The sequence below is a fragment of the Sciurus carolinensis genome, chromosome 5 (genome assembly GCF_902686445.1).
Source record: "Sciurus carolinensis chromosome 5, mSciCar1.2, whole genome shotgun sequence".
Lineage (NCBI taxonomy): Eukaryota > Metazoa > Chordata > Mammalia > Rodentia > Sciuridae > Sciurus > Sciurus carolinensis.
Window position 1 is genome coordinate 71,026,371 of NC_062217.1, and position 505,241 is coordinate 71,531,611.

The 505,241-nt window shown below is 35.0% G+C and overlaps 3 protein-coding genes across 3 annotated transcripts; 1 reads left to right on the forward strand and 2 right to left on the reverse strand.

Annotated features, from left to right (window-relative positions):
• Positions 1–8,772: 8,772 nt before the first annotated feature.
• Positions 8,773–17,292, forward strand: Cln5 (CLN5 intracellular trafficking protein). Its single transcript, XM_047552372.1, has 4 exons — positions 8,773–8,970; positions 12,975–13,140; positions 13,809–14,034; positions 16,589–17,292. The coding sequence occupies exons 1-4, from the start codon at positions 8,804–8,806 to the stop codon at positions 17,098–17,100; spliced, it is 1,071 nt and encodes a 356-aa protein (XP_047408328.1). The 5' UTR covers positions 8,773–8,803; the 3' UTR covers positions 17,101–17,292.
• A 3,467-nt stretch (positions 17,293–20,759) lies between these two features.
• On the reverse strand, positions 20,760–40,517 carry Fbxl3 (F-box and leucine rich repeat protein 3). The gene is given in 6 exon segments (XM_047552374.1): positions 20,760–23,075; positions 23,078–23,314; positions 29,338–29,509; positions 32,747–32,869; positions 35,293–35,641; positions 40,241–40,517. Coding segments are annotated over 5 exon segments (1,284 nt in total). The 5' UTR covers position 35,641; positions 40,241–40,517; the 3' UTR covers positions 20,760–22,671.
• Positions 40,518–56,723: 16,206 nt separating this feature from the next.
• Mycbp2 (MYC binding protein 2) lies at positions 56,724–326,179 on the reverse strand. The gene is given in 86 exon segments (XM_047552904.1): positions 56,724–57,354; positions 64,130–64,295; positions 64,919–65,026; positions 67,682–67,891; positions 69,066–69,173; positions 70,144–70,332; positions 71,123–71,226; positions 72,769–72,901; positions 73,246–73,374; positions 74,240–74,341; positions 75,871–75,990; positions 77,280–77,376; positions 78,800–79,083; positions 79,962–80,228; positions 81,654–81,734; positions 83,628–83,726; positions 83,992–84,231; positions 85,546–85,611; positions 87,780–88,004; positions 88,184–88,340; positions 89,374–89,534; positions 92,615–92,764; positions 93,962–94,161; positions 95,389–95,546; positions 99,808–99,975; positions 101,687–101,931; positions 102,537–102,706; positions 103,586–104,375; positions 104,377–105,227; positions 122,404–122,526; positions 126,079–126,211; positions 127,010–127,234; positions 139,778–139,918; positions 140,737–140,853; positions 141,571–141,668; positions 144,312–144,427; positions 152,074–152,129; positions 155,673–155,888; positions 159,948–160,092; positions 161,457–161,629; positions 165,254–165,303; positions 167,668–167,755; positions 168,380–168,498; positions 176,821–177,046; positions 179,588–179,806; positions 180,484–180,584; positions 182,027–182,169; positions 184,365–184,543; positions 186,339–186,470; positions 186,854–187,060; positions 189,219–189,410; positions 192,735–192,956; positions 196,174–196,448; positions 196,952–197,000; positions 197,002–197,145; positions 199,455–199,551; positions 200,780–200,863; positions 202,227–202,361; positions 204,452–204,543; positions 209,962–210,089; positions 210,174–210,299; positions 210,825–210,997; positions 218,187–218,340; positions 219,011–219,215; positions 223,464–223,581; positions 230,529–230,610; positions 231,569–231,688; positions 238,036–238,143; positions 246,802–246,903; positions 247,219–247,364; positions 250,813–250,834; positions 250,837–251,016; positions 256,592–256,750; positions 258,972–259,136; positions 260,805–261,009; positions 261,847–261,923; positions 263,280–263,418; positions 263,547–263,620; positions 267,542–267,638; positions 269,022–269,093; positions 269,326–269,568; positions 271,367–271,563; positions 276,329–276,482; positions 283,160–283,375; positions 296,864–296,939; positions 325,648–326,179. Coding segments are annotated over 86 exon segments (14,031 nt in total). The 5' UTR covers positions 325,950–326,179; the 3' UTR covers positions 56,724–57,238.
• Positions 326,180–505,241: the final 179,062 nt, after the last annotated feature.

Genomic DNA, 505,241 nt, shown 5'->3' on the forward strand with positions numbered 1-505,241 from the left:
AACAGCATGGTACTGACACCAAGTAGACAGGCAGAGCAATGGTACAGAATAGAAGACATAGAGACAAAAACCACATAAATACAGTCACCTCATAATAGACAAAGAAGCCAAAAACATACAAAGGAAAAAAGATAGCCTCTTCAACAAATGGTGCGGGCAAAACTGGAAATCCATATGAAGTAAAATGAAATCTCTCACCCTGCACAAAATTCAACTCAAAATGGATCAAGGACATAGGAATTAGACCAGAGATCCTGCACCTAATAGAAGACAAAGTAGGCCTGAATCTTCATCATGTTGGCTTAGGATCAGACTTCCTCAGCAAGACTCCTAAGGCACAAGAAATCAAAGCAAGAATCAATAAGAGGGATGGACTCAAACTAAAAAGCTTTTTCCCAGCAACGGATACAATCAAGAATGTGAAGAGAGAGCCTACAGAGTGGGAGAAAATCTTTTCCACACACACTTCAGATAGAGCACTTATCTCCACAATTTATAAAGAACTTACAAAATTTACACCAAAAATACAAAGAACCCAGTCAATAAATGGGCCAAGGAACTGGACAGACAGTTTACAGAAGAAGACATACAGGCAGTTAATAGATATATGAAAAAGTGTCCAACATCTCTAGTAATTAGAGAAATACAAATTAAAACAACTCTACAATTTCATCTTACTCCAATTAGAATGGCTATTATCAAGAATACAAACAATATTAGATGGTGGCGTGGATGTGGGGGAAAAGGCACACTTCTACATTGCTGGTGGAGTTGCAAATTGGTGCAGCCACTCTGGAAAGCAGTGTGGAGAATTCTCAGAAAACGTGGAATGGACCCAACCTTTTGATCAAGTTATCCCACTCCTCGGTTTATACCCAAAGGACTTAAAATCAGCATACTACAGTAACACAGCCTCATCAGCTCAGTTCACAATAGCTAAATTATGAAATCATCCTAGATGTCCTTCAACAAATGAATGGATCAAGAAAATGTGGTATATATATATATACAATGTAATATTATGCAGCCATAAAGAACAATATTATGGCATTTGCAGATGAATGGATGGAATTGGAGAGTATCATGCTAAGTGAAATAAGCCAACCCCCAAAAACCAAAGGCTGAATATTTTCCCTGATGAGTGGAGAATGATATATAATGGGGGTGGGAGTGGGGAGGGAGATAAGAATGGGAGAATTTTAGATTATGTAGAAGGAAATGAGAGGGAATGGGTATGAAAAATGGTGGAAGGAGGTAGACATCATTATCCTATGTACATGTATGGTTACACAAATGGTATGAATCTACATCATGTACAACCAGAGAAATGAAAATTATACCCCATTTGTGTACAATGAATCAAAATGCAGTCTGTAAAAATTAAAAGATAAATAAAAATATAAAATAAATTTTAAAAAGAGTCAGCTGAGATTCCTTAGAGACCACTCTTTGGGACATGTGCAAAGCTTTCTGGCTCCTTTAGCTTTCTTCTACTAGTGGTGCCACTTGCCACGATGGGTCAGGATCTGACTGACCATACTTGGCTTCTCTTGAAAGCATCAGGAATATTTATGTCTCCAATGACCCTCTTCTTTGCAGAATGTGCACTGTTTGGCTTCCTCTTCTCTAGGGTCCTTTCGATTTCCCTGATCAGTTGCAGGGCCCAGAGCGGGTGTAAGAAATCCCATGAAAACCACACCAGACATGGGAAATCACATAAGGGAGTTTATTAAGCAAACAGAGTGTCTTCCTGCAGGGTAAGAGAGAAAATGAGAGGAAAAGAAAGGGAAAGAGAAAGGGCGCATGCTAGAGAGACTGGAAAAGTGAGGAGGAGAGAGAAAGCAAGAGAAAAGATGGCAGGGATGCTATCCTTAAGCAGTTGAATTCTGCCCGGCTAACAGGGGACCAATAACAGAGGATACTTGCAAGCTAACTGATGAACCAATAGCTAGCTAGGATGTTCACAGACTGACAAGAAGTTGGGAGGCAGGGAAATGGCTGCAATGGAAAGGGCAGGGGAGCAACTATATATTACAAGGGGGTCCCATCATTCTCTTTGTCCTGGCTGACCATAGAGGGCAAGGGCCAATATATTGGCTGCTTTTTCTTTGGTCCTTTTACTTCCTTCACTTTCGTCTCCACATTTTTGGTTTTAAACACCCAGCAACAATGAACTCAGGTTCAACTGATGAACAACTGATGAACAACAACAGGAACAACTGATGAACTCAGGTTCATCAGTCTTAAAGAGGGAGTAACAGTTTATAACTTCAATATATATAATTTTACAGTTACCCCTTTCATTCAACTGGGGTAGTATTAGTACTGGAAGTCATCATTGTATACTATCTGTCCTGTAGGTGATGGCTTATTATCTCAATTTACACAGGTTTTTTTTTCCCCCTGAAGAAATGTACTTCTGCAAAATATTAACAGACAACAGTTATAAAGTTTACAAGGAAAATACAAAATGTAATTAACAGAGCAAAAACACATTCAGTTTGTGTAATAGCTATGAACCAAGAACAATGACTTTTATAATCTTGAACTTTACTTAGTTATATATTATATTCCATTTGAGATCACAGTAATCTTTACAACAAGATCAATCTTTTGATCACAATTTTAAATGAGTTGATATCTAGCCTATTTTGGAGCCATTTTAACATGGAGAAACGGGGGAGGCAGAGTCTTATCTCAGGTAAGGAGGGGTTCTTCACAAATAACACAATACAACATTACATCTGAAACATGAATCAAAGAAAGCTAGGAGAGATTTTAACTTTCTTTTTGTGGAAAAAGTGGCAGAATGCTTCCATGTTTTAGAGTGTCACCTTTAAACAGATCAGGATCTCCTCATTATCTTCCAAAAATGCATTTAAATTCCAATTCCTGTATGGAAAGTAACACAACATTGTATATATAACTTATTGACCACAGTTTACTTTATCCAGCTATTAAACAAATGACAAAAATAAATAACCAAATTTGTTATTTCTATACAAATCCAAGACTTTTGCTACAGATAATTTTAGTTTGGATAACACCAAAGTGCTCTCGTAAGCGTTACATTATACTAAGTTTAACTTTTAGAGTACAATTTAGAATCAAGAGTGCACAGTAACAATAGTCACAGGACTGCATGGGTTAACAAAAATCAAAGGATAGCCTTAAATCTCTTATACACTTAGGAAACAGTGTTAATGATCAGAAATTGACTTAGTTGAAGCAAACAGATAAAAGATGTGTCTTCAAATAACAGTGTGGACCTTCTATGATAGATACAATATATAAAAGAGAGCAGTTATTAGTTGTCTTGTGTGTAAAATTACATAAACTTTCATTTTATAAACTTTTACATAACACTTAGACAAGGTTTAGACAGATATAGTTCTCAGATGCATATGTATAACTAGTCAAATATATTTTGGGTATCAACAATATTGCTATAACTTAAATAACAGTTGTTTATTTAGCCAGTTACATAGTATCATTTGAGACTTTAAACCATAATTCCTTTAAGACTTAGTTTCCCCAAATAATAAAACCTAACAAAGAAAATTATCTCAATAGATAAGAGCAGATCAATGTTTCAGGCTTTCCTTCATATCAGTACATTAAAGTTCAAACAACTTTATATAACCAATTTCATCAGAAACACAACTTTTTGAGATTTACCTTCAACAAAACCTTGTGCAACCTACTTAAACATTCAAAACTTCTTTACATGCTTAGTTTTGCCCTCTTTCACCTTGAACTTTATTTTTGTTTTTTGATGCTGGGGATTGAACCCAGGGCTTTGTGCATGTAAAGCAAGCACTCTACCAACTCAGCTATATCCCCAGTCCCTCATTTTGGACGTTAGCACAAGAATATTACTTTACTAGACAAAATACTTTCTCATCCAGAAACATTTCTTTTTCCTTCCAATTTTCTATACTAAAGTATATTCCTATACCTATAACTTTCTTTTATCTTTTCTAGTTTTGGACACTTAAATTAATATTCTGAAACAGTCCTTACGAATGTGATCTGTGTATTTAACTTATACAACAAATTTCATCCCAGGACGGGGTTGGACAACCCAACTTATATAGAAACTGTGCCTTAATCTTTTCTCCCCCAGGTGGTAATCAAGGGGTTGGATCACATGATATTTTTGAGCCTGAACTGTCTCTGTTATTATCACAATGCCATCAACTTTAAGTGATTTCCCCACTGTCATTTGTACCCAGAGGCTCCTTTGGGGCCTTTTTCTTATGCTAGGTATATTGATATGCAATGGAGGAGGTCCTTTCCATCCTTTTCTCTAGGTTTCCTTGAGATCCCTTTGCAGATACTACCTAAAAAACACAGGTTGGCCTTAGTTTCTGTCTTTTTCTTTTCTGGGAGTTGTTATTTATTCTGCTAGTTTCTCCAGGCATTTAGTTTGATGTGATACATTATAGCAAGAATTGCTTTGCCCCAGGGATGAATATCCCCCCGGCCAAATGAAGCCTCCTATCAGATCTTAAAAGGAGAGACTATTCCTGTCCCCTAGTCATAAACTGACAGTGCTGGAACCTACTGCCACATCCTTTGTGGCCAGCAGCCTCCATGCTTCATGGGCAAAATGGGCCGGAAGGCAGGACAGAGGCCAGGTTCTCTTTGGCCATTTTTCTATAGCCCAGGGAGATTTTCTGATCCCCACCCCCAATGGTTTAGGACCCAGCGTCCTTGACCACAGTGAGATGATCAGTGGCTCCCTAGGGTCAGGTTGAGAAAAAGTGCTGGGATTGTCAGCACTGGGTTTAAAAGATTTAAATCTTTTTAACCCTTTCTTCTGGTGTCCTGCTATCTTTGCACACCTAAGGCAATGCCTTTTGGCACCTTCAACTTAGTTCCTGATGATTCAGATCCCTTATCATGCAAGTGCATAAGCGCCTATACATACAGAATCTCGTTCACATACTTTACCTCTGACAGACCAACTTCAACATCAAGATTTTATAATAATCCTGAAAAAACTATTAAAGGCCAGATGGTGTTATAGTAAACCCTCTTTCTCTTAGACAGGAGTATCCCTATAGGTGGCCCATGCAGCCAAATTCTCTCTGTTCAAGAGACTACCAGTATGATCAATGCAGCATGGCCCATGTCTTAAAAGGCCAGTAACAGACAAAAAATAGACAAGAGAAAGTCATGGAAACCAGGGCTGACAGCACAGAAACTTTAAAGCAGACAGGCCAGAGCTGCATACACAATTTTCTTCCACTTACTTTACCTTGACAGACCAACTCCAAGATTGTATAATAATCTAGAAAGCTATTTAAAAGCTAGACCATTACAGTAAAACATTTTGTCTTAGACTTGTAGGTGGCCCTTTCTTCAATTCACTTACCTCTGACAGACCAACTCAAATTACAAGATCGTACAAAAAAGAAACAGAGAGAGACAAGAGAGGAACCCCAGAACAATAGCCAACAGATGGGAACCTTTAAATTGACCAGCATTGATTCTACCTATACAATCAATGCAGTACTGCCCATGTCTTAAAAGGGGCAGTAGCAGATACAAACAAAACAGACAACCAGAGGGAATTCCCAAGCCCAAGGCCAACAAACAGACAAGAACCTAGTACAGATCAGAAGGGAGTACATATCCCTAGGTTACCAAGTCCCACTTAACCATGACTCCTACAACAGTGGTGCCACAGATGTCCCCAGAAAGAGGGAATGAATGTTCCCACAAAGAGGAACCAGGTATGTGGAATCAAGGGTCTCATCCTGCACACTAGGAAACTTAGTAAATGGCTCAAGTTGTTGTGACTTTCCTCTGTTCAGTTTCCTTTTTCTTAAAGTGAACCATGATGAAGTAACCTGCATTGTTTAGGAAGAGAAGGTGGGAGTTCCCTGAAGCAAGAGAAGCTTCAGTGGGATGGTCCCTCTGTCCCTTCCTTTACTCACAGGAATAGCTCCTCTGGTTCGACCTGAGACAAACTCACCCATTTCCTAATGCTCTTACAGTTGGGTCTCAACAAGTCTGCCAGCACCATGAATCCTCAGCATGGAAGTAGGGTTCCCTGCAGAGCCAGGCCTGAACAAAAAAGTTGGAGTTGGGGCTACTCTTGAGTTCCATCTGGGTTGCCAAATTTGTTGCCAAATGCTTGGTCCTTGTCCCTGATACCAAGTCAATAACAAAGATGCAGTCTTCAGAAAAAGGAAAAAAAAAAGTTTTATTATTTTGCTAGCAAAGGAGAAACACAGGGAAACCCTGTCCCAAAGGCTGTGAATCTGACCATAAGCAAGAACAAGGGGTTTTTAAAGAGGTAACTCAAAGGCTACATTCCATGTGTTCTCTGTCTGGAGTTGTAATTCACTTGTTCATTTGAGAGACAGTCATTTCTGAGATCATCTGGTACTGTCCCCAAAGTCCGGATTACTTTATTCCTATGGTGGGTGTGTACTCAGGGACAGATAACTCTACCTAAGATGCGGAAAAAAGGTAACCCTATTTCCCCTGAGATTAGGAAGGAGCAGGGAGAGAGAAAGAGAAAGAAACATGACTATTTTAAAAAATAAGTTGCAGTGGCAGAGCAGCAAGGGTTATATGCAAAGCATAAGGTGGACCGCTGTTACATTGGGACCCTTCCTGAAGCTCCCCAGAACTCTGCAACCTGGTGTAGCATGTGGGCAAGGGTACATGTGTGTTCATGAGTGTGGGTTTTGCGGGGGTGAAAGCTGGATTCCATTTGTCCTCAGAAGGCCTGGAAGACCTAAGGAAGCCAGTAACACCTCTTGCTCTCCTCCACCTCCTGCTCTCCTCCACCATACACACACATACATATGCCAGGTGGGTTGTGGTGGTTACCTCTGACTACAAAAGTCACTTTGCTTTTTCCAATAAGTTTACAAATACTATGGTTCACATGTGTCATGGGTGAAGTGAAGGAGTTGGAAAGTACTGGTCAGAGGGTTCTGCAGACTGTCCTTTGGTTAAACAGGTGATTCTATGTGATCAGGCATTTAGCATATTAAGTAAGAATTTATGTACAGTTTGTTTCATCAGAAGAAGGGCAGTTGATGCCATTGTTTCTTGCAGAGTGGGCTGAAGGGTCAAAGATGAGTAGGCAATGTAACATTTTCTTACCAATAAAGTGGTAGGTCCAACACAGTAGAACATATTCAACAGCATCCACAAGAGTGCAAACTATATATCATTTGTGTTGACTGGCTTTGACCCAGTGAGGGCAAATTATTTCCCCATTTTTGTCCTCAAGCTTTCTCATTGCACCCAGTGCCTCCAAATAAAAATTCCCATACCATGAAATATTATTGGCATTTAGTCTGGACCCTGGGCATCCAGGTAAGTTTTAAGTGTTGACGACTCTAAGGGAGGAAACCCAGATATGGAGCACAGGCTGTGCCCTGCTCTGAGTTATTCCATGATGTAGAGAACAGCAGTTTCCAGGCTGTGCCTGGCCCTGAGTTACTCCATTTTATAAAGCCATAATATGCCATGAGTTACTACATTTTGAACACAAGTGCCAAGGTAGAGTGACTCTACACCTTGTTTGTGCAAATAACCACTATCTGCCCAGCACAACCATAACTCATAAATTGATGAATAATTTATTCATGTCAATAAAAAGTTACCTTATTAAATTAAATCTGAAGTACATGGATACTTCAGTGTATCAAATCATACCATGAACACCCGACACATGAGCTTGCCAATCTCACCATATATAACCCCCTCACTTACAACCCATAACCATGGAAGCATCCCAAGACTGGACTGGCAGCACATAGATCTCATCACTTGCTGAATGGCCACTAGCCTTGACCAGAAAACTTGCCACAGCAATGAGCTTCCCATTCTCTGTCACTGCTCAGGGCAGTTACACAACCCACTTTAAGATGACTCTTTGAAAAGGCCTGCTATCTGGACCCTAGCCTCAACTCTTCAAATTGGTTCCTTAAGCATCCATTTCTGGCCTCCTTCAGTGGCTTTGCACGTGAATCTGCTCTCTGCCTTTGCTCTTGGTAGTCTTCTTGAAATTCTGCGACTGCCTTAACCCTTTCAGGAAGTAACTATATATATACATATACGTATATATTGCATACATATACGCACATATGTATATATCTCACATCACTGAGTCAAAGTATGAAGGGTGACTTGAGTGTTAGTAATTAAGACTGGAATGGAATAAAAGAACTTGAGATTGCCTCAGTCAGGACACCAAGTGGACACTGAGTATCTCGGTGAATTGAAGGCGATGAAACTGATGTAGCTTGCAAATTAATCTTTTTCAATAAATCCTGACATTGTGGAAAGACACAAACGTGCCTAGTCTATGTAAATGTCATAGCTCTGGACATCAGAAACTGGATGTTTGCTTCTTTTGTTTTGGTGATGGCTTCGGCGGGATGGTCAGAGAAGCTTCGCTAAAGCGGAGAAAGGAGAGAAAAACACCTCCATATTCTTCCTCCAGTGCCTTGGAGGCCCCAAAGTCTGGACGCAATTATTCGAGGGAAGGGACCAAAGCGTCCTCCAAAATGGCAAAGTCAGGAAGGTGCCACCGCGCGCGGCTCCTGAGAGGACAGGAACCGCCCCGGGGCGCGCCCCGGGGGACCTGTCCAGAGCCGGACGCGTAGGTCTGAGATCGTCAAGCGGCCGACGAACCAAACACTCAGGACTTGCGCTGCCAGGCCTAAGCCGGTGGGCGGCCGGAATCCGGCTTCGCAGCTCCGCGCATGCTCGCCTGACGGGCCTCTGCTGCCAGCGGCTGGGGTGGCGCCGGAAGTACCCGAGCCGCCTTATGGCGCAGGAGGAGGGCGCCAGGCTGGGGGTCGGGGGAGCGCGGGGAGCGCCCCCGGGGCGCGCGCTTTGGCGCTGTGCGCTGGCGCTGCTCGGGCTGACAGCTGCGCTGAGTTGGCCGCGGGCGGCTGGCGGCCCCTCCCGTCGCCACTGGCCGGTGCCTTACAAGTGAGTGCGGCGGCGCGCGCGCGGGCGGGGACGCGGGGGACGCTGTCCCTGGGGCGCGCGCACGGCCGGGCTGGTGAGGGGGTGTCGAGCGCGAAGGGTGCTGAAGGGCGGGAAGCGGGGTATTTGGGTCCGGGTCTGGAGCGGCGCGGAGGCGTGGTGTACCGAGAGGTGGGCGCCGTTTAGAGCAAAGTTAAGGGCTGGGGGCGGGACGCTCAGCGGCTCGCAGCGCGCGGTCCTTGAGGCGCTCTTCCCTCTGGGAAGCGCGAACCCGGACTGGAGCAGTCTCAATTGTAGAAGAAACGGGTGGGCAATGTTACTTTATCAAGTGACTTTTAGATCTTAGTAACTGCTTTTATCTAACTTATTTAATGCTTGAAAAGTTAAAACACTTTAAATATTGCATTGATTACTTATTTCATGCTCAGTTATTAGTACTGCATAACATTAGTACATAGTATTAGTACTGCATAGTATTAGTACTGCATAACTGACACAGTTTAGAGGTTGACCAACTTGCCCAGGTATTCTCCGGACTTGGCAGTTTTAAGTACCCAAATCCGGGGAATCTCCACCCTGAGGCCCAGGTAGACTGGGAAGGTTGGTCGCCTAGTTTGTCCATGTTCTTCGTCCTGGAGTAGGACACTGGTTATAAATCAAGGCCGCAAACCTGATTTGGAGCCTTTGACCAAGAATAGTGTCGAAACAATCTAAGAATGTCAAACAAAAATAAAACATGAATGTCAGTGTCTGGCAGGGGAAAGACCAGCAGCTTTTGAATACACTGTTTTTCACGACAAATTGATGAATCAGATGCAGGATAACCTCACAACCTCATGGTCAGGAGCAGAGTTCTGGGTTCTGACTTCTGGGGATCAATTTTGGTTTCACCAGATCATCAGCTGTGTAATCTTGGGAAAGTTATCCAGTATCTCTGTGCGCACATACCCTACATTCAGAAAACAGGATGGTGGTTAGCAGTTATCTTAGTGTTTTGGCAAGATTAACTCTAGTAAACACCAGCAGTTTCAAACCTAAACATTCATATATTCTGCTAGTGGAATGAATGTTTTTACTTGATATATGTGAAAAGAAAGGTTTGGGGTTGTTTAAGTTAGCTATTTATCATTGCGACCAAAAGCTCCTACAAGAACAATTTAGAAGAGGAAAAGTTTATTTGGAACTCTGTTTGGGAGGTCTCAGTTCACAGGCCAACTGCGTTGCTGTGGGCCCAAAATGAGACAGCACATCATGGGGGAAGGGCCTAGCAGAGGAAAGCTCCTCAGCTTATGGTAGGGTCAGGAAGCAAAGAGAGGGAAGGGGGAAAGGGGCTGCAGTGAAGACGCCCTCCCAGGGCATGCCCCAGTGACTCATCTCCTGCAGCCATGCCCCACCTGCCTACAGACCAGTACATTAAAACTAGGATGAACTGATTAAAGTTCACATAATCATTCCACCTCTTAATATTCCTGTGTTAATAGGAACTTTTTTCCCACTTTTTTTTTGGTGCATTGTATTGGTACATATTAGTGGGATTTGTTACATATTTATACATGCACACAATATAACAAAATAATTTGGCCAATATAACCCCCCCAATATTTCCCCCTCCCTCCCTTAGAAATATGAACTTTTGAGAGACCTCTCAAGTCTAGATCATAGCAAAGTGTAAGCTGCTTTTCTTGAAAATATTAATAAAATGTTCATATGAAATGAAAATTAAATTTTCAGCAAAACAAGAAAGAGATTATAAATTCAAAACTATGATTTAGTATTAGGGCAAGGTGTTGTCTGTGACTTCTTAACTGTTTCTTTAAAGTTTCAGTATTTAAGTGCTTGTCCCCATCTGACTCCCTCAGTTGAATATAATATTGACCTTTATTAAATTCATACATCAGTTATGCTTTTTAAATTACCTTTGACCTTAAATAAATTTTATCATAGGTAAATGAAACCTTCATGTAGTTATATATTTGTTTAAACCAGTTAAGTACCTAAATTAAAATAGAATTTGTGTCCATCTGTTAGGATTGTAACAAAATATATCTAACTAGAACTTTTGGGATTTTAGGATTCTTAGGAGTTAGAGGGCTTATATTTTCTGAGTGCTGAGTATAGAAGGTGACCAGCATCTGTCCGGCTAAGTTCAGCTGGAGCCTGGTCTGATTGCTGGGCCTTCTAAGGTCTACTTTTTTTCCTTGCTTTATTGCAATGTCCTGACTGATCTCTCAGCCTTAATTTGGCCTTTCCCCACCCTCTTAGAATTCATTAAAATAAGGTTTATGTTAGGGCATCTTGGGCCTCTCAGATCTGCAAATTAAAATCCTTTAAACTCACTTGGGGGCTCAAACCTCTTCAGTTTCAGGGTTCAAGAGGCTGCTGCTGTTCACACTTTTCTAGTGACAGAATGACAACCCCTGCTCACCTCTCCTCTTTCTGCTGCTACAGTGAAGCCTGAACCTTCTGGAGATTCTTCTGTGTGTGGTTGGATAATATTACTTAATGTTTTCTCTCCTTTTCTGTCCACACCTTCATAGCAAGTACCTGGAAACCGAGGCCAGGTCCTTCTCTTTCTTTGTCCTCCCCAATCCCACCCATCCCCCACCATAGAATTTATTCCTTAGTTTAGCACTTGCCCCAGTGCACCCTTGGCTGGGAGTTAAATGTCTTCCCAGCCCCCACCCAAGACTCTGCTTTGTTTCCTTTTTTCCCAGTGGAGTCCTGCTTGTTTTAGATCCTCAGTAAATGTTGTTGAATGAATTTTGGTTAATTATTAAGTAAATATAGCACATATTCTATTTTACTTGCTATTAAAGACATCATTGTTAGGCTGGGGATGTGGCTTAGTGGTAGAGTGTCTGCCTGGCATGTGTGAGGCACTGGGATTGATTCCCAGAACTGCAAAAAAGAAAAACAGAAAAGCCAGGCATGGTGGCTCATACCTGAAATCCCAATAGCTCAAGAGGCTGAGACAGGATGATTACTAGTTCTAGGCCAGCCTCAGCAACTTGGCAAAGCACTAAGCAACTTAGCCAAACCCTGTCTCAAAAAATAAAAAGCTGGGGGGTGTGACTCAGTGTTAAGCACTCTTGGGTTCAATTCCTAGTTATCCTGTGGGGGTTTCTGCGTGGATGAGAAAAGGGTTAATTGCCAGAGGATCATGTTGGCTATAAGTCAATCAATTACCCATAAACTTATCTAATCATTAAACACAGAAGAGCCAATACTCTTTTCAAATGAGAGGGGGCATGACAGATACGACCATACCAGATCTAGCCTCTAATAACATGGAGTAGTCCAACTCTCTTTTATTGATAGTCACACAGGTAAAGGGACCTGGAACGGGAGAGGCTTCTTCTGTGATGACCAGGACAGGGTGGAGTTAGGGGAGCCAATTTGCTCAGGGAAACTATCATACAGCTAGGCTGGGAACCACTCCCACGGTGCCATACACTCCCCGGCAATCTGGGACAGACCTCAGTGTCTGCCAGTTCCAAGAAGTCAGTCCTCTGTGTCCTGAGGCAGAACCTTGTCTGATTCTGCTAGATAAGGATGGCTTCCCACAGTACCCCAGTAAATAAATTAAAGTCATCATTGTGAGTTTGTTCATAGGTAACACGTAAAATATATGTTTATATTTACTCACTATGGTCAAATCTTGAATGTGTTTTCCCGAACATGTTACTGACACTGAAATGAAAACTTGGACTTTAAATGTGTGATAATGCTGGGGTGTGGTGGCACATGCCTGTAATCCCAGTGGCTCAGGAGGCTGAGGTAGGAGGATCACAAGTTAAAAGCCAGCCTCAGCAAAAGGGAGGCTCTAAGCAACTCAGTGAGACCCTATCTCTAAATAAAATACAAAATAGGGCTGGGGATGTGGCTCAGTGGTCGATGCCCCTGAGCTCAATCCTGGTACCAAAAAAAAAAAATATATATATATATATATATGAGAACAATTAAATTCCTGTTAGAATCTAAGTTGATGGTTTGTCTTTCTTTATTAGACGCTTTTCCTTCCGTCCAGAACCAGATCCTTATTGTCAAGCTAAGTATACTTTCTGTCCCACTGGCTCACCAATCCCAGTTATGAAGGGTGAGGATGTCATTGAAGTCTTTCGATTACAAGCTCCAGTATGGGAATTTAAATATGGAGACCTCCTGGGACATTTGGTAAGGATGCACCTTGATCTTGTAACTTTGGTTGATTAAATACTTCAGTTATTGAGTCAATTTGAGTAGTCACTATCCTAGTGGATTTTTTTACCATATTCATTGATGTACCACCCAATAATATTTAAAATGAGTTGTCAGTTATGATCAGATTTTGTAATCCTAACAGTAACAAATGCACATGTTTGAATTCCTTTTAATATTATGAATCTGAACACAACTTCTATACTCAGCTTCTGGAAAATGAGAAGGTAGGAGGCCAGAGGAAGGGAAAGGGTAGGCAGTAGATACCTCTTGGATTTCTAGACCCTATTGTGGGCATTTTTCCAGGTTAGCTCATCACCCTGTGATGTATATGAAGTTCCTGTCTGAGGTTGTGGCATGGGGGTGTCTTATACTTACTCTAAGCTGTAAGACAATTATGAGTGTGATAACAGCACACAACCCTGCTACCTGAGATGGGCAGCCATGACCAAAACCAGAGTGGATAAGGGCTGGAATTTGAAGGGCAACAGAGTGGACACAAGAATAGCAACACTGAAGAGGATCAGCTGAACAAACAGTTGTCCTTCTTAATGTGCTTAGTGATGCACCATGTTCTCACCCACCAATTTACCTAGACTCATGTCCACTTAATGGGTGCTTTCATAATTCATATCTTTACACAGAAAATTATGCATGATGCCATTGGATTCAAGAGTACATTAACTGGCAAGAACTACACAATGGAATGGTATGAACTTTTCCAGCTTGGTAACTGTACATTTCCCCATCTGCGACCTGAAATGAATGCCCCTTTCTGGTGTAATCAAGGAGCTGCCTGCTTTTTTGAAGGAATCGATGATGTCCATTGGAAGGAAAATGGAACATTAGTTCTAGTAGCAACCATATCAGGTACGTTTCAAAACTGGCAGGATTGCATCAGTATCCAGATGAAAGAAATTACTTCAGTGACACATTTCAGTAATGTCCTACTTCTTAGAGGTCATTTGTAAAATCTACATATGGAACCACTACACTTTGACCCAAACTAGTACTTGTGCAGAATTTCACCAGTAGGTGATTATGTAGCTTATTTCTTGCTTTATTCCATGTTAAACAATGAATGAAATAAACCACTTTATACAATTAAATTGGACTTTCTAAATAAAATAGGAAAAGAAAACCCATAACATGCCTGATTAAAGGACTAATTGGCTGTGCCTGAAAAAAATTTTTAGGGATGATAAATTAAAATACCATCTTTATGTGAGAAATGATAATAGCTATTACTCACATGGACTTACTCTGGGCCTGGCCCCATTCTGAGTCCTGTACATATATCACATCATTTATCATCACAACAACCCCATTATAGAGATAATTATTATTATTTCCCTCATTGTAAAGATGGGGAAACTGAGGAACAGGTTAAAATTTTTACAACTAAGTAAGTGGGGCTCCAACCCTGGTAGTCAAGCCCCATAAAACTATTCTCTTAACAACTTTGGCACATTGCCTCCCAAAATGTATATGATCTCATATGTTTGAGGCACTCTTGAACAATTTAAGTATTTTTATCTCTGAGATTTTCTATTCTTTTGGGAAGTGTCTAACACAGTTGGAATTTTGCATGTGTTGCATCATTGGTTAGTGGTGAAAGGAATTCAGCAGAACCTTATCAGTAGTTCATTATATGACATTAGGTCACAGTTTACCATGTTTTCTCATTGCCCCCCGAATCAAATGCTACCATTGCATTTTAGAAATAAGGGCTTGCCCATAGCATTTATAGAGCACTATATTCTAAATTGCTGTCTCCCCTAAAAGTAGAAATATCTGAAATGAAAGCACTGTTTGTGATAACAATTATTCAGTGGATCCCAGAACTCAGGGAAATGATCAGGCTTTCTACTTTCGTAGCGTTTTTACAAATCATTTTAAGGTGCATTGACCCATAATTTGATAGGAAAGGTAAAATACCCTTTGTCCTTTCACAGTTAAGGAACTGAGGCTCAGCCAAGCAATGGCTGACCTCTCTCAAGGTCACAGAGCTCACAGCATAACCAAGACTAGAATTGAGGTTATTGACTAGAATTGAGATTATATTTAAAAGTTAAATATAATCTGGGGATCTTTGAACTGAAAACAGTTTGCTGTTTTCTAATCCTTCCTCCTACTTTCTAATTGATATGCCCAAACCATTCTAACAATATGAAAGTGCATGTCTTAGCAAAATTTTAATAGTTGCTGTTTCATTCCAAGCCAATTCACATCTCTCCTTTCTCCATTTCCACATACATCATTATCTGAAAATTTCCCTTCTGACATAAATTGATCATTTGAACAAGTGGTTACTGTTTTCTGTAAAATGTTTGAAATATGCCATTACTTATGACTTTTAAGTTGTCCATCTGCCTTGTGATTAATGCTGTTCTGTGACCTTTTCTTCATGTTACAAAACAGTGTTTTGCAGCACAGCAGTGGCTTAGCTCTTAGGTACAGTGATAGCTTTTCAAACTTGAACACTTAAGAACAGTGCCTCCAGTTCTAAGAAAACAGGCTTTAAACTACCCCTCAGTTTTAATTCCATGAAATTGATAAAGGCAGCCACTGTTTTACAGAGCATGAAGTATTTATTTTGTGGCCACAAGTTTGAGTAAGCAAAGAAAGGTTTGCATACAGTGACAAAGTGAAGTGTTGGGGCCTAGCTCTATTGGGCATTATAAATGCCCAGATGACAGTTATGCCCATGCAGATTGCAGTGTTTCTTAAATATTTGGAAAGATTCTTCTGGGCTGGTATAAAGTGTTGGCAGGAGAGAGGGTTACCCATCCTGGAGAATATAGTTTATGAAGTTGGCCAAAACCATTTCCAGTTTGGTTGATTCATGGGAAGAATTTGCGTGATGGGTGGGGAAGTCATCAGCAGCTTCCTACCAGCTGCATACACAGGGAGAAAAGGGAAGTACCAAATATTCTAAGTGGGTGCTTCTCTTAACTAGCAGGCCAGCCTTCTCCAGTAGCTGCTTCTTGGGCAATCATTCATACTCTGTGCATGCAAAACCATGCTGGTTTTTCTTATACTGTCTACCCATTCACCTTTTCCTCTTCCAGAGTTCCTTCCTTGCTTCCATTTTCTCTATTGCCTCAGACTTTCAGGTTTGTTGACTAAGGTAGAGAAATAGAGCTGCATTTGTTTAATCTTGACTGAAAATATAGCTGAAATGATAGAAATAGTAAAACTTCTCCTTATATGCATATTACATCTAATGTTTATAATTCAGTTTTGCCTTGAAGAATGGAATAAAAATTGGCTGATCTTAGATTCCTGCTGAAAGATTCAGCTTTGGAAGTTAAAAAAAATCTCTTGTATGTATCCATGATCTTAGGTCAGACCATATTTACTTAAAAATCATTAGCTTTGATGTTCACATAGGTGTTTTGTTTTCTTTTGCTTTTTTAACTAGGAAGCACATTTAACAAAATGGCAAAGTGGGTGAAACAGGATAATGAAACAGGGATTTATTATGAAACATGGACTGTCCAAGCCAGCCCTGGAAAAGGGGCGGAGACGTGGTTTGAATCCTACGACTGTTCAAAATTTGTGTTAAGAACATATGAAAAGTTGGCTGAACTTGGAGCAGAGTTCAAGAAGATAGAAACCAACTATACAAGAATATTTCTTTACAGTGGAGAACCTACTTATTTGGGAAATGAAACATCTATTTTTGGACCAACAGGAAATAAGACTCTTGCTTCAGCCATAAAAAGATTTTATTACCCCTTCAAACCACATTTATCAACTAAGGAATTTCTCTGGAGTCTATTGCAAATTTTTGATACAGTGATTATGCACAGACAGTTCTACTTGTTTTATAATTTTGAATACTGGTTTTTACCTATGAAATTCCCTTTTATTAAAATCACATATGAAGAAATCCCTTTACCTAACAGACACAAAATACTCCCTGGTTTATAAAACCTTACTTCTACTACTATTTTTTTTCCTCCAACCACCAGCATCTCAGTTTTCCAGGGGGTGATTTTGTACTTATGGGTTTGTTAGACTTTCTTCCTTGAGGCAGAAAAGTAAAATGTATATTGGCAAAATTGCAGCACATTAACATTTCAGAACTTTTCTGAGAAATAGATGAAACTTTATTATATTGGCCATAGTATGTTAAGTGTCTTAATTTCAATTTCTAAGCCTTTGTTAATATAGATAATTATGGCTAACATCAGGTATGTAGGTTCCTTGTTCTCAATAGTGACATTTTCATGGGGGGAGCTACTTCTGGTATGGTATTTTTTCATTTAAGTGCTTTTTGGTAGTTCATACTGACTTTACAGCTTTTATAATCTTTGCAACTAGGTATAGTAATCTGACTGCGTTCCATTCACCTTGCTTTTGACTTGTTTAGCCACCAAAGCTGGAGTGGAGTGGTTGTGCTTTCAGATGTGATACAGTGTTAAAGAACAAAATTTCTGGATTTAAGCAGAGTAACATCTCTAGACCTTAGTTTCCCTCTCTCTAAAATGACTCACTTGTTGGGATTGTCATAAAGACTAAAGTCATGTTGTGTCTGCCAATAGTAAGGTCATAATGAATGGTAGCTGGAATGATTACTCAAAGAATAAAGTGTCATCCTTGATCTTGCCTAATGTAGATTTCATGCCAGCCTTTCCCAGGTTTTTCAATCACCTAGACTTTAAGCTGATACCGTAATGCTTCAGCAGTTCTTCAAACATCTGGGACATGGAAGTATATGGCTGCAGTCATGTCTGGGTCCCACTGGTGTTGTCAGTATAGTGATAAAGGGTGAACTTCCCAGAGACAGGACTGGTTTTTGTGAAGCATCAAGTAGCTGTGCTTGCATTAGGGCCATCAAACAAGCTCTCAAAGTTTTTTAAGTATGTTACGCTCAATTGAATAATTTTTTTCAGTTCTTGAAAAACACACCAGTAAGTTGATAGAGTGATGACCAGAGAAAACAACCTGCTTAATATGTAAATATATTATTTCAGTTTCAGCAAACACATAAGTGCTTCCTGAAAGGTTGTGCTCTCTTAAAAACCTAATCATTGATATTACTTACCTGACCCAATGAGAAAATTGGGGCTTAGAAAGGTTCATTTCCTCTCTGTGGCCACCCTGCTAGTAGTAAAGGAATCAGATTTTGAATTCAGTTCTGCTGTTTTTCAGTTACATTCTAACTGCAGCCCTTGAACCAATGCCCGTCCACCAAATGTTACTAGTCTGTGAGGAGATAAAAGTAAGATATTGAAACGCATTTAGAAACACTTAAAGCTGTTTGGTGAAAAAATTTTCTATTGAATTTAATTTAAAAAATCCCTGGGGCTTGTAGTTTATGTCTTTGTTCTTATTTCATTCACCTAGGAATTAATTTTTATTGCATTTTTGGAAAGTATAGGCACAAGAGTCTGAAGTAAAAACCCCATCACCACAAATACCTTGAAAAGCACTGCACTAAACTATTCAGCCTACTGCAGAATTTACATAACGACTTCCTCAAATACACAGGAAGAACTTTCTTCCACTGCTCACTTTCAGCCTATCTATTCACATTAATAGTGCCTAAGCTATTCCTAATAATGTTGCCTTTTAATGTGTTAATTGTCTTCAGAATATGAACAAGAAAACTGAATCTTTTCATTATCACCATCTACTGGCTAACTCAGGTAACACCAATTTCTGCAAGTCTTAAAATTGCTATGGGAAGTTATTTTGTATTTCCAGAACTGCACTGAAGTGACAAGCAAAGATTCTTATACCAGGTTATATAATCACAAAACTTGGCTCCACAGCAAAAACAAACAAGGACTTCTGTATGTGGACGTTGACTTTTTTGGGGGGCACTGGGGATTGAACTCAGGGGCAACCACTGAGCCACATCCCAGCCCTATTTTGTATTTTATTCAGAGACAGGGTCTGACTGAGTTGCTTAGCACCTTGCCATTGATGAGGCTGGCTTTCAACTCATGACCTTCCTGTCTCAGCCTCCCAGGCCACTGGGATTACAGATGTGTGCCACTGCCTGACTTGGACCTTGACTTTTAAAGCAAGATTCTAATAGATATGTTTAAAAAGCTTTCAAAATATTTCATTATTCCTATGAATATTAATCTGTGAAGAAATTCTGTGAAAGTACTATAATAGATTCAGATGGTGATAACACAGAAAGCATTCACATACGTATTTCCAAAAAATTTGTCAAACCTGTCATGTAATTATATAAGTAGAACCTTCAAGTAGAGCTCATTTAAGAACATGCTTTCAAATGGCAGTTGGGAAACCAAAATAAGGCTGGTCATGATTTGCCAATTTTTCTGCTCTTTGAGCTGCTATATAATTTCTATTCTTTTGTTCATTTAAGTTACAAATGTACAAAATTTCCTCCAAGAGAAACCATGGTGTTGAAATGTGAATATAAAGGCTTTAGAATAAATGTGTCCTCACTTTGTTTTAGGTTAAAGAAAATAGTCAAGTGCTGAAAATACTGTAAACATTGGGGACTCCATTAATATTGGCTTCTTAAAAGTCAGAAAAAAATAAAATCACATCTTTTAAGTTTTATCCAGTTTTTATACTCTGCTTTAGTGAAACAATGAATTATCAGGGAATAGTTCCTTTAAGATGACTTTGTTTTAAAAATAAATTGGGAAATTACCCAAAGAGCAATGTGCTAAAACCTCATTTTTTTCCCCCTGTTCAAAAAGTACTTGGGCTAGCCAAGTTTGTTTCTAGCATTTTCCTCACCCCTTATTGTCCAAGTTGCTTCCTGTTCCTCAAATTGTCCTTTCAAGATTTTCTATTTAACACAAGTTAGAATATTTATTGAACTGATATTCTAAGGATAATCCCTTGGAGTAAAAGTAATACTCTTGAGTGAATGGCTTTGTCTTTTTTAAAGGAAAGCAGGGTGTCAGCAAGCAGGTTAGAGTTTCCTAACATCTAAATTAGCCCCACATAGAACCTGGGGTCTTCCACAAGTACCAAAAAAAGCTCTCTTGGAATGGAAATTTCATCTTAAATCATGCCTGTTGTTTTGGTAATGTTTAAAATACCAAAGAAAATTGATAGTTATTTTCTGAAACCACCTTAAGACAGGAGATGAAAATAATTTTTATGGTTTAAAAAGTGTTCTGATTCATATAAAGACATTTTCTCTCTAAAAAGGCTGGCAAGGTTCAAGGACACTTTAAGAGTGAGAATTCTATTTATAAGGTGGTTTTGTAAGTTCTCATTCTAAATGCAGAAAGGTCTATTTTTAATTAACCTTTTTTGTACAAATGTAAAAAGTAAATTTATATTTCATGGCAAATTTCATAGGCATGAGAGCTTCTTTCAAGAATAAATTCCATGTGCCTAACCTTGTAAATTCAAAAAAGCCAGTCTACCATGAAGTTTTTAATGTTAAATATTTTATCCATCAAATAATGGATTTGAAACTAAAACCATAAATTTGTAACTTTTTCTTTTTCTTCAAGGCGCCGGGGATTTAATCCACTCACGTGGGCAAGCACTCTAATATTTGAGCCATAGTCCAAGTTTAACTAGTTTTAAAGTCAAATAAGTATGCGTTTGAGTACTCTGAAAGAATTTTTAATACAACAGCATTAGTAACTATCTTTATTCTCAAATTGATAAAAGCATTTAACATATTTTACAGTATAAACAAATTAAGTGCTATGCATTTTGCTTATAAAGTGACAAAGTATTTCAAGCATTATACAATTTAATTTATACAAAAATTTTCAAATAAAGCTTTGGTTAGTAGAATTAATCATGTAGTGTCAAATCCATTTTCCAGGTTTTAAAAAAAAATCCACTAGGCACAAGTATTTCTTGTACAATCAGAGCTTTTTACTGTTTTTAAGTGGGGGTGGGGGGACTACAATAATTCCTTTTAACTTTCAAATCTAGATGAGTCTTTTTTAATTCTCATATATATGTGACTGAAGGGCAAAATACCACTTTTGAAAAGCTTAAGTTATATAGAAAATAATTTTTATTTCATTCTTAGAAGGTCACGTATTTTAAGATTGTTAGCTTCCATTAATTACCAAAATACTTTCTAAAAGTCACACTACTGAAGAGAGCCATTTCAAGCATTAATGTTTTATTAGGGGTAAATCACTTCTAATTTCTCTTAGGAAGGTAGTATCTACTACACTATAGTACCCAGAATCAAAATTTATATTGTATCTAAAACAACTAAATACTAAATATAGCCCCAAACTTAGTATTTATATAGACTCTACAATGCATGGAATTACCTTTATTCATATTAAAGTAATATAAAATACTATCTAACTTAAATAATATAAAATATTAGTTTAACCAAATTAACAATCACAAAACTGAAGATATTTTTCTATTAAAATTTTCCAGTTCACTGAGCAATGTTTATTCAAATATAAGATTATGGACTTAAATATATCCACTTTCATATTTTCTATTTATTTGCAACTGTACAATGGTGCTCCTTTAAAAAAAAAATCTAGTTATATTAACAATATAATTCCAAAATGGAAAGATGAGTCATCACTAAAGTTCACTGGAGACTAATGATTTTTTCTTGGAAACAATTTATAAAACACTTTAAAGTCTACCTTTATTATTATTATTTCAACTTGGCTTTTTAAAAGGTAGATAAGCTTTTCATTTCAATTATAGTAAAATACTTCAAAACTAGTTTAAGCAAACATAGGCAAAACCAAGGAGAACTGGTAGAGCATTCCTTACTTTACATACAGTGCCTCAAATGCCATATACATAGAACATATCACAGAAAAGAACTTTATGTGGTTTAGCAGATTACAGAGGAAACAGATTTATACAAAGCTAAATACTGTCTACCTTCTATTCCATTTATTTCCTTTCAGTTTGATCTTGGCTCTGTGTTATCCTTCTATAATAACCACTGTGTGACATTTGTTTGTTTTTTAAGAGTTCCAATTACTTATACATCTTCTTTGAAAGAGCTTTGTAACATGAGAACATTCAATCAATCTTTTTCATTAGATATGGATATATCCTACATTTTTCTCACAAAATGCTCACTTTCCTGAGCTATATTAAACACCTTACAACAGGTGTATGTATAACTGAAGACCCTAAAATGTCAAGTTTACATTTTTTTAAAAAAATGCATAGAGAACATTTCAGAAAACCTATTAGTTCTTGCTTCTTGGGATATTATAATACATAGGTTTTATTTCCTTCAGACTATGAACTGTTTGATCTTTACAAATGGTTATTATTTTCTAATCTGAAATCAGGTTGTTTTTTCTTCCTTAATTTTTAAGAGATTTGATTGCTAATAGGCTAAAGAAACACATGGATTTTTCTGACCAAAACTGATTTACAGATCTTCTAGTAAACAACCTTTATATACTCATTGAAGAATTCAAATTTCTGTGCCACAAAATAGTAGAATTATATCAGAACTACAGCAAATAAATTTTTATTATAATACAGTTGCTTGAAGTTAAGGTGCTATTCATTATACCCTACATCATGCAGTCCTTACCAAGTGGGCATCATATCGGGAAACCACACCCTACCAAGATGCTTGGACACTTCCCAATGAATCTGCTCCAAACTATACTTTTGGTCAGGAATTAATACTTCTTCCATGATGGATAACTGAGACAGGCGGCCACCACACATCTTCACAAACTCAACAAAGGCACTACATGAGACTTCACATTCTCCTAATCCAATAGCTGACAAATTTTTGCAACGTTCTGCAATACGAATTAACTCTTCATCAAGCGGCCGTAATCCATTAGCACACACTACTAGTTCAACTAGTCTAGGGCATGTCATTCCCACACGGCCAAGCACATCTTTGCTTACTGATCTCCCAAAGTAAAGATGAGTGGCAGGTATTTCATAACGAAAAAATGGGTCAAATTCCTCTTCATATAAAAAAAATACATTACTAAGTTCACTTTGGGTGAATGTTTGATGAAAGCATCCCAGCTGCTCTTCTGAATAGTATGAAAATGTGTTTGTCCAGGATTCTCACTGACTACATCAATGCGCAAATGTTCTAATCGAACATGTTTTTCAGAAGACAGAGCAAGCAGTAACTCATCACTTAGCAAGTGGTAATTCAGGGCCAATTCGCGTAAGCCATGACACTGATCAGCCACACAAAGGATACCTTGGAAGGAAAAAAAAAAGGTCATTATTTGCAAGTTTTTGTACAAGTTTATCTGTTCAAGAATTTAATCAAGTACACCACACAACCCACAAAAATTTGCCATATTTCCCTTACCATAAAACCATACAGTTTAAAAAGTTAGTTGAATTATCAGGTGAGTCACATTTAAAATCTAGTACTAACTTTATAAGAACTTCTAAATCATAATCAGGCTTATTGTTATCAACTCTGAAAAATTTAAAGATAACTTATTTTTAAAACACCATAATTAGTTTGCATTTATATTATTAATGCATGTACACTGCCATACTTTTAAAAAGTATTACTAACACTAAATTTACCGGTTGAGAAAAATTACATGATCACTGCAATAGAGGCATTTTTTTGAAACTCAAAACCTACCAAATCCTACAAAGAAATAGGATAAGATATAACCATATGAAACTAACATTTATGTAACTGAATAAAATATTTGCAAAGTAAAATTCCACAAAATGATCAACAATTTGTGAATAGTATGTAATAAGCTTATCAAATTTCTAAGGAAAAATATTAAGCTATCCTTAGATAAATTAGTCAAAGATAACCAGATAAACTCCCAATTCAAATGAATGGAAATCCACATTACTTAATGACTTTTGAAGCTCTAACACACCCAGAAAGCAGTTCCTTAAGTAGTTTCCATATTCAGGGCACCATGATATGCCAAAACTATTATCCTAGCAACAGGTAACTTTACCAAAGGTCAATATTTGATCCCCAAAGATGCTCAGTATAAGAATTTTGCCCAAAAGACATACCCTATAATACATGATAACCCACTCAATCCATTTCTTATGCTTAGAAAACAGGGATAAGAACCAAACATATACTTTCATCTATTATTTATTTTACAAATATGGAGTAAATATGTTATTCCACAAGCACTAGTAAAGAAATTAGAAATCTAGATATTTCTATTTTGAAGTTGTGGCAGCTAACTAAAGACAGCGAAACTGGAATACATACATAAGCTAAGTTACTCTTAAGTTCATGCATTTAACTATTGCTTAATAAGTGAAAAGACAGAGGCCATCGATAAGTCAAAATTTAATAGCAGTGGAAGGAGATAAATAGAATCAGAGAAGAGATAAACTCAATTGCTAGAATGAAAGTCACCAGAAGAGAGAGTAGAGGACCTCAATGCTTCACTATTTTCACTATTCAGCCACTGCCGATTTATGTTCTCCATAAGGCATATGTGTACTTTGAAATATACTCTGATCACCCAGATAACCTGAGCTTATTTATCTCTATTCTTTGCAATATCAAAAAGGTTCGATATCAAGGGAAAACAAGTACGTGGAAAATTGCAAAGATACAAGAAAGAAATTTAGAGATATCCTCTTAAGAACTACTAAAGCAGTTGTGGCAGCGTAATTCTAAACATGGTCCCCAAGATTCCATATCCTAATCCTTAGCATCTGTGAATGTGATATCATATTCATAATATTGTTATATAGCACAGCTGGCCTTATAGATTATCTGGATACGTCTGATCTAATCACAAGAGCCCCTTTAAAAGCAGTTTACTCTGGCTGACTGCAGGAAAGGAAATCAGAGATTCAAAGCATACAGAGAATTAAACATGTTATTGCTGACTTCAGTATATGCAGGCAGCCTCTAAAAGCAGAGACAGACCCCAAGCAGTCTCCTGTGAACAGCCAGTAAAGAAATGAGATGTCAATCCTACAACCTCAAAAAATGAGTTCAGACAATCTGAGTGAGTGTGATGTTTCCCTAGTGCCTCCAGATTAAGAGCCCACCCTACCCAACACTTTGATTTCAGCCTTTTAATACCCTAAGCAAAGAAGCCACCAGAGCCCTGCATACTACTCTTGCCCTACAGGATCATGGAGCTAATAATTGTGTGTTGGGATAAGTTGCTATTTTTATAGTTGTTAGCTATGCAATAATAGAAAACCAGTTAGAAGTTAAATGTGTTTAAATATTTAACATAACAGAGAGATAAAGGATAAAATAAAACAGGTAAACTATTATAGCTCAATATAAAAAGAAAAATATCCTCATTAATAAATAAGAAAAGGATCTGAATTGATATTTCTCCAAGGAGATATACAAATGGCCAATAAGCACATGAAAAAATAAACATCAAGGGACAGCAAGAAAATGCATATCAAAACCACAATGAAAGATTACTTCACACCTACTAGCTGGGATGGCTATAATTTAAAAACAAAAAAGTGTTAATGAGGATGTGGGAAAGGAATATAAAATGGTGCAAAACAGTGCAACTGCTTTGAAAACTAATCTGTTGATTCTTCAAATGGGTAAAAAGAATAACTATATGATCCAGCATTACAATACAAGGTGTATACACAAGTGAAATTAAACAGTATGTCCACACAAAAATGGAGACATGAAGGTTTTACAGTAGCATTATTCAATACAGTCAAAAGGTGGAAACAGCTGGGTGAAGTGGTACACTCCTGTATTCCTAGCAGCCTGGAAGACTGAGGCAAGAGGATTAGTAAGGTCAGCCTCAGCAATTTAGAGGCCCTAAAAGCAACTTACTGAGACCATGCCCTCAAAATAAAAAATAAAAAGGGCTGGGATGTGGCTTAGTAGTTAAGTACCCCTGGGTTCAATTCCCAGTACCCCCCTCAAAGGGAGAAAACAATCCAAGTATCCACCAACAGATAAATAAATATGGTATAATATGGTATATCCATACAAAGGAATAGAAGAATATTACACAGTAATATAAAAGAAATAAAGTTCCAATTCAAGATTCACCATAAATGAACTTTGAAATGCTAAGTGATACAAAAGACCACATATTGCATGATGTCATTTACATGAAATGGTCAGAAAATGTAAATCTACAGAGACAAAATAAATTAGTGGTTGCCCAGACTGAGTGGGATCAAGGTTTTAGGGGGTGACCACTAAGGGACATATGGTTTCTTTTTGGGGAATAATGAAAATATTGTAAAATTTACAGTGGTGATAATACACTACTCATCAATATACTCAGAATCAATAAACTGTACACTTTAGTTGAAATTGTATAGTACTGAATACCAGTTCAATAAAGCTGTGAGGCTGGGTTATTAGTAAGCAGTATTAATTCATACAACTCATTTGGGGAAAAAAACATCAAGAAGCGTAAAAAAAAATTGGACCTTTTGACCTAGGACTTCCATTTCTTAAGAATTTTTTATAAGGAAAAATTCCATAGAAGCAAACTGCTATGTGCCAAAACAGTAGAAACAACTATCCAACCTTCGAAGAACTATAATAGAAATACTGGCTTATCAACCATGTAAAATAAGTGACTAAAATTTTCATTAGGTCAGCTGATAACTGAGTGTTTTATCTGTCAAGCACTGATGCTAGGACAGTAGAGTTACCAAAGGAACAAGTCATACTTACCTAATAGAAATAGCAAATAATTAAACAAGAATGTACTACTCTGAAGTACCATAACAAGGGAATCAGAGGTGGTTTCCCAGTACAAACATAGTGAGACTGAAAATATGAGAATGAAGGCAGTGAAATGAAGAGTGGAGAAAGAAATAAAATCATATTTCCTGTGTGAACACCCAGACATGGAAGAGAACACAAGCTTTCCAAGAATTAAAGGAGCTCAAAACATAGTATGCACATAAGAGAACATCAAAGGATGAAGCCCAATAAAGTAAGGGCCAAAATCATACCAAACTTGTAAGTCTAGGTTAAGAGTTAAAATTTTTATCTAAAACAAGTTTTGAAGTGGAGGGGAAAAAAAAAATCAAATTTACATCTTGAACAGATAACTCTGGTTATAGCACAGAAATAAGACTATAAGAGAGCAAATGCTACAAATTAAGAAATGAAGAGGATACCACTGCAAAGATTCCAGTGGTCTAGATAGAGCTGCTAGAATGGGGATAGAGAAAGGTAGGATTCAAAGGCATATTCCTCGATAACTAAAGAGACAGAAAGTATGGTAGGAAGGGTCAAAGATGTGTGCCCCTGACAACTAGATGGATACTACAATTTACAGAGATAGCCAAAAGGGCAGAGCAAGAGAACCAAAAAGGAGGAGAAAGGAAATTCTTTAGTTTTAAGTATCAGGGAGACATTTTTAGCAGTTTTAACACATAGCTCTGGAGTTCCAGAGGCACTGAGAGTATAAGTTATTAACACAGAAATAACTGAAATCACAGAAAATAATGATACTGTCCAAAATTTACAGAGTACAACAAAACAGCGTTCAGTACAGAACACAGTGAAACACCAAAATTTAAGTAATGAATGAAAAACCAGCAAAGGAAAATAGACACAATCAGAAAACAGGAAAATCTGCAGTATGGTATCAAAGAATTGTCACTAGTGTCAAATACCACCTAGAAATTATAAACAATTATAACAACTGTATGAAAGTGGGAAAAAGTTTCATGTAATGTTCAATTAAAAGAACAGAAACAGTCCATAATTTCAACTTAGACAAACTGTCCAAATAAGCCAAGTAGAGATAGAATCTATACAAACATGTTAAATTTTAAACTACCCTCTGTGGTTATATTTGTCAATTAAAAAGCATTACAAATGGTCTTTCTCTTCCCTTCCTTACTGAAAAACTAGTCCAAAATACTATCTGAACTGACATGTATAACTAATGAAAATAAATGAACATGGAATACAGCAGGATAAAGAGAATAACAAGCTCACAGTTTCTCAGAAACTAGAAACCCAAAGCCTCTTACATAAGTGTGGCAAATGTTACTATGCTTAGAGAGCTATGGAAGAACACACAAGTAGGAGAGAAGGAGGGAGATCAAAAGAGGTAACACCTGAGTTGAATTTTGAAGGCTGGACTAGAGTTGGCTAGGTTAAGAAAAAAAAATATTAATTAAAAAGTATTCCACAGGCTACAGTGTACTGACTGACCACACACAAAGATAAAGACAAAAAAGAACTGCAGCTCCATAGGACTCAAGTAAAAGCCACATGTGAATGAATAGCAAACAAGATTAAACAGGTGGAGGTCAAAATACAAAGGACCTTGTACACTATGAAGCTATGCAATAGGGACCTTACTCTCATAGTAGGCCCACATAATAGTAAAATGTGATCAAGATCACACAGGAAGTAACTGTTAAAGCTTATTCTTAACTTCTATTTTATGATATTCTCAAAGATAAACCAGAAGTGGCAGAGACAACTAGGAAAATACAAGTAGTACTTCCAGCCATTTCCGTCACCAAAACCCCACTTGTAGGAGATTTCTGAAAATAATCTCCAGCCAAGAGGGAATATGCAGCTTTAGTTATGGCAACAAAATAAGTTTGCAAAATAACACAGCTAAAGATCCAGAGGGATGTCAACAGTGGGGAGGGTTCAGGATGAAGCAGCTGAGGGTATCACATTTATACTTACTTTTCAATACAAAACCATCTGAAATTTAAATAATCTCAAACTGAATAATGTAGGAAATTTTATGTAAGAGAAATTGGAAAGAACTTTTCTAACATTATTCACACATTTAATGGGTTCTTTGCTCTAAAATCCAACTTGGGAAAAACATTATCTTACAAAATAAAAGGCAACTGCTTAAGTACAACTCTTCTACCTCTACATAGTGAAAAGAAAAGCAATTATGTGGCTGTTCTGACTCAAATTCTACCCTATCAGCTCAACTACAATTAGAGAAAATTCTATTTTATCTTAGAAAATACCTCAAGCATATCTCATGTTGTCCTATCCTCTTTCCTTTCTTTTGTAAGATTTATTTATTTTCTAGCATATACTATACACAAATTGCCACATAAACTGAAGGTTCATGTCTAGGTTACTAATGCTACAGAATTTATGCTACTGTATTATGACACTAAAAATATTTTTATGCTGAAGAAATAGTCCTACCCAACTACAAGTGGGTTAACAGAACTACTAAACTATTAAACATAGTTTTCCTTAATTTGATGAACAAATCAACACATTTAACTAAAATGTATCTGGCAAAAAATACAACATACCGGCTGGAGAGACATGAGGACAGCTGCTCATTTTTAGTAGCTTGAGTGTATCACTATTGTTGGCCACTAGCACTTTGAGGGATGGATCATCTACTGGGGTATCATCTATCTTAAGCGAGGACAGAGATTTGGAGTTTACAAACACAACTGTCAGTGCAGAGATAAAGTGAGACTGAAAAGCAAAAAGATTAAAACATTGTTTTAATTTTTAGAAAAGACAACTCAGGGGTTTCTTTATAACATCAGACATGATTGATCTCAGTCCTAATAACATATTTCGAAACTGTTAAAGGGGTAACACTTTTATGCTATTACTCGAAGTATAATAAAAAAGGTGTGACTGCCATCTTTGAGCACAGCCATTTTACCTGTGGAAGAAAAAAGAATTCCAAGCCTCAGATGTCTCTAAATCACAGCAACCACTGGTAAGTAAAGAGAGGAATTCTGGAACCAAGGATAAGGATAATTCTTGCTGGGCATGGTGGAAGCACGCCTGCAATCCAAGCAACTCAGGAGGCTGAGACAGGAGGATTTCAAACTCAAGACCCTCAGCAACTTAGTAAGAACTTGTCTCAAAATAAATCACAATAGTAACAAATAACAAAAAAAAAAAAAACAAAAAAAAACAAGAAAACCTGGGGATATAGCTCAGTGGAAAAGTGTTCCAGGATTCAATCCCCAATACCAGTAGCAACAACAACAAAAAAGAATATTTCTCAGACATTTTATCTTGACTATCTCAGAAACCCTACTCTAGTGTTTTATTCCACTAAACTGAACAGTAACAACCATTAAAATAACAATAACTATTGGAACAATCATTTAAAATTAGTTAACAATAAGTTCAAAATTTGACTCATTTGGAATATGGAAGCTTAAAATTTAATTCCAAAACAACAAAAACCATACTGAAATTGGATTTCAAATTTAAAACACCCTCAAACATGTTAAATTATCTAAAACATTTTCAAGTCGTCTAATGTATTTTATCCACAGATATGCCAATGAGTATCTTTTTATTTATCCTATGCATCTAAATATCTACTGGATACAGAATCTGACCAAAAGGAACAACTATAGAAAACAGGAATTAGAACATGTACAAAGTGAGTTTAAATCATAGCTGAGATATGCTATAAATCAATAAAGAATTAAGAAGAGTAAGGAAAGAAGGGCTAATAAACACTCTGACAAAATTCCCTACATAACCAATTTTACTCCTCACCTAGCTTTATAAATTCTGTACAGCAGTGATAAAGGATGAAGGCAGGCCAACAGAAAAGAAATTATAACCAAATACTACCTTGATGGTCACATTCTGTAATTTATTTTTTCCCTACTGTACTACTGGAATTCTGATTAAGTGTTAACATCTTCCTCCTAATATTTTCATATGAAACTCAACTGTATTTTGTGGAATAATATTTATTCATCAGAATGCTCATGACTGCAACACTGACCCCTTTCATCATTCCCCTGATCTAGCTATGGACAAATATATTTCTTCAATGCTTTTTTCCACTTCTCTCAGGATTTGCAATATATAGCAATACCTATTACAATATCTATTTCAATATCTATTTCAATCCTTTCTACAAAAGCCATAAAAGGAACAGGATAACAATGTAAGCATCCTTAGGCCCATTTAATAAGGAAAGAAGCAGTCCTAGCCACATCAATACTTCTCAGATTAAAGGTTGCAGTACTCTCAGTGGTAGATAGCATACTTGCCTGGCATGCATGTGGCCCTGGGCTCAATTCCCAGTACCACACATATACACAATAAACAGTTCTCAATTTAGTACTAATATTTGCCCAAGTAATAAGAAAAAAAAATACTGTGTTCAATATGCCTTATGGTACTGCGTGTGTGTGTGTGTGTGTGTGTGTGTGTGTGTGTAAAATGGATAGTTTGTATACTTGTTTTCAACTACAGAAGGTATACAGAAAAATCAATTCAGAACATTTCATTTTCCATATTAAACGAAGAAGGTGGTACTATGTCATGTGGCTCAGTGTTTGTTAGAACAAAGGTCCTTGAACTATCTTGTTTACACCCAGTACTGGAGATTGAACCAGAGGTACTTCATCACTGAACTACATCCACAGCCCTTATTTTTTGAGGTAAGGTCCAGGTAAGTTGCCCAGGATAGTCCTGAACTGAAGCTTCACCTTCAAGACAAGGGATCACAGGTATGTCCACTGCATTTGGCTTCCTTGAACCATTTTAGGCAGAGTCATGAACACTATTTACACCAGGGAGACTTAGTATCACCCCAAATTTAGAACAGGGATAGAAATCCAAAATTTATGCACAATTAAGTATGAGAAGCAGTGATTTAATTCATGTACTTAGAATCTTATAATGTTAAAATGATGAAATTCTCTTGTGCATTTCCCTTATTTAACCAATGAGGAAAAACAATTTATGTCCAAATTATGGATTTAATGAAACTTTTAAAAAACCAATTAAAGTTGTGGGGATATAGCTCAGTGGTAGAACAACTGCCTAGCATGCATGAGGCCCTGGGTTCGATCTCCAGGACCACCCCCAACAACAACAACAACAACAAAAAACAATTAAAATTTTGATGTAAATTGGTGATACAGCTCATAATGCTATTTCCTTGAACAACCATCTGAGTTATAATATGCACTCAATTTAGTAATATTCTTTCCTGAATCATTCTAGTAAATTTAACTAGTAAGTGTTTTAAAGAGTCTTGATTTTGGTTTGTGGTGTACTCTAAGAAGAAAATTTTCAAATTACAGGTGGATACCAACCTACTGAACATTACATAGCATAATTTAGAAGCCTTTAACAGTTACCTTTCTAAAAACACATCCTTCTTATTTTTCTATTTTAAGACGATAGTTGTGTCAGACTACCTCTAATTATCTACAGGGCCATGTTTGAGCATATAAATAAATGTAAACACTTAACTCTTCACAAAAAATTTGTTTTCTTTAAATAATATCTGCAAATTAATCCAAGCTGTACTGATACTAACTTTACTCAATAATAAATCTTAACAGAACACTTGCCAGAAGAGTTTATAAAAGTAGGCTGTCCTGGCTTCCAAGAGGGGCATTCTCAACTTTTGATCTTAATCAATCTGCTCTGAACACCCAAAAGGAGTATCTATATTTCTCTTTATTCTGACATGCTTGTTTCTCAGTTTTAGTTTCTTTTAAACTAAAAATTTTCTGTAAATGCATTTATTCTTTAATCTTACCAATGATGAAGTGCCACACGAAGAATTTTTACAATACTATTTCTTAAAACTCTAAATAGTAACTGTCTTTCCATTATATAGACCTTTTCTTATTTTCTCATTGCCAATTCAAGAACTGTAAGGCTTTCACTGGAGTTCTCAGTAACAGCTAATAAAATAAAACCAGTAGATACCTTTGGTAAATCCATAAAGCTTGGTCGAGCAGTTGAAATAAGTCCAAGTGTTTTTAAAGAGCAATTAACAAGTTGTGATAATATATCACAAGCAGCTTCAGCTGATTCTTTGCTGCTGTCCACCTTAGGGAGGGGAAAAAAAAGCTTTTAACCCATGCATATATTTACATTTCTCTGTGCTTATCTTAATTACACAAAAGCAAGAAACAGTTATTAGGTTATTGCTGTATAATTTAAAGACCATGTAGTTTTTCAATCATCTATCTTTCCCTATAACTTCAGACTTTTTTTGAGTCCCAAGAAATTTACAGGTGCAATTGTCAAGAGAGCTTTTTACATTACAAGATACCTATTTAGTCTTGAGAAGACTAAGGTGATTTACTCCAAACTTTATAAATTAATGAAACAAACAAAAATATTCTTAAAAGGTGGTGTAAAACCAGTATACTAATTTGCATTATAATCTCAGAGCTATTTATAAGATTATCCTTTGGTTAAGTTTCTTTACATTAGTGGTTCTCAAAATGTGATCCCTAGATCAGCAGTATCAACATCAACACAAGAATCTGTTAAGACATGCAAATTCTCATACCCAACCCAGACCATCTGAATCAGAAACTCTGAGCGTGGGACCCAGTAATCTTTCTCATCATAAGTCCTCTAGGTGATTCTGTTACACATAAAATATAAGAACCATTGTTCTAGACTATTAACTCTAAATCTTTCTGGTCTATAGTCAATGACAGCTTAAAATATTAAGAGAGCCCAGAAGAATCCTGTGATGTGCCTCTTCTCTAAGATGGAAGTGAAAAACTATCTCCTCAAGAAAACAAACAGCCCCTAATAAAAAATGTTAAACTTAGCATAACTATTTTTATAAGGGTTATACAAGGTGGATATACCTGAATTGTGTAAAAGAGCTATAAAAGAATAAAGCTGACTCAGTCAATCTATTGTACGGAATTTATCTTTAAGATCAGATGAGTGTTTATAATCTCCTTTTTATAACATTTGCCATTATAACACTCTTGGGCAACTCAAAGATGATTAAAATCAAAGGAAAGGCTTTTCAGGTCTCTTCCCTAAGCAAAGGGGGATGAGTTATTCCTTGATTTTTGTTTGATTCCCCCACCATTCTCCCATGCCCTTGTTGCTAGAATTAAGACTGTCAAGTAACATCCAGTTACATTTGAATCTTAGGTAAACAAGTTTTTGTTTTTTCTTTAAATATTAAGAAGGTCTCACACTTTGCATAGGTCATATCTATAGTAACAATTGTCCATTAACTATCTAATATTCAAATTTAGGTAGGCATGCTTTTATTTTTTTGCTATACTTGTCAATCTTATCTCTAGTGACAAGTGCTTTTGAGCATTTTTCCAGAAAGACCATAATCTAACCAACCATTCCAATCACCAAGGCTCTCCTAGCTCCCTGGATACAATCGAGAGATTAAGCAGCTAATAGGAAATTACTTTATTGGAGGGAACATCAGTCTTTAGGTAAAGTAAGAAGTTCTAGGTTAAGAACCACTGCTTTATCTAGGATTAACTGGGCCCCTTTAGCAACTGGCACATATAGGTAAATCAGGCATTCATGTGTTATCCCTTTTCAACAATAATTATCAGTAATACTTATTTGCTTATTGTTTAGTTAAGGATTCAGTAATCATGCCCACATTTCATTATTTCTCTCCAAAACACAGTATGACAAACCTCTATATTCACAGACAAACCACTATAATTTCTTAAAACTATTTTGGACACCTCAAAAGTCACCCCACTGCACTTATAAAATCATTGCAGGATTTCTGATATATCCCTTCCAGCAAAGAAAATAAGCAATGTTTTCTATGGCATTTTTCCATAGAGCATTCTTTACTTTTTAAAATATATTCATCTAAACCTTTTAAATAAAGGTGTCTATGTCACCTTTATGTTTGAAGGTCTCATATCAGATGGGGGTATGAAAAATGGTGGAATGAGACAGACATCACTACCCCATGTACATGTATGATTACACAAATGAGGTGAATCTACATTGTGTACAACCACAGAAACAAAAAGTTGTACCCCGTTTGTATACAATGAATCAAAATGCAGTCTGGAAAAAAATAAAATAAAATAAAAAAGTTCTCATCAAAATAAGCAACACTCAATTCCTGCTAGAAAGAACAATTAAGTTCTACTCAGTCAATCTCCCTGATTTTTCTTATTTATTCTGTATTCCTTTTTCCTCAAATTTGTTTGCAATAATTCAGTCACAGTTTTGGTCAATGACTTCTGCTTGTTTAGTGGCTGCTTTTGCTCTCTACGAAATTATTAATAATCCTAATGGAGTATTAAGCTATCAAATATCACAATATTTGTGATAGCTTCTAAAGCATACAATAACTCTATATCTTTAAGCACTTTCCCTTAAAAGGCAAATATTTTAAAGACATAAGAAGATGTACTAGTTTAGGACAAAAACGCCACTAAAACCGATTTTATTTACTTATTTATTTTAAATGCTTTAATTTTTAAAAGAAAGATTTAAAGTATTACCTTGAAGCTGACATACTGTAGATGGTTTGAATGTCTTTTGATTATCTGTTTGATCAGTTCTGGATGTGTAGCTTTCAAATAAGATGTAGCCGGCTGATTCAGTTCAAATTCAAAACATCTCCACAAGTCAGGCATATGAAACACCTGATTCCAACTGCGGCAAACTTGTGAGGCATGAGCCCGGTCAAGAAGAGGCAAATACTTAAATACTTGGAGAATAATGTCTTGAAGGAGATTACCCCAGTCACAAGTCTGAGAATGCTCATTTGTAGTCCTCAGTTTCTTTGATTTATCTGTGGAATCTTCTTCGGATGAATTATGGTCACTATCTCTTCCTCCTCGCTTCATCCTATTTAGAAAAATGCATCGTTTTTTTTTCCTCATTCTACTTAAACTTTTGAATAGAAATAAACCCAAAATTCATTTTTCTGTCACCGACTATGTATTTGTGTTTGTAAATTTAAACACAAATATGAACAAAGAACTGGATTAGCAATTCAGAAAAAATATCAAAATATAATTAAAAAATCAGAGACCAACTACAGTTTTATAAATTCTGTACATTTCTGGCAGATGTTTTTAAGTATTTATATTTATTCCATACTACAAATGTTTTTGAAACTAAACCAAGAATTTATATTTAAAAGTTGTAGTTACCTAACTCAGATGAATATAAAAGGGACTCTACTATGAAAATTTCTAAAGTTTTTTAAAAAAATAATCTAAGATATCTGCTAATTGACTTCTTAAATTTGAGGCAGACCAGGTTCTTCAAACCTCCAGAGAGGATGTGAATTAAGTAGCCAAGAGATCTTCCACAATGAACAGTCTGTGATATATGCTACTGCTAGACTTTGTGACCTCTGCTAAACATAAGGAAACTCAGGCTGGGAAAGTGGTCCAAAGACAGATCACTTGCCTAGAAGGCATCAGACCTTGAGTTTCACCCCCGGCACTGCAAAACAAAGTAAGCAGACCCACTCCTACTATGTATTGTTTGGTCTGGAATGTGGTTTCTTCTTCTTCTTCCAGCACATCACTTACTACTGCTGCTTCCCACACTGTAGTTCTGAATGACACCTATCTGTTTATTTTATGTATTCCTTTTTTTTGGGGGGGGTGGGGTGTACTGGGGATTGAACCCAGGGCGCTTTACCATTGAGCTACATCCTCAGTTCTTTTTAATTTGAGGGTCTAAGATGCTGAGGTTGAACTTGGTCTTGGAATTCTCCTGCCTCAGCCGTCACTGGGATTATAGGCACCCACCATCATGCCTGGCTAGTGTATGTATTCTTAATATCTTCATTCCATGCTTCTTTGAAAGATAGTCTTTCCATAGCTAAATAATATTGTTGTTAAAGAGAATGGGTTCTGGAATCAAGCTCCCTGGGTTTGAATCCTGGTTCTATCTATCACTGGCTATGTGGCTTTGAGCAAATTGCAGACTGTACTGTACTTCAGTTTGTAAAATAGGGATAAGATACAAGGTCCTTATGAGGAATGAAGTATTAGGCTTTGGAAAGAAGAGAGCAGACTGCTGAACTCTGGTTTAGAAAAGCAGTTCAGTATTGAAAAACAGAAAGTGCACAACACAGTAGAAACAAGTTACCCATCAGAAGGTAAAGAATGACCCTATTTTTGTTTTAAAATGGTATTAGTGGGGGGCGTGGGACTGAACCCAGGGGTGCTTTACCTCTGAGTTACATCCCCAGCCTTTTTATTTTTGAGACAGTGCTTCATTAAGTTGCTAAGGCTGGCCTTGAACTTGAACTCTTCCTGTTTCAGCCTTCCCAGTTGCAGGGATTATAGTCACTGCCACCACGCCTGGCCCACCAAATTATTATAGTGACTAAAAATTGGTGATGGAATTATAGGAGACTGTTTTTGTTTTGTTTGACAATATGCTGTTTCTTTTTACATACTGCTTTAAATGTTCATGTTATCAGATTTTTTTTTAAAAGTCTTATCAGTTGGAAAGTATAGCAGGCTTTAAATTAAATGGGGTCATGAAGACCACTCACTGGTACTCCTAGTTTATGGCCTGGAATACTTTCCTTTTGTTTCTAGAGAGCAGTGCTGGTAGGGCAGTGGTTTGGTGGTTTGGCTCCAACTTATTTCTGGTAAATCAGCATGTGTCGGAAGAAAGATATGAATATGCATGACTAAATTAAATATATCCCTGCATACTTTCCCCATAACAAAATAGCAAAACTTGTAAAAGAGAATTGAGGGCTGGAGAGTAGAAACAGAATGTCAGAGGACACTGGTCTTCATGCAATGATCAATCCAGGAGATTTTACATATGCACAATCAACTGCCTATTCCTCATTGCTCTGCTAACTATATGAATAAAGTGAAGTAAATGATGCACATCCTATTGAGCAGGGGGAAAGGAAGGGAGAAAACAATGACAGAGATGGTAAGCAAAACAGCAATTTTTGGAGGACTAAAACTTATGTTTGAATCTAACAACAGATTTTTTAAGAGAAAAGGTAGAATAATCTACAAAGTAATCTTTAGTTTTAAAAAAAAAAAAAAAACTCTAGTAATAATGTCCCACTAGAGGTTGAGATAACATTGTTATTATGACCCATTTTTCTGCTTTAACTTATCCTGAAGGTTTTAATTTTAGCATATACAATTTGGGTCGAAGAACAAAGAGTATGCTCCCTGAAGCTTATCATTTCTCCTGTTTGCCTAAAATCACTCAAAATATTGAGACACAGAGATTCAAAAAAGAACGAAGCAATCTTCTTAATTTCTACATCTCATTATGGAATGTTATCACCTATTCCTAGAAAAGTGGTCTAAAACCAGAATCACTCAACTTAAACACAGAATGGTTCATTTTACTTTAAAGTATATGGATACACAAAACAAAAAATAAAAGGGAAGCTTTATGTAAACAATTCTGAATAATATTTTTTGGTCCTAACAATAGAACCTTTCTTGTCTAATATAGTCCTCTTTTAAATAAAGTATATTTCTGTACCTTTCCAAGTTTAGCAAGGGGAAAGTTGACAAATTCTTTAAAATGTATACAATACTATAATAAAATGTATACTGTACTGTAAAGTACAGTATCTCTTGATCTAAATATAAAGATTATGTGATCACCAAAGTATATTTTAGGCACCTACTAGTAGTTTATAAAGAGCTGAACAAAAGTCTGTGAACTGTCATATGTATTATGACTGTGATGCCATAACCACAGTATATTAAGCAATAGAAAAATGTAAGCAATAAAAATGTCATCTGTACTATCCTCATTTATGCATGAAATAAAAATAAGTGCACAATAACAACTTTTAATGTTTCCAAGTTGGTCTCATTTACTCATTTTAAAATTCCAATGCTTTCAAAAGTATTTAATCAAATCTATTTATATAAGAAACTACTGCATAGAAAACTAAACAATTCAAAGCATACACTACAGTCTACAAATAATTTACATCAATGTTTTTTATATATCCAACTTTTCAGTCAAAGTGAAAACACCTCTTATATTTCAAAAGGAATAAATATCAATGAGACTTTCTAGTGCACCAAAACACTTTTTTAGGACTCTGGCAAGTTTACTTCTCTGCAGTGTTTCAAGACCCCACAGGATGGATTGAGTGCTTTTGGTGATATTATTACTACAGGTGCCCAAAAGGAATGAAGTAAGACTAGCTGAGCTAGGGAGTTAGTGAGCTACCAGCATTTCCATAAACTCAAAAAGGAGTCAACTTATTCATCAATGAACAAAATATTTAGCACCATTATTGAACACAATCCCCTGCCACTCCCTACTGGGGATCAAATCCAGGGCTTTGTGCTTAATGGGCAAGCACTACATACTGAGTTATGTCCCTAGTCCTTTTTCTTTTTCCTTTTTTAAAATTTGAGACAGGGTCTTACTAAATTGTTCAGTCTGGCCTGGAACTTGTGATACTCCTGCCTCAGTCTCCCCAGTAGCTCAGATTAAAAGGTTTGTGCCTCAGTGCCAGGCTTTGAATACACTGTTATGTATGTACACTGGGTGTGCAGTAATTTTAAAAGCCCATTTATATTTAGCTCAACAAATCCTGTTTTGGCATTACACTTCCTTTATTTCATTTTTATATTCTGCTTTGACTAACATGAAAATTAATATACATTCTTTGAAATGCAAAAATAAAACAATGAAAGAAACTCTCAAAATGGCAGTGAGCGTGTGGAGGCAAAAATGTCTAGGAGCCACATACATATATACATAACCGGGAGTGTATGGCATTTTTATAAATAACTCAGAATAAACAGAAACTACAATTTTCCTAAGGAAGAAAAAAATACCTGAGTCACTTGAATGGACACCATTAAAACAACAAAAGAATCTCTCTCACCTCTTAGCCTGCAGTTGCAGAACACTGACTGGGCTGCTTCCTGATCCCTGTCCGCAACTCCACCTAACCTCAGCTCACGCTGAGAACAAGAGCGAAGCTGTTTCTCACAAGTTGACCAAGTTTTCCACTTGGCTACGCGGCGGGGGAGTCCCCTCCTCCCTGCGCCACCTCCACGGATTGGCTTTCTGTGACATCTCAGGCGCCCTACCCTGGGCAGTGTGTTTTGAAATCTTAGTGCCTTGTACTTCTCAAGCTACCTGCTTGGGAGTGGCCAACGCCCGGCAGAGCTAAGCCGTGCCTGTCATTAGCCCCCGCCAAAACTAATAACGCCGCCCTGCCAGGCTGCACACGGCCGCAGCGCACGCACCACGCCTTGTTGACATGTTTTGAAGCAAGCACCGTGGGGAGACGCCCCCAAGCAGCCTCCGAGATCTGGTTGTCGCGCCCCGCTTCCCACCCCCGCTCGCGAGGGGCGGCCCGCCTACGGCCCGGAGCCCGCTCCCCTCGGCGGGCCCACAGCCGGAAGGCGGACGTTCCCCCGACCGTCATCTCGCGGGGCCCCGGCCCTGCCCCTCCGCCGTTACCTGCTGCTGGGGGCGGCTTCCCCCACACACCACCCCGGGCTCCGGGGTCGGCGGCGGTTGGTCCCGCGGCTCTCACATGAAGCCCCCCGGAGCCCCCGCTTCGCGCTCCCGCCGCCGCGGCCCCCCGCGCTCCGCCCGCATCCGAGGCGCTGATCTCGCGGCGGGCGCCAACGCGGCTCCACCTTTGCGGCTCTGGCTGTCCAGAGAGAAGACCTCTTTCTCTCAGTCCCGCGCTGTCTTCTGCGTCCTTGCCCTGGAACTCCCCGTCGCCGCCAGAGTCGCCCTCAGCGAACGGCGGCCAACGCGTAGGTTCCCTACGCCTCGGCCCAGAAACCGAGTCCAAAATGGCGCCCGGGGCTCGCGGCCGCGCGCTTTCTTCAGCGCGTCTCCGCCCGAGGGGACGGACGCGCGTCCGAGGCCCGCTCGCTCTCAGGGGTGGGAGGCGGGGCGGGGAGGGGAGGCGGGGCGGGGCCTGGCAGCGAGGGAGCGCGCCCAGCGGAGCCCGCCCGCGGCGGGTCTTGGCTTTGGTGATTGGAGAGAGTCCTTTGTCTTAACGCCCGAGACGTGATTCCCGCTGGAAGCGAAATTTTTGTTTTGGAGCGGAATGTAGCCCGGCTAGAGCTAACTAGATACGGAAGAGATTATCTTCGACTGAAACTGGAAAGTTTAGAAAGTGGAGCAGAAACAAGAAAGGAGGGAGTGTCTCTGGAGCCAGCAGCGAGTTCCACCCGGCAGATGATAAACAGTAGCTGTCGACAGCGACACACCTCCGCGAGGCTGGCGCGGCCTTCGGTGACCACGCCTTGCGCCTGTGACCTGTGGAGTTAAATGCAGGTTCTAAAGATACTGCGTACACACATACACATAAACGGTGGTTGAAAGACTGCAAGGAAATAACTCCGCATGCTGACAGTGTTAGGACTTGCATTTTAGATGTTTTTTTGTTTTTAGAATATTTCTATTTCTCTTTTTTCCAACATGATTTTTTATGTTGTTTTTTTTCCTTCCTTCCTTCCTTCCTTCCTTCCTTCCTTCCTTCCTTCCTTCCTTCCTTCCTTTCCTTCCTTTCCTTCCTTTCCTTCCTTTCCTTCCTTTCCTTCCTTCCCTTTCCTATTTCTTTTCTTTTCCTCTCTCTCTCTCTTTCTTTGTTTCTTTCTTTTTCTTTCTTTCTTTCTCTTGTATACCAGAGATTGGATCCAGGGGCACTTAACCACTAAGCCACATCCCCACCACCCCATCCCCTTTTTTTGAGAGGGGTCTCGCCAAGTTGCTTAGGGCCTCCCTAAATTGCTGAGGCTGCTTTGAACTTGCAATCTTCCTGCCTCAGCCTCCCGAGCCTTTGGGATTACAGGCATGCACCAACACGCCCAGCTCCTATAGAATTTTGTCATCAGTTATTACTTCTTAAAAAACACACTTGCTTTGTGAAGTAAAGAGATTCCTGGGCTGGGGAGATAGCTCAGTCGGTAGAGTGCTTGACTTGCTTGACTTGCAAGCACAAGGCCCTGGGTTCGATCCCTAGCACCACAAAAAAAAAAAAAAAAAAAAAAGAGAGATTCCTGAAATAAACAAGTAGATGATTAATTATAAGAAAATCTTTGGTGGAGCCTTTTGTAAATCAAGGCATCTTTGTAACTGCTATTTAAAAGTTTTAAAAGTTTGGATTTGGGGGTATTGATTTTATCAAAATTAGAAATGTCCTTAGGTGCAAAATCATAGTTTGAATTACACACCTTTCCTCCACCCGCCTCAAAAACAAAAAAGAAAAAGTAGTTTTCCATCCAAGATGCCTTTGAACTCCTTAACCCTTGTGGGAAAGACTGGAAAGCAGTATTCTCAGAGCCCTACATTGTCCCCCTTCTCCCAAGAAACTGAACTAGGAAACCATATGTAAAATTACATTAAGATGATTTTTTTAAGACCTAGCTATTAGATCATCAAGTCAATTTGTGCAAACTCTCTAGCAGCATAGTAATGTAGATGTACCTGTACTGCAACATTTTATTAGGTCCTTGGGTGACTGAATTGTGAGGGACAATAGGAAGTTCTGAGAAAGGTAATGATAATTATTATTAGAATAAAAACAAGTCAAAACAATCCCCTTTTCTTGAAACTAGGCTAACACTATAAATGATTACCCAAACACATTAAACCATTAATGTGGTTTAACACATTAATCCTTGGAAAATTAAGTCCTTTACGTAAAATGGCACAGTATTTGTATATGTCTTAACATATAAAACAAATACGTCAACTAGTTGCAGGCATATGGCAATGTTAAGTAAATATTGTGTTATAACGGCAGAATGAATGGAAACCATTCTATATTGGGAATAATTAAGTAAATATAATCAATATATATTATATCAAATTAATATTCAATAACACTCCAATCATAGAACCTTTTAATTTTCCCATTAGAGTCTACCCTCCTCCTATACAAAACAAGGACCTTGTTATACTTTACCTATTGCATACCCCTCTCTTCATCGTTGTTACTGTTAAAGATTTCATTTCAACTTAAAAAATAAGCTCGTACTTATTTTTTGATAAGTCAATACTTTTATTTACATTTATCAATTTTTAAAGCCAAAATTTGTTGCATGTGGGTTGAGGGAGGGTGACTGTGAAACAGATTGATCTATCAGGGAATAATATTTTTTTAGTGACTATTTAGAATTGCCAGTACATATGACCAAAGAGCAGTCCAATAACTAAGCAGCTTTATTATTGCTTTTAAGTTCTCCACAGATGGTACATTCCTCTACCAGAGGCAGAGCACTCCCACAAACGCTACCTTCTTAGTACACCAATAATAGATTCGGTTATGCTGTAGTACAAGTTGTCCCTGGGTATCCATGGGGATTGATTCCAAGATCCCCCCTGCTCCCAAGGATACCAAAATCCTTGGATAATCGAGTCCTTTACATAAAATGGCATAGTATTTGCATATAATTTACTGTATATAAAACAAATAGGTCAACTACTTGCAGGCATATGGCAATGTTAAGTACATGTTAGCTATATCATTGTCATTACTATTGATTCTAATTCCTTGAGGAAGGACGGAAGTAGTTATTTCAGTGCTAGACCTTCTCAGCAAGAGTTGTGATGTTTTTTCTCTTGTTGGTCTAAGCTAAACCAAAGGGACACTAAGATATGCGGAAAATGTGCTTACCTAGGATTTTGGCTTTGTCCCTTGAAAAGCAATAACCCAGGAAAATACTAAGACATGATTTTTACTGGACTTGGCATTCATTATGAGACACATCACGCTAGCTGAAAATGGTTTGTTTTTAGCCTTGCAAATAGATTTCAAATTCCTCCCACTATTCCCCACTTCCAATATAGAATGATTTCCCATTCATTCTGCCATTATAATACAACATCCCTGAGTAGCCCTAGTGATACACTCACTACCTGCCAAGGATATTTGATCCACTGACAGAGGGATTTATGAGACTGTTCCTTTTTAGGTACAAACAAAATGTGTTTCTCTATTATTTTCACCCACGACCTTTACTTTGTCTTAAGAACAAGTGATATTAAACTCACGTTTTTAAGTATTTTTTCCAATGCAACATGCAGTTTTAAGGGACCTCAGCTCATCATGTCCACAGATGCCAATCAGTTGTGTTCATATTGGTTAGAATTGAATCCAGAAGAGGCAAATTCTCTTTTGTTGCCTATTTCTCAAATGTATCCCATGTCATTCCACAATGGCAGATGTACAGTTATTTTCAGTCAGACTCCAAGTTGTGCCCAGGTTTTGGATATCCACATGCACATGCTTTATTTACAAGGCACAGAAATCTTCAGCTTTAATCAGAGCTATATATTACAAGTGGGCATTCTCACAGAGCTCATTTATTTACCCCAATGATAATACCTTCTTCTACAATTCTGTCAGATTTTCTTCTTTCTTATTCACATGAGAACATTTTTGGAATTAAACATCATATACAATGCTGTATTGAGTTCCCAGTTGCCCCTTCTACCTGCCTGATAGATCTGATTCTTTGAGACAAAATATGCTACCTGCCATAGTTAAGTCCTTGGTTTTTCCTTCCCTATCTTGACTGTAACTGTGATATAGTACTTCTCTATATTACAATATCTAAGTCTCATTTTTATGTGTGCTACATGCAGTGGTGTCCAACATTGGACCCATCTTTCCATTAGTGCCCTGGAGAATTTCTAGATCCCGTCTAATTGCTAAGTCACTGCAGTGAAGTCTTTTACTCAATGTGTTGGGCCATTAAATTTATTGCTAAACACTCTTTCTAGGCACAGGGAATATATTTAATTTTTCTCTAGGAACTCAGCTTCCTGGTATCATATGCTGTATTCCATTAAATCAGAGTTCTTGTGTTGATACCACCTTTATTCATCACTAGATACCCAGTCATTTGTTCCCACTTCCTTAACTGAGAGAGGTTCGTGACTGATTTAGCTGATGGGTCTTGAAAGGCTGGCTGATGCTTCTTGTTCATCTTCATGAAGTACTGACTGGAGCATGTCTTCTCACTCAAAATCATTCAGTACTTTTCTCTTTATAACATCAAACACAAATTATTAGACCTGTCATCTAAGCTTATGTACAACCATGCTCTTTTCCTGAGTCATCATTTATGACTTTTATTTTCTTTTACCAAGGTATCATTTGTAACCGGTGCATAAATCTTAGGTGTATACTATATTGGATTTCTGTACGTGTACACTTGGGTCTCCACTTCCTTTTCAGGATATAAAATATTACAGCTACCCACTGTTCCCTCCCGTTCAATGCCTTCTCAAAAGCAACCACTGTTCTGAAATCTATCACCACAGATTTGTTTTTACCCGTGGGAGTAAGAAGTTCTGTATGCAATTATGCAACTCCACAGTAATACACTAGTGTGACTATAGCTAATAATGATTTATTATATATTTTAAAAAGTTAGAAGGATATTGAATGTTCTGCTATAAAAAATGATAAACTTTAGAAAGTTAGATATTGAAACCTGACTTAACATTACGAAACATATACATGCATCAGAACATCACATATTACCCCATTTATAAATATAATTTTAATAATTTTATATATCTGGTAAAATTAATTTAAAAAATGCAGTAATAAATGATAAAATCAAACTGTGGAGGATAAGAGTCTAGGCCAACCCTGTTCTAGAAATATATACAAGGCACATATTTAAAATTTTCTGGAAGCCACATTAAAAGTTAAAAGAAACAGGTAAAATCGATTTTATTAATTTATTTTACTTAACCCAGTATATCCAAAATATTATTTCCATGTGTAGTTGGTATAAAAATCATTGAAATATTTTTCATTCTTTTTCTGTGAGACTGAGTTGCCTCATGGAAAAAAGGATAACAATAGTTCATGCATTTGTGGAAGATAAAAATGTGATCATGCATAGGAAGGCCCGTGTATGATTCCTATTGCTGCAGTAAAAAAAATTACCATAGGCTTGGTGGCTTAGAAAAACACAAATTATTTTTGTGTGGTTTTGGAGATCAGAAATCCAAAATGCAATAAAATCAAGGTGTCAGCAGAACTGCATTCCTTCTGGCTCAGAATAGAATCTGTTTTCTTGCCCCTTCCAGCTTCTGGATGCCATCTGTCTTTGTAGGCACCTGACCTCTTCTTCCATCTTCAAAACCAACAGTGTATCACCTCCAAGTCTCTCTGGCCTCTGATCCTGTCCTTCACTGACTCTGACCCCCTTTCCTCCTTCTTCCACATATTAGAACCCTTCTGATTATATTAGGTCTGTTGTGTTATTCCAATCTAATATCATTTTTAAGATCTGTGTCCTTAATCACATCTGCAAAGTCCCTTTTTTTCACAGTTCACATTTTATTAACACCTTTTTACTGATCTATTTTCTTTTTTTTAATTTATTTTTATTGTAAACAAATGGGATACATCTTGTTTCTCTGTACATGAAATAGAGGCACACCATTTGTGTAATCATACATTTACATAGGGTAATAGTTTTGGATTCATTCTGCTATTTTTTTCCTTCCCCTATCCCTCCCACCCCTCTTTTCCCTCTATACAGTCCCTCCTTCCTACATTCTTGCCCCCTCCCACCACCCATTATGTGTCATCATCCGCTTATCAGCGAGATCATTCGTCCTTTGGTTTTTTGAGATTGGCTTATCTCACTTAGCATGATATTCTCCAGTTTCATCCATTTTCCTGCAAATGCCATAATTTTATTATTCTTTATGGCTGAGTAATATTCCATTGTATATATATACCACAGTTTCTTTATCCATTCATCAATTGAAGGGCATCTATGTTGGTTCCACAATCTGACTATTGTGAATTGAGCAGCTATGAACATTGATGTGGCTGTATCTCTGTAGTATGCTGATTTTAAATCCTTTAGGTATAGGCCAAGGAGCTGGGTCAAATGGTGGTTCCATTCCAGTTTTCTAAGGAATCTCCACACTGCTTTCCAGAGTGGCTGCACTAATTTGCAGCCCCACCAGCAATGTATGAGTGTACCTTTTCCCCCACATCCTCGCCAACACCTATTGTTGCTAGTATTCTTGATAATTGCCATTCTAATTGGGGTGAGATGGAATCTTAGGGTAGTTTTGATTTGCATTTCTCTTATTACTAAAGATGTTGAACATTTTTTCATATATCTGTTGATTGCTTGTAGAGCTTCTTCTGTGAAGTGTCTGTTCATTTCCTTAACCCATTTATTGATTGGGTTATTTGTATTCTTCGTGTAGAGTTTTTTGAGTTCTTTATATATTCTGGAAATTAGTGCTCTATCTGAAGTATGAGTGGTAAAGATTTTCTCCCACTCTGTAGGTTCTCTCTTCACATTGCTGATAGTTTCCTTTGCTGAGAGCAAGCTTTTTAGTTTGAATCTATCCCAGTTATTGATTCTTGCTTTTATTTCTTGTGCTATTGGAGTCCTGCTGAGGAAGTCTGGTCCTAAGCCGACATGTTGAAGATCTGGACCTACTTTTTCTTCTATAATCTGCAGGGTCTCTGGTCTGATTCCGAGGTCTTTAATCCATTTTGAGTTTAGTTTCGTGCACAGTGAGAGATATGGGTTTAGTTTCATTCTGTTGCATATGGATTTCCAATTCTCCCAGCACCATTTGTTGAAGAGGCTATCTTTTCTCCATTGCATATTTTTGGCACCTTTGTCTAGTATGAGAAAATTGTATTTATTTGGGTTTGTGTCTGTGTGTTCTATTCTGTACCATTGATGTACTTGTCTACTTTGGTACCAATACTATGCTGTTTTTGTTACTATTGCTTTGTAGTAGAGTTGAATCTCTGGTATTGAGATACCCCCTGCTTCACTCTTCCTGCTAAGGATTGCTTTAGCTATTCTGGGTTTCTCATTCTTCCAGATGAATTTCATGATTGCTTGCTCTATTTCTGTAAGGTTCATCCTTGGGATATTAATTGGAATTGCATCGAATCTGTATAGCACTTTTGGTAGTATGACCATTTTGACAATATTAATTCTTCCTATCCAAGAACAGGGGAGATCTTTCCATCTTCTAAGGTTTTCTTTAATTTCTTTCTTTAGTGTTCTGTAGTTCTCATTGTAGAGGTCTTTCACCTCTTTTGTGAGATTGATTCCCAAGTATTTTTTTTTTGAAACTATTGTGAATGGGGTAGTTTCCCTAACTTCTCTTTCTGAAGATTCATCACTTATATATAAAAATGCATTAGATTTATGTGCATTGATCTTATATCCTGCTACTTTACTGAATTCACTTATGAGTTCTAAAAGGTTTCTGGTGGAATTTCCTACTTCCTCTAAATATATAATCATTTCATCAGCAAATAGGGATAGTTTGAGTTCTTCTTTTCCTATTCATATTCCTTTAATTTCTTTGGTCTGTCTAATTGGTCTGGCTAGAGTTTCAAGGACAATGTTGAATAGAAGTGGTGAAAGAGGGCATCCCTGCCTTGTTCCAGTTTTTAGGGGGAATGCTTTCAGTTTTTCACCATTTAGAATGATATTGGCCATGGACTTAGAATAGATGCCTATTACAATGTTAAGGAATGTTCCCACTATCCCTATTTTTTCTAGTGTTTTGAGCATGAAGGGATGCTGTATTTTATCAAATGCTTTTTCTGCATCTATCAAAATAATCATGTGATTCTTGACTTTAAGTCTGTTGATATGGTGAATTACATTTATTGATTTCTAGATGTTGAACCATCCTTGCATCCCTGGGATAAAACCCACTTGATCGTGGTGCACTATCTTTTTCATATATTTTTGGATGCAATTTGCTAAAATTTTGTTGAGAATTTTTGCATCAATGTTCATTAAGGATATTGGTCTGAAATTTTCTTTCCTTGATGTGTCTCTGTCTGGTTTAGGTATCAGGGTGATATTGGCTTCATTGAATGAGTTTGGGAGGGTTCCCTCCTCTTCTATTTTATGGAATACTTTGAGAAGTATTGGAATGAGTTCTTCTTTAATGGTTTTGTAGAACTCGGCTGAGAACCCATCTGGTCCTGGACTTTTCTTTGTTGGTAGGCTTTTGATGACTTCTTCTATTTCATTACTTGAAATTGATCTACATAAATTGTGTATGTCCTCCTGGTTCAGATTACATAATTCATGTCTCTAGAAATCTGTTGATGTCTTCAAGATTTTCTATTTTGTTGGAGTATAGATTTTCAAAATACTTTCTAATTGTTTTGTATTTCAATTGTGTCTGTTGTGATATTTCCTTGTTCATTCCAAATTTTAGTAATTTGAATTTTCTCTCTCCTTCTCTGTTAGTGTGGCTAAGGGTTTATCAATTTTGTTTATTTTTTCAAAGAACCAACTATTTATTTTGTCAATTTTTTTTATTGTTTCTTTTGTTTCAATTTCATTTATTTCAGCTCTGATTTTACCTATTTCCTGTCTTCTACTACATTTGGTGTTGCTCTGTTCTTCTTATTCTAGGGCTTTGAGCTGTTGTTTATTATTCTTTTATTGAATGTGCTCCATGAAATAAATTTTCCTCTAAGTATTGCTTTCACAGTGTCCCAGAGATTTTGATATGATGTATCTTTGTTCTCATTTACCTCTAAGAATTTCTTTATTTCCCTCCTGATGTCTTCTGTTATCCATTCATCATACAATAGCATATTATTTAATCTCCAGGTGTTGGAGTAGTTTCTGTTTTTTATTCTGTCATTTATTTCTAATTTCAATCCATTATGATCTGATAGAATACAAGGTAGTATCTCTATCTTCTTGTATTTGCTAACAGTAGCTTTGTGGCATAAAATATGGTCTATTTTAGAGAAGGATCCATGTGCTGCTGAGAAGAAAGTGTATTCACTCTTTGTTGGATGGTATATTCTATATATGTCCATTAAGTCTAAATTATTGATTGTATTATTGAGATCTATGGTTTCTTTGTTCAATTTTTGTTTGGAAGATCTGTCCAATGGTGAGAGTGGTGTGTTAAAGTCCCCTAGTATTATTGTGTTGTGATCTATTTGATTCCTGGAATTGAGAAGGATTTGTTTGACGCACATGGATGAGCCACTGTTTGGGGCATAGATGTTTATGATTGTTATATCTTGCTGATTCATGCTTCCCTTAAGCAGTATGAAATGTCCTTCTTTATCCCTTCTGACTAACTTTGGCTTGAAGTCCACATTATCTGATACTCCGGCTTTTTTGCTGAGTCCATGTGCATGGTATGTTTTTTTCCCATCCTTTCACCTTTAGTCTGAGGGTATCTCTTTCTATGAGATGAGTCTCTTGCAGGCAGCATATTGTTGGATCTTTCTTTTTAATCCAATCTACCAGTCTATGTCTTTTGATTGATGAGTTTAGGCCATTAACATTCAGGGTTATTTTTGAGATATGATTTGTATTCCCAGTCATTTGGCTCATTTTTGGTTTTTGACATGACTCGGTTTCTCCTTTATTTGGCTATTCCTTTAGGGTAGTTTCTGCCTTTGCTGATTTACATCGTTGTTTTTCATCTCTTCCTCATGGAATATTTTGCTGAGAATGTTCTGTAGTGCCAGTTTTCTTTTTGTAAATTCTTTTAGCTTTTGTTTATCATGGAAGGATTTTATTTCATAGTCAAATCTGAAGGTAAGTTTTGCTGGGTATAAGATTCTTGGTTGGCATCCGTTTTCTTTCAGAGCTTGAAAAATGTTCCAGGTCCTTCTAGCTTTTAGGGTCTGGGTTGAAAATTCTGCTGATATCCGTATTGATTTCCCCCTGAATGTAATTTGATTCTTTTTTCTCACAGCCTTTAAAATTCTGTCTTTATTTTGTATATTATGTATTTTCATTATAATGTGCCTTGGTGTGGGTCCATTGTAATTTTGTGTATTTGGAGTCCTATAAGCCTCTTGTATTTGATTTTCCATTTTGTTCTTCAGATTTGGGAAATTTTCTGATATTATTACAGTGAATAGTGTTCATTCCTTGGTTTGTTTCTCTGAGCCTTCCTCAATCCCAATAATTCTTAAATTTGGCCTTTTCATGATATCCCATAATTCTTGTAGATTCTGTTCATGATTTCTTACCATCTTCTTTGTTTGGTCCACTTTGTTTTCAAGGTTAAGTATTTTGTCTTCAATGTCTGAGGTTCTGTCTTCCAGGTATTCTATCCTACTGGTTATGCTTTCTGTGGAGTTTTTAATTTGGTTTATTGTTTCCTTCATTTCAAGGATTTCTGTTTTTTTTTTTTTTTTTTAGTATCTCTAACTCTTTACTGAAATGATCTTTTGCTTCCTGCATTTGCTCTTTTAACTATTGATTGGTGTGATCATTCAAAGCCTGCATTTGCTCTTTCATATCCTCGTTTGCTTCCCTGATCATTTTAATTATGTACATTCTGAACTCCCTTTCTGACATTTCTTCTGCCATGCTGTCATTGGATTTTATTGATGTAGCATCTAGGTTTGTTTGGGACATTTTCTTCCCTTGTTTTCTCATATTGGTCAGGTATCTACCCCTCCAGTAGTGAAACTCTGAGATATTATAGATTTCCTCTATTGACTAATAGTGTCCCTGTAGATTTCCAATAACTCACCTCCTAGCCTTCAGTAGCCTGAAGTCTTGGAGGAACTTGATAATGCTGTGCTCCACAAGGAAGCTGCCCCTCTAGGGGTGGTGACATTCAGGTGGGGTATATTCCCTGCCAGTGGGCAGAGGCGCCTCCACTTGTTGACCGATCATCAGCCAAAGGGGGTCTAGATTGTGGACTGGAGCACATCTTGTCTGGGCCTGTGTCTCTAGTTCTATTGCCCTGGTAGGAAACCTCACCCAGAGGGGAAGACTCACCCGATAGGGAAGTTTCACTGGGCAGCTCTCCTCTGAGAAGTTCCCTTCGGTCCAGAACTACCACCTGGACTGGGCAGCCCTCCTTTGCGATGTTCCCAGAGGTCGGGACCTACTTTCTGGGCTGGGGAGCCTGGCCCAGCAAGGGACTCTCTCGCTGAGTGACCCTCATCTGCTACATTCCCTGGGGACTGGAGCTACTGCCTGGGCCAGGGAGCCTTGCCCTGCGCCGAAGTCTCTTGTGTGTGGCCCTCCTCAGCAATGCTCCCGGTTGACCAGGTTCTTGGCTCCAGCAGGGGAGTCTCACTGAGCCACTCTACTCCACGAAGTTCCCTGTGTTCCAGAACTACTGCCCCATCCAGGGAGCCCACCCAGTGGGAGAGACTCACCTGGCGGCTCTGAGTTGGTCCCAAGTCTCTCAATACCTCCTCTTCTTGAATCCTGAGCCCTGTCAAAGGGCCTCCAGTCTCCTGTAGTTGTCTCAGGAAGGGAGCTGCCCTTCTGGTGATGAAGGCCACGCCCTCAGGAATAATTCAAAATGCCTGCACCAGCCTCCAAAGAAGCTGGGGAGCCCCAGCGAGGGTGCGCTGAGTCAGCACAGAGGCAAGAGCAGTGTCCCTCAGCAGCAGTGGGACAGACAGGCAGGCTCAGCAATGGCATCCGACCTCAATGTGGGGGTCAGGTGGGGTCAGTCAGTGATGGTGACTGACCTTGGCGTGGGGGTAGGGCGGGCTGGCTCGCCCGTGACTTGCTCTGCTATTGCAACCAACGTGCAAAGTCCCTTTTGCCACACTAGGTAACACCTTCATACACCCTGGGGATTAAGACACAGGAAGATTTTGGGAGGCCATTACACTGCCATACCTATGCATTAGCATAGTGCTTGCTACAGTAAGTTCTTTGTAAATGTTTCATTTGAATATAAAACCTTGACTGTAGTTCTTGGTAACATTGTATTGTTTATGTTTGTATGTCACTAGTGCATAGTGCTGCACATATCAACTAGTGCAGTCCATTCAAGCACCTTCAAATGGGAAAATCATGACTACTAAGCAATGGGGAACAAACACAGTCTCTTACCTCCATCAGAGAGTACTCTCAAGTGCAAGCCTTGAACAGTACTCAAATATTTATTAAAGAGGCAAAAAGCTACTCACACTTGGAGGAACACATCAGTGCCTTAGTTGTCACCATGTTCTCCTCCGAGAATGTTCCTTTACACTTTTTCTTGTCAAAACTCATCCTCCTTATGAGGAGATGGACATACTGTAACTGAACATGTTTCTTGTGCTCATTTTGCTAAGAAACTTACAGTGGAGTTGGTGGAGTATTCTTTTGCAACTGTATGAGACTGCAGGGATACTTAGTGGTCACTCATCCCCAACCCTGACCTTTACTTTCTTTCATCATTTCTTCTCACTGTGACTCCCTCCAGTATTTATGTTTTCATAATGTAGCTATTTTCCCTGTCACCAGAGGTCATTTGTGAACTGAACTGTCTTCAAGGAAGACATTTAAATTATATTATCCTCTTGTGTCAGGCCATCTAGGAGGGAGACACCAACAGGAAGTTAGAAGTGTAGGAAATCTGTTGAGAGGAAAGCCTGTGAAAGATTATGGGCTGAGAGAGCTGGAAGGAGAGCCTTCAGCTAATGTAGATTCATGAAAGGAGAGGGATACAGGAAGAAGCTCAGGTTGGAAAATTCCCTCCCGACAATGAAGTTCTACGCAGGTCTCTGCCAGTCCAAGTATTGGTGCAAAGTCTGACCATAAATGTCAATCTGAGTGCTTGGACAGAAATGGCCAGGCCCTAGAATGCTGGCAGAGTTCTGTTGGCTGGAGCTGCCCTAGAAGACTGTGATTTGGGATCAAATACTGGTGCTAGAGCTGAAGGCTTATGGAATCAATCTCCTTGAGGAGGGAGCTCACCTAAATGGGAGCTATGAGCTACACCCCTCCCAACTAAACTGACCACTGCTCTGGGTGTGACAGGCTGACAGATTTGGTTCCATGAAGTATTATAGGCTAGACTATATGGAAAATGACTGAACAGACTCCATTTTACCCTGAGATTCCATGTCATATAGGAAATGCTTCTCCCATGGGAACATCCTGCCTCTGTACCCATCAATAGTTGCTTAGCATGACGTGTTTGGCAACACAAAATGGCAATTATTTTATAATGAATAAGTGTTCTCTTTTTGATTCCTATTTTCCTAAACAATGTACCATGTCAACAGTGATTGTCTAGATGTTAGTAAACATTCTTTAATTTGGTTACTTTTGACCCATTTCCCCCTTCTGCTAATTATTTCAGGTCTCATGTTAGTAATTTTGAATCATAGCAACAGACACTTATGATTGATATACTGACTTATGGTACAAAAACCCCTACAATCCTATGGTTGGGGCTATTCTCCCAATAGCCATTTTTGAGGCATTGTGTGAGACAGCTGGCCGGCTTAATAAAGACTCAAATTTGGACTTTTCAGTGGTGATAAGTCTATTCTTAAGTTGTGCCCCATAACATGGGCAAATACTGTCTTGTTCTCTTTGCAACTGTACCCATATTACAGATGTTGTTACTACTTTATAAATTCTTTTCAGAAGCATCAGTAAGTGCATCATGTGGCAGAAAAAACTTTAGAAAGTTTTGGATGCACATCTTAGGACTTTTTTTCAGTCAAATACAGTGGGAATCTAGTACAAGTCATTTAATTTCTCTAAACATTTGATTTGGATTTGGTATTATTCTAATACCAAAATAAGCAGCTCACTCAAGATCACACAGGCAAAAAAAGGCAGTCAAGTCTTGCCCGTAAGTCTTCTGGTTTCAATTCCAGCACTTTTCATGTATTATTGGCAGTTTTCAGGAAAATGAGCTATAATGTTCCATCATACAGTGACCATGAGAAACACAAGGGACTGGGTCCAGATGGAATATGGTCACAAAGTAGGCAGGGAGAGCTGCTGAGGTTGAAAAATCTGAAAAAGATGGCAAACTAGTCAATACTGAGTAAAGTGTGAACAGAGTACTGCATATGTTTTATCAAATAAGCTTATTTATAGAACACAATCTTAGACCAGAAAACTGTTTTAAGAAAAATTGCTTTTGCTATGCTTGAAAATATAACAGGTGAAGAGTTTCTGTCCAGAAAGGTTCATTAACCCTATTACAGTTCTATGACTTCCTGCCTAGTATATTACATAGGGTATTTGAAGGATGATCTGCTTTTCTTTCTTTCTTTCTTTTTTTGGTACTGGGAATTGAACTCTGATGTACTTGACCACTGAACCACATTCCCAGGCCTATTTTTTGTTTTATTTAGAGACAGGGTCTCACTGAGTTGCTTAGCACCTCATTTTTACTGAGGCTGGCTTTGAACTCCTGATCCTCCTGCCTCAGCTTCCTGAGCTGCTGGGATTACAGGTGTGTGCCACCGGGCCAGGCTCAAAGGATGATCTTTGTGCACGAGATGCTTCAGCCAAATGCCTGCCAGTCATTCCTTTCTGTGCTTTGTTGTAGTTTATTACTAAAATGTTAAGTTTGCTGTTTTTGAAATGCTAGGGATCATATGATTAAAGATTGATTCCTTATAAATAAAGTTCAAGTCCTTGTGAGTATACATTGTAGAACTTTGTGGCTTTTCCCCCTTTCATTACTAAACTTTACCCTGAGACTGCTCAACCTAGCCAAGTATCTCAATAGTTTCCTAATTCCCCCAACACCCATTACCTGGAGTTAATCAATTTGTTGGCAAAGTCAGTGTAGACAAGATGGTATTCCTCACAGTTCCCAAGTGTCATGAAGTCTCTTGTTTGTGTGGCATTCTCAAGGTTAGTTTCATTCCTGTGGACTGTGAGTTTAAGTCAAATATACTTACCTCATTCTCTCCTCATTTTCCTTTGGGCTCTTACCTTTTGTGTTTCTTAGTTAAGTCACCACCCTGAGTGTGTAGTACTGCTCGCTGTTCTCTGATCACATTTTATATTTCTCTACCTACGCACTTTCTTTCTCATGCCACTTTTGACATCTCTATTCCCTGAAATGCTATTTGCTCTTTAAAATGGAGCTCCATTGGCCTCTTGGAGTCTACCAGCCACAAAACCAACAAAACAATAATAATTTTGTCTTTGGCTTGGACATTTTTATGAAATGTATTAGAACACTCTATAAAATAATTATCTGAGTTATATTTTAAGTTCTTTTAAGACAAAGATTATTTTAAACTTCTCATAAATGCTTAATCAAATGTCATTAAATTTGTCAATTATTTCTATGTTGACAAATTAATTTCTGTATTTCCAACAGTGGGAATTTAAAATAAAATCAATTTGAAACGCTTGTGAAATAAATATCATCTGACTTAGGATAGATTGTAAGTCAATCATTTGGCAATTTCACAACTCAAATGGAAGACAAGTAAAAGAAAGAAAAGATCTACCTAAAACCATTACTAGTCTATAGAAAGCCTGGTGCAGTGGCACACCCCTGTATCTCAGTCACTCAAGAGGCTGAGACAGGAGGATGGAAGGTTCCAGGGCAGCCTTAGTGAGAACCTATCTCAAAATAAAAAATAAAAATGGCTAAGGATGTAGTTCAGTGGTAAAGCACTCCCAGGAGGTTCAATCCCCAGTGCCACAAAAAAAAAAAAAAAAAAAAAAAAAAAACCACTAATGATTATTTATAAAAAATTTGAAAGCTACTAATTAAGAAGATAGCAGTTGACTGATTTCCGAAGTGTCTTCCTGTCTTTGCTATGTCTACTTATGAAAAGATTACACACACACACCCCATGAACCATGCAGTATTTAAGATTTCAGCACAGTGTTTCATTATTACTCTTATTTTCCCTAATAGTTATGAGAATCATGATTGGGCCAGGTTAATAATTTCTTTCCAAAAAGCTTAAATGGATTTTAAGACTTTGAAGCTGTTCAAACTTTGTTTCTCAAATAATACCTTACACAAATGTTAGACTTTATCACTGTATAAAAATGTACAGTGGTTTTATTGACATGTACATTCCAATATGTTTACAGCTGCAAGATAATGAGGCACACTCAGTATTGCACTTCATTAAAATTTCAGGCTCAAACTTAACCTAGAAGTTTAAATGAAACTGCATTTGTAATTTAGTAATTCTTATACAGGACAAACATTGATATCTTTATATACAGTGTGATACTTATTACATTTATATGCCGTCCTAACACAATTTTTTTTTTTTTTTAAATAACAGTCTAGGAAATAAACCAGAATATTCCTCTTTTTATCCCCACCCGTGATGCAATTGTACAGGATTACAAAAAGGCAGTATACAATAAACAATGATTATTTTTCTTTTTTGCTTGAAAGCCAGCATCATTCTTAGTCCATGGGTATGGCAATTCTTTTATATCAATTATCTATAAATGTCCAATGCTTCACAGGCCAAAGACGGTAATGGCCACATGCAAACACCTCACAAATTTGATGTCTTGGTTCAAAAGAAGATAAACCAAAATAATGGGGAAAGTTTCCATAGCAAGAATTATGTACATGGTATTTGGCATCCTTCTTGCACTGTGAATAGTTCATTTTCATGGATGTAAAAATGGTCCCATCCTTATCCTGAGCAAAGTTTAAACTTCACTGCATCCTCTTGATGGATGAAGGCAACTTTTCTTTCTGTAGATAAAGGATCTGAGTGTTCTAAAAAGTGTGAGCATTTCTGCACACTCCACACCCCAGAGCAAACTCTTCCCCAGTGGGTGGATGAACAACATGGAGTGGACATTCAGTTCCTTCTAACTGTTTGCCTTTGGGACCTGTACCAATTTTGAAGGAGACAGAGGAATTTAATGTTTTTAAAACACATACACACAAACTTCATATAAATAGGAATCACTGGTAAGTTATTCAATGAAATAACATGACCATGGTTGTAAAATACAAAATTAGAATTTTTATTTTTCTTCTAATCACAAAATAAAAATATTCACCATAAAAACTTCAACATAACAAATACAAATAACAAAGAAAGTGACATGGTTCCTTTCCTACAACATCTTGCCTTGATAGAACCATTATGAGTTTACAGGTCTTTTTCTATTAATAGATGACTCAGATAATGTCATTTTAAATCTGCAATGTGCAAAAATGGTCACAAAAATCCCTCAATTTAATCTGGCAGAAAATTATTCTGGATGAGAAAATATGGAGGATTTTTGTACAAGATATTTGTCTATAAGCAAACATCCTAAATATAAACAAGTCATGTTGCTATCCCCTACCCTCACAGAAGAGAAAGTGCACACTTGTAAGTGGGAAGACTATTAATGTTATTTTCAAAAAGTATCTGAAGGCAGAACAGTAGGAAAGTTAAAATTAATCAACTAAAATATGAACACTAAAATAACAAATTATAATAATCTGTAAAAAACACTTAAGATTAAAAAAAAAAACCCTTTTTACTCTTCTGTTTTTTAAAAGAAATTTGTTATGCTAATGTGTTTCATGTCATGTGTTTCACATCATTTAAAAAGAACTTTAGCTTCTTCACAAACAAGGAGGAGCATCACCATGCTGCTGGGAACACAGACTGTGCTTACTCTCCAGTGTAGACTCCCCGCTGAACCAGAGACAGGGGACGGTACCACACATGATTTTTCTACAGCTAGTTTGTTCAAAACAATAAACATAAACTCTGAATTTGCTTGAGAGAACTATATCATGAGTTTGAGTTTATTCAGATCAATGGGGAATGAGATTTCATTCAATTTACCTCTTCTAGGTTTAAAAGATTCTCTACTGTGAAAAGAAAGAAACAATAAGAGGTAAAAGGCTAGTGTTTATGAGGCTCTTAACTTGGCACAGTATAAAGCATACAATTAATATTAGCTGTTATTACTATTACTGAACAATAACAAACTGAGGTCTGTTCCAGGTATATGAAAAGTAAGTTCCATATAAGAGTAACACCAAGGAATGGGGTAGGTAGCAAAGTGAAGACAGCTAATGTCAAGAGAGAGAAGTCAACTGCTGGTCTGAGCTAACACGTAAGAGTAGCAGTTGAGCTGATTCAAACAAGTGCAGGCACAGACCTGGGATGGGTAAATGTGGGAGACCCCAGGACTGGCTAGCAGTTAATTATGCCTATGTTAATTATAAAGCAGAATACATCTTCTGTCCCAAATTGCAATGTGCACTGGTGTCTCCCCCATGAGTGGGTAGGGAAGTGTGCAGGAGGGGTACACCCTGTGGCAGATCTAGTTTCAGGTAGCATTGTGGTGGCTCATGCAAATGGCAGTGCTTGAGTTTCTTCAGGGAAAAAAGAAGGGTGCATTCACTCTGCAAACACTGACAGAATCCTTAATGCGTGAATGGTGTTTGGGATGTTGGATGAACAGTACATGACCCCTGTCTTCAGGAAATTCATAATTGAACACAGTGATAAGAAATAATAATAGTAAAAGTAAAGACAAAACAAAAGCACCTGCAAACACTTGAGTGATTACTACTGAGACACTGTAATAGTCTATGAATTCTCTACTAGTCATAAAAATCCAAATCTCTTATCCCCATTTTTCAGATAAATACATTGAAGCAAAATGAACTTATTTTTTTCTAATTATTAGATCCCTTATCTTTTTTTAACACATTTTTTTTTTTAGTTGTCAGTGGTTCTTTTATTTCGTTTATTTATATGCAGTGCTGAGGATTGAACTCAGGGCCTCACACATGCCAGGCAAGTGCTCTAGCACCAAATCACAATTACAGCCCTAGATCGCTCATCTTTAAAATAAAATTCATTTGGAAAAATAAGAGACCCAGAATAGCCAAAGCAATCCTTAGTAAGAAGAGTGAAGCAGGAGGCATCACACTACCAGACCTTAAATAGACATGTAGACCAATGGTGCAAAATAGAAGACACAGAGATTAAACCTACATAAATAGTTATCTCACAGTTATACACTGGAGAAAAGATAGACTACTCAACAAATGGTGCTGGGAAAATGGGAAATCTATATGTAACAAAACAAAATTAAACCTCTATCTCTCACCGTGCACAAAAATCAACTCAAAGTGGATCAAAGATTTAGGCACTAGAACAGAGACCCTGTGCCTAACAAGAAAAAGTAGGCCCAAATCTTCATCATGTCAGCTATGGACCTGACGTCCTTAACAAGATTCCTAAAGCACAAGAATAAAATTAAGAATCAATAAATGGGATGGATTCAAACTAAAGAAACTTCTTCTCAGCAAAGGAAACAACAGCGTGAAGAGACAGCCTATAAAATGGGAGAAAATCTTTACCACAACAACCTCTGATGGAGCACTAATCTCCAGGTATATATCCTGGAGAACCCAAAAACTTAACACCAAAAAAACCAAATAACCCCATCAATAAATGGGCTAAGCAATTTAACAGACAATTCACAGAAGAAGAAATACAGTCAATCAACAAACAGGAAAAAATATTCATCATCTCTTGCAGTTAGAGAAACGCAAATCAAAACTATTCTAAGATTTCATCTCATTCCAGTCAGAATGGCAATTATCAAGAATACAAGTAATAATAAGTGTTGGTGAGGATGTGGGGAAAAAGGTACACTCATACATTGCTGGTGGGAATGCAGATTGGTGCAACCACTTTGGAAAGCAGTATGGAGATTCCTAAGAAAACTTGGAATGAACCACCATTTGACCCAGCTATCCGACTCCTTGATTTATACCCAAAGGACTTAAAATCAGCATAGTACAGTGATGCAGCCACATCAATGTTTGTGGCAGCTCAATTCACAATAGCTGAACTATGGAACCAACCTACATGCCCTTCAACAGATGAATGGATAAAGAAAATGTGGTACATATACACAATGGAATATTACTCAGCCTTATGAAAATATGGCATTTGCAGGTAAATGGATGGAACTAGAAAATATCATACTAAGTGAAATAAGTCAGTCCCCAAAAAACAAAGGCTGAATATGTTCTCTGATAAGCAGATGCTGATCCATAGTGGGGGGTGGGTTGGGAAGAATTAAGGAAATTTGAATTTTGCAGAGGGGAATGAGGGGAGGAGTGGGGGGTTGGAGATGGGAAGGAGAGTAGAATGAAACAGACATTATTACCCTATATACATGTATGGAAAAAAATTTAAAAATAAATAAAAGATAAATAAGATAGGCACAGCAATATCTAACTTACAGGGTGCTATGGAGATTAAGTATTCTGGCACCAAAAAGGCAATTAATAAATATTTTAGAGTAATGAATAGATAGAGGGATTGTGTCATGATTTTCATTCTTCTTGAGGTCCCAAAATTCATACATTGAAACTTAATTACCAATGTGATGGTGTTAGGAGATAGGGCTTTGGGATTTGGTCATGAGTATAGACCCCATGGGATTAGTGTCCTTATAAATGCAACCTAATAGACTCCTAACTCTTTCTACCATATGATCATATACCAAGAAGGTGCTGTGTGTGAACCCTGGTCAGACATTAAATCTGAAAATACCTTGGTATTAGACTTCTTAGCCTCAAGAACTGTTAGAAATACATTTCTGTTGTTAATAACTATCCAGTTTATGGCATTTTGTTATAGCAGCCTGAATGGACTGAAAAGATTATTTATTCCAATTTCTTCCTTTTTAAAAAAATTTTTTTTAGTTGTAGGTAGACACCTTTATTTTTATTTATTTATTTTTATGTGGTGCTGAGGATTGAACCCAGTGCCTCACACGTGCTATGCAAGTGCTCTACCACTGAGCCATAACCCCAGCCCCTACTCCAATTTCTTAATCTCTACTCTTGTCCTCATCCATACATTAAATCAAGATTAGAATTGATATAGATGAAGGTGGTTAAGAGAATGTTCTTCTTGTCCTTGTCCTTCTAAGTAAACTTCCCTATTGATATCACTGTAGGCTCTCCTTTAATTCTGTTCATTCTTTAAATGACTGGATGAATTAGGGGCACCTGTGAGGCCAGAACAAATATTCATCTAGGTGTATGACCAGAGACCAATTAACTACCTCCCCAGGCCTCAATTTCCCATTTGTGACCATGGAGAAAATACCATCTACTTCATAGACTGAAAGTGAAAAATGTATGTGGAAATGCCCTGGATCACTGTTAGCTCCTTCCATCAGCCTTCTCCCTAACTCCTTTGCTGCCTCACTCCTGTCATTTACCCTGTTAAAGGACACACAGTCCTTTATGCTGGCTGACTTGATCATGCGACTGTAGAAGGGGAAGCCTTGTCTTTGCCAGACTCCTCTTTTTTCAGTTTCTACCCTACCACTGTGTTCTGTGGAATACCCTATTCATTGCTAACTTACTATTTTAAGGATTTATGTTTTAACAGAAGAAACTTTAAGTAAAATTTGCTTTTTCCTGATGACACTGCTTGCCTTTAAACGTTCTCAGCTGGAAAGTGGTTTTCCAAACTCCTTGGTGTCATAAGGCCAGGAAGTATGACAAGCTTTCTCCTGGCTCCCATTTATTTCCAGATCATGACCTACTACTTTCATTGACTACTCCCTGCTCCAGCCTTCCTTTGGAGCTAAAATCACCTAAAATATTGTCTGCTTTTCAATCCCTTCATTTGCTGACCTTAGCTCACCACCCTCTCTCCTAACCTTGGCTCCCATCTCTATTCTGGTCATTACCCTAAAACACTGGCCTCACATCATTCTGAAATCACTTCTTTCAAACTCTGCCACTTCTACTTAAGAAGGAAAAAAAAAAGGTCTTTGAGGAAGAACAGTATAACAATTTTTATTTGCTACAGCAAATGGCAAAAAGTAGCTATACTTTTAAAAGCCCTATTTATCTTTATTTTAAAATAGATAATATATTCATACGACTTAAAAATCAAAATGTTAAAGAAAACCAAAATATTAAAAAATTATTCGTAATTAGAAGTCACCTCCCTGTTCCTGTCTCCATCATCACTTTACCTTGTTTTCATCAATAGTTAATCAATATTATTGGTTTCTTATGAATCTCCCAGTGTTTCTTTATGCAACTATAAATAAATACATATACTCATTTCTGCTTTCTTACAAAAGTAGCAGACTGTATATTGATCTGTAATTCATCTTTTTTCATTTATACTATCTGCTAGAGATCTTTCCACATCAGCACAAAGAAACTTCATTCTTTTTAAAATGATGTACAGTATTTAGTATTAACTGTTCCTTTAATGGATACTAGTATTGTTTATAGATTTTTATTGTTAAAAGCAATGCTATAATCAATAACCTTCTACATTTGCCTCTTATTATTTTCTTCACATGCACAGGTATATCAGAATTGGGATTGCTGAAGAGTAAAAACACTGGTAGATCTGAGGGGCACTATCAAACTACTTTTCATGGGGGCCTATGATTTGCATTCTGACAAGCCATGGATGGGATGATGTGCTTCCCAGTTCTATCACCAGCATAAACTGTGTTGTATGTATATTTCTGATTCAAAATTCTTTTCTTGGTTCCATTTACCTCTCCTTTCATTTCTCTCGCTTCTAGGAAGCCTGGTATTTCGGACTCATTGTGATTACCAGCCTCCCTCCCTCTTTCAGTTTTTTTCAGACTCTTTTTGGTTTCAGTGCTTTCCTTTCCTCTGCCTGATTATTCCACAGATAATCATTATTCTGTATTATTGTGGCTTCTTTTATTCCTTTGGCTTTTGATGCCCACCAGGGTAAGCATCCCCAATTCCCAGCCATTCTAAATCAAATCACTTGTCCAATTTATGGTACTGGTTCCAAGCTTTAAAAAGAAAAAAAAAAAAAAAATCACAAAATCCTTTTATGTGGTTCCATCATGAATTTAGAATATCAAACTTCACGTAGCTCTTTAAGACTGAATGGCAATCTTTTATTTATTTATTTATTTGTTAATTACTGGGGATTGACCTCAGGGGTACTCAATCAGTCCTATTTTATATTTTATTTAGAGTCTGTGTCTCACTGAGTTGCTTAGCACCTGGTTGTTGTTGAGGCTGGCTTTGAACCTCTCCATCCTCCTGACTCAGCGTCCTGAGTCACTGGGATTATAGGTATGCACCACCACGCCTGGCAGCAATCTTTTTACTAATGCTTAGTAGACGTCATTCTCAATCCCCAGAGATCTCCTCACTCCTTACTTCTGATGAGGACCTTGTCTTTTCTACTTTACTCACGAAGTCCTAACCTTACAAAGTTGAGGTATTTATTCCATTCCACACTTTAGGCTTATCTGAATCGAGTTTCTATCACTCGAGATACAGTACCCATATAATCTTTATATAACACTAAATTATGAGCCAGGCAGGAGGACTGTGAGTTCAAAGCCAGCTTCAGTAACTTAGTGAGGCTCTAAGCAACTCAGTGAGACCCTGTCTCTAAATAAAATATAAAAAAGGGCTGGAGATGTGGCTCAGTGGTTGAGTGCCCCTGGGTTCAATCCCTGGTTTCTAAATAAATAAATAAATAAATAAATAAATAAATAAATAAATAAGAAAAGAAAAGAAAACAAAGCTAGATTATGTAGATTATAATTGTGATTTTAAAACACTGAAAGTAAAAAACAAAAACAAAAACTGAAAGCATACCTGCAGGACAGTGTGGTAGTTCTTCCTTAGGAATGCTAGTCATTCTTTGAAAATCATCATGACAAGCATTACAGAAATGTGTTGTTCCAAAACAGAAGAAGACAGCCACTGAACAGCAGTAGCGACATTTATATTCCAAAAAGTCTGTGCCATGTTTGGGACACATCTATAGTAAAAGAAAAGACAGCAGAATAGTACAGAGTGACACTACTTCAACTATACTTAAGATAGTCATAGTAAATTCATTAACTCATATTTTGAGAGTATATATAGCTTTGAAAACTGAGTAAAATCAATGATATAAGTATTAAAAATTCATGAATAAATATGTGGCTTTGCCCAAAAGATATGGAAAAAGCCCCAGGTTCTAATTCCATCTCCAGCACAACATATGAGAGTCCATATTTAAACTACTTTATTTCCTTGTGAATGTTTACTGGTATGTCAAATTGAAAAATTAATAATACTTCATTTATTGTCCAATGTCACATATGTACTGTGCAGATTTTACTAACAGGGGAAAACCTAAAAGTTTGCAGGTTTAAGAAAATGAAATATATAAATTTATTCCTTATTTAAATATGGTGATCATTTCATGGAAAACAAATTACAAAATGAAAATACCACCCAAAATAAATGCTATAAATAAAACATTTTAGAAAATCACACAATGCTATATAAACATCAGAAAACACTGGTGGAAAATCCTGGTTTACTGATTACATTATTTAAAAAATGGAATTTTGAAACTTTCCCAAGCTGTCCTTTCTAATTAAATATTCTGCCCACCTGAGCCCTGGACACATCAGAACAGGCACCACAGATGAGTTCTCTGGGATCATAATCATCCCCTTGTCCAGCTTCAGCATCACAGCGAGCTTCACCACCAAAATATGCCTATGGAGAGACCATATTTAGATACAGCAGGAAAAAAGAAAATGCTGGCCTGGGAGATCCAGTATTGCATTGTCATAGGCATGAAGCAAAAGTCAGATCAAGAAGTCTTAGAAATAATATTGCCTGTGTTAACCAGTTCTTTGCAATGTCAAGTATGCTTGTGCTCACACTGCTGATTATGGAGGGTGAGGTCAGGGTAAGAAGTCAAGTTATTCCAATTCTGGATTCATGCTTTCATGAGTGGAGAGTTCAACTATTGTACTGTCAAAGCAAAATGATAAGAGAATACAAAATATTCCAAATGAATATTGAGAACAACATATTAAGAAGTAAACAGAAACTCTTTTTCAGGGCAAAGTTTGGGTGATATTTCTCATTTTGAAACATTTAATGACATATTCCCTTCTCCTTTAAAAAAATGCTTAGCAATTCCTAAATTAAAATACTATAGAACAGAAATATGCCTAACATAAATATTAGTACAAAGTTGTAATTCCAAGCCTAATGGGAAAGAAAAACAATCAATTTTAAGCATCTTCTTATCATGCATTTTTTAAAAGGCAAGGAAAATTTAGTAATTGCACTCACAATACTCTTCATACTTATAGAGTCTTAACATTATCTAGTATAGACACATAAATAAATGAAATTATCATGATGGTGATTTATTTGTATTTGCTCTAGACACAAAATAAATGAGGTCAAGAAATTGGGACATGCACATCATGCATGAACATCTTGTCCCATAGTCAAAAAGCTAACTCAAAATTGGGAATAAACAAGCTGATTCAATATAAATCTATTATCTGTACTAGAAAAACAGGTCAAAAGACAAGCTTCATTGATGCAGAGGTTATAAGTGGTCATCTACGAGCTAAATCTAGCCTTAGAAATATTTAATTTTATCTTGGGCCTGTTGCTGATTTCAACTACTTCACTTCTGTATCTTCTGCTTGGCTTCTTAAACATTTGATTACTACCCCTGTATTCATTTATGTTGTTTAGCATGTTAAAAACAGGAATAATATTTTAGTTTCATGAATGTACACTGTTGATATTTCCTTGGGTTGTGTATATTTGTCTGCCATTCTGGCTATCATCTATCCATTTAGCCTTCCATCATTATCTGTATATTCTTTTTGTTATACTCTAAGACTATGCGTTTTGTTACACTGCAAGACTACATGCATTTCTCATTCACTTATTTTCTAATTTACTTAACATTTAACAAATGCTAGTACTGGAGACAGGGAAATGGAAGAATGTAGTCTTTATTTTCATGGAATTTATCAAGTTGGTCAGAGAGACAAGTTAATCAGTAATGGTATTGCAAATTGAGTGCTATGATAGATGTAGTCAAGATAACAAAACTGTATGGTAGGGGTGATGTGGGAAAATATGGGTACATTACAGAGGTGAAACCTGAGCTGAATCGTGAACTAGAAAAAGACAGATTTGGCTATACCTTTCAGCAGGTGTGTTTGGGGGTGGGGGTGGCAGGTGAGGGTAAATACACAGAAGGTAGAAAAGAACATTCCATGAAGAGAAACAGTCTGGGCAACGGCATGGAGGTGTCGATAAATGAGAGAACATGGCTACAATTGGGGAAATCCAGTTTAATTTTTCAGTATAATGTAGAATGAAGTGTAAATGGTAATACAATGGGAGATGAAACTTCCATTCATATGCTTGAGGAGACAGACAGGGCTAACGATTATTAAGCAGAAGAATGCTCCAGTTAGATATGAGATCTAGAAATACTGACATACTAGTATCATTGTAAGTAGAAGGGATCATATGGGAAGCTCAGGGATTCCACATAAAAGCTCAGTAAGAAGGCTACTATAATCACCAAAGTAAATGATTAGAGTTGTTGAAGATGTAACAGAAAGAAAGGAAAAAAAAGAAGACAACAGAGGTTTGGAGACAGAATTGAAAGGACTTTGCAATTAAAGTAGACTGGGAAAGTCAAGGCTGATGAACATAATATGACAGTAAACTTTCAAGTACCTGTGAGAAATCCAAACCACTGGTAGGCATTTGGATATTTGTACCTAAATCTCATTTTGGAAGGTCATAATGGTATAGGTGGTAGTAAATGCATGGAAACCAAAGGTCACCAGAGATAAAGAGCTATCACTAGGCAAGATCTCTGGGAAAACAAGTATAAATGAAAAGGAACCTGATGATGAACCTTAGCCACAAAGGAAGGAGGCCATCAAATGGGAGTGTTGTCCTGGAAGCCAAGGAAGTAAGATTTTTTTTTCTTTCCCTTGGTACTGGGATTGAATCTAGGGTTTCATGCATACTAGGCAAGTGCTCCACCACTGAGCTACATCCCCAGCCCAGGAAGTAAGAGGGAGTGGTTAAGAGTAAAGTAAGAGAAGTTTATTCAAGAATCAATTGAAGGAAGTTATTACTGATGGGAAGTATTTTTTGTATAGGAATATACATGTTTTGTAAAAAGTATGTTTAGGTTAAAAAAAGACAAAACCTAAAGCAAATTAAGTAAATAAGTTCAACTTGAAACAATGAATTAGGCATTCTCATTTTTAAGTTCAAGTATAAAACATAAGAAATCACTATACAATTCAACTTCTTAATGATGTATGTAATTTCTAGCTTTCAAACTTCTTAGTATAATTTATAATTTACCTTTCTGCATTTGTAGCAGACATAATATGCATATCTATTCATGGCATAGCCAGCTGGATCATTGTAAAATCTCACACCAGGAGTTGTGATAGCTTCACTCTTATGTAGACCTTCATATTCCAATCTCATTAAGGCTTTTCTTCTGACATCCTCATATAGTTCTTTTATTGGATCAAGCAGGTCTTTTAATACTATATGATTAATTTTATTCTGAAATAAAAAGATGCATATTCTTTAAAAGCATAATTAACTAATTAATCAAACAAATATTTAGCATGAGCACCCAAGTGCCAAGTACTATATCAGGAGATAGTCAGTAAACATGTTTTAAATAAAACGTTATTTAAAAATAATACTGGAAAGTCTTCTTAAGCCTAAATTTTCCCAAGAGAAAGGAAAATAGGGGCAATTAGGAATGACAGCATGAAAATTTTATTTTTTCTTCATATTTCCTGAGTGCAAAATATATTTCCTGATGGCTTAGGTGTTGTGGGAATAATAGTTACCTGGCTGCAACAAATAGGATACGCTCCCTCTGTTTGTGGGAAGTATGTGTGTATTTTGATTCCTGGAAGATATGGGTAGAATGCCATGTAATGGAAATGAGCAGGTAGTATTTTCCCTGTATTTATTTCTAAGTGCCTAAATGTGATCTCCCCCCTGCCCTGTGGCACCATATGAGAAGGAAAACAAAATAGTAATCTTTTTGATTATTCCTCAGCCTAACTAAGCAATGACTGTGCTGCATCTTTTCATGCTAAGCCCTTTGCACCAGTCTGCAAATATGAAGATAAGAAGACAGGGAGAACTAAACAGAACAAAAACAAGTGATGAATTAATAAGGCATTAATAAGGCACTGTCACATTCTTTAACAAAAGCATATTATTAATCATTATTAGCTTGCCAAAACAACTTCCTACTTTTCTTCCTACTTTTGTAGAAATGTGTCAAAATGCCAAGATTTTTTTCCCCCTCATTTTAATTAGCTCTAGAAGAATCTGCTCTAATGGCACTAACAACCAAGATTTCACTCTCTAATGGCAAGTGTCAGTACCTCCAAGTACCAGAGAGTTCTTTTTGTTTTTGGTGATGTCATGTGATATAATTCTCAGGGGTCTGAAAGTAGTGATGCATCATTAACATAGAATGTTGTTTAACTATTTTCATGCAATGTTGAACTTGAAAAGCTTTTAATTGACAATAACTGTTTTGAACTGCTTTATAGCAGATAGAGACCATATTTTATTCTCAGGAACTCCTTGGATGAGGAGTGCAAACTGATTGTAAACAGCAAACAGAGAAGGACACCAAGAAATAGTGATGCTCATTTATTTTGGAAGGTGAAAAGAAATATAAAGTAGTAAGTTCAGATTCTTTCCATACCTTGCAAATGGGACAGGATATAAATCCAAATGTTATCCTTGGACCAAGCCACCTGTTTTCCAAAACTCGTCGACAGCACTGTAAGTGGAAAACGTGACTACAGTCCAGCTTAAATAAAGAAACAAAAAGATGTAAGCAAATGCAACAATGATACATTTGAATTTAATAAGATTATTAAATGTAAGATGTTACTTAAAGCAGGTAGAATAAAAATCAAGAAATTTAGTATAATGAAATTTTAGCACTTCTTTATTATTCATGGGATGTTATTAATGAAACCTTTAGCTTCTACTAATGTTTATATATGTATATATATATATATATATATATATTTAAATTTTTTTTTGTAGTTGTAGATGGACAGCATTTCACTTACATAAAATAAGCCATGTTAGGGAGAAAGAAGAAGAAACTACTGTTGTTAAGATTGTAGATATTGTCCCTATAATCCCAACTACTTGGGAGGCTGAGGCAGGAAGAAGGCAAGTTTGAGGCTAATCTTAGACATTTAGCAAGACTGTTTAAAATAAAAGCAAATAAAAATAAAAAAAAGAAGGTCTGAGAGTATAACTCAGTGGGAAAGTGACCACGGGTACAATCCCCAGTGCCAAAAAAAGAAGTAAATATATAGTCTTTCAGGTTATTTTTGGAGAATATTCACTATCTTGGAATCAATGACAAGGACTGAAAATGCTTATGAACAGCTAGCAAAAAGTCAAAAAAATTATTTAGCAAACACAGTAGTAACTTCTATCATATATGAAAGCATGTATCAATATGTACAGATCAATGAAATAACACTATAAAATGATTCTTGATTTCAGAAATTAAGACTGGTGGCTTGATAATCTAATCGCTTCCTCTCTTCTGAATATTTTATATGCACTATCAAGTATAAGTCTGCACAATCATAAAGCTAGGCACACGAAACATGAAGAACATGAAGAGGCAGAATTTGCTCAATATATTAAAAGGACTTTTTGCCCAGTCATAAAAGACTCCAATCATCTTTTTATTTGACAATTATATTTACATTTCCCCATGTGAATGTCTAGATACATTTAAAAGCTGAGGCAACCTGAATGGCTGGTGCTGCCGAGAGTGCTTCAGTGAAACATATCATGCACATGTCATCAGCATCCTGCTTCAGGGTTGTGGCGTTCTTGTCACAGCCATGCAGACAGGGCAAACAGTGTTCTTCATTTTTAACACCTCCACATGGATGGCCACAAGGATGTGTCTTACTACAGGCTATCTTAGCATATTCCTATTAAAGATGAATTGTAATGGTAAACAAATATCAAAAAGGACACATATCCTAGTAATTACACATGATATTAATTTTCCAAAATTACTTTCCTACAGAAAATACCTATCACAGCAAAGTAACAATAGTTTCATTTTTTTGAATACACATTAGGATTTTTAAGAGTCTGCTTTACTTTCAATGTGATTTTTAAAAATTTCATTCCGCATAATAGAAATGCTGTTTAAAAAGTGAACTACAATTTTAATCTGTTCATCATGCATAGGCATGAAATAAAAAGTTCCCAATGTATAAACTCCCAATCACCATACAGCTTGTCAAAATAGAGGTTAAAAACAAACAAAAGCAAAACAGGTATCTCTTACTATATCAACATTATCCAAATTCTTCTTCTATGAATTGAGGAACTGAAAATATGTGAATTTGGAAAGTATGGAATATGTATATACGTGTTCAAGACTCAAGAACTCTCAATACTAGGAATTTATTTTAGGGAAGGAAATGAATAAAGGTTCTGGAACTGAAGTCCACAGATATTTTAATGGCTTCTAGCTCAAAATTAAACATTAAGTAGATATGGTCATGGTAGTTGAGAAACACACATAAGAATCTGGTTTGGGCTTGAGAGACCTATTTGATCCATTCTCCAGCTTTGACATAGCATTTAATGCTCGTCAAAAAACCCTGAACTCTGTCTGAGTTATAACTCTTATTTATACAAAGTAGAGGTGCCATGTGGGAATAGGTGGTCCTCCTCCCTGGGAAGGTTCGACTCTAACTGTATACACACCTGGCAGTCTGCATCAGAACAAACGCTACCAACAGCGGATAACTCTGTTCCACTCCTGGACCCACAGAAGCGGCATGCTTCTGAGCTACTGGTGGTGGGTTTGCCTAGGTTTAAGCAGAAAAAGAAAAATCTTCCTAAGGACATGGTTTCTACATGTTGTAATATAATTAATTTGAAAAAAGCAAACAGATCTATATTAGTTGATATCACTAAGAAAGTAGCCAAGGGTTGTAAGCTGCCCTAATTATAAAGCAAATAATCTCTCTTTCCCTCTCTCTCTCTCACATACACACACAAAATAATTTTAAAAAGGTTAAAAAACCCAAAATACATCTGAAGCCAAATCAATTCTTGACTGTTCTGTATTTTTTTTTTGCTTCATTTTTAAGTAAAGAAACAGACTAGACATCCAGTCAACTAAGCAATATGAAATGTGGCAAGCCATTCAGTTAGATACACAATACCAGTGAATGCAATAATGAATAAACTATAAAACACAGAATTCCTATCCTGCATGGAACACTCTACAATTTGAAAATGAATTAAAATATGCTTGAAATGTTTAAAGAAAGAACAAAATCCTTAAAGCAAGGATAGGACAAAAGGAAAAAGGGGAGGAAGACCTGAAAATTACAAACCAGGCCCATTTTCGAAAGCATGTACACAGATTCTAAATATAATATCAATACATTGAATTCATCAATAATTATAGAAAAGATACTTTTTAAAAGTTTGTATTATGAAGTCAAGGATGGTTCAATAAGAATACTTATTAACGTAATATATAGTATTGACAAATTATAGGAGAAAAAAAACATTAGCTAGGAGGAAAAAAGGCATTGTTTTTGTTACATGGAAAGTCACTTATATTTAGAATTGATTTGTTTAGGTTCACACCAAACTCCAACACTGGAGGTTTATGTCAGTAGGAAAAAGTGGCAGACAAGAGCTGTGATGAAAATTGAGAATTTGTATGATTCAAGGTAACATTAAGCTAGGAATATACAAGATTTACTTTAGAGAAAAGTAAAATGAAAACTAATGTTTTGGAGATAAAGGTATAATAAGCCTACATAAGTTATTATTTTTTTGTTTAAAGTACTATCTATTCATCTTTGTTAATTATTTTATTACTTTCGATGGAATAGTACCATTCAGAAAACTTCGAGAAGCACTTGATGTATTAGAAATCTCTAAAAATACCATAAAATCATCCATATGGTACAGAGATTTTAATATGGGGCTACAACCAACAAAATTAGAAAGGAATATCAACAGCAGTGTGTCCTATCTTTGGAGCCCCAACTAGTGTGCTATGCTCACTTGTAGGAATGTAAATAGCATAACTATTTCACTTTACGAAGGACAGTGGGTTAAATGTCTTGCCCATTAACCCACCTAGTTAGTGGCAAACCAGGTTTCCTGATTTTTAATCTAACGCTCTTTCTGATGCAAAACAGACTCAATGTCTGAGAAACATAATTAATATACACAGTAGCCAAAGCCATAATTAACCATAAGAATATTGCTCAGAATTATTCACATAAGATAAACTAACTTCTAGCTGAATCATAATTAGTATGTATGGTTCAATTTTTTTTTTTTTTTTTTTTTAAGGTACAATTTAGCCTTCAATCTTCTTTTACCTGTGTGTTCTCGGAATTCCACCATTGCCTTCATTGTTTTAGAATCTGCTAGTGCCATCAACCAGAACAATTTGGTTCTACCACAACCTTCATGAAGGTCAACCTTTATAGCCTCTTCTTCTTCTTTGAAGACCTATTGTTTCATTAAAGAAAAGGGAGAATATATCAATCACTCTGAAAGAAGTAGTATAAAATTTAATTATTCAATAAAAATTGCTTTCATTTATGAGACACTGTAAGAAGTTCCAAGTCTTTCTAATCTTCCTTAACCTTCACAATTTCATTTTTATACATGGAGAAACGAGTATTGGGAAGGTTGAAGAACCTGCTTAATTTACACTTGATAAGTGAGACGACTGGGAACTCAAACAAGGTCACTGATTTCAAAGTCCACTTTTTTCCACACTTATTTCAGAATTCATGGAATGTACTTCATGCTCCTGATCTTGATCTGGGTGTAGAGATAGAAATCTTCACCTGTCTCTGGTGAGTTTTGGTTCGTCGATGAAGATGCAGAAATCTGTCACAATCAGTACATAAATTTCCACAGACATTGCATAAAATGATAGCTGCAGTTTCACCATCATCATGGTTATCGCACATAGGCTAAAATAAAACATTTTCATATGTTATATTAGATTAAAAAGACAGACATTTATATAAATTGAAAGCAACTGTAGTTTCTTTATAACAATACCAGGCTGTTACTCTAAACTTTACTAAGATTTTCAGAGTTTGAATGTTAAAGAGAATTATGGCAAATGTATTTACCTAAAATTTAAAAAAATCATTCCATGATTAATGTGCTGAGCAGGAAAATCTCCCAAACCCCCAATTTAATGATTAATGTGTATGCAGCTTCAATGATTAATAAAATGGACATGCTTAGTGACTTAATAAGTATTTACCCATTATAAATTCATTCTGTATGCTAAATGGGTAAACGATTTATTCTAAAACTTGAACACTTATAAGAAAATGTCTAAAGGGCCTATACATTTTCTGAACATTTAGAAAATGTCTAAAGGGTCTTCCCTTCCAGTAAACCTAAAAATATGCACCAAACCTACTTTATCCTGTAAATAGATAGCATGTCACATTTGCCTCTCTTATTTATTTCCTTCCTACCATAAGAACAATTATATTTTTTAATTCATTTTTTTAAGCACAAAATCTCAACATAAAATCAGAAACTGGCTAAAAATTTTAATATGATGCAAATGTGACTCAGAGAAGGAGAATGCTCTTTTATATAAGTAAATAAATCCCCTAAAATTTCTAATATACTACGATGAGGGGAATTTAAGTGAAATAGACTCTTGAGATGGAACTGGTCAATTTGCACATAAATTTTCAAGAGTGTCACTAATTGTGTATTTTGACTTGTTGGCTACCTCTTCCCTCATGCTAAGATAAAGTTGACTGTAAAGAAAAACAAGACAAAATTCTTATAAAATAATTCTGATCTTACCATTTGTTTTTGTTGTCCATCCTTTCCCATCCATCTCCCTGAGGAGAGGCGATCTACATGGTCCTGATCAAGAACACACAGTGATGCTAGAGCAAGCCAGAGCTGATAAGAGGAAACACTGTTGTAATACCAAAATTTTTAGGAAACACTCATAAAATGCTGACCATCGGACACAGGACAACCCATCAGTAAATGCTGGTTGAATTTGAAAATACACAGACACTTAGTGGCACTAAGGTTTTCCTAATTTGGAACAGACATACAAGACGATTGCCATATGTCTTATTCACACAGCAGAATTCAAATATTTACTGAACTAATGTCTGTTTCTACAATGAACCATTCTATTTTCTAGTCAGTGCACAAAATTAACCTTTACTGATATACTATGTAAACCAAGTCATTTATAGGAATAAATGCCTTTGCATATTAATATTCATTATATTAATGCATTCTCCATATTTTCCCATCTAATATAATCTCTTCATAAGGCTTTAAATTTCAAAGAAGGTGGTACAAAGGCTACTTAATTTTGCATACTCTCATGAGTAGGTGCATAATATTAAATTTTTCTAAAAAAGTGTCTGTTGCCTGACAGGGCTTAGCACTATACTTGGTACATTCTGTCAGAAGTAAATGTCTAATAAACTTTAGAAAATTACCCTAAACATAGTTTAAAATTTTCTGAGGCTTAAAGGGTAGTTTCAATTTTACATGGAATAATTATTACTTCATTAACAAAGAACTGGAAGATTACTTAACTGACTCAACTCTAAGAAGTACTTATAAATATCATAGGAGATGGAGAGCAAGACATGGTAAAAGAGGAACAGAAAAAACAGAAAAAATAATGCATGCAAAGAGAAACAGGAATGCAGAATGAAAGAAAAGAACTCATGAGTGGTAGAAAAGAGTTACTGGTAAAGATACCTGTTTCGGGTATCTCACTCACCAGCAAGACAGCATAAACTGGCTTTCTCTACCCCAGAGCAATACAATTTTCTTCTTTTTCAGATTTCCGAGGATCAACTAAGCAATTTCTAATAGTGTTGACTTCTTAGTGTTGTTATACTATCATGGTTTAACAAAATCTCAAATCTCTTTTGGAATTACATGTGTTAGGTTAAAACTTACTACAGCTGTCTAACTTCCTCAGAGAGTCCAACCCACCCTACCAATGGCAATGGCAAGAACTGATTTTTTTTTTTTTTTTTTTTTTTTTTTTTTTAAGAAGTAATACCTATAAACTTAGTAGGTAAGCTATAGGGTTCTTCATTAGAAATGATTGGGCCATACAAAAGGAGGAAGAAGGGGCACTGTCTTCCAAAGATCCTGTCTTACCACTGCATTGTGCTGTGGTAAATTTAGTAAATAGGTTACTAGAAAGTTAATACACAAACACAAAATGTAATTTACCCATTCTAACCAGTATATCCTTAGCTTCCTAAGTAACAACAAAAATAGGTGATCCAGAACACCTAACAGCAAACAGTAATGGCTACCATATTTAGTTCACAATTCACAAATTTTTTCAATAAATACATTACCAACCAAGTTGACTTACTGATCAACATTTGTTCAAATCTAGTATCAAAGAAGAACATGCAAACTAAAAACAAAACAAAACCTACCCTAGTTGTTGCAATACATCTCACTGGAGACCTAAATTCTTCTTCCATTTTGGTCAAGGCTATGATAGTTTCTGCAATAGCATTTTTTGTCACTCGGGACCAAGCTTCGGACAGATGACCCTATTGGGCAAGGCAGAATATTTTAATAGGTAATTAGAAATATATTATCATAGTAAATTCTTGTCTCTTAAGTAACATCTCTCATCAAAAGGCAAAATGTGTTTGTAGCAAGACCTTGCAATTTTAGATAGAGGGGCAAAAAATTTTGAACTAAACATCCTTTATGACCATGAAAAATCCAACTTCTAATCATTATTTTAGTGATATAAAAGAATAATACATAAAAATTTAAGATCTCAATGTTCTTTTTCCTATAAAGTTCAAGGGCATTTCTTCTCACATTTGGATAAAAACAAAGGTATTAAGGTATCTATGTTCAACAAATTTTGGTTATGAAACCCTGTTACTTAAGTGAAATTTGTACAGCTAAGCTAATTACACTAAATGAGAATCCAAAAGCATAAATGGGCTTAAACTACAATTACCTTCACATGATATGTAGCAGTTTAATGAACATCAACACAAAACTATTACAGAACTTAGGTGTTCCTAAATATTCTTCCTAAACATTTTCATCCAATGAACATCCTAAGAAAGCCTACTTTCCACAAAAATTGAGATTAATGCCCATGTTGGGAAAAGTGACAGAACTTCATCTTTTCCAGAACTTCCTCCTACTTCTCATATCCAAATGTTATCAATCTGTTAAGGAGTTCAATTCCTCCTCCTCCTTCTCCTCCTCCTCCAGAATGCCTTCTGTTCACTAGGTCTCTCAGGGACCTACATTCCACAGTACTTGTCCTCCTCAGGCCGCCTCCTTGAAATACAATGTAAAGTGAGGATACTGACATTTAAGGAGCAATCAGCAAGAGCCAAGCACTCTGAAGTTAATTCCCATTCCTCCACACTCTCTGATTTTCCCCCAAAGCCAACATCTTATGACAGTGGTATAGGACATTAGCAAAGAAGAAAAAAGGCTTTATAAACTACGAGGTCTGAGAGAATGAGAAACTTTACTTCTGAGAGCTCTTTTTAATTTTTCCTTTCCCCTTTTGGCTTTTAGATGCAGGCTCTTTCCTAGGTCAGAAGGAGTATATTTTATTTTGTTAAGTTAAAAGTACTGAAGACTTGTGTAACAATTCTGAAGTAAATAAATTGAAGGTTTTGAATTGAACATAATTTAAATCGGTGACAAATTTATCATTTGCTGAAAAGACAAATGACAGTGGTTAACATCCTAATTTAAAGACTAACACTATTTCTCCTATCGTTCAGCAGATGAAGCTATTTGTTTCAACAAGACTCCTGCTGCACCTCAATGCAGTAATATCAGGAGAATGAGAACTCACTGCTGCCATATCCTTAATAAGTTTAATGATGATCTCTGAGATTTGAGTAGGAGTTGAGCCCTTCATCCACCAATGACTTTCACCTCGTCTAAGGTAACTACAAAAAGAAAGAAAAAAAAATCAGCACTCAGAAACTTATAAAGGATTTATAATTATTACAAATGAAAAAATGGAAATGTTATTTCAGTCTGTAGCATCTTAGTTGTTTAACTGAATGAATTAAAATACCTAAAAAGAAAGTTAAAAAAAAGAAAGTTAAAGCGTTACCCCAAATCTCTATCATCAATCTCAAGAGAACAGTTATTCTGATTTATGTTCCCTTTCAAATACTTCTCTATTTGCATATTGCTTTTGCATGTATTTTCCAGAACACTGATTTTCGAAGTATGTAGTCTATAGACCACAAACTACTTGTTTCTAGTGTACATGGCAATAAGAAGCAGCTTATGTCAGAATATAAACCAACTGTATCACTAAGTTGCTTATGAGTACACCTGACATTTTTGTTTCCTAGTATGACTGTACTTAAGAAGGAAGTGATATGTTAATTAACTTTCCGGTGTTATCTACTTATTGTCATGGGCACGATTTCAGATGTTTTGAATTTTCTGCTGTTACACACAATTACAGAACACCCTTATATATATCATTGTGTACATGTATGAAAGTTTTGGAAGTAGAACTGGTGGATCAAAGAATATATATAAAGAATAGTGAGATATTATCAAATTGACATCTAAGAGTGCCAAAGAAGTTTGTATTAGATGAAAATGCCTATTCTGTCATAACATCACGAAAGAATCAAAAATATTTCATAATTGTTTTAAGTTACATTTTTCTGAGGTGTCTTTTAATGTGTTAACAGACATTTGTAAATTTTTCTGTGAACTCTGACTATACTTGTTATTTAGTTTTTTATCAGTTGTTTGCCATTTTGCAAACATTATTCTAATATTATGGCTAATAATTAACTATTATGTAGGTTTAAATATTTTTCCAAGTTAGTTGCATGCATTTTAGAACATTTTAATAGTATCATCTATCGATCAATTTTTATAGTTGTATCTGTGAATCTTTTCTGATTTTTAGGAGTCTGTGTTTGTTTAGGGAAGTCTTCCCAAATTGAAGATTAGAATCTCTTCTGCTGATGTGGTGGTGCATGCCTGTAATCCCAGTGACTCAGGAGGCTGAGGCCGGAGGATGGCAAGTTTGAGTTCACCTTCATCAATTTAGTGAGGCCTAGACAACTTAGCAAGACCATGTCTCAAAATTAAAAATTAAAAATTAAAAAAAGGCCAGGGATGTAGCTCAGTGGTTAAGCACCCTGGGTTTAATCCCCAGTACCAAAACAAAAAGAAAAAATATTCTTCTGTAATTTGTTCTAGTAGACTATAAACTTTAATTGATCTGAGGCTTACTCCCCACAAGTGTTATTTATAATTACTGTGATTGAAAATATGTTAACATAATACTGACGTTTACTTTTACATCTGATGAGAGAGAATGAGGCAATGACAAACCTGGAGTTGAAAATCATAGGAAGGGTGACCGTTGTAACTCCTTTGCCCACAGTGGTTCCAGCTGTTCCTGTGATAGTGGTGCCTTTGGCTTTTAGCTGTACAGTGAGTGCTTTGGCTATGCACCCTAGAAACATATCTAAGATACCCAACTTATTCCAATCTCCTTTCTCAGTTGAGTGAATGATATCACTGATATCTGCTGGGGGCAGAGATTTCACTCCTATGATGCTGGCCAGACGATTGGGGGTCACTTCAGGCAAGACTCGTCTTAGCAAGGAGGTCACCTAGAAAGAACAATAAAATAATTCATTTAAAGGCTGAATTTTTTTATCTGTTTGTTTGTTTGTTTTGGGAACCAGGGATTAAACTCAGGGGCCCTCAACCACTGAGCCACATCCTCACCTCTATTTTGTGTTTTATTTAGAAACAACATCTCACAGAGTTGCTTAGTACCATGCCATTGCTGAGGCTGGCTTTGAACTCTTGATCCACCTGCCTCAGCCTCCTGAGCCTCTGGGATTACAGGCATGTACCACCATACCAGGCTAAAGGCTGATGTTTTAAAATTTTCATTTTTTAATATGCCAAGCTACCATTCTATAACTTTAAAATCTACGCAAACAGAAACTTCATTTAAATACTACTTTTAATTTCGGGAAGAAAGAAATATGACTTAAACACTTGATTTTCTGGAGTAGTAATTACCAACCCAGGGCAGCAAGAAAAAAAATGCTTTATATTTTTGGTCTGGGCTAAATGACATTATAATAATATTATAATTAATAGCCAAAATATTCTTTTTGTATCAAAATATATTAGTAAAATGGAACATAGTGTTTGCTCTTCTATACTCTCATCAAGAAGGCTCTAAAACATAAAAAAAATTTTAAAAAAATGGAGTTCAAAATATAGGCCTTAAACAAAACATTAAAAAAAAAATAAAAATCTATACTTCAGGACCTTGGGTAAAATTCTCTTTGCCTTGCCTTGCGACTTTTACTTTTTTTTTTTTTTTTTGTGGTGCTATGGATTGAACCCAGGGTCTTTCACTTGCTGGGCAAGTGCTCTACCACTTAGCTACACACCTAACTCCCCACCTTGTGGTTTTTAACAGTGTTTCAAGTAACAAAGAAGCACAAAGGCAAGTGATATGATCAGTCACCTGTCTCTGGACTCTAGGAGAAGCTGTGTGAAGCAGGGAAAAGAGATCCTGAAGGAGAGTTAGTTGTTGCGCCAGATACTGCCGGCCAACATTAGAGCCACTCAATGCTAAAACCATAGAGAGCAGCTCAAAACAGTATGCATCAGAGGAGGCATCTTCATCATTTGGCTGAGAATTGGCATTTTCTTTGCTTGATATGGCGTGTTCCCATTCTTCACGAACTCTGGTGGCTTCCATGCGAATAGCTTGTACTATATGAGCACACACCTATAAGGCAATGCAGAATATGTAAAAGTACATTTGTATGTCTTGTTTTCTACTAATAAAACAAAGAATAAGACAAGAATAAGTTAAATTTAGTCTTCTCTCAGTTAATGCTCCATTATACTATTCTATTAATTAATCTTGAAATCAATTAAGTAGCCATGTGGTGACACATGCCTGTAATCCCAGCAACTCAGGAGACTGAGGCAGAAGGATTGCAAATCTGAGGACAGTCTCAGCAATTTAACCATGCCCTCAGCAACACAGTCAAATTCTGTCTCAAAATAAAAAATAAAAAGGACTGGGATGTAGCTTAGTGGTAAAGTGCCCCTGGGTTCAATCCCCAATGCCTAAAACAGAACAAAACAAAACAAAACAAAAAACAATTAAGTAAAACTAGGGGAAACAAGATAAAAATATGAATATTTAAATTAACCACTACGTAGAAACTGATCATATACAAATTTCCAGTGCCTCTGCCTGTGGTCTAATACATCAAACAAAAACCAATCAGAATGTTTTATCACTTTTAAGGCACTGTCTTTTCATATTTTAGCATGTCTATTCCATAAAACTCTTTAAAATTGATGGCATTTATAGTTGGCAGAAATATTTTTTTTTCTGACTGGTAAGCATCCCAAAGTCAATGAAACACTGTTAGAAAGATAAAGTACAAATAAATTCACGTTATTATTTATTTAAAGAATATTTAATGGTAATGAAAGTTACAATAAGCTAGTTTAAAATTAATTTGAGTGCTATTTTTATTATCTAGCAACCCTTTATATGAACAATCTAGCATTCCCTCACCCACGCATATTTAAAGATATTAATGCTGATTTTGTAAACAATATTAATTGCTCATCAAAAAATAAAACAAGCCGGGTGCAATGGCACACGCCTATAATCCGAGTGGCTCAGGAGGCTGAGACAAGAGGATTGAAAGTTTAAAGTCAGTCTCAGCAACAGCGTGTGCTAAGTAACTCAGTGAGATCGTCTCTAAATAAAATACAAAATAGGGCTGGGGATGTGGCTCAGTGGTTAAGCGCTGCTGAGTTCAATCTCTGGTACCCCAAAAATCAAATAACTAATTAAATAAATACAGAACAAACAGAACAGGGGGAAAGGAACGTAGAAAATGTAAATGTAATCTGATTTAGCTGGATATCTCTCTCCGAAATAAAAAGTAACAAAGAGCAGAAAATGAGAAGTAACAAAGAACACTAAGGTAATAAAGCTGACATTCGTAATAAATATCTAAAAAATACACATATGGCAATGTGATTACTTCTTCTAGAAAAAGGCAGACACATTCCATAAGACCTATAAAAGAGTCAGCATAAAAAAAAAAATCCTCCATAAATTTTGGAGGTCATTTTACAACCTAAAAACAAACAAACAAAATGTGACAAAAAGGCTAAACCCAACCTGTTTTTGTAAGTTGGTCAGTTTACTCCTGCTGAATATGATTCCAACCATATGTTCTTTTAGGTCAGCATCTGATGTTGCCTTTATGCAGAAAAAGAAAAAAAGAAAATTTGTATATTTGGCATTTCAAAGTATCTTGAGAAATTATAAGAAGCTATATTTAAGGGGAATTTCTTTTAAATTGAAGCATATAACATTAAGGCAAAGGAGAAAGTTTGAAGAATTATTGTCAAAGTGACTATAAAAAGAAAAATTTCTGATAAAAGAAAGGCTTCAGATCTATGATCTAATTCTGGACCTTAGTAATTCAGAAAAACAGGAACAAAACAAATGGAAAGAATAATAAATACAGGAGCTGAAATCTTTAAAATAGAAAAAATAGAGGAAACCAAAAACTAAAAGTGATTTCTTGAAAAGTCCAAATTGTTAACCTTGTTGCACTACTCCAGAAAAATAAAATGAAACACGAATTGCCAACATAAGGAATGAAAGAAGACACATTCTACAAATTTGCTGGATATTAAAAGGATATTAAGAAAATACAGTATACACCTTATGTCAACAAATTCAGTAACTTAAATGAAATAAATTATGTGAATGACAGAACTACTAAAGTTTGCTCAAGAAGAAATAAATAAGATAGCCCTGTATCTACTGAAGAAAGTGAATAGAGGCCTTTATTTTTTCTACTTAAATACTAGCACAGAAATCCTATTAGATAGTTTCTCTTTCATTTTATTTTTGTTTACTTCTTTCATAACTTACTTGGTTTTGATTTTTAAAAATCCCTATATTCAGATACAGTTCACATGCCATACTATTGACTTATCTGAAGGATACAATTTCAGTGATTTTTAGAATACTCAGACATGTGCACTTATTCCCACAATCTGATAGCATTTTCATCTTGCCCAAAAGAAGCACTGAACCATGTAGCTATCATCCTCTATTTCATTCTTTTTTTATTAAAGAAAACAAATTACCTATAAACTAATATCATGTTGATTAAAACCATATTAACACATTGATTATTCTACTGAATAAGCGTAAAAAATGGGAAGATAGAACTATATAAAAATATCCATTCACATGGAAATTCTCAGCAAACTAGGAAAAGAAGGAAATATCCTTAATGGATTAAAAACACAAAGCAGTAGAGTTAATAGCATACTTTGTGATAAAAGACTGAAACACCTCATTTTTAAGATCCAGAACAAAACAAAGATACTTTCATTTCTTTCTACTCAATATAGCAATGTAGGATGAACAGTACAATACTACCACATGAAAAGTTAAAGTTTTCATCTTAGGTATGATTATTTTTAGTTTATACAAAATAAGTAAAGTAATTGCATTTCAGAAGAAATTTCAAGAACATTATAAAGAGAGTATTTATTCCAATTAAAAATTTACTGAAAGTGTGTGTGAGTATGCCATCATGGGTAGAAAGACCAATCAGACATGCACTTGGTTTCTAAGAAGCTATGGTATGAGGAAAAGATAAAACACACATATAGAAAAATACAAGAGGGAAATGGAAAAGAGGCATACATAGAGCATTATGAAGTTTAGCAGAGGGAAAACTGCTTTTTGTCTGGGGAAATCATAAAAAGAGTTCATGGAGACGAAAGTATTTTTGAAACGGGCTGTGAAGGACAGATAAAGTGGAGGAGGAAGATAACTGATGAGACATAACATAGTAAATGACTAAGTTAATTTTACAAATTTTAACAATTGAATAAAACAGTCCCAGGTATAGAGTAACTTTTGCTGTGACTTAAAATACTAACTAAGGTATACATGAACAAATGGTAAATTTCTTTTAGATAGCTCCTTCATCTTCTAATTAAAATAAAAATAATTTAAATGGCATGTAAACCATGTCTATTAAAGTATAAAGCAACACATGGATTATTTATCTGAATAAAAGAAAAATGAAAAAGGGAAACAAATTTTTAGAATACAAATAAATACATTGTATACTTTTTCTTCTCCTTCAGGTGATGACAAGAGTGCTTTTTCCTCTTGTTCTGGTGTAGGTTCAGCATCTCCAGAGATGAGCTTTCCAAATACCTGCGAGAAAGAATGGCAAGAATTACCACTGTGAAAGGTGGAGGATTCATCAGCTGACTCTGCAGGTTGTATAATATGGTATTCTTGCTGTACATACCATCACTTTTCAAAATTACAACATAACATTCAATATAGATGAAGTGTTAAGAGAGGAAAAATGGGCCAATTAGAAGCCAGATATGTGTTTTACAAAATATTTTGTTACACTCTCAAAGTGTATCATGTCAATTTATCCTGTGCTAGAGTGTATAGTAAGGACACTCACTTGAGATGTAATAAGTCTGAATACTCGCAGAGTCTCAGCTTCACAGTTCCTTTGCTGGGCCACACTGGCTGAAATCTGGCCAGCGATTTTTGTGCTTTCACCATCTTTCCAACCTAGGACTTTTACTTGTCGAACTCTTAGTGTATTTTCTGGACCCTTTAATTCAATTTTGATGATATGATTATCTCCTCCTGGAAGTTCACTTGTTACCCAACCAATGTGCCTGGAGTCCAGATCGACCTGGTCAAGTAGAAAAAGGACAGAAACCTGATATAGCTGAATCACTTTTATCACTGTCCTAGACTTAACATTAGTAACAGTAAGCTCAAATAACAAACAACTTCACAAAGCATGATGGTTATTTCTCATTTAAATTTTGTGAGGATAAGTAGTATTATTTATAGGAGCTATCTTACAGAAAAGGAAAATGTGATTAACACAGGTTGAGAGATCCTCAATAAGTGATGGAATTGAGAATTAAAATTCAGGCCTGACTACCATTAGACTCACCTGCACGTTATTTGAGTGAAACCATCAGCAACAATTTATATGACAGTACTTTTACCTATAGGAACAGGATCAACAATGAAGCTCTCTACTTCCTGTTAAAAGGTAAGTATTTTCAGTGTGCTGTTACTTTATTTTGAAGACAAACTGTTTAATATGTAACTGCACACTTGTGATTTCTTATATCACTGAGAATGTAACCTTTTTCAAAGATTAAATATCAATATGCTGTGAAATGGTTTTTGACACTGTTTCTTTAATGAAATTGAAGTTGTTCATATGGTATTTGATAACCAAGAAATGATCTGGGAATTTCTACATGATTTAAATTGTTGCCTTAATTGATAATGCCCATCTTCTATTTTGTTTACTATTTGTAAACAAAAACTATCTCATTCGGTAAACTTATTTTCCCAAATTTTTTATAATTTGAACAAAATGTATTATTTATTTCATCTGAAATCTCAATTCTTTCAATTATTTGAAAAAACCAACTAACCAACCAACCAACAAACAAACAAAAAAAAACTGATCAACTTTTGGGAGATAAAGTAATCCCCGAAGAACAATTTAAAGGAGTTTGTGCACAATCCTAGGCATGTCCAGACAAAACTTAACTTTGTTTGTAGAATTGGTTTCTACAGTGACTTGTAACCTGGATATGGCTGCAGTGGTATAAGTGGTAGATTTTTTTAAAATAGACCATGATAACCTGTTTTAACCCAAAGTACAGGTGAATTAGGGTGCTAATTATGAATCAGATCTGTGATTATTTTTAAGGTACCTGAGTCTGTAGGAAAGTCAGGAGTGGAAGACTGCAGGCCCAATATAATCACTCATGACTGGGGAATACTTAGGGTAGTAATTATGAGATATCGAGCCTAGGGACAGCTGTTACTGCTCCCACATATAGACCAGCTGTCAAGAAAGTGTTAGAGGATTTTCTACAATACTTTGGTAATGTGCTCAAACTGGAACTCAACAGTACAGGTGGAGAAGAAATTTCTCCCTAGGTAACAAAATGTTTATTGACAAAATTGCAATTACCTGCTTTATTCTGCACAAATCTTCTACTGCTTTGCCAGTTAAGAAGGTCATTGAAGTAACTTTATTCTAAAAGAGAAAATTCAAAATAGTTAAGCTATATTCCTGCCTCAGAATTTACACCTTCTCATAACCAACCAATGTCAAATCATTCTGCCTGTTTTAATGGTCCGTCCTAATGGTTTTATTGTTATAAAAACACACTATCTATCCAATTAACTATTATTTCTATAGTTCCAGGCTTCTCATGGACTCTATCTTAAATGTCACATTTCAGCCTTTCTTCATTTACTCTCACAGTTGGTCATTACCTCTCTTTATCCAAATCCTAAACATTCCAATTCTATAACTTCATGGAGTCTTTCAATAATTCTGCTTGTCACTCATGTCCCATTCTTGTTGCTATATTCTCAATAATTTGGGAAGTAAAAGGAAGAAAGGATGATAACTAAAAAACACTTGTGAGTGCCACAATGCCTGCTTTACAACCTTGAAGAAGGATACTTGAGAACAGTGGGTTCTATCCTCTCAAGATATTTGCCATATTAGGAAAGGCAACATTTTACACAAAAAATAAATATCAAACATTATAAATTCAATGCTTTTAAATACTGAAAATGAGTCACAAAAGGCACTAGAATGACAGATCTTAAGATTGAATAAGTCTTATACAATGCACATCCACAAATAGATTAATATTTTAATTCCTTGAAGAGCTGTGAACTGTGAATGCTATAGGCTGATGCAACTCAAATCAACAAATGCTCTGGATTAGGCACTTCGGTGGGCAGTTGGGGGAACTCAGGCTCAAGGTCCAAGGTTCAAAGATGATATATAACATAGAAGTAGTCTCTTAAAAGAAAAGTAGATGTCAGCTTACATACTAGACACTTGTAAAATAAATATTGTTATGACTGTTTCCTGTTAGAAAAGAAAAAAGTCAAACTGATGGTAATCATTGTTCTGAGGGAGAGTATGTTCTGGTGTAAAATGTTCCATGAGTCAAAGATAACTTTGTACTGAGCAATGAGTTCTAGCCAGAAAAATGTTCTGATTTATGGCACTTAACTTTCCCATAAGATAAAGTAGTTGTACCAGTTGAAATTCGTAATCAGAAGAGCAAATAAGCTCATAATATTTTAACTAAGTTCCATTTTCTTATTCAACACCAGAGACTGAACTAATACGCAGGGATGTATAGGAGGTTAGAGGTTGCTGGGGATGTTCTGATTGCACATTGGACTGCTGTGGTGGGCTTTACCTCCAGTTTATATGAGCCCCATTCTCCACCATTTCTGATTCTTTCTGGGAAAGGAAATATGTGAATAGATGGAAACTACTTGGCAATGGTCCAAGGAGATTTATGAAAACCAGCAAGTCACATCTATTGCAAGGGAAAAAATTTCCAACAAGTATCCTTCTCCAAGAATGAGGGTAGAAGAATGGTAGTCCAGAAGATGGTTCTATTTTCTTGGCTCAAGTAAATTAGGCTCTTTTCCTTTGTTCAGTATCTTTTATGAAAGAATGTTCAATTCAGTTGAAACATGTTAGATATACTACAACTAGGGAGACTATAAATCATGACTGTTTTAGTTGAGGAACTCCCTCCCATGAGGACTAAGGTTTAGAAGTAGAAACTTGAAGCTACTTTATGATAAGTACAGGTCAAAGTATATTCAGTACCATCAGTGCTGTACTTACAAATAAGAACCAGGTAGAGAAAAGAATTATTTTTGTAGTGAAGTTACCCAGAGAGGATTTCTCTACTGAGTCTTGAAGCTGGGCACAGTGGCATATGCCTGTAATCCCAGTGAATGGAGAGGCTGAGGCAAGTTTGAGAGACCAGCCTGGACAATTTAGGGAGACACTGTCTCAAGATAAAAAAATAAAAAGGGCTGAGGATGTAGCTTCAAGGTTAAGTACCCCTTGCTTAAATCCCCAGTACTGCCAAAAAACCCCAAACCAAACCAAAATGAAATAAAAAACAAAGTCATGGAAGAAGAAAATTATAAAAGAGATTTTTATTTGCCTTAGCTGTAGCCATGGCATATTTGTAATCAGACCTCTTTTTAAGACTGATAGTCCATAGTGTTCCCAGTCACATTAACCTGTTTTTATATTTAAGATTTATTTGAAGTCTCAAGTGATAAATCTTTCTGTTAAACTCAGAAATGAGTGCAAGTTTATTGGTAGTCTGAAAAGAACTAATGAGCCATAAGTTAAGTTCCCTTTCTTACCCCAAGGTCCCGGGAATTGTCTACATGTACAGATACATAGCGTGCATTGATTCCTTTCACACAGTTGATAGTGATGTTCTTAGTTTTGTTTTTATCTTCATCTCCTGATTCCCAAAAGGTTTCTGTGGAACCATCTGTCAAACTTCCAATCATGGCAGGTCGGCTTGATGTTTTTATGTCAACAATGCTGGTTAAGTCCTTTAAGCACATAACTATGCATAATTCCTATCAGAGACAAATATAACTATTCATAATAGTCAAAAAGAGATCTTTCCTGATGAGAAAACATATGTAATAATAAATCATGTAAGATAGAATCAAATTATTTGAGTACAGTTTTTCCTGTAATCCACTGTTGACTATTAACTATAGGATAGCAAATAGGAAACTGTTGAATGACTGACCTGACTCATAGCTTCAAAGCCAGACTGTATACTGATGCTAAAACTCTCTTCACTATCTCCATCATCTGATTTTGACAAAATATTGTTAATGTGATGAAAGACATTGCTTTGATGGAGGAACTGATGATCAGATTGTTTGAATTTGAGACTCCAGCATCTAAAAAGGCAACATATAAACAATATAAATAAATAAGCAATATATATATATACATAAGTGATATATGAAATAATTATTTTCTAGGAATATCTAAGGAACTTCTGGAGTAGTTACTTTGATCTGTAGCTTAAATCTCAAACAATCTTAATGTGCTAGTAAAAACAAATTTCAAATGTAAGGGAATGAATCATTACTACTGGCTGTTTTTGAGAAAGGTAATTTCTTTGGAATAAGATAAGTTCTAAGGAAAGTTCAGTCATTTTAAATATAGAAATTTAAGATGTGATGATCAAAGTGATAAAAGCAAGAAAAGTAATGGGTCTGTTGTACAGACAAGTGTTACACCAAGTATAACAGCTTCTTAAATTTATTTGTGTTATAATTCCATACAATTCATTAATGCATAATACATCTTGCACTTTAAAAATTGTATGAAGAGAAAAAATTCGCACTCTTCCATTGGTTTTATCATTAGGAATGTGAGAAGTCCAATCATTCCATTAACTTATTTGTTATATAAACCAATGGAGGATTTATTTATATCTGTACTCCAGGGTGTGGACCTAATAATGAGGTTCACAATGTGAAAGTAATGCAAACTTTCAACAGATTCCAATTTAACCTTAGGGTAGTTTTAAAATTGACTACATATAATTGGGATTCATTTTTCTTAAGATTCTTTTCAAGTCAAAACTCTATTTTGGTTTTGTCAATGAGATTTAATTTTTCTTCCTTTTGGTGACTTTAAAATGATCTAAGATATAGGAAAGGGGAAAAAGTGAGGGAGATTGTTTCAACAATCATTTATGGCACTAAGAAGTACATTATTCACATTTTATAGAAGGGCAAACAGTATGAGCTAAGAAAAGGACAATTCTAAATTAGGATAGGAAGGAGGGAGGCATTATTTAATATAATATAGGAATTCTTAGAAATCTTACCATTTAAAGATGTTTTTCAAGCATTCAGTACTTTGAATACTTCATAAAATGTCTTCTCCCATAGTACCTAGAACACATCTATACAAAATTACCTTAGGGCCATTTGCTGCAATGAACTACCACTGGGGAGAGACATCATAAGATCAGAGATTGTCTGAAGTAAACGGTGAAATGTATGTGGTAATGGATGAGCAGCTTCGCCCGCAATCACTATATCTGAGAGTGGATGTTCACATACTCTTGTATCTTTCTCCTAAAATAGAAATTGAAAGTAAATTTATCAGTTTGTACGCTCCAAGAAACTTTCTTCACAAAAGAAAATAAATAAATTAAAAAAAAAAAAAAAGAACATTATGTGTACTTAAACTATACCCAATACATATAAATAAGATTAACCTAATTATATCAGTAATATTTCTAGGGAAAAGGTATTAAGATTGCTCAAAAAGTCAGCAAATGAATAAATAGCATATATATACACCAATTCTAGGGTATTCATAAATCTATTATTAAATGAATTTATGTGTATGCATGTGTTTGTGAATATATATATATACACACGTACATTTATGTATGTACATGTGTATATATGCATAAATGTTTTGTGTATATATTTATACATGAGAAAATAACATGTTAGAAGTTGAGGTCACCACTAGTTCACATGACATTTTTATGAGATTTTATGTGAAGTAGACAAAAATGGTCCTTTGGGCAGAAGGATCAGAGCTTGGAAAGAGAAACAGATTGGATTTCATTCCCCATTTAAATGTCAGTCAGGTCTTTCAATATTATTTAGAATAACATTTATAATGGAAAAGTAATAGAGTACTTCAAATTCCCAAAGAAAGGAAATTAGTTAAAACTGGATCCTCACAGAGCAATAAGTGTGTTTTAAAACAGGGGGTAAATGAAGCACACAGCTACAGGTCCCAACCTGGAGTCCATGGGGAGAAGTGGAGAGCATATGTGTACTGGGGGAGGGGCTGGAGGCATTACAAGACTCAGGCTTGGAGTGCAGAACTCACCAGCTCGTGCCAATGGATGTTATGTGTGAACACCTGCCCAGTGTGAGGCACTTCACTTTAACTAAGAGAGGGTATTCAAATACTCATGTATCCTTCTAAGGTAGAAATTAAAAAAAAGTTTACCAACTAATTATTGTATAAGAAGTGAGACATTCTATTTTAAAAGGTATTTTTTTAACTACACATGCAAGCCAAAAATGTTTGAGGGCTAGAACTGGACTATGAACCACCAAAGTTTTTCTTGTTTTAATAGGTCTGGCACTTGCTTTTTAAAGAGATTTTGGGAAAAACTATGGTGATTAAGTTAAAAAAAATAACCACTCAATAATTAAAAAAAGGTCTTGTTTAGATGACATAAAATCTCTAAGTTCATTCAATTAACTGAGAAAACATGCCTTTCTTTTCATCAAATTCTCAATCAGATTCATATTTATAGAACTCACACTTATACTTCAGTCTTTGCTCAAGGTATTTTTTCCTTTTGGAGAATCCTATACTCACCACAGTAAAAATTCTATTTTGAGGTATGTACTTAAGGGTAATGCACCTCATTCCACTTAAACAGAAGTAGTAGCCTCTTCTTCCTTTGTAATTCATATAAAAGTTTCTAATGAAGTACTTACTTTTATAAGGAGTATGTCACATTTATATCACACTAAGGTCATTGAAATCCTTAGAAAGTAGTGATTGTTATTTTAGTTATTTCTAATAACTTTGCACAAAGTACCTTACACTTGCTGAACTGAAACGTATCTGCCTAATAAAGTAAGTGGTTACTATTACAGACTACTTACCATGATCCAAGTCTTTTGAGCAGGTAATATACATCATAATAAAACATTTGAAAGGTATAAAAAATACCATAAAAAGTAAGTCTCCTGATCCTGATAACTCAGTCACCTAGCTGCTCTTTACATTTGTAATTCCTAGCACAGGATACAATATTCTTGTCTGGTCTGTAAGTATTATTTATATAAATGGCAGTATTCTAAGCATATTGTTCTGTACTTTTAAACAGTTTATAATTTACCTTAGAGATCATTACATATTATATATGTAGTAACATATTATCTTGCTGTATAGCCCTCCAATGAATGAAAATATCAATTTATTTCACTGGTCTACTTCAGAGTCATTTAGGTTCATTTTAAGTCTTTTGCTTTTCTATTTCACAACAGTCATTTAGGTTTGTTTTCAATATTTTACTTTTATAAAAAATTCTGTAAAGAATCAACTTGTATATTTACTATTTCACATATGCATGCACAACAGGAAAAACTCAAAGAAGTAGAATTACTACATCCTTTTTAAAAAGTATTTTTAGTTATAGATGGACATAGTACCTTTATTTTTATGTGTTGCTGAGAACCGAACCCAGTGTCTCTCACATGCTAGGCAAGCAAGTGCTCTGCCACTGAGCCATACCCCCTGCCGCAGTGCATCAGTTTTTTTTTTTTTTTTTTTTTTTGCGGTGCTGGGGATCGAACCCAGGGCTTTGTGTTTGCAAGGCAAGCACTCTACCAACTGAGCTATCTTCCCAGCCCCAGTGCATCAGTTTTGATGCCAGTTTTGTCTAGATTTTTGCCAAACCATTTTCCAAGAGGCTATTACTCCACCATAAAGTGTGCTTGTCTCTCCATCTTATTGCCAATGTGAGCTCATCAAACTTTCTGAACTATGTCAATGAGCTAAATAAAAGATGGTCATTTTTTGCCTCCTTTAATAATGTCTATTGATTATACATTATAAAAGTTGTGGTTTGTAATTGCTTTCTAAAAACTGTTGTATTTTGTTCTTTCAAGGTGATAGTATGTCATCCAGATTCTGCCAAGGGCTAGCATTCAACTTGGTTGGCCTGGGATTTGTGTCCTTGACTTCAGGCATTGCCCTTAATACTACGATGTGGTCCACTGTCCTCTGGCATGGTCTTTCTGGGGTTTCAATTGCATGTCAGAAAAGTTCATCACACTCACCCCTGTGACTGAGTTAGAACATAAATGTCTTCCTAGCTATTGATCCTCTATGTAATAGTGTTGTTCTTTTTACCTATCATATATTGTACCATAATAGTATGCATCTTCCAGTTGATTGCTTTATGATACTGGTGTTCAATGAGCAAGGAGATGTGACTGTCAGCATGTTTGCTAGAAAGAAAACTTTCACTAAGTATTGTTAATATTTTTCCCATAGCATTGAAATGTTTTATACTTTTTCAGGTTAGATAATCTGAGAATGTTTGCATATAAATTATGAAACTATCTTAAAGTATTCTATAAAAATATGGAAAATAAAAACAAAATCTCACTTGTTCTGCATTTTCTTTATTTGTTTTATTTTCTTCATCTTCTTCTTCCTCTGGTTCTACTGGAGCAGGAGTCAGTGAAGCCACAAAATGCCACAGAATATCATGGAGAGAAGTTGTTTGGATGACATTACACAGAAGCCAATTGAATGCCTGAATAAATGATCAAATGAGTTCAGGACAAAAAGAAAATGTATGAGTTATAAAACGTAGGACTTTCCTTACTCAAAAATGAAGTACCTTCATAGACTACATGCTTCAAGGTCAGATGATAGAAAATCTGACCTTGGTTTCACTAAAAGCATACTTAGCTTGAAATAGCCAATAATTTTGGTCTTAGTTTAAAAAATATAATAGAGGAAATATATATGAAATACTTCTTTTTTTCCCCCATCTAAGGCATTTCTTTAAAGACTACATTTTTTTTTATTTTTTTTATTTTTATTTTTTTTGTGGTACTGGGGATCGAACTCAGGGCCTTGTGCTTGTGAGGCAAGCACTCTACCAGCTGAGCTATCTTCCCAGCCCTAAAGACTGTATTTTGATTCACTGTATACAAATGATGTACAAATTTTCATTTCTATGGCTATACACACATGAAATACTTCTTAATGTTAATTTACTCAAGCACATTTTTTTCTAATTTGTGTTTAGGATTAAAATGAAATATTTCTCAAATTCTACATAAGCTACCCTTTTACTTAAATATATTCATATCATTCCCATCAATGAAGTATCAAATTACTCATTACACTTACAATAAAGGAAGATTTACTATATTCAGGCCTGAGATACATAGTAATCTTATCATTCCAGAAAATGGAGATTTGGGTAAGCAGTTATTGCTAAAATTATAACTCAAAAGTCCTACTTCTCATTCTTTTTGTATGATTATTCAGTCATTCGATCCTAGTGAAATGATATTTTGAATACAAAAAGTTTATTATAAAAGGATAATCTCAGGATTCAAATAATAAAGTAATAAAGAAACAAAGTTCTTTAGAGTATTTAAATACAGAATTCTAAATTAAATTATATCCATGAACTTTAGAGTTTAGTTTTGATGTGAACACTTGATATTTTCTTTTTTTTTTTTAATTTTTTTTTGATGTTGATAGACCTTTATTTTATTCATTTATTTATACGTGGTGCTGAGGATCAAACCCAGTGCCTCACACATGCTAAGGCAAATACTCTACCACTGAGCCACAACCCCAGCCCTTGATATTTTCAATAGGCTTTTCAAATGGATGCAATTGACTTGGTTTTAAAAAAGGGCACCATTAAATACAGAATTATCATGTGATTTGTTTGATCTGTGAATCACTAACTTCATTAAGGTATTCATACCTCCATAGCAAAAACTCGACAAGCAGATTTCCTTAACGCCTGTTTCATTGCTATTTCAAGACCTTCTAGATCATGATGCTGTATAACAAAGGCTAAAACTGGCCACTGGAAATTTCGTTCTCCTTTGGAAAGCGAGCTATGGGCTGAGATTAGCCGGGAAAGCTCAGGTGATGGATGCCTCAAGAGGGAAGAACCAACTTCTGTTAAAAAAAAAAAAATTATTCATTTTCATAGCTGGTGCATTTGATTAATATATTTAATACTGAAAATAATATCTAGCTTATTCACTTTACAGTGTTTTTAAAGCACATGACACAAATCATAAATATTATAATTCCACTGAAAAAGAAAACTGAGGCCTGAAAGTTTAAATATCATACTTTCCTAGAGTTATACAGCTCTTTAGTTATAGAGGTGAGTTTTGAAACCAGAGCTGAATCCAAAGTGCATGCTCTCTAAAACACTCTAAAAGCTAAGTCATTTATATTTACCCTAAGTGGAATCTACATATCATCTCTACAATTTTCTAAAAGACTGTTTTATAACAAAGGTATCTCAATAGAAGTTCCAAAATATTTGTTAACAAACCTATAAATCATTGAGGGATTCCAAAAATATTTTTCTTGAAGATCTTCAATAGTAAGACACACAATTATCTATCTATTATTTTAATTTCAAATCATCATTTTTATAAGTGGTTTACCTGATAAATTATCACTATAATATCCTTTTCTCTTGGATTTCAGTATTTTTTAGGCAGCCCTAATTTGAGGCTGCTGATGATAGCAACTGGTCCAGAATATATAACATTTTTTATTTTTATATCTCCAAGATTTCTTTTTTTTTTCCTTTTTCTTTTTTAATCTACTAAGACTAATGGTAACTTTAAGAGCTGTAAGTTTCTATGGGGGTGGGGAGGTAGCCGTGAATTGTAAGCTATAGGAACTGCTAGTTCACTGAAGCTCGGTAGAGGAGATAATGGTAGCAATAATAGTTGGCTTAGATATTTTACAAGAAAGATGGTAAGGTTAATTTATTCTTGAATAATCACTGAATGATGTTTGGATGTTTGTCCCAACTGAGAAGTAAAACTTAAGAGGGGCACAGTTATGGCCCAGTCACACAGAAGGATTGTCTATGCCAAATTAGAAATTAATCAATTTGCTCCCTTCACATAGTACATTTAAAAAATTATTTGCAAAGAAAATAATTTTCTTTTACTTTCAGTGGTTGAATCACTCAATTTCCTTTTTTTTAAAATTATACAATTCTTTTTTTTTATTGTAAACAAATGGGATACATGTTGTTTTTCTGTTTGTACATGGAGTCAAGGCATACCATTTGTGTAATCATAAATTTAAATAGGGTAATGTTGTTTGATTCATTCTGTTATTTTTACTCAATTTCCTTTTTATCTTTATACATACCAGTGTCTCCACTGTTAACTCTTCTTCTAGGAATGGCTTTAACTCGTGCAGGCAAAATGGAGTGTTGTTTATCATACTCAGAAGCAACAACTGAGTATGATCTTTGGAAGACAGTTCTCTTTGCTAGATCAGTGTCAGTTATGGGACTGGTTTCCAAACTGCAGATATATCAAGAGCACAGTTAGGATAAAAAGTGAAGTGTAACTATACTTTTACAATAGTGTAGTCAAATATTGGAATCTGAATTTCGTGTGAAGAAACAAACTCAAAGCCAACTTGATGATGTCTCTCTCTAAATCATAATTTGATCTTTTCAAATACAGTAACATTTTGATCTCAGAACTGCATCTTAAAGTTTTTGATTTTCTAAAATAACTTTGCATTTTAAATGAAAAAGAAAAAAGGGTAACAAATATCCTAATTCTGTTTATAATAAAAAACACTGGGGTGGAACTTATATGACAATATACTCTGGGAAAACAAGCAGACATAATCATAAGTGCATTGAATGGAAAGAAAATGGTTATGTTCATGTAGAATTCTAATAAAATAGAAACTTGGTTCATTTTTCTTTTGGTACTTGAGTGTTCTATTAGGTTTCTCACTCTTGGGAAGTGCTACCCAAAGTCCTTAAGAGCATGGCTATATCAAAGTGTAATGAGATGTAACATAGATTTTTGGTATTAGCATTCTATTATACCTACATTCTCCATAAGAACTAAATGATTTTCATTCAGGCTTAAGTAACTGATAGCTTTGATATTGATTATAGTAACATTAAAATACAACTTTATTAAGAGGACTGAATAACTTTACTGGAGTTTTATTTTTTTTTTTGAAAAAGAAAACTACTTTCCCTTTCTGATTTTTCAAGCACAAATCTATAAGCTATTCTTTCATGTGTTTTTTTTTTTTTTTTTTTTTCTGTCTCCTGACTTCAAATTGGGACATTTTGCTCACCGTTAGTTCTGGAGTTGTTTTATTTCCATTCTTTTAAGCCCAGGTGTGAAATCCTATATCCCTCAGTTAGCTTATATATTTTCTTTCTTTCTTTCTTTTTTTTTGGTGTGCTTAACCATTGAGTCACAGCCTTGGCTCTTTTTTATTTTTTATTTTGAGATAGGGCATTGCTAAGTTGCTGAGACTAACCTTAAACTTGGAATCCTCTTGCCTCAGCTTCCAGAGTCACTGGGCTTATAGGCATATGCCACCACTCCCAGCAAGTTTATATATTTTCTAAGAAGTGGCTAACTTCCTGGGTGGTTTATTTATACGCCATCTCTCTGAGCTGATATAATTCTTGTTTTAAATAGAGTATAAATGCTGCACATAACCATCTGGATAAATGTGCCTGGATGGTACTCTGGCTGTTTTGTTCAAAAATAACTGTGTGGGATACATTAATGTACTTCATTTTACATTTGGATTTACTATCCTGCTTTCAGAGGCAGTTTATCAACTTAAAAAGAGGTATTACTCAATTTTAAAAAGATGACTTGTTGTTATAAAAATGATAATGCTTATGAAAAAATTCAAACACCAAAACAAAACCTTAAGGAGGAACTCATCAATAACACAATCCAGTACACTGTGTCAGGTAATTCCTTGTTCTAAGGACTATCTTCTTTAGCCACACTGGCTTCTACTCACTAGTTGAACTAGCTCAGCTGTGGCGAACAAAAATGTTTCTAAACATTGTCAGATGCTAGCTGGAAGGCAAAAATAAGCCCCAGTTGAGAACCACCAATTTAATGGATTCACTGTTCATCATCTTTAATAGTTTGAGAGTTGTCAAGATATTTTTTCAAGAATAGCTCAAAGGTGCTACATTGCCCAAGTCACTGTATGTCTGATAATGTCTCAACCCTGCTGGATATAAAATACTTGAGTCATAGTTTCTGTGAACATTACACTTATGTGCTCTGGTGCCATCTTATTTTTATTATACACTGTATAGTCTTTAAAACATGCTTTTTTTTTTTTTTTTTTTTTTTTGGTACTGGGGATTTGAACCCAGGGCCTTGTGCTTGTGAGGCAAGCACTCAACCAACTGAGCTATATCCCCAGCCCAAAACATGCTTTTCATTAACATTTGACTCAATTTATAACCAATCAAATTCATATTGATTAGATTCTGTGAATAGTGCTTTTATAAAAAATAGTAAAATACAGAGCTTTAGAAACATCCTTTCATTCAAAGTTATGATACAAAAGTCTGTTTTCAGTCTAACTTTCCTTTTGTTTAGATACTTGGAAAATTCTGCCCCCACTGGAGTTTTAGTTTTAGTAACTTAAGGTATTTCTTATCATAACAAGTAGTAAAATTTTCCTAATCTAATTCAGTTCTTTTAAAAGAATTTCTTTTTTATATTAAAGCTTTAGATAAACATTCTATTGTATTAGTTGGGTTTTCTATTTCAAAGATATCAGTTATTCTCATATTGGATTATTCTGTTTGTACCTGTTATTTCTACTCTAATTGCTATAATTTGTCCTTTTTTCTTTACTCATTGTGATTATCTTGAATCATTCCACTGATAACTCACTTTGCTGTTACAAACATTTCTAATTAATTTTAGTTTTATATAACTTTAATTTGATCTTTAGTCTGTTCTCTTAGCTCTGCAATGTATCTCTTTACTTGATTCTGCTTTTCATTTCATTTTCACATCTGAGCTTATGTTTTATTACACTTATGTCATTATCAAGTTTTTCACTGTCTCAGAGTACTTATAATAATTTTCTTCTTTTGCTGAATAGAAGTTTACTACCAGACTTCTGAATAACATATTACTTATTTTCATTTTGCTAATGCTTAAAATGGGCAGTTCTTACTTAGTCCTTCACTTTCTTTGGATAAAGTATGTGTGGATTTCCCTCTACTTCCTTTCCCACTGTACTTGACACCTGTTTTTATTCCCTCCTACTGATAACTCGAGACTTTAATATTCTATTTTAGGGATTATTCTGTGATAGCATCCCCTGTGATCTTAGATTGTTTATCTTCTTTGGGGTGTAGCTGTGAAAAAAAGGAACTCCCTAGAAAATTTCTAATTTTTGTTGTGATTCTAGAGATGATATTAGGGGATTCTACAGCGGAAGATTCCAACTTGACCATTTCCTAGAATTTCCATTCATCTCCTTAATCCACTTTTCTCTAAGTGGGAAGGTATTTGGCTTCTTAGTATCTTCTGTTACTTATCAATGGTCAATACTTCTGGAAATTTATGGCAACTTGTGTAAATGGAGCTGGTAAATTTTTTTTTTCTTGATTGTTTTTCTTGATTGATTGGGGGACATGGAATGGAAAATTCTTGATAAAGTTTTGTTTCAGTATTACCTAGAAGTTCATGCTACTTGAACTGAAAGACAAATAATAACTCAATGAATCACACTTATTAGACTAGTCTTAAACTGGTTTATTACTCTTTTTAAAAGTTGTTATCTCCTTTAAAGATAAAAAGGTTTGCACTATGCTCTTTGGAGAAAATGTCAAGAGCAGTTCCAAAAAAACTGAGGAGTAATCCACACAGATGAGGGCAAAAGTTGCAAGTACTTTTAATGAAAAATACTCATTGGGCATATAAATTTGATCATGCTTATTACAGTATCTATTATTTCAGCTTATGATTATTATGGCTACATAGTATTAACACAGTGGCATATATCTTATTTAGTATGTTCTCTCTTCCTATAGCAAATATTCTCCTTTCCAGTGATATGTCCAGCTATACATAACTGAAATCCTGATGTCTTAATTTTATCTTTCTTACTATCCAGTTAATCAAGTCACATTGTTTTTCTACAAAATATCTCCTTATTCCTTTTTCCGCAACTACTGTCAACATAATTCAATTCCATACACCTATTTGAAGTATTCAATTAAATTTATCTGCTTCTCAACTGATGCTGTGAGACTATTTCTGCATTTTTGTCATATTGTTCCTCTTTAAAATAGTTTCAGTGGTACTTGATTTCCTTGAGTACTATATTGACATGTTTCTACTCATTTTTCAAGAAGCACTTTGCTTTGATACTACCACACCTAAGCAAGGAGGTATTGAAAGCAATAATCCAAGAAACTTTAAGATTTATTTCAGTGCCACTTATCCTATGAGGTGACTAAGTACTGCCTACTTTCCCTACTTTGCTAACTATAGCACTAAATGATATGATACCTTATAATGTAATCTTTTACTACATCATTAGTTGATCTTTTCTCTCCAGCTAGTCTGCCTCTCCTATCAAGGACCTTACTTTATTCATATATGCATGATTTTTCATACTGCTCCACAGTGACTCATTGTCCCTCCAAAAACAGAAGGTTGTATTAAAAACTTCTAGAACATTCTTTTCTAGTTCAAAGTCTTCCTTCCACCAAACCCTGGCTATTCAAGAGAGAGGAGAGAACTAAAATACCTTGGGGGCATAGACTTCATATTGCTCTCTGGCTCTTCAAATACATTAGGACTTGCATCAGGAGTTACTGATATGTAAGGGGCAGGTACAGATGTTGAACGCAGATATCTCATTTCATCCTGGAATAGGTTGTCATCTTGATAGCCCACAAAATTTTCATGATGATGCCTGTATTAAATCAAACACAAGAACTTAAGAGTATGATGGCAATACAGATCCTCTTCATTTTAAATCTCTTTTGTAAAAGGCAAAGTAGAATATGTAAATCTACAATTAAAGGTGAAGTATTAAAAGAATCAACAGACGTAGCAGAAGGTAATAAAATCTGATAATTTTACATATAGATATACCAGGTAAAACAAACACTTCAAAACCAAAATTGAACTCATTTCTTTTCTTTTAAGAACATTTCCATCTTTTAGTATTTGGTGAATAATCCCATCAACCATCCAGGTGCTTAGGTTAGAATGTCTCTGTGTCCTAACAGGCTCAGTTCTCAACCATCACTAGTCACTAAGGCCTATGAAGCTAGGTTTCCCCTCACAACCATTCTCTCTTCTCATTCCCTATCATCAATGCCATAGTGCAGGTTCATATAATTTCTTGCATGGACTATTGGAAACACATGTAGTAGCTCTGGGGGCAGAAATATACATGAGTCAAATTTGAAAAATATTAGGTGTATGAAATGTTCCATGGGTTAGGAGATGTCCAATCCCCAGAGAGTTAAAAATACAAAATATCATTATGCTATATTAGACTTTTACATTTTTAAAATTGATTCATTCTTTATTGGTTGCCAAGTCAAGTGCAGAGGCAATATCTAGAAATTTTCATCTTTCAGTGACAAAGGAAATCTGAATTTGAAATATGAAAGACTGTTTCACAGTGTCAATATAAAATGCATGACCATACAGGCTGCACATCAAGTCCAAGCAATACACTATTAACAAGTCTCTCCATCTTTGTTTATGTCCTTTTTTCCAATTTCCATATTAGTTTTCACATTTCACAAGTGACTTTTTAATTGCAAACCCTTCACATACTTCCCTGTTTTAAAATTCTTCCATTGGTTCTTCTGCCTACAGAATCAAATCCAACTTTAGCATGAGCTACAGAATTCCACATTACCTGGGTTACCCCTTTGAGCAGCATTTTCCCCAGCAGCCAATGCTTTAACAATCCTGTGACTCCTCACATGTGCAGTGATTTCATTTGTGTCTTTATTCACTTGGGATACTCTGTCAGAAATCACTGTCCTCCAATCACCTAATGGATTTCTATTTATTCTTTAAGACTGCACTAAAGGGTCAGACCCTGTGGCAAGCCTGTCCTGATTTCTTTGGGAAGATTCAAGGGTTGTCCTTCTTTTATGCTCTAACAGAGTGCTCCTCACATGACATTGTAAATGTTCTGACGACTTGTTTATATTCCCACCAGAGTGTGACCATTCTGGAAGTCAGGATTTTATTATATTCATTTCAGTGTCTTTGGACTAAATATTCATTTAGTTTCTTTCTATTTTAACCTTTTCCACTATAAACAGACTAAAGCCAGCCTATCAGAGAGTAAAACATAGCTACTATCTTACTAAGACATATTTTATATTAATAGTAATTACAAATTGACAAAGTATTTCCAAGAAATACCTATAACCATAAAATGTGTACCTACCAATCATAAGCCAGCCAAGGAAACTCATATCCCAGTAAAGGCAACTCAGAAAATATATTCCTGGAGGATTCTTTACTTTGCATAATAGCTTATGTCATGTGGGTATTCAGAGGAAATACTGAACTACCTTAAGATATTAGTTAATCAACAGTAGCTGTTAATCCAAAGGTGGTAAACCCACCCCTCCGCACACAAATCTTATTACCTAGCTAAGGTCTGAAGGTAAAGACAAGGCATTTTCACAGGAAGATCCTCAGAAATGCCCTCTTTCACACTGGGCAGCTGTGACTGGAATGGTTTTGCAGGATGGTAACACAGAATGCTTGGTTCTGCAGCACTGCTCAGGGACAGGAGGAAAAGGGCGTTGGCTTTGATGACCTGGTGAGCTTCCATAGTGGGCAAGGCACGAGGGGTCTTGACTTGCATTGGCTTTCTCCTAGATTGTTTGACCTGGCAAAGAAGAAATTGAAGTCATTTTTTTCTACTTAAACTAAAATTTTTAATTTGTTAGACTATATATTTTGCGTTTCTTATAAAAATTATTATATATTATATACTTCTAAACTACTTTGAAATAATAATAATGATTACCAAAGTAGCATTCACTATATGCTTCTCCTAAACTGACTGAAACAATTTTAGATTGTATACAAACTGTATTTGCTTTCTATCCTTGAGGAAATTTAAAATCTAACTAGTTAAATCTAAATATAGTTTAAAAAAAACAGTAATGTATGTGTGGGGGGGATGGAGGGGGGAGAATTCAACAAAATTCTGTGGTTTAGTATGCCATTAGTGGGAATGATCTTGAATTTCCATAACTCCTATGAGTCAATGAGATAATATATATGTACAATAGGTTAGTTACCTTGTATTATCACAAGACATAACTCATCTTTTAAATTAAAAATATCTGACCTACTACAAATGTTAAATTTGCATATTATTTCTGTTATAAAAAGTGATAATGATTTAATAATATGATTATAAGAGATTCTTATAAGGTGTATCCATATCATTAATAGTTAAGTCACCCACAATGGACTAAAACATACCTTTTCCCTTGCAGCAGCCTGTTTTTCACGGAGGTATTTTTCTCTACAGCGATCACAAACTAGATACCAAGTGCTTCCTCCTATGCCACCATCACCACAGTTACCAGCCCATCCTCCACAAAAATGCCCAATGCTATTGTAACCTTGTCCACCAGCATACCGGCCACAACCTTGAAACAATAACAAAAATAATCAACATTACAAGGGTCTTTAATAGTTTGACCCTTGTTACTTATATATTAATGACAAACTTACCCTCTCAAAGTATGCAAAATACTAAAGTAAGAAGCTGATGTTATTTTTCAGGCTATTAACTATATCAGAAAAATAGCATGCTTGACCCAAATAGTCAATTAAACGATGGTCAAATGTTAGAAAATCTATTTCTAGATGAGCAGATTAAAAGAAATACAGAATCTGGGAACCTTTAGATTTACTTAAGAATGTCAATAAAAACAGACAAAACAAGTATAAAATACTCTGTAAGAATGATATATTTTGGAGTATAATATGAAGAAGGAGAAAACAAACTAATCCTACTTCTTTTAGGTAAATTTTGAATATTAATTAATGCTACATTTACCTAAAAGACAGTTTTCTGATAAAACAACTGATACTATTTTAACAGGAAAAGGCCAAAGAAATCAGTAGAATCCATTTAGTTTACAATTTTGAACATGAAATACCAAAATCAAAGGAAATCTAATACTGGGATCTTTCCTATGTGCTTGGACATGTCCTTATTTCTGTTGTGTGATTCCTTAATGACATTCTTTGGGCAATACAATAAATATTTAGAAAATAAATAATATATTATAGTGTACTACATTGAAATGAACAAATACTTCATTGCCTGATCACTAATTACTAATGATAATTAAAATTTCTCTACCCATTTTCACAAAACCTAAAATGACCCTACCAGATACTGTAAATTCTGGGCAAATGTTGTCCTACACTTTGACATAATTCACAGGACAGCTCAAGTTAGAAGTGACCTAGTTCATTAAAACAAAGTATTTATACACATATTTAATAAGGTCATTTACCTGGATGAGCTTGTCTCATGTGATAGGTCACTGGATATGGATGTGATTCTCCACAGAGTTCGCAGATAGTATCTTTCTCCGGTCCTCCTACTGCCAGTTGGGCCATCTCACCAAACAAATTGCCCCTGGGCCTAACTTCTGTCTTTTCTTTTTTCTTTTTCTCCTTTTTGGCCTTCTTATTTTCTTTCTCACACTCTTTCTTTTTAAGGACTGCACAGGAACCAGGACTTGGAAAAATCATATTCTGGGAAGCAGCTTTGATAGTAGCCAAAGAGATATCTTCCCAAAAAGCCACTAAGTGTTGTAAAGTTAAGGGAAGGGGAGACTTAGACTTCACTGTGTGGTGCACAGAAATTTCAAAAGTGGTTTCTGTTTTCCCATCCTCGCATTTTTCATGCAGAGGTGGTTCCTTAAGCATAGATAACACCTTATTTTTGTTGATGCTTCCCATCTTAGATATATCTGGTCCATGAGGTGCAATATTAAACATATTTAGTGCTGATGATATTTCCAGCGAGTGTCTATTTTTTAACTTGGTTTCTTTTTCCTCTGTGGGTTGTTGGCTATTCAAACTACTCCTAATAGGAGCATGTTCTTTGGAAAGTTCAGGATTAAATTTCAGGAAAGAAGAACAAGCCATTGCATCATGTACTATGCCTTCGTGCCACAGGAAAGAGGCGAAGACTGCTCTGGCACACTCAGCCACAGATGGAGACATGGCCTGCTTGGCTGGTTCTAAAGGTTTGGATCCATCTCCTTTGAAAAGAAAACCAGATTTTTCTTTTTTTGGGCCTAGTGTGTCTACTAGCACATTTTCGACTTATTTTGGGGGATGCTCTCATTTCCTGTTCATCTTTCAGTGGTGCTTTTCCTATGCTGAAATGAACTTTATTTGAACCCTCATCCACGCTCTTAAATTCACTTTCATCACAGGTGCTATCTGTTAGACTATTTGTTTTTAAAGTACTTGAAGTACAGACTTCAACTACCTCACTGTGGAGGTTTTCTTGCACTACATGGGGAGAGGGAGCTCTATTTTCAGATCCTGGGGAGTCTTTAGAATCCTTTGGTACTGATTTTGGTTTTGGTGATGTAGATCGCCCCCTTAATGGCTCTGTTAGGGGCATTTTCTTCTTGCGGAGGGTGTCTGGATCAAGTGTGTAAGAGTCTGATTTGGAACGTTCCCGAGGAGGATCAAGTTTTGTCTTAACAGGAGCAGTGCTTTTTTGAGGTAGATTTTTATCTTGTGGTGAGGAGGAGCGTGGAGAACTAGCACCAGATGGGCTAGATCTGTTGGCTGGGAGAGTCTTTGGCTTAGGAGATGATGACCGAGAACCTGGTCCTGGAGATTCAGCTCTGAAGCTGGAAGACATCCTCCCATCAGACTTTAGTGTCTGCAAAGTGTTATGGTTGGGAGACAATGACCTACTATGGGAATCGGACCTCAACTTTGCAGCATCAGACTTTAACATAAGGGATTCACTAGCAGATAAACCTTCTGTACCCCTTGGTTTCTTTTGATCAGCAGTAGTCCGGCTCATGCGTCCATCAGGTTTCAGTGATCTGCTGTGTTTAGAAGACAGTTCTGATTTTCCTGATGTTGAGACTGGTCTAGAAGATGTCGAGATATTTCCTCGGTCACCTGTATGGTCCATTTCATAGTGAAACTTGTTAATAATTGGAACTCATGATAATTTGGCCACTAAACACTACAATAATAAACAAAGCTATAAAATTTATACTTTCTGCCATATATATTTACAAATAAGGAAAAAGGGGAACTACTTCTCATAAAATTTCTATTATATCATTATACAATCATTACCACTAAAAACTTTCACAGCTGCAAAACAGACTGAATAGATATTATTTAAGTGCCAGTATGAATTGTTAGTGATATCAGAACCTCAGCTCTAGCACAACTAAATAAATACATTTGAATTTCAGTGAGGGACAAGAAAGCCCCAAAATCTATTTTTTTAAAATAAGAAATTATGAAAATACATGTTTCAGTATGAAATAATCAAGCTGAGTTTCCAGAAGAGTAAAATATCATATCCTTAAGGTAATGGTACAGGTCTTGTTGAGTTAGGAGGCTGAATTTATACACTCATTGCTTTCAAGTGCCAAACAAATATAATTAGACTAATACAGAGCAGCTTAGGAGACACCTTATTTTAATGATTGCATTAGAATAATTTATAATTAACATAGAAATATCCTAAAGCTATTATTTAGTTGCATGCAATTAAGGCAGTCTTTTATTTATAAACAGGCTCTATTCCAAAAATTCAATTATTAGCTGATTAAAACTCAAGAGTCTATGGCCTTTGGAAATAGGAATAATGGTAGTATCATCAGAATAAGCAGTACATGTCTGAACTGTGGGCCCTTGACACAAGAGGTCTGGAGAACGACAGAGCTAGAAATAAAAAGAAAAATTATCTCCCTTCTCTAAGGCAAAACACTAAATAATTCTACGTGGAAACCATCCTGTCTTCACTCAGTGTCTCTCCTTCTGCTAATTTATGCTTTCTTTTGAGGCATTAGCTAGGCCATTTTTGTCCCCAGGAAGTGGTACAACTTTCACCATTTACCTTTGCCCTTAAAACAAAAACTCCTAGTCTAAGTTCATGTGATATTAATTAGTTGCTAGGAGGAAAACTACCAGACTTGCAGTGATTCAAGTGGTATGAAAACTGAAAGACTGCACACCTTGTTAGAATCACTTACGTTTTTTGGAAGAGGGTTCCTTGGGAATTGAAATTAATTTATTAACTAATTATAACCACAGGTTTCTTTTTGCTTTTATAGAAAAGGATGTAAACAAATTTGTATAACATAGAAAAATGTTTTTGTTTGCTTATGTGTATGTGTGTGTGGGGTTAGAATCACACTCTAGTTATCTGTATGTCTGGAGAGTAGTGCTGTAGAATCTGCCCTCTCCATATAAAGTCCCTTAGAGCAAATATTTTTGTGTTACTCTTCAATGATGTCATGTCAAGAATGGGTCCTAGAATATGGTAGATGATCAATAAATATTTGTTGAATTAGCAATAAATTACTATTTCCTAATTTTTTTCTTCTACTATTCCCAAAAGTTCAGATTCCCTAAGAATCTACTTTTATAATAATAGCTCCCGGGCTGGGGCTATAGCTCAGTTGGTAGAGTGCTTCAAGCACAAGGCCCTGGGTTCAATCCCCAGCACCACAAAACAAAACAAAACAAAACAAGAACAAAAAAATAATAATAGCTTCCAAGGCCACCATGCAGAGGTGACAGCAGTCATTGTTATGTTAAGCATTAGATGGCTTGCAAGTGAATAATCTCACAGAAAAATAATAGGGTGTGGCAAAGAGTTTGTGCAGAGCACACTAATGAACTGAATATTTATTTCCATGCTACATGTCAATGTTTAGTGTAATTATTCTGGTTCTTTGAATAAATAAATAACTATTCTGAACATAATGTTCTTCAGTTTCTTGCAATGCTTTATTACTCTATCATGAATTTTCTTTATCATATAAGTACTTTCTCCTTTTTTTGTGGTGTACAGGATCAAACCCCGGGCCTCAGGCATGTTAGACAAATGCTCTACCACTGTGTCACATACCCAGAACTATGTGGTCTTTTAATAAATACTGTTAAAAGAAACTAGGTTAAATTTGAGGGAGAATTGGTGGAAAAAACTCAAACACACACAAAAAAGATTTCCAAATATTGATCCTGTCTTGGGAGAATACAGATAAACATGTGATTTTGATACATAAGTACTCTCAAACTATTCAAAAGTAGTTAAGAAGCTGTTGCCCATTTTATTGACCAAGTAATAGTCCAGAGCAAATTTTATAAGCAAATAAATTATATTTGATAGAATTGAAAGTCAGTACAGTTCTGGCCACAGTTTTGAGTATGTGATAATGTGATATTTGGAGTACTATTTTTTTTTTATTAATCTAAGAGCTAGAAACTTTTAAAATAATCTTTATCATCACATTTATTGCAAAAGCTGACCATATGTAATGATGAATCTAGACAAACTAAATATTTTATATTTGGTACCCCTTTCTCCAAAAATTCAATCTGTGAACTGAAAGTTTTCTAATTTATTAAAAAAGGACAACTTACTTTAGGATTTCTAACTTAATGGGAAGCATTCCTGACTAAAATTATCTACTTCCTGTCTCAGATGTGTGCTAATAACTGACAATATAGTTGTTACATGGAATGATGAATAATATCTATGTTAGTTACATTTAATTCTAGGGATGGGTGCATTCATAGGGGTAGTTACTTCATCTTAATGGAAACAGCTTCTGTAGTTGGCTAAACAATGGAACCTGCCAAATATTTAGGAACACCACTGGTCGTAAGTTAGCAGTAAGTGTATCTTATTTATATTCCTCCAATAATGGGGTGAATAGTCTCAAGATCTGTAAGTGACAGTTAAATATCTATTGAAGTTCTGGAACATAAAAATGGTAGAAGTACTTCTTCCTGAGATGTATTTTTCAAATCATAGCCAAATCCTTATAAAAACACTTTTTCAAAATGTATTTCATATATCTTTTAAAAAGAAAATGCTAAGTTTATTAAGGTAAGCCCAAATGCTAGCTTTTGTTTATATTCTTATGTGGTTTTCAAAAGTTTTGTAGCATTAGAAATATTACTAAAAGTTGTCACATTGTGGCTGCCCCAAAATATCAATAAATATAATTAGATACTTAAATCTTTAGACCATACATAATACTTCACATTCATCACTTAATTTAATGACTACATTATAATAGGCAAGGTTATAATAGGAAAAAATTTTTCTAACCAACCTCTGAGGAATTCTAAATAATAATACATAACAGAATAGAAATTTAGTGCATTCAAATTAAATAACTTAACATTTTAAATATTAAGTATTCAATCACTAAGTGACCTGTGTGATTTTTTTCATACCCAAATCATAATCAGGTCACACACCATACTATTCTATATCATAATATACTGTACAATAATATGTAGTACATATCAGATTCCATTATACTATATGCTACTACAGTATAATACTACACAGATCAGGTTATATAATCCTATTTACTATGCAAAGGATAAATATAAAGCTTCTTTACCCATTTTAAGAAAAAGGAAATTAGCAATTATTTGAACAACTTATACAATGTGTTAGCCATTGATGAAAGCTGTTATTTTAAAAAGTTATCTTAAAATATGAAAATTTTAAACTTTAATTAAACATTAAGAAAACACTTGAGTAGGCATCTACAGTATTTTATTTGATTAATTAATTTATTTTGTGGTCCTAGGGTGCTCACTATCACTGAACTACACCTCGGGCCTATTTATTATTTTGAGACAGTCTCACTAAGTTGGCCCAAGATGGCTTTGAATTTGTGATCCTTCTGCCTCAGCCTCTGAGTTGCTTGGATTACATGTGCGTGCTACCATACCTGGCTTCTGTAAGTTTTTTTAAAGTACCCAAACCATATTTAAAAATTTCCTGAATTTTGTTAAATATCAGTAGTTTAAGCATTTCCAAACTGAAAATATTAAAACTAAGTCAGTAAGAAACTACTTTAAGTAAGATTCATGTCAAACAAGACAGGTAGATTATGTATATGTGGTGTGTGGGGAGGGTATATGCAACCACCCTGATAACTAAAATAAAAAACTTTAAACTTATCAAAATGTTTCTCTTAAAAAAGTTAAATGGCAAAAATGAGTTTTGCATTATATGACAGTAAAGTACATTTAAACTGTCACATAAAGTACCTATATTTGTATAGACAATCATGTGTTTTATGCCTTATACATATATCGGTGTTCGGATAATGACTTAGAATTTCTCAAGTTAGACATTTTTTTCTATATACCTATTGCGTCTTCTAAGATCTCATAAAGGTTTAAAAGTAAATAAGAATATTCTTCAACTCACAGATAACAAACATGCAGAGCAATTAGGATAAGCTATAATACTGAACAGAAACATCATAAATTATCTCAACACATACAATTTTAAATAAATGATAAACCTTAATTTTAAAAAAATGGAATGGGATGAAAATGAGGTGAACTAAAACTTCTTTATTGATACTTCCTTCATTCATTAAGAATGGCCCATCCATGGATGCACGTATACCCACCCTTCAGTTTGTGAGACAGAGATGAGAGAGCAGAGGCAGGCCCAGCTACACCAAAATTTTGTAAATGCGCTCACGAGAAGCAAGGTTGCGGGATGGAGATTCTATAGTGGAAAACATTGGCAAAGAAGCAGCACAGATTCAATGGAAAAAAAATTTAGCAGAGAACACAGGCAAAACAAAGCATTTTAAATGGTATGCAACTATAAACTGTTATTTCTAATAGTTTATATTCTGCTAAATTTTTCAAAGTTTATATAAAATTAAAACTGAAAACAAAGGTAAATTAATGAATTTTGATCAATAACATGTTAACATGTCCAAATGTGTTGACTTGAAAATGTTCAAATGAGAATACTTTCCTTATTTAAAGAAAAATGTACACTGCTTTATTACCCTTAGTACTTTTAAACTGATAATAAAAAGTTAAAATAATAACTTTTAAGGTACAATTTAGAGTGAACTCAACCTTTTTGTAATTAGAAAATGAAATGACCCAGGGAACTTACTACTTGGATTCAAAACAAAGAAAGTAAAGAATTAATGCATGAAGAACTCACGTTGTTTATAAGGGAAATTTTATATTAATCAACACTGACTTAAAATGGGCAAAAGAGGAAAAATTCTGATTCAAAACTATTTTAGTATTATTCTCTTCAGTGAACTATATGATGCTCCAAAAAGAATTAATTTTATGGAGATGGATTAAATAATGGCTATTTCATCTACAGAATGGGAGATTTTTACTAAGTGTGATTATTTAGTCCCCATCAATGTTTTTTAAAAAGTTGATGAACTTCTTTTGTGCACCAATATTGATGTATCTCTTATGAATTGCTTCCCTTTTTAAAGTTAAAACTATAATTTTTAAAAATGTTAACTAGTATAACTATTAAATTTTATTTAAACAAAAACAGATTTCATAAAATTAAATGTGTAGAACAAGTACTACTTCTAGTCAGTTTGATTCTTTAGTCTTTAACAATAATCTTTTTTCAGACTTTCACTTCAAAAAAAATGTTTCTTTTTACTCACTGAATCATACCTATGAATCCAGTTTCTCTAGGCTTTGTAACATATTGAAAAGACTTCAATACCATTTTCCATTAGTTTGTTCTTAAATCTCTGACATCTTATCTTACAAGTGTCCTTGTAATTTCTCACATTTATTTTTATGGGTGGTTCTAATGAGGATGGTATTCTCAAGATACACTGCTCCTGTATCTTTCTGCTAAACCTTGATCTCATAGATATTAGCAACCAAGTTCTGACACTGGTAGCTTGAATTCCATTCAGAAGCTGCCATCTTTCCAGTTCGTTTCTTAAAGAGAAATCTATCACTGTCCTAACTAATGCATTCAATGATAGATGCAGACTATATACTATGTAAGATTTAAACAGCGTAAGAATTCCTTTGCACCTGACACCTTTTGCATTTTGTTTTTATAGATTTGTTCAAAAAGAAGGATGCTAAAAAAAAAAAAAAAAGAAGGATGCTCAAAAACAATAAACATTTAATGACAGCATAAGTTTCTACAACAGCCAATTAAATGGTTAGGTTTAACCTATAGCTCAGATTACCTGGAAATTATTTGCTGGAAAATTATCTATTTAAAAAAGTATTTAAAAAACTAGTTTCTTGGCCCTTATAGAGACAATATATAAATAATACCTTCGATCTGACCAAAAGATGATGCAAGTAACCAAACAACATGGAGATTAAAATTGGGGTGGGGTATAACTCAGTGGTGAGTACTTGCTTAGCATGTGCAAGACCCAGGTTTGATCCCCAGTACTGCAAAAAAAGAAAAGAAAAAAGGTGTACTTAAGTATAATTATTATGTCCATTTCTATCAGTATAATTATTATATCCATTTCTATCAGTGTTTCAGAGGATTTAAAATAAGGTGATAGTGATGATTATATACTCAGCTATGGCAGCTGTCTAATTTACAGCTTTAGGTGCACGTCACTACATAATCAATGCATCAAGTATTTTTTTTTGTGGCAAATTTAGCAAGAGAAATGTGGACTAATCTGAATGGGAGAGGAGACTAAGACATGGAATAGGAATTAAAGTTATTCATCTCATTGATTGATTTACTGCTGGGAACTGAATCCAGGGTCTTGCACATGCTAGGGGTGGGCTCTATGACTAAACTAATCCCCCAGTAGAATTAAAGTTTATTTATATACACATTAGTATACTAAAAGAATTACAAAAGGATGAAAAGCATTCATTTCCTTTTGTGAAAAATAAGATAGAAAATTTATGAGCATAATTTGGACAGGAATATATTTTATACCTTAGAAAGAATGATTTCCAAACATTTCAAGAAAAGACAGGTATTGCCAGGGTGCAGTGGTGCATACCTGTAATCCCACCAACTCAGGAGGCTGAGACAGAGGATGGCAAGTTTGAGACCAATCTCAGCAATTTAGCAAGTTAGTGAGACTATGTCTCAAAAAAAAAAAAAAAAAAAAAAAAAGGGTTGGAGATGTGACTCAGTGGTTAAGTGCCTCTGGGTTCAATCTCCAGTATTGGGGTGAAGTGGGTGGAGAAAGACAAGACAAGACAGGACAGGTATTGCTCTTTAAGCAACAACTTCACACACTAAAGAGCTAAAGACATTCTCAGAAATTTTTTCCACAAGGAAAAAAATAGTAACTATACATCAGAGAAATCACACACTTTGGTCACATGTAATTAACATTAATCATAACCTTGTCCTGCCTGAGGAGAACACTATGCTTACTAGGAAGACAGCTAAAACATAAAAGTGCTTTTAGTTGAAGAATCTTTTAAAGCAGTATTTGGAGAAATTAGAAAAGGTAGATAGATATCAGCTTACTGCCTCAAAATTGGGATAAGTGTAAACTACAGAAAAAGTAGCGGGCCTCTCTTCCGTTCTTTCTTTATTATCTTTTTTTGTTTGTTTGTTTTTTGGGTAGGGGGAGATTTTTTGTATTTTTTTAGTCTCTAACCAACACTAAGAAGTATAATCAGAATAGTCTCATGATAGTGTGTTACTTTGAGGATTGCAAGTATAAAATAAGAAGTTTGAAATAATTGACCTCTTGTTATTTCCCAATTTTTATAACCTATGTGAGGTTAAATTAAATGTCATATAGAAAAAAAAAAAAAACAGTAACACTGGAGTGAGTTAGCAAATTCTCATTTCAAGTTTTAGATTTAATTGTACTTTAAATTAGTGACCAGAATTTCTTTCATCTCCAAAATGAGAGCTGGAGGACTTCTTCTACTACAGTGTAGAAGTTTGAGAGAATAACAAACTAGAAGATATAGCATACCCAAACCTTCTAAATTTTGGTAGGTGCAAAATCATGATAATGCTTTAATGATTCATTTCTGATAAATATGTATAGTTAATGGTGTATTTTCAAATTGTTTCTCACCACACAGTGTCATTTTTAGTTATCAAAGTACTAAATTTTGTAATTTCAAATTATGTAACTGCCAACTGGAGCTAAGTTACCCAACTTAACTCATTTTTCCTCAACACCTGCTTTGGAGTCTTTATTTCTGGTGTTAAGTAAGCATATTAACTTTCAAAACAAAGCAGAAAAGTAGATGTCATTCTACACTGACTCCACGACTGTGATTATTGTGTCCTGTGTACTTTAGTGCCTAAATATTTCTACACTTGTTCCTTCTTCCTCAATTAACCCTACTTAGCTTCTCTCTGGACTCCCTACCACCAACATTCTCCCTTTCCCCAGGTCTTTTTCCATAATATTTTCAATTATCTTGTGTATATGGGGGGAAGGGGAACCTGGGGATTGAACCTAGAGCCTTGCCCATATCAGGCAAGCCCTCTATGTCTTAACTATATCTCCAGACTTTTATAAATTATTTAAAAAATTTTGAGACAGGGCCTAAGTTGCCAAGCTAGCCTCAAACTTCTGATTCTCCTACCTTAGCTTTAATACTCTACAAAACTATCTATTTCCTTTATTTGTTCCCCCCACTCATTCAGCATACTTACAGAATAAAGTCTAAACCACTAAGTACGGCACACAACACATAATCTGGCCCACGCTCTCTAGTGTAAGATATTGCTACTATTCATTGAATAAAGCCTCTCATTAGTCTCTGTAGCCAATTTCTCCTCTCTTCAACCTCTAAAAACCGGAATGTGCCAGGGTCTGGTCTTTAGGCCTATTTTCTTTCCTACTTCTATTCCTTTGCAGCTGCTTTCATTCACCAAGATAGCTTTAACTGTTACCTGTACATAAGCAACTCTCAAATTATTCTAATTCAGTGGGCTACCAACTTCCTATGCCCTACTCAGACATTTTCTCTGAACTTTGGGGTAACATATGAATCTCAACTTGATGTCTCCAAAGGATTTATTAGTAACCCCAAACTCAACACATCTGAAATAGATTTGTGTGCTAACTGATCACAATTTTGCGTCTCCCTGTATCTATGCTCCTTTGCAGAAATTCCAACCAAACGTGAAGTCTAAGAGTTTATTTCTGTACCCATGAACACAGGCTGGCCATGTGTCTTGCTTTAAACCTACAGAAATGGCAGATGTGATATGTCACTTTCAACACTAAGCCTCAAAGCTTGTGCATATTTCTCTTTTCTCAGAAAACATAATTGTTTTCTCAGAATTCTACAACAAACCCAGAATAGCTTGCTGAATCACAAGACATCTGGCTCAATCACCTCTTTATTAATGGCTAGTCATCTTCCCAAAACAAAGATACCAAGCTGTCCTGTTGACTACAGATGCATAAATAAATTCAGTACCAAGACCAGAAGAACTATCCAGTTGAATCCAGCCTAATCTACCAACCTACAGAATTGTGAGCCAATAAATAGTGCTCAGTTAACCATAAGTTCTAGGGTTTGTTATGTAAGAATAGCTTACCAGTATGATGTCCAAAATTAAGCCCTGTTATTCCCCTCCAAACCTGGTTCTCTCACAGCCCTCATAGTAAATAGAAAAAACATTTTACCGAATGCCTAAGCAAAAAACTTAAATTCACCCTTTACTATTTCCTTCTTCTCAAAGCGTGTTCATTGTAAGCAAATTTTGGTGGTTCCTCTTCAAAATAAATCCAATATTCCATGATTTATTATCATTTCCTTGGCTACTACTATGGTAAAGCCACCATGAGTTCTCTGCCAAACTCTCCCAAATTGGTTTCTTGAACAGCCAGTGCTTAGAATAGTTACCTGGCTTGTGGGTAATGCATAATAAATACTTGTTGAGAAATCGCTGATATAAGAAGCAAATAACCTGGTTCAAGGTTTTCATAGCCTAGGGAAGATGGCTCTGCTGAGTGAATATAAATCCAGGTCCAGGACTAAAATGATAAGAATTTGTAGGGGTGCTAGAGATGTTAGAGCCAAAATTAAAATAAATACATTTGTCATTGTAATGGATGCTGTAAAAAAATATACTGAATTTGAATATTTGAGTAAAAGTTGAACTGGCTTCCTAAAATCTTTGTTGAAAATCATCATACAATTTTTTCTTTAGCAGGTTTGAAAAAGACCTTAGTTGGTTATTGTCACAAGTTGGTTGGAAGCAGAACTAGAGCAAACTAAACAGAACTATAACACAGGCCTCCTTTCTAAGTCAAGAACTCCATCCACACACTTTCACTGCAGGCAAAAAAAAACAAGGAATGACAGACACTGGGTTATGATTATACTCCAGGACAAAATGATCTAACTGTTACCAAAAACCTGACTTTCTTGCTGCCATTATTATGAATATCTGAATATAGTCTACTTACATTAAGAATTAATCTCTAAATAATCAAGTTATGCTGTAAAAATAGACCAAAAAAACAGCTAGAAAACCTCACTTATCCCTTTTTAAATTCTTACCTGCGCCTCATTCCACAACTGAGAATAGCCTGTCATCTCTCTGTGACATTTTCTAGTTCTTCCTTGGAGCATGTAAAGTAGTAAGTGTAATATTAGCAGGTAATGTTTATTAGGTATCTTATATGTGGGTAAGATAAAAAGAGCTCAAATGGATCATGTAATTTTAAAAATAATGAGCAGCTGGAGGGAAAACTTGAGCTGAAAATCTTCCGTGATGTATTTCTACAAGGTAAGGGAACCAATTAGTGCTTTAAGAATGTTAGTAATTCTCAAATGTAAATAAATATTCATTCAGGTAGTCAAATGGACTTTTTCACCCCCATTTAACTTTTTTTTTGTCAGGGGAGGAAGCGGGGATTGAACTCAGAGGCACTTGACCACTGAGCCTATTTTGTCTTTGTTTAGAGACAGGGTCTCACTGAGTTGCTTAGCACCTCACTCTTGCTGAGGCTGGCTTTGAACTCATGATTCTTCTGCCTTTGTCTCCCTAGCCACTGGGATTACAGGTGTGTGCCACCATGCCTGGCTTAATAGTTTTACTGGTCCCATTTAAGAGTATGACATGTAACTATGATAGAAAAAATCTTTTTTGAAGATAACTTATAACTAAAATACCTGGGTTTGAAAAGAACTACATGTTTTAGCATATGTTGTATTAATTTGTTTAAAATCTCTGGAAGATTGTAAAATTGTCTTAAGCTGTATTACCAATTTTTTTCTACCAAAGAAATAAAAGCAAACTATTTGGCCTCTTGGAAGGCAAGCAGAAAATGATAAAATAAAAGATTAGGCATGATCATCTGAACTATAATTTTTCAGTTGGAGGATTTTGCTTAGAATAAAGTCACTATAAATCCAGAATTATGAGATATCATATCATTACTGTATATTGTTTTTACTTACTCATTTACTCTATTAATTTAATTACAAAGAGAAAGAAATACTCTTTCTCTTCTTGAAGTAAGTGCTTTAGTTTCTATGTAAGATATTAAGAAACACAAGATCTTGAATTGAAGAAGTGATAACCTTAGTTATCTATTGTCATAAAGGTTCCTGAATACCATAAAGTGTAACACACTCACAGCAGTGACGTGACATAAAAAGTTTTTAAAAATGAGAAAAGACAATGAAAATATGAAATGTAGTATTCTCTTTAAGATAAATATTATTTTGGGAATGTAATATTCTAAAAAAAAAAAAAAAAAAGAAGCAGTTACAGGTATATTCCCCACTTCAGTCTACCAGAATCTTACTGTCAAAGTGCTTAGCAATTCCAAAAACTATATAACTGATTTTGAAATAAAAAAGTAATAGAATAATAAAGAGAAATTCTGTATGTACCCAACTCTCTCTCATGCCCTTTTATAAAGGTACATGTAACATAGTTAAGATAGGAAAATTCATAATTTTTATTCTTTTAATTATCTTATTATAATAACAGCTAAAATAATTTATAATTTTTGCTAGTTTAAAAATTATCAATTATGTGCCAGATTATTTTAAATTCCAAAGACTAGTTAAAAAACAAAAACAAAACAACAACCAAAAAAAACACTTCAGGGATAAAACCCAGAAGGTAACTAATATCATGAAAATACTTGATACGTGCTTCTCTGTACAATTTTTCTAGTTACTTGGGAATTTAAGCTATAACACTAAGGAATTTTTTTTTCCTGTCTTTTTTTGTTTTTGTATTATCTATTTTTACCAGGGTACACCAATGTTGTATTTTCTTTTTTTTTAATTTCCTTTTTTTTTATTGTATACAAATGGGATACATGTCGTTTCTCTATTTGTACATGGAGTCAAGGCACTGAAATTCTGAAAAGAAATGTTTCATTCAGGGAATTTTAACAGAAAGCACTCAATAACCTTTTCTAATATAATGTGAAAAACAACTCTATAGTATTTTCAAAATATTAAAACTATTGTTCAGATTCTATTCTTTTTTAGTTATACTAATACAGTAAGATTTCTATCTGTAATTTGGAAGTTAAACTTCAGTGATATTTTGCTGAGAGTAAAAGGTTGTGTAAAAGGTCTAATACCTCCCCCACTGTTTGAGTACAGAAAAGCGATAATTCAAAACACTGGTAATTAAGATTATCCAGGCCATGATTTCAAATTTGCTCCTAGATGTGGTAAGGACCTGGTGGTATTAGTCATACTCATAACACTGTATGTATAACATTATATTGATACAATGTCACTCAGAAAATTGTTGTCTAGAGAAATATAATTTTATCATGGTCTTTACATTTTGTTCTAAAATATTTTATCTATTAAATTTAATAAAATAAAAATAGTAATTATATTCTTTTTGTTAAGACCTGCAATGATCCTTTAGGTGGAACAAAGGGGTCCTGATGCCTTAGTCTTTTGTCTGCTGCTGATATGACATCATTATCAGGGAAATTTCTCTTTTAAAATTGAATCTGAGTATGAATGAATATGAATTTCCTCATATGAATTTTAAACCTGACTGACAGTGATGTCCACCCCTCCACCCCGTCCTTATCTTTAAAACATTCTGCAACCTGGGTACATCTAAATGTACACAGGCTGTTGTTCCATAAAATTAATAAGCTAAGTCTTCAAACTTTTTTTTTTCATCTGAAATAATGCTTATCACAGAAAAAAAACCCATTATTTCACAGGTGACACTAGTCTGTTTCCTTGATATTTTCTTTTAAGAGACATTCAAGTAATATGAACATTCAAGTACATGAACAGACATTCAAGTACATGAACAGACATGGAAATAAGCTAGAAGTTGTATCATTTTTATGTACAAACTAACTACATTAATCATGCCTAATGTACAAGGCAAACCCCAAAGTTTATACTATTATAAACTCTTTACTTTGGGCAAATAATATAATAACAAATCGCATTATTGCTAACAAGGTAATACTCCGTTTTAAAAACAAAATCAGCCAGCATTTCTTAACTAACTCTAAAAATGGTTACTAAACCCTTTTTATAGAAAAATAACTTAGATCTAAGTGTGAATGTACTTTATCAAAACAAAAAGTCATGTATTTGGATCCAAACAATGGGTGTCTAAATTGAGACTTTCATAAGTATCTCTTTCAGTTAATGTGATTATATAGCCAATATGAGAACTGAATACCTAAAAGAGCATATTATGTCAAACTGCAAAGAGTTGAGATGGGTGTGTGAAAGGCTCAGGAGGGTAATTAAGAGAAAAGAATCTTCAGTTAAATGTAATGTGTTTGGGGCTATTTTCGAAATCAATGTGAGTTACCATCATGGATAAAGGGTAGAGCAATTCTAGATGTAGAACTGGAATCAAATAATCAGTGTATAATATGATGGGAACAACAACAACAACAACAAAACACAAAGGAAGAGAAGAAATGATAATTTGAGAAAATCTGGGAACCTAAATTACTATATATTTTATAGATACCAATCAAATTTACCTAAAAGAAACAAACGGGCCTAAACAAGTACATTCTCCACTCAGCAGTATAGTGAAATAGGTCTAATCTTTTTGGGCATATCTCAAAGTACTAAAATTTTAATGTAAAGCAATGCAAGTATCCTTATAACTGATGCTTTCCATAGTCATGCATGTTAAAAAAGAAAACTTGAAATAAAAATGTTTTCTTAACATGTTTTATAGTACGTATTTACTTATATCAGATTAGAATAGAAAGTATAATAGTCATGTATTAATAACTACACTTCATTAAGAGTGTAATTAAAAACAAATGTCTTAGCTGCAGAACATCTTAGAACAGCTTAAATACTTCAAAAATATGAAGGGGATAACATCCTAATTATATAAAAGAAGTCAGGTGAGTTGATAACTAATTTAACTGATAAACAACTCAGAACAAAGCTTCAGAAATGCTTGATGAGGCAAGTAAGGCTGACAGACTTACTCTGAAGCTGAGGCTGCTGGAAGGAAAGGGGCTGTCCGAACACAAATGGACTGTGGACTAGGGAAGAGGGAGGTTTTGCAGCTTGATCAAGATGGAAGGAGCTGGGAGATTGGGCCGTGACTGAATGGAATTCAATATGGCACTCAGTTGGTCACCTGCAGGGGGCAAAACAGTCAAAACTACAACTTGTTATTCATTAACATCCCAAATGGCAAAGTAAATGGTGCTTTATGACATGTAGATAAATCACACACTAAATAAAACTATGCCAACTGAAAAGGTGTGGAAGTTGGTGATAATTATCCTTAAATTAGGGATCAAATTTTGCATGCTAGTTCTTTTTTTAATAGAAGCATTCCACCAAATCCTATATAGCAACACTCTTACAAAAAGAAATCCATTTAAGTTCACATGTAATATTTTCCATGATGTATGGGAGAATAAAGAATCTATAAATCTATGATAAGTTGCCTTGATATTATATATACATAAAAGATCTAAGTACTGTAAGTAATGTCTTTTCACTGGTGTCCAACAATGACTAATACCATCCTGCCTCATCTGTAGTATATTTCATGCCGAAAACAAGCATAGTATGATGATCTGTTTTTAAAATGTAGGACGGAAGGGACAAAGTATGTAACTCAGCAATGTAACAGTTTTATATCTATAAATCAATACTTCAAATTCTATTTTTTTAATTCTATTTTTTAAATGTTTTTCTATAAGACAAAAATAAGTATGAACTACCTAATTTGAATAATGCATCAAATATGAATTCTGACATTTTTCCTTATAATTAAATACAAAGGATGTTAATAGAAAATATTTTCAAGATATGACATAAGAAAATAATATAATTAAATAACCTTATTTGTGAGAAGTATGTTAAATAGTTTAGATGATGAAGAAGAGGGGAAAAGCCCCATATTTAGATTAGTTGATGTGAACTAGAAAATAATCTTTTAATTTTCCAAATATAAATGTTTCATAAATGAAAATTTCGACTAAAGTAGCAACAAGTGACAGATTTATGGAAAGAACTGTGTACACAAGCTACACATCTTTATTTTTTAATAAATAAATACTACTATTTACAGGAAGGATTTTGTAGATTATAAAAAGTTTTATAAAATATTAAGAAAAACACTACAAACCATTTCTTGATCTCAGTACAAACAGCTAAAGAAAATGAGAGGCTCTGTTAAAGATAATAAATATTTAACAAATTTACATTTCTAATGTTTCTTTGTTTCATTTGAATATTTAAAAAGTCTAGTAAATGCATGCCATTTTTGAACAATGTTCACAAAATAATTTTTAAAAGAAATATTTTAATTTCTATTTAATAACAAAGGTTCTCAGCAACACTTGTGTCTCTTAAAAATTGTTTTAATAAATTATATTTTGAAGACTGACAAATGAATTACAATTTGAAGACTGATTTATCATGATAGCCACAGTATAATGACTGAGACATTTATTTTTTAAATTTTTTCAAAGGGTAAACTTTTAAAAAATTTGTTCTTATTAGTTATACATGACAGCAGAATGTATTTTGACAAATTACACATATATGGATTGAGACATTTTAAAGGCTGAAAGCATAAATATGAATTAAACTGGGCTTTAAAACAATTATAGAAGCACAGTAACAATGAGTAAACACTAAAATTTTAATTTAAGAGTTGATAACAGTAGAGAGAAAGGTACACAAAGAAAACACTGCCAACCATTTACCCTACTTAAGTATGAAGATCTGGCTTAAGTTAACAGAAAGCAAAGCTACTAAAGTGAGCAAGCAGATAGTACCCAAGCCTACTGGACAGACTGAAACAAGAGTCGAAAAGAAATCTTGTGGCCAAGTTTTCTTCCTAAAATACTTTGTAGAAAATAATTAAGATACCTAATAGAAAGTTATTTTATTTTACATTAATTCTCTCTTACATCTTGATATAATTTTGTATTTCCTATTTCATTTTTTCAGTTGCTTTGTGAATCATGTATGATCATACTGTATTTCTTGAAATCAAGTCCTGCAAAGTACTTTAAATGAACTTTTAAAGTAAAATTATTTCAATTATATGGGTTATCTTCTCTTTTACCCATCTCCCAATTTTATGTTACCTGGTGAGAATATGGTAGATTTTGAAGGCCTCAGGAGTAGGTACGTAGGAAAAAACTAGAATGTGTCTGAATATATCAAATTTGAAAGTAATTTTGGATAAATTTCAGGTATAAATTATTCCAAAATTATTGTTTAAACTATGATACTGGTCTCTTCAATTAATGCATCCAAAACAGTTGTATATATTTTACATTCAAATGGCTTAGGGTTATTGTTTTTCATTTTGTCACTTTTTGGTTTTATTATACAGACCAAACTCAATCATTACATTTCATATATAAACTCAATCATTACATATCATATATTTTTAAATTAATAAGATAACCACATCAAACATTCAAAACCACACATATCTAATAAGGCTCATGTATTATGACTTAAGAGTAATATTTCTGATTTTAAATTTATCATTTAAGAAAGTTTTTTTGTTGCTCATTATAATTACTCTCAATAATAGGTGCATGGAAAAGCTTAATTTATATAGATGTGGTGACAAATAATCTTTAGTTTATAAACTCAAAATATGTGCCTTTAAAACAAATAAATAAGCAAGAACTCCCTTAAACTTTACCTAAAATTCATAAAATAATACTATGAAAAATAATACCTTTGTAAAAATTTTGAGTGTTAGACTCATAGGAATAAATTCTAATTTAATAAAGATTTGTGGGTGCACAGGATAAAATAAATGGTAAAAAGTAACCAAAAAAAAAGGCCTTTGAAATTAGATTAAATAAAAGACTCACTTTCAGACGCCTACCTTTATTATTTCCGAGTCCATAATCAAATCCCTGGGCACTGCAACTTGCCCCTTTATTAAAAGCTTGCACTGAGAAAGGGCTTGGAGGAGGAGTTTGAGAATTTTGATCCAGAAGAACTTGTTCTACAATAAAAGCCACAGCTATAACATTAATTTCTTATGTGCAATTCCCTATTCATATAACAAAGAGAGAAAATTATAAGAAAGATTTTATGAAGATTAAATTTAAAAATAACTTCACATTTAGATTTGGTAAGTCTAAATTTCTATCAGGTCAGCCTAATACTGGCAAAACACATAATTAAGTATTTGCTTTCATTTATCAAATACACAGTGAAATTTATAAAAGAAATGCATGTTCTTAAGGAGACAATTTACTTTCACTGTGGTGGGAACCATCATAGAATGTATACTAACATTTCTGCAGTCAAGTTTTATAAATTTCAATATTTATATAAGGGTATTTCACAAAACAAAAGTGAATACCTTATAAACTAGAAATCAAATAATTTTGTATATTAGTACTCAAAAAAGTCTTCAAAATGTCTAAGAATCCAGCACCAAAATATTTTAAATCATGAATGTGAAAATTATAATTTAAGTTTTAAGTTATATTTACTTATTATAGAAATATATTTTCCCTAAGTGAAAGGAGGATCAAGAAAGCTACATAATTAGTCTACTATAACATCCTAAAGTCAACAAATGTGTCAGAATTCTTAATTTAAGAAGGAAATGGCAAGTATTTTATTGTTTACAAATGACAAAATGGAACCTATAAAATAGTTTAGTCCATTTCCTATGAATAATCAAGTGGCTATAAGATCCTGAATAACTAATATGTTAAAAAAGTAATATTGATATCAGTTAAAGAAGGGCAAAATAAAATCTGTGAAACAAAAGGTAATAGAGAGAAATAAGGAATTTATTTCATTGGCAATATTCTTCAGTATAACATTTCAGCAGTGGAATGTTTTTCTTTTTCTTTTTCTTGTGTGTGTGTGTGTGTGTGTGTGTGTGTGTGTGTTTCACAGAAACAGTAATCTAATTGGAAAAGACAGTAATTTTCTCTACCTTCAAACCTTAGCTTAGTGTAACTAAGCGTAATGGTCTTGCACCCACAGTGAAGTCTGTTTTTATCACAGCAGTATGTTTGCTTACAAACTTTTTCTATTGATATTAAAGGTTAATAAGGAATTTTCACAACAAGGAATGCATTTGTTTTACTCTCATTTCTTCATAAAATAAGCATGGTGTCCAATCCTCTCCTTTCTCTATTAAAACCGTTACATATTAATACCAATAAGTAGATTATCTGATACCCCATCAACTAATCCTAGTGATTTTTTAAGTTGCTAACATCGTATCACTTCTTTTCTTATCACCCCATGTTTTGTACTAGAATATTAAGACTTACATTATGACCAAGTACAAGTGTGTGCATTTATCCATTTAGATACATACCAAAAGAGTAAAAGATGATTAACTGATAACACAGAAAAATTTCTGTTAGGGTGCAATGTGTACCTCACCAGAAATGATACTGAATTTAAAAAGCATTCTATCTTAGAAGAATCTTCTACCCTTTAAGTTTATGAGAACCAATTTCCTAAGTTATACTTGTTCCTTAGCATGAAGGGCATTTTATATTTTAAACTCTAAGCATACCATCTCCTAGTTTTATTACTATTTTATTATTTAGTCTTAATATCAAGTTTATGAGGTCATGACTTAGAAAGTTATTCTGTAAGTGAGAAAACTAAGGTACAGAGATACTGGGTTAACTAACTAAGGTCACAAACTAAAAAGTTGTTGAGCTAGAATAAGTACCCTGGTAGAACCATTTTCAGAGTCCACTCCTACACATTATGCAACACTGCCAGTTAAACCATTCTGAATATTCCTTATGATTGTTTAAAAATTTATAAACTTGTAATAAAAACAAAGTAATATATGGTAGGTACATAGAAAATTAGGTTATTTTGTAAAAGTCTGCTTTAACCCAGAGGCATTTTCTTTTTCTCTTTTTTAAAAATGTATTTTTAACTGTCAATGGATCTTTATTTGTATATATGTAGTGCTGAGAACTGAACCCAGTGCCTCACACGTGCTAAGCAAGTGCTCTACCACTAAGCCACAAACCCAGCCCCTCCTTTTTTCTTTTCTTTTTCTTGGTGGGTGATTGAACCCATAGGTTCTTAGCCACTGAGCTACAATCTCAACCCTTTTTTATTTTTTATTTTGAGAACAGGGTCTCTAAGTTGCTTAGGACCTCACTAAATTGCTGAGGCTGGCTTTGAACTTGTGATCCTTATGCCCCAGCCTCCCAAGCCACTGGGATATAGGTGTGCACCACTGTGCCTGGCACATTTTCTTTTTCTATATAAAGTGATGAATAGTTTTATCATCTCAGAACATTATTTTACAATCACATCATCTCTGACTAAAAAACATTTATTTGGTTAAAAAAAAAGAAGGAATTAGGTTTTTAAATGATGTTCAATGCGTGGTATGGTATAATGAGTGTAGAACTTAAAATATGAATGGTGATTCTGGGTCAAGGCTTACATCTGCCATGTAACCAGATGTATAATCACAGGAAAGTAATTTTAAATTCTGTGAGCTTTACTTTCCTTACCTATAAGTTGAGGATTATGTGACCTACTCAAAGGCTTGTGATATGGAAAAAGGGAGATAATATATGTAAATGTACTTTGACATCCATGCAAATGTCAAAACTTTATTGAATCTATTTATATTTATGTCTATATTACCTCTGGATAATCAGTATTATAAGCATCTTAAGTTGTGGATAAAGAAGTATGCATTCTTATTACCTAAACTTATCCTATGAATTTAGGATGTTTTGCTTAGATATTTATTTTAATATTATAACTATTATTTTTATAATTCAACCTACATCTATGAAACTTTTTAAGCAACTAGTTAGCGTCACAACTGTTTAAGAACTAGGAATACAAAGATAAAAACCTTGTACCTGTCCACAAAGGACTCACAATCTGGGCATGAAGAAATAAAAATTAACTTCATTATGACATCATCAATTCTATTCTAGTGGTACATACAGTTGTTTAGAGACACAGAGGGAATTTTTAACACTGTAAAGATCAGTTAAAGCTTCTTATGGGTAAAGGCACTATCTGAACTGTGAAGAATTAATTTTTGCCACCAGGAGAATAGACGGACAAAAAGGAAAATCTTACTGGGATCATTGTTGAAAAAATAAAGCTGAAAGTTGAAAGTCTAACAGCAAAATAGGAAACTCCTATGCATTTATTCAATGCTCCATTCCTGAAATAAATTCAATTGAATGAAGTTGCCTGGGAGAAGTACTGTGACAGGTGGTTTGAAAACTGCACTTCTATGTAGAAAGGGTAAAATGTCCAGACATGGACTTACACAGAATTCATACTAAATGAAATAAAGCACATATATATAAATATGGATTCATATATTTCCAATTTTCTTCTTTCATGGACATTCATTAAGTAACGTATTTAACAATTTTAATAGCTGAAAGATTTTTAAGCCTCTAGTTTTGCTTTTACTTAAAAAAACACACAAAAGTCTCTTTAAGACAAAGAAATACAATAAACATTAAACATATGTATTTCAAAGGGTAATCAAAATAATCACAAATTTAAGCCAACTTGCCATCTTCATGCCGGAGGTACTGGTTTCCGCCTCTGTCTCTAGCTAAGGACCATGCCTCTCCTTCATCACTCTCACAGAACTCTACCATGCTGTTCTTATCCAGTTGCACCCATGTACCTTCAGAATTGGTTACCTGGTACATAACAAAAAGCATGATTGATTGGCTTGATTCTTTCAGGTAACTCAGGTTGAAAACCAGTAAAAAGCTTAATTGTTCCAATACATTTCTACCAAGAAATCAGTTTCTGAAATTAAGACCACAGCCTGAGGTAAGACAGAAATCAATAAAAAGTTCTTAAATGACTGTTTATTGAAGACTTTGGTTAAAATAACATTTTTCAAAGTGCAAAGATAATACCTAAGTAATTGTGTTACCCAAAACATGACTTTTCGCATCTAAATGTCCTTAACACAACATACTTGATATTATTTAGGTGATAGTACCATAGTGCAAGTTGAAAATGACCCTGATACTGAGAAATAGCATGACACACTACATCTTCAAGCTTATTGGCTGAGGCAAATGCCACAGTGGACTAAAGAATATTTTATTTGCTCAGGACTTCAGTGAGACCTATGAATGGGAACAAAGAAATGAATTTTTTTGTATATGATCACTTCTCCGTACTGATTCACATAAAATATAAGTTCTGATAATCCATAATGATACATTTGCAATAATGAAAAGATATTTGCAAATATCACATTTATATAAACAATACAAACCAGTTATTTTCATAAGATAATTATGAGAATTATTAGAAAAGAAGCAAAGAAAAATTATGTTAGTATTTCCAATACAAGTAAAATCAAGAACATTAACATTTAAAAACCCAGAATGGAAATGGAAACCTTTGGGAAAAAGAGATGCTTGGTTTGTATTACATTGAAATGAGTATCTTAGAAGTCAGGAAGCTACAAGAATCCATACCTCTCCCACTGCTTTGACTTTGTTTCCCAGAACTAACATTCCAATTGGGATACCTCTAAGGTTAGGGCAGCTTCTGATGTTGTGACCTGAAGGTCCCGTCTTCACTACCTTGTACATGCCTGGCCCTCCTCGCAAGAAAGGCGTATCTTGTTCTTGCATTGTTGCTTCCTGTGGGCAGCAGGTGTTTATGTCTTTGAAAAAGTCATCAGTATTAGTTTTAGGTTCCTGAAAAGTTGAATAAAAAAAAAAAAGTGAACAAATAAAATCTATTATCACTTTGATATCCTCTTAATAGCTTCATAGCAAGCTTACAATTCCACCAATTAAGAAAGAGAATATCTAGAAATAACTGAAGTATTAGTCAATACCACTATTAAAGAATCTTTCAATTAACTTGAAAAGAAGAAATATGGGAGAGCAACTGAATCTTTGGCTTTTCCCACCATATTTAAGACATACAGTACTGTAGTTCTTAATTTTCCTCTTATCTTTTAATGCAACATTCAAAAGAAGGAGAAGTCAAAATAATTTACTATGCAAACCACACTGAATAGTTCTGAATTCTTATTACAACTTAGTATGTTGTCTGGTATGGGCAAAAAAGTCCAAATATTCATTTCTTCCCACTTTATAATAATTATTTATAAACTGAGAAAATGATATGAAGACTCTGGAGACATCTAATAAACAGATAACAATAAAAAATATATATACAAATATAGGCCACATTTTAATATTTGCTAGTTAAAAATGAAATAAGTTTATAGGATTTGAGCAACTTACACTTTCTTAACGTACTATATATGAAATGTCTTTCTAGATTTGTTAGATCATTACTATGAAGTGATATGTTAATGCTAGATAATAGAAAACAATTGTATTTTTTTCTGGAAAGATTAAGTTACATTTTAAGTAAATAAAACAAATTTATATTTATGAAGAGTCAATTCTAAGATCAAAGAAACAAACTTGTTCTACATTTTCTGTTGAATCTGAATGCTGTGATGAATTGTTTCCTGTAACATAATAAACAGAAATATTAACCTTGATATTTCCAATTCTTCTCGCCTAAATGTAAATTAAAATGCCCCGCTGGGATTTCTTCCATTGCCATTTTCCTTTGAAATTGCACTTTTAAATAGAGTAAAATGGGCTCTAAGAATTATAGTCAAATAGAGTAAAAGATAAACATAATGGAACATTCATAAAAATTAGTTTAAAATTAATATTTAATGTTATAAATATTTTTAAACAAACATTATACATGATAAGATTTTACTGAATAGTTCTATCCTTATAAGTAAGTTTTATAATAGCAAATATGTACATGTGTATATACATAGAACTTTAAAACTAAAATTCTGAGGCTAAAAAATAAATAGATTCAAAAATTCTTATATACTTCTTAGTTCAATTTATGGTTAGTCAGGGAAAAATTTAAACCTAATATTAACCTTCACTAAATACTTTATAAATCCCATTTTGATGACAAAAAATCATAATTTTTTACTTCTATGTATATGTACTATGGATAATTTCCAAATGTACAAATGTACACCATATGTACAAATACTCTTTAGTTTACAAATGGTCAATTTAATGGAAATGGGAATTTTTAATTCCTTATAAAGCAGACCAGATTTACAACTAAAATAAGTTTAAAAATGTGCATTTTATATAGCCCTCCTTGTACATTTGTATACATTACTATATTAATACACTACTATATTACACACTACTATATTAATACAAAGAGAACAATAAAATTACAATTGAGTTTAAGATATAAACCTTGAAATAGTGCTACCATATCCACAAGGTTTTTGGTAAACATTTAAAACTTTATATTTGTGAATTATCAGTTTCAGTAAAAACAATGCAATTTCATAGGTAGAAGAGGCAAGTTTTCAACGTATTTACAACTGATTTTTAAAAATTATATGACATAAAAGCAAATATGAATAGATTCAGCAAAAAAAAGTTTCCCTGGTATTTAATGATATTCTTAGAGCATTTAATTACTTATAACAGTAATTCCAACTTCTGATCATTCAGCGTAACACAGGGAGATAAATGATGGCAAAACAAATAATTGTGAACTAGTTACTTAGAGGCAATATATGATAACATTTACTATAATAGTTAATATTTTATCAAATACTTAATGCAGCTACTTAAATAAATATAAAACAAAGCTAATTCGTCTTTTTCTATCAAACAGCATAAAAAATAGCTAATAAACATGAAATCATATAACTCTGCATGTCTTTCTCCAGCAATTCTAAAATCACATTTTATTCAATACAGAAATGTGACATTCAGGCACTAAGATAAAGAACTGATGAATGTCAATATTAATTTTCCCCTTCTAATTCCCTTCAGGTTCTCAGATGAATATTCAAAAGGGCAATGTGAAAGGGTAGTCAGCAAAAAAACGGAAGAACCATAAGGTCATGGCACTACCAGCTAAATAAATTCTGTAAAAGTTAAACTTGGAGGTAACTGTTGGTGAAGTTAGTCATGAAACTAAACATAGGGACTCTGAAGTCACATCAAAGTGTCACTTCTACTAAGAATACATCTGTTGATGAAAAGGGGGGAAACTCAATTGTAGCTCTTCATACAGATCTTTTTAATTTTTTTGTTAGCAATTTTTATTAATCCTAAGCAAAACCTTCAAATATACAATGAAAAATTTGTTGTACATGCTGAAATACCTGAATAATGTATGATTGTTCCTTACAGTTAACTCACCTGGGGAAAAAAAGCTTTGGAAGTCCATGAAAATACGTCCAAATCCCTGACTCCTTGGCTAGCATTAAAGATATTCTGAGCAACAAAGTTTAAGAAAGAAAAATATCAACAAAGAAAGGGAACAGAAGATCATCTACAGAAGATGTGTCACAGTAACAACATTTTTCTGTATTCTAGCACCAATACTGAGATATTATTTTCCTAAAGGGAAACTGAAGCCACCTGAGTAAACCACACACCAAGAAAATTATGAAAAATAAGTTGTTGTCAAAAAGCTCTCCATGGATATAGTGTGTCATGCCATTTAATAAAATTAAGAGTCAGACATTGTTTATAAAGTTTGAGACAGTCAATGCAAGAAGAAAACCCTAACACTCCTTAAATGAGGATATTATTATGAATAATAACGAGGGCATATGGTGTTATGTGAACTAATTATCTTTTTTTTTTTTTTGGTACTGAATTGATTCCAGAGGCACTTTACCACTGAACACATTACCAGTCCTTTCACTTTTGAGACAGGATCTCAAGACAGGCCTTGAACTTGTGATCCTCTTGCCTCAGTTTCCTGAGTTGCTGAATTACAGGTGTGTGTCACCATGCCTGGCTTATCACTTTTTAAGTGCAAAAAAATAAGGAAAAGAGAAAAGTAAAACCAAACAAAAACCTAAGTAATTTTTCAATTTTTATTCCTTCTATAAACTGAAAAAAATGTTTTAGAAATGTTTTTGAAAGTTATTTGTTGAGAAAAGCATGAAGAAAGATACAGTCTGAATTGTTTATCAAAAAAAAAACAGGTCTATTTTTCTTCAACTCGAAGTTCAAGAAATGCACAGAACACTCAGTATATGTCTATGTTGAGCTCCAAAAAATTTTGTTAAACAATCAATTCACTTAACACAATTCCAGAAAAATCAGTATTTTCACAATGACTACTTAAATGATACACATTTTACATAGATATATTACACTATCAACCTATATTTACCTGATCTGAAACTAAATTCTTTTTAGTGATAACAACTGAACAATTTTATGTTTATGTAATTACTGTGATAAATGGTTATTGTGGACCAAAACCAAGGATGTTCAAAATGTTAATAAATACAATCATCATCATCTAAGATTTTGATGCAAAAGAAACACCATAAATCTCAATCGACTCTAAGTCATTTTAGAAAATAAGAATATATTTATTACTCCTTAGTTCTTTATTTTCCTCAAGTATATATATATATATGTGTGTGTGTGTGTGTGTGGGTGTGTGTGTATGGACAGATATATAACCATGAACATACATATATACAAAATAAGAAATATACATCTAAAACACACAAAAAATGAATTTCTAGTAATATGCCTACAAATAAATGTAAAACAAAACTGAAACAGATACCAAACCCCCTATCCCAATTTAAAATTGGATAGAGAATAGGGTCCTCTCTTTAAGTAAAGTGGAAACATTGCAAAGCATACTAAAAAACTTATTTTTTTCTTTTGGGGAAAATGATAATCTTGTAGGTTCATCCATGCACATAAAAATTTGTGAAGCATTTGCTCAAAGGTTTTTATTCCACACAGAGAATAGTGGTCAGACCTTTTGACATAAAACAATACTGAGAATTTTTTGTAGCATTTTCAACTTTTTAGCATAAGTTATTCTATTATTAAAAGCAACATGAAAAGCAATTGTTAAAAACAATGCACATGAATTTAGCAAGAAAGAAGCAATATGGTGGCCTGGGGTTGTGACTCAGAGGTAGAATGCTTGCCTCACATGTGTGAGGCACTCACACATGTACCTCATATAAATAAATGAATAAAATAAACAACTAAAAATTTTTTTAAAAAAGAAGCAATGTGATGGCTGACGGTATTTAACGTTTATACCTGTATTTTTTTTTTTCTTTTTCTTTTTTTTTTTTGGTACTAGGAATGCTTAATCAATGAGCTATATCCCCAGCCATTTTTAATATTTTATGTAGAGACAGGGTCTCTCTAAGTTCCCAAAACTGGCTTTGAACTCTCAATTCTCCCACCTCAACCACCCAAGTCTCTGGGATTACATGTGCGCCCAACCTGTCTCTAATTTCTGTATGCAAATTTAACTGTTTTCTGAATTGATGAATGTAGAATGATACTTGAAAGTGATTAATACTTGTATTAAACTGCCAATAAAATCGATTTTATGTTAGTTATATGTGAATTCAAATTTGATACTTTTTTGCTTTAATATCTGCAGTTGTACAAAATTCTTAGTCCATACTAGATTATAATCAAATTAAATTGCATTTATCAAGTATCAAAAATTTGCCAAATAGAAAGCTGGAGGTTAAAAAAATAAAATATATTAATAGCTTGCTTTTGAAAATTTAGGTATATTTTAGTCTACTTATATGAACACTCATGCAAATATTAATCTCTCCAAAATCTTGAATTTTTCAGTACTAAACTGTATGAGTTAGATTTCAAGTTGCATAATTTCATAGAGCAATATGGGCCACATATATGTATTTATATACACAAAATAATTAGTCATTTTATTCTCAAATTCTATTTTAAAGGTAGAAAAGTTCTGTCAAGAAAATTAGAAAATGAAAGCATACTAGAAACCCAAGTAAATTAACAATATCGGATTGAACTCCAAGCTGTTAGTTTTTCAAGGCAGAGAAGACACCAACAAGTGAATAATTATCATAGCGAAAATGCACCAAACACGCCAAATAAAATTCTTTCATTGTGCTAGATAAACACAGAGTTAAAAAACTGCCAACTTTAAAGCAAAACAGACAAAATAACTCATGAAATTGAAGCATAGCATGTACACAAACTATTACAACATTATGTTAGCCACCTCAACCTCATTTTTTTTGTGGGGGGAGGGAGTACTGAGAATTGAACCCAGGGACAGATTTAACGCAGGGACACTAAACCACTGAGTCACAACCCCAACCCTTTATTATATTTTATTTAGAGACAGGATCTCGATAACTTGCTTAGGGTCTTGCTAAGTTGCTGTAGCTGGCTTTGTACTCATGATCCTCCTGCCTCAGCCTCCAGAGCTAATGGGATTACAGGCATGTACCACCACACCTGGCCTCATTCTGTTTGAGAAACTTAATCATTAAAGAATGAAATAAAGCAGTTTATAACCATCTAAGGATAGCACATTTAAAACATTATATGAATTAAAGACAATGTTATTAATATTAAAAAAGGCTATGTATACACATATACACAAACCTATTAACAACACAAAACCAGGAAATCTGGAGTGTGGTTAAAGTAGTACTGTCTGGTATTATTAGGTATTTCAAAAGAATGAAATTGGCTATAAAATAAATGTTTGCCACTTTTACTAATTCTTGGTGATGCTATAATACAAACCACAAAATGATATTTTCCCTTCATTTCTATTCTAAATTGTTAGTGGCCCAAATTTCAGATATCAGTTTTCTTTTCTTTTCTTTCTTTCTCCTTCTCTTTCTCCCTCTCTTTTCTTTCTCTCTCTCTCCCTCTCTCTCTTTTTCCTCTTTCTTTCATACCAGGGATTGAACTGGGAGGCACTTAACCACTGAGCCTAATCCTCAACCCTCCGCTCCCCTGGCTTTTTTTTTTTTTTTAATTTTGAGACAGGATCTTGTTAAATTGCTTAGAGACTCACTAATTTGCTGAGGCTAGTTTTGAACTTGTGATCCTCCTGCCTCAACCTCCAGTCACTGGGATTACAGGCATGTGCCACCATGCCCAGTTCATCATCTTTCTACAAGTGAATACCCATGAATCTAAACAGAAAGTGATTTATATAAATACACGGAGATGATCAGAGACCCAAGTTGCTTCTGTAAGACCCTAACTTTGCTATGTACATATATGAAAATACCACAGTGAATCTCACCATCATGTACATCCACAAGGCACTAATTAAAAAAGAACTATAAATAGTAGAAAGATGAGTAGAGAAGAGGGAAGGGAACAGTGGGTAGGAGGAGGAGATAGCAAGGGGAAGTACCAGGGACTAAATTAGAACAAATTATATTCCTTACTTTTATCATTATGTCAAAATGAATCCTAATGTTATGTATAACTAAAAAGAACCAACAAAAAACAAATAAATAAAAATAAGATAACAGTATTTAAAGTAAACTAAATTCCTAATTAAATGAGCACCTGATTCCTACTAATATGAAATACTCTCTATGGTATGCCAACTGTTACATACATAATTAGGCAAGATAAAAAAAAATTCAGATAATATGGAAATTATAAATAAATCTTATAACATTTCTAAAGGTGGAACCCCAGCTTTCTTTGATATGAACTTTTTTCTACTCAATTCCCCTCACAATGTTGAAAGATTTCACTTCTGATGAAGTACCTAAGGTTTTAAATCACTGATATCTCCAATCACAGAAGTAAATATGTTTTCCAAAAAATTAAGCTCTTGATTTTAGGTAGTCAAATATTTCCCATGTCATATGGATAACTTATTCTCTTTTTTAACTTATATTTTCCAAGATGTATGAAACCTCTACTAGCTCACATTTTGTAGGTTTCAAATTATTAGAATTTTAATTTAAAAAAAAAATGGACATTCCCCAGGTATGCTTTCTCAGATGGACTCATTTACCTTCAATATGTCCTAGTATTCAGCTCCATTTAATCATTAAAATCACAAGCATTTATATTATTTAATTTGGCAGTTCTAGCCAAAATTATGATTTTTATAGCTATATATCTTATCCTTTTAAAGCTATATTTATCCTAATCTCTTCACTAGATAAAGGTATTTCAAACATAAAACCATGAGCTTTGGAATAAATTCAACTGGGTTCCAATACCAGTTCTATTCCTTTCAACTTGGAATCTTAGGTTACTAATTAACTTTCCTCATTGGAAAAGTGAGAATAATATCCTAAACAACACAGGGTCATACTGAGAATTAAATGAGACAGTCAAGGTAAAAAGCATGTGTTAAGAACTACTTTAAGCAGCAAGACCATACCGAATGAAAAGAACTCAAACTAGATATCAACAAATGTTGAAAAGACTTTATCAGTAAAGTTAATATTTAAACACTTTGGAAAAAATCAAACATGAGGAAAAAGGAATGTTTTATTACTCTTACCCCAAAAGAGGTTAAAAATAGAAACAAAAAGTACATAAATACAAATGGGCTGAACTAAATACAATGAGTTGCTAGAGAAAGATAAGCCTTTTCTACTTCTACAGACTAAGTGCTACCAGGGATGGGAGAGGGAAACCCAATTTCCCCATTATTGATCTGCTTTCCACTACCAATCTTTTGCTTCATCCATATCCATTATTCATTGATTTCCAAACATAACATGTCTTCTTTGAACATTTGATTCTGTCTAGACATTTCTTCATTTTTTTTCCTGGCAGTTTTTCTTCAAGTGCACCTCAAATGTAACCTTCTAAGTTAAGCTATCCCACAACTTATTACAATAAGACTGTATTATTTAAATATAGGATATCTACTATATTATATAGTAAGTACCCCCAAACCATCTTACTTATTTTAAATCCCTCCCCTCTGCCTCCCCATCCAATACCAACACTTCAGTTAGTATTGGCATACATAAAGAACTTAGCAAATACTTATTGAATGAGCAATTAACCAATTCAAGACTATAGTATTATGGAAATTTCAACAAATAAAAACAACTAGAAAAATATTAGAAAAAAATTAAGCAAAAGCATTCTAGATAAATGAAATAACTAAGATGTAAAATTGAAAAGTATGTTCTAAAAAGAAAAGTACTAAAAGATAATTAATAGTCCACAAAGGATTTACATTTTTATCTAATTAGCTCTACTCTTCCCACTGACTTAAAAATTTTTGAAAATACCTAGTCATAATATAAATGTTCAATGTTATTTAATCTCTGAACTAGAACATTACTGAAGTTCTAAAACAGTGAAAAGTCACATTTGAAGTAAGGTAGATGCTAATATTTCTAAGTAAAGTAATGGTGTTTAAATAGGACTACTGCTATGTAAAAATTTAGCTAAAGTATATGTCTACAATGGAAACAAAGGTTCTAAAATACAATAAAATAAAGTAACAAAAATAACTTTAAAACTTAATCTAATTAGCAATGCATTAAATGAAGCCAACATAGTTTTCTCCTTGGTGAACACAGACATAGGCACTTAGAACAATTTAAAAGCAAACGAAAGGTTGAAAACTAACATAAAGAGAGTGAACCCCTCTAAGGTACAGGTAGAGAATGGAGGTGGGGGAGGCAAAATGAGACTTTTCAGGTAAACTATAACATTTTATCTTTAAAATATGATGGAAAAGGAAAATGTACAATTGCTTCTGGGGAGAACTGTGTGGGGAAGGGTAAGACCACAGAGGAAGGAGAATTATCCCACTGGTTCCTTTCCTAGGTACACAACTGTCTAGATATATTTTTTAATTAATAAATTTTATCCAAATGTATTAGGAAAAAGAACAACCTAAATTGGTTATTTATGGTAACTTTGTTTTTAAATAGTTCATTAAATATTCAGTTACTGTTCAAATTTCCAGCCCCTACCTCTACACCCCTCTATAGTTTGTTTGAATTAGGATCCAAATAAAGTATACTCATGGATGTGAATATAAAATTGTTTTAACTAGAAAATGTTCAAAGAAGTGTAAAATCGCTGAAGGCAACTTTCAGTACTTCTGCATCTTTTAATTTAGTGGCATTAGTTCCTGATTATTTGTAATATTTTTCTATTGATAGAGTATTATAATTATCAATGATGATCATAGCTGATTTACTTACAAAGGAACTGAAGTGAGAAGACAGAATAGAGGGAAGTGTTTTTCTAGCAGTCAATGTATTGAGATACAAAGAAACAGTTAACAAAATGCAATTATTTAGCTGCATTATTTCCTTGATGGGATGAGATGGAATCATGATTCCTTTTGTGCTCATGTCAAAAAACCTTGGAAAACTAAACCTGGTGCTACTTTTGCCAAGCCTCTGACTGGGCAGGCTCTCATCTAATGCCTGCACTGAATTAACTTTATAACAGATCCATCTGGGGATCTGTTATGCCAGTTAATTTTGTCATACTGTATCCCCTGTCATCTTTGATCACTACCCAAGATTTATCTTAATTTCTTAAGTTATCTACCTGTTCACTCATTTTATAGCAAAACTTCTGTGTCTCCCTGATCCAAAATCAAATGATTCCTATTCTTCCCATGACTCTATTGAAGGGGACCTTACTCAATGGTAATTTGCTTTCATCTTTAATCTTGTAGTACATAGTGCTGCCATCATTGATGTATCTTCATGTCTACACAAATGATCTTCTAACTATCTAGCCTTTTATCTGTAGACAGGCAATTCAGTGACTTTCACTTGCACTGCATTTCAGCTAGCCTCTCACAGTAACCTAATGGAACTTTCATCTATTAAATTTCTCAATCTATGAATTCAAAGTCAAATCTACTTTATCATAGAAACTGCCTATATCTTTCCAGCTTTTTAACTACAGTGTACCTATGATATTTTTAAAGAATTTTATGAGGTCCTCCAAGTTCTGGGACCCTCCATTTGTCCTTTCACAATCTAAATTAGGCTGAATTCCAGTTCCACAGTTGGTTATCTTAATTGCTCTTTCATCAGTATCAGCAATCCCTTTTAGTCCCTATTTTTCAATCATAGCATCCCAAAATATTCCAACCAATACTATAATCTGTTTATTTTAGACTCCTTTAACTCTGGACATTTAGGATTACGGGAGAGGGGAAGGAGTGTCTAGATTGGGTCTATACAGTAGTTTCAAAGAACTCCTAGTGGCCCAATAATTCTTTACTTGTTTTTGGTCAAATAACCCTCTACTGTCTCTCAAACAGTACTTCAGATCTTCACTGCCCTTTTAAATCCACTTAACTCATTCTTAACTGATGGTTTTCCTTTTTTTATTAAAAAATTGTGGTGTTCCTCAACCTATCCCCTTCCTCCCTCCCATTCCCATAAATATCCCATCCTTCTTTACAGAAATAAACTTTCCAAGTGTGCCCTTAATTCTATCTCTTCCTTTTTTCAGTGTTCTAATCTACAACTTTAAATTCTGCCTGTACTACTAGTGTCTTTGGTTTTAACTTTAAAGGATCTCAAAAAAGGTACCTGAAAAATCTCAGCATTCTTAATGATATCAGACACCCTGAGCTATTTACATTAAAACCCAACTCATGCAATTCCTCAACACAAAGAAAAGCTAGAACATACAAAAAGACACTTTGTCATTTTATTTTCTTTAATATTCTGCATCTAGATCTTTCAAATATGTCAGTGATGACCTCCTCATTCACATTCCAGTGAAAATCATCAACAGGTTTATAGAATATAGCTCTTTCCATTTAGCTTCCTCTTTTACCTATTATCGTTCTTTTCTCCCTGACTTTAAGGAGACTGTATATTATAAATTGTGTCTTGGATAAGCTTTAAAAGTATCAAATGATAGAATAGTCCAAAATGAAATCACGGGCTCTAGAACTTCAACACAGCACTTCCTGCTCTCCCTTTCTACATTTGTTATTCTCTTGCTTTATCTGTGTGGATATTTGCCTCTTTCAATGGTATCTCCCTAAATTAGCAAACAAAGGAATTCAGAAGAAAATCTTGAAGAAGAATAGGTAGGAAAGATAATATAATCTAGTAAAATGCTTTAGTAGGAACTTAAGAAAATTTTCTTTAAAAAATAACCCAAGTCTAAATTGGCCAAATTTAAAAAATCTGTTATAGTTATCTCATTTAATATACCCTTTTCATTATCCTGAGGATAATCTGGTTATAATAATAGAAAATGGTTATAATTATTTAAGGCCAACATTTTAATCACAGATGATATAGAATTATTATTTATTTTCTAGAGTCATTCATCTTTTTCAGAGGGTCAAAATTGTTTTCACTTTCACTGTAGATGCAAACCTAAGGAAAATTTAATATGATTTATTTGCTTGTAATTTAATGTGTAATTATATATTCATTAGCTTAACCTCAGTAAAGCAACAGGTCAACATTCCAAACTTTTTCTATCAAATGCCTAAATATTTTTCTTTCCACAGTGCTATTATTATAAAATATGTATAAAAGAACATAAAGTTCCATTATTTTCTTACACAAAGAAGCATCCTATAAAACCAATGCTTTGAAAAACATTATTATGGGCCATCAAGGAGAGAAACAATACAATATATGGAATGGCTTGATATTAGAAGCTAATACTGATTTTGAAGAAATTCAACTGTTCAAATACTAAGGTATTTGTTTAAAAAATTAAATTTTGCCAAGTCTAAATCAGCAGTAGCTTAATAATGGTAATGAAAAGAAAGAAAAATCATACTTTCTGAATAAATTTTAAAGAGTGTGGGTTACTACTACTATATATCATGACAGAGGGATCTTATAACCACTCTTTCTAACCACCTATTGCATTTATCAAAGAGGTTCAATGAATTTGAATGAAGGTGAGGATTTAGCTTCAAATAAAATACTATACATTACAAGTGTGTAAATCCATCTTATATTAACATAATAGTATTGTAAGCCAAAGAAGAAAAGATTCAGTTAGACATAACACAAAGAAATAACCGCAAAATGCCAACATAACATACAATATGCAAACATTTATACCTGTTTGTGAATGTATGGTAATCCTAAATTCTTAAATTCTTATGAATTCCAAATAAGAAAGGAAAGAAAAAATGCAACCATTCTCATTCTTTACCTCTCTGAAAGAAATTCAATAAGCCTATTTTAAATTTACTACCTCCTGTTGATGATGGATCAAAATAATCATTAAGGGCCTTGACCTTGCCAAATTTTACTTTCATTAGACAAAAGCCCTGAAGAATTGAAGCACTTCTAAAGTCAAAGTTACTTAATTGTGGGTTACCTCAGAACTGAAAAGCCTTAATTAAAGAAATCCTGTAAAGAGGACAGACTATACCTATGATGCTTTTTAAAACCACCTTTTACTTACGTCAACAGGGACCAGTAGGCTCTTGCCAAGATGTTGATTAAATGAGAGGCACCAGGCTTCAGTGTAACCATTCATGTTAGGAACATACTTCTTAATTGTCTCATCATTCAGCCTCAGCCACACACCATCATCATTGTGGATCTAAGGGAAAGAAGCAACAGAAACAAGCCATGCCCTCCTGTCACTCCTATGAGGATAGCAAGGACTGAAAGACTGCAAAGCCAGCACAAAGAGGTAGAAAACAGATTAGGCATCCAGTTTTCATAGACAGTAAGTTTTAAAGATTCTCTAAGGAAAAATGCAGCAAGGAATGCCACAGTAGTATAATCCACAGTGGGAGACTGAAAAAACAATTTCACTTAGAAGTAAAAACTAAAGGAAATCACATTTAAGATAAATAACTTAAACAGTAAAATCAGATGTTTTCCCAAAGAACACAAGTCTTCCTTCTCCTAATTTAGAATTACTAATCAGAAGTTACTCGGTTGTATTACTAGAAAACGTAATATGCTACCAAACAACATTAAAGTAATACAAGGAATGTGTTTTTTTTTTTTTTTTCAGGGTGGAGGACCAAACTTAGGAACTTGAGCGTGCTAGGCAAGTGCTCTGCCACTGAGCTAAATCCCCAACCCCACAGGAATATGTTTAAAAAGTATTTTAAAAAAATTAATGAAAACAACTACACCCATTTTTACTGAGTATGTACACAGGTTCTGACTAGTATGTCTAATTGAGCTATTTTTATGTTCAAAATACAAATCTAACTATGTTTCTACTGATAAAAGAAAACAAATTGAATGTTTGAATCTTGATGGATACATCCTGCAAAACAATTTTCAAAAGATTCCCACACTGCTTAAAACATATTTTAACAGAAAACTTTGTAGACTTACTATTGTGCAAACAATGCAAAAATTTGTCCAATATTTATTACCAAGAGTTTCTTTATGAATTACCTCATCAATGAAAGTGATAGTTCCATTGACTTTCACTATGCCTATCTGTTCACTCTGAAGGGAAGGATGGCTCCGGATGCGGAGCCCAGCACTGTCCTTGGCCACAAATTTTCGAACCTGAGAAAAGCAAACATACACAGTGAGAGAGGAAAAATTAAAAAAAAAATTTTTTAAAATATGGAACAGAGATTTCATAAGTAGTAAGAGATAAAATTAAACAGATTTAAAAGTACTATAATTTTGAGAAAATTTCCAAAATTATTTGCAGCTGTTTTACCTCTTCAAATAACAGATTACTTATAAAATGATAAAAATGGAATTTTATTATTATTTTAATTTATGCCTAGAAAAACTTGAGAATAATTAATATATATTTAGAATTTTCTTTCTAAATTTTGAAGACATATGACAAAAAGGTTAAAAGATACCTTTTAGAAAGGTATTATATAAAATGTTTCCTTTCTAACAAGTAGTTTACCAAAATTCCTACATGTACTCTTTGGATGTTAGGAAATTAATTGTTCTTTTAAAGGAACAAGATATTTAACCTTGCAAACTTTACATTTCAGTAGACTTCTTGTTAAATGTAAACTTTCAATAACAAAGTACACAAAAATTACTATATCATTATATAAAGAAACCCAAAGTATAGGTTTTATAATTTGAAATGATTGAAATTACCATGTGCCATTCTCCAAATATATTTGGGATATTTAGAATTTAAATGCTAAAGTCAATCAGTAGAATATTAGCTACTTCATGGCCATTTTGAAGTACCAAGGAAATACTTTAAAAACCTGTGCCCTATTCAGGTCAGACTTCATCTACCCTAACCTTATTTGGTTGAGGTTCAGCCTTTGGCTTGACCAACTGAGTTCCCGGTGGAATCATCCCTTTTGGTGGATCTTTTACTTTTACTTCGAGGCCAGCATCTATTAAAAAAAAAAAAAAAAAGGAAAGCAACTATAACATTTGACAAAAAACAAGAAGGAGGATCTTTAAACTCAACTGTATAAACACTCACAAGCCATTTCAAACAACTAAAACAAACATCTCAATCTGTCCTTTTTCAGGTGACTGACTGATGATTAACAAGCTAAAGAAGAGAAATATTGAAAAATGGCCTAGAGATTCCAAAGTGACAAGATACAAAGTTTTCCTCTGGACTTCAAGTAAAAATGGGGTTTCCACTGTTTAACTTGAACATATAAAATGATACTGAAAATTCAGAATAGCAATAAAAATAAACTTTGTGTGATTAAATATTATCTGACAGCAGCACACATTACCTATACCAGATCTTCTCTTGCTGATAGGCAGTACAGTATGCCTGACAACATGACAGCAGGTGGACTGCATAATACAGCATGATAGTTAATAAAAGTTCAGTTCTCCCTCTAGACTGCTTAGATACTCCAACATCTGCCACTAATTGTATGACTCTCAGTGCCCAATGTTACCATCTCTGAAATGGAAATGGTAATAGCACCTACTCACTGAGCTGTTATGAGAATTAAATGATGTAGAATATATAAGGCATGTGAGGAACAATGTACATATATTAAATACCTAAAAAATGTTAGCTATTATTATCATCATTCTAATCAATTATAATCTGTCCTTTCTATCACTGAGCAAGGTCTTAGTCTGTTGACGTTTAGGAGTAAGCTGAGTGGAAAAGAAAATGGATACTCTAGACAGGTGTGGTAGCACACACTTGTAATCCCAGCAACTCAGGAGGGCTAAGGCAGGAGAATCACAAGTTCAAGGCAAGTCACAGCATTTAGCAAGGTCCTAAAGCAACTTAGTGAGGCTCTGTCACAAAAAAAAAAAAAAAAAAAAAAAAAGGGTTGGGGATATAAATCAGCGGTACAGTACCCCTAGGTTCAATCCCCAGTACCAGGGGAAAAAAGAAGATGAATGATCCTAAGTAAACACAAATCTCTCTTCAGGTTTCTTTCCAGAAAATAAATCAGTTTCCTTTACTCCAATATTAGATGATTTAAAAAACTTTACTGAAATTTTACCAGTATTTATAGAGAAAAAAATTCTTTATAAAATCATTCTTGACTACCATGGCTTTTGAAGTCCTGTTGTAATTTATACGACTCGTCTGTCCACTACTTACATTCTATTTCAAATGATTTTGTTTGCTTGTTTTATCTCAGCAAACTTCACCAAATTTGTCAAGTATCTGAAATACTTGACAGAATTGTCTTACAAGAACATTTTGCTCAGAATCAGTATGTGTTTGCAGAACAAAAGGCATTATGGATTATGCTGAAATAAGGAGACTGCTGCAAAGTCTGTGAATTAAAAAATCTTTGGGATGGTATTGTTTTATATATCTGATTCTATACAGTAATACTAATGTATATTCTATATACATCAGTGTCATGTACTTCTGTAACTCTACTGTAAAAACAAACTGCTTAAACAGGGTTTTCTCCCAAAGGATAACATTTTAGAATGCTAATCTATTACAGTCGTCCCTGGTATCTGAAGGGGATTAGTTCCAGGATCCCCCTCAGATACCAAAATCTATTGATGCTCAAGATCCTTAAATAAAATGGAAGAGTATTTGCATATAGCCTACTCACATTCTCCTGTATACTTTAAATCATCTCTATATTACTAATCTAATACAAAATAAATGCTATGTAAATAGTTGTTGTATTGTTTAGGGAATAATGACAAGAAAAAAGTTCATACATATTTATTATAAATGCATTTTCCCCCCAAGAATTATCAATGCACAATTGAATCCACAGCTGTAGAACCCAAAGATACAGAGGACCAACTAGACTCTATCTCCACCCTCTCTTCCTCTTTTCCACAGGTAAGAGGTTCCACTGATTTAAAGGAAAACAAGATTCTTAACTTCAGAGTTTTTCAGAATTCCTAATATGTTGATGTAAACTGTGTGAATGCCTATGATGAGACTATAATATATTAGGTTTTCTAAATCTATGTGATCCTAGGAACTTCATTTATTGAGCAGTATCATAAAGGACAGGATTTTAAGAAACTGACATCCATAAACAGTTTTAAAAACATTCTACAATTACACAGGGAGTTTAAAAATAAAGATTCATGTTCCCACCAAAATTAATGTTTTTCAAAGTTAATGGTTGATAAAGAAAATTCATTCATTTAACAATATTTACTAAGCAGCCATTACATGGCTGGTATTGATCTAGAGTGGGAAATCCATAGGCGAACAATAGGGTTTCTGCTCACATTCAGGAGAGGAAGAAGGCAGACCATCAGGGGTATGATGCATAGGGTAATACAGCAACATGGAGGGCATTACACCTGACTGGCACATTGGAGAAAGCAGGGAAGAAGTCATGAGGGCTACAATACCTGAGCAAGATACCATGAATTATTACAAAATTTAAGAACTCAAGAATGCACTAACTACATTCTTTTTTATGAAGGACAAAGTGAAGACACAAAAAAGTTATGAAACCTATACATGTGTATAACAAAAGTGTCAAAACTACAATGAAGGATAATTGTGATTCTAGTTCTCTTCACTAGATAACTTATAACTTAAATATATACACATATACCTATTTCAATGCCATCAATGGTAACATGAATAGTGTAGAGTCCAATAGCTCCTGGAGTCCAATTTGCACAATAAGTTCCATCATTATTGACCCGAATCAGCATATTTTCACTGGGCCTGAAAAGAAATTAAGAGGGATATTGGAAAATTTACCTTTGTTTAACTAGAAGCACTATGATATTTCAGTAAACATTTATTTTGGTTGGCATGTTTCATATCGACTGGCGGTCCTGCCATAGTGTTTTCCCCACCCCAAACAACTGAATTTCCCTTTCTCACCTAAAAAGTCCACCATTCTTTTTCCTTATCTGCAGTTGATTATGACATTACCTTCTGCTTTAGTGAGGAAATGAAACAATCACATACAAACTTTAAAGTTGCAATCAGATTATTAAACCTATTTTCCCCTTACCTTCTCTCCTACCACAATGAAGCTTCTTAGATAATATCCAAAGTCAGTCCCTTTACTTGAACTGTGAATCTTTCTCCCTCAACACTGCCTTGGTGCAATTACCCTGCTCTCTCTCTCCTGAATTACAATTTCTCCCACAGTAAGGGATCATTTCCATTAGCATACAAAAAACTTAAGAATCTCTCATTTAAAATATTGTTATTGGTTCATGATAGTTATACATAAGATTAGGATTATTTTGACATAATTATAAAAGCAGGGAGTATAGTATGCTCTAATAAAGTCCCCAGGACTTACTCTTATCCTCTCCACCAACCTCCTTGTTCCTTTTCCTGTACTGATATATTTATTTACATTTTTTTAATAATGTCTTGTGGATATACATAATGGTGAAATTCAATGTAGACTATTCACAAATGTACACTGGAAAGTTGTTAGACCCACTCCATTGTTTTTCCTTATCCCATCCCTTCTCCCTCCCCCTCAATCCCCTTCTTCTACTCCCCTGACCTTTCTTTATTTTGACGGCATTCTCTCCCCATTTCTTTTCTCTCTCTCTTGTCCCACACTAATTTAGATGAGCTTCTGCATATCAGAGAAAACCTGGCCCTTCACTTTCTGAGCCTGACTTATTTCACTTAGCATTATAGTCTCCAGTTCCATCCATTTACCAGCAAATTACATAATTTCATTTTAATAGCTAAGTAATATGCCATTGTGTATAAATACCATATTTTCTTTATCCATTCATTTGCTGAAGGGTACCTAGGCTGGTTCCATAGTCTGGCTATTGTGAATTGTGCTACTATAAACACTGATGTGGCTGCATCCCTATAGTATGCTGATGTATCCTGAGGAGTAGGACAGTTGGATCATATGTTGGTTCCATTCCTAGTTTTTTGAATAATCTTCATACTGCTTTCCAGAGTGGTTGTACTAATTTGCAGTCCAACAGTGTATGAGTGTACCTTTTTCCACGCATTCTTGCCAACACATTATTATTTGTATTCTTGATAATTACCATTCTGACCAGAGTGTAATGGAACCTCAATGTGGTTTTAATTTGCATTTTCCAAATTGCTAGAGATGTTGAACAATTTTTCATATATTTGTTGGCCATTTGTATTTCTTCTTTTGAGAAAGGTCTGCTTAGTTCTTTCACGCATTTATTGATTGGGTTATTTCCTTTTTTGTTGTTAAGTTTTTTGAGTTGCTTATATATTCTGGATATTAATGCCCTATATAAGGAAGAGGTGGCAAAGATCTTCTGTCTGATCCTGGGCTTTTCTTTGTTGTAAGCCTTTAGATCGCTTTTTTAATTTCCTTACTTGATATTGGTCTGTTTAAGTTTTCTACATGCTCATGGTTTAATTTGGGTAGGTCATATGTCTCTAGGAATTTGAGAATATTTTCAAGATTTTCCAGCTTTTTGGCATATAGAATTTCAACTAGTTTCTAATGAGTCTCTGGATTTCTGCAGTGCCTATGGTGATGTTTCTTTTCTCATCTTGAATTTTATTAATTTGAGACTATTCTCTTTTAGTTTGGCTAAGGGTTTGTCAATCTTGTTTATTCTTTCAAAAAACCAACTCTTTGTTGCCTTGACTCTTTGTATTGTTTTTTATTCTCAATCTTATTGATTTTGGTTCTCATTTTATAATTTCCTATTTTCTGTTGATTTTGGTGTTAGTTTGTCATTCTTTTTCCAGGGCCTTGAGATGTACTGTTATTTATTTTGTAACTTTCCATTTTTCTAAATGTATAAACTCAGTGCATTCCATGGTAGTTTTAATTTTTATTCTTCATTTCTTCTTCATGAAGTATTTCATTGAGTATGTTTTGAAGTGCAGGTGTTGGGGTTATGATTCTTTCAGTTTCTGTTTATTGTGCAAGGTTTTATTTCAACTTCAATTCTAAAGCATAATTTTGCCAGCTATAGTAAATTTGGTTGGCATCCATTTTCTTTAAGACCTTCGTATATATATTCCAAGCCCTCCTGGTTTTTACTGTTTGAGTTGAGAAGTCAGCCAAGATTCAAATTGGTTTCCTCTAAATGTGACTTGCTACTTTTCTCTGTGGCTTTAAAAAGTCTATCCTTTTACTGTATATTAGGTATTCTCTTCATTATGTGTATTGGAGAAGATATATTCTGATTCTATTTGGAGTTCTATATGCCTCTTGTATTTGAATTTCCGTTTCATTCCTAAATTTGGAATATTTTCCAATATTATTTCATTAAAGGATTGTATGTCCTTTTAGTTTGTATGTAGGAACCTTCATCTATGCCAATGATTCTTAAATTAGGTCTCTTGATGTTGTCCCAAATTTTTAAAAATATTTGGTCATGGTCTCTTAACATCTTTTCTTTATGGTCAACTTGATTTTCAAGATTATGTACTTTGTCTTCAAGGCATGAAAATCTATCTCCAAAGTGGTCTAAATCTATTGGTGATGCTTTCCAATGATTATTTTTTGGACACAATATATTTATCTCATTTATTTATTGTACAGGTGGTGCTGAGGATTGAACATAGTGCCTCACACATGCTAGGCAAGCACTCTACCACTGTGATACAACCACAGCCCCGCCAATGAATTTTTAATTTGGTTTACTGAGTCTTGATTTCCAAGATTTCGATTTGGTTCTACAACATTTATTGCAGTGACCTTTCACTTTTTGTATTTCCTAATTTCATTCTGTACATCTTCTTTTAGCTAAGGATCATTTTAACTATGAATCTTCTAAATTCTTTCTCAAACATTTCCTTTACTATGGTGGTTATGTGGTCAATCATGGATGTTTGGGGTAGTTTGTTCCCTTGCTTTTTCATACTGCTTGTATGTCTACCCATTATTGGAATGGTTATCTATTCTTATTCTAAGCAACCAATTATTTTGTGGTTTTTTTTTTTCTCTTAGTAGCCCTGGGTTGGCTAAACAACCAAATATTGGTAGTTTAACTAAATATGTGGCCTCTGCTAATTGCAATATCGGTACCACTCTGAAAGAGGTCACTGACCCTATTACTGAAATCACTTCCAGCCAAGCCCCGTACTATTCAACCTCATGAAAATTGGTTGATATTTTTTTCAATAGTTCTTCTAATTCAGATATAAACTTGCAGTAAAGTTCTGGAATAGGTAAAAAAAAAAAAAAATTAGTTATTCTATATAGTAAAATTGCTATGACATTCTATGGGGACTGAGAGAAGAAAAGAATCATTAGGCAAAAAAAGATAAAAAGAAAAGAACAGACAGAAAAGAATGATACAGACCAAGGTAAAAAGGAGACAGAAATTAATGGGAGGAATTTGAGGCAGCACTAAATAATGTAAGAGTAAAAATAGGGAGAAAAAAGAGAAAGCATAACCAGAGCTAAAAAAAACACAGAAAGAATGACTCCAATTAAAGCTTTTAAACTATTAGAAGAAATACATTCAAATGGGTTGAAGATACATTGTTGGCTATTAGAGTAACAACTATCAATCAAAATAAAGAATAGTTTATATGATCTAAGTTGACATTATAGTTATTTATGGTAAACCATACCAATATGAGAAAATTCCTGTTAAATCTTGGTTTGGATTTCATTAGGTTTGGGGTGTTTTAAGGATGTCCAACAGTCTTTTCTTTGGGATTCCTCAGGAGGTGCTTGGACGTAGGAGCTACTTCCCTAGTTGCTTGAATCTCTCACTAGACCTTACTGGCTTGTCAGCTCAGGGGCCTGGAGCTGAGTAAAGGAGGGTACAGTGTTGTGTCTGTTGGTTGTCCCCCCCCCCCCCACTGTGTGCTAGAGATAAGAAAGTAGGGCTCTGTGTTATTTCTGTGGATATTCTTGTACCAGCTCCCCTCTACAGGATCCTTTTCAAGGTTGTATAGGGCCTTGGCTGTCTATAAGCACAAATCATGAGGTTGTGGGTTCTCTGTGGGTGATCTGTGGTGTACAGTCATTTCCCCTGGCAGATGCAGCTCACTGGATACTGTCCTTAATACTGAGTGGTGTGACTCAGCTGGTTCACCTAGGGTTCTATCTTCTGCCCCAGGTTGGGTATAGTGGGCACTGCTTTCCTCTGCCGTCTGTGGCTGAGGCAATGCCCACCCCATGTCCCACAAGTGTCTATAGACACACTGTGGTGGTCACAGGTCAGGCTGTGTGCTGTGGCTTTTTGCTGCCTTGCACCAGGCAACTTTCTGCTTTGACCGACCTCCCTCTTGTTATGATCTGGGTTCAAACACCTTCCCTTTAAGCTTCATAGTACTCATATACTTTGTAGGTCTGGCCTTCTGCTGTTGCTGTAAAGATCTATGGACAGTCCTGCTATGTTGCTGGATATCCAGGTTGCTTCCCTCCTGGATAGGCCTCACATAAACTGAGGCAGCAATCAGAGAGACAGACCTTCTAGATTTCTTAGGACTCAGGCAATTTCCCAGTATCTCTCCCCAGCTTCAGTAGTCAGCGAGGGCAGTATCCTAAGGGTTTTCCTTTTTCCTCTGCTTGGGGCCAAAACTGTCTTCCAACTTGTATCAAAGTTCTTATTTCCCATCTCTTCAACTTGCAGGTCACAGATATGTCTCTATTCTGGCTTGCAAAGGCACTAACCAAATGCCTAGAGCTCTCCTTTTTTGGCCAGAGGTTGCAGAGTGGGTGGGAAGGTGCTAAACAGATCTCTACTTTCCCTGCCTAGGGTTCCCAGGATGCTTCAGAGGTGCTTCTTCTCTTCGGGGCTCCTCCAGACACTGTACAGAGTGTTGTGCAGAATGTTCTTTTCCTGCCAGTGTTCCAGGGGCAACTGTGTGGGGCATTCCTTCCCTACCTGGGTTTTTGCTGGGGCTGTGATGTCTGCTCCTCTGTCATTCCAAAGGATGCTGCATGGAGTGCTCCTTCCTTGCCAGGGCTTTTGCCAGAAGCTGTACAGGGCACTTCTTCACTTCCGGGTTCCAAGTGCCTATCAGGGCTTTGTAGAGGCTGCATGGAGCACTCCCTTCCTACAAGCTTTCCCAGGGGATGCTGCATGGGGTTTCTGACACCGAGTGGAAGATCCCTTCTCTGCTTGGGCTTTACAAGATTATTTAAAGGGTGAATGATCAATTGTGTGTACCACAACAGGGCTGTGATTCCAAGCCTCTTTCTACTCTAGAACTGGATTTAAACTGCTTGATCTGGTATAAGAACACCATTGCTCTAAACACATTTTAAAATGGTCTTTTTTCTTTTCAAATGTTAAGGGGGTGAGCTTAAGAGTTTTGCCACTCCCTCTTTTTTTCTCTGTTGTCCCTCCCTGGTCTGGGTTCTGGGTTCAGGGTTAAGGAACTCTGAGCTTATTCTCTATGCTAGTAACCCATCTTCTAGTCTCTCCAGGTCTCAGTCTTTGTAATATTGGATCTTAAGAGTATTTATTTTGTCCCCCACATCTCAGATTTCCTGATCCTTCTCTGCCTCCTTTCTGAGTTGTTGAGAGATCTGGAATCAAAGCCTTCTTCCTAGATTCTCTCATCTTAACAAATTGAATACCTCCTCTTAATATTATAGTCTTTAGTAAGGTCTCTTAGGTCTTTTCCCCTTTATATCAAAATTTATCTAAAGAACTGTCCACAATCACCTTGTTCAGTATTTTTTAAATTTCCACTTATCTTTCACAATTTACTATTACTAGGCTTTTGCTCCCAACATTGCAATATAATTGCTGATGTTAAAGTCACGAATGACCATCACGTCTTTGAATGTAATGGTCATTTCTTTCTTCCAGACAATCTCTTAGTAGCATTTGATAGCTGCAAACTCTTAACTCTTTTGAAAAGTAACAATAGCATATATGTTAATGCAGGATGTTAATGTTCAGAGGTGAAATGATAAGTTTATGAGAGTCATAACTTAATAAGCGGATTAATCTACTTGGTCGATTAATAATTGTAATGGACTGTTGGGTGGTAACTGTAGGCTGGAGGAAGTACGTCACTTGGTACCTGCCTTTGGGGATTATATTTTGACCCTGGCTCCTCCCACTCTCTCTCTCTGCTTCTAGTTGCCATGAGCTGAGCAATTTTTCTCTGCCACACCCTTCGACCATGATGTTCTGCCTTACCTCAGGCCCAAAGTATGGAGTTAGCCAAACACAGAGTAAACCTCTAAAACCATGAGTCAAATACACTTCTACTCTAAGTTGTTCTTGTTAGGTATTTTGATCACAGCAACAAAAAGCTAACATAAACTCTCTAGTCAAATACAACTACCTTCTTCTGTCATGCAATACTTTGACAATGGGCTCCATCTCCAACATCATTAATAACCTTATTTATCATTATGATTTATTTACTTATAGCCTGTTTATCCTTAGGATGAGAATCAGAACCACAGATGTCATGTTCATAAAGGTACTCAGGGCCTTTCCACATAGCAGATGCTCAATAGTTTTTAAAATGAATATATGAATTTTCTTAGACTATTTCAAATAGCTTTAAGATGCCCAATGTATATGAACACCTATTTATTAGGAAATGGTCAATTTTTTCTTGTTTAACATGCTATAAATTTATACTGTTCACATTTATTTTACAAAATTTATATGCTTCTATTCCAGCAGACATTTTATTGATTAAGTCAGGAACAAAGTGCTACTTTCATGTTCCCAAAGATACATGTTTAGTACTCTGCATTTTAGGAAAAAGTTTAGAAAACTTTCTAGATTGTATATTACAACTGTACTTTGCATACACACCAAAATAAAATCAAAGTAATCTTTTAGTTTCTAATAAAGTCATGTGATATGCAATACAATGAAGCCTGCAAGTAATTATGCTTTCTCAGATTCACTTCAGAGCTCTGCCTAATTTTATGGAGATGATCTCTCTGAAGTACCATGCATCTAATTGTTCTATCATAGTGCCTATTTTTAAAAGTACTTCTGCTAACAAATAAAATACTAACTCAAAAATCTGCTTAAATCTGAAGTTAACAATCAGGGGTTGAAAACTTAAGCTATCAATCAAATATGAAATTTCTTCACAATTCATTGAGGGAAGAAGAAAAAGAATAACTAAAAAAAAATAGCAAAAACTCAAATAAACAAAAAACAAATCCCTATCAACCCCAGACAAGTCAATTAACACTTATTTTAATAAGTATTTATTCTTTCTCTAGTAGCTTAGTATGTAAAATATTGACAGTATTCAGTTGAATATACATTCCACCAGCAAATCTATACATTACTATATGGTGGTTAATTTCTACTTGAAGTTTAAAAATGCTATGAATTATTTATTTATGAAACATAAAAGTTGAAATATAGGCCTATTTTAGGTGTAAGCTGATAACAACTCATATTTTAGCTATGCTTTGAGAAAATGATCCTTACCTCTTTGGAGTTGGTGATGCAAAACGTAGCTCCTCAAATGAGTAATTTTCATACACCTTTAAGAAACAGACCAGTAACAGTCATAAATCATTAAAAACATTCTCAATTAGTGAAATGATAAAACTTTCAATAAATGGTGTTGTGAAAACTGGTTATCCATACAAGAAGAAAAGAAAAAAAATCAATTACCCTACATTACATCATTTACAAAAATAAATTCCTGTTGTGTTGAAGACCCAAATGTAAAAACCAAAACCTGAAAAAAATGTAAAAGAAACAAAAATAGTACCTTCTAAGTACATTAAAAATATAGATTTGCATAAAACAAGTATGTGTAGAGAAAAGGCTTCATTAAAGGGAGAATGGATTTGTAATATACATAATCCAAGTGGGATGTGCATTCATAATATATAAAGGTCAAATCAATAAAAGAAAAAAAACACCACAAAATAAAGTGAGGTCAATTTACCAAAGAAGAAATATGAAAAGACAATAAATACTGAAAGTCATTTAACTAAACATAATCATATCACAGTCATCAAATTGTGATGGTAATAACCAAATGCTAGCCAGGCATAGTAGCACATTACAATAGATTCAGCTACTCTGGAGGCTGAAGTGAGAATCTGGGCAACACAGTAAGACCTAGTTTATTAAAAAAACAAATTAACAAACAAACAAAAACCCAGTGCAAAGGAAGACAAGTGCAAGGATGTTTACTACTGAAGAGTTTAAATTAAATGTACGCCAACAGGAAAATGGACAAATTTTGGAAGAGAAACTAGTGAAATAGTTTAAAGTAGTTAAAATAATGAGCTTCAGCTGTCTGACTAAAGTTCAAAACTAATGAGCAAAAGTCTGGCAAAAGGATATATAAAATCTGATATCATTTTAAAACTTTTGGAACACATTCAGAACAACTAAAATATATTGCTCATAGATAAATATGTATTCAGTAACAGAACAAAAACACAAATGTAAGAGAATAGGCACTGACATTCAAGATAATGGTTACCTCTAAGGATGAGGTGGGAACTGATTCAGGTTTTACAAAGGGCTTCAACTGTGCCTGTAAAAATCTTGTTGTTTAATAAAATAGCAAAAATATTGAAACAGTTATGGTGAAATGTAAAGAGAAAAATGGGTTGTAGATACATGAAACTTGGCACATTATTCCTTACACTTTTGTGTACCTTCAACTTTATCAAATTAATCATTATCTTTTTTAAAAATTTTTTTACATAATTGTTTATTAGATAATTTTTTAAAATTTATTTTTATTGAAAACAAATGGGATACATGTTGTTTCTGTTTGTACATGGAGTAAAGGCATACCATTTGTGTAATCATACATTTACATAGGGTAATGTTGTTTGATTCATTCTTTTAAAGTTCAGGTCAAGATCTGCAACTCCTCATCTGCTTCCAACTTCTATACTTATAAAGATAAGCAAAACCATTTCAAAATCCCCTTATCTTTCTCCTTATCGTTCCTGTCTTCATGAAAGTAATCTAGAAATTATCTCACTTCCTTTGCCTATGCCAACGTTGTACATAAGAACCCTCTCCTTTATTTCCTGTGGTCCTGGGGATTAAACCCAGAGCCTCACATATATCAGAAAAGCATTGTACCACTGAGTTATATCCCAGACCAGAAAAAACGCACTCTGAATATTTAGTGAATTTTCAAAAGAGTCAACAGTTGGAAAACCCAGGTTTCCAGACTCCCAGTACAATGTTTTAACTGCTCCATCACTTTCCTTTAAATATGTATTATTATATCTGTTCATAAGAGAAGAAAACACATCTTATTTTTTTTTTTACCTTCCACAATATTTGGATCACTATTAAATGGGCACATGTTATCTATTTTTCTGCAACATGACTTGACTGAATGTCTCAAAGAGATAGTTTGGGAAAGGCATTCTGTAACTGCTCTAACAAGGTGCCATTCAGAAAGAACATTCTGAAATCCTGTACTCAGTTCTGGCAACTTTATTTTCAAACAAAATTATACGAGTTGAGGCATGTTAATAAGAAACTAAAAAGAATGACAAGGGAGAGAGGTTAAAAAAAAACTCAGAAAGTCCCTTAATATAAGTTGAAATGAGTTTAGTTTTGAATTCTTCAATAGCCAGTGGCCAATTCATCTAAAATTCCAGCTTTTTGATCCTGAATTTCTTCAACCTCAACAATCAACTTCAAGTTTATTTCAAACACATACAAAAGCCACAGACCCACAATTTTATGCAAAATTATTCTATCTCTGAAATCAAAAGCATGCAGCCTGTTCAATTTTCTACCTCAATTTCTACTACAATATCTACTTTTAGACTTCTAGTCCCTCCCATTTTCCCTTCCAAACCTACTTAGATTATACTATCCTCTCTTTAACAACCACTTAACAACTACATACTTAACTCCTGTTTATTACTGTTCTTTTGTTAAACTACCTGGGAAAATGTCAATGCTGGATCAATCTAAATGTTTATTTTATCCACATTCATATCATTCACACTACACTATATGATATTCAATTTCAGCTAATTCAAGGATGTCTGATGAATCTTTTCTGATCAGTTCTATATTTTGTTTCCTATAGTAACTATTTTGTTTTATTCTTTTGATTCAAAATGTCAACCCTAAGATTCCTAACTCCCATCTTTAATCTAAACATAAAATTATTATCTTAAGTAGTTTATGAGCTGTATAATCTACAAATTTATTAACATCTATATTAATTATTGTCTTTTTCCTCTCTTGGTAGAAATAAAGAGGCACTATTACACCGCCTCTTTAAGGCCAACCCTACAACTTGAGCATGAGATACCATTTTTATCTCTTGAAATGTCTTTATTTTTCTCCTATTCTGAGTGACAACTCATTAGTCCAAGACTCATTAGTTCAACACATTTCGATAGTCTTCCAGAGGTTTAAACCAAACCATGCTTCATAATCATCTATCTGCCCAATTGTGTTGTCTACATTCCACAGCAATCTGTATAAAACACCAATATAATCAGGCTATTATTTTACTGGAAAGCCTTCAATGGCTCATTACTATTCTATGAAAATGTCAAAATTAACAACTTCAATTTCAAATAATGACTATCTTGATAATTTAGACTAATATTACCTCTAAAGATAACTAAAAATAGCTAGATGAATATTTTTTTTAAATCTACATAAAGGTATTGGAGAGCTAAAAAAGCCAAAAGAAGCAGGAAACACAAAAGAGATGCACTTGGCATTTGAAAGGAACTAAAAAATGAAGGGGGCCTGGGAAAAACATGAAATCCTTAAGAACAATGTTCTAATAGCAGCAGTAGACAGATTAAAAACAGCAAAGTATTTTTTCAGGGAATGAAATCAATCTCTGATGGGATTAACTTGTTCTGTAACTGGTGATCTCCTCTACATATCTGCAACAAAAATCCTCCCTAGAGTAAGATAACATCCTCTTTAAAAATATTCTGTGAGTTTAATATCTAATAACAGACCTCTAGATCTATAATTTTGTGTCTATATTTGAATGACTGAAATGTTTGTTGAATAAATGGTGAAAAATAAAAGTTCTCTGGTAAGTAAAAATAAGTTACCTTCATCATTGTTATTGCAATATATCGAGCCTCCTTAACTATCATTGGTTCATATGAGACATCCAATTTCGGTGATGCCAGCCCACCAAAAGTCATGTCTGCATTAGCAGATGCTGCTGTTACTGCAGGACTACCAGGAATCCTTTGAGATTTCTTTACTTGCTCTTGCTGTAAAGATGTTTTTTTCTGAGAAACAGGAACGGCTTTCACTTCCACCTAACCGTGATATTATAAAAAACAAACACTACTATTATGCAATTGTACTTGACACATCAAAAGAAGCAATTTACAATCATGGACTCACTATATAAATTCTATGTTGGCATTAGTGTATCTTGGCATTCTCTTCAAAAGTTATTTAACAGAGCCAGGACAACCTCCACTTGTTTCTATAATAAGCCCCTTAACACAGAGTAAAAAAGAATCTTCACTATTTTAGAATAAGTACTCATAAATATCAAACATAAAATAAAAATAAACTCTACACTAATAAAGTACAAGAAAGATAGCAGAATATTATCTATATTGAATTTTTTTGGGGGGTGTTATTTTATCAGGTAGTTCACATATAAACATTTTTCCATATTCTCAGTGTACTTTAAAGCAGTAACTCAATTTCAGCTATAGTATTCCACAGCAGAAAAGGTACTTCATTGATAAAAGTCTTAAAAATTGACACACAGTAAAACAAATCATATACTTAAAAGCTTAAAGATGTTTTACTCTAAAGAATAAAATGTATCATTAGATAGCTATGTCACTGACTTAAGCCACTTGATTTAAACATCTCAACTTTGATCTTCAATTTCTTCAACATTAAAATGGGGGTATTTTTATTTATTCTAATGCATAAGCACAAGCATATTTTTAAACACATGTTAAAATACTGAAAATACAAACTGGCTTATAAAAAACACTTTTAAGAAATACTTTAGGGGGGCTTGTAGTGTAGAGTGTAGCTCGGTGATAAGAGTGTATGTATACGTAGCAAAGCACTGAGGCCCTGGTTCAATCACAGCAACAAAAATTATACCAGGATTTTCAGCAAAATGTTTTATTCTGCTTTAGTTTGTTTATGCATTGGGAAAAAAACATTTTGAACCCTAGGTAACTACAAATTTATAATCTGAATTCTGCTTTAGTTACTCATCAGGCATCATCATTCTGAGCTTCACTCAGAAGTTTTTGCTGTTCTTACTGACACTATTTCTGAGGTTTGTAAGAACAGGTAATTTAACAACAGGATCTTTGTATGAAATAGAAAAGGTAGCATAAAGGAATGTGATAGTATTACTTAAGTAATTTATGGACATCTCGGAAATTGCAGAATATCTTTAATATTTACTATTCTTATTAATAATATCATCCCATAGAATCAGCCATTTGAGACATTTTTATATATACATAAAGTTAAGTGCAGTTGACACACAAGATCTATTGAAGAATCACAACCTTCAGTTGGGATTGAGAGAAATTAGTATTTGAATTGATAATTCAATAATGCCCTGTAAGTTTTTTTAAAAAAACCCATTTTTATATTGAAAAAATAAATCAGCATTTTAAATCTACAAGGTAAAATTCTTCAGCTCATACACATTTGTCACCATTAAAACCTTTAAACTTTAAATGTAACACAAAAGCAAATGCTTTCACATTTTAAGACTTTTGATTATAAAATAAAAGATACTATTTTTATACATATAATTTTGGCTGAATCATTCTCTAAACAATCATTTTCTGAGTATCCTGAAACATTTTTTAGTGTAAGAATGCTGATATATTACAGAATGCTAATTATTCTGTTTTCTTTTATAAAATTGTTGTTTTTCTCTTATTTCCTATGTAATTGTCCTATTACTAAATGAAACTTTCTTGAAATGATCATTTTGTAAGTAAGGAAATATAACATTCGTATATAACATTCATTGCTTTAAAAAGCATTTTGGAGCCTCAGGGTGTGGCTCAGTGGTAGAGGGCTTACCTAGCATACCAAAGGCCTTGGGTTCAACCCTCAGCACCACACCAAAAGAAAAAAAAAAAAGCTTTTGGAATTTGATGAATATTACAGGCAAATCAACTGTTATGTTTCAAAAACTCAGCAAAACTACATAAATATTTTAAAAATTTTGGGGAGGTCTAAAATGCTCCTAAGACTTCATGTGCTCTCAGGCTGAAGGTAAAATAGATTAATTTTGTTTTCAGCTGTTATGATGTGATATTAATAAAATAAAAAACCCACTTTTCCCAAGTAGTAAAGGAGTATTCTAAGTACAGTTTCTAACTTAGAGATGAATGTGATTGAATTTTTAGCACATTGAATAAGAGGTCTAAAGGTGAAGGACACTGTGTACAAAAAGCAAATATAAAGAAGAAAGGAAGGAGGGGAAGAGGGGGAGGAGACACAAAGAAAGGGAAGGAAAGAGGAGGAGAAAAAAACAGAGGACAGGAAAGAAAGATTAATGATGAGGTTAAGAAAAGAACCTGAAGATGGGGAGGAAAAAAAAAAGAAGATAAAGCAGAAAGTCTGAAATGTTCAGATACAACCCAGATACCAAATAGAGACAACAAAAATGTATAAAGGAACATAAGAAAATATAACTAAAGAAATAATGTAAACATAAGAATATGAATATTACAGACATATTAACCTGGGAAATGCTAATATAATATAGTCATGTGAGTGAGAAACTTAAAAACTTTGTGGGCTTAAAGACTGGATTTAACAAGTCACTGCATACACTCAAGAAATTCATCAATAAATGTACAATACTCAAGCCCGTCAATATATTGATGTGTATTATATTGTGTTGTGATTAAATTCTGTCCTCAGGTGAAATCAATTTTTTAAAATCAATATCAGGATTACTTTATTCTCTATTCAACTGTTTTTCTTAAAATTTGTGGTTGTTTTTGCATCTCATGGAATAATACAGAATCAACATGAAATCACTTTGTTAGGAGTATGACCTACCTTAAAATTAAGAGAAGAGAAATGATTAGGGCATAGTATTCTGTGTGTGTCTCTCTGTATGTATGTAACATATCACCTTGTATGTACCCAAAAATAGATACAATTCTATCATTTATTTGCAAGCTTAGGTCATGATGCGAATTCTTACTGTGGGGTCATGGTAAAAATTAGGAAGTGCTGCTAATGACTGATTTTATTTTAGTATCAGAGTTCAGTGCTATTCCATATAGTTTTATTTATTGATCTTAGGTCATGTGAACAATGTGCTCTTATCATTTTTTACTGAGTCAGGTAAGAGGTTACATTGGAATTGTGCTTCTTCATGCTGCATATTGAAGAATGTATGAAGTAGTTGAAATAATTATATTGAAAGTAAATACTGAGGTAAAATTAGTTATTCTGTAAGCAAAAAAAGGACATTATGGCTTAATTAACTCTAAGCTTCAAAAAACCAAATCCCTTTTGTGATTCAACATTGGAGCAAAAGAAGATTGGGAACTGCATAAAATTTTTTTCAATATCAATTATTCAGGAAGATGATAAAAGGTTGAGATGAGATGTCACGATAAAAGTTTATATCCAAAATATTATATGCTTTAAAATAATATAAATATCCTTATTAATGTCTCAGAAAAGTGATATCCAAAGATCTCTAAATTCATCAATACAGATACAGTAAACAATGATTTCTATTCCTCACTTTTATGAACAAAATTCACAGATTTCAAATTTATTTAACATCATTACTCTAAAATGTGGCAACAATATCAAATGCAAAATGTACCTGAGAGTTTTAACAATATATACAAAACAGCTAAGTACAGTGATATATGCCTGTAATCTCAGAAGTTCGGGAGGCTGAGGTAGGAAGACTGTGGATTCAAAACCAGCCCAGCAACTTAGTGAGACTCTGTCTCAAAATAAAAAATAGAAAGGCCTCGGGATGTGGCTTAGTGGTTAATCCTCTATGGGTCCAATCACCAGAACCAAAAATATATAAGCAAAGAAATAAACAGAACTTAAAATGTATTCTTTTATTCATTATTCAATCACTATTACCACGGGGCCTTCTATGTGCCTAGCACTCTTTACATAGATACTTTCTTATCTTTCCTTTAAATCAACACATCCTCTAGCACATAATTTGGAATTAATATAAACAAATCATTTAAACTTTCTGTCAGTGTCCTATATTACATACAAAGGACAGAAAAAGTGAACTCTATGTACATGCCATTCCTAATATTATATCGGTTACAGTAGTCAGTGTACAAATATCTTTAATTTAATTCAGACAGATTCACCTTCATATTGGGAACGTGTACCACATCTCCATACTGGTCTTTTGTTTGAACAGTTATGGTAGTAGGCCAACCACAACGAATATCATCTTTATTCAGTATCAATGATGTCTTCTGAGGATCTGCATATGAATCTGGTTGAAGCCACCTTAAAATCATGAAAATGAAAAACAGCAAACCATCCATCAGCACCTTCAATGATTAAAATGAAATTAAGCCAAATAAATCAAACTTTTACTGAACAAAATTCTAAACAATATCTTTATTTCTGATTCAGTGATAATCACAAGGTCTTCTTTGGAAACTGTTAATGATAAACTCATTAAAAAATGCCAAATGAGAAATGAGGTCAAACTGGTACATGCATATATATAGCATAATGAATCCCACTATTATGTATGATTATATTACACCAATAAAAAATCATTTATATTAAAAAATGTCAAAGCACATGAAATTTTGGATGTATATGTATAATATGATGACAGTTTTAAAATCAGAAAATTTGCATTTTTTTTTTGGTACTGGGGAGATTCCAGGGGTGCTGAGTTACTTAGGGCCTTGCTAAGTTGCTGAGGCTGGCTTTGAACTTGCAACCCCCTTTACTCAGTTTCCCAAGCCATGGGGATTACAGGCTTGTACCACTAACCCTGGAAGATAATCTGAAATTTTAACTATGGCTAATTTAAATATTAAAGAAAATGAATTTAATTTATATATAGCTCATATATGTAAGTGTCCTAAGGACACTTATTCTTACTGAAGGAAGCCTGTCTGACTTCACCTGCCTAAAAGTCTGGCAAAGAACAATTTTTCTAGGAGAGCAGGGCAGAAAAGGCCTTCTGCCGATTTGAAGGCAGCAAGGTTCAAAGGTGGACTGTCCATCCTTTCTTCACACAATTTCTTACTACCTTCTTCATTACTTTCCCTTCCATGTAAAATCTGCCATTTTTTATATTTTGTGAGACATCCCTTCTGAACTCATTTTATGATTTACACATTCCAGTTGTCCTATGAGATGAGTAGTGAGTATTTCCATTAAGCATTACCTAAATATGTGTATAAAGATTGCAGTAAGGCTGACTTAAAAATGTGTTATTTCTCTGCAGTCACTATTTTGGATTTTAAAAAAGTAAAGAGGAATGTCTGCAATTTTAAAATTAAAACCAGAAAGAAGTTAGATTTTTATTTTTTGCACTGCTGGGGATTGAACCCAGAAACTTATTCTTGCTAGGCAATTACTTCACCACTGAGCTATACCACCCAAATAGATTTTTATTTTTTATTAGTAAAATAACACAGGTCAGCATATTTTTATCCTAAAAAAGAAAGGAAATGTCAAAACAATAATCATTATTTAGTATCATGTAGTTTTAAATATTTATCACCATTTCAAAACACATAAACCAGAATATTTTAGGCAGCATTTTAATATCTTAATGACTCCCCTTTCATTTCTTCAGCAATGATGCCCTAAGAGAAAGTAGTTGTATATTATTTAAAGCACAATACCTTGCAAGTCTTCCTCCACTTGATCCTGGGACACAAGCAATAAAATCATCCAGGAAGGACTGCTCATTGCTTTGGATTTGAAGTGGTAAGTTTCCTTCAAGTGCCTCTAATATAGTTGGTGAATGAGAAAGAGCTAATCCCTTACCAAGAATACCAGAATGAGTTTTGCACACCTGTTGGATAAAAAAGACTATTTGTATATCTTAAAATACAAAACCTTCCATGAACTTTTCCAAAATGCATACATTTTAGTTAGGCCTTCTCAGGGAAATAATTTTCTTCCCATGAGCCAATGTGCCTTCCTTTAGCCCATACAGTAGAAAACTTCTAGGAGGGATAAATAAGGGCTAATACTTCCTGTCTCTTTTCCCCCCTCACAAATCAGCATCTTATCAGAAGTGGTCCATCTCCCCATGCCAGCCCTCTACTCCTCACATCCTCATTTGTCACAGCCACAGTTGTTTCTGTATATAGCTACAGAAGTCTCTTTTTCTCAAAGTCCTCCTTATTGGCAGAAATCACCAGTAAATCATGTCTCTTCTTTTGGGTAGGTTGGTACCATGGTCATGACTTGAGCAAAAAGTGAGTGGAAGTCTAACATTGGCTGCATATAAGACTCATTAGTCTAAGTTAAGAAAAAGAGACAGGTAAAAGTAAAATTAGTTATTAGTTTTCACTTATCTGACAAGCAAACCAAATTTTGGGAAAGACCTACTTTAACTACCCAAACTACAGAAATGTTTTAGCGGCCTTTTTTAGGGGGGAAGGGGGCAGGTTTAGGCAAGGGCTCTATCACTGAACTATGACTCCTGCTCTCAAGAACTTTTTTTAAAAAGAGGATTCATTATTCTTTTTTTTAGTTATAGATGGACACAATGCCTTTTTTTATTTACTTATTTTTATGTGTTATTTATTTTTATGAGATAGAACCCAGTGCCTCACATGCCAGGCAAGCGGTCCTCAAGTAAGCCACAATCCCAGTCCCTTAAAAACTTAAATAATAAACTTCAAAGATATTTTTCATAGAAAAGGGTTACACTTTCAAACTTATACCACAGCAACCTGTGTGCATTCCACAATTTCTGTAATTTCAAAAAAATGTTATTTTCAGAGTCAAATCCTGACTCTGCACAAGTTAAGTACTGTGTGCTCTTGACAAATTATCTAACAAATCATTATCCCTGTATCTGCAAAGGGTCTAAACTGATGATCAATGATGGCTCCCTTATAAGGTTATTATACAGTATGAACTAGAGAACACATATAAAACACATACTACACTGCTTGACAAACAGAAGGTATTTAATGCATGTTAGATCACCACAACTACACATCAAAAAGGTGGGAATGCTGGGCATTCTTTTTGTCCTGAAATAGAAGAACAATAAAGATGTCTTTGTATCCAATTTAATGAATATTTTATATTTGATAATAATCTCTAAAATGAAAATGAGCTTCCTGATGGTCCACCTAAACTTAAATGTTACCTGACACATGTTTATTAAATGTTTATTAAATTATTTTTATATTTTAAGATAACAAAGATTTAACTTTTTGGTGTTTTTCAAACAAAGACAAACTGGTAGTTTGTTAAAATTCAAGTTTCTTAACATAACTGAGAATACAATGACTCCCTATCATCATCAGAGCTTAATGGTCAAAGTTAGGGACTTTGTTGCCAAACTGCTATGAAGTGAATTCCAATGTAGGTGCTTTACAAATTGCATGATCCTGTGCAAATTATCCAAGTTCTCTTTCAGCTTTTTTAAAAAAATATTTTAATGGAGATAAGAATCTAATTTGCAGGGTTGTCCTATAGACTAAATAAGAAAGAAACATAAAAAAATTTTAGAATAGTGCTTAATAAAGTTAATAAAAAATAAATGTTTGTTTTTAATACTACTGCTTTGTTCAGTTTATCTCATGAAATAAGTAAAATGGAAAATACCAGCTCTAGGAAGACTTGTGTACTAACCTTTTTCTCAACTAACCCATTTCTTAGACAAGTCACATAATTTCTCTCAATTTATCTTACTTTATTGTAAGATATAAGAAATAATACTGACTTCCAAGTCTAACTGTAAAAATGGAGATATAATATTAAAGATACTGTAAACTAGAAAATGCTGTTACTACCACTAACTACATACACCTACCACAGAATGTAAACATGAATAATAAGCACAAATTGTACTCACTATTCTCTGGTGCTGGCAAAATTAGTAAGAATGAGGACATAAGAGAGTGAGTTCTTTATTCAAAGAATATAGCCTTTCTATTTTGGAATGTTAAAATGCCCTTTAATTAATATTTCTGTTAATAAAAATAGTGTTTTTTTGTTTTTGGTACTAGAGATTGAATCTAGGGACACTTAACCACTGAGCCCTTTATTTTGAGATAGGGTTTCCCTAAGTTGCTTAGAGCCTTACTAAGTTGCTGAGGCTGGCTTTGAATTTTGCAATTCTGCTGTTTCAGTCCCCTGAGCAATGTGATTACAGGCAAGTGCCACCATACCCATCTAAATAGTGGTGTGTGTGTGTGTATTTTTTTGTTTTTTTTTTTTTTTTTGGTACAGGGGATTGAACCCAGGGGCACTCAACCACTGAGCCACATCTCTATCCCTTTTTTGGATTTTACTGAGAGATAGGGTTTCACTGAGTTGCTTAGTGCCTTACTGTTGCTAAGGCTGGCTTTGAACTTGAGATCCTCCTGCTTCAGCCTCTCAAGCTGCTAAGATTACAGGTGAGCACCCCTGTGCCCAGCTAAATAGTATACATTTAAAAAGTATTTTTACCTAATAAACAAAAATCAACAATAGCTCTGAAAAAAAAATTATTTGGAGAACCTTACAAACCCATGAAATCTGGGTTGGATGCCATTGATTGAGTTGAATGTCTGACTCTCCATCTATCTTCTACCTTTGCCATTTCAATCTGCAAAATCCACCACCCATCATTAACAGTCTTAGTACACAGCATACATTAATGCTCTATTAGTACCATCAGCATCTTGGGCCTGGGTTCAGTCGATATTATAATCTGAAAATTGCTACCTGCACATCCTGATGTTTGCATCCTATTAGTGACTGCTACCTAGATAAATTCATACTGCTGATGTTAATAGAGCAATTTAAGTCTCTTAGAAATTATGAGTAATAAAATATTATAGTTTGACATAAAAGACACAAAAGAGCATTTCAATTGAAATATAGTACTTGTGTATTTCCATTACATTGTCAAATGGTCTATATAACTAAAGATTACGTAAATAAATGAAAAAGAAAACAATAATGGTAACAAATTAAAGGCTCCCAACTACCTAAAGCCAACTGGTTTTACCACTTAATATGATATATAAGTCTCACACAGTCTAAGCTTACCAAATGTATCTTCCTCAACTTCTGTCACTCCCTATAAAAATTTTTAGTACAACCATACACCTCTATCTAGTTTCCTTTATGAGATTCCCTTCTCCTGGTAAAATGGAACTTTAAAAATGGAATTTAAAAGTCCACTGTTCTGAAAGCCTTTCCTTCCCTTCCAGCCTTGTTTCCTCTTCTTTCTCTGATAAGATTTTGGTCCAACTCCAGAGTCATTACCCACCACACAATACAATCAGAACTCACATAGGTTTCTCTCATCAAGGAGAGCAGTTAAGAGTCATGTGTCTCTATAACTGCTAATAAACAGAGTGAAGTACTTAAAGACTGAACACTACTCAAGAAAAGTAAGGCTGATCTTGTGAAAATATTGCTCTTAAACTAATAAAATTTATCCTTTCAATGTTCAGGACAATACCTGTAATGCAGCCTCTTCAAGAATTTCAAGATCTTCTTCTAATTCATTACCTATTATGCAAATGAAAAGTTTTACTAAAATATATTAATACTTAAACCTTCTAGTCTTTCATTCATCACATCTTTTTTTACTATTCTATTACTCCATATGGAAAAGGTTTATTGTTCTGAATAAATCCCAGTGATTTACATCTTAAAATGTAAAATATTTTCAGTGAAAATAAAAGCTGCAATTCTCAAGCCAATAATCAAGAAAGATTTGTTGAATGATCTGCAAAAGATATATACTATATTTATGCATATAAATGAAGCCTTTTAATTTAGTGTATTTAATTAATTTGATAAAAAAGAGAAAAGTAATTATTCTGAATCTGAACTTTTATATTTTGGTTGACATATAGAAAAGCTATAATTTTCATAAACAACTATGGTTCACATAGAAACATAAGGTAGTGACCATATGCTCTAGCTATTTTCTTCTTTACTGCTTAATACAGAACATATTTTATTGATTAATTTTTGACAGTTTCAATTGTGAAATTCTATGAATAAAGTTCAAGGGAAACTATTCAGATTGTACAGAAGTGGGTAATAATAATTTTTTTTTTTTTTTTTTTTTTGTACTGGGATTTGAAGTCAGGGACATTTAACCTCTGAGCAACATCCCCAGTAGTTATTTAGAGACAGGGTCAGACTGAGTTGAGAGCCTTTGTAAGTTGCTGACGCTAGTTTTGAACTCAAGATCCTCTTGCCTCAGCCTCCCGAGCTGCTAGAATTACAGATGTGCGCCACTGCACCTGGCTGGCATAAATAATTCTATCTTTCCAACTAGTTTTATATTTCCTCAATGATGTTCAGTGTCAACAGTTTCTTACATATTATTTGTACAAATGATGTACAAATCAGAAGTGTGTGTGTCAACATACACATACATGAACACACATTTGTAAATAACACATGTAAAATGGAACCTTCTGCAACTAGCTTTTCCCACTTAATATAATTTGGGCATCTTTCTTTGTCAACTATATAAATCTATTTTAACATCTGCACAGACTCCAACTGTATGGATATGTGATCATAATATAACCAGGTTCCACTGACAGACTTTTGATTACATCTAGGATTTACAATCACATGCACTGCTACATATGTCCTTTCTTTAACTTATCTTTTTGATCATCTGTTTAAATGTATATAAAAAATTGCCATGTCAAAAGTTATATATATATTTAAAATTTTGAGAGCTGTTGACGAATTTCCTCCAAAGAGGATGCTAACCATTTTCTTTATATAAATAGATTATAAAAGGCCTCACAAATATACCAAAATTAAGTATGATCCAGGGAACTGAAAAGATTGAAAGGGACCAAATAGGAAAAGAAAGTGGAATACAGAAAGAAGAAATGTGCAGAGAAAGAAAATGGGAGAAAACAAAGGATAGAGTTGGAAACCTAGTGTCACAAGAAGGAGGTATAGGTGGTACTTTGGGAAGAGATTTAGGGAAAGAGAAAAACTTTATAACTACAGTGAAAATACAAAGTTAAAACATACATAACATTGTTAGAGTATATAAGTATTTTAAAAATTTTCATCTTTACTCTCTTGATTATAAATCAATTTACATATAATACAATTTTACTTCATATAGAGGTATCATTTCTGTCACTCCCTCATCTCTTTTCTCCACATGAAAATGTTTCTGAAAAGCTGTATCAGTGGAGGCTCTCCTTCACTTTCGTTCTCTCTTAATCCACTCTGAGGGTCCATATATTTCTTGTTTTACTAATTTATTTCTTATTGAGGATACAAATAAACAAATTTTCAAATGCAGTTATAGATTTAAATTAATTTCTCAGTAATATGCAAAATTCTCATGAATAGCTACTCCTGGTTTTTCTCTACTTCATCTGCTTTTCACTTTTACAGTTTTACAAGTGATCTCTTCTTCCCATTTTGTCCATCTGTAAAATCTTGGTGGTCCCAGTTTTAACTGTGGGCTATTTTAAAATAACAACTATGTTCAAATGATATTTTTATTGTTTTATCTCCTGAGCCCCAGGCAATAAATATCCAACTGTCTACTTGATATTTACACAAGGATATTTAGATATATCACACTTTTGGTATAATACTATAAGAGCAATGCTTAATCCAATGATTGGCATAGTATACAAATGTACGAGGAGCGTGTACGTGTGCATGGTTTGTGTAAATAAAAACAATTACGGTATACCCTTCAGAGTCTATTTAAACAAACCTGAACCTTTAGAATATTAAGTGGCTATTGCTCATGAGTATATGTGATATGGAATTCATTTTGCAAATCTATTTTCATGTGTTTTATAATAAACATATTTACTCTTAACTTTTTAAAACATTTATCAACAACACCTAGTACCCAAGAAGACTTACCAATAGGAAGTGCTAGATCCTTTTTCATTAAGGCAGCTGCACAAACCCCACCAAGATTGGCTAATTCTTTTTCCAACTGAATGACTCCCTGTAGAATTGCATAAAATTTGCTGCTTTAAAAAATGTTTGAAAGACAATAAAAATTATCAATGAAAATTAATTCAAGTTCAAGTTGTTTATATACTTTTTTAAATTAGAAAGAAGCATGTATTGGCTAATGGTTAAATTGAGGATGGAAGAGATTCACTATTTTGTCTACTGCTGGTTATAAGGTTCAGTTTTATAGGTTCATTGTCCAAATAATTTTTGATTCATTATTTTGAAGGAATACAATCAACTTTGACTTTGGTTTTATTTTAGTGTATGATTTAAAATATTTAGAAAAGGTGACAGTTCCTTTGTGAAATCAAGTTCTATTATTTACTCAGAAAGGTTCATCCATTAGAACAGGCTCAGGGCACACATAATTGCACTTCAAAATTACACTTCGGTTATACTGGGTTGTGTTGCACAAACCTCATTTTCTTCATGTTTTAAAAGTAGGATAAAAATCAATGCACTCACATAAACTACAAAATATTTTAAATTATACATCCTTAGCTTAAAATAAATTTCAGACTTTTTGAATATAGGCAATGATATAATTTAAGTTGGTATATGTTCTTAAAAACAAAATCTTCCTTAACAGAATGGAAAGGTAATTTGTTCTTACCTCATCAGGTCCAGGACTAAATTCATATCCAATTGCAAAACATTTGAAACCATAGAAGGATGCTTTGTCGTCTTTCACATAATCTGAAGCAGTCTCTAATGAAAAAAGGGCCTCATTTCCTTAAAAAAAAAAAAAAAAAAAAAAAAAGGCAAGAATTGAGGTCAAAATCTGAACCAGGCAGATGGCTCACTGTCAGGCGCCTATCATCCGCCATTTGCCTACCTCTCGCCTGTCCATCGCCTGCCTTACATCTATCCATCACCCAACGCACAAGGTTCACCTCCCAATCGTCTGACAACAGTCAGCAAACTGAACACCGACCGCCAGTGGAGCACCAGCTGCCTGCTGTTGCCTGGAAGTTCACTGTTACAGTACCTGCAGGTTTGATTACACGTGGCTGCTGCCATTTTGAGACAACAGCCAGGCCCCGTCAGACCCCTGGCCAGACTGCCTGAGCCCCATCTCCAGGATTCCTCAGCCCAACTGATCACTCCCTGCCTCTGGGGCCCTCACATCGACTGACTGCTCCCTGACGCCACGATCCCCAGACCAACTGACTGCACCCTATCACCAGGACCCCAGACCAACTAATTGCAACCGGCATCCAGGATCCCACAACCACACCAAACACACTGGACCTCCAGGACCCCTGCCGGACCAACCGCATCCCGCCTCCAGGACCTCCAGCTGACCACGTCCACCCCTGAGCTGCGGCTCCCCATTTGCCAACACATTTCGAAGCCAGAGCGGCCATCTTGGATAATCCTGGAAGCTGTAGCTCCAATCTTTAGGTGGGGCAAATCCCATCCTGAGACGCCTGCTGGAGGCTTGAAGCTCACTGTCGGGTATCTCTCATGCATCAGGCTACTGAACACTGGGAGGTTTCATTAGTATATGACTGTTATACTTTAGATTTTCTTTTTTCTCCTTTTTAAAAAATTTAAGTTTTTATTTCTTTACTTTTCTTGCTCTCTTTTCCTTTTGTTTACCTATTCCCTCAGAGTCTCTTTCTCCCTTTTTTGCATGCTAACATCCAATTTCTTTTGATTACACACTCACCCTTTCTATTTTCTAGAACTTCTGTATATTCTTTTCTTATCCCATTAACAGCCACATTCTACATCCCTCTGCATTCTTTTTGTCCTCCATTTGAAACTGTAGACCTTATTGCAAACCTGTCTGTTTTACTGAAGATAATATTTGAACTCATTCTGTTTACTATGACAATTTTGTTATTGTCCCCATAGGGGATATTTGGTCTAGGATTGCATAGTGTCTGATTTGGGCACTGCTAATATTGATCACCCCTTAAAGAAAGGGTTTTGGAAACCTATAGGGCCACTATAAGCCTATAGGGGGAAATCTACAATACCCCAGATCTGCACTGCTAGAGGGGAAGATACATGAACAACATGAAAAAACAAGGGAAGAAAATGATCCAAACAAATCTAGATTCTATAGTAATAGAATCCAGTGACAGTATGGTAGGAGAAAAGTCAGAAAAGAACTTCAGATTATACATGATTAAGATGATTCGCGAAGCAAAGGATGAGATTAGAGAACAAATGCAGGCAATGAATGATAACACCAATAAGCTGAGAGAGCACCTGCAGGAAGCAAAAGATCATTTCAACAAAGAGATAGAGATTCTCAAAAAAAAAAAAAAAAAACAGAAATCCTTGAAATGAAGGAAACAATAAACCAAATAAAAAAACTCAATGGAAAGCATCACCAAAAGACTAGACCACTTGGAAGACAGAACCTCAGACAATGAAGATAAAATATTTAATCTTGAAAATAAAGTTGGCCAAACAGAGAAGATGGTAAGAAATCATGAACAGAATCTCCAAGAACTATGAAACATCATGAAAAGACCAAATTTAAGAATTATTGGGATTGAGGAAGGCACAGAGATACAACCAAGGAATGAACAATCTATTCAATAAAAATAATATCAGAAAATTTCCCAAACCTGAAGAATGAAATGGAAAATCAAATACAAGAGGCTTACAGAACACCAAATGCACAAAATCACAACAGATCCACATCAAGGCACATTATAATGAAAATGCCTAACATTCAAAATAAAGATAGGATTTGAAGGTCGCGAGAGAAAAGCATCAGATTACATATAGGGGAAGACCAATAGGGATAGCAGCCGAATTCTCAACCCACACTCTAAAAACTAGAAGGGTCTGGAACAACATATTTCTAGCTCTGAAAGAACATGGTTGCCAACCAAGAATCCTGTACCCAGCAAAACTAACCTTCAGATTTGAAGATGAAATAAAATCCTTCCATGATAAACAAAAGTTAAAAGAATTTACAAATAGAAAGCCTGCACTACAGAATGTTTTCAACAAAATATTCCATGAGGAGGAAATGAAAAACAACAATGGAGGTCAGCAAAGGGAGGAACTACCTTAGAGAAAAACTACTCAAAGGAGAAACCAAGCCAACTTAAAAACCAAAAATTAGCCAAATGACTGGGAATACAAATCATATCTCAATAATAACCCTGAACGTTAATGGCCTAAACTCATCAATCAAAAGACATAAACTGGCAGAATGGATTAAAAAGAAAGACCCAACAATATGCTGCCTGCAAGAGACTCATCTCATAGAAAAAGACATCCACAGACTTAAGGTGAAAGGATAGGAAAAAACCTACCACGCACATGGACTCAGTAAAAAAGTGGGGGTTTCCATCCTTATATCAGATAAAGTGAACTTCAAGCCAAAGTTAGTCAGAAGGGATAAAGAAGGACATTTCATACTGCTTAAGGGAACCATAAATCAGGAAGATACAACAATAGTAAATATTTATGCCCCAAACAATGGTGCATCCTTGTACATCAAACAAATCCTTCTCAATTTCAGGAATCACATAGACCACAACACAATACTTCTGGGTGACTTTAACGCACCGCTGTCACCACTAGATAGATCTTCCAAACAAAATCCAACCAAAGAAACCATAGAACTCAATAACACAATCAATAACCTAGACTTAATAGACACATATAGAATATTCCATCTATCAACGAGCGGTTTCACTTTCTTCGCAGCAGCACATGGAACCTTCTCGAAAACAGACCATATGTTATGCCACAAAGCAGCCCTTCGGAAATGCAAAATAATAGAGATACTGCCTTGTGTTCTATCAGATCATAATGAACTGAGAGTAGATCAATTACAAAATAAAAAACAAATTACTCCAACACCTGGAGACTAAATAATATGCTATTGAATGAAACATGCATAACAAAAAACATCAAGGAGGAGATAAAAAAAATTCTTAGAGGTCAATGAGAATGACGATACAACACATCAAAATCTCTCGGAAACTATGAAAGCGGTACTAAGAGGTAAATTCATTGCATGGAGCGCATTCCAGAAAAGAATGAAAAGTCAACAACTAAATGACCTAACATTACAGCTCAAAGCCCTAGAAAAAGAAGAACAGAATAACAGCAAAAGTAGTAGAAGACAGGAAATAATTAAAATCAGAGCTGAAATCAATGAAATTGAAACAAAAGAAACAATTCAAAAAACTGACAAAAGTTCATTCTTTGAGAAAGTAAACAAAATAGACAAACCCTTAGCCACACTAACAAAGAGAAGGAGAGAGAAGACTCAGATTACTAAAATACATGATGCAAAAGGAAATATCATGACAGACACCACTGAGATACAGAACATAATGAGAAGCTACTTTGAAAATCTATATTCCAACAAAATAGAAACTACCGAAGACATTGACAAATTTCTAGACATAGGCTCCTCCCAAACTGAATCAGGAAGACATACACAATTTAAACATATGAATGTCAAGCAATGAAATAGAAGAAGCCATTAAAATCTACCATCCAAGAAAAGCCCAGGACCAGACGGATTCTCAGCCGAGTTCTATAAGACCTTCAAAGAAGAACTCATTCCAATACTTCTCAAAGTATTCCAGGAAATAGAAAAGGAAGGTACCCTACTGAACACATTCTATGAAGCTAATATCACCCTCATACCCAAACCAGGCAAAGACACATCAAGGAAAGAAAATTTTAGACCAATATCCTTGATGAATATAGATGCAAAGATCCTTAACAAAATATTGGCAAACTATATCCAAAAACATATTAAGAAAATTGTGCAGCACGATCAAGTGGGGTTCATCCCTGGAATGCAAGGATGGTTCAACATTTGTAAATCAATAAACGTAATCCATCATGTCAACAGACTTAAGGATAATAATCATATGATTATTTCAATTGATGCAGAAAAAGCGTTCGACAAAATACAACACCCCTTCATGCTCAAAACACTAGAAAAAACAGGGATAGTAGGAACATACCTGAACATTGTAAAGGCTATTTATGCTAAGCCCAAGGCCAACATCATTCTTAATGGAGAAAAACTGAAACCATTCCCTTTAAAAACAGGAACAAGACAGGGATGTCCTCTTTCACCACTTCTATTCAACATTGTCCTCGAAACTCTAGCCGGAGCAATTAGGCAGACCAAAGAAATTAAAGGGATACGAATAGGAAAAGAGGAACTTAAGCTGTCACTATTTGCAGTGACATGATTCTATATTTAGAGGATCCAAAAACCTCCTCCAGAAAACTTCTAGACATCATCAATGAATTCACCAAAATAGCAGGCTATAAAATCAACACGCATAAATCTAAAGCATTTTTATACGCAAGCGACGAAACAGCTGAAAGGGAAATGAGGAAAACAACTCCATTTGCAATAGCCTCAAAAAAAATAAAATACTTGGGAATCAATCTAACCAAAGAGGTAAAAGATCTCTACAATGAAAACTACAAAACATTGAAGAAAGAAACTGAGGAAGACCTTAGAAGATGGAAAGATCTCCCATGTTCTTGGATAGGCAGAACTAATATTGTCAAAATGGCCATACTAACAAAAGTGCTATACAGATTCAATGCAATTCCAATTAAAATCCCAATGACATACCTTACAGAAATAGAGCAAGCAATCAGGAAATTCATCTGGAAGAATAAGAAACCCAGAATAGCTAAAGCAATCCTTAGCAGGAAGAATGAAACAGGGGGTATCGCAATACCAGAACTTCAACTATACTACAAAGCAATAGTAACAAAAATGACATGGTATTGGCACCAAAATAGACAGGTAGATCAATGGTACAGAATAGAACACACAGACACAAACCCAAATAAATACAATTTTCTCATACTAGACAAAGGGGTCAAAAATATGCAATGGAGAAAAGATAGCCTCTTCAACAAATGGTGCTGGGAAAACTGGAAATCCATATGCAACAGAATGAAACTAAATCCCTCTCTCTCATCCTGCAGAAAAATCAACTCAAAATGGATCAAGGACCTTGGAATCAGACCAGAGACCCTGCATCTTATAGAAGAAAAAGTAGGTCCAAATCTTCAGCTTGTTGGCTTAGAATCAGACTTCCTTAACAGGACTCCCATAGCACAAGAAATAAAAGCAAGAATCAATAACTGGGATAGATTCAAACTAAAAAGCTTTCTCTCAGCAAAGGAAACTATCAGCAATGTGAAGAGAGAGCCTACAGAGTGGGAGAATATCTTTACCACTCATACTTCAGATAAAGCACTAATCTCTAGAATCTATAAAGAACTCAAAAAACTCTACACCAAGAATACAAATAATCCAATCAACAAATGGGCTAAGGAAATGAACAGACACTTCACAGAAGAAGATCTACAAGCAATCAACAGATATATGAAAAAATGTTCAACATCTCTAGTAATAAGAGAAATGCAAATCAAAACTACCCTAAGATTCCATCTCACCCCAATTAGAATGGCGATTATCAAGAACACAAGCAATAATAAGTGTTGGCGAGGATGTGGGGAAAAAGGTACACTCATACATTGCTGGTGGGGTTGCAAATTAGTGCGGCCACTCTGGAAAGCAGTATGGAGATTCCTCAGAAAGCTTGGAATGGAACCACCATTTGACCCAGCTATCCCACTCCTTGGCCTATACCCAAAGGACTTAAAATCAGCATACTACAGAGATACAGTCACATCAATGTTCATTGCTGCTCAATTCACTATAGCCAGATTGTGGAACCAACCTAGATGTCCTTCAGTGGATGAATGGAAAAAGAAACTGTGGTACATATATACAATGGAATATTACTCCGCCATAAAGAATGATAAAATTATGGCATTTGCAGGCAAATGGACGAAATTGGAGAATATCATGCTAAGTGAGATAAGCCAATCTCAAAAAACTAAAGGATGAATGATCTCGCTGATAAGCGGATGAGGACACATAATGGGGGGTGGGAGGGGTTAGCGTTAGGGTTAGGGTTAGGTTTAGGGTTAGGGTTAAGGAGGGTGGCAAGAATGGAGGAAGGAAGGACTGTATAGAGGGAAAAGAGGGGTGGGAGGGGTGGGGGGGAAGGAAAAAAAACAGAATGAATCAAACAACATTGCCCTATGTAAATTTATGATTACACAAATGGTATGCCTTGACTCCATATACAAATAGAGAAACAACATGTATCCCATTTGTTTACATTAAAAAAAAAAAAATACCTTGACTACCAAAGGACAATTGGTAGCTGAGCCTAAGAAAAGTTGATACTTTAACCAAAATATCTTACTTAATTTTCTTTACTTCATTATTTGCAACAATAAAACTTTAAAATCACTAAAAAAAAAAAAAACATTACATATTAAAATATTTATAGAAATTGTTTCACTTGACTGAGACATATGATTTTCTTTCTTAAAAAAATAAACACATCTTCCATTAAAAAAAAAAAACAACTACACTAAGATTCCATCTCACCCCAATTAGAATGGCGATTATCAAGAATACAAGCAACAATAGGTGTTGGCGAGGATGTGGGGAAAAAGGTACACTCATACATTGCTGGTGGGGCTGCAAATTAGTGCAGCCACTCTGGAAAGCAGTGTGGAGATTCCTTAGAAAACTTGGAATGGACCTACCATTTGACCCAGCTATCCCACTCCTTGGCCTATACCCAAAGGACTTAAAATCAGCATACTACAGAGACACAGCCACATCAGTGTTCATAGCTGCTCAATTCACAATAGTCAGACTGTGGAACCAACCTAGATGCCCTTCAATTGATGAATGGATAAAGAAACTGTGGTATATATATACAATGGAATGTTACTCAGCTATAAAGAATAATAAAATTATGACATTTGCAGGCAAATGGATGAAATTGGAGAATATCATGCTAAGTGAGGTAAGCCAATCTCAAAAATCCAAAAGACGAATGATCTCACTGATGACACATAATGGGGGGTGGGAGGGGGGCAAGAATGGAGGAAGGAGGGAATGTGTAGAGGGAAAAGAGAGGTGGGAGGGGTGGGGGGAGGAAAAAATAACGGAATGAACCAAACATCATTACCCTATGTAAATGTATGATTATGCAAATGGTATGCTGTTACTCCATGTACAAACAGAAACAACATGTATCCCATTTGTTTACAATAAAAATAAATTAAATAAATAAATAAATAAATAAATGAATAATCCTTTAAAAAAAATCTGAACCAATTTTATCAAAATTCCCCTTTCTTTTATTCATCCCAAGTAGTTAAACAAGTTAGATACTAAAACTTTTTGGGAGGTGTGTTCCTGAACAAACTGTGCTAAAATTAAAACTAAAAACAAAACAGCTCAAGTGAATAGGTATTATTTTTCATTATAATTAACTTTCTCCATATCTACCTTTAAGTTACATTAGCAATTTTTTGATTATCTGTCAGGGTCTGAAGTGATCAAGGCTAACCTTTGCTGTTTCAAAGTAGGCAATTCCACTAGGCTGGCATTTGGATTTCTCTCATCTCTTTACTAACAATCAAGCAAACAAAGTCAGTTTATATTTCAAGAAAGAAGTTTCTGAATTCAAATAGGCTATTATTTTAAAGCATCACAAGAATGGTTATGGTTAATTGGATAAAAACACTACAGAGTACACATAATTTTAAAAACTTAATTTTCTTTAAAAAGAACATGAGTATCAGGAATAACAGGTGTGCATGATTATGTTCTCTCACACACACCTTTAAAGTCAATTGGAACAACAGATTCAAACACAACTTGGAAGGGGTTTACAACTTTTCTTCAGAGGAAGGACTGGAGTCCTTAATTCTGAAAATTTAGCATTTACTGAGAAATAAAAGATTTAATCTTCTTTCTCTATTCTTTGGTCCCAACTATACAGAGACCCACTCTTCAATATTAACTCTGCTCCAAAACTCAGATCCTAGTATGCCCCTTACCCAGGGTATCTTATTTATTCCTCTACTACAATTCACAAAATCTGAAACAATTTCCTTTAAAAATTAAATAAACTTTTTAATAGTGTGCCCTTACTATATGTACATACATACATATATTTTATCTTATAAAACAGAAGAGAAGAAACTTACCTGGCAATACTAAAACCATAGTAGGCCACCCAGAGGATCCAGAAAATTTCTTTAATTCTATCCATGAATTAAGATTTTCATGAACAGATGTCAATTTTGGTCCATATCCTGAATTCTGAATGGTTCTAACAGGAATCAACAAACGGAGGACATCTTCTGACTGTGCAGTACCACACTGAGGGTCAAATTCGATTGTCATCCACCTGACACATTCTGGGAATGCCACCTGGCAATAGGCAAGAAGACATGAATACACACACACACACACACACACACACACACACACACAACCTCTGCCTCTGTATATGTGTGTGAGAGTATGTTTTCACTTTTGCTAAATGAAAGAACAGAAGGACAAACTATAAAATTTAAAAAAAATATTATCTATGATAGAAAAGGAAGAAAATGAATGAAGAGGACAGAAATAAAAGTTAGATCTGTTTTATGTAATTATGTAATTATTTCAACATTTATAAAACAAAATATAAATTTAAAAGCAATTACTAAAAATCTAAAATAAAACAAATTATCCAGAAGGTATATCCAATTAATACATAATCACACACAGAGAGATTATTCTAACTTACTTTAGAAAACAGTAATTGATCATTCGAATTTACTTTAAAACATAGTAATTTGACATTTTATTATGATGTAATCAATAGACAACATATCTACCCTACCCACCTAGCCACATATACACTCACAAATGAATAATTATTTTCTAATTTAATATTCCCAGTGTCATTGAGAATATAAATTCTAGATGTATGAGAAAGGAGATTCAGGTGTCCCCCTGGTTCTTATTTTCTTTTTTTTCGGTACTGGGGATTGAACTCAGGGATGCTTAACTACTGACTCACATCCCCAGCCCTTTTTAATATTTTATTTAGAGACAGGGAATTGCTGAGTTGCTCAAGGCCTCCCTAAGTTGCTGAGGCGGACTCTGAACTTTTCGATCTTCCTGTCTCAGTCTCCCAAGCTGCTGGGATTATGGGTGTGCATTACTGCACTGATGGTCCTTATTTTCAATTATGTGTAAAAGGAACTAAAAAAAATGGCTGGTTCCAGATCTGAGGAAGGAACATCTTATACCAGAGAGCAAGGAAATGAGGAATAGCTATAAAGAGTGTGTTTATGGAACTCAAGAGGATAAAGTGAAGAGGACCTCACCCACCAAAGACACATGGCCCAGTTTCTGCAATTAACAAAATTTGAAAGAAAGAGAGAGAAGAAGGGATCTATAGATGAAAAGGCTTTTAAAACTGAAAGAGACTTAAAACCTGTAATCCCAGCGACTCAGGAGGCTGAGGCAGAAGGATCGAAAGAATAGAGCCAGCCTCAGCAACAGTAAGGCACTAAGCAACTCAGTGAGACCCTGTATCTAAATAAAATACAAAATGGGACTGGGGATGTGGCTCAGTGGTTGAGTACCCCTGAGTTCAATCCCTGGTATCTGCCCCCCACACACAAAAAAATAGAGGCTTAAAAGATTTAACCAACTATAATGTATGCATCTTATCTGTATTCTGATTTGAACTAAAATTCACATATCTTATTATTATTATTATTTATTTATTTTTTGTGGTGCTGGGGATCGAACCCAGGGCCTTTGCAAGGCAAGCACTCTACCAACTGAGCTATCTCCCCAGCCCGATATCTTATTATATTAAGGAATTATTTACTTTTTAAGTGTGATAATATTATGGTTATTTTTATTTTTTTTTATTCCAATTAGTTATACATGACAATAGAATGCATTTGACACATCATACATAAATGGAGTTAACTTCTCATTCTTCTGGTTACTCACAATGTAGAGTTATACTGGTCATGTAATCATATATGCACATAGGGTAATAATGTATAATTCATTCTACTATCATTCCTATCCCCATATCACCCCCCATTCACTCCCCTCTAATTATTATAACCAGAACTTTTAAATGTCCTAAGATATTAGAGATGTCTTAGAAAATATACTCAAGCAAATATCATGAATGTGCTTTAAAGTAATGAGACTGTTGAACCTGGGAGATGGATAGATCAGGTACAACATATTATCTTGCTTATTTTTAGACATTTAATATTCTCTCTCTCTCTCTCTCTCTTTTTTTTTTTTTTTTTTTTTGTGGTGCCAGGGATTGAACCCAGGGCCTTGTGAATACAAGGCAAGCACTCTACCATCTGGGCTATGTCCTCAACCTTAATAAATATTCTCTACAATAAAAAACTGAAAATTTTATAAGAACACAAAATGTTTACTTATAATTAAAATCAATGAAATGAATGACATTAATTTACATACTGTAATTTGAAAAACAAAGAAAAAGAATTTTTAATATAATGACATATAATGACATTAAATTTATAAATGTTTTGCAGTATTTTTTTTTTTTTTAATACTAAGCATGGTTGACTTCTTAAATCCTACATTGTGTGTATAAATTTTCAGAGCTGAGGCTGTGATACAAATAATGTGAATTCAAAAACTGATTTGCATGCATTTTTACAATATACAGCATGGGAGTTTAGAATTACATACTAAATTACAGTTTTAAGATTTGAGAATCATTCTCATAAACCTGTATTCTTTAGGGTAAAAATTCTGTATATTTGATAGTATCTACCTGTAATTCTTCTATACTCATATACTATAAAAGAGGTTACATTTCTGAAAACAAGTGAAGCATTCTTTAAGATACCATTATAGAATCTCAAATCAAGTTTTACAATTGATTATTTCCAGAAATCAGGGCCTACCTACCTTGTAGTGCATCACACAGGCAGGCTTATATGGGTGCTCACTCTCTATGACAGCATAGTGATTAGAGGTTGTACAAGCTGAGAGACCTTGTTCAGGCTGGTTTCCTGTGGTGCTATCTGTTGACTGATTGGGATTGAAAGCAGGGGGTGCATACTTCTGATTCAAAATAGCAACTGAGGGAAGCAATTGTTGGACAAGGCCAAAGACTTCTACAGCCACCTAGTAAATATATATAAAACAAAAGATTAGATGATAAATGTGAAAATAGTTTTTAAATTATGTATTACTATAATTGTTGGTTACCCTTATTAGTAACAATTTCCATCAAGAGTTTGTACTAAGTTTTTGTTCACTGAGACATTTTTTTTATGGATAAAAGATTTCTCTCATGTTATTAACAACTAAAAACCTAGTCTGTATTTTTAAACACTTTTGTTTTGTGCGATCTACAGAAAATGAGGTTATGATTAATATTTCATTATGCCAAAGAATCAATAATTTACAGTTTATTCCATGTCTTGAATATTTCTGTACTTTAAAACACTTCTATCCTTTTCCATCATTATGATTCAAGATGATGAAGATATGGTATCAAGCTCATATTTTAAAAATCTGTTATCTTAAGTCTTTCCTTCTATGTCATAATTCTAAAACATAAAATTTCCCATTCCCAAATTCTTCAAATGTAAAGTCAATATGTAAGCACACTAATCCAGTAAACAATACTACGAACTGAGAGGTTTAACTAATAACTTCTCCCACTTAACACATCAATTTCTGCCTATGACCTATAACCCAGGTGCCTCAAGGATTAAAGTATCTTTAAAGAAAAGATACAAAGTCTAAAAAATGTTACTTTAAAAAAAAATTCAAAGTTATAGAATTAAGTTACACACCTTGGGAATAGCAGCAGCTACTGGTCCTATGTAGGCTATAATAAGGGGAAGCAGCATGGAAAACAGACTGGAAGAGCTAAGCAGTTCTGGAATGTCATCAGCTAAAAAAGGCATTAAAACTATAGTTAGAAGGTAGTTTCATTGCACTATATACATGTTGTACTAACCTATATTCTATTCTCTTGAACAAAGTTGTGGTTAACATTAACTGTTTATAAAGGACCTGGTACAAGTCTAAGTTTTACCTCCACATTTCATCTCAATTAATCCTCACAATAAAATGTTTTTATTATTCCTATTGTTTTTTTAGAAGGGGAAATCAAGGCACATAGTGCTTAAGTATCTTACATAAAATACTTTGTGCATTGAGTATATGTATCAGTACAATGATACATAGGATTAGAAATTTGGATAACAGAGCCATGATTTTAAAACTACTACTCTGGTACCAAGCAAGACTATTAGTGATGTTAGGAAAATAATCTGTAAACTAGGATAGTAACTCTCATTTCCTCATTGGATGCTGTAAAGATTAAATAATTTAATATATGTAAAACACTTAAAACAATGCCTGCACATATAAAGTACTCTAAAAATGTTTGCTGTTGTTAAGCTATACCGTCTTCTATGTTTCCAAAGAAAATTCTGTGCTGGTGACATTTTAGTCATTTATCCATGAAAATGTTGGTGGAAAGATAAATTGAGTCTAGATTGTAATGACACTTGTAAGTCAATTATTCTCCCAAATGCTGGTTTCTAGATTTGCTGCTTCATCAAAATAGACTGGGTATTTATTTAAAAAGTTTCTTAGTCTAGCCTAAATTCCTGGGAATGGACAAAATATTCCTCACTTTTAGCAAGATTCTCAGGACACTCTGATGTGCAACTAGGCTTAGGAATGAATGTTATAGTAATAGAGGAAGAAGGTAACAATTTATTTTTATAATGGTAACTATTGCCAGTAGAAGGGTTGATTAGATAACTAGATACAGAAAGTGGGAAAGGTGGCGGAAGAGTATTATGGTACTATCCATCCATGAAAAGGAGGCAGGCCATGCACGTGCACCACGGCAGCCTGAAATAAGCAGTGGGAGAACAGAAAAGAGGAATGAATACAAACTGGAGGGGTTTCCAGTGAAAGAACTCATAGATCTTAATTTAGACAAGTGAATCCAAGGAGATGGATAGGGTATCCAAACATTTGGGTGAATGGTGACACATTACTGAAGAAAAGACATATAGGAAGAAAAAGCTTTCTGACTACTAAAAAAAGAATAAAGGCAATACCCAATTTTAATCAAGATAGAATTCTTCTCTTACTAAGGAAATAAAAATGCCAGATAATTGCTTCTGAACATTGTTAAAAAATCTGCATTAGTGTACAGACAGCACGGCTGATCCAAAATTTGTGTATGTATAGGTCTATAATTAATAAATCACTTAGGGATTCTATAGGATGGTTCCTCTTCAGTATCTCCATGCAAAGTTAGAGAACAAAGAATCTAAAATATAACCATAAAGAAAAGAAAAAGGATAGTCTTACCATCTACAGCAAGAGCTCTGTGCAAGAGGTCCTTGGCAGCTCGAACAACAGTGCTTACCACAGAGAGAGCTCTACTACAGTTTTTATCTTCTTCATTGGCTTTACTCAGAAGTTGAGATTGTAAATCCCCATCAAATTCACTCCTGTGACATGAGTAAATAAGAGAGTATTCTACAATGGTAGGTAAAACATGATCTAACTTTAGAAATCATATACAAACCATAGTCTTTCATTCAATTTACATTTAAAAAGTTAAAGTTAAAACAGTAAATATGTAATCATATAGTTCCAGGAAGTAATAAGAACTTTGGAGAAAAACAAAACAAAACAAAAAATCCATGCAAAGATCTGTGGAAAACTGTCAGGACAAAGACAACAAAACTGAGTTTAAAGAACAGAGTGAAGACAAGTATTGCTGGAATGAAAGGGAGAAGAACGAAGGATGTCTGGGGATGGGAGTGCAGAGGAAAACAGAAGTCAGATTTGTATGTCACAATAACAACTAACTTCATGATTCATACTGGTATGGGAACAGGAGGCCACACTGTACTTTGAGAAAGGGCGGCGTACAGTATGACTTATGGTTTTATTATATCACTGGCTGCACCAAGGAGAAGTGACTGTAGGTGGGCAATGGAGAAAGGAGGGAGACTCATAGAGAGGATATTACAATTTTACAGACAGAGCGGTGATTTGCACTAGGTTGCTAATCATAGTAGTGGTAGAAAAGGTCAGATGAGGACATTTTAAAGTGTGGGATTTGTTGATGAATCAGATATAAAGTAAGAGGGTAATGGAGACATCAAGAATGATAAGGTGTGTGGCTATAACTGTGGAAGCGAGAGGGGTACTATGGATCTGTTAAAACTAAGATGTCTATTAGTCAACTGTACAAAGCATTCTCAAAGAGGATGTGTAGTGGTTCAAGAATATGACATCTGGAATATGATTTCCTTCCTATAAATCTCTGTACCATAACTGATTACAAGTGATTTGGGTAACACATTTAACACTCAGTGCCTCAGTTCCCTCTTCTGTACAAGTGTGTACCTCACGACTACCTAAGACAAGATAGGTAAAGCACTGGAGCACAGCCTGGCCCTCAGTTTAAGTATTCAATACATATGAATCAGCATCATCTCCACTGGGGGTCATCTGAAGGAAGATATCAGAGACTTGAATATTCAGTCTAGGGCTCAGAGAAGATACCAAAGCTAGAGAGATTACTCTGGTAGTCATCAGAGTAGAACAATGTTTAAGTTCAAGAGACTTTAATCTTTTTTAACTTAAATTATTAAAGGTTAGAGTACTTAAAGCTTGCTTATAAATATGAAAATATCCAGAAGTTTGAAGAGTAGATGTTATTAATGGTTCTCTAGCTTTCTGAAATATAAAACTGTCTTTGTGTGCATGTTACAGCTTTCAATCTATGGCTGAGAAAGAAAATAATGAACTATTTATTATAGTGCTTATGTAACAAAAAAAGTTGTTCATAATTGGGATAAAAAGACTAGAAAGTGTGTATATTTCAGCAATAACACTGTACTACACAGTTATTTACTGCCTACTGTCTTGTCTCAATGACATATGAATAAAGGAAGGAGAAAATCTTCAAGGAAACTATTTTATACTAACAGCCTAGGAGGTGTCCCCAGCTGGTTTATGAAGGAAAGAGAGGAAGCATCAAGCCTATGCAACTTTAGTGATGTAGTCAAGTTAAAGACAAATGTGGTCAATAGTACCCACTATTACCTAAGACTCCATCTAAGTTACTAAAAGAAAAATTCATTGAAGTATTCTTAACCCAAAGGTTATTATTATTCTTTACTTTTCACTGTTTTTGTAGAATGGTTTTTGCTGAAATAAAAGAAAATACCATTGTATATTCTAGAGCCCAAGAGGATACCCAGGGGAGGTATGAGATTTACAGACACTGAAATATTCTGTAGACTGATAACAGGATCAAGGCAACATCACTACCTGGGTTGAGTCAATCTGATCATTCATTTTAGCTACTCATAAAAATAAATAAATAAATTCTATTTAAATTTGAAACTTTGATTCCTGATGAAGTGTCCAACACATGTGTCCAATACACAAAAATTCAATGATATTAAAGAAATGATCAAAAACCCCATGTTTCAAAGCATTCACCATTATAGTAAATTTTGAATTTTTATCTTCAAATAAGACTTCTTTACATGAATTAGCACAAATATGTGTTAAGCAGATATTTTATATTTAATTTCAACTGTCCATTTATCATTTTTTACCTTGGCAGTATATTGTAAGTTATGCCACTTTAGAATATTTCCATTCCATCTATAGATACACCTACCTATAGTAGAGTATCTGTGGAATCTGTCCTCTGGTTTGGTTTGTGCCATTGCTACTCAAGCTGCACGTGCTGAATGTAAAGGTCACGCCATCAGGGCACTGTACTGTGGTCATTCCTCCATCTCCATTGGCCGTGCGGCTTCCATAGTTCCTCAAGCGCACAGCATATTTAACATTTTCCTTCACGATAAAGATGTAAAACATGTTTATGTTTATTCATTAAGTACAGAGATTATATAAAAAGAACTCTAGTAGTAAACAAGGCAAATATATTGAACTTCTTTATCATGTTTATAGATGATGTTACTGAATCAGTTTTTAATGAATCAGATATGATGATAGTTAACACTTATTGAATTCTTTGGAATAACAAGAATTGTCCTAATTACTTTGTGATTTAATTACATCAATCCTTAAAATGTCCTCATCAGCATTATTTTACAGATGAAGAATCTGAGGTACAGAGGATAAATGACTTGCCAAGTCACCCAACTAGTGACAGAACTAGGATTTGAAAACCAGTATCAGAGCTTGTTCTGCTCTTAAAATCACACTGTTAAAAATGTTAGCTCTTAGTAAAGGATTTTAAGAATATAAGCTAATGTTTTTCCTTACTAAGTTTAAATCTTGAAATAACTTTAAATGTGTGAAAAAATAAATGAGTCCATTATATTTTTATTTTGGGAGACATTCATTCAGAGACAAAAATAGGCAGACAGATGTGGAAAAATATCCCTAAGAAAATAACTGTTTAGAATATGATGCACTATACATTGAAAATGTGAGCTATAGAAACTCATACTGTGATTCATGAAATAAACTTCATAATAAAGGATATTTGGTTTTTCAGTATCCAAACATTTCCCCCCAGGTATTGGGGATTGAACCCAGTGGCACTCTACATCCTAGCTGCATTCCTGGCCCTTTCTATCTTTTATTTTGAGACAGGGTCTCATGAATTGCCCTGGCTGGCCTCAAACTTACAATCCTCCTGCCTCAGCCTCCAAAGTATCTTGGGATTGCAGGTGGGTACCACTGTGCCTAGTTCTAAACTGTTTTTGATGAAGGAACTGATGAACCTACTTAATCCAAAATTCTGTTCTAAAATGAATTTATTTCAGCTGAACTCAGAAATACTTCAGTGTTACTTGAACATAAAAAATTAATTGGCATAAGCTATTTTGCCAAATATTCATTTTTAGAAAAATTACATAAAGTGGTAACTTTAATAATTGACTGTTAATATATACCACAGTTTCTTTATCCATTCATCAACTGAAGGGGGGTTGGAAGGGAGGCAAGAATAGAAGAAGGAGAGACTGTATAGAGGGAAAAGAGGAGTGGGGGGAGGAAAAAATAACAATGAATCAAACACCATTACCCTATGTAAATGTATGATTACACAAATGGTATGACTCTACTTCATGTACAAACACAGAAACAAGTTGTACCCCATTTGTTTACAATAAAAAAAAATAATTAACTGTTAAGATCATTTGTGTTTTAAAGAAATTTTGGCACAGAGAAGAAGAGAGGAACTAATATTTATTTAGTTTTCATACTGTGCTAGACAGGGAAGCAAGTGCTTCATTTCCATTATTTAATTTAATCTGCATAACACTGCAATGCAGATATTATTATTCCCTCTTTACAGATCAGGCTCAAAATGGTAAAATGATGACTTGTTAGTATTGTTAAAGCTAATATGGAAGATCAGATATCTGAAGTTATGTTTGACTAAAATATACCTATTCTTCCTACTGAATCAGACTTTAACAGATATTATGCAAAAACAGAATACAGTAGAGTACAGTATCAGGAACAGTAGGGAACTTCATAAATATTTGAAGAATCACATGAAAGATATCTTAGGAAAAGAGCTACCTAACAAAGAAAATTCACAGAATACTTTTCACTATTTTAAACTAAATAATATTACCACTTTTTTACAACATAAACATATGGTTGAAATTACCTTTAAAGAAACAACTTTGTCAAGTCTGATTTCAGCTATGTCACTGGGTGAATCATCCGTTGTATAAGTTCCTTTGACTAATTCCAGAGATGTCCATCTGTGAGAATGAGTTGAATCTCCTGCATGCTCACTCTAATGAAGATATCAAAACAAAATCCATTAAACTGTATGAACATTTTTGATTTGTAATTAATTACTGCTTTAATTTAATGCAGTTAATTTTCTTGCATATAAAATTAGCCAAAAGCTTTCCCCCATATATAAAAACAAAAAAGTACTCAAGATTTGCAGAGGCTTAGAAATATATTAGTCTTCAATTCCACTTAAAATCTTTCCTTTCCAAAAGTTCAAAAAATGTGAGGCAGGAATACTCAAATAATCAGATAAAATCACTCTTTTGATTTAGTCTTATCCATAGTTGAGTGATCTACTAAACACTCAAAGGTCTGGGACCATCATATTAGGACAATGATAAGTCTTCATACACAGCCCAAAGCTATATGACTGATACTTACATCATCAACTAACACCTCCAATTCATATTCATGAATTCCACCTCCTCCATAGACAGAGAAACCAACCACGACAATTCCAGGTTTGTCTACTGAAAAACAGATTGCATCTGGGGACCCATTCCCAGTGTTCCAACTTCTTCCCTGACTTGTTTTTGTGAATCGGTTAGCACTGGCTTTTACAGAGTGAAGAGAATTAAGTCCATCAACCTGTGAACAGCACAAGTAATTACATCAGCAGTTAGAACCTGTGTGTTAATAATACACCTGTAACAAAGCTATCCAAAGGTTTGCAAAACAACCTATATATAATAAATAGATCCTCATTAAGAGTATGTTATATTAAGAAATTAACCCAAAATAAGGCAATATTTTATAATTCTAAAGACACAAATCAGTCACTTCAAAGTATTTTCATTTAGTCACATATTTCACTAAATGTCAGAACTACAATCCTATATGTCATCAGTCACAACGTATGAATAAAATCAAATTCTATATATCAGTAGTTTTCAAACTATACACATAGAACTCTAAGAATTCTAGAGATAGGCACACAAGGAAGAAGTGGATTAAAGTTTCTTTAAGCGAACCATTTCTCTTATCCATGACCTTCCAAGTGATACTTCATTTGAAGAAAATGGTCCATTTGCTAAATTTGAATACCACTAATGTATGCATGATATATACACAACCATTAATTTCAGACTTGTATTACAGAGGATCAGAGAACTTATTTTGATATGAAACTACTATTTTTATTTACAGAAACTTTCTAAGTTGGTCACAGAAACTTGAGCGATTGAGAGGGAACAGTTGAAGCTTATGATTTTATCAAGAGTCAGAAAATGCTCTGAGAGAGAAATGAAGGCATCTAAAGTAGAACCTTTGGGAACTCCTAGGGTTGTATATTAAGTACCCAGTGATTTTAGCATTTCATTAGAAATTTTGTTTTCATGAAAAAGGCAAGTACACATATGAGTTAAGGTTTGGAAGGGGGCATATGAATTATAGACTGTCCTATATCCTCCAGTGTGTACAAAAGTCTAGTACAAAATATTATAGGCTGAATATTTTAAAAAATTAAACATTTTCTGACAAGAGTGTCAATAACCTCCAAGGGCAAAGTCAAAAAGCAAACCAAGAAATATAGGAAATGTTTCCCAGGGTGAGATTCTAAAATTTGCTCAGGTCCACGTAATCAACCAGAAATTATAACTACTAGTCATTGTGAATCAGTGGCCAACGTAAACTGGATGATTTCCAGAATAGATTCTAAAATAAATATGAAAGTTAAAAAAAAAAAAAGCAAAGTCTAGAAATCATAAAAATCAAATAGAGAAAAGAAGTTCCTTGGAAAGAAATCTGAGAGCTGGGGTCACTGAACATACGTAGGTTATTAAACATTTCTTCGAGTAATATAAGGTATTTCACATTAAAACATGATTTCCAAAAACAATCTACAGTCTACATTTTTGGGGGAAAATAGAAAAATCAAATTTAGTCAAAATGTTCAGACATGTTACCAAACAGAGTAAGGCAGTGAAATGGAGGGAAGAAAAATGTCACCTTACAAAATGAAAAGGTGTTTAAAACTGTTTCAGTGATGTTCTCAAACATAATATTTCATACTTTTAAAACTTTGTGACAATGGCTGCACAAGGTGAATGTACTTAATGTCACTGAACTGTACCAAAATAATGATTAGACTGAAATTCTGAATTAGGAACATTTTACAATTTTAAAAACTGTGATATAAGTGAAACAAAAATAACTCTGATTTTCTATATTTATGTGGCTTGGGTCAAATGAGTGGGAAGAGCAAAGGTTTGACCTCTTTACCTTTTCAATACCATGTGTTCTTTTTCAGTAGACTGACTTCATAACAACACTCACCAGTAACGTGAACTATCTTTACTTTTATTGGGGCATGGAGCTGATGAGTTGTATAACAGGGCAGAGAAGAACCTAGTCTAAGAGGAAAATGTACACTTTATATTACTGTAACTTGTGTAAACTGATGAGGAAGAAGAAGCAGATAAAAGTAGATAAAAGGTATAAGAAAAGGCAAAAAAAAAAAAAAAAAAAAAAAAAAAAGCTGAGTTGGAAGGAAATTTTTTTACCAGCATAAGAATAAACTAGTTTTCATAAAATCAAAATATGTGAAAAAAGAAACTGGAAAATTTTTAAGTGTACTTTTTATTCAGTCTTAAAAACTATAACTTATACATGCAATGGTGTGAATCTACATTGTGTACAATCAGAGAAAAGAAAAGTTGTACCCCATTTGTATATAATGAATCAAAAAGCAGTCTGTTAAAATAAAAATAAATAAATAAATTAAAAATATATATGTATAACTTACTACCTCAGATCCCAGGGCTGATGCTGTCAGTTCACTGACAATACTGGCCAATAATCCACAAGTATTAGAGACCAGGTGGGAGGAGAAGAGTTCATTTTCTCTTCTCAGGCTGTTTCTGACTGGTAGTACAACAATAACAAGCATTTTCTCCAGAACTTCACGGAAGCTTGTCATCCCTGAGATATTCTCTTCACTCTATGATACATGAGAAGAGAAAGTGTCCAGGTTATTTTTTCAAATTTTGCTTTCCATGAATATTTGGTTGTGAAATTTTGTCATTCAACAAGACAACTGTAAAATGCAGACCTGAATCAAAGTTCATTTCTACAAATTTACCCAGTTGTATATGAAGCTTCTTTATCCACTCTTCATTTGAAAGGTCATTTTTGAATGACTAAAATCTATGTATCATAAAAACAACACATATTTACATAGTGTTTATGTTTTGTGAATGGAGGTAGATGATGGGGACTGAACACCGGGGCGCTCTACCACTGAGATAGAGTCTTGCTGCATTGGTAAGACTGGCCTGGAACTTGCAGTCCTCCTGCCTCAGCCTCCTGAACAGCTGGGATTACAGGTGTGTGTCACCATGCTAGGCTATGCTTGTGGTTTTTATTAGTTGAGAAATTTGTTTAATTTCTCAGTCACAGAGACAGAGAGAAAATTAGTCTTCCCATTTAAAACTTTTTATACAGGACAGAATTTCAATCATACATAATTATTTCTGGAATATATGAGGTAAAGCAACTCTACATCTGCGCCAATAAATATTCTAACAAAATTCTCTTGTCCATGCATGGAGTAGGCAGTTTCACAATTGTTACTATATTCAAATTCTGAAGGGAAATAAAATTCCAACTTTCACCAATAGAGAAATTGTAAGCAATCAGAATCCCATTAAAAATCAAATGAAAACATGGAAAAGTTTATTAATTTAGCTGATATGCAGCATGAAAATTATTTATGTTCTTTACCATCTTCTGTCTTCTAGCCCACACTAAACAGAAAGTGTAATGTTCAATTTCATCAGGAAGCCATAGTAACCAAAAACTCAGGGTGAAGAAGGGCACAGAGTTAAATCACTGTTCTCAAAACAATCAAATATGTAAAATGAATGTACTTTCAATCCATTTGGAAATTAGCTAACTTTTCAGTTAAAATCCTCATGACCATACTTTTAACTTCTTTCCTAATACAATCTTAGGCTGAACAAGAGTCAGATATAACCTTTTGTATTTGTTATTTCTATTAATATTTGAATAAAATCACCATAACACTTTGGTTCACTTCTAAACTAGTTATTAGGAATTTAAAATAGTCAACTCTTGATTTTTATTAAAACCATAATTCTTTTATTCCTTTTAGCTTTTCATTCTCCAGAAACTTCACTTTCTGGAAAATTTCAGAAAGTTAGATTTTGATAAAACTCAACACTCAATTGTACTCCATAATCCAGAATCCTGCTGTGTTTCACTGGAGTGGGGAGAGAATGGTGAGGGAGTGTATGGAGTGTGTTTATTTATGCCTATTTAGCATTTATTAGTAGTTGATGAGATTAATACAAGAAACTTGCCAAATAATAGCGTTAATAGTTTGTTAATATGATTTGTCAAAGGACCAAACTTTGCAAAGATAGCACTAATTTTTAAATATTTAATTTCTGGACACTGAACCTTTAGAAAAAAGTACTCTTATTTGTTAGTGGTGGCAAATACAGGCCGACACTAGCTTTCCAAAAGTTCTTTGGCAATTTGTAACAAACTAACATACTTTCCCTTGAATTAATAACTTTTCTACACTTAAAATATTTATACTGGGAAAATATAATCATGAATACATATGAAAATTTGGGCAATGACATTTCTAGGAGCATTATTTAAAATACTGTAATATTGGGAATATTTTAAGAGAGAGTGTGTGTGTGTGTGTGTGTATGATTGATTAATTATGCTATACTGAACTGGTAGAATGCTTTGTCCACAAAAAAGGCAGTGGAAGAATATATATTAACCAGGACATATATTCATAGATTATTATTAATGTAGACACATAAGTATAAAATTATTATTAATAATTACTACATGTAAGCAGTTTAAAAAATTTTACTGTATATATGAATTTTTAAAAATACTGTAACATTAAAGGGAATTACAAAATAAAACATCAGATTACCCATAACTTTATCACTCAAAATTTATTTTCATCCCTGAGCATACTCTTCATCATTGTATATATACATTTTTCCATTTTTTTATTCAAAATATTCTAAAAGATGTCTTGATATTAAAAGTAAACATACTGTTTTAATGGATGAAGCATACTCTATGAAGTTAATACACCCATTCAGCTATTTCACTTAGTGAAGAACATTTAAGGGTCTAATCATGGTTTCTAAATTTTATTTTTAGTAAAATACATACAGCTTTCATCTTCAAATTATTCCCTCAGTTTCCTATGAAAACGCTCATAACAAGTAATAGTGAAATGAAAATTTATCTTGTAGGTATCTGTGAGTTTAGAGAATCCCAATTCAAGGGCCATATTCATAGTTTCACTCCTGTCTCAACTAGTACTTAATAAAAATTCCAGTGAACAATAAATACACAATAAATATTTGCTAAACGACTGAAAGAAAAGGATTATTTAAACTAATTACATAATGCCACAGCAATGTATGAGGCTAGTATTTTTCTTCATAGTCTCACCAGCATAGGAAATTATAAGAGAATAATTTTTCTTAATTTCATATAAACACATTGATACCTTATTACTTTCATTTACATTAAATTATCAGTAAAGATAAAATTTTTCCCATACTGGCTCTTACATTTACTTTTAATATTTCTTCTGGTATCCTGCAAAGGTACTACATTAACTTCCTGCAACTTTTCTTCCCATTGTTGAAATTTTCTTCATACTTTTTCTGTTGCTTTAGTCAATAGAAAATTGTTACTGTACAATAATTAGGAAAACTTTTCTATATTCTATTTCTTGCTTCCCAAGTCCCTGGGTTACAGGTGTGTACCACTGCACCTGCACTTCTTTTTCTCACTTCTATTGATCAGTTCCCATCTGGAGAGTAAATATATAAGCATGTCTTTAAGATAATTTTTCTCTATAGCACTCTCAAGTAAAATAGAAGTAGTTAATTTTTTACTATTTTTGCCTATTATTTTACTCAGTTTATTTTTGGCACACTAAAATAATTTACAGAAGATGTCTTAAAAGTTCTTTATTTCCGTATCATTCTATCTTGGACTTTTTGAATATTACGTTAGAATAGAAAAGACTGTTTATGGTATTTAAAACTTTAAATGGTATAGCAAAAAACAAATATATAGTTATTCACTGCGTGATTCACTTTATAGGTAAATGAGAATTTTAAAAATTCAAATCTGGCTGTTGTTATGAAACATAATCGTTTGTTAAATGATCAGTTGGTAAATATATTTGCTAACACTGAAGACTAAGCAGTTTTATTACTTCATTATAAAAGAAATTTCAGAAAAGACCTACTTGGCTGAGTTTTTCCATATGTGCCACCAGAAGGGGAAAACGATGAACTAGTGTTGAGTCATTCTCTGTACTAACTTGTTTAACAATTGATCGCAGTAGTACTTCTCCATCATATGCAATAGGAAAAATAGAAGTCAGCTTAACAGAAGTGTGACACAAGGCTGACATAACAGCTGCAAGGAGACGGCTACTTGAGGTCTTGAAGTTTGCTTCTTGGATATCCTTTAAAACCAAAAATATACCCCTGCTAAGAAATACTGCATCAATATAAGTCACCTTATTGAATATATAAAAGAAAAATAAAATTTGAAATCAAACCAAAGTTTTCTATAAATCATTTAAATTGTTTTGTTATGGGATAATATCACAATCAATACCTTAAAATACACTTCTGAGTGTCCAATGAAGATGGAAAAATTATGATCAACAAAAACAAGCATCCAGTTCTCTAGTAAATGAAAGTTTATGTTTGTATGTTTCCACAGTGAATGTTCTGTTTAGCAATATTTTCAAGGGAGATGTCATAAAGGCCCCCAATTAGTATCTAAGACATTTTCTGATAAGCACTGAAACTGTTTTTTCTCAAATAATAAATGATATAAAATGTAATTCTATACTACTATAGTATCATTTCACTAAGGTCAGAAAATTATATTATCACATTTCATAGTTTATCCAAAAAATTAATAGTATACCTATAAAATTTTAAATCAAAATATTAAAAACTTATCCACATTGGATATCTTAATTCACAAAAAATTATATACATATTACTTAGCACATCAAATATTTGTGTTACAAAGTCAAGCATAATGCAAGGTCACATTCATAAGTTGAACCAATGCTTGCTAAACATTACCTGTTGAGCAGCAAAGGAAGAAAATAATCAGAGTGGTACGGTTGAGAGTGAGAAAGTAATTAAGTTACACACTAGTACAGACAATAATTCTGCTCCAGGAAATATGCTATCCACTATGTTACTACTTAAGTGGCCACATGGATCCAAAGTTGCCTGGGACACCCAGTGATGACAATGAATTGAGAGGGAGGTGAATCAAAGAGGTGGGGTAGGACTTCCAGTACAATGTTGAATAGGAAAGGTCAGAGAGCACTGTGCCTTCTTTCCAATCTTAGGGCAGCATTCAACATTTAACCATTAAGTTGAATGCCAGCTGTTGATTTTTTTATGATCTACAAAATGAGGAAGTTTCATTATATCCTAGTTTGCCAAGAAGTTTTCATCAATCAATGACTTAATTTTGCCAATTTTTTTTCCCTCTAACAATTGAGAGGATCATATAACTTGCTCTAGTTAGTTAAAATGATGAATTATATTGATTTTTGAATGGTAAATTTACCTAAGATAAAATTCATGATATATTTTAGGATTTGAATTAAAAAAATTTAAAGAAGTTCTATGTATTTCAGTGATACCTGTTTATAAATTTTTTGTTGTTCACAACAATCTTTGTTAGATTTTAATGTCAAGCAGGAGAAGACTAACTTCATAAAATCAGTTAGAAGGTGTTGTCCTATATATTTTCCAAAAGAATTTATAGACAATTGGCATCATTTCTTTCTAATTATCTAAAAGAATCCATGAATGACAACATCTGGGCCTGGAATTTATTTTATGAGAAAGTTTCTAAAAATGAATTAAACTTTTTAATGGATATAAGCAATTCAGATTTTTAATTTTTTTTTTTTTTTATTGTATCAGTTTTGGTTGTTAGCTTTTTAAAGGAAATTGTCAACTTCCTCTGAAGTTGTAAAATTTGCAAATATATCTATTACATTCTTATTATCACTTTAACATCAGTTGGATCTATAGTGATATTCCTTGTTTTATTCTTGATAATAGTAGTTATGTTTTTTTTGTTCTCTTTATCTTATCTCTCTCAACAGACTTGCTAGGTGTTTATCAATTTTTCTTTGAAAGAACCAAACAAACTCAGCTTCTTAATTTTCTCTTTCACTGAGTTCTCTCCTTAATGTTTTCTTCTTTCTTACTTGGAGTTTGATTTGCTTATCTTCAGGCAGGCTCCCCCACTGCACCCCACCCCCCTCCACCGCCCCATTTTTTTTTTTTACTGGGGATTGAACACAGTGGTGCTCAACCACTGAGCCATGTCCCCAGTCCTTTTGTTTACTATTTTATTTCACTAAGTTGTTTAGGGCCTTGCTAAGTTGCTGAGGTTGGTTTTGAACTTGCAATCCTCCTACCTCAGCCTCCCAGCCCACTGGGATTAGAGGTATGCACTAGCTCAATTCCTCAATTCCTTCCAGCCTTCTTAAGGTGGAATTTTTGACATTGGTTCTAAACATTTCTTCTTTGCTAGTATAAGCATTTAAAAGTATGTATTTGGGGCTGGGGTGGTGGCTCAGTGGTAGAGCACCTGCCTAACATGTGTGAGATACTGGGTTCAATTCTCAGCACTACAAATAAAATAAATGAATAAAATAAAGGTCTATCAACATCTAAAAACTTTTTTAAAAATATGTATTTCTCTGAGCAATGCATTAGCTATATCTCACAAATTCTGATGTTAGATTTCATCTTTCACTGTTCAGTATTTTAAAGTTTCATCTATTATTTCTTCTTTTACCACTGGTTACTTAAAGTATTGTGAAAATTTTCCAAATATTGGTACTTTACTCAATAGCTTTTGCTATGGATTTCTAATTTAATTCGTTGTGATCTGAAAGCACATTCTTTATACTTCTAATCTTTTTCTAACTTACTCAACTTATTTTATGCCCTAATACATGATCTATCTGACTTGGTAAATATTTCATGTGTTCTTGAAAAGAAAATGCATTCTGCAGTTGCATATTCTAGTTTATAAATGTCAACCAGATCAAGGTAGTTGATAGCATTGTTCCAATCTTCTGTATCTCTTGATTTTTTTTGTTTAGTTTTTCTGTTAATTACTGAAAGAGGACCTCTGAGGTTTCCAACTCCCAAGTGAATTTGTCTATTTCTTGTAGTTCTGTCAGGTTTTTGTCCCTTGTATTTGGAAACTGTGATTTGGTGCATAAATATCTATGAAGGTTATGGTTTCCTCAAGAATGAGCGAATAATGTAAGCATGTCTGTTTACACAAGGCTTCTCTCCTTCCTATTCTTGCAGAGGTGGATGTGGCAGGGTCACTATCTGTTGCTGCCTTCTCACAACTCTCACTACTGCTCTATTACCCTTACACACATTGTCATCAACAGATCCCAATAGTAAATCAGTAGGTACACAAATGTATCAACTAGAAGATGATAAACAGGAAACAAGTTTTTAAACTTGTATTATGTAAGTCATAGATACCAAATTGCTTTCTAATTTACCTTTTAAAAAGTTAAAAAGATGGAAGTAACTGCAATTTATTTTCTGGAAGCATACTAAATAATGTATCATATTTTCAACTATGATTTTACAAACTTAAATTACCTGATCCAAACAATTCAAGAGATCACAAAGGCAAGCCCACTGTAATGCAGGAGTTGGGTAGAAAGAATGAAAACAGGCAGTAAAAGTATTATGACACTCCTGGAGGACAGCCTCTAGAAGACTCAGTGGTTGACTGAGATATCCTTGAGGATCATTATCCAACTTCACCATGCAGTGGTCAACTCCTTCTGATAAAATTTTTCTTAATAAAGTTCTGGTTTTTCCAATACACTCTGCTAACTTGCTAGTTTCTTCCACAACGGCTTTTCCTGTTGCTGTAAGGGGAAAAAAGTAAATTACTAATTAATACTACTAATTAAATACTAATTATGCAAATACTAAGTAGGCATTAAAATAATCAATAATTCCATAATTAACTATATAGCTAAAAATCCACCATAACCCAGAAATTAAATAATTTAGAGATTGAGTGTGGTTCAAAATCATTCCCTTAAAAAATTTAAATGGAAAAAAAACTGATTTTGATATTTAAGTTGAAAACATTTGTTGAGAAAGTACTTCCATTGCACAAATATGCATAAAATAATACTTTTATCAGAGTATTTAATCTTAGCCCATGATAGCTTTTATTATCAGAATGGTATGAAATCTATTTTATTTTTATAAGCAAATACACAAGTGTCATAGTAAGCTAACAGTTTCCCTCATTTTTAGAGCAGCAGTTCGAGATCTTTAACCTATGGTAATAGTTACAAGAATCATCTCTCAAGGTATTAACATGTTTTCTCCCTAAAGTCATTTAAAAAATACATCATACCTGACACTGGGTAAATTTCACAGGTATAGACACGCAATAACCTCAGACAAACAGGTACCCACAAAGCGCAGTCTCTCTAAATCTAGAAGTGTAGCTGTGAACTGGAATCCTTTTAATCCTCTAAGTTCTTCAACTCCTAAGACTAAGGTGGTCCAACTCCAATGAAGAATACTCAGCAAAGACTCAAAACATTCCTAATCCAGAATATGAAAAACATACAACAATATGAGACCAGAGGTTGAATCAAACCAGAAGATAATGACACCGTAACTTCAAAACCTCTTTATCTTGAACTTTTTTACTAAGTTTGTCAGCCCAAGTATAGATGCTCTTATAGTTCACTTACTAAATTACCGCTAAGAGTATCTTTGAAATTTGAAAAAAAAAAAAAAAGTAAAGCAGGCATTTAAAAACAATTCTTCAGTATTTAATATTTAAAAAAAGTATATTCTTGAGATCCCCTGCTCCCAACCTATACAGTTATACAAAACAAGAGGAAAATGATGTATAAATACATGTTTACTTGTAAGGAAAATTAAACTCTATATAGCTACTGTATAAAAAAAAAACTAACAATACAAATGTTTTGGTATTGGGCACCAATGATAGTATCAAATAGCTTATTCTATGTCTGTATATTAAAATTTATGACACACAACTACAGGCAATTCTTGACTAACAGAAGAAAAAGTTGACTAGAAAATACTAAACAAATTGTTATTTGGATTTTTAAAAATTCTAGAATATGGTTTAGGGTGAACTTTCCCTGCAGTTCTGGCAGGTCTACAGGTTTCTCATGCTTACATGATGAAAGGGAGTGCTTACTTCCCTATCCTACCAAATCCCAGACAAGGGGCAAATGATACCAAAAAGAAGAGTTGATGGTTTACAATATAAAGAAATGTCTGAACAAATTTCTTATTCCATAAAGATAACAACTTTCTTATTCCATAAGATAACCATAAGAATAAGTATTACAATTAGCTGTGACCACAAACTCATTGAGATATAAAGATTACAAGCATAGAAAAAAGATTACTTAAAAATACAACAAAGATCCTTATATGAATCAAAATATACCAAACTCAGCTTATACTAAAAGTAGGCAAAGAAACCATGGAGTCACATGCTTATAGAGATTATTTCAAAGCATAATCTCTAAAATTGTCACAGCTTTTTGGATCAAAGATATATCAAAATTCAAATGGGTACATTTCCATAGAAACATGGACATAAGCACATCAGGAACCAGAGATTCATGTATGGATTCTACGAAGAAAATATAAGTGTCAAAAAATAAGAATTTTTTTTCTGATATGAATAGGCTTCAACAAATTACAATACAACCATTCATTGAATACTATGTAAACAGAAAATAGAGAACAATGAAATATATTTAAAAAGAAACTGTCCATGCTTTATACTATGAAAATTTTTAAAAGGAAGATGAAAACTGGAAGTATCATAACAAATGAAAAAAAATGGTCCAAAGCATACTATATACACACAACTAATTTAAGTTTTTGTGTATATAAAAGTCGGCTGGGGCAGAGGGTGTGGTTCAGTGGTCGAGCACTTGCCTACCATGAACAAAGCTCAATGACTGGCATTATAAAAACAAAAATAAACAAAAACAAGGTCTGGAAGAATATATATGAAAACGTAAGTAGCAGAAGTAGGTATATATGGTGATAACAAGGAAGTGGGAACAAACTTTTTACTTTTTAGTGTAGTTTTATCCCTTCTATACCTCATTCCTATAAAGCCCATGTATTAATTGAGGTTTAAATTTAAAAAGGGTAAAAACATTCTTCCTGAGCATTTTATCAACAGAAAAACTTTGAACTACATTAATAAATCATTCACACAGTTCCTTACAGATCAAAAAGCATTTTATATACCTTATTTATTATGAATTCACAATAATGGTATGATGTAATTTATTTATAAATAACTTGCACAAGAATCCTCAATTAACAGATGAAAGAGCAAGAAATTAACTCAGACTTTCTGAGTGGACACATGATCTCTGAATTGCATCAAGTGACTTTCCATTCTGCCATGGTAACCCCAAGAGCACAGTGCAACTTTAAATGTAGAATGGGGATGGTCAAGCAATTTGACAGAGATCCTACTTGGACAAGCAAATCTTCTACTTAGTTTCTCAAGTATTAAAGTAATGCTTTCTGGGTCAGCACTATCTTTAACTTTCTCTTCATCTTCTAATTCCTTCACATATGCATTCAGACATGACTTAATATAAAAACTATCATTTATTTCAGAAATGGGAAGGCCACATCAACTGGGCATCACAGGTGACATCTCCATTATTCCACTTAAAGTATATATTATTTTTGGCCTAGAATATAAATGCTAATACAGAAGCATATCTGAGTTCATAAAGCTATACTGAGATAAATTCCTAGAAGACAGCAGATAAATACTAAATGTCAAAATTAAACAATGCTAAATAGAAAAGTTGAAATTTTAAAAAATGGCTTACCACTGAGACAGTTCTTGCAAAAGATCTCTTCAAAATGTGTACAGGTTCACTGGTTTGTTGTTTGCCTTTTGAAGCACTGCCATCACTGGTTGGAAGTCTGAAGGTAACAGATACGCATAAAGTGATGTTGAAAAATCCAATGGCAACACATAGTTTTGCAGTAGTGAAATGATTAAATTATACATTTAATATTTTCGGGGGGAAGCAGGTTAAAAAGTCAATAGGGAGCTTTTTGGAAACACTTTCCAACACTTAAAAGTTTTTAGGATACCAGACACTTTCTTTAAATTCTACCTGGGTAAGACTACGTACGATATAGAGGCTTTCTCCTCTTAGTAGAGAACATATGTAACTAAAGTTCTGCAACAACACTACTACTTAATGCTATTATCAAAAAGTTATTCAACCAATAGTAGCTAGGAAGAGTTCAACACAACTTGTTATGTTCATAAAGCTACATGTTACAAACAATGACTATAACAGATTGCATTTAAAAACAATTCTGTAGTACCTAAAAGTGCAAACAACAAACAAACAAACAGAAAACATTCTTCTTGGGAAAAATGAGGTTTGTAACATTCATGTTCTTTAAGCAATTATTTGGAAGGAAGATATGGGAGGAAGAGAATTCCTGTTCTAGAGGCATTTCTTCTGAGTTTTTATTACATAAAGTAAGAATGATGACATTTTTAGTGAGGGTTACATCCATTTCAATTTTTTATTCTAATACTGCAGTAATATAGAAATATACAAATGCATAGATATATGCCTCCAAACATCTGAATAACCACACATTAATTAAAATTCTTATATGTTAAAAATGTCACACAAAAATTTTGTTATTTAATATTTCAATTAAAGGTGGAAATTTATCAACTGTAAGGGATTTTCCAACTCCTTTCACCACAAGATATGTAAGAAACATAACACTAAGGTAAACTGATCAAGCCTACATCTAAAGTACTCTACCCCACAACCAATTACATTTCTTTAAAACCAATTTGGATGAAATTGGTAAAAATAAAGACAAATTTTAAAAATAAGTTATGAAAATATGATTACAGGCATAATACTATCAATTTGAATCTTTTTACGTAAAGTTTAAAATTAAGTCTGATACATAAATGTTTAAAAATATGCAAATAAATAACTGTTTTTGTTAAATCAGCTACATTTTCACCAGCGTATTATAATTTCTAAGATGCTTCAATAATTTTCCTTTATCTTGCCACATATTTTATAATGATTCTACTTCAGTATAGCAAATGAATAAACCACATTAATATGCTAAATAAATATAATACAAGTATAAATATGCTAAATACCTGTATAATAATTGAGGTATCTGACCAGCATTAACATCTGTACCATTATTTGATTTCTTTGAACTCTTAAACTGGAAAACAACCCTAGGAAGAGAAAAAATAATGATGCCTAAAACAACATGATCTAAGATTCATTAAAGGAACTAAGAAATTAATAATCATGCTTTCAAATCTTATATTAGTGAAAATTATTCATTTCTTACAGAAAAAATAAAACCATAAGTACTGTCCTGATTTTAACTATGACTGAATCAGCAAAATGAAGGAACTGAACCTAATTAGGAACTCTAAGTAAATAGGTGTCCTGTTCAGTCCTAGTCCTCCACTTCAGCTTTCAGGACAATAGTATACTAACAAAAAATTTCCACTTACAAACATATAAAATTTATTTGACTAGATGCATTATAGGCTTTGCCTTAAAGTTCCAAAATATTCCAAGTTTGACTGAGCTGTATATGGAAATGAAACAGTCCAGGGTCGAAACTTTCTCCTCAGTTCTAGCACACAATCTTAGCGTAAGTTGAAAGGGATATATACAACAGATTTAATTTTCCTACAGCAGGCTCCTTGAATATTCAGCAACATAGAGTTCACTTAATAAATCAGTCTGGATTTTGTTTTTTGTCAGCTCTGATTTTGAGTTGAACTAAACTGAAATATACCAATACATAATTGTACCTATTTATTTCAAATAGTTTATGCTAAGTATAATAAGGAATAACTGAATTCTCTTACAAATGATAGTTATTCCTAACTCATGAATCAGAGTAAGAGTATGAAAATGCTGGATTTAGAGTCAACAGATTTCAGGTCCAGATTTGGCTGTGCCACATAATAACCACAGAACTCCAAGTAAATCATTTCCCTTTTTGTTTCTCTAGTCCCCTCAGTACAAAATAATCACTGCTTCACAAATTACTGAGTGTACCAAATGAGATAATATATATGCAAATGTTTTATAAACTAAAAACCAATATATAAAGTTACTTTTAAAAGAAAAAATTTGCCTATATTTCATAAAACAATACCATCTCATACCACAGAAGCTTTGCGATTTATAGTGTTTACATATGCACTGTTGAGTTTAATTGCAAATAAGTTTCTTTTTTATGGTTCCAAACTCCTCAATATCCTTGTCAACCTCCTCTATATAATTTCTAATTTAGTAACAAAACTTTCAAGCAATTTAATACTCCTCATAAATACATACATATGCTGTCTTACAAGAGCAAAGAACAGTAGTCTTAGTATTTTCCTGTTCCGTCTAGAGTTAATTTGGTATATATGGTTACTGGCATATGATGTTACAAAAACTTAATTTTAGCAGTTATATTATGATCTAATCACATGAAGCTTTTTATCCTGCTGAAAGTCCTCTGAGTTTTTGAAAGAATATTTCCCAGATGAAAATGAGAATTGTTTGGCAAGACTTCAATATTCTGCTTACCCATCATCTGTTGTAATAGATGCTTGTCCATGAGAACCACAGTCACTGCTGGGTCCTGATACTCGAGCCCATGCTACATACCACCATCCTGCTTGCAGGAGAACTGGTTCATCAAACATCATTGCGTATTTTTCTCTGAGAAAGATTAGTGAGTCAAAGACAATGCCTTTGCACTTCTCTGTCACATATATTTATTTTTTAAATCCTTTATACTCAAGTCATAAAATAATCATATTTTAGGATTTTTGTCAGACAGCATTAAAAACCCTCCCTATGCAAAGTCTAGACATGACCATAAATGAGTTAACAGTTACTTGTGTTATGCGGATAGATCTCCTCTTCTTGGATTCTACAACATGCTTATAAAACTTTTAAGACAAACATTTTGCAGAAAATGAAAATCTGAACTTTAGTTTTAAAGTTTATTCATTCTGCTAAAGTATTCTGAGAGACAGCAAGCTAGGAAAACGGCACTGGAGTGAAGTCCAGCATTCAAAGTCTGGCCTTGTGACTTGCCAGCTGGAGACTCTGGCAAGTTACTATATCTTCTCTGTACCTCAGTTTCTTTATCTGAAAACTGGGGTGAAAATAATGTCTAGTTCATTGAGCTGTTTTGGGGACTGAATTCATCAATATATGGAAATGAACATGTCACACATGTTCCTATAACTACACATAAAAGTATATTGATTTTAGAGGAAAAAAAAGACTTGTATATAAATAAGGACACCTGCTAAAGGTCATAGCAAATTACCAAGTTTCAGGTAACAGAGTAGAAGGAACTGTTTGTAGCTAGGATTAAGAAGAATAAAAAGTCTTAAAGGAAGTAGGAGAATGCTATGAACAAATTTGCAGAGGTGAGAAAGTATAAGAGAGGATTGGAAAAAGGCAGGGTGTCTGTTTCATTACTGTGTTATGATAAATGGCAGAAGAGTAATAGGTAGAAGGTCAAAAAAAGTATGTCAGTGCTACCCTTGAGAGTCTGGGCTTCATTAAAAGCCAATGAAGAAAACCAGATGCCTTCTTACACATGAAGTACATGCTATTATCTTTGGCTCATAATCACATACTGAAAAGTAAATGGTAATGCCAACGGCATAATCAAAGCTTGTGAAATTTAGTTAACTGATTAAATTTTTCTGAAATTTCCCCTCATGATTACTTGTATAAAACATTAAGAATTACTGAAAATTATCTGTTGATATTGGCTAATACCTAAAATGAAGAAATAGTCAGTTTTCTTCAGATTCACTCTTTAGGTTGTCAAAAGTATATATCTGGTAAAAGCAAAATCAATGTCTTACTATCATTCTTATTTCAGAAAAATACACATTTTCAATAGAAAAAAGTCTATAAACAGTCCCACAAGTTTTCTTAACATAGTTTATTGTTGTGAAGTATAGTATACTATTATTATTACAAAACTCGGGTTATATTTTTTTCCCATCATAATATTCCCTGTCTCAGACCACTAACTTGTCATAGCAGTGTTGAGATAATTCTTAGGATTACATGGAGGCAGATAAAACCTACATTTCTATTTATGAATCTTTGTAAAAAACCCACTGCTGTGGCAAGCTACCAAGAGCCTTCATAAAGCTGGTCACCTTATAAAGTGTGTTATTGGTCAAGCATATTCTACTGGCATGACATCAGAGTACACAGGCGATCTAAATTGTGGCCTAGTATGACTACTTGACACTATATACAATGTTACAGGTAATAAATGAGTAAAACACTAACGTACTGGGTGTTCTTTAAGAGATGCATGAAAACAAAAGAGTGCAAATATATGCATATCTCTAGTTTTTGAACCAGTTCATTTATCTTGTAAAATAAAGTTGCAAAGATATTATTATTAATCAAATATCATTAAAAGAGATATTTACATTTCCTAATGCAGTTATCTGCTGCCTAATGGTGTTTCAGTCAACACATAGATTGCATATAGGACTACTGCTATACCATATGGCCAATGTGTGAAACAGGTTATACCATCTAGTTTGTGTAGGTGCACTCCTTATGGTTCACACAAGGACAAAACTGTCCTAACGATGCATTTCTCAGGAGTATCCTCATCACTAAGTGGGATATGACTACATAAATTTCATTTGTAAAAGCATATTCATAGCAGATTAAAACTTTTTAAGTTATATTTACTTATTTATAATAAGTTTTTAATTTTAGTAGGTAGGATTACACTGAATAATGAACAAATCATTTACCTAGCAGCACAGTCATAAGCCAACACATCAGTTTCTGCAAGAAGGTCTCCATCAGTTTCATGATCTCCTCCATCAGGACCCAACTCAAATAGCTGAGGAAAAAAGAAAAATATATTTTCCCATCATTTTGTTATACAATCTACTGACTAATATGTTTATAGTTTTGTGTATGTCCAATATACACTGAACTAATTATACAGAATATAAAAAATCTCACTCCTACTTTTTAAGGTTTTAATTATTTATTGAAATACACAAACACATTTAAATTAAGAACATAAATGACATTTTATGACATATATTAATCTGTTTTCCTAATATATCTATTTATTATATCAAAATGCCTAAATAGCTCTATCCTAGAAATTTTATATCTGATCTAACAAAGTAAGAATATAGACATTTGAAGGAGGTGAGAGAATGTGGACCAAAGAATTTGTATCTCAGGGAGTTTCTAAATGAGGTAGACGCTTATGAACACTTGCTAGCTATAAGACCCTGGGACTTAGTTTCCTCATCCATAAAAAAAGGTTGGATTGTAAACAACATTACCTACCTCATACTAAATGTGAGAAAATTAAATAAAATGGTACTTAAAAATATCAGAAAAATACCTAGCAAAAAGACTACAAAAAATTTTAGCTGTAGAGAGAGAGAGGAATAAGAGGTGATAGGATCCTTTAAAAGAGGAAAAATCAGTCATAAAAAATAGTTAAAAGTAATATGGCAGGTTGGAGATATGATATAGCTCAGTGGCAGAACACTTGCCTAGCATGTCTGAGGCACTAGGCTCCAACCCAGCACACTATGAGAGAGAGAGAGAGAGAGAGAGAGAGAGAAGTTATATGGCATGGGACAAGGAGAGACATAGCACATGAAAAACAAGTTACAGAAAAGACCACAGAATATGGGTGAGAATAAAGAGAAAAGATATTAAATGGGAAGTGGTTCTGAGATTAAGTGAAAATAAAGGGAAGAGTGTTTTTTCTTTTTTTTAAGTGAACTAAAAAGTGTAAAAAAATACTTTTACTTTGGAGAATCATAGCAGGTGAATTCTGAGAAAGGCAGCAAAACATCAAAATACATTAAAATTTACTGGGCAGGTATGGTCCTATATGTCTAAGTTTTTCAATTTTATACTAATGACCTGGAAATCTGTCTCTAGCAGGAATCTGATTCTCAAAAGTCACTGAATCCCCCAGGCGACTTGCTCTTATTAGTACTAAAATGATTCATTTCTTCCTTTTCTTGCCTTACTTGCTCTGATTAACAGTACTTTCATCAAACTAGTCACTCATAAAAAACCTGGAATAATCTTTTTTCTACATTTCTCTGCCATCACTGTATGTATGTATTCTGTTCCCGGCATCAAGTCTTATCAACTTAACCAGACTTCCTCTTACTGGCTGGACTACTTCCATAATGACTAATTAGTCTCCTCATTTCTATTCTCTCCTGGCTCTAACCCATGTTCTACAAAGGTGAAGGTGTTCATTTTCAATGTCTTAAATAGCTCTATACTAGAATTTTTAGTAATCTTAGAAAAATGCATATCTAATTAGAATACTTTCTTAATCTAAAATTTCAGTGGTTTCTCATCTTTGCAGCATGATATAAGGGTCCTTAATGACTTGTCCCTAACCTGGCTCTCCTGCTTATCCTCAATAAGTACTTCTGAACATAAAGTATGTGCCAGGCACAATTCTGAGAACTGGGAATACAGTGAACAACACAAACAATGAGGACTACCAAGTGTAAGTTTGTGGAAGGGAAAAAGATTATATTTTAATAGGCTGAACAGGGAGTTGAGACATAAAGGTGATAAGGAACTGAGCAAGGCTGGTGTGGAAGAGAGCTAAGTTAGAGGGAACATCAAGAGCAAAGGTCCTGAGGCTTAACTGTGCTTGACCTGCCTAAGGAATAAGCAGGACAGTATGCCAGATTACATGAAGTAGTCAGTGAAATCTAAGGTCAGATAGGAGCTGGCAGTCAGTTCTGATGAGATCTTTTCAAACCTTAAACAGCCTTTGATTTTTACTCTCATACAGGAAGACACATTATTCTAAACAGAGCAGTGACACACTTTGGTGTGCATTTTAAGAGACTCACTCTGCTGGTCTGAGGATGCACTGAATGGGGCAAGGACAGAAGCAGGATAAAATGGGACGGGTACTTTAATAATCCTGGTGAGAATGGTTATGACATGGAACAACTTGGTGGCAGTTTTTATAAGTGGTTAGATTCCGGATTTATTTTGAAAGTGAGACCAACAACATATACTATTCAAGTGAAAGTAGGGAGTGAAAGGAAGAGAGAAACTAAAGATGACTGTAGGATTTTTCGCTTGAACAGCTGGAAAAATCATGTTAATGCTATTCTGAGTCAGTTAACTGAGATGAGAAAGATTGTGGGAATAGCACATTAAGAATATCAGAAACATAGTTTTGAACATATTACCTACAAAATGTCTATTAGACATTAAGTGGAGACATATAGTAGACAATTGTGTGTGTGTGTGTATATGTGTGTGTGCATGTATGTGTGCGTATACATATATATCACTTTGGAGATCAGGAAAGAAGTCTTTAAGTATGGAAGTCACTAAAGAAAAAATATTTAGAGCCATGAGGCTGGCTCAGTATGGGGATGACTATTCTTCCCACTTTTGTTTATTCATTCATTCATGCATGCATTCATTCATATTTTTGTTGTATTTTACTGGTTCTTTTTGATTATACACAGCATTAGGATTCATTTTGACATAATTATAAAAGTATGGAATATAATTTTCTCTAATTCAGTCCCCAGTACTTACCCTTTCCCTCCCCCTCTTTCATTCACTCATTTTTTGACACAGGAACTTGCCATGTTGTTCAGGCTAGTTTGGAACTCATGGGCTCAAACCGCTCTCTTGCCTCTGCCTCCTGAGTAGCAGGGACTATAAGAATGCACCACCATGCCTGTCCAGCAAGATTTAAAAAATGTCCAAAAGATAAGTTACCAGCAGAAGACTACAAAATGTACCTACCAGCAGGACAGAACAAAATGAGTATGGTGCCTTGGGAGCCAAGAGAATCAAGTATTTTGAAGAGTTCAATAAGGTAAGATTTGGCTGACTTGTTAAGGAAGGTGAGGGCTAAGCCATGATCACTGGGCTTCAGCAATATAAACGGCATCAGTGAGCCGGGAGTGGAGAGGCACACCTGTAATCCCAGTGACTCAGGATGCTAAGGGAGGAGGATTCATAAGTTTAAGGCCAGCTTCAGCAACTTAGTGAGACCCTCAGGAACTTATTAGACTGTCACAAAATAAAACATAAAAAAGAATGGGGAGGTAGTTCAGCATCCTGGGTTCAGTCCCTAGTACAACCATCAACATCATCATGATCACCATCAATAAAAGTTATCACTGTCCTTGACAAGAGTAATTTCATAGGACTAGTTGGGGCATAAACCTGATTGGAATGGTTTAAGAAAGACTAGGATGAGAAAATGAAGACAATTATAGAAAATAAGGAATATACACAGGGACCAGCTAGATGGCTAATATAGACAAATGTTTTAACCTGGGATAATGATAGAAGAGACACTTTTGGGAAGAGGAAAAAGATGACAGAGAACCTATTAAGAAAGAATATCTAGATCTCTGGTTTATGTAGCAACATATGGAGGATGGTACCATTCATGAGAGAGAAATTCCTGAAAGAGCCAGACCTTTAGGGAAAAGCATGAATTCAGTTAAGAAGTCTGAGGTGGAGATATATATTTGGAGATCATGGAATGCTGATGGTTATTGAAACCTTGGGTTTGGAAGAGAATGCCTAGGAGAAAATATAGAATGAAGGCAAAAGAACTTGGGTTGAACTACATTCACATAGAAGAGAATGAACCTACAGAGGGACAGAAGACCAGTAAGGGGATGAAAACAAAACAAAACAAAACAAAACAAAGAACTAGACAGAAAATGGATACCTTAGAGAGGTGAAGGGAGGTAAATTAAAAAAAAAAAAAAAAAAAAAAAAAAAAAGGATTAAATGCTATTAGAAGGCCATAGTCCATTTGTTGATAATACAAAGGCAATACTTCCAAAGAAGAGCAGTGAGACAGGATTTGAGATTGAAAAAAGGCAGGGTCAATCTAAAACAATATATATGGAAGGTCACTACTGAAGATAAAGTCCACTATGGTGTTCGACTCTAGGAAAAATGAACAAACAAGCAAAACATCCCATGGCCAGGAAAAGGAAAAAATATATATCCTTTTGATGATCTTATTACATATTGCCAAACAAAACTACATAACTCAGTTTGCTTCTCTATCTTGACAATGAATTAAATCATCCTAAAATAACCATTGTGACACAGTTGCATTAAAATGATGCAAACACTAAACTACTGGTTTTCTTAGTATCAATGTACATGCTGCAGGTACCCTTAATCATTATTTAATTTCTATAATTCATGCACTATAGGGTATTTAAATTTTTACTTACTCCATTCTTATACTGTCTGCATTTTAGTATATGTATTATAATTGTAATCAGAATTAAGCAAATGTTTTAAAAAGTTTATCAGTTATAGTTGGCCTCTAGGGAAAGTATCCTCAAAAACCATCACTGTAAGACCGTTAACCTAATAATATAATTTTTAGATAACATTGAGAAAACTAAGAAAATACTGCCTGAATAGATGAAATTTAACTAACATTTTTGCGAAGACTAAAATTAAGGTACAAACTGCTCAATTTTTTCTTTTTAAAAGGAAAATCAGATAATTTGAGAAGCAGAATATTCAAGTTCATGGTGAATTTTCAAAGAATAGACACATTTTGCTTAGGATAACTGTCAGTCCTCTTGGAGATGAAAAGGTGTGATAAACTAACAACTCTAAATTATTTTAGTTTCATTGACAGAATCCATCCCTTCTGTTCTCTTATTTTATCCCTGGTCTCTAAAATAACATTAACTGATAACCATGTCTATTTACATAGTATTTGGCACTAAAAATGCTAGACTTTTTAGCTACATCAGAATGTCCCTGCATCAAAACCATTGTGGTTCCTATTACTAAAACAGCTACAAAAGGCATCACATAAAAAGGTGTTGCTATTCTTAGACCACTGAGAAGTTCTAGGCACCCACATAAAAAGGTCTGCTATTTCCAGACCACTGGCACAAAGGACTGAAACTGCCAGTCTCTTTTTCAGTCTTAACTACTAAAAGATCAATTTCCTTTCCTTTCCTTCCTTCTTACTGAGTTTTTATTTTTTAATGAGCTACTGATCTTAGCAAAGTCCTCTATCTCTTTCTAAAAGGAAGCATTAACAAAAACAAAAAAAAAAAAACAAGTCAACATTATTGCTCAAGATTTTAGCAATGTCTCCTCTATCTTTTTAAATAAGGGGGCATTAACAAAAATAATAAAAATGAAAGATAAGAAGAAGCGCTGAAAAATAAACTATGTCAAACTGACATCTTCAAACAAAACAGGGCTTGATATCTATAAACTTTACCTTAATTTTAGCAGTATATTCTCCTCGACCTCCAAACAGACCAAGACCACCAAGTAAAATATCAGTGTCAGCACTAAAACGTATAGCTTCTACTGAATGGGCAGAGTAACCCCAGCCACCTCCATGACCTAGAAGATAGAAATCTTGTATTTTAAAATATCCATATGTATTTCACTTAGAAGGTAATATTTCCTAAATTTAAGTATACATACTTTCAAACCTGTTTACTACACTATAATCTTCTTTGGAATAAACTTTCATGACTGCCTGAGTTTCCTCCTCTGTATTTGCAATGCCCATTTTTAAGTCCTGCATAGTAGCCAAGGTATCAAGACAACCTAAAACAACAAACAAAATTCAACTCCTTGCAATTAAAATTTCCTATAGCATTGACAATATTAAATATTACAGGGGATATATTAAAATAAATAAGTAAACTCAAAATGTAATCATCAAATTTATCCTAATCTTTAAACACTTTCATACAATATTTACAACAAATAAAAAGTCTCCTTTGTGTGGGTAATTATCATGCTTGATGACAAAATTTTGCATAAAACAAACTCTGAAAAGTTGGACTCGCTTAACCTTTGAGTCTTTACCAAGGTTCTTTCTTTTATCAAACACTCTAAATTACTCTGATTCTTAAAGCACTATTTGAGCAAAACACATTAGCCTAAAATAACATTAACTGATGCTAGTTTTAAAAGTTTACCATGGTTACCAAATGAAATCTGAGAAAAATAGAAACAAAGAATTAGATAAATAAATATACAAATTTAAATACTCTGAAAGAAACCCTAATCCTCAGCACAGCACACACACTTAATGCAAATTAGCTACACATAAAATAGTAACCCTACCTAAAATGTGCAAAGCTGCATGAGATCGAGTAGTAAGAGCCCTGGATCCTGTTGGTAGGGCAAGTTCAGGACTTAGAATACTACATCTGGACTGCATATCTGTTCCAGAGGGAAGTCTGGCATCAGCAACCACTGCATTGTAACACCACAGTTCTCTGGTATTTGGACGAAACCTTTCAAGAAAAAATATCACAGCATCTCAACATGTAGTTTCCATTGAAAATTTTCTGAACTATAATGATACAGTCATTTAAACAGTAAAAAATGAACTCATTATTTTCCATAACTGCTAAATATTTAAAGCAATTTATATTACTACAGAAAATATCAGAAATGTAGAACACAATGCTTCACAAAAATACAATTATACACTTAAAAATTCATGCATATACATAAACATAAAGCCTTTGTACAAGAAAAAAAAACATTAAAAAGTTTAAAGACAAGGTGAAAGAAAATATGTGAAAAATACACAAGACAAAATTACAATATCCACAGTGCATAAAAATATCTAAAAGCAATAAGAGATAATAATCCATAGCTAAAATGGGCAAAGGACATGGAAAGTTTTGTCAGGAAGAAAGCATAAATAAAATGGATGGAGATGTACAACCTCACTAACAAATAAGAAAGCATCAATTAAAAAAATAAGGAACTCACAATATTCTCCTGCCATATACATTTTCCTTATCTTTTTCAGAATAAAAATCCTCAAAAAGTTCTTTCCATTTCGTTTCTTTTCTTCTTTTTTTTTTTTTTTTTTTTTTTTTTTTTGTGGTGCTGGGGATTGAACCCAGGGCCTTGTGCTTACAAGGTACACAGTCAACCATCTGAGCTATATCCCCAGCCCTCTTTGCATTTCTTGATCTCTTTTTAGGAGGTGAAGGAGAAGTAAATGGGCAGTTGTGATTTAATGAATATAGAGTTTCCACTTTGCAAAATGAAAAATCTCTGAACATCTACTGTACAATAATGTGAACATATCTAACACTACTGTATTTTAAAATAAATACTAAGTAGCAAGTTTTATATTGTATTCTTTACCATAACTAAAAATCTCAATATTACTTTCAAAAAGTATTTAAAATAGTACGTTACAAATAAATTCTATGAAAATAATCTCTATAATTTCAATCAATATTAGTACACTATTGCTTTTGAGAAGTCCTATTAATCTAATTGGTGTCCTATGATATGATAATTCTTTTCTTTTTAGTTCCTTTTAAGATTTTCTCTCTTTTTTTAGTGTTCTATAGCTTCACTAGTATGTCTCTTCATTGTAGATAATGAAAAATACATAGTTCTAATATCTGAAGATTTAAACTTTTTTTTTTTGGTTTTAGAAATTCTTTAGGCATTGCCTTTGCAAATACTGCTTCTTTGTTATCTCTACTGTCTCCCTGGTCCTCATTATTTCCTTTCTGGTTGTCTATTAGATTATCTCATTAAATTCTTCAAATATCTACAGTTTCATATTTTTTATATTTTTTTTCTCTGTGTCATTCTGGCTAATGTCCTTTGATGTTTACTCTTCTTCTGTTCAAAATCTCCGGATCCATCCATTTGTTTAAGAAACTAGTCCTGGAGCTAGGGGTGTAGGTCAGTGGTACACTGATGCCTAGCATGTAAGAGATAAAAAGAAAGAAGGGAGGAAAAGAAGGAAAGGAAGGGGAAAAAAGGGAGGGGCAGAAATAGGGAAGAAAGGAAGGAAGACGGGAGGGAAGGAAGAGGAAGGACTACTCTTCATTTGTAAAAATGTCACTTCATTGTTTTCAAATATGCCTCATCATTTTGTTTCATTTTGAATCTCTTTGCCATTTTCAACTGTACACATAATTTATTTCTTTCTCTGACAATTCTAAGATATGAAAATTATCTTGCTGCTTGTTCTGTTTCATTTCACTAGCAATAATATTCCTTACATTAATTAATCTTAGGCTTTGGGCTCTAGTTTGATTGAATCATGCTTCTTTAGAAACCTCAGAGCCTAAATGGAGGAGGCTTTTCAATGAAGGTTTCACTTACTTTCTGTAGGGACAAAGAGACATTACTTATCCCACTTTAGCATTATTTCAGAACCGAGGCTTAATCTGAGAGTTCCAGGATCATTTTCTATCTCCTTCATTTTGCAGATGGCACAATACTTATTTTTTATTTATTTATTTTATTTTATTTTATCTATCTATCTATCTATCTATCTATCTACCTACCTACCTACCTACCTACCTACCTACCTACCTATTTATTTTTGCAGTGCTGGGGATTGAACCCAGGGCCTTGTGCTTGCAAGGCCAGCACTCTCCCAACTGAGCTATAACCCCAGCCCCATAATGCTTATTTTCTAAACTGCAAGGATGATATCTGCATTTTCCCTCAGTGAAATACTGTTTCACATATGCTGGTTTCCCTTTTTTGAGGTGAGAGAGGTTTAGGGGACAGGGAAAGAACATTAGTGATTTCTTTGCCAGGTGCCAAGCAATGCCCTAAAATATAAAGTTTTGCCAGGTGTGGTGGCACACACCTGTAATCCCAGAGACTCTGAAGATTAAGGCAGGAGGATTTCAAATAAGAGGACAGCCTCAGCAATTTAGAGAGATCCTGTCTCAAAAAATAAAAAGGACTGCAGATGTACGTTAGTAGTAGAGGGTTCCTGGGTTCAATACCCAATACAAAAAACATACACACACACACACATATATATACACATATATATCAATAACATGTATATATGTGTGTGTATATATAATATATACACATATATATATATAAATATATATACAAAGTTTGTCTTTTTTTTTTTTTTTTAAAGTGCAGGGCCTATCAAATTATCTAGTTCACCAAATTGCTAGAAGTGAAAATCTCCATTCATTCTCAAATCACATCACTCTAATTTGTACATCTAATACTTTAATGAAATTATTCTTCTCAAAGTTGCAAGTGACTCCCCCACCCCCCAAATACTGGAGATTGAACCCAGGGCTTTATTCATTTCTAGACAAGTACTCTATCACTAAGTCACATCCCCAGTCTTTTTTTTTTTTTTTTTTTAATTTTGCTTTTGAGACAGGGTCTCACTATATTGCTCAGTCTAGCCTTGAACTTACAATCCTCATGTCTCATGCCCAGTTGCAAATAAATTTTAAGTAGCCAAGTCCAATAGGATTTTTGATCATCAACCTACTCAACCCCTCATCAGGGCTCAACACCACTGAATACCCTCTTCTTGACTGACTCTCCGTTCCCCTTTCCATGGCAGCATACCTTCCTGGCTTTCTCTTATAGTTCTCTGTCTCCTTAACCTGTTCCTCCTCTCTACCTGACTTTTGGAAAGATACCAGGGCTTGGTCTAGAACTCTTTTTGAAACATATATATGTATATTTCCTGTCTTCTGTTCCACTGTGTCCCCTCTTCTCTTATAAAAGCTTTACAAGACTGTGAGTCCCAGAATATGGATATTTGGGAAAGAAAAAGGTCTCCTCCATTCTCCTCAAAGTCAACTTTGAATAAAACCTATTTTTCCCTCACCACCTTGTCTCCTCAGATTTAGTGGAGTGTAACTAGCAATAAAGATTTTTCTCTTTGGTTATACCTTCTCAACCTATGCTGTCTGCCTTTATACCATCTATTAGTGAAAAACTCTCAAACTCATATCCGCAGTCTACAACAGTCATTTAAGCCTGATTAACTTATCTAATTGCCTACTTAACATCTTCACTTACATCCCTAACTTACTATGTCAAAACCATAAGTCTTGTCTCTCTGCTTTTCCTGGCTCAGCGAATGTCACCAAAGTCTATTCAAATATCAAAGTCAGAATCTTGGGAATCCCCCTTTACTACTTCCTTTCCTTAACCCCTCAGTACAATCAAGTGTAGTTGGTTCTACTCTGAAATAGTGGCACCAACTACTTTTCATTTTCCTACTACCCACCCTGGTTCAAGCTACCTAACCTAGCTCAAACTAACTAAGCTAGGTTCAAGCCATCATCTTTTCCTTGCACTACTGCACTAGTCTCTACCTTACTTTATTCCAATCCTTTTTCCACAATAAGTATAATCTCAATGTCACTTCTAAACTCACATTCCTAGAAAGGATTCTTTCCTATTTTGAAAAAATGCAAATTCCTCAATCTAGCTTACAAAGTCCTACAAGTCCTTACCCTACCTACTACTTTGCTATTTATTTATTTTGCTGTACTGGGGACTAAACCCAGGAGTGCTCTATCACTGAGATACATCCACAGTCCTTTTTTTATTTTGAGACAAGGTCTAGCTAAGTTGCTGAGGTTGGCCTAGAACTTCTGATCCTCCTGCCTTAGCAGGTAAAATCCCAAGTAGGTGGGATTATAGACATATACTACCACATCTGGTTTCGGATTTAATTTATGCCACTCAGTATGCTTTAGATATAGTGGCTCTCTTCAAATTCTTAAAATACTGCCAAGATCTTGTTTATATAAGAGCATATAGGTCTATTAATCTTTCCCTGCCTAGAAAACTTATGACTCTTCCAGTGCCCATTTCTCTGCTTTAAGGTCTTAACTTATATTGGCTCCATGGTATGAAAGAGAGGCAGTATTGCATTCTCAATCACAGCATCCTCTGTTTCCTGGGCAAGACCATAAAGTATATTATTTATTGGCCTTCACATAGTTTTTGTCTTCGCTAAACAAAATAAGTTTCATAAGAGCTGGGCATTTACTAATTTCTATATTTCATATTACTCTTTACTTACCATATAGTAGAAACTTAACATACATTTATTGAATAATGAAATTAAAATAGCGAAAGTTAAAAATAACAACTGATTACCGATACTGACAATAAAGGGAAATATGAATTCTCTTACAAAATGAGAGTGCTGAAAGTCAGTTTAGCAGTCTACATCCACATTCTATGAGCCTCTTTCTTAATTCAACAATTCTTATTCCTAAAAGTTATCTCAGAAATACTCTCACGTATGTAAAAAACTGAGTGGATATGTGTGCATATATGTTTGCTGTAGCATTGTAGGTAATACCTTAACTTTAGAAAACAATTTAAAATGTTGACTGATGGGAAAACAGGTATAGTTGGTATGTCCTGAGTATAGAATTTTAACAGTTTTAATAATGACGTAGTTCTTTACTGACTAGGACATAGGATGAAACTATTGTTGAGAAAAAATACAACTTTTTGAATTATTATATTCTTATGGAGGAAGCAAAGTACATGCATTTTAAATGGTGTCAAATAATAGAAGTCAAAACACTTTTGATCCATAGGAAATGTTATTGGGATTTAGTATGGGGTAAAAAAATATCTGAAGAAGGGCTATACTTTTTCCTACATGTGGTTTTGCTTTGCTTTTGTAAACACTAATAATACTAATTCACATATTATCTTGCGCAAACTTTTGAGTGTGAAATAAAATTGCTATTCTTAATGCTTATCTGCCTTTTACACATGTTAAGTTTCTGATGATCCGGGAGAAGTCAACTCCTAAAGAATACAAAGGAAGCAGGTGGAGACCAGAAGAAAAGTCAAAGTAAGCTAATACTGGATCTGCAATACCTGTGATAGCTGTAAAATAAAAGGGCCTTACTGAAATACACAGGACACAAAGCAGTCAGAAGTCAGGATAATGGAAAGAAACTGTGATCTTGATTGAAAGGAAAATATCTCCCAGCTGTTTTGCTGAAAAACATAGAAGGAGATTGCCCTTCATCTTTTAACCTATTTTGGAACAATGGAGAAAATGATGTAGAGGCTGGCAAGGTACTTAAGATCATCAGTCCCATTCACTGATACTACCATATGTGAAAAAGATAAGGTTTAACTAGATGGATATTATATTTCTGAGTTCTGTTGAGACTCCAGGGAAAAGGATCTAGTTCAAGAGTTTACTACCAACTCCCAGCATTTGTACTTTTATCTCTAACTTAAAGAATGTAGCCAGAAATAAATTTCATGTTGTCAATTTTTGTTTTTGTCTTGCCAATGTGAATTTACTTCATTTAAAAATAAAACATTTGAGAAGGAAGAAAGGAAGCAAGCAAATCAATTTACATTTAAGTCCAAATCGGTGTCTGTTCCTTGGTAACCATGTCTCTCTACATTGACTTCTAATCAGTAAGTAACTATAAACAATTCTCTTAACACTTAACCCTTTCTTTATCCCCTCCATTCTATCTCACTATACCATTTTAATTAACATTGGTTCTCAGTAACTCATTGTCTTCCTAACAATGATCACAAAAAGACCTCTCACCTGGAGTCTCTCCTTATTTAATCTACCTTGCACAATGCTGCCACAGTTATCCAAAAGTACTACTCAACCCAATTCTTGTTTCCATGCCTTCTCACAAAATGCCCACATAAGAGAGTAAAAACATCTACAACCTGGGAAACACTACAATTCCTTCCAAAAGAAACTATGACCTCTTCAGACATGGCAGCTAATGAAAATGCAAGCAAGACTGGGCTGCTGGAAGAAGAAAGAAAAAAATCTCTCTCTTCTCAAATATGTTACTTCTAAATTTCAACTTATTGGCATTACTGACAACTATGACCAGCCAAATAAACACAGCAAGAGAATAGAAAAAAGTGCTCAGTGATAAACCACTCTGGTAATGGTAGGGTACATTTCTCTCCCACTAGGATGCAAAGTTAGAAACACTGAGAATGAGAACTCTTTATTCATTATGTATATAAATCACCAATATATATTTTAACCAAGTACAATATAATTTTTCTTGATACTCTTATGTAACTTTATTGCTACATTTTTATATTTTACCAGGTTTATATAATCCTATAGATTCCTCTGCCAATATAGTTATTTTACTATGCATATTCCTAAAGGGCAGACTTAATTATTTTTTACTTTGTATTGTTGCTGGCATAATTTATTTTACATAGAAGGTAATAGTTAGATGTTTATGGGAAAAAGAAATAGAATGAATTCTATGAATAAGACAGGATTACTGACAGACTAAAAATAATAAACAAAACACTTAAAAGTAAAACTAGTAATTTATAATTAATTTATAATAATAGCAAATACTTCTTTACCACCTTTATGTGCTTCTCTATTATTATACCTATTTTTATAAATGAGAAAAATGAGGCACACAAAGTATCTTCTCTAAGGTGACACAGAGAGCAGAATATGGAGCTGGGATAAAACTAGGTAGCAAGGCTCAGAACACAGTTCACTTAACCATTAGACTGTATTATGAAGGTACCTGTGTAACACTATGATAAAATTCTAGTTACCAAACAGGAGTGTTCTCATGTGTGAAAAGTCTGCCTATACAAGAATTCTGTGTTATCAAAAGAGTATAATTTGATCAAAACTTGTTTACTATATTATATGCTTACCTCCAAATTACATCATACACAGGATCAAGACACACACCAAATCCTTGAAGATCCTCTTGCTCAGAATCATTAAAAGTTTTACAGCTCCCATCTACTTTATTTATCAAAAGACATTTAAATGGAGGAGGTTCTGATATAGAAGCAGGTACCAGGCCTTAGGGGGGAAAAATTATATATATATATATATATATACATGTAATTTTAATATGCATTACCTTTTTGCATTCTCTCAAACCAATCACGGAAGTAGATTATCACCAATTCACAGGCGAAAAAGTTGAAATATACATAAGTTTATGCAGAAAATCTTAAAGTGGCAGAATTAGGATTACAACTTTCAGCTATCTAAATCCATAACACGTGTTCCTAATTTCTATGCAATACCATTCTATTATGTAATTATTCATAATATCACAGACAAGTATGAAGTGATACCTTGGGTTTTAATGAAACTTCAAAATTTGATCATTATAACCACCCATAAAATTAATATCTATTATTTACTACCAAGAAACAAAGCAGAAAGTTCCTCACTTTAATGTAAGTTTTACCTATTATAATTTATCACATATTTCTACTGCTAACTTTATGAATATTATGATTTCTAGCTCTCCTGATTATTTCAGCATAGAAACACATAGAAACACAGCACTTAGAGGTTTCATTTAAATTTCTTTAAAAAGAAAGAATCAAGGAAAAAAGAGAAAGAAAGAAAGGGGAAAAAAAGGCTCTAAGACTATATTTCGTTATAGGGAACAACAAACTATTTCCCATTAATCCAGACAAGGGTTTGGGGGAGGGTATTTGTATGTTGTTGGTATTACCTATTATGTGTTTACTGGCAAAAATTTCTGATGTAGCAAGTACATGAGAATTAATAAGTGCTTCATCAATTCGTAAAAATGTTTGGTCCCCACTGGCACCTATCCAAGTGGCTTTTCTTCCATATTTTGATCCAATGTTAGGCATGGGAGCTGGTTTTGCATTCCAATATGGCACATCCAAAATGGGTCTTCCCAGCTGTCCTTTCTAAAAAATTAAATAAACCATATTAATAATATTGTTGGATAAATATACTTTTCATAAAGTTAAGGAGACATTAGATTTAAAAATAGTAATATGAGACCTTATTTTTAATCAATTATTAGTTTGTTTGTCTTAACAGAAGAAATCTGGACAAAACACAAAGTAATAAAATAACTTCTATTTTTCCTTGGAAGTCTTTCCCTAATAAACCACAAGTGCATTTGAAAAAAAGTTGAGATACTTTTCCATGCAAAAAATGTTCCCCAATGGTACCAAAAGACATCAGAAACTACTCTCTCTCAAATTAACAAGTGAATTATAACTGCAACAGACAATATAGCCTTTGAAGCACCTCTTTAAAAGTCCCCTGTTCCTGCTGATGGGCAGAAGCACAGCCTCTGGGACAGGAGGCCCCTGTGTTTCCCCTCTGCTAGCAAAGCAATAAACCTTTATCCTATGTCTTAAAAAGAAAAAAGAAAATTTTCCCAAAACACTTTGTCTTCACCTACATTTAAAAGAACCATGGTTTAAATGTTTTTAAGCATAAATATGTTTAAAACTCAGTATTATAAATGATTCACTTAAATATCTTTGACATTTTAAGTTCAAAGTACAAAAGTACATGACTACTGAACTCACACATGTGAGAATATTTGGATAAAATACCAAAATAATAAATATTAGAACTATTAATACAATTAGAAAAATCCATGTAATTTTTACATGATGTGTGTGTTACTTATTTCATTTGTTTTTTTTTTTTTTTGGCGGGGGCAGGTAATACTGGAGATTCAACCCAGCGGCCCTCAACCACTAAGCCACATCCCCGGCTCTTTGTTTTTAATATACTTTATTTAGAAACAGGGTCTCCCTAAGTTGCTTAGGACCTTGCTAAATTGCTGAGGATGGCTTTGAACTCGAAATCCTCCTTCCTCAGACTCCTGAGCCACTAGGATTACTGGCATGTGCTACCACACCTGGTGTTCATTTCTGTTTTAAGATAAACGGGAGCATCAATGATAAGGTGTGATGTCTCAAATAAATATTAAATATTTAATATTATTTAAATATGGATGTCAATAGGTACCTGGTCAGACACAGTTTAAAAAATAACAAAGTTTTTCACTACTATGCCAGTACCTGAAAAAAGTAGAATACTGATGTTGGATCAGACTATATTATTCATTCACATGGGCTGAGGACCTCTCTCTCCCCATGTCATTCCTTTCTTAAAACTGCTGGAAGGCAGAAAATGCTATATGTGGCCCTTGGTATATTTATAGGCATCCCAGCAAATAACCACAGCAAAAACCTGAAGAACAAGGGAGCCTAAAGTAGTTCAAACACTCTGGTCAAATTCTTCCTCAACTACTGGTTTTTATCAAGTTCCATTAGTCCTTTAATATCACAGCAAGCAAATAGCCACAACTGCAGAAGAACTGAGCATCAACGTAGAAGTATCAGGGGAAGGAAAAGTGGCAAGCACATGATGAGAAAAGCAGTCAAATCATTCAATGTTTGTTCTCACCTTTCTCAATGTTTATCCTTATTTTTTGACAAAAGGAAGTAAAGGAACATAAAAATATAAGTAGTAAGGGAATTATACCTTAAAGGAAGAAGAAATTATATTGACTATTGAAATAAATATGTCTTCCCTTTCAACCAATGAACTCATGTGAAAAAAAAGCAACCAAAGAAATATAAGATGCTGCAACAGTCCCACAGGGACTCAGAATGTAGTTATAAACCACACTTAAATTCATAAAAGCTAGCAATTAGGACTTCTGGGGCTGGAGAATAATAATGATTAACTGATTTCAGATCTTGTCACTCACATTCCTCTTCCCAAAAACACAAAGCTAATGTGAATCACAAATAAATCCACACATGACTTAAATGTTTAGCACTATTATGAGACAGCAAATATTAGAATATTTATGTTACCAGTAACCAGAGGAAAGAAAAACAAATTCCAACTGATTTCTCTCTGCCTACCAGCCCCTGTAAGGCCAATTACTCAGCATGAAAGAGGGCTAGGAAGGGGAACAGAGGAATGCAGAGGACTTTGAAAAAGCAAAGACAAAATCCTCCTCCAAAACAGAGAGTCCAATCCATAATACCAAAACATTAAGTAGGTCAGGACTTGATGGTTCTCATTTATCAACCTGGCACAAATTAAAAGGCATGACAACATGTTGCATGACAAGGCTGTAGCGAAACAGGAACTTTCATCCAATGCTGATGTGAAAGCAAAATAGAACTGTTAGTGTCTCACAAACCTATATAGGCATTAAACTTCAACCCAGCAATTTCACTTCTTAGAATTTACCTCAAAGATACACTTCTAACAGTATTCATTATTATCACTGCAAAATATTACAAGGTCTTAAATCTTGTAATAATCATAAGAAATTTCTAAGCATAAGAAATTGACAGAGTTGGCCAGGTATGGTGGCACATGCCTATAATCCCAGCTCCTTGGAAGCCTCAAGATGGAGAATTGCAAATTCAAGGCTAGCTTGGTCAACTTAGTGAGAACTTATCTCCAAATTTAAAAAGATTTTTTAAAAAGTGCTGGGGATGTATCTTGAGTACTTGCCAAGCAACCTGTGGGGTCCTGTGCTAGAACCCCAGTACCATAAAAGAACACAAACAGAAAAAGAAATTGACTAAATGAACTATAGTATACACATACAATAGAGAACTATGCAGAAGTTTAAAAAAAGAAAAAGATCTCTATGAACTGATATGGAGTTATTTCTAGGAGGCATATTAAGTGAACATAGCAAAATACAAAATCACATATAGAGAAAACTATCTTTTGATAAACAGAGATGGAAATAATTATATATATGTATACACATATACATATATACACACATATACATATATATACATATATATGGTGTGTTTGTGTGTGTGCACTTATTTATCTTTATGAGAAAAAACACAAGAAGGATAAACTAGAAAACAATGGAATTCATTACCTGCAGAGGCAGAGCAAAAGGGAAGGGAAGCAAGGACGCAGGGATGGAGGGAAATAGGATATGGAGTGACACCTGTTTGAACTTACCCTTTTTGTGTTTATCAGAGATACAAAAACAAGAAACATTTTCTTAAACAAGAAAAATGTCATAGTAGACAAAGAAAAACTATGGGAACGTTACAGACTAAAGAGAAAGGAAACGTCATGTCTGATCCTGGAATGAAGAGGGAAAAAAATACCAATATATATTAACTGAGCCACTGACAAAATATCAACTAAAATATTTATGAGTAAAGGGTTAGAATGCACATAAATTATTGTTAAAAGATTCAGGAGAAAATTTTTCTATAATGCAGACACACATACAAACACACCTGAGCACACACAGAGTAATAGTGTGCCCATGTGCAAACTAAACTGATCAAAATGTTAATAACAGGTGAATCTATTCACCTATTAAATAAGAATAGTATGGTAAAATGCCATACACACTTTAACCAACAGGGGTATCTGGTTAAAGGGTATATGGCATTTTACATACTATTTTTATTTTTGCAGTCTTTGTGTAAGTTTCTGAAATCATTTCCAAACAAAACATAATTTTAAAGTTCACTTTTTTTTAATAAATCAAGAATTGTAAATTACATCCTGAAGACTTAAGTTCTAAAGATCTGTCTGAACAGTTACCCACATCAGAGATGGTACAGGTTTATTAGCAGTCTTAGGAAGATATTTTTTAATATTTACTATGCCCAAACTTTATAAAACTCTCACAGCATTTTGCTCTTCAAGCTTTGGTAGAGAGAAAGAGAAACAGAAAAGAAGGCAAACAGATGAAAGGAGAGGAAAGGGGAAGCATAATTTTAAGCAAATCTAATTTTAAAAAACTAGGCTTTTAACAAGTTCTAAAATAGAAACAGTTCTATACATTAACAAAAATGAATCTTTAAAAATTGTGAGAAATAATTTTCAAAATGACTGAATTAGCTCTACTAAGTGATTAAAGGGTTTTTATCTGGAATACCCATGTCCAATCCTAACATATCTTTTAAATTTAATAAATTCTAGTGCTGAGCAAGAGATGAAAATCATTTCAAAGAATGCCATTCAGGTTTTGTGTGTGTTGGAGGCAGAGGTAGGAAATATTCATATGCAATTATTAAAAAATAAGAATTTCACCAGAACCATAAAAAAATAGGAAAGGTAGATAAATTGTAAGGCAATGGTTTGATGTAATATTATTAATATTTTAAAAAATTTCTTACAGAAAAACTTCCAAATGTGAAGACCTGTCCATCCATTAAAAGGACTGCCGTGTGGTTGCTGCCTGCAGTGACTTGTGTGCTAGGGCCTGGCAAGGCTTGAACAAGTGTGGGACATCCCCTAGGTCAAAAAAAAAAAAAAAATTAAGTCAATTTCTTACGTGATTCAACTGAGATAAAAACAAAAAACAAAAAACAAAACAAACAAAAAACCCAATAAATAAACAGTGCAATAAGGAGTAAAAAAAGGTTGTAATAAAGATATTCAGTTAATACTTATTTAAGAGCTATGCCTGTCTCCATGCCATATGCGAGGTAAAGAAAGTAGAAAATGCTATCTTTAAGAAGATTATTTATAAATTAGTATCACATGTTTATGTGTTTACAATCAGATATTCAGAAATTATTACCCTAATTATGAACATGTTTAATTTTTCTGAAATATTACTGCTGCTTTTATTTTAAAAGGAATAAAATCTGATACCTTGTACTCTGAATTGCGTGTCAAAGAACTTTGTTGAACAAAATAAAATTATGTGATGCTTTAACTGGAATTCAACTTAGGAACTAGATTAAATAATACATTTTATAACCTTTTCTAACTTTTATCACTAGGCTAATAACCTTAGATTTTAACACAGTAGTTACTGAGTCAGTTATTACAGCATCATGAGAAGTATCAATCACAGCAGTGGCTAGGAGCTCAAGCTCTATAGCCCAATTGCCTGGATGTAAATTTTGTTTTGCCACTCAACAGCAATGAGACCAGGACTTTAAACAAGTCATTCATACTTCCTGAGTTTCAGTTTTCTCCTCTTTAACACAAAACAATAATAAACAGTATCTAGTTCATAGTTCATATCATTTCTGTAAATAATAAAGAAGTTCATACACGTTAAGTGCTTACGTCAGTGTTTGGCACACAATAAACAATAAATGATAACTATAATAATAAATGATATCCTAATATTATTTTCTACTTTTAATAGCCATTTTATTAACCATTATCTATAATTAAAATAACCATTATCTATATGTAATTAGAAATAGTTCACACATGACTGGAGAGCTTTGCTTTGAGACAATGTAATTATGACACTTTAAGTTTCTAAAAATTACTTAAAAGTAATTTTTATTCAGACTACAATAAAAAATAAATTGGAAAGGGGCAAGACTAGCAGCTGGAAACCTAATTAAGAAAATTTTACTAGAGTCTGAGTGAGTTATGATGCAGACCTGAACTAGGTGGAATGAAAAGGAATGGGTGAATTTGACAGCTATGTAAGGATCAGGACTGGCCATGCTTGATAAATGATTGATATGTGGCAAGGAAGTTTTTCTACTTAAGCAACAAGGTAGATGGTAGTAACATTCACTTGCGCCATGAGGAGGAATGAGATCTAGGAAGACTATGAGAAATAAGAAGAGATCCTAGATTTTCTAGAGTCTCTTCTAACACTTCATGTATAGATAGAAAAGTTCACAGATATTCAGGACATACCAGGAAAGCACTGAAAGAGACAGGTTCAAAAGAGGGAAATAAAATACATGCCCAATGCTCTGGAGCATCATAGAAGTGGCTACTTAATTTAGCAGAAGACTCTGGTGGAAGCAGGAGCCACACCATAGTAGACAAGAGTTAATAGCACATGCAAAGGCCCTTGAAGTATCCCAGCAGTAAAGAGAAAAAGAAAGGAGAACTAGTAAATAAAAATGAAAATGAAGCTGAAGGAGAAATTTGTTCTTTCTGACGGGGTTGGGAACAGCTACCAGGAATGCTTATCTCCTGACCCAAATTCCAACCCCTTTTTAAAATTTTTTATTTTGAGACAGGGTCTTGCTAAGGTGCTTAGGGTCTCATTAAGTTAATGAGGTTGGCTTTGAACTTGTGATCCTCCTGTCTCAGTCTCTTGAGATGATGGGATTATACGCATGTATCAAAGGGCCCCGCAGAAGTTTGTTCTTTTTGAGATAACACAGATTTACGGAAGTTTAAAAGAGTGAGGGAAGATAGAGATCTGATAGACAGAAATCAGAAAAGAGACAGGAAACAAAACCACATTCCTAAGGAAAAGCCAGACAAGTTTCATAGCATGAAGAAGACAAGTTCCTCTTTCACTATAACTTGAGGAAAGGAGTAGGGAAATGATACAGAAGCAAGTCAGTGTGCAGAGTTGGTGGGCTAAAGAATTTCCTAACAAGTTTAATTTGTTGTGATGTGAGTGGACATTCTATGCTTAAAGAAAGAAGGTGGGTGAGCAGAGAACTTCAAGATTAGAGAAAATCTGCTCACTTTGGTGGGAAAGGGAACAAATACCCAGATCAAGGGCTTTTAAACTTGATTGACAGGGCTTCTAGGAAGACCATGAGTGGGCACAAAGAGATCTGGGAACCCCCTAAATTTGTAAGCAAACTTTCATGCGTATTCTTCTAATTTACTGAAGAGAGAGCCCATACATGTCATCAAATTCTCAAAAGATCTTAAATAGTTCAAAACAGCTGAATTACTGTTCACTGTGAAGGGACTGATTAAACCTGAAAACCATGTAATAATATTCACAGGTATGATGATTCACTTCTTTTCAGAAACCTGAAGGTAGGCATGGAAAATATAAACATATTGATTCATGCAAAGTTTTGCCATGTTCTAATAACAGGGCAAGGAAGGTAAAAAATTGAAGATACTGTTAAAAGTGAAGAGATGAAAAAAATCTCTAACTTGGCTAGGAAGTAGAGTGAAAAGAATGAAAGAGTGAAAAAGCAGAGTTGTAGGGAATCAAGTACTGATAAAGGCAAGTAAAGTAGAGCTACATAACAGAAGAAGAAAATGGTCTCAGATTATAAGTGTTTAAACTTAATAAGAATTAAGTTTTAACTGTGCTAAATTCAACTTGGGGTCATGGGAAATATCTCCATGAAGGTAGAAATGAAGTTCACTATATACCTGTATAAAAGTGTCAAGATAAGAATATTGCAAGGGACCATTCATTGTGATGCTGAAGTCACAACTGTTAATAAGACCAGAATAAGAAAATACTGTGAATCAGTGCTAAATTTTCAGTGAAAAGAAGACAGTGACTGACAGGTAGGTCTGTAACAAAAGAATGGCCACACCTCAAAACAGCAGTTTTGTTTTTTATTTTGTTTCTACTTGAGAATGGAGTAATATGCATAGGAACAGCAGTATAAAAGAAGTGGTTCTCAATTGTGAGGTATAGTGAGTTTTGACAAATGAAAAATTATCACTTCAAAGGGTTGTATGTCCTCAAAGAAGCATCTAGTTCAATTTAAATAAGGAAAAGAAAGGAGAATTCCTATAATTGTCTGCAGTTCATAGAGCATTCTCATGTAAAATGGTATTACTGGTTATCAAAGTTAATTCTATGGGTAGATCTGAACAGTTTAAAAGATATGTCCCAAAGTTGTCTGCAGGTCTTTTAGTCCATGACCTTGAACTCTTTCCACAATATTAATGGATTATTAAATTATTATATCATTTAGCAAAGGAAGAACAACAGAACAACAGATAAATGTGTCTATGCTACGCACTTTACATATAGTACATTAATTTTACAACAATGCTATGGGATATGAAAAAGAAAACTTGAGAGAAATCAGTCATATAGTTGGTAATAAGTGGTGGAACAAAGATGCAGACCTTGACAAAATGGTTCCAGACACTATGACTGTAGCATAACAGTGCAAAACAACAGAAGGGAAAAAATGAAACTCAAAGACAATAAAAACATGAAAAACAAGAATAAAAGCAATTCTCAAAATCCAGGTATAAGTTCACTGAAAATGGTAAAACAATGTGGCATTCAGAAATTTAGGCAAACTGATCAAAACTAACTAAGTAAAAAATGGTTAATGGACACTAGTCATGAGTGAATGAATGAAAGTCCTCACAAGTCTTGAAATTCACTTTTGTAAGTAGCAATGGTAATGGTTAACATTTACTGAGCACTCAGTGTTTACCTAGCACACAGTATCATCTATTTTAATTCTTAGATAATCTTTAGAGGGAAATATACTTAATAGAGTATTATATCCATTTAATAAGAGGGGAAAATTGAGGCACAAGAAGGCTAAGTAACTTGACCAAGGTCATATAGCTGCACCAAAAGATGGAATCAGGATCCAGGACCCCGAACTTAGCCATTTTGACAGGGCAACAATTAAAAACACTATCAATAGCATTTTCCTATGTTCATCATCATGTATACAATATTTATCTTATGTTAATCAACACACTGCTGTATACTATCTAATAATTTCCAACTAAGACCAATTGATTGCTAGAAACTGTTCAAAAATATCTTCCAACTATATATTTTAACCAAATATCCATCAGGATTTTGTTTTCTGAGAATTAATGTGTGCTATATGTGCTTTGTTTCTCCTGTGATTACTCCCTTCATTGAAGTTCTGAACCTCTTTCCAAATTAATAATACAGTTTTCAAGTTCTACACTGATGGAGACTAATATACAGAGTAACTAGAGTGGGTGAGACAGAAGCAGTCTTGATGAACTGCTAGTCCATTGGGAACACTGGGTAGGTAGTACTACACTGCACTATCCCACTTAGCTCTGCCCAGGCCTCATATCACCAGCCTTCCAGTTACAAGTCAATCTGGGAAGAAGGAGTGAAACTTTTCATGTTGGAAAAGAACAATTTTGGGCAGTTAAAGCATATCCTACCAGAGTTTAGTCTTCTATAAAAACTCTGATAACTTGTTTCAACATTAAAAGCTATCTTATTTCATTAAAATGATAAATTCAAGCTCTTCAAAATACTAAGCATATTCCTGTGATACTGTCACCTCAGGAAGTCACTATAAATTAAGGAATGGTGCTCGCTGGTATTATCAGGACCAAAAAAGCTATGTTTTTAGGTAACCTCTTCACAGTCATCACAGCTGAACGTGGTGTGGCATGATCTTGACTTATGCTGCTCATTCTTTACAATGCACAGTAAAGTAACATAACCTGAGGGCTATGAGCTGGGCATAGTCATGATTTTTACTATTTCCCTTCCCACCTAGTTGAGACCACAAAATATAGCTGATGATTATTTTTTGTGAAATTACATCAAAGTACAAAGTCTGATTTGTGAAAAAGAGCCCTCTGTGCTGCACACATAACTGAGACTTCATCATGTCTAACTGTAGCATACCTTTTCCAGTTTATATAGCTCACAAAACAATTACCAGTTAAACAAAAACAACAGTAACAGTGAAGATGATGATAAACTCTTCTATGTCATGTCTTCAATGTGAAACAGAACAAAAACTCACTAACTTCTTCACACACAATAATTATGGAATCATTGATCTGTACTACACAAATGGCCTAACTGCATCCCTGTCACAGCAGTGGGTTGAGTTAAAGTTTAAATGAAAGTAAATGTGGGTTTTACTTAATACCTGGAAGAGAACCTTTCTTTCATTATTGTATGTACATGAGAAACCATGGATGTCCCTGTGATTCTGGCAGGAATGGAATAAAATCTGGGTACAAGGAAGAATTAGGTGGAATGGAGAGTCAAACAGTGGCTTCTTATGCAAAATGAATTGCTGAGTCAAAGGTTGTGGGTGTGGCACAGTGGTAGAATGCTTGCCTAGCACAAGAGAGATGAACTGCTGGATCAAAGCTGGTCTGAAGCTGCCCTGTGCCTCTTCAGACTTGAATAAGTCTGATTTCTACAGGCGCAAATCATTTATATCTCCTTTAAGACAAACTGCTGGGGAAAGCAAAGCTGACTGCCAGCACCAGGTGCTGTCTCTTTGGATCTATGAGGTCATTTCTCTCTCCTGGGATGCTACCAGCTGATGACTAAGTATGGTGAAGGTATAAATACAGGTCCATTCCTGCCCAATGCAGGACTCTTTCCAAGGCAACCTCAGCCTGGAGGCACTCCACTGGCCTGGTTGAAATGCGCTCAAGCTGCACTGTAATCTATTCTTCCTACTCAAACTTTGTCTTCCCTCTCCTTTCACATAGGGTCAGAATAGTGAGCACTGTATCTGGAAGATCTCCTTTTCTACATCTGCTCTTGTCTTATTTTATCTTTCATAGTTTCAAACTAATAAATCCTTTGCACATCTAATCCTGTCTTGATATCTCCTTTGGGAAGACCTCAACTCAGAAAGACGAATTTTCTATTTTTTTTTTTTTTTTTTTTTTTACCGAAAGCACTCTGTACTAAGCAGGATACAGAGTTGGCTGTTGTAATAAAGGCCCAAGTAAAGAGACTTAAGATAGCAGTTTACTTCTCACTGAAGTAGCACTTAATTCTAAGGAGCTGAGGTGGCAGTTTATCATATCAGGGAACTAAGTTATTTCCAAATGAATTAGGGAAGAATGGATATTAGGAGATAACCTACTAGAAGTTTCCTCTGATAGCTCTTTGCTATTTGGGATAAGTCAAAATAGTTTACTGTTGAGACCAAAAGGTTTTGAAAATTATTCATAAATATAATGACTTTATGATAATATTAGACAAAATTTCAAAACAGACATCATTAAGGAAAATGACTGAATTCACTGCTGATTCTTCTTTTATGTATGTATGTATGTATGCATGTATGTATGTATTTATTTATTTTCTTTCCCCCTCTTTTTTTTTTCCCCCAGTGCCAGGGACGGAACTCAGGACCTCACACATGCTGTGCTACCATGGAGCTATAGCATTGTCCACACTACTGCTATTTATAAAAATGCAATGAGGATATTCACTGTCTTTTCTATCACATATTCAAAACTTTAAAAAGAGAATAATTGCTAAGAACATGGTTGAATTTTGTGATAAACAGAATCATTTTTATATATAAAGTGCATAAATGTAAATCAACTTTTTCCCTTACACTACAGGATTACCTACTGCACAAAAGCACTCAACCACAAAATCAGGAACCACAATAATTCATGGTCCATATTTTGCAACAGTGGTATGAATATTTAAATTCTGGGAATTTAAGAAGAGAGATGAAAAGAAACACCAAGGAATAAAGACAAGGGGCCGGGGAAAAGAATCCAGCATCTTCAAACAAAAAGTGAGTGAGTACCTGGAATTGACATCTCCATGTCCTAGCTGCCCATGCTGCCCATATCCGAATGTATACACATCTCCATTTTCCATTAAAACCACTGAAACCAAAATATACAACTTTATTTTATCATTATATGTGTTTTATATTTTTATCGTAACTATACAGAAAACTGTAATTTTTATTGTCTAAAATTTATAGTCATTAAAAATAGATAATGGAAGCTGATACAAATTTGCATTTAATGAGAATATAAATTTTACTTTTGCAAAATATTTTTGTAGGTCATTAAAATGCATGCTTTTCATACTACATATTTAAAAATTCTTAGAAATGCCATTTAATAAGATTAATATTTAATAACATTAATGTTTAATAACATCTGTTCAGAACAACTGTAAAATTTGAATAATGGGTAATTCCTCATAAAATACTGCTCTCTAACATCTAGGATAATTATAGGAAGCAGATGGTTGGCATACTACCCAATTATGTACAATATCAATGAAATGGTAGAACTTTAATGATTATCAATACCTAATCAAATAAGAAAATATATTTCATTTCAAAGAATTTTAACATTTTTAATTTTTATAAAGGTTGAATTGTACAACCTAAGCTCTCTAACCCAAATGTCAATAATTTACTAAGAATCTGATTATTTTGTACATTTTAAGATAGTACATTTGATGATGTACTTTTCTTATTAAACATTAAGAAAATATAGGACCATATTTTTAAACTACAGTGTTTTATAAGAGCTAAAATGAACTGAGGGGATTAATTCATCTTGTGGTAATTTCTTGAACTGAATTAGTTCAAGAAATAAAATAAGTCCTTCAAAAGACAGACTAGAAGACAGATCTCTGAACAAGTACAGTACCTGTTCATCATGCTTTAGTTTTTAAAAGGGATTCTGCAACCAATATGAAGGTTTTATAGACTTAAGTGATTCTGCTACACTTTCACACAGTTAACAGTCTACTTTCATCGAAATTAAACAAGTTATTGAGCACAATTGTAAAAATGCAGTTATACCCTAACGTTCCAGCTGCTACCTGAGTGGTGAAATCCACAGCTAACTTGTACTGCTCGGAGCTCACAGTCAAATCGCACAGAGCCTGGAGGATATGTTGTGATTTTGCTTGCATCCTTTTCTCCTCTTTCTCCACTTCCATCTGTAAGTGTTATAATTTGTAATTAAGGCATTATTTATCTTCGAAATAAAATTTAGTATCAGTTTACTATGGAAGAATGATAAAAATGTTAAAAGAGACAAGCAAGAAGAATCTGCAGCTGTTAGAAGTGATAGATCAAGAATCTACCTGCAAAGAAGCAAATTTGAAAAGATTCATTGTATACTTCTGTTTGCAAATATCACTAAATCAATAAAAACAGATAATATCTGGTTATGAATAAAACCTATTAAGCTAGTCAGTTATGTCATGAAAATGGATAATTAAGTTATAGAAATAACATATTAAATGTAAAACTTAAGTTTTATACTGGGAAAATTTAGTTTGCATAAAAAAAACTGCATGCAAAGTCATTTAACAATTATTTTACTTAGTGATATTGTTAGTACTTGTCATCTTTAAAGTGAGTACCAGGTGACTTAGTTTTCCCAAACAGACCTCAAAAAGGCTACATTGTTTAGTACTGCTAAACTCAACTGCACTTTGAAAAATGTACAAAAATCAGAAAGCTTTGTTCAATAACTGTATTTCATGGTCTACTCTCATTCATATCTCCTGTCCCATCTTAGCCCCCAGCCATTCTGCTTTGTGGTCTTTTTCCTGCCCCCAACGTCTACCCTCAACAAAACCTTTCTGTTTTCATTGCTTTCCTCCTCCACTATTCTTTTCACAATTTCCTCTACTTAGCCTGCTTTAGGCCTTTTCTCCACCACTGCACCACTCTGACTTTAAATTTTCTGGCATTCTAACCATAGCATCAAAAACCACACTCCAGAATATAAAAACTTTAGTTTGGAATGTGTAAATACAAGCTACAACTTGCTTTTCCTAATTAAAAAAAAAAAACTATATGTTAATAGTATTAAAATATGACCTTTATGTCATTGAGATTCAAATTCCTTGCACACAAAATAAAAAAAAAATCTGGAAGGAATTTCGAAAGGTCAACTAGTCTAAAACACTCTCCTATGACATAGCAATTCTAAGTGTATATAATATGCAGATACATATGTGAAACTATTGATACACACTTTTACTTTATTACCCATTTTAGAATGCTAAACAGAATAACACCAAATCAATATATTTTCATTTTATCCTCTTTTAACCTTATTTTCAGTAATATTCAGGTAAGACAAATTTGACCTAAATTATGACCTTTCTATAACTAAATGATTATCATTTCAAAAAGCTTTAAACTCTTTATAACACTAGGACAGTAAAACCTCACTAATTCGGAATGACATAATTGGTAGGCCCATGTGACCTGCCAAAAACTATTGATCATAGAACATTTAAGTAAAAATTCAGTTTTGTTACTTTCAAGCAGTACAGATGATAGATCAAACTAAAAGCTACAATAAATGTGTTTACCTATACTATACTTCAAAATAGGCCAACATTACATTAAAATGTACCATAAACATAAAAGTCCTTTAACATACAAGAATTAACTGCTGGACCCAGAGGTTGAAGGCACGTTGAAGGAATCCTTCATTTCTTGAGCCCTTGGTTTGAAAAGCTAGTGATTTTAGACAGGTTTCCCCTTAAAAGTATGACCCTGAAAATTCAGAGGAAGAAATTACTTTGAATTTTTTACTCAAAAAAAGATCACAAATACTGCATCTGAAGTATCATAAATTCTGAATTAGTGAGAGGTTTTACTATAGTAGGATAAAGAATATGCTTCCTCTTCTGCTAAATTATCTAATGTGGGTTTGCCAAATTAAATTAAAGAATAGACAGGCTAATAAAAAAAATAACAACAAAAAAAATCACAACATTTAGTTTCATTCCAAACGAATATACTGTTAGTTCAAAGCTTTCTCAACTGGGAAAGATAGTGGAATGTTTACCACAGGTAACACCTTACACAAAAAGAAATATATACCTTCCAAAGACTATTTAAATTACATATCAGATTTAAAGAAATGTATAGCTTTCTCTGAACTGGTAAAAACATCTAATTATTAAAACCAAATCTGACTTAACAAGAAAAATAAGTTTGTGTTCACATGATTTTGTAGACTTAACTACATTAAACACTTCAAGTATCATTCCACTTTATGTACATGAACTGATATGGTTAGAAGTTTTTACCTTTTTAGCATTTTTCCCCACTCTTAATTTGGAGACAAAAATGGAGACACAAATCCCACAATAGAGGCATAGCATCAGGGAAGGGAAAGGGAGAAGGGGGAAACCTAGCAATTTACTGAATAAAACCATAATGACTAAAAGAGTAATTACTATTATTTAGAGGTTAAAACTCATTAAGAACCATTTTGTTAAAGCTCATCTAAACAATCTGTATCTATATAAAATAATTTCTCAATTATTATAGATGATGAAAATATAAGTTAAAAAAGGGGGATGAGATTCTTGATTAGCAGCAGCAGTAGTGTCAGAATTTAAATATATATTTAAAATGTTACATATATGTATATATATCATATGTTATATCAAATACATATATATATTTGATGTCAAAAATCACATAATACTAATAATTGAGAAATATATAAAAGTTGGACAAAGAAAAAATGTACTTAATAGGTAACCAAAAATTGAGTACGAATTCAAGAATCAACTAGTGAAATTCAGCAAGATTAGTTTTGTTCAAGTTCATTATTCAGAAAGTGTTAATAAGCAGCAAGAAGACTTAATCTCAGGTTTGTAGAAAAAACAATCTATATTACAGTAATGTAACTGGCCATTTCAGTATGAACATTATCTGTATTTTCCTTAATAAATATATTCACAGGTATATATCATGTGATATTAACACTAAGACAGTTATAAAATTTTGGCAAATACATATCTAAAATATTGTGTATATACTATTTAGACATACTTTTGTACACACAAAAAAAATCAGTATCTAAAGCACTTTAAATTTTAATTTTTATGTAAAGTTACATGGGTTGGGGGTAATCTCAGTCATACATACCATAAAAACTACCAGAGAACACACTGAGTATTTAAAATGGTAAAAAGCAGAAGCAGATGCAATTCACTAAGTACTTGCTCTGTGGTAAACACTATAAAAATTTAAATACCAAATTTTTGTGGGTTCTAGAGCCTTAGGAATTAGATTAGAATCCTGGCTCCACCATTTGCTAGTGGCATGACACTGGACAATGGACTGTTTAAGTCTTAGTTTTCCCACCTATAAAACAGCAACAATGGTACACACCTCATAAGGTTCTTATGAGGATTAATTGCAATAAAGTATGAGAAGTAAACAATATTCACTATTGTTGCTTTCTTTAATTAATTCAGCAATCCAATAATATAGGTATTGTTTTACTATATGACAAGTAAGAAAACTAAAACTATAGGGGTTGTGACTAAACTAAGTTGGATCAAGAGGTCAAGTAACCAGTCCAAAGTTAATAAATGGTAGTGCAAATTTGGAGTATAAACATACATGAGGTTCATACATTTTTCCATCACCAAATAGTTGATACCTTAAATCTTTTAAATATAAACTAACTAAAATTTAATGAAATTGGAAAGCAAAGAACTCAATTTAATGAATTAAAGTCAGTATTCATACAGGATTTCCATGTGCAAAGACTAAGTTTAAGCAAATATATGTATGTATAGGTGTATGTTTATGTAAAGTAATTTAATTTTCACAGCAACAGTTATGGATTATCATTACTTTCATAAAGAAACTGAACTTAAAGAAACTAACAAATTTATGACCAGCCATGTAGTTCTTATAAATGACAAATTTAGGATCAAAGCTGAATCCTAGGGGCTGGGGTTGTGGCTCAGTGGTAGAGCATTTGCCTAGCATGGGTGAGACACTGGGTTTGATTCTCAATACCACATAAAAATGAATAAATAAAATAAAGGTAGTGTTTTCATCTACAACTAAAAAAATTTATTTAAAAAGCTGAATACTAATTCCAAGTGCTATAATATTTAATTACACTATACCACCTCCGAACAGAAAATAGGTGTAACATAACCCAGGTGTTTAGCAACATGACTTTCAAATTACACATCAGTCACTTTAAGATAGAATTGAAGATTAATACTGGAATCAGTGAGATGTTCATAATTACACACACTATACTGAAATCTTTCTATGTAAGGTCTTGAATAGCTGAAACAAATGTTACCCAGGTCTCTGTTTGAAATATTGCTTATAATCACATTTTACAGTAACTTATTATGTTACATGCAATTTTACTCATTGATTCAGTTTTCTAGTCTATTTTGCCTCTAGTCAAAATTTGCCATTCCATGACCTTCTGAGTTCTCCAACTGGTCAGAAGCTCTCGAACTTCCAAGTTAGAGATCAACTCCTGTTAACAATAAATTCAAAGTTCTTACCCCACAAAAAAAAAAGTTACAGTCCAGAAAATTTTAATCAGTCTACAATTTGTACCAACAACATAATTAAGACAGTATAAAATTAGTATAGTGAACTTCTCAGTGCATAAACTGGAAGACATGGTTGAAATAAAGAGAGATACAGGAAAAATAATACTAAAGGACAATGAAAATATGTAATGAAAGCAGTGGATGGAGAGATGAATAAATGACAGAACAGTGAATGTAAAGGGTTATGTGTGGATGGGAACCAGTAAATGGTAAATTAATACTCTTTGTAAAACAGGTTATCAAATGATGTTATTATTTACATTCTGTGTTCATTTTAAAAAGTAAAGAGATGAAACAGTCTTATTCTATAAAACTAGAAAATAAAAAAGAAAAACAAGACAAAAACAAAAACCTAGTCCTACACTATAACACTACAAAGCAGGTTCTGCCAAAGAGGTTTCTACAAGTATACAAAAATTAGCCCTGTGGCATACAAAATTAATGTAAGGTTAGCTATTGTTTAATAGTTTCTACAGCTAATAATTACATGACCTTGGAAAAAGTCTTCTTTTAAATTTGTAACATGGGTCTTCACTTAGCATTTAATTAAAATATTTAGAAAAGTTAAAGATTCTTCTCTCTGAGATATTAACATTTTAAAACTATTTCATGAAACGTTAAGTATTTAACCTCAGATAAAGTCTTGGAAAAATTCCACTTTCATGTAACTGATGGGACAACACAAATGAAACAATCATGTTCTAATATTGGCATGAGAGATCAAAGTTCTGGCAATAACTAAAATAAACTCCAAATATTGTTCCTTAGATTTAAGTATTAATGGCATTGTTGAGCGCTCAGTAAATAGAATGATCACAAATCTTACTACAGTTAATTACATAAACACTCGATTTTTATTTCTGCAGACTATATATATCTTAAGTTTTGAGCTCTCTATTTGTGCTTTTACTAAAAATGGAAGTTTTGACTGTTTTGTTTTCTACTTTGTTGAGTGGCAAACAGACTAGGAAAGGCAAATGAAAATAAAGATGGTAATACTAAATTATATGTATTTTTAAAAATTCAACTATAAGGTTTGCAGCAAAGAAAAAATAAGACACAAACATTAAACTATTAATCTGTCTATACAGAATATGTGTTTTTAAAACTTCGTATTTTATTTTTCAGGATTTATCTTAGGTATTAAAGATAACAACTGTAATAAGTTGAACTAACCAGTGAAGAGTCCCTGGTTTACATGCCAGAGGTTCAAGGCACAATTTATACATAAATTTTAAAATTATCTGCATTAAATTCATCCCTGATATTAATTCACCTAATGTTTACTGTTTAAAACAAAAATAAGCATGCCTTCAGAATATTTTTAGTTAACCCAGAACTCTGAGACCTCAAAGAATAATTCAGAAATAAATTCCTACTCCATTTCAGACTTGGATAGATCTAATTAAGGCTCACTCTTTACTTGTATCTATCTACTTAAACTTCAAATATCCAGTATTTGTATATTCATGTATATTTTAAACTTTAATATTAAAACAGTAGAAAAATATAATGGCAGTCTTAACTTACCACTTCATTACATTTAATAATTTTGTTAATTCTAAGTCATAAACAGCACTCAAAAAAAAATAAAAGGAATATAAAATGCTACATCACGGTCATCTGAAAACAGATAATAAAAGATTAAAATTAGAAAGCAATGATACTTTTCCACCTTTTAAAATGAAATTTGAAAAGAAATGAAGATACACTATAAGATGTTTTTATTAAAGTTAACAACAACAACCAAAACCAGAAGCGTAACAGTCACTTTCATGTACCACTTTCAGTATGTTCTTTCTCCTCAGGCTATATAACATGACAGAAGAAAGTAGAAGAATCAGGTATGTGCATTTTCCCAGAGACAAAATTCAAATGAGTGGAAGAAATTGGGAGAGTATCCCACCTAGTTGATAAGGAAGACCAAATACCTTTGTGCTTGTCCCGTTTATGCTTTAGCTGTGCTGGATGGGATCTGAGTCTGGCTAGAGCCTGTTCTCGGTGGTTCATAAAAATAGGACCAGCAAATACAAGGGGGCCTGAGGAGAAACATTTTGTATGTGCATAGAAAAGCTCACAAAATGAAAACACTATAACGAACAAAAATAAGTCAAACTAAAATGCATGAAAATTTATTCTTAACTGATTTGGACATAGTACTTTTCTCCCAATTTCCCCACTCCAACCCCTTCCCCCAGTCATAAACTAGTCACCATTTCACATACAAGTTAATATCTTAAATACAGTTCGTAAAATATAAATCCCCTCTATTCCTATAAAATTACTGGTAGTTACTAATTACTAAGTCTCAGATAATCGAAAAGTTCTATTAAAATAATCTTAAAAATATTTTCAGTATCACATATTAAAATTTAATAAACCATTTATTCATTAAAAACAAATCTTTCCTATTGAAATATCAGAAACCATCTAACTTTTAATTTAATTCTTTAGTTTAACAAGGTATTTGAGATTTAATGTCTGCAACTGTCTTGCTACAAAACCAAGATAAAAACGTTACTGACTTTTCTACATGTTGTGATAGAGATTAAGGAAACCAGATGATCAAAAAGAAAACCAAAACATTTCTATAATCTTGTGTGTGTGTGTGTGTGTGTGTGTGTGTGTGTTTACTTGTGCACAAGGAAGGAAGGATAACCTGAGCTTTACATTGGTGGTGAAAAGGAATATCTAACTCAAATAACATCTTAGGAATATTAACCATGTTTCATTAAATTATTTCTTTCTCAAGTGATACTATGTACCTATATATATGAAACAAACCCACACAGATTATAGTTGCTGCTACTTTTATAATATTTAAGGGAAAAAATCAAAAGTCACATTAATTTTAATAAAATTTAAAATTAACTTCCTATTAACGTTTTGCTTGAAAAGAAAAATTTGAGCTACATCTTTTTTCTTACAGAACTACAGAGTTTTAGCAACTTCAAAAATACCTTCAAATATCAAAACAATCTGACAGTTATTAGTATTTGAAAAAGGAATTATGAAAGTACATAAACACTGAATGTTTTTAATCAAACAAGTTTTCTTCATGACCATTCATCATCATACTTCCATTAAATTTTCTAATGATGCAACAAACTGAAACAGCTATCCTATAACAAATGTGAAAAGCAGTCTAAATTCAAATTACCATTCATTAGACAGGTATAGAAAAGACGGGCACAGAAAACATATTTCAACTGTATTTCTAGACACTGACAAAAACAAAGTAGTACTGACTCTATGAAAAACCAAGAATATGATTAACTGCTATTCTATAGACAGAAACACCAATTTAATGTTAAAATAATTCAATATTGTTTTCCAGTAACAGAGCACCAATTATTTTTAAGCTTAGATTATATAAATTGAGTTCCGTATCTTAAAGAAAACAAAAGTACTTCAAATATGTACTTCAAATATGAACAAAATGTCTTATGTGCTCAACATGAATTATGTTTCAATTGACTTATGGCAGCAGAAAATAAGAAATACTCTGAACAGTATTTCAAACTACACAAAATATTAAATATTAGAGATTTAGGTATTAAAATAAAAACAATAAGTTGTATTTCCCTTTTCTGATTTCTATATTTCTGGGATATTATTTCTCCCCCATAAAAATATACTTATACCTATTCAATAATTAGCTTCTCTTTTGATGTATATATCTAGAAGGTCTATAGGCAATCATGCCCAGAAATTAAGTCTTTAGAATACTTCGTATTCAAAGGACTAAAATTATTTTTCTTACAAACATGGTTCGATAATTCATTTTTTGATCAATCATTTTTTATTATCTTTTACACTATACACATTAGTTAATGTGGCTATAACAACAAAGACTTAGATCTCACAGGAACTCAGCTCACTAATGGAAATAAATAAGAAACAAAGAACCACAACATATTGTGAATAAATGCTATTAAAGAAACCTGTGATTGTACACTGAAGGAAGAAGTGATCAAATTCACTTGGGTGAATCAGAGAGGTTTCAAAGAATGTGAAAAGTTTAATAAGAGAGAAGGAAGAGAGAACTTCCAGTTAACAGAAATAGGCTTTATAAAAGCACGAAGATGTTAAACAATATTGTTTAGTCCTTAAAAACAGATGGAATGAATGCAGAATAGATTATGGAAAATTAGCATGGGGAGGTACAAAAAATCATATAATTAAAATCTTTCGAGGGGCTGGGGAGATAGCTCAGTCAGTAGAGTGCTTGCCTTGTAAGCACAAGGCCCTGGGTTCGATCCCCAGCACTCCAAAAAAAAAAAAAAAAAAAAATCTTTCCATACCATAAAACTTGATGGTAGACGTGTAAGTCATTCCCTAAAACTGCTTTCTATTAGTCAACAAAGACATACTCAGATTCAGGCAGCATGCTATGCCCTAAGAACACTTGGTGAACAAGATACAATATCTGCTTCAAGAAGAAGTATATAGTCTAATTGGGGGAGGGAGGATGTGCACACAATTAAACAAGAAATTATGAGCCAGATTTGACAGAAGGAAGCACACTGGGAGGGCACCTAGCACAACTGAAGGTGGCAAAGTAGGGAGATTAGAGGTACACTACAGAAACTAAGACCTAAGAAAAGGAGTTAATAGTACTACAAAGGTTCCATGATGAAAAAAAGAGGGACAAGAGGGTAAGGGAACAGGAATAAGAGCAGAAAGAGATGAGGCTATGGAGAGAAGAATGCAGAATTCATCCTAAGGACTATGAATAACCTTTTGGTTTCAAACAGAAAAGTACTGCCAACCAGACCTGCACTGCAGGAAAGATCATTCTGGATAAAGGGTGGCTAAAAGCTCAGAAGGAGATAAGTCTGGGCAGTAAGACCAGTTTGAAATGGGCTTTTGCATAAAATGCAGGCAAAAAAAGAGGTGGTCTGAGCTAAGGAAAGAGCAGTGAAATTTTGAAAAATAAATATATTCCAAAACTATTAAAGATTTAAGAAGCCTGTTTAATATAACTTGTTGATTTATTTCTCACTGGGACTACAGTGAATAAAATGGACGTGAAATGATCAGATTTAGATATTTAAAAGCTTCTACCATTCATGTAGACAAAGGGTTATGTGGAGACCACCCCAAAGGCAGGTGAGAAGAAGTGTGCAATAAAGGTAGCACAAAATAAGCCTTTCAGAGAGCAATTGGTGATGCATTTCAAGACCTTAAAAATTTACATCCTTTGAACCAGTAACCCAATAACTGCACTTATATAAATCTATCCTAAGGAAAACTCTCAAATATTTTTTAAAGTATTTCAACTCAAAGGTATTACTATTAACTGTATAAAAAAATTAAAAGCCCAAATAGGAGAAAAATTAATGAAAAACTATGATATATTCACTCAATGGAAAAGTAGTCAGCCATCATTTTATGCAGGATTTTTACACAGAAAATTATTTTGTGCTATTTTAAGTTAACAACGAGAAAACACTGTTAACCAACATTTTGCAAAAATTAAAAAGAAAAATAAGATACTCCAAAATAAAATACCATTCTTTGGTCTTAAGAATATAAATTTTTATAATATTTAAAAACAATGTAAAATGTCTATTAAATTAAAAATAACCTGACTGCCTATTAATAAAGGTTGCATAAACTGTGGTCTAATCACACTATGAATTGTTATGCAGCTACTAAGCAGAATGTGGTAGATCCAATTTACTGACCTAGTGTGCATTCGTGTTACACTGTAAAATGAGAAAAGCATGTTGAAAATGTATATATCACACTATGCCACTATTGTAAATAAACAAGCCTAAACTTTTACATACATGCGGATATCTGCATATGACTACATCTTAATGAAGTAAGATATGAAAGTATACCTATTATACTATTAACCTCATTAACATGGAAAGGTCATCTCCCCCAAAGAAAAACCCTAACAAAATATATAAATGCACATTTCATATCAATAAAACATATAAAACAAGTTAAGTTAGTGATATAACCAGAAATACATAAAACTTCCTTAGAAGATGACAATGAAATAAATAAAGGCAGAGATTTAATTAAAGAATAGGTTCGTGGAAAGTCTTAATCTAAATTCCTGTATTTATGTACCACACCTGCAAAAAAGCACATAAAAAAAGTATGATATAATACTGAGGGGGAAAAAAGACACCAATATGTATCACAGTGTGCAATTATATAAAAATAACTAAACAAAAAGTACAGGTAAAAATTGTAAGAAATTACACATATTTTATCTTTCCATGAATAATTAAACGGATTTTTACTCATATTTTCTAAATGTTTCCCACAATAATTTCAAGAGTTTTGTGCCATATTGGAATATCAGTTCATACTGTATTTGATGCATCAAATCAAGAAAACTTAATGGTTATTAGAGGCTTAAAAAATGACTAGCAAGGTCAACCTGACAATCACTTTGGGATTAGACTATAATAAATTCATTAATTTACAATAAAAACAAATTTTCGTATCAAAATGGAATCTGTTTTGTTCTAGAGAAGTTGTGAACATTTCTTAGTAACAATCCATTTTGTGATTTGTAACACAATGTTGTTCAGAAAAGCAATTATGTCAAGGTCAAAGCTGGAAAATAAGCTCAAAAGAAAGTAAGTCTACTAACTAGCTCACCACCATCATCATCATCAAACATTTTCTTAGGGCTTAGTACAGTTAGGCATTTTCATACATATCACTAATCCTCATTAACACTGTTATCCCCGTTTTAAAGCTCAGGAAACTGAGGCTGGTAAAAGTTAAGTAGTCAGGATTTGAACTGAAGTCTAACTTCAAAACCGATGCTCTTAGCCACCAAGTTCTATAGCTAGGCTAGCTGTTACTTATCCAACTGAAACTCTACTGAGAATAAGAGGGCACTATTAAGAAATCTGCCTGGACAATAGGAATAAAATGGGACTGACCCAACAAGTCAGAACACAGGTTCATCCTACATCTCATTTTGATTTGACACTAATAGGGTAAAGTTTAGTTTTCATTACAATAGAGTGCTGAAAAGAAAGATAAAGGGAAGATCATTTATATAATCATTCATTAGTTCTGATAGCTTAGAGAGTTCTACTTAAGAATTCCTAGGGGGCTGAGGTGTGGCTCAGTGGTACAGCACTTGCCTAGCACGTGTGCAGCACTGGGTTCAATCCTCAGCACCACATAAAAAAGAAAATAAAGATATTGTGTCCATCTACAACTAAAAAAAAATTTTTTTAAAAAGAATTCCTAGGAAAAAGCACTTCGCTTACAGAGTTACCAGGGAATTAATTATCAATCAACTTCATGTAATCTAAAAAACTGAAAATTATCACAAACACTAAAGAACTAAAATTTGTAAATGAATACTAGTGATACCTAAAAAGATTTAAGAAAAATGACATCTGGAAGATTTATAGTGCCAAAAACTTAAAGACAAAGTTCTAAATGTATCAAAGAGCAATAATAACATTGTCATTTGGGGTTTCAATAATGCAAGTCATTATAAGAGACCTTGTCATAAATAGTAGTTAAATTACATCAATAGACCTGAGACAGACTGAGCAAGGCCTTCGCAGAAGAGCCAGGGGTCATAAAATGCTGATCAACTTTGAAACAGCACACAGACTTGAAAAACACAACACGACAGATAAGTCAACTAAAAATGATTTAATGTAATCAAATTCTGAAGCTCAGGTAGAAGCCAATTTACTGATAAACACAGTTACTAATATATTACTAAACTGTTATCTCAGAAACCAAGAAAACAAAAAACAATTGTGTAGCAGCTAAAACCTTAAAAATTTGACGTTACTGTTCTTCATAATGACAGACTAAGACTAACGACCTTCTATAGCACATGTCAGAGAAAAGCCTAGAACACTGTGCATGTGTCTCAAATCTATTTCCAGGACCACAGATTTAGACTCTGATTCACTAGGTCCAAGGATTTTGATACAAAAGGTCAGTGGGACAAAATGAGAACAACACTGACCCTGAGCCCTGGTTCTCACACTGTGGCACCATCAGAGTCACCTGGAAGGCTTTCTAAAGCACAATTTGCTGGGCCCTACTTTCCAAGTTTTAGATTCAGTAGGTCTAGGGTGGAACTTCAGAAATGACATTTCTAACAAATGATCACGTGTTGCTGGTTCCTTTTAGACCACTTTGAGAACTACTGCCCTAAATTAATGAAAATAGTACTTAAAAGGGATTTGTGCATTCAACTAAAATAAAAATATTTTTAAAAAAAGGAAAAGTGTAAATGCCTTAAAACAGATCTATATTGTATAAGAAAGGATGACTTATATTTTAAAACATAACTCTTGTTCTGTTTATAAAATAATATACTTGTAGGAGAATATTTAGAAATACAAATTTTAGAAGAAAATAAAAATCACCTATGAACTCACTTCTCAGGAAAAAAACACTGTGATAATGTATACATCCATAGGTATGTGTGTGTATGAACGTTCAAAGTTTTATAAAAATTGTTTTCTTATAAAATTACTCTAATGGATTGCTGAAAAGGAATAAGTAGATTAAAAAATGCTGTATTAGAACACTTTTATTTACTTCACTTTAGCATAGCATGTTCAAAGGCATTGAATATAGTTTTGAAGTTTGATCTTTTAAAAAGGATGTACAATTAAAATTCTTGTGTAAAAGTATTTTATAAAATATGCAAAATATAGAAGCAGGTGTCACCCTGCATAGTGTTGCATTACAGATGGGAATGCATTTGCATGATTCTGTGGTGACTGTGGTGACTATGCAACAGGAGAACATGTTTCCAAATACATGAATTTGGTTAATTCAATACGCTTTAAAGGCAGAACTGCCATAACTGAGGTTCATAATGAAGATCTCAACTCAACAAGAAAAAGCATTTACAATATATTCTGTTTTAACAAACATAAGTGGGCGATATGTATAAGAAAGAAAGCAACCAAAATATAAAGACATGACAAAATTTTAGTGCATCAATAATCTGCATGAAGTGTTTCTACTTAAGTGTTTCCATATAATAGAACTGCAGAGAAAAATCTATTTGTTGCAAAATATACCAAATGCTCATAGTCTGTATTTGTAGTCATATACAAAAAAATAATTTTGTTTAAATATTTAACTAATGGAACAGTTTTTGAAACTTTACAAGGGGTCAGAGTTTATGTTTTAAAGGTTTATGACACCTTTTAAGAAAATGGCAAAAGAATATTCTGCAATCACTAAGTTTTGCTGATAAACCAATGAATAATTCAATGTTTCTTTACTTCTAATATGTTGAAATTTACTCTACCTAGAGAAGAACACCTTTTTAAAGGACAGGAAAAAAGAGTAACAAGATACATAGCATCTGGCAAGTAAATGAAAGTCATCATAAGGATCTGCTATACTTTGGTTGAAATCTAAGAAATTGTTGGGCTTTGTAGGTCAATTAATATGCCTCAACCTAATATTCCCAAAGAAAGGAAAAAAACACGTAGTAAAGAGATATATTTAAAAACTTACGCAATTAGTATAAAAGGAATGACCTCGTAAATATCATATGTGGTAAAGGCTCAAAATGTAAATTATACACTATTCTCTAAGAAATATTTAAGGCACAATTTTCCCACATATTTCCATATTGTAAGCAATAACAGTATATACATTAATCTCATAAAAATATTTTAAAGGAAATGACTATGTAAACAAAGCCAAACTTAGCAGCAAATATTCACTGTACTGACCAAGCAACATTGTTTATCAGATGTTATAAAGAACAATTTGCATGTTCCAAGCATGTGTTGCACAATTTAAATTCATTAAAAATAGAATTTATGAGGTATACTATATATTTTATTACCTATTCTATTTTTCATTAAAAATAGCTAGAAAAAATATATAATGATGGCTAAATGGTAACAGCTTTATTTCATGTATCAAATATCATGCCATTTCTAATAAGAATTTAATATGCAATATAATAAGTACTTCTAATCAAGATGTGTGTCTAAGAGAGGAATAAAGTAAGTTCTCTGAAACAATTTGTCTTAATCCTACAAAAAAAATTCTATATGCAACAATACCTTAATAATATATTTATCTCTTCCTATTGGATGTATATTTAAATACCAATTATATATAAGCAGTATTAAATGTATTTTGGGATCAAAAAATGGTCATAAACAATGAAGAAAAAGAATAAACCTATCTTTGTAAATAAAACCTGAAGACTGTTCATCTTATTCTTTTTGTATATATGCAGTCAGTTTTTTTCTAAAAAGACTCAAAAGCACAATTATGCATTGGACTAATGGGAAAAATGGTGGGATTATGTACAAATGACAATGATTATGAATGACTAAGAAAACAGAAAGGAAAAGAAATAAATTGTGAATTTTGTATCACAGTCAAATATATAAGTCCAAAATCTGTTTCAAAGACATATTCTCAGAATTTGTTCTTTTTAAAAAATTAGCATCAAAAATAGTTACTGATACATGGCAGATGGCATAATTTCTTAATATTGTTGACTTATTCTATGAAATGCTCTATTGAATTAATCTTTATTAACACAATTGTAAGTACCCTGAATATTTTCATGAGCGACGAGAATTTTACTAATTTTAGTGATTTCTTACTGAACTATACAATTTTCTATATTCCTCAGTGGTCTCAATATAGAATAAGAAAGTTTTTCTACATTTTTTTTCTCTCTGGCAACATCTTACCTCTTCCTTCTTCTAATCTATGTCTTCTGATTACACGCTGCCGTTTTTCTTCTTGTCGTAACTGTAGGTGTTCTTCAATATTAACCCCAGGTACTGGGACAGCTAGATGATTGACCAAAATAATAACAATAATAACAACAAGTTATACAATAGCTAAAACAGACTACACAAAATTCAAGAAAGTAAAAGCTTAAAAAATATTATCTAAAACAAGTTCATTTTACTGCAAGAATTATTAGCAAAAAAGGAAAAAGAATCTCAACACTTAATTAATGTCATAATATCAGTTACCAAAAGAATAATATTGCATATATTAACTATTATCCTAATTTTTAAGCATTTATCTAATAGAAATTACTTAAAATATCGGAATTATTGAATAGAGAACAAGTTATTCAATATGATAAATCAAATTACCTAAAAGAAGATCTAAAGGTATCATTTCTTTCACTGCATCAAGAATCCCTCTCTGTCTTGCCTCTTGACCATCCAACTCTCTTGCACAAGCCTTGCAACATCCACACACAGCACAGCCAGATTCTCCGGAACCACAACCACAGATCCTATGTAAAAAAGGACAATAACAATAATTGTTTAACAATAAAACAGGCTTAAATGAAATCTTTTCATCTGTCTGTAAAATTCTTTTCTATAACTTCTTTTCTACACTCCTGAGATTAAGTTAATTTTAAAGAAAAGAAATGAACAGATGAATAATTAAAAACAAGAGTTTAGCCAGTTGTGGTGCTGCACACCTATAATCCCAGAGACTCAGAAGGCTTAAGCAGGAGGATTGCAAATTTGAGGACTGTCTCAGTAACTCAGTGAGGTTCTGTCTCAAAAAAAATTAATAAATAAAAATAAAACTACAAGAGCTGGGGATGATGTAGCTCAGTGGTAGGACACTTCTGAATTCAAGCTCACTATCCCCCCAAAATTAATAATAAATTTTTAAAAACAAAAACTAAAAAGAGTTTATTAAACTCCTAACAGGCATTTTTTTCAACAGAAGAAAAGATACTGCCATTGTTAAAGTTACTATTAATAAAAACAGTCTTTTACAAGTTTCTCAGTGAAACAACAGCAGCTTTTGTATTAAGTAGCCCGGTTGGGTCAGTGGCTAGTAAGGAAATAGCACTGCTATCTACCATGTAATTTAAGGAAGGTGATGGTGGCCTTTAGTGAGTGAGCCTAGCTTGTTAGCTTTTCCCCCCTCTTCTTTATATGCCATCATCTGCCATTCTCTCTGCTCACTGTGTCCAATTATTTGTTCTTTTTCTACTTCTTTGTCCCTTTCACATAAACTGTGAACCTCATGGCATGTGTTCATAATAAAATAAAGGCAAAAATACTCCCAGAAGTTGGCTAGCAGGTGAGTGAACAACTAACTTCTTAATCACATATTTTGTAGATCTACAAGTCATACCTTTAATATTATTTGTTGGATCAGTCCTTAAAAACTTTTCACAGTTTTACTGAAACCATAATTACACAGATTTGTAGAGCAAGGATCTACCTGACAGCAGTTTGAAAGATACAGTGAAGTACCATGCAAAACGCTTAGCTTTTAAAAGCGAGCATTACTGACAATTCAGAGGATCACTAACACACACTACAAAAACTTTGATAAAATATGCCCTATTGAATTGTCCAAAGACATTATTTTTAAAATAGCGTTTATAAAACTAATCCTTTTCAAACTTTTTCAAGAGACTGGAGAGAGCACTTACCCAGTCTATGAGGCCAGGAGTGCCCTGATACCAAACTCAAAGACACAACAAGGAAATTAAAAATGAAAAACACAAACCAATATCCTTCATGAACATTGATGCAAAAATACTCAACAATATACTAACAAACCAAATTCAGCATCATATTAAAAGGAAAACATTCCATGACAAAGTCAATTCATTCCTGGAATACAACATAAGAAAATCAATGTAATATTCCACATTAACAGAAAAAAGGGAAAAAATCCCATGATTATCTCAATAAATACAGAAAAAGTATTTGATAAAATTTAATATTTATGATTTTAAAACATTTAACATACTAGAAATAGATGGAACTACCTCAACAAAATAAAAGCCATATGAAAAACACACAGTGAGCATCATACTCAACAATAAAAAACTGCTTTTCCTCTAAGTTCTCGAACAGATATGGATGCTTAGTTTTAACACTTCCATTCAATATAGTATTGGAAAGTCTTGCCAGAACAAATAAGCATCCAAATTTCAAAGAAGTAAAATTATCTCTGTTCAAACATAGTATGATCTCATATACAGTAAGTTCTAGAAAACAAATTTAGCAAAGTCAACACACAAAATCACTTCCACTTCTTGACACTGACAATCAACAATTTGTAAAGAAAATTACAACAAAAATTCCAATTACAATAACATCAAAAAGAATAAAATATTTTTAATGAACTTAAGGAGGTGAAAGATTTGTACAATAAAAACTACAAAACAAGGCTGAAAGACATTAAAGACAGAAACAAATGGAAACATATCTCATATTCAAGTACTGAATAACTTTAATAATGCTAAGATATATACACTACCCCAAGTCATCTGCAGTTAATGTAATTCCTATCAAAATCCCATGACTTCTTGCATCAAAAGATAATAGAAAAAAATCTATCCTAAAATTCATACAGAATTCCTAGTGATATGGTCAAAAAAACTTGACAAAAAACAACAAATTACTCACACTTCCTAATTTCAAAAGTTACTAGAGGGCAACAGTAATCAAAAGTGTGATCCTGCCATAAGAGACTCTCATAGACCAAGGGAAGAACAGACAGCCCCAAAATAAACTCTCATATATAGCCTCAAATTAATTTTTTCATAAACATTAAAAACTTTTATAACCCAAAGACACCACAGAAAATACCAAAAGGCAAGCAAGATTGGAAGAATCTACTTGCTGTATTTCTGATAAAGGGCTTATGTCCTAAAACAATTTTTAATAAGGTTCCTAAGACTATTAAATGGAGAAAGGACAATCTTTTCAACAAATGGTGTGGGAAAACTGGGTATCCGCATACATAAAAATGAAACTGGATCTTTACCTAACACCGTATAGAAAAATTAACTCAAAATTTATCAAAGACCTAAATAGAAGACCTAAAAATGTACAAACTCTTACAAGAAATTATCAGGCAAATGAATGATTTCTTCACTATAATACCAAAGGTATAAGCAACAACAAAACAGACAAACTGAATGTCATGAAAATTAAAATTTTGTGAAACAAAAAGAAGTTATCAACATAAAACGGCAACCTACAGACACAATTTATTTGCAAATTGTATCTGACAAGGAATTAATATGAAGAATATACAGAAAGTTTTTCAAACTCAACACAAAATAAGCAATCCAATTCAAAAATAGGCAAAAGACTTGAAAAGATAATTCTCTAAAGAAGTTCTGCAAATAGCCAAGAAGCAAATGAAAAGATGCTTAACATTGTAATTATTAGGAAATTTCATATTAAAACTATAATGAGAAACCAACTCATACCCATCAGGATGGCTACTAATCAAAATGAGAAAAACCAGAAAATAACAAGTGTTGGTAAGGATGTGGAGAAACTAGAACACTTGTGCACTATTAGGAATGTAAATTGGTACAAGCTGTGGGAAAGAGAATGGTGGTTCCTCAAAAGATTAAAAATAATTATCATATAATCCAGCAATTCCACTAAATCTAAAAAGTACTGGGGACTGAACTCAAGCAAATTATATTCCATGCCTGTAAAATTATGTCAAAATGAACCAAAATTTTATCTATTAACTATAATGTATTAACAAAAAAATGGCTTAAATGAATCAAATGAAAGGCAACCTTTAAGATGACACCGAATTATAAATTATAATAAAAAACAAGTATGAGAACCATAATTATATATTAATGTGCCTTTAAGAAACAACACAGAATGTACTCTGCAGTCATTTAAAATGAAATGTTTTCTGCAGATTTTCTTCAGTAGGAATCCTCATCTTACCCTCCAGGGACTCTGTCTGGACGCCACTGCTAACACAGCTGGCTCCATAACCCGTGCAGTCTCCACACACAGTGCATACCATGCACTGCTCCAGCTTCCACTTATGCATGCCTGGAGGACACATCATGGATTTCTCATCTTTTTCATCTAGTTCTTCTTCCAGGTCTTCATCCATTGCTGTTGCCATATTTTCAACTCCAAACCCTATTTGACAGATCAATTTTAAATTTTTGTGTAGATTATGACTATCTCTAAAAAGCTGAACATAATATTTCCCAATTTCAAAAATACATGACACCATGCCAGTTCAAGTGATTATACAAAGGACTGCAAACATGTAAGTGTAATAAAAATAAATTTTAATTTGGGATCTGCTAATAAATTCTCTCCCCATTATCTTTCTGCAAAAGAGAGATGGAAGGCTATTGTCAACATACCTCTTCACTATCAATCATACTTTTAAATCTTTTACTTTATTCCCTCTTTTCCAGTCTCACTACCAACACCCTCATTCAACAGACCAAAGAAAACCTATCTGCACTAAGCCAAGATCACTCCATTCTAGAACACCCTCCCACTGTCATAAATCAACCCTTTAAAATACATATTTAAATATGTATGACTTTGCAATGTACAAATCTTCAGAAGAACAAAATTCCTGAGCAAGAAACAATCACAAGGGTTGGGGATATAGCTCAGTTGATAGAGTGCTTGCCTCACATGAACAAAGTCTTGGGTTCAATCCTCAGTAACCACCAAAAAAAAAAAAAAAAAGATTTTCTCCAACCTCATTTCTTCCATGTGAATTACATTTCAATTGCTTTTCAACATAAGTCTTTTCATGGTGAGAATCTTTGCTCATTCTTGTTAGCTCTACCTCACCCGTGGTTATTTATAAGATGCTTCTCCCTATCTTACCAGGTGATTTTTTTAGCCTTCAAAAATTCTGCTCAGAAGTCATTTCCTTAAAAAAGTACTTACTACCTTTTCTAGTCAGTCACTACTTCTCAAAGCCTGTTTATACCTCAATTGCAACTGTTTAAATTGTGTTATAATTCATTCAACTATTTTTAAAAATTGAACATCATCTACACTCCAGGGATTTCATTATGGAAGTGTTGTCAAACTTTTTTTTCCTCAAAAAAGTATACTTTTTTTTTTTTAGTGAGCTTTTAATTTTTTACAGAGACTGCATTTTGATTCATTGTACACAAACGGGTACTTCATTTCATTTCCATGGTTGTATACAATGTAGATTCATACCATTCGTGTAATCATACATGTACATAGAGTAATGATGTCTGTCTCATTACACCATTTTTCATACCCCCCTCCCTCTCATTTCCTTCTACATATTTTAAAGTTCCCCCATTAATCTCTCATTCCCCACCCTCCCACCCCCTGTATATATCATTCTCCACTTATCAGGGAAAACATTTGGTCTTTGGTTTTTTTGGGCTTGGCTTATTTCACTTAGCATGATATTCTCCAATTCCATCCATTTATTTGCAAATGCCATAATATTCTTCTTCTTTATGGCTGAATAGTATTCCTTTGTTTATATACACCACAGTTTCTTTATCCATTCATCTGTTGAAGGGCATCTAGGTTGGTTCCACAATCTAGCTATTGTGAACTGAGGTGCTATAAACATTGATGTGGCTGTGTTACTGTAGTTTGCTGATTTTAGGTCCTTTGGGTATAAACCGGGGAGTGGGATAACTGGGTCAAAAGGTGGGTCCATTCCAGGTTTTCTTAGGATTCTCCATACTGCTTTCCAGAGTGGTTGCACCAATTTGCAACTCCACCAGCAATGTAAAAGTGTGCCTTTTTCCCCACATCCACATCAACATTTATTATTGTTTGTGATAATAGCCATTCTAATTGGAGTAAGATAACATTGTAAAGGCTATCTATGCTAAGCCCACAGCCAACATCATTCTAATGGAGAAAAACTAAAAGTATTCCCTTTAAAACTGGAACAAGACAGGGATGCCCTCTTTCACCACTTCTATTCAACATCGTCCTTGAAACACTTGCCAGAGTAATTAGACAGACCTAAGAAATTAAAGGGATACAAATAGGAAAAGAAGAACTAAAGCTGTCAATATTTGCTGATGACATGATCCTATATTTAGAAGATCCAAAAAACTCTACTAGAAAACTTCTAGAACTAATAAATGAATTCAGGAAAGTAGCAGGATATAAACTCAATACGCATAAATCTAATGCATTTCTATTCATAAGTGATGAATTCTCTGAAAGAGAAATTAGGAAAACCACTCCATTCACAGTAGCCTCAAAAAAATAAATAAATAAAATACTTGGGAATTGAATTAATCTAACAAAAGAGGTGAAAGACCTCTACAATGAAAACTACAGAACATTAAAGAAAGAAACTGAAGAAATCCTTCAAAGATGGAAAGACCTCCCATGTTCTTGGATAGGTAGAATAACATTGTCAAAATGGCCATTCTACCAAAGGCACTATACAGATTCAATGCATTCCAATTAAAATCACAATGACATTCCTCATAGAAATAGAGAAAGCAATCATGAACTTCATCTGGAAGAACAAGAGGCCTCGAATACCCAAAACAATCCTGAGTGGAGAAAGTAAAACAGGAGGTATCACAATACCAGACATTAAACTATACTACAGAGCAATAGTAACAAAAACAGCATGGTATTGGGACCAAAATAGACAGGCAGACCAATGGTACAGAATAGAAGACACAGAGACAAAACCACATAAATATAGTCACTTCATACTAGACAAAGGAGCCAAAAACATACAATGGAGAGAAGATAGCCTGTTCAACAAATGGTGCTGGCAAAACTGGAAATCCATATACAGTAAAATGAAATTAAACCTCTATCTCTCACCCTGCACAAAACTCAACTCAAAATGGATCAAAGACATAGGAATTTGACCAGAGACCCTGCACCTAATAGAAGACAAAGTAGGCCCGAATTTTCATCATGTTGCCTTAGGATCAGACTTCCTCAACAAGACTCCTAAAGCACAAGAAATCAAAGCAAGAATCAATAAATGGGATGGACTCAAACTAAAAAGCTTTTTCTCAGCAAAGGATACAATCAAGAATGTGAAGAGAGAGCCTACAGGGTGGAAGAAAATCTTTTCCACACGCACTTCAGATACAGCACTTATCTACAAAACTTATAAAGAACTTACCAAACTTTACACCAAAAATACAAAGAACCCAATCAATAAATGGGCCAAGGAACTGGACATTTTATAAAAGGCTGGATTATAAATAATCTAGGCTCTATGGGCAATACAAATCTATGCCCCATTTTTTTAATAACCCTTTACAATTATAAAATTCATTTTTAGCTTAGAGGACTACATAAAAAATGGTAGTGAGCAAATAAGACATCAGAATACAGTTTGTAGACCTTTGCTATAGGCACTAAAGACAATGATAGTTAACATCTAGTGGGAAAGATATTAATCAAAAAAAAAACAAACAAAAACATGTAAAAACACAACTCTGATAAGGTTATGAAGGAACACAGTACAGGAGAGTAAATCTGTGGGAATCAAGTAATTATTTTTATGTGTCTCTTTCCCACTAGATTTCAGAACTTTAAAGACAAGGGTTTATTTTACTTACTTGATCTTTGTTCTTAATCTTATTATCTTCTTTCTTTCTTTCTTTCTTTGCACTAGAGATTGAACCCAGGAGCACTTAACCTCTGAGCCACATCCCCAGTACTTTTTTGTATTTTATTTAGAGACAGGTTCTCACTGAGTTGCTTAGGGCCTCGCTAAATTGCTGACACTGGCCTTGAACTTGCAATTCTCCTGCCTCAGCCTCCCTGGCCGCTGGGATTTACAGGTGTGTGCCACTGCACCTGGATCTTATTATCTTATATCTTACATCTATAACACACCTAACAGAGTGACCACTCAATACAGGTTTACCAATTGAGAAATAAATTCATTATATATTTAACTGTTTTTGACTTTGCCATGTCTAATCTATGGGCAGACTGAGAAATGAGATAATGTCTAAAAGCCTACTTATCAAAGTCATTAGAGTGGTGAGTTCTGGAGAGAAACAGAATATAATAATGAGCATGGAAGGAGAATACAGAGCATCTGAATTTTATCTGTAATTTTCTTTAGAAAATGACAAGATATGGCTATAGATACAATTTTTTTAATTTCAATATTATTTTCTATACTTTCCCTATTTAAAAACTTAAAAATCTCTATATATTTCTTTTGACTTTGCAATCTGTATTTATTTTATGTGTCATACTTTACTCATCTGCTTTCTAATTCACTACTTAGAGAGTGGGTGGGATCCCTATTGAGGAAAAATATTTTAATTTCATTTTGATTATTACTGATCAATGAAAATTTATGCCAATGTTCACAAGTTTCAGAAGAATTTTGTTTAGCTCAGAAATTCTTATAAAATAATTTGTATGTAAATATTTATACCATGTATAGAAAATAACTGATTCTCTTCTTTGTATTTGGTATTATCCAAATCTATCATTCACTAGTTTAGCAAAAAGATAAAATATTTCCATTGTGAAATAACCCAATTTTTTTCTAAATTGTTCTTTCTTCTTTTTTAAAATCAATAACTTCTAACAGATCATTCTTTTAAAAACTGATATATTTTAAATACAAATATATATGTAAATAAAGCCAAAAAAATATAATAAAATGGTGGGTTCCTTAGATCCAGTGAGGCTATTATCAAGCAAGTCCCAAAAGAGACCAACAAGGTTTTATTAACATATGTAAAGCTTAATCCTCAAAATATTAGTATTTGAAGCCCAGTTTACTGTTCAGTCCTAATAATATATATGTACTATCCTTTACTCCACCTGATACAAAATCAAAAACAGAAAGTCGAAATTGGAGTAAAGGGTACAGAACATGCTAACAGCAGTTAGAAATAAAATTTAGAGCAAGAATGAAGTAGATACACCATTAAAAAAAAAAACAAGAGCTGGGGTTGGGCTATAGCTCAGTGGTAGAGTGCTTGCCAAGCATCTTCAAGTCCCTGGGTTTGATCCACAGCAACACACACACCCACAGACCCGTAACAGCAGGGCAACCAAAGGAAAACTTCTTCATTTCCTTGAGAGGTCTGAGAGTTGGTACAAAGAACACTGTGAGGGCTGGGGAGATAGCTCAGCTGGTAGAGTGCCTGCCTCGCAAGCACAAGGTCCTGAGTTCGATCCCCAGCACCGCAAAAAAAAAAAAAACAAAACACTGTGATAAAGTTGCCATCTACAAGTTAGCCTTTTCTCGACAAAAGGTCAAATATTCATAAAAATCATTCTTAGTTGTCAAGAAAAGATTAAATTACAGATCACACATATTGTTAAATAGGGAGATAATATTTGCCAGAGAGACGGTTACCAAGAATACTTAAAACTGAAGACACGATATAAAAGGAGCAAATAACAAAGAGTTTAGGAAATTCACTCTTCCAGAACAATTTAGTCAACAAAATGCCAAATCAAAGAAGCTCAATTCATCTATGTAGAATTTTACAAACCATTTAAGTAAGCCAGCTCATTTGCTCGGAAATTAAATATCTAAAGTATATTCAATTTTTCAGTGATACCCTCTTTTGAATATAGTTATAATCAAATAAGAAATTCAGGGATTTTCTTAATTCATAAGTAAGAAATCAAAATCATTCTGAAAAATGGTGAGTTTCTTCATATATCCTAAATACTGTCAAAAAGGTAACACGAATTTTAATTCAAAAATTAAACACCTTACCTTTGCCTCCTTGGTTCATGGCACCAGTGTCTCGTCCACACTGTCCTTTATTATTTACACCAAATGTCCAAACTTCTCCATTCTTCATTAAAACACATGTGTGAGCTTTGCCCATAGCTACCTGAGTTACAAAATGTCCCTTCAAATCAGTTACCAAACCTATAGAAAAGATACAAATTTAGTAAAACAACTTTTTAAAAAAAGTCCTTCTGAGCCTAGTAAAATAACTACTTCAATGTAGAACACTTACTCTTTGGGGCAAAATAATTCACCAAAATGGGAAATGAGTGACCAAGAGAGTAGAAGGGTACCATTAAATTAACTTATTTTGTAATATAGTTTCAAAGGATCTTAAAATTCAGACTTGGGACAAATCTTTACATTATCTTTCCTCCTGAATGTCTGCTCCAAATAACAATGCCTCAACAGTACTTAGAAGGATCAACAGTTTTCAAACTTTCCAGGTACAGGCACTAAGGAATCTGTAAATCATTTTTACTCTGCCTCAGTAAAACTAAGTAAAACACTTGCCACCACACACTGAAATGACATTGATTTTATAGAAACCCATAAGATTTTCTAAAACAGTAGTTTTCAATTATTTTTCATTTACAATGTTTTCTTCTACAATCTACTGCACAGTTATTTCTTAAACTTCCCATATTCACATATTATTTTTATTATATTTGTCACATCCAAGTGCTGCCCACATTACCTAGTTAGTATTTTTACATCAACATTGACAGAAGCATCTTTATCAAGCACTAATAACAATAAATTCAAAGACTATTAAGTATTTTTTCTAATGTACTTTTAAATAAAAACAATTTTAAAAATTACTTGTTTTATTTTAATTGCAAATATTACTAATCTTATATCACATGCCAGGAAAATTATTCTACACTAGTAACTCCAGTATCAGCTTCCATAAGTTGGTATTCCTTTTCTTTTATACTATTTTATGCCTTTTAATGAAGTTCAAAAATTACTACTTTCAGTATTTATCACACTTGAAAAAGATATGTACTATACAGATTTCACAGAAGTACTTCTTATCAACAGTACTAGCTGACATATTTTGAGACCTCACATGTTTCAGGCTCTGTGAGAAGCACTTCTTAAGTATACTCTCCTACAATTTTTGTAACAACTATATGAACCAGGTATTATCACTAGCCCCCTTTTAAAGGTCAGAAAAAAAAAAAAAGAAAGCCCCAAAAGGTTAAGCAAACTGTTGAACAATTAAAACATGTTGGTGCCAGTATCAGAGTCCATGTCCGTAACTATTAAACCATATTCCTTGAATACTTAAGTTTTATCTTACCCAGTTTTCCCTCAGATCCTCGAAATAGCAGGAAGGGACCACATGAGTGTGGTCCAACACTCCTCACATGTTCAAAAAATATATGCTTAATAAATGAACATTTTCCATCAGTCCTAGTCAAGAGGATTTTAGAAAATAACAACTGTTGCTTGAATATTATTTCTAAACTGCACATGTATTAGACCAAAAGTATGATTCACTGACAGTTGCAGCCAACTGAAAATCCACAAATTACCACATTAAGCCAGCTTGCATACCACCTAGGTACAACTCAACTTAATTATTGCTATAAATGTTCTATGTGTATCATTTTTTCAGCATGAAATGATCACTTAAACTTCTAATCATAAACTTACTAATTCCAGTTTCCTTATTACAACAGAATTCAAAGGCTTTATGTATATATCTCACATGAAATCCTCCTAAGTGAATGACTCGTTCATTATACTCATTTTTAATTGCTAGAAAGAAACTATAACAAATACAATGAGTTTTTGAGATAAGAGTTTATAATTATAAAAACTTTTAGCTAATTCTAGCCCTCCCATCCACTTTTTAATCTTTTTGTTTATCAGTTACCCAGTTACTTGACAAATAATTCTTGAGACCCTACCATGTGCCACACACTGTGCTGGGTTAGGGATATAACACTAGAGTGAGCAGAGAAAGAATCCCACCTTAACGTCCTAATTGAGAGATAAATAATTCAATGACCAAATTGCTTTGTCATGAAAATCATTTCCTTCAGGTTACTACCATTACCCAAGGGACATGGCACACAAGCACCTGAGTCTGGGAAAGCTCTGCTCACATAACAACTGAAGTAAAGTGTCACTCACAAGCTCTCTGACTAGCTCTTTGTGAAACCTGGGAAAGTTTCTAGTGACAAAGGAAAATTTCTTCCCAAATGTTTAACACTTAGAATAAAATGTGAAAGTGTAGAGAAAGCATGCTATAAATGTAAATTTTCAAAACATATCTTTATAACACCTAATGACTAGGATTGAACCATCTTTGTATAAAAGTGAAATGACATTTAAGTTTTCTTTAACTTACTTGAACTATCAGAATAAATGGCATCTTTTCCAAACATGTATAGTTCTCCATCTTTAGAAATAACAGAACTACTTCCATTATTGCAAGCTGTGTACACCACAATCTTTCCTTCCATTTTAATTATCTTTTTAGGTTTATAAGGTTTTGATTGCCGTCTGCTCTTAGCTTAAAAATAATAATAAAATTATTTAAGGCATCTATGTATAAACAATAATAACAGCAGTATGTACACAAAGCCCCCCACAATAGAGCATATTATATACATTTATAATACACTTTATTTTCAAAAAGGTCTGGGTTTTCCAGCATGTTAATTAAAATAAGTTGGCTTGCCAGCTTCATATGGTTAATATTTAGGCTATCATTATCAGATACTCCTCCTTTGTAACACATGAAAATTCCCCATGAAAATACCGGTTTTCCACCAAATTTCAGGGGGGCCCAATTTCTGCCTTAGCTTTTACATTATCAACTCCTTTCTATAATTATATATAAATATCGTTATGTTTTTATATGATACTATCCATCTACATATGAACAGTAACACTTAACCTGGTGACTCAAGAAAAGAAAATGTTCTCCAAATATTAAAAGGAAAAACTGGCTATGCTGAAGTTTCTGAGACATGATAATTTATTTCTATTTTAAGGGATTTTTCCAGTGTAACTTTTATTTTCACATGAATTTTACATTATGTGCTGAATTCAAAACCTAATCCTTGTAAGTTGTTATTCCAATGTATATAACAATGTACAGAAGAGAAGTTACAGAAGAATAACACCTTGAGGAGGACTCTAAACAGAAAAATATAAAATATAAGAGATTATACTTTTTTCATTCCTGAGTGATGATTGTATCATAGAGAAAGAACTCTAAAAACAGTAATCCCTTTTGAACAGATCAATGGATAAAGAAAATGTAGTTTATATACACAATGGAGTTTCACTCAGCTACAAAGAGAAATAAAATTATGTCATTTGCTGGCAAATGGATAGAACTGGGAAACATTGTGCTAAGTGAAATAAGCCAGACTCAGAAAGCTGAATGTTCTCTCTTGCATGTGAAAGCTAGAGAAAAATAAAGAATTATTTCTTTTAGGGGGGATCTCATGAAAATTAAGAGGGAAAAGTGGAACTGAGGAAAGGGACTGGGAGCAGGGGAAAGGATAGAAATGCAGAATGAAAATGACCAAATTATGCTATGTGTAGGTATTGATATATCACAATGAATTCCACTTTTATATACAACTATAACGTGCCAATTTTAAAAAATAATGAATAAATAGAAGACCAGCAGAGTAGAGAAAGGGGATGAGGGAAAGAGAAGAGGGAAGGGGAAGGGGATGTATTAGGGACTGAAATGGAACAAATTATATTATACACATTATGAATATGTCAAATAAGCCTATTGTATATAGTATAATGCACTAATAAAAACATTAGAAAACAGTAATCCATAATCAACCCTATTATATAAGCTTGCATAAGATTCACCTTCATTCTGAAATACAAATTCCTTCCAAAGTTTTTGGCTTTCTAAAATGTTCTATTGGAATAGGTAAGTTTAAAAATAAACCAACTAATGCAACAGAATGAGCATATACTGTCAAAAGAATAGCCCATGTATCTGTAAAGCATAAAAACTCAACAACATGAACTCTAGACTGAAACTGGCAATCATGTTTTTTTAATGCACAGTACACCACACCACCATTTACTGAATATGCTTCAATGTAAAATTCTAACTTGGTGAGGTGTTACTCAAATTGATAAATTTTATGTTAATAAATTCCACATTATCTTTACTAAATGCACAGATGATCTGTCAACTTACTTGACTCTCCATCTTCTCCTTTACTAGCAGATCCTGTAAAGAATATGCTTCCGTCTTCTGCAACTAATAGGGCATGAGAGCCATCATGTCCAACTGAGAAATGCACAATCTTTGGAGATTTCGTAATTGGTAGTTCAACCCATTTTCCTGCTGAAGGACCACCTTGTTTGATTCCAAGACTCTGATATTTGCCAGTGTAATATATCTTATATATTAGAAGAAAAAAGAAAAAAAACAGGAATTACAGTGCCTTTTGGAACAGTGCACCAGGTTTCACAGAATAAGACAAAGAAGTTGCAATATTTTATTGAAAAACAAAAATACTGATAACCCAAACTATTTTTCTAATTATTGAAATTCTGTGACCTGAACAAGACAGAAGTAGACATATTTTACCAAAAAGATATAGTTCAAGATATCTTTTTTTATGTATTCAGGACACTTGAAAGTTTTCATATCTATACCTATTTTTATAAATATACTCTAAACTCACAGGAGAAGAAAATTTATATAATTTTCAATTCATTTTTCTGAGTTGTAAGAAGCAACATATAAATATATCATATTTGCTTAATAGTTTTAATTTTAATCATTCTTTTAATTACCTTACTTTCTCTTCACATTCACTAGATAAGAACCTTCCACTTCTATAAATTGATCTTCACAATGTATAACTTAATTATACAACCTCCTACTTCCTCCAACTTATACTCTGTACATTTCTTCACATTTACAGAAACTTCTGAGTGTCCCAATCATCAAAATAAACACAAAATATGAATCCACCACAACTCAAAAATTACAGTTCCATAATTAAAATTAAATAGTTGCAAAATATAATTTTATAAAGTTAATATTTTTAGCATCTTAAATATCACAAATGCTTCACAATACTATTTTCAACATGAATTAAAATTTTACCACATAAAAAATGCAGGTGATTATGCTTAAAAAAAAAAAAAGCTATATACACTAATCAACAAATTGTATCAACTCTCTTAAAGCAGAGAAAGTTAATTTTTACTACAGAACAGTATTTTACCTTTCCATTTGCTGTTTTCATTAGTGCAAACTCTCGTCCTGCACCAAGAACTGCTGATTCCTCATCAAAGCCTGTACCTACAATACCACAAGACTAATAAATACAATGGCATTTTAATAATTCCAAGTACACCATGCACTCTTTAATTTAAGTCAATTACTATCACTCAAAGGAAAGATGACAAAACATTACATGCCTTAATTTTTTTAAAAAATGGTAATAGATAACATTACTCCAAGAAAACAAATTTATCATGTTCTTAACATACTCCAAACTATTATCAAATTTTTTAAAATACATATCACAAAACCAAGAATTTCAACGTCAACACTATTCCCTGAATTAAGGTATAAATGAATAAATTTTAATTAAGCATTTTTAAGTACTAGGCATTTGGGAGTTTACGAAACTTATCTAGTTTAATTCTTACAATTATACTGCTCAGTTTACAAATAAGCAACTATAAAACATGGGGAGATTCATCTAGATAGTCATTTGGGCTTGAGTGACACCATGAAGATATTTGAATTTAAAGTATTTCAGATTCTCTGATTCATGCTTTTTTCTACAGAACATTTTATATAGCTTCTCCATAAATTTGAATGTGCGTGTATCCATATGCACAAATTTTAAAATTATGAATAAGTAATTATAACTTTATATTCAGCACTTTATGATTTTGTCCAGTCATACAAACTCTTCTTTGGGCTTTTTGAACTTCATAATTCCAATTCAACATATTTGCCTATGGAAGAATTACAAAAACACTACATAATTAGGATATGAAAGGTAAAGCACTAATGCCAAGTTTATTAAATTTTGTGAGGCAATAATTAAAAAAGGTAAGTCTTGCAGAGAATCCCACAAATTAAAGAACACCACTATTAAAACTCAAATGGCAGGGAAAACAAAAATCAAGACCCTTAGGAACTAGTGATCCCAATTACTTCTGCATTCAGAGACTAAGTATATTAGGTCCAAAAAATAAACTCTGGTTACATTTCTGTATGCAGATGAAGATTATTGATTAATTGGGCAGATCAATTATTATTTTTATAATTCATAGGGTCATTCTATGGATATCTTGAAAATCTGTTCAAATAAAAATTACAAGTTCAAATGAGAGAACTATGTATACTACTGTAGTATCACTTACAAAAACAGTTTTCAAATTAATTGAAAAATAGTATACAAGCTAATGATGTCCACCAGAGTCCATCCATAATTCTTATTAAATGTTAAGTTTATTTCCTTTTGCTCTATTCAAAATGACAAACTTTAGTCACTTCCTTAACATAGTCTTCCAATATTACATTTTGTTTAAAGGTCATATTTCCTAGTTATTTCTACATATTAACTCAAAATTGTGTTTTATAGTAACAGACACAAAATAGCTGTTAAATATGGGGGACAAACTTATCTTGCAGTCTTACTTATAATATGTAAGTCCTTTTCCAGATCAAATAATGAAATACCACAGGCATGCAAGCATTTTCTAGCCAGTTTAAGTTGCAATTCTTGTTGGAGCACAGGTTCAGTGCTTGTGGCAAATATTCTGACAACAAAGCCATCCTAAAAGAAATAAAACACCCACAATATTACATTGCATAAATCTGTCTTTAAGTCTCTGTATTTTATCTAATAAAAACCAAATAATTTAATAAAAGAAAGGTATTCTATTTATAAATGAAAATACTTACATCTCTTGAGGCAGCTATCTGATTAATATATTCTCCATCAGTGAATAAAATATTTTGACCTTCAGTGTGGCAATCTGTACAAAAGGAATAAAAAGTAATTATATTACAATATAAATAAACAACTCACAGAATGACTCTACTCCTCTGTTGAAGTCAGAATGAGAGTTTTCCAAGCAATAAGGACAGACTTAAACTCAAAGGGAGACTGCTTTTTAACAAAGAATTACAAATTAGCAGAAACTAAATAATTTGACTAATAATACTTATCATATCTGGTGCCTACATCTATGAATCTTCTATATAATCAAGGACCTGAAAGTCCACCTAATTTCAAAATGAATTAGTATTAGATATAGTCTGATAGCAAACATGCACCACAATGAACAAACTACAATGTTGGTTATAATCATTTCAATACAATCACATGCGATGTAGGCAACACTCTACCTTCAGACATACATCAGAGTCATTAGTGTCACAGAGAAATACAGATAGACCTAAAGCTTCTGTATTTGAGTTCTATAGTGCCCAACTACAGATATCCCTTGCTTTATAAAACAGATGATATTCATAACTAGTTGAATATTTCCCACTTAGTAACTCAATGTTTATTCCCAGCATATTTAGGTTTTAGAATGCTCTAAACTTTTTAACATTGATTTTTCACAGAGACAAATTCATGCTCATTTATTTCTTTTTGTCATCAATGGTCAAACCTTTCGGCTCTTGTACCATATTTTGTCCATACTCTATAGATCTCTGTAGAGCCAGTGCAACACATTCTTTGATCCAAACAATGCACAAGCTCAATGGTAACAAGGGATACTTGTATTACAGAAGGACCACTGGAACAAGTGTTAGTGATTGCCTCTAAGTAACATGAATCTACAAGCAAAATCAATATCTTAAGTATAAATTGTATCCTTTTGGAAAAACAAATGTTCAGCAAGCAAGTATAAAAAGCACACACATTTTTCTAAAATAATTGCACAGAACTAGGATGAATCTCTCCGTTAATCACAATACCAAAAAATAATATTTCATTTCTAGTTGCACCTGAATCAACAAAACATAAAATTGTGATTTTTGGAATGCAGTAATGGAGCCCACCCAAATAAACTGGATTATTCTATGTCTTTGCCCAGGAGCTTCATACTAGCATACTTCCTTAATATAAATATGCAAAACACAGGCAGACCCTTACCAAATAGAGAATTCAGTGATCACAAACTGGAAATAGAAACTGGGAGACAAGGCCCACTGGTAGCCCAAGAGACTTGGTAATCAAAGAGAGGAGAAATCGAAAGAAAGAGTTCCTAGTCCACTGTACAGAATACAAAGAGGCGCAAGAAAGATGCTTCTCAAGCTCTAAGCAGTAAGATTTTTAAACTAAAAAGCAAAGAAGAAAAACTCATTATAATTTCAGATAAATGCAGGGTTGAGGAGTGAAGCGGCGCAAGAAGTGTAGCAAAAAGCCTCATGATCTGAGGCAACCTGTCACCAGACACGGAGAACATATGACATGAGGACACAATCTCAAAGGTAAGGCAAGATATAAAGAACAAAGTGACAATCATCCAGGGGGAAAGTAGGTTTTAAGTTTATCCATACTAGTTTGAAATAATTTTCTATAAATCAGACTGTAAGACAAGTTGCAACACAAAGATCAACAAATTATTTGGTTTATGACCATTTTAAACATGGTATTCATTACTACCTAAAACCTGACGTCTGCTCTTCTTGGGAAAGGTACAGAGCAGAGTTGTCCTTATATTAAAAAAAAAAAAAAAAAAAAAAAGGTGCTACTGAAGAACACGCAATCCAGATCAAAGAAATGAGAAAAAGACAATGGCTTCTTCGGGCTTGAGGGCTGAGTCTTCCTGCCATGTGATTCCAAGATTTTCTTTATCCTTTCTTTATGCGTCGTATAATATAAGAAGATAGCATCTTCAGGAATGTATCAAGGAACATCTGCAAGCTTGGAAGACACACAATATTGGGACTGTCCTCCCGAAGTTTGATTCATTCTTCACCATGAATACAACACGTATTTATGAAACACAGAAAGCCACGCTTGTATTGTTAAAAGTTGCATTTCATATGTTAAATGATGCAGAAGAATTTAAATCAAATAAGGACATTAACAAGTCATTTTGTATTATGGTTGAATAAATAAAACAGCTCTAGATAAATAATTTCAAATTGTTCTCTTATTTACAATCTCCATAAGTAAGCAGGGTAAAAGTAAATCCTTTACACAAGTATCCATCTGTTTGAGTGAGAAGCATTTGTCAGTTTAGAATTTTTCTTCTACGACATTATCCTACAAATGCCTTGCCAGAGTGACAGGGATGCTCCTCATTACAGTGTAATTTATATAGCAAAAAAAAAGAAAAAAATTGGAAAGCTCCCATTCTAACATATTTATCAACAGAAAATATTTTGCAATAATAAAAAGATATTGTAAAGACTACTTAATGGCTGGAAATATATTCAGAATATTAAGTGAAAGTGATAATTAAAAAGCAATATGTAGCATATGATCACATTTTTACAAGTATGTATCATGCTAATGTGATTTTTATACAATATATACAATTGTTTTTAATATATGTAGGGTGAGTATGCATGTCATTATTAAAAACATTTTCTGATTTTACTGTTGTTACTATTAGTAACTCAAAAGACATGGCCCAGGTCCTGTAATGAAAAGGTATGGGGTTGCTTCTGTAGACCTACCTAAGAATAGATAGTTATTTACAAAATGGCTTTGTTAAGTCTTCTGTTTTCCAAAGCTGTCCTAACTATGAAATGTTTCATTTGCTTTGACATTGTATCTGTACACTAATTTGGACAGCAAAGTTCAAATAAATGTCTCATGAAAATGTTAACCACATTTTACAAAAAGCTTGGGAGCAATTATCCTTCTCAATGTGGTCTTTAGAAGTAGGTCTCATTTTCAGAAGGTCAAGTGCCTAAAAATAATATTGCTGCTTGTCATAAAATTACTGACAGACAAATTAAGCACATTAAAAACACATTAAATCTTAAAATTTAAGATTTTAATGTAAACAACTTTAGGAAGTATCAAAGGTATATAAGCAAATTCAAAGACCTTGCTATGGAAAATATTTTATGCATTTGTTCAGTGTTTTCCAAAACTTGACACCTAATGCCTCAGAATTTAGACAGCAATGATTTGAGTGATGAATATATATGTACAACCATAAAACAAACTATGTCCAAATTGCCTTGTCAGAGCACTATTAAAATAATATTAGCCAGGTATGGTGGTTGGTGCATGCCTGCCTGTAATTCCAGCAACTCAGGAGGCTGAAACAGGAGGATTTCAAGTTACACACCAGCCTCAGCAACTTAGCAAGGCCCTAAGCACCTCAGAGCCCTGTCTCAAAATAAAGAATAAAAAGGGCTGGGGACAGGGTTGAGTAGTAAAGTGCCCCTGAGTTCAATCCCTAGTACCAAAAGAAAAAATAAATAAAAGAATACTAAATGATGGAATTAAAAGAAATTCTTAAATACTCTAAACTCTGTCACTGGAAGTACTTACAAAAAAAAAAAAATAAGTAAAAGAGGAAATCCCAAATGCACTATTATTAAAGCAAAAATAAGTAAAATGCTCTTAGTACTGGGCCATGTGATAAAATTGCAGTTTTACTAAGAGTCCTAAAATAATATCACCCCACTAATTTAGCTAAAAAAATCTTGATGGGATAAGGATAAGAGATTAAGATGCACAGGTAAAAATTTGAAAACAAATACTGAGCCTCATTATACTATATTTCTGATATCTACTGTCCTCATATGTATTAACTTTACATAAAAGTTACTATAAAACATCTTACATATCAAATTTTTTTAAACCCATCTGTAAGCAACACAATTCCTTGCTAATCATTCTTTACATATCTTAATAGCTTAACATGCACACTGCTTAAAGTCACTTGTGTAGAAAAAAATGACTAGTTGAAACATACCTGGTAGCATTACAGTACCATCTTGTTCCAGTGTTTCAGGGCTTATTCTTATGGCTGTCATGCTGTGGTTATTCACATCTCTATATAATAAATAACCCTGATAACAGAAATTTTCCTGTGTTAAAATATTTTTCATTACGAACTTCAGCACAAAAGGCAGCCTGTTCAATATTACAATTTTTAAGGTAAAATCAACCAGTATTGCTATCTAAAACATATTACATATTAAAAATAAAAGAACATGAATATACTTTAATTAGAGGAGGAATTGTACACTATGAGGAATCAGTTTAAAAACATATATTTTAGATAAATAGATAAGGTACACTAAAAAGGAACCATATAGCACATTTTGTTTAAAATGATTATATCACTTACCATGCAAACAGAAATTGATCACTGTTTCTTTAACAAATATTTAAGGAAAAATAATGAAATATTAAGGCTGCTATTTCAAAATGAAATAGTAGTAGTTTAGATGCAGATGCGCCACTGAACACACTGCCATAATAATATATTTTCCATGGCTTTATTTCTTAGATAAAACATAGAAGGCTGGCAAATAAAAAATCTGATAAGACATTATAAACCAGGTTGTTTGTAAAAGACAATTACTGAAGTTAATTTGATATTTAAAATTTAATTTCAAAATATTTCCAATAACTGCTATGACAGGATGGTTCTTCACATAACAACAATAATTTCTTTGGTTTTCAAAATACTTTCAAGTATGTTTTATCATTTCATGCCGATAATAGACCTGTGAGTTCAGCAAGGCAGGAGGTACAGAGAAATCTTTATTCTTCATTCTTCTTATATAAGGGAGCATGTTTCTCAGGAGGAAACAGTCAGGAAATAAATATTTCTGACCCCTTTTGTCCATCTTTCAATTTCCTTTTCTCTATGGTAGGAAAAGTAATGTACCCGACTGCTGATCTAGTAAGAGATACCCATCTGTTTCTGTAAGGGGATAATGTCATAGCATTAGGAAAGGATGATTCTTTGCATGATCCTTAGGCAGTTGGCTGTCCACTGGGCAGACCAAACACTGCTCCCTAGAACAGTGAATCTAGACTCAGAATGGAAAAGTTGTGACAAGAAGCCTTAATTTGATCACAGGGCACCATATGCATTCTCAATTCAGATTTGCTAATGATAAAAGAGGCCTTGATTTTTACTCACAACTCCCAACGAAGATATTTTATTACCTTTTAACAGCTAATCAATACAGAACAAAATGAATTAACTGACTGCCCACAGTTGCAGAACTAGTAAGAATCAGGGCCTAACCTAAAATTAAACCTCTTATGAATTCTGAGTCAATATTCTTTATGCTACACTATACAATTGTTATAGTCATATTATTAAAAATACACCATTTCTGTTTAAACAGAAGGAATTTTTAAAATTGATTTAACAAGTTTGAACTTCATGATTTAAAAGGTAAGAACAGTTTGGTTTACAGAGGATATTCTCCTACCTGAGCATACCCTAACCAAGACTTTTTTTCTTTCCTGTTTCGGATGCGGGATGTAGAATTATATATATGGCCCTGCAAAATAACAAAAGTTAGTTATTTACAGTTTCATAATCAATAATTCATGAAATGAATGAATACAAATCCAAATGAATGAATAACATTTAAGGCAGATATTTTAGTTATAATCATCAAAGAAATATTATAACACCAAAATCAGGCAGTACTCTAAAAATGAAGTCAGAAAGAAACAACACAATTCAGAAGTTATAACTCTATGATCAAGAACTGTAGGGAATCACATTACCCTAACTGTTCCACTGTATCCAGAGCCTATTTTGTATAATCCATCCTTGCATAATAGATAGAGAAAAAATCCATCATTCTGAAGTAGACACTCATCATCCTCATCGACAGATATTTCTTTTAATGGCCACTTGTGCATTAAAGCTGCCTTCTTAATGCCATTACTGAACCAGTCCTGAATTTGAATTTTTCCCACCAAAACAGCCTGTACACTTCTCTGTAGTGAATTTAGTATAGTTGGCACCTATTCAAAACAGAAAAATATGAAAAAAAAATTTTTTTTAAATGTTCCAAACACACAAACACAAAAAACAAAAGATAGTTTTTAAACCATATCATTTCTAAGAAAATTAACTGGTCAAAATGATCATGTATGGAGTGCTAATAGAAACTACACACAAAAAGTTCCTCTATAAAAAGTAAATTTCAAGCAAGGTAGACTTCCTTAATCTGAGGATCCTATGTCTTTTACCAATTCTGCAAATGTTCATCATTATGTCAAGTTCTCCATCTTCACAAACATATTATTGCCTTATGGAGCTCAGATTGTATTAACACAGTAAACTGTCTCATTCTCGTCATATTTCTTATGTCATCTTTCATATTTTTTCTATATCTCTGTTTTGCTTTCTGGACAATTTCTTCCTCTTTAATCTTTCAATTTGCCATTTCTATCTTCAACTCTATTTTCTACTAGTTAACCCATCCCTTAATGATCTACTAGTAATTACTTGATTTGTCATTTCCAAAAGTTCAACCTGACAACTCTTTATATTCTCATTCCTTAGTCATAATTTAAATATTTCTCTTAAATATAAAATAATTGCAGCATCTAAAACTTGACAGGATTAATAACTTTGACATGTGCAGAGAGGAGTGAGGGGAGGGGAGGGGAGGGAATTTGGGAAGGGAAAGGATGGTTGAATGAAACAGACATTATTATCCTATATAAATATATGATTACACTACTAGTGTGACTCTGCACCACATTCAGCCACAGAAAGGAGAAGTTGTGCTCCATTCGTGTACAATGCGTCAAAATGCATTCTACTATCATGTATAACTAATTATACTTCTGTAGGAAGTCTCTGATGCCTGGAGTTCATACCTCAAAGAAAGTATTTCTTAGAGGACTTCAATAAGGCAATCAGCAATTTGCAGTACATTACCACCTCACCCTACTTTAAACCTTGTTATATTTTTTGGAATAGATAGGTAATATGCATTTGGGTGCCTAAACAATTTAAGATGTTATGAGTTACATATTCTAATGGAAGACTTTTCTTGCTCAACACATAGGCCAAGAAAGTTTTGTGAAATGAAGATGGCAGAAGGAAAGGGGTGAAATAATAAAGAACAATGCTAACAGTATTGAGGTAGATCTTCCGCCTGTTCTGGCGGTTGTCCAAAGGGCCAGAGGAAAAAAGATAACTGGTCCTTAACACTACAACTTATTTCTTAATTTTAAGAACCATCCAAAAGAATTAAATCAAGTTTGCCTATAGGGAGGATTGTATTTCCCACTACTAACAATGATGAACAGTTTATTTATTCCATGGATATTGAAAGTTCAAAATGTTAGATGCATACCTGAAGTAACTCAGAAACAAATCAACTCATGACAAATCATAATCAATAAAAAAATATAGCAGATTGATGGCACATCCTTTTCTTTCAATACAAAAAAAATATATTTAAAACTATGAAATAATTCTATGCCTGAAAATTCAGGGCAAGATGGAATATAAGGTGAAAGCAGAGATAATGCAAAGAAAGAGAAGATTGCAGTCCTTACACAAAAAACTAGGTTCTAGATTTAAGAATTTTTGCCAAAACTCATCTTATTATCTTCAATGCTACAGCGTTAAACATCCATGTAGTTTAACTCAAATACTATAGATTGTTTATATATCAACCTCGGATTGATAAAACTGTTACACAATGAATTATAGAAAAAGCAGGGAAATTCCTATTGACAGAAACAGCTAAAACTGCAATGTGGCATCTTGTAAAATGTCTAAGCAGTTATAAATATGAAATACCTGAATAGTTTGGCAAGCATGACTACCATTGTTGGTGAGGATTGCAGAGATGGCTTGAAGTGTCCTTCCTGTTTCTCCCCAAGAAGCCACTAGACTAAAAAGGCAAGCACAGGAAAGTGCTGTCAGGGACTGTCCTGTGCTGTCATTCATTCCAGTACTCCGAACAGTGATTTCCAAAAGGAGCTGGAAGAGAGACTCTGTGGATAAAATAATTGGATTGAATTACATTCATTTGACATATAAGACATTTTATGTGTATATTTATTTATTTATACCTTGTCTCACTAAACACAAAATTTAAGGCAGCTAGAACACTTACTTTGCATTAGTTTCCTTCAATTTACCCCCTTTAACCATAAGATAAAATATTTATATAACAAATGCCTTAGAGACCATTTTTGGTTCATTGCCTCATTTTTATAAATGAAATGAAATCTAAGGTCATACAAAACAAACTTGCCTGTAGGCATTCACATATTTAAGAAACTCATCTTTATCAAGTGTTTGAATACCCATTGCACTAATTTTTACCTTTTAGATTGGGAGGAGTATGGGCTTCTTAAATTGTTAAGTGTCTAGAAAATCACTTGTATACTTGCAAAACAAAAAAATCCACAAAACATGTGATAATTTTTAATATGAAACTATCTTATCATTAATATAACGGCATCTCACACTAATAGGGTATAAAATTCACTTATATCTTAGAAAAACCTCCAAGTCAACAGGACAGATATCCTACTCCTTAATGGATAATGAAACTGAGACATGGAGGTTAGAAGACTTTTCCTAAATCATAAAGCTACTTAGTATCAAAGATGGAAAACTAACACAAGAATGTTCTTATGACCAGCAGATGTCTCTACATAAAATTCCCAGAACAAGTCCATCCAAGATTAAATCAACAGACATCTAGGTATTTCCTCAGTAAAGAGAAATGAAAGGCCACCTGTGGTTTTCTTGGTAACTCACAGAAATTTAAGAGTCCCCTACCGATCACATTTCATATCAAATCTCAAATAAAAATAAAGTCCTATTTCTTTATTTTTCCAATTAAGTCCTCCACCTTTCTCTATCTCAACCCATCATCCCAATCTATGCCATCACCATCTCTTAACTAGACCATCAAAAAATGTTCACAAATTCTCTTCCACCATTCACTTTTCCCACTTCAGAGAGATTTTTCAAACCAAAAATATGTTGGCCTACAATCTACTCACTCTTTTGTTAATGATCTTCCCTCTCCTTCCCTTTTTCTCCCCATTCCTCCTCCCTCCCTTCACTTCTCTATTTCCAGCCTATTCTTCCCTCTGTCTTTCCCCTCAAGTACACTTCCTTTTCTCCAGCCTTTAATATATTGCTCCTCTGTTTGCCCATCCTTTCTCCTATCATTATCCTTCAGCTATTATGTCTTTTAATTATTCAAAAAATACTTGATGAACTCTTTCTGCACTCTAAGAACTACTCTATGTCAGGATAGTATACAGGCAAATAAGACAAAGAACACCTCCACCTTCAAAAAAGTTAAGATTCAAGTAAAAGAAAACCATCAATAATTTAAGGAAATAAGTATTATAAAATAGATTTTTTAAAGTGTAATGAGATAGAGAATGACTTTCCATTTCTCCTAGCACCATAACCAATATTCTTAACATGACCTATAAACCTCACATGTCCTTGCCTCCTCCACCACAAGGTCTTCCCTCCTATTTTAGCTGGGTATGGCAGTGCATGCCTATAATCCTAGTGACTAAGGATTCTAAGGAAGGAAGAGTGCAAGTTGAAGGCCAGCCTCAGCAACTTGGCAAGGTCATAAGCAACTTAGGGAGACACTGTCTCAAAATAAAAAAATAAATAAATAAAAGATCCTCCCTCCTTTTTACTCTCTATGGTCTAGTCACATTGGTCTTTCTTCAGTCATTCTTTCTGTCTCAGCCTGACTACATGCTGTCCTCTCTGTCTGGTATACTTATAATCTGGTTCACCCCTTCCTATTCATTCTCCAAATCTCAAATGTCATACTCTCAGAACTCCCTCTACTTTCCCCCATTCTATTTAGTCACATTTGTACTTATACGTGTGTCCAAATCTCTGATGATAAATTCCATAGTAACAGTAGTGGTATCAAACACTCTTAGTATAGAGTATTAAGTGAATACTTCAGAACATATATCCTGACCTTAAATTGAACAAAAAGATAGATATAAGGAAAAGTTTCATTACGTTTTAAAAGGAAAAATTCATTTGCAAAGAGAAGAAGCTTGGTATACGCTGATTTTCAAGATACTCAAGATACTGTTAACATTAACAGTGTTACAGATAAACACATATTTACATGAATAATGAAAATAATCAAATATGGAAGAGTAGATAATTTAATGAGATTGTGGTAAGAGATCGAAGGAAAAAAGCAGAGGCAAGTTTTAACAGAAGTTTAGTAGTAAAGAAACAAATTATTACTTGTATCTTGAACCTGGTTAAATAAAATTAACATATGAAGTGGTGAGATCAGAAGCAAGCACTGAAAAGATGAAGACCAAAGACAGTATAGTACCATTTGAAACTGCTAACAAGGAAATATAAATAAATAAATAAATAAATAAATAAATAAATAAAGTGAAAGACAGAAGGTGATTAGGTGAAAGTATTTCAAAAACTGGTGTTAAGAACAAGATCTATTTTTAAAAGGAAAAAAAAAAAAGAAAGTATTTATGTAAATAATAAATACAAAGGAAAGTATATAGGAGATGACAGAATGATAGCAGACCCAAGAGAAAAGAAATGATTAGCATGGTGTTTAGAGTAAGAAAGATGATTTTGTGGTTTTAGTGATTATTTTAAATACTTTGGTTAGTGACTGACAAATCAGAACTAAGAAAAACTAGTACAAGGTTGGGTTCACTGGGCAGGCCTATAGTCCCAGTGATGCAGGAAGCTGAGGGAGGAGGATCACAAGTTTAAAGAGCCAGCCTTGGCAACTTAGCAATATCTTGTCTCAAAATTAAAATTAAGGGCTAGGGAGGGATGCAGCTCAATGATAGAGTGCCTCTGGGTTCAACAGAAAGAAAAGAACAGAACAGACCAGACTAGCGCATTATTCTTAAAATAAATCAAATCTCCAGTAAAATGCTGTTAAGTCAAATAGCACATCACAATATTATTATGATCACTGATGCTACTGTTAACACTTACAAGGTGTCTGCTTCTTAACTTTTGACAACTTTTATTTGGTAAGAGCATTAATAACTGTGTGTGTGCGAAGACGAGGTGGTGGTGTTTTTAAAAAAATCCTCAGCTTGTTTTCATGGTCAGCATTCCCTCCCCCCCACCAACATAAAACAACAAAATCAACACATTTAACCTATAACAGCCTATGTGAACCAGAGAGAGAGAGAAAGAGAGAGAGAGAGAGAGAAATCTGACATGTAATTAGGTTCATTAGGTTCATGCAATTAGGTTCTCGACATGTGGGTCTAATAAAAACCCAAATAGCCATGTAGAGAAAAAAAGAACTAAATTCTACTCCAGACTAAGAGCATAGTCCCCAGACCAGCATTATAAACAGCACCAAGAAACTTATTCCAAATGCAAATTCTTGGCACCCAGTCCAATTCTACTGAATGAGAAACACCACAGGTAGGGCCCTGATGACTCAAGACATGCTAATACTTGAGAAGTGCAGCTTTAGTACTGTGAGAACTTTCCCATATTACCCGAAGGATCTAGAAAATTCTTGACTGGGGCCCATAATATTAGAGCAATAAGTCCATTAAAAATTATGCTTTTATCCATATTTCTATTCCTGAACACTGTAGTGTTAAGATAGTCAAATTCTAACTTGTTTATAGGATTATATGTTGAGCCTAGGTCTCTGGCATGCAAGGCAAGCATCCACAAAATAAAAAACTTTAAGGAAAACCAACATTTTTATTCAATGAAAGTTGCTACTAAGTCACAAGCTTTCTCCATAACACAAATATTTTATTTATGATGAATACAAAAGAAATGCCCCTGTTTTTTTAGAAACTTCTATTCTTTTTTTTTTTTTTTTTTTTTTTACTTTTTTCCCTATCATCACTATAATCAGGAAATGCCTGTGCAACCATAACTCTTAAATCATAACTTCAGTGAAACACAGGAAAATACCTGAACATTTATATCCCTGCTATTTCAATACACAAATAGAGGCTATTTTTACAGGAGTACACTGCATATACTTCCTAAGAGAACTAATTCATAATAAATGTTTCAAATCAAAGTTGAGTCAATTAACCATTTTGTTTTAATTGTTTAATCTTTTGATTGGAGTCTTAAATTGGAACAACTATTACAGAATGAAAATTGCTCCAGTTCTAAAGCCAGTTAACCCTGTGCTCTCTGATTTGTGGACCTGCATTTCAAAGCAGGATGTTTGGTAACAGTGAGCATATTTTAAAGAGGATAATTTACCATTTTACCATTATAAAATGAGTTGGTGTCAGTTGATCATTTTATTTTTTTGGTGGAATTTTTGTTGTTAGGGAACAACAAAATTATTTTGCTTCTATTTGAATACTGGAGTACTAACACCTTATAATAAAACTACATTACAAAAAGTGAGAAATATTTTGAAATTTAGCAAAATAGTTACAGTATTCAAATCTCTGAGCTTTAGACTTTCCTATAAATGACAGTATCTAAGTTATTCTTAAGTTACACTTGATAATTCTGCTAACCTTAAGCAGCTAACCTAAAATTGAAGATATTTATGTGACATGAAGAGCCTGTGTTTTTAAAAATATTTTTAGTTGTAGATGAACACAACAACCCCATTTTATTTATTTATTTTTTAACCCAGTCCCCCACACATGGTAGGAAAGCACTCCACCACCGAGCCACAACCTCACCCCCAAATAGCTTGTGTTTTAAAAATTAAATATTTTATATAAAAGTGGAAAAAAAAACAGCTGAATCAGCTCTTACCTAGGACCTCAGGTGGCTCTGACTGGAGGCCCTCTGGTTGCTGTCCCTGAAGCACATTCAGTAGGGCTTGAAGACTCCTCAGACACAGGGATGGGTGAGAAAACCGTGTCTCCTTGATCAATTCAAAAACTTCACAAAGTCCGACTTCAATAATCTATTTTAAGATGAAAAGAAATTACACTTTATAACATGTAAGCTAATGACACTTTCCACACAATCTAGTTGGTACAAGTTATTTCTATACCAAATGAAAAACTGTTATATTTAAAAGGCAAAGCAAAAACAACATATTTAGGAAAGAAGAAAAAAAAAGAACTAGTGTGTTTAATGCAAAGATTTTGAAAAACCATCTGGTTATGTGGAAGGCTAAAAACTAGTGGCATTGTTTAAAAAGTAGTTTTAGCAGCATGAAGTCATAATATGACAGCATGAAAACAGCTTGTAATAGTGAACTGGAGAGTAGATTATATTCACTCAAAAGAATAAATTTTATTAATTTACAAAATTCATTTGCTTGTCCTCAAGTAAAACTCAGCACTATTTTTGTTGTCATGTTAATTGTTACTTATAACCATAAATACAAACAACATATAGCCAAAAATTTTTTTAATCTTTCATCTTAGCCCTTCCTATAATAATATAATCACCATATTATTATTTATAGTCAGTGCCCCTTATTCTCGAGAATTAGCACAAAAAAAACTGAAAACTGCTTAGCCAAAAATATCACAGATACTTTTAATTATATTAGTCTTCATCATGACCAAGAAAAATCTGACTATTTAGCAAAAGAGAGAAATCTGTAATTAAAGACGAGAGAAAATTGTAATGAAGGGGTGTAAGGACATAATCTCACAGGATTGATGAAACAACAGACAATGAAATTCCATTTCTCAGTCAATGGCAACATTTTGAGAACAAGATTTAAATTATTTACAGAAGCAAGTAACAAAAATAGTTAAAGTGAGAGTAATTTATATAAATGCCTCAAAGATTAAATCTATTGGACATAATGGTGGAAGAATACTTTGTTGAGATTTTTACACTAAATCATATATTACATAAATATCTCCTAAAGACTTATTTTCTGCAGTCCACTATATAATATATGAATATATACTGGGCTCTGTCTTCTAATTGTTTATAATCTAATAGGGTGAATAAACATAATTCTTATCTATTCTGGACTTCCATTACAGCATTAATTATATTAAAGTGTTACTGCTTTTGTTTCCATTTCTGAATTAAAACTGGCACATGGTGGGCACAAAATAAACACTGATCTAATTACTCACTCATTTATGTGCTGAAATGCACTGCGAGTCAGAAATATATTTTCCAGACATAATCAAATCAGTTCTAGCTATGTCAACTGTAGTTCTAATTATCATTTGCAAGGTTTCTGAAGAATATAAACACAACTAGTAGAACTGTTTTAGAGACATTAACTAAAATTCTAGCAGGCTTGATTATAATTAAGAATACAGTGTTTGCACAGAATTTAAATTGATTAAATGTATTAAATGATAAAAATTTCCACTTGATATAGTTTATTTTCCTAGAATGGATTAGAAAATAAAAACACTAAGATTTCCATCTGCTTTTGTAATACAGAAAACAACTCTAAAGTATAAAACATAGGGCTTTATTATCAAGCCAGTGAGAGACCTCTACATTCTATTATTCTTTAAGATTGCTTATTCTACTACTATGACTTTTCATAAATCTCAGAAGATTCTTCATTGATGACATTTTTTACTAGGACTCATCTGAATAAGTACGTTTCCCATGTGTAACAGAGAAATTATTGAAATTTGCTGAAAACAGTTAAGACTGTTCACCAAACAGGTTTCTGTTTGTTCCTCTGGTAAATTTAAGGTATGATAACAATAGGCATGACAATAAGCAACTCAGGCAGGAACAGATATATAGTGAACAAATCCATAAACTTCAGGCACAAAGGACCACAGCAGAGAATTCTCCATCTATCTAGATTAAATGCTGTGGATTCTCACTAATCATCCATACCTTGGTTCACTGCAGGATCATTATGAATGGGAAAACACATACTGATAGGTATCTGATATATGGCAATATAAAAAACCAACCTCAAGTTTTCCAATCATTAAAAATTAATATTTAGTCCTGAATTATTGAGTAGAGTTGCCAGCCATGTTCTTTAAAGTATTTATCTGCAGCAGTCTGACTGAGTAGAGAGTATTTTAAAGTACAAATTCTGAAATTGGACTTTACACTTTGAAGTCCATCTTAATTGTTGAAATCAAACTATAATTCTCTTCCCTCAATTCTAGAAGAATATAAGAAACAAAAATATAATACTACAGATACAGTATGATTTCATTTGTGTAGAAATAAATGCATTTTAATGTGTGCACAGAAAAAAAGGTAGAAGAAATAAAATGTTTCCATTGGGTATTTTTGGGTTAATGGGATTTCAGAATTTTTTTGTGATTTCTACGTCCTTTTTATAAAAAAAAAAAAAAAAAAAAAAAAAGTTCTGCATTTTCCAAATTGTCTAAACTGATTACACAATGTCTTTATAATTACCAAAACATATGTAACTTTTAAAAAGAATAAGTATATAATAAGGTACACTAAGCTTTAATACTTTTGATGAGAAACCATCACTCATCACCTAAAACATGTCTTTCCACTTTTCTTAGAAAATGGCTTTTGGTAAATTTACTGAATTTTGCCTTTATTATTGCTTTCAAATAAATAAATTTTGAAGGATTTTTATTATACTTGAAAGATGAAGGAACTCAAAGCTTTTATAACTAGCTAATATAGCAAATTTAACAGCAATGCTAGGAAAAGTGGAATAAAAATGTACTCAGTCAAATAAAAATGCCACAATGAGTCTTTCAATGTTCTACTGTGCTCTCCACAAATCATGTATTTCCAAAGGTGTCCTTTCATTCACTGAAAGGTGAAAACATAAAAGTTTAGCTATATCACATTTAGATTTAATAATAATTCTTTGCACCTTGTTCTATCATTAAAAAGTCCTAGAATCGGTTCAGAGTCAAAAGTAAGTTTATATATCACTGTAGAGTAAGCATACTGCCTCTTAAAATTGTTCATATAAAACAATGTTTAGTAGAGACAATATTTATAAATAATAAATAATAGAGTTTACAGGGGAAAAGGAAAAGAAGAGGAGGAAAATCCAGAGAGAGGAGAAGGAAGAAGGAAGGTGAAAGAGAAGAATTCCTTTTCTCAGGAGTGTGAAATGTCTAAGTTCCTATGCCCTAACACAAATTTATCTACAACTACTACCATCTTCTTCTCTTCATACCTGGAGGAAAACCATCTTTCAACTTTTCAAAGCTAATTTGTTTTTTCAAAAATGTTCTTGATCCCCACCTCCTACCTCATAGAATTTTTGTTTCAACCTGTGCCCACAAAGAAATACCTCCCAAATTGATACTTCTAGCCGGCACCTTTTCTTTGAGCTTCAGCCCCACATAGTACACTGGACACCTCACATCCACCTTAAAATTAGAATGCACAAGCTAAAATGCATCATCATCCCAGTCAAATGCATATGCCTTGTTAGTACTCGGATAACACTGCTGAAATATAAGTCTAATCAAACTCCTGGGCTTAAGATCTTCAATGCTCATCTGAATTTAGACAACTAAGTCTGTCACATGACACATAAGGTTCTGTATGAACTAGCTTCTGTTCTCTGCCTCCAGCCCTATCTTAGCCAGTGTTGCATCTTCATTCCCATGTGATCCACTATACCTATCAATTATTACCTGATTTGCTTATTATACCTACTAGAGAATGCTTTCTTCCCAAGAGCAGGAATTGTGTCTCATCCATTTGTTCTCAAGGCCTAATACAATGCTGGCTACAAACACACACATACAACTTACTGAAGTACAAATTAATAAGTATATGTAAGTCTACATCTTTTTTTAAAAATATGTGGTAGGACTACCTTCAAATCTGTTCAGGGTTGGAAGTATGACTCTTAAGTAATATTTTCAAAAAATTATGCAGCAGTAAAATTTGGAAAGCTTCAGAGGATCTGATTTATCAATGGAAGTTTGAGCTGGATAAAAATCTTAACATAGAAGCAATAAGGGAAAGTTAAGAAAGTTCTTCCTAGAACATCAGAGATCAGTGACTCATAAAATGAGAAAAGAGATGACAGTAAAAGTCATGGATAGAGCTGGAGAATATCATGCTAAGTGAAATAAGCCAATCCCAAAAAACCAAAGACCAAATGTTTTCTCTGATATTCAGATGCTAATTAACAATGCAGTGTGGGAGGGGCTGTAGCCTAGGGAAGAATAGAGGTACTTTGGATTAGACAGAGGAGCATAAAGGAAGGGAGGGTGTATGGGGGTAGGAAGGATAGTAGAATGAATTAAACATTATTACCCTATGTACATATATGACTACACAACCAGTGTAATTCTACTATTGAGGGGGAATGCTCCCCCTCAAGCATTCTGACTGTCACGGCATGGGGTAGCTCACTTCTCTCTTCATATTTCATTTATTACATGATCACACTGATTTTCTAGAAGCTTAATTTCTTTGGATAGTAACTATTTCTAAATAAATTGCAGGGTTCATTGGAAAAGTAATTGAAAATCATTTGCCCTAACCTGACATTTTTAACTAGTTGTTATTTATTAAGCATTTACTATATATGCCCAGTACTTATTCTCTCAAGAACTCAACATCCATTAACTCATGTAATCTTCACCACAACCCTATGAGTAAATAATAGTCTTAATTTATACATGACAAAGCTGAGGCACAGATATGTCAAACCATTTTCCTAGTATCACATAACTATTACTTTTATGGGGAGTGTTTGAACCCAAACAGTCTGGCTCCATAACCCATGTCTCTAAGCAATATACCCAATTCCAGACAGGTTAGAACATGGTGAAAAAACTCAGTATTAAAAACTTAGGTCTTTGGGCTATGGCTGTTGCTCAGTGGTAGAGCACTTGCCTAGCATGTGTGAGGCACTGGGTTCAATCAGCACCACATAAAAATAAAGTAATTAAATACAGGTATTATGACCATTTAGAAAAAAATAAATCTTGGGCTTTTAATTTTCTTTTAAAGATACCTTTTTGGATCTATTAATTATGCTGAAAAAAATTTTAAGAATTACTGATACTTTACTTCTTTAATATTCCTTTATCCTGATACTTTAAGAATCAGTTATACTTAGTCATACGGTATCTTTTAATCTGTACCACAGTTTATTTTTCAACATCTGCATTCCTGTTGCAAAAGATTTCTCTGCACTTCCCCCCATTAAAAACTGTACTGAACTTCAGCACTGTGATTACCATAGTACAGTGTGACTTGCCCATACACGGAATCATATTCTTACAAAGAATATCACGCAAGTCCTGCAGTCTAACATCCTAATTATTTTTTTCCTAAACCTCTCCTAAATAAGCATAAGAGATTATAATTACAGACTTTGATCTTTACTTGGAGAGGCTTAAAGGGATTAAAGAAAGAAGCTAGTAGAGTTGGTGCAGTTGGCACACTAGAGACAGGTAAAAAAGTAAAGGTAAAGAATCCTGAAACAGGAGAAGACATGGACATTGGAAGATGGCTGATTAAGAAGTCAAAGAAGTTCACAAAACCCTCACTACCATATAAAACAGAAAATAAGTCATCTGCTGAAAATCAGGTGAGAAGAACCTGACAATATGATTAAGGATAGTGACATACTTAGGAATAGCTACCATGAAATGGGCAAGAGAAATCAAACCAGCAGCATAGGTTCCATCTGTGCTGCTATTTCCAAGTAGTAAAAAACATTTAGATTATATCTCATGTATATAGGCATATCAGGAAATAAGCTTTCAAGACATAGTTTTAAAATACCAATTTAGTAAAAAGGGCAATATATGAACACTTAGGACAGAGGAATCATTTTAAAATGTCTATATTTAGAAAACAATAATACACATGAATCACATAATCTACCATTTTTAAAATGTTATATTTTCATCTATTCTTTTGATATAAATACTAATTATACTTACTATATTGAAAAATTATTTTATGTATAAAATAACATTAGTCCTAAAATATACCAATACTTAAACAGAATTCATTAAGAATGATTTGTTCTACTAAAACACATGTTTCTATAACACCAATTACCTTACATATGTCTAGTAATTGGGAGTAGTATCAAAATGGTGTAGACATTGATTACTTTCCTAAGGCAAGGAGAGCCAGAATAGCAAGAGTACAATTATAAGCTTAGGTAGAAAAGGAAAAAGCTTTCAGCTCTGCTGCTGCTCAGCCAGGAAAAAGAGGATAAAGTATAAACCTGCACTAGGGATCACTCCCTGGTGGGGCACTCTCCCAGCTTACTACGGCTCTTGGCTTAAGGCAGTTTTTGCTTATTCTTGCATCCACCTTACTGGCAGCCCAGCAGCTTGGAGCTCCATTTCCATCTGCCATGGCTCACTGCTTCCATGTCAGCATCCCCACTCTACCGTTTTTATACCTTTATAATAGTCCCTGTAACACCTGCCAACCCACTGATCTTCCTGCCTGAGCTTTCCATGTACTCCCCACTGTGTTACCAACTATTAACTTTTTTGGAGCTCTTGTTAGGAAGTTGCATAATTTTCCTGGTCTGCTCCAAACCTATTTTTATCCATAAGTCAGGTTATTTTGAAATCACCATTTTTGTAAAAAGCAGATCTTAAAAAAAAAAAAAAAAGAATCTGTGAGCCATACATATATATGTATTATAGCCAGAACACCTCAGGTAATACATCTACATAGAATTCAGTGGCTTACCTTTGGAAGCTTGATAGGGGGCTCTTTGGATTCCTCCTCTTCATCACTATCTGATTCTCCACTCTGCACAGAGTTCTTAGATGCAGCTGCCAATGATGTTTCCTTTTTTTGCCATTCCAGAACACAATGCCGTACATTACAATAAATATTGAAAGCAGAAGGATTGCTATGTAGTTTAATATCTGGTATGATTACTGTATTCTCCAAGTTTTCAGACTGAAATACAAGATAGAACATTTCAATATCACATTCTTTTCCACTATCAATTTCCATTTTAAATAAAAATGTAAAGAATAGACAAGCCAAACTGACACGCAAAAGTCACATCAGTAGACATTTTAAGTCTACTTATCAACTTCTAGTACTCTTTCCACTACCTTCACCATTTTTTGGGTAATAAAACAATAACAAAACTGACAAGGCTGGAGAAAGGTCAAAGAACTTAACAGAAATATTCTTTCATTCCTATGATTGAATAAAGTTAACAAAATTTAACTTTGTTAAAAGTTAATGCCTTTTTAAGGAACACCAAACAAGCTGTAGCATCTCAATGAAAGACTAAAAATGCTGAATTACATTTTGACTTCTGTTAAGAAAGGAATTTATATAGAGATTAGCACTCAACAAGAGACAATTTTCATCAACTCATTCATTTCGTTCTCATTCAAACAACACTAATGCCAAGAAAACTGCAATTATGAACATGTTTCCCTAAGATCTCCCTTAGCTATCAGTTTTGATAAAGGCTAAAAGTCACATGGTTGGTAATTTGTTAAAATAAAACAATTTACTTGTTTAAACAAGTAAAACAAAAGTGCCCAGCATTTTACTCATCAGATAGCACTGCATTTTTTATATCAGTATGTACATTATAAATATAAAAATGTTATATTTTACAAATGCAAGTTCTAACAATTAAAGTATGTTTAGGAAATATCTAATATAAAAATGATAACTCAAGTAATAAATACACTTGGTACCCAAATTTGCCCTTCTTCCATAAAGAATTTTGGGAAAAGGAAATATCTCATTGAATAAGAAATATATTAAAGTTAAATTGGTATATAACTTGTGAGCCTATCTTTGAGAGATATTAAAACCAAGTAAATACCAGCAATCCAAATTTAACAATATATAAAAAAGTAATACTGGTTATTTATAACACAGGAACAATGTTGACACAACACTGGAAAAGAAGTTACTATGATTTCTCATCAAATAAAACAGAGTGAAAAACAAGATACTACAAATAAACATGGAAAAATGTTTCACAAAAATATGATACCAGTGCAGGCCATATAGCCCATCTCGTAGAGTGCCTGCCTCCCATGTTGGAGGGCCGGGTTCAAGGCCCCAGCACTGTGGGATTGCGGAAGTTACAAACAAACAAAACAAAAATATGATACCAATTCAAAATAAAATATCTAAACAAATTTAGGAGTAGAAGGAATTTCCTCAAATTAATAAAGGGTGACTAAAAAATGCACACTAACTTGGTAACAGACTGAATGTCATTGCCTTCCTAAGATTGTGAACATAACTACTCTTAGTAACTCGATTCAATCTTGAATGAGAACCTATTCAATGCAATAAACCAAGAAAAAAAAAACCCAAACAAACAAAAAACATAATAAAAAAATAAATATCTTTCAGAAAAGGAATGTCTTTATTTCCAGAAGACCATATAGAGAATCTTAAGGAATCTGAGGTTGGGGTGGGGAGTTACTAGAAGTAATATGTGGATTAGGCAAAGTCACAGGATACAAGATCAGTAGATAATAAAAACATGTAGACTATCCATACACAATGAATGAACAACTGAAAATATCATTTTAAAAATAATACAATTAAGTCACAGGCAAGGAGAAAATATTTGCAAACACATATCTAATAAACAATTAGCGTTCAGAATACATAATGAGTTCTCAAAACTCAACAGTAAAAACAAACAAGGAATCCAGTTAGAAAGTGGACAAACACATGAACAGTTACCAAAGATACAGAGAAGGTAATTAAGCTCATGAAAAGAAGTTCACCATCTTTAACTGTTGGGACAATGCAAATTAAAATGAAATACAGTACATATATAATTTTTCTTTCATTTTAATTGCTTTCTTCTTCATGCATTTATTATTTAACCGTGGTTTGACTTTGGTAGGGGAAAATTTTACATGGGTTTGATTGTTTTGATTTTATATTTGCTTATTCAGACCTTGGTTTTTGTTCCTCCTATTATCCCTTTCACTTTCTAGAACTACTAATAGCCAAATTTTCCTATTCCATCGAATTCTCTTTGTTTTATTAGTTTTAGTTATTTTTCATTCCTCTTCCTTTATAACCATCATACTACCTCTCTCATGTTTCTACTTCGTTCACTTTTTCAATATTTCAAACTTTCTCTTGCCTTCCCACTATATTTTCTCTTCACTTAAGAAACTAATTTTGGGTTGGGGTTGTGCCTCACTGGTAGAGCACCTGCCTGGTGCGTGTGAGGCACTGGGTTCGATCCTCAGCACCACATAAAAATAAATAAATAAAATAAAGGTATTGTGTCCATCTAAAACTAAAATAATATTTTTTAAAAAGGAATTTTACTAACTGAAAATTCAGTTAATAAAATTAATTTCACTAACTGAAAAATTTATATAGTTTGTGTACTTCCTACCCCATTCATACTGCTGTGACTATTAATACAGTGGATTACACAGTAGACACCTGCTATTTAATGTCTGATCTAGTGTGCAGTTGTTTATTGCCAGTGCTGATGTTAAATACTGACTCCACCAATTCCTCTACAAGTGGTAATTCGTCTTATATATGTCAAACTAGATAGCAGACATTTATTTTAGGGCTATATATCAGTTGCTAAAACTATTGCTATTCCTTTCTTCCCCTCTCTCTAAGACAGGCTGGGAAGTGACTGGGACACTTCAAGTTCACAAAGTACAGATCCTGCTGCTAAACAATATTCACAACAGCCAAGTAACAGCAAACCTCACTCTGTGGAAATGGAGATGAAAGTGGTTAATACACCAGGTTTATTCAAAAACCTTACCCTGACTTTTTAAAGAATGTGAAGGACTAGGACCAGAACCCAAGTGCTATACTAGGACTTGGGAAGCACTTATAAAAAATAAGAAAACACAGAGAACCACATAAACACATGAAGATTAAACAATACTCTTTTAAAGGAGGAATGGATCATAGAAGTAATGAAAGAAGAGATCAAGATATCTTCAGAAGCAAATGAGAACAGAAATACAACATATCAAAAATCTCTGGAACAGTATGAAAGCAGTTCTAAGAGGAAAGTTTATAACACTGAGTATCTATATTAAAAAAAAAAAAAAGTAAAAAAACAAAAAACAGAAAGATCCCAAAACAATAATTTAATGTTACTTCTCAAGACCTCAGAAGAGGAAGAACAAACTAATGCCAAAATCAGGAGAAGACAGGAAATAATTAAGGTTGGAGCCAAAACTGATGAAATTGAGAATGAAAAAAATGCAAAATATCAATGCAACAATGGGTTCGTTCTCTGAAAAGATCAACAAAACTGATAAACCCTTAGCCAGACAAAAGAAAGAGAAGACCCAAACTTTGAGAGGAAAAAGGACATATCACCAGATACTTCTAAAATCCAGAAGATCATTAGAAATTATTTTAAAAATTTATACTCTAATAAACTGGAAAATCTAGAAGATGGCAACAAATTTGTAGACACATATGACCTACCCAATTTGAACCAGGAAGATACAGGAAACCTACACAGACCAATATCATGCAATAAAATTGAATGAGCATAGAACACCTGGAAGACAGAACTTCAGATATTGAAGACAAAATATTTAACCTCAAAAACAAAGTTGAACAAACAGAGAAGATGGTAAGAAATCATGAACAGAATCTGCAAGAACTATGGGATATCATGAAAAGGCCAAATTTGAGAATTATTGGGATTGAGGAAGGCTTTGAGAAACAAACCAAAGGAATGAACAATCTATTCAATGAAATAATATCAGAAAATTTCCCAAATCTGAAGAATGAAATGGAAAATCAAGTCCAAGAGGCTTATAGGACTCCAAATACACAAAATTACAACAGACCCACCCCAAGGCACATTATAATGAAAATACATAACATACAAAATAAAGACAGAATTTTAAAGGCTGTGAGAGAAAAGAACCAAATTACATTCAGGGGGAAACCAATACGGATATCAGCAGATTTTTCAATCCAGACCCTAAAAGCTAGAAGGGCCTGGAACAACATTTTTCAAGCTCTGAAAGAAAATGGATGCCAACCAAGAATCTTATACCCAGCAAAACTTACCTTCAAATTTGACGATGAAATAAAATCTTTCCATCATAAACAAAAGCTAAAAGAATTTACAAAAGAAAGCCAGCATTACAGAACATTCTCAGCAAAATATTTCATGAGGAAGAATAAAAAACAAAGAAGCAAATCAGCAAAGGGAGGAATTACCCTAAAGGAACTGTCAAATAAAGGAGGAACCAAGATGTGTCAAAAAAGAAATAAAAAATAAATAAAATTTTAAATATGAACCAAATGAACGGGAATACAAATCATATCTCAATAATAAACCTGAATGTTAATGGCCTGAATTCATCAATCAAAAGACATAGACTGGCAGATTGGATTAAAAAGAAAGATCCAACAATATGTTGCCTGCAAGAGACTCACCTCATAGAAAGAGATACCCATAGACTAAAGGTGAAAGGATGGGGAAAAACATACCATGCACATGGACTCAGCAAAAAAGCTGGAGTATCCATCCTCATTTCAGATAATGTGGACTTCAAGCTAATGTTAGTCAGAAGGGATAAGGAAGGACATTTCATATTGCTTAAGGGAAGCATAAATCAGCAAGATATAACAATCATAAACATCTATGCCCCAAACAGTGGCTCATCCATGTATGTTAAACAAATCCTTCTCAATTTTAGAGACCAAATAGACCATAACACAATAATACTTGGTGATTTTAACACGCCTCTCTCACCACTGGACAGATCTTCCAAACAAAAATTGAACAAAGAAACCACAGATCTCAATAACACAATCAATAATTTAGACTTAACAGACATTTATAGAATATACCATCCAACCAAGAGCGAATACACTTTCTTCTCAGCAGCACATGGATCCTTCTCTAAAATAGATCATATATTATGCCACAAAGCTAATGTCAGCAAATACAAGAAGATACACTACCTTGTATTCTATCAGATCATAATGGATTGAAGTTACAAATTAATGAAAGAGTAAAAAACAGAAACTACTCCAACACCTGGAGATTAAACAATATGCTATTATATGATGAATGGATAACAGAAGATATTAGGAAGGAAATTAAAAAATTCTTAGAGGTAAACGAGAACAAAGAAACATCATACCAAAATCTCTGGGACACTATGAAAGCAGTACTTAGAGGAAGATTTATTTCATGGAGCGCATTTAATAAAAGAAGTAAAACTCAAAAAATAAACGACCTAACACTACAGCTCAAAGCCCTAGAAAAAGAAGAACAAACCAACACCAAAAGTAGTAGAAGACAGGAAATAGTTAAAATCAGAGCTGAAATCAATGAAATTGAAACAAAAGAAACAATACAAAAAATTGACAAAATAAATAGTTGGTTCTTTGAAAAAATAAACAAAATTGATAAACCCTTAGCCACACTAACAAAGAGAAGACGAGAGAGAACCCAAATCACTAAAATTCGGAATGAACAAGGAAATATCACAACAGACACGACTGAAATACAAAACATAATTAGAAGCTATTTTGAAAATCTATACTCCAACAAAATAGAAAATTTCAAAGACATCAACAGGTTTCTAGAGACATATGAACTGCCTAAACTGAACGAGGAGGACATACACAATTTAAATAGACCAATTTCAAGTAATGAAATAGAAGAAGTCATCAAAAGCCTACCAACAAAGAAAAGTCCAGGACCAGATGGGTTCTCAGACGAGTTCTACAAAACTTTTAAAGAAGAGCTCATTCCAATACTTCTCAAAGTATTCCATAAAATAGAAGAGGAGGGAACCCTCCCAAACTCATTCTATGAAGCCAATATTACCCTGATACCTAAACCAGACAGAGACACATCGAGGAAAGAAAATTTCAGACCAATATCCTTAATGAACATCGACGCAAAAATTCTAAACAAAATTTTAGTAAATCGCATACAAAACATATTAAAAAGATAGTGCACCATGATCAAGTGGGTTTCATCCCAGGGATGCAAGGTTGGTTCAACATCAGGAAATCAATAAATGTAATTCACCATATCAATAGACTTAAAGTCAAGAATCACATGATTATTTCGATAGAAGCAGAAAAAGCATTTGATAAAATACAGCACCCCTTCATGCTCAAAACACTAGGAAAAATAGGGATAGTGGGAACATTCCTTAACATTGTAAAGGCCATCTATGCTAAGCCCATGGCTAATATTATTCTAAATGGTGAAAAACTGAAAGCATTCCCTCTAAAAACTGGAACAAGGCAGGGATGCCCTCTTTCACCACTTCTATTCAATATCATCCTTGAAACTCTAGCCAGAGCAATTAGACAGACCAAAGAAATTAAAGGGATACGAATAGGCAAAGAAGAACTCAAACTATCCCTATTTGCTGATGATATGATTATATACTTAGAAGAACCAGGAAATTCCACCAGAAAACTTTGAGATCTCATAAGTGAATTCAGTAAAGTAGCGGGATATAAGATCAATGCACATAAATCTAAGGCATTTCTATACATGAGCAATGAATCTTCAGAAAGAGAAATTAGGAAAACTACCCCATTCACAATAGCTTCGAAAAAAATAAAATACTTGGGAATCAATCTCACAAAAGAGGTGAAAGACCTCTACAATGAGAACTACAGAACACTAAAGAAAGAAATTAAAGAAAACCTTAGAAGATGGAAAGATCTCCCATGTTCTTGGATAGGAAGAATTAATATTGTCAAAATGGCCATACTACCAAAAGTGCTATACAGATTCAATGCAATTCCAATTAAAATCCCAATGATGTACCTTACAGAAATAGAGCAAGAAATTATGAAATTCATCTGGAAGAATAAAAAACCCAGAATAGCTAAAGCAATCCTTGGCAGAAAGAGTGAAGCAGGGGGTATCGCAATACCAGATCTTCAACTCTACTACAAAGCAATAGTAACAAAAACGGCATGGTATTGGTACCAAAATAGAAAGGTGGATCAATGGTACAGAATAGAGGACACGGACACAAACCCAAATAAATACAATTTTCTCATACTAGACAAAGGTGCCAAAAATATGCAATGGAGAAAAGATAGCCTCTTCAACAAATGGTGCTGGGAGAATTGGAAATCCATATGCAACAGAATGAAACTAAACCCATATCTCTCACCATGCATGAAACTAAACTCAAAATGGATTAAGGATCTCGGAATCAGACTAGAGACCTTGCATCTTATAGAAGAAAAAGTAGGTCCAGAGCTTCAACATGTCGGCTTAGGACCAGACTTCCTCAGCAGGACTCCCATAGCACAAGAAATAAAAGCAAGAATCAATAACTGGGATAGATTCAAACTAAAAAGCTTGCTCTCAGCAAAAGAAACTATCAGCAATGTGAAGAAAGAGCCTACAGAGTGGGAGAAAATCTTTGCCAATCATACTTCAGATAGAGCACTAATCTCCAGAATCTATAAAGAACTCAAAAAACTCTACACCAAGAATGCAAATAATCTAATCGACAAATGGGCTAAGGAAATGAATAGACACTTCACAGAAGAAGATCTACAAGCAATCAACAAACATATGGAAAAATGTTCAACATCTCTAGTAATAAGAGAAATGCAAATCAAAACCACCCTAAGATTCCATCTCACCCCAATTAGAATGGCGATTATCAAGAATACAAGCAACAACAGGTGTTGGCGAGGATGTGGGGAGAAAGGTACATTCATACATTGCTGGTGGGGCTGCAAATTAGTGCAGCCACTGGAAAGCAGTATGGAGACTCCTTAGAAAACTTGGAATGGAACCACCATTTGACCCAGCTATCCCACTCCTTGGCCTATACCCAAAGGACTTAAAATCAGCATATTACAGAGATATAGCCACATCAATGTTCATAGCTGCTCAGTTCACAATAGCCAGATTGTGGAACCAACCTAGATGTCCTTCAATTGATGAATGGATAAAGAAAATGTGGTATATATATACAATGGAATATTACTCTGCCATAAAGAATGATAAAATTATGGCATTTGCAGGCAAATGGATGAAACTGGAGAATATCATGCTAAGTGAGATAAGTCAATCTCAAAAAACCAAAGGAGGAATGATATCGCTAATAAGTGGATGAGGACACATAATGGGGGGTGGGAAGAGTTAGTGTTAGGGTTAGAGTTAGGTTTAGGGAGGGGGGCAAGAATGGAGGAAGGAAGGACTGTATAGAGGGAAAAGAGGGGTGGGAGGGGTGGGGGGAAGGGAAAGAAATAACAGAATGAATCAAACATTACCCTATGTAAATTTATGATTACACAAATGGTATGCCTTTACGCCATGTACAAACAGAGAAACAACATGTAAAAAAAAAAAAAATTGAATGAGCAATTAAAAACTTTCCAACAAAGAAAGCCCAACACCAGATGGATTCTCAATAGAATTCTACCACATCTTGCCTTTAAAGAACTAACACCAGTCTTCCTCAAATTATTCCATGAAATAGGAAGGAAGGAATACTCTCAAATACATTCTCAATGAAGCTAGCATAACTCTGACAGGAAAACCGGACAAAGATACATCAAGAAAGAAAACTACAGACCCACATGTCTGATGAACATAGATGCAAAAAAATAAAATATTAGCACATCACATTCAAAGACACATCAAGAGGACAGTATACCATGGTCAAGTGGGTTTCATCCCAGGGATGCAAATCTGGTTCAACATACACAAATCAATGTTAATTCATCACATTAATAGAATTAAGGACAAGAAACATATCACCTCAATAGATGCAGAAAAAGCCTTCAGTAAAACTTGGCACCTGTTCATGAAGATGAAGAGAGACAGAGAAATAACTTACCTTAAGTAACACTGGAGAGGGATAGAAGTAACTTATCTCAACATTACAAAAGCTATATATGACAAACCCAGAGCCAGCATCATATCAAATGGAGAAAAACAAAGCTTTTCCTCTAAAATCTGGAACAAGACAGGGATGGTCACTCTCACTCTCCCCACTCCTATTCAATAGAGTTCTTGAAACTCTAATCAGAACAATCAGGCAAGAGAAGGAAATTAAAGGGATACAAATTGGAAAAGTAGTCAAATTATCTGTTGGCTGAAAACACGATGCTATATCTAGAAGACTCAAAACTTCACCATAAGACTTAGATAACTTATAAATGTACTCAGCAAAATAACATGATACATGATCAACATTCATAAATCAATAGTTTTCCTATACTCCAACAGTGATTCTGCTGAGAAAGAAATAAGAAAAACTATCCCATTCACAAAAACCTCAAAAAAATAAAATATTTGGGAATCTAACCAAGGAAGTGAAAGATCTCTACAATGAAAACTATAGAATGCTGAAGAAATTGAAGAAGACCTTAAAAGTTGGAACGATCTCCAGTGTTTTTGGATTGGCAGAATTAATATGGTCAAGATGACAATATTACCAAATGCTACAGATTTCATACAACCCCCCATCAAAATACCAACAACATTTTTCATAGAACTAGAAAATAAAACAGTCCTAAAATTCATTTGGAAGAATAAAAGACCCAGAATAGCCAAAGTAATTTTGAGCAAGAAGAGTGATGCTGGAAGCATCATAATACCTGATCTGAAATCATACTACAGAGCCATCCTAACAAAAATAGCATGATATTGGCATAAAAACAGACATGAAGACCAGTGGACTAGAACAGAAGAAACACAGACAAACCCACATGGTTATGGTCATCTGATACTTGACAAAGGTGCCAAAAATATATGTTGGAGAAAAGATGGACTTTATAAGAAATGGTGCTGGGAAAAATGGGTATTCATATGTAGAAGAACAAAACTAAATCAACATCTTAACTCTGCATAAAAGTCAACTAAAAGTGGATCAAAGACCTGGTATTAGACCATACTGTGCCATAACTTCTTATACACTGACAAAACATATCTTTTTTCTAATGCTTATTCTGAATCCTTTGTTCTAATAAAACTTAGCTATGAGTATAAATTGCTTTTGAGTGTTAGGAATCCTTTCGGCAAATCCTCAAAGTAAATTCCACTTAAATATTCCATCCAGGTATTCATCTAAGAAAAATGAAAACACATATCCAAACTAAGACTAGTTTATGACAGTTCATAGCAATTTTACAATGGACAAAAACTAGAAACACCACCAAAATGTCCATCAACAGGTGACTGGATCAACAAACTGTGATATTCCCATACAAAGAGATACTAGTAAGCAAAACAAAAACAGAAAGGAATAAACCACTGACATGCACAACAACGTGAACACAAAACACGGTATTTATGGAAAGAAGTCATATACAAAAGAGAACACACTGTATGATCGCATTTATATTATGTTCTAGAAAATGGGGCCTAATCTACAGTGACAGAAAATATATCTGTGGTTGTATAAAGCCAGGGTTGTAGGAAGGAACAGAATGTAGCAGAGCATGAGAAAATCCTTGGAGATGATGGACATGTTCTGAACCTTGATCAGAGTAGTTTTAGGCATATATGTTAACTTTCAAAACTCTATAAACTGTGCACTTTAAATTCTCGTCTCAAGCTCTGCTGTTAAGAAACCTGACCTAACATAGACATATTGTTATCAGGATGGTGAAGAAGGTGCAGTGTGTTATACATTTCATTTCTCCTGTAAGAAAGTGAAGACATGCTGGAAGACAGGATTTACCAGAGGTTTGAGAAAAATGGCATACATATCAATCACAGTGGAAAATGGGAGAACTATTTTATAGAAAGCAATAAAACAGTCTGGATAAGAAAGAGCCATTTGAGATGGGTGACCATCAATGTCTACTGTTAAAAATTTAATCTTTAATTCCCTTCAGCAGAACATGGAACTCATCTTCAGGGAAACAGAAAATACTGGCTTTATACATGAATGAGTTTTGTCACCTAAGTACAAGTAATATACAAGAGGGGTGTGGTAGGTAGGATAATGACTTTCAAAAGTATCTACACCCTAATGCTTAAAACCTGTGAATATGATAACTTACATGGCAAAAGGAACTCTACAGATGTGACTAAAGATTTTGTGATTAAGGATCTCTCTTGTAAGGAGATTATTCTGGTTTCGCCAAATGTAATCACAAAGGCCTTTGTATGTCAAAAAGAGGAACAGGCTAGTCAAAGAGGGAGATATAACAACAGAAAGGTGTCACAATGATACAGCATGAGAAAACTCAACAAACTCTTGCTAGCTTTCACCAAGGGGCCACAACCCAAGGAATGCCAGCAGCTTCAGGAAGCTGGAAAAGGCAAGGAACAGATACACTCCCTAAAGAAATGCAGCCTAGCTAACACCTGAGCCCAGTGAGATCCATTCTGCACTTCACACTTCCAGAACTACTAAGATAACTCATGTTGTTTTAAGCAACTAAGTTTGTGTAAACTGTTTCAGCAAGAATAGGGAACAATACAGTAGATTAAGCAAGGGTGTTCCTTAAAAGGAAGTCCATGTTATCAAAGCTTACATAAGAGAAAATTAAACAGCAGATGGACAGGGAGACAAAAAGTGATTAATAACAGCAATAACAAAAGACAGAAGTAGTATAGCTAAATGGCATTTTAAAAATGACTTTTAAAAAGAAGGTAATTGAAAAATGATCTAGGAAGTAATAAAGAGGAAGACACAATTTTACATGTGCTTATGGTGACCAGGAAATGCTTCTTATTAGAATTTTTGTATCCAAATACCTAGTCTAACGCTTGCACATAGTATACAACTAAAGTTTGAAGAATTAAGTGAATGGATTTACTTATATCACTCTTATTAAAAGCTGCTCTTAAAAAGAAGATCCAACATTGAAGGCAAGAAAAGCAACTTAAATTACTACAGGCACAAAAGTAGTTAGAGGAGATAAAATACCTTGATTTTCTATCTCTTCTTGGACATTAATGGCCACTTTAGAAAAATTACCAAATGAAGCCTTAAAAGAACATAAAAAGACGTTAAAGATTGCTACTCCCTGACTTTGCACACAATACCAAAAGTGGAAAAGGGGTAGAGGGTGGAATCTGAATGACTATGTGTGAGGATTTTTATATATTAAGAGAGCTCTTTACCTCCCTCTTCTATTCCAAGATCAGAGGTAATGAGAGATGACACAATTGAACATCTATTATTTTTCTTTCTGCCCGACAATATTTTCCTTGGGGTAATCACCATTCCCCCATTCCACATGGTCTGCTCACTATGGCTTGTCTCAGGGTTACAAACTTAACTCAGTCTAACCAAAGTACCCCATCTCCCTGGTCAAAATTAGTGCTGTAATTCAATCAAAATTTCTACCTGACTTTCTGCTAGAACCAGTAAAAGAGATGATTCTTGTTTGTTTTGTTTTGTTTTTTGCGGTGCTGGGGATCGAACCCAGGGCCTTGTGCAAGCACTTTACCAACTGAGTTATCTCCCCAGCCCAAGAGATGATTCTTTCTCAAAGAAAATGAAGTCAGAGCTGCCAGCATCTCTAGCCCCCAGTCACCAGCAATAGGCCCACATTGGAGGAAAGCACAGATAAGAGATGAAGGCACAGATTTCATGACATTATTTTTTGCATCCAGCTGTGTTTTAAGATAGAGGAACGAAATAAATTCCATCCCCCACTATTATTTTATTTGATTTACCACTTCAAAGTAGATTCTGTTCAATTACAATAGCAAGAACACTAATAAAAAAGAGCAGGAAAGATTTACCTTTGGAACTTAAAATACGTTATGCAAACCCAGCTAAGCTACTGTTTCTCTAACTCAAAATGGAACTGTCCAGTACACCATAGTTACAACACTTCTTTTCCTCTTGTCTAGATTTCTTAGTACAACTATTTAGTAGAAAACACTCTTTAAAAAATAGAAAGTTGGCTCTAGATAGACTTTATAGACAAGACTTCTGTATCAGATGGAAAAATAAAACCCTGGTCTCTATAGTTCCCCCTAAAACGAATATCCACATTGCCTCTTCTTTTGCACAACCATCAACAGTCAAAAGATGGTCAGAACAACATAGACACACCAAGAGTCTCCTTAATTCATGTCAAGAAAGGCATAATATAATGAACCCGAATCCAAGTACCAACTCACAAGCCAATTTTACTATTTCAAATACATGTAGTCAAAATGAAAAACAGAGAATGGCAAAGGATATGTTCCCCCAAAGGACTGATCAAAGATAATGAGAATAAATAATAAGTATTTTTCAACACCCAGATATTAAACTTCCAGTCTACTGGACAAAAAATAGCCTAAAGTAAAGATAAAGCTAAATGCAGAACCAAATAATAAAAAGTTTTTACAAAATTACTCCAGCACACAGAAACAATGTTTTGCTAATTATACTCACATTTTAAAAATTTTGTCATTTTTATTCAAATTACTATATGAAACAGTCCTTATTCCCTATAAATTACCAGCAACTTTACCTTGCTTCTTGTCTTCACTTTTGATTTGCTCTTCTGTTTTCTTTTTAATTTCTTCTTATTTAAAATTTTCTTATTCCTAAAAATTGAAAAAGTGGAAAAAATAATTATGACTATTCATATAACATACAAAACTATTAAAAATAGGTATTGCCAAAACAGACACTTGAATATTTCTCTTACAAACTTTCCATGAAACAGGATACTATGTATACACATTAAGATACTACCAAATAAATAAAGAAGCTATTGAGCTGTCTACCATACTGGACGACTAGGAAATATATTAAATAATAAATAATTATACAATTTGAATTCTGCAAAAAAAAAAAACTTTTACAAAAAGTGAAACATGAAAATGATATCAAATCAAGCTTTTTAGAACTTTATTAACAGTGGGGATTGCTAATAAACATCAGTCATGTCCCCTCTCCCCACAAAAAAACTGCTTTCTGTGGCAATGAGGGTTACAGTGGAAAAAACACTCAAGTCACTTTTTTACTGAATTAATATAGAAAAAATTCTGAACTCATACACTTTGTATATCCAGTAACTAGTTTTTCATTACCTCACAACCCTAAGACTAAAATATTTTTTGAGACAAAGGTCTATGAATGACTCTAAAAAAGAGGGGGGAAAATGTGGTAATAAGGATTATGATGGAAGAAAAAAGAGTCAAGGCAAACATTTTATTTTCATTTCACTTAATATTTTGTGCTCACCACACTGAGATGCACACTACTAGGTAGTGAAGATAGAAAATGAAAGACAGTTCTTACCCTGAAAGAGCTCAGATACTTGAAAAGAAAACACAGTATAATGATATACCAAGAGGATACAACAGTTGTTAAAAAGACAAAAAGAAAAGGGGTTAGGAGTAGGGAAGAGTTGGGAATAAGATAACTATGAGAAGACAGGGAGATGAGAAGGAGGAGGAAGAAATTATTAGATGCCTGAAGAAGTCCAGTCCTTAGACCTGATAACTGGTAGAAGCAACAATCAAAGAAAAAGTTTTAAACCTAGGTCATTTGGGGGTTGGAACTCCCTGTCCCTCAAAATAGCAAAGTGAGGTGGAAGAATATACACTAAAGTCTATTTTGAAGACATTTGAGTTTAAGATACTAAAATGTCAAGACAGATAAGAGCAAACAGCATAAGAAAATTTATCCTTAACAATTCCTTCAGTTTCCCTTCTTAAATCAAAACAGTCAACAAAATCTTGTCAATTATATCTTGTAATAGTTCTTGATTCTGTCTACAACATCTCTACCATGGTTACGGTAATAATACAGTTATCACCGTCTTTTGCCTGGACCACTGACAGTTTCTTAACTCACTTCTACACATATACACTTATCCCCCTTCACTCCGTTCTTCACATAGAAACTAGGTCACCTTTTAAAATCATAAATCTAAGTGGGTACTTCCCTTCATTTAAAACTCAGTCTAATTCCAGCTGAGGCAGGAGGATCAAAAGTTCAAAGCCAGTCAGCCTCAGCAACTTAGCAAGATCCTGTCTCTAAATAAAATATAAAAAGGGTTATGGATGTGGCTCAGTGGTTCAGTGCCCCTAGGTTCAATCCCTGGTACCACCCGCCCCCTCAAAAAAGGAAGAAAAGAAATAAAAAAGATCCAGTAATAAGTAGAAAATTATAAAATCTATACTCAACACTGGAAAATAATACTATTTGCTAGTAATAAAACATTCCATTATATGATTATATCTGAGAATGAATAAATTTTTCATATGTGAGGATGAATATACAAAACTCTAGGAATCACTCTTAACACTAAAAATTGATGTTGGAATTTCTAATTTTATTATTTAGAACTTTAAATCCTAAATCAATAAGAAGCTTAATGAAGAATGTCTAGAATTAGTCCTGTAAAACTTTTAGCCTTCTCACAAAAAGAACCTCATATCCATGAGATATGAAAGAATAATAGCTAAAAATGAAAGGTAAAAGGTAAAATGCCTTGTTTATCATTAAATATTTACTTTAAAAATTCAAAGGAAGAATATTTCTTAACAGCTACACTATTGAAGGAAAACCAAATGCTTCTGCAATATAAGAACAAATGGATTTTGCAAGTTGTTCAGTGATATAGATCATTAGTTTTTCTATCAGAGTCTGTTTTCTAACAAAAAAATCAGTCATAATATAACTTTAAAATCTTTCTCATTCAAATCTATTTGTTTATTTGTCAATAAAGAGAGGAAGGAGGGCTGGGGTTGTGGCTCAGTGATGGAGTGCTTGCCTAGCATGTGTGAGACACTGGGCTTGAATCTCAGCACCACATATAAATAAATAAATAAATAAATAAATAAATAAATAAATAAATAAAATGTCCATCAACAATTAAAAAAAAATTTTTAAAGAAATGAAAGATATTACCTCTGAGGTCCTCTCTAACTGTAAAATACTAGGATTTTGATAAATTCAAATTTACACAACTTCTGGAATAAAGTTTTCAATGTTTTACTTAGTAATGAAAACTAAAAAATTCCTGAGCCAATGGTCTAGGTGAAACTCTTCTATAAAGAGCTAAGGGTAAACTTTTCATACTTTGTGGGCAATAGGCTCTCTGAGGCAACTACTCAACTATAGCATGAAAGCAGCCACAGACAGCACATAAACAAATGTGTGGCAATAAAACTTTATTTCTGAATGCAGAAATTTGTGCCTCATTTAATTTCCATGTGTCACACCAAGTATTCTTTTTCTTTTCTTTCCTCCTCTGTTCAACCTTTTAAAAATGTTTTTAAAAATTCTCAGCTTATAGGCCACACAAAAGGAGGAGGAACAGGGCAGGATTTAGTCCATCGGTCATTGTTCGCTGACCCCTGGTCCAAGTTACATTTTGATAATATTGAATCAGGAAGATTCATATCAAAAATATATATATATTTATTTACTAGTATGCAACACAGATAAGACTACTCAATAATCACTATGCTTATACAAGCAATCACTCTTAAAATTATGTGCCTTTCCTTTTTGTAAACAAAGACTCGACCTGAACTTCCCTAATATAAGATACTAAAGAGGAACAAGTCATTGCTCTTCCTTCAAGGACTAGACTAATGTAAAAGAGCTGTGGAAGCAATGAGGACTAGACAAACCAAAGATTCAGACAGAAGAGTACTTCCAAGGTGAGCTGAAACCACTAGCATTTTTTCCATGGGGACATTTAAAAAGTTTGAGCATGCATAAGAACCAAGCTTGGTGTAGGCAAAGGAACTCTTACTAAAGCAAACAAAAAACTGGCGGTGCTTTGGATGTCCACATGATCTGAAATGACAGATTGGAATTTAGAAAAGGCCCAGATACAAGACCAGTTTTCTCAGTGGTACATCTCCTCAGTCATGGGAGCAATGAAGCAGGATAGGGAGCCTGATCAAAAGGAAAGAGGAAATTTTCCATTGTCTTCTTGTGTTCAGAAGACTGAATCCCAGCAGAGAAAGAGGTCTACTTAATCCCTGAATGGACAGAAAAAATCAATACCTCATGCTATCTGTCTAACCTTTCTGGAAGAAAACTGTCTGGAAGAAAAGAGAAACCTTTCTGGAAGAAAATAACATTATCTGAAAGAAAATAACTGATTTTTGCATACAATGTTGGTCTTGTTTGGGGCACAATATAAACATATTAAGGGACAGCCAAAAAAAGCAAAATAATGCAGTAGACAATTAAGAGAAAGCCAGAAAATTAGGCAGACTCACAGATAATCCAGATATAGAAGTTAGAAGACAATGACTTCAAACATATGTACAGATGAACAAAATGAATCAAATAAGGAAATCTTCAATGTATTCTATTTAAAAAGAAACAAGCAGATATTCCAGAACTATAAATAGAGTAGTGCTCCCTTATGGGGAAGGGGGGTTCATTCCAAGACCTCCCATGGAGGCCTGAAACCCTGATAGTACCAAATCTTACGTGTTACCTGAACACAAGCACTGCAATACCACACCAGTCCATCTGCTAACTGAGACAGCTAAGTGACTAATAGATAATATGGGTATGCTGGACAAAGGAATGATTCACATCCCAGGCAGGATGGAGCTGGACAGTGCAAGAGTTCATCATGTATTCAGAACAGCATGCAATTTAAAACTCATAAGTTGTTTATTTCTGGAATTTTCCACTTTGGGGGTGTTTCTGGGGATTGAACCCCCCATTTAATGACTATAATTCACCACAGGTAACTATAAACCACAGAAAGTAAAGTTGCAGAGAAGGGGGAACAACTATATTTAAAATTATGAACTTGTCAGACAGTTTTAAGAGCAGAATATGACACAAGAAGATACATTTCATGGATTTGCAGATAGGCCAAGAGAAAAATATCAAAATTTAGTCAAAAAAGAGAGTAAGATAAATGAAATAGTATAAGACATGTGGGACATAGTCAAATAGTCTCATATTCATATAACTGGAATTTCAAGAGAAAGAAAAATTAATGAAACAAAAGCAAAATATGAAGAGATGATTACTGATAATTTTCCCAAAATGAATAAATTAACTAAGAGATTTAGGAAACTCAGGGAGCTTCCAGCAGAAAATACAAGAGACATCTCAGCACACAATAATCAAACCACTAAAACAAAAGATAAAGGGAAAGTCTCAAAAGCGGTCAGAGAAAAGAGATACACTTAGAGAAACAATATAATTGAAAATGTTCATTCTTTGTATTAAAAAGTATGGTGAAGAGGGGCACCGAGGAACTTAGAATTATATAGGCTACCAAAAATATACTTTAAAAATGATAGGGTTGGGGTTATGGCTCAGTGGTAGAGCACTTGCCTAGTACGTCTGAGGCGCTGGGTTCAATTCTCAGCATCGCATATGAATAAATAAAAATAAAGGTCCATTAATAACTAAAAAAAATTTTTAAATGAAGATAAAAATAGATGCTTTTACACCCATAAAAGCTTTAAAAAATTAAATCCTGAATGACCACTATTACATTAAATATTAAAAGGTCTTTCTTTAAAAATTGGTATGACATAATTTTCAATAAAAGGACAAATTTTAAGAAAAGCAATAGAAAAAGATGTATTTCAAATATACTCTTCAGATTCCCAAAAGATCTAGTGTGGCTGTATCAATATTTGGCAAAATAACTTTCAAGGCTACAGTATTCTAAGAAATGAGAAGAGCATTTTATAATGCTGAAAGACTTAATTCAACAGAAAACATAATTCAAAATGTGAATGCACCTATTAACATACAGTGTCAAAATAATATGAAACAAATTGGCAAAAGAGAAAATACAAATCCACAACTGAATAGAGTATATTTTAATATATCTTTCTCTGTAATTGATAGAATAAGTGTAAAACAAAATAAATACAGAAAAATTTTAAAATGAGATTAATCAACTTGACCTAATGGACTATACATAGAAAACCAAATCCAACAACTGCAGAATGCATATTCTCTTAAAATACACATAGAACATTTATCAAAACAGATGATTTTCTGGACCATAAATCAAGTCTCAACAAATTTCTTAGGATTGAATCATAAGGTAATTATTTGATCACAAAAATTTAAAATAGAGAGCAACCACAGAAAGAAAAGTAAGACATTCCCAAATGTTTGGCAAACAAAAACAAAGACCTCCAAACACCTGTGGGTCAAAGAACTCGTCATAATGGAAATTAGAAAATGTTTTTATTTAAATAAAAATTATGACATCGAAACTTGTGGAAGGAATTCATTTCTTAAATGCTAGCTTTTTGCATATACCCAAATGTATATACCAAAAACAAAAGTCTGAAAGTAAATTACCTAGGTTGCCTAAGTTTACAACACAAGAAGGCAGAAAGAACAGCAAATTAAATGCAAAGAATATATAAAGAAGAAAATAAAAATAAGAACAGACACCAATGAAATAGAAAGCAAAGATTCAACAGAGAAAATCAAATAAAAGTAATAAATGTAATAAATCCCTAGCTACATTCACAGGAAAAAAAATTAAAAGCCTAAATTAATGTGAGCAATAAGAGAGGATACATTACTACAAATGTTGCCTACAAATTTGACCGTATTAAACAAAACAAATTGAAAATTATGAGTTCTCAACACCAAACAAGGAAAAATAATGCAATATCTGAACAGTACTAAATCTTTTTTTTTTTTTTTTAGTGGTGCTGGGGATTGAACTCAGGGCCTTGTGCATGCAAGGCAAGCACTCTAACCAACTGAGCTATAACCCCAGCCCCTAAATCTTTTTTTAAATTAAAAAAAATTAAATCTCTAATCAAAATCTTATCACAAAGAAAATTCTATACTCATGGCTTCACTGGTGAATTTTTCCAAATACATAAAAGAATTTACTAGAATGTTCTTTCAAATAATATCAATCTTAGGCTAATTCTTCCAGAGGCTATAAAAAGATACACTTCCCAACTTTATGAGACTATCATAACTCTGACAAAATTTGAAAAGGAGATTTTCAAAATGTGAAAATTTGAGCCAATATCTCCAATTAACATAGAAGCAAAAATCCAACACAGTCAAAAAGAGGAACCAATCTGAATATTCATCAAATGATAAATGAATAAACAAAATGACACTTCTATGTAACAGAATACAATTCAGCCATAAAAATGAAATAGTGACTCAAGCTACATGGAAGATGCTTAAAAACATTTATGCAACATCAAAGAAACAAAGGTTGCAAAAGGTCAAAATTGTAAATTTCTTTATGTAAAATGTTTATATAGGTAAATCTATAAAATTAAGAAGGAAATTAATAATTGCCAGAAGCTAAAAGGAGAATAGGGAGTGACTGCCAATACCTATGAAATTTCTTTTGCGGGTAACAAAAATGTTACAGTTGTACGTCTTTGTTAAAATATTAAAAATTACTGAGTTGTATATATATTTAAAAGGTTGAATTTTATGGTATGTGAATTCTCTCTATATAAATAAGTATAAGAAAAAAATTAATTTCACCTAAAAATAATTTTAATATCCAGTGATATAAAAAGATAATACAAAAGATACAAAATTTATAGTAATTAAACATAACAATAACATTTCAGCAGAAGCAGAAAAAATATTTCATAAAACTCGAAAACCACTGATGATGAAACTCTTCAGTAAACTAGGAAGAGAAGAGAATGTAATGAAAGATTATTTACAAAAAACCCCTACATTTAATACTATACTTAGTTATATTCAATTATGAAAATTAAATACTCCCACAAAGTACAGGGAAAATGCAAGGATTTATTCTGTCATCGCTTCTATTTAACATTGTACTGGAGGTCAGTAAATGAAGCAAAAGAAACAAAAGTCTCAAAGTTTGAAAAGTAAAAAGTAAGTCGGGCGGTAGCACACACCTGTAATCCCAGCGACCCAGGAGGCTGAGGCAGGAGGATTGCAAATTCAAAGCCAGCCTCAGCAACTTCTCGAGACCCTGTCTCAAAATAAAAACAAAGGGCTGGAGATGTGGCTCAAGGGTAAAGCACCTCTGGGTCCAATTCCCAGTACAAAAAAAAAAAAAAAAAAAAAGAAGAAGAAAAGTAAAAAGTAAAGCATTTTTCATTTGTACATAAAATAATTATATTTACAGAAAATGCAAAATAATTCAGAAATAAATAATTTATAAGAGAATTATCAAGGTCACTGGGTTCAAAAATCAATTTTTAAAAATCGATAATTTTTTATACTGAAGGTTTTTTACAGAAGCCAGACTTATTCTTCCATGTAATTAATGTTCATCACTTTGTTCGTGCATCACTGAATAAATAAGGGGAAATAGTAGTCTGATTACTACCAAGAAAACTTTAATTTACTTAACCCAGCATGCTAATTTGTAGGAAGAAAAAAGATTTTAACAGTTCAAATTGATTTAGGAAACAGATGCAATCAGATTTCCTATATATAGCTCAGTCTGTTATGGTTTAGATATGAGGTATCTCCCAAAAATTCATGTGAGACAATTCAATAAAGTTCAGAGGTGAAATGACTGGGTTAGGAGAGTCTTTATCTAGTCAGTATGTCAGTCCACTGATAAGGATTAACTGGGTAGTAACCATAGGCAGGTAGACTATGGCTGAAGAAGGTAGGTCATTGGGGATATACCCTTGGGATTTACATTTTGTCCATCGTGGGGAGCTCTCTTTCTCTTTGCTTCCTGGTGACCTGTCCTGAGCTGCTTTATTCCTCCTTCCGCTATGATGTCCTGCCTCATCTTGAGTCCAGAGCAAAGTACCTCTATGGACTTAGACTTTTGAAACATTCAGTGCCAAATAAACTTTTCCTCCTCTAAAATTGTTCTTGTTAAGTCTTTTAGCAGCTAAAAAGCTGACTGAAACATTCTCTATCTTATTTGGAAGTCTCCACATGGGGAAAGGATCATAAATAAAGATACCTTGGCAGCTGGCAAAGCAGCAGATGAAAAATGAGAGAGCGGGGAATGGGGAGAGGGGAGAAAACAAGGGAAAAAGTCGCTGAAAAGTTGAGTATAGACCATGCTCCAGGCAGATTATACTCTAAATACACACAGCCTAGACAAGCCAGGAAAACACAAACCACAAAGCAACTGTAGATATTCTGAAGATAATAATTCATCCCAGTTCTCAGAAAAAAAAATCCAAGGACAATGAGAACTAACAAATAATTAGAGACAAACTCACAAAAGATACCATGAGTGGGAATAGAAGAAATAGAAAATAGAAAGGCACAAAGACTTCTGATGATGGAATTTTCAGATGGTTTATAACATCACTATGTTTACCAAATTTAAAGAAATAAAACACTAAAGTATCTGCAAGGAAGAGAGTTCATTTGAAAAAGAATCAAATCAAACTTCTGGAAATGAAAAATATAATAACAAACTAAAAACTCAATAGATGGGTTTAAAGCATATTAGACAAAGCTGAACAGAGAATTTAAGATTCAGAAAAAAAATTTTTAATCTACAAGTCTGTGCAGAAGGAAAAAAAGGCTGAAAATATGACTTTGAACTTTTTCCAAGTCTGAAATCTCCTACTTACCATTCCCTCACCCTAGAAGAAAGACAGCCCTTACCCTATTCAACTACAACTTACCTCTCATTCACTAGACTCCATATCTCAGTCACCAACATTCAGATTTGTCCAACTATTTATACTCTCTTTCTTTACACTGTATTGTAGTCCACAACCATCATGAGAATTCTAATCTAGAACCAGTTATGTTCTCTAACAATAAAGATATGCCCACCATAAAAGTTTTCTAGCCACTTCAATCCTACTTATCAACTCAGAACAGATTTAACTATCAACTCACTTGATAAAAATGGGGATACCATTATGAACATTTACTTTCCTTCCATCCATCTTCACATGATCTCTACTAGGACTTCATTAATTATCCCCATTCTTTCTCCCATTCTTATTCATTCAGTCATTCAATCACTCATTCACTCATATTCTCTCGCTTCCTCCAATTTCTGGCTTCTTTTAGCCTACTAGGCAAAGAATACAGAATTTACAAATGGCCTGGTTCAGATGCAGGCTGTCATTTACTAGCTCTGTGATCTTAGGAAAGTTACTTAAACTTTCTGTGCCTCTGTTCTTTTATATGTAAAATAGGATGAAAACAGTACTTCTTTCATTGGATGATAAGGCACTTAAAAGTTGTACCTAGGAGTTCTTTAAGCCAAATTATATTGTTTTATTGTGTATTATGTACTTATATGAATATGTAACACCAATTCCATCAGTAGGTACAACTATAGTGCACCAATTTAAAAAAATGTGGGAAAAAATCCAAAACAAAAAGATTTACACCAAGTATATACTAAATATTAAATAACTTTTATTAATTATTATGAATTATTAAAGAGAAGACTTTGATTCAAGAATTCATGTGCAGTAGCTGTTCTGAGAGCTGATTCTTCAGTAAAGGGAAATAACAAGTGAAACAGCAAAGGGAAGGAAGTCAAGAAAGGTTACATTATAAAACCTTTTACCCAGATGAAAAAGAGCTTGATCCTACTGGACAACTCTCAAAAATGAAAATGAGAAAATGGCTCAGAGTTATCCCAACTGTAGGTGAGAAAAAGGAAGTATTTTCTATCCATTATTTGTTGAAAGCTTTTCTGAAAACACAAAGTCTCCAGCATTTCTAGATTGGCCTGCACCAAGCATGGTTGTTCTCTAACAAAGTCACAGATAGTTACAGTAAACAGTATGAAGATGAATACCAAAGGGATATAACTAGGACACTAAGAACATGCGCTGGGGTGTCTCTAATCCAAAAGATAAATGAATTCTTTATCCCCTTCTCTAAGCTACCATTCTCCTTTCCCTTCCAACACGATTTTTAAATACCCTACTCCTTTCTCCATCTAAACTTACTGTCACACTGAAATGTGACTTCTTCAGCATTTTGAAAAAAGGTGAATGTGAGTGGGTGTTAGTTCATAAATGATCTCTTAATGTCAACTTTGTGATCATGCCTCAAACTTCTGTTTAACTAACCTGCAGGAAAATAGAGAGTTTGTGACAGTATGTTCATAAAGAGCCCTTGAGCATAATGAACATAATGTATCTGAGACAAGATTGGGAGAACCCTAGAACAACACTTTTCAAAATACCGTCAACAGGTTAAGAAGAGGAGGTTTAGCAACAAACTACAGACTGGGATATCTAATGCAATTAGGTAATATTTGAAATCACAGACTGAACTAACCAATGAAGAAAATGTAGGACACTGTTAGCCCACTTTTTGATACTGTGACTACAAAGTACCTGACAAGAACAACTTGAAGAAGTTTATTTTGGCTCATGATTTCAGGTCTCAGTCCATGGTCAGTTTACTTCAACACTCTGGGCATGAGGTGGGGCAGAACATCATGGCAGAAGGGTGTGGCAAAGGAAAGTTGCTCAGTTCATGACAGTCATGGAACAGAGAGAGAGAGAGAGAAAACAAGGATCCGGGGACAAGATACAGTTCAAGGTCATACCCACTACACCCAACCTGCCTATAGTAACCACCTAGTAATCCATTCAAATTATTAATCCACCAAATGGACCAATCCACTGATTAAATTACAGTTCTCATAATCTGATCCTTTCACCTCTGAACATTCCTGTTTTGTCTCACATATAAGCTTTTGGGGGATACCACATATCCAAATCACAAAATAACAAGAACGTACTCCTAAGAAACAAGTTCTTCCTTCCTTTGCAACTACACAAGAAAGGGATTTTTATTTTTTATTTCTATACTTGAAATCTAGTTACCTTCTTCATTTTCTAACACCAAAATGTCTCTAAAATCCACTCTATTCCATCTGTACCTAATGCCTTTTGTGTTTATTTTTACTGCAATTGCTTCTTTGAAAGTGCCCAGCTTTGGGGATCTGCTCCTTTTGATTCCTCTTCTACAATGCTAGTAGGGATCAGTACAATTTGAAAGTTTAACTATATCACTACATTACCTAAAAATCCATGATGGTTCCACACTGGTGTCATATAAAGCAATACCTGGAACAAAATAATCTGGTCCTAACATATCATTCTAGCCTCATCTCCTACCCCCTTAATTTTCATTCACAAGCTCCCAAAACTTCAGTTATTGCCAATATTTGTGTTCTTTATCCAAATCCACAATGTCACTACACCAAGGGCCAGCACATAACGGTCTGCAGCCCAAATCTAGCCTGTCACCTCTTTTTGTAAACAAAGTTATACACAGCCATGCTCCCCTGTTTACATATTGTCTACCAATGCTTTCAAACAAAAGGCATAGAGAATAGTTAAAACAGAGACTGCATGGCCACAAGGCCTAAACTATGTCACTGCATATGTATACAATGTATACACCATAAAGAGTATGTATACACCATAAAGAGTACTTACCTGTGCCATTAACATATGATTATATATACATATGATATCAAACAGTATCAGATGTGTCTAAATAGATCCTTAGAAGAAAATAAGAAATTGGGTCTAAAATAACATGAGGAAATAAAGGTCAAAACTTTCCAATTTAAATAAATATTATCACACAGATTTAAGCAGCTCAATGAATACGAAGTAGGATAAGCACATCAAAAAAAAAAAAAAAAACTTCCAGATTTTGCCAATGTGGTCAAGTTGCTAAAAATCAAAGAAAAAAACAAAAAACCACAAAAGGAGGTTAAAAAAAAAAAAAAAAAGTATTCTGATTCCATCATGGTGGCATAAACAAAAGACAGTTTACTGTTTCCACTGTTTATAACTAATGCTTTGGACAAAGTACAAAAAGAGAGGAAGAAATGGAAAAATATTATTTGGGGATTCAAAACAAAAACAGATTGTGGACAGAAGCCAAAACTTGAAAAAGCAATCCATAGGAGCATGATTTTCCCAATTTTATTTTTTTCTCCTTTCTCTAAAAGTTTTGCCTACAGGTCAGAAAATATTCACTGCCCTTCAAGGCAACACTCCAGCAGCTAAAAACCCAAGAGAAATCCTCTTTTTCTAGCCAGAGGAAGTGAAAAAAGGGGCTCTTGCAGGCTAGAGAATGTGAAGGAAATTCTGAAAAGAGAAAGTTACAGAAAGAGATACACTAATCCTGTCCATAAACACACATACATTTTGGGCTTACTCTGGAGATGCACAAGTATGAGTCAAACCATACAAACTGCAAAGGCTCTGAGAACTGAATTAATATTTGAAACACCCCTGCAGAAGGGAAGACCAAATTTGTTGTTGGAACCTAAATGGGCTGATGATCTGCTAACTGAAACAACAAAACCAACCTTCTCCAGGGAATTATAATAACCTCCAGAGACTGCAAAGCATATAACATCCAAGATACAATCCAAAATTCTTACAATAAAAAAAAAATGTGGTTGATTTCAAAAGAGACAAGCAAAAGATGTCAATTTTAAGATGATCCAGATGTTGTAACCATCTAACAATAACTTTAAAGCAACTACAATAAATATGCCCCATCAAGTAAAGGCAAAGACAACTGAAGTGCATGGGAAGAAGTTCTCAATGAAGAAAAAAATAAAAAATTCACTTCATGATACAATAAGAAAATGGAAATGGTAAAGAAAAAAGTCTGACCTTGAAAATGGATCAATAAAATCACCTAATCTGGCTGGGTACAGTGGTACATGCCGGTAATTCAATGACTCAGAAGGCCGAGATTACAAACTCAAGGTCAGTTTTGACTTAGAAAATCTAAGGTTGTATGGTAATTGTACTAGAATTGCTTTTGTTTGCTTTTTATAGTCCCCAAGTAAATTTTTTCATTTTCTTTCTTTGTGTGTGTGTGTGTATCCAACATATCTAGTTATAAACAATGGGTAAAAAGATAAATATTAGATCAGAATCTCTTTTTTAAAAAATGGCAGAGAAAATCCTAAAATTGGTGAAAGACACAAATGTACATATTCAAGAATTTCAGCATTCTCTAAAGAGGACAAATGCAAAGAAAACAATGGCTAGACTCATTAAATCAAACTACTGAACAGGAAACAAACAAAAAAATCTCGAAAGCAAATAGAGAAAAAATAACAACATGTACAGAGGAACAATTCAAGTTGCCAAAGATTTATTGTCAGAAATCATAGAAATGAAGTCTAAGGGTTCACTACAGTGCTAAACCGAAAAAAAGCATCTACTCAGAATTCTATGTCCACCTAAAATATCCATTGGGAATGAAAGCAAAATAAAGACATTCTCATATAACAAAAAACAAAGAAAGGTTATCCTCATCTGACTGCTGTACAAGAAATGCTATTGTAATCATTAGGTTGAAAAGAAATCCTGCACCTTCAGGAATGAAGGAAGAAGCACAGAAATAATAAATATACAGGTAAACAAAATATACAACATTTTTTCTTTCAGTTCTTTAAAATATATGACTTGACAGCAAAAATTATAATATCATATGGTGAAGTTTTCAAAGTATGTAGCCGTAATATATGACAACTAGACCATACATATCAGTTAGAGAGGGGGAATAAAAAGATTTGTATAGCAGAAAGTTTTCTGTTTTCAGTGAAGCAAAACAAAAACAACTCTAGGCTGTGAAAGATTAGGTATATATGTATAATCCCCAGAGCATAAAGAAATTAACATAGGGAGATAAAATCAAAAAGACTGCATTAATAAAATGTGAAAAAATAATCCCCAAAAAAACACCACATGACCCAGCTATCCCACTTCTCAGTTTATACGCAAAGGACTTAAAATCAGCATACTATAGTGACATAGCCACATCAATGTTTATAGCAGTTCAATTCACAACAGCTAAACTATGGAACCAAACTAAATGCCCTTCGACAGATGAATGGATAAAGAAAATGTGGTATATATACACAATGGAATATTACTCAGTCATAAAGAAGAATGAAATTATGGCACTTGCCATGCTAAGTGAAATGAGCCAATTCCCAAAAATCAAAGGCCAAATATTTTCTCTGATATGTGAATGCTAGTTTACAATGGAGTGGGGAGCTAGAGAAAAATAGAAGTACTTTGGATTAGGCAGAAGGGAGTAAAAAGAGGGGAAGGGGGTATGGGGGGTAGGAAAGATAGTAGAATGAATCAGACATTATTATCCTATGTGCATGTATGATTATACGACCAGTGTGATTCTACATCGTATACAACCAGAAAAATGTTTATTTATGTTTGATATGTCAAAATGCATTTTGTCATGTAAATTAGAACAAAGTTTTTAAAATAATACAAAAGGCGGCAGAAAATGAGCAAAAAAAATTAAAAATAAAGAGGTACATGAGACAAACATAATGGCAGATCTAAAGTCAATCATATCAGTAACTTAATTACACTAAATATAAATGAGTTAAATGCTTTAATTAAAGGGCAAAGACAGTACTGTAGTAAGAGGATGGTAAGATATTATACATGCTGCCTACAGGAGAGAAATTATGAATATAAAAATACAGACAGGTAAAAATAAAATGAACAGAGAAATATAAACATGCAAAAAGTAAGTATAAGAAATCTGGAATAACTTTTACATTAGAAAAATAAGTTAATCTCATAGAGTATTATTGGAGATGGAGATGTCACAATGAAATAATACACCAGTAATTTTTAACAATTATCAATGTATACAAAGCTAACAGACAAAAACAAAAATTGACAAAATTAAAAGGCTACAAATTCACAGAGTTTTCAATATTTCTCTCTATAGTAACTGGTACAACTAGACAAAGAAAATCCAGACATAAAATATCCAAACAAAACTATCACCCAACTTTAATTAATTGATATTTACAGAACTCTAAATCCAAAAATGGCAGAACATGCATTCTTTTCAAGTGTCTACAGTACAATCACCAAGACAAACATATCCTGGGGAACCAACATCCCCTGATAATGTATAAAGAGCAAAATCATCAAAACATGCATTAGAAAGTTACATATATGCATGCACACACACAAATATATATAAGAAAACACCAAGTATCTGATAAATAAGTAAAAATTCTAAATAATGTGTAAGTCAATTAAGATCACAAAGAAAATTAGATATTTTGAACTAAATTAAAAATACACAGCAAGTAAAGTGTATGGTATGCATCTGAAGCAGAACTTTGAAAAAATTAATAGCTTTAACATATTAAGAAAGAAAAATCTAAAATCTGTGACCTAAAACTCTATCGTATGAAACTAAGAAAAAAAAAAAAAAGCTAAGCAAACTCAAAGTAGACAGAGGTAAACTATGACAAGAAAGTCAATTAAAAAAAAGAAAACAGATCAATAAAAGATAAAATAACAAAGTCAAAAGCTGGTTCTCTGGAGTTATAAATAAAACTGTCAGCTAGAACAATTAAGTGGGGGGAAAAAAATGATGACACACAAAAACTTATCACAAATGAAAAAGGATCCATCACTACAGATCCCAGGGACATTAAAAGAAAGAAAAAGGAAAACTATTCAACTCTGGGCCCGCAAATTTGATGAAATAAATAATTCCTCGAAAAATACAGTCAAAACCCACACAAGAAGTAATAGATAAGCTTGTCTACACTATTTAAAGAAAGTGAATCAATAATTAATAATCATCTAAAACAGAAAGTCCCAAAAGTTCACTGGTGAATTCTATCAAACTTTTAAGGAAGAAATCACATAAGTTCTCTACAATATCTGAGAGGACAGATTCAGAAGGAATACTTGCCAATTCATTTTAAAAGGCCAGCATAACTTTAATATTAAAATCAAAAACATTACAACATCAGAAGACTATAAACCAGTATCTCTCATGAGAACAGTTCCAAAAAATCTTCAACAAAATGTTGGCAAATCAAATCCAACAATATATAAAAATAAATTATATGCCTCAACCAAGTGAGATTTATCCAGGTATACATCTGAAAAAATTAGTGTAATCTATCACTAAAAATGATAAGTCACAGGTTCATATCAATTGATAAAGAAAAAGGATTTGACAAAAGGCAACCTCTCATTGGTGATAAAAACTCTTAGCAATTGGAAATCAAGAGGCAATGTCTCAATGTAATTAAGAATAACTACCAAAACCCCTATTGCTAGCTGGGCACAGTGGTACATGCCTATGATTCCATCTCCTTGGAAGAGTGACACAGGAGACTCTGGTGTTCAAGGCCAGCTTGGACAACTTATTGAGACCTTGCTGCAAATAAAAATATAATAAATAAAAGTGCTGGACATGTAGCTCAGTAGTAGAGCACCCCAGGGTTCAATCCTCACTATGACAACAACAACAACAACAACAAAATAACCCTACTCCTACATCATACTTCATGGTGAGAAATTAAAAGCTTTCTGTAAGATTAGGAACGATAAAGGCATGGATATATCCTCTCTCCATTCTTTTTTAACATCAGACTAATAGTCTAAACTAATACAATAAAACAAGAAAAGGAGATTGGAAAGGGAAAAAATAAGCTGTTTGAAAATAGCATGACTAATTGCCTCTGTAGAAAATCCAAAAGAAGAGATAAAAATTCAAGTAACTAATAAGAGATTACAGTGAGATTGCATGATACAAGGTTAATATACAAAAGACAATTATTTTCCTATATATCAGCAGTAGAATTGAAACTTTTAAAAAAATTATGTTTGTATTACCAGTCCAAACAATGAAATACATAGGTATAAATCTAACAAAATAAGTACAATATCTATATGAAGAAAATGACAAAACTCTGATGAAAGAAATCAAACTGACTAAATAAATGAAGAAATGTCTATATTTGTAGATAAGAGGGCTCAATATTATCAAAATGTCAGTTCTTCTCAATTTGATCTGTAGATCCAATGCAATCCTAAAAAACATCCAAGCAAGTTATTTTGTAGATTTTGACAAACTGATTACTCAGAATAGCCAACACAATATTGAGGGGGGAAAAATTTATAGGGCTGACACTACCTAACTTTAAGAATTACTATAAAGCTACAGTGTGGTGTCAATTAAACAAGTAACAAACAGATCAATGGGACAGAATAGAGAGCCCAGAAACAGACCCACATAAATAGAGTTGACTGACATTTGACAAAAGAGCAAAGGCAATACAATGGGTGGGTGTTGTAAATTAATCTTTTCTACAAATGACGGCTTAACAACTCAAAATCCAAATGCAAAGAAATGAATCTAAACATAGACATAACACCCTTCACAAAAATTAACAGCTCAAACCACAAAATGGAATGTTCATATGACTCCAAACATGACATCCTGGAAAAAGCTAAACAATGGAGACAGTTAAAAAAAAAAAAAAAATCAGCCAGGTATGGTGGCACAGGCCTGTTATCCCAGGTACTTAGAATGCTGAGGCAGAAGGATCACAAGTTCCAAGCCAGCCTCAGCAACAGCAACATAGTAAAGCCCTAAGTAACTTAGTGAGACTCTGCCTCAAAATAAAAGAGTTGGGTATGTGGCTCAGTGGTTGAGTCCCTGGGTTCAATCCCCAGTACAAACAAACAATCAGTTGTTGTCTGATCTTGAAGGGTAAGATGTTGTGGACAAACCATATCTTAGGCAAGCTAAACAGTCTGTATGATACTATAATGATAGATACAAGTCATTATACATTTGTCCAAATACACAGAATGTACAACACCAATAGTAAACCCCAATATAAATTATTGACCTGAGTGATTATGATGTGTCAATGTACATTCATCAATGGTAAAAATATATATATGACTTTGGTGGAAGATGTTGATAATGGGAGGTGCTATGCATGTGTGCACTCAGGGAGTGGGTGGTAAATTTGTGTGCCTTCCTCTCTAGTTTGCTATGAACCTAAAACTGCTTTAAAATAAATTGCCTTTATTAGAAATGGAATTATTGTCATAGAACTCACAGACATTAATGAAAATTTTAAAATGCTATGCTATGGACAACTTTATGCCTAAATTTTTGAAATGTTATCTAAATATTTGAAATTTATCTAAATTTATTCAAGAATTTAGATGAAGTAGACAAATTTCTCAACACACACACGCACACACACACACACACATACACAACACCAAAGTTGACATGAAAACTAACAGAAAGTTTATCCTGCTATCTATTAAAGGAGGTTGTCAAGTTTCCCCAAAAGAAAATTTTAGAACCAGATGGTGTCCCTGGTGTATTCAATCAAATATTCTAGAAGAAAAAAGAAATAACATCAAACTTATGCAAACATTTTAACAATACAGAGGAATTATTAATCAATTTATTTTATTTATTTTGTACTGAACCCAGGAGCACTTTCCCACTCACCTATATCCCCAGTCTTTTTTTTTCTTTTTTGTTTTTTTGAAGACAGGGCTCACTAATTTGCTTAGGGCCTTTGCTAAGTTGCTGAGGCTAGCCTTGAACTTGCAATCTTCCTGCCTCAGCAACCTGAGTTCCTGGGATTATAGGTATGTGCCACCACATCTGGCCCAATTCATTTTATAACTGTAATACTAAAATTTGACAATTCCAAAAAGACAGCCACTCAGGATGCTAAGGAAGAAGGAACATAAGTTCAAGGCCAGCTGGGCAGCTTAACAAAACCCTGTCTCAAACAAATTTTTAAAGGTCTGAGAATTTAACTCAGTGGTAGAATATATGCTTAACATGCACAAGGCTCTGGGTTCCCAATACTGTTTAAAAAAAAAAATACTAAAAAAGATAATAAAGAGTATGACCAATACACCTTATAAACACAAACTTGAAAATTCTTAATGAAATATTAGCAAATCAAATTTAATAATAGATCCCATACAAATAAGTCTGTCTGAGGAATACAAGGCTAAGTTAATGTTCAAAAAATAATACAATGGAATTTTCTGTTTATCCCTTAATATATGATCATTTCAACGGAGGCAGAAAAAGCATTTAATAAAATCCAATGGGCATTTATGAAAAAAACTATGAGCCAAGTTAGAATAGTATAAAATTTCCTAGGATTAATTAAAAGAAAACCATCAAAATACCTATAGCTAACATTACACTTAACAATGAAAGACTGAAAACTAATAGTCTAGAGATCAAAAAGGTACAATTATTTACACAGAACATTCCAGATAATCTACAAAACTATTAAAATTAATAATAAGTTTTGCAAGGTCACAAACACAAGGTTAATTTACAAGAGTTTATATGACAGTATCAACCACTGAAAAACAGGAAGAAAAGTTATAGCAGCACTAAAAAGCTATAAAATGTCCCCACCAATCAAGTCATACAGGGCAAGGTGACTCTCTTCAGCCAAAGGCTATATCCAAAGAGATCTCAAACAAGAGTCTTCAATCAACCAAAGCTCCCATAGGTGGAAGGAATGAGTGTCTCAGTTCTGGAGAGGAGATCTGGGTTCCACTTTATAGTATTGACTATAGTCCACCTACTAGGATTTTCTTGTTTCAAATAAATACTGTTTTGTTTCAAATAAGAACTTTTTCAAGTTTCTCCAGGACTTTGGTTAGTGTCATTTTCTGGGGAAAATTTCCAGAAGTTAATATGTATTCTGCTCCCCAACAACCATTTCAAGACCAAAACTGATACTGACAATTTCTGATCATTTTTCCAACATTATGGAAGATTTTCTTTTATCTCTGTTTAGCATACCTGCTAGTCTAATCCATGTGACTGACCTCATGTGGTAGTCATCAGGACTTTCTCATGTCCATTTACCATCATCACTGGAAAGGGAGATATCAAGAGATACCCCTCAGATCACCTACATGGCAAACATCTGTGCTCCACTGTGTAACAGCAGTCCTCCCTCCTCAAGATAAACAGGTACATTATCCCTATCCAGAGACTTCTTTCTGTAGAAGAGGAGACCCACATCTTTGCAGCAGCTGTAGCTTCAAGTATAACAGGATTCTTGAAGCATCTTCTGTTGGAAATGTTTCTCTTCTGATAATAGAATCCTTTAATCCCTAGCAGTCAGAGTTATGAAGATGAGAAGCATAGATTCCCCAGGTATATCATGGAAAGTAATGCTAAGTGGAGCCACTTCTACTTTTCATGTGTTCTTCTTAATATTGGAAGCATGGGAGAATAGCACTCCAACCTTGCAGGGTATCAGGTTCAAGTTCAGTTCTGCCATCAAAATAAAGCTTAATAATCTATCAGGTCAGTAACTTCTGGCTGGTAGGGTACATGATGAGACAAATGGATCTCATGGATCCTCCTTTGCTATAAAGTGGATCCCTAGTCTCGAATGATCCATGTGCTTAGCCAGTAGTGTCAGATGAGTTCCTACAAGCTGGAAAGGCAAACTCATACCCAGAAAATATGTCAAATCCAGTCAAAATGAACCACAGTCCTTTCCAAGATATAAGAAATGGCTGGTCTCCTTGAAGGTTGGTCTCTGCTGCTGTTAGGCTGGACCAACATCTGACGAACAGAAACCCTCTACTGAACTCATGCACAGCCATCATCAATATTTTTTCCACATACTCACAGACAAAAAAAATTACTTAACAGTAATATTTATAAAGTAGTTAGATCCAAATAATTAATAATAATTTATGTGCTGTCAATTTAGCAGTTACTTAAAGAACACACATAAATTGAAAGAAAAATACTTTTCATTTCATTCTTGATGACAACTACTTAATTACAGGACACTTACACCCGTTGGGCACTGTAAAAACTTCTCAGAATGAAACTGAGCATGCCACCCTCTTTTGCTTTCCACATTTCTGTACACGATTTGTATCATAGCAACTACCAAAAATCCAACTTCACAAAAATATGACAATATAGAAAGGAATGTAATATGATTGAATGTCAAAAACATTTACTATTCAAGCTAAAAGTTTGTAACAGGCATTGCCATGTTTCTTTTGAAATTCTGAAATAATACATGGCATTCCAGTGCATTTGCTGTGGTGCTTTGGGGTGCCTTGGTGCAGTATGGGAATCTATCTGTGTGTGTGTGTGTGTGTGTGTGTGTGTGTGTGTGTGTGTGTGTCTATGTGTGTGTGTACAGTCTCCTCCTCCCTGGGTCCAGCACCTCCAAGTAGATTTTACTGAAAATTAACTCTAGTTATTGGTTAGTCTTCACACAAGCACCCTTTAGCCAGCAGAAGTAGGCCAATTTGCAGGCCCACAGCATTCAGCAAATTTGGGGGTTCACAGTTTTTAAGTGCATCAATTTAGATATCTGAGCCTAAGGGTAAGGATTCCATCCTTTCCTAACCAGAACAGTGACCCTGACATTAGCAGAGGATCAGTGTTGTGAATTAAACATATCCTGGAGCTCTGCTATCCTTACAATTAAGTCTCCAGGGTCTATTCTTTAGCCTTTTTCCTCCTTACTGGAGGTGTTCTTTTACATGTTGCTAATAAAAATTTTTCTTTCTACACTTTTTCTTGAATTATCTTTAGCCTTTTATCATCTTTCTCCTACCCATCAATGTTGCTCATCAACAGCCCTCTCATTACATTGTCCTAATAATAAATAATTTCCCTGAACCCCTCAAAAGTCCAAGATAGGGACTGGAGATATATAGCTTAGTTGGTAGAGTGTGTGCCTTGCATACACAAAGCCCTGGGTTCAATCCCCAGCACCACACTCACATACACACACAAAAAAAGGCCAAGATAGTGTTCCACTAGTGGATTATCTCCCACAGGAACTGCATTCCAATTTACACCAGTGAAAATTTTTACAGTGGCACAGTCAAAGTACGTAAAGAACTATCAGTCTTAGGTCTCCACTGATACTGATACTTCAGAATGGGGTTCTCATTGCCAGCTAGCACATAAATCTAGCTCCAAAGTCTGTCTGCTTGTCTCTCTCTCTCTCTCTCTCTGGGAGTACCAGGGATTGAACCCAGAGGTATGCCAACACTGAGCTACATCCTAACCCTTTCTGTTTTTTATTTCAAGACAAAGTCTTGCAAAGTTGCCTAGGCTGGCCTCAAACTTGCAATCTCTCTGCCTCAGCATCCCCAGTTGCTGGGATGACAGGTGTGTACCACTGCACAAAGTGTCATTTTGAAATCTACTTCCTTGGAGTATTCCTGGTACCACGTGTTCTGGGTAGAGTCCCTCAGGAAAGACTGAAATGAAGATATGCACACCAGAAATATATTGTGGAGTGCTCGCTGTAGCAACAGCTGTGAGGCAATAAATGGAGTAGGACTAAGCAGTCAAATAAGCTGAAGTATGATGTAGTCACAGGAAGATCTTGGCCAGTCCCCTGGGGAACAAAGGTGATGGAAAGGGCTTTCAAAGTTACCTTACCTTAGGGCAAAAGGGTCAGGCATTTATACACCTACACAGAAAAGACACTGGTTGCCCCTGAAGAGAAGGCAGGCCTTTGGGAGAGGCAGCTCTTTTAGCTCAGGGCAATGCCTGGGTAGGAACTCAGCTGTGATTACTTTTAGCTACCAATATTCCCATAAAGCTAGAGAAAAATGTGCTAAACTGAGTATGGAGAGATCTGGGGCCTAACAGCACCTACCACACCACCACTGGACTAAGACACCAGACAAAGAGAGAAGTGAGTTAAGCATTTGCTCTGCTTTCTTAGGACAAACTACAGTTGATAAGAGTAAATTCTTCTTTACAGAAGAGCTCTAGCTAACAAACATAGAAGGAATAATAGAATTATACAGAAATTCATCATTTTGAAATCCATAATGAAATTACTGACTCAGGCAAGGATTATCAAAGGATGCTAAAACCATTAGGTGAAAGATATTCAGTGTGCCAAAGTCATTAATCCATGATTATGTGCTCATTACAAATGGAAAAAGCATACATCTACAGAGGTAAGGTCTACTGGGTACCATGTTACCCAAGTAATCAGACTCAGTACCATTTAACAGTGAGACAAACTGACAACCTCTGATGGGAAGCAAAGTGCAGTATTCAGCATTATATACAAAATATCCTTACTAAAAATGTCTAAACAAAATCTAATGAAGACTTAAGAGATGAAAAGTATCTGAGGCCCTGTCCTTAAGAAGCTAAATGTATATGACATTACAGAAAAGATAAATATTAGTGACAGAGTAATCATGATAGCCAGGGGGTAGGAGTAGGAGGGCCTAAACAAACATTCTGAAGTGATGGAAATGTTCTGTACTTGACTATGGTGATGGTTCCAAGATTCTTCAAATTAATATTTAAAGAGAGTGTACTTTATGGTACATAAATTAAACCTCAATTAACCTAACTAACCCCTCCCCCAAGATACTGCATGTTTAATCTGTTTTTGAGAAAAACATGAGATCATTCTGTTGATTTTATTTATTTATTTTATTTATGGAGTGCCAGAGATTAAACCCAACAGCTTTTAACCACTGAGTCATATCCCCAGTACTTTTTATTTTTTATTTTGAGGCAAGGTCTCACTAAGTTGCTTAGGGCCTTGCTAAATTGCTGAGGCTGGCTTCTCCTGTCTCAGCCTCCCAAGTTGCTGGGATTATAGGCATATGCCACCACACCTGGTGCAATATGTTGATTTTTAAACAAATACTGTAAAATGTGAAAGTATTTTTAAATTAACATTTATTTTAAGACCCCAAACAAGATTATTCTCTTGAGTTGAGAAACTAATTCATTTCACATTTCTACCTACTATATACCAACAGAGCTGTCCTTGACTTAACATGTTCATACCTTACACAGGATTCCACAGATGTAACAAGTATAAGAAGAAAATTACTACCTATTCACAAATATATTCCACATCATTTCTTAACACACTCCTACACTCCACATCATTTATAACCACAAGAATGGAAAGTTATATTCCATGTATGTATGATATGTCAAAATACATTCTACTATCATGTATAACCAAAAAGAACAAATAAAAAATAAAATAAATACACTCCTACAGCCATAGATTTTCCTTGCTCAAAACCATCAGGGTTGATTAATACTTCCAGAGTAAAATTTAATTCTTACTTGCTCTTCAAGATGCCCTGCACTTTTGGCCAAAGCCTCCATTTTCAGAATGAATTCCCGCTCTTCTCCCTCTTGATTCCTACATTCTAGAGCTAAGAAAAATCTCACCATTACCTACCCATAAACTGCTTTCTCATCTCTACTCTTATATGTGAGCAGGCCCAGAGTGCCACCCCTTTGTCATAACAGATTATGCTGTCTTAGCTACTTCATTTAACACTTTCAAAAGTATCTGCCTTTGTGTCTTTCATTCCTAGATAGAAAATACTCTCAAATCTAGAACAGCAGTGTATAAGTCTTTACAAGACAAACAATTAGGGCTAAGTAATAATCCCTGAATATTTGTTAGATTAACTATTTAACCTCTTACAACTAGAATCCTATGTGCCTGTAGGATGGGCTCAAATCCATTTCTAACAAGAAAGAAAAGAGCTGAAGGAACTATGTTGGTTTAAATAGCATAGACAAAAAAAGTAATTCCCCATTTTGGTCAAAATCTCCTTTATTGTTTCTACTAACATTGTTCTACCACTGCAAGACTCAGATATCCTGATTCCTCTTTATCTCACAGTCTATCAGTTCCTTCCTGGCATCGCTGCCCTTTTCACCAAACAGTCAAACACTGTTACCAAAAACCTTCAATTTCTATTTTTCTTTGACTTCCAGTCATACTTTAACCTTGAAACAATTGATTAGAAGTTATCTCCATGTCTCCTTTGAGTGTAAAAGTTTATATTAACAGGATGATTGAAATTTTAAAATGTGATTTTAAGAATGATGAGGACAGCTAACATTTTATTGGCACTTACGTATGGGCACAATATCCTCTGAAAATCCTATGATGTTACATGTAAAGAAACAAACAAAATCTCTTAACTTGCCCAATTCAATACATTAAAAAAAGTAAAACTGGCAGTTGAACTAAGGCAGTCAGTCTCAATCCAGTCATTGAGCTATGATGCTTCCCAAATGCAAGGTTATATTATTCACAGTCAGAATTGATCAAACAATCCTTTCCTGTCCAACCCTTTCCCCAAAAGAATGTTCCAATTTTGATAAGTCTCGTTCATTCAAAAACACATATACTCACTGAATGAGTTATTCCCACATTCAACAGTCACTGAGACCAAAAGCAACAGTAAAAGACAAGATTTTTGTCTTCTCTTCAAGTCCTCAAAGTCCTCACTCTGAACAAACAGATCAAAACTAGTATTTGAATTTTACATGGAAGTTACGCAATGTACTCAAAGTTTCACTACTAGCAAATGACAGAGCCAGGATTTAAAACCAGTCTAGCATCAGAGTCCACATTCCTATGCCATCGAGATCACAGATACTCCATTAGGCTTGATTCACTCAGTTTCTCAACCCTAACACTACCAAAGTATAAAGTATAGTGATTAATTCATTCAATTGTGGTTGGAAATTCACTCCCCATGTTTTTGTTCCTTGCATACAACATGCTTGTTCCCATCTCAGGACCTTTATAATTTCTTAAAACACTCTTTCTCTAGATCTGCCTCCTCATGACTGCATTTCAACTTAAACGACTCTCAGAGAACTTTCATAACCATGTCACTTATAACAACCCAAATACAAATGCTCTATCACATGAAATTGGTTGCATTTCCTCCATAGTTACTTATCACTAACTGAAATTATCAGTTATCTATTTATCCTTCTAGAGTGAAAGTTCTAAGACAGTAGAGATCTTATTTATTGAGCTCACTGCTTCATCCTCAGCATCTACAACAGTGCCAGACACACAGTAGGCACTTCATATTTACAGAATGAATGCCACAAAAATGTGCTAGTCATTCAGATCACCAAAATAAATGGACATGTTTCCCACCCTCAACAAACTCCCAGTCTGTATATTTACAAATAAATCCTCCCGGTCTAAATAAAGACCAGCCCCTAACTTTCGCCAAAGACTAACTTTCCCCATCATCTTGAACTTGCTCCTAAGATATTCCATTGACATGTTTCTATCAATTATCCCCCCTCACAATTCTTTAATCTCTCCCTCTCCACTTACTCTTCCATATTTTAATACCCTACCTGCCTCCCATACTTGATTATTCTTCATGCAGCCCTGATTTCCCCCAGGTTACTCCCATTCACTCCCGCCCCATCCCTCTACTATAACCACTTCCTAAAACTTCTCAGTGACCTAGTACATATGCTTAACTTTCTTCAGCACTTAACACTTCTGAAAAAACTTTCTATCTACTTTCCGAGGGCCAGAGATCTCTTTATCTTCTTTTTAATTTTCTGATCTCTTTTTTTCAGTTTCTCCTTTCTCTCATACCTTCAAACTTGTTGATCACTAAAGCTCCATCTATTCTCATTCCATTCTGTATCTATCATCCTCTAACTCACCTAATGTTTTAAACAAATAATTATAACATTCATTAGCCCAAATCCCAGTCTTCTTTTCCCATCACCTTTAATAAGAAATGTGACTGAATCCTTAATCAAATCTTCAATAAAGAGTAGTTGCACGCTAAAACTCAGAAGAAAATAAAGCAAACTATCATAAATAGTAATGTTGGAAACCACCATCAGTAGATAATATCATAAGGCTAGCTTCACTATTTCTTGAAATACTTGAACCAAATTTCTCATTACTTTGACAATTTGTACAAAAATAGACCAAAGACTATATAGATCATTCACAAATTTTATGTACATGATTCACCAATATTAATTTGTCTAATACTGTTAATCAGTTCTAGATCCACACAAATCACAATACTGTACAAGTAGAGTAGTTGAAAGCCAAAACAGGAATATACCAGTCACAAATTATTGCATAAGTCTGGAAAAACACAAAATAATTTTAAATCTTTGAGAGGGGTACATACAGATGTATTAATTTAGAGTGTCATAATTTAGACACTTGAAGCTGAAAACTATACCTAATTATCAGAGCAAACTCTCTACTGTGGTTTTGTTATTTTCAAAACCATTAGCAAAAAACAGACTTGCATCAGTCTGGCTTTCAGTTTAGACAGCAAAGGGCAATTACACACCTTTATATCCATATGAGAAAATTACTCATGTGCTCAATCCCAAAAATAATCGTACACATGAGAAAATTGGTTTGCCCAGAAAGGGTGTGAACAAAGCTCCATCTTCACAACTGTCTCAATGGAGAAACACAATGCATACTGATAAACTACAAATACCCGACTTACAGCCTAACCCCTTCCATAATGGGAGAAAAAAGACATCTGGTCATTGCCTAATAAACTGCACATTCAGTAAATATAGTAAACTTTTTAACTCATTCGACAAAACCCTACTATGCTTTCCGAATGCACTGTGAGAAGCTGTGGGAAAAGATGAAGACAACTCCCAATAAGCACTGTCAAAGCTGGTGAAACAAGTCAGTCACCATCCTTCAGGGTATATGGCATGTAAGGGCATGGGAAAAAAAACAAAGGGAGAAACCTTAGCAAAACAGGCACCCACATTTTAAGAAAAAGAAAATGAAAGTGAATGAGCATCTACATCAAGGAAGCTGAAGGCACAGGCAATCTAAATGAAAGAAAGCTAGGAGCTAATCAAAATTTCTAACTAGTGGCAGTTGTACACTACACCAGCTGTCATATTTTTAAGTTCTTCAGTTTTTCCTTTTTCCCACAAAACCCCCTCTACTCTATAAGTAACGGAAGAAATAAAACAGAAAATGAAGGGAAATGGCCGATGGGACATGAAGACACAAGAGCAGCTGAAAACACATTTCTAGAAGGCCAAAAGGCCCAGTTATCTAAATACAGGTCTGAAAATCTCCATTAGACACTTTCTCATTTATATATCTACATAAATCTCCATCTGCAACCCTTACTCATAAATATCTTAAAACGGAACGTCTAGCCTGATAATTTAAAACTCATCATATAAATAATGACACTAACCTTAACCTACACCAATGCTCCCCTTAGTAAAAGGCTGATTTCTTCTATAGAGGGTAGCAAAGAGAGAAAAGAATGTCATGGGGGTGGGGGGGCGTGCAAATAACATTGCCGCAGAGACACTGGAAACGCCACTTCCCTCACCACTCCTGCAATTTCTATTCGTGTTACCCTCTTATCCTCTACCTATGCCTCCTCCTTCCTCAACAATACACACACGTGTCATAACTGACCAGCACCATCACCTTTCCTAGCATCACAGGCTAAGCTCCCACCCTCCATAAATCCCCACATAAGACAGACAGACATAGACACACACGCACACATGGATCTAACACTACAGCCACCGCACACTCCTATCTCGTTAAGTGCTCTACCACCAGCATCAAGCGCTTACTGAAAGCTCAGTACACACATACATGGATACACACATAGATGCACACACACGGGTGCACACGAGACATGTGGCACAAGGAAAGGCACAACGCACCTGGAGGCCGGGTGTCCACCGCTGCTGCCCCCCAGGTCCCTGTCACTGAGCGCGGCTGTGTAAATCCTCCGGTAGCGGTCAGCCAGGGCCCGTCCTGACAGCAGCAGCTGGTAGTGACCCCGGGAGTCTGCAGCGGGCAGCCCCAGCCCCAGCCCCGCGGCAGCTACGGAACCCTCGGGAACCGACATGAACAGCGCCCCCGGCGCCGGGGAGGAAGAGATTGTGGCGGCTGGGAAGAATCCGTCCCCGCCGGGCCCCGAGGAGGCGGCGGCGGGGGAGGCAGTCGCTGCGCACATCATCATCCTCGCCGCCGCCGCCGCCGCCTCGTCCCCGCGGGCCGGGCGGGCAGACACGCGCGCGCGCTCACAGCCCTTTCCAACGACGACGGTTCTGGCGGCGGCCTCTGGCTCCCGCAGCAGGGAGACTACAAAGACAGCGACCTCCTCCTCCTCCTCCTCCTTCTCCTCCTCCCCCCCGCGCCGCCCTCGCCGCTACTGGGGCCGCTCATCTAACCCCGCCACCCCGGGAGTGTGAGGAGGAGGCGGTGCCGCCGCTGCCGCCGCCGCCACCGCTGCCACCGCCGGGGGTACCCGCAATGGGAAGCTGCCGGCCGCACTGAGCATGCACCAGGCCTAGCGCATGCTCAGTAACTGGAGCCCGTTCCCTCCCACCCCGCCCGCCTCGGCCACCGCTCCCTCCGCCTCAGGGCTAGGGGTGTGGGGCGGTCGGGTGGTGCGGAATCTACAGAAAAATCCACTTCTCCGTGTTTTACTAGCAGCATGAGGACAGTGAGGAGATGGTGCTGGGAAGGCTGTCAGACGTGGGCGCTTGCCTTCAGGTACAGTCCCCTCCAGGTGGAAGAACTAGAACCTGAAAGAGGGAACGTGCTCATCGCCAGAGGACTTCGCTCTCCTGCTTCCTTTTCCTTGAGTCGGTGCTGCCAACAGGAAGATTCCTTGTGAATGGTGCTGATTAATTCAGAATTCAAGGTAGAAACGACCGTCCGAATTAGAAGTCCCTTTGGCCTTTTTATTTTGGACTTTTTGTCATTAGGATTTAAGTCTCTTTTAAACAGAATCACTTACAGAGAGGTAGTAATCAGTATATTTTTTTTCTGTGAAAGTATAATTAAAAGACTGGTATTCTCAATACAGAGTCATTCCCAAATTCTTGTATTCTCAACATTTATATCAGAGCTAAATAAACCTTAATGCAAATATTTTTCCTAAATATTCTTTTGTTCATACCTCATTCACCCTGAGGGTGCACTTTTATCTCTTGACAGTGGTCACCATCTTTTTCAGCCTGTACTTATATTATTAAAGATGATTCTTGAATACAACTTGAAACTGTAATTGTAACTAAGACTGTAACATCTGTAAATGTCAGAGCTATCAATGATCTTATGCTTGTTATGTATAAAAATGTATCATTTGCTGTGTCCTCTGTTCCAAGTCATCCTACTAACCTCATCTAAGTAAATTCTCTAAAAACATGTGCCAATGCCCAATATGTTTTTTTTTTTTCTTCTTCTTTTAGACTTTTAATTTCAGGAGTTTGCCTAACTAATTTACAGTTCTGACAAAATAAGTTCTAAGTGCTATCACACAGTATCTTTCATCTGCTTGCTGGTTCTTATATCTGTGCCTCTTATTTAAATGGCTTTCTCTTTAAGAAAGAATAAGTCTTGCTTGGTTTTTGAAAGTACAAACAAGAAGAGGAAAAGTAAATTAATTCTAACTTTGGAGGAGGAAGGGTGCTAAAAAGCGAATTTTATCTGGAGTTTTAAATGATAGATGTATGTTATTTAGAATTTTTTAAAAGATAGTTAGAAATGGGATAATGAAAATACAAGAATAAAAGGCAGACATGAAGAATCAGTATTTTAGTACCTAATTTTGCACTTTTTGTTTCCTCAGCTATAAATACCCTCAGATCTTATGTTTATTTTTGTCTTCCTTAGCTCCTTGTCTGGAACTTCACACATAGTAAGTATGCAATACAAATTTGTTAAGCTAAATTTCTGTCCCGATGCTTCATCATAGTTACAAACCCTACTGCAGACCAGGAAGTTCCCACACTCCACCACCACCACCTTGGAGGAGAACCAAGAAACTGACTGTAAACTCTAAAGGTGAAGTTCAAGTCCAGACAAGTAGGCACTGAAAAGGTGCATTACTATTGCAAAAGTCAGCAGGATAGCTAAGACTCTGAAATCAGACAACCTTGGATTTGAACCTGAAGTCTGCTACTTACTATTTGTGTATCTTTGAACAAGTTTCCTACTTTGAATAATGGTCAAAATAATAACTATTACATGAGGAAGGATTTAATGCTTCTAGGATGTCCACCTTGACACGTGACTTTTCGAAAACTGTAATATACATTAAACAAAACACACTAGACTTTTCCATAAAGGTAGGAATGAGGTCTGTCTATTCACCGTTTTATCCCCTGCTCCTAGCACAGAAATATATATGGGTTGGGTGAACGAATGAATATTGCCTGCACAGAGAAGTATTTCCAGGACAGGCTTAGATGGTGACATGGGCATTCATTGCCCGTTTAGAGCAATGAATAAAGAGCTGTGACCCCTGTAGAGTTTTAGTGGAAACTGACCCCGTTGTGGCTGCACTAGTCTCCGGATTCCTCCCACCTTTTCATTTCGAGTCCCAAACAAGCCCCTTCCCGTGCCTCCTGGGTACATGCAAAACCCGGTAACTGGATAATGTCCTAAGAAATCCGATGTCATTGAGCAGCACCACTAGGCGTGCGCAAAGTCCACACATGCTCACTTAGGTAGCCGAGGTTGGCGTTTCTGTTGCGGTTGGCAGCGTTTCCTTCCACGGCAGCGGCAGTGGTCGCTCTACTCTAAATTGATAGCCAGTGCAGCGGGTTGTTTTTTTTTTTTCCTTCCTCCACCCATCCGCCCTACTCTTTCTTCCTCCGCGCTATGTGCTCCTTGGTTCCTGCAACTGCCACAGCTACTGCTGTGGTACTTTCCACCTTGGAAGGCTCCCCTGGGGTGGTAGAGAGTGGGGCGCGTGCCAGGCAGAAAATGGTGTTTGGAGGGACCCTTAATTCCATTCACGTCAAGGGGACGTGAAGCTGAGGGTAGACCCCACGGCAAGCCGAGAGGGTCAGCTGAGCCATCGCTGCAGATGGGCGATGTGGGTTTCTGGCAATATATAAAGCCAGCGTCCCCTCCCGCTACTGCAGCCAGCACTACTACTAAATTGCCTTAAGCAACCCAAGTGTGTATATGTGTGTGCGCGTTGGGGCGAGGGGATCTTGTTACTCAAAGAACTGTGCAAAATGAAAGAATACAGAGGGCTTTGCTTTTATTTTTCCAGCCCCACTGAGCGCGGCTCGTGCACTTTCCGCGCTGCCATCTTAGCTTTATCCGGGCGGGGCGGGGCGGGGCGCCAGTGCGTTCGCGTTAGGAGCACGGGCGTGGGGGGCCGCGCTTGCAGCCTTGGGTGTCAGAACCGGCCAGACAGGAGTGCATGACGCAGTCGCCCTCAAGGAATAGCAGGGAACCAAGGCAAATCGTGCCTTTACCCATTTTATTACGGGCGTAGCTATTTTTCTGTCTTTGTGGTTGATAGGCTCATTTCTCAGAAGATTCTTGCTGGTGCTCATGTAATAAGACCGTGCGTGGCATTATCCTTCACTCTTAGGATCATAGATTTTTTATCGTTCTTTTCCATTTCACATTGCCAATATGGACCACAATTTTTTGAACTTTTATCACAATTTATTTAATTTTTTTTTTTTTTTTTGCTCTGTATCTTAAAAAAAAAAAAAAAAATTAAAGAAAGCCAGAGCTGGTGTAATAAATAACATGGCAAGGGCCATAAAGTGTATGTACACATCAGTTTAATATTAATTTCATTTAAACGGTTAATATACTAATGCTACACTCTTACAAAGACAGGAAGCATGTATATTGTCAGGCATACAAAGACTGCTGAAAACGTGTTCAAAAGTCTGAGTTTGTTTCCCCGATTTGTACAAATACTGGAATATTTAAAAACAAAATAGGGAGCTAAGAGCATTTTAAAACAAGTGTGGTAGCTGAGGATTAGAACTGAGGATTGAAGAGTAAAGAAATGTCACTCTTAAGTGACCTTTACTTTTTTAAAGGTTAAGGAATATAATGATACTGAAATTTTAAAATTAAGTATTTTTCACATAGTATGTTGACTACTCCCCAGTGAACATGAAAATTGACCATGATAGTTGAAATTCTCCTATTTGTAATTAATTATTTGTTTCTTAAGAGACAGAGTCTTGCTATTTCACCCAGGCTGGCCCTGAACTCCCTGGCTCAAGCAGTTCTCCTGCCTCAGCCTCCACTAGACCCAGATTGAAATTCTTTTAAATAACATTACACATTGCATCCCTCAACTACCTTGGCCTGTAGCCATGAAAATTAATACTTTTTCCTTTTTATTCATGTTAGTTTTAAAAGAACAAAATTACATGTCCAAATTTTTCCCGCAAATAAAAAAGTTAGGGTTCTCAGGGGCCTGAGTTACATATGAATATTTTCATCCCTGAATTTTCATTTAAAAATATTGTTAGAGAATACATGCCTGTAAGTGTGTGAATTCCATAATATACATGTGGACATAAAATAACACTTTTTGAAAATCTCATTTATGATGCATTTAGAGCAGAGCATGCTCCCACAACTGAGAAAGTCATAGGAAGTGTAACTCTCCCAGGGAAAGAAGTTAAAGAACCACAGAATTTCAACTTTGAAAGCTTCAGTATAGTTTATAAAAAATAGGTTGGTTTTTATTATGAAGATTAGTTTAAATTGTATATCTTCAAACACTAAAGGATCATTGGAATTTATATATAAAACAGCAGTTTTACCATATCAGAGTTTCCTTGAAATGTATTTAATAAGGTTGTTGGTAAATTCATTTATCAGGATATATCTAAATGGATCTAAACTGATTATAGTAGGTATGAGTTTTGTTTTTGGTTTCTGTATAAAGACACTTAACCTTTCTCAAATTACATGTTCTCATCAGTAAAGAGGATAATAATAGTATGTACTTCATTAGATTATCTGATAATTAAGTAATATGTATGAAGTGCTTGGTACACTCTGGCAGCAATAATTATTATCAATAATATTGTTTGAATATATTAATGTTCCTTTATTTGAGATGTGTCCCACTCCTGTGCTACAGGAAGTAACAAAACAGTTTTGAGTTATATAGACTTGAATTTGAAAATTGGGGTTCTTTTTTGGGGGGATTAAGTGTGTTTATTTTAATACAGTCCTGTCAACAAATACAGCTTTACTGTGTCTTAACATGACAGGAAGAGAATTCAAAGACAACACTTGTTTCCCTGAAATATCTTGGGTAACATTAATTCACAAAACACATTGCTTCCTTTCATTAATTCAGTGAACTTTTAGAATTTTAACTGATGATTACATTTTGACATGTAATAATTAAAACAGATTATAGTTTTTTTCTCACATTGCTAGTGGCTATAGTACACTTATAGGCTCATATAAATTACAAATCATTCATAATTCATAGCTCAAATATTCTGTTACTTAATCTATAATTAACATCAAAATCTTTCCTCTGCTTAGTTTGACTATTTTGACAAGTATTTTTACTTTTACATTTTGAAAGTAAAAAGGAGTCACCTTACTAGTTCTCTGTATGTAGTCTCTTAAAAATATGTTGCTTCTTTGCCTGTAATCCCAGTGGCTTGGGAGGCTGAGGCAGGAGAATTGAGAGTTCAGAGCTAGCCTCAGCAATTTAGCAAGGCCCTAAGCAACTCAGCAAGACCCTAAATAAAATATAAAAAAGGCTGGGGATGTGAATTAATGGTTAAGTGCCCCTGGATTCAATCCCTGGTTACCCTTCCCATAAAAGAAAAAAAAGTAAATAAAATATTTTTAAGATTAAAAAAAAAAGTTGCTTCTTTTTAGATACCATGTTAGGTTTGTCTTCAAACTAGGCCAGAAGCTACTGAAAAAAGTTTTTAGAATATATAATTCATGAAAAATATTTCATATTCTTCCTATATTAATTTGTAATGACAGTGTTTTCTTAGTTTAGACAAAATAATTATTTATGTGATGTCAAATGTTAAGAACCGAATTGATTACTATTTAACTCATTAATTAATTAATTAATTACTAATTAATTAAGTAATTAGTAATTAGTTCACTTCTTCAGAGAAAAAACTGTGACTTCCCTATAGACACTCGTAAAGGCCACCTCTATGTGCTGGTAGGACGATGTGTCAGTAATTCGGTGTTTGTTCCTGCATTCCTTTCCGTTTCCCTGCTCTGCTCTGTACAGCATGAGAATGACCTCTGCAAATTATATTTTCCAGGTCTCTCTTGCCAGCTAGGTTCAAGTTAGGTAAGCCTGTGGAATGAAATGGGTGACTGCAAAGTGGGTAGAGGAAAGAATCTCTCTCTTCATTCCTTTCTCCCAGATCCCTTTCATTCCCTCCTCCTACCTCTTTTTCTCTCTCTTTCTCCCCCTTACCTCCCTTGCCCCTCACTGCTTTGGACAGCATCTTTGTGGTTTCACCTCATGCTTAACAACTCTTCCTCCATAGTCCAGGGGTAATCAGGAAATGTGTTGCTGTAGAATCAGCATTTCTTCCTTGGTTTCTCCAATCCAAAAAAGAAGGGAATTTAAAATAGAATGTATATGACAAGTCAACCAATACTGTTTTCAAAGCAGGTTTTAAATTCCCTTCTTTTTTTGGTATTATTCCATGCTAGACACTGGAAAAAAGGAATTAGTCTGTCTGAAAGTCTCTCCTAAGTTGGCTTTGTGACATAATTCAGGCCAACAAGAATAGGGAAAATCTGTTGGTACTACTTTTCTGTCTCTCCCTTCCTTTCCACCTTAAAGACAGACAGATTGGCTGATGTTTTTAGCCCTGTGATAAGGGCCAAGGACATCACTGATATTGATGCGACATTGCAGAGCCATGGAACAACTCATTTTTATACAAGCAAAACCAACTCCTAATTGTCTCAGGTCTGTTAATAAACTCTTCTGTTACTTGTGGTTAAAATGTTCCTGCCTAATATAACAACTCCTGCATCTTATCAGCATGCACTTCCTAACAAGAGTTTATCAGTAGTCTGTCTAAAACAAAAAATTATGGAAAGTAATTAAAAGCATAAACATCCACTCATCCCCCTGAGTCCTAAATTTTCTTCCTTTCATCAAGTCAAAAGATCAGAAAGTTCACTGGATTTTATTTTATATTATGCTTTTGGAGTTTATTAATTATTATTACAGTGTTGTGCCTCCCAAATAACCCCTTCCAGATCTAAGTTAAGTCCCCAGCTGCTGAAAATTTTGACTGCTGGATGCTCATGGATTAGCCCCTGTTATAAAATGCTCTTGACCTTTGGAAGCTGTTTTACTCAAGGTTACAACCTCTTTCCAGGATGAGCTGCATCAGATGACTCCTGAATGTGGTATACAGACCTGGCACTCTGACTTTGTTTCAAGATGATTCTGAAGAGCCATTCCAACTCCTAGAACTAGAATTAGCCAAGGCCTTTGCATTGCTTTTCAATTTTTCTCTCTCTCCCTGTCCCATGTCCCCACTGGTCATGTTTTCATTGCTCTTTCACAGGTAATATTATTGAAAGCAATCTTTAAAAATAAACTTTCTACATGTAAGTCTCCATCTCTGAGTCTATCTGTGGGGGAATCCAACTTGAGTCAGTTGGTTTGGGGAGTTGATCTGAAGAAACAGATTCTAAAGTGGAATTTGGGAACTGGATTATTTATTTGGTCTTGTGGCAATGAATACTCCATCTATAATGGACAGTATCTAAGCTAACACACATGATCTTCATTTGCAAATATTTCTAACCTGTACAAACCTTCCACCTTGTGTATGGGAATGATCTAAAAATCCCTCCTAACCAACAGAATATGGCAAGGTGTCAGAATGTAGATGATACTTGATTAAATACTTGATTAAATCATATACTGTTACATAACATGATTAAGTTATATACTATTATAAATCCTGTCTGACTGGGACCCTCTCTCCCTTACTGGCTTTGGAGAAGCAAGCTGCTATGTTGTAAGCCACCCTGTAGTGAGGTCCACTTGACAAGTTTCTGGTAGCCTCTGACCAACAGCTGATAAGGAACAGAGTCCCTGAATCCAGCAGTCTGCAAAGAAATGAATTCTACCCAAAACAAGAGGAGTCTGGAAATTATTAACTTCTGGGTGAGTTTCAGATGAGACTGTAGCCCTAGATAATGTCTTTTATTCTTTGTTCGTTTGCTTGCTTGCTTGTTTGTTTGATACCAGGGATTAAACCTAGAGGCACTTAACCACTGAACCACATCTTCAGCCCTTTTTATTACTATTTTTCTGAGACAGGGCCTCGCTACATTGCTGAGGCTGGCTTTGAACTTGGTGATCCTCCTGCCTCAGCTACCCAAGCTCCTGGCATTACATGCGTGCACCACAACACCCAACCCCAAACAACATCTTGATTACAGCCTTGCAGGAGACAGTGTTAAAGCCATACCCAGGCTCCTGATGTGCAGAAACTGTGAGATAATACTGTATCATTTTAAGGCCCAACGTTTGTGGTGCTACTGTTACACAGAAATAGAAAACTAATAGACCATCAGGAATGACAGAACTTTGATAGTCCTGACATGGTAGATGTAGCTGTGAAGTTGCTACAGTATGTTCCCTGCAAATGGGAATGCACTTGCAGGTGCAATATAGCCCAAAATATAGATGCATTAGAGAAATGAAGGGCTGAGAGTTAATGGGTCCAATGGTCTGTGTCCTGTCAGGTATCTCCTACAAAGTCAAGGGTAAACTATTGCATTTCATACTTCCTACAGCAAAGGATGGGCAACACTTGCTGAACTTCTTTGGGTTCTGAAGGCATAATATTTACTTGGGAATGTTGCTCTAACACATTTAGTGAATGACATAGATGACTGCCAGCTTTAAGTTGTCTCCTGAGTGAGAAATGACTCCATATTATCTCGGGGCTGTGGAGCAGGCAATCTTGCTTTTTGTACCACAATGTGTCAGATCCTAGGAAATCAGTGGTATTAGTGGCTGGAAAAAATGCTGTGAAATGAATGGAGAGTGTCAATGGGACAATCATAAAAACAACCCAGAGATCTGGAGTAAGACCATGTGATCTTTAGGGGAAAAAAAAATCATATACTATTTTTAAAAATAACCTTTGGCACGCTACTTGGGCTCTGATAGGGACAGAGCACCTCACCATGACATGTCAAGTGATCACGAGATGTAAAGTTACCGGAATATTTAACATTACATTTACATTAACATCATGAGTTGGATTTTGTCAGACCCACCAATTCTGAAATTCCTGTGGGCATCAATCCATGGTAAAAATGGAGGATGTGTCATAAGCAGGGTCAGAACTGGATATGAACAGAGTCAGAATAAAAGTAAGTAGCATGTTTTTATGGCAAGACTCACATGTCATCCACCAGTATTGCCCTAGTGCCAGTCCCTAAGCTCAAATATATGGTTACACAGGATGACTTAAGACTAACTCGTGGAAGAAGAAAAAGACTGAGCTTGGTTCATGCATAAATTGACTTAGTAAGTGGGTGCAAGCTGAAAATGGACTGCTACTACACTATGATCCTGATACATGGTGATGAGGCAAAATCCTCCAGTGGTTCAAATCATTCAGTGCACATCATAACCCATTTTGCAGAGTGTGACCTGAAGAAAGAGCATGTAAGACTTGCGGGTAGTAGAACACGTTTTGGCTGGTTAGGGGCCTATATGTAGAAAGGAAGATTGGGAAGGAGGTCTGTGAAACAGATAAGTGAATGGATCTCTGGGAGTGGGCATGAAGTGTGAAAGTCTTTGAATCACATAGTGATGCCCATCAGAGAGCATCCCTCCTGGAAAAGACACATAAACAGACACATAGGAAGATTCTATCCGTTGATGTCAGCTAGTCTCTGTCTTATCTACCCAGCAGTGGCACAAAGGCACATGGATGGGTAGCCATGGTGTAGTGATGAGGGTTATGCTTGGTAGCAAGGACAGAGGTTATGCATGGACTTTATAGCCAGGGTTTTCACTGAACAATGACGGTATGATTTATTGCCAAATGTGCAAAATGCCACAAAAGAGAAGAACAGAAAGCCCTTAAGATAGCATGACCCTTCAACAACATCAACCAGCACTTGCTAGGCTTGCTGACCTCTAAAGGGTCAATGATTCAACTTGGATGAGGTTGATATATATTCTGGTATAGAGTTGCCTTCTCTGCCCACAGGACATTCATTGACTCACACCATTATCTGAAGACGTACACAAATATGGGATTCTGAAAAACATTATATCCAACCAAGGGGCCCACTTTGTAGTAAACGATGTGTGACAGTGGTAGGCTAAATCACACACCCCCCATATTAACCTGTGAATATGTTACCTTGACACGGCTCCCTGGCTGCCGACCCTACCAGCCCCTGAAGAGAAGCAGCAGTGGAGCGGTGGAACAGCCCTGGTGGGTCTGAGCATGGACAGCTAGCACGCCCTGCGGTGGTGTGGAGCCCGCAATGCAGGCACAGTAAGCCAGCACCTATTCAAGACAAGGCCTGCCGACCTGTCATCCTTTAGCGGCCAGGGCACAGTTCAGACACCGCTGCAGAAGCTGGCTCCACACAGTGCTGCAGAACCATCTAACTATCTCAGCTTTTGGCTTCCTGGCCTGCCAGGAGAAAATGGAAGTGGGACAGACTTAAATGCAAGTCAGGACTCAAGAATTGACCAGTAGAGTTAATACATTTCCAAACCCTAATGGGATAAATTTGGACCAACAGCTTTAGCAGTTTCCAAACCCTAATTAGCTTAAGTTTGGACCAATAGCAGTGAACCAAGTCCTATATAAACCCCTAGATCAGCACATTTGTTTGGAGAAATCCTGCTATCTGGTTACCTCTTGTACCATAAGAGTTCCTTTCCTGTTCTTTTATAAATCCTGTTGTTAAGCTCACTCATTCTGGTCTGTGGATTTCATTCTTGGAATTCACAAGATAAGAACGCTAAAAGAAGAAGAAAATGATGGGGAAATGCTGGGGTTTGCTGCAACACCGGAAGGCATGGCCCATCATCAAGAGCTACAACACTTCTAAACTGCAGAGGCCCACAGCTTGTGCAGACCCCACCTGCCAGCAGAAGCAGTGACTCGAGTTTCATCTCTAAACTCCGGTTTCAAAATCAGTTGGCAAAAGGGGTTTTACAGATGTGGTGAAGTTAAGGACCTTCAGATGAGGAGAGTATTATACAGATGAGCCCTGTATAATTTCAAGAGTTCTTACAAGAGGGAGGCAGGAGGGTAAGAAGGAGAGAAGGCTATATGACTACAGAATCAGAGGCAAGAGAGAAAAAAAAAAGAATTGAAGATGCCATGCTTCTAGTTTTAAAACCAGAGGGAAAAACAAGAGTTAAGAAGTGCAAGTGGCCTCTACAAACTGGAAATTTTTTTTTTTAATTCTTGGACTGGGGTTGTAGTTCAGCGGTAGAGGCACTTGCCCCTCACATGTGAGGCACTGGGTTGATCCTCAGCACCACATAAAAAATAAATAAACAAAATAAAGGTATTGTGTTCATCTACGACTAAAAAAATTTTTTTTAATTCTTCTTTTGAGTCTTTAGAAGAAATGTAACCCTGATAGCACCTTGATTTTAGGACCACCAAAAATGTAAGATGGTAAATCTGTTTTAAGTAAATTTGTTTCAGCAGTAACAGGAAACTAATAAAACATCCTTTGGATTCACTATTCTGTCACATCAAACACCACCCAGAACCTGCCATTTATAGAATGATGCTGTGGCCTTTTGAAGGTGAAACTGGGGCACAGCTACACATGGTACCGTTTAACAAGTATTATATAATGCTGTGTCCTTAAAAGAATATATAAGTTCAGGAACCCAGAGTGCAAGAAGTGGTATGGCTCTGCCACCAGTGACCTCTTAGAGAATTTGTGTTTTCTGCCTGTTTGGGGACCTGGGTCCCAAAGCTTTAATGCTTCTACTGGAGTACCCATAAGAGCCACACTGTACTTTAAATTATGGTTCTTTCAATCACTTTAGTTTCCTCAGTTCAAGAGACCAGCAGACAAAGAAAGGAGTCCCTATCCTGGTAAAAAATAACTGACTCTATCTTGAGGAATAAATGGGGCTACTGTTAAATATGGGAACAGACAAAATATGTATAGCACTTAGGTGATACATGACTGTGTCTCTTGGTATTTCTTACACAATTTTGATATTAAATGAACAAGTCCTCATGGTCTAAGGATGGTTCAGGTCTCTCAGGACTAATGGTGGGTGTGATCCTGCTAGGGAGGCCACCCAGAGTAGTAAAGCTTCTCGCTGAATGTAGAGGTGATCTAATACAATCATGGTAGAAAGGTATTACGAGTTTCAGCTGTAGAATTGGAACCAGACATAGCAACAAAGATGGCAGTTCATCGCAATTATCTTCCTATTTCAGGTTTCTATAGGAAAAAAACTCTTCAGAATCTTGGACGTGGAATAAACTCTCTAGAGAAGAAAATGATAAGGGTGCCCTGCAATGGATTCTGTAGTGTGTTATCAGATTCCCCATTCAGGACTGAATGGCTCATCTCCCAGATGTTGGAAGTGTTGACTGCTGACAGTTCACAGCTGAGCCTTTCTCTGAGAATCGTCCTCAGCTAATTGGTTGCTGCCTGGTCCATGGTGATGTCACCTCCCTGAGGCATAGTACACTTCAAGTAAGCAACTTAACATTGCAGTGGTACAAAGGCCTAATCCCAGTACATTAATTTGGGAACAACTCCAAGGACAATCCCAATTCCAGAGCTCCATGCAGGAGGCTCTTGTTCTGATTGATTCTCAATTCAACTTATCCTGTTACCTAATCCTGCTTTCCTCACTTCTTTACCAGTTTTATTACTAGTGTGCTTCCTAATAAACCTAATAGGTTTTTGTTTCACAACTAGTCTTCTGGAGAATTTATCTAAGATGTTTATTCTGATTAAAAGACATAATTTTTGTCATTGCATTTGCTTAAAAATATTGATGACATCACTTGTGGGTCGCAGTTGTGGAACTAGGCGGCATGCAGCCAACCCACCCAACCACCAGGCCGAAGACAGATGCCATCACTGAGCGACCCCGCCTGACCACCATGCCGAGGTCTGTCACCATCACAGAGGAAGCCAGCAGACGAGCAAGTCCGCCTGCATCATGGAGCTAGCCAGAGGCTTCTTTATAGGCTGGTGCAGGCATTTCGAATTATTCCTTAGGGCCTGGCCATCATCATTGGAAGGGCAGCTCCCTTCCTGAGACACCTACAGGAGGCTAGAGGACCTTTAACAAGACCCAGGAGTCAAGAAGAGGAGGTATTGAGAGACTCGGGACCAACTCAGAGCCACTGGGTGAGTCTCTCCCACTGGGTAGACTCCCCAGAAGGGGAAGTAGTCCCGGAACGCAGGGAATTTTGTGGAGTAGAGTGGCCCAGTGAGACTCCCCTGTCGGAGTGGTGAACCCAGTCAACCAGGAGCACTGCAGAGGAGGGCTGCACAGTGAGAGGCTTCGACGCAGAGTGAGGGTCCGAGGCCCACGCAGTAGCTCCAGTCCCCAGGGAACGTAGCAGATGAGGGCCCCTCAGCGAGAGAGTTCCTCGCTGGACCAGGCTCCCCAGCCCAAGTGGTAGGTCCGGACCACTGGGAACATCACAGAGGAGGGCTGCCCAGTCCAGGCAGTAGTCCTGGACTGAAGGGAACTTCTCGGAGGAGAGCTGCCCAGCAAAACTTCCCCATCAGGTGAGACTTCCCTGCTGGGTGAGGCTTTCCCACCAGGGCAATAGAACCAGAGACACAGGCGCAGACCAGACGTGCCCCAGTCCACAGTCTAGACCCCCTAGACCCCCTAGACCATTGGTCAACAGGTGGAGGCGCCTCTGCCCACTGACAGGGAATATACCCCACCTGAAGGCCACCACCCCTAGAGGGACAGCTTCCTTGTACAGCACTGCATTATCAAGTTCCTCTAAGACTTCAGGCTACTGAAGGCTAGGAGGTGAGTTATTGGAAATCTACAGGGACACTATTAGTCAAATAGTGGAAATCTGCAATATCTCAAAGTTTCACTACTAGAGGGGTAGATACCTGAGCAATATGAGAAAACAAGGGAAGAAAATGTCCCAAAAAAACCTAGATGGTATAGCAATAAAATCCAATGACAGCATGGCAGAAGAAATGTCAGAAAGAGAGTTCAGAATGTACATAATTAAAATGATCAGAGAAGCAAACGATGAAATGAAGGAGCAAATGCAGGCTTTGAATGATTGTACCACTCAACAGTTAAAAGAGCAAATGTAGGAAGCAAAAGATCATTTCAATAAAGAGTTAGAGATACTGAAAAAAAAAAAAAACAGACAGAAATCCTTGAAATGAAGGAAACAATAAACCAAATTAAAAACTCCATAGAAAGCATAACCAACAGGATAGAACACCTGGAAGAGAGAACCTCAGACATTGAACACAAAATATTTAACCTTGAGAATAAAGTTGACCAAATAGAGAAAATGGTAAGAAATCATAAACAGAATTGACAAGAATTATGGGATATCATGAAAAGGCCAAATTTAAGAATTATTGGGATTAAGGAAGGCTTAGAGAAACAAACCAAAGGAATGAAAAATCTATTCAATGAAATAATATCAGAAAATTTCCCAAATCTGAAGAACAAAATGGAAAATCAAGTTCAAGAGGCTTATAGGACTCTAAATACACAAAATTACAACAGACCCACACCAAGGCACATTATAATGAAAATATATAACATACAAAATAAAGACAGAATTTTAAAGGCTGTGAGAGAAAAAACAAATTACATTTGGGGGGAAACCAATACAGATATCAACAGATTGTTCAACCCAGACCCTAAAAGCTAAAAGGGCCTGAAACATTTTTCAGGCTCTGAAAGAAAATGGATGCCAACCAAGAATCTTATACCCAGCAAAACTTAACTTCAGATTTGACAAGGAAATAAACTCCTTCCATGATAAACAAAAGCTAAAAGAATTTGCAAAAAGAAAACTGGTGCTACAGAACATTCTCAGGAAAATATTCCATGAGGAAGAGATGAAAAACAGTGATGTAAATCAGCAAAAGGAGGAACTACCCTAAAGGAACAGCCAAAAAAAGGAGAAACCAAGTAGTGTCAAAAAAAAAAAAAAAAAAAAAAAAGAGCCAAATGACCAGGAATACAAATCACATCTCAATAATAACCCTGAATGTTAATGGCCTGAACTCATCAATCGAAAGAAATAAGTGGCAGATTGGATTAAAAAGAAAGATCCAGCAATTTGTTGCCTTCAAGAGACTCATCTCATAGAAAGAGATACCCACAGACTAAAGGTGAAAGGATAGGAAAAAAACATACCATGCACATGGACACAGCAAAAAAGTTGGAATATCCATCCTCATATCAGATAATGTAGACTTCAAGCCAAAGTTATTCAGAAGGGATAAAGAAGGACATTTCATACTACTTAAGGGAAGCATAAATCTGCAAGACATAACAATCATAAATATCTATGCCCCAAAGAGGGGCTCATCCATATACGTCAAACAAATCCTTCTCAATTCCAGAAATCAAATAGACCACAACGAAATAATACTAGGTGATTTTAACACACCTCTCTCACCACTGGACGGATTCTCCAAACAAAAATTGAACAAAGAAACCATAGATCTCAATAACACAATCAATAATTTAGACTTAATGAACATTAATAGAATATACCATCCAACAAAGAGCGAATACACTTTCTTCTCAGCAGCACATGGATCCTTCTTGAAAATAGACCATATTTTATGCCACAAAGCTAATGTAAGCAAATACAAGAAGATAGAGATAGTACCTGGTATTCTATCAGACCATAATGTATTGAAGTTAGAAATAAATGACAGAGTAAAAAACAGAAACTACTCCAACACCTGGAGATTAAATAATATGCTATTGTATGATGAATGGATAACAGAAGATATCAGGAAGGAAATTAAAAAATTCTTAGAGGTAAATGAGAACAAAGAAACATCATATCAAAATCTCTGGGAAACTATGAAAGCAGTTCTTAGAGGAAAATTTATTTCATGGTGCACATTCAATAAAAGAAGAAAAAATCAACAAATAAATGACCTAACACTACAGCTCAAAGCCCTAGAAAAAGAACAGAGCAACACCAAAAGGAGAAGACAGGAAATAATTAAAACCAGAGCTGAAATCAATGAAATTGAAACAAAAGAAACAATCGAAAAAATTGACAAAATAAATAGTTGGTTCTTCGAAAAAATAAACAAAATTGATAAACCCTTAGCCACACTAACAAAGAGAAGAAGAGAGAAAACCCAAATTACTAAAATTCCGAATGAACAAGGAAATATCACAACAGACACGACTGAAATACAAAAATAATTAGAAAATATTTTGAAAACCTATACTCCAACAAAATAGAAAATCCCAAAGACATCAACAGGTTTCTAGAGACATATGAATTACCTAAACTGAACCAGGAGGCATACACAATTTAAATAGATCAATTTCAAGTAATGAAATAGAAGAAGTCATCAAAAGCCTACCAATAAAGAGAAGTCCAAGACCAGATGGGTTCTCAACTGAGTTCTACAAAACATTTAAAGAAGAGCTCATTCCAATACTTCTCAAAGTATTCCATGAAATAGAAGAGGAGGGAACCCTCCCAAACTCATTCTATGAAGCCAATATTACCCTCATAACTAAAGCAGACAGAGACACATCAAGGAAAGAAAATTTCAGACCAATATCCTTAATGAACATTGATGCAAAAATTCTCAACAAAATTTTAGCAAATCGCATCCAAAAATATATGAAAAAGATAGTGCACCACGATCAAGGGGGTTTTATCCCAGGGATGCAAGGATGGTTCAACATCTGGAAATCAATAAATGTAATTCACCATATCAATAGACTTAAAGTCAAGAATCACATGATTATTTCGAGAGATGCAGAAAAACATTTGATAAAATACAGCATCCCTTCATGCTCAAAAACTAGAAAAAATAGGGGTAGTAGGAATATTCCTTAACATTGTAAAGGCCATCTATGCTAAGCCCATGGCCAATATCATTCTAAATGGTGAAAAACTGAAAGCATCCCCCCTAAAAACTGGAACAAGGCAAGGATGCTCTCTTTCACCACTTCTCTTCAACATTGTCCTCAAAACTCTAGTCAGAGCAATTAGACAGACCAAGGAAATTAAAGAGATATGAATAGGAAAAGAAGAACTCAAACTATCCCTATTTGCTGATGATATGATTATATATTTAGAGGAACCGGGAAATTACACAAGAAAACTTTTAGAACTCATAAGTGAATTCAGTAAATTAGCAGGATATAAGATCAATGCTCATAAATCTAATGCATTTTTATACATAAGTGATGAATCTTCAGAAAGAGAAGTTAGGAAAACTACCCCATTCACAATAGTTTTGAAAAAAATAAAATACTTGGGAATCAATCTCACAAAAGAGGTGAAAGACCTATACAATGAGAACTACAGAACACTAAAGAAAGAAATTAAAGAAAACCTTAGAAGATGGAAAGATCTCCCCTGTTCTTGGATAGGCAGAATTAATATTGTCAAAATGACCATACTATCAAAAGTGCTATACAAATTTGATGCAATTCCAATTAATATCCCAAGGATGTACCTTACATAAATAGAGCAAGCAATCATGAAATTCATCTGGAAGAATAAGAAACCCAAAGTAGCTAAAGCAATCCTTAGCAAGAAGAGTGAAGCAGGGGGTATTCAATACCAGACCTTCAACTATACTATAAAGCAATAGTAACAAAAACAGCATAGTATTGGCACCAAAATAGACAGGTAGATTAATGGTACACAATAGAGGACACAGACACAAACCCACATAAATACAATTTTCTCATACTAGACAAAGGTGCCAAAAATATGCAATGGAGAAAAGATAGCCTCTTCAACACATGGTGCTGGCAAAACTGGAAACCCATATGCAGCAGAATGAAACTAAACCCATATCTCTCACCCAGCACAAAAATCAACTCAAAATGGATCAAAGACCTTGGAATCAGACCAGAGACCCTTCATCTTATAGAAGAAAAAGTAGGTCCAAATCTTCAACATGTCGGTTTAGGATCAGACTTCCTTTACAGGACTCCTGTAGCACAAGAAATAAAAGCAATAATCAATAACTGGGATAGATTCAAACTAAAAAGTTTTTCTCTCAGCAAAGAAAACTATCAGCAATGTGAAGAGAGAACCTACAGAGTGAGAGAAAATCTTTGCCACTCATACTTCAGATAGAGCACTAATTTCCAGGATCTATAAAGAACACAAAAAACTCTACACCAAGAATACAAATAACCCAATCAACAAATGGGCTAAGGAAATGAACAGATATTTCACAGAAGAAGATCTACAAGCAATCAACAGATATATGAAAAAATGTTCAACATCTTTAGTAATAAGAGAAATGCAAATCAAAACTACCCTAAGATTCCATCTCACCCTAATTAGAATGGCGATTATCAAGAATACTAGCAACACTAGGTGTTGGTGAGGATGTGGGGAAAAAGGTACACTCATATATTCCTAGTGGGGCTGAAAATTAGTGCAGCCACTCTGGAAAGCAGTGTGGAGATTCCTTAGAAAACTTGGAATGGAACCACCATTTGACCCAGCTATCCCACTCCTTGGCCTATACCCAAAGGACTTAAAATCAGCATACTACAGAGATACAGCCACAACAATGTTCATAGTTGGTCAAATTCACAATAGCCCGATTGTGGAACCAATCTAGATGCCCTTCAATTGATGAATGGATAAAAAAACTGTGGTATATATATATATATGTATATATACACAATGGAATATTACTCAGCCATAAAAAATATTAAAATTATGGCATTTGCAGGCAAATGGATGAAATTGGAGAATGTGTTTCTAAGTGAGATAAGCCCATCTCAAAAAACCAAAGGATGAATGATCTCGCTGATAAGTGCATGATGACATATAATAGGGGGTGGGAGGGGTAAGAATGGAGGAAGGAGGGACTCTATAGAGGGAAAAGAGGGGCGGAAGGAAAAAATTTAATACAGAATGAATCAAAAACTATTACCCTAGATAAATGTATCATTACACAAATGGTATGCCTCTACTTCATGTACAAACAGAGAAACAAGATGTATCCCATTTATTTACTATGCAAATAAATTTTAAAAATTAAAAATTAAAAAAATTGCTAATCTAAAAAAAAATTGATGACATTATTCATGACATACCCTGCTTCAATTTTCCTGCCTGAAATTTTCATTGTACAATAGGTACTCAGAAAGCCTTTGCTTTCCCTAAAATATCTTGTTTTTTAAAAAACATGATTTATATTTTATTTTAACCCAGGTACATGGATGTATATTTCAGTTATTTTTTGTTTATGCTGTAAAATGACAATTATTTAGTATTATATCTATTACCAAATATTTTCATGAAGTTTAAATATTTTATGATTTTCCTTTGTATTAGTCTTTTTATTGATACATACTATTGTACATCTTTACAGGATGTATTATAACAATTTGAAACATGTATATACTATGTAATAATTAAATCAGGGTAAAAACATTTTCATCTCTTCAAATGTTATTCATTTTTATGTATTGGGAATTTCATATTCCAGTCATTTTGAAATATACCATAGATTGTTTTAGCCAATAGTTATCCTACTATTGAAAATAGGACTAATTCGTCCTTTCTGTGTTTTGGTGCCCTTACTTAACTTCTTTCCATTCCCTGTACCCTTCCCACTCCCTAGTGACCGCTGTTAACCCTCCATTCTATGAGAGGGACTTTTTAATTTCCACAAAAGAGCAATAATGTGGTATTTGTCTTTCCATGTCTGGTTTATTTTCACTGAACATGATGACGTCCTGTTTCATTCATGTTGCTACAAATAACAAGTCTTCATTCTTATCAAGGCTGAATAATATTTTGTTGTGTGTATGTACCACTTTTCAACCCGTACATCCACTTATGAGCTTCTAGGTTGATTCCCTGTCTTAGCTATTGGGAATAGTGCCACCATTAACATGAGAGTGGCAAGTGTCTCTTTGCTATAATGATTTCATCTCCATTGGATATACACCCAGTAGGATCGCAGGCTCATATGCAAGTTATATTTTTAATTTTTAAGAGAATCTCCTACTGTTTTCAATAATGGCCCTACTCCCACCAACAGTGTACAATGAATTCATTTTGCTCTGCATCCTCACCAGCACTTGTTATTGTTTTTTATCTTTTTAAGGTAGCCATTCTAACTGAGGTAAGATGATATCTTACTGTGGTTTTGATTTTCCTAATATTAATGATATTAAGCATTTTTTCATATACTTGTTGACCATTTATATGTCTTTTGAGAAGTTTCTCTTCAGTACTTTTGCCCATTTTTAAATTGGATTGTTTGTGTTTTTGATGGTCCTTTTTTTTTAGTTCCTTCCATATTCTGGATATTAATCCCTTTTCAGAAGAAGAGTTTGCAGATATTTTCTCCCATTCTGAAGGTTGTAGGTTGTCTCTTAGCTCCAATTGTTTCCTTTGCTGTACAGAATCTTATTTGATATAATCCCATTTGTCTATTTTTACTTTAATTGCCTGTGCTTTTGAGGTCTTAGCTAAGAATTCAATACCTGAACCAATGTTGTAAAGTGTTTCCCGTATGTTTTCTTGTAGCAATTTATAGTTTCAGATTTTAAGTTAGGTCTTTTATCCATTTTGAGATGATTTTTGTGATTTGAGAAGTTTGGGCTATTATTTCGTGAAATAGATTTTCAGTGCCTTTTCTCCTTTTTCCCTTTTGGAATTTGTATAATGTGATTTTTTTTTTAACCCTAATGGTGTCTAGTATGTCTCATAGGCTTTCTTCAGTCTTCTTAATTCTTTTTCTTTTTCTTGTTTGGTCTGACTGGGTTAATTCAAAAAACCTGTCCGCGAGTTTAGAAATACTTCTTTCTGTTGTGGAAGCTCTCAGTTGTATTGATTTCATTGATTAAAGTAAGCACCAAGATTTCTCTCTGATTCTTTTTTATGATTTCTATCTCTTTGGTGAATTTTTCATTCATATCCTGAATTGTTTTTCTCATTTCCTTTTATTGTCTGTCTGGATTCTCTTGCATCTCACTGTGTTTCCTTAGGATCATTATTTTAAATTATTTTTCAGGCATTTCATAGTTTTCCTTCAAATTAGGATCTATTTCTCTAGAATTATTGTTTTCCTTTGGAGGTATTGTGCTTTGGTTCATCTTGTCCCTACATTGATGTCTGTGCATCTGTGTTAACAGTTTCTTCTTCCAATTTTATGAAGTAACTTTTTTTTTTGTAGGAAAAGCCTTGTTCACTTAGATGGGATGTGGTAGGCACTCAGTTGAGTAAGTACTTTGACTTTGATGATCGGTGAGCTCTATGTGTAGCCTCTGTGTGATTTTCTTTGGCTGTGATCAATGTCACCAGGTTTATGAGGGTCGCAACCATCTACGGCTGCAATGAAAGTGGTTGTATCACTTTTCAGTGGACATAGGTTTCTAAGGGTGTATGTTCCCAGCCACCACAGGGGCAAGCACTGATGGTGCTGGAGGAGCTGCTGTGGTCTTTGCAGTAGAGAATGTGGAGAGGATTCTCCTTAGGTTCCAATGGGCAAGTACACATGACACCAAAGGTTGTGGTGATAGCATCCATGGTCCCAGAGTCACAGGATGTGAAGGAGACCTTCCCCAAAACCATCAGGATGAAAGTAAGAAAGGCTAGGTCCCTGACACCAGCAGCCAAAGTTCTGGAACTTTAGGATGGGATGAGCCTTCCCTAGTTTCTGTAGGATGATACTGGAATCTGTGGTACTGGCAACTACAGACTTGAAAAATAGGATGCAAAAAGGACCTTCCCTATAAGTGACTCATCCTGTGAGTCACTTATGGTGGTACTGAGGCTTATGGCTCTAGTATCAGCATCCCTGGAGGTTCAGGACCTGGATAGGACTTTCTCCAGGTCCCAAGGGACAAATACAGGTGATGCTAAGGCACCAGCATCCACAGTCCTGTTGCTGGAGGAGGAGACTTTTCCTAGCTCCTACAGATTGTGTACAGATGACATTGGAATCTGTGGCTCTGGTAGCCAAATTTCTGGCTCTTATTCCTGACCCCACCCCACAATCCCATGCCAGAGATAGAACCCAGGGCCTCCTTGGCACATGGCACATACTAGGCAAGTGCTCTACAAATGAAGCTATATCCCTGGCCCTTTTTATTTTATTTTGAGATAAAGTCTTGCTAAGTTACTCAGGCTGACCTAAAACTTGTGATCCTATTGCCTAACAATTCTAAGTAGCTTGGATTATAGGTATGCACCGCCATAACTCGCCTTTTCCTTTTTTTTTCTTAATAAATACATAATTTGTTGTGATTCCTATTAACTTTGGCTACTGAAAAATAGTAAATTTGATATTTGTTACAATCCTTTCCCAAATAATTATAATGTAGCAAATGGAAACAAAAATATCACTTATTACAATAATAATTAAACTAGGAAGACAGAGCTTAAAGTTCTTTCCTTGGAACCCCAAATATTAACAATTTTATCCATCCACTCACTTTAGTTCTGGCAAGATAGTCTTCTCCCTAAGTGTTTGGGAAGAGATTGTATGCTCCCTGAAGGTAACTAATGTCGGGTTGGATGAAAAAAGGAAGAGCCCAGGTTACTGACGCTTGATTTCTCCTTCCTAACTCAATGAGGAGATAAATTACAGCATTTCCCCCATCCATGCATCCATCCTCTGTCATTTCCTGATGGTGAATGTAGCTGGGTACCCTGATCAAAGAATACCTGTTAGGCCGTTACTACATAGTTCAGCATGACCCATTGAAAGTCAGCAACAAGAAGAGAAGGGACTTCCAAAGGACAGATACACAGTAAAAAGTGACTTATACAATGTGGAAATGAAGGGAAATACGGAGGGTCTTAGTATGACTCCAGATTCTGGATGAATAATGGGGGACTTGGGAAGAGGATTTCCAGATGGGAGAAAAAGAATCTGTTTATCTCTGTCCTCCCAGATTGTTTCCTGGCCTAAAGAGAATTTGAGAAAATATAGTTAGAGCATGCAATCTGTTCCCCATTGTTCTACCTACCTCTGCTATTGATTTTGGCTCACTTCAACCTATTCTCCACACTGTTGTGATCTTCTTAAAATCATATGCAATGAGATATTATTCGTCAATAAAAAGGAAATGAAAAACATTCAGTCTACACTATGCATGAATCTTGAAAATATCATGCTAAGTGAAAGAAAGTAAATACAAGAGGATGTATATCATGGGTTTCATTTATGTGAAACATTCAGAATAGACAAATCCACTGAAACATAACTGTAGTTTGATGGTTTTCTGTGGCTATAGGAGAAGAGGACAGGAAGTGACTGATGTGTATGAGATTGGTGGGTGAGTGGGTGAGGTGATGAAATGTCCTATAATTATTGTGGATGCTTGCACAACTGTGTGAATATGTGAATATACTAAAAAACTCACTGACTGCATACTTCAAGAGTATGAATTTTGTGTTGTGTGAACTATATTTCTTCTTTTAAACTTCATTTTAGGACTGGATATGTAGTCCAGTGATAAGAGCACTTGTCTAGCTTTCATGAGACCCTGGGTTCAATCCCTAGCACAGGGTTGGCAGGTGCTTATTTATAAAATATACTTAAAATACTTCCTTGATTTTTTTTATTAGAGTAATTAAAACTAGTGGACACAACAGACAAACCTGGAATGCTTATCACTGTACCTCCCAGAGCCACTCCCTTCCCATCACTGAGCCCCTGTGTACCCCAGGAGGTTGACTCCTGTGGATCTGCGGCCCCTCAAGGCTATTCTGGTTGAATGTAGCTAATAGGGATGCCCTCCCAGGAGATTGAAGGACTGGAGAAGAGGCAAGTCAGGGTATTTCTTTACAGCTCTCCCCTGCTTTGGAACCTTTGGCAGTGACTGTGTTCCTTCCTGACTAGGGCCCCTCTGGACTCTACTATTAGAATTCTGATAACTATTTCCTCTCTTCTCTTTAGTCATAAAGATGATGACAGCTTCTGGTCTACCACATTTCCTTTCTTATCCTGTTCACATCTCTTTAAAAAGTCTCTTCATTAAAATCTATTCATTTGAATTATCTGGAGCAAATTGTTTCCGGGAAGATATCTGACTGATATACCTCCCATCTCAGTGATTTAATACAAGTTTACTTACACATGTCGCAGTCTTATACAGGTCAGATAGCCCTCTTTGTTCTTGTAACTTTACCTTCTGGAATACATGGCCTCTGACATGAAGGCAGGGGAAGAGTAAATTGAAAGACTTCATGGGATAACAAGAGCCAGGCCTGGAAGTGGCTTACATCACTTCTACCATCATTCATTGGCCAGAACAAATCACAGGGTCCAAAGCTAACTGCCTGGGAGGGAGATGTGAGGAATATATGACATTGGCTCTGGCTGCAAAAGTGCCCTCAGGTTTTAGTGAATCCTTAGCAAGGGATGAAAGGCACATCACCATCTAGCCCTCTACTTTACTATGTTAGTGCCATATAACTGTGACTTTGCAGGAACCGCTTTTGTGCCTGTGTTTCCATTTTCCCCTCTCCACCTGGATAACTCCTGTATTTCCTTCAAAAATTAGATCAACAATGAACTCCTCCAGGAAACATACTGACATTTTTCCTAAGACTTCTTAACTACTGATTCTCTTTGCTACCATAGTCCCAGGAACACATTGCCATCATGTTTATCATTTTGTGTTATAATTTCATTTTTAATTTTGTCAATTGAACTGTGAGTTTGTTGAATACATGGACTGTATTTCATTTCTGCCTTTCCCAATACTTGTCACTGCAGTCACTAAAGAATTATTGTAGTTATTGGTTTTTAGCAGAGTCAATACCATCACTTTAAGAGCATTTGGGAAACGTGTAGACATGTTTTTGGATTTTCGGATTTCATAATAACCAAATACTTTTGACATTTAGGTAGGAACTAAAGATGATAAACACACTGCATTAAATGGGGGAAGTTTCTCATAATGAACTATCCCTTGTCTTGCAAGATTTTCAATGTCCCACTGAATTTTCAAATAGATGAAAAACTCATTCATATCTGTCTGAAACTAGAAGCTAATTCACTTTCACATATACATGTGAACTGTGTATCATAAAACAACCCAAAACTTTGGAGCTTAAAAAAAAAAAAAAAAAAAAAACCAAAAGTTTATTATCTATGTGGTGACTGGTTCAACAGGGAAGTTCTTCTGTTTGATGTAATGTTAACTGGAGTCCACACAAGCTTAACATGGCTCACCCCCATGGGTAGATATGGGTCTGGAGACATCATTGTGAGTACTTCAGATATTCTGCACATGGCCTCTCCAATGGCTTAGGCTTTTCATCATGTTATAACTGAGTTCCAAGAGGTAGCAAGTGAAACCTGCAAGTCCTCTTCAAACATGGACTCAGAAGTCCAGAACAGACCTTCAGCTACTTTGCTATGAATCAAGGCCAGAGTCAATGCAGTTCAAGACTCAAGATGAGGCCACATGAATTCTTCCTCTTGATGTGAGAGGAAGCCTGCTTTACAGAGAGGAGAATTACTAAGTGCCATCTTTGGAGACAAGCTACCTTACTCAAATCTGAGCATCACTAAGATACCAAGTAATATCTATCCATTGTAAGAATTTTCAAAGGCATGTATAACAAATACATATACCAATATAGCACAGGTAAAGTCAAGGGAAATATGATCTTGTTTTGTTTGAATTTTTTATTTGAGTGACCAATTTAACACTTCTCTCAGTCTGTCTCTGACAATTCATCATCAGTCAACATCTGGATTCAAGTATCTAATTACTTCTTTGTATCTTCTAGTGAAATATTGCCATTTTATGTAAATGAAAAATTACATTTTTTTCATTTTAGTTTTCCTTTGTATTTTGCCATTGTGTTATTTTTTAATTACCTGCAAATATTTATTAATGTAATACCAGGATAGTAAAATGTTGTTATAAAAATGTATGATAAGGGCTAAAAACCACTGATCTATGCACTTAAACCAATGGCATTCCTATTTGGCTTCTGTATTTGAAATCTCCTAGGTTTTAATTTTATACTTTTATTTATATTTTACTATCTTAAAATATATACTCTGAACCTAAATAAACTCAAATCTCTAAGCATGAAGAATATAAATAAATGAATGAACAAATAAATAGCTATTCCTGTGTTTCCTCAATTAGTAAAATGTATAATTCTTGTGGAATATATAATGTTTATCTCTTCTCCCACTGAAAGTTATTTTTTAATTTGAACCAGATTAATAGGAAGATGCAGATATCTATTATATTGTTATTTTGTTGATGCACTTTAATATAAATAGGTCTTGATTTATCTACTACATAATCATACTTTTAATAAAACTGGAAATATACCTATTTTAGATTTCTGATATTTACAACTGTTTCACCTCATTCTGAAGAGGTGAAACAGTTCTCAAGAAATAAAATAACCATTAGATCTTTTAGGAAAGCCAGCTTATATGCAGTTGTTTTTCCTGTAACTTTCCTTAAAATATCAAGTTAAATAAAACTGTACTTCAAATTTATTTGTCATCTGAAAATAAATTCTGTAGAGCTGTAACTACTGATAATCTGTTTCTGTAACCTATTGTTTATGCAAATACAATATATTACTCTATATTCAGAGACTTAATATTTATACTTCCATAGAAAAATACATAAATGTGTCTTTGATTATTAAATCATCAGCATTTCCCATAATTAGTTTTAAAGAAAATAAGCAAATACAGAAACCATATAAATTCACTTAATATCCTTTGAAAAATGCTTTTCTCCTGTTTGGAGTAAACAGAGCTTACTTTCCTCGTTGGTAGACAGATTGACCTTATTTTCTTTTGGACAAATACTGTGTTCCTTGTCTAGCACAGATGTTGCTTTCCTGGTCTGGATGGCAAATGCTGCCTCCTGGTCTGGTCAACACTTACTGATCTCCTTGTCTACCAGATAAATTACACTTTCCTGCTGTAGTAGACAGATGTGTCCTTCTGGTCTGGAAGAACAGTAGAAAAGCAAGGTCTCAAACTGAAACAGTCTTATAAATCCTCCAGTAAATTATTCTGTTAGTTGCCCCTGGTGTAAGGCAGTAACAGCCTTTGAGAAGAATATTGTGGAAAGGATGCAAGAGGTGTAATTACTTAACTACTGTTGCTACAATAACCTCAGATAAACATTTACTTGCCTTTCTAACCTACTAGAAAGGCATGAGAAACCCAGTTTCACAGCAAGCTTTATCTACATGCTTTACAAAACTGTATTCTGTTGTGAGAACCCCTGAATGCTTGACCAGAGAGAGAAAATTTCCACTAAAGTCAGCCATCTTGTCTACTTCAGGCTTAGTTTGGGAAACTAGGTCAGTCTCAATTCTGTGTAGTAAGAGAAAAGTTGATCTTGCTTCTTGAAAGTGGAAGTAGTTACTAATTTAATCACTAACATTTAAAATGCAAGCAATAAACAATATTGAATGCTATTGTAATCTTTTTTCCATACTAATCTTTGTCATTCCTCCCTCCCATACACATTGTAAAGTCTCTTTTCAACTGGTTACAAAGTTCACTTAATTTTTGCACCAAGGAAAATGTAGTAAGAAAACCAGATAATAGTAAATCCTAAATTCTCCCAAAATAAAAAATAAAAAGGCCTAAAGATGTAGATCATCTGTCAGTGGTGGAACATTTGCCTAGCAGGTGCCAGGCTCTGGGTTCAATCCCCAGTACCGCAAATGAAAAGGACTCCAAGGCCATTGTTCTGTTTATTTGATCATTTTAACACAGCTGATACTCAGAAATAAAGCAGTATTTTTTCATAAAGTGAAATAATTGGACTAGAAAGAGAAAATGTGAGAATGGGGCATTAAGGTAACTAGAAGTTTAGCATAATTTTGCAGAATCAATGAAAATATCTCATTCTTGTTCTCCCCATTATATTCTTCATAGAAATCACCACTGTGGCATCCTATGCTTTATGATTACAAATTATTTGTCTAAAGGAACCTCAGTAGGCTAATTCATTGTTACTCTTCCTTTCCTAAAAGAATAAATTTGAAATGCAGTGATATTTAAAATTTATTACTTATTACCAGCTCTGGGAAAATACATGACCACTTACAAATCTTCAGAAATACACATGTATGCATGCATAAATCATAGCTGAGGAAGAATAAAAAATCAGCCAAAATAAAATTTAAATTGATATTTGTCTTTACTACACACCTTCAAATTTATTGATACAGTAAGCTGTATCAATATTTTTTTAAATTCAGTCTATTTAACATATAAACTAATATTCTTTTATATTTATATAGAATGCTGCAGTTTTAAACATCATTTCCAGAATATAACTAGAAACATTAACTGCCATCTTTATATTCTAGATAAAGGAAACTAAGAACAGAAAGGTTAAAAATGTGTTCAAGGTCACAAAATTAAAGTGTCTGAGTGTTGTATTTTTTTCTCATCATATTTCAAAATGGTATTTAGAAGAGTCTCTAAGCTGTGTACGGCTGTTTAAAACAGAACTTGAGTGATTTCCTTTTGTATGAATTTTTATTTTTTGTAGTACTGAAGATTGAACCCAGAGATGCTCTACCACTGGGCTACATCACCAGCCAGTTCTATTTTTTTTTTTTTTTTTTTAATTTTGAGACAGGGCCTCACTATGTTGCCTAGGCTGGCCTGGAACTTGTGAAACTACTGTCTCAGCCTTTGGAGTAGCTGGGATCACGGATGTGTGCTACTGTGTCCAACTGACTGAATTCTTCTTTATAAATAATTTGGGCATATTACTTAATCTCTCTATCCTTTAGTGTACTCATCTCTAAGATGGAGATAGCAGTAGTACCTGCCTTATAGGATTATGAATGAGTTAATTCTTGGAAACTCATAGCACAATGCTTAGTGCATATAAGAGCTCAGCAAATGTTGACTGCTGGAATTGCTGAGACCACTGGTCTTTATGGTCTTTTCCTTAGTCCATAAATAATCCCACTTGTTTTGAGGGAAGCTTCCTAAATTCTAATTCAACAATTTCCTTTCCCCCAGCAAGTCTTCAAGGTAGATTGTTCAAAAATTTACTTTCCACACTTTTGTTTATGCATGTGTATAGTGTGTGTGTGTGTATGAATACACACACACACACCTAATTTGGGCATCTTTTAAATTTTTTTAAAGCAACATGAGTTTAGTATCTTACAGTTGTATAGATCAGAAGTCTGATACAGATGTTACTGGACTAAAATTCAAGGTATTGATAGGCTGCATTCCTTCCTTGTGGTTCCACGGAAGAATCCAGTTCCTTGCCTCTTCCAGCTCCTAGTGACTGCCCGCATTTCTTGGCTAGTGGTCCCCTTTGTCCGTCCTCAAAGTCAGCACTGTTGAGGGAATTTTCAAGTTGCCATCTCATCAGTTCTTCTCTTTTATTTCCCTCTTCCACATTTAAGGACCTTGTGATTATGCTGGGTCCACCTGGATTATGCAGAATAATCTACTTTAAGATCAGTTGATCAGTTACCTTTTATTAAATTTTAGAGTTAGATTTATTGAGGTATGTTATATAAGCAGTAAAATCCAACCAAGTATACAGTTCAAGGACGAAAATATAGTTAGTCAACCTCCACCACTACATATCAATATGGAGGCTATTTCTATTGCCTCATAAATTATAGTTACCCATCTCTCACACCTCCAGAAAAATGCTAACATGATTTCTGTAAAGCATGGCATATAAATAAAATGTCATAAATTGTGTAGCCTTTTATATCTTTTTTAATATTCCGCGTAGTGGTTTTGAAATCCATCCATATTCTTATGTGAATCAAGAAGTATACTTGTAGTTTCTGAGATAAATGCATTGGTTCTATGTATATTTGCTGCATTTATCTTGTAATGTTTAGATCAGAATTTATCCATTCATCTTTGTAAGTGAGGTAATTTTTGTCCTTTTTAATTTTTTTTTTTTGGTTCTCTTTCATTATATATGACAGTAGAATTCATTAGGATACAATTATAAAATCATGGAATATATCTTGTTCTAATTCAGTCTCCAGGACTTCCCCTTCCACTCCCCTTCCCCTGTCCCCTGCTCCCTTCCCTCTCCTCTACTGATTTTTCTGTCATTTACCCATAGTTATTTTTTAAAATTAATTTCTTGTGGATGTTCATGATGTTGAGATTCACTGTGGTATATTCATACATGTACACAGGAAAGTCTTGTCAACTTTAGTCCACAGTCTTCCCTTATCCCACCCCTCCTCCTTCCCTTTCATTCCCCTTTGTCTATTCCACTAATCTTTCTTCTATTCTTTCTTTATCCCATCCCCCTTATTGTGAATTAGCTTCCACATATCAGAGAAAACATTAGACCTCTGGTTTTTGGGGACTGGCTTATTTCACTTAGCATGATAGTCTCCAGATCCATTCAATTACTGACAAATGTCATGAAGGCATTCTTATTTATGGCTGAGTACTACTTCACTGTGTTTATATACCTCATTTTATTTATCCATTCATCTGTTTAAGGGCACCTAGGTTGGCTCTATAGCTTAACTATTGTGAATTGAGCTGCTATAAACATTGATGTGGCTGCATCATTATAGTATGCTGATTTTAAATCCTTTGGATATATACTGAAGATGGGATAACTGGGTCAAATGGTGATTCCAATTCTAGTTTTTTGAGAATCTCCATACTGACTTCCAGAGCCGTTGCACCAATTTGTAGTCCCCCCAGCAATATATGAGTATATTCTTTTCCCCACATCCTTGCCAACATTTATTATTGCTTGTATTCTTGATAATTGCCATTCTGACTGGAGCGAGATCAAATCTCAATGTTGTGTTAATTTGCATTTCTCTGATTGCTAGAGATGTTGAACATTTTTAGTCATTCTTATTGATCATTCATATTTCTTCCTTTGAAAAGTTTCTGTTTACTTCCTTTGCCCATTTATTGATTGGGTTATTTGGGTTTTCTTTTGGTATTAAGTTTTTTTTAGTTCTTTGTATATCTTCAATATTAATGCCCTATTTGAAGAGCAGGTGGCAAAGACTTTCTCCCAATCTGTAGGCTCTCTCTTCATGCTCTTGATTGTTTCCTTTGCTGTGAAGAAGCTTTTTAGTTTGATACCATTCCACTTATTGATATTTGATTTTACTTGTGCTTTAGGAGGCTTATTAAGGAAGTCAGTCAGTTTCTGAGCCAACACATTGGAGTGTTGGGACTCTATTTGCTTCTAGTAGGTACATGGTTTATGGTCTAATTCCTAGGTCTTTGATTCAATTTTAGTTTTGTAAGAGATAGGGGTTCAATTTCACTCTACTATATATGGACTTCCAATTTTCCCAGCACTGTTTGTTAAATGTATCTTTTCTCTAACATATGTTTTTGGTACCTTTGTCTAGTTTCAGGTAACTTCATTCATGTGAGTTTGTCTCTGTGTCTTCTATTCTATTCCTTTAATCTTCATACCTGTTTTGGTGTCAGCACCATGTTGTTTTTGTTACTCTAGCTGTAGAATAATTTGAGATCCAGTATTGTGATGCCTCCTGTTTCACTTTTCTTGCTAAGGATTGCTTTGGCTCTTCTGTGCCTCATATTTTTCCAAATGAATTTCATTTGCTGCTTTTTCTATTCTATGAATAACTTCATTGGAATTTTGATAGGAGTTGCATTGAATCTGTATAGCACTTTAGTAATATGGCCATTTTGACAGTATTAATTCTGTATATCCAAGAACATGGAAAATCTTTCCATCTTCTAAGATCTTCTTCAATTTCTTTCTTTAGTGTTCTATAGTTTTCTTTGTAGAGGTTCTTTACCTCTTTTGTTAGATTGATTCCTACATACTTTTTTTGAGGCTATTGTGAAAGGGATAGTTTTCCTAATTTCTTTTTCAGAAGATTCATTATTGGAATATAAAAACGTGGTTAATTTATGGTTGTTGATTTTGTATCCTGCTATTTTCCTGAATTAATTTGTGAGTTATAGAAGTCTTCTGGTGGAGATTTTTGGGTCTTCTAAGTATAGGATCATGCCATCAGCAAACAGGGATGATCTGAGCTCTTCTTTTCCTATTCATATTCCTTTAGTTTCATCATCTTGCTTAATTTCTTTGGTTGAGTTTCAAGGACTGTGTTAAATAAGAGTGGTGAAAGTGGGCATCCCTATCTTGTTCCTGATTTTAGAGGGAATGGGTTCAGTTTTTCTCCATTCAAAATAATGTTGACCTTGTGTTTGTCATATATACCCTTTATGATATTAATGTATCTTTCTTCTATCACTTGTTTTTCCAGTGTTTTAAACACCAGTGGGTACTCTAATTTGTCAAATACTTTTTCTGCATCTATTGAGATCACCATGTGATTCCTGTCTTTAGGTCTATTTATATGGTGAATTACATTTATTGATTTCCATATGTTGAACCAACTTGCATCCCTGGGATAAAACCCAATTGATCATGGTGCACTACATTTTAATGTGTTTTTGTATGTAGTTTGCCAATATTTTATTAAGAAATTTAATGGATCAGCTTGCATGACAACCAATGAACCAGGTATACAAGTTGACTATTGCCATAGTAATGTAATGTAATAGTCAATAGTGAAATTTCAGTGACTACAACAAGCATGTATTTCACTGAAACATCTGAGAATTTCAATTGATCTGGGTTGGATTCACTGATTTTTCTGGGAGTTGGTGGCTATTGAATGACATAACATGTCATTTACTAGGATAGCTTTGGCATTTCTGATCTTGGAGGCAGTGGGTCAGCAATAATAAGGCCTTCTCATGGTGATGTCAGTCAACAAATGCATACAAGCCCAATTCTACCACTTTCCAAGTTTCTGCTTGAGTCACATTTGTTAATAATCCAGTAACCAAAGAAATCCCCAACTCAGAACTGGCATTGATTAAAGAGAATAAAACCATCTTGGGATGAAGAAATCCCCTGGCAAGTCCAGACATGAAGAATTGGGAAAAAAAACTCCCCATTTTTAGTTAGAGTCTACAAAGTCATGTTAAAGGATACAGGGAGGTTAAAGAATTGGTGTTATAAAACAATCACTCTCCCGATAGGACAATGATTTATGAATTTCTGTGGCTCCAGTGAGGAGAATAGAATAGAGTTGGATTTGAGCTATCTGATCAGAATAGCACTTAGGATCATGTCCTGCCAGAAAGCAGGACTGCAATACCTGGAGGCTGAGTATTTTATAGATGGAGGGAGCTTGTGAGTAGGGGAAAGGTAAAAGAGGTTGAACTGAAATCAGGTCCTCCACAATCTAGGAGACTGTATAATGGGGAAGTTCTTCACAATTGTCGAAGAACTCACACGTGCACCCCATGAGAAAGTCAATGTTCTGGATGCCTGGAACAGAAGGTGGCCAGTCCACAAATGCAAACTAATGTAGAGAGGACCATCTACCAACCTGGTAAATTTTCCTTACTACACTTTCCTTCTTCTAACCCCATTGAACCCGTACTTTGAAGAGGAAAAAGGAAGTGAGTGCACAGGGAAATTACTCTTCCTTTTTTTTTTTTTTTTTTTTTTTGCACAGTGAGGATTAAAGCCAGGGCCTTGCACTTGCAAGGCAATCACTCTCCCAACTGAGCTATATCCCCAGCCCTACTCTCTACTTTTGAGATTAGCTACTAGTCTAACCTGTACTGGGGGAGGGAGGGAGAGGAGGTTACAAAAAAAAGTGAGTTTACCTTAGAGAAACCGGAATTGCTTAAGATGTTAACAGAGCATAATTGATTAAAGAAAATAAAAAAATAAAACCATCTTTTCTATTTATACTTCTCCTGAATTGCAACTTCTTAATAAACCAAGCACACAATAAAATAGACCAATTGTTTCATTTTTGTTGACCAATCAGTATTTAAGGAATATGATTCTTGTTTGTCCCAGAATTTAGACCCAGAAGAAATACAAAATGTTGTCTATGGGTAAATAAATTTTTAAAATAAATTAATCCAAGGATTGATTCTCTATTCTTTCATAGAAAATATTGCAGCTACATCACTAAAAGATGACAAGACCTTGCAATTTAAAAATCAGATTTATAGCCTTTTTATTATAAAATTGATAGGCGCTCATTTGTAGAAAAACTTGGAAAGGCATTATAAAAACATCATTGATAATCTCACAACCCAGAAGTAACATCTGTTAATATTTTCATTCAATATTTCTTCTCTATGTTTGCATGTTTATAAAGATATTTTAAGATTATAACTGTGATATCCTGCATTGTATCTTGCTTCCTTTTTTTTTTTCTTTCTTTCTTTTTTTTTTTTTTTTGGTACTGGGGATTGAACTCAGGGGCACTTGACCACCGAACCATGTCACATCTGCAGTCCTTTGTTGTATTTTATTTAGAAACAGGGTCTCACTGACTTGCTTAGTGCCTTGCTACATTGCTGAGTCTGACTTTGAACTTGTGATCATCCTGCCTCAGCCTCCTGAGCCACTGTGATTACAGGAGTGCACCACTGTGCCTGGCTATATCTTGCTTTTTAACTCAAAATTGTGTTGTGATCATTTTTATTAGGTAATAATTTTATGAGAAACTAATTTTAATGACTATATAATGAACAACATATAACTTTTCCATATTTTGTTAAACAATTTTCCTTTTGTTGTTCAACTGTTTCCATATAAATGATGTCAAGATGTACATTGTTCTCCATAAAATTTTGACATGCCCTTCAATTTTATTTCAATTGAACTACATTCCTAGAAGGGGAACTGCTGGATAAACAGGTTTTCTCTTTAAGGCTTTACATACTATACATTGTTTTCAAGATAGATGATGGCCATTATAACTCCCAGGAATAATTATGGAGGCATCTGTGTCATAGAACTCTTGCTACCATGAAAATAATTAGGCAAATTGAATGGGGGAAACAGATGTATCATTGTTTTAGTCATTTTTTGTTTTCTAGACTGGTGGGTTTTGGTATACATTTAAAGTACATTTGTGTGTGTGCCTGTGTGTAAGTTTAGTTTCTTATCTGCAGGAATTGTTCTTCCCTTTTCTAACCACCACTAGCAATTTTAAAAGTTCATTCTGTTAAATTTAATTTTTCAGATTGATTAATAATCAAATTGTCTAATCTTACATTAATAGTTCAGAAAGCATTAATGTAAAGCCAGAGAAACCAAAGTTCAAAATTATTTTTATCACTTCCTAGTTCTGTGTTATGAATCCATACTTAACTTCTCTGAGTCCCAATTAACTCAGTTATAAAGTGGAGAGGCTAATTCTCTTCTTCTAGAGTGTTTGTTAGAATTAAATTAAAAGAAGATAATCCTAATAGCTATACATTTTATCATTCTTTAAAATTAAACCATGAGATAGCATCTAGATACACAACGGAAAACTGATTGATTTGAAAAATATAATCATTTTATGCTTGTAACAGTTTCTTCTCATAATGTATTAACTATTTTATGGTGACTGTTATGTTTCCTGTCAATAAAGATTAAAAAACTCAAGTTAATATATAAAAACCCTCACTCTATAAACCACTTCCTCTTTTTGTTTCCTCTTTAACGGTACTCTAAGCTTTAACTAAAGTCTTTCTTTCCCTTTCTTTATTTCCTGCCTGCTTGCTTCTTATTCTTAATCACTCAATATTCTGCTAAGTTCTAGAATCCTTTCTTTATTCTTTTTTTAAAAAAAATTTTACAGACTGCATTTTGATTACTTGTACACAGATGGGGTGCAACTTTTCATTTCTGTGGTTGTACACAAAGTAGATTCACACCATTCATGTAATCATACATATACATAGGGTAATACTGTCTGTCTCATTCTACTATCTTTCCTTCCCCCACACTCTCCTGCCCGATTTTCCTCTATACCATCCAAAGTTCTTTCTTTATTCTTCACTAAGTGCTACTTTATTAATTGAACTCCTGTAATATCAGTTTCCTGATTGGCATACTTCCTTCCACTCATCTAGTTCTCAGGATAGAGAACCAGTTTTCACTTCTGTTTTACAAACAAATTTCACAGTAGCAACAAATTGATTGAATGAAGCACCAGAAGGGGCTCTTCAGGTGATGCTGGTTATAAGATATATTCTAAGTTTCTTAAGAAAATTCTATTTTTATGTAGAAAGAAACATCATATTCAAAACAATGCTGCTTTGTAGAACTTATCCCAAGTGAAATAGAGCATGTGTGCATCCACAGAAAGGTTAAACATTCAAGTTTCCACTTCTGACATTATTCGGACTAAATATCTTCCTTTACAGAATATTTAATTTCTGGACAAGATATATTTTGGTGGCATTACTGGTTTTACAAGTGATAGGGGAATGCTCTAAGGATAATCTCTGATATTTGAAAATAAGGCTGCAAATTGTGGACTAGACCTGTGTATGCTTGAAATTTTCTATAATAAATTTTTAAAGTATCAAGATGTTTGGGGGAAGAGTTTGGAGGATAGGATAAGGAAGAGCATAAATATTAATTTAATAATATTGTTAGTGTTCTAGATCTCAGATCAGGTGACATAAAAGGATACTTATTTTATAAGTTGCATCTTTATTACATGAATTATTAGTCTTATTTATTTTTAAATAAAAATGTTAAATTTATGTTTCTGACTTTTGTAATTAAAAATAAATGAAATTATTTAAGAAATAAAGAAACCATAAAACATCAAAGTGACTTAATATAGAACAATACAATTTGCAGTGTATGTGTAGTAAAACATGTATACAAAATATAAATTTTTGCCAGCAACATTCATAATTCAGAGCTTATGTCAACAACAGTGGACTACATGTCAAAATGGGCAAGAATAATTAGTGGGTATTGGACATTATGGAAAAATAAGATATGGAAATGGAATCCAGGTTAATATTACAAAAGAGAAGTCCTAAGCAGATGGAGGGTTACATTTAGTATAAAATGAGAATTAAAAGTATGAGTAACTAATTTATCTCCATTTTTATGTACACAAATTTATCTCCATTTTTATGTACACACATTCACACGCATATGTGTGTGGATGGCATGTGTATGTGTATGTGTGTATGTATAATTTTCAGGGAATTATTTATGCTTCATGGGCATAGAAGGGCAGAAACCCCATGGGGCTGACTGACAGGTTGGAAATACAAACCAAGAACTGATGCTGGAGTGTTTCTGACTTTTTATTTTAAATCTTCAAATATGGAGAAAAATTTAAAATTTAAATAATGATATAAAAGTTGTTCATATACCCTCCTCTAAATTTAACAATTATGAACCTGTTGCCAAATTTTAAAATATTGCCAAATACATGTAAAAATTTATTTTTTGCTAAAATATTTGAAAGTCAATTGCATACATATGAAACTTTACTCCTAAATACTTTATCATACAATTTCTAAGCATCAGAATGTTCTGCTTAATAACATGCCATTATAATACCTAATAAATGTGACAATAATTTCACATTATTTAATATTCAATGTATGGTAAAGTTCTCCTATTATCTCTAAATGCCTTTTATAGATGCACTTGTCAATGTTTTGAATTTGACAAATGAACTTTATTAATTTTTTTGTGTTTTAATCAAGGAGAATCATCAACCAGATTTCCTTTTTCCTGACTTTGATTTTTGTAGAGTTCATGTTACATAGTGTATCCTATATCCTGATTGTTTCCACTTGATGTCATTTAACTTGTTCTTATGCCCGGTTTCAGGTAACCTAAAATTTAGCCTAAACTTGCTTAAATTCAGGTTAAACAGTAATGTTTCACAGTAATGTTTGACTTAAATGATATCAGGAGACTTATAATGTTGCATTGTTCCATTATGAGTGTTTCTAAGTGTGATCATATAGATGTCGATGGTGACTGCCAGATCTCTGTGTTGTAAAGGTGCATTTATCCTCTGGAATATCCTATTCTCCAAACACCTTACTAAATTATTTTAGCAACTTTCTACTAGTTGTTGCAAAAATCATGATTTTCTAATCCATTCATACTAAACAGGAATTTTTTCAGTAACTTTTTGTTTTTTAAAGAGTTGCATCAGGGTGTTAGAGCTCTAGCTTATATGAATGAGTTACATTTTAACAAGTTTATCATTCGGTAGGTAGGGTTTCCTAGAAATATTATTCTTTAATATAGTGCTGTGTACTGAATTTACCTCCAATCTTCATATAATGAAGCTCTAAACCCCAACATGGTGGGGCCTTTGGGAGATAACTGGGTTTAGGTGAGTTCAAGAGATTAGTGTTCTTACAAAAAGGGACTCAAGAGATATTGGACTTTCTTCTGTTTTCTCTTTGTTTCTCTCTGCCATTTGAGACCACATGAAAGCAGCTATCTGAAATCCAGAAAGAGGAAGAGGGCCTTTATTAGAACCTGATCATGCTAGCACCCTGATCTCAGATATTCAATCTTTAGACTATGAGAAAAATAAGTGTCTGTTGTTTAAAGTCACCCAGCCTATGGCATATTGTTATGGCAACCTCCGTTGGTTTACAAACATAGTTGTCTTAAGTATTCTAGAACTCCTTGTCCCACCTCCACTCCTCATGGCCTGACATTTTCTCAGGAAGTCGGCCTCTTCTCTGAATTACACAAGCTGAGAGGTACTAGGCAGCCTATTTATTGCTGTTTCTGTACAGTCATTGCAGCACAGACAAAGGTGATTCCACGCATGGGTTCTCAGGTTTGCCTTCCCCATGGAGCCTGACAGAGCTAACTTGTCACTAATGTAATTAGTGAACATCACTGAAACTAGGTCTTTCTCTGAGCTTTTTGGAAAAATTAAATTTATTTTTTAGCTGACACATACAAACAAAAAGTACACATATTAGTAGAGGAACATGCAACGTTTCAATATGCATATACACTGTGTGCTATTTAAAACATATCCAGTTTCTCAAACATTTATTATTTATTTATGATGAAAGTTTTGAAATCTAACTTTTTGAAATCCTTTCTTCTAGTACACTACTGTTATTTATAGTCCCCATACTGTGCAGTAGCATGCCAGAAACTCTTGCTCCTATCTAACTATAACTTATTACCTATTGATCAACATTTCCTCATCCTTCTCTTGCCTCTCTAAGCTTTTTGTTCCTTAGGACAGATATTTACAGGTGGAAAAACCTGGTCACAGTTATAAACCTTTTTAGCTTATGGTATGAATTGCTGCTAGTTTTCAGAAAGATTATACTAAGTTCCTTATACCAGCGGTTTACAAGCATTCATTTAAATGCCACACTCTTCATTGCTAATTATTATAATTAAAAATCATTTATGAAAATAGTAGGAAAATACTTTATTTGTATTTCTTTGTTTACATACATTTTCATTTTAACTAGACATTTGTATTTTTCCTAGAAATTGTTTCAGTCATGCCATTGCCAGGTTTTCTATGGCAATTACAGCATTTTCTTAACAGCGAATGTTCAATGACTACAAACTAGTTTATATTTTACTGCAGATTATTTTTTACAGAATGACTTTTGAAGAAGGCCATTTTGCTAGGGATACCATGGTCCTGCCATTAGAGGGATGCTAAAAATGTGGACAATAATGTTTCCAGAAAGCTTTTTTCTATATACTTAACAGAATCAGGTAGTCTAAATGTGTTTTAAAGCAATGGATTTCTAAATGACTAGTTGATTCAGAAAATATTTTAGCAATGAACATGAATGTATTTTCTAATTATCCAAAGAATGGCAATAGAAAGGGAATAAGATTTAAAACTATTCTTCGAAGACTTTTTGATTTCTTCATAGATGTTTCCTTATGGTATTTTTGATATGGTCATGCTATTGATTGTCAGTCACAAATACTTGGGCATGCAATAGAAATTTTAAAAGTATAACCCTTCTAGATCTTTTTTGAACTTTCAAGATTCTTCCTTAAGCACATTTTTTTTTGCATTTCTTCTTTGCACATTTTAGTAACTTCTGCTAATTTGAAAGTTCTCCCTTCCTTATACACTTCCTCAAAGATGAGAAAACCAATAATGCTCCATCCTTGTTAAATGACATTACTATACAGCTCAGCAAAATAGCAGCTTCTTCTTACATTCTGTAGTGAGTTCATCTTATGTGCATCCAGCCAATGCACAGCTTCACTTTGAGGAGTAATCATGACTCTCAGGGCTGAGACATCTGAATTGCAGTTTTTGTAACTAGTGACATAACTTGATGTATACATGGCCATTACTGTGACATAATTTATAGAAATATAGGTTGCTTTGTTATTTATCAGTTATACTTTTCTCTATTCTGTAGTTTGTTTTTCGCTTGGCAACTCTATTAACCCTCCTTCTAACAGTCGGAGGGCAGAAATGTATCTTATCACTCCATTCCTGTAAAGAATCTTGATGTGATTATTTATTAGGAAATTGAGTTGAGTCATCCTATTTTTAATTTGTGTTAAAATTATTTGAAAATCACTACTAACTCTGTTCCATTTTTGAGAACAAACCAACTGTATAATACAGTGGCATTGTATACCCACATTTTACAATCCTAAGAGTTCTTCTAATAGCTAGTTGAAATCTTCCCTACAGCAATATCTGTTTACCACATGAGATGGAGAGTAATTGTTTTCTATCATTAATATGGAAATCTTTTTCATATTCAAAAAACAAGACTCAGTCCCTCTTTAAGCCATGTTTTTTCAGGTCATATAAATTCAATTCCTTTATTCATGTCTTTACTGCTGACCTTTCAATTATATCTGTCCTTTTGTAATGAACTCCCTCAAAGTTGCCATGTAGACCTTTAGGAAGGTTTTAACCTAATGCATAGTTATTGGCATGGTGTTAAAAAGTCATTGGTGTGCTTGTGGAATCCGGAAGTCAGTGGAATCATGAAAATAGAAGCAAATTTAGGACATGAAAGAAATCAGCAAAGGCCTAATAACCATCCCCACTGACCTGGTGGCACAAAAATCATTAGAGGATTTAGTGGATCTTTTTCTGTTAAGTCATGTTTTAAACCTAATAGAGGTAAATGTTTCTATTCGCCTAGTGTATTAAGTAGCAGTAACATAAATGTCAATTCAAATTTCATGAAATAAACGGGATTTTCTGCTGCAGGTTTGAAAATAGACTTAGTCACTGGGTTCTGCTTAAGGTATATAAAGACACAGAAATTGATCCACTGCATACACTTAGAATGTGATTTTAATACTGACATTGATCCAAATTACCTTTACACTGGAATTATATAACCTGACCACTTATAATCTCTGTACCCTCATCAGTGGTGTGTGATCAAACAACAGAATAGTTGATTTACCTCCATAGCCATTGAGATAGTGAGAGGGAGGTCCTCATTTGTTCCAACTATTCTAGTAAACACCACAAAATAACTGACAGTAGGTAAAATCTTTTATTTTACTTTCCAGTGTTTTCTCTTTTATGCAATAAGAGATTAAAATTTTATTCTGTGTCTGTTGATTCTGTCAGTTGACATTATTGTAAAGCAGTAACACACCATCTCTTCTTCTTATGGGTCACTCCAGCCAGGTTTATACAGGGGACATGAAAATCCCCATCACCCAAAGTCAATCTGGCCAAATTGATTTAGTAATCACAGTGGGTGGCTGCTGTAAACAGAAAACTCACCTCCCAGAGGCTTACACATGCAGGGATCGAAGTGCCTCATCAAAATGGGGTCCACAGGTGAGTCATGATCTCAATGCTTCCTTTCTATCTTTCTGTCTGCCATTCTTGTGTCAGTTTTCATTCTCATACCGTGTTTGACTTGCAGCAGCTTGAAGGTGGCTGCAACGTAAGCTCCATAGTCACAAACCATTCATGAAGAAGGAGAAACAAGGGAGAGGAGAGAGTACCAGCAACTGTCATAATTTTCTTCTTTTCTCCCATTCTTTTCTCTTTTCCAATTCTTTATTATGGAAAATATTACACACACACAAAAATAAGGATATTGCTATTATGTATCCCATGTATCTTCTACCCATTTTCCACAACTATCAACATTTTGCCAATCTAGTTTCATGAATTCCCTTCTTGCTTTAATAGGAATATTTTAAAGTAAATCCTAGACAAAGTACAGTTTCATTCATAAATATTTTAGAATGGGTCACTAACATTTAAAAATTACTGCAGTACTACTATATCACATACAATAAACAACAACTTCTGTGATATCATCTTAGAAGCCTGTGCTAGCCTCTAGGCACGCACTGTTAGGGACAAGCTTCTGTACGAGTTGGGGGATAAGCTGCCGACCCTATAAAAGACTCAATGTGCCTTTACAGTTTTCTTGCTACTGTTGTTTTCAGCTAAAGCCCTTCAGAGAAACTTACAAGTAACCATTCAAAATGGCCAACTCACTCTAAATTCTTTTTCATTGTAATATGAAATTCTCCATCCAGAAGCCTTTGCATTCATCATTTAAAAAAAAAATGTGACAAGTGATCGTGAACTGAGCCAACTCAGGAGTACGTCCACCTCTGCATGTGATGATGAGTTCTTCCTATGTAACTATGCATACATTTTCCAATAAAAGCCCCTTGCTGTCTTTGTTCAGGGAGAACACTGTTTTGAGAGCTATCTCCAGTGTTCTTCCATGCCATAAATAACAAACCTCTCCTCACTCTCTCATCTCCTGGTTGTGCTTATCAGTTTTGCACTCACAGAAGGTTATTCTACTGTGTTTGGTTCATATTTCTCTGATTTTCTCAACTGTTTGAAACAGGAGGCAAACAAGCTTACTTGTTTGGTTGCTAAGCCTCTTATAATTTATTATTATTCTAACAATCATTTTAATATTTATTATATAGATTCCTTTTTTAAATTATTTTTGTTTTTTAAATTATTATGTCATTGTTGATAAAAGCTGAGTTATATTTAAAAAGGACTCCACACATTCTGGATTTGTTTGATTGTTCATGGTTTATTCTAAATGTTCTGTTAGTGCATTGATATGACTAAATTGAGATTTAGGCTAAACTCAGTTTTACTTTTTGGGCTCAAAATATTTCACAGGTGGTGCCTACCCTTTTTCCTATTAGGCTCATATGGCTGATGATTTTATTTTTTCAGTATCAGAACTGACTAGTATATTTGTGTGGTCAGTCACCTCTCATGATAGGCAGTGAGATGATTTTCTTTTAGCATAGCCATGAAAGATGTTTTTTGCATCTGTTGTATTTTAATAATTAAAAACAATTTTTGATGCTTAACCTATCCCATCCTTGGCCCTTAAGAGACCATTCAAATTGGTTCCTGTGTCCTTTGTGCACTCATTTAGTCTCTGATAAATTCCTTGCTTCCTAGCACAAGGAAGAAGGTACATTTCGTGTATTTCCTGACCCACATCTGGTGTTGGCCATTTTCAAGTTACCCTTGTTCATTTTAATAGGTGCTAGGGAGTTCATTGCAACTAGATTGACCATAGTTTTGGGGTCTTTTTAGTAGAGAGAATTAGGAAATGTGTAATTTAATAAATAGAAAAATACAGCATCACTTCCCAGTGCACAGTGGCTGGGTAAATGACCATCTGTCCATTTGAGAAAGGCTAACAGAAAGATTTATGTACTTCTGCTATTGTATTATCAGGGATTAGCTTTAGCTTAATAAGAGAGATATATTGGTAATATTCACTCAAATAATCCAAATAAGACCAAAGATATTTCTTCTTTATGCAAAAGAAGTCTGGTGATGTGCTGTCCAAGGGCTAGTGTGGCAGCTCCATGCTGTCACCAGTGACCCAGGCTTCTGTTTTCTCTGCCCTCTTTGTCATCTCAGACTTATTTTGCACAGACCACCATTCAATCTAGGTGGGAGTCAACCAATTAACCACTTTGGAGAACAGTTTGATATTCCACAAAGGGTTAAACATAGAGTTACCTACCATATGACCTAGAAATTCCAATCCCAATTCAGTGCCTAAAATAAAAACAAAAATAAAAAATCAAAAGCATATACTGTTAGCACCAAAGGACCAGGCTGGTTGCAGACTTCACAGATCAGCACCTCTTTATTCAAGAATAGAGTGACACCTCTGATGGACCAACTTTCCTGGTGGAAAATGAACCATCAACCAAAGGGGATGGTTAGACTTATATAGGTTACACTGAGAGGTGACTCAATTAATGAGTTTGTCAGTTGGGGCTATCTTTACTGGGTCAGAGGGTGTGGGGTCAGTGGGTGTGGGATCAGTGGTCAGTATTCAGGATTTATCTTTACTGGTCCAGATTGAGGGTGTTGGGTCAGTGGTCAGTATCTGGGAAAGAATTTGTTTAGGGTGGGAATCAATGCTCTGACCTCTTCCCAGAAACTGTCATTTCAGACTTGATGGATATTTCCTCCCCAGGGCCTATATTGTCACTGGGAAATACAGTGACTCCCTCATTCCTTCTCCCTGGGCCACATTATTTTTGGGTTTGTCATTTTCCATATTGAACATTCCAGACTCTGAAAGGGATATATAAATTGGGATGGTGAGGTCTCTGGCTACTTCCTGCTGAGAGGGGGCAATGTAGGGGGGACCCTCCTTTCAGAGTCCTGGAAGGGAACGTGGGGGTCTTGCAGAGGGGAATATGTGGGAGAAGTTCAGAAGTCATTTCAAGTGATGCCAATTCCCTTTAGGCTGCTCCAGAAGATCAGGCAGTGGGTATCAGGAGAAGAGAGACTTTGAGATGTTTCCTGGCAGTTGTGGCTGAGCTGATCCCTTTATTAAGAAACTGTAAAACTAAAATAGGAAGAAAGAAAATATTATAACAGTATGTGAAGATTAACTGGTTTGTTAGGTCAGGGAAACAATTGTAGTATATAGAATGAAGACTAATTAGCTTACTAGTGTTAGAAGAATAATTTTAGAACTAAAGGTGAAGACTAATTTGTTAGTGCTAGGAAAATGATTTTGGCATGTAATATAGCTGAGGACTCTATTATTCTTAATTAAGGCCCAATTGGATTTAGGGTATTATTCCTGTGATTGCAGGGGTCTGGTTACTTTGGAGCATAGAAGCATGATTAAGCTTGGTACCATATTTTCCTGATGGTTCAATTGTTTCTATCCTGCTTGACAAATTACGCAAGACAAGAACAGGGATACAGTTAACAGTAAGTTAAGGCTAATAACTAGACTATATGTATAGAAAAATACTTAAAATAGTTAAGGGAAGAAATTTCTTCAGCTAAACTGCCCCAAATTTCTTCATTATCAAAAGTAGGTGTTTTGACGTTAACAATGGCCAGGACCTGGGATTGCAATTTTAACACATCAAAAGAGGTATTGTGAAAAGGATTAAGTCCCTGATCAATATGTGCTTGAGTTTGCCAGGTCTCAGTAAAATTCTTTGAAATTGTTGAAGGAAATGAGTTTTCTGTGCATGCTGGAGCAATGCTACTGCTGCAGTAGATGCAGAGATGATTATCCCAGACAAGATAACAATGCCATGCACAAATGGTGTGATTCTACATTGTGTACAACCAGAGAAGAGGAAAATTGTACTCCATTTGTGCACAATGAATTGAAATGCATTCTGCTGTCATGTATAACTAAATAGAACAAACACTAAAAAAATAAAATAAATAAAGGTAGATGAGAGATTAGTAGGGTGAGGGTCAAAAAAAAAAAAAAAAAAAAAGATAACAATGCCAGCTATTAGCCATCAGATAAAACATTTAGCACTTTTACAAGGAACCAGGTGGCTATTGGCCTTTTGGGAATTACATCAGTTTGTTCTGAACTCTGCCATATAGTCTGATTGACACATTGTTATAGCATAAAGTTCTCACATTGATGTTTTGTGAGGTATTATACTGTATTTGAATAGGTCCAGACAATAGAATGTGGGGGTTTATTATATATGCTGTGAGATAGGACTCCTTATGAAAGGAAATATTAAGATGGGTAACATTTTTAAACTTATTTTATTGAAAATCACCATTTCAGATTTGAAAAATTCTCCTGAGTCAGACTTATTTTCCATATTCCAGGTGGTCCTGATTTCATTTACTCTTGTCTCTTATAATTCCCAATCAGTTTACATAGAAGCAGCATTCTTCCCTGACTATTTTTGCAGCACAACAGATGCCAGGAAGTCCAACTGATTTTGTAAAATCAGTACCAAACTGGTGACCTGTTGGATATCTGCAATAATATGTGCTGACTGTTTTGATAGTGAATGGAGGTTCCTAATCCTGATGCTCCTGTGTTAATCTCTATGGATGTTTTTAGCCCTATCAGTAAGGGAATAATTTGGGGGGCTCTCCTACTTCTGGTGTGTGCTGTCATTGGAGTGGGTGAACTTTGGTTTGGGGTTAAATGTCAGTTTCAATAGTAAGGAAAAATAAGGTACAGAGGTCCATTTAATTTTGGTAGGCCTCACAAATATGAGCCTCACAAAGAAAAAAATCACAGAATTTTGGGGGCATTGGAGCTATGGTACTGACATTAGGTGTATGTTAAGTTCCATTGAAAGAACTATTGTCTTTTCTTTTTAAATGTCCAGGTATGACTGTATTTTGGTTATAACTGTTTTACTAGAGGTTGAAGATCAAGTTGGTCAAATTGACCTTGTTCCTATTTGTGGTTAAGAGTCAGTTGAGTTCCATAGGAATCACTCTTGGGGAACTTGTGTGCTGCTTCTTAGCTCTTTTAGTGCTATCTGCTAGGTAGGGTGTCCTTGATGAGGTGGCTTCCCTTTGGAGCATCAGGGATGTCTGTCTCCCTTCTCCAATAACCCTCCTCTTTGCAGCAGGTGCACTGATTGACTTTCTGTTCTCCAGTAGTCTTGTTAATCTCCCTGATGGGGAGATCATGTGGCCCAGAGTTGCAAAGTTCCTTAGAGAAGCTGATTTATTCCCTGCTTTCAGGCTGATTCAGAGGGCAAGAGCCAAATATTGGTTTTCTTGGTCCTTTTCCTTAATCCTGAAGTGTTGATCTTAAATATCCGGCAAGCCAGTCTCACCAATCTTGAAGTTTACTGGACTTTAACTTCAATGTCTGTAACTTTACTGTCATTTACCCCTTTTATTTAATTGGGGTCTGTATTAGTATTGGAAGTTAGCCTTATATTTTATTTGTCCTGTAGGTGATGGCTTATTATCTCAAATTAACCTAGGTTGTGTGTTTTGAAGCAGTACCTCTGCAAAATATTAACAGGCAACAGTTACAGAGTTTACAAGGAAAATAAAAAATCAAATCATCAAGAGTAAAAACATATTCAGTGTGTATGTAATAGCTATCTTGAATTCTGGCTGAGTTATACATTATATTGGAATATAATCATAGTAATCTTTATAACAAACATCAGTCTTTTGAACACACCTTTAAATGAGCTGAAGTCTGGCCTATTTTGGAACCATCCTAACATGCAGTAAGGTGGGAGGCAAAGCCTTATCTCAGGTATGGTGGGACTCTTTAACAAATTTTAGGTAAAGTGTTCTAGTTCTGAAACTGATCTTTGCCTCTTTCTTAAATGTCATTTTACAAAGTTTGCATATATTGTTTCCTGAGTCCATATGAACGTTAGTTAACACAATATAACATTACATTTAAAACATGAATCAAAGAAAGGCTGAGAGAGGTTTCAACTTTTCCTTTTGTGTGGAAAATGGTCAAAATGCTTTCATGTTTCACAATATTAACCTTTAAACAGATCAGGCTCCCATTATCTTTTAGAAATACATTTATATTTTCACCTGAGTATAAAAAGAAACATAAGGTTCAGTTACAGAACATTAAATGATATAAATAAATCCCCAGTAAAATTTACTATTCTTATAAATCTAACATTACCATTACAGACAACTTTAGTTCAGTGAACATTATCAGTGATAATCTTCTTTTAAACCTCCTGCTTTAAAGACTGGTATACCTGGAAAACATGAACATATTTAGTATGCTATATTGATGTTTTTACATTAATCAAGGTTAGCTTTTAAAGGAAAATTTAGATTCTGTAGAGTAATATATAAAAATAATGACTGTTGCTGTGTAATCAGTATTGTATAGATTTTTAATTCCTTTAAGACTAATTGCTTTAAAGAATAAAACTTAAAAATAGACACAATGTTAGGAGTAAATTAATGTTTTAAGAAATCCTTATAGTTTAACATATAGATTAAACCTTGATTTTATTTTTTTATTTATTGATTTTATTTTTTATACATTAGTATTTGACCTTAGGGAAAAACCTTAAATAACTTTAACTGATTGTTCCACATACATATAAATTTGTTGGGGGCAGAATTGAGACCTGAGGACTTCATGCAACACTAGGGAGTGGCCCTGGCCAGTTGCCTTCAGTCCTCCTCTGTCCCACGCACTAAATTTCTTCTGCACAAAAATCTGGCAGTCACTCAGTTAAAATGGACTGGGAGGATGTGAAGGGTTAGAGGGGCCACACCACAGTCAGTTTGGGGATTCAACTGTAACTCATATGAAGGTGACTGAGGGGACCACTGACTTTCAAAAAGCCATGGAAGTGCCAAAAGCTCAATGGTCACTTTCCAGACATCATTAGTCATTTAATTGAATGTGGGGAAAGGGCATGGGTTTATAGGGAAGGACAAAATATTACCTTGCTACCATTCTTGGTCAAGGAACCAAATGTTAGCACAAAAGGATCTGGCTGGATGCGGACTTCACGGATCAGCATCTCTTTATTTAGGAACCAAGTGACACCTCTGATGGATCCACTTTCCTGGTGGAAAATGAGCCATCGGCCAAAGGGGATGCTTAGGCTTATGTAGGTTACACTGAGAGATGACTTAATTATTAAGTTTGTCAGTTTGAGCTCTCTTTACTGGGCCAGAGAGAGGGTATGGGGTCAGTGGTCAGTTATCTGGGAAAGAATTTGTTTAGGGTGGGAATCAATGCTTTGACCTCTTCCCAGGAAACTGTCATTTCAGACTTGATGGATATTATTTCCTCCCCAGGGCCTGTCTTGTCACTGGGAAAGACAGTGACTCCCTCATTCCTTCTCCCTGGGTCACATTATTTTGGGGTTTGTCATTTTCCATATCCAACATATACTAACACACACACACACACACACACACACACACACACACACAAATCCTTGTACACCATTCTTATTTATAATAGTCCCAAATGGAAACAACCTAGCTATCTACTGATTGATAGATGGATAAACAAACATGAGGGATAGCCACACAATGGAATATTATTTAGTCATGTAATGAATGATGTACTGATACATGGTGCAACATGGATGGATCTTAAAAAGAATATAACAAATGAAAGAAGCTAAACTTAAAAGGCCACATTGTATGGTTCCATTTATAGGAAATGTTTAGAATAGGAAATGCATGAAGATAGACTGATTAGTGATTGCCAGAGGTTGGGAGAAGAAGGAACAGAGATTGGCTGATAGTGGGTTATATAGGGAATGAGCAAAGAAAATGTTAGTTATTCGTGGTTACGGCCACACAACCTTCTGGATATACTAAAACCACTGAATTGTACACTGTAAAGTAGAGGTAGGTGAGTTATATCTCGATAAAAAATTTGTATCTCAGAAAAAAAGTGTATCGTTGGTACTTAGCCACTAATAATAAAGTCAGTTCCATTGCAAAAATGTTTAGAATGGTTGTGTTTGAAGGGTTGAATATTTTACATGGGTCATTCAAAGATACAGATGTTGGTGATTTTAGAAGGGGACTTTTCCATTTTGCTTCTCTACACCTGCTTGCCCTACACCTTTGCCTCATTTAGATGCCAATGATCATTAACACAAAACAAAAACTTAGAATTTTTCACTTTTACTAAAAAGTAGAAGAGTGCACAGTGACCAGTCATCTGATTTTATGACACTTGCTACAGTTTCAGGGTAACAAGAAAGAAGACAGGTAAAATTGGAAGTTAGAAGAAGGCTGCAGGTGGGAGGCGGTCTTTTTTATGAGCACAGTGAAACAGGATTTTCTGCTGTTAGTATGGCAGAGGGCAGGACCTGTTTGTTACAGCTCTTTCAGTTCTATAGCAGGCCATGCCTACTAGTGATGAGAGCCAATGTTTCCTTTCCAGGTTGTTAACTTTTCCTTCCTTTTTTCTTTTCTTTTCTTTTCTTTTCTTTTCTTTTCTTTTCTTTTCTTTTCTTTTCTTTTCTTTTCTCTTTCTTTCTTTCTTTCTTTCTTTCTTTCTTTCTTTCTTTCTTTCTTTCTTTCTTTCAGCTGTGGATGGACACAATATCTTTGTTTTTCTGTATGGTGTTGAGAATTGAACTCAGTGCCTCACACATGCTAGACGAGTGCTGTAACCGTGGAGCCACAACCCCAGCCCATTGCCTAACTGTTATGATAATTAGATATCTGTGACTTGTTCATTTGTCAGGCTACAACATTCTAGTTGGTTGTACCCTTTAAGCTTCCACGCAGGGCCATTCTGCATCCCTTTTTTCTACTTTTCTGAGTCAGAGAGTTTTGGTGGTTGGGATATTTGGAATTCAACAGCAGTAGGATTATCATGGCAATGAGGATACTCAAAACAATCTGGCTAGAAATAGCATTCATGGTTTGGAAAGGCTTACTCTGTGTGGGAGAACTTCCCCAGCAATTCTATTCTCTTTGTAGCGGGACCAGGAAGAATGACACAGTCCCACTTCTAGCAGGAAAGAACTCAGGGGCCCCTGTCCTAGTTGTACATACAAATGTCCAGTGGGATACAAGTTCAGTTATAGAGGCTAGATAATATTGTTGAACACAAGGAAATTGTTTTAGTTTTAGGGGTATCATATTACCAAAGTTTGTCTTAAGTACCAGATTTAGGTACTTTGGATTAAGGCTAGATTAAGTTAGCCAGGAATAGTTGTTGATTTTGTTCTTTTGTTGTTGTTGTTGTTGTTTTGTTTTTAATCTCAGCTTTACATGTCAGCTTGGGAGGAATTTCTATTAGTGCTAAATGCCTATTCATTTTGCTTTTGGAATTCTGTTTGATTTTATACATGCTTTAAACAATGATGGGATATTTACTATTTACTGAAAGACAAAATTACTGAATTACTTAATATTATTGAATGGCAAAAAGAAGAAATACAAATTATGGAAACAGTGTATATTGACAATACAGAAAACAGGGTCACTGAAATGTGTTAATTACAGGAAAACACATTCTGCTAATTTTGATGAGTATTATTGTGTATTTTAAATTGGTTTAATTTCCATTGTCAAAGATGGAAACTTTTCTCCTTTCTCTGAGAAAGAGTTCCAATTAACAGAAACAGGGGCATCAATTTACATAACAATAACTCTTGGCATTACAAAAGCTTGGCATTTGTTTTTTCTTTAAAAGAAAAGTTTGGTCTCTGTAGGGCATATCAGGAATCTGAACAAACAGGCTTTGCTAATTTCCCCTCAGTATATTAACTTTATATGACACCATTTGTCCTATCATTTCTCCACACTAATCCACTTTTTATAAAGAATGGAGGAACTTTAGATTACATAGAGGGAAATGGGAGGGAGGGGACGAGGGTCTGAAAAATGGTGGAATGAGACAGACATCATTACCCTATGTACATGTATGATTACACAAATGGTATGAATCTACATCATGCACAACCATAGAAATGAAAAGTTGTACCCCATTTGTGTACCATGAATCAAAATGCATTCTGTAAAAAATAAAAATATAATTAAAATAAAATACACAGATTCCCTATTTCTTTAGGTCTTCATTTCTGAAGGCTCTGCTGTCACCTAAAATTTATATTAAATATATTTGTGGACTTCATTCTTTCAATCTGTCTTTTGTTATAGGGACTTTAGTCAAGAACCTGGTGATGGGTAAGAAAAGATTTCCTTCCCCCTACAACAAAGTAACTTTATTATTCTTTTTCTATGCAGGGTTTCCATGGAAAACCATTCTATGTTGTGTGTGTGTGTGTGTGTGTGTGTGTGTGTGTGTGTGTGTTTGTGTGTAAAAACTTCCTGTGTAGAAAAAAGAGAATAAACTCTAGAGTCAGAGAAATGTCCCCAACACTCATTAGTGTGTGGGGTAACCTTGGTTACTCATTGAATGTCTCTGAGTTCCGTTTCTAATGTTGATTGAATAGTACCTAGGTGATAGGATCACTGTGAACACTAAAGACGATTCTGTGTATGATGTGTGTGGGCTGTCACTAAATGTTAACCTTTTGCTTCCCTTTTAGCACATAACATATATAATGTGTAAACAATTTATTTATTTATTTATTTATTTATTTTTATATCCCCAGCTAGACTACACAGGCAGGGAAAGAAACAGCAAAAATGTCTAATCAGACCAGGCACTCAATAAACATTTGCTGAACTCTTCTGATTTCTTTCCAAATTCCTTTGGAAATTCATGAATTTTTACCTGATTTAAATAAGTAATCCCTATCCACCACCCCATGCTGAGAATGGAACCCAGGGCTTCCTGCAGGCTAGGTATGTGCACAACCACTGAACTAATCTCCAGCCCAATTTAAACAATTAATTCTTATTCAAACCAGCCATAAGCCTGATTCAAATAGAAGATTGGGTGAGACTGCTGCTATTTTACCTTTTCTCTCATCCCTATTTTTCCATTCCAAATGGTCATGTTTTCCAAAAATCTAAGAGGATATTTGAGGTAAAAAGTATTGTTTCTTCATATTTGATTTAGTTCCTTATCCTATTTAGATTATTTTGCTCTATGAAATTCCAAATACATTCCCTTTGTTTCATCATGATTACTTTTCAAATAAAAAGGTATTTTTAGAGTGTCTCTCTCTTTTCTTGGCTTTTTGACTAAGATCTAGAGCATCTCTTTGTAGGTACTCCTATTCCTTCTCAAAATTAAACAGGCTCGGTAGTGACTTGATAAATTATGAAGTCACTGGATCCCTAGGAATGGCTAGAAAACAAAACAAAAAAAAAATATGATCTTAATTGTCGCTATGGAAAAATTCATAAAAGATAAATGAATGCTGGTTGGGTAATAGCTTTTTATTCCACAAAGGATGAGATATTTAATTGAGAAGAGTTTTTTCATTGCTGGATTAAAAGTTTTTGTATGTTCAAATTTAGAGTTATTGTCTCAGAAGGTACAACAATAATTATAAGTTTTTGTTTTTATCTTTTGGAGAATTCACCCTGAAAAGATCTATCTGGGCCATACTTTTGAAACTGAACAAAGTTATTTTGTATATGTCATTTATGAGACTTTTTACATTGAAATGAAGAAGTAAAGGAAGATAATCATGTAACTTCTTCAAACATAATCATGTGCACCAGGGTATAATTTCTAAGTGACCTTTTAAATTCTTTTGGATATTAAAGTTCAGAGGAGAGTCTGAATTTGCCTAGAATGTTCAGTAACTTAGGGTTCGTGTTTAAGTGGCATCCTGAAGAACTAACGGACATTTGAATGATGAGGAAGTATCTAAACCATTTCAGGGTGGGAGACTAGCCTCTACCAACTGATATTGGGTTAGGCTTTGATGTGATTGCCTTACAATGTTGAAAATTGCTATTATGATATCTATAATTCTTTGCTCTTCTTGGAAATGACCATGTGAAAAGAGTGAAAAGAATAAGCAATTTCTTCTTCCTTAACTTCTTATTCGTTTCTGGAAGAGGTTACCCAGTCACATAGGCTGGGCATAGTTCCAGGTTGCTAGGCAAAGTTCCAGGTTGCTACCAGAATATTCCTAAGGATGTTAGTTTACTGTTAATTTCAAATATCATCTTTACTCTGCCATTTCCTTTTCCTGCATTATCTATAACAATTGCAAAAACTGCAACTTATACCCAAGACCTTCTGAAAATGCTTTAGAGGCAATACTTAGTCCTGCCTGAGGTCAAATTCTCAACCCTTTCTCTATTTTATAACTTGTCATGTATTTATTCCACATGTTTTTATCTTAGTTTCCAACTAATATAATGATCTTGGGGCAGAATTCATGTCTTTCTATTAGTGTTTAATTGAGTCCTATGATCTGTTAGATTGCTTTTGTTCTGGCCACCATGGGGATAAAAGAAACTGCTGAAAAATATGGAATCTTGTCAAACTTGAATTATAATGGTAGAAGCAGTACATGTTGGAGATTTCCCATTGGCCTTCCAGACGCACTCTCCATTCATCTCTTTCTTGCTCTGGTGACTTTCGTGGACTGTGTATCAACACATCCCCTTCCCTTCTGGTTTTCACTTGAGTTCTGCCAAGTGGAGGCAGTGGAAGGAAATCTGAAGGGCAGGAGTGGAGCTCCCTCTCTGCAGTAACTCACGACTACATCCATAGCTCCTTCTGATCTTCCTTTTCCTATACCCACAGGTACAATCCTCTTCAGTTTCTGGTTTCCTGCATACCCTCCACCTTCAGATTTAGAGATGATGATGATTCCCAATTATTTTGGCCTTGGGCTGCTTTGCTGACATGTTAATTTCCTTAATGTTGCCCATATCAATCCCTCCATTAAACTCTCTCCTTACTCATCTCTATTTGTCTGGGATTCTGAATAACACTAGAGGCCGCCAGGATTCTGGAAAGAATAGTTTGCATTTTATTTTTTTTATTGTAGAGCAAAAATGTACTCTAATGAAATGTGAATGTTTACTTCTCAGAAAAAAATAAAACAACAACAACAAAAAGACATACAAACTTCTGGGAAATCCCAAGGAAGCTACACATAATTTTAAATTATGACTGTCAGTGATCTGTGAACCAAACCAAATGTCTTAGTCAGCACTGTACTTCTATAAGCTTGTTTATGTAACAAAGATGTTTCCTGCCCAGTAAGTTGACGATCTGTTATTAACCAGCCCTATTCATTCTAACACAAAGAACTTCATTGACTCAGCCCTCCCATACAAGCTAAAACTTGCTCAGGAACCTTTTGAACTATCATAGTCTTTATGTAAATGAGAGTGTGAATTAAATGTGTGATGACTAAATGACAGTCACACTGACTCCACATTTTTTCCAATAGTGATAAAGTAATAAGAAATATCCCTATGCTATTAGAAATGTCAGGAATATATGATATCTAGGTAATTCTTGTTTTATAGAAGAATAAGATAATCTTAAAATATGACTGCTGTTATGATATATAAAAAGGAACTCTCTCAGGGCTGGGGTTATAGCTCAGGGGTGGAGCACTTGCCTAGCATGTGTAAGGCCCTGGGTTCAATCCTCAGCATCACATAAAAATAAATAAATAAAACAAAGGTATTTTTCTACAACTAAAAATAATTTTTTTTTGAAAAAGGAAATTACTCTTTCAGTTAAGGAATTTATTCATTGGATATTTTATGTTAAGATATAGGACTTTTATACTAATAATACTTCAAATAAGGGAAATATCCAAATTGATAGCAATGATAATTTGGCAATAATTGCACGGCTCTCTTTTAAAGTATTCTGTAAGTATTAGTAGAAAGTATATACTTTTTGAGGCATAGTGAGAATATTTCTTAAAAATATTCTAATTTTTCTCTTAGAGTCAGTTTAGATTTGGATTAATGAGGAAATATGTCATAGCTGGAAGCTATCATAATAGGATTTTCTGAAAACAGAAGGTAATTGAATGAATGAGGGAGATTTGTTTATAGAACTTTAGTGATAGCTTAAAAACGTGTCTGCACAATCATATAAAATCATTCAGAGTATATTTGAGTGTCTCCTCTGATTATCCCATGGCACTTCATCTCTACTTTCCATACGTGTATTCTCTTGGTCATTTAAATAAAGGTCTTATCATTCCTTCTAAATTCTAAGTTCTTTGGTAACAGAGAACAAGTCTTACGAACCTGGGTATATACCAATAATCCCTAATATTTAAGGAATTCCTGTTACTTTAGTATGATAACAATATTGTGGTTATAATTTTAAAATCACTTATCTAATATACTGAAGTATTTATAAGGTGAAATAATATGATATCTGACATTTTTAACATACCCTAGAAACAAATTTTGGGGTCTAGAGAAGATAAAAATAAGCATTAAAAAATACTGATAATTATTGAAGCCGGTTAATGGGTACATTGTGGCCATTGTCCTTTTCTCTCTACTTTTCTGTATTTGAAATTTTTCATAACATAAATTAAAATTTATAAATGGTATATTATCTATAACTATAGAAAATGATAAATGTATCTTTGTTTTAGAATACTTGCTAACAGAATCTTCCACCCGCCTTGCTCTGGCACATTGCTGGGCAATGTAAATTTCTGCTTTGTCCTTATCTAGAGGAGATATCATCTGGGGTGCCTCTTTGTTCTTTTGGGAATGGATAGAAACACAGGCATAACCTTGTGATACTATGTAACAGCCCAAGTTGATCAATCCAGGTGTAGGCTGTCAGTTGACATAATTGGGGCCAATTATACTCTTTCTGACAATTTGAAACTTGAGAGAGAGAAGCACTTAAGGGCATTGGAGACCTGTTGCATTTATACAAATGCCCAAAAATGAGACCTACAACGCTTACCTTTAGACCCAGCTGCCCTGAAGTTTGGTTGTTCTTTTCTCCCCTTGACTTTGTGAAATGCTTCAGCATTTGTCCAGTAAATCCTCTTCTCTTTTTATAAGTCATACATAATTGGGTTCTGTTCCTTAAAATAATAATGAAAAACAGATGACAGCATTTGCCTAATGTACCGCCTGAATAAAATGAGTTCATTCACAATATAAGGAATAAAATATCTGAATGCAATCCCATTCTGCATGTGAAACACTTTCATATCTTAATATACTATTCAGAGAGCCTCTTTTCTTTTTGTCAGTCTTCCTGTCTTCAACAAATAATTATTGAGTACCTCTGTATGAGTGGGTGATAGGAGTCAAGAGTGAACTTGAGTTGAGGGCTGAAAGGTAACACTTTATAATTACATGGGAGAGTGGCAGAATGAGGATAGAAGGAGGAAAGTATTTCAAGGATGACTCCCAGGACTCGGCCCATCAACAAAGTGGATGGAAGCAGAACCCCTATGTTCAATAACATGTTTGTCACTCTTTAATAGATGATTAATACTAAATCAGAATCAGTTTAACAATTCATTATTAGGGCAATAGTTTAACTCACTAGTACATTCACTTTATTATAAGAGCAAAATCTCCCTGGGATTTGGTGACTCATGTCTGTCCTTCCTAAGTTAGTGGGACAATAAGGGCAGTGGTGGTAGCATGAATATCTTAGAGACCAATCATGATTTCCAACCTTCAGTGAAAGAAAGATTCCAGTCCCCTAAAGCACATAGCTGATTTATGAGCAAAGAAGTTGATAGGAAGAAATAAGTGTGACCTGAATGAACAACAGTAGGTTCTGTAGAGGGTCAAGTAACCTGAATAAGAGGTGTTCTATGGGAGGACTAGGGGTGGAGAAAGTTCAGGAGAGAATGAAAAGAGAGCAATTAAAGCAATAACTACAGACAACTATTTTGAGAAGTTTTGCTATAAAATGTACAAGAAAAATAGCATAGTAACTGGAGAGAAATGTTGGGGCCAAGAGAGGTTTTATATATAGATGTATGTATGTGTTTAACTGAAGAAGTTACTATACATTTGATGTTGATGGGTACAAACCTGTAGAAAGGTAAACATTGAGATGAGGAAGAGAGAGGAAAGGACACTCAGAATGGTGTCGTTATGAGAGAGATGGTAGGCAGGAATGCACATATGGAGGGGTTGTCTCAGGGAAGACAGTTCGAGCAGACAAGGAGTAGGGGGTCCATGGGCCCAGATGTAGTAGGTGTGAAGATGTAGCTTGTGTGAATTTCTTTCTGATTGCTTATGTAGAACCTCAATATGTAAGCCATATTAAGGAATATTTTCTCTATAGTAAACTCTTGTTTGTTAAAAAAAAAAAGATAGCTTATAAGATGTAGTATTTTACCTCAAATACAATTCAAACTTACTAAACGTACTAACTTACTAAAGCTTATAGATTCCTACATCATCTAGTCTACTTCTCTAAGCCCATTTGGTACTAGTCTCTCCCTTGCTGCTTCTTGCAACAGCCAAATTGTCCTTTCCTTCCCCAATATGTAATGTTTGTTTCAGTTGAAAGACATTTGTACTTATTTCCTTCTTCTTCTTTTTTCAAATATATATTTGTATTTTTAGTTGTAGATGGGCACAAGACCTTTATTTTATTTTTATGTGGTGGTAAGAATCGAAACCAGTGCCTTACACATTCTAGGTGAATGCTCTACCACTGAGCCACATCCCCAATCCCCATTTCCCTCTTCTTATGACACTATTGCATCAGGTATGTATAGGGCAATGTCATTGTCACCATTCAGGCTCAGTGAGGTTGTTGAGGCCTCATGGGTCTCTGACCTAGGATTCTCATGTCCTCTGCCAATATTCAAGGAACTAGGGTAGGATAATTTGTCAACTTGCATAATTTTGGCAAATCTCAGAGTTTTAATAGTTCTTTACCTGAGGATTTTCCTGAGTGTCAAGAACCCTGACATGGGTCATTGCTGAATGACCAGAGTGAGGGAGAGGTTGAATCTGGAAACCAGTACTAACTTGAGGGAAGTAAGAGTATTAATGAATGAACAGGGTTGATCTGATATTATTTAAGAAAAGTTACCTAAACCACATTCAGAGCTGCCAATAAAGGATGAAAGGACCAAGAAATGGGTAGGCATTTGAGTAGCTCATATTCCTGAAACAGGTTAGCAGAAAATAACCCTTGATTCCCTTTTGCTTTGGGGTATGAGGTTTCACAATGATAGGACTTTTTTCCTTCCTTTAAAAGTGACCTTTAGATGAGTCTTTTAGTTCTTGAGGTGCCAAATTCTTGGGCTGCTCTAAATCCATGGCTGTTCATATTGCTTTTCACTATTAGTGTTTAAGGAAAAGTGATATTCTTGACCTGATGGGGCATTGGCTGAGCCCTGAGACTTTCCTTTTTTGGGTATCTTGGTTGTTGATGGTGGCTGTCCAGACTTTTCTTCAGGATAGTTTTTCACTCCTGGGGCCAGTCACCCTTGCGGGTAGCAGTGGGGATATGAAATCTGGGGCCTCTAAGAGGTTACTCAAAACAAACAAAAACAAAACCCCCACAAGTTGATAGTGTCTCAAATAGCAAATTTCCAAATGTGACTTTCCATTTTCTCAGCAGAATCAGATATTGGTCCCTCAGGAATTTGGAATTGTTGGCCATGCTTTTTCTACAGGGCCATGTGGTTAAAATAGCAGCAGTCGGTCCAAGCTGGCAAGGCAAAGCAGTGGTGGCTACCTCTTTGTACTCATAAATAGACTTATAAAAATGGATATGTCATGAAATATAGTGGCCACAATGTGATCACATGAAAGTTTATAGAGAAAACTCCCCAGCTATTTCAGACTGTTCATTTTGGCTGCATTCATAGAGTCCTTCTGAATGGTTGATCAGCTCTCCTATCAGTGTTATTGCCAGTGCCTGTGGTTAGGGAGTGGAGAGGAAGAGTAGAAATTACCTTTCTTGTACCAAGACCTTTATGCTGAGAGATCCTGTCTCTCTTTCCATTTAAGTCTTTGCAATGGGGTCACAAACTGGCAAGCTCTGCTAAACTCATGATAACTCTTCCCTTCAGCCCTCCCCTTAACAAATGCATACAAATGCTGACCCAAATAAATGACAGACACTGGGGCATGCACTTGTAAAAATCTTTTGTAACAATCTTTGGGAAGACATATCCTTTAAGTTCTCTAGTCCTTGGGCAGAATTTATATTTAACATCTTCCTTTCTGGTTTAAAGATGTTACAGAAAATGAAAAATAGTACCTCTTAGATATTACTTATGGTGATGGATTGTTGCTAGGAAAATTTGAGTTTCTATGAATGCTTGAAAAGGCAAAATGTGGGGCTGGGGAGATAGCTCAGATGGTAGAGTGCTTACCTTGTAAGCACAAGGCCCTGGGTTCGATCCCCAGCACCCAAAAAAAAAAAAAAAAGGCAAAATGTGTTATAGTCAAAGTACTAGAATACTGTGTCAGATCACATGATTTGGATGATTTTGGTTCTCAAATGCAAGTAATGAGGCTTGTCTTGCCTGCCTATGTGATTATTTGAAAGATTAAATTACTGGTGATCTGTGAAAATGAAGTATCACTAGAATGCTATCCAAATATAAAATATTGTTATTTGAGTTACTCATTGTCTAGATTTTTAAAAAAAAATTGTTTATTTTCCTTCTGAAGTATATCTTTTCAGTAGGAGTGAGTTACCATGGAATTAGAGACACTTCAATGAAAAAAAATGACAAATAAATGGGAAAAATGATAAAATGTCATTTAGGACTGTTTTTAATAGTGTCTCAATGCACAAAATAGTCCTGAGGGCTCTTTTCCCTATCCATATTTATGGGCTATAGTTGCAAGTTGATAGATGTTTACTCCCTTATAATCCAAGGTAGTATTTTTTGTTTTAAAGTGGCATTTTTTGTTTTAAAGAAAATTATTTTAAAAGGGAGGTTTTGTTTGGAGGGAGAGTTACTGATAATTTCCAAGACTGTTTTAGAAAATGAGAATTCAGACAGAGAGGTCAAAATCAGGGTTAGTGAAAGCAGTACTAGTACCTTTACTCTGAGTCTGTGTACAGGGAGAAGAGAATGAGGAAATATAGGTGGAGAGAGATGCAGGATGCTAATTAGTTTCGAACAAAGGGTGGTGCTTGGTGCACATCTACTGTAAAAAAGAAGCACAGATATTCCCCCTTGGCAGTTGCCAGTTTCTCAAATTAAATATCAGCTCCAAGCTCTTCCTTTCTAGTCATCTCCCTGCTTGTGAGGCCGCTGCAAACTTCTAGAGAAAAAACCCTTTGTGTATTTATAAGAAGGAGTATCCTCCTTGCAAAATCAGTCAGGGCAGTGGGACATTGACTTGGGATTTGGGAGTGTCCAATGATAAATAGCTAGAGCAGAGTGTTTATTTTGTTTTGTTTTGTGATTTTTCCTGTCCAGCTAGAGGAAAGGTGATTTTATTGCCAGTTGAAGCTACTTGTCCCCACAGAAACCTAAGTACAGGTTTCTTTGCCCCTCTAGGCTTAAGGATATGCATTGCTTGAATTCAATGGGGAGCACTGGACTCTTGGTTTCTCAAAAGTATTATTTCCAATACTCTGTATTAGGATAATATCAGAAAGGAATTTAGTAATTTCAATGAAAGAGTAGTTTCCTATATTTATTTAGCAAATTTATATAGTGTCATATTAGTTTGTAAAACAAATCAAGATCATTTCAAAACTCTTGAATATTTCATGTGGTTGGAAATTATATTGATATTATGTTAACCTGCTGTTCAAATTAAGTCTTTCTAGTTCATGCTTGCAGATAATTTAATTTCATTTATGGGTGGGGATAATACTAATACATACCCACACCTCAAATATTTTTTCAAATGAAAATTCATAAGTACATCATGAAAATTTTCTTTCAGATACATTGACTTTTAAATTCTAAAACTAAAATAATGAATTCATTGTTTTCTCAAAACAACATGTAGTTTCATGAATAAGATACAGTAGTAGGGGTAATTGTGGTAGACTGCAGTGATGAAATACCTATTGCTTAATTAATCTAAAACATGCTACTATTAAATTTTATTGTATTTTATTATGTTATGAAAGGAGGGGAGAACTTTTTGAAGATATAGCCTGTGTAATTTCATACTTGGCAAATCCTGTTTTGAGGCTAGTGTGATAATGCATATGCTAAACAGATATTTCTTACTGTTGGGTGTGGTGAGATGAATGCCTGAAGAGTAACTGGTTTTTTCTGTTGGTTCAGAGGCTTGTGTCTGGAATGGTAAGTCTGAACCACTGAATGTTTGGGTATTTTCTGATACAAAGTGGTTCTAAAAACTGAGTTCTGTCTTCAAAATATATATAAAATAGAAAAAAAAAAAAAAAAAAAACCCACCCCCAAACCCTGGGAGATTAGGTTATGTACAGGATTGTAAATGCATTTTAAGGAGGAACTAGAGCTACTGGTTTGTCAAACACATATACAGATTTTGAGATCCATTCAATACTTGTAGAATCCAAGACTGGACCTTGTGAAGTTTCATTTTCTTAAACAAACAAACAAAAAATCTTTTAGAAGAAAAAGTAGGCCCAAATCTTCATCACATTGGCTTAGGACCTGACTTCCTTAGCAAGTCTCCTAAAGCACAAGAAGTAAAATTAAGAATAAATAAATGGGGTGGATTCAAACAAAAAAGCTTCTTCTCAGCAAAGGAAACAATAACGTGAGGACACTTTTACACTGCTGGTGGAGTTGCAAATTGGTGCAGCCACTCTGGAAAGCAGTATGGAGAATCCTAAGAAAACTTGGAATGGACCCACCTTTTGACCCAGTTATCCCACTCCTTGGTTTATACCCAAAGGACCTAAAATCAGCAAACTACAGTAACACAGCCACATCAATGTTTATAGCAGCTCAGTTCACAATAGCTAGATTGTGGAACCAACCTAGATGCCCTTCAACAGATGAATGGATAAAGAAACTGTGTATATATATATACACAATGGAATACTATTCAGCCATAAAGAAGTAGAATGCTATGGCATTTGCAAATAAATGGATGGAATTGGAGAATATCATGCTAAGTGAAATAAGCAAGTCCCAAAAACCAAAGGCTGAATGTTTTCCCTGATAAGTGGAGGATGATATATAATGGGGATGGGGGTAGGGAATGAGAGAATAATGGGAGAACTTTAGAATATGTAGAAGAAAATGAGAGGGAGGTGGGTATGAAAAATGGTGTAATGAGACAGACATCATTACCCTATGTATATGTATAATTATACAAATGGTATGAATCTACATTGTGTACAGCCATAGAAATGAAATGATGTACCCCATTTGTGTATAATGAATCAAAATGCAGTCTGTAAAAAATAAAAAGCTAAATAAAAATAATAATACAAAATAATAAATAAATAAATAATTGTGAAAAAAATAATGTGAGGAGACAGCCTATAGAATGGGAAAAAATCTTTACCACACGCACCTCAGATAGAGCATTAATCTCTAGGATATATAAAGAACCAAAAACTTAACACCAAAAGAACAAATGACCTGATCAATAAATGGGCAAAGGAACTGAACAGACACTTCACAAAAGAAGAAATACAATCATTCATCAAATATATGAAAAAGTGTTCAACATCTCTAGCAATTAGAGAAATGAAAATCACAACTACACTGAGATTCCCTCTCACTCCAGTCAGAATGGCAATTATCAAGAATACAAGCAATAATAAGTGTTGGCAAGGATGTGGGGAAAAAGGTACACTCATACATTGCTGGTGGGAATGCAAACTGGTGCAACCACTATGGAAAGCAGTATTGAGATTCCTAAGAAAACTTGGAATGGAACTACCATTTGACCCAGTCATCCCACTCCTTTAGTTTATACCTAAAGAACTTAAAATCAGGATACTACAGTGACACAGCCACATCAATGTTTTTAACAACTCAATTCACAATAGATAAACTATGGAACCAGCCTAGGTGCCCTTCAACAGATAACTGGATAAAGAAAATGTGGTACATATAAAATGGCATATTACTCAGCCTTAGAGAAGAATGAAATGGTATTTGCAGGTAAATGGATGGAACTAGAGAATATCATCCTAAGTGAAATAAGTAAAACACCAAAAACCAAAGGCCAAATGTTTTCTCTGATCCATAGTTGTGGGGTACATAGGGAAGAATGAAGGAACTTTGGATTATGCAGAGGGGAGTGAGGGGACGGGTGAGCCATTGGGGATGGGAGGGATGGTAGACTGAGACAGACATTATGACTCTATATACATGTATGAAAAAAATGAAAAAAATAAAAAAGTCTTAAAAAATCTTTTAAAAATAGTAGAATATACTGAAAACCAAAAATCTGAGTTTATTATTGAGATGGATACTTACTTAGATCATTTAATTGCAGCCCTTTTGTTTTCCTAATATCACCATTTCAGGCTTAAAATTTCACTCTAAGCAGTTTTATTTACATCTCAAACTTTTTGATATGTTATATTTTCTTTCATAAATCAATACAAATTTTAAGGTAAGTGATTCTTTGGCCATTGGGTTATTAACTATAATGCTTTTGTTCAAACATTTGGCCTTTTCTAGTTATTTTTCCTTATTGATTTCTATCCTAATTTTACAATGCTTCACAATGTTCACAGTGCTTTGAAATCTGTTGAGACTTAATTTATGATACAATACTTCATCAGTTTTGGCAAGTGGCTGTTGCACACTAGAAAAAAAATATGCTATAGTATTATATACAGCAGTTAAATAGGGCTCATTTATCATGTTAAGATCTAAATACTATACTTTATTTTGCCTGTTCTTTACTGAAATAGATGTATTAAAATTTTCAAATCTAATTCTAATGACACATTTCTCTTAGGGTCTATCAATTTTAGTTTCAAGCATTTTAAGGCTACATTATAAGAAACGTGAAAAATTAGTTACTAAATCAATTTGGTGGATTGACATTTTATCATTATAAAACATTTGCTATCTCTAGTAATGCCCCCTTTTTCCCATATTAATATAATTATAGCAACTTTCTTTTGCTTTTGCATTGTGTTTTTCTGATATGATGTTTTTAAACTTCCCGTGTCCTTTTGTTTAAGGTATGTCTCTTGTAAAAAGTGGGTTTTATTTTTTAGTGCACTTTTTTTTGTTTTTTATTTATTTATTTTTTTGGTATCAGGGATTAAACCCAGGGGCACTTTACCGGTTGAACTTCGTCAGCTGTTTTTTATATTTTATTTAGAGACAGGGTCTCACTAAGTAGCTCAGGGACTTGCTAAGTTGCTGAGGCTGGGTTTGAACTGGAGATCCTCCTGCCTCAGCTTCCAGAACCACTGGGAATACAGGCATGTGCCATTGCAAAACTGGCTGATTTTTTTTTTTAAACTGGAGCATTTTATCCAAATTGCTGATACATTTGTGTTCCTGTCTAGCACCTTATTGTTTCTTTCCTATTTGTCCTTCTATTGTTTACATTTCTTCCCTTTCTTGCTGCTTAAATTGTTGGATTATGTTTAGAAATTTATTCTCTCTTCTATTAATAACTGATTATAAGTTACTTGATATATTTTCTAGTGGTTATCATCAATGTTATGACAGACTTTCTCGACTTAACAGTCTATGAAACTTAATAATTTTATTACTTCCTGAACAGTAGTAGGACATCAGGACATTCTGACTCCATGTTCCTGGCTTTCTTCCCTTCTATGTTCATGTGTATAAATAAAGATACTTCTTAAAATGTATACATAAATTCATTTATTTATATTTGTAAAACATGCATATTTTTAGTACCCCTCCCTTAAGACTGTTATTGTTTTCTGCAGTTAAAAGTATTTATAGTTATTCCTTCTGTTCCTTTTCATTCTGTCTTGCATTTGGATTACTCTCCTTCTGTCTCAAGAACTACTTTAAATATTCCTTTTGAGGCTCTTTTGCTAATAGTGAATTCTCTAAGTTTCTATTTGCTGTAGAATTTTTTTTTATTTACTATTTTAAAAACAGATTTATAATTTATGTACCATAAAAGTCACTTTTTCTTTCACATATTTTTTCCTCTTTCATTTAAAAAATTGTGGTAAAATATACAACATAAAATTTACCATGTCAATAATTTTAAAGTATATAATTCAGCAGTATTAAGTGTATTCACATTGTTGTGGAATCCATCTCCAGATCTTTTTTTTTTTTTTTAAATTTGAATTGCATTTTCTGTAGTTTATTATTATTATTATTATTTTTTATTATTGTATACAAATGGAATACATGTTGTTTCTCTATTTGTACATAGAGTCAAGGCATACCATTTGTGTAATCATACGTTTACATAGGGCAATGATGTTTGATTATTTTTTTTCTCTTTCCCCCCACCCCTCCCACCCCTCTTTTCCCTCTATACAGTCCTTCTTTCCTTCATTCTTACCGCTCTCCTTATGCCTAACCCTAAACCTAACCCTAAACCTAATGCTAACCCCTCCCACCCCCCATTATATGTCCTCATCCGCTTATCAGCAAGATCATTCGTCCTTTAGTTTTTTGAGATTGGCTTATCTCACTTAGCATGATATTCTCCAATTTCATCCATTTGCCGGCAAATGCCATAATTTTATCATTCTTCATTGCGGAGTAATATTCCATTGTATATATATGCCACAGTTTCTTTATCCATTCATCAACTGAAGGGCATCTAGGTTGGTTCCACAATCTGGCTATGGTGAATTGAGCAGCAATGAACATTGATGTGGCTGTATCTCTGTATATGCTGATTTTAAGTCCTTTGGGTATAGGCCAAGGAGTGGGATAGCTGGGTCAAATGGTGTTTCCATTCCAAGCTTTCTGAGGAATCTCCACACTGCTTTCCAGAGTGGCTGCACTAATTTGCAACCCCACCAGCAATGTATGAGTGTTCCTTTTTCACCACATCCTCGCCAACATCTATTGTTGCTTGTGTTCTTGATAATCGCCATTCTAATTGGGGTGAGATGAAATCTCAGGGTAGTTTTGATTTGCATTTCCCTTATTACTAGGGATGTTGAACATTTTTTCATATATCTGTTGATTACTTGTACATCTTCTTCTGTGAAGTGTCTGTTCATTTCCTTAGCCCATTTGTTGATTGGATTATTTGTATTCTTGGTGTAGAGTTTTTTGAGTTCTTTATAGATTCTGGAAATTAGCGCTCTATCTGAAGTATGAGTGGCAAAGATTTTCTCCCACTCTGTAGGCTCTCTCTTCACATTGCTGATAGTTTCCTTTGCTGAGAGAAAGCTATTTAGTTTGAATCTATCCCAGTTATTGATTCTTGCTTTTATTTCTTGTGCTATGGGAGTCCTGTTAAGGAAGTCTGATCCTAAGCCAACAAGTTGAAGATTCATCTCCAGATCTTTTTATCTTGCAAAACTTTTTGTACTTTTTCTCGGGGACAGAGAAGCTGCTGGGGATTGAACCCAGTGATACTCTACTGAGCAACATCCCCAGATCTGCAGCTCTTTTCTTCTTTGTTTCTTTTCTTTTCATTTCTTTTGTTTTGTAAACAGTCTTGGAATTACCAAGACTGACCTTCAGCTTGCAATTCTCCCACCTCAGCCTCCCCAGTTGTAGGATTATAGGTATATGCCACTGTGCCAGCTTCTTCACCTTTGATGAATATTTTTCCTGAAATATGGCTTGACAATAACTTTCTCTCATAATTTATGATAAGAAGTCAGCTTTTAGTATCATTGTTTCTGACTTGGAGAAAATGTTTCTTTTTTTTTGCTCTAAGCAATAACTTCATTATTTGATTTTCCATTCTTCCATTTTTTTCTGACTTTTTTTCTTTGTTGTTTTGACTTTTCATAATTTGGTTCTGTCCCTTGTGTGATTAGTAATTTTTTATTGAATGCTAGATATATATAAATAATTATTGAAATTTGAAAAATTATATATTTTTTCTAGAGAGGATTTACTTTTGTTAGATAGTTAGTGTAAGGATAGATCACTTGATTTATTTGATGATTAAGATGATTTGTGATGGAACTTCAGTCCATGTAAGATCTGGTATATTTTGGTTCTCAATCCTGGGACATAGAATTTCCGTGGTCTAAGTCAAAGCCAAACTACTTATCTTGACGGTTCTTGAACATGTCTTTTTATTTTCTTATCCCTGTGATCTTGCTGAAAGCACTGAGCTTGAAAGTTGAAAGCTTAGCTTGGCCAATAGCCCCTGTGATGCTTGATAATTGACAAATTTATCAAGGGGCAATGTGAAGGAGGATATTGAACTCACATTTATGTGCTTTTCTTCTCTCTTCGTTCGTGGTCCTTTAAGTTTTGACTCTCTAAGGTGTTCCCTAGTGTCTTCAAATAACTGATTTTTTAAAGAACAGAATTTCATCCAGGTCCTCAGTGATATATAAGAGGAGGTGACGGTTCTCTGGTATTTCCTCCACATTATTAAAAGAATTGATCTTACTATAGGTGGGAATGTAAACCAACCCAATATATATTAGCAACAAAGATTGTATGATCACTGACATTTATTGAGCACCCATTCTGTGTGTTATGAGTCATTTTGAACACATTATATGTATTATTTATTCTCATAATAATGTTTTGAAGTAGATATGATCATTGTTAATACTGTTGTCAGAACAGGAGAGATTAAAACTAAGGTATTCAGAGTCTCTGGAAATTCAGGTCTGACCAGAACTTGTAGGTTGCTGTTCTTCTCCCTGGAATCTGCCATTACTGATTTTATATTTCAGTGGATGTTTTAGTAAGCTTTCTGTCGCTATAATAAATACTTAATGTAATCAATGTATAAAGAGAAAAGGTTTATTTTGACTCACAATTTGAGAGATTTCAGTCCATCATCACATGTCCCCAAGGCTTTGCACATCATGGCAGCAGTGCCTGGTGGAAGAACACTGCTCACCTTGTGAACAAAGAGACCAGGGTTGCACAATGCACTTCAAGGGTACACCTCTAATGGCCCAAGACCCCTCACTAGGCTCTGCCACTCACAGTTTTCCCCACCTCCAATAGCGCCAGACTGGGAAGCAAGATTCTGACATGTGAAGGCTTTGGGAGACATTCCAGATTCAAACAAGCAACAGACCAATTAATATTCTGCAGAAATCATGTTCAAGTGGATATGAAATCTACAAACAAGTGCCTGACATCATTAAACAGTAAGAAAACTGATAGCCTAACGTGTGAGACCCTGGGTTCAACTTCCAGGATTGAAAAAACAGAAACAAACAAAATACATGGAAACTGAAACAGATTTTCCTTCACCACATTAAAGGAGTTGATTTTATTAATGTTGGTGGGAATGTAAATCAACCCAATCTGTATTAGCAGTAATGACTGAAGGATCACTGACATTGAGGGATCACTCATTTGGATGTCATGAACCATTTTCAACACTTTTATGTATTATGTTATTTATTTTTGTAATAATGTCATGAAGTAGATATGATTGTTAACCCTACCTTCAGAAGGATAAAATTGATGTTGAGTGAGTTGAAAAATGTGCCCAAGATCACTCAAGACTATCAATAGTTTCACTGGGCGTGGGTCTCAGGGATCCTGACTGTAGGGTCCACGTGCTTATTCCAATTTAGAGTGTCACTCAATTCTACTTTCAAAGCTTCATCCTTTAGACATGGTCATACAAATGTGCAAAGAAACATGTATAAAAATGTGATATTGCTTGTAATAGCTAAAACCTGGGAACAGACTAAACACTCATCCATATGGGATTATAAAAATAAAATTATTCTTGGAAAATATCCAAACAATGGAATATACTGTGTCAGTTACTAGGAATAAGGCAGATCTAAATTTATTGACATGAAAAAATATCCAAGATATAACTTTTATAAAGAAAAATTTAGAAACATTTTCATAAAAAATTAAATATGTATAATAGATATAGATACAGATAGAAATGACCATACTGACATATACACCAAATTATTATTAGTGTTTTCTCCTGAGAGTAGGATTTGGGGGTGGTGGTAAAGGAGGACTTTTGTGTTTTAACTTATATGTGTTTTGTTTTATTTTTACTTCAGTATATTGTGTACGGATTATTTTTGTTTTATTTAAAAAAAAACTTTTTACCTGGCACAATGGTAAACACCTGTAATTACATTTACCTGGGAGGTTGAGGCAGGAGAAGCACAAAGTTCTGGGTCAGCCTCAGCAATTTGGTGAGACCCTGCCTTGAAATAAAAATTTTAAAAGGTTAGATATATAGCTTTGTGAAAGAGTGCTTGTTTAGCATGTATAAGGCCCTGTGCTCAACCCCCAGTACTACAAACAAATTTTAAAAAAGCACCATTTTATTATAGTAGTTTTAAACATTCATCAAAAAAGAGAATAGTATACTAAATCTCCACATACGCATTATCTAATACAGCTAACTATGTCAGAAATTCCAGATAGTATTCTATTTCACTCATAACTAACTCAGTATACATCAATAAGAGTCACAGAAATTTTATTACATAACTATAGTGCCATTAGCATACTTTAAAAATTGACAATAATTACAATAATCATGTAATACCCAGTCCATAATTTCATTAGTCAGCTTCCATTACTGTAACAAAATACCTGAGATAATTAACTTGTAAATTAAAAAGATTTCTTTTGGCTCACAGTTTTGGAGGTTCCAGCCCAAGATTGGATGGATGCATTGCATTGAGATTCTGGTAAGCATGCCAGTGGCAATGGTGGGGAGTACATGGCAGAGTAGACTGCTCACCTCATGATCCAGAAGCAAAAGAGAGAAAGGAAAGGAGTGGGATCTCATAGTTCCACTTGGTGGCATGTCCCTAAAGACTTAAGGACCTCCCAAAAGGTCTCTCCTTCCAAAAGTTCCACCATCTCCCAATTGCACCACTCTGGAAACCAAGCCTTTAATACATTGGCCTTTGGGAACATTCAAGATCCAAGTTATAGCAATAATCAAACTGTCCCGGTGTCTTGAATGCCTCTTTCACAGCTAGTTTAAAACGAAATTCAAGTAAGAATCTGAGATATTTTATTCAATTTAAAAGTCTCCTTCACTTATTTATTTTTTAGAATTTATTTTTATTGTAAACAAATGGGATATATCTTGTTTCTCTGTTTGTACATGAAGTAGAGGCATACTTTTTGTGTAATCATACATTTAACTAGGGTAATGGTGTTTGATTCATTCTGTTATTTTTTCCTTCCCCCCTACCCCTCCCACCCCTCTTATCCCTCTATACAGTCCCTCCTTCCTCCATTCTAGCCCCCCTCCCACCCCCCATTATGTGTCATCATCTGCTTATCAGCGAGATCATTCGTCCTTTGGTTTTTAGAGATTGACTTATCTCACTTAGCATGATATTCTCCAATTTCATCCATTTGCCTGCAAATGCCATATTTTTATTATTTTTTATGACTGAGTAAGATTCCATTGTGTGTATATATATGTATATATATATATATATATATATATATATATATATATATATATATATACATACCACAGTTTCTTTATCCATTTATCAATTGAAGGGCATCTAGGTTGGTTCCACAATCTGGCTATTGTGAATTATCTGGAAAGCAGTGTGGAGATTCTTTAGAAAACTTGGAATGGAACCACCATTTGACCCAGCTATCCCACTCCTTGGCCTATACCCAAAGGACTTAAAATCAGCATATTACAGAGATACAGCCACATCAATGTTCTTAGCTGCTCAATCCTTCATTTATTTTTATAAAATTTTTTTCAGCTGTTGATAGACCTTTGTTTTATTTATTTATGTGTTGTGCTGAGAATTGAACCCAGTGCCTCACATGTGCTAGGCAGGTGCTCTACCACTGAGACACAACTCCAGTCCCATCCTTCATTTATTTTTTCCACACCATTGACTAGTTGTAATTTAGTAATTACTAAAGGAGCTAATTCAAGCATGGATTCCCATAGCTACTTAAATTATTTGGCAATCCAGTGTCCCACATTGCATCTTTTGGAAGTAAGACATTATATTCCTATTCGTAAGTATTTCTGCACTTTGTATCATTCACCAGGATTGTACTTGTCCATTAACCAGTGTTTATTGAGTGCCCAAGATATTTTGAACAAATTTTGAGAGAATATCAGAACATGAGAGTAGGAATACAAAAGGAAAAATAAGTAGCCAAATTTTAAGCTCATTAAATATAAAACTAAATTAATTTTAAAGTTATATTTTTTAAATTAGAAATTGATCGAACTAATCCTATAGTTAACATCCTTATAAATATACCTTGTGTGAAATTCTGCATATTGCATTCTTTGATAAACTACATTTCCTTTCTCACTTCCTTTGTCTCTCTCTTCCTTCTTTCCTCCCCCTCTTCCTCCCAGTTTCTCCCTCTTCCTTCCCCTCTCTTCACATCTAGATACAATTAGAAGTCACCGGTGCAGAAGTCAACATGTTTTTTTCTAATATTGCATATTATGATGAATTTAAAATTTTTTGTCTTTGAAAAGATCAGACAATTTAAAAACTTTGAAAGTTGACATAATTACAGTCTCACACAGAATTATTCAGGGCAATTTATAAATATTCAATGCATAATAAAAAGCTATGCATCATGTCTCCAGCATCAAGAAGGACTGCCAAGATGGAACAGCCTTATTCTCCTGATTCCAGCGAACCTAATTAGCACTAATAGGGGAAAAAGTAGAAAATGAGAGCGGGAGCTCAATACGTATTAGGGGAAATATCCTAATGGTCAGATTGTTCAGTTAATGAAAAATTATCAAGAAAAGTAATACTAATACAATTGAAGTATGTGATCATCAGGCAAAGAATGGAAAAGAAATAAATGTAAACCTTGCCCCACAAAAATCAGTTCCTGTTTAGAATGTTTCATATTTATTCTAGAAATAGATATGAACTAGTATTAATGGCATATTCTTTGTGAAAGAATGTTTAGAAAGAGAATAGAATCATTAAAAACTAGATTTTGTTTTTATTTCCTTTGCTGATGTTATATTGTGCATTCCAGAAATTCCCAAGGAGGCTCATTTTTGGTTATCCTCATCCACTCACTTCAATATCATGAAATTTGCTACATTACAATATTATAATGATACTATAATAATTTATCACATGTTATCAGTACATTAGCCAGTTGGAAATAGTATAGCAATTAGAAAGCTGTAGCAGAATCAATGGATTTATACTAAGAATGCTCTCCAGTAAGCTAAGTCAGTCAGAAGTAACTGAACTTTGTTTCTTGTGATAGGTTTTCACAGCATCATTGTGCTTGCTATGATATTGACCAAGAGTGAGAAAAGTAAGACGAACTCTTTTTTTTTTTTTTTTTTTTTTTTTTTTTTTTTATTTTTTATTGTGAACAAATGGGATACATGTTCTTTCACTGTTTGTACATAGAGTAAAGGCATACCATTTGTGTAATCATACGTTTACATAGGGTGATGTTGGTTGATTCATTCTGTTATTTTTTTCCCCTTCCCCCCACCCCTCCCATCCCTCTTTTCCCTCTATACAGTCCTTCCTTCCCCCATTCTTGCCCCCCTCCCTAACCCTCACTCTAACCCTAAAACTAACCCCTCCCACACCCCATTATGGGGTGTGGGAGGGGTTAAGACGAACTCTTGAAGAGACTTCTATTAGCATTACATCCTGTTTGCTTGTCCAGTCAATCCTGATCTGCAAAATAATAGGTTATCTAGTAATACTAAATTCAGTGTAATTTTTCTATTGCACTTTCTTTTCATATTATTTTGTGGAAGATTCAAAGCTATAGATTCAACCAGAACACCTCAAGAACGTCACTAATTAAGCATGGGCATGCCAAACAGGGATATAATGACTAGGTATTTCTAGTTTGTAATAGCTGAATGACATTTTTTACTTTTAGTAAAAGGGACAAATTATGGACTGAATAATTTAGCTACCATAGGACAGCATTAAACCTTTGAATCATTCAGATTTATTAAGTGCAACTTAACTTCCCCAAATCTTCATTTTTTTTGGAATTGTATAGACATGGTCTGTGCATTTAGAATTTAAAACAAGTTTCCCAAGCAGGGTTAAGTGTTAAAATTATAGTGATTTCTAAATAGGACTGAAGGTTATTGTGAAAAGTCACAAAGTAATTACAGGGAAGTGCCTGCCTAAGTACACTCATTATCCCACACTACACCCATTAGATGCACTTATTTAAATTTGCTGACCACAATAGAGGACACGTCTATGTGAATCATGCAACATACTTTCTTCTTTGAGAAATGAGCACATGGGCTGATGATTTTAGTGCTGGAGTTTACAATGAGAGTCTGGAACTAGAATTTGAAACCTATCACCAAGGTAATGAAAAATATCCTACAGGTGTCAAAATAGTCTAATGGAAACAAGAACCTTCATTTTTAGCAAAGATAAATTCAAATGAGAGGTTATTTAAGTCTTGCTATGGTTTGGATATGGTTTAATTGTGGCCCCCTGAAGGTTCATGTCATTAAAGTCTTGGTCTCCAGTGTGGCAGTGTTGGGAAGTTGTGGAAACTTTAAGAGTTGGATTCCAATGGGATGTCCTTAGGTCAATGGGGGTTCTTCTGGGACCCCTTGGTAGTTCTTGTGGGAGGATCATTATAAAAGGAGCAGGGCTGCTTCCTGGAGATGTGACCACCTGCTCTGCTCTGATATATATTCCTGCCATTGTTATCTACAACAAGGAGACAATCAAAGGGCAGCCAAGGTCTTGACACAGAGACCATGCTATGATATTTGGATTTTGAACCTCCAAACCTGTGAGCTAAAAAAACCGGACAAATAAACAAAAAACTTTTTTTCATACTTTGTTCAGATATGTCATTACAGTGATGAAAAACTGACTAATACAGGATTAGTGAAAAGACAAGTTGCTACATAGTGCTATGTTTTTCTTTCCTTTGTACTGTCCATGCATTGTGGTTGACCTGTTTTGTGTCAGAATGTCTGATTCACAGGGTGTTCACAAATCAAAACCATAAACCATAGTCTTATCTAGTAAACTTAATTTTTTTCCCTAGGTATGAAGCAATGTTTTCTATAGAATTGATGCAATTATTTCTGCAGTGAAACAATTGTCTTTTTCTTTAGTAATATATCTGCTAAATTATATTCATGACACAATAGTTTTTGTCTGCTGACATGAAGATAATACTAAACTAGGAGTTCCTTAAAGCAGAAACCTAATTAAATCACTTTCATGCATCTGGCATATGTAGTGGGCCTGGTAAAAAGTAGAGTGGACGCCATACAGCAGAGACAAGATTAAAGTGTTGTTATGCTGTTAAGTCAATGGACTTCTTGACCCACTGACTGGGTAGAGGGCTGGGTACCTAATATCCATTAATAATTTCAAAGGTTGGATTTGCTTGCAAAGTCCACCGAAATGCACCATTTTCTATGCTTTTAAGCTAAAACTTCAGGGTGAGTAGATTCCTACTCTAAGGATCCCTTTTCAGGTTAAGTATCCCATATACAAAATTCTTGGCACCAGAAGTATTTGGATTTGGATTATTTTTCCAGAGTTTGGAGTATTTGAATATACATAATGAGATATCTTGGGATTTACCCTAGTCTAAAAACAGAATTTGTTTGTGTTTTATTCTATACATGTAGCCTAAAGGTAATTTTTAATATTTTTAGTGCACCTGTGTTTTGACTGCAACCAGTCACAGTGCAGAAATTTCCATTTGTGATGTCATGTTAATGCTCAAAAAGTTTCAGATTTTGTGCAAATCAAAACTACACTGAGAAGGGGTGGGTGTAGCTCAGTGGTACAGCACTAGTCCAGGAGGCACAAGACTCCATGTTCAATCCCCAGTGCCACAAAAAGAAAAAAAATAAATAAAAGAAGGAAGAAAAATCTACACTTTTATCTTGCTCCAGTTAGAATGGCAGTGATCAAGAATAGAAATACTAGTAAATACTGATGCGAGGGAAGGAACATTATTGGCAGGATTGTAAATTAGTACAGCCATTATGGAAATCAGTGTGGAGATTCTCGAAAAGAATAGGAATGGAACAACCAAATGACCCTGCTATTCCACTCCTCAGAAGTTATCCAAAGTCAGCATGCTATAGCAATACATGCATAACCATGTTATAGCTGCACAATTTGCAATAGCTGAATTATGAAACCAGCCTAGATGTTCATCAATAGATAAGTAGATAAAGAAAATGTTGTACATATACATAATGGAGATGTATTTAGCCATAAAGAGTGAAATTGTGTCATTTGCAGGAAATTGGATGGAACTTGAGAGCATTATGTTAAGCAAAATAAGACAAATTCAGAGAGTTAAGAATCATGTGTTTTCTCTCACATGTGGATATTATAGAGGAAAAAGTGGAAGAAGTGGGAATAATCTCATGAAAATAGAAAAGACAATAGTAGAGTAAAGGAAGTGGATCAGAGGAAGGGATGATGGGAGGGAATGAAATTGACCAAATTATGTTATGTGCATGTATGAACATATAAAAATGAATTATATTTTATATAATTATAATGTACCAGTTAAAAAAAGAGAGAGAGAAAATGTTTTAGATTTTGGATGATTTCAGATTTCAGATTTTTGGATTAGGGATACTTAGCCTGTATATAGTCCTTCTCAAATTGATTGAAGCCTTTCATGTTAAAGACTAGCAATTTAACATTTTTAAAAACGGTTGTAATTTAGCATTATTCTATTTTACTAAGTTGCAAAATAAGACTATTAATGACTTTAAAATGCTGAAATTACAAATCTCAATTTATTTCATATTTTTCAGACTGTTTAGAAATTAGAAAGTTGATATGAGTATTAGTAATTCTTATTTATGCCGAATTTGAGGTTTCAAGTGATGTTTGCCATTTGATATTCTGGGGAAGTATTTTTGTGTGTTTTGGTAAGCATTAATGAGCTACGATTGGCATTCAATAAGCTGCACACACTTAAAGTGCACAGTTTGATGTTTTAGCTTATTTATATACTTGTGAAAGCACCACCAGTTATGATAGTGAATACACTCATCATATTTCACGTTTCCTTCTACCTGTTTATAATCCCTCTTTTCATCCCTACCGTAAATATCACCAAGAAATCACTGATCTATTTTCCTTGACTATGTATTAGTTTGTATGTTGTAGAATTTAATATAAAAGGGGTTATCTATACACTCTTTCTTGATTGCTTCTTTTAACACTATGTTGGAGCCTTTGTTGTCATATGTATTAATATTTCACACATTTTTATTGCCAAGAACTCCATTATATAAGTGTACCTCATTTTTGTTTATTCATTTACTTAATTTTGGACATTTGGGTATTTTTGGTTTTGCCTATTACAATAAAACTGCTGTGAACATTGTTACATAAATCTTTGTAATTTATGTAAATGGACATGTGTTTTCATTTTTCCAGGGTACTTGTTTAGGAGTAGAACGGTGGGATCCTAGCATTATGTTTCACTTTTCAAATCTGAATATGTGTTTTCCAATGTGATTGAACTATTTTATGCTCCTACTAGCAGTAGAGGAGAGTTGTAAGTGCTTCACATCCTCACAAAGTCTGGTATGGTCAATCTTTTTAGTTTTAAGCATTCTAATCGTGGTGTTGTAGTAACTCATTGTTTTAATTTGTATTTCCCTAATGGACTGAAGGTGTTAAGTATCTTTTCATGTGCCTATTTACCATTCACATAATCTTCTTTGGCAAAGTGTTTGTTCACATATTCTCATCATTTCAAAATAATTAGGTTGTTTGGTTTTCTTTTAACTATTGAGCTTTGAAAAGTTTTAAAAAATATATATTCTTCATTTTTTTCCAGGTTATATGATTTTTTTTTTCTTTTTGCAGGGCTGGGAATTGAACTCAGGGCCCTGTACTTGCGAGGCAAGCACTTTACCAACTGAGCTATCTCTCTGGCCCCCAATTTTTCTTCTTAAGAATAGCAGATTTGCCTTGCAAGCACAAGGCCCTGGGTTCGATCCCCAGCACAAAAAAAAAAAAAAAAAAAAAAAAAGGTAGATAAGAACAGCAGATTTAACAAGAATCAATGAATGGGATAAAATCAAACTTAAAATCTTCTTCACAGCAAAGGAAACAATAACGTGAGGTGAGAGCCTACAGAATGGGGAAAAAGTCTTTACAACACGTACCTCAGATACAGCACTATTCTCCAGCATATATACAGAACTAAAAAAACTTAACACCCAAACAACAAATAACCCAATCAATAAATGGGCAAAGGAACTGAACAGACACTTCACAGAAGAAATACAGTAGATCAACAAATATATGAAAAAATGTTCATCATCTCTAGTAATTAGAGAAATGCAAATCAAAACTATCCTGAGATTCCCTCTCACTCCAGTCAGAATGACAATTATCAAGAATACAAGCAACAATAAATGTTGGCGAGGATGTGGGGAAAAAGGTACACTCATGCATTGCTGGTGGAAATGCAAATTGGTGCAACTGTTATGGAAAGCAGTATGGAAATTCCTAAGAAAACTTGGAATGGAACCACCTTGACCCAGTCATCCCACTCCTAGGTTTATAATCAAAGAACTTAAAATCAGGATACTACAATGTCACAGCCACATCAATGTTTATAGCAGCTAAACTATAAACAATAGCTAAACTACGGAACTAACCTAGGTGCCCTTCAACAGATGAATGGATAAAGAAACTGTGGTATATATACACAATGGAATATTACTTAGCTTTAAAAAAGAATGAAATTATGGCATTTGCCAGTAAATGGATGGAACTGGAGAATATTATGCTAAGCAAAATAAGCCAATCCCAAAGAACCAAAGTCTAAAGGTTTTCTTTGATATGTAGATGCTAATTCACAATAAGGGTGTATGGGGAAAATAGTGGTATTTTGGACTAGACAAAGGGAAGTGAAGGGAGGGGAGAGGGTATTATTACCCTATGTGCATACATGATTTCATAACCTCTATAATTCTATATCATGGACAACCAGATGAATGAGAAGTCATACTCCATTTATGTATGATGTGTTGAAATGCATTCTACTGTCAAGTATTACTAATTAGAACAAATTTTTAAAAATTAAAAAACAAATAGTAGATTTAAAATTTGACAAAATCCATGGTCTTAGTCTATTTGGGCTGCTATAACAAAATGCCATAAACTGGTAGCTTATACATAACAAAAATATATTTCCCATAGTTTTGGAGGCTGGGAAGCACAAGAGTAGTCACAGACAGATCTGGAGAGAGTCAGATTTTGGTTCCTAGATTGCGACGTGTTGCTGTGTCCTCACATGGTGTAAGAGACAAGCTAGCTCTTTGGGGCTTTTTTTACATAGACACGAACCCCATTTATGAGGGCTCTCCCCTCATGACTTAATTACCAAAGGCTCCACCTCCTAATGTCATCATCTTGTTGGTTAGGATTTCAGCACAAGAATTTTGAGAGTACACAAACATGTAGACCATAGCACCCATTTATCAATTTTTAAGTTTTTTTAAATTGTATTTTGGTGGTATAGTTAAGAATTTCTTGCCTAGTTCAAGGTCACAAATAATTTCCCCTATGTTTTTATCCTGAAGCTTTACAGTTTTAGAGTTCATTTAAGTCCTTAGTGCATGTAAAATAAATTTACATATATGATATGAGATATGAATTAAAGTTCCTTTGTGCATATTGATATACAATTATTTCAACACCATGGATCAATAAAACTATTTTGCCTATACAAATATGTTTTTTAAAAAACTCAGGTGTCCATATATGTCCACTTTTGGAATCTCTATTTTGTTCTATTCATCTGTTTATTCATCCTCACATCAATTTCACTGTCTTGGTGATGACTGTGAAAAACTCACGTTGTCTTACATTCTCTGTTCACCAGATCTTTTCTTTTAAAACTTTTATTCTCACAGGGTATGTAATAGTAATTACAGATAACTACCAATTTTACATTGGCTTTTTTTTTTTTTTTTTTTTTTAATTTAAACAGGTTGAACATAAACTGGGGACCCCATTGGAATCTCAGCTGTATTTCCTGCTAGGATTCAACCATGTCTGTCTGACTGGGAGCTGGGCCTGCCAGTGTTCTTTTTGCCAGACTAAAGGAAGTGTCCTGGGAAAAGAACTCAGGCCTAGAAAGAGAGAGGTAGGCAGGGAAAGCTTGACTTAACAGATATTCTGACATCAAAAGGAGGCTTGACCTTATGTAGTACTTGTCAACCTCTCAGCCCTACCGCTGGTCCGGCACAACATAGGTCTTACAGAGAACAGCATTTAGAATAGAAGTGTCTACAATCTGTATGATGTGAGGACACTAGCCATCTCTACTTTGGTCTCTGGACACAAAGCCAAGAAGGAAGAGATACACTCTCCCCTTTCAGGGGTGATCATTGTGAAGCCAGAATTAAAGACAGGCACTTAGGGTAGAGTAGGTAATCAGGTCCCACAGAGAAAATGGAGGCCGACCTGAGTCTGGGAAGTTGGAAACTGCCCTGGAGATTGGAATGTTGATGTCTCCAGAGCCCTTGAATACCATCCGTCCCAAAAAAGGTTGTTAATGAAGCAACTCCTGAGCATACAGAGAGCTACTAATCAATGCCCCCTGGGCTGCTGCTCCCTTCCTGCCCAACACTCCACCTTGGCCCTTCCAGCCCACCTGCTCATCCCTTGGCCATTCCACCACCATCTCCCAGTCACTCTACAGGATAGGGGGAAATGAACAAGGTAAGGGCAAAGAATGCAGGAGAACAAAGGAAACTTTAGATGTATAAAAGGGACAGGACTTCCTCATTCCACAGATTCTATCTTTGGGTCCCCTTCTTCCACCTGGGAGAAGTCTGTTTTACTACCCTTTATTCAAGCTTCTTACTTTCTACTCTATGCTTACCTCAGCATGCTTCTCTGGTGTTATACTTCAACATCTGAGGAAGCAGGACTCCTCAAGGTAACCGATAATGATAACCAGCGGTATCAACTTTGGCACATTGAATTTCCAAAGAGTTCTTCACGTTTAGCATTGTAGGAATTTATCATTGTGAAGGCTGTTTCTTGCTGATGCAGTCTCTGTTGCTGCTCTTTATGGGTAGTAGAAGCAGAATAGATCGCTTCTGGGAACTTCCAGGTAGAACTAGAGAAATTTTGAATCTGGAGATTCCAAAATTGTGACTGGGGTTGAGGGGTGGGTACAAAGCAGAAGTTGTGTTGTTACTATTATTGTCTTAACTCTATTTTCTAGATGTTTTATGAGGAAATACAGGCAAACATGTTCTGGTTATGTTAATTTAAAATACTGTTATTTTGAGGGCTGGGAGATAACTCAGTTGGTAAAGTGCTTGCCTTGCAAGTACAGAGTCCTGGGTTTGATCCCCAGCACCACAAAAAACAAACAAACAAACAAACAAACAAACAAACAAACAAAAACCTGTTATTTTGAATCCAGTTAAATGAGATACAAAAAAAAGAATGAAATCAATTACTCACGAACATGTCTTTATACAAGAGACATCCTTGTTTTGTGCAATAATTATTTCCTGCTACTCTTGCTTATTTTCAAATGATGAGACTTTTCTGTGTTGTAAGAAGAACATCTTCTCTATCATGAAGAGATGCACGATAGCACACAGTTGTATATTTCTATCATACATGCTAGTTAATTCTGAAGTTTTTGCAAGTCTGTAAATGGTAGAAAGTGCAGTGAATGTAATTTAGAAATAAAAAAATATTTTCTACTTTTAAATTCTACTGGTGTATAATGGATTATTTTCTATTGCTATGTGTTCCTTACTTTTTTTTTCTTTTGCAAATACAACGCAACCATGGACTTGGATGTTAAAGAGATTTTATGTCAGAGTATACTATAAAGGGATGGTAGCTTGTAAATTCTACTATCCATTTCATTGTGAATAGGTGCAATTTAATTGTCCTAAATGTTGATAACAATGCTCCAAGTGTGTGCGTGAATCAGGCAGTACTTTACTGATAAATACAGAAATTGGCCTTTACACATCTTCATTCTGGTGACTCTTACAGTGGCCTCTAGTTCCTAGAGCCTGTCCTACTAATTAATGGGAAGATGACTTCATAGATCCTTGAGTTACCTAAGTGGGGTAAAACCTCTAGATACCATGATCCCCCCAAATAAGATTTTGTATTGAGGATATGAATATTTCTCAAGTGGGTAAAGTATTTTATTAAAATAATAAAAAGAAATGTATTAAAGTCTTTTTAGGACCTTCAGGCATTACTTTCCCAAGACATAGCATTTATTACTCTTCTATCAATTATCATTTTGTAAAAACAGGTTTATTTTTGTTTCATTATTTTTCTAGCAGTCTTTGCAAGTTTAAACTTGTTACCAGCATCTTAAGCTTAATTTTCACTGTTGAAAATGAAAGAGAATTACCTTCCCTTTAAGCTATTACTTCCATCACTTCTATCCGATTATTTCTTCTTTCTTGACAATAGATTTTTTTGTTGCACATAAAAGACAGACCTAATCCAGAATTGAGGGCATACAAAGATTTTGGCAGGCAGAAAAGGATCTAGGGAAGTATTATGCTTCACCAACTAAATTCCCCAACAAGAACATTTAGGAAATACACCATATGAAAAATAAATCTAAGGGCTGGAATAATAGGCTCAGTGGTAGAGTGCTTGCCTAGCACATGTGAGGCACTGGGTGCAATCCTCAGCACCACATTAAAAAAATAAATAAAATAAAGGTATTGTGTCCATCTACAACTAAAAATAATAAATAACTAAATAAATCTAAAAATAATTTTTAGCCATTCTAGCTTTATAATAGGTTATAATAAAATAGTAGATGATTATTCTCTCCGGAAAAGGATTATCAAGAATTATGACAGGTCTGAGGTTTTACCAAAACTGCAATCTAATAAGAGCCTGCCACAGTTTGATTGATTCTGGGGCAGAGAGTAACACAGCAAGCTGTATGAGTATGGTCATATTCGGGATTGTTTCCTTTGTCCCAAGTTCCATACAGTTGTTCATATGAATGCTTTCAGAGGCAGTGAGCTGAGTTCAAGAAGAGGAACCTGCAGCTTAGGGAACCTGAATCTTTTATAATGGGCACAGAGAGTTCCTGTAACATTGAAGTCTGTGAACCCCTACAAAAATCCTTGAAAAGATGGTTCATAATGAATGATAGTCAGTGCCCTGTTTTGCAAGAGATGTGAAAACATGAAAGACTCATGAAGAATCATTTCCAAACAACCAGGAATTAGTTCGAATTTATAACCTTTAAGAAACAAATAGGATACTATCAGGGTATACTGACAGATGTTTAAAAATTAGCTCTTTGCAGTATTTACTAATTTTCATAGTGTAAATATGGTAATACTGTTGATTTTGAGCCACCAATAGAACACCACTGAATACAGAGTTTTGAAGAGATGCATGATAGCACACCGTTGCATATTTCTATCATACAGACGGAAGAGACATGAATAATCTAAAAAGAACAGGTAATACTAAAATTTAGTAAAGTAGAAAGTGATGAGTTATAAATGCTTGTTACTTTTTTCTGTAACTTACTTAATTAAAAGTTTAAACTTTAAATAATAGCATATTAACAACTGGCTCACAAAATTCCTGGTAATTCAATTGGCTATTGCAGGACAGTATGAGCTATCTCCAGTACCGACTGTCAATTCTCTTCCCTAGTCAGTTATGGAATTTCATTGGTCTCATTCTTTAAGACCAAGCACTTTCTGTAGAAATGTTCTTGTTATTCTACTGACTCATTAATTTTTTTTTTCAATACCATCTGGTTAACATATATAAATCAAATCCACTATCTAAACTTATACTATGTTAGAAATAATATAAAATAAGATCATTTGGAGCTCCTCTTTCTTTTTTTAATTCATTTTTATTGTAAACAAATGGGATACATCTTATTTCTCTGTTTGTACATGAAGTAGAGGCATACCATTTGTGTAATCATACATTTACCTACAGTAATAGTTTTTGATTCATTCTGTTATTTTTTTCTCCCCCCCCACCCCTCTCACCCCTCTTATCCCTCTGTAGAGTTCCTCCTTCCTCCATTCTTGCCCCCTTCCTGCCCCCTATATGTGTCATCATCCGCTTACCAGTGAGATCATTCATCCTTTGGTTTTTTTGAGATTGGCTTATATCACTTAGCATGATATTCTCCAATTTCATCCATTTGCAGGCAAATGCCATAATTTTATTACTCTTTATGACTGAGTAATATTCCATGGTATATATATATATATACCACAGTTTCTTTATCCATTCATCAATTGAGAGGCATCTAGGTTGGTTCCACAATCTGGCTATTGTGAATTGAGCAGCTATGAACATTATTGTGGCTGTATCTCTGTAGTATGCTGATTTTAAGTCCTTTGGGTATAGGCCAAGGAGTGGGATATCTGGGCCAAATGTGGTTCCATTCCAAGTTTTCTAAGGAATCTCCACACTGCTTTCCAGAGGGGCTGCACTAATTTGCAGCCCCACCAGCAATGTATGAGTGTACCTTTTTCCCCACATCCTCTCCAACACCTATTGTTGCTTGTATTCTTGATAATCGCCATTCTAATTGGGGTGAGATGGAATTTTAGGGTAGTTTTGATTTGCATTTCCCTTATTACTAAAGATGGTGAACATTTTTTCATATGTTTGTTGATTGCTTGTAGATCTTCTTCTGTGAAGTGTCTGTTCATATCCTTAGCCCATTTGTTGATTGGGTTATTTGTATTCTTGGTGTAGAGTTTTTTGTGTTCTTTATAGATTCTGGAAATTAGTGCTCTATCTGAAGTATGAGTGGCAAAGATATTCTCCCACTCTGTAGGCTCTCTCTTCACATTGCTGATAGTTTCCTTTGCTGAGAGAAAGCTTTTTAGTTAGAATCTATCCCAGTTATTGATTCCTGCTTTTATTTCTTGTGCTATGGGAGTCCTGTTAAGGAAGTCTGATCCTAAGTCAACAAGTTGAAGATTTGGACCTACTTTTTCTTCTATAAAATGCAGGGTATCTGGTCTGATTCCAAGGTCCTTGATCCATTTTGAGTTGATTTTTGTGCTGGGTGAGAGATAGAGGTTTAGTTTCATTCTGCTGCATATGACTTTCCAGTTTTCCCAGCACCATTTGTTGAAGAGGCTATCTTTTCTCCATTGCATATTTTTGGCCCCTTTGTCTAGTATGAGAAAATTGTATTTATGTGGGATTGTGTCTGTGTCCTCTATTGTGTACCATTAATCTACCTGTCTATTTTGGTGCCAATACCATGCCATTTTTGTTACTATTGCTTTGTAGTATAGTTGAAGTTCTGGTATGGCGATACCCCCTGCTTCACTCTTCTTGCTAAGGATTGCTTTAGCTGTTCTGGGATTCTTATTCTTCCAGATGAATTTCATGATTGCTTGCTCTACTTCTGTAAGGTACGTCCTTGGGATATTAATTGGAATTGCATCAAATCTGTATAGCACTTTTGGTAGTATGGCCATTTTGACAGTATTAATTCTGCCTATCCAAAAACAGGGGAGATCTTTCCATCTTCTAAGGTTTTCTTTAATTTCTTTCTTTAGTGTTCTGTAGTTCTCATTGTAGAGGTCTTTCACCTCTTTTGTTAGATTGATTCCCAAGTATTTTATTTTTTTCAAAACTATTGTGAATGGGGTAGTTTTCCTAACTTCTCTTTCTGAAGATTCATCACTTATGTTTAAAAATGCATTAGATTTATGAGTATTGATCTTATATCCTGCTACTTTACTGAATTCACTTATGAGTTCTAAGAGTTTTCTGGTGGAAATTTCTGGTTCCTCTAAATATGTAATCATGTCATCAGCAAATAGGGATAGTTTGAGTTCTTCTTTTCCTGTTCGTATCCCTTTAATTTCCTTGGTCTGTCTAATTGCTCTGGCTAGAGTCTCAAAGATGATGTTGAATAGAAGTGGTGAAAGAGGGCATCCCTGCCTTGTTCCAGTTTTTAGGGGGGATGCTTTCAGTTTTTCACCATTTAGAATGATATTGGCCATGGGGTTAGTATAGATGGCCTTTACAATGTTAAGGAATGTTCCCACTATCCCTATTTTTTCTAGTTTTTGAGCATGAAGGGATGCTGTATTTTATCAAATGCTTTTTCTGCATCTATCGAAATAATCATGTGATTCTTGACTTTAAGTCTATTGATATGGTGAATTACATTTATTGATTTCCGGATGTTGAGCCAACCTTGCATCCCTGGGATAAAACCCACTTGATCGTGATGCACTATCTTTTTCATATATTTTTGGATGTGATTTGCTAAAATTTTGTTGAGAATTTTTGCATCAATGTTCATTAAGGATATTGGTCTGAAATTTTCTTTCCTTGATGTGTCTCTGTCTGGTTTAGGTATCAGGGTGATATTGGCTTCATAGAATGAGTTTGGGAGGGTTCCCTCCTCTTCTATTTCATGAAATACTTTGAGAAGTATTGGAATGAGCTCTTCTTTAAAGGTTTTGTAGAACTCGGCTGAGAACTCATCTGGTCCCAGACTTTTCTTTGTTGGTAGGCTTTTGATGACTTCTTCTATTTCATTACTTGAAATTGATCTGTTTAAATTGTCCTCCTGGTTCAGCTTAGGTAATACATATGTCTCTAGAAACCTGTTGATGTCTTCGAGATTTTCTATTTTGTTGGAGTATAGATTTTCAAAGTAGCTTTCAATTATGTTTTGTATTTCAATCGTGTCTGTTGTGATATTTCCTTGTTCATTCGGAATTTTAGTAATTTGGGTTTTCTCTCTTTTTCTCTTTGTTAGTGTGGCTAAGGGTTTATCAATTTTGTTTATTTTTTCAAAGAACCAACTCTTTATTTTGTCAATTTTTTCAATTGTTTCTTTTGTTTCAATTTCATTGATTTCAACTCTGATTTTAACTATTTCCTGTCTTCTACTACTTTTGGTGTTGCTCTGTTCTTCTTTTTCTAGGGCTTTGAACTGTAGTGTTAGGTCGTTTATTTGTTGATTTTTTCTTCTTTTATTGAATGTGCACCATGAAATAAATTTTCCTCTAAGAACTGCTTTCATAATGTTCCAGAGGTTTTGATACGATGTTTCTTTGTTCTCATTTACCTCTAAGAATTTTTGAATTTCCTTCCTGATGTCTTCTGTTATCCATTCATCATACAATAGCATATTATTTAATCTCCAGGTGTTCGAGTAGTTTCTGTTTTTTACTCTGTCATTTATTTCTAACTTCAATCCATTATGATCTGATAGAATACAAAGGAGTATCTCTATCTTCTTGTATTTGCTAACAGTAGCTTTGCGGCATAATATATGATCTATTTTCAAGAAGGATCCATGTGCTGCTGAGAAGAAAGTGTATCTGCTCTTTGTAGAATGGTATATTCCATAAATGTCCATTAAGTCTAAATTATTGATTGTGTTATTGAGATTATGGTTTCTTTGTTCAATTTTTGTTTGGAGGATCTGTCTAGTTGTGAGAGAGGTGTGTTAAAATCACCTAGTATTATTGTGTTGTGGTCTATTTGATTTCTGGAATTGAGAAGGATTTGTTTGACGTATATGGATGAGCCACTCTTTGGGACATAGATATTTATGATTGTTATGTCTTGCAGATTTATGCTTCCCTTAAGTAGTATGAAATGTCCTTCTTTATCCCTTCTGACTAACTTTGGCTTGAAGTTCACATTATCTGATATGAGGATGGATACTTCAGTTTTTTTGCTGTGTCCATGTGCATGGTGTGTTTTTCCCCATCCTTTTACCTTTAGTCTGTGGGTATCTCTTTCTATGAGATGAGTCTCTTGCAGGCAGCAAATTGTTGAATCTTTCTTTTTAATCCAATCTTCCAGTCTATTTCTTTTGATTGATGAGTTCAGGCCATTAACATTCAGGATTATTATTGAGATATGATTTGTATTCCTGGTCATTTAGCTCTTTTTTTTTTTTTTTTTTTTTTTTTTTTTTTTTTTGACACGACTTGGTTTCGCCTTTATTTGGTTGTTCCTTTAGGGTATTTCCTCCCTTTGCTGATTTACATCACTGTTTTCCATCTCTTCCTCATGGAGTATTTTGCCGAGAATGTTATGTAGCGTCGGTTTTCTTTTTGTAAATTCTTTTAGCTTTTGTTTATCATGGAAGGATTTTATTTCCTCATCAAATCTGAAGGTAAGTTTTGCTGGGTATAAGATTCTTGGTTGGCATCCGTTTTCTTTCAGAGCTTGAAAAATGTTGTTCCAGGCCCCTATAGCTTTTGGGGTCTGGATTGAAAAATCTGCTGATATCTGTATTGGTTTCCCCCTGAATGTAATTTGATTCTTTTCTCTCGCAGCCTTTAAAATTCTGTCTTTATTTTGTATGTTAGGTATTTTCATTATAATGTGTCTTGGTGTGGGTCTATTTTAATTTTGTGTATTTGGAGTCCTATAAGCTTCTTGTATTTGATTTTCCATTTCATTCTTCAGATTTGGGAAATTTTCTGATATTATTTCATTGAATAGAGTGTTCATTCCTTTGGTTTGTTTCTCTAAGCCTTCCTCAATCCTGATAATTCTTAAATTTGGCCTTTTCATGATATCCCATAATTCTTGTAGATTCTGTTCATGATTTCTTACCATCTTCTCTGTTTGGTAAACTTTGCTTTCAAGGTTAAATATTTTGTGTTCGATCCTGAGGTTCTGTCTTCCAGGTGTTCTATCCTATTGGTTATGCTTTCCATAGAGTTTTTAATTTGGTTTATTGGTTCCTTCATTTCAAGGATTTCTGTTTGTTTTTTTTTTTCAATATCTCTAACTCTTTATTGAAATGATCTTTTGCTTCCTGTATTTGCTATTTTAACTGTTGATTGGTGTGATCATTCAATGCCTGCATTTGCTCTTTCATCTCCTCATTTGCTTACTTGATCATTTTGATTATGTACATTCTGAACTCCCTTTCTGACATTTCTTCTACCATGTTGTCATTGGATTTTATTGCTATATAGCTATATTTGTTTGGGACATTTTCTTCCCTTGTTTTCTCATGTTGTTCAGGTATCTATCCCTCTAGTAGTGAAACTCTGGGATATTGCCGATTCTTCTATTGACTAATAGTGTCTCTGTAGATTTCCAATAACTCACCTCTTAGCCTTCAGTAGCCTGAAGTCTTGGAGAAACTTGATAATGTGGTCCTCCACTAGGAAGCTGGCCTTCTAGGGGTGGTGGCCTTCAGTTGGGGTATATTCCCTGGTGACCCTGAGTTGGTCCTGAGTCTCTCAATACCTCCTCTTCTTGGCTCCTGGGTCTTGTCAAAGGTCCTCTAGCCTCTTGTAGGTGTCTCAGGAAGGGAGTTGCCCTTCCAATGATGATGGCCACGCCCTCAGGAGTAATTCAAAATGCCTGCACCAGCCTATAAAGAAGCCTCTGGCTAGCTCCGTGATGGCGACAAACCTCGGAGTGGTCATTGGGCTGGTTTGTTCAGTGATGGCGTCCATCTTTGGCCTGGTGGTTGGAGGGTTGGCTACCTGCCGCTCAGCTCTGTAAGGCAGGTGGGTTGGGTGCCTGCCTGCTACTTCCGTGATGCATGCGGCCTGACTCGCCCGTCAGCTCACTCCACAACTATGACCAACCAGTGATGGCACCAACCTATGTGCAGGGGTCAGGCGGGGTTGCTCAGTTATGATGTCTGTCCTTGGCCTGCTGGCTGGGTGGGTTACCTGCCCACCACCTACCTCCGCGATGTAGGCGGCCTGGCTCACCGGTCAGCTCGCTCTGCAACTGCAACCAACCTGTGATGGCACCGACCTAGGTCTGGAGGTCCTCTTTCTATCAAATGTCTTCAGTGCTAGGTGTGGGTTTGAATAGAAAACCCATTTGATTTTTTTTCCTGTGAATTTGATAGCCCTCAATATGCTTCTGGGGATTTTACAAATAGAACTACCTGGTAAGTCTGTCACTATTATTGGAAGATTTCATAGGCGTGAAGCTGGGTCAAAAGCAGTATTCCATTTCCTTAGAGTGGCTGATTTATCTAACCCCAAATCTCTTGGCTGAGCACTATATTCTTCCTAAACTTTATCGACCCCTTTCCTAAGGACTCTCAGGAAAGAGCAAAGGGGATGCTCAGAAACCTCCAAATGGACATGGCTGTGGATATAAGGAGGGCCACCTGAGTATTCATCATCAGATCAATTGACCTGGAGTTTGCAGCCTCTTGTGGGGGTGTTTGAAGTGTTTCTTGTGGCTTAACTCTGAAGGGCATATAAAGAAATAAACATAAGAACACATTTAGGGTAGTAAGTACTTACTTAGTTTTTAAAATCATATTGCTTATTTATTCTTTCAAGGCTGTGCACATAAATACACAAGCACACATATAAATACATGTCAAATTTTTACACAAGTATCTACATTCTGTGCATTTTGTTCTGTCTCTTGCTTTTTTTTTTTTTTAACAATGTCTTTTGGAGAAAATTCCATAATTTGTTGAATTCTTAATATGTAAAGAAACAAGCAAGGTAAATATTCGAATTAGACATGACTTGCCTTCTTTTTGTATGTAACATAAGAACTATTATTCATCTGAAAAATATGAGACAACAGATTCTCAATTAATACAAATTCTACAAACTATTTTTTCTGTACAAGTGTTTTTAAATTTTTAAATAATACATCTTCAAATGAGTATGACTTATGATATGAACAATACTGGATATCCACCCAGAGGATGCTATTCTAGACAATGTTTGATGCTCCATATAATTCTATTATGTTTATTGAATACCTACTATGTGCAAGGTACTATGCTTTATATTGTAAGGAATGCAAACCTAAGAATGGGATATGTATGTAAAGGATATAAAAATGAGTAGAGCACATTCCTGTCTCTCTAGTGTGGAGGGATTAAGACAATTGGGCTCAGAGTATTGCAGTCTATACGATCTTAAAGGGACAAGAAAGCAGTTTTAATGAAATGGTGTGATCTTAGCTCTTGGCTATGATAAAGAATAATTATATATTCAAGATGCAAATTTTGTCTGGTTCAATTGTTTCTGTCAGTTTGAAGAAGCAGATACTCAGGTGTGGAAACAGATGCTAATACTCCTTTGGGAGAATTTATGTCTTTTTAGGGGGTTGGGGGACGCCCATGGATTTCAGTTGACATGACATTCATTAAGAACAATGTGACAGACTTTTTCTCAGTCTGTATTCAGTTATGTTTGACCTCTGCCTGAATGATCTTCAGCAGCTACAAAAAACGGTCTAGTGGATAACGAAATCTGCATCTTCATGTCAAGTTAAATTGAGGAACATTTCATCATTTAGCTTCCCAGTGTGAAGAACATGAATAATTCAGGGGTTTGTATACATTTCCATTCATTCCCCTTGGGAAGATGTTTGCACTGAATAAGAATGCTATAGGACGGAGGGGTTGTCAAGACCTGAGTCCTAGGTTGGGATCGTGTTTGTGGGATGTCCCTTTGGCACCCTGTCCCTGTGTCCCCTTTGCTTCCAGAATGTCTATGGCTGTGGAGCAGTGGAGTAAACATCTTGTGGAAGAAGTGGTGGGTTTATTAACTTCTATGGCCCTCACTGGTAAAATCCCCCAGGCTAGCTTAGTCTGGGTCATTAAATAATCTTTTGTAAAAGAAGCTTCTTTTCTATACTTTGGTGTTGGTAAGAATACAGCTTAGGGTAAATTTATTTCTTCTGGGTTGAAACAAAGATTTTTTAAAAGGCAGATACTGTGAGGGAAGATCCCAGGGATTAGGTCTCTTGGGAACTACCCATCTGTGAAAAAATATTTCTGTTGGACTGCAGTCCTGGCAATTGCAAAATGGACTGCCACTGTAAGCCATTTATTCTGTCTCACTGGACAGAATAAATTGTTTCCTAATTGGAGTTATGTTATGACATGGACTGTAAAATGTGGTAGCAATATTTTACTATCGGCTCAAAGAAATGACAGAAAATTGTTTTCTTTTACAAAAAAATCATTATTCTTTCAACTGGATCATGAGATGATGTTTAAAAATACTATCTGTATAATACAATCCTATTTTTAACAGTACTACATATTTGGCAATAATTTAGAAGAACTAATAAAATTTTTGTGTGTGTCTGTGCTTTTGGAAAACATCATTTTTAATAAGTAAACCAGAGTTTCTCGAACAATCTCATTTATATTTTATATCCTATAGACCACAGACATTATTTGTTGCTGCCTTTGGGATGAACTCTTGTGGTATAGGAAACTTGCCTATAGGATATTAAAATATATGTGATAAATACACAAACATAATATCTCAATATTAAAAATATCCATTAATGAATTTGATAATTTAGTAACTGAAAGTTGTAGTATTTCATAAATGATAGGGCAAAAAAAAGGATTATTCCAAATAATGTTATGATAATTGATAACCTAGTCTATACTTTTTTTTTTTTTTTTTGGTGTCAGGGATTGGACCCAGGGTCACTTAACCACTGAACCACATCCCCAGTCCTTTTTATTTTTTGCTTAGAGAAAGGATCTCACTAAGTTGCTTATAGCCTTGACCAAATTGATGAGGCTGGCTTCGAAACTGTGATCATCTTACCTCAGTCTCCCTGAACGAGCTGCTGGGATTATGGTCCCAAAACTATAAAAATGCTAGAAAAAAGGAATAAAACAAATTTTTATAATTTTTGGAAAAGAAAGGATTTTCTCAATGTAATAAAAAACAGAGACTATACAAAGAAATGTCAATGTAATAAAAATCATAAACTTATTCATTTGAAAGGATAAAAATTAAGTTAAAAAATAAGTGAGAGTCTGGGAAAAATGCACACAGCATATATGAAAACAAAGGTTAATAATGGAACGTTTTACTAATCATCTAGAAAAAATGATAATTGGCCAGATAGAAAATTGATAAAGAAAATGAACAGGAAATTAATGGAAAAAGAGCTATAAATGTCCAATAAGCTTCAGATAAAAGGATTCATTTAAGTAATAAATAAAAGAAAATTAAACAAAAATAATTACTGATTGGTAACATTTAGAGGACTGATATCCTCAGTCCTTGCAAGGGAAAATGGGCACTTTTATATGGTGTTGATGGGAGTGAATATAGGTGTAACTTTAGTGAGGGAAATTGACATTATCTATCAAAATAAAAATAGTATGTATGGACTTTGACCCTGCAATTTCACTTCCAGTATCCAAAAGAAGTACTTTTTAAATATATAAAACATCTATACCTAACGATACCTTGCAAAGTTGTTTACTAGTCAAAAATTGAGGGAAAAGCCCAATCAAGAGAAAAATGGTTGAATCAATTACAGAATATTCATTAAAGGAAATTCATGCAGCAGCTAAGTAGAAAGAAGCAGATTCACTCACAGTGGTTTGGAAAACCAGATGTTGTAAATAAAACAAAAAGTCTTTTGCAAAACTGTATCCATAGCCCAATTGTGTTTTCATTTGTGAAAATAAAACAACAAAATATGTTTATTCCTATAAATCTAGAATAAAGACTGGAAGAATACAACATGATCTCTCTCTTTTTTTTTTTTTTTTTAATTCATTTTCAACATGATCTCTTGATCATGGCTGCCAGAGTGGGGGCCAAAGTGTCAAGAGAGAAGGAAAGGAGGAATTTCTCTTCTTATTTCATATCCATAAGAAAATATAGGATTATGAGTGAGACAGGTTTTGTAACATCTATTTAGACATCTAACTCTATTTAACATCTTGTTAGACATGCATTACTTTTTATTTGAAAAACAAATGTCATCTTGAAAGATAATTCTTGAAGGATGAATTAAAAAGAGGAGGGACTGGAGGCAGGAAGACAACTTAGAAGACTTTAATTGATCTTGGGAAGGGCCTTGAGGGATGGACCCAGGACTGAGACAGAAGAATGGAGGAGAGGGACTTAGGTGAGTGGCTGGGAAGTGGAATTCAGAGGAGAGAGGCCAACTCTGGTGCCAGCTGATGACTAATTTGAAGTTGGAACACCAACTCCCAGGCCACTGCTCTTTCCCAGTATCTTCTCAAAGGCCCCACCCAGGAGAGGTACCATTATCCCCTCACACAGCTCAGCACCAAGCCTCAAGATCTGGGAATTGGGTGTGGGCACACAGCACATTTGTGGAGATGTTGACTGCTCCTGTGCAGGCGAGTTTCAGTTTTGATTTCCCATTACATGTTTCCACATGAGACCCAGTAAAAGCAACATCATCTTTGCCAAGGGCCCCTTGGGCTATTCTCTGCAACTTGGTGACCTGAAGGTTATATTGTCATTACATCAGACCCCTCCTCTGGGACAGGCAAGCAATTCTCCAGCTGTCTCTACAGATGCCAAAATCCCTTTCTTCCATATGCATGAAGTCTGACTGTTGTTTGCAGTCTGCACAGCCCTTATAAATCTTTTGGTTCCTGTTTATAAATATGAGACTTAACCCACATGAAATCTGATGTAAGTCCAGCAACATTGTCGCCCTAACAGTCACTGTGGGCATGTTTTTTTCCCTCCCAAGCTCCTTCCAGACCCCAGGCACACCCTCTGATACATATAACTAAATGCTCAAAACAGGTAAAGCAATGGCACAGGATGGATGCTCATTTCACCAGGAACACCTCTATCAAAGGTCTGCTCCCTTTTTATTGTTTACTCAGAAACAGATATGTAAACATCTGCTTAAGTACTGCGAAGTCATTTCTTAAATTGGACCTTTGGTTCTAGCAGCATAACTGAGAAAGCTCCTGTTTACTAAAGTAGAGGCAAATTGTATGGTGAAAAGGGGAATTGAGTGGATCTTTTGTAGTATTTCGAAGAGCAAGTACAATCTCACAAAAAGCTTTCATGTATTTAATAGGAAATACCTTTTGCCTATTTGAAGCTTTCACGTTCATTAGCATGTCATTACCTTGAATCTCTTTTCCATTTTATGGATCTAGTATATAGTAGGATACACATATAACTTTCGTGGAAAACAATTTTGAATATAATGTAAGATATATCGGAAAGCTGCACTGGTATGGTAGAGAAGATACATTTAAATTGTCATTTTTCTTCTCTAGCAAAAGATTGGATAACTGTTCTGACTTTAAAGTTATTACATGCCCACATCAACATCTCCAGGGAGCTGCAAACTGACCTATGAACATGCAAAGGAACAGTCCTGATGTTTTGCTTCTATAATGCAATAGAAAAGCATTTGGCTTATACAATTAAGATAATCTGGTTATATCACAGACCTGCCTTATTTTGAATTTGAGTGATTTCTGTCTAGGGTCACATGGCTGAAAATAAGATTTTGCCTGTCTTTTAGCAGCAGATAATTTGTAAGTTTTTTTTTGCTGAAATGGCTTAACCTTAGAAGGAATTTTGAAATTGCAACTTGAGATTTGTGTCATTTTGCATATGAGATAATTGATAAGATTTACTGGCAGTTTTTTAATTTTTCAAGTAGAAGCATATGACTAATTGAAAGAGGAAATCCAGTTAGTTGTTTGCCCTCATTGTTCTCAATCACTGGTTTTGACCAAATTTTCTAATTGTTAAGGCATCTTGTAGAACACTTTGGTAATAAAGTAACACTATCTAATTCAATCTGTTATCTTGCTGGTCCAGACACTTGCTTTTACTGGGCTATTTGCCCTAGTTATCTTCTCTCTCTCTCTCTCTCTCTCTCTCTCTCTCACACACACACACACACACACACACACACACACACCCCACAATCAGAATGAAATAACATAGCAGACATTGCAGTCTATTTTAGTGAAAAAAAAAAAAAAAGGTCATCATAAAATGTTATTAGAACCCTCTCTTTTTTGTTGAAGTGGGATGACAGGCTGACTTCATGGTGCTTAACTGGTAGCTTGAGGGGAGACCTCTACAATAACAATGCTTTATTACTCTTTCCAGGCAGATAACCAGTGACCATGAGTCCTAGTTTAATTCTTCAACAGTCACAAAAAAAAAAAAAAAAAAAAAAAAAAAAAAAAATCATCAGATGCAGTTGATTTGAAAGGCCTGCTTATCTACCATTAGGTAGAAACATGGTCTAAACATTAGGTTTCCTGACTAAAATTTAAATCTTGAAGACCCTGCTACTTAATATTTTTCAAAAACTTTACTTAGAGGAACAAAATGAACAAATGTGAAAATCTAATATTTAAATTGGACCTTAAGGAGTAATACCAACACCTGAAAGTATCTACTGTTCATAGATATGTATACTGTAGCCTCACCCTTGGTTCGGGCCAGACTGTGAGAGAGCCATATCCTGCACATCAGGTTTTTGCTTTGACTGCTTCAGTCTTGGGTGCTACAACACTGACTCACCCTTCCAGATCTAATGTTCTCTGATATTGCAAAATTTAAAGTGTTTGAGCAACCTGGACCTCTTCCTATCCTTGGGTTTGCCTTGAGTAGATTCTGAGGAGCTGCATTCCAGATAGATTCCCTACATTCTTTTGGTTTTTAGATTCTCTAGTCCCTCTTGTAATAGGCACATGAAATCCAATAAAGGACACCTGCCTACCAGTAAATGTGCCAACCTCGTCCCTGAGGTCAGTGATGAGATATTGAGTAACTATCAGGGGATAAGGAGTGGAGGAATCAGGAAGGACATTTTCTTACATAGACTTCACTGGAGAATGTGGTTTTTCTTGAAAAACGAAATACTTACTACTATGTCTTATGGAAATTACACAGATTTTCTTCCTTACATACCCAATTTAGAGCAGGAGGTGAGGAGCAAACATTGGTACTGTAAGCAGCTCAGATTATACCTTTGATAAAAATAACTAGGTAATTGCTTACTTTCTTTTGCCTCTAAAACCATTATTTTTCTCATAGGTCAAACTTTATTTAGTGATCGGGGAAAAATTTTTGCTTTGAAAGGCTTTTAATTGCATCCCTGACCAGATTTGTTTAACTTTAAACATTCTTTAGAAAAACAAAATGCCTTCTCCTGCCCCAGCACCCCAATAACCCAGTTTATTAATTGGCATAAAATTGAAGTCATTCTCAAGTGGTCCCAGAAAATGACTCTTTATTTCCTGATTTTTCATAATTTACAGGACCAACACGTGTAGCTTCCAGTTATCCATATAGCTTCCCATTTATGCATGCAAAGGAGGAAGTGGTGATGTTTTTGCTTTGTCTGAATAGAGTGGTTCCTTTGGTTCATTTCCTAAATTCTTCTGCCAGGACAAGCTGGTAATTCTGGGAAGACTAAACTGCCTACGGCCATATGCACCCATCTGTTCTCTACAAACATTCTGGTCTTTTCCATCCACAACCAATGGTCCTGGGGTCAACAGTGCAGGTGAGCAGGCCAGGTGGGCCACAGTCAGATAGCAGAGCACTTAGACTTAAATGTGTAATGATAAGAAAGTCATGGAATGAAGAGTTTGCTGTGACAGAGTTACTTTCTGCCCCTGCCAATGGTTCACAGTCCTCTGCTGAATCTCTACTCTCGATGCTTTTATACAAATTGTTTTCTTGTCTTGGGTAGATGTCAAAATAGCTTGTGTGTGTGCTCTTTGCATGGCAGATCTGAGGTTGCATCTGTATGTAGTTGTCTAATTTTCTTGCCAAAGACATCAGCTAATGACTACCCTTCTGTTTTCACTTTCTCACCTCACTTATATTTCAAAAATTCTTCTGGAAAATACACCTGAATTTCCAGAGTACCCACTACAGTTGGATCATGCAGACAGAATCTAGAGTCGTGTGGAAAGACACATTGGTATATAGGAACATTATGTTTTTTCCTTTTTAATAACAGACTCCAATACTTTCTTTTCACTTAATTTCCCTCTTTTGGTTGTTTTATCTTCAGGTTTTATAAAAACAATATGTGGATTCTAATACTGATTTCCTTTCTACATTTTATTTTGACTAAGAATTATAAATCTTGTATGAAATTCACTATAATGGAGGTTTACTATACAAGTAATGAGGACCCAAGCTTAAAAATCATAGAATCCAAGAATGGGAAACAATTTATACAGTCCCTTAATTTAATCCCTTCATGTTTCAGGGGAGGAAATGGAGGCTCAGAGAAGTTGTGTGATCTACCAGTAGTGTGCAGTTAAAAAAGAATTAAAACTTGAAGAAGATTTTGTCTCTCTACTCAGCGATGTAGGATATTGCATTTGTCTGTTTGCTAAAATATATAAATGACAGTGACTGTTTAAAAACAGTTCTAGTGATGTTTGCTGTAGATATTATATTTTAAGGGTTTCAACTTTATTCAGATGCCTTTGCATGTCTTGAAAGTTTCTATGGCATGAAAAAATGTATGTGGGGGGGATGTATGTGAAAATTTTCACAATTTTAGTGGGTTTAACATTCCCTGAGTCATAAAAATATGACTTAGTTTTATATTTAAGAAGAATCTTAAAACTCTAGATTTGGTAAATAGATATGGGGAGAAAGATTACAGAGATTCATAAAGTGTGTTCATTTCATATGGCTATAAGGTTGGATCTAATTAGGAAAAGTAGATAATAGATCTGGAAAATTCTGGCAAAAACCCAAACTGTACCAAATTTACCATTTATTTCCCAAACTGGAATTTATTTGGTTTTTACTTATTTGTGGGTTATTTTTTATATTTGTATAAAATCTTTCCCCAGAGTGCCTAATTGATTGCACTCTGCTGAATAAATTATTAAATTTTATATTCTGCACTTCCTAGAGAGATACAATCATTATATACAGATCTCTGAAATTTAATGGTGTCTCTTTCTCAGCAGTTCTATTAAAGTGTAAAGGTATAGTGAATTATGTTTTAATATGATATTGTTTAAGTACTTTTTAGGAGATGGGCCTGTAACGATTGCCAAGATTCATGGTCTGACAGGAATTAATATTTTTCTACCTCTCCATTCTACTACATAAATTAACAGCTAATTTAATATGGCGGAGGGCTTGATAGAAACTGGGAACCACTTTTAGTTCCATATATGGAATGACTCCAGAGTGCGATTTGCCTCTTAGCACTGGCCCTCTCTCTGCCTTCTCCCTTTACTAGGATTCCCCTCCTTGCAGGACCTTCCCCATTTCTTTCTCTGTGTGGTTTCCTAACTGCCTCAGTCTCTTTGCCATGACTAGCATGAGGGCTGGCCAAGTTCATGGTAGGCTGACAAATGGGCCCCCAAAGATGTGTATGTCCTGAGGTCTGTGAATGCATTATCTGAAATAGTAAAAGGGACAACACAGATGTGAAAGATTTTGAGATGGGGGCCCCATGGCATTGTCAAGGACTTTTCTAAGAGGAAAGCACAAGAATCAAAGTCAAAAAAAGGAGATAAAATGATGGGACCAGAGGTTGAAAGGATGCCCTTTGAAGATGGAGAAAAAGGTCATAAACTAAGGAATGTAGGCAACTTCTAGAAACTGAGAAAGAAAAAGGAAACCTTCTTCCCTAAAGCCTCAGAGAGGAACCATGTCTGCCAACACCTTGGTTTTAGATTTCTGACTTCCAGAACTGTAAGAGAATGATTTGTGTGGTTTTAGGCCATTCAATTGTTACAGTAGCAATAGAGAACTAGTACAATCATTAATGAATATAAATATATATGCATGTGTATATATGTGTGTATATGTGTATATAATTATCTCAAGATTATATTAGTTATTGTTCACAGTAGAACATAAGATGTTTTATGTCTTTTTCCTTAATACTATGTTTAAAAATCAAATGTCTTTCTAAAAGTACATTTTCAAACTTGTTTTAAATTATTCTTAAAAATATTGTACCATTTCTGAATTTTGAAATTAACAAGCTTATTCATTCAGTGTATATTTATTAAACATCTACCATGTGCAAAGGAGTGCTTGTAGAGGACACAGAAATGTTTAGAACATGAACTTTGATTCCAAAGAACACAAAGGGTGAGGCCCTAGGAATAAAAATACCATATATGCCTACATAACAACGATTGCCCAGCGTGGCATACTATATTAGTTAGGTGAGGTTGCTCTAACAAAGAGCCTGAGTATTAGTGGCTAAAACAATACAAATAGTGCTCTCTTCTCTTCAGCAGCACATATACTAAAATTGGAATACAGAGAAGATTAGCATTCATGCTAAGTGAAATAAGCCAATCCCAAAAAACCAAAGGCCAAATGACTTCTCTGATAAGTGGATGATGATACATGATGGGTGTGGGGGTAGGGGGTAGTAGGTAAGGGAAGAACTGAGGAAGAATGGATTGCGTAAAGGGAAATGAGGGGTGGGGAGGGGATGGGGAAGGAAAGATCATGGAATGAGACAAACATCATTACCCTATGGACATGTATGATTACACAAACGGTGTGACTCTACTTGGTGTACAACTAGAGAAATGAAAGTTTTACTCCATTTGTGTACAATGAATAAAAAATTAAAAAATTAAAAAAAACAATAGAAGCATGTTTTCTCATGCTAATGCAGACTAAGTTGTCCAAGATCAAGGTGTCATGTCCATTGGTTCTGTTTCTTCTGAGGTCTTTCTCCTTTGCTCATAGATGGCATTCTCTCCCTGTGTCTTTATATGGTCTCCTGTCTGTCTCTTACTTTCTTCTTTTTTTCTTTTAATATTTTTTTAGAGGTTGATAGACCTTTATTTTATTCATTTATTTATATGTGGTGCTGAGAATGGAACCCAGTGCCTCACACATGCTAGGCAAGCGCTCTACCACTGAGCCACAACCCCAGGCCCCTACTCTCCTCTTCTTATAAGGATATCAGTCATATTGGATTAGGGCTTACCCTACTGATCTCGTTTTAACTTAATAATCCCTTTAAAGATCCTATCCCCAAGTAAATACATGTTCTGGAGTTCCTGGCAGGGGGTTAGCTTTCAATCTATGAATTTGGGGGCCATACATTTCAGCCATAATACATACTAAGGTGATACTTTGGAAAAATTCAGAGAAAAGTGAGATACTCCCCGTTAATTGCTAATAGAACTTTTTTAAGAACCAGTCAATTAACAAGAACCTCCGTGCCAGATGTGGTTATTTATATCAAAACCTGCTACCCTTTCCACAGTGCACCAAGACAGAATGGAGCAATCCTGAAGAAGAGACATAGAAATGGTAAACAAAACAATGGAACACATTATGTCCTTTCATGAAAAGCACTCCAAACTGAGTAAAGAAATCTTTGGCATGATTCTTCCATTCCATTCCCAGGTGACAAACAAAGCCAGCAGCTAATGAGTTTTCTAATGAATCTGACCTTTCAAAGTAACCAAATTCACTGCAGGAAACTTCACTGTGCTCTTAGGAATGATCTCGCCCAGGCTTACAGATGGTATTGTATTTCAGTTGAGACAAATAAGAAAAAGAGATTGAAAATTTATTGTTCCCACAAGAGCATCTATTCCAACAGAAAGAGCATGATATATATTTAACATGTTGGGTAAGCAAAAGATGCTAAATTCCTTAGAGTCCTAATTAGTATATTCCAGAGTAAAGCACCCCCCTCCACCCAAGTAAGTTAAGATATAATCCTGTTAGAAAAGCAGACAATGCTCACATCCATCCTTTCATTTCCTTACCAAGATGATAATACTCAGATTTGTGGGAACTCACTGGAGCTGGTAATTTTATCAATCTAATTTGGTCTGTTATTGTCATAGTTCTTTAGATGGAAATATGTGGACAAGGGAAGGGATAAATTCCCCAATAGGAAAGTTAAGATGTACTACATATAACTCACCCATTATAAGGCAGTATATGCAAATGAAGCATCATGCAAGAGTCTGAAGATGGATATGAGCTCTTTTGAAATTCTAAACACAAAGAGAATGAAAAAATTCTACTTTAAGGTTAATCATCTACTTGTAAAATGTTTTATGCATTTTTTCACTCACCTTTATCATTTCAAACCAATTATGCTACTAGAGAATTTTGAAAATAATTTAGCTTTTAAACCTCAACACTACTAGAGTTGCAAAACAAATGTTTTCATACAAAGAAATAAAATGGGAGAATGGGAGGATGCTTAGTCATGACAGCTAAAGTGCTATTTATTACAATGTAGTATTGTTTTAATCCTAGAGTAATTGAATTCGATTGTCTAAAAAGTATTTATTTGCTAGCAACGTGTGAATTTATTTAATGATAGTGTACGGTTTTTAGTGGGAGTTACTGGAATTTTTCTTAGAACGTTGATTTGCCTCACATCACATTGTTTTCTAGATACAGTCTGTTAGGTTTTAACAAAAACCTCGCAGTTAATCACAAATAGGAAGCCATTATGCCATGCAACTGTTTTCATTGATGGTGTTGGTTTTTGTCTTAGATCAAGCACAACAATGCTTCTTAGCAACACATTTCCTGTAGTCAAGGAGACACCGTCACATGCTTAGAAGAAGAGATGGAAATAGCCCTCAGCACTTGCAGAGAAGTAACTGGTCTCTGTTTTAATCTGATTCAAAGCAGTTTTAATCCAACTTAAATGATTGATTTTGGAAAAATTTTGCTTTGAAAAAAAAATTGTTTCTTGTTGATGAAGTTGCCTAAACTCAGAGGAGATGTTACAGAAGGAGAATGAGTAACCCTGAGTCCCAAGACCCAAATATGTATTCTTTAGAGGAATAGAACCTCTTCAAGGACTGTATACCAGAGTGATGAAGCTGCTTTCTGAGGGGGATCTTGAGTGAAATAAGGAAAGTAGAATAAATAAATAAATAAATAGATAAATAAATAAACAAGCAAATAAAAAGAAAGAGAACTCTGAAGGATAAAGTTTTCTATTCCCTTACTTATGGGAATCACATGAAGGCCGTCTACAAATGTTTGTAGATCTGTCCTGCTCTGCAAAGCAGTAGAAAAGCATGTAAAACAAAAACAATTCTATCCTGGTGTATTCACCTAATGTAGAGGAGCTTCAAGAAAATATAGTCTAGTTACATTTTTTGTATTGCAGTGCAGAGGTAGGCAAACTAACCTGTGGCCCCATTTGGCCTGCTGGCAATTTTTGTATGGTCTGTGAGCTTAGAATGTTTTTTGTAGATTAATACTTTCAATTTATTTGATATAGGGTATGTTAATTTTGAACCTTAATTAAAATAAATGCTATTATAACCACTACCTACTTCTCAGTAGACCTGTATTACAAAAAATTATACATATAACATATATTATATATAATTACTAAGTATGTTTGAATGTTTTCAACAAAAATTTTGTGAAAGTTTATTTTCTCTCTTGCTATGTAAGTACAACAACTACATATTTCTTTTTTTTTTTTTTTTTTTCTCCTTGTCCGTTGGCCTGCAAAGCCTAAAATATTTACTAGTTAGGACTCTGCAGAAAATGTTTGTTTTAGTGAAATAATGGGAGATTCTGTGTGTCATTCCAGCATTTTCTGATGTCTCAGATCCTCCTTAGCTAGTCAGAAAACAATTGATAACATTTGTTATCCCATCCTGTTTAAGTACGAGCTATCCTTGACTTTTCAACTGCTACATTAACAATGAGCATAACCCTGGGAAAAAGTTTCAGTTTCACATGGTGTTGACAGAGGTCATTTGGGGGTACTCAAGTAGAGGGTGGCTTCTTGCACATGTATCCCTTTGGTGGGAGAGATTGGTGTAAGCTCAGGTGGACTTGGCGGGCTCAACGTCGGGACCAAATGTAAACTTGGCGGGCACAGTTAGCAACCAAATAAAATGGGACAGAAAGTGGCTGAAGCAAGCTTTATTGGAATTTGGCTCTCCATCGAAATTCCCAGAGCCCGGGGGGAATAGGGACCCAGAGAAAATCGCACGTGGCCCTGGCTGCCCAGGGTTTTTATAGACTAGGATGGGAGGGGGTCCTGTTGAGTGACAGGTGGGTGTGAAGGGTTAGTGGAACTTTCCATCCACCTTGCTGGGAACTTTCTGGTCACCTTTTGGTGGGCTGGTCTTCTTTCCAGCTGCTCAGCTGTGCCCCCTACAGTTGCCTAATTTCCAACCTAACAATTGGAAGGCTGGATCAGCTGAAACTGTTCACCATGGTGCTTATGTAGGTGATGTGATGATCTCTGGGTAGTTGGACTTTTACATGGCAGCTCAAGGCTACCAGAGATAGGGTTGAAAAGATTCGAGTGGAAGCTCCCAGAATTTTTATGATAAAGTCTAGGAGTCCCAGAATATCCCTTTGCCATCTTCTACTGTCAAGAATGTCACTAAAACAAAATAAAACAAAACAAAAGAATGTCACTAAAATAAACCCAAATTCAAGAAGGGTATTAGATTCCACTTCTCAATGGGAGAAGTAATAAAGAACGTGTGACCATCTTTAGTCTGTGATGCCTTCTATTCTTAGCTTTTGAAAAAATTTTTTTAAATCATAAGTGTTAAAAATTATTAAATGGTTTTCCTGCTGCTCTATTATTATGTTATCCTTTTCATTTGTAAATCTCACAAATTACATTCATTGCCTTTGAAATGAGAAACTACCTTTGAATTCTAGAAAAAAAAATCTAAATTGATCATGATGGATAGTACTTTTTATACACTGGTAAATATTTGGTAGTATTTTTATACCTGACTTTGAGAAAAGTTAGCGTTTAATTTTCTTTCTTATAATGTCCTTGCCGTATTTCGTCATAAAAGCTATGCTGGACTCACAAGTGAGTTACAGTGTCCTCTCTCCTTTATTCTTTGGAAAAATTCATGTAACATTGACACTTTTTCTTTCTTAACCTCACTATTGAGTTCATTTGTGCCTGGAACTTTTTTTGTGTGTGTGTGTATGGGGAGAAGATTCTTAGCTTTAGATTCAATTTCTTGAATACATATAGGACTATTTTAATTTTATTTTTTCTTGAATACGTTTTGGTAACTTTATTTTTTTCTAGGATCTGACCACTTTATCTAAACTTTCAGGTTAATTGGAAAAATATTATTAATAATGTCCTCGTTATTTTATTAAAGACTGATATCTCCCTTTTCATTCCAAATTGATTGATGTGACTTTTTTTTCTTAGACTAGAAGTTTAAAATTTTTATTATTACTTTCCTGAGAACTTATGTTGGATATCTGTGGAGGATGACATTTCTGGGTCTAATTCACTGATACTATACTTACTTTTTTGGCTTCTGCCCAGAATTTTTTCCTTAGCAACCGTGAAATACATTTTTCCCCCTTACTAGTATCTTCAGGTAAAGCTTAAACACTGGGTTCTATATCAACCTAAGACAGAGAAGATTCTACTTGAACCTTATCTAATTACTTGGCTCAGTTTTTATGAGTCTATGTCTTTTCTTCCCACTCTGAGCCAAGCCCTTTATGCCCTATTCTATTACCCCTTTTTAAAATTCCTGATTCTCATTGCTTTCTGGAACTGCATTGCCTTGCCTTACTTCCTCCTCTGCAGGTCACTTCCTCTTGGTTGGACTTCCCTGTACATCTTCAGAACATTGTCCTCTCAGGGCTCTCACCCCAGTATTTTGGAAAATAATTCCCCTCTGATGGAATGGTCCATGTTCCGTTTGCTTTTATTGGTTCTAATGAAGCGAATGTCTTTGTTTCCAAAATGAATCGTTAAGTCCAGACTTTTTCTATTTTTACAATCTACTTGTGTTTTTCAAACAGAATAAAATTATTAGTATAGTTCTGGGCACAATGGAACCCAGAGACTAAAAGGGGTCCATGTGTACAGGAAGTTTCAATAATTTTGATAGTTACCATTGTATCTTTTGAAAATAACATTTTATTTCTTGAATAGAATCAAATTTTCCTGATTTCCTTACTGATTTGGTCATTGACATTCATATTTTAATTTATCACTAGCATTCACAAGAATAGAGTAGGTAAGTTCCAAATTTTTAAAACAAATCTATATTTTAGTTAGATCATCTTAAAATTAAGATATTATTCTGTGAATAGCTTGAGACTTTGTAAACTTAACTAATGTCTAAGTGGTTATGCAGTTACAACACCAAATTATATATTATCAAATGACATTTAAACATTCCTTTCTTTTTTAAAAAACTATTTTTTAGTTGTAGATGGACACAATACTTTTATTTTATTTATTTATTTTTATGTGGTGCTGAGATTGAACCCAGGGCCTCACATGTGCTAGGCAAGTGCTCTACTGCTGAGCCACAACCCCAGCCCTAAACATTCCTTTCTAAACAATGTTATTGAGAAAGTTTAAATATGTCTTTTGTAAGTCAGACTTTTCAAAACAGTTTAAAATGAAAGAAATGCATTTATTATTCAGGTCTTTGAGAAAAGCATGTTATATTTTTATGACTTTAATATATAAAGAAAGCATAGGAAAAAACTCTCAGAAAATAAAAAAAGAAAGAAAGCATAGGTATATATTAATGGGAAGTTGGACCTTGTTTTTAAAGGGCTTTGAACATTGTGAGGTTTGTAGGATAGAAAAGTGTCTGTTGTCAGTGACGAAGGCTAGAAGCTGTCTTGGCAGCAGATAACTCTTTGATAGTTGGCTACCTGTTAGCTATAAAAGGGGAGAAATCTTTGTTAGAATTGTGTATTAATATATTTGTTAACAATGCCTATCTCTCATAATGACTAGGTAGAAATTGTCCTTTTAAGATTTATCACGCTTTCCAATTCAAAAAGTTCCTATAGCCAAAATGTCACATATCTGAAATATTATGCTTTTGCATTCTTTGCTTTTTCTTATTTGCCAAGTACTCTTTGAATCTTGGCAGACTTCCACAACTATGTCAAGATGATGACCTGCTTCTAGTTCTGATTACATTTCTATTAATTCAAGTGGATTAAAAGTTCATTGTGAAGATGTAAAAAGTATTTTCAGTAGATGTATCAAATTATCACTAGTTATTGTTCTGTGTAATTTTATTATAAGTAAAATTGAAAAAAAATTAAGCTAAGAATTTTCTGATATGTCATAAATTGCATGAGTACTGGTCTTTCCTAAAGTACATTCATTATTAATTTTACTTTTGAACATTCACTCATCCTATCTGTAGCACAGCATCCTTTCTCTTAATTTCAAAAACTATTCAAGAATTGCTATGGGAAAAATTATTTAACAATCTATAATTACTCATCCCTGAAGTTCAAGTGGTTGAAAAAAAATGGAAATTTTAAAACATTGAAGATTTTGTGAATGGCAAGTTATAATTAAAGTCTCCAAAGTTTGTTTTATAATATATACTTTAATATAACACAATATGGTGTATTATCAGTGAAGTCAAGTTTTCCTTTTCAAAGTAAATATTATACAATTTTAAATTTTCTAGTGTTTTAATTGACTTCTTTCTTCTTTTCTGGTAAAACTTACATCTTTAACTGTAAGAAGATTCTTCTGTACCATATTTCTCCACTGGGTTGTCTGATGCCAATCACACCTACAATTATCCCCCTCATTGCAATCATGCCTGATGTTTTTATTTATTCTGACACCCTGGCTTCTGTGTCCTTCTGTGTTTTGTTTTTTTTTTGTTTTTTGTTTTTTTTGGTACCAGGGATTGAACCCAGGTGCACTTAGCCATTGAGCTACATCTCTAGCCCTTTTTATTTTATTTTGAGGCAGTCTCACTATGTTGCTTAGGTCTATCAGACTTTTTACAACAGTAATCAGTCACTACTGATTCAGCTGACATTTATTGAGCACCTATTATGTAGAAATCTGTATGCTAGATTTCAGAGATAAGATACTGATAACCCCTTTGAGTTCTCTGAGGTTGGGGTTGTGTTGTCCTCATAGCAGTTAACATATGCCTGAATCATTTTAGACCTTCCATAAATAGGTAGTAGAAGTATCCCCCAAACCCACCTGCCCAGCAAAGCAGCCTATCTCTATTGACTATTTCCTCTTCATTCCAATGTTTATGCAAAGTTCTGGGACCATTCCATGTGCTGATCTGTAAAATATGGGGCAACAAATATTGCTCTTAGATTTTCAAATGAAATTCACTACCATGGCAACAATTATTCCTGAGCACAAGAAACACAATGTTCAAGCATTGCTTCAAGGCTTTCATTGTTGTGTTGAGTCAGGTTACAACTGCAGCATTTGGTTGAATTGCTGGCTTTCTGGTTAGGTTGTATGTTGAAGATAAGTCATAGATAAATCAATCTAGCTTAAGGGGGCTGCACCTGAAATATGCCTTTTATTTTGTGACCTAAAAACCAAAAAGTTGAAGAATACAGAATGCATAACAAACTTAGGTTTGTATCCAAAAATCCTGCAGTATGATTATATACATTCATATTGCAAATGAAATATGATGTGAGATATGTAAAAATACATTTGTAAGATTAAATTTTATCTCTGAATAAAGTAATACATAAATATTTAAAAGTTTCAGAAATACATACCAGAAAAAATCTTATAAATATTCTTCAATCTTTCTTCTGTGAGTAATCAAAATTAAAATGAACTGAGATGACATGTACATATTCAGTTTTTCAATTACTTCCTGACCTTGCAAACTTAGCTTAATATAATTTTCATTGTGGTCAGACTAGCTCATGAAACAGTGAAAACTACCACATTCATACTGGACAAAGTGAGCTTGTGTATTGTATGGATTTAGTTCATGTTCTTTTGAAATCCTTAAAGTCCCATTCTTTGTTTTGCTTAATTTTCTTGTGAAGAGTGAAGATTCATACTGACTTTAATACGTCTGCATTTTTTTCTAGATAATGTATGATTTAGTCTTCATGCTCCACAGAATTTTTACTCAGATCAGACTAACTCAATGCCTTTTACTTCCTTCCATTTGTTAGCTGAAAAGATCACCCTTTTCAGGAGCAAACGATTGATAAAAGAGAATTCTCAAGTCAAGTTTATTTTAATTTGTTTACTTAGAGAGGATAGACTTAAGAGACTGGGAAGAGAAAGAAAGAAGAGGGAAATGAAACAATCTAAAGAATAAAGACTTGAAATTAAAATATGTATAAAATATCTCCACATTTCTGACATGTTTATCATTATTTTGACCAAAGTTTGTGATCCATAGAAATAAAAATAAATTAAAAATATCATTCAGCTCAGACTTTCACTGAAAAAAAATTTCACCAACCATCTTCTTATTAAAATGTTTTAGAACTAAATCCATAGCAAAAATTACATTTCCAAAAAATGCAATTAAGTTTTCTTAAAAGAACATCAGTCTACTCAGAAAATGAACTCAGCATTTTTATGCACGTGTTCATACAGAAGCTTTTGTCCTAAGGGTAGCATGAAGTAGTGGAAAGAAAATGAGATTCTGGAATTAGAATTGGGCACAGTTCCCAGACTCTACTACCAATCGTGTGACCTTGGATAAGTCATTTAATCTGTCTGAGGCTTGTTTTTCTTGCTGACAAATGAAAACTAAGTGATGTCAAGCTTTCAAGTCTGTGTGCATATCATATAAATAATATATGTGAAAATGCTTTGTAAACTGAAGTATCATGCAAAGAATATTTTACTTCAGATTAACTCAAATATTGCTCTAAAATGACATATTTCTACACAAAACAGATGACTGCTAATGCCCACAGTAGCCTTAGTTCTATCTAGAAAAAGTTTCTTTGAAGAAAAATTTTAAGTAAGAAATTTTCAATGCGTTTAAATTTTTTTTTAAAGAATCATTAGTTATTTGAAATAATTCCACAAAAAATATATAAATATCCTTTAAAGAACCTTCTTGAAATTCAATTGTATGACCTTTCTTTTTTTGTGTCTCATCACCAGATTTTAGAACCAACTCTTTCCTCCTTCAGAGAAGTCCCTCTCAGTTGTGATCTGTAAAGTGAGAAAAATGTATGTGTGAGCACATGTGCCCTCAGGGACAATTTACTTATCACACGGTGGGCACAGTGTCAAGTGCCCATTTTATTTTTAGGTGTCCACAAAGTGTTTATTCTGTTCAAATAGGACAAAAAGTCCAAGTAAACATTTTAATATAAATATTAACATACTCCCTTAATGCCAATGAATTTTAAAATATAAGTTCTAATATTTATTGTAGTCCTGGGTAATTCAAAATGAAATATTTGAGAAGCCCAATCACCTGTAGTTCAAACCACGATGAGGCACTATTCCAAAGCAGTTGTGCTGCCAGAAATCACAGATGTGGGGTGATTAGTTCTATCTCAGGAAACAGGGAAGACTTCGCAGAGCTGACATTTAAATGAGTCCTTAAGGATAAGGCCTTCTACAGCAGGAGATGTTAGGAAGGACATTTCTGAGAGAAAAAGCAGCCTGAACTGAGCAATGGGCCATGGGATAAGAGAGTTTAGAACTTGGCAGTGGTCGATAACCAACAATGGCCTCTTTCATATAAAGGCATGGGGGTGGGGGGAATCCATTACTTATATTGCCTAATATTGCTAATTTATCTTCATTACCTTGCATTCAAATATTTTAGGATGTGAACATCTGCAGAAACATACGAGTAAGCAGCAGGTTGTTCTAAGAGTTAGTGATATGTCTTAAACAAAGCAAAGTATCTTCTGTATCACTTACTCTCTGATTGCAAGCAAAAGAGATGACACTAGGTAATTCAGACAAAAGAAAGAAAAGGAGGAAAGAAGAATGGAAGATGGACCTGCCAACATATTTTATATTCTTTTCAACGTTAGGGTAGTTTTCTCCTTTCCTCACAGCTAAACCAGATAATCTGGTTAAACCTAAAGGTTCAATTTAACCCCCCAAACCACTAGATTGATTCCATCTTTTGTCAGATTTATCCACATCAAATATCCAAGCCCTCTGTAGTTTTCGTAACTTCTGTGCCTTGCTATGAGATTGCTATGAATATTGGTTCAGGTCTAGAAACTATACTTTATCCTGTTTCTAAAATCAAATTCATACATTATAGCCTAGTTCTATAGTCCTCCCTCTTATTAATTTTCCTTTACTCTTTCCTATGTTTCTCCTTTTCTCTAAGCACCTGTGAGTAGGGCTGATGTTTACATCCCACAAACTGCATCAGACATGTTATCCACATTGGCATCTGTTCTGATGTTTTGAGGCATCCTTCCAGTGGACTGGGTCATCTGCTCTGAATAGTTAGTGCCTATATGTACGGTGGTTACATATTTCCTCTACAATTCCTGCCGATAATCAACATTTGGTTTGATGTCTGATAGCATCATTAGGATTTCAGTATGAAGACAGTAAATGATGATTCTTCATGTGGTTAAAACCTTAGCTCTCTTCTTCTTCTAAGGATAAGACTAGAATTATTTGTTCAGTAGAAAATGTTATTTTCAGTTTTAAAGGGCTGGTCATGCATGACTCTAATCAGAATTGTTGACTAATCAGACTCTCAGTATAGGCATACCAAATATGTTCAGATGACAAATAATAAGGGGAAACAAACTGCCCACGGTCTGTGCCTGCAAGGAACTTACACTGTGGGCAGAACTTCTATTACTGATTCTACCACTTACTACTTTATTCAGAGTCATTCCATTTTATATGTTTTATTTAGAATTGTGGGACTGGGGATATAGCTCAGTTCCTAGAGTGCTTGCCTTGCAAGCACAAGGCCCTGGGTTCAATCCCCAGCACCGCAAAAAAAAAAAAAAAAAAAAAAAAAAAAAAAAAAAAAAAAGAACTGTGGTAGACTTTTTGTCAAAATTTTGAAAAGTAAGTGATTAGATTCTAAATCAATTAGATTCAGATTTGTGAGTATAACAACACTATTGAAAGTTACTTGGATAGACACTCAGAAAAATCCATTCAATTAATCTCTCAAATATTTGTTGATCCATCCATCCATCTATCTATCCATTCATTCATCTGCTATCTTGTTGGATTCATCCATCTGCCAGGAAATGGGCTTGCAAGTAGACAAAGACTCCCAGAAGTTTTTAGGCTAGTGCAGGAATAAATACACAAATACGTGATTTCAATGCCATTGTGGATGAAACAGTACGAGTTCCGCAGGGGTATACTGAAAACGGACCTAGCTTCTGGAGTATTGTACATCTGGGTTTGAATCCTGGCTCTACTCTCTCTAAAGTTGAGGCTTTGAGTGAACAATTTAACATCTCTATGTTGTGGTCTCCCCATCTATTATATGTGTACAGTGTCTCTTGCCTGCCACATAACAGGTGCCCATTATGTCATCTACCTTCACTCTATCTCTCCTTCTTCCCTTTCATTCATCTCCAGATTTTGATTTCCTTATCTCAAAAACAAAAGTTTAATTTGATTGCTAAGTTATTCAAGAATCTTAAGTTCTGTGATTTAAGAATGATTCCTCTAAGCCAAAAAGAAACACATTTATCACTTACATTGAAGTGTGCAGCGTGGTCTGTCAACATGGTAAACCTTAATTAATAACACTCGTTAGTCTCTTACACAGGGAGCTCTTTTTCAATGTCAGGTCTTGGCACATCTTGCGTCTCTTGCCTGCATGTTTCTCTCCCCTGTGCTTACCTGGCTCGCTCCTGCTCGTCCTCCAGATGTCAATCTAGAAGTCACTTCCTTAAGGACTGTTTTCATGGATGATTTCCAGGAGTTCACCTGTGAATTCTTTTGGGACTCTATCCTCATCTAGTCAAATGAGGCATGAAACTACAGCCAATCCTGCAAGTATGTGTGTGTGTGTGTGTGTGTGTGTGTGTGTGTGTGTGAGAGAGAGAGAGAGAGAGAGAGAGAGAGAGAGGGAGAGAGGGGGTGAGTGAGAGAGTGACAGAGAGAGAGAGAGAGAGAGTAAATCAGAACTGTGTAATCTTGTAACGTATTTCCCTTTTAAGAAGGGAAGTGATAGTGACTCCTCTGAGCATAAACCCTTCTGGGGGCTGGTTTATGATTTACTGCAGAGAAAGGGGACCTCTTTATATTTCAATCTCACAGTGAAAAATGTGGATACAAATAGTTAATGACTAACATGCATAAATTTTGCCAGGTATTATGCCAGGTACTTTATATGCATTATGTAATTCACTCTTTATATCAATTTTAAGAAATAGGTGTATGACATGGTCTTAGACCTCCTTTTAATTATTGCATTAACTTATGAGCTCAGGTGGTATTTTTTTCTTAGAGCTGTCTCAGAGCACATTGACTGAATGTTGGCGTGTGTAGCAGTGTTTATTTTCTTTAAATAATCAGCTCTATAATAGTCCTTTATGTTTCTAGTGTCTGTGTAACTGTCTTTCTCCAGAGGAAGATGTTCATATATATGGAATTTTCTTGTCTTTAGGGTGGTAAGATATCTACCCCCTGCTCAAAGTCAATGTAGGGAAGGATGGATGGGTAAAGGGATGCTTTCAAAACATCCCTTGTATTGTTGGTTGAGTGTGAGAATTGTTAGCATTTTAAAAATGAATCTTGTTTTATGCCTGATCAGCAAAATGCCTTAATTTTTAGAAAAAATAAAGGCAGGATTAGGGGCTGTACCATAGGCCTTATGCCTGATGTCAGTCATAATGACTAAGTCAAACCTCTAATTTTTATATTTGTTCCAGGCAAACTGACAGAAGAAATATGTACCACCAGAATAACTTCCTTGGCTGTAGAAAGCAGACTGCCAGGCCATTTGGAGTGCCAACTGCCTCTTGTCACTTTTTAAATGGTCTTGGCCTTGGTAATGCTGATCTCATCATTTCAGATTATGGGTGGAGAAATAAAGATTTTCCTCAAAACCTTTAGGCAAAAGTGGGTTTTTCTCTGTTCCCTATTTTCTTCCTTCTTTTGGCTTTTACTTTTAAATCTTTAAATGTTAATACTGCAGGCCACAGGCATGACAGGCAATGAGCAGATGAAGTGCCAATGGGAAAGTGTTCAAAATCTCCTGTGTTAGCTAACAGGCTTCTGAATGTACTGCTGTGGTTCAGAGAGAAGGCTGGAGAGGGTGGCAAGGAGAGGCTATGTCATCTCCTACAGCCTTAAGACAAAGTTGGTGTCTCTTTAGACTTTAAAATTGTCCCTATGCAGCTTGTTTTACTTTTTATTAACCAAATAAACAAGAGAGTTTTTCCATAGGGTAAAAAATAGGTGTATGAGTAAAATTGGTTTCTAAATGAGGAAACAATGATTTAAGAAATTTAAGTAAATTGTTTTCCCTTATATATATTACTGTTTCCTAAACCTTAAGATATTATGGATGATAAAAATAAAATTAAGCAAGGCAAAATGAAAAAAAAAATAGCAAACAACCAAAGCCTCAAAAAAAAAAAAAAAAAAAAAAAAAACCCACAAAATATTATTGGCTTAGTGGTGGCTTTTCAGGGAGAGAAGGAAACATAACCCTATTGTAATTGGTTAATTTGAATTGTCAACTTGGTTGGATTAAGAGATGAAGATGATTAAGAGGCTTCTGGATGTGTCCATGAGGGCATGTCTAGGAATGAATGGAATGTGGGATAGTGAACTGAAGTGGAGACCCTCCCTAAGCGTGGGCAGCACTGCCCAATAGGATGGTGGCTTGGATGGAATAACAGTTTGAAGAACAAGGAAGCAGATGCAGATGCAAACTCGACTCTTCTTGAACAGTTTCTTGTTGCTGCTTCAATTGTATGAGGATATCGGACTCTTGCTTCTTTACTCTTCCAAAGCAGACTCTGCCAGTGATTCTCCAGGGAGTTTCCAGAAGCCTTCAGTCTGAGACTAGGGTAGCACAATTGATCCCTCTTGTTCTGGGGCTTCTGCCTCTTGTACTGCGCAGCTACTGGTTCTTCCAGCTCTCTAGTCTGCAGATGGCCATTGTAGACTATCCAGTTTCTGGTCATGTAAGTCAATCTAATAAATCCCCCTTTTATAATCATACTTCCTATTAATTCTGTTTCTCTAGAGAACCCTGACTAATACACTTATATACACAGTAATTCTGAGATGGATCTGAATGTCAGATGCATTAAAATTGAAGGGTGGTTGGGGCAAGTTGAACTCAGGACTATAGGACTTCAGAATCAGATTTTAAACCATTACTCTATACCCTACATTCACAAAATGGTTACATGGTACTTGTCCTATGAAGTAAAGACATTTTTATTTTGAGAATTGTGAAAATATGAAAACTCAAGGAGAATATAAATGCAAAACCAAGCCAAAGCAAAGTAAAATATAAAAAAACAGAAAAACAAACTTCAAACAACTCAAAACTACTAAATTCAAACTTACCAGCAACATTACATTTACAGACTTTAAAAATACTGCAAATTATATGGAATATTTATTAATGTATTAGTTACTTTACTAAATGATGTATTTTATTTAGTCCTCGTACCAGTTTTTGTAATACGTATAATCCATATTTAACAAAGGAGAAACTAAAAGCACAAACATGCCCTACATCAGATACTATTAAAAGGTAGAGTTTGTATTAGACATAGAGAGACTGATTCAAGAGTCCACAGATTACAGAATTGGTAGAAAATTCTAGTTTCCTAGATATACAGGATGCAGCAATATTTTATGAATATTTGCTAAAGTTCCTAGAGAACACATACAAACATATGTACTCATATATAAATTGAATACACACACACATGCACAGACATACACATATGTACATACAGAAATATGTGCAATTCCATACACGATCATACATACACATTCACAAATACATGTATATGTGTATACACATGCACGTATACTTATACTCTCACACATACACACTGTTAGCTGTCCTCTAAAAGCTCCTGTGTTAATGCAGGAATATTCATAGATGAAATGATTGGATTGTGAGAACTGTGTTCTGATGAGTATCCTTGTTTGAATGGACTGGGTGGTATCTGTAGGCAGGTGGGGCATGACTGGAGGAGTAAGGTCACTGGAAGCATGCCCTAGAAGGGTTCATCTTCCCTGTGGTCCCTTTCTACCTGTTCTCCCTCTGTCTTTTTCCATCATGCCCTTCCACCATGTTGTTCTGCCTTACCTTGGGCTCAGAGCAATAAACTTGGCTGACCATGGGCTAAACCTCTGGTACCATGAGCCAAAATAAATTTTCCTTTCTCTATTCTTGTCAGGTTTTTTGGTTAGAGTAATGCAAAGGTGATGAACACAGAAACTGGTATCCAGAAGTGGGGTTGTTTCGGTGACTAACCTTACCATGTGGTTCTGGAGCCTTTGGAAAATGATTTGTGGGAGGAGTTTGGAAAAGTTTGGAGATGCCAGCTGGAAAAGTCTGACAATATTGTAAGCAGGGAATAATGGGTGATTCTGGTAGAAGCTCAGAAGACCAGAATGCAGTCAATGAAGGCCATGGCCATGAGGTTTCAGAGGGGAATGAGGATTCTATTGGGAACTGAACTAGAGACCACTCACGTTATCTTCTGGCAAAGAACTTGTATACATTTTGTTCATGTGCTGAGACTTTGTGTGAGGCTAAATTTAAAAGTTATGGACTAATTAATTTGGCAGAGGAAATTTCAGTCACCACATTCAGTCAGTGGCATGGATTTTCTGGCAGCTATTATCCAGGTGCACTGTGAGAACTGGGAGCAGAAAGCAAAGCTGAAGAATTTAAAAACTTGCAATTTGACCAGAAGTTCATGTAAAACATGGGCCAATGGAGATGTAACTGTTAAAGAGATTAGAGTCATAAAGATATGCTAGGTACTTTGAACAGAGAAAATGGGATGGATGTCATGAGGGCATTTCAGGAATTTGCAAGACTACACCCAGTGTAGGCTCAAAGATATAGGAAGAAAATTTCCTTTGAGAAGACATTGTGGTACCCTGTTTGCCCAGAGGATGCCTAGAAAGTTGTTTCAGCATGCTCAGTTGCCTAGGCATCCAGAAGCAACTTGAAGATGTGATTCTAGGGGTCTCAGCAATTGCATAAGCTAGAGGCAGATCTTGGCATCATCCATATTGGTGCTGGTTCTGCAGGAATTCAGGATGCTGGAGTTAGGGTGTCATGGAGGTTTCCACTGAAATGGAAGGCCTGGGAGGTCAGACAAAGCACAACAGGGTCAGAATCTGTACTGGATGCACCTGAGAAGGTGATGTGTGAAGCTGTGAAGGTAAAGACAAAGCTGGAATGGAGACTCCAGAATCTTAGAGATGCCAGTAACATAGACTGTCACGGTAAAAAGTTGCTAGCAGCCTTTGGAGAGAGCAAGGCTGAAAGAGAGCCCATGTGCACTGGAACTGGCAAGGACAAAGGGGCAAGACTGCCCAAGCCCTTGGGGAGAACATCTCACCACCATGTGTCCTAGATGCTGTACATAGAGTTATAGGACCTATTTTCACAGCTGTGCTTTTGGTCTTGTTATGTCCCCATTCCTTCTTTGTATACCCCTATACCTTTTGGAATGGGAATATTCACTCTGTGCCACTGTATGTGTGCATGTGTGTGTGTGTGTGTGTGTGTATACATATGTAACTTGCTCTTAATCTTTATAGGGACTCACAGCCAAGAGTTTACCTTGAGTCTCAGGTGAAGCTTTGGATCTGAATATTTGGGCACTGCTGAAACTGTTAAGACTATGGGTTTCTTAGAGATGGACTAAATGTATTTTGCATTGTGAGATGGACATGAGCTTTTGGGGGACAGGGACATAATGTTATGGTTTGAATATGAAATGGCCCCAAAAGCTCCTGTGATGCATGAATGTTTAGAGGTGAAGTGATTACATTATGAAAACTGAATCCTAATCAGTCCATCCTCATTTGAATAGACTAACTGGGTGGTAATGGGAAGCAGATGGGGTATGACTGGAGGAGGTAGGTCACTGGAGGTGTGCTCTGGAAGAATTCATCTTCCCTCCTGAGCCTTGCTTCCTGACTGCCACTAATGGAGCAGCACTCTTCCACTAAGCACTTCTGTCATGATGTTCTGCCTCACCTTGGGCCCAGAGCAATGGACTTGGCCAACCATGGACCCAACCTCTGAACTATGAGCCAAAATAAACTTTTCTTCCTCTAAGTTGTTCTTGTTGGGTATTTTGGTGACAGTAACACAGATATGATTAACACACATGCATGTACATACATAAACATACATACATACTCATGTATGCCCCCCACATACACACACATAAACACATTCATGTACACACACATACATATGCATATATGCACTGAAACACATACATATGTATGCACACACATGCATATGTGCATATATACACACATGTATACACAAAAATATTATGCACAAAAATATTGCTTGTAAATATTGGTGTAAAATTCCCTTCATATATGTTGACTTATACGTCCTAGGATTATCCAGGATAAATAAAACTTTGAAAGCTTTTGAATTCGGGCAATATTGTCAAGGATAGCCACCAAATCATCCTTAATATATGCTAAATTGTCTCCAATGAACTTGACTAGATGCATGCTATAAATAAAAATACTAAGGATAATATTTATTAGTGGGTTTTGCTTATTCAATGCAAACTTTATTTGTCAAGTGCTTTTAGTACATGATTTTAAGTACTTATAACAATGGCACAAATTAAATATCATCATTCATGTTTAATGGATAATGCAGCAGCAAAGAGATTAAGGTCTGTCTTCAAGACCACACAACTAGTAAACAGAAGACTTGGGATTCAAACCCAGGTTTGTTTTACTTCAGAGTCTTTTTCTTTCTATTGCATCAGCTGTGTGCTCAGATGAGCTAGGAAATGTGTCCTAGGAATAAGTGAAGTGAGTATCAACAGGTTGTTTTGTCACTCTAGGGAACGTCAAATACTTCACTGCCAATTTTGCAACCTCTCAGGGAGAACCACCAATTCTTCTGTGCTAGAATTCAGAATCCCTTTAGCTGATGAAATTATTTCCGTTGATGTGGATTTGAATTCCATCTAATAGCAACAAGGCATTGACTTCACAAAGGAAGTGCTGTTGTTAGGGGTTTTCCTGGAGGGGCTTCTTTAATAACTTTTCAGTTAGATGAATTTGGAGAATACAATTATTAACATCTGTCTAGTTTAGACAGAGAAAAACATTTACTCCAGGAACTGATTTTATTTCTAATGGATCTTGTCATGTGATTGAAAAAAAAAAAAAATCCCTAAGAAAAGAATCAATCATAGTATTAGGAGAACAGATCACAGCATTAGGAGGACAGATCAAAGATAAATAAGTTATAGGTAATTAGGAGGAAGAAACAGGGCTAGAACATAATAAAGAGGTTAGAGGTACCAAGAGACATAAACACATAAATATAGTAAGAGCAATGTGAGAAATAGAAAGTCTAGGAACCCATTTTCAAAATGCAGTATTTAACTTTAAAAGTAAAATTACTGGGGGGAGGGAGATGTAAGAAAGGAAGCTGGAGGCGCTGGAGGCGGAAGCAGAATGAAAAGTTACAAGCAGTTAACACCAGAGTGTAAGAATTCACAGCCCCTTGACAAACAGGAGGTGAGAAAGAAGCCCTCCCATTCCCCCCCCAAACCCCACCTCTGCAACATACAGGGACCTGAACAACAAAGATAACTTGTGTACCTGCCCAAAGGTACTCAATCCAAGGGAACTTTTCTATCATAAGAGAACAAAGGTAGGTGGAGAAAATTAAAGGTATATTTCTTTAAAGAATCCAATAGGAGACAGTAAAGTCTAAGTGACATTAGGGAAGACTGTACATCCCATAGTATCAGCCAATGAGGAACAGTGGGAGGGACCTTGTGCTCTAGGGATAAAATGCTGATTGTACCCACTCTGGGGTGTTCCTGCTTTCACCAAAGACACCCAACCTGGTAAGATTGTCAGTAAAACTTAGCTTTTGCTCTATCTTGTGTCTTTTGGTCTACTCTTTGGATTTGTACAGGTGAGGGTGTTTCTCACAGGCAACAAAAGAAAATGGTAAGTCTGTTTGTGGGAATTCAGGAAATTCTTTGTAGAATTGAAACTCATTGGATTGGTTCTTGAAAGGTGAATAAAAAGCTTCCAAATGACAGAAGAGAGGAATGGTGTATGCAGTGAAGTTAGATCTCATTTAACAAAGGAAAATATCAGACAACGTGGAGATAGATCAATAGAAATTACTCTAGTGGGACACAAAACAGAAAATAATCAAAGAGAGTGGACCTGTTTCGTGGTCTTTTCCAACACCGACCAGTTCTCCATTCTCCCATACCCACTAGGCATAGCAGTTCATTCTTACATCATCTATGTGAAGTCAGTGCCCAATCCCATAAGTTAAGGGACTTAGTTTCCCGGGACTGCTCCCATTTCTGTCATCAGTTACAAGCGGGGTCTCATGACTACCCATACTTCTCAGCCAATTCCAAATTCGGGGTTCTCATGACCCTCTCCTCAGGTTCAATAATTTGCTAGAATGACTTGCAGAACTCAGGAAAGCACTTTACATACAGCTGCTGACTTATTTCAAAGGATACAACTCAGGGTCATCCAAATGGGAAGGATGCAAATGACAAGGTAGAGTGGGTGGGCTGTGGTAGATTTAAAAGCCCTGGTTACAGCACATCGATGTGTTCACCAACCCAAAACTTTCCTTTTTTTTTCAACCTGAAACTTTCTTCAACTCTGTTGTTTAGGAATTTTCATCATGTTATGTAGTCTTGATTGATTATGTTGTCGGTATTTGGTAAATGAACTCGCTTTCCAGCCTCTCTCTGTTCATCGGAGGCCGAGGCAGGATGGGGGAAGCTGAAATTTCCAAACCTCTAATCAAGTGGTTGATTTTTCTGGTGACCAGCTCCCATCCTGAAGCTATGTGAATCCTCTTCCTCCCCTGAAATCATCTTAGCACACACAGAAAATGTTATCATTCAGAAAAGTCCAAGGATTTTAGAACTCTGTGTCAGGAACCAGGAACAAAGTCCAAATTCCTTTTTTTTTTTTAAATTTTACTCTACCTATATCCAACCATATTAACAATTACATTAAATGTTAATGAACTAAACTCATATGGCTACCTAATATGGCTGCCATTGTCACGTGTGGCTATTTGAGTTTAAATAAGTTTACAGCAACTCAATTCATAATAGCTAGACTGTGGAACCAACCTAGATGCCCTTCAGTAAATGAATAATAAAGAAACTGTGATATATATACACACTGGAATATTATTCAGCCATAAAGAAGAATAAAATTATGGCATTTGCAGGTAAATGGATAGAACTGGAGAATATCATGCTAAGTGAAAAACCAAAGGTCGAATGTTTTTCCTGATAAGTGGATGATGATACAGAATGGGGGTGGAGAGTCGGGGGTAAGAGAAGAATGGAGGAACTTTGGATTATGTAGGGGGAAATGAGAGAGGGGAGGGGGCAGGGGTATGAAAGATGGTAGAATGAGGCAGACATCATTACCCTACGTACATATATAATTACATGAATGGTGTGAATCTACATTGTGTACAACCATAGAAATGAAAAGATGTACCCCATTTGTGTACAATGAATCAAAATGCAGTCTGCAAAAACAAAAAAATAAAAAAATATTAAAAAGGGATACCTTTCACAGAAAAATTTAAATGTTTAGAACTGTAAAGTAAAAAGAAAATAATAATTTAATTTAAATCTGATTTAAAACACAGTTCCTTGCTTGCACCAGACATAGTTCAAGTACTCAATGGTCATGTGTGAATGGCACTATCTTGGATAGCGAAGATGGAGAATAGTTCATCTCAGAATGTTCTGTCAGACAATGTGGGGAACACCGAAAGTCCAAGTGGATTTTAAAAAGCGAGACCCAATAGGTATTGTACACAAGAGTTACCTATAAATATAAAAGTGCAGAAAGATATACCAAACACTAAGCATAAAAGTAATACTAGAGAAACTGTATTAATGCTAGATAAAACAGGCTTTAAGACAAAGAGCATTATTAGAGATAAATAGGGGTATTTCATCATGATAAAAGGATTCATTCAACAGGAAGTCATAATAATAATAAGAACTCATATGCCCAACAACAGAGCATCCAAATGCATGAAGCAAAATTGAGAGGATTAAAGGTAAAATAAATAATTCCACTGTCATATTTGGAGATTTAAATATCACTGTGTCATTAATCAACAGAACAGACAGACAAGAGAATCAATAAGGACACAGGATGTGAGCAACATTCTCAGCTATCATGACCTGACTGGTATTCATAGAAAGCTACACCCAACAGCAAAAGGCATGTTCTTTTAAAATATGCGTGGTACTTTTATGCTAGGCTATAAGACAAACTTCAATAAATCTCAATAAATTTAAAAAGATTAAACTCAGAGGCTTTTTTTTTTTTCTTTCCTAAGCGTAACAGAATTAAATTAGGTATCAATAACAGCAACACATCTAGGGGAAGCCTGTTTTGGAAATGAAGCAGATTTTTAAATAACCCATGAATCAAAGAAGTAGTGGAAAAAGTAGAAAATATTTCAAATTGAATGATAACAAAATATCAATCAATGTTTATGGAATGCAGCAAAAGTAGTATTTAATAGGAAAATTTAAATCTTTAAATGCTTATATTAGGAAAAAAGGAAGATTTATAATCAGTGATCTAAGGTTCCATCTTAAAAATGGAGGAAACGAAATGGAAAGTAAAAATAACTAGGAGGAAGGAAATGAAGCTAAGAACAGAAGTCAACAAGATTGAAGAACAGTAATAAAGAAATGTAACAAAGCCAAGGGTCAGGAAAGAAGCTGAGTGGATCAGGGATGTCAACTGTGAGCATCACAGGTCTGAGGTGACAGAATGCCCCACAATGTCATCATGCCTTTTTAGCAAGCACCTGATCATGTGAGATGAGAGACCTTGCTGACATTATCTTTCTGCCTGTGTACAAATGGTGTTGTGAGGTTTGTATTATTTTTAATAGCGTTTTGAAATTTAACATACTAGTATAAACTTTCTTGCTCAAGGCAGGGAAGTGGCTCACCACTTTCCTATGCTTTCTTATTTTTTTTCTCCACTCTAATTGTCGTACATAATATGGTGGTTATTTGTTTTTGCATATTAGTACATGCACACAATGTAACAATAAAATTTGGCCAATGTCACTCCCCAGCACTTTCCTCTCCCTTTTTCCTCCCTCCGCCTGGTTTTCTTATACTTCTGATTTCTTTTTTTGCTCTTATAACACTGCCTGATTTCTCACTGCCATTACCTCTGCTTGTTCTCTGCAAAATATAAACCCATGTAGGTTCCATTCAAGATGCGGGACCTTTAGTTCTGAATTTATCCTTAGTGCAGGGTATCCAGGAGTATTCTACTCTTCTTGTTTCAGTTTAACATGCTGCTGAAATTTGCAAATGGCATGCATGTCGTAGAATGTTGGTCAAGGGTACATAGAATGAATAAGTTCTGGAGATCTACTTACAGTACAGCAACTATAGTTAATAATGCCATATTGTATACTTGGAACTTACTAATAGAGTAGATCTTTAATATTCTCATCACACACATAAAGGTAACTATATGAGGTAATATGTTAAGTAGCTTGAGTGTGTATAATTAAATATGTATACTTACATCCAAACTTCAGAATACATACCTTAAATAAACAATTTCTATTTGTCAACTATACCTCAATAAAGGTAGAAGAAAGAGGAAAGTTATAATTTAGTCTATAAAAAATGGCAATTTGATCAGTGAACTTTTATTGTTAGTTCTCATTTGAATTTTTTGTTTAATTCTTTTTCTTAAGTGGCATTCATAACACTAAATAAGTTTAGACAAGGTACAGACAAGCAATAAAATTTTATTTTTATACTATTTGATCATGATTTCCTTTTCTTTTCTTTTCTTTCTTTTTTTTTTTTTGGTACTGGGGATTGAACCCAGGCGCACTTAACCACTAAGTCACATACCCGGTCTTTTTTTTGTATTTTATTTAGAGACAGGATCTTGCTGAGTTGCTTAGGGCCTTGCTAAGTTGATGAGGCTGGCTTTGAACTGGTGATCCTCCTGCCTCAGCCTCCCAAGCTGCATTACAGGAATGTGCCACCACACCCAGAAGATCATGACATTCTTTTGCTCATTGTGCCCCCCCCCCCCCCCCCCCCCCCCCCCCCGCACAAGTAGAAGACAAAATATTTTAGTGGAGAATCTTGGTCTCTAATGAAAACTAGAAATACTGGAAAACTTTGATGCATAGTAATTTGTGACATATACAGATTTGGCTATGCCATATATTAAATGTCCTCTGAAACCTAACCACATTCAGTAAGAAAACTTCACCTAAGATGATCTTTGTTCAGTCCACCAGTACCAGTACCGCCATCACATAAAGGCTCTGTAAGAAGTGGGATGGGAGAGCAGAATGAACATATGTTTGAGTCAGACAATCTGGACTTAAATACGAACTGTGCCACCAGTATTTCTGTCATTTTGATTAAAGTCCTTTAATGAATTTAAATGTCACTATTCTAACTACATATTCACAAGGTTACAGTGCACTTTTGAAGAAATTATATTATGTAAAGTGCCTAGCACATAGGAGGCACTTCTTTTTTTTTTTTTTTTTTTTTTTTATTATAAAATTGTAAACAAATGGGATACATGTTGTTTCTCTGTCTGTAGGAGGCACTTCTTGACCTTAGAATGCAAGATACTTTAAATAGTAGTTTTTTTTTGTTTTTTGTTTTTTTTTTTTTGCATATTCAGAGGACTAGTGTAGTGTGACAGGATGAAAAGAGGAAGGTCTTTGAAGTTGCACAAACCCAGCTTCACACTTTGTTGTCATGCATTGGGGTCTGACTTTGGGCTAATTTCTTAACCCATTCAAGTTTTCTTTTCCCCGAGTGGGAGGTGGGGATTAATCATCAATCATATCTATAGACACATGAGGATTAAAGAAGTTAAGATATTTAAATATTTAACACACTGTCTGACACAGTAAATGTTTCAGTTACATCATTATTGTGGTATTATGTTTTTTCCATTAAGGTTCTGTTTTTTTACAAGGTTGGTTCCTTTTATTTCCACTGTGTTTAAATGATCACAGCCTCCAGGAATATGATTCAACATTGTTGAGCTTAGATCAATTTCTGGTTCAAATGCTGGATGTTTAATTTCATCTCTGCCTCTGTTTATGGGATCTAGAGAAGTGAATCTCACTGTTCCACATGCTTCAGAGTAGAAAGATGCTCATGAGCTCAAAGGAGGTTATTTTTCATAGCTCCAACAACCATATCTTTTTCATAATGACTGTTGTTTTAAGATTTTTAAAAATTTTTATCCATAGAGTTCATATTTCGGATCATAGATTTCTACTGAATAGGCCTACTTTTCAATGTACCAGAATATATGACCAGCAGGTACAATGCAGTATATATTTGATTAAAATTCCTTTAGCTTAATTTTCTTGTTGCTAGTGGCAACCAATGAAAGAATAGATCTAAAATGACAAGCAGCAGCCGCAATGATTGCAGTCCATGTTTTTATCTTTCCCCAGTTGTGGTTTTAAAATAGCCTCCCAGTTCTGGTAGTCATAAAACCAATTGCTGTATGTACCGCTTTAGACATATTGACAAAAACCATCCACCTAAATAACCAGTTCCTCTAATGAACCTCTTCTCAGGGTTTGGCGAATCAACATTGGGTTATATATGCTGTTCCTATACTAATAGTTACAAGGAAGATAATACTGTTCATATTACAGACTATTTCCTAAATTGAATTTTATATTAACTTGTAAGTTTTGAATGGGCATAATCTCATGTGTAGCAGTAGTAACATTTACATAGTTTGTATCTTTTTGAAAAACCAGTTTTTTTCTTTAAAAAAATGTATGTAATTTGTAGAAAAAAATTGGTAGTTCTGGTATAAAGATGTACTGAAGTCTGTAGAGGAGACTAAAAATATACCCTTGGCAGAGCTGTTAGACTGCATTCCAAGGGCAAAAGAAGAATATCTTTGTAAGCAAAAAAATATTAACTTTACAGAAGCATAATGCACCTACAGTGTGCTTGTAGAGTCTTCCAGAATTGAACCTGATGTGCAGAAAAATGAAATCAACAAAACCCCACTAGAGCAGCAAGCAGCATAATAGTTTCACTCTTCTAACACCTTGTTCATTTGCAAGTCAATAGAGAATCTTCTAGTACTCTAAAGTCTGCTTGCTGTGATGCTGTCTGATTTCCTGGAGTTTTACATTTTACATGAACAGGACTTCCAGGGAGGTGCCCATTATCAAATTTCAAATAACTCCTGCTGGTTGAGAAGCCTTTTTGGTGAGAATTCAGTGCTAAATTGTGTCTCTCCAGGCTCAAGAAAGATCCCCATACACTGCAAGGTGAAGGTCAGGTTCCTTAGGAGGAGCACCTTAGGCTGCACAGTTGTTGGTCAGAGCATTTCCTAGTCAGTTGGGAGTTAACGGAGCCCACTCAGATGAGGGGATGCCCTTGGAAACAAGATGTGACACAGGGGTATGATACAGAGAGCCTTCAGGCTGGGAAAGGGAGGACAGGGGAACCAGCCACGAAGAGGCATGAGGACCATCAAAAACATTGTGTCCACTTCATAATATTTCCAGGGGCTGACATTCCAGATTTTCCTAATTCAAAAAATTCCTCTGAAATGTAGTCTAGCCAAAATCACTAGATACTATAAGCAACATCAATTTGCCCCAGGCAGTGAATATCTGCAATTGCCAGCTCTGAGTATTGGCTAGCCAGTGCTGCCAGGGTCAAGAAAGAATGAGTAAACTATCAACCAAATCCCAATTTCTGCTTATCTCCTCACAATTGCTTAGAACAGAAGTGAATTAGAGCCTTCATGTCTCTAGGGCTCATAATGGACTGGGTACATTATTTATTAAAGCAGGGAACAAGCTAATCTCTGGGACTCTTGGCTGAGGTCTGTATCATCTGGGTTCATCCACTGAACATGTATCCTCTGCAGCTGCTTGCTCTGGGGACGGGGGGTGGGGTTCCCTGTGCCTATGACTGGGTCCCTGCTTATTGGGGGACTATGGAAATAAATCCTCCAGCTCAGTCATTCCCATCTATAATGTTCAGTAAAGCTTAGTCACTCGTTTTTCATCACTTTGAAGTACTTTTGGTTTTCTCTTTGTACTCGGGGTACCCACTCTCACTGTATTCCTGGGACTTTCTCAACTCGACTCATTCTCTTGGGAGTGAGGGAAACTCTGGAGGTTAAAGGGGGGGGGATTTCCTTAGGGATTTAACTGCTCCTTGACAGAGAAGCTTGTTTTTATTTTTTATTTTTTTTATTTCCTGGTATTGGGGATTCACCCATGGGGATTCTACCACTGAACTACCTCCCCAACACCTTTGGTTTATTTTGAGAGAGGGTCTTGCTAAGTTGTTGAAGTTGGTTTTAAATATTTAATGCTCCTGTTTTAGCTTCCCAAGTAACTGGGATTACAAGCATGTGCCACCAAGCCCACTTTTCTTTTTTTAAAACATAGAGCCTGAAAAAAAATGCTATTCCAATTAATTTAGTTCCATTGGCAAAGGTGATAAAGAAGAAAATCCTGGCCTGAAATAATTCACATTCTTGAGAATGTAAAACCTTTCACAATGAAATGGTAATTTATGAAATTAAAGCCATATCTGTCCAGAAAAGGGATATTCAAAGATGCCTAAAGATTGGGCAGCACTTAAGGCTGAATAAATTCTTGGAATTTAATAACATGGACATTATTTTTTCTTAATACTGTGTCACATGATGAAAAAAGCAGCACTTGATAAATATTTGTCAGACGAATGAATGAATAAGTAAACTTTTGTTTTTTAATAACATCTCCTTCTCTAGAACGTCTTTAGAGCCTAATCTTGTTTATGCAACAAATTCTTATTTAATGCCTATTTTATGTTAGTTACTGTCCTGGGTCATGGGTGTGGAATAATGAATAAAACTTGAAACATTCCCCTAAAGAGATGATGGTTCACTATTTGCAATGCTTAGATCTAAAGAGCAAGGCTATTTGTCTGTACTCTTCATTCATTTCTGGTAAATTTTTAGAAACCTTTTTATTTAAACTTAAAACTTATGACATTTCTCCTATCAGTGGCCAATTTCTACATTATCTTTATAAACCTTGAATATTGAGAAACCTGAGTATTTGTGTGAACCTGCCAAATTAGATTCCCCCTCCCTTTCTTTTTCCTTCCTTCCATGTTGACCTTTTCAGACATGAATTGTGCAGTAGATTTGCGGATGGAGGGTGGTAATAATTCTTGACTGTGATGATCATACTGTGTCTGTCTCGTTTTTGGACCTCAGTTTTGAGGGCTTAGTGATCTTGTACTAGATTTTTATTGCTTAAAAAATCACCACACATATAGTGACTCAAAACAATACAAATTTATTATCTTCCAGCCCTGGAGGTCAGAAGTCTGGAATAGACTGCAATGGGCTAAGATCAGGGTAAGTCAGGGCTGTGTTCCTTTTAGGAACTAAACTCTAGGGTAGAATCCACTCCTAGCATTTTCCACTTCTGGAGGCTGCTCTTATTTCTTCAATGGTGTCTTCTTCCACCCTCAAAGCCAGCAACAGCCAGTGAAGTCTTTCTCTTTCTGTGCCATTCTGTTTCCACTATCACATCTCCTTCTCAGACTCTTAGGCTTTTACCTCCCTCTTTGATTCATAGGACTGTCCTGATTACATCGGGTCCACCTGGATGATCCAGGCTAATTTCCCCAACTCAAGTCCCTTAATTTAATCACATCTTCAAAATCTCTTTTGCCATATGAAATAATACATACACAGATTCCAGCAAATGGGACATGAGACCTATTTGGTGGTAGTCAGCGGGGAGGTCATTAATCTGTTTATCACAGACCTAATTGGACTCTGAGAGAATAAGATTCTTACATTCCCTTCAGGTTGAAAGGTGAGCTACAACTACTACATTCTGATCCTCTCTTTTCTAAATTTTGGTCTAAATGCTTGACTGTTCTCTCCTGCCTTAAGTCCAGTAGAATAGTGCCTCATGTAATACTTTAATGTAAAAGTAATTTACACTGAACACCAGAATGAATTATTTATGTGTATAATTGGGCAGGCAATACACATTTTTGTAGTTTAAAAATAAAATTGGTTCTGCAAAATGTCACCTTAAATTTGGGAACTTTTAGTAGTAGTTTCACACAAGTGAATGACTTTAGTAATGCTGCATGAATGCTGTTTTATATGCTATAATATTTGTCCTCATATTTTTATGCTAGTTCTTCTGTTAATTTTTTTCCCAGGGAAAATAGAGGAACCCTTTACTATCTTGTTTTTGGAATAAAAGGTGTAGGTTATAATCACTGAGCTGATCTAATTACCATTATTCTATTTAGGTGAGTTTAAAACCAGGATGGCTTATAAGATACAGCAAATGATCAACACACATTTAATATGCTAGTCTTGTGAGTCCCTAGGCATAAAATGTTGCCCCTGTCCTTGAGGAATCCAGTGTTTACTAGGAGGAAGAGAACATGCACAGAAGAGATAATTAGCAACTGTGAGAGCAGTACTCCTGGTGGAAAATTAAATAATGGATATTCAAATCTTATTAGTAAATGACATTTCAGACCTTAAACATTCAAGCAAAGATATTTCCTTGAGAACTGGAGGTAAATGTCACTTGCTTGAGTTTATATTTGGAACAAAGGAGGTTAATTTTGTGATACATGTTGAAGGAAAATTTCTAAATTGAAACATCTTTAAACTTGCTTAACATATTTTATTTTGATGTCATATTAGGAAATGTGGTGGTATTAATGAATACGAAACAATGTACAGAGTATTAAAATGGGTATTTCAGATATTAGAAAAGAAGGAATTAAAATATATATTTTGGGACTGGGGTGGTAGCTCACTTGTCTAGTATGTGTAAGGCACTGGGTTCAATCCTTAGCACCTCATACAAGTAAACATAAAATAAAGGCATTCTGTCCACCTACAACTATAAAATTTTTTTTAAAAAAACTATATTTTCATTGTTGAGATTTTTGCTTATAAGATACATTGAATAGCTATACTTAGGGTGTGTGGTCATAGGTAATAGGGGAAGAAAAAGGACAAGATCATTCTTGCTCTTGATGAATAATGATGGTGGGTAGATCCAAAACAATTATGGTACAGAAATGGTATACTGTAAAATCTCAGAGATCCATATAGTTACCTATAGTTATATGAAGATAATTACATTAGGGCTTAGTCATTGAGAAAGTTCAGAATAAGAGACCAAGACTGATTCTTTAATAACTTTCAGGTAATGTCATTTTAAGGCAAATTCTTCTATAAATGTATATCATAATCACTGACCCCTTTAATGGAGTTGATTTGGTCCTTATGTACAGTTGTTCAGTAAACAGTATTAGTAGATTTGTGACAAGGTCTGATGTTGCTGTTGTTGGTCCATCCTAGGTTGACTTAGATAATAGATGTGGGAAGAATAAAAGTCAATTGATAGACACAGAGTTGCTATTTTCTCAGCTCAAAAGATGAAACATTAACTCTGAGATCAGAATGGAGTTTGGATCACACAAAATACAGTTAACATAACTGGAACCAAGACCTTTGAGAGTCACTTTCCAGGGCAATGAGATCTGCAACCACTTACTACCTTTAGCCAAACCATATTTTATTCCACTTCAAAGCATGGCTGATGGGTTTGGGTGGACAATAAAATTTAATAATAGTAATTTTGATATTCAGCTCTTAAAATTGTATCTATGTGATACCAAATTAACTTACCTTGTGTATTAGTCAGGGTTCTCTAGAGAATAGAATCAACAGGAAGTACAATTATAAAAAGGGATTTACTAGATTGGCTTACACAATCAGAAGCTGAAGAGTCCACAATGACCGTCTGCAGGCTGGAGATCTGGAGGAACCAGCAGCTGCACAGTCCAAGAGGCTGAGGCCTCAGAACAAGAAGGATCAACTGTGCTACCCTAGTCCCAGACTGAAGGCTTCTGGAAACCCTGGAGAATCACTGGCAGAGTCTACTTTGGAAGAGTGAAGAAGGGAGTCTGATATCTTCAGGCCCATTACAGCAGCAATTAGGAACTGACTCCAGAAGAATCGAGCTTGTATCTGCTGCTGTTTTCTTGTTCTTCCAACTTTTATTCCATTCAAGTCATCATCCTATTGGAGATCCTTCCCATGCTTAGTGAGGGTCTCCACTTCAGTTTGCTATCCTACATGCCAATCATTCCTAGACACACCCTCATTGACACACCCAGAAGCCACTAAATCATTGGCGTCTTTAATCCAATCAAGTTGTCAAATTCAAATTAACCATTACACCTTTGTTTCTCTTTTTCTTGCTTGGATTTATGATTTTGGCTACGTAAAGTCTTTGTAGTCAAACTCATGTTTAAAATTAGCTAACAAGTACTGAAAAGGACTTTTAAAACTTTTAGATCAACCTTTCACTTTAGAAATGAAAACTATTGTGATGGGTTGAAGAGACAATGAAATATCGTCTGGTAGCTCTGAGTGCTGCTGAAGCCCTGTGGTGACACGGACGCAGGTAGAGTGATGGACCAGCACAAATAGGTCAACAACAGTTAGACTGGAGGTAGAGGTTTTCAAGATATTTAATTTTCTTTCTTTTTTTGGTAAAATATGGATAATAGCATTGCATATATTTTTAATGATGTATGTAAAGTTTCTGCTGCTTAATAAGTATTCAGGAAACAAACTAGGATGTATGTTCATCAGGGACATGACTATGGTTTCTCTTTTGTTTCCCTTTAGGTTGAATAATCAAGAAATGTTGCCAAATAACAGACGACTCAGCTGCAAACACAAGAGCACACACTGGAACTGGCTTAGAAAATGCGAGCCAGCTGGCTGCTCTAGAAAAAGTCTTAGGAGAAGAGCCTTCTTCATCTAATTCATAAATGGGAAATTGAATCTCCAGGCTTAACTGGCTCAGTTTTATCTTTGTTTGTTTGAACTATGCTTTGCTGGATAATTGTGACAACATTGAGAGGGTTCATGAAGAAAGCCAGGGGTGACCTTTACAAAGCAGCACTGTGACCATTTCTAGGGAAGATGGTGTGGCTCATCTAATCAGGTGTGTGGGGTGGGGTGAATACATTATATATTATGACTGTTTGGATATACAATATATATGCATACATAAACAATCAGCATTTACACTTGTAATGTGATATTCTCTTATACCCTCTCTGGTATCACATGACTGGAAGCCTGAGAAGCTTATTTCCTAACTCTTTTATTTTCAATATTCTGAGTATAATTTATAACAGTCCACAACATGTGTACATGTGAGATTCCAAAGGCAGAATAGAGGTTCAGTGAACACATATTGTTAAGGTTTGGATGTGAGGTGTCCCCCAAAAGCTTACATGTGAGACAATGCAAGAAGGTTCAGAGGAGAAATGATTGGGTTGTGAGAGTTTTAACCTAATCAGTGAATTAATCCCTGATGGGATTAACTGAGTGGTAACTAGAGGCAGGTGGGGAGTGCCTAGAGGGAGTGGTCGTTTGTGTGTGGCTATGGGGTATATATTTTGTGTCTGGAGAGTGGAGTCTCTGCTTCCTGATGATGTGAGCTGCTTCCCTCTTCCATACTCTTCTCCCATGATGTTCAGCCTCACCTTGAACTCTGAGGAATGGAGTCAGCTGACTATGGATTGAGACCTCTGAAACCATGAGCCCTCAAATAAACTTTTCCTCCTCTGCAATTGTCCTAGCCAGATCCTTCAGTCACAGCAGTGAAAAAGCTGACTCAAACACATATTTGAAAAATAGGAATCCCTTGGAAATATAAAAAATAATTTCTGTATTGATTTTGTAGTTTAGAATTGCAAAGAAATCCCCTCCACCAACTAATAAACACCTATTTGTTTCACATTTGATACAATAATTAGCTCTTTTATTAGATAAACAAGGTGAATGAATTCTCTTTCCTCCTTTGGCTTACTTTTTAAATGTGACATTGTTTGAGAGAATGAGTACAGTATTTTAAAACAGATGACAAGGTTGTCACCTTTGAATGGCACAAATTTAGTAGCAACAGCAGGGTGTCTTATTACAATTTCTTTGCAGCATGAAACTCAAAAGCTACTCCTCTGTTCCTTCATGATGAAATCACATTGAGAGTCAGCATTTAAGAAGGTGATTGGGCAGGGCAGGTGAGAGTAGGAGGGCAGTCTAATTTTCATCAGATGAAACAACACTAGGTTTGCAAAAAGGTAATTGTATTACTGAACAATGTGATGATTCTCCTATATGAATAGTTCACTTCCAAGAAGCATTCAATCAGGCAAGCTATCAACAAGCTCTGTCCTTTGATAAACACATCCACTTTAATAGCAGTTCCTGAGATGACAGGTTTGGAGTTGTGGCACCCAATCTCTGTAGCCTGAAAACATGAAATAACTTCTCAGTCAGCTGCCTTGAAAACCATTAAATTATACAGGACGTTACTAAATGATTAATCTCCCTCTTGTTCCTAAAAATGATGTAAGGGAGCTAGTTACATAGTACAATGGGAAAATACCATTTCTTGACCTGATATAAAACGAGGAATTGCCCAAGATAAGCTCTGAGGTGGCTACCATACATATTGAACTATTTGCAGTAAAATTTCAAAACCTCATTATAAAGAGCCATATGAGGATGAAACTTAATAATAAGCTTCTTTATGTGGGATTTCAATAGATCTTGATTTATCCTAAAACCTACCTGGTATTTGGACTGTAGTAATTATGAAATTATATACATATATATATAAAATTTATAAAATTTTATATATATTTACCATATATATAGTATGTATATATCTATAATCTTGTAAATTTTACATATATATATATAGTGTGTGTGTGTATATATATATATATAGTATGTATATATATAGTATATATATATATACTTCATGATGAAATCACATTGAGAGTCAGCATTTAAGAAGGTGATTGGGCAGGGCAGGTGAGAGTAGGAGGGCAGTCTAATTTTCATCAGATGAAACAACACTAGGTTTGCAAAAAGGTATGTGCATATATATAGTATATATATGTATGTATATATATAGTATATATATATTATGTATATATATATACTATATATATAGTATATAGTATATATATGTGTATATATATATATATGTATATATCTCCACGGAGTTGATATCAATTTAACTCCATAGAAAATTAATGAGACAAGGATCTGTTCTCTTGTTACTAACTTGAGAAATTTGGCAAATTTTTTTTTTTTTTTTTTTGTACCAGGAATTGAACCCAGGGACACTTAACTACTGAGTCACACCTCAGACCTTTTTAAACAATATATTTCATTTAGAGATAGAATCTTGCTAAGTTGCTCAGGACCTCACTAAGTTGCTGAGGCTGGCTTTGAACTTGCCATCTTCCTGCCTCAGACTCCTGAGCCGCTGGGATTATAGGCATGCAGCACCACACCTGGCTGCAAATGGTTATCTTTAAGTGGCATAAATTTAGTATAGGGGGATGTTTAATTATAATTTCTAAATTACATGTATTCTAAAATTTCATGATATTTGGAAGGAAAATGGTTAAAAGAACAGCATACTTTTCAGTTAATAAGATTTGACTTGTGAGAAGGTAATTGTGATATTACTGAACAATGTAGTCTTTCTTCCCTGACTGAATGGGTTTCCTTTTGAAGGCTAAGGGTGTCAGTTTTATTTTGTTAGGAAATTTTTCTGGCCAATGTATTACAAGAAATGTTAAAAAAGAAAAAGAGTTTAAGAGCATAATTCACAAAAGTCACAAGGTGGGAACCAACTCAAGTATTCATAAACAGATGAATGAATAAAGGAAATGTGGTATTTTTATACAATAGAATATTATTTAGCCTGAAAAGGGAGAAAATTCTGACATGTGCTATATCATGGATGAAACTGGAAATCATTATGTTAAGTGAAATAAGCAGTCACAAAAGGGTGCATGTTGTTTGACTGCTTTTTTTTATGAAGTATCTACAAGAGTTAATTCACACAGACAGAAAGTAGAATGGAAGTTGCCGGTTACTGTGGAAATAGAAAACTGTGAGTTATTGTTTAATGGGCAGGGTTTGGGAAGATGGAAAAGTTCTGGAAATGGAGGGAGATGGTCGTTGTACAATAAAACAGATGAACCTAAAGTTACAAAACTATATCCTTAAGATTGGCTAAAATGGCAAGTTATGTGGTACATGTATTTTACGTCAATTTAAAAAGATAAAAGGGCAAAAAGTTTAAGATGATTTCAATCCATTTTCATGGTTATCCCTTTTCCTCATTTAAGAGGGGATAATTTTTATAGCTAAACTGATTTAAGTTAAACTAATTATTAAAAAAAACCCAGTCAATACCCTGTAATGTTCCATTGACTTTAGGAGTTAAAACATTTATACTGCAAGCACAAATACACTTGGAAGTTCCAGGAAAGTTATTAACAGAGAAGTCCTTTGAGAAGTACAGTGGGGGTGGGGACGGGTGGGGCTGAACTCTTATGGTTTAAATATATCTTGGGCAGCAATGATTGTGGCTTGAAACAAGATTCCTAATTTTTTTCTTCCCAAATCTGTTGCGAAATGGAGAGTTTCAAGTGCTCCCAGGAGGTGATTATTGCAGCGAGAATGAATTCCATGGTGGAAGGTCGTGTGACTGGAGTCTATCAGGAATCAGTCATCTCCTTGTGAGTAGTTTGAATTTTCTTTGGGCCAGTCTGAGTAAATATCAAGTGTTTTTTCACATGGTGAAAGTGATTATTCTGTAGGCACCTCCTATGAAAATCAACCATCCTATGGTAGATGAAGGGACTGCTCATTGATTCCAACTCTTCTAAAAGCTTGTGGATTTTATTTTCATAGCTTCATTGGTAACAAAAATGGACCTGATGTGATATGAGGTTATTTGTCATTTTAACTGGAAATAGTGTTTGGTTACAGGTGCACCCAAACCCTGCCAGGAGTATTTTCCATATGTGGAATTGTCATCATATTGGTTCCAAATTCAGAACGCTTTCCAATTTCCAAATACTTCTAGTTCTAAAGGTTTCAGAAAAGGAATTATAGGTCTATACTACAATACATCTTAATATTATGACTACTAAGTAATGATATTTATTCATTAAGCAAACATTTCTTGTGTGCATATTATGTGCCAAGTACTGCACTTGGTGCCGGCTATAAAATAGTGAGGAAAACATTCACATTCTGCACTATCTAGTTGGGGAGACAGATACTAAATATCACATGTGCAGCTATGTAATTACAAGTAGTGTTAAACGGTGTGAGAGAAAAGAACCAAGTACAGGAAAAAAATGGAAGAGAATCTGGTTTAGATTGGTGAATCAGGAAAATATTTTAATGGGGACCTGCAGAGTTACTAGGAGTTGGCAGATAAAGAGGAAGAGGAAAGCATTCCGTGGAGAAGAAACTGGTTGTGCAAAAAGGTGCAGGAAAGATCTTGGCAAATATTGAAAGTGGAAGATTACCCGGTACCAGGTGCATGGCAAGGAAGGACCTGAGCTTCATAGCAGGCAGAGGCTAGATGATGCTGAGTAGGCCACGGAAAAGACAGATGCAATTTTATTTGCTGGGTATTGCTATGATCAAATTTAAATTTTAAATTTTCACTCCAGGATGACAGGGATTCTAAGACCAAAATAGAGTTGGGCAAAACTGGGAGGAAATCAATGATTGCAGATGAGAGATGATGAAGGCATAAACCAGTAAAGGAAGTAGACCTGAAGAAAAGAGATTAATTCAAAATATAATTTGTAGAAAAGATTAACAAGGCTTAATGATGGGTTGGTCACATGAGTTGAGGAAGAGTCTTCTTATTTTCTAGAAAAGTGGAGATAAGACTTGTGAAGATGGAAAAGAAGGGAAGAGGAACATGGTTTGGGCTGAGGTTAGGAGAGAGCCATAGTCTAGTTTGGAACATATAAAGCTTGTAATATCTGTGGGATATACAAGTGGACATGTCAAGTAGACATTTAGGTAGACAGATCCAGAGCTGTATCTACAAATGAATTTATAGATGAATTTATATATATGAATCTGAAACAAAGGGATGGATGAGAATATTTTTTAAAGGAAGAAAGAAAATGTTAGAGGTTAACTCTTGAAGAATTACAACATTTAAAAATTAGGTAGAAGAAGGAGAGCTAGCAATCCAGAATAAGTAGTGGCCAGACCAGTAGGAGGGGAACTTGATGAATGTGGTGTCAGAAAAGCCATGGAAAGAGGTTTTGAGAAGTGAGTGCTCAAGAAATTTGAATGTTGCAAAGGGATAAGAGAGAAGGGGCTAAGTGTACTCCTTGTTTTTGACAACAGGAAGTCATTGTGGCCTTGGCATGAGCAGTCTCTGGAACTGGCTATGGTTTGTAGGTCACCCAGCGAGGGAGGGGGTTATTTTTGGAATCTCAGCTATGAAGGGGAACAGAGAAGCAGGGTGGTAAACAGATAAAGATGCAGAAACAGATTATTTCAAAGATAGGAACTATGAGCTCATCTAAATGTTGACAGGAACGAGGAGGACAGAAGGAGATGCTGAAGATGCCTGGGAGAGCTGTCAAGGAGCTATGGGTATTATACATCAGGGAGTAGACTTATGTATCAGGGTGCTACTGGTATTGTGCACTTTAATCACTTTTAATCCTCACAATATCTCTGATAAGCAGTGATAAGCATCGCAGTTGTAACACCTTACATTCCAAATGGCTTAGGAGCTCAATAAGGATGACTCCAGGCTTACATGTCTATTAAGAACATCTTTGAAGTACAACAGGAATGTACAGATATTGCTCTGCTATAACCCTCACTGGCCTTGTAAACACTACCAAGTTTGTTCTCAGCAGAATCACAGAAATTCCCATCCCTCGGCTTCCTTCCATCCTCATTTCTACCTCACTTCAGTCCTCTTCCTCCGTCCTGGCTTTATGTCACGAAGCTCCTTTCATCTACAATGATGAGTTCTCATTGCGCTGTATCTGCCCATTCCTGGGAAGCATTCCATAAGACCAACAAAATCTACCATTGACACTTCTTATACTACATCTTGAATTCCTTCACTTTCCTGTTCATTTAATTGACTCTTATGTGTTAAGGTACTGTATATGCAGTGGTGAACAAGACCAGGTTTAACTGCTCATGGAACTTACAGTCTAGTGGGTATGTATGTGTGAAAGGGGTGCAGTTGATTGACAAGTGAACCAATGATTTTTTTTTTAATAAAGATAATTTCAGGTAATGATGCAATCTATGAAGAAAATAAACTAGGGAAACATGATAGAGAAATATTGAATATTTAGATTGGAAGGTCAGGAAGGATCTCAGTTACTATAATGAAAGAACGACTCCCCCCACCCGCTTCCCTTAAAGGTGAAGATAGAGAATCTGTTTTGATCCAATGAATAGGATGAGTCAAGGGTATGAAGAAGGGTGTCTTGTTCAGTCATTCTCCTGTTTTATAGATAAATAACAGGGTCACTGAGTCTACTCTGTGACTCAAAAAGGATAAAACAAAGATTCCGGTCTCAGTCTGCTTATCCTCTAAACAAAAGTACCAGTTCTACATCTGCAACTGTCCTTGGGAAGCCTTGGACAAGGCAATTTACCTGACTTTTCAAGTGAAGCTATTAGCAAACTAGCATCTCAGAGTTGAATGGTGGATATGCAAGGGAGTGGTGAATCTTCTGGGGACAGTGGCAATATCAAATCAGAATTTTCACCACCATACCATCTCATCATTGTGAAATGTCATTTTCTTAGACAATTAGGTCTGAAAATTCTGCCATACACCACTTAGTCTCCCTTCTCTTCTAGGAAGGAATGTGCCAAAATTTTCCCAGAATAATGGGTGTTCCCTTCGGAGAAATTGCACAACCCCGTTCGGTGGCAGCCAATTCCAGAGAATCACAAAAATGAGGGCAAGATTTATTTATTTATATTTTCATATCTGACCAAAAGTACTGCATAGAAATCTAAGCTATTGCTTGATGGTCTGTGCTGAAATGAGACAGAAAAAGATCCAGAAGTTGCTGTTGCTTGGTTGGCGTGCCAGTGCCTTATGACTCTGATGGAATACCTGGGGTTATACCTTGGGGCCTGTCTATGGAGAAGGATGGAAAGTGCTTCCTTGGTCAGTCTTTTGACTTAAATTCAGTTCAGGGAACTGTAATTCAAACAGTCTATGCAAAACCAGGAAATAACCTAACTGGTTTAAAAGAGAGCGAGGGTAATAAAATGATAATTCAATGGTTAGAAAGTAGGATTTATGAGGGAAGAGTAAAGAAGATGGGGACTGATGAAAAGAAGGTTGGGAGGGTCAGATCCAAGATGGGAGTTTGCTTTTATTTTTTCCTCATCACTATGCAGGACTTCCCAGTCCTGTGGAAAGCCCCTGGGGGCCTAAAGTGGTCTCTCTAAGCCCTGCTTCTTACTTCCATTCTATACTTTCTTCTTCTCATGTTCCTTCTCCACTTCTTCACACCTGGTTTATTTATCCCTACATAGCCCCGTAGTTAATTATTTTATTAAGTTGGATTATTTTCTGGGTCTCTATACTTTTGACCAGAGTGTGAACCTCTCGCATCTTCTGATCTACTGGAGGAAGACCTTCTTGGTATCTGGCACATAGTTTTTGCTTACTAAATGTTTTTTGAATTAAATATTCACAGTGTCTTTGCTTGGTGCTTCATGGATGAGTGACAGAAAAAGCTGCAGATCCCTGTATTCACCCCAACTGCCAGCATTTGGTTTTGGCTTTTCCATTCTAGCTACAGTCTGTGAAGATCTTTAGAATAATACTGGTTTTCTCAGACTGGTACATTTCTCTGGTCTGGTTGGTCCAAATCAGAATTAGGATTTTCTTCTCTTTCTGGGAAAATTTAAGAACATTTCTTCCTAGAAGAGAAGGGAATGTTTAAGTAGTCTTTGGTTGAATTTTATAACTTCAAAATTTCAAAGTTGAAAATTTGTGCCAAAAATCCAAAATAAGGGCTGAAGATGTACTTAGTGGTAGAAGACTTGCCTAGGATGCATAGGCCTTGTATTTGATCCCCAGAACTGCAAAACAAAACAAAAAATCCAAAATAAAGTTTTTCTCTTATATTACAGCTTTATCTTGGTTGGTTGAGTCTATTGGGCAGCTCTCTTCCATGTAATAACTTAGACTCTAGAAAGTTCTCTTAAGCCTTAGGATTCTATATTCAGTGGGTGCAGGTGAAGGAAGAATTGTGGCTGGGAGGTGTCATGTGACCATCACCCAGCCACAGGCTACATCCAACTAGAAAGACAGCGATGACATGTTGTTTAGTAGTGTACTTGGGAAGAAAGGAAAAATGGTATGGTAAACAATTAACTAGTTGCTGGCACAGATGTCCTGAGTGAATCTCTGTTTTTATTAATCAAATGATCCTAACTAAAGCATCAAGAAAAACACTTGGCAGTCTGAAGTACAATGTCCTCAAAGATTCTTATAGTGGCGAAACCATTGCACTTTGGTACTGAGTTACGGAAATTAAGTCAAATACACAAAAGTATATTGAAGCCTAAAATATACATGGTTGATTTAACAGAATTGTGACTCCACCAGTTCCCCCCCCCCATGGAAAAGCAATCAATAGTATTGCAGCATATATTGTAGACAGCTCCATTAAACTTTTTCTACTTCTGTAGGATGTTGGGGGCCCCTCTCAATTCTCTCACTTTTCAAAGGAAGAAAAACTTCCTGATTTTATTTGCTTACATAAATAATCATAAAAAAATGAATGAGCAAATGAAATCAAAGGAAGGAAGGAAGGAAAAAGAAAGGAGGGACATATTTAGGACATGGGCAACCGCATATCAATTTTTCATGATCATTTTGGTTCTGATTTATAGTAATTTAACACACAAAATTTTGAGGTTTTCCTCCAAAGTGTGAAAAAGTAAACAAAATAATTTTATTTCCATGTTTGTTTTTGCATTCTTTTTCTTTTACTTATAGCATGTCATCCCTCCATCTGTCAGCTGTCACTCGAGGCAGGCTTCACTCCTAACATAGGAGCATCATGGGCTTCTGGTGAAGTACACATTAAAAGTAATTATGGTTCAAGTAATTTCATAAACTCTATAACATGAAGGAATTTTGAGAAAAATGGCAGGGTCTGGAAAGAATAAGAAGAAACAGATGCAAACTAGGTAAGGAATCAAAAAACCCAACTTCTTAAAACATCTAACTTTACAAAATTTTCATCACAGAAGTTAGGTGGACCATTCAAATGGCATTATTGAGAACGGAGAGAGAGGAGACAGGCAGGGCTCAGCATAGAACAAGTGACCTGCATTAGCAGTCTGCAGATTTGGTTTTGAAAATACTGTCAATATTCAAGAAACTAGACTTAATGTCTTTCTACTTAGCCCATCTTTCCTTCCCTTCCTTCCTTCCTTTCTTCCTTCTTGGATGAAGTATCTCCAGTGTGAGAGATGCTATGTTAGGCCTGATGCAGTCAATATGTCCTGTCAAGGACTATCAATTAACTCTGTCCAGCAGTATTCAAGAACCTCAAGGTGAACTGTCATTGGCAAAAGAGGCCAAACAACTGGCATATCTGATAGGGGCAGCTTGTGGCAGTTCAGACATCTGTGAACAAGTGGATAACCACACATAGAAGCTCTAATTCTTGCTTCTGGATGGAAGGTTGAATTGCCTCATGTTTAAGTGCACTCAAGGAAGTGCGTTGGTCAAACCCATCCCTTGCTTATCTTCTACAATGCAATCTCATCAATTTAGTCAACATATGGTGAATCACAAATGAGCAAGACAGTCCTGGGCAATTAAAGAATGTGTGAGACATGGCCATGCTTTTTAAATATGTACAAAAATTATAGTATAAAATGATCAGGCCATTTGAAAGGTACAATTAAGAAATATAGGGGTGCATATCTCTTTTCCAGCAAAACAAGGAAGCTTCAGAGAGGAATCACTAGAATATATTCCACTGCACATTTTAATGGGATCTTAAAACATCTCTAATTTGCAGGCACTTTAGGATCTGAGGTTTTACCCTTGCATATGACTAATTTATTTTACAACTTGTCCTGGAAGTCATAGGAGTAGGTTCTTTACCTGCAGGAAAACCAAGTATTCAAAAGGGTTTTGGTGTTCACAATCACTGTACCTTAGAAAGGTCTCTTCAGAAATCTTAGGAATTGTCTCCTCTTTTAAGTAAAATGATCCTAGTGAATCCAAGTGGTCAGATATTTTAGACTTGCTTGATTCTCCCACACAAATCTCTTTTATTGAAGGAAAAGGAAAGGTAAATCTGAGGTCACAGAGATTCTTAGAAAAAGGTTAGAATAAACTGTGGTTGGAACATAGGATGCTTTTCCTTAGACAACAATTTGCTTTTCTATGTGGTCATATAAAAATATGTACTTTTTGACAAAAAATGATGAGTTTAAATATGTTTAATAAACTAATGCAGTTGTGTTTCTGGCAGATGGTTGGAGAGACTGTCATGGACCTAAGTATCACTCTTATTTCCTTTTATTGTCAACAATTAGGACTGGTCATTATGATCTGAAGGAACAAGGGCATGGGTATTTCTCATTAACATCTAAGCTCAAGGTGTCTAAGACCCTTTTCCTTCAAAGAGCCTGGATGTCATCTACAGGAGTCACAACACTGGCTATCAGAGCTCAGCCTCAGGGAATCAAAATGTGTTGGTAGTGACTCCTGTTCTTATTTATGACAGGTTTGTCTAGACTCCCCAGAAATTCTTTAGTTGGTTATAACATTTGTGAACTCTATCTACAGTCACATTTCCATGATCAATTTAGCAGTGGCTTATGTGGAAAATGTTTCTTTATGTGTTATCACAGTATAGAATTTTCTACTTAAAATGGCTGAGAGCAAAATTATAGACTGGAAATAAAGGAAAATATTATATGCTTAGGACCTTAAGATACTTTTCAGCTTTAAGGTCTGTTATTCTACATAGTACTTGTAATTAATTTTTGATTGTGTCCTCCCCATCCCCAGCCCAATCCTCTGTATGGCAAGATTTTTAAAGAATCACAGCTGAATGCTTCAATGTCTGTCACCATTTTATCTGCATTTTCACATGCATTTTAGCAATCATGTGAATCATTTCTCCCTCACCTCCCACAAATAGCGTGGGTTAAAGAGAATTGTGGGAATAAAAAAAAAAAAGTAATAATTTTGACTTCATAATCTTAAAAGACAGAACTTACATTAAAAGCACACACACACACACACACACACGTAGTCAGAGAATGACCTACCAATATACCAATACAACTGCTTTGGAATGTTCCAGAAGGTCATCTGCCAGTGATTTGTGTTTTGTTGTGTTTTGGTTGCTCAGCCTCCTTGATCTTGTGCTGTTCTGGAGGCAGAGTTAAATCACAGAGTGGATCGGGGGACTGACCTCATTACATCATAAGTGCTGAATCACCGTCCTACAACTGTCATCCCAAAGGCACCGTGCAGAAGTCCGCTGTCGTGGAAATGTGTGTCAGTGCAAATGCTCACATGCTTGTGTGGTATTTTTACTGCCATTTCTCATTAATGTCATGAAAATATGATCAAGAAAATACTTTCTTCTCTTTCCATTCCCCCACCCTTATTTGTTAAACAACCAATCAAATGCTTTTGAAACACGACAAAACAGGCTTTCATTTTAAGGTTCTGATCTACGCACTTGCCTTGAAACATCCTCAGTGTCACCACTGCCCTCTAGTGGCTATTTTGAATCACGTTATGTTTCAGGAAGAGAATTTTATCTTTTTGTTTCCTTATTGTGCTGTATCTCAAATAAAAGAGACGATTCTCTGCCTGAGAATCATCCTTTTAAGAATATGTTACTTTGGGGGTTTGAAAAAACTAAGAGAAAGATGATGAATTTTAATCTCCGTGGTGCCTCATCTTTGCTGAATATGGAAACTTCAAGCCTCTAAAGAGTTGAATAAATTAACCCATGTCTGTCCAGGTTGCATCCATGAGTACAACAGTTAAGAGTACTCACTTTTTGAAGATGCAACTGCTTTTGTCTGCACCACTCAGTTTGAGGGAAAATGACTTCTAGAATCCTGTCCAACCTCTGGGTGTTCTGAATGATGTCTACTGCCACTCTAATTATCAGCCAGGAGGCTTATTTGTAATCACCAGCTTTCAGTAATTTAAATAGGTAGTGGTTCAGCCAACCACTTCTATTCAAAATCCAACAAAAGCTAAAATTGCTTGTTGAATTTTATCCAGATGCTGCCTTCTTTTAGGACAGGCCAGCTGATGCAGAGCAGTTGTTCATTTTCCTATAATGGGTCAGAAGCACATTTTTCCTTCACAAATCTAACTGGCAAGCTACAATGAAGTCTACAATTTATTACCAGAGCCAGCAGACAGAACATGTGAAGAATTAATCCTTTGTGCATGTATCATCACGTGGACCACACCCAAACCATGCTATCTTCAGAGACTTTAGAGATGGGCTTTCGTTGTCTATTCAACTTCAAAGAAGTTCACCCCACCCCTCTTTCTTTCTTTCTTTCTTTCTTTCTTTCTTTCTTTCTTTCTTTCTTTCTTTCTTTCTTTCTTTCTTTCTTTCTTTTTTATCTTTCTTTTCTTTCTTGTTTGGAGGATCAAACCCAGGGCCTCCTGCATGCTAGGCAAGTGCTTTACCACTGAGCTACACCTTCGGTCCAAACCAGGGTTATTTTGGTGGTTACCAATAACAATAACAACTGCTTTAAACAAAATTGTTTATCACTACTTAATATTTCTATGAGACCACTGAAAGTCTTTTGTCTAATTTTTACTTCATACTTTTGTGTACAAAGTTGACTAACTTCTTAATCTCAAAAAAAAAAGTTGAATCAACAAAATCTGGATTCTTTGAGAACAAATTTCTATTGTCTCAAACTTTCTGTAGTCCCCAATAATTATTGCCTCCTGGGCTGTCAAAGGAGCTTATTCTAAGTAGCTCTACAGCTGTAAAATTGCAAAATTGAAGAACTAGGTTAGAGATTTTTTTCTATCCTGTGAAATTTGCTTGAGTTTGCAAGTCCCTGATTTTGACCTGAAAAAGTCTCAGAGGTTTGTGGGTCCTTTGTCTTGATTCTTTGTTTAAAAAGTGTCTACAGAGTGTTCATTGCTATTAGCAAATGCAGATAGAAAGAGTTGCCTCCTTGCAACTTAAGGTCCTTTTGCCAATTCCCAGCAGGCTCCCTCTCCTGTTTCTCATTGTGGCTTTTCCAAGTCTTCACTCATCTCTGCAAATCCTCCCCCAAACTCCCTACACTCACTGTCAGCAGATGACCTTGGCTCTTATATCACACAGGGGACAGATCTATTTACAATAGCTCTTTCAAGTTCTTTCCACTCACTAAATGCACTTACCTCTGCAATTCCACCCTTATCTCCTTTTTCCAGAGCAAGGATAGGTGACTCCCCTTCTTTTCCAAGACCAGTGCTTCCACCTCTGGCCCATTTCCTTAGAGCCCTTGCTTCATCTCTTTTTTTATCATATGTCTTTTATCCTCCACTGTCTCTGTCTTGATCCTCTCAGCATATAAACATATTACAAACTCCTAGAATCTTGACTTAGGGTCTGTGACAGAGAGTCAAATAACAGCCCCCAGCTCCTGCCTGAACACAGAGGCCACAAAAGGCTCTTAGAACAGAAGTTTCCATGATTTGGGTTGTATGTCCTCAGCAAATTGGATTGTGGATAAGGGCATAGCCAAGGGTAGCTCAGATGTGAGGGCTAAAACTGCATGGTGTATGAGTTCTGTATGCGCTCCTATTTGCAAGCAATAGAAAATGATCTGGCTCGTTTTACCTCAGTAGGAAATTCACTAGGTGGTTGTCTGTGGCTCACATATCTATATGATCCTGGAGGATGCTTAGGAAAGAGATGGAAACCAAAGTCCTCTGAGGGCTTTGCAGGCAGGTGAGCAGCAAAAGTTCCACAGGTGAGACAGGTTCAGTTTGCCAAACCCACTGCTGCTCCTTCAAGGCAGTGAGTGGTCCCTGTGCTGGTCTGGCTGTCCTAGGCCAAATGACTTGCTATCCCATAACTAGGCTGGGCAGGGAGAGAAGGCACTGGTTCATGACCACTGTGTGGATTGTGGTTCTCTCACTGTACTGACATACAGATACATAGCAGAACATTTCCTATAAAGGAGTTTGGAGTATCAATAGGAGTTGGATGCTGGACAGCTCAAACCAACAAATAGTGACCACAAATGGTTACTCTAACCCAGAGAGATACTCTATCAATGTGAGACATAGAAGAGGAGCGGGAATCAGTAGAAACAGAAAGACAATATCAAAGAGATGCAAAGACCAGGTAGATTCCAAGAGCAGTTGTCAGATAGGAAAGTTATGTCATGAAAACATTAGTGTCACAAGAGTGAAGGGACAGATGTACCACCACTCTGAAGAGTGGTGAGACAATGGGTCACCATAGGGTACCAGATTGGTAGAAAACTGGAACTGGCTCAGTTCCACATGAGTATGTAGTGTTACCTCATTTATAGGCTTTGGAGTCAGAGAATCATGGATGTCCCTGGGGTACAAATTCACCTACTGGGTGGCATTGGATATGCTTTTTAACCACTATGTGCCTCAGTTTCTTCATCTGTAAAAATTAAACCTATGTATGGTTGATGTAAGAATTAAATGATAATTCATCCTAGTACTTAGCAGAGTTTTTTGCATATTGTTAGCTTTTATTATTGCTATTATTATTTCACATTTTCCATTATCTTACAAATCCTATTCTATATTTTCTCTTCATGGAAAATTCCAACTTATCTTTTAAGATCCAGTTCAGATATTATCTTCTCTGAAACTCCATTCACAAATCTTCCCCTGCTCTAAGAATAACTAAGAATGCAGTTCATTTCAGTTCAGGTCAACACTTATTGAGTGATTATTGTATGCAAGGTATAATATTTTTCTAGATGCTTGATATATCAAAGATATCAAAGACATAATTTGGTTCCTCAAAGACCTATAATTTATAATGACAGACACAAATACACTATTTTAATATTTTCTCATAAATGCCGTCACAGAGCTTTGACAAAGCAATACATTGCTTTGCATTTTCCTCCACCTAAATCATACTTCTACTGCAGTGACTATGGCATTATTATTTAGTTGTTACACATCCACCTCTATTAGTAGGCTGAATGATTTTTGAGTTCAAGAACATATTTTTCATCTTTTCATCTGCAGAGCACAGAAAGCATTCAATATCTTGGTTGAATAAAGTATGACTCCATTCTATTTTCATTGAAAAAATTAATTATTAATTTTCAGAGATGTCATTCTTAATTGGTTATTATTATCTAAGAGGAAAAGTTTTATTCTGAAATTTCACAAATAATTTCCTTACCCATAATTAAAGTTTGGTCATTGCTCAATGTTGGTACCACCAATCTGACTGAAATTTGAATAAAGGGAGGGAGATGGGGCTGGGGAATGCCAGGTCAAAGCTGTTGGGTTGCTGCAAAATCCCAAGGGAGTCCTACATCCAAGATAGAGCACCAGGTTTAGGGAAAGTCAATCCATGATGGGAAAACCTAGGACTAGGGAGCAGGTGGAGATGGAGGTGGAAATGGACAGGCCCTTGAGAAGTGGGCATAGTCAGAGGAGAGGAGGAGGGAAAGGAGGTCATTCTGAGCCATTCCCACATGTGAGGAGGAAGAGAGGCTACTGTGGGAGGCAGAATGAAGGAGAGAGCAGAGGCCAGGTAGGCAGTGGGGGGCAGAGTAGCAGGGGCTGATTTTAGTTATTGATTTATTTGAGGGTTCTGTGGAGCACTGGCATGCAAAACGAATGCTCAAGGAAGGTTGAATGAACTGTCTAATTGTAAGAAGGAAGGGTGTTTGGGAGGGTCAGAATACTGGGTCAGACCAGGCCACCTGCATGGGAGAGAGATGATCATCCACCCAGCTACAGGTGAACCACACAATAAATAGAATAGAGTGAGGAGTGGACCTGAGAAGGGTCCAGTCCAGATTTTGGTGTCCCTTTCCCACCTCAGTATTATGGGATACAATCCCACTAAAAGTCCATGTGGCCCACATGATATAATCATTCTTCCATAATTTTAAAATATCATTTTTTTCCCTGTGTTTGACCTGTTGGGTAAATTTTGCCAATGTCAATTTCCTGTCTCTGTGTCTTCTTTTATTGTTTATGGTTTGGTTGATTAATGGCCAAATATAGTTTGAAGGCATAATATAGCATTATATAAATGCTGAGTAACTAGATTATTTTTTGCTTATGTGACTCAGAATTGGCAGCTTTACAATTTGTGTTTTATTTTCTTTAACCAATTACCTTAATCAATCAAGCCAATGCAAGCAGAGCCCACTTTAGGTGGAGGTGGGACATGGGCAAGCTGGAAAGTATGTTGTCCAATTTCTTCATTTTATAAATGCAGAAAATGAACTTAGAAGCCATGTGACTGACCAGGGTCACACTGTGGGAGGAGGACTAGGAGGCCACGTTTCCTCCTTTCCTTTGAGGAAAGAATCTTTAATATTTGATGAAGATAATAAGGAACCACTGTTCTTTAGAATTGGGTAAGTGGAGATGGAATTTCTCAGCAGTTTAAATCAGGTTTTATTTACCTGTTCTTCCTGTGTAATTGCCATTTCCAATGGTCTAGGGTCTATTTTGAAAACAGTAAGGAGTTTGAGGGAGACAGTAAATGATCAGATTTATGCTAGAGGAAGTTCATCTCATGGGAGTGTTCCTCATTATTGTGAATAAGTTAAAAATATATGCTTTAAAATATTTTCCTGGCAGATGGCACACGTCTGTAATCCCAGCAGTTTAGGAGACTGAGGTAGGAGATCTCCAGTTCAAAGCCAGCCTCAGCAAAAAATGAGGCACTAAGCAACTCAGTGAGACCCTGTCTCTAAATAAAATACAAAATAGGGCTGGGGATGTGGCTTGGTGGAGTGCTCCTGAATTCAATCCCCAGTACCCCTCTTCCCCCAAAAAATGTATTATTGCATTGTTATTTAACTAGTTTAGTGTCATGATTCATTTTTTGACTCGTGCAAGAAATAGATCACCCTTTAGTTACTATCCTATGCTTTTCAGATGCTACCATTGATTTTTCATTGAATAGCCTTGGTTTGGAGAGTTGGCACTTTTGTTTGAGTTGCTTATAATAGTGATGACCTATATGGTGTCACTTTGGCTTGGTGGTGGCCTTTCAGAGACCATTGTAATGCAAAGCAATGCGCTTGTCACTTTGTGGTTCTCCTAACTCATTCAGGCTGTGAGGACTACATTAGACTGGAGGTTGTGAAGTGCAAGACTAAGGCAGATTTGATATTTGGTGAGCAGTGCTTCCTGGTTCATCTGTGGCCATATTCTTGCTGAATCCTCCCCTCGTGGAAGGGGCAAAGGATATTTGTGGGGTCTCATATAAGGGCACTGTTAAAGTAAAATAGAGTTGAGAGCCGGCCTGAAGACTCCCCGAACAAAGTTGATGAGTCCTTATAAGTGACCTTAACTTTGCTTGATATGCAAACATAAGCAAAACTTAAATTGAGTTATTTCTTGTAAATGCCTACACTAAAGAAAAATGAAACTTACAACTAAGCAATCAGAAGCCACAAACTAACTTATATAACTAAGCACTCTTCAACAGAATGAACCAAATAAGGCAACTTTAAACTATAGCCAGTTGAAGTGTTTCTTTGTTTTATATTTGTATTCAACCTATAATAGCCTATAATTCCCCAAACTTCCCCCCTCCCACAACCCAACCGCTTCTGGTTTGGAGCTGCTGGATTCACAAATTGCTGTTTTCTCACATAAACTCTAAAATTTTATTGTGCCTTGGTTTACCATTTAATACTACTTATAGCATTCACAATGCCTTTGTGACATAATCACCTTCCAAAAGCCCTCCCTCCAAATCCCATCACATTGGAGATTAGATTAGATTTCAACATATGTAACGAACTACATTCAACTGAGAGGCTCATAAACTCATAGCAAAAGTCATCAGTGCGGTCCTCAGAAAACTTTCAGAGTTGCAGTGGGACATATCCTGGACTCATATATTCTTTGATTTGCTGCTATAGAATGAGACGTTGCTACCTATCTCTCATCTTTATTTATAATTTGGGATATTCATTTAGTGTGTGTGTGTGTGTGTGTGTGTGTTGTGTGTGTGTACTGCTTTGGGGAAATAAACATAGTATATAAAACATGAACACTGATTTGAAATAATGCCTTAATTAGGAAGAATACATGTGAGTATACGAAAAGTTTTTTTTTTTTTTTTTAATTTAGCAAGAGAAGGCCTCGCAAAATACTGAACATTTTGATGAATTTTTTCGGAACTGGTTTTCAAAATTTGAACATCTAGTGCACACACCTTATTGTAAATTCATGCGAGACAGGTTTTATATCCATTTTGTTTATGAGTAAAAGTGAAACTCAGAGGGGTTAGCTAACCCAAAGTGAAATAGAAAGTGAAGGAAATGCACAAATTGCAACCTGGCTCACTCTGTATACGCAGCACCTGCCATTTCTCATAAACCTGGTAGAGTAGAGATGTGTCAATTTTATTTTATTTTATTCTTTTGCTACTCGAGCCTCAGAGTCCACTTTTTATATTTGGTAAATGCTTTTACGAGGATGCTTTGCCAGCTACTTGCCTTTCCAGGTCCTCGCCATTAGAGTGAGGGGCTAGGCTCTGCCATTCAGATCCATCTGCTCTGCACACTGTGCATCAATAATTAGGACACAAAGAAGCAGGAACAACCCAGAATATATTCAAACATTTGGGGGTGGAGATGGCAACCATCTCCTAAAGGCAGCGGTGTCCATAGCCCCTGAAGCTGCCTGAATGCGCTGTGGTATCTGGGACCAGCAGGAGCTTCCAGATGTCTTGGCAAGTTCCACAGTTTGATTTTGACACTTGTTTATGGTTGTGAAATTCTTAAGTTTGCTTCTCCAGTCCTCCCAGAGTATGTGAGCAATCCTGAATCTTTTAAATAATTCCCATTTTCTTTATTTAGTGGAAAGTCAGTTTCTTTTATTTGCATGTAAAAAGTTCCACCTGTGACTGAAAGTTATAACAGGAGGGGTTGTAGGCAATAGACCTGTAGGTAGGAAAATAAGGGGGAAACTGAAATTTATTGAGTTCTCATGGGGACTAAAGGGAAGTAAAAATTAAGTTAATATTAAATTAATAGACTGAAACAGTCATTGAAATCAGTGAAAAAACAGCTAACCAAAATAATCTTGCCTATGATTTGCTGCACTGATGCTCCCATTGAAGGCTTGGATTAGCAGGGAAATTGTAGCTGCAAGATCGTGGCTGAAAGAACTGTGGAATATAGCAGACGATAGTGTAATGGCAGAAAATGACAGACTTAAAGTCCCAGCTCAAGGCATTCATTGAAAACTCATCACTTACTCATAGTACTGAAAGAATCTGTCACCTCTTTCAACCAGAGGATGGAGACAACTGGAACCCAAATTACTTCCTCACAGCAAGGTATAACCCTCCCTGGTCTCTCAGGTGAAAGTTTGAGCTCTACATAACATGCCCTATTAAGTAGGTCCCAACACAGGGTGTAGACCCATGGGAAGATTGGGGTTGATCAAACCTTCAAACACTCGTGCATGCCCCACCCCTGTCCATGTAAGACGGTCCCAGCGCCCATGATAAAGTGAACCCTCCAAAATTTCAGGATGTTACTAACCTCTATTTGCAAAAATATGGCTAATATTTGTGATAATGAATTCTGAGGCGGTTGGCCAAGAAGGGAGGAAGTGCTGTGATCCAGCAGAATGTGTCAATATATGTACTTGCACCTATTTACAATCCTAAATTCACCTGGGAGTGATTTTAGTTACTTTAAAATCAAAAATCGAGTGCATCACCCACTGATGCACTTGGGACTCCACAGTGTCTTAGACCCTTCTGTTGTGGAATAAGGAAAGTTATTAAAAGATGTAGAGATGTAGGGAAGCAGGGATGAGTTTCTTGTGTTCAATTCAGTGCCTTCACTATTAACCATGGCTCCAAGTCCTCACTGATTCTTGCATTGAGAAATTCACTGGTAAAGAGAGTATTAGCATTTAAAAAAATATTGCTGGAGGCTGTTCTTTGTGAACCTAGAAGAGGAATGAGAGAAGACATAGTGCAAATGAACTGATTTCACTGGGATACTAGAATCCCAGCGTGACCAAAGCTATGTAGCAGCATTTAAAACACAGGAGACAATTTGGGGCTTGGGTGGGTGGCTGGTTTGAAAGGGCAGAGGGGGTCAAAATGATCCAACCCTCAGAGTTCTTTGATTTTTTTTTTATTAGTGATGGGTATTTGAGTTATTCGGCTTTGCATTGCTGTAACAAATACCTGAGATAAATCAACTTGTAAGGATGAAAGGTTTATGCTGGCTTGTGGTTTCAGAGTTCTCAATCCATGGTTGCTTGGCCATGTTGCCAGAGAGTGGATGGTGGAGGAAACTGCTCACCTCATGGCATCTGGTAAGGCAGAGAGAGAGAGAGAGAGAGAGAGAGAGAGAGAGAGAGAGGGAGAGAAAGCCCAGAGAGGGTCCCAATAGCACCTTTGAGGGACGCCCGCCCCTCCAATTACCTAACTTCCTTCCACTAGGCCTCAGCTCCTAAAGGTTCCACTACCTCCCAGTAGCACCATCCATGGGCTCGGGGATCAAGCCTTCAATCCCTGGGCTTTGGTGGGACATTCAAGATCAAGCTATAATAGTGTCCTAAAAAATGAACTACATATATAGCCAACTAAGAGAATATTTTATTTATAAAACCATGTTAATATTAACCATATCCTCAAAGTTATAGGTATGGCCATAAAGCGTTCAGCTTGATCCTCCACATAAGAAAGTGCTGGCCTACTCAGTTTCCAAATTTAAATGTTGAATGCTATAAGGAAGACTAGATACTCTTGAAAAAGAATTCTTGTAATCTTACTGCAGGCATGTATTTATTTCTTCTAGCCTTTTGCAAAGGTACCTTCAGCTATTGGACCAACTGCATTGGGAAAGGAAAAGGTAACAGCCCTTGCAAGATCCAACAGTTGTTCTGAGTTAACCCTAGTTCTTGGGGGTCCAGGAAACTACCATGATCTGTCAGTCGCAGTGATGGATTATTCAGGGGTCAGGTAATGATTTGGGTTTTGACCTGTTGACCTTGGTGAAACCTGGACCCATATCTGTGCTTTTATTCAGTTTGCTTTTTTTTTTTTATTATTGTAAACAAATGGGATACATGTTGTTTCTCTGTTTGTACATGGCGTAAAGGCATACCATTTGTGTAATCATAAATTTACATAGGGTAATGTTGTTTGATTCTTTCTGTTATTTTTTCCCTTCCCCCCCACCCCTCCCACCTCTTTTCCCTCTATACAGTCCTTCCTTCCTCCATTCTTGCCCCCCTCCCTAACCCTAACTCTAACCCTAACACTAACCCCTCCCACCCCCCATTATGTGTCATCATCCACTTATTAGCGATATCATTTGTCCTTTGGTTTTTTGAGATTGGCTTATCTCACTTAGCATGATATTCTCCAATTTCATCCATTTGCATGCAAATGCCATAATTTTATCATTCTTTATGGCTGAGTAATATTCCATTGTATATATATACCACATTTTCTTTATCCATTCATCAATTGAAGGACATCTAGGTTGGTTCCACAATCTGGCTATTGTGAACTGAGCAGCTATGATCATTGATGTGGCTTTATCTCTGTAATATGCAGATTTTAAGTCCTTTGGGTATAGGCCAAGGAGTGGGATAGCTGGGTCAAATGGTGGTTCCATTCCAAGTTTTCTAAGGAATCTCCACACTGCTTTCCAGAGTGGCTGCACTAATTTGCAGCCCCACCAGCAATGTATGAGTGTACCTTTCTCCCCACATCCTCGCCAACACCTGTTGTTGCTTGTATTCTTGATAATTGCCATTGGGGTGTCAGTTTGCTTTTATGACTGAATGGAAACCCTCAGCAACCACAAAATTTTCTGGTTGGCTTTCTGACATGTGGAATAAAGATTATTATGATAGGAAGAGTTGGCAGAAGCCCTGGGATTTTCCCTTTAAATGGTTTTGAAATAATAGTACTATTCGTTCATTCATTCATTCAAGCAATTTTTATTGATTGCCTACTATGTGTTAGACACTGTGAGCTCTTTATTAGGAAACAAAACAAAAATTCCTATCTTAGCAGAGTGAAAATTTTAGAGGAAGAAGGCAATTTAATACATGAAGTATATAGTATGTCAAATAGTGATTAGTACCATAGAAGAAAACAAATCCAGGGTAGAATGGAGGATGGTGGTCTTCATTTCTCATGGAGCCAACTGGGATTAAAATTGAGGTGATAGGGCTGACATGGGGGTGCTGGGATTCTTGTGGTGACCCATGTAAACACAGCCTGGGGAAATAATGAAATAACACCAAATACACAAGCTAATAAATAAAAACTATTTCACATGGTCAAAGTACTCGACACATCATCAGAAGGGACTTGAAAAATGCTGGGGTGATGATTCTCTATCTGCTCTCCATTTATTTAACTTGCCCATTTGGCAAGTGCAGGAGGCAGGTGGGTGTTGGAGAAAGAAATGTTTCTGCCTCTGTGTCAGGATTGAAGCTCAGCACACATTTGTAGCATCTAGCTCATTGTGGGTGATCAGTAAATATCACATTGTATCTTTTTTTTTAAGCCGATTTTAACCTTTATTTATTTATTTATTTATTTTTATTAGTGCATAATAACTGCACATAATTATGGGGTTCATTTTGACATAATCACACATGCATGAAATATAATTTCAGTCTCTTGTACTTCCTCCTTCTCTCCCCTTTTCCCTCCTCTATTCCCCTTCATCGACTCCACTGGCATCCCCCTCCCCAACTATTTATTGTTTTTATAAATTAGTGCCCAATAGGTGTACATAAAGGTGGAATTCACTGTGGTACAATCATACATGCTTATAGCATAATTTGCTCAACCTCATTCTGCAGTTCCTCCCTTTCCCTGTCCCTCTCCTATCCTTCTCAGTCACCCTCCTGCACTCCACTGATCTTCCTTCTATTTTCATGATGCACCCTCTTTTCTCCCCTTATTTGGCTCTAGCTCCACATATGAAAGAAAATATTTGAACCCTTGACTTTATGAGTCTGACTTTTTTCTCTTAGCATGATGTTCTCTAGTTCCATCCATTTTCTGGAAAATGCCATAATTTCATTCTTCTTTATGGCTCAATAAAACTCCATTGTGTATATACAGCATATTTTCTTTATCCATTCATCTGTTGATGGGAACTCGGGCTTGTTCTATAATTTGAATATAATGAATTGTGCCGCATTGTATCTTTGAGTCCTCCTAATTGATACTGTGAACCTTTGCACTGGTAATTTTGATATTACTCTTAAAGGGTTTAGCTGCTCACCAGGTCTCCATGGAGTGGTGCTAGAGAGTCAAGTACTATACAGTATTTGAATATTATCAGTCGCAGTCTTGATTGATGGTTATATTGTTTGTTTCATGAATAGCTTCCCTTTGCACTCAGTTTTACCACCATTAATCAGTGAAGTAGCCTGATGGGTGTTGGTGTCTAAACTGAAATTAAAATCTGTTTGTTGGAGATGGTTTCAATGAATAGGTACAGGGAAAAGAATGATTTATGCAGAGTTATCTTTCAGCGCATTTGTTTCAGAACCCATCAGTTCAATTATATAGAGTGTATTAGCTTTTGTCCTTGAGCAGGGTGACTTTGGATTTGAACCAGAGCATTAAAGTACAAAGAGATTTCCTCCTATTTGATGTAGTTCTTTGTTCATGACATTAAGAAAAATTACATCAGTTCACTTTCCTGGAAAATATAGCCAGAATTATTCACATTAATTTTCTTATTTTTTGTTTTAAACAGCTTTTTCTCCTGTTACAAAATAAATATTTACTACAAAGAACTCTGGGAAATCTAGAAAAGTGGCAAGGAAATGTATTAGTTTCTATTGATGAATGACAGAATACTGCAGATTTAGTAGCTTAAAAAGAATGTGTATTTATTATCTCTCAGCTGCTCCGGGTTAGGAATCTTGTCATGACTTGACTCAGAGTCTCAGAGGCTGCATGTGAAGAATTGGCTGGACTGAAGTGTTATCTGAGGCTGGGGTCCAATTCCGAACTTAAGTGGATGCTGACAGAATTATTTTCCTGCTGTTATAGAGCTCCCATTATCTTCTTCAAAGCCATAGGAGTCTCTCTTTTCACAGAAGGCCTTGGTGCCCTCTTTCAAAGGGTTCACCTGATTAGGCCAGACCCACTCATGATAATCTCATTATATATTTCATTTAGCAAAATCCCTTCAGTTTGGCATATAACATAACATAATCATGGGAATGATAGTCCATCATATTCACAGGTCCAACCAACACTCAAGGGGAAGGAATCATATATAGTTAAGAGTCATTTTAGAATTCTGCCAACCACAGGAAAAATACTCATACTATGTATAATTATAATGACCTCAAAATGTTTACTTTGTTTTTTCCAATGTAGAATGTTTGTAACACAAGTGACACTAAATTTTTCATAATATTTCTTATTTTAAAATCTTATTATGATAAGTATAAATTTTTTTTTTTTTTTTTTGTGGTGCTGGGGATCGAACCCAGGGCCTTGTGCTTGAAGTATTAAATATTTTATGAAAGCAGAGAGAAAACTAAATTCTCAGGAACTTACCATCCAAATTCAACAATAATTATCTTACTATCTTGATATCTACCCTTTTATCATGATCACGTTTACTATAAGGTAACAATTTCTCCAATTTATTACAAATTTATACCTCCAATTTATATATATTTCCAACTTATTACAAATCTTTAAATCATCATTCATTCATTCATCTAGCCATGCAGTTAGCATGATTATCAAATGCCCATTATGAAGTAAGGTACAGTGGTGAACAAAAAAGTTAAGATCTATTTTTGAAGAGTTTATTGTCCAAAGATGTCTTTCCAGTAAAAAGGTAATTTTAATACAATGTGGTGTATGTTACTTGAGATGTGAATGGAGAGTGCTATGGGAAGAATGCATATAAATCTGATTTCTGGGAATCATGGAAGTTTCCCTTTAAAAGGTACCACCTTAAATGAGGTCCCCCCAACTCTCTTCCTCTAGTGCCCACTTGGGACCTAGAACTATTGTTCCCACCAATTTTACTACTGTCCGCACACCCTTCCCGTCACTTCCTTTTTCACTAGGCTTAGATTCCATGAGACATCAGTCCATAGTTATTACAGACCTGTGGAAAACTTCAGATAAAATAATGGAGTACAGAACAAAAATGATTAGGAAATGTGTCAAAATAGAAATTGTTTTGATATTAAGAAACAAATTGTAGAGAAATTCATATTACATCAAAAACAATAATTCCTTAGAAAGGATAATTTTCCAATGAAAATAATGAGTTGACTCTTAGATTATTTGACAAACCCTATGAACACATTTAAAGTTTCTCGCTGACATCAAGTATTGTCAGTGAGGGACAATAGTGGAGAACTTATAACATGACATAGGATTTATGCTTGTCCTGGATTTTACAGTTCACATGTAAAGAAATATTGACTGTGTTTTTCCTAAATTGATGTTCCTCCAAATTTGTGCAACATTAACAACATTGAGATGTGAAAATATGACAGTTTTCTAAGCTATCAGAAATTTGTTAAAAATTTGGGGCACTATCCATACTAAAGACTGAGTTCATCTTTCTATTTTTCCTCTCAAGATAGTGACATTACAAATTTATTGTCATATATAAAAAGTGATCAGAGGATGGAGCCAAAAAAATATGGAAAAAATATTATGGAGTTGGTTCTCCTTATAGTTTTCATACCCTTGACTTTGACAAACTGGATCAAAAATACTCAGAGAAAAATTGTGTGTGTATTGAACATGTGCAGATTTCTCTTGTCACTATTCTGTAAACAATAGAGTATAACAACTACTTACAAAGCAGTGACATGGTATTAGGGATTATAAGTACTCTAGAGATTATTTAAAATATATGGGAAGATGTAATAGGTTTTATATATATAGGTAAAATGCCATATTTTATAGAGCACTAAAGCATCTGTAGTTTGGTATCCCAGAGGATGAGGGGGTCTTAAAACCTGTCTCCCACAGGTATGTATAAATATGGATATATTAAAGAGTGGTCAGGTAATTGATGAATAAAAATATTGAACTTTTCTTTTGAATTTTTGTGATGTTTGTACTGTTTGACAGAGTTTTAAAATTTTAAACTGGTTTGGTTTTTGTTCTACACAGTACTTCTGTATCTAACCTTATCTTATATTTTTGTATTTTGTTCTTAAAGAGGCCACGTGGGTTCCAGTTGCTGTTCAAATTTTAGGTAGGTCACAACTGCAGCCTCTGGCAGGTCTTCCTGATTGGCCGCTGCCCTCTGGGAGTCTGGCACAGCAGCCAGGGGAATGAGTTTTAAAAGCATGTCAGAAAATAATCACTCCTCGCTGGGCGTGGTGGTGCACACCTGTAATTCCAGCAACCTGGGAGACTGAGACAGGAGGATAGCGAGTTCAAAGCCAGCCTCATCAACAGTGAGGCACTAAGCAACTCAGTGTGACCTTGTCTCTAAATAAAAAACAAAATAGGGCTGGGGATGTGACTCAGTGGTTGAGTGCCCCTGAGTTCACTCCCACAATTAAAAAAAAAAAGAAAATAATCACTCCTCTTTTCTAACCTGACAGTGATTCTCATTCTTCTTTACAGTAAAAGAAGAAATCCTTCTGTTGCTTGTAGGATCTGATCTGGCATTCTCTAAATTCTCCCCAACTTCTGCCTCAGCATCCTGAGTCTCTGGAATTACATCTGTGCACCACCATGCCTGGATAGAGTTTTATTTTTTTATTTTTTTCAGTTTTCCTTGACTGCAACTCACATTATAGTCTCATTATATTCTTCAAATTATAAATATTTATCATGTGTGTATATTTGTCTATCTAGCCCATTGGATCATCAAATCTTTTAAGATATTTAATCTTTATCACAGGCATAAAATATACAGTAATGTAATAACTTCAGAATGTGGGGTGTTATATTTGCAGTGTCAAAAGGGATCATATTATTTTATTTCAGGATCTGTCATCTACAAGGAAAGAGGCGTAAGCTGTGCTGTGTAGGAACATAATCAGGGATTTCTTGGGAGTCTGAGAAAAGGAACTACAATGTAGCTAGGACCTGGGGGCCTCTTGCACTCTTTCCTTCTCTCTCTCTCTCTGTCTTTCTCTCTCTCTCTCTCTCTCTCTCTCTCCTTTTCTTCCCTCCCTGTTTCACTCTGTGCCTTTCTCATTTCTTTGTGTTTCTCTTTGCACGTTTCGTTTGCTCTCTTCTCTATATCTGTGCACCAGGCTACCTTTATGTGAAATCAAATTTGATCGCAAAGTCACATGACTTGGCTTCCAATCTTGCTCTCCTTCTTATGAACTGTGTGAAGCTGGACAAGTTTCTTAATTCCTCAGTATTCCCATCAGTAAAATAGTGGTGGTGGGGGTTGCCAATAATGGTAAATACTTCAGAGAGGAAATAAACTAAGAAAGGGACTTACATAGTACTCTGTAAATGGTGGCTCTTATTACTTGTGCATTTGATCTTCCTTTTCTCATAACTTCAGCATTGTTTTAGTCAGCTTTCTCCGCTGCTGTGACTTAAAGACCCTATAAGAACAATTTTAGGGGAGGTAAAGTTTATTTAAAGGCTCACAGTTTCAGAGGTCAGTCCATTGATAGCTGGCTCCATTCCTTGGGGCTTGAGGTGAGGCAGAATATCATGGCAGAAAAGTGTGGCAGAGGGAAGCAGCCCATGTGGTGATTGGAAAGCAGAGATAGTGACTCCACTCACCAGATAAAAAATATATACCCCAAAGCCATACCTTCAGTGACCCATCTCCTCCAGTCACACCCTACCCACCTTCAGTTACCACTCAGTTAATCCCTATCAGGGGATTAATTTGTTGATTGGATTAAAACTCAAACCCAATCATTTCTCTTCTAAACCTTGCATTGCCTTATACATGAGCTTTTATGGGACACCTCATATCCAAACTGTAACAACAGTGAACCATCGTGGTTGTTTTGAGACTTTGTATAAGATGGTGCTGGCCCTGTTGCTGACTCAGTTCTATATTCTCAGGAAAGGTATCTCTTAATCTTAATTCCTCATGAGCTATGTCACATTGAATTGGTTTTTGTAAGTCCAGTGGATTGTCTGCCCTTAAGGCAAAGCCCTTCTGGTCTAATCCTCCATGTCAGGTGTAGGTGGTGGAATCACATGCACACAGTATGCTGCTGTCTCTCACTGATGGATAGTTCATTTCCTAATTTCCTAATGACTAGGGGAGAGAACACTTGGCAGAAAAAACATATTGGCTAAAGATAACAGAATATATGTTTAATAAACATTGTTTTTTAGTGAATTTTTATACGTGAAATTGTGAGTTTCATGGTCTTTGTAAGCTCAAGAATATAATTCAAGAGCCTCTTTTTAACATTAGTACCTTGGACCTTTTAAATCTGGAAAATACATGATACCACAGCATGATGGAAATAGCATAAAGTTGGAGTCTAGTTCCTGCCCTCCCCCACTGGTTTATCCTGGGCAATATATGAAACCTCAAGTCATCACTTTCCTTATCTGTAAACAGAGACAAAAGTATTGGCTGATAATATAGATATTCTGCTTTACAAATAGCTTCCTTGGACAGTATATTTACTAAAAGAAAATCAACATTGGAGCTCAGAAACAGATTCTGTGATGATCACAACAGAGAAAAAGTCTTTTAATACCTGTATTTGCCAGATTCAAAAGGCTAGTTATACAGAGAAAAAAATCAATGGCAGAATGACCATGACAATGAAGTATAAATGGCATTGAAGAACAGTAACTCAATACTAAACTGGAAATAATAAAACTGCAGCAGTTTCCTCAGATCAAGGACTTTGGAGTCATAGAAGAAGAAATAGAATCCATTTGAAAGTTTGAATGTGAGCTCAGATGTAGCAGGGTTTACCCTTACTAATCTCAGTTTTAAAGACTCAAAATTCTCTTGCTTCTGATGTTCACATTGTATTCTAATCACTCCAGCATCCTTATCCAGAGGGCTGTGGTTGAAGATCAGCTGTACGAACTGGTGAACTGGACAGTCTGAAGAGTGTGACTTGTGGGGTACAGAAAGTTCCTGTTTCCTAGTACTCCTCTGTTAACCCGCTCAGATCTATATTGCTGATTCTTCATGAAAAGACAAATCTCAGGTAGGTTTCAGAGTTGCATTTTGTAGCAGATGTGATTATCTAGTTAATAATGCCAACCTTTTTTTATTTTGAAACTACTCCTGAGGATGAGATGTATTTGTAGATTAGTCTCACTTGGAACCATTTGTATTTGCAGTTGAGTCCCTCAATTGACTGGCTCGGTGACTCACACTCTCGTCTTTAAAATGGGAATAATAAGGGTACTTTACAGTCGAGCACCTCACAGGGTTGAATGAGCTAAGATGTGAAGACTGTGTTAGCTCCTATTATGCTCAGGTGATGTGAGGAAAGATCAGGAGAATGGAACCATCTTAGTGAAGTGTGGGGGAAGCTGACAAGGAACATCAGTATAGACACTAGGACTGAGAACAGTTGGGTATGCTAGAAAATAATATGAGGAGGTCACCCAGAAGCATGTGGATATCAATGGTGAATATTCCTTTATTCACAGTTTTGCAGAGAATCATCCATCTACTGATTAAAGCACCATTGTTCAGTCAATGTGGCTATCAGAGAAAAATTAGTGTCAATCTTCTGTCTCATCTTATGGTCCACGAATAATTTTCTTTGTCAGTGAGAGAGTTTTCTAGTTCCCTACTTATTTATTTTCACCCCTTCAATTCCATTAATTCAACACAATTTTTTGTACTAAGCAGCAGAAGTATCAAGATTTTTCAGTGTCTATTTTATACACATATAAGAAAATTTGGTGAGCATGAAAAACAAAATCTCTCAAAGAAACAATGACAAAAGTAGGCAGACTTTATTCTAAAAATATTAATGTCACTGCTTACTTTGTTTATTGAATTTAATGAATTGTTAAGTGGCTGAAACTGATTATCTGAAAACTAATTTCTTGCAGATTCACCCTCATTGCAATCACTTTGTATACTGATAGCCACCATGATCACTTTGCACTAGTCAATGAAGCAGCTAAAATACTATTTTTTTAATTGTAACTTTTGCAAAAGTGATGGCTCAGTGAATTGCTTAGGTTTGGGTTTGGTTGTGACTATTGCTAAAACTCAAATCTGTTTAACCAAGAAAGCAACTCATTTCTTTCTTCCATTAATGCCTGGATGTAGGCATTCAATGCCTCTGGTGGCAGGCAGTTCTGCGTTTTGAGATACTCAAGGGATCAGTGCCGCCCAAGGGCTCATGTGTGGGTGGCTTGGACTCCAGCTGGTGGTACTTTTGGGAGGTGATGTAAACCCTAGGAGGTGAGGCTTAATTGGAAGAAGTAGGTCACTGGGGGCATGTCCTTGAAGGGTGTATCTTTGTTCCTGATCCCTTCCTCTCTTTTTCTCTCCCTACTTCCTGGTTGCTAAGAGGTGAGCCACTCTGCTCTGCTGTGCACTCTCTGCCATGTTATTGTCTCTTGCCAAAGGCTCAAAGCAATGGTGACAAGTGATCATGGACTGAAACCTCTAAAATTTAGCCAAAATAAATTTTTCCACCTTTAAATAATTGACGTTCTCAGGTATTTTAGCACCGTGGTTGAAAGCTGACAGACACACCAGGCTTCTGTCTCGGTGTTCCCTCAGTCAGGATCTCCGTCCCCTAAGTAAAGCCCTCATATCCCCACACCAGACACCAAGAATGAGGAAAGGGAAAAGGGCATGTCCCTAGCACTTAAGGACACTTCGTGCTTCACACAATACTCCGTTCACATGCCACCAGCCAGAACTTCATCACAAGGCTACGCTGAGAACTTCACTCATTCTGTACAGCCATCTGCTCAGAAAGAAGGGAGACTGGCGATTTGAGAAAAAAATAACAGCCTTTGCAATCCTGGGTCTGGGGTTATTATGAGTCAACCTGAAATCTTTAATTGCTCAGTTTCTTAAAATATAGTACTTAATTAATTCTCACAAAAGGAGCTCATTTATTTCAATCAGTGAAGTGGAAGCAAAGAAGATGCAATTTTAGCAATCTGCTTGGTTTTCTAAACACTTAATTGGTAAATTCCCATAGTGAATTCCCTTCAGGGTCAGATGCATGCCTGACTGGAAGATTAACTCCTTTCTGAAGTAGGAAGACATGTAGGAAAGTCTAGGTCTAGAGCCTGAAGGCTCAGTACTAGCTCAAATAGGAGTTTTCCTCTCAGACTTTTTTACCCGATTCTACATTTGACCTTTTTAAAAAAAATTTTTTTTAAACAAATCTTGCCTCAAAAGTCACCCAATAGGTTTTTCAATACCAAAGTTTACATCATGCCTTAACCCTTTCTCTGATGTCCTGTCACCATCTGTCTCTAATGCCAACCATATCCAACTTTCTGTCTCTCAATCTCAGAGGGTTATTTGGTACCCACTGCTAAACCACTCAACTGCTCTGCGTTTCTGGGTTCTGCCTGGTTTTTGAGGCTACTTGTTCCCCTGGGGTGTTTTCTTTTTTTATCATATAGGCTTCCACTTCTCTATTACACCCACTTTAGAAAACCTCAAATATTAGGGCTCTGTCTTTATAATGCCTTATGATACAGATGAGAAATAAAAGGTTCTGTGACACGGTCGAAATCCTAGTTGCATGATGTAAACAACCACCAAACAACAAGGTACTGGCTGAATTAGAGCAAATTATATTCTATGCTTTTATAATTTTGTCAAAATGAATCCTAATAATATATGTAACTAATATATGTAACTAAAAAGAACTAATAAAAAGGATTTAAAGAAACTATGCATTTATCTTATGTACCCTTGTCACAGAGATAGTCTCTGCTGGTGTTTGCGGCAGGGCAACATTGGTCACAGTAGCTGCAGCTACAAATTAGATTTGGAACTGATAGATGCACAGAGTAAATGGATTCTCCACAGGAATAAACATGCACATGGTTAGAATTCATTGTCATGTACAATTAAGTCAGAAATTCTTGTAATTACTGGTAACCCAGTTCATGAAATGCCAGAACAAGCCAGAAATGCCAGAAATGCCTTATTGATTTAGAAAAATCTCATAGAAAGAATTCTCAATCTTGCTCTTTACCAATAGTCAAAATGAAATTTAAAAATTCTTTCCTTTCAGAAAAAGAATACCAGGGCACAGTGACTAGGAGCCCAGACTTTGGGTTTAGGCCAACCTCAGAGAACCCTGACTTATCAGCTCTGTTACTTTAGGAAGTGGTTTTATCTCCTTAAAGCTCTGTTTTTTCAACTTTAAATGGAGATAAAGTTATACTTCATCTCATATAGTTATTGTGAAGAGTAAAGAAAATAATTGATTTAAATATTTAATCTACCACCTGAAAAAAATTGAAAGATTCTGAAGTAACTACAACTTTATTGCTGTCTTTATTTATTTATTTATTTATTTATTTATTTATTTATTTTTGTATACAAATGGGATACATGTTGTTTCTCTATTTGTACATGGAGTGAAGGCATATCATTTGTGTAATCATAAATTTACATAGGGCAATGATGTTTGATTCATTATTTTTTTTCCTTCCCCCCACCCCTCCCACCCCTCTTTTCCCTCTATACAGTTCTTCTTTCCTCCATTCTTACCACCCTCCTTATCCCTAACCCTAAACCTAACCCTAACTCTAACGCTAACCCCTCCCACCCCCCATTATATGTCCTCATCCGCTTATCAGCGAGATCATTCCAAAATCTATACTCCAACAAAACAGGAAACCTCAAAGACATCAACAAGTTTCTAGAGACATTTGAATAACCTAAACTAAACGAGGAGGACATACACAACTTAAATAAATCAATTTCAAGCAATGAAATAGAAGAGGTCATCAAAAGCCTACCAACAAAGAAAAGTCCAGGACCAGATGGGTTCTCAGCCGAGTTCTACAAAACCTTTAAAGAAGAGCTCATTCCAATACTCCTCAAAGTATTCCATGAAATAGAAGAGGAGGGAACCCTCCCAAACACGTTCTATGAAGCCAATATCACCCTGATACCTAAACCAGACAGAGACACATTGAGGAAAGAAAATTTCAGACCAATATCCTTAATGAACATCGACGCAAAAATTCTCAACAAAATTTTAGCAAATCGCATACAAAAATATATTAAAAAGATAGTGCACCATGATCAAGGGGGTTTTACCCCAGGGATGCAAGGTTGGTTCAACATCCGGAAATCAATAAATGTCATTCACCATATCAACAGACTTAAAGTTAAGAATCATAAGATTATTTCGATAGATGCAGAAAAAGCATTCAATAAAATACAGCATCCCTTCATGCTCAAAACACTAGAAAAAATTGGGGTAGTGGGAACATTCCTTAACATTATAAAGGCCATCTACGCTAAGCCCATGGCTAATATCATTCTAAATGGTGAAAAACTGAAAGCATTCCCCCTCAAAACTGGAACAAGGCAGGGATGCCCTCTTTCACCACTTCTATTCAACATCGTCCTTGAGACTCTAGCCAGAGCAATTAGACAAATGAAAGAAATTAAAGGGATACGAATTGGAAAAGAAGAACTCAAACTATCCCTGTTCGCTGATGACATGATTATATATTTAGAGGAACCTGGAAATTCCACCAGAAAACTCTTAGAACTCATAAGTGAATTCAGTAAAGTAGCAGGTTACAAGATCAATGCTCATAAATCCATTGCATTTTTAAACATAAGTGATGAATCTTCAGAAAGAGAAATTAGGAAAACTACTCCAATCACAATAGCATCGAAAAAAATAAAATACTTGGGAATCAATCTCACAAAAGAGGTGAAAGACCTCTACAATGAGAACTACAGAACACTACTGCTATCTTTAAAATCAGGCAGATGAAGATTCACACATCAGGTAAACAATATAGCATGAACCTCCCTAGTACCCAAAATGAAATGGAAAAAAATAATAATTTTTGACATAGTCTACCATTATACTGTAATAAATTCCTCACTGCGGTGTTTATATTTTAGTTTTGTGAGTGGTGAGAAGTTGAGGAAATATGCCAGGTTCAATAAGGATATGAAAAGGGAGGTGTATTGGAATCTTTGCATAATTATTACTCCACCTAAACCGGAACTCTAATCTCCAAAGTTTCATTTTAAGCCTGTTGTGGTAAATTTAAATATCTGGTACAACTGCCTATTACCATACCTGGTTCAAGCTGGTGAAATTGGAAAACTTTAGGTGTCAAAATTTCATTTGACAAAGCAGAGTTGCAAGCCTTACCTGACATTTCAAACAGGAATCAACTCAAGTTTTGCCACTCACAGATTAGTTTGTGGACCAGTTGATTGGCACCATCCAGGAACCTATTAGAAATGTAGAAATAAGGTTCCCACACCAATTCTAGCCAATCACTCTGCTTTATGACAAGATCCTCAGAGACTCATTGAGGTGAAGAACATCATGTATTTTTTTTACACTTGAGAAATAATTAGGAAGGATGATGCATCTCACTATCTGTTTCAACCAACTTGTTAAACATTGCATGCTTCCTGACCCTAACTTCCCTCCTATCCCTTGACTGCGGCCTTTGTTCTTGACTTTAGTGAAAAAATGAAATGGGCATCACAGTTTAGATTACTGTGGTTCACGTCTTGCTTCTCACCTTGAGTTAAATGTTCTTGAGCTAGGAGAGTTGTCAAGCCCACAGGCTCTGGGTTCAGAGAAATGGAAGTCAAATTTTATCTCTTCCAGTTACTTCTGTGAAAATTAGAGAAAATTAGTTTTCTTACCTCTAAAACAGGAATAATATTAATGGTGTTCCCCTACATAATCTTTCACTGGCTCCCACAGTTTTTAGGGTAAGATATGAGCTTTTTGTGATCAATCCATTTTCTAGGGCACTCTGAGTGACTATTTCAGACTAGCCTGTAAATGAATCAGAATATTCAGAATTAATATGATTTAATCTTTCCTGTTGACTTTAAGTATTAGCAGCCACTCCATTTTAAAAACAAGAACAAATATTCCATTTTATGTTGTTCAAATCTTACATTTATTCAGTCAAGATTGAGGGCCCTCAATGACTGGGCCTGGCAGAATCTTAGTGGAAGGTAAAGAAAGATGCTATGCCCATAGAGCTGATATTCTGTAACAACTGTACAACCGTAAATGTATTCACAATATCTTATTATAACATTTCCTTTCTCTTTCTGTTTAAGACAAATATTTGTAGGACATGGCTTGCTCCATTCTATAACTTTTAGTTGAGTATCAAGTATGAAATCTGATCAAAAAATGAGATAAAATGTGTCATCTGGGTTTTCAGTCATTTCTGAAACTCAATACTGTATTTTCAGTCTATTACTATACAGAAAAATTTAAAGGCATCAAACAACACTGAATTTCTAAATTCCCAGTTAGAAAGGATTAAGGACTAAGTTTATACTTCATCCTTGCATCGAAATACCAGATTCACAGCAGCACACAGAATATAAAAATTTTGGTATTAGAAAGATAATTCAAATAAATAAAATAAACATTGATCATGTTGTTTTTCCCACTTCAACAATGGCTGACTTGCTTTTCCTCAAATTTTTTATTGGTGAATTGTAGTTGTACATAGTGATGGGATTTGTTGTTATATATTCATACATTCATACAATATCATGATATAATTTGGTCAATATCACTCCCTAGCACTCATTCCCTCCTTCCCCACCTCCTACTCCTGGTCCATTTCTTCTACTAATTTTGCTTTGATTTTCTTGAGATTCACCCCCACCTTTCTTCTTCTTTTTCTTCTCTAGCTTCAGATCTGAGAGAAAACATATAGCCCCTGACCTTCAGAATTTGACTTAATTTGCTTAACATAATGGTCTCAGTTCCATCGATTTTCCTGCAAATGACATAATTTTATTTTTATTTATGACTGAATGAAACTCCATTGTGTGTATATACCACATTTTTGTTATCCATTCATTTGATGGACACCTAGGCTGGTTCCATTGTTTGGCTATTATGAATTATGCTGCATGCGTATGCATGTATCACACAAATATGGTGACTTTAATTCTTTAGGACAAATACAGAGGAGTGGTTTAGTTGGGTCATATGGTGGTCCTATGCCTAGTCTTTTGAGGAAACTCCAACTTTTAGTTGATTTCCATAGAGGTTGTACTAATTTACAATTCCATCCACAGTACAAAAGTGTTCCTTTTTCTCAGTATCCTTTCCAGCATTTATTATTGTTTGTATTCTTGATGACTGCTAACAATGACTAACTCTTAAAAAATAAGAAACACACACACATTTCATGTATACATTTTAAAAATCAGATTTTACCTTATTAAACACTGTGAATAAATTTACTAGGATTCAGTGGGGTTTTTCCCTCTCAGCAAGAATGACCCCTTAGTTTGAAGATTGCATGAAGCCTATTACAGATTTAAGTTCAAATATTACCACTATCATATCAATATCAAAAAAGATCCTATAATTATTATGCATAGAAAACATGACTAAGAAAAATCACTAAGGGTATCAGCTAGGAGATGAGATTTTCTTCACTTGAAATTTTGCTCAACTTTTTTTCTAATTTTCAGATTTTTGGAAGAAGAGAATTGGATAGCAGATGGGGGTATGTATAAAGACTAGAAACTCTCAAAAGAACTTAGTAATATTTTTTATTATCAGTAACAAAATTCCCAGAACACATTTTCTTGGTGGGGGAATGGCACTGAGTGTGAACACTAAATTCCAATACTTTCTTTTTTCCATTTCTGAAAGCAGTGACTGTCCGACTGGTGCCCTCAAAAAGGAAGCTGAAGTCAGAAACAGGTTGTGCCTCCTGCTCTTGGTAGCATTGAAACCTCCCAGGTATAATTGGGAAATGAATTTCCTACACAGCCTTCCACAATTGACTTGTGTCTAAACCCTACTCACACTTGGACTTAACTTCACCACGTTTTTTCTGACTCTACCAGAAATAATGGATCTTCTGAGGTTCAGATGTGAATTTGTTCCTGAGCACTGGGTTTGAAGTATTGCAAAATAAAATCCAAATTTGCATCTATTGAAACCACTCTCCTATTTGAATGCTTTCCCCTCAACAACGTAACAGAAAAATGAATTGAAATGAAGAGAAGAGTTCGTTTAATAGTTTAATATACTAGTCTTCATTATTTTTCCTACTTTGTTTCCCTCTAGTGCTCCGAAGTAAAAAGTGCAAGGATATTTTATGTGGGGACTTCCCCAACTCAATGAATTTGTTCACTAGAGAGAAATTGGAAAGATTCTGTCTTATTGTCCCTTTCAGAATTTGTATACTACTGCCCCTTTTAGGACATAAAGTCTTGAAGCCCTTCCACCTCCCTAACCCACCAGCACCACTGAACATCTCTTCCTGAGACTTCAGATTTCCAGGAACCAAGCACATGACCATATTTGTTTCAGTGTCTTATGCTTGGCTCTCTTTTATTAGTTTGGTTTTTGTTTCCTTTTTCTGAATTTAATACTATAAAGCATAAGAATGTGCAGGTATTAGGCTCAAATTGTAACAACTTTTACAGGTGATTGACTTAATGCAATCAAATATTCCCTTTATCATCCTATAACAGTAATTTTTAAAAGGGGGGAATGGACTAGTATGTCAACTTCAGGTGTTAATCATGCCATTTTATACTAGAGATAGCATCCTTATTAGATTTCTGGCTATTCGGGGACATCTGTCTCTCCCTTGGTCTTGAAAAAGGGAGATTTTTCAAGGGAATCAGGGCTTGCCACCACAGCAGGCGTTATTAACCAGGGAGAATTACTACATTGTTGACACTAAATGAGACTGAATATGTTTTGGGGTCACTGTGGGCTGGTGCTCTGGAACCGTGATTCAGAACCACTTAAATTTTCTTTTGGCAGGAGGCAGAGTATATATAACCGAACAATGATTTGATGACTTTTCCAGGGCTCAATGATCTCACATTTTAGGCTGGACAACTTCCCAAGATGAAAGATCTATTCATCTGAGAATCTAGGTGTGGTTACCAGTAAAGGATGCTTTTGTCTTCAGAGAGGAAGGTACTGGATAAACCAGCAGGGAAACACACGGATGTACTATGATCTTGTTCTACCACAATCATCTGTGGCCTCAGATACATGGCTGGACACCTCATATGCCACCTTTTGGTCTGTTCTCCATCAGACAATAATCAAGGACACAATAAGTCAGTCTCACTCTGATTTCAGTCCATCATTTTTATCTTTTTAAAACTCAAGGTAGAATTGGGCTGCAAATGATTCCTGAGATTTAGAATTAAAACAGGCAAGGTAGAGAAAAAATGAACCTGGATGAGATGCTATCTTCGGCACTATTTTAAAGACACTTGGCAGTAATCATCAAAGGAGCCTAAGTGTTGATCTTTCTAGGCAAGACTTTTGTTTTACTCATTCTGCAGTTCCATTTTTTATTTTGAGTAATATTTTATTTATTTTGAGTAATATTCTCCAATATGCCTGGCAGCTGTGCTGAATGCCCATACCACCAATTTCTGATCAATTTAGGGAAAAACTTGATTTTTTTCCATCAAAAAGAAAAATAACATCCAAATTATTGCTTCCAACTTCAGCACTGCTTGTTGTGATAAGATAGACATACAGCAATTTAAGCACTCCAAAATTTTGGCAATTCATTTATATAGAACTTGGTGAGGTGGACCTATAAGAATAAAGATAAAATAATAATGAATAAAGATAAAATAATAATGAATATTTTGTTTTACTTAAAGAAATTTCAGTACTTCAGCTCATTTCCATCAACTTTAATTTTTATAGAAATCACAGTAATAAAGGCACTGATATGGGATTTCAACTATTACTATTACTTGGTCATAGATCTAAAATTTAAGATGTAAATTTCAGGAAGAGCTACCTCTTCATGTAAAAATATAGCAGTCAAGTGTATGGGTTTAGAGGTAGACAAACTCAAGGATGAAAACATGCTCTTACTTATTGGGTAAGAAATAAGTTAAAGACATTAAGGGTCTTTCTTTGTTTTATGCTTCTAGATTCTAGTAAATTGCCTGACACATAGTAAAAGCTCAACAACAGGAGTGCTACTTTTTCTTCCCGTGCATGAAAATTCCAAAATATACTTACTATTAAATGTCTTAATGTTGAAATAAAGAAATTCTAAGCATTCTGAGTTGAAAAAGGGAAGAGCCATTGAGGCTAAGAAAAAAAGTATACCTGTTAAACTTTTCAGTTGAATGTCTTCTATATTCTATTATCACAATCATCAGTAAATTTCATTATCTCCAAAATAAACTTGGATTTTATAGGCAAATTCCACTGAAAAGTTAGATCGCAAGGTCTTTCCATAATGAAAAAGTGCTTGTGTGGACTGTACATTATATTTATCCATACTATACCAGTGACTGCCTATCTATTCACCTAATTTCATCAAACTTCATAAACAATTACTGAGTGACTGGTCCTGAAACAATGTTGGGGAACTCCAAAATGAACACAGATATTTCATGTCCAAAAATTGTTTAACTTATGATATCAATGTGAAAACAAATAAAGTGTGATATCATAATGGAATATAATGTCAAATATCACAATGGGAGTTATTTAGAGACGGATAATTGCCTATCCATTATTAATTCTTCCTCCCTTCCTTATAATAGAAATGCATACCAGGCAACAAATACCCAGTTCAAGACTCCATATTACCTTGCAGCTAGATGTGACCATGGAACTGGCTTGTGAAATGCAAATGGAAGTTTAGGTTGGATTTGAGGGATGTCCCCTTGGTAGAGGACAAAATGATTGGAGTTTGCTGCCTAAAATGTGGATGTGATAGCTAAAGCTGTAGTAGACATCCTGGAACAGTAGAATCCTGGAACTCTGTGACCTTGAGAACAGAAGCCAGGTGCAAATAATGGCAGGGCACAAAGATGGAAGGAGTCAGGACACTGATGATCCAGTGGAATGCTGGGCTGACTCTCCCTCAATTTGGGAGTAGAAACGTGTTTCTGTCTTGTATTACTGCTATTTTTATTCTGTTACTAGAGTCTAAGTGCAATTTCAGATGACATTACTGCTATTTTTATTCTGTTACTAGAGTCTAAGTGCAATTTCAGATGACACAAAAGTGTAGTTCTTTTTAAGAGAAAAATATTGGGGAAAGTATCAGAGAAGGTGAGTCTTGACAGATTATTTTAAAGGATGTACAGGAGGAACTGTCCATGTTATAGGAGATGAAGAATCTATTGAAAGATTTGTTTTTGTCATGTATTTCATTAGATACTATTTTCTTTAATCTGAATTTTTATTTGGCAATAATTTTATACATACACAAAAACTGCAAGAATAAAAATAATACTAAGAATACCTGTTCTGCCTTTTCTTCAGATTCAGCTATCATAATTAGTTTGTCCCATTGGTTTTGTAATTAGCTGTCTTGACTATGTGTTTGCCATTGTGGTACCAGTGTTAAGTTGTGTACATCATAGCCCTTTCTTTACCCCTAAATATTTCACTGTGTATTTCCTAAGAACACAAATATTCTCTTTCATCTTCACAGTTCAGTCATCAACTCCAGTAAATTTAACACTTATTCACTAATTTTATCCATACTATTATTTTTATGCAACCACCCCAACAAGGACTTGTGTAGTATCTTCCCTTCCAAGTTAGAGCCCAATCAATGATCATTTATTACATTTATTTATCACTTTTTAAACATCCTTTACTCTGGAGCATTTCCATAGCTTTAATTTTTGTGTCAATAACATTTTTGAAGGTGAAACCCTTCCCCTACCCTTTTATTGGTTTTCTCTTTTCTCACGATTAGGGAATACATTGTCAACCAGGTCCTCCAGATGATGTGATGCTGTGACCTTCCCAAGGTATCCCATCTCGTGGCACACAGTGGCCACCTGTCCCTGGTCACCAATGTTAGTTTTAATGACCTTGTAAAAGTGTTGCCTAGCTATCCTCTGATATATTTATTTTTTTAAAAAATCTTGAAGCTAATTAACAACTTGTGGTAAGACACTTTAAGTCCATACCAAGTTTCTAGTCTTCAACAAAATTTCCCCCTACATTTAGCATCAGTATGCTCCTTTGCCTGATCCAATCTTTATTGTGATGTTGTAAAATGATGATTTTCCTACCCCAGTACTCCTCCACATTAAGCAAGATATGTCTCCTATCTATCTTTCATCATCATCATCATCATCATCATCATCATCAGTCCCACTCCTTCGTTCATATCTTTCAGTGACTTATAATTCATTATCGTACTTAATATTTTGGTGCTCAAATTATCCCTGAGTTTGCCATTGGGGACTTCTTCAAGTTGATTCTTTCCTTGTTACAAGCCCCCCTCACTTTTTAAAACCCACTTCTTTGCTTTCAGACATACATTCAAGACTCATCTCTTTCTCTAGAATAAAACTCATTGGGCACACATTATGTCTTTGAATCCTCACTAATTGTTATTTTAAATCTTTGCACAGACAAATGTGGCATGAATTTTAAAACATTTTGGTTGCGTTAGCATTTTAGCATGTCTCCACAGAGAGGAGTCCTTGTTCTTCTTAGTGGGGAATGGTACTAGAGGCCAAACTGGGCATTAGGTTTGCTTATGGTTACTGGGATGTCTTTGCTTCTTGGTCCTTTCTGTGAATAGAACTAGAAAATTTGTGTGTAACATACAAACACAAGCACACAAACACACACATAGACACACAATACACATGTATACATATATGCACACATATATATAAACATGTAAATATATATGTTTACACAGGTGGACATACATATCCACACATACATGCCAACATAATTTAGAAATTGTGAATCCACGTCAATATCTCTAGTTCTAATCCATTCCCTTGGGACTTTTTTTTCCATCCTCAATTGTATATGTGTGACCCTTCTGGCATAGTGAGAACTCTGACTCTCAACAATATAAGCACATTTATTCACTGTTCAATTCTATAATATGGGATTGAGTAAGTAATTCAATTACAACTGCAATAAGTAAACCTATTAAAAAGACTTTAGCATTTGTTTGCCATTCTACACCACCTCCCTTTATACTGCATCCCTTTATACTATACTGCATAAAGATTAGTTTAATGGTAGAACAAGTTTCAAAGTCACCAGTTTAGATATCCATCTACTACATCTACTATTGACCCAGGACTATACATAGTTTTTAACTCCAAACTTCAGTGTTTTCTATATTTGGCACATTCACATTGTTGAGTGTTAATCCTAAAAGGGTGTGAGTGTGTGTGTGTGTGTGCGTGTGTGTGTGTGTGTGTGTGTTTGTGTGATAGTTTTTGGTGTTATCTATACCTTCCTTTTTTTCACAACTCAACATAAATAGCAAATTTAACCCTAAATACACATTTCTAAGTCAAAGAAGCCAGTCTGAAAAATTTAAACACTTTGATTTTAACTACATAACATTTGGAAGAGGTAAAACTATAGAAATGGTTAAAAATAATCGGTAGTTGCCAGGGGTTAGGGACGGACTGGAGACAAATGAATAGGTGGAATAACAGTGGGTGTCTGCCTAAATTCATAGTTACACAACATGAAGAGTGAATGCCAACATAAACTAAGAACTTCATTAGAAATTATGCATCAATATTGGCTTGTCAATTGTAACAAATACACCTCACTACAGCAGGATGTTAATAATAAGGGAAACTGAGGGTTAGGAACGAATTAGTATTTGAAAACCTCTATGCTTACCAATTTTTCTGTAAACCTACTACTGCTCTAAAAAGTAAATATTTAATAAAATCAAAATAAGAAGTTGCAATTCCAGAATATTTCAAGGGGCGAAACAGCCTATATCATATTGGGGACATTTAAAACAAACCCAGTGCATCTAATATACTATTTATAAACTTTAAGATTGGGAAAGCTTGTGTGTGTGTGATTGTTGTTTTGTTGATTGATTGATTTTTAGAAGTTATGAAAATTTGGAGATTTTTAAGGCAACAGATAAATATTATTTATTCATCTCTCAATGAACCATCTTTAAACACTCTTTTTACCATCCACTCCCATAGGGAATTACCTGCCTGTTTCTGCATTATGCATCCCCTGCCAGCTGGGTGCTGAGATCATTTTCCAGGTTGTGCTCAGTGGCCAGCCCAGGGAAACTGAGTTCAGAAGAACACTCCTAAGTTGTGCTTGCATGACAGTGGCTGCTTTTCCTTGAGCCTCTTTGTTCTCTAGCTGTGGAATAGCACCTGTGCTCCCAGGGCTGATTTTGGGAAGAGTCCCATTAGCTTGCATGGCAACAAAACGTACCACTCCAGGAACAAACTCACATGTCTCTGACAGTTGGATCACATTTTCTATCAGGCCTCTTATTAGTAAGGGCAAAGGACTTATGTCTCTGCATCTTCAGATGGTCCTGACTTAGGATGATACAACTTAAGATTTTTCTATTTGATGGTGGTACAAAAGCACTATGCATTCAATAGAAACTATACTTTGAATTTTGGTCATTTCCTGGGTCAGCACTATGCCATAAGAATAGTCTCTTATGATGCTGGGTGGCGGCAGCAAATCACAATCCTGTCAGCCCTGCCATCACAGGGAGAAACAACTGATACTCCGTGTGCTGTGTTGCTCAGCTATGGTGTTTGGTAGGTTGAGTGTGTTAAGTGCATTTTCAACCTGATATTTTCAACTTCCAATTGGTTTATCAGAATGTAACCCTGTTATGAGTCAAGAAGCAGCTGTACAGTGATCTTCACTCAAGTGAAGTCCATTTCTTCCCAATTCCTCAGCAAAATTCTTGTGCCTGTAATTGTTACTTGGGGGATTGCTGTCCTCATCTGCAGTGCAGCTGTGTTCTGTCTGTGTGGCCTTGTTGCTTAGCTGCTTCCATTATCTGCTCTGTTAATTTTCCTTGGCTTCTGGTAGAGGAGAGAATTGCAGCCTGGAGGCTGCTTTTTCCAATCTATTTGATGGGAAGCATGGAGCTCAGGGTGATTTCCCTACCTCACGTAGTTGTGTGATTTATATCACTTCTTTAGTAACCATTTCTGGTAACAGTAGTGTGACCTTATAATAGCAGTTATTTTGTGGATTTCATGAATGCAAAGAAATGTTATTTAGCTTTTATGTGGGCTATCATCAATATAAAAATGAGACTATGCAATCACCAAACAGGAGCAAAACTTAGGATTAATATATACATTTTATATATTTATGCAAAAATTTAATTTTATAATCCTGAGATCAGAAGAGAACTTGGTGAAAGGGTTTAGAATCTAATGTGTGCCCATTTCCTTTTTATCTGTAATGATGACAAGGAACTACATAGAAATTCTGTAGAAGACTTGGTATGTTTCAGCTTCTGCTACATCTTCATGTAAACCTGGAAATATGGAGAAGATGTGGCTTTTAGAACTTCTAGCTTGGGACACACAGGTTTATTTACCAAACAAGTGTGAAAAGTAGTTAAAGTTTCTTGCCCCAGTCCAGACTCACACTTTCTGGACTCACTACCTCGTTCAGCTTGTTTAAATCCACTTAGGACAGATGGACTCTTTCTTAATAGTTCTATCTCCCTCACCTCTCACATCCAAATATATCCCCACCCACCCCATCAGGTCATGTGAATTTTACTTCCTTTCATATCTTTTCCAATCTTTTCACGGACTTTATCGCTTCAGACATCACTCTCCTTCAGGCTAATGCTATCTCTTGCTTAAAACTCTGAACCACCCTGTTAAATGTTCTTGCCAAACTCAGGCTTTTGCAACCAGGTTACTTTTTGGTACAAATAAATTGCTTTAATTGAGGTAAAACACAATAAACAGGGGAAAATGTTCAGATTTTAATTGTATAGCTCAAACTTTATATACATATACACCTCTAATCACCATTTAGATCACAGAAGAATGCTTTTTTTTTTTTTTTATTACCCAGAAACTTCCTTTGTGGTCCTGCTGCAATTCCCTGGCTCCAGTCAATGGAAAGGGAAAGAGACTGATAGAATAAGGTGGCATTGTCTCAGTTTACCTCCTGTGGGAGTAAAGCTAATTACATGGGCACACCCAGTTAAAAAGACCTGGGAAATGAAGTTCTAGCTAGGTGACCATGTGCCTAATCACAACTTTATTATAGAAGGAAGGGAAAATAGATCATTGTGAATACCAGTAGTCTCCACCATAGAATTATTACAGTATTGATTTTTTTCAATCCATAAAAAATTTTGTATTATGCCATATGTTTAGTGCTTTTTAAACTTATGAAATAACTTTCTCCACAGAGTTTTTGCATGTCTTGATGTTTCATGTTTTTGATGCATTGTGAGCAATATTTTTATTTCATTTTCTGTTGTGACTCATATGGAAAAATGCAATTGATTTTTTTGTGTTGGTGTGTGTGTGTGTGTGTATGTGTCCTTGTTTGATAACATGCAACCACAAATGTTCCTGTGGCCCATATGGTGTGCCAGGTGTTGACAGTTCAGAGTCAGCAGCAGAATCCTCACTTTTCACTAACTTTCAGCCTCTAACTCTCCAACTTCTCCTTCCAACATCATATTCCCTTCTCTAACTATGATCCTTTTCCCTCTCTCTCATAAGAACCTCTGGATAACTTCCCCATCTCAAGATCCTTAATTACATTTGCAGAATTACTTTTTTAAAAAAAATAGGAGGTAATATATTCATAAATTTGGGGAATTTTCTTACATATCACAATTTAGAAAGCATAGAAAATGTTAAAGAAAAAAATTATTCATTGCATTTGTTAAAGACAACAATGAATAATTTATTCAAGCAGGGACTACCACAAAGGAATTTTTTAGTAGGAGAGAAAGAGAGAGATCTAGTTTAGCCCCAAATAAAATAAGGGAAAGACAGAAATTATAGCCAAAGAACAAGATGTGGGAGGTCATGGATGGAAAATTACTAAGAAGAAATATCAGGGGTGTGGAGAATTCAGACTTGCTGAAGGTGAGCAAAGTGATCAGATCCCTCCTGGGAGGTGGTAAAGGGTAAGGATTTTATCAGATGGTGAGGATTATCAGACATTAAGGTCATTAAGGGTGGATGATTCTGGTAAACTGACTTAGCAGGATTCTTGTTATAATTGGATGATGCGGAAATGAGCACAGAAGCTCAAAAGTCTTGCTGAGAAGAAAGTTCAGAGCAGCTGTACTAGATTTTGGTCAAGGAGGCTGATTAAAGCTTGACTAGAGTCTAATCCAGGAGTGTGTTAGTCAACTTTCCTTCACTATGACAAAATGCCTGATGCAATTAACTACAAGGAGGAAAGATTCATTTTGGCTCACAGTTTCAGAGGTTTCAGTCCATAGTCACATGTCCCTGTTGCTTTGGGCCTTTGGTGGCACAGTACATCATGGCAGGAGTGGGTAAAAGAGACCTATTCACCTATGACAGCTGAGAAGCAAAAATAGAAGAGAAGGAACTGAGTTCCAGTATCCCCTTCAAAGGCATGCCCCCAATGACCTAATTTATATTGGTGAGGTTACAATAATCTAGTCCCAAAGAGTTAAAATCCTATAGATGTTTTGTATGACTTATTTCTTTTATGTGACTTGCCCCCAGTGACCTAACATCTTACATACTGCCTAACTTTAATAGGCCCCACCTACTGAATGTCCTACCACCTCCCAATAGTGCCACGAGTTGGGGACTGAGCATTTAACTCATGGGCTTTTGGTGGACACTCCAGATCCAAACTATAACAAGGAAAGAATCTTTGTCACTAATGAGGTGCATCTTCAATTTTAATACATATTTTTGTGAGTTTTTTAAAAGATCTGATAGCTATTAAAACTATTGAAATAAAATCAATTTCAAAGTAGATGTTCAAGTTGTATGCTAATAAATTTTGAAGAATTAATTGCAAACTAATATTTTTGGGTGAGAAGTTTTTAGAACTTTATAAGGTTAGAAAATTAAAATAGTGTCTATATTGTTCTTTTAAAATTTCTTTTATGTATGTTATGCTTTATACATAATAGGTATCATTCAAGATGCCAATGAAACAGAGAGGCTAGGAGAATAAAGGTCATGCAGAGATGCTGATGGCTTTTTAGAAAATGAAGAATTTCAGGAATTACAGGAAATGGATGAAAATGATTCAGCTGCCTGCTCATAACTGAAATGTAATAATTCATAGGAGGATGCTGGGAAGCTTCTGGAAACATAGGCACCATCTGCCAAAATATGTGATTTGCCTGTTGGTGGCTCAGAAACAATATTAAGGTTTCTCTCTTATCTTCCAATGCTTGGGTGAATATCTCTCCCAAGCAGATTATAACCCAAACCCTGGCTAGCAGGCATTCTGGGAAATGGATGCAGTTCCTACTCTTTAGCTCTTGCAAATCAAAGAACTTGGAAGGTAGATGATACTGAGATAACCTGTACAACACAAATGGACTTTTTAAATAAATTTTTTAAAGTTGTTCAAATTAGTTATACATGACAGTAAAAAACATTTTCATTTTGATATATCATACATATATGGGGTATAATTTCTCATTTTTCTGATTATACATGTAGAATCGCCTTGGTCATGCAATCATATATGTACATAAGATAATAATATCTGTTTCATTCTACTATCCTTCCTATCCCTATATTCCCTCCCCTCCCTTCACTCCCCTCTACCTAATCTAAAGTAACTCTATTCTTCCCTAGCCCCCCACCTTCTCCTGCATATTGGAGAAAACATCAGGCTTTTGGTTTTTTGGGACTGGCTTATTTCACTTAGCATGATATTCTCTAACTCCATCTGTTGACCAGCAGATGCCATAATTTCATTCTTCTTTAAAGCTGAGTAATATTTCATCAAATATACATACCACATTTTCTTTATCCA

What these genes read in the sequence shown, in the direction of transcription:
- Cln5 (XM_047552372.1), top strand. Translation starts at nt 8,804, where the DNA reads ATGGCGCAGGAGGAGGGCGCCAGGCTGGGGGTCGGGGGAGCGCGGGGA. An exon ending in CACTGGCCGGTGCCTTACAA is followed by an intron (nt 8,971 to 12,974) that starts GTGAGTGCGGCG and finishes TTTCTTTATTAG; the next exon opens with ACGCTTTTCCTTCCGTCCAG. An exon ending in GAGACCTCCTGGGACATTTG is followed by an intron (nt 13,141 to 13,808) that starts GTAAGGATGCAC and finishes ATCTTTACACAG; the next exon opens with AAAATTATGCATGATGCCAT.